Consider the following 567,358-nt stretch of genomic DNA (forward strand, 5'->3'; position numbering starts at 1 on the left):
CCAGAATGGTTTGGGTTGCAAAGGACCTTAAAGCTCACCCAGTTCCACCCCCTGCCATGGGCAGGAACACCTTCCACTAGACCACTAGACGAGGTTGTTCCAAGCCCCGTGCAACCTGGCCTTGAGAGTTACCTCTCTTTGTGTGTGTGTGTGTGTGCGCGCGTGTCTTTTTGTACTTTTTTGTAGTTTGGGCTTTTTGGGTTTTTTTTTGTCTGAGACTGAGACAGTGGTGCAACATCTGCCATAAAGCCAAGGAAAGAGCAGCTGGTTGAATGCAAACCACTTCCAGGACAGGTAGGTGCTGATGAGGACCTAAGTGCCACAGTGCAACTGAAAACAGCATTTTAGCCCAAATGTCAGTATGTGAGGTTATCCCTCTTTGACACAGAATGTAGCAATAAAATAGAAGAGGGACTCAGTCTGAAGAAATCTGTGACAAAATCACACTGAAGACCTCGGGACAGTTATTATTTCTGTTCAGACCTTAATTATTTTCCATTTTTTGCCACCTCCACTCTTCCCTAGAGATCAGGAGAGGTAATAGAAAAGCAGCTTTTACATCAAGAAAGTAATTTCTTTCCTTCTTTCTGGCAAACTCCACTAGGAAACCATTCGCAGAGGTCTCGCCTCCAGATTCAAATTTGAGAGCCAGCCCTGCTGCAGACGCTGCACCCTTCTATGCCAGTGATGCCCCAGTTTTCACTCCATGTTTTGAGTGTCTTGTGATCAAGTAAGTAAGTTTTCTGTCTGCCCTGGGAACATGGCTATCTGGACATACTTGTCTTTTGGGGTAGCCATCCAACTAAGTTCAGCAGGAGCCAGGCAGCTCCACTGGTGGTGTGGCTTGTGCTGTGACTACAAGGCAGTGAAGGATAACTGATCAAGTAACTGGAAATACAATGTGTGTTATCACCACGCAAAGTGTAGTCGCTCAGTCTAATACTGGAAGATTTGGGAAAAGCAGTACAGAATCCTTGACAAAACTTGGGAAAAAATTAATAATCAAGAGTCCTAATTCCCCTTGTGTGTCAATGCTTCCTAACTAATTGCTTCAGAAGCAGGGTTTGGTTTGCGGCAGCATGGGAGAGTGGAGAACCTGGGCCCGTGTTCAGGGAACAAAATGTTTAGAGCCAAGTGAGCAAAGACAAAAGGACAACAGGAATCAAAGGGGGTTGTATCTGATCCAAGAACACAAGGCAGTTGGAAAACAGCCTCTGAAGTAAATTGCAAGAAATGGCAGGTACCATTGTAGCCAGAGAGCTGAGAAACAAAGATATTTCCTGAGCAATAAACCAAGGAGCATTACACAGAAGAAGAACTTAATTGAAAAGGACAACCATCCCCACTCCAGCTTCCACCACCTTTAACATTTTGTGACAAACCAAGAAGACACCCTAACACTGCAGCATCCAAGGGGCTCTCATTTTACCACAGAATCTGTGGAGCTATTTTCATGGATGCCAAGACAGAGCACAGTGATGATACGTGACCACATTCATACAGTTTGTCTCTGGCAACCCCCAGCTGAATCTGGACCTCCCACAGTTCAGGCTCTCACTACTGGACTCCGTTTTAACACATCACCCCCTCAACACACGCACACCTACAGAAAGGGGCGGGACACTGGGCTCAATTTATTTTTGTTACTAGAAAGCCAGTGAATCAGCTCTTGCTGAGAAAGTGCAGAGTCATGCACATGTGACTGCTCAAAATTCAGGGGAATAGGGAAAGACATAATTTTCCCTCCTGTCCTCAATATCTTACACGCAATGAATTTGCAGGGTGTGAGCCCCCCCATATCACACACTCCACCATTCTGACTGTGTTTGCCCTCTTGTCAGACACCTGACAGAGCCAGAAGAGCGTCTTCATCCAAGAGCCTTCTGCTCGCACTGAGCATTCAATGCATTAATTACAGGTCTCATTCCCACTGGCTATCTTGCACTTGTCAGAAGGAATGTGCAAAACTCCCCTATAAATGAGGAAAAAAAGTTTCCTAGACTAAGCAGGCTTAAAAAAATTAAAAAGCAGCTCTTAAATGGAGTATATGTATCTAATAGCTAATTATGCTGCTAAGTCGTGGAATCTTACGATAAAAAAAATTAGCTATCCCCAGAAGACACACAATCTAATAAGCATTCATTGCAAATCTAGCTCCTAAATCTGCTGCCCACTGAGCTAATGAGGAATGATTCAGTCAGTCCCAGACGTTTTTAATTTCACTCAGTGTTGTGTGAGGCTGCTACAGAGAGCACAACTGGGGAGGACAGTCAGCACAAACCAGCCAGCCAGGAAGAGCTCCCTGGCCAATTCCTTCAGGGCTAGAAGATGAGGAAGAAAATAGGCCATAATGAAGGCTTGGGGGCAACAATTGCCAGTAGGATTTCAGGCTTATTTTTTGCTTTGATATCATTGTGGAGAAGCACTTTGGTTTATGTTCAGCCGATTTATAGAACAGAGAGAGATTGTGAAGACTTTGTTGCTTGTTAGCAAATCTTCTCTCAGGGTAATCCTCATCCTTATCCCCTGGTAGGTATTTTTATTTATTCATGCTACTGAATCATAGAATCTCATACTGGTTTGGGTTGGAAGGGACCTTAAAGCCCGTCCCATTCCACTCCTGCCATGGGCAGGGACACCTTCCACTGTCCCAGGCTGCTCCAAGCCCCAAAGTCCAACCTGGCCTTGGACACTGCCAGGGATCCAGGGGCAGCCCCAGCTGCTCTGGGCACCCTGTGCCAGGGCCTCAGCACCCTCACAGGGAAGAATTTCTTCCTAATTCCTTATCTAACCCTGCCTTCCTCCATTTTAGGCCATTCCTCTGAGTTCTATCTCTATATAACCTACACCTGCCCTTTGGGAAGCAATACCTGGTGACCTTCCTTAATCTCTGAGCTGAGAACAAAGCTATTACCATATTACTTTCAAAAACTGATCAGCAGCTCCAATGATAGAGCACTAGGCAACAAAACTCCCATCTACTAAATAAATTGGGATGTGCTTTCTGTTTTCTGACCTACATATTTAATCAACAACGTATTTTCAAGGGGCTGGTAGCACATGGCTCTGCTCCAAGGACAGCCGAAGAGGTTCTATATCATAAATGAGCTCCAAAAAAGTGCCACAACTGATGATGCAGCCTTTTTAAACAAAATTGCAGATACAAGGAGGTGGGTGAAATTCCTATTCACCTCCTAACAGAGGAGCCCGGGGGGTAAAAAAGACTCACAACTCCTGAATGGGAATGTAAAGGATATATAGAGGAACTGTCCTTGGAAGGGACATTTCTTATGCCTTTCTTGTTTGCTGCCCACAGGCCAAAGTGCCTGGCCCAGCTGTCATTCCAGGATGCTCAGAGAGACAGCAATCACATAAAAGCACTGCAGACTTGACCTAAGGTCAGCTTCTCTCCAGTGTAAGTTCAATCAATCAGCCAAGGAACCTTTTAGCAAAATTCCCTGCTTATTTCTCATACTTCCTCTGTCCTACCCAATGCCCAAAGCGACCCTCAAATTCTCCCTTCCTTCCAGTGTTTTTTCCCCCCAGGTTGTCCCTTCTGGCTCCAAAAGCTCTCTGGCTCTCTGTGATGTTTCCTCCCCTCATCTGGGATTCTTGACCAGTGCCCAAGGGACAGAGGAGCCCCTGTTGGCTGCACACAAGTCTGGAACACTCAACCTGCTGGTTCCAGCTCAATTCCTGCAGAAGTCTTCTCCAGGGGAACTTTACTCACCCTGGAATGGCAATGCCCTGTAGGGACACAAAGCTGGAACATCTCACCTCTGCTATTGCACTTGCCAAATCTCTTGTGCTCAGTTCTTATTACCTTTTCTACTAACTCACAATTTAGTCCAGGTTGGTGTTCAGGACTTTTCCCTCTCCCATTCCAGACTTTCAGGCTGGCTAATACCAATATCCAGAGGTCTGACACACACCAGCAATAATAACCTGTTTTCCCAGCATTGTAGTCCTGGTATCTGCCAAGCTCTCCAGCTCAGTATCAACTGGAAACTGCAGAGCTGTTAAATTCAGTGTTCACATCCTGAGCTTTCTATCTACTCTCTTCTAGCCCATTCATTCAGGTTAAACTTTGCAGCCTTAACCTTTTTTTAATCTACCGATTAAGGTTTTTATACAGTATTATAAGTGAAATAATGTCTATACAAGTCTAAAAGAATTATGTGTTGAGGTCCAGCCTGCCCTTAAAAATACGTGTGATTTCTGGTTTTACTGCAGCAATATTACAAACTGACTCTCAGCAAAAGGCAGGGTGAAGTTTTAGATCATTACTAAGTAATTCAGTAGGTTTTTGCTATAAATTCTGTGAAGGTAAGCACTGAGTTTTTAGCTGTTCTAAGACTTCAGCTTTATAGTTCTGTGTTAACCTGTGTGAGGCCCAAAGCCAGGTACAAGGAGCCTGTGAGGGCTGAGAGTAAGTGATACTCACTTTAAAAGCCTCTTACATTTAGTTGTAAGCTTATTAAATTCCTACAGTATCATTTATTTGCTTAAACAAATCACTACCCAGTATCTTGGGTTAACAAATGTAGTTTTCCTAAAAAAAAAAAATTAAATATGTAAATAACCATTGGTTGAGTGATAGATTAATTAGTTTTGTTAAAGAATGTGCCCTAAAACATCAACAGCCTTCCAGAGCTTTTCTGTCATTGTGTAAAGGTCACACAACACAGGCAAGTTGCCACAAATATTTACACTTGTGAAATAGTTTTGTGAAAGGTGAGATGAATAGTTGAGCTGAAAAGAGTGCCCTGCCCATGAAAACTGCCCTGAAGCAGCAAAACTTGTGAAAAATTACCCAGCAACTCATTTGCAAGAGGAGGTTTCCCTTCCATCAGCTGATATCTGGGATACCCAAGCACTAGAAGATTTAAATACTTCTTCTAATAATAACTGAGTATATTTATAGATATTTGTAGTTATTTTCATCCTCTGGATAAATATGCAACACTAACTCCTGTTTAGCACCAGTATCTTATGGCAGCAACTGCTGCTGATTGTAATTATATAGTTGTCAGTAGTCAGGATCAACTTGGGCTTCCCCCAGCTCTGAGCTGAGTGTAGGAAAATAAAAATCCTGCTCTTAGTTCTAAGTCTATAAAGACAGGAATTCTCAGTTTGTGCATTTGATGTAAGTAAGCACCCTGAGCTTTTGGAGAGCTCACAGCCAAATAAAAGAACTTAGTTCAGTTGTGGCTTTTCTTACTGTGACTTCTGGGAAGTTTTACCCACCCCTGAACTCCACAGTGGATTTGTTAACAAGAAAAAAAAAATTAACAGAAGCTTGAAAAATAATCACCCCTCTTTCCTTAGATGGGGGATTAGTTCCCTCAAACAACAACAGAGCAAAAGAGCTGCCTCAGCACTCGAGTTCTAAGGTAGAGGAAGATTTCACTGAAGATTTCACCAAAAGTTTCACTGCTTTCCCCATGCTGATTAACCAACCCAAACATCACAGTGCAGGGGTGAGCTCGTCACATCAGGATTACACGATGATGACATTCCAGTTCAGGAAAGGAATAAATGGAAGATAAATATGGGACACAGCAAAATAATGAGGTCTGGCTCTGTCCTGCTTGCTCGTGAGCCCTCATGACAGTACAGCCTTTTCCTTTGTTATGCATTTCACTAGTTCCTCCCCAAAACCCAACTCTCTTGGATCTGGCTATGTCTAAAGTGCACGTGAGGGGAAAAAGCATCCACAAGTTTCCGTAAGCCAGAGCCCGCCAAGCATCTGCATCGTGTGTGACATGTTCCCACTTGACAGCCCTGTCAGGCTCTCCTAGAGGCTCCTCAAATGCCATACGTCCATCCCAGCTCCAGAGAGCAGCTCTGCTTCTGCCAGCAGGAACCAGAGGCCATTTCTGGCACCTGCTTCATGCAGCCCCTCATTTCCCCTCCTTTCACTTGCCCTTCTTGCAGGAATGTAACTCAGCGGGTGTGACTGGGAAGGCAGAGTTCAGATCTCATCCCAGTTCCAACCCTGACAGCCGTCACTTTGTTTTAAGCTCTCCCCATCTCAGCAGTTCACCTCCAGATTCCTTCCCATGATGTTTTCAGGCCCCCATCTAAGTCATCCTTGCAACTTCTTATAATTTTTCCAAACTAAAGAGCCTCTAGACTTCATCCCACTCGCTCAGGGTTACAGCAGTCCAACTCGAAGTCAAGCCATGTCCAACATTTGGTTATAACGAAATGCCACAATTATCATCATTACAACAACTGGGTGTTACAGCTCCTGCATCAGGGGTTAAGCCACTCTCTATTAGAGATGGAGAAAATCTAAGGTTAAAAATGCAAGATTCAGTGCACTTCTCACAGGATACTTGTCCAGCTTGTGTAGCTAAACCTCCGGCCTGCTCCAGTCTCCCACAGTCACTCACTCCAGGCAATGGAGAGACAGGAATAGGAAGAGGCAGCTCTGGCCACACACTGTCATAAATATACAAATTATTACACAACAGAATTTGCATGAAATACGGTGGGGAGCAGTACTGAATCAGTCTCTGCAAAAACAAGGCAGGGGCTGATCTACCCTGCACTTCTGATCTCCATCCCACAGTGCCTTGGATATCCTTTTCCAGCTGCATTCCAGGGCCTTGCTGGGTTTCCCTCAGCCCAGCATCTTTAGTCACTCGGTGTACACGATGTTTTATGTTCGTGTTCTTTCTCAGTGCTTTCCTCACTGGCTGGTGTGTAACACCAGTGTGTCCTAATTCACACCTACTTCCCAAACCCAGGGTCAGCTCTCTGCAGAAAAAATACCCAAGCGTCAAGTTAGTTACTAAACAGAGGTTTAGCATGTCACAGAGGTGCCCAAGTGCTAAACCTTGCAGGGCCCTGCTTCCCAAACTCCTCTCAATCTCTGCTCTCATTACCGGAGCCAGTTCTCCACACACGCCTGCAACTGCCTGGAAAACTGGTGGTGCAAACACGTCCTGCAGCAAGGGGGTCAGTCCCAGGTTATGCTGAGGGAGCTGCAAGTCTGCAACCCCCAAGCAAATTCGGCACAAGCGGCTCGAAGAGAGAAATTGTGTGAACAAGTTGTAACACGTTCCCACTTCCCCGTGCACCAAGGTCACCAGCTGGAATGCACTCGCCCCAAGTTTGCTCTGGGAGAAGCAGCCTGTGATTGACCCAGTGAGTCACTTGATTTCACAGATGCTGCATGGCAGGGTAGCTCCAGGAGCATTTGTGAGACTATGAAGGAAGGATTAAAGAGAAAGCAGTCAAAAGAGCAGTTTTACTCTGTCCCAAGCACAGCATCATATTTGCATGCAAGGAGAAGCCAAATAACCAGAATTCCATTCAGCAGCCTGGGCACTCATCTGGGTGGATTTGACCATCAAAAAGACAGGCTGAAAGAGAAATATAAGAGAAATAATATTCTGCTCTGCTTGTATTTATACGCAGCTGAACTTTACATATGCACAGGCCCAGAGACTGAGTGTACACTAAGAGTATTTTGTAAACATTGAGGTTCAAGGCTTTAAAAATCGATATATTCAGTTCCATTTCTAATCTTTCTCATTGCCTCATGTGACCAAGCACAATGTTCTCCACAGGGATGACAGAATAGTAATAATTTTTAAAGGGTGGAAAAATGTCCAATTCTTGGGGTAAACACTACAGAATATTGCAAATTTAGACTGTTGTTTGCAAGCATTTTGACTATTCAGTGACTATTTCAGCCAAACCAATTCAGAGGATGGTAATTTTGTTGCTAAATAGTCTAAATGAATGGTTCATTAAAAATCTGATCTCAGTTTTTCTGAATGCTTATCTTTGTGAGTCCAGAAGTCACTTGCATTCACTGCGTGTGTGTACAGAAATGTGCCCAGCTAAAGGGTCTGTACCAATGACGCTTTCAAATTTGGCAGCTGTTTTCCTGTGGGGAGTCTTCCCCACCAGTTTTTAATCCTAAACACCATCTCCAAGTTACTGAACTCCTGTTTCTAACCATGCACAAGGCACACACCAGCAGCACACCTGACATGCCCACTGCTTAGCTAGCTTCCTGTTTATGGCTGCTTTTAGAAAACATCATGCAACAGCAACAAGCTGTGGCATCATCAGTGACAAGTCCCTGGGTGTAGGAGGTACAAAAACCAGTCACAGACTGATATCTCTCATTTGGTGAACACCACACCCTTTCCTTTTCCATGGATGAGCAGCTTTAATGATATAGATATGCTGTTGGATTTGTCCTACATGATTCAGGGGGATTCTCATATTTAAAAACAAATATTCTAGCCATAAAATACTGCAGGGAAAAAGAATCTACTGTATCTGATGACTATGAGTTGAGATGTCTGAAAACAAAGCACTGGGGAATGGAGCACTGCCTGTCACAGAGTGACCAGCTGAGCAACGAGCCAGACAGAGTCAATACAGCCATTGCCAGGAAAAGATATATTTATTCTCTGAAAACATGAGTTGGAATATTGGTAGTGACAGAGCCTTTATCTCTCCTCCCACGGAGTCTTCTCAAACACGCCAAATTTGCTGCTGAAGTTACTTGGATGAAATCTTTTGCTCTTATCATTAATATCTACTTTTGGGAAAGAGTCTGGCTTCAGTTGTCAACAGCAATGTGCCTGGTGGCTTCAAGAGAGGCAAGATTTCACACTCAATATCCCAATCCTAACAGAATGACTCGCTTTTCCAGCAGGAATGAAGAAGAGTTCAAAACTAAAGTTAATCAAAGTAGTCATATTTTTATGCTCACGCTTTTTTCTTGATGGCAAAACCACTGTAAGGATTCTGTTCATATCTCTGCAGTGATTATCTCGGAGCCCCAGCCCAAATTCACCATTCCTAGCACAAGCTTCCACAACCCCACTCCAGAAAGGACTTGCCTTTTTCCCTGGGTTACTCATATCCCCAAGACTCATCTTCTGAAGGGTGACAGGAACTGCCTCACTTGTCTCCCAAATCTGGCATGAGCCATGACTAATGCTCGTGCTGTGCCCTGAAACATTGGGAGGAAAGGTGCTACAGAAATGCAAAGTGGCTTTCAGGAACAGAAATACAACATCTCTAACTCTCCCCTTCCCCACCCTTTATCCATTCCCATGTCTTCGTTGTGGTCCCAGTTTATTTTGTAAACAGAGTCTAGTACTGTTTGGCATCAGCATCTTCTCAGAACAAACACACAAAGCTCAGAAGAAGTCTCCAAATGCAACTGATTTCTTAAATATTTATCATTTCACTCCAAGAAAAATATTTAAGAGAAGAAGAACATGAACTAAAGGAAGGGAAGATACAGTTAGCTCACATCAACATCTTCTCAAAGCACAGCCAGGCCAGATGTAAACCAGAACCAAATTCTGTACCAGCTAGCACAGAGCTGTTCTCTAGACCTTCTCTCAGCAGAGGCATCTTGCCATTGACATTTCCAGGCAAAAAACTACCCCCAAAACCGCAACAATTCCAAGCAAGGCAAAATCCCCTTCTGTTTCCCCTCACTTTCTTCCTCAGTGGAAAAAAAATATAGCAGAAAAAGAAATCCACGTGGATCAAAAATCGTCACTCATGATAAAAAAAAATTGGTACCCTTGCCAACAAATAGATATGCACCAGTTTTTAAAAGCTGAAACCAAGAAATCAGACCTGGAGGAACTGCCACCTGGTTGTATCCCTTCCTCTCATCCTCTGAGGAAGTTTTTCTCCTGGATGCCCTGGCTAACTTGCTGATGATGTGATGAAGGCCAAGTGACCTTCAGATCCATGGAATTGGCAGACAGGCCCTGTGGACACACAGCAGCAACCTCTAACTGGCAAGGGCTGAAGCAGTTCAGATCAGTCCTTTCCTATTTGGGAGAGGTGGATATCAGGGCTCTGTGCTGGTGAAGCATTTCCTGGCATCCCCAAGAGCCATTAAAGTTTTCCAGAAAATGAGCAAGACCAAGAACTGACAAGAAACAGACAGTTTGAGAAGGGGGAAGGGTAAATATTGTCCCCTTATTTATTTATCTTTTTAAGCAAAGATGTTGAGACACGTAAGTGAAGGCAGTGAGACTCAAATGACAAGGCACAGCTTGATGGGAGGCAGTCAAAGGCAGGATCCTCAGCACTGAGTCAAGACCTTTCTTTGATCTCCAGTTTTCCCAAGCTGCATTCCCACATGCAGCCCACCATTTGTTTTTAGTTAGAGAGGCATAATGAAAAAAGCTCTGCTAGGGAAGAGCAACAAACAGGCCTTGCAAAAATCACGCAGCAACAGCCAGTCAAAATGAGGAAGAGACAAAACCACAAAAGTGAGATGATGGCATCCATTACAGAGAGAAAGGCTCAGCTGCTTGGGGATGCTCCGGGTATCTTTCCTCCAGGAATTTCAAAGTCATCCAAATCAGCAATGGATAGATAGGGATCAGCTCCTTGCACATTACTGAATCTTCTCTCTTCTAAACACGGAGCCAACAAGCCACTTCTGGCACCCTGAGGTTTATCAGCAGTGAGCCATGCCTCATCCTAATTCACTTGTCAGGTTTGACAGGACCAGAGTTGTAGACAGCACAATACATCACATCATTCTGCCTTGTCATCACTGTCATTTGTATATTTTCTGCCGCCTTTTTTATTAGCCCACATAATTATGCTTTTGCTTGTTCGAGGGACTACTGTGCAATATCTTCATGATTTGCTGTCTCCTTACCCATGGAGCCCCAGTCCCACCAATGTTCTTAACTCCAGTTTTGTTTGTTGGCATCTGGCACAGCATATGCTGACGTGGAGCAGTTCACATGTCTCAGAGCTATTGTCCCAGACTCTGCACATTTACAGTTACCATCAGTTATTCACAACAGGCTCTGAAAATTTTCATCACAACAACTAGAAATTCTTCAAATCCTTTAAATTAAAGCTCACCGCTTGGAATTTCTGCATGCCTAGGCTTGCCTTTCTTAGTTACCCGATACATTAGCAGACAGTGGTATCATTTATCCAAACACTGGGTAGCTGGTATCACCACAGCCCTAATGTAGACTATATACTTCACTTACAGTGTTTCACAGATGGAATGAAAACTAGAATGCAACAAATCCAGCTTGTGGAACAGTTTCAACTATGCCTTTCATTTAGAACATTTCTGAAAACGTACCAAGTGGGCCATTTCATATTTGACTTTGCAATGCAAATGTGGCTAACCCAGGCACACCCCACACACAGATCTCTGTGAATGCCAGGTGCATGATCCACACCCGCACTTTGTGCTCCTCACCCCATGGCCCTGGGCCCTGGCCAAAGGCAGGGAGTGCTCCCAGGATAACTGCCTGGCAGTGCCACTGCTGGAGGAGTAAATAACACCAGCAATCAGACTTGTAACCTCTGCGGTCACCAAATGCCATAATTATCAGGGAGGGGTTTCCACATGTCCTACTGACAGCAAGATCGAGCTGTGTGTTCCTGGCCGTGCTAATGAAACAGTAAAGCACACAAAGCACCTTATGAAGTCGTTTACGGTCAGCCATCGAAATGCAACACGCGGGTAATGGCTCTATCCAAAAGATCCTCTACTAAAGCACAGCAGGTCCTTGCAGTCACAATTTATCTGGAGGAAGGAGTTTGTGGTTAACACTTAAACCTCACTTAAAAGCGTGAATTAACTCTTACTGATAAAGCAACACTGTCTCATACAGGTTTAATAAATTCGAAGCTCAACTAGAGGGGAAGGTTTTGCATTGCGAACAGGGTGTGCAAGTGACCTGCCCACAGAAAAACAGGTCTGTGACTGCAATAAAACACCTTTCTTGGTCTTGCACTACCACGGTGAGGTGGGAGGGCTGTGGTGCAGGCAGGTACCTGGTACATCCCTCCTGGCTGGGACCCCCCTCGGAGGGGGGGTGTGTGCCTTAGACACAGTAAAAAACACCCAAACAAACTTCAGGACATCTTTGGTGAGTTTTTTCATATTCAGAAGTTCAAAACCCATCCTGGATACGTTCCTGTGTCACCTGCTCTAGGCGACCCAGTCTTGGTGGGGGGTTGGACCAGCTGATCTCCAGAGGTCCCTTCCAACCCCACCATCCTGTGATCGGAGCAGCCCTGGCCTCACTACAGCACACACAGAGCCACTGCAGGCCCTCCCAGCTCCATCCCTTCTGCTGCCTCTGGACCAGCCCCAGCACCTCTCACACCCCTCAAATGCACCTCATCAATGTGTATAAATATATAAAGAGGGGGTCTAAGAAGAGGGACCAGGCTCTGCTCCGTGGTACCCAACAATAGGACAAGAGGAACAGACAGGAACTGATGCACGGGAAGTCCCAGATGAACGTGAGGAAGAACAACTTTCCTGTGCAGTGACCAAGCACTGAACCGATTGTCCAGAGAGGGTGTGGAGTGTCCCTCACTGGAGATATCCCAGAACCCTCTGGACACAATCCTGTGCCCTGTGCTCTGGGATGGCCCTACTGGAGCGGGGAGCTGCGACCTGGTGACCCTCTGTGGTCCCCTCCAGCCTGGCCCATCCTGGGATTCTGTGAAATAACCCCACTACCTCCCCACACCACCAGCTCAGCCCTCACACCCTCCTTCCCCCTCCATTCTGGCCCCAAACCAGGCACACCTGGCAGTGCTTTCCCACACTGAGGGGAAACATTTCCCTGTGCCCAGACCCACGTCTTCCTCGTCACCTGCAGCCAAGCGTGGTGGCTTTGGTCCCGGAATCCCAGAGTTATTTCGGTTGGAGAAGACCTTGGAGTCCACCCTGTGACCGATCCCCCCCCCCCCTTGTCCAGCCCAGATGAGTGCCACTTCCAGTCATTCCCTGGACACCTCCAGGGTTGGGGACTCCACCACCTCCCTGGGCAGCTCCTTCCAACATCTAATCACCCTTTCTGTGAAGAAATTCCTCCTGATGCCGAACCTAGGCCTTCTCTAGTGCAGGTTAAACGTATGTCCTCTCATCCTGTCACTGTTCCCTGGGGGCAGAGCCCGACCCTCAGCAGGCTACAGCCTCCTGCCAGGGAGTTGTAGAAAGGGATAAGCTTCCCTGCCAGCTCGAGCCGGCACCCTGAGTTCCCTCCTCCTCACGGCCGACCGACCACCCATCTATTCCTCCTTTCATCCACCTCTTCCTCCCTCCCTTTTATCCACCTCTCCATCCCTCCCTCCCTGGGCCACCGCCTCCCGCCCGCCCTTCCCGGCGTCGGGGCGGAGCCGGCGGCAGCAGCACCGCGCATGGGCTCCGCCGCCTGTCCCTGAGCCCGAGCGGGAGCGGGGGGCGTGTGCCGGACGCGGATCCCCCTGGCCGGGCCCTCGCGGCCCCTTCCCGGCGGCTCCTCCTCACCTGCGGCAGCCGCGGCCATGGCGCTGCGGGCGGCGGGACGGGGCTGCTGAGCGGCGGTCGGGGCGCGGCCCCGCGGCGGCGGAGCGAGGTGAGCGCGGCCAGCAGAGGGGAGGGCTTGAGGGGACAGGTCGGCATGGCACCGACGGTCGCGATAGTATCGCGATAGTGTCGCGACGGCGCCCTGCAGGTTGTGAGGGCGGCGCTGGGGGTGGGTGATGGGGCGCGCGCCGCGGCCGCTGCCGCCATGGGCGGGAGAGAAAAAGCAAAAAACCCCGAATAAAGCACTCGTGGGGCTGTCGTGGCCGGGTTTTGTTCGTCCCGGGGCTCCCCCCGCTCCCTCCTCCTTTCCCGCCCCTGGAGCTCCACGCGTGCCGCCGGGCTCTCCCGGGTGGATGAAATGGCGTGTGGCCGGGGAACAATCAGTGGCGAGGAGGGATAATGGGCACTGCAGCCCGTGCGGGCCGTCCCCGCGTGGGGCTCGGCGTGGGGACGCGGCTTTGTACCGGCTCCATTGTCCTGCTGCCCTTTGTGGGGCTGCTGGGGGCACGCAGGGTTCGTGTCTGGGGACAGCCCTGTCCAGGGACAGCCCTGTCCAGGGACAGCCCTGTTCAGGGACAGCCCTGTTCAGGGACGGTGTGACACGGAGGAGCGCCCAACAGGTGCTCCATGTGCTCACGGAGGTGCTTTATCCGAATTACCTCGGTGAGCTTCCCGCCCAGTTGCAGAGGGAGGTGAGCGGTGGATGCCGGAGTGAGGTTGGTAGGGAAGGATCCATAACACTTCTGGACTCTGAGTGAGCCGTGGCAGCTTGGGAAAAAGGTAAATGAACCTTTGAAACTCGCACGTGTGTACCCACCTAAGGTGCCGTTTTCCTTCTGCAAACCGTCCGTCGCATCTTATTCTCCCTTGGGAATCTCCTATGGCAAATGGCTGCTCCCGGCCTGACCAAGGGCTGCCGGATTGTACGAAGGTGATGGGAACGAGCCAATTTTTGTTCCTTCTCTGTCCTTTCCACATGAGATGGTGCAGAAAACAGCACTTTGGACAGAGGCTCGGACAGCCTCCAGGGGTGTTGGGCGCCCAGTTTGTTGTGTTGGTCCTGGCACTGGGAAGAATGCAATCGAGAGGAATAGGTGGAAGGGCAACAAGTTAGAAGCTTAAAATGTGCCATTTAATTTCAAGAAACAGCTATAAGTGTGTAATCCAAAGGTTTACCAGACACTCTTCTTTGAAATGAACCGAATGAATTGGTTTCCAAGACTCTTAAAACCTATTTCAAACCTATTTCAAGTGTTTGAGGTTGGAGTTTCTGCAGAATAGGGACAAATATCCAGTATGTGCTTATTGAGAACCATGCAGTTTCTTTCCCACTGCACAGAGGTCTTCTTGTTATAAAATCAGGTTAGCCTTGAGTGAGCAACTTATTTTGACTGATAAGTAAAATATTACATATTCTTCATGATAAAAGAGCAGTATATAGTTCTTGTGCTTGGACTGGTTTGTTTTCATGAAACTTATCAGAGCCTTACCAGGGTGTGTGCATGTGGAGCTGATGGGTCTGTAGTGTTTGAACGCATTGGAGCCAGCTGCAAGAATCAAAATTTTAGTCATTTGAGAGCATATGGTGATAGAGATAATAAAGTGGGGGAAAGTGGGGTCAGTCTGGCAAAATGCAAAACCTATCACTTAGGGAAACGGAACTGAAAGTGTTACTATGGTATTAATGCTCTGTATAATGTACAGAAGAAATATTAGTCCATTGTCAGAAGCAAATAATTGGCCAGTCTTTCAGCTTGTGCTCTTAACCTGAGGTTTGTTTTTTTTAAAGCACTCTTTGTTTCTTCAAAAACTCGACAAATACATCTGAGGCAAGTCAGCAGACATATCACCAGGGAATTGTTTTAGTATTTGGGTTTTATGTCCAGTTTGTAGCTGGATGTTGCAGTGGTTTTGTACCACTTGCTGCTGGTGGGATGTGAAATATGAGGATCACAGACCTTAATAATCTCTTTTCTATAATGCAAAGTGAGGGAAATGATGATGATCATGTTGAATTTAAGGGGGATGATTGCAGTGGTGATTTGCTGGCTGGGGAGAAGATCCCAGAGGGAGTGGAGGAAATCCAACAAAAAAGGGGAATAGTGCTACTTTGGCCATTTTCCCCATGGCTTCTGATTCTTTTGTGAAGTTCTGAAAAGGAAATGTCATTTTGCTGTTTGTGTGCATTGTTTTGCATGAAGTGTCAGACCACATTATGGGGATGATTCCAGTCAACTTCTCCCATTTCAAAATGAACACGTCAAATACCGTAATATGTTTATACAAAAGCTCAGTGTGTTTTGCAGGAGCCCAATATCCATATTTCCAAAAATAAATGATGTTTTTCATACTTTTATTATGGCTAGAGTAGTTTGTGTAGGAGAGAAGAATTGGCCTTTGTGAACTGCTCTCCACCAGTAAGAGGAAGATGTTGGCTTTTTCATGAACTGGGGGATTATTTTCATTTGCACTTCCTCAAAATATTCTTTGCAGTAGTTCTGATTCCAGTGGCTGTGACCAAAGCAAGAGCTATTGTCTCACAGCTGCTGGCTGGTGCCAGGGTAAGGACAGAAAGGGAAGAAGATAGAAGAAGACGTGGGTAAATTTGTACATTTTGGCTGCAGAACCGAATGGGTGCCGTGGGACTGTGAGCACGGGTGGCCTCTGCCAGGTGTGGTGTCCACAGGGCCAGGTCCTCTCGCAGGTGTGCTCCTCACCTGCAGCCCCTGGATCTGGTTTCAGCCTCCCTGTGTGCAGCAGCAGCAGCACTGTGTACCGGCAAGGCTGATGAGCTTGCTGCTCCCGTGGGTCTGATGATGAACCCGGTAGGTCCGAGCTGAGAAGGATACCGACAGAGCCATTCTTCGCCACCAGACTTGTGCAGTAATTTGAACTTGAGCACGTTGGGAGTCTGTGTTTCCAACAGTGGAGGTTGTTCTGCGTCTCTGTTCGGCTCTGGTAGCTGCTCTTGGGATATCTGGTACTGCAGTAAAAGAGAAACAAATTGCAGTGTTTATCAACTTTTAGAGTCCGTAACTGCTTTCCTTGGAAAAATAAGTCATTTTGGTATCTGGGGTGAAGCAGGTCAGCAAGTCTGGGCCGTCGGAGCTTGTGGATTTTCTCAGTGATTTCTATTCTTATGCTAATCCTTTGAGCAGGCTGGCTGAGCACTGTTGGAGAGGAGGGGGTATGCACACCGAGGACACTAAAGAGAAGCCATTTTTTGTACTTATTGTTATGCAGAGTAGGTTTTCCAGCCAACCAGAATTTGGAGAATCGCATACCCCGAGGATGTGATGCTGCAGGTCAGGAGTCATTGAGCAAATCTCACCCGGTGTGGCTGAAACCGTTTCTTTTCAGTAATAATTTTGTGGAGTTTTGTTTGTTTTGCTTAGGTTTTATTTTTGTAAATCCGTGTTGTAGCTGAAAACTTATTGTTATCTTTGCTGCTGAACAATTAAAGTTGGAAAACTTCAGTTTTCAATTTCTAATTATTATGTCGGGTAAGAAGTGTAGGAAGGCAGCAAGACTGTGAGCTGCTCATTTGAATACTTGTTCTGTTTCTGTGTGCGCCTTGCTGTGTTTCTCCCACACTGTCTGCGAGCCCTCAATTCCTGCTGTGTAAAAAGTTTTAGATATATAGATTATTGAGTAGTCTGTGCATGTTCCTGGGGAGGTGTGTGTGCCACTAGAAACCAGGTAAAAGATGTAAATCTCACTCACAAGATTTACTGATTGTATATTTGTTTTCTAAGATTGTTTTAGAAATATGAAGCAATGGAGAAATCTGAGGGAGATGCTCCAAGTTAGGATTTTGTGGCACGGAACAGGACACTGCAGCTGTTTGCAGTCTCTTTCCTGTATAATATCCCCAATAATACATGGGGTGTCTGCAGTACAAAGTGCTGGGGCTGTTAAGCACGTTAAGAAGTGTTTATTTCAGTGGTGTTTTGTGGTTCTGGGGTCTGCGCTCCCTGCAGTAGATCTGCTTATCCATATCTGTGTGTAGTGTTGGATTCTTTGGAAGTGTGCGAAATAATTAAAAACCGCCCTTTAAACTATTTAGTAAATTGGATTTGCTTTGCCGGCAGTGGGACAGGAAGTTAATCGTGTTTAAGCTGATGTTGACTTTTCCAATCTGATTTTCCCTGGGAAGAAACTTTACTACCTAGTTGTTAAACGCACAGTTAATTACCGGCTGATTGGTTAAGCTGATAAACCAATGCTACCAGGTTTACTGTAATCAGGTTGGTAAATGTGCCACGTATGTGCTTCCTCATGCTATTGTCTTGCTTTATGACTAAACCCAGTGTTAACTCTAATCATGCTCACAATTTGAATGTATTTAGTATTGTCAGGTGATGATTGACACTGAAGTTATCATTCACTGGATGTTCTTGCTCTGTGCTTAGTTACAGATGTGTAGGTCTGGAGTTCATAGTGCCATCTCTTAATATTCTATAAGAATATGGCTCAGCAGCTTTTAACCTGTAGTTTAGAAGATAAAATACATCTCCACTTTATAAAATCGTTGTTATAGGCACCCTTATTTTCTTTCAATCTTGTTTCTGTAGCTGTGTTGCAACATTTTGAGTGTGTCCTGACATGTTATGAGGTCAGTGGTTGAAGCAATAGTTGTGCATGAGTTACTGATCAAGGAATCATTCACTCTCAACAGCTGCAGTTGCTGCCCCTCCATCCCATCCCTGGTGTGCCCACGGCTTTTGCCTGACCACATCTCAGTACTGATGTTTGTGGAGAGAAAGCATTGATTTTTAGTGTATCCATTATAACTCATTAAGAATCAGAGGAACTGGAGTTCTCCAATTTCCACCATTAATTCATTAAATCAGGACTGCAAGCACTTTGGAGCCTGGCTTCCTATGGATTTCAGGTTAAAATTAAATGCTTAAATATCCTTGAGGTTTTTTGTTGGATGCAGGGACACTTGGTCAGCCACAGTTGCGGCCTTAGGTCTTCTGGTGGCAGCTCTTCCAGTGGGTGAGTTGTTTTTAAGATACGTGGATGAAAGGTGGTTTTCTAAAAGCTTTGTCATCGCTTACTGGCAGACTGAGAAAATCAGTTTTCCCAAAACAGCTTTGATGGCAAGGTGTTAGGTTGTTATGTGTGGTTTGAAAATTCTTGCTTCTTACAGAAAGACATATTTAATTCTTTGTGTATTTTGTTTATTCATTACTGACTAAAAGCATTTCTATTAAAATGTTAAAGTTAAGTTGTTGCTTTTTTTTTCTTTAATTTCATTAACAGTGTTTCCTGGCATTTGGGAGTTGAACTTTTTGGCCTCAGTACTCAGAATGCTCAAAGTGCCTGTGAGTTCTCTAGGGAAAAAGAGAAGATACAGTGTTTTGAAAACAGTTTGGTTTTTTGGTGCCAGTGTAAAACCAAGAACTTTTCCAAATCTAAATATTATAATTTGGCCATATTCTTACAGACTTCACTAAGGCATAAGCATGGCTATTATGAAGAATATAGCTGGACAACCCTGTTTGTGCACAATTTTAATTGTTGCAAGAGCCCTTGAGTGCTGATATTTACCCTTTTCCTCCTTGTTATGGTTCACGCATGTCTTCATTAGATTTCATAATACCAGTCTTGTGCCAGGCCTTTTGTGTTTGTGTTTTACCAGAAGCATCTCTAGAGAGTCAGCTCCCACCTGCTGGAAGCAATCAGTCTTTTAACAGGGTGATTTCAGTAGTTTTTAAAATTTATTTTGACTTCAGAAAGACTGTTAGCTTGCTCGATAGTGCACCTTGCTTGCTCTTCGCCCCAAATTTACATAGCAGCTGATACAATCTGATGGAATCTTTACAAATTTTATCAACAATTTCCATATCAACTTTTCATGGACCATGAATACATTTCAGTAACTGCTTTCCATAACTTGCCCTGATGATTATCATCTTATCCCTTACACTGTCTGGGATAGAAATGAAAATTGCTGTTTGGGTATCATGATTTATTTCTAATGCTTATATATATATGTGTGTGTATTTTTAGGTATTGATGATGGTACCACTTTTGCACTAAAATATAAAATGTAGGTTTTTTGTAAAATTCACAAATGAATGAGCAATAGCTATAAATATTCAGATAAACCAAAAAGAATTCTTTGGCACAATCTGTAAACCAAAATGTGTCTCTTCTTCCTCTCTTCTAGGAATATGCAGAGGTGTAATATGTTCCCTGGAGGTTGAATCAGTAAGGAGTAGTTGGTTTTTATTTCAGCAAAAGTTCTGATAATTTATTTTTGGAAGTGTAAATGACATTCCATAGTCCTCCTGTTGCACGATGCACAAGGCAAGCTTCAGATGTAAAGTTCAGTCATTGGTAACTGCTGCAGCTTATTTCATTGGAGAAACAGGAACAAAAGTTTGTTTGTAACTACTCTGGAACTGAGAACAAAGGCTGCGGAGACCTTTGAACCTTTGTGGCTGTGCATCTGAAGGAGGAATTGTTCAGGAATGGGAAAAACTGCCAGAAGACCAGGGATCTGCTTTTCCCCGACATCTTTCTCCAGCAGTGTTCAATGACCGCATTTAAAGCAAAAAAACAAGAAGTTGGTTAATTGGAAGTCTCCCTGACTTGTTCTTCCCACCAAGCTCTGATTTGATAATCAAGCATGCAGGGATGGTTATTCTTACTTTTTTTTCACCAAGGCAAGCTTTGAACAAATGAGTGTGTATGCTCTCTTTCAGGAGAAAACTTAATGATTGATTGCATCCTTAAACATTTTGTTCTCTCTCAAATGTTCTGTGCTAGGGATTCTGGCATGTGAAGCAATTTGTTTCTCCTGCTTCCTGGTGTTGTTCTGACTTCACAATTATTTTTCATTCACTGGTAGCTGTCTGCTCAAGACGGGAGGGAATTCTCAGTGTTCCGAAGAAATTGTTACTTCTTTGCAAAATGTGTTGACTGGCACGTTGGGTCTCCAGTGGGTTGTCCAGCGTGAAGGTTCTGCTGCAGGCAGCGATTTGTGCCTTATCATTCACCTTCATGCATTTTACAAGGCTTAAGCAGAGGATGGGCTGCACTGGATGAACAGATTCTCCAAATTGCTTCGTGCACAGGGAAAGAAACCACAGTATTGAGGGTTAATTATTTTTCCTTGAGTAGTGAACATAACACACCAGCTGGAAAAAACACGGTTGTTCATTTATATTTCTCAGCCTGGACATGCAGCTCGTAAGTGTGCTCAGGCACGCGTGTAATGTGCATGTCTGCCCCTCTTTCTCCTGCTGGAGAAACACTCTGTGCTGCTCTGCAGCTCTTTGGACAGAAGGGACAAGCTGGGTTTACCCCTTAGGAATTGAATTAGGTACAAAACAAGTGGAGGCATGGAATGAGGCCTGGAATCTGGTTGTCTTGGTGTAGCCACCCTTGGAGAGGATGCTCCACACCAGTTTGCAGGTAGGGGATGTTCGTGGCTGCAGCCACCTGAGTGAGAGCTTTTCTCGGGGTGTTCCTTGCATCTCTGGTCCCCAGAAAAGCACAGAAGGAATTGTGAAAGCTCCAGATACCAGAAAGAAGAGTTAGCCATCGGGGTTGATTTAGCTGACAGATAAGTATTTTAAGCGGTGATTGTTCTTGATGCTAAAGAGGAAAAAAATCCATTTCTCTCACATTATTAGGGGCTTCCAGTCCTTCCCCCCTTTTTACTTTTCCCTGAGGGATGCACACATGGGGTGGCACTCAGGGTAAGGCTGGTGTAGATCCTTGTTGTATGTTCAGCCTGCCTTTTCAGCTGTCCTAATGACAGTAGCTCTCATATGTCTTGTCTTGCTTCTTAAAACTGTTGGTCTCTTTCTAACCTTTGGCTGCAGTTTCTGTGAAATTAGGCTGGGCTGTAGGGAAGTTCAGCTCTGCCAACCTGGCTCCCAGGAGCAGGGGAAAACTGTGGTGGTTGCCCGTGTCTTTGAAGTTCTTTATGGGATATGAGTTGTCACTGTGCTCTTGACTTTCTCCCCTGTTAAGATGTGCAGCAGCTTGAGCTGCTCAAGTAACCTACATTCAATCATCCATACACAGAACAATTGCCAGTTGCAGAAGGAAGCCAATACACCCGTGGCTATTTAGTTACGTAGCCATCCTGTGTTAATTTAAGAAGAATGTAGCTGTCTGGAGTACAGCTTAGGGGCTTTCTTAACAGTTTCACCTAGATTGCAAGAAAACTTAGTTCTGTGATTGCATCCTTTGCTATAGGTACCCTTTGCATTTCCTGTTTGGCAAATGCCAGGGTTAACAATTAAACCACAGTTAACATCTATGATTAAAACTGGAAATGAAAACATATAGATCGGTGTTTTAGAAAACTTAATTTGTCAGTTCTTATCTCTAGCAAACGTGTGGAGGAGGGATGCCATATGGCTGCTAAATGTAACTCAACTTGCTCCTGACAGCAGTTGAAAAAGTACAGAAGTTCACAATCTGGTATCTGTGTTGTTAATAAGAATGTGCTGCAGACTTGGAGTGCAGACTAAGGTAATGGGAGGAGAGCCAAAAAGTAATCCAATAAAATATAAGTATTTCCTGTGGTAGGTGGTGGGGGCTGACACACTGGGGAGGTGCTCTGCATCCGGCAGGCACTGGACCCTTTCTCAGCAGTGTCTGTGCAGTGGAAAAGTGGCAGGAGCTGCCCAGTCACACAAGTTTTCACTGCTCGCCACCCTCGAGGTCCAACAGCTCCTATCCTTGTTTGCTTTAAATATTTGCACTGCTGCAGCCTGGTGCTGGGATGGTGGAGAACTCAATCTGCTGCAACTGTGTGAATAAGATCAGGAAGACAGGCCTGTGGTGGCAAGGCTTGAGAGTAATTATTCACAACTTTTAATTCTGTTTTTTAAATTTTTGTTAATACTAACCATTTGTGGCTTTTTGTGTAGACATGCTGCCAAAATACATGTGATTCCATGTTTTAAGAATACAACTATAATTGAACTACAGGAGCATTTCTAGTAAATGTTTTCAAATTGTATCTGTGCATGCGTTTCCAGGAAGTGTAAGTGTACATCATACACTGTGAAATTATGATATTTCTTTGTATTTTTCAGCAGTGGATATTTTTGTGAAATACTTTGATTGTGAAATACTAATCTATATAGGAGATTGGTCATTTTCTGATGGGAAAACCTGTGAAGAAAGCAGAACTCCAAAATACTTGTGATTTCTTCCCCCTCCAAAAAAAAAAAAAAAAATTACCCACTGTGCCGTACTGTTGTTCTCGCTCCTCTTTTTGAATGCAAACATCCAGAATAGGTGTTGAACTGATTCAGCAAAGCACTTTAGTATATGTTTAATGTTATCCTGTGAATAATCCAAGGGCTTCTGATAGGATAAAAGGCATTACTGAAATGATGCAGAAATATCTGATAGGAAAAGCTTATCATGGAAAAGAATCGGAAGAGAAACTCTATCGGTTATATTCTTTCAGGCCTTTAAAATATTTCAAAGGGATGAGTATAGACTTTCTGATGGGGTTTTGATGGCTAAAAATGCAGTTATGCAAATCACAGCTTGTTGGGGCAGGGAGAATTAATTTATGCACTTGAACATGTGCTCGTCCACTGTTTTCTCTGTGAAGTTGAATTATAGGCAACAAGAATGTGCTTTGTTGTTCTTTAATAATAAATAACAGCATAGCAGTTTTGATCTTCAAAGCACTGCTCAGACCTTAATTAATCTTCATAATAGTCCTGTGAGAGACTTAAAAATACTCCTTACCCTTTTGGACAAGGAGCTCTTTAGCATGGAGATGTTGGAGGGTTTGCTCTGGGCCACATTGTCAGGGCCAGCTGGGACAGTTGCTCAGAGATTCCTGGCACTGGGAGCTTTGGCTGCTTCTGGAGGCTGTATTGCTTTTCTCATTTATGTGTTAAAACTTCAGAAAAATTTGAATACATAAAGAACTGCAGTTCTAAATTATTTTGGATTTCCAACTGAGTGTTAACTTATGCATATGCATGTTGGAATTTCCCTGTTGAGTATTTCTGTAGGCAGAAAGTGCCGAAGGTCTGTGTGTGTGCTGTTGTGTGGGAGCAGGTGTGGAAAACTGCACTTCAGAAAGCCTGGGTCGCAACTTCGGTGTGACAAGGTGGAAAATAAAAGTAGTAAGGCTTTAGAGTCTGTAGAACACAGCATAAATACATAGAAAATGTCTCTCAGTCTGCCTTCCCTAATCTTCCTAAGTATTTGTGTTCAAAGTAAGGAGAAGAATAGATAAAATAGAACAGAAGAATAGATGTTGATTTTCAAGGTTTTTCCAAGGTAATTGCTGTTTGGAGTTTTAAAACAGATTTAGTACATTGCCTACATTTGGAGAATAAAATAAGAATGGCAAAATTAACTGAGACTGTTCAACTCACCTGAAAAAACAGTTCAGAAGGAATTATAATGTAAAGTCTTGAAATAATCCTGTGTGATCAGTGGGATCCAGGTTTGTTACACATGCATTTTTCTCACAAACAGTGGGAGGGAGTTCATTGAGAACTGGTTACTGCTGCAGATAAGGAACCCAAAACATGAGCTGTCAGGAGAAATGCAGAGATGTATCACAGTATTCACATCTGTGTTTCCTTCTGGCATAACAGACCCAAGGGCAGAATGTTTAATGTTTTGTTTAATACTATGTAAACTCAAAACAGCTTTTCAGAAACTGGGATGCTTCAAAATCATGAGTAGCCCCTGACTGGTGTTTTTGTACTGAGCTCTGTGAATGCTCTGACGTTGTAATTTCTGCTGGAGGTTGCACCAGTTTGCATGAGGAATGAACGTGGGACTGGCTGTCGAAGCAGAAAGCTGACAACCCGTTAAACAGGTCTGAAGGATTCCTCAGCATGGAGAGCAAAGCCAGCAGAATCCTGGAGCCAAACGCCAGAAAAGCCTGGTGCACTTAACCTGGTGACCTTGTCATCTTGGAGAAACCTGGCAGGATGATGCTCCCCGCGCTCTTCTTTGGGTGAAGGTCTTTTCAGCATCCCCTGCTGGGCAAATTATTTGGCCCATGGGTTCCCAGGAGGAATCTGTGAAGTGTTTAAATGTCTTTTTAAAATTCATTAGAAATGCAGTGACTTAGGCTGACTCAAGGGTCCATATGGATACTGCAGTTTGTTTGGAATGCAAGGTGCAAATAAAATGTCCAGATGGAAAAGTTGTGAGAAGTTTCAAGAGTTCTGAACTATCAAGTCTAATCTTATATTCTAAATTCTGTTGAGATTTTTATTAGCAAAATTTTGCAAATAACATGTTTAACTATGTTGGGTTTATGTGTTCTGTTCTCCCACATTTTTGATAGATTAGAGCAGCAAATCTTGATTTAACAGAGGGCAGAATATATCCTCGTTAGGGAACTGCAGCCCCATAACCCATACAACGCATGAGGTGTAAAATCTTCCCTAAGTCTTCCTTCTCTGACTTTGTTACTTCATTTCTGGAGGCTTCTCAGGTGTTCAGAGTGATACATTAAACATCAACAAGCAAGTTGGAAAATAATTTGTGTATTTTAGTTTCCTAGGTACTGTGACAATAAGGAAAGATTTTGATTGCTGAATAAGCACGCGGTTCTGCACCAGCTGTGTCTGATAACTGATAAGAGAAATCCCATGGGATGAGCTTTGGGATAGGCAGAGATCTGCTGCCTTCTGAAGCACACACTGCAGAAATGCTTCTGGTTAAAAATTACTGCAGTTATTGAACTTGCTTACCTTTCACAAGTTTTTAAAGCTATTTATGCAAATAGCATCTTCAGAAAGATGACAGTAATACCCAGGAGTTGTTTCTTGTGGGGGTTTCATGCCTCCTTGAACTAATTTCTGGCCCTTACTGTGTGCATACACGTGTAGTGCTCCTGCATCTTCTGAGAAAGGTCTTTTCTTCCCTCCCTGCAAGGCATTCATCATGCTGCACGAGAGCCAGCTTCTGGGAGTGTGTTGACACTCACATGGTCTTAAAATGAAGAAAAATCTCATTCCTCATTAGCATTACTGATAGTTTATCTACCAATAAGGACTTCTAGAAATGAAGTTGGAGGTATTTGACGTGTTAATTCATGGCCATGTATAGATGAGTTAAAATATTCATTTCTGAATGACAATTCTTGTCTGAAATTTCATTAGCACATCACTAGACAAAAGGCTGTGTGAGGGGCTGGACAGTGTATGGGTGAGAGTTGAAAGACCTCACCGTTGTATTTAATGTTCCTAAATAACTTCATAGGCAACTTGTTCTCTCCCCAAATGCTGCATGTTCTAAATCGGACTAATCTGTGTGGTGTTCAGATCCATACAACAGGCCTTGCAGAGCTCAGGGAAGCGGTGCATGGATTTTCTCCAGTTGGTTCGGCAGCTCTTGAGCTCAGCAAGTCCAACAAATCAGTAATTCCAAAGAACTCAGGTTGTTCTTTTCGCTTAAGGTGGTGGCGAAAACATAATCTTTGTTTCAAGTGGGAGTAGTGTGTGGGTTCAGTGAGTGTGGTCTTAACTCTGCTCGTATCAGGCACTGTTTTTTTGTGGAGTAGATTGACACCTTCTGAGCACTGAACTCCTGCCCTGTATTTGCCTGATGTTTGAAAGGATTAATGCACGGACAGTGTGTGGATTTTTGTGTCGCTGCTTGTTCCTGCTTGTGTGGGGAAATACGATGTGTAGCTTCAGAGAATGGTTTTTGAGAGATGATTTGTGAAGGTTGTTTGCTGACTGACATATGGCGCGGCATACGGTGCTATTTACCACCTCGGAGCCTGAACTTACAGGGAAATGATTTTCTTTTTTAAACATTTAACTCTATTAAGTACTTGTAGACATCTTCCAGCATTGCCCCGGCCAAGTCAATTTACACTTTCCTTTTATTCTGCTTGTCCCATCTGTGACTGTTTGTTTTCTTCCCTTCTTTATTCTATAAATAGGTTTTAGAGTTTCAAGGACTGAGGGTCTCAGTAGCATCAAGCACTTGCAGATCTCTCTTAGCTTTTTACCTGCAGCTTCCAAGGTGTCTTGTCTCAGATCTTCCTATGATGTGGAAATGGAAGCTAGGCCAACTGCTGGACTGGAAAAATGCTCTCTAATACAGCCTGGTGTAATGTCATCTTTCCAAGTCATCCCTAGTTCTCCTCTGGAATAGCAAACTTTGGAAACAGCGTTAGTGATGAAGAAAGGATGTCAAGAGGTGCCATTTTTTTGTTAAAAATCTGGTTTGTAGTGAAAGAGGCAAAACATAACACGGGACAAATTATTATCTTAAAACTTGGGCAAATGGAGCTTTGAGATGATGGAGTTTCTGGAGGAGTACATCAATCCTTTTTGCCCTGGTGGGAGATGTTGAAATGAAAAGGCTTCAAAGGGAGAAAAATGCTCTGGGCTTTTCCAGGCACAACTCCTGATTACCATAGAAGTTGCTGTTGGGTTTGCTGTCTTCCAGCTGGGCAATACCAGTAGGTACTGCAATTAAGATACTATTTATTTGCTTTTATATTATTGCTTTTTAAACAAATACATTAAGGTTTTCCCTTTTATATGCAGAACTGCAAATTTTAAGAACATGAACAGAAGTGAAACAAATGCTTAAGTGTAGATTTACATAAAAGAGACATGAAAGAAGGACCTGAAATATACAGGGGGGATGGCTTGTGTTTTCTGAGCTTGGTTCCGTCTCTCTGGCTTACATTAGTGTCATTTCCCTAGCAATTTTTCAGAAGGAGAAATTAAGAATGTATACAAACACTTTGGGAATGTTTCCTCTGCTCTGATTTACTTCTGCCTCCTCCAGTCTCGCTGGGAACATTCTGATTGAAGTGTGAGTCTATATCCCCATAAAACAGTGTCAGGATCTGTCCCACTCCCTCTGAGCAATCAGTCACCTTGTGAACATTCCTGTAGAGAGAAAGCAATAAATGTTTCTCCTCCCCCATTCCTTGCCTACTCTGTCTTTTTCTTTTTTTCCCTGAGTCATAAGGAAATGGTGGTAAAAGCTCTAAGCAATAAACCTGTATAGACTGCTACAGCTGCTGCTTAAATGTTAAAGTGGCAGAAAATTTTGAAGTGAAGGTCCAGCCTCCACCACTTTCCTGTATTTCCACTCTATCCCAGCTATATGGATAGAGAATCTCATTCCAGGAGGCTAAATGTTGGTACTTGTAATATTTTTAATACAAATGGTAAGCAGCATGTAAAGGAAAGGGGTTTTTACTTAGGTTATTAAGTTCTTTGTGGTGTGAGGCTCTTTCACACAGCAGAGAAAAGTATTCTCTACTTATTTGAAGCTTTGCGAAGATTAAAAGATTCTAAACAGAAAAATCTGTGTGGATTTGTCATTTACAAATTTGTTTCTTCAAACAAGTGTTTATAACATGCAGAAGAGATTAAGAATGTCAGAACTGCACAATAAGGAGGAGGCAACGTAGGTGTCTAGTCTGATGCTTAAAATACAGAAGACAACTTTTGGAGGCTTTCTTAACTAGGTAAAACATCCTTGTGAAAGTGTTTAAGTGAGGACTGGTTTTGCTTACAGAGGCCATACATTTAAATAAGCTTAAAATGTAAACACAACTGCATGCCTTCATGAAGACGTAAACCAACATGCCTTACATGTTCCACTCCTCTCCCACTGGGACTTGGTGCCATCCTGAGTTTGCCATATGATGCCTTTTTGTTGGTAATCAGGTGAATTGTCAATGGTTTGAGGTGTGACTGTGTGTTACCCTGCATGCTGAATGTTATGTGATTAAAAACCTGGTGCCATAGTAAAATCAGCTGATTGCGGTATCAAAGGGTTCCCTGCCTGAAGGAATATTGCAATGTCATCAGTCTGGTAGTCTCCTCCTTTTCCTATCTGTGGATGTTCTTTCCAGGATCTTGGAATTCAGTGGAGGTGGAAGATGACACACCAAGTCGGAGAGACCTTGTGCTCACAGCTCAGCCATTCCCAAAAGAGGGATAGCACAGGAACAGCCACCTGCCAGTGGCCATAAGGGCCACTACCTCAGTGCTGCTGGTGTTGAAGGGACTTCTTTGTGATGGAAATGTCACTGGAACCCTGCTGACCCTCAGCTGGAGATCATTAAAACACATGGTCCAGGTGTGCCAGTGCCTAAACCCCCCTGGCTTTCTGTAGGGCATGTATGTCCATGAGGAGGGGATTCCACCAAGGCTCCAGCTGCCTCCAAACCAACGGACAAGCCAATTTAAGATATCAGCAGAAAGGAAATGTGTTTGAAGTTCACCAGATCCAGTTCCAGTTGGTACTTTCTTGCAAAGCCAAACTTCCGTGGAGTTTCAGTTCTGATTCTATAGCATTGGTCACCGAAGCACCAACTGCCTGCCAGCTGTAACCCAGCTGGATGCTGCAGCCTTGAACTTCTATCCCTGTCTTTCTTTCACTGCTGTTCAATTTTTCAGGATTTATCAGATCTGTGTGTTTTACTAAAGCGTGGCAGAGCTATCTCATTCACTTCCCTCAAGATATTTCTTTTGTCAAACTGCAGAATGTGCTGCTTTGCTTCAGTAGAACCTGAAAGCTGAATTTGAACATTTTCCTAAGGTTCTGAAAATAAACCTTTCTGAAGGTTAAAAAAAAAAGGGTTGTCAAATTAATTTCGTGTTCTTTTAATTTAAAATTATTTATTTATTTAGCCATGTTATTAGAAGCTTTTTAGGTTGCTTTTTTTTCTCTTCCTAGTGTAGAAAGCAGAGATTAAATGGCCATGTTTTGGAAGTGGGGATAAATCTCTCTGAAGTGGCCTTTCCTCAGCCTTGATGTCCATCCTTTGGAGGAAATGTTGACAGAGCAGTAATGTTTGTGCATCCTTTGATGTATGAGGGTTTGACAACTCAAACTCACGGTTGCTTTAAATAGTCCCAAATATTACTTTGAAGCAAGAGGAGCAGGAAAGGCGAATGACTGATGAGACAAATTTCCTTAATAACTTCCCATTTAGCCAAAAAATAAACTGGTTTTCATCTAACATTCCTCATTTATAGCAAGGCTGAGACCCATGTTAAGTGTTTCTACAACATGCTCCAAAATCAGCTTCTGAACAAATAAATCACTTGCCTGTGGCTGGTTTGTTTTTTCATCAAGTTATAAATGCAGATTCCTGAAGTGCTTTTGTTGAAGCAACTTTATTTTATGTTAATTAAAAATATAGGGCTGCTGCTTTATATTGCTGGCTTTTGAGGGGCAGGTCTGCAGTATAGAAATGAAGCAACTGTTTGGGTTTTGCTTTTTTTAAAATTTCTTGTGGAAATCTCTGAAGCTCTTCTGGTTAACTTTGAGTGGATTTGTGCTGCTGTCCTTTGAAGAACCGAGCAGTGTGTTTTCGTAGGTGATGAAATGGGAGTGTGTATTTTGGGTGCAGCAATCCTGCACGTCCCCTGCACAGCTCAAGCCTGGTCTGTACCATGACAACTCTGTGGTGTAAAATCCACTATTTTAAAATACAAAATATGTTAAAGAATTGCTGTTGCTGAGCAGACACCTATCAAGGTGAGTGGCCTTTAAATATGATTTACTGTTGAGAGTATCTGTCATCTGAATGTTATAAAAAATATTTCTGAATTACAGAATTGTAGGGACAGTGGAGAGGGTTGAATCTTTGAGTAAGTAATTTTTAACTGTGCTGTTTCTGACAGTTGAAATGTTATTGACCAAAAACATATTTATGTTTGTTCAGCACGAGTGTTCTTCTCTGTAAGAGTCACCATCTGTCTCATTTCTTCTGCATCTGTGGGTATTTTTTGTTTTTTCTTTAACTCTGGGTAGACTTATTTTTAGAATCTGTATTAGGTGATTAGTAGTTGTGGTTTGTTGCAGGTTTTTTTCTTTTTAAAAAGAAAACAAAATTTCAATTTATTACTTAATACAGTTTTTAACTCTTTCCCCCAGTGGTTTGATACTCCCCCAGTGTTTGGTTATGGTATTAAGCCATGAGCCATCGAGTTATTTCAGCTGCAGTGAGAGATTATCATCTTCTCACTGCCTCTTGCTGTCCCCCCAGGCTGGCACATGTTGTCACTCCTTAACCCAATTCTGCCAGAGCTCTCTGGGTTAGAAATACCCCAGACCATGTTGAGAAGTCCAGGGAGTAAATCCCAGCTACTCCTGTCGTGTTGGGCCAGCAGCAGCAGCATTGAGTTCAGTATTAGCTTTAATTTCTGTGTGTCTTTCCCGCAGCTGTGCTCCTGCTGACTTCAAATGGGTTTGAAATTGTTCAGCATTTAGGAAGAAGCAGCAGCATCTGGTAAAACCAACACGCAACAGTGTAGTGGTTCCAAGGTCTCCCAAGTACTGGAACAGAGGTCAGCGTGGGAAAACTTTTAGAGGGAATTCTAGTCCCTAAAGTGTTGGAAAAAAGCACTTCCAGTGTCAATGGAGATTTGCTAGGAGCAAAAAATCTTTGGTATGTCAAGCAAGATGCTGCAAATAGTGTTGTTTATCAATTTATTTATCTATTTAATCTCCCCCCAGGGGATTTCATAGTTATCTGCTTTTTGGAGATAATTTTGGAAAGGATATCTTCACTTTTCATGGGTGTTGATGATCGTTGGTTGTTTCTTTTTAGAATTGTTAAAGCACCACTTTTCAAAGAATCAGAGAATATTCTGAGTTAGAAGGGACCCCACAAGGATCGTGAAATCCAACTTTTAAGTGAATGGTCCATACAGGGGTCGAAGCCACAACCTTGGCATTATTAATTTTCCACACTGCTTTTAAATGTCTTTTTCTGTTTTGAGAACAAAGCATTCATTATATGGCTCGTGATGCGAGGTTTGCAGAACTTAGTGGAATGAACATGATACGGCTTGAAATGATACAGTGGAAAAAAATCCCTGGCTCAAGGTAGTTTTAAAACCAAATGAATTAATTTTCTGTGCCTCTGACTGATGTTAATGTGGTGCTTTGGTGGTTTTTCCCCTTTTTGTTACTCCCTTAAAAGCTTCAAGGAGCTACCAGGTAACTTGTGGCCTTAGAGAGCACAGTGCCTTCATGCGTAGCTGAAATTTCCTAAGTAAGATCTTGTCAGCTTTAAACAGAGAGAGAAGGCTCAGGCAGGTGTCAGCAGTGACAGTTTCAGTCACCGTTTTCATGGCTCCTGTGTAAGTACCAGCAGGACACGTTGTAGAATATTATTTAGGATGATGGACCTGAGTCAAAGAAGGACATTTTAAATTCACTGTCTGAAGGAGTCGTTTTGTGGCTGTGTGGGTATTTGAGCCAACATGAACCACACCTGAAATGGATTTGTTTTCCTATTGTAGAGCTGTTGGTGATTCATTTGCATTTTGTGGCAGGTTAGTTGCAGCCTTCATTAATGAGTGTTCTGAATCCTTTAATTGAGCTCTTTCACATAATTTGTACATTCAGAAACTTTAAAATGCATGGAGGGGATGGGGAACAATGTTTTTCACAGCATTTCAGAAAAAATGTAATTACTGTTACTGAAATTTTGCATTCAAGACCAACAGGACTTTAGGGCTGTATCTTCCTCACGTGGTTTTAGTTCAAGACTTTTTTATGTTTGCTCCAGTTTCTTTTCTTTGCTAATAAACTGGTTGGCGTCCAAGTTAAATAAGTCAACCATCTTGTTTTTAAAAATGCGTTTTTAAAAATCCTCTGCCTGGTTTATCTGCAGTAGAAGAGAATCTGGCCAGCCCAGCCTGTGCTCCAGGCTCAGCCCTTTCCAGCTCTGGGAATGAGCTATGCTGACTTCATGGGAAAGGGAAAGCTTTCAAGTGAGTGGGTTTTGCTCAGCTCCCTTTACAAGCCTTCACACTTCTGGAGGTGCAGAAAGCCAAACATTTCAGCAACAATTTGCTTCGTTCCCACTGCTCACCGAAGCTGCAGATGCACTTGATTTAGGACAGTGCTCCAGCGCTGCTGAACCACCAGCACAGCCCCGCGGGTTCAAGGCAGTGCATGCATTTAACTTGAAGCATATGCTGAGCTGAAATGGAATGTAAACCAGGATATTAGTGGATTTTGTCAATTCTACCCCATTGCTCTGTACTTTTAGGAGTAAAAGGGCATTTTGCCTGTGCTTGTCTATTCTTCTTTGTTACCTTTTAAGATTTAGAGGGTTTTTTTTTTCTGAATAGGAAATAGTCGAACTACATAGAAATGAATTCACCAAGATAATATATGGGGAAAAAAAATGGTTTGGGTTCAGTCTGAGCAGGAAGACATCCCAGCACTTTCATAGCTCAAGTGATAAGTTAAGGGAGAATTTTGGTCATAAACCTGCTGGGTTTGAGTGACTCCACTGTGCTGACCTTCCTCTACTCATCAAGAGATGTTGAAAATCTGTTTGAGTTCAGGCCACAACACTAGTTCCATTTTTTCCCCTTCTTTTTCCTTTTATATGAACAAAAATTTGAAGCTTATATTGTCTGGTCTTGCCTCTTTAAATATAGATTATTTTATCTGACAAACGCTGGATTTTGGCTGCACCTTCTCTTCAGCGACTTGTGTATTTAAGAGGAGGTCACCACTTGAGCGTGAGAAAAAGTGGGTTATTGAATTGTAAAAGAGCATACTTGTCTCTTTGAATTCCTTTGAGAGCAGCCTACTTTATGTGTATTGCTGTTTGGAATTGGCCCTGTGCATTTGGCAAGCACAAATGGAAGTGGGTAATAGAGCCAGAATATTGTACTCACTCTTCCTTAGTGCTGCATCTTGGAGTGTGTCTTTGGGTTTTACTGAGGTTATTAGATTATTAAATTAGTGAAGTGTGTGTTTGTGTGTATTGGAAGGAGCTTTTAATAGTCCACTTTGTTTCAGTGTTTTTGGTGACTCAGAATTTTTCACCCTATAGTCACATTGAATAAATCATGGCATTAAAATTCTTCTTTTAAAGTAGAATAATTTATGCCTTGCAGCAAATACTTTAGAAAGATGAACTTTTTAAATTAAAAACTTTGGAGACCTGTCTCTTTTTAGCATGTTGTAGTTGTGATTTGTTTTCCATAGATTTTAGAGCAAAACAGTGGTGGCAGTTTATGATGCAAAGGGATGTCCTCAATTACAGAAAAAATAGGACAAGGATATATATTGAGGGGAGAATTCTCATTATTGTAATGAAATTTAGCATTGCTTTCTGCTTCCACTGAAAGTTTTAGGGGCGCTTATATTCAAAGCCCACAAAGAAGCACTGGGCGCACAGAACTCATGGAAAAGAATTTTGAATTATTACTTGGAAAAAGAAAGTCTGTACATTTCCTTTTTTTCCTGGCTTTCCTCTAGCTGCTGTTGGTGACATCAAAATAAACTCTGATATTTGGGCAGAGGTGGGATTGTGGATTGGATCAGATGCTTATTCCAGCTGTGAACACTGGTTTATTCTGGGGCTTGCAATCATTTTTGTTCATTGCATGAAGTTCCTCCTCCATCCCCGATCTCCAGCTGTAAATGAGGCTTCCCACACGCCCTTCCCTCCCTTTCTGGGTGTGTGGAATCCGTTCCTGCGGCCGATGGAGTCAGAAACGCTCGGAAGGGTGCAGAGTCCGAGCTGCTCATAAAACCAAGTGTGTCCTGGAAAGTGGGGCCTGGAGGCCTTGGAATGAAACATTTGTCTGCATTACTTCAAACATAACCTCCAGCAGCTCGTCTTTTATGATTCTGCACAGCACACTTCGGGTTTTAAAAGCTCCAGCAGATATGAAAGCATTGATTATTGGCAAACTAATCAGCCCAAATTCATCTGGTGTTTCAAAGGCTTTCTCTAATCGAGCTGTTTAGGAAATTGGTTAGTCAAAAGATCTGCAACTATAAAACCCATTTTCTTTGGGGAGTATTTTTGTTTCATATGTTGTATATTTGATACTTAGAATCAAATAATGGGGAGACTAATAACTACAGAATGTTCCAAAGGGAACTATAAGCAAAGTATAGGAATTTTCCTGCTTAAAAATTGAATTTCTGGGCTGGCAAATGAGTATTCTCTTTATTCCCAGACTGATATTTAAAATGTATTAAACTTTGCAGCATCATCCTTGTTTCGAGGCATTGTCTGCCAAGGCTGTCCAGGTATTATTTCATCTTGGGATCATTTTTTATGTAAAAGGCAGATATTTAACTGAAGTCAAGCGCTCAGTTACCTAGACCTGGCTCAGTGACCTTTGGTTTAAATACTACTCTTTCATAGCTATATAAGGTACATATATCCTCTCTATAAAGAAGCTCAAGGAAGAACTACTTATAAAGCAGTTATAAAACTGCTTTGAATTGTTTGAATGCTGCTTAACAGGCTGCTGCAGCTTCCAGTTTTAAGATGATTTTACAACAGCAACAATCTGTGGTGGTTAAGCTGCAGAAGTCACATATAACTAATCTTTTTTCCAAAGTCTTTCTGTTATGCTTATTTTAAAATTGTTTATTTCCTAGTATTTTAAATTCTGACTGTTCAGCTGCATCTTATCTTGTTCTTCTGTGGAGTATGTGCACAAAATACATAAAACTTTGCAGTTATGACTTGAGTGTGGAGCAGGAAGTAGAATATTCCTCTCTCTCATACAGAGGTTCTCTGTAGTGAGGTTTCAATCCATTGCCCTCCCTGGAATCAGATTTCTGTAAATGACCACCCTGTATGTGATGGCTGGAAAAATAAATAGGATAATGAGAAATTTGGGGTGGAGTTTGGGGTACAGAGGTTGGTAGCCAATATTGCTGACTTCCCCCTTACATTTAAATTGTAAGGTCTGTGATGGGAGAGTAGGGACGGGGGATGAGACGGAATTTAGCTGAGCATGGTGCTGTCTCATTTTCCTTGATTTACTTTGGATATCTGCAGAGCAGAAGGACACCCGAAGGAAACAGATGCTTTCCAGTGATACCCTTGTGAGTTGGTGCCTCCCGGCAGTGCCCTGGAGGCACCTCGTCCTCCTGGCGAGGCACCAGGCACATCTGAGTTGTTATTTAATGCCAACTGAGGGTGTCTGAAGGGCGGTTCCTACTCCCACTCTAAAAAGAAGACCAAACCAATGAGTTTCACGAGCCAGTTGGCTTAAACTGATGCATGCTTATGGATTTTCAGTGGAGCTAAAACCAGTTGTGCATCTAGTCCTTGCTGTCTTTAGGAAAACTGCATCACAATAGTGTAGGACTGTGTGTATATGTTTATAGTAATCCATTAAGAACCACAAACCACACGCTGTGAATACATTTACCTGAAGTATTGTTTAGTGTTCTGCTCTGATTTCTCTTAATGTTCCACTCTTACAGTGTTGATTAATTTACAATTTGTTTAATATATCAAGTTCTAAACCCACTTAAATGAAAGGCAACATAAGATCTTTCTGCTGAGGTGGCCATTATGCCTTGAAAACACTGGAATTTCTCATTTTGGCATTAAATTCCAAGCTTTGGCATAGGCTGCAGATGTTTTAGAGATGTGCGTGAGATCTTCTAGACCTGGGAGGCAACGAATTGGAGGCTACCTGGAATGTTTTGACCAGAACTCTGTTCCAGGTTCTTTATTTAGCTCAGGATTTTGCCATGAATGTGTCCAGACAAAGCTTTGCTCCGGAACGGTGGATCCTGCCATCCAGTCTGGCTGTTCTCTGAGAGACCCGGGGCCAGGATATAATTCACTTTAACTGTTCGTCTCTCACAATCTGTGAACAGCTCCTTTCACCCGAGCAGTTCTTACAGGAATTAATAACTGAACGGCTGAATTCAGCTTGTGCAGGTAACCAGCATATCAGGAACAGGTACCTTTCAAAAGGCTTTCCGTCTTTCTCTAGTTAGCTTGCTTTCCTTTCCCACAGGTTTTTAGTTAAATATAAATACTCGTAATTAGGTTTTTTCTACAGTTCAGCCTCTCACTGGTTCTAATGGTGCTGTTGAAAGTAGTGAAAAGCTTTCTGGAGAGGGATATTCAAGCAGTGTATGTGTTAAGCCCCTTGCTTCCAAGCTCTAATTCCAAATCAGCATCCTATAGAGATCTGCTACTGCAATTCCTTAATCCTAAGCAGTTCAGGATTTTTTTTTCCCCTTCAGAGGAATCTTAATTATTTTTGGTAGCACATATGTGGAAAAAAAAAAAAGTAAAAAAAACCCCTTTTGCTGTAGTGTGAATGCAAAGTCGTTGCTATTGTCAGCTCTCAGTGGGTTACTTGCATATAAATAAATTACGGGGTGGGGGGGGAATAATCTTTTGTTAACGTTGCATTCTGTTTCTCGTGGCTGCTATGGCAACAGATGAGCCAGTGCTGGCGTGGAAAAGCTTAATGGCACAGCAGAATGGAGTGATGAATTTAGCAGGAGGAAGGAGGGAAGAGCACAAATCCTTCAGCAGTGCTGTGAAATGAGTCACCAATTAAGCCGCAGATGGGTAAGGGCTTCCACATGTATTTACAAATTATTGAAATCAGATTTTGGTGATTATATTTGGAGCAGGAAGAGTGACAGAACTTTCGGGAGCAGTAAATTAGATTGTGTCGTTTGCAGATGATTCGGGTTTTCTTTTTCCTCCCACCTTGAATCAGCTCCTTTGTGTGGCTGTAAAGGTGGAATTTGTTGTCCTGAGTGTTTCTTAGTGGAGTCCTCAATGACATTCCTGCCTCTGGACGTTGCCAAGAAAAGGCAGTGAACGATTTCTGTCCCCTGCCCTTCTAAGATTTTGGGCTGTAAGAGGTGCCTTTTCCAGTTTTTGTCCTGCTAGGATGCAAATAAAGGGGGTTAACCCTCCTTTAGAGGATAAATAGTGAATGTTTTAACTCTGCATTTTTCTTTTAATCTTCACTTGTAGAAAGCACCTCTCACACATTTCAAAGCTTGGCTGGAGTAGCAGTCTGGGTCATAAATCAGGATTTCTTTGGGAAGGGAAGGTTTTATTGGAATGACTGCAGAATGTCATCTTGTGCCATCTTTAGGTGATACTTTGAAGTTGATAAATGTGATGAGCCGGATTCTGCACTTGGCTGGTTCATGGCCCCTACTTTTTAAACTCACAAACTTTGGTTGGATGGTGGGCTATTTTCCTCCACATCTATTTTGGCATGACTTCTATTATCCTGAGACAGAGGATGATTACTTAGAGCTCTTGAGGAGAGTACTTGGCATCTCAAGTTCCTGGTGAAACATCAAGTGGGTATTATGATTGGTGCTCCAGTGGGAGTGTTTGTGCTAAGGAGAAGGTTCCAGAGCATGGGATCTTCTCTGTGGAAACTCCACAGAGAAGGATGGCATATAATGGAAATGGTTCTAGAAGTTAGTAACTAGATTATTTACTGTCAGTAAATAGTGCCAGACAGTGCAAATTGCACAGCTGTGAAGTTCTTAGCAATACGAGGTTTTCAAAAGCCTGGAGGGGAGGAATATTGGGCATGAGAGGAGAAGCAGAGGGAGGGCTTTGCCCAGAGCAAGGGAAAGCTGAAGGGGGAAGATCAGTGGAGAATGTTTAGAAGGCTGTCAGAGAAGGGGATAGAGGAGTGACAAGAGGCTTATTTTTTATTTTAGTGGAGAGACAAGAACAGTTATGGCAGATTTTTAGCAAGAAAAGTTAGAGATGGATAAAGGATCTTATGTGAAGAGTGTTTTGGCCAGACTAAAGGATAAAAAAAAGTCCTGTAGGGGAATCACTGATGCTGTGGGTGATGCTTGCCTCTTGAAAACTGAAAGTGCTGGGGGAGAAGGTAACAAGCTACAGGAGGCACAAAAATGCCTTGTTCACTGCAGACACAGATTGTAGGAAATAAAGTATCTTTGTGTACCCTCAAAGGTCCTTTTGGAGATGCTGTTGCCACTTTAAAAGCTTCAATCTGTATTGTCTCTCTTCAGATTTTGACTTCGTTATTTAAGGGGGTTGAACAGTGCGGCTTGACTATTGTCAGAGCTGGGTAGGGGCTTTTCTGGGTTGCTTTGAATTTTGGTATTTCTGATGCTCCCAATTGCAGGCAGAAAAATACCTGAGGTTGCTTTGTGAGGGTTGAAGTAGATGGTGATTGGAACAGAGTGGGAGATAAATTAAATGCAGTGCAAAACGAATTTTTATGTATTCTCCAAAACAGAGCAGAGTTGTAAATATTGGGAAATGAAATTTATGCCTCTGCTATGTGCTGTGAGCTTGTTAAACTGAGTCCTCTGTCCCTCCTGGGCAGGAAATGTGTCCTTGCCGTCCTTTGGGAAAGAAATTTGCTTTGACAAAGTGAGAGGCTTTGTGGGACCTTACCTGCCCAGCTTGATTATCAGCCCCTCTGGGGAGAGATGGAGCAAGTCTATAAAGGACTGTTGATTTCCATTTCAGGACAGGCCTTGCAATAGGATGTGGGCAGGAAATACTCCTGGGTCCTTTGCAGCCTAATTCTGCTCGTGGAATAGCCTTATTTTGCAAGATTCCGTGGTTTGAGATGTGCCCTGAAGGATATGGCTGAAAGGCTTCACTGTAGGATTGGAAGGAGACCCATCATCTTGCCTGCATCAAAGTTGTTAGTCTTGGAAATCATTTTTGTCATTGTTTGAAGGAAAGCCCCATTAAGTAATGTATTTCAAACAGTGCTGCTGTGCAAATGATTAATAGTAACACCTCAGATTATTCCTGGCTCACCATTTCCTTTCTTAACTCCACTTGTAAGAAGTGTATTTCAACCCTAGACACTTTTTAAAAATTATTTTCTGCTCCATAAACCAGCATAGTGCTGAATCTCTGATTTGAGCAAGAAGCACCTTGTTAGAGGTGATGGTAAAGTGAATGTAAATTTTCTTGCCTCTGACAAAGTTGTCCCTTCTCTTGACATCATTATACCACTCCTGCTAAGGCTGGCTTTCTTCCCAGATAACTGAAAAGCAAAATTATTTCTGAAGGGTTGGGACTTTGGCTTTGGAAATAATTTAAACCGAACCAAATTGCAGATTGGGATTTAAAAATGAAATATTTTTGCAGCACCCACTTCTATTACAGCTTTTGACTGCTCAGCCCCTGTGTGTGTGGATGTGGGATGTGCTGAATTTGTGCTGCTCTCTTGGTGGAGGACAGCTTTGACTGCCAGGAGAGGGGTAAAATCACCTATTGAGAGAGTGTAAGTGCTACAGGAAGTTCACACAGTTACAGCGTGTTTTATTTGGTGAAGTCAGGAGCTTGTAATTACTGAGCTGCTAACAATGCTGTGAGATAATAAGGGAGATGTCTCCAGTCTGGACATGGAAAAGCAAAAGCATAGAGGAGAGAAACTAATCCTTTGAAGTCATTGGGAAATAAAGCTGCTCAGGGAAGTCTTTCCTGTGTCAAACAAAAAATGAGTTTAGAGCTTGAAATACTGAACAGGGATGCCTGACTTGCAGAATGCTCTCTGTGAAGTTACTCTCATTTTCTAACAAGAATCCTGCTGGTGTCATTATAGTGTTGGTAATGAGTTGAACCAGAAGATGTTCATTTCCTGCTTTACAGCCATTTGCACAGAATTTTCTCAGTTTGAGTAACTACTCCAAAAAAATCCCCCAAAACAAAAGGCTCTTTGGTGTTGGTTTTTTTTTTTTGGTTGGTTTTATATTTTTCTTTTTAATCTGGCTATTTGGAAGTTCAGATTCTGACCCTTTATACAGCACTTTAGGATTTGGGTGTTTGCCTGAGTTTGTTGGTTTTGGGTTGTGTTTTTTCCTGATTGGAGTGAAGGGACTGCACTGAAGTAGTTGTTCTGAATTTTGTTCATTTTAATAGCCAACTTAGAGCTCTTCTGACTGAGAGAAAGCTTCAGCCTTAGCTCTTCTTGTGCCTGGATCTGCTGTAGTACTCGTGTTTGGCTGTTGCAGGATTACCATCTCTAGCCTGTATTTCCATACTCTAAATCTTCCCCAGCTGCCTGAAATGTGGGTGGACAGCTCAGTACATTTGTTTTCTGTGGAAGGAGAACAGCTATTTTTGGTTCCTTGCCATCCTTGACCTTCAATACTGTGAGGGGCAAACTACAGAAAACCCATTTTGAGCAGTGTACTGTCAGCATTGCTCATAAATGCAAAAAAAGTTCCTTTTTACCTGGCAATTCCTTAATATACAGGTATAGCAGCACACCTGGAATGCCTTAAAAAGCCAGGCAGGATGAGACATGGCAAGACCCATTTGTCTGAACACGTTTCAAATTCCATGCTAAAGAGAAAGTGTTTATATGTTGCTCTCCAGAAACTCTTAACTCTCCCTGCTCTTTCCAGTGCTCCACTAGGCTTTGTAAACTCTCAGGAATATTTTGTTACCAGTTAGAATGCTTTTTATCTTTATTCAATATGTTTTTCAGTGTCTGCAGGTTGGGACACTCAAGTGGATGTGGTTTCTGTATTTTTCTTAAACCTTGTGTTCACTCATCAAACATATTTGTGTGGTTAAAGTGGGCTTAGAGGTGTGATGCCCTCAAGATTTGACATCCCTTTTGGCAATTAAATACAGGATTCTACAGTTATTAAATATCTCCAAGTGCCATAAAATACAAAGACACAGGAGACAAAACTTTCTTCCTGAATGCTTAGAGCATATCATTAAAAGAAAAAAAATGATACAAAGATCAAATATGCAGAATTCCACCCCAGCCCTGCAAATCCCAAAAGGTTGGACCAGCCAGCCAACGTATTCCTAGTTCTTGCTAGTCATAAGACATGAAGTGGCAAGCTTATGATGGTAACTGCTTTGCCCTTTCCCCCCATGTAATTTTAGCTGGGAGAATCGTTGCTGAAATTCTAAAAGAGCATATATTGAATTATATAAAGCATTAATCTTTAAATCTAGCAGATATACTGAAATTGTTGGGATTATTAGGCTTTTCTGGTAGCACATGTACTCATGTGAATCTGGCGCTCTCAGTTACCAGGCCTTAAGGCCTCTCTCTGATGTTATCAGCTCTTTATTTTTGATAGGAGAGAGTTTCTAGCCAAAGCAGTTTTCAGGCTCTGAAGCTTTAAAAAAAAAAAAGAGCTTAAAAGAAGAAAAGAATGAGACCAGTGCTAATCGTTGGTTTCTTACAAGCAGGGCTTTCCTGCAGAGCAGTGGCTTGGGGGTGTTCAGGTGAAATTCTGCACTCCAGAATGCTAGAGGAAGCTTTTTTATGGTTTTGGGCAGGTTTTTGGAGTGGCTGAATGACTTACCTCCTTTTGAAAGGGCAATTTCATTATTTAGTGTGAGTTTTATGCATTTTTTTAGTGAGAACACATTCAGCAGTACCTTATTATGCTTCTAATGAGGGCCAGATGTGCTTCTGCTGCAAAACCGAGGCCATAATGCAAAAAGGGACTTGCAACAGAAGAAGTGCCTTTCCCAGGGAGAAGAGCAGATCATTTGAGGTGAAGATATTAACTTCTATTAATAATTAGAGGGGGGGAATCCATGGGGATTGGTGTGAAACCATGGGCGATGCTGATTTGTGCAGAGACAACTGCAGGGCCCTTTATAATGAGGAGGAATGACACTGCAACTCTCTGAAGACAATTACGTTGCAAATAAACAACTTATGTCAGCTAAGTGGTGTTTATTGCCATAATGGAAATTAATTTCAAGGGCTTGAGGCAGAGTGAATATAGCCCAGCCGAGTGGAGCATTCCACAGCGAGGTGCTCCTGCTCCTGCCATTCCCAGGCTCCTGAGTTCTCGTGGAGGGCAGTGAGTGCAGTGCTTGCCTCTCAGGTGACACACTACCAGGTAAATTGGGTCCATTTGCTCAGTGGGGTGTTAAAAACATGCTGGAGGACACTCAAATATTTTTAATTGCCATGCTCTGTGCTGCCATAGAGAGACTCGGATTGGCCCCTGCGCTCCAGATGAGAGACCTTAATTTCCAACCTGCTTTATGCACTTACCCAAGTTCTCTCTGTTACCCAGACAAACTGTGCTTCTCTGGCTGTTTCTGTACAGCAGGGATGATAGCACAGAGTTGCCTGACTGGGATAAGTGCATTTGAAAGGCTGTAGTGCTCCCATGCAGTGTAGAGATAGGGCCTATAATGGGAATTGTCAGCTTTACTTCATTTTTATTGTTCCCATTGACTGTTTCCCCAGGCCTGTGTGTGGGCTGTGTGCCTGTCACCACGCTGTACTCCCAGCAGATACGGTTTTCCTTCTGCCACTGTGGGTTTTGAGATGCTGCTTCTGCTATTGTTCTGGAAAACTTGCCCAGGTTGCCTGGATGAGACTGAAGACTTGTGATCGAAGAGAGCATCTCTGCATTAGGGCATGATCAGCATAATTTCAGTACAGAATGTGAATCCTCCTTTCGAGAGTGCTGCTGACTTCCTCATGTCCTCACCAGTTGGAAGAAGTGAAAGTTGTATTTTGAAGGAGATTCATCTGGAGTAACCCTGTGTTTGATTTAACATTGCTGCACTTTGCAGAAACCTCTCATTGAACTGATGAGCTCTTTGACAGCAGGTGAAATTCTCCTTGAAAAGACAGAATTTTGTGTTTCCTCATGGGAATGGTTTGATATATCACGCCTGAGGCTTGAAACATCACCCTGATCTTTCTGCAGAGGGCCATACCATGACTGTATATTTCAGCTGTGCATTAAGCTTGTTTTGTTCTTGTAAAATCCAGGAAGAAACAGTCAGAAGACCAGAATAGGCATGTTGTTTTATTAAACCTTTCATCTGAGTGAGTAGGAGTTGCTCCTGTTTCTTCCTGTAATGCCAGGGATTTCAAATTGGGAACAGTTTAAACTGAAGATTAGTAGCTGGGTCAGGATGCGTGTGGATAACAATGTATCCTTTCAGAGAGAAGCAAGCAGATGTCCAAGCAAAAATAATAATAAAAAAGATTAAAAATGACCTTTTCTCTGCATTAGCTGCCATGAGAAGAGGGGAAGCCTACCCAGGGAAAGTTTTGATCCAGAGAGAGGTACTCAGGAAGTTCAGCCGTCCTGTCGCAGAAATAGCTCCTGTGATGGATTGGCTGTTTCCTAACTGTGTTTTCAGCAAGTTTTGAATCTTGTATGAGCATTTTAAAGCATTTTCTTGAATCATCACTTGGCTCGCATTCCCCCTTGTTTATTTTTGAATGAATACCTTGATACGTAAGACTCTGGAGCAGGGAGGCATCGGGATTGTCATGGAAACAGGATCTGCAGCACTGGCTTCCAGCCAGGAGATGTGGTGATTCATGGCTTCAATGTGGGCGTCTGGAAATGAAATAAGTTCCAATTCTCAGGTGAATCAATGAAATAGTATTTGTGTTTGTGTTTTTATTTTCCCCTAGGAGGTGTTCTGAACATCTTCCCCACATATCCTGTTTTATTTCTACCATTTTAAAAGGTAGGAAGGGTGTTCCCTAAGTATATACTCAGCATCTGAGCAGTAAATACAGCTCTGTGTGGGGAATACTCACTTGCCTCTTGTTTTCATTTTAGCTTAGCCTTAAATTCAAAAAATACAAAACCTGTAAGCTGGAATTTTGTAATGTAGCAATTTGATTCAATTCTGGATGAGTTTGGGAACAGGTTTGTGCACTGTACGTGTGAATGTGGTCTCAGTGTGGGACATGAGAATGAGGTAATTGCAGATCAGGGTTTCTAAACGTTACCTCAATTTCTATAAATGGTGTTTGTGCCCACACTGAATCCCACATTTTGTTTGTATTCATATAAATATAAAGTAAGTAATTGCAGGGCACATACACAGGTGTAGATGTGAACAGCAGGGCTCTGCTGTGGGCACACGTAGTTTGAAGCACTGCTGGTGCTGAGGATGAATGAGTGGCTCATCTCTGAGAAGTGCCAGGAGGTTGAATCCTCCTCTTTAACTGCTGGATCCCTTCAGTGCTACGTATGATATATTTCCAGAGCCTCACTGAATTCCTCAGTTGTATTTAATAGTACCAAAATTGGGTGGAATTTGTGCCTCACAGTGCATATCCAAGATGCATCTTCAAGGTTCTCTTTAAAATGAAAGCAATTTATGAATGAAGATATTTTATAATGTGTTCATCAGGAAGAGAATCTCTTGCTTAGCTACTTTTATTGGTTTGTTTTTAAGTTGCTGCTGCAGTGGCCAAAGAACTGTATTGCTGTTTTCTGACCTTTGTGGATGTGTAGGAGTGGATGGTTATGAGATGAATTTACTTAAGCTTTGGGAAAAACCTTGTGTATCAAAATTTTTCACTGCTGTCTTTGAGTTAAGGTGCCCTATCAATTAATAAGGAATCACTTCCTGTCAGTAATTAAGACTACAGTGGGGTGATTTAATAGGTTTTATGAATTTGAGTGCCATATATTATTACTGATTGCTTTTCTGTTTAAATCTTCAAGTCACAGATTGGGTGACCTTTTCCTCCATTTCTTCCCACTTGTGCTTTTGCCATCAACTCTATGGTTTAGGTGATCAGTTTTTCTTTTAATCATTTTTGTTTCAGTGGGCTGTGCTGTTCCCTGGGTATCTTTTTCCTATGATCAAAGAATTCATTTTGTTGCTGGAGCTGCGGTTTTACCTTCTGTCAGGACTGCTACAAATCCACATCTCCGAGCTCTTGGAGTAGTTCTTTCACCAACTGTTTGTCAGTGCACAGGCTTTGATGTCTGGCGTTTTGGGTTAGCTGCTGAGATCATTTATCCTGGGGAGGTTTAGCAGGTTTGTGGGTGCTGCTGTGAGTTCCACACCCGTGGTGGATCACTGCTCTTGAGGTTTGAAGTGTCTTCTCCAGCTGTGCACAAATAAGATTCCTGTTGCCATCCCAGGTGCAGCAGGGCAGAGGTCCAGCCTGGGTGTCTCTGCTGGGGAGGAACAAGGAGCTGGTTTGCATTGCAGCAAAAATGTGATCAAGAGGGTTTGCTGGGACCAAATTCTCGTTTGCTTTCCCATCTCAGAACCTGCTTCCAGCCCTCCCCCTCTGCCTTTTAGTTTTAATAAAGCAAAAGAACAAATTTGTTCTTCCACACAATTGTTTTGTTGTATTCTGAGCCTCATCTGTTTACAGCATGTGCAACTGAGAGAGATTAGGTGTGGGGGAGAGGGGAAAAGAAACCTCTGGGGCCCTTGTGGGCTTAAAAACCATCTCTGTATTTCTGAGGTGCCCTAAAATGCCTCTTCTCTAATATGAGCTGCTCTGGGTTTTTTTTTTTTTTTTAACCTTCTGTTAAATTAGTGGGGCTCTTTTTGTTTGGCTTGTTTTGATTTTGGCTTTTTCCATATTTTGCTCTGCTGTAGATACTCTTCATCAGGAGGCAAACCTGTGGAAAAACAGGGAGATGTCCCTCTGCCTCCCTGTTTTTCCTGTGCTGTGTATTGGCACTTCATTTGGCTGTTGTCTTTTATGAATAGTGGGACTTTTACATCATCATTCCAATGGGGGAATGAATGTGGAGGAGAGGAATGAAGTACTCCTTCCTCAAAGGCATCTCCTGCTGCTGAATTAGTCAGTGCTGTGCTTCTGCCTCACCTGGTGAAACTGCTGCCTCATACCTGCCAGGGTGAATGTCACCTGGCACCCATGGGAAGGGTTGAATTTTAGATATTTTAGAGTCAAGGCTGAATATTCTGTGCCTTTCTCATTTTACTCAGACTCACCAGGATGCCTGAAGAAGCCCGTGTAGAAATAGGTCCCATAGAAAATCTGACAGCAGTGATCTATTCTGACTGCTGAGAAGACAGAACAGCAACACATATTCCTATCCCTGTAGTCAGATGGGAGCAAAATGAATCAATGTTTTTAGTATAAAAGTAAATTTGGGATACAAAGTAAACAAGACACACAAATTATGGCAATTTTTGATTCTTTCTTGAAAACTTTGGTGATATTTGATTAACATGTCTTGTTAAATGCAGACAGACAACAGAGCACATCATTGTTTTGGAGAAGAGAGCACTTGGCTTTCGAAGTTAGGACAAAGGGCAGGGTTTGGAAGCAAAGAAGGAGCTGTGTGTCCCTTGATAACCACATTTGACAGCATAGCAGCTGTGCTGGAAGAAACTTCATGCAGACAACTTCTTCTGCAGAGCTTTGTTTTTCTTTATCTCTATGGCCACTGAATCCACCTGGTTCAGCTGTTCATACCCTACGTGTGAAGCTTTTTATACTTCCATAAAACCAACTCAACAACAAAAACCCCCTGAAATGTAGGCTAGGAATGGATGTGACCTAACGGAATATTTAAAATTAGGACTGTTGGGTTGGTTTTGTGTGGGTTTTTTATCGCTTCAGCCAAGTCTGAACCAGGACTTTGAGTGACCTTTTATGTTGTATTGAGTCCTGAAATTCTTCCCAAAAATGTTCCAGTCACTGGACCAGATTAATGGGGTTAGAAAACCACCTCCTCTGGTAGCATACATCTGCCCCAACATCCAGTTTAAATATTGTGTGAATGTTGTCTCTGGGCTTCCTCAGTAGCTGATGCTGACAAACAAGCACCTCCCCAGGGTGATGAAGCTGACCTGTCTTTAATTCTTGCCTGAGGATAAGATTAATTCCCCATGAGCAGTGTGTCAGGGCTTTTCCACTGACTCTAAATGTAATCTAGGGTTGAGTAGTTTGCACCTGGATTTCTCACACAAATAGTAAAAAATGGCTAGCATCCCTTTATCTCTGAACAAGGTTTGCAGGTAAAATAGAATTTTTTAAACACTATGTTAAAAAAAAAAAAAAAAAAGTTCTGGAAAGGCTACAGGATTTCAATGCTAATCAATGCCTAATTTTCTCCTGTGTCTCAGAGGAGATCTTTTACCGCATCTTGAGCTCTGAAAGTCCCTTTTGCCCCTCTTGAGAAGAACTGGGGAGGCTGCAGAGACTAGGATGTGATTGACATCGGTGGTGGAACTGTTCTCCTGTGCATTGAGATTATGTTTATCATCCAACTTTACAACAGGTGAAGCATAGCAACAAAATGCAAATTAGCAGAGATGCTGTTCCCCCTTTACCTTCTATTTTCCCCCTTTCTCTCCCCTTTTTTCTCCTTTCCCCCCTTTTTCTTCCCCCTCTTCTCTCCTCTTTTTCTTCCCCTTTTCCCCTCCCGCCCTTTTTCTTCTCTTTTTTCCCCATCTCCCCCTCATTTCCTCTTTTTCCCCTTCTTTTCCCCCCCTTTTCTCCCTCTTCTTTTTCCCCTCCTTTCCCCTTCCCTTTCCTTCCTGTTCCTTGCCCCCTTTTCTTCCTCCCTTTCCGCCCCGTAATCCTGTAATCCTCATTCCTGAGCATCCTTGCCCACCGTGTCCCGGGAGCGGAGCAGGAGGAGAGGTGTTTGGGTGCTTTGCACAGGAGCAGCTCCTCAGGAAGGCACAGAATATTCAGTTCCCTGCTGGAGGCTGGCGGGATGGCACGCCCTGCTCCCTGGCACACATTAAATGCTTTGAAAATGACCGTGCTTGGTGCTTTTTGCTTCTCCGAGTCCCAAATACTCCCCAGGAAGCCAGCACAGAGGAATACAGAGGAGGAGTCTCTGGATGAGCCGGGCCTGTTGGGGCAAGAACTTGTTTTGCCTTGAAACTGAATGCAAAGCTTAGGCAGGACTGAAGATTGAAGGCAGCTGGTGTGCTGGGTCCATAGGACAGGATGAGTGTTCAGTCATTTGGAATGTGTGTTACTGTATCTGAGGGGCCAAAGTTCAGCAGAGGTGACTTTATAACTGCCTTGCCTCTGTACTGGGCAAGTGAAACAAAGATTAATCACAGGGTTAAACTTTCCTTAGTATTTATTTCCCATGCTGGGGTGGGATGCATTTGTAGTATCAGTGGTTGGTTGGGGTTTTCCCCTTCAAAATTCAAGATAAAGTTGGACTTTTGGGAGAAAGGGCTGATCTTGTTAGTATTTTAAGTTGAAATAGAATTATGCAGGAGGACTGAAGCAATACTTTACTGCTGTTGTGGTTGACTCCATTCATTTTGCAATGTCTATTCTAGGACTGGGAAGCTGCACATTTTCCTTTGCTCTTCGCTCTAAACAGCTTCTTTTCTTCAAAGGATTGAGGACATCAGAGAGCCTCAGGCTCCTGAGTTACCAGACAGCTCCAGGCACTAAAAATGTGCGTGGAGCCACATGTAGTTCAGCTGATACACTTCATTTAGAAAGAAACTCTAAACTGAGACAAGTCAAACCAGCTCTGAACAGGGCAATGCCATTGTTTGTGTTTCTGTGTTTAATGAGTGATTATTTATTTCCTGGGAGTACATTTGTGAAGGGGAATGTTTTCCATTTTTCAGCCACGTTTCAGTGATATGGTCAGCGTGGCTTGTGTTTTGGTTGGCAAAATATGGAGCTTGTTGAGAGCCACATGATCAGTTTGGAAGAGCATGCTGTTTTTCTGGGATGTTCAAAAAGGGAAGCCCCTTTGCCTTTCTTAAACATGGCTATAGCATGTTAAAGAATTAATGGCACTGCTGTTCTGCCTGTCTGTTGTCCCAGTTCTGCAATGCCATCGCTGTTACATGGTATGTAAATCTTTACAGCCCAGAAAAACAGCCGAAAACGCATTTGACTTGGATGAAAATGCGTTTATGTGAGTATCAGTCTAAAGGCTGGCAAGATAAAAATCTTGTCTTGGTTGAGATAAGGGGGTAGCTGGAATTCAGAACAGGCAGCACTAGTTTGGTCAACTGTCAGAAAGGCAAAACTCTGGTGATTCAAGCTCTGAAAACCAAGGATATTTTTTAATAGCTACTATCTTTAAAAGAAGCTTTTTTCCTTGGTGGCTGCTTCTAGAAGGCCAAAATCCCCACACTGTCCTCAGTGGGGGTCCTTTTCAAGTGTCACTATTCTTTACTAAACACCCCTGTGACAAGCCCTGTGTTTGGGAGTGGTAGGTTGAGTGCATAAATAAGAAACAGTCAGGAATAGGAGTATTCCTTGTTGTTTAGGGTAAGGAGTAGCTGCCACCACAGCAGGAAAAATTGGAAACCAAAGAGGAGTAATAGAAAATGGTGATGGCAGCGATTGCTGCTGGTGTAAGCAATTAACACTATTCATTTTGGATAAAGCCCAATCATAGCATTTTCAAGAAAAGGATGATTCTGCCCTACCACCCCTCTACAAGCAACCATACCAAGTATGTTGTGATGCACAGTCCTTGGTTCTGATCTCTGGATCCTTTTTTGCTTTCTTTGGGGTTTCTTTTCTTGTTCCAGTGCTGTATTTCTTTCCTGATGTTTTTGTGTTATTGCTCTCTGCTCCCTCTGATTTGTTTGGGGTGACACTTTTGCTGTGAGTGGATGTTTGGGGGACACTTCAGCCCTTCATGGTTACTCCCTGTCTAAGAGGGCTGCTGTGGAAGCAGGAGCAGAAGCAGAAGGTGAACTGCTGCGGCAGCTCTGGAGCTTTGGGGAAGATCCTCTCTCATGGTCTGAAGCTGCTGCAAGGGGCAAGGAAGGACTGGGAATTTGGGCACATCTGGGGTCATCCAGCTGTTCCTGCCCTGGCTCTCACTGAATCATTCCTTTCAGCTTCTCTGCACTTACAGTGTGTTGGAAGTTCACTTATTCTGTGGAGTACCAGAGCTTGGTGCCTTTTTGTGCACATCCTCTGGCACTTTCAGGCGCATCCCAGTGGTGTTTTCCCACTCAGTGGTTCTGTGTTGCTGGTAGGAAGCTCAGCTCAGAGCCACAGGGGTGTGGATGCTTTGGAGCCCAACTGTCTTAGACTTCTGCAATGCTCTTCAGCTCATAGTTTATACTCCACTGGTGAGTTTGGGCTGTGCTTGTGTTTCTCCTTGGCTTCATGATGATTTTGGCTGGACGTTGCCTTCTTGTGTTTGAGTGAATTCAAAGCTTTCTGAACACCCTTGCAAGGTGGAAGTTGCATCTGCCTTTGCTGCATTTATTCGTTCACTGTGGTGCTGGGAACTCACTCTGCTCTGCAAGGGACTGTTCTGAATTAGAACAAAGTTTTCTTGGAAGCCAAAGGCAAAATGGCACCATTTAACTTGCAGAGAGGCAAAAAAGTTCTGTCTGGGCTGTAGGAATGAGAGTTGCCCAGGGAAAGTTAATACTTCCAAGTACTCCTAACTGCGTTTTTACATCATCAGTGACTATTTATGCTCTGTCAGATTGCAGTTACATTATCTGAAGTGTGTCAAGTCAGAATCGTGTCATTGCTTTTATCGTTTCTCTCTTCTTGAATGTCACCTCATCTACTACTTCTTAATTCCATTTCTGTCACTCTTTCCATCCCTCATGTCTTTCCTGGCCTGCCAGACAGCACTGCAAAGCTATCAGACTTGCTTTCCAGTTGAAGTCACTGCAGCTTAGCTCACAGCCAGGCTTTGCAGCATTAGTCAGGACAACTTTGGCACCAGCCTGACGCTGAATTCCGAGGCAGACGTGGCTGCCTCCATCGGAGGGATGTGCTGGAGAGAAATCCAAGGGTGTTTTTATGCAGGTGCTGACACAGAAAAGGGCGCTGGGAGTTCTTCTTGTTTTTCTCCCTTACAAAAAAATTCACAGGTTTTTTCTTCTTTGCTCCACAAACTGCTGTCTGTTTCAGAAGTTACCAGAGAAATAAAAGTTTTCAACAAAGAAAGGATGCAAAGCACAGAAGTGCAATTTAAGTAGCGAAAGGGAGGTGCAGGGCAGACAAATTTACCCCTTTTGAGCTGTACAGTATGTCAAGTTCTGATTCAAGACCTTGTGGGGGTTCTTCTGGTTTTGCCATGTTTTTTATAAAAGAGATTTTGTGATAACTCACCTACAGCAGAGAAAATTCTGTAGCATAGATAAGAGTGCCTGGGAGGGAGAGAAAAAGAGAGGCCTGGATATAAATGAGTAAGAATTTATTCTTGTGGGTTTTTTCCCTCGGGGAATGTCCACATGAGGTTCTGAAACAGAGCTCTCTTCTCTTTATCTTCCCTGCTGGGATTTTGTGTGACACTGGGGGTGGCAGTGAAAGGGGAGGCTGGAAATGGTGGTGTTTTCTTGAGTAATGAAATAGGAGAAGAGAATTGGAGATGGGAAATAAGGACAGGTCTCACCAGAGTTGGAGATCTCATTTGAACATAAACATAACTGTGCTTTATGTCACAGCAAAAAACCCCAAACCCAGCCAAATTCTGAAATATAAGCCTCCACTGCTGCTAAGAAAGCAAATATTAACTGCATTTTTATTAAAGGGAAGTTGAGTTTTTCAGTCTATGAAATCACATTCTGTCCTTGTACTAAGTTTGAGACACCATAAAAGCCTCTTAGATACTTACCTTGGAACTGTGTTGGAAAGATTATTATATATAGCCAATATACAATGTGTTTTTGTCTGACACTTTAACTTAAAAATGAGTTTCTTTTAACTTTTTAACTTTAGAAATTGCCCTGCTTTAATTTTTTTTTTTTTAGCAAGCCAGTTCCTGTATTAAATTGAAATCTGTACAAATTACAGTTAATTATAGTCAGCTCAGAGTGAGGCCTAAAATAGGTCACATGCTGTTTGGAATAAAATGTGCTGAAAATGATTAGATCTGTTTGGTTGGGCCTGAAGTCCATTCCAAGGTGTTTGATGCTCTCCTGGCTGTTGCTCTCCCATCTTCCTCCTGTGTGCCATGGCAGGTCTGCTGGCTGGGCAATAAAGTGACAAGATTCCTTGGAAGGAAAGGAGGAGGGTGTGAGACTGTTGAGCCTTCTGTCTTTGCCAGGACAGGCTGCAATGGTTTCTCACTCCTGTTCATTTGACACCAACCAAAATTCTTCCTCAGTGTTGTCACATTATCCAAATACCAAGGGGAAAGACATGCTATTTACTAAAATCAGCTAGCAGCAAACTTACTGAATTCCTTTCTTTTTCCCCCTTGGAATTGCATTTTGGGTCCTGACTTTCAGGGGACATTTGCTGTCCCCCCTGTTTGGAAGGGATGGTGGCAGAGTCAGCAGGGGCTGGTTAACCCTGTCCCAGCCCAGCACTGCCAGCTCTGTCATGGTTTTGTTTGTGGAGGATACACAGTCCTTGGCTGCTTGTTGTCCTTCAGCTGAATTAGTGCTTCACACCAGTTTTTATTATTCTGAATGCTACTGAATTAATTACATTAAAACAGCTTCACCAGTGACCTTGAGGAAAAGTTATTTCCAGCAGCGCATCTTCCTGCATTTATGTAGTGACTTAATGAATGCCTGCACACTTCCACTGTTCAGCTATTGTTTCACATTCCTGCATGCGTGTCCTTGATGGGAACTAATTATTAGTTTAATTGTATGCAGGAATATTTATGCATTACATTTTTTGGAGCATTATTGTACTAGGTACTTGTAAAATCATCTGCCAATAAAAACATGAGATCTAAAAAGGTACGTGCAGTAGGGACTGACCTGCAGGTACACCTGGGAAGCTGTTTGGAAAGCAAATTACTTTGAAAATAACTGTGGACCTGAGCTTAGTCATTCTGCTTCCTGACCAAGTGTGGCTGCAGTGTAAGTAGAAGAGGTTTTATTCTTTACCTTGCACAAACCTGGGAGCTCTGTAAACCCAGCTGTCTTTTTCCTCCTGTTCTCTCCTCCATCACTGACCCAAATTTCTGTGTAATTGGTAACGGAATATTCAGCCAACTTCTGTGCTCAGGTAAGGCTGAGACTAAAAACCTGCCCTTGGTGAGTGGTGCGGCCCTGGCCCATCCTGGGGGATCCGCTGTGGGTAAGGAGGTGAAGCTGCAGTTGTTCTGGACCTGGTTTTGTCACTAAAGGAAGGAACACATTTGACCTTGGACAGCTTTCAGGAGCTGTGTTGTTGGGCAGAAGGATGTTTGTTTGGAGTTATTTTCAACTGTTGTTCAAACTCTTTTCTTTCCTAAGAAAGACTTACTAAGTCTTTCTAAGAGAGGTTGAGATGCACATGGAGGAACCTGAGGAACGTACTCTACACCCCAGCCTTTCACTTGCAGCTGATAGGAGGCTGATACGGTGTGGAGGCCTTGAGCTCCTGACTGGAGAGGGTAGAATTTCTCCCAGTCACCAGCACCAGAAGTGCATTATGAATGTTCTTCAGACTTGTCCGTCCAGGGCAGTGGGGGCTGGTTTTGATGTACCCTTGAATGATTTGGGGAAATCTGCATCACAGAAAGTAAAAACATTGGAGCATTGAGGTTGTTATACTTTGAGTTTTATTGAAAACTCACCAACAAAGTGCATTTGTTTTCCTTTGCTGACATCACGTTCTGCTCTGAACTGCCAGAGCTCCAGGAGCGACTGGACAATGCTCTCAGGGACAGGCTGGGATTGTTGGGATGTCTGGGCAGGGCCAGGAGTTGAACTCAGTGGTCCTTGTGGGTCCCTTCCAGCTGGGATATTCTGTGATTCCGTGAAAATGGGGAATGTTTTCCATACTCCCCGTGCCTGTAGAGCACTGTTAGTTCCTAAGCAGAGCTGTCCTACACCCTGGCTGACTGAGCTGCAGTTGTTTACCCTATCTTTTCAGTAGCACTGCTGTGTTTCCTATGGATCATCACTTACCAAGCTAAGCCTGGAGAAAAAAAGAAGGCTTGAGCAGTTGAATTCTCCTTGCCATAGGAACCAGCTCAGGTAATGAGGTAGCTGATGATGTCATCCTGTTAAAGCTTCAAAAAAATTGATTTTTGTCTCGGGTTGGGTTTGTAACCGGGCAGAAACACCAATTTAGTGTAGTGGTTTGGTCTAAAATACTCATTACTGTTTATCTGCTGTGAGATAAGAATTAGGAGAAATGCAAAGCAGGCACCAAACTTGAAAGAATATAAAGAAGTTTATTAACAGACCTAAAAGAAGGAAAAAAAATTATACCACCTTCAGAACTCTCCTCCTCCCCCCACCTTCCTCCCTTCTCCCACTGACAATGTAAAAAGACAACCCTTAAGATGTTCAGTCTGTTACCACTTCCAGAATAACCTTGTTTAGTCCATTTAGAAAGAGAAGTCTCTTCTTGCTCATGCTATGAAAACATTATCACAACGAGACAGCCGCCCACTTGCAAATATTGTTCAGTCCATTTAGGAAGAGGAGTCTCTCTGCCTGCGTGTGAGTCCCTTCCCCCGACTTGCAGCTTTTCCCGCAACTGCTTTCGAGGGTCCACTCTTGAAGTTTTTTGGGGTACAATTTTAAGGTTGAACCGTTCAGAAACAAAAACAGAGGCCTTTCTCCTTCCCTGGGAGCAAAGGGTCTTCATCATCTTCATTGTTAGGACTATCTCTGGGAGCATCTCTAAGGACTGAGGTTTCTCCTTTCCCATTTGGAGCAAAAGTCCTCATCTGGTTCATCTCTAGGGACTGAGATTTTCTCCTTTCCCGTTTGGAGCAAAAGTCCTCATCTGGTTCATCTCTCCCTGTCCAAACTTCTCATGAAATTACAGCTGTGTCAGCATCTGCCTATCTCAGCGCAGGTGCTTTTGCTCACGAGTTGAACACTCCACCCCCCATATCTTCATGGAATTACAACGGGATACTCTGATATATCATAGCTTCACAACAGAATTTCAGCTTTAAGCATCTCCTCTCTCTCTTCCCTCAGGTTTTCAGCTCTTCACAGCAATAAAAGGGTTACTCTCACCTCGGCCTTGCAGCTTTGCAGCTGGAATGTTGAATGTTTCTTATCGCAGTGGAGAGGGGGGAGAGCCGAGCCGCTCCGGCTGCCCACGGCAAGGCAGTGGGGGGAGTTCCACGGCTGGAACAGGTCCATCGGCTCCAGGATGGCCGTGGCCCGGCCTGGCCTGGCCCAAGCAGGGCCGGGCCGGGCCCGCTGGCCCCCACACGGGGCCCGCAGCCACCTGTCCCAGAGCCAGAAACGAGAGAGAGCTTGGGGGGGGAGTTTGCCTATTCTTAAATGTGGATCACAGAGGCGGTCACAACTTTAAGTGGCTTAGAGAATTGTCCATATTCAAACTGGCCGCTGATAGGTTCTATCAGTTCCCAGAGGAAGCTGTAAGCACCCCTCAGCAAGGACGTCCCTTCCGGGACTATGCTTGCTAACCTATGACAATTACAAAAGATTTCCTATCCTTGAATATTTCAGTCTGTGACCTTTCTTTTCACCTTGTGTCTTTTGCAGCTGTGGTTTAGCAGGATCTCTGAGGAAACAAAGGCAATCTGAACATTTTAGGTTTAAATTTCTGGCAGTGGTAAGTCTGTTGAGGTTCTCTCAGCCCAACAGGACTCTACAAGTGTGGGGTTGAGCTTTGCAAGGGGTGCTTGTGCATGTCCCACTCCAAACCTGCAAGCTGCTCTCTGTGAACTTGCTCAGGGGCTGCATTATTGGGTACGTTAGCCACAGATCTACAGTTTTGCAAGAGGAGAACAAACATTTATAGCCCCTGTTTACTTAGTGGTAAGTCAAGAGGCCAGTCCTGGAAATCACTTCTCGTTGTAGTTGCTTCAGGATGGAAAATGTTTCAGGGGAATGCATCCATCTTTTTTCTCTTCATTTTTCTGTTTCCATCTGCTGTTCTTTGAACTTGCAACACTGGAGGCCACAGAGACATTTTGTGGGGAATATAATCTCAGAAAGGAACACTTGATGGAATCAACTTGTACAAGTGAATTGCTCTCTGTAAAAGGAAATAATTCATGGCTTTTAGCTCTTTCAAACCCATCCTAACTCTCCTGCTGGGTTCCTTTCACTGTGAAGTTATGCAGAGGATTAGTCAGCATCATCTAATTAGGCAGCAGCAAAGCAAAAATGGTGTTCAGCAGCCTCTGCCCTGGTTCTGTTTCCATTCATAGGACTTGCCCATGGAAGCCAAGGACATCTGAGTGATGGCACTGGGAATGTCGGAGCAGCTGGGAGGTGAGGCGTGCTCAAATGGGATTTCACCTCAGGAGGAAATCCAAGGTCATCTTCTGCAGTTTCTATACCAGAACAGTCATCCTGTGTTCTGAGTGAGTCTGCAGGTCACTGCAGCACCTCCTGGTTCCTTAATAGCTCTGGTGATGTCAGAGCTTTAATTCCACTCCATCCTGCTGGAAAAGACAGGAGTGAGAGTTGCTGGACAGCATTTCCTTCCTATTCCTATAGGTCTGGGCTCCTTTGGTTTCCACATTGAACTGTCTAGTGATGTATCTGTGGCTGAATTCCTTTAAAATGTGCTTAGCAGCAGTGGCAGGGCTGAAATGGGAGAGCTCACATTGAATTCTTCCAGGGTGGGCCAATGGCGGAGTCTCAGCATCCAAGAAAACTGTATTTTACACTATAACACACAGGGAGCAGGAGAAATGGGGGGAGTTGTCTTGGCCTTTCACTTCATAGCAGCACTGCAGCACATGGTTACCTGCACTGAAGGGTCCCAGTGGCTCCCAGTGACCCCAGCCCTCACTGAGGAATGCTGACACTTCAGCTCACTTGGGGCACAAGCTGGATTTCACTTCTTTCTCAGTGGTTGACATAGGATTACTTACAGCTGGAGAATTGGGGAAGAACAGCTCAGCCTCTTCCCAATGAAGGTGATTACTATCAAGCTTTGCCCACTGGGGCATTAGATCAGCATAAAGGAAGAAATTGATCTTTTTGTATTGGGCTTTTAAAACAAATAAGCAAAACACTTTTCTTATTAGAACATGGGAGTTTTACCAGCAATGCAGTTGGCACTAAATAATTTTAAGCAAAAGACATTGCTGTAGATGAGGATCATCTGCAATTAACTGACAGAGCTGGGACATGAGAGAGGACAGGATGGGAAAGTTTTCTGCTTATTTCTGTGTAAACTGCTTTTTTGGTGTGAAGTTGTTGATCAAATCAGCCTTTTTGCTGATAGTTGATACTGATAATGAACCTGTGAATTGTTTCATTGTGACTTTTTGTGGCTCCCAGTTTCAGTTAAGCTGAACCCCTGAACTCAGCTCCCAGTCCTTTGTGGGAGGAAGGATGTGTATCCAAGAGTCCCTGATACACTGGAATGTCCATTTTGGTGCCTGGGAGTCAGTCTGGCTCTTCTGACCATGTTACACAGATGAGAAAAGAGGCAACATTCCCTCCTGGTACAGCTGCTGAGGAGCTCTTGGGAGGAAAGAGCTGTTGGGAAGTGGGGTCTGTGAGACTTGGGTGATGAGGTGCTGCAGGCCTGGGATGGTGTTGCCTTGATGTGGGGGATGAGGTGCAGTGGAGAGGGAGCACGTGGATGGGAATCCAGGGAACTGGGAGAAGGAAGCAACCAGGGGTGAATAAAAACACCCCCAAAATGTAGAATTTGAAGAAGAGAGAGAAATCCGACTCCCTTTACCTTTACGCATTGTAGGAAGGCTGTCTGGAGAAGTTATTTTTCCCTGCCTCCCACACCCCCTCAGGAACACCATCTGCAAGTGTTTCTCTTTTCCAGTCTAAGAAGTACCAGAGGAGATTAGAGCTGTTTTTTCTCAGACTTTAGATGGGAGGTCTCTAGGGACATGTCTGCCCAACTTTCCAGCCAAGCTTCACTGTTTTCTTCCTTATTTTTCTGATTTTAAAGGAATGTCCTCAATATAATAATAAAAGCAACATAACAATTCACTTCAGGGAATGCAGTAAAAAAATGACTTTGTGACATGCCTGCCCTTTGAAATGATGTTTTGAATGCATATGAGGTTTGGATCTTCCCATTCCTGCTGCTGTTGTGGGGCTGGGCATATGGCAGTGTCAGGTGGGATCAGGGTGACAGTTTCTGGTCCAGCGGTTCCCCTCTGTGCTCACCCCAGATCCCCATGGCAGTTCGGAGCATTCCAAACCTCATGTATCACCCTTTGCAGCCCTGTCTTTACAGGCCTGTCACCAGCTCGGGATGAACTCTAGGAGAGATCTTACTTTCACAGTGTTTTCCTGCTGTTGTTGTTTCCTGAAGGGAAGGTGGAAGAGGAGCCTTGTGTGAGGCAGTTGTAAGGTGAGTCACGTCTGTATAAATAGAAGTGCTGAGCACATCGGATAAGCTGCAGCAGAGATGCTTCAGAGGCAGGAGAGCTGCCTTGGTGAAATGATCACGGAATTGGAAAGCCTGTCCTTTCAGGCTGCTGCCATGGGGACCTGCACATCAGTTTTTCCTCCCCGCCCCGATCCCCCTTCAGTGCAGGTTAATTTAACATTGTAATTAATGCATTTTAGACCCCTGAACTTTAAGCAGAGAGCACAAGGGGTGGGGATGGCTGCAGCGGAGCTGGGGTGCTGCACAGGGGCTGTGCTGTGCCAGGAGGGAGAGGGTGTCCTGGCCTCTCAGAGCTGATGCAGGGATTGTCACCTTCACTCAGGATGGCTTTGGAAGTCCGTGGTGTTATTTCTCCAGTTTCCAATGATTTGCAGAGTAGAGTAGGACAGTCCTTGACTTCCTTGGCAGCGCTGTCTGCAGAAGAGACACCTGGCAGTGTTTGGGCCCCTTCACTCGGGGTTATTTGAGCACACACAGCCTCTCCTCTGCAGTTCAGGATACCGGGAACAACTCAGCAAATCCATCTTCGGAAGCCTCACTTTGGTCTCTTCCAGAACACTGAAAGCCTCAAGTTGTCACTGTGAAACCGAGTTTGCCCAAGAAATCGGATGCAGACTGTTTTACATGCAGAGTGTCTGATCTCTGTACCTGATCCCACTGTGCTGTTGAGCAGCTGAAATCCCATGGTGATGGAATCTATTCTTGATGTAATTCCCAAGCTTTTGTGTTCTCGTTTAATTTGTCACTCAGTCTTTATTTCAGTCATCTTGGATGTACACTGGCATAAAGCAGGCTGGTTCTTATGGAAAAGGAACATTCAGGACAGTGCAAATTCAGGCAGAGCTGAGTCTTCAGTTATTTCCATGGGGAGGACCTGGTGGTACCTGTGCAGTTCCTTTTCTCCAAGGCTTCACTTGCTCCACGCCAGCTGCCTCCATGTGACCTGTCAGGGTTTGTTATCAGCCATTCATCCTCGACCACTGGCAAAACTGATCGGGGTGCTGTGAGCAACTGGGGGTTCCAAAAATCCCCCTCCTGCACGGAACTGCACTTCATGGACTTTAATAATAAGCTGGGACAGTCGTACATGTACCTGCTTGCTCAGGAAGTCACACACAGAGAATTTAACTCAATCCACCCAAAGTGAATTGGGCAGGAGTCCAGAAGTTCAGTCCCAGCCAAGGTGTTCCACCAGCACTTCCCAGGAATGCCATGGCCAGGTGTGTGCACTGAATGCATTTCAGCTCCAGGAGGGCCTTCTTCCCCATCTCCTCTCCCTCCACACTTCACACCAGGCTGGGTGCTTGCTTTGCTAACAGCTCTTCAAGAGCCTGTTTGCCTCAAGAGTCTGATCAAGGAGGAACAGAGAGATTCTTTCTCTTTACTCTTTCAACAAAAAAAGAGGAGCCTGTCTCACTATTTATTGCTGGGTTCCCTTTGTTTTTTTAACTAGGCCAGCACTAAAAATGGAAGTGAAGATCCCAGAAATTTCTTTTGATTAGCTGCAAGTTTGAAGAACGATGTGCAAGGGAGAAGGTGGAGGAACACAGGCTACTGAGGATGCTGGAAAACACTGAAATAATCTGTTTGGGTCCTCAGGTGCCACATAAAGCAGGAGCTTACAACTCCAAATATGAAAACAAAATTAGTCTCTTAGTAATACGGGCTTTTTTTGTTACTTTATTGGATTTTTCTTTTTTTCTGGCATTTCAAGCCTCTGTTGGAATATATTGCTTAATTTCATCAGCCTTTCTGTAAAGAAGCACTGGGAGAAGAGCAGTTTTCTCCTTTTTGCAAGCTCTAGTTTATTTTTTTTCCTCTTCCTTCTTCTTCTGTTTTCTTTTTCCTGTAGGAGTGTTATGATATTCAACAATGATAAAAACATATGTAATCTTACAGAAACTTACTTTGACAATTTGGATCATTTTTTTAAAGATTCCTAATTACATGCATTGTGAGACATCCAGGAGAAATTTTTAAGGAGATGGCTGCTGGCTTAAATATTCAATAGGATTATTTATCTAATTATTAATTATCATTATTTTATTGTTATTATTACTATTAGTTCTAAACCCCTTGCATCTAGATCAAGTCTCAAGAAAGAGCAGAACCAGTCCAGCACTAAATATGGGTTTTGCTTTCACTGTTGACAACAGTGAGTTTGGCAGGAAAACAGAGAGGCTGAGTTTATATGGTAGCAATAATTCTGGAGGAGCAGAGCAGGAATTCTATCTATTTGATTGTGACCAGGAATGTGATCCAAAATAATTCTCCAGAATGTGATTACTTGTAGTACTCTCATATATAGCCCACCTTAAAGGGCTAAATTAAGTACTGGATCGCTTGACAGGAAATCCGTGAAGGTTTTCGTTTGAGATCTGTGGCTAAATCAGTGCTTATTGTGTCCCATGCCCAGGAATGCAGTCACAGCAAGGATAACATTTGCATTAGTCTGCTTTAAAAGCTTTAGTTTAGATAAAAGGGAAATCCTGTGCCAGTAGATGGGCTGTGTGACAGGACTGAAGGCAGACAAGGCTGATGCACCACGCTGGCTCGTGTACACAGCACTTTGTGCTCTTCTTTGTGCATCGTCCCGAGGGAAAACACTGCCTGGCACAACTCGGGTGATCCAGGATTCTGTGCCAGCCCCGAGACTGCGGCTCCTTCCCTGGAGCAGGGCTGGGCTCCTGTGCTTTGTCCTGGCAGGCAGAGAGTCCTCAGCTGCCCCAGAGTCTGAGCTCAGCTCTGCTACTGCCTTCCCACTGAGAAAACCTCCTTGCAATCTCCAAGGGGGCTCAAACATTGCTTTTGCTGTCCCAGGAATGTTTTTAGAGTAGATTTTGTTAGGTTATATTGCTGAATGCATCAAATCCGTCAGTTTGTCTGCTGTGTAGGAAATTAAATCAGGAATATTTGTAGCCATTTTCCTTCTTCACTTGTCTTTCTCCTGGCTGTGATAGTAAAATTATGCCAAGTTGATCTACTTTGTAATAAATATTTCTGTGCTTTTCCTGCTTTGGAAGCAATGTTGGGAAATCATTTGGGAATCAGGCACTGGGATTGAGATTGCTGAGGAACATGACTTGCTGGTTTCAAACTTTTGCCAAAAAATGTATATGGAAACATTATTTTAGCTAGTGTTTTGCCCAGTGGGTCACTTTTAACCCATCTGACCCTTTCAAAATCCTATTCTAGGCATGAAATATAAGTTCTGTTCCTGTGTGGAACTTCAGATTTTGGCACATTGTTTGTTTAGAATTAACAGGGTAACAGGGAGCTGTGGATCTCCATCCCTAGAACTGTTCAGGAATGGTTTGGGTTGGGAGGGCCCTTAAAGCTCATCTCATTCCACCCCCTGCCATGGGCAGGGACACCTTCCACTGTCCCAGGCTGCTCCAAGCCCCAATGTCCAGCCTGGCCTTGGGCACTTCCAGGGATCCAGGGGCAGCCACAGCTGCTCTGGGAATAAACACAAAAGGCAGCAGTTCTGTAGCTGTAACCTAGGGCTGATGTGTTGGTCACTGTGTACTCTGGGAGAAGGAACTTGCCCCAGAAGTGTCAAGGAAGGAAAAGGCATCTGGATGTGCTGGTTCACAAGGGTGTGGGGTTGCACTTAGGGAACCTGCCTAGTTGCATTTTTCCATAAATTACGGTGTTTCAGCATGCCCAAACTTTTCTTTCTGCAGTGTCTGCTCCCCATTTAGAGGCAAGCTTTTTCTAATGTTTGAACTTCCACTGATGTTGTTTCTTTTTCTCTATTTTTTTTAACATTTATTCTCCTTTTTTCTTTTCTCCCCCTTACTGCATCTTCCCCCCCGCCCCCACTCACTCACGCACAAAGCCACTCTTACTGAAAATCTTTGTTTCTCGGCTTTTTTTGTGTCTTGTAGGTTACTTTGTCATGGGGTGAGAATGAGGGACAACAAGAAAAACCCTTGGCAATCTTTAGATCTTTATTAAAACCACACTTGGTTAAGACTTAACATTTTTAGAAGTGCTTTCCCTGAGCAGCTATCACTTTCAGTGCTCACTTCTCTAGTCAGAATGGCATTTTGAGTCCCTTTCGTTTTCATAATCTTCATTTAAATGCAGCCTCTTGAACTCTCTATGAGTGATAATTGGACACACAATTTACTAGTTCTGGAATGCTGGGTGTTTGGCACTAACAGAATTGGAATTAAATCAGCTGTGAGTCCTCCTATTTGATCTGGAAAAGATGTGTCTGTGAGCCTTTCTGTAGTGATTTAAAATGATGGGGATAGTCTTGTTTTTAATTTGCAAATACTGGGCCTTCTTGCAGGTAAGCCCTGTACATAACCTATGTATAAGGTTATATATTGAAAGCAAATCCACAAGCAAAAGCTGATCATTTGGAGAGCCTGCACTGGGCATCAGAAGCCTGAGAAATAAATGTGTTCTATATGTAATTGTGGTGCAATGAGTAGAGTTTAAATTTTCTTTCTTTTACAAGATCTTGATTTTCTTAAGTTTCTTGCGTGTGTTTAGGTTTTTTTTTTCTAATTTTATTTGTAAAATTCTTGTGTGTTTTCCATATAATAGGACACAGAAAAAAGACAATTACTGCCACTGCAGATCTGAGGCCCTTAGCAGAGGCACCAGCTCTGGCACCAGTTCTGGTTCACAATCGCAGCCCTTAGGCACGAAGTTGTCAGAAATATCCAAATAATCACCTTGTGTGCTTGAAATCTATCTGGTGCTTCCCAAGATTCATTCCTGAGGAGTTGTTGGCAGTGTTTGTTTTCGTGCTGGAAATATGAATGTATTTAACAGTTGCATAATAGCGCTGATCCTTATAAACAAGTTTCATAATTCCCCCACGGAGGGGTCACAGAATCCCAGGATCAGATTGGATCCAGGTTGGAAAAGCCCTCCCAGGCCATCGAGTCCAGCCTGTGCCTGATGCCCACCTTGTCCCCAGCCCAGAGCACTCAGTGCCATGTCCAGGCCCTCCTTGGACACCTCCAGGGATGGGGACTCCAAACCTCCCTGGGCAGCCCCTTCCAGTGTTTAACAACCCTTTCTGTGAAGAAATTCTCTCACCCTGTGCTTTTGGGTGTTGGTGCCAGTGGGGATGTTCCAGTGATGCTTTTGACCCGCGGTAAATGTCCACCTGCACGGTCAGGTTTGAAGATGTATTTATGTTTGAAGACATACTTATTTTTGAGGGGGGTGCAGGATTTTTCATCTGATGCTTTTATTTATATTCAAAGAGCAGTCTCTAAATCTATTGTGGCAAATGTACACTCTTTTTTATAAAAATACCCACCTGTAAATATTGATTTTGATGACTTCTTCACACTAAATTACAGTGTGCCTGTGCCAGGGCATGAGTCACCTGCCCACCCCACAGTTGTCACCCAGGAGTCTGACACTCGTGTTTCTTTTTATAGGTTTGACTTAAACATGGTGACTTACTCATTTCCCTCCATTCCCCTTACAGAAATTGAGTCCCAAGACATCTTAAAAGCCACGTGTGGATTGTTGAGACTTTAAAAAGGGACAGCCTATTCCTTCTGGAGAGAAATCAGAGGTGTTGGGTTTGAGGGTTCTCTGGTGGGAGTGGACAAGTGATTCCACACGATCCCTGTGTGTTCCCCTGGCAGCAAGGGCCTTACCTTGCCGTGTCACCCTGGGCAGGTACTGGGGAGTCGTGTCCTGCTCACAGTAGTAAGTGCTGGTGGTTGGTGTAGGAGCTCTGATCTTCAGCTGCCCATGATTCACTGAGGGCCTCTCTGCTGGTGTGTAACGTGCTGCTCTGCTACACTATTTACAATCGTGTTATACTGGGTTCAGTGAAACACTCATTTCCTTTCACAGGCTAGGAGAAAATTTGTTACTTGTTTGGTTTCTATGAGTGCTCAGGGGTGAGCTTGAAGGGCTTATTTTGGTTCAACAAAATGTGCAGGACATTGTCTGCCTTCCTTGCTGACCCCACATGATGATTTTTCTTCCTCCTGCTTTATTGAGGAAGAGGAATCTGTATCGGTGAGCCAGCATGGCCTGTGAGGGATGGGGAGACAGAGCTGGGACTTTGGAAACCTGACTGATACCCCGCAGTAATTAACTGTGTGCTCAGACAAGTCATTTAATGCCCCACCCCTTCATTTCTTCTCCTTCTTTTCTGTGCAGACTCCTCTGTTTGGTGAATGTTTCTGCTGGAACCGTGGAGTTCAGTCAATGTTGGGACTCCCGGACCTGACTGGAATTAACTTTAATTGAATGGAAAAGTGGGTTTATTGCTTTCTTTAATGATAGTAAGCACTCAGGTGCTGGACTCTTCTCCTGTATTCTTTTCTGATTTACTGACATCATTTGTCCTGAAGTTTTGAAGCTGTTGAGCCCTCATGTCCATGGAATAGGTGCTGGAGATCTGTTTAAAATAACTGGCAATGGATGTCTAAGAAATCCTGTCCCCCTGAAAGACTGGGGGGTAAGCCTTAAGCCAAGGTTCAGGTAGTGCTTTTCAGGAAAAGCTTGTAGTTAGCAGCTAATGTTGGGTTCCTTCTCTTTAATCTGTGAAGAACTTGATTTATGCCAGCAGCAGTTCTTTGTGAAATAAAGAAAGTGAGTTTGTGAACTAAAAGAGAGGGTGGCCTGACCAGCGAGGTGGCTTCAGGGGAATGTTACTTTCCCATCTTTAGGATGTTACAAAGGATACAAACAAGTGTCCTCTTTTGCTCCTCTGGCTGGGTTTGTCTGCAGTCTCTTTTTTCCCCCTAGAGCACCATCCTCTCAAGCACTGCTCACAAGCCTGTAACTCTGAGATGTGTTTTTAAAAGGCTGTGCAAGACCAGCTGCAGCAAGGCAGGCAACAGTGGGGCATCCTTATAGATCCTTCATCTTGTACCTGGAGGAGAGTCTTGAATCATCAATTGGGAACTTCAGGTTGTTAACGTGAGCTCTGGTGATTTAAGCTGTTCCCATTAAATCTGTGATAACCCCTTGAGGGGGAAGGAGTGGTGATAATGGTAAACATAGCACCTTTTTGCTGAGTGAAATATGTCCAGTATATGTTAAAAAGGGCATTGCATGTGTGTAAAATACTGGGTTTTACTCACAGCTAAATGATCAACTGCTACATTGTGTGAATATGGAGTGTTAAGGGCTGTGCTTAAAGTAAAACCCAGCCCTGCTGCAGAACTGTGAGCATGAGGACAAAAAGCACATTAAATCCTCAGTTCATTCCAATTACTGAGAAAATGCTTTAAATCTATTTTCCAGTTTGTGTTTAATTTCAGTTACCTGTGGGTGTGGGGATATCTAGAAGTGTTATGTTGTGGAGACAGGAGAGACTGGGTTTTAAACTGCTGTTTTTACACCTTGTGTGCTCATTACATTCTGGAAACTTAACGAGGAAGCAGCTTTTTAGCCTGGTGGGGATAATTCCCAGCTTTCCTGCTGTGTGTTCAGCAGGGCTGGTTTGGAGGCCGTGGCCAGGGGTGTCCCAGCCTTGCAGTGCAAACCAGCTTGGCTGAGCTCTCCTGACTCTGGGGTAAATTACACTGGACACACCTTGGTTTTTATTTCCCAGAGATATTTTGGAACATCTTACAGCTCGTTTTTCTAGTACGTGTTTAACAGCTTCTGTTACTCCCTTTCACACCAAACCAATCATGAAATCCCAGACTGGTTTGGGTTGGGAGGGACCTTAAAGCCCACCCAGTTCCACCCCCTGTCATAGGCAGGGACACCTTCCACTGTCCCAGGTTGCTCCAAGCCCCATCCAGTCTGGCCTTGGACACTTCCAGGAATGGGAGTGTTAGGAATTCTGGATGATGGGACTGGGAAGCTGGGCTGGAATATCCTTTTCTGTGTGTCCATTTTCCCTGGCCGTAACACACACCCAGGCTTCTCACATGGTGTTCTCCATGCAAAACGAATGAAAAATTTGCTAAAAGATTCCCCAAGCTCTTTCTCTACTATTTTCCTATGGTGCTTAGTAGGTTTATTATAGCTTAAAATGTTTAGATTATACCCATAAGGAAAGCAATTAACAAAAATCTGTGCGTCAATGGATTATAATGAGAGAAAATTAGATTTGTCTTTCATCTTCTTTTCTTTCTGTTTCAGAAAAAGTATAATCTCCTTCATGTTCAAAACAGCCATTTTATTGTCATTTAACTGTGTGCTGTGTTAAAAAGCTTTCAGTGGTGTTGAAAGGAATCCCAGAAGCTGAACTTAGAGAAAATATAGAAGTTATCTTTTAACAAAAAGCCCTTCTGTCCAGTTTTTAACAAAATCAGTGATTTTTTGTGAAAAGATTTGGATAAAAGTGCATTCTGTGTTTTGTTTGTATATTTTTCTGAGTGTTAGCCAGAATTGCTCCTTACCTTGGAACATAAGAGGATGAGCTAAAGCTTGGGGGTGCAGTGGTTTCCCTTGGGGGTAGGAGCAGGAGCAGCATTTCTTGCTTTGCAACATTTGTGTTATGTAACGTAAGATCTACATTTCCATGCATTATCCCCTTCTCCAATGTTTAAATACAAAAATAACGCCCCCAGTACCAGCAGAACAATCCTGTCCCAGGGATCTCAGTGATCTCGTCCTTCCCGATGCAGAGTGACACCTTCCATGATTATTACTCAAGCCTCATAAAACAGAATATTCATGTGTTTCTAGCACTGGGGTGGAGGAGGAGTTGCAGATACAGAGCTGGGACTGACCAAATAAATGCCCTTCAGGCAAAGATAAGACTATCCCTGACCAATGAGAGGTTTCAGCTGTATTTTGGAACTTTCTGCATGTTGGGTTTCTCTCCTGTTGGCTGTTTCTCTGTGTTGAGGCAGCACCTTCTGTGAAGGACAAACTCCACACCTCATTTATCTGGGGTGTTCCAGCTACTTGCATTTGGAAGTAATTGGTGCTCCAGTACTGGGAGCAGAGCATGGGCTCTTCCAGAGGGCTCTGAACTCTCCTGTCCGTGCTGCTGGGTTTTCCCTGGGCTTTTCTGAGCTCCCTGACTTTCTGTGTAGCTCCTTCAAAGCTGTGAAAGTCACATCCAGGTATCAGCAGACTGTTCCGAGTTACTCCTGAGCTTCCAGTGTAGCTTCGTCATGGCTTTCATTTATTTACCTCCCAAAAGCCCATTATCTTTGCACAGCTGGAAAAAGCCTTGTATAAAGGTGAGTTCCCAATTTGAGGTTCCCTGTGTGATGCTGCTTGACCCACAAGCTTTAAATCCAGTTTTGCACCAACAACACTCTAAAATTTCCTAATTTCCTCTCCCAGTCCTACCCTGTGGTGCAGAACTGTCTGGATTTTGTGTGAGACGTTGAGCTGATCCTTCCTGCTGCTTCCCCTGTGTCTCCCTTGACAGTACCATGTGTTGTCTCCCTTCAGCAGTCTCAGCTGATTTAACTGGATTTCTTTCCCTTCTTCAGCTTCCAAACTTGCTGCAGAGCAGGGGAGAGACTGTCACCTCTTTTGTGCTTGGAGAGGGAATGCTTTGCATAGCCATTTTTCCAGAGACAAGAAAATAAATCTCTATCAGCATAACCATGTGTCCCGTGTCTGGATAAATGACCTGGGAGACAAAATCCTGTACTTTATCAAGTGTTCTTGGTGTCAAGGTGTCAATGCTTGTGTCAAGACCTCTGGATAATTGATTTAACTTTGGCTGGATTTTAGCATTTCATTTGCCCATCAAAGCTGTGGGCATTAAATGTTGATTTAGGGGCACCAGTAGGACAGTGTTAAAAATTAAAACCAAGCAGTGTTCCTCAGCTTTTTCCAACCTCTCTCCAAGGGTTTAACAGTTGCAAGACTTGATTGAAAAGACTTGATTTTTTAATTGTAGCAGGGTACAGTGGTTTCTTAGAAAGCAACGCTTGGGAAAGGAGAATACAGGACATTTTGTGATAATGAAGGAGTGAAAGAATGGAAAGAAGAATATGGATAAGAGGTTGTGGAAGGGCTGAAGTAACAGCAGGACAATGAAGGATTCGAGTGGGAAAGCAGGGTGATAAAGTGGAGAGCAGGAAACAAAGGATGAGAACTTGAAAAGGAGAAAGCAATTGAGCAGGAACCTGATGAAGTAAAGCAGTGATGTGAGAAGATGTGAGGAGCAGGGCAAAGTGGAAGTTGGGTGTCAGGTTTTTGGGCATTTGATGTGGCTTAAAACACACTTAAGTAGAAGAGGAACGATTCTGAAAATGCCTTCTAATAATGAGAGCAAGGCAGAGGTCATTTAAAGATACCTTCCTGCTGCAGTAGTGTCTGTGCAGATGCAGCTTCAGTCAAGTGAAGCTTCCTGCAGGATTCACAGGCTCACCTCCTGGGATGTGTGCCCTGACTTCCTCATCAGTCCCAAGTCACTGATCTCTGAGGAAATCTTTTATGGGTTAATGTGGAGAACTTGGCATGACACTGAGTGTGAGCTCTGAGAGGTTACACAGGCAGGTTTGGGAATGTTTGAGTAATCATTCCTCTTCTGACTTTCAGTTCCCTGCTTTTCACAGGGAGGACATCAGCAATATCCTTTCCTAGATGAAGTACTTGTATGTTGAGTGTGGAGAAGGAAGGTTTAACTGCCTGCACATGATTAGAAAGAGTAGAACTGAGCAATTGTACAGATGGAGGTACTTAAACCACAGTATCTGCAAACTTTAATGTCTGAACAGGCAAAACCATAGCCCTGTTTCAGAGAGAGTCAGTGAAAGGAGAATGATGGCTGCGATAAGAGCAGGCAGTGACACAGAAGACAGAAATTCACTTCTCTTTCTGTCCTTGCAACTGTTTTGGGGGATATTTTAAATAAAAGCTTTCATCCAGGCGGGGACTGAGGTGAGATAGAGGCAGAATTATTGCCAGAGCTATTACAGTATATTCCTGTGAGTCAAATCGTGGTTGCCTAATATAAAACCAGAGCAGCTCATTGCCAGCTTTACACCTGGGGAAGAAGCAAAGTGGAGCCCTTTGTAGGACTGTGTATTTAGCCACCGAGTGCCTGACAGCTACAGCAGAGATGCTTAATGCAGTTCCCAGCTCTCCCAGATGGGAAGCTCCCTGCTATGCAGGTGTGGAGTCAGATCACTCCTGCTGCAGAGGATGGACTGTGCAATCCCATGGGATACCTTCCTGCAGCCCAAAGGTGCGCTGCTCTGGTGGTCTGGACTGCCCACAGCACTCACAATTGACACACATTTTTCAGTTCATATGACAAAAGAGAGGATCAGCTTGTACTTTAAGAGCAGCTGGGCTGAAAAGTGGAAATGGGGAAATGTGGAATGATGCTCAGAAAGGAGAGGGATGGATAGATGGGGGAAGCATTTGAATTTTTCAACTCTTGTGCAGTCTCCTCCGGTTATAGATACATGGATGCTCAAACCACTTGCAAGATGTTCTTTCTGTGTCCTTGCTAGTGCAAAGCTCTTGCTCTGGAGAAGAAGCTGCTCCATGAGTTGCCATCTTTTGGGGGCCAGATGCTGTTACCTGGGGGAGCTGTGCCCTGGGGGCAGTGAAATGTGTCTGTGCTGCTGCCATTCGATCTGTTCCCCCACTCCTCGGACTTGGCTGCTTTCCACCATATTCAGGCTCAAACTGTGCCTCTCCCTCACGGGCCCCTTCCATCATCCAGCTTTAATGAACAGAGTTTCTCTCTTGGCCATGAGTTTTAAGGGTGGCAAGAACTCTTCACAGCAGTGTCAGGAGCTCAAACACCTCTTTCCCCTGAGCTGCCTCTGCTTCTCCCTGCTGCTAAACCTGCTCCTGTTTTCTTCGAGGCTGGAGAAACTCAGACCTTGTGTGTGGTAATTACTGTGCTTGCTTCCCTCTCTCACATCTCTGCTCTCCATCCCTCAGGAGTTTTTCTTGTCCTTGCAGCTTATCTTGCACTTTCTCTAGGCTCAGTGAGACAGATTTTCAAGTCTTGAGCCAGGTGGAAACAAGTCCAAGGAATGAGCTACTCCTGAGCATCTGTGACACTGATGATCTATGTCTCCATAGTGAACTTGTGAAAATGTAAATTTTTAACCAAGGTTGCTGTTTCCTTTGCACTGCAGAGTTCTCTTTTGTCATGTCTAAGACACTTTAGAGGGGAATACCTCTGAGTGCCTGCTCATTCCCTGAGGGCAGGTGCTGAGGGGTTATGGACAGTGCTGAACAGAGCAGGTGGATCACACACAGAGACACACCTTGGGCACAGTACCACAGGACAAGCTCAAACCTGTCCTGAGCAGCAGCTTGCTCAGACTGTTCCGGGGGAGGAAGAAAGGCAGTGTGGGAGTGCTGGAATTACTCATCTAGCTGAGTGTCTGCTCCACGAGGCTGTTCCCCTTTACCCTGGAATAAGGTTTCGCTAACAGTAAGTTGCAGGCAGTTCCTATTTCTTCTTCTGACAGGGATTCCACCAGTGAAGACTGTGGTTCATGACTTAAAAACACATGCTGTGTGTCCCATGAGGGACTTGGAGCCAGGTAGGGGCTCTTTAGCTTCCTTTTCTGGTGCTGTGTCTGAAGTCTGAGTGTCCTGTTGGAGCTTTTGACACGCATTTTACAGTGCAAACTCGTAAGAAAGGATCTGAGTTCTCAGTGTGGGTTTGACTGTGGAGTGTCAGGCTTGGCAGCATTGCTGTTGTGCAGGAGTGCCACAGAATGTGCCAATGTCTTTGCACAGGTACAGCACCTGATGGCTCAGCCTGGCTCGGCTTTAGGAAGGGGAGGTGGGACACTCAGTTCCATGTGTTTGCTTGGCATCTCTAGCAATGACTGCGCTGCTGAGTGTTGCTTTTACAGCCTGTCTTGTAGCAAAAACTGAATTTGATTCCTTGTAACACAAGGCTTGGTTAGGAGCTGAAGAGGTCCCACATTATGTACCCTGTATGAGTAGAGCTTGGTCTCCACATCCCAATCACCCTCTTGCTATGAGGCATTTGCTGGGTTTTCACTGAGATCCTAAATAGTTTCTTCTCTCCTTCCCTTGATAAACACATTCACTCTGCAGTTTATGAAATCAGTAACACGCCTGCAGCAGATTGGTTGGGCATCACAAATCCAAGGTCAATCCAAGGAATTCAGCAGGACAGAGGTCTGGAGGTGCAGTAACTGTCCCAGAGATGCAGTAACGCATGGCTGGGTAAATGGCCCTTAAGATGATTAACTGGGAGGTGTGCAGCAGTGGCAGTACGCTTGTATGTAAAGTGGAGCCTTGGGCGTAGCTCTTGCACGGGAGAATGTGCAGGAATGTCCCTCTGGACAGGGGCTGGGAGGTGCCTGCTCAGCACTTTTGCCTTCATGTGGGAGCCTCATCCAGCCTAACCCTGCCGGAGGAGCCTCTGATGTGGGCACAGCTTGAAAGGCTTTTACATGTGTTTTGTCAGTCACAAAGTGCAACCTGGTTTTCTCTTTCTTGTGCTGTGATTCATCGAGTCCTTCTGGTATAAAACCACCATTTTTCATATAAAATTATATTAAACAGGCCCTGAACAACTGTACTCTGTGTCTGGGGGAGGCAAATGTCCTGTCATAATCCTCAGGAGAGAGCAGTTTGTGACCTATATCGTTAATTAGCAATGAAATAGTTCTCATCTTGGGCTAGCAGTAAGATCTTCTCTTAAATATTTTAGTTTCTTGGTTCCAGCTGTCCAGTTTGTCTTTGTTTCCTGAACTTGCTTCACTGCATATTGAGCAGCACCTCACCTAAAATTGTGGTTGTAAAATACCCTACAAAAATGGTGTTGCTTCAAATAATTTATTCAAAAAATTGTATATCTTAACATTGAACTATTTTCCCATTAAATTAGTTTACTTTTGGAAACAAAAGCAATCCTACAGTGTCTTATCATGTCTTATCATACATTATTAGTGGCAATCCATTTTTAATTTAATGAAAAATTATGCAAAGAGCAAGGGAGGAAGGCTTGCAGCATACTTGGTCTTTCTCTGCCTAGATAACCTCAAGCAATCGAAGAGGTTATATTCAAAATCCTCTCTTGCTTGGCACTTTTATCTTCTTAAACGGAATAGTGTTTAAACTCAGAGAAACTATCAAAGGTGGAAAGAAAGTACTGGCAGAGGTGAGAAGTGGTGAAGAATTGCCTAATCCTGTTCTTTAATTGGTTGACAGAAGTTTCTGTTAGGAGAGAATTGTCTGAAACAGGAGTTGCTGTTGCAGCTTCCCAAAGTTTATTTAGGTGGTAGAAAGCTGAATCATTATGTAAATCAAATTATCCGTGTGAGCTCTATCAACTTGAAGTTAAATAAATTGGTCATGGGTGCAACTGTGTCATAGAGCAGCTGTCCAGGTTGGAGATTTGTTTTGAATTTGGTTCTGAGCCACCCCCTATTACCCCAAGGATTAAGAAATAAAATGTTCCCAGGCCAATTGCTAATTTAACAGCAAATTAGAGCAGTTAGTGATACCTCTCTGGTCTGTTCTCCTAGTTGAAAAAACAGCAACAAAATCCCAATTTGAGTCACACTTTTAATTTTGTTTTGTTATTGTGATAATTCAAGCCCTAAATAAGGGGAAAGCATAGGGAGGGGGACTTGTCTGTGTTAGAAAAATGATCCGTTGCTGTCAAAACTTATGTGCAGCAGAAAGAGCCCAGCTCATGCGCAGGAAGCCTGTGAGGTTACATCAAACCATAGCAATTTTGAGCCTGGTTGTCTAAGAGACATCTTAAAGACCTTTTTAAATGTGACACTTGGATGTGCACAGTGGTGTTCCTAGTAACTGGTGAAATCTAGTTAGCTGTGAAACCAAATCCTTGTTATTGTTTAGCTGTACGGTTTGCAGCCAAAGTGCAGAAGAACAGGTAGCCCTGGGTGAGGAGAGAGGAGCTGGCAGGAGGAGCTGGGGGTGGGATCTCAGCATGGAAACAGCAAGGCACAATGCTCTGCCGTGCCCCCAACACCTGCCTGTGCAGGGAGTGCCTGTGCTCAGTCTCTGTGCACTGAAATGCACCTTCTCTGTGTTTCTCTGTCACAGGCTCCAGGTCCTTGGAAGAGTCTGCTGGAGCTGTAGTGAATACATTTCCCTCATTTTCCCCCACAGCTATTTCTACTCCTCTAAGCAGGGTAGTAGACCTTAAGCTGTTACAGATGCTTTGTGGACAGTGTCTGTTGTGTTTTTATGCTTTATCACTTTCTGATGTGACAGCTCTGGGTTTGCTTTGTTTGGTTCTGTTTCATTCAGCTTGGATTGAACACTGTTCTCCAGGAGCTATGGAACTGGGTTTTAGCCTCACTCCTTTAAGCAGGGGTTTATTTTCTATCTGTGGTCACGTTAGGGTGCAGTATTTTATTGTAGTACACCTGGGTGGAGAACACCTTGTGTTCTCATTCCATTTTGGGGTCCTGGACCACTGGGGACCTCTGCCCTGGCTCTGTCCTCATCACATTGTGCAAACCCTTCACTTCTCAGTGTGCTTCACTTTTCTCCTATCTTGGAGTTTGAATTAACTTCCCCACTCAAGTCAGAGAGGTCAAGACCACCAGCTGAGGTTTATAATCCCTGGGATGAATCCACCCAGTATCCCTTGGTCTCTGTCACTGGGAGCTGCAGGTGAGGGGCTTTCAAACAGCTCCTGCAGCCCAGCAGCCACTGATGCAAAAAGAGAACAGCTTTTTTCCTAAATGGGCATGTTGTTTCCTATTAAGTTGTTCTATCTTTAGCTTGTCCCATTCTTGTCTGTTTTGGTGAAACAAAGAAAAATTAGCATTGGGAAAGAGGGATTTGGAAAGAATCATTAGGCTTTCTAGGCACAGAACGGGTATAACCTGTTTGACTTTGCTCAGCTTTGCCAAGCTTGAATCTTCCCTGTCTCCTGTAAGTGCTGAGCTCATGCTTGGCCTGGCTGTGTCCTCAGGCATCAGGGCTGATGAACGGGGTTATTGTCACTTGGTTATACAGCATTTAGCAAGCAGTGCTGATCCAACCATTACAGACTAAAAAAGAACAGTTATACTGACTGTTCTGTATAATTTGGGGTTGTGCAGCCTCTTATGTTGAATTTTAAACAAAAAGGTGTTGTTTTGGAAATCTTCTTGTCTTTCTGAACTTGGTGTCTTGCTGAGTCCAAAGAGCATACAGAATTTCACCCCCCCAAAATCTTCACTTACACTGATAACCCTCAGCATCCTGCTGAGTTGAAAGGAACTGTATGCAAAACCTTTAGATTCCACATCGAGTTTCCATGGGCTGCGGCCAGACAATATCCAGTGTTGCTACAAATTCTAGCTTGTACCTTTGAGCTTCAGGCAGGAGTAGCAGTGATAACAATACAGAAAATCTTGGGCCGCTCCACAGAAATGAGAACAGCTCTGCATTCTGTACTGATACAGAAAGATTAAAATTACTTGAGGAAGGTCACACAACAAGCTGATGGCCAAGTCAGGACTGAGAGTCATCCATCATCCAGGCTTTCCTATTATTTGCTAGACCTCAGTGCCTCGGATGGAGAGCTTATCATCCTCACTGCTGCACTGGTGGCCTGGTGAAGGATTTCAGTCTTTTAATGGGATCTGAAAGTTAGGTTGTAATAATTATTTCTCATTTCTGGTTTGGTGTATGAACTAGAAATTATAATAGCAGTTTTTACACATCTCCTTTTCAAACTGGCTGCATAAACAGAGAAATAAATGAAGACTTACAAGTCTCCTCTGGGAACACAGTAAATATTACCCTGTTTTCCAAAAGGAGGAAGCAGAACAGTGAACACAATAATGTGATATATCCAAGGTTAACCAGTTGGCAGAACTGGGAATAACTCCTGGTCTTATGGTCCTTACTGGTCACTTGTTTAAGTATTATTTAGGGGTCAGATCATGCAGGGCAGGTGAAAACATCCCTGCGTGGATCCGAGGGACCGGGATGGAGGTGCTCAGGACAAAGAGATGCCTTTTCCTCCTGCAGCCAGGAAAGGGTTACAGCTGAAAAGCCTGTAGCAGCCTCAGGAAAACATGAATCGATGCTGCTGAGGGGAGGGCAGGATGGGAACCCAGACCCGCGAGCTGCCTTGTGCTTTTCCTTTATAAACACACCTTAGTGGGGGGGTTGAACCCGGGGCTCCGGAGCATCGCGGCGGGGCTGGCGCGGGAGCAGCCGCTGCCCCTTCCTTACCCGGGCACCTCCATCCCGCAGCTCCCGCGGCTCCGTGTGCTCTGCTCTGTGCCGTGTGCTCTGCTCTGTGCTCTGCTCTGTGCTCTGGGCCGTACACGCAACATGGAGGGAGGGACCGCCGCCGCCGCCTTCCCCCGCAGCCGCTCGGTCGCGCTCGCCGCGGGCTCCGCCGGAGCCGCAGCCGGAGCCGCAGCCGGGACCGGCCTCGATGGATCGCACAGGTCAGTGCCAGCCACAGCCCTCAGGACGCTCCTCCGGGACGAGCCTCCCTTCCCCTCCTTTATTTTAACCCTCATCGATGGAGTGCTGCGACCGTGTCTCCGAGGGATGTAATTGTTTCACACTTGGTCAGAGCCGGCGATGCCTAATAAATATGTAGAGCGGGATTAAGGAAAGGCGAACGTGGCGTTTCCATCCAGCAAATGCAAGTTCATTTTAATATTTGCTGTATTTTTAAACCCATGTAAATGACTGTGTGTCTTTTAAGTGGTTAAGCTTTTGAATGGAGAAAGGTTAATTGCCTGCTTCAGCCACATTACGCTGTGTAGCTCCCACCAGCATGGAGAAGGCAAAGTCTGATTTTGCATCCCGTCCTTTTTTGTGAGAGCAGTCCTTGAGGCATTTTCAGGTGAAGTGTGTGGAATGTGGTTATCAACATGACAGAAAATGCATTTTTTCTATTAAAAAATGCACCATACCCTGCGCATAGCAGAGAGGAGCACACAGCGTCTGCTTCGTGTGAAGGCAGCAATAGTCACAAGGGCTCTGTGCTGAGTATTTTTTTCCTTTCTAATGGATAACTAAGAGCTGTTGATAGGATATGGGTTTAGGAGTGATAGTTCTGGAGGGCCAGGTTATCATGTGTGTGTCGTTAAAATTCTTGTGGAATGAGGCAGTGCTGATTATCTTCATGGCAAATCATCTCCTTCACCCTGGGTTTGGGTTTGTGCTGTGGCTGATAGGAAATGTGCCTGGTGCTATTGCAGTTCAACTGGGATTTTCTACTTCAGGGCTGAGAGTGAATATTTACTAGTGAGGAAAAAAAGGAGGGAGCTGTGGACCCAGTATCATTTAAAATTTGCTGTTACCACCTACCTGGGTTACAGATCAAGGCGGTTTTACCACACCAGAAGTTATTTATGAACCAAGGTGCCTGGAGCTGGAGACGCAGGTTCTTTTTTCACTGTTTAACACATTATCAACAAAGTCTTGGTAATTTATGCTGACTCCTCCTACTTCACTTACACTGCCAGAAACTGAAGGAGAGTAGCTCCTACCAGCACTGCAACATTTCTTTGAATTTGTCTGTGTTTTCTTTCTTCCTTGAAGTATTTATCCTTAGGAAAGCTGCTGCTGGATATCTGCTCATTGTTTGACTTGGGTACTGTGAGAAAGGTAGTTGGAAAATTTTGGTTCCTCTTACTTGGAAACAAAACTGTATTTAAAAATTAACTGTGTCTTGTGTGCTAATGCTGAAGGCTTTACACTCCCCAGCTTCGTCACGGAAAAAGCACAAAATGCAATGTATTGGCAGTGTGTTGTCACCCAAGGATAGAGCCACATGCTTGCCAGAGCAGATTTTGTAAATAGGAGCTACAGGATTTGTGTTTGGTGTGAATTCCCTTGGGAACAGGAGCTCTGATATTTGTGAGAAGCTGGCAATGTCAGTATGTGCAGTATGAGGTTTCTGGCTGAAGGCAGACAAAGTTTAGCAGTGGTTTGATAAAATCTATGCAGTTTTCCTCCAAATGGCTCTTGTCATCCATGAAGTCTGCAGATTAAATAGGTTTCGGTTCTGGCAGTGACATCCCCTCTTTTTGTCACTTGTGCAGAGAGTCCAGAGTATGACAGAACTCCGGATGAGCTTACTATGGTTGCCTCTCTGAAGGCAGATCTCTTGCTCATGTCCTGCCTTTCAGAACAGAGATAAAATTGGTATTGTTTTTTAGAAGCAAAGCTTGCATTTAACAGGATTATAGGAGTATTTTTAACTTTCTTCTTTTACTCCAGTGCTCCTGATGGATGCTTGGAGTTCAGGGAGATTGCTGGTTATTGATGTCAGAGTGAATGTGCTGTGCTGATTCAGATTTTCTCCAGGAAAAACGTCCTTTTCCGAGTGGCACATCCAAGGGTTGCAGAGTCCTTGCCCTACCCATAACACTGCTCTTGGGGCTGGGGGGAAGAGGGACAAAAAGCAGCAGTGTTGCAGGGCAGTGGCTGGGAGGACAGGGACAGAGCCGAGTGTGTTCCTGGGATGGGGAACATCTTCCAAGCCAGGCTGGGGATTGGTGTTCGGGACTGGTGCTCGGCACAGGGAGCTCGGGGTGACCTGGGTGTCACGGCGTGTCCTCTGCTCGTGGCTGAGCTGCCTCTGCTCCTGACCTCTGAGCGCCCTCCAGCTCCGGCACACAGCTTTCCCAGGCTCCGGCCCCCCGGGATGCTTTCCGTGGAAAAATCCCCTCGTTTTGTCTTATGCAGGGAGGGGACAATTTTATCAGAGCATTGGTGAGCACGTCCTTGGCTCCCCCGGGTCTTGTAACAACCAGTGTAACAATGTCCTGTGTGACATATCCTCGGTATTTATATCAAAAATACAGAAATAATCATTTAATCCCCCTTTGTCGAGCTTTTTGGTTTAATCTTTCTTTGTGTTAAACCATGTTTCTCATTATTTGATATTTTATGAAAACTTCATGCCCTGGTGTCAGGGACCACAGTTTAATCTTTTGATGTTCTGCTCCTGATAGTCATCATTAAAGGGAATTAAATCCCTTAGTTTTCACCTATGTTGAAAAAAGGAATGTTATTCCCAGCTTCCATTCAGTTGTCAGCCTGAAGAAAAGAGAAAAAAAAAACCCCATAGTATCCCTGGTGAAAAGGAGAAATAAGGTGACTTTGAAAGGGTGGATGTGATGGACAGAAGGCAGGAGAACTGGGATGGGATCTGAGCTTCCCAATCCTGAGGATAATGGCCAAAGCGGGCAGCTCGTTAGCTGTTGAGTCAGAGCAGGGCAGGCTCCGGTGTGTTTTCATGTATGTTGGGGAAGATGAAACAGGAAAGCCTTATAAATATGATTGCCTGACAAAAGATTTTGGGAATATGAAAACTACAGGCAACATCGAAATGAAAGCCACTTTTGAAATACCAAGTCTTAGTTACTGAACAACTGGAAAACAATGGTATGGCCGACTGAAGGTAATCCCCTCTTGATGGAACAATACCCTCTGCTTGCAAACAGGTCCAAGGGTCAGAGCAGACCCTACTAGCTCAGCAGAAGGGGTCCAAAGAGTAGTTTTTAGAAGTTAAGATGCGACACTCTATGGTAATATAAGAACTCTTATAGGCTGTATGTAAATGCTATAGGATTTGTATCTTGTATTAGATTGGTTAGTGACAATTAGAATATTCAGTGCAGAAGATGATTTATTGTATTGTAACCAGGACTTCAGGCATTCCTTACTACTTCTTCCACTCTTGCTCTTACTCTCTCTCTCTCTCTCTCTCACCCGTTCACTCTCTTGCTCTCTTGGGCCTGCTCAGAGCTGAGTCTACCAGCTCTGAGCAGTGCCCCAATACCCACGCCCTTTACAATAAACCCCATGTGTCCCAAGACCTGCCTATAGAGATCTCTCGTCACCATCCGTCACCGTCTACGTCCGGCCGTCCCGCCTGTAACCTACACATGTAAAAAGCAAAACCAGGCAGATGTACACCTTTTGTGTGTGTTTTTGAATATTGGGAATAGTGACAGGATGCAGTGGCAGGGGCTGAGGAAGAGTGGGCATTTCTAGAATTCCATCCAGCTCCTGAGGATGGAGTGGTGCAGCTGCTCAGCTGCTCGCTCTTGTGCATTTGTTGAAGGAGGTTGTGTGTACTGTTTCTGGAGCTTGCAAACATGCCTGAATTGGGGATCCAGAAAGAAGCTGAAGTATAACCCTCAGCACCTGGGTGCATTTCATACTCCCAGCTGTGCCTTTGGCTGGTGGGAAGATCCAGTGTGATTTAGAGTGGGGATGACAGGAGAAGGAGGGCAGGAATTTGAACTTGGTACCTTGCTTTAAAGTGCCATTTATATTCCAGCTTCTCTTAGATCCCGTGTTCACTCCTTCTGAAAGTGTGACTGTGGAATTAGTTATCTCAGCACCTCTGGAGACACCTTGGAGGTGATGTGACACCTGCTTTTCCATCAGTTGCCTTTCCTTATGCAATCCACATCTAATCTAGTTTGCTTCCTCCTCTGGGTAAAACAGCAGTAAAAGTGCAATACTTGCTAAAAGATCTGTTCCAGTTCCCCTTCAGTCTGCTCCGAGGAGCTCTGTAGTGGCAGAGGCCACCCTTGGTTGCGAGGGGCAGTGGCTGTATTGGGCAGAGCCAGGTGTGCCCAGGAGCAGGCAGGATGTGCTGGATCATCTGTGTCAGATTATTGCGTTTATAAAGGGTTGGGCCTCCCCTCTCCCGTCCCACACCTGACTGAACTCCTGAAGCACCCAGAGGTGACAGAGTATTGCTGCTCCTTGGGTTACAGATTTACTTCAGGGTCACTGCAAGGCTTCTCCAAGGTCTAAATTCTCCAGTTAATCCAGATTGGGGAAGGACTTCTAACCTGACACTTCCCATGATGATAAAGACCAGAAAGCCCTTGTCCAAGAGCATTGATGAGAGTTTAACTCAGCTCTTCATTTCTTGCTTCAGACAGTTCAAGCTGGGGGCAGTTTTAGCAGGGGGATCCTGTGGCTTTTCTGGAGTAAGAGATGATGTTTTCCTGGACACGGGCAGTGGTGGTGGTTGCTTTCTCCTGGCAGATGGATTTAGGGCAGTGTGCAGCCCTGGTGGGGTTTAACCACCCTTGGAAGGGGCAGTTCTGTGGCTGTGACTCCCCACTGGATCCGGATCACCGGGTGCATGTCCCTGTTCGAGTGTGACACTAATGAACACCAGCGGGCTGGGCTTTCTCCCTTTCCTTGTGCATTATACAGAGATTTTCCTATTCACAGGGCTACTGAATAGTCAAGGATTTCTTAGCATTTCCCCCCCCCAGGGTTTATAAATTACTGCTCCAGATCTTGTTCAGGACTGGAATGTGGCAGATGAGATTTCAGCTCTTAAGCAGTATTTTAACTGTGCAAACAGGCTTGATTTTCTGGCCACTTGTTTTCATTTGTGTATTTCAGAAGGTTTTGTCCTTTTAAAAGTGAAACATAACAAGATATCACACAAACCCTTTTCAGAAATAATAAATACAGTATTTCCAAGCCTTTTCAGTCTGCTGTTCTCTGTGCATTTGCTCTTACTGATACTTCAGTGGAGCAGCTTTGCTTACTTTATGAGATAAATGTCATTTGTAAATGTGCATTGTATCTCTTTGCAGTGTTCAGTGTCACTGTGCTGGCTTCTGTTTTGGGAGTGTAAATGTGCTGGGCCAGTGCATGCCATGCTTTAAAAAAAATTATTTACATATAATATCCACCTATTTAAGTTGGAAATATCCAACTATTTTAAGTGCATATGCCTACAGAGGCTGTGTGAAAATCTGTTTGTGTTCTAATAAAGAAGTGCTAGGAGAAAGCTTTTGACAACCCAAAGTCCGTGCAATTGAGAGTCAAAAGGTAAATAAAAAGAGCAGTTAACTACTTGGTACATTTTTTGTCACAGTTTCTGAGCAAATCTCATAATTTGGAGTGATGGGAAGAGGGACCATGACCGTATTTTCATGTTTTCCTTTAGCAGAACTTGGAATGGCATCAAACACCCAGTAAACCCCTTGCTACAAGTGAAATTAGAGTGGGTTTTGACCTTGGGCATCCGTCCTAACAAATTTGATACTATGTGTTTGATACTCAGGCACTCTCCTGTGAGGGTAAAGGCAGTGACACCTCTTAACATCCCTTTGCATCAGCAAAATCTACTGCGAAACCAACTCTTGGTGGTGTCAGCCCAGGGAACAGCCAGAGTGTAGGAGCAGATCTGAGCCTTTTCTGTGGTTAAAGTGGTCTCTTTTGGAGCACTGAGAGAGGAGCAGGCTGGCTGGAGGGCTTGCCTCACCAGAAACAAGGCACGGCCTGTGAAAAATAGAGCAAGAAAGGAAACTACGCCGGTGTCTTCATCTTGCAGGGTCTCATGCAATGCTCAGTGTTGACAGCTTCCCTTAAAGGGACTTTCCCAGCTCCCTGTGCTACCAGGAGAGCTGCTTCTGGGCACACATGAGAACACTTAGATTTTCATGGGCTGGGAATCTCCATCCCCTATTAATGGTGGGGGGGAAATAAGGCCAGCACACACCAAATATCAATTTCAGAGGATGGTTGTTCTTAAATCCTGGTATTTGTGGTTGCAGAGAGCCTTTAAATTCGTGCCCTGAAAGTTAACCAAAGCTGTGTTGACTTTTTTCATGTACAAACTAATTTGTTTAATACTGCCATGGTTGCTCATAGCTTTTTGCAGGAGCAATATAATGAGATTAACAAGCCTCTGATCGCTTCCATATCTGATCCTCAAATCCCCCAGGGAAGTTGTGGAAGTGTCAGAGCTCTGCTGCTCATGTGTGGGGGCTGCTCTGGCAAAGCCCAGAGTTATCCTTTATGGGACACGTTGGGATGTGGTTGCTGGGATGGTGGAGGAGCTGAGCTTCCATCTGCAGCCTTGGAGCCAGCGTGAGTTTGGGAAACAGAGCAGAGCTGCTGAGGCTGCCAGCCAGGGGTTCATTACTGGAAAGAAAAGACAAACACCCCCTCCTTCCCCCCGCCGGACTCTGGAGAGGGAAGCAAGTTTCATAGGGAGATAATTGCGCTACTGGAAAAACTGCTGTGACAGCTCCCTGCACCACAAGTGGAGTTCTTGTGGGGAAAAAGCCTTGTTAGACATACCAATTCCTTCCCTTTTCTCCCAGTTAATGTGCTGTGCAGGCACAGTGTTGTCCTGGAGCACTGGGAACTTCCTTACCTCCTCGCCTTGGCTTTCCTTGCCAGCTTCACCCTAATAAAGTTTGCTGTTTCTAATGAAGTTTGTTGTTTTAAAATGACACACTGCGTGGTCTGGTTTGGGAATGCAGATGGACACTTGAATTATATTTTCCCCTGCTTATAAAAGCATCCATGATTGATTGCTTCTGAGTGCAAAATGGGAAGCTTTTTCTTTAAAACAGAACCAAAACGAAGAAGGAGAACTCTCACAGTTTCTGTGTGCATATATATATATATATAAAAGCAGCAGACAATGAACCAAAACTCCAACTCAGTATTAATTGTGAAGCTGTGTTGTGCTCCTTGGCTTTGTTTATGCAGTGTTTTTAGCCTTGTTGAGGTGATAATAGTTTCGTCACACACTTCATGGAAACCCTGCCCGAATCTGTGTGTTAGATCTCCCTGGACATCTCCCCAGCTTACAGCCCGTTCTGTGCAAAGTCCATGCCTCATTTTAATTAATTTCCCCCAGTTTCCCAGTGGTGTCTCTGCTGTTGACAGAATCGGTTTTTCCCCAGTTCTGGAGCAGCAGAACCTTGGTGGAGATGTTGCTTTTTCCCTTGTGTGCAGGACTGATGACTTGAAGGAATAATACAGCTTTTCTCCACTCTTCAGTGTTAACAAATATTGCAGACACACAAATCACACAAAAACCTTTTCTCCAGCAAATGTCCCTGGGTTTGAGCACATTCTCCCTTTTCAGTGCTTGACCACACATGGAACTTCTCAGGAGCAGCTGCTCACAAATAATTCCAGATGCCGACAGACCCTGAATACAATGTTCTGTTTTGTATTGGGCCTGTTTGTGCTGACCTTTTCCAATCCCTTTTCTTGCTTTTTAGGCTCAGGATCACCTCTTTGCTCATTTAAAATACATATTCACGACACTTTAAAATCTCAAAACTCACAGACGAAAGGCAAAATTCCTTTTATTTGTTGTTCTGTTCTCTCCGTTTGGGGCTGGCAGACAGAAGGTGCTTGGCTGCTGTCACTGTCCCTTTAGCAAGAATTGTGGGATTTGCAGGGTCTGCAGAGCTGTTAGGTGTGCAAACAACATCAATCCTGGTCTTGGCTTTGCTGCATATGAATTTCAGGAGAGAAATTTATTCCTCTGAGAATTTGTTACTCAGTTAAAATGCTGAGGTTGGAAACATTGGCAGGGGGAAATCCGAGCCACGTGGCCACAGGACTCTGTGAAGATAAAGATTTCCCTCCAAGGAATATTGAATTCAGCTCCTTGATTGTGATTTTCCTCGTTTCTCATGTCTTGTTTGCTGGGGGAATGCCAGAGCAGGAGTGGTTACAAACGTGGTGAATTAGTTTCAGGTGAGTGCAGGTGCAGTCAGTGAGCAGTGGGGTTTGTGCCTGACCGCGCTGCCCCAGGAGCAGCCAGGAAAGCCCCACAAGGCCAGGGCTGGAACCTCGGGCCCTGCGTGAGGAGCAGCAGGAGCAGGGATGCCAGCTGGAATGCAGCTGTGCTGGATCTGGTCCTGGTGCTGAGCCCTGCCAGCAGCAGAGCCCCGAGTGATCGCCCTCGGCTGAGGCAGAAGGGGCTCAGCCCCTGGGCTGGCGGGGCTGGAGGGAAGGGCTTTCAACCTGCTGCTGTGAAGATGAGTTTTGTGTGGGTCCAGAAAGCCAGCACGGGTTAATTTGCAGCCAGAGGGCCCAAAAAGGAGTGTATTTATGCAGAACGAATGGTTCCACGGGTTATCAATGGCTCTGCTCCCTGTGCTCTAGCAGCAATGTGCTTCAGAACAACTCCGGAACAACTCCTGCCTCCTGGAGCACAACCCCCGCAGAGAGCAGGGTACCACTCAGGGCTTTTACCACGCACTTTTCCTCTGGATTCTGTGGAGACAGGTTTAATGACACGTGAGGAATGTTCTGTAAATGCAGATTTCAGTGGCTTGAGAACAATGGTGGAAGCACAACCCTGCTGGTTCATGGGGTGGGAACCTCCTTCTGGCCTTTGCAGCACTTTCTGCTCCTTTGAGCAGTAGGAAGGATGTTAAAAATTATGTATTTGGGTGCTAATAGCACCTAGCTGTGATGGCAAATTGCTGGAAAACATTACTAAAAGGAGAAAAGTTCAAGCTGAGTTAGTAAACTATTTTTCTGGTTTTTATTTGACTCTGTTCATGCCTTATAAACTCACCTCTTCACACCCTGTGAACTCTGCTCTTCACACTTTATAAACCATCATGGCAGAAATGAACAACAGAAAATTCCAGTGTACTTTCAGTTATGAGTTTTCTTTGTGTTCAATCCTCAGATCTGTGTACAGTGGGGTTAATTCTCCTGGCAAATAGCACAGCCAGGCATCGGAAGGGAAAAAGTATTTGGAGTAATATGAGGTAATCATGTATTTTCTATTCTTCCTTCACAAGTGCTGCATTGGCAGATCTGACTGGCTTTTGGAGCAGCTGTTAGATCAAGGAATGAGATAAAGCTGGGTGAAAGAGAGGGCCTGTCTCAGAGCTGCCATGCAGTGCTGTGAGGAGAATGCAGTACCTTTGGGACAGACTAAAAATTACTAAAATTACGTGTATACACAAGGGTAGAGTGGAAAAGATAAATGCAGTTGCATATGCTGCATCTCCTCCTTTCCCTTTCCCTTTTCCTTTCCCTTTCCCCCTTCCCCCTTCCCTTCGGGAATGGAAAACAAGTCCATGAGTGGAAGCAGTATGGATTTCTCCTTTATGTACTTGTTTCGTTTTTCTACTGCAGTGAACTGACCTTTTATAAGGTTGCACTTGGGCCTAAGATTTGTTTGGTTAAAACATGTTCCTGTCATCTCCCAGGCAGGGTTTTGGCTTTTCCTCTGCCTGTTGATGTTGAATTTCCTCTGCCCAGGGCCCGTTGATGTTGAAATTCCTCTGCCTGTGGCTACCTCAGGGGAGAGGAGCCAAGGGTCCCTGTGGTCCAGCACTGGCTCCTGGCCCTGAATGTGAGCAGAGGGAGCAAACCACTTCATTTCTGCTCCCAAGGACTCATTTTAAAGAAATGATGGCCTTTTACGGTGATTTTTCATCTGTGGTAGGACTGACCCCTCCAGCATTTAAAAAACAGCAGTCAAGTTACTGAAAATCACAAGTCTGACTTTAAAACTGATGCTTTTCAAGGTGTGCTTTGATTATAATTTTATTTGCCCTCCAGTTGAGTTTTGAAGTCCAAGATGGGTCGTGTTGTTCACCTTTCCTCCACAAGATAATTTAATAATTATACTGAAAACAGAGAATATTTCATTACTATTTGACTCCATCATTGGAGCTTTGAAAATATGAAATGCTGAGAGATCTGCAGTGAAATGGTGAGAAATTCTAACATTGTTTTAATGTGCTTATATCAAGGTCATGGCCAGTCCCAGGGACATTTGTACAGGTCTTGTAAGTCCTGGGAGTTGGTCTGGCAGTAAAAAATATTTCCCCATTTCTCCTCAGCTCCTTGAAAACCAGCAGCAGGGCGTTTTTTCTGTATGTATGTGTATAAATGTGCACACCTTTCCTGTTCTCTTTGGAGAGGATTTTAAGTACAACTTCACACAGAATTGTGAGGTTCTCTGGCAGCATCTCCTGCTCTGTGTAGGGCTTTATAAATATTTGCAGAGGACCAGCAGGTAACCTCATCTTCCCTTCTGCCTGGGTCAAGGGCGAGTTTCAGGTACTGGAAGAGGCACTGGGATAATGTTCTCTGCCTTGTAGAGTTACTCTGTGCCTCCCACAGGGAAATGACAGACATGGATCTGTATTTTTTGATTATTTTTGTGTATCCTGTTGAAATAACTGAAATACCACCTTGACTTTGGGGTGTGTAACATGTTTCATGAACTCCACAGCATCACAGGGAGAAAAGGTGCTGCTCTGCCTGATGCAGACTTTGTAAATGAGATTTTGGATCTGATTACAGCTAACAAGGAATGGACACTGGATATGGCATTGGAAACAGACACCCACAGATGTAAAGCCCTTGCTGCTGCCCACACAGGATGTTTAATTAGTACCTGGCTCCTTTTTGAATCAGGATGTGCCTCTGCTTAGGGAACATTTTTGACAAATCCCCAGTGGCTCATAAAAGAACAGAAGGGAATGTTTTTGGCCCATTCTCTCTTGTGCAGACGCAGAATTTCCTTGGTGCCTGCTAAGGACAAAGCAAAGTCTGGGTGCACAGAAACAGGAAGGCTCATAGGAAATAACCTCAGATTGCTGCTTCCTGGCAAAAAGGAGTTGTGCAATTGCGGTTGAAATGCATGCTGTGGTGTTGGATGGAGTTTGGAGGTGTCACCTGCTGAGCTCTCTGTGCTCCAGCCCCTTTGGCTGCCAAGTCGTGTCTGGGGAGCTGTGGCCAGAGTGTTGATATTCCTGCAGTAGCTGGGGCTTTAGAGGTGTTTTGTCATCATCCATCAGGTTCTGGAAGTGCTGATCAAGAGGGAGCTCAGTCACCTGTGCTGCACAGGGAGCAAACAGGAAATACTGGTTTGGAAAGAAGCTTTCATGGTGTTCAGCACTGTTAGAGAGAGGGAATATTGAAACAGAAACTGCAGGTCCTTCTGGGTACTTGTTTGCCCACTCTTGATTTTACCTTTGCACGTGTTTCATAAAGGTTGGGATATGACTCTCTTTGGAGAAATAAGGAATTCAAAGGAAGCCAACAGCCAATGAGTACATTAGAATATGTCCCAGTGTGTACTTTGATGGGCGAAATATTCTTGCTTTTGCTGGTGCCATAAATAAAGTATTTATAAGGCTAGTGATGCCTTGTCACTCAAACATCCTTTCCCAAACATTCCCCCTTTCCCAGCTATCCTAAAACACTCCCTAAGTCAGTAAATCAGAGAAACAGCACCCACTGATGTTTGACACTTTCTGTGCTAACAGAACAGGAAGGAAGAACAAGCACACCAAGGGATACCTTTTGTCACTGTCATGAACCTCAGAACTTCATAAAAATCCTGCTTTTTGTTACTTGAGTGTGCTAACAGAAGTGAATTGACCCTGGCTGGCTCTCTGCAGAAATGAGTGTGTGGCAGCATGTCAGGGGAAAACAGAACATCAGACCTGAGAAGGGGGCTGGTTCCCTGTTTGCTGTCACCATTCCTGGCTGTGGTGCAGAGGGTTGGTGCTGGCTGTTTGTGGGAGCTGGGAAAGTGGGAAGTGTTGGCATGGTGTGAGTGTGGCCTAGCAGGAAGCTTCACGTGCAGACACATTTTGTGTGGTGGGAAGTCTTCTGTTCTAGGTGTGCACTGGATCTGTTTGCAATGGAAAATAAAATCATGTTGTTTTTAGAGAACATATTAAATTACTGCTGCATTTACAATAAAACAAGTGTGTTGAAAGCTTTAATTATATAATGGCAATACAAAAAGATATCAATCTCCATTCAGGAGCAGAAATGTTTGTCTTTTTCACTAACTGTGCTCTCTCCTGTGAGTTTTCCATGACATAATGGGAGGCATCAGGTCTGGATGGTGTTGCCTGCTCAGTTACTGCATAAAATACAAAGCAGAGCAGGCTTGAAGAGGTCACTTATATAGTTTAGAGATCACTTAGGTTTTGCTTGAAGGACTTTCATGGTTAAATTGAAGATCCTGGAGTGCCGGGAGAAGGGAGAATGGCTTCTGCTGCCAGTGGGCAGGGTTGGATGGGATATTGGGGAAAAATTCCTCCCTGTCAGGGTGGGAGGCCCTGGCACAGGGTACCCAGAGAAGCTGTGGCTGTCCCTGGAAGTGTCCAAGGCCAGGGGCTTGGAGCACCCTGTTCTGGTGGAAGGTGTCCCTGTCTGTGGCAGAGGGTGACACTGAGTGGTCTTTAAGCTCCCTCCCAACCCAACCCATTTTGTGTTTCCATGGTTTATGAAATGTTTTTCCAAATAAGGAAAAAATATTTTAAGAAACCCGCCCCAATTTCTGCACAAAGTTTGCAGAGAACATTTCAGTGAGCTCGTTTGTCTCTGGGAACGAAAAACCTCAGAGGGGGGAAGGAGCTGTGGCTTGGGCTGTCACATGGAATGGAGTCTCATTCTGTGAAGTGCCCAGAAGCAGAGAGGGAAACACAGATCACCGAGTCACATCCCTGTGGGAAGCCACCAGCCCCGTTCTGGGGAGAGCAGGGAGAGGAGCCTGGCACGGGAATGAACCTTCCCATGAACTGAGAGGGACTCAGCTCCTGGCCTGGGCAGATTTCTAACGCCCGAGCCATGGCCATAGGAAATCCCAGTCCTCTTTGGCAAGGAGATTGAAGGATGGTTACAGGCTCATTTTTGTTGCACTGGGCTTTTCCCTGCCCTGATGACAGGAAGAACTGTCTTTTCCAAGTGCTCCACTCCAAGTGGGAGTGATGTGGGAGCAAGGAGCAGGTGCTTTTCCAGGACGGTTCATTACCTGTTCCGTGGCTCCGTAAGCCACATCCTCACCCGGAGTCTTTGGAAGTGCTGCTGGCAGGCTGCTCTGTTCCCTGAGGCTGCATTAGATCTTGTAATTTTGTACTCCTTTGTTCACTATATTTTTATTTTTACCCATTCTCTCACAGCCTTCTCTTTTTGCCGAGTTATTCATTATGCACTAAAAAGTCTCTGTTTCAGGTGTCAGTTCTGAAGTCATCCTGGTTACTGAGAGAGGGGGGAAGAGGCTGGCAGAGCACTGTTTAGTGCCCTTTTCCTGGGCACTGAAATTAATGTGTGCTGCTTTCAGCAAGATCTCATTGCTTTGGGAAGGGCAATAGCCCAGTCACTTCATTATCCTGCTGCTCTGCACAAGTGCCAGTGGAATAGAAATGCTGTCGTTTTCCAGACAACCCTTTGGGTGCTTCAGACAAATGCTTTCAAAAGCTGCCCCACACTTTCTTTTTTTTTTTTTTTTTTTTCTTCCCTGTCAAAGTGACAAAGCTGTAAATCCCTTCATCATCTGCTCTAGCACATCACACCTGCAACCTTTTTTAATGCCTTCAAAATAATGGACAGTGTGCTTTCACTGGTAGGTACTTTACCAAATCATTAAGGCTTTATTTGTCTATTTATTTGTTTTCCCAAGAGGGTATTTTGTTACTGACAGCATGAGTCAGGACAATTAAAGGTTGCAGTGAAATATTGCAGCCTCTACTGTGATGCAACTGAAACGAAGTGTTACCTTAGTCATACTGAGAATAAACAATTCATGTACTGTATGCTGCCTTAGCCCTTCCCAGCAAGTCCTTCCCCCAGAGCACAGCGTTTTGGGAGCTCCTGGGAGGGGGAGTGTTGTTCCTCAGCGTTTGTGTGCAAACAGGTTGTCAGCTTGGGTTAACACAGTGTCTGTGGTCATGTTTTTTGGAGAGAAGGCTTTTATGGAGGACAGGCAGCAGCTGGCACTCTTGGGTTTTACTCCAGGCTTCACTGACTCAGGCAATGCTGAGTCTTCTTGTGCATTATTTACACCATTTTTAAAGAAGGAGTAACAAAAAGAGGTGTTTTACAGGAACATTTTGACTTAATTGTGAAGGGCTGCATGGCTCAAGTAGAAAAATTACTTCAGGGCAAAATTTTATTTTATTCCTGTTGGCCTTTTGAAACAGGGTTGAAAGGTGGGTTGTATTTTCAGCAGGATTGTCCTTGTTCATCCCAACCCCTTGAGTTCCCTGAGCTGTGCCCGAGGTGCTGGGGGGGCTGGATGTTGGCACAGATGTCAGGAGGATGTTGCAGATGTTGTGATTGCCTTCACCCTGGTTTCCTGTTTTTAACTGAAACTGGTTGTGATACACCAGGCCAGGGTCCCCCCTGATCCCTCACTGCCAGCTCTTCTAACACACCTAATTCTGTGTGCCAGTCATGAAGCCCTGGCTTTCCTTGCCTTGCAGGGGTTAATTCTCTCAGTAGTTAATTTCTCAGCTTGTGTTGGCCATCAGGGGTGGTGTGATGGCAAAGGAGAACGTTCAGAGTGTCATTCCGAATGCTGTTACCTTTCAGCTGCCCTTTTTTCCCCTGCCCTCTGGTTTTATGGTTCCCTGCTGCAGCCAGCACAGTTCTACAGAGTTATTCTGCTGCACAGAGGAGCTGTTGGCATCCTCTCCTCTTTTATTACGCTGGTGCAGAAGCAGAATGGTGGCAGAGATGCAGAGTGGAACCAGGCCAGGCGAGATTTGAAAGGCAGAGATAAGACACAGTGCTTTTCAAGGGATTGGGTTTGCCAGGGAGGAATGGTGGAAAGGAATTGAAGTTACCTGATCCATCTCCTTTCTCTCCCTGCATTGCAGAGCATGTGAGCATCTGCTCAAATGTCACTGAATGCCACCTGGCTTGGGCCAGGCAGGTGCCCAGTGCCTTGGGGTCTCTCTGGGGTCCAGACTGAAGGGACAGCAACGCTGCTGTGGGAATTTGGGAGGGTGGAGGATTAAATGTTCTTGAAAAGCTATTTGCATAAAGGTTTGCAAAGGAGAGTGTGAGTGAGAATATGTTCAAACTGAGCAGTGAAATCTGCACAGCTTGGCTTCCTCATCCATCTGCTTGGAGCACGTTATCTCTGTTTAACAGATTACATTTAATCTTACCATTGCAGGAGGAGCTGTTGAGCCTCAACAGACATGGCAGAGCCCTCCTGGAAAGTTATGGAGAGAAACAGGAGCTGGAATTTCATGCTCAGGAGGACAACAGAGGAGGGGCAGAGATGCTCTGTCACCTTCCTGTCCTGACCACCTTCCTGGGCCTGGCAGGGCAGCAGACTCTCCTGCTCCTTTCCCTGGGTTCCCCAGGCTGGCATTCTGTCTGCTCTGTGCTTTCCTGACTTTTGCCCGGGCTGTAGCTTCCCCTCACATTGCTCACCAAGAAAAGCACCTTCACAGCGAGCCTGGCAGGTAGTGGGGAGGCAGGGGTTAAAGCCAGGCATTCCTGCTCCTCTGCCTGCTCAGGTGTGCTGGGAGGGGATCGGGAATAGCAGAGACAGCTCTGTGCACACAGGCAGAATTCCAGCCTGGGAGCTCTGCTTCTGTCTCTTTATTTCTTTACTGACTTTTTTATGGTACTTGTCCTTATTGAAAAAACTTTCCTATCAGCTGCTGTATTTTTTTTTCCTTTTTTTTTTTTTCTTCCTGCTGAGTCATTGCACAACTCACCAGTCATTTGTGAGCTTTGCTTTCTGGAGTCCTGACTCGGTTGTCACGTCCCTTTCTGCTTTCCTCCTGCCTTCAGTGTACCTGCACTCTATGCAAGCACTCCTGCAGAGCTGCTCCCATGGTGTCCCTCTGTGATCAGGGTGAGTGGGGCATGGTCTAGTGGCAGGATTTGTCCTGTGCTCAGGGCCCTGTTATTCCTGTGATGTTCACATTCTGGAATTGTTCATTTTCTGTGCGCAGAGGCAGCTGGTGGATGCAGACACGTTCTCCTGGAGCCGAGGGGACAGGAAACCTTGTTTGCTTTCGCTTTTCCATGCATTACACCACTGGCATCTGCTTAGGCAATTCAACATCTTTCATGTTTTTCATCCCCTATAATGTGTTAGAGGGGGCCTCTGTTCTTTGAGTATCTTTCCAATCTTGACTTGACTATGATTATATAGTTCACTGTTTTTGTCTTTCTTTATCCCTCCTTCCTTCTGCTTTTAAAATTAGGTTGGTATTTCAGAGACTTTCTTGTCTGGCTTGATATAAAATTAAAGAGGTTTCATAAGCCCACAAAATTTTGAAGCAGTGCAGTTAAAATGTTTTGTTTTAAAAGGTTGCATTTTCTTTTCAGTTTCAGAATGTCATTGTCCTCAGTCACAGGTGTTTCTGTAATTCTTGTATTTTGTTTTTCATAGTTTGCTTTTAAAATTAAAACACAAATACGACCTCTAATTTTTTTCTCCAAAGTGTTTGTTTCAGATGCTTCCCCCCTAGTTAATTAGAAATAACAACAACCAACAAAACTATTCTTTTTTCCTGATCTCTGGCATTGCCAGGGGATTAGGATGATGTTGCATGATGAGGCGTTGCAGCACCCTTACATGCCCAGGAACTCAGCTCCAGTATTTGCAAAGCACAGATAAATGTCCAGATTCTCAGTTAGTAGGAAGAGACACAGGCTGGCAGCAGGGCAGGATCCTGAGTCTGGTTTAGCAACCAGATCCAGTGAGTGGCATCCTGCCTGTGGCAGGGGGCTGGAATTCCATGAGTCTTAAGGTTCCTTCCAACCCCAAACCTTCCGGCGTTCCTTGATCTACAAAAGCCCCCCGAGGTTCAGAGGGCAGGAGGTGGCCCAGATCAGAAGGAGGTCTCTGAGATGGTGATGTCCCTCATCACGTCTCTGTGCAGGTGACCCAAGGTGTCCCCACCCCGGAGCTCTGATCTGCCTGGCAGCAGCTCCCAGGCCTGGCAGCTCTCCTGGTCCAGCACAACGCCAGCCCTGCTTGGAATGGGATTACTTTTCCTCCAGAGCAGTGTCTAGAGCTGGGCAAACCCCTCTGCTGGGCACCAGGTGAAGGTGGGAGCTGCTCCCTTGGCCCTGGCAGGGCTCTGTCCCCGGAGCCTCCTGGCTGGTGGAGGTGGCTGTCTCTGAGCTCTGTGGTGATGCTGCTCTCTGCAGCCCAGAGTTTCCCTGCTCAGTGGTCCTGGTCAGTCTTTCTGTCGTAGCTTGCTGCTTTCCCTTCTCATTTTCTCTTCTTTGAAAGGAGTTCATAGAGTAATGGGTGAGGAGGAGGTGTTGCATAAGCCCTCCATGCTCAGAGGCACAGTTTGGGAAAGGGCATAGCTCAACTCCTGAGCCTTCTCAGAGAGGCTCTCGTATTCCTCGGGAGAGTGCCCTGATTGCCTGCTGAGAGCTGGGCTGGCTCTTGTCTCTGCTCCACCAGGATACAACATTTCATGGCAAGGATTGAGTGAGAGCAGAGTGTGATCCCCTGCGCAGGAGAGTGGTGTTCTTCCTGGGCCTCAATTCCTGTTTCTCCAGGCCCTGATGAGGTGTTTGATATTTCCTTGTGTGATGGACTGGGAAACTGAAGTTATTTCCTACTTTAGGGCCAGTCTTCCTCTGAAACATTGGACAACTTAGGTGAGCTGTCAGTTACTTTGGTTTTTGGAAAATGGATGGAGATATTCTCTTTGCTCACCTCTTGTCTGCTTTGATGTAGACAGTCCTTGCATTAATGTTTTATGGTTTCTTGGCATATCCAAGTACAGCTTTTAGCATAACTGGGGTCAGTGTTTATTATCAGAAGCCTGTACAATACGGGTTACACCTGGTGTTTCAGTATCATGCTCTTCTGAGCAGCTTTAGAGTTAAGGTTTGGGTTTATGATGTACCATCTCTCAGTCTCCCCTCCAAAAAGAAAAATACATCTAAATTAGACTGAAGGCTTGGCTAATTGTTCTTTCTGTATTCATCTGTGAGGCAGCAGGAAACCAAGCAGCAGGGTTTCCACTGAGAGCAGCCGTGTGCACCAGCTCGGCTGCCTTTGTCCCGCACTGCCTGTGGGTGTCCAGGGGAAGAGGGACAGTAGTGGCTGCAGCTGGACCCTTGAGAGCCAGGCAAGGGGGAGTGAGGAGCTCTTTCCTGGTTATTGGGGGTTTTATCATTCACTGAAAATGCTAATTAACAATTGTGAATTATTCCAAAAGCCAAAGTAAATGTGTTTCTGATTGTTAAAGACTTCATCAGTGCTGGGTGTGTTGGCGGTGAAGGGAAGTGTGCAGTGGCACCCTGTGAGAGGGTTTGACCCCTGTGCCCCTTCATCTGCAGCTCTCAGGCACTGCTCCTCCGTGTCCCCCCTGTATCTGCTGCACCCCTCCCACTTCCATCTTCCTGTTCCTTGCATCACAAACACCCGCGCAGAGGGGTGGCAGGGCAGGTCTGTCCCTGGGCTGGGTGAGCCCAGGGAATCATGAATTGTTTGGATTCATGGCTCTGCTGTCGAGAGTTAATTACAGTGTGGCTTTGCACATTCCCTGCCCGTGTGACCCCCACCTGCCTAAATCTGTTCCTGATGATGACTTGCTGCAGTTGGAGGCCTCCATTTAATTCCATTTAGCTGGTCAGGAGTTGTCCAGTAGGAATAATAATACTGAAATATATAAGTAGTGATTTCTAGATGGAGAAAGGACTGAGCAGCCTCCTGTTTGCTTTGAAATGCAGTGATAATGGGAGGGTAGGAGGAGGGCTGTTGTAAATATGATGCAAGGACCAGCCATCATTTAAGACTATTTATTTAAGTCAGAGTAACTGGAGCTACTCTTTATTTCTTTGCTTATGCTTATCTTTTATTATTTGTTCAGCTATTCAGGTTCTGGTGTCCCAGAGTTCATTTCCATTCATTTCCTTGTAAGAATTCACTAGCAAGTCTACTTGGGGTGGGTTTTTTTCCCCTGGTTTCAACCACAGAGTGCCCCATAACCACACAGACGACAGTTTGGGTGTATTGGATGGATAGAAGGTGTGGGATGGATAGAAAGTGTAGCTCTGGGTGGGTGACTGGCTCCATATAAATGTTTTAGCTGGAGAAAGGTTTCCCTGCTCAGCAGCTGTCTGACTGGGCAAGTTCTGAATGTTGTTTCATGTTATGAGCAGTTGTCATTCAGCAGCAGGTGAGGCTGATTGTAACTGATGAGGTAAAAAACCTGATGATTGCTCTTGATCATTCCATGTGCTGAAAGCATCATTTTTCCAGGATGTGCTTCCATGAGGGAAGACTAAATTTGCCATGGCTTTGCATTGGCACTGAACTACAAAGAAACCCCAGATCAGCCCAGATGCTTGTCGTTGGTTTAGGTTTAGGTCATTCTTCACAATTTGGGGTCTCATTTGGCGAGTGCCTCATTTGAATCAACTGGGAGCAGGTGGGGTTTGTTCCTGCTTTGTGTGATGGTGAAGTTTGAAGGGTCCAGCAAGGGGCAGAACAGCACTTGCTGGGCATTGAGAAGGGCTGGCTGGGAGAAAGCTTGGTCTTACCAAGACAAACAAAAAGAGGAGAGTGCAGAGGAAGTGCAGGGAACAGGTTCTGACTGAGAGCTTGGTGACAGGGTCCCTGTTGGTGTCACTTGGGTGAGGACAGGGAGCGAGGGTGAGCCCTGCTGTGGGGTGTAGATCATTCCCACCACAGCCAGTGGCAGTGGGAAAGGCCCCAAGGCAGGACATCCCACTGCCCCATGAAGAACCTTTGCTGATGTGCCCGAGTTCAGACTCCTGGGCAGAGCAGGAAGGTGGCAGCAGCATGTTTTCCCATCTCAACTTCAGAGCTGCTTGTGGCAGTTTATTAATGGTAAGTTAGAGGTTCGTGCCCTTTTCCCTAGAGGTATTTTTTTAAATATTTTTATACTTGTTCCTGAGTCAAACTAAAGAAATCCAAGCCAGGGCTCAGTGATTCTGATTGTTCAGTGATTTCCTAATTCTTTTTCTTATCCTGGGCAAAGTGATGAGAGAAACCTATTCCAGAGGAATTTTTTTTATTGACTGTCACTGTGTTCTTCTGAAAGAAAATGCCGAACACCTACTAAAATAACATCTTTTATGTGTTGCCAAATAAAAGAGCAGGTTTGTTCAGTAATACATATGCAAAAGCATGAGGGTTCTGTGATTATTTTTGTAAAGCTTTTTAATAACTAAGAACATGTCTCAGAGCTTGTAAAAGCTGAATATTCCAAGAACTTATTCTTTTCATAAAGTGCTTAAAGAAATGCCAGTTAACCTGAATACAGATTCTTACATCCCAGTTGCACAAAGCTCTTAGTTCCATGTTCCAGTCCCTTCCAGAGCATGGAGTGCATTTCTCTGTACCCACTTGTTGTACTTGGAGATGGATGTTACTGAGCTGAGACATAAAACACACCCAGGTGAGACAAGAGGTTGCCAAAACTGTGGTGGAGGGGCAGGATAAAAAGGAGGCGAGTCTGTTGACCCCCAGTTGCTTGTTGCTGCTTTCAGGTTTAGAGATTTACTGAAGGTGGCTTGGGGTTGATTTTACTGTGTACCTACAGAACTGTGCGTGGTGGGAAGGAAGCAATCAGAGGGTTTGTTTTATAGTACAGTGTTGGCTTCCCCTTTTCCATCCTCCCTCCTTCCCTCAGTGGGTGGGAGAAATGTTCAGTTGTTTGGTGCCTTGGAGCCTGCTTGGTGGTGCCAAGGTCCTGCTGGGACAACCCTGTGGCTGTGTGAGAACGTAGGCAGTGCCCTCAAGCTCTGGAATCACAAAATTCCAGACTGGTTTGGGTGGGAAGGGACCTCAAAGCTCATCCAGTCCCACCCCTGCCATGGGCAGGGACACCTTCCACTGTCCCAGGCTGCTCCAAGCCCCATCCAGCCTGGCCTTGGGCACTTCTAGGGATCCAGAGGCAGCCACAGCTGCTCTGGGCACCCTGTGCCAGTGTAAACCTCAAAGAAAAGAACTCCTTCCATATGTCTAATCTAATTTTATCCTTTTTCAGTTTAAAGCCACATTCTCCCCTGGGCTCAGGGGCTTTGCTTGTGCAGTGGGGGTTAGGAGGGCTTGGGAGATTCTCAGAGCGTTGGGGACACCAAGAAGTCAATTGGGAATAAAAAGCTGATTCCCAAGGTGAGAGGGGCTGCCTGTGGTACCTGGAGATGCCTTTTTCTGCTAAAATGGGAACTGTCCTGCCCAGACTTGCCCTTTTGTCCGCAGGTTTTAAATTCCAGCTAATCTGGTCTTGTTTGTGCAACTTTTCTTTGAGAGCTCAGAAAATGTGGTTTAAATGTTCTTGCAAATTAATAAACAAGATGTATATTTGGAAGTCTGAAACCACAGTAAAGCCCCTGAGCAGAGATAATTGTCTGACTGTATTGGAGCTTATATTAAAGCATGTCCAGAGAGCAGGAGCAGGGCAGGAAACCAATATATTAATTAATCTCTGCAGTGCCATTGGCCTTGTGTGCTTCCCTCTGCAGAGGAACATTCATAGTGGAAGGGTTGTCATGTCCACTGTGGCATTTAAAAAATTAATCAGGTGATAGTGCTGATTGCTAAAAGATCTTTATTTAAAACTTCCTATATTTAATTTTTAAAAAGTTTTTCTAACATCATATATTCTTCATTTAAGAAGAGAAGTTAATGCGAAGAAAAAAAAGGTTTTTTTCCTTCCTTAGAGAAAGAGATTTCAGGCAGCTGAGAATCTCATTTAGCAGGTGGAGATGCACATCAAATGGGAAGTGATTCTTTCCTTAAAAAAAATACTTTGTAGGAATAGAAACCCCAGAACTAAAAGTTTGTGTGAAGGGGTTTGTGGTGACCAATTGCCTTCTGTAGCTGAAGGACAGTAATTGGCATTGGGGATCCCATAGCCCTTCCACGCCATCGTAGTGCATTGGTGATCTTGGGCTCCCTGGGCATAGGTGTGCCATGAATTTGGAATTTGAACATTGGGAAAACCAGACAATTTGGTGCTTAAAGTATTTTAAAGCTATCTTTGTGGCTGTACCTAACGTGGTTAATTTTTGAAAGCCATCGCAGCCAGTAGGATGGGATCAACGTTTCATTGTAGCAGTGCAGATCCTGCTCAGACCTCTGTTCCCACAGTTCAGAGATTCCCAGCCTCCTTTATGGATAGATCTGCCAGGGAAGCCTACATTCCGTGAGAAGGGCACCTGAACTAAAGAGCTGCACAGCACAGTGAGCTTGTGTTAATTTTTTGACTTCTGCTGCCCACAGTTGCAGTTCTGAGACCCTCACACATCCACACCCCCCAGGCTGAAACCCACTGAGCTCAGCTCAGAACCAGGCAATAAATGCATCCTGAGTAGCCTGGAGTGCACAGAAATGCAGTTTGCTGATATTTGAATGACATTTCATTCCAGTGATTTTTCGATATTCTCCTATTGTAATATACTGTTACTCTCCTGATTTTCCTTGTGCAGTGCCTTCCCACATAATTGAATTTGGGCTCTCTGATGATGAACTTCCATCAAAAGTAGCAATTACAGCTTTCAACAGTGTCCAATCAATCACAGCAGCCCTTTAGTTGTGCCAGGTTCTCGCTCTGTGGCCAAGGATTAAACACAATCCATTTAGCATTTGTTTATTTATGAGGTGGGCTTGGAGCTGACCTTGCCAGGCTTTTCCAGCTTCATGTTCTGTGATCCTGGAGTCAGACTTCAGAAATCTTGTTTTATGTAATACAGATGGACATAATGTAATCAGGGAGGTGTTGACAAAGCTGATTTGAAACACGCTAAATGAAATCCTCATCAGGTCAGCACTGTCAGCCTGCAATTCCTGTCTCTTCTTTCATTTTTCCTGAGGCTCGTGAGCTATCTCTCCTTTCCATATTGTGTGATTATTTTCTTCCTTTCCACTGTATTAGCTTTAATTTCATGGACACAGAGTTTACTCAGAAAATTGGGCTGAGAGGGGTATGTGCATTTTGGTGTTTTCCCCATCTCCCTAATGTAATTTCCTAGTTTTTGTGTGTGTTTGTGGTATAAGTCTGAGGTCAGAAATGAAGATGTATCAGTGTTTGTCATATGATTCCAACTTCTTGCCCAAGTGTTTATAAACTTTGGGTCAAATTTCAGTTCTTGTTTAATAATTTTTCTTCCTTTCCTGGTGGCAATGGGTGGCTCATGAGATGTGAAAAGTTGACTTAATTCTGCTGTCATATATTGTAGGGTGACACCCACAGCACTTTACATCTTGACTGATTTATTTTAAACCCTCTGAAGCAGAGTTTTCAAAGTATTTCTCTGTTGATTCACTGCTGGATTACGTTTCCAAGCTGTGATTGAGAGTTATGGGATTAAAACTCTACTCGTCACATTCGGAAGGACAGGGATGCTCCACCCAGGCTAGGATGGGTTATTTTTGCCTTTTGTGCAAATTATTTGAGCAAAACAAACACGAGATTTTATCAGGTAGTGTTTGAAGCTCATTGGTTTTCAGTCTAGATTGGTGTCAGCACAGGCCTTAATTAAATTGTAGCCTTTGGGGTAAGATTTATGTCTTGGAAAACATAATTTTCTGTGGAGCGCTAAATCCTCTTGAATTGTTGGTTCTGTAGGGCAGACCTGTGCTTTTCCATCAGGGGAGCAATCTCCAGGCACAACAGCAGTGTGATAGAAATAATAAAGAAACCAATAAATCAGTTCTGGTCGGCTCTCACCTCTCAGGTGGAGGTCAGGAAGAAAAGTCACGGGTGGGGGGAGCAGCCAGGAGAGGCTGCAGTGCCCGATGTCCCCACGGAGGAGAACAGCTCCAGATCATATTTGGCATTTAATCTAAGGAACACATTGCCTGCCCAAGTGGGATGTGCCAGGCAGACAATTAACTCTCTGCCAGGAGCCTGGCAGGGCTCTCACACGGTCGGCACCTCGGGAAGGAATTTGTCACCACCCTCACATCCTGCCGTTCACCGGGTGTCACAGGGCACCAGAGCCGTGGCAGTTGTGTCACTCCTCTGAAGAACCTGAATTATGGCAACAGACACTCTTGTAGGGGTCCCACAATGTTTTAAGAGTTCTGTCCTTGTTTAACTTGAGGAGCTCTTTCCACAAACCCCTTTTTGTGATTCTTTCTCTCTTGTGCAAACAGAAATGTGAAAATATGTTGGATTTGTGGATGTGGAACTCCTTCAAAACCATAGGGGAGGTTCTTGTCTAGTGAAAGGTGTATTTAAAATTTACAATTTTATAAACAAGCAGGAACTGTAGAGTTTAGGGACATCAAGCTGCATATTCATCTATTTAATATAAAGTTTACTTGAGATAAAGTTTACTTAATACAAATCACCCTGCAGATCTCCTGTGGGTGTCTCCTGCCCTGTGACACAACTGAGTGTGAGCAGGCAGGACCCAATGCTTGATAAGGCACCAGAGGGTTTTAATTCCTGATAGGGCACGGAAATACCATCAACGATGGGAGCAGCTAATGGGGTTTGAGAAGGTGGAAAAGGACATGAGATGTTTTCTCAATACAGTTGTGTCGTGTACAAATGTACAAGTTCTGACTAAATTAATCAACTTGACCTACCAGAGAACTTCAAAGGGTGGGTGTGAAAGTGGGCTGGGCCTTCTGCGAAATGTCCTGTAAACATTTGTTCCAGTACATTTGGTTCTCAATTTACAATGAAGAAGGGTTCATTCATCTGCAGAGGAATTGCTTAATGGCCTCTGTACACCAGAACTTTTATTAATATAACGGTGTCACATTTCATTGCAAGGGCAGAGCTGCTGAGAGGTTGAGGAAGTGGCATTTTAAGTAAAATTATATTTCTATTCTAATGGCCAGGATTAAATTCTGTAGTGTCTTCTCACTCATTTACATCTCTCCTGAAATACCCAAGTGGAGCCATTATAGAGCAGCTCCTTTAGTTTGTTTGGCCTTCAATGTTTACAAGGTCCATGTGTCAGTGTTCTGTGTAAGCCCTCCTGGGATTTGAGGTATTTTCCCCTCCCGTGGAAAAGAATCCATGGCAGAAACAAGACAATTTGTCTTGTTACAGCTTGACATGTGTGGTGAATCAGACATATGTATGTTGTGCTATTTATTTGCTCTATGAATTAAAATAATGTCAAATATCCATAATACACAAGCATATAAAAATGTGAGAATGTGATTATACCTATAGATAGTATTCCAGGCTTGTCTTGGGGTGAGGCCAGGATTTTCCCTGTGCCTGGCTGGTAGGAAAGCTCCTTCCCCAGCTGTTGCTCTGAGGTTTTACATGCCCACAGGAAACCTTGTAAAAAGGACAGTGTGTTGAGAAGCTGCTTTTCTTCCAACTCTCCCCCCTTTCTGTCCCTGCTCCTCTCCCTGCTTCATTGCTGCAAGTTCACGAAGTTATTTTCCTTCATCCAGGCCACTGATGGGCAGGAAAAAGCCACCAGACTTAATCCATAAAGGACTAATATTACCTGCAGCATCTCCAGCCTTCCTTGCTCTCTGTCTCAGATGGCAGGGAATTAAGTAGGGGCTATTAAAGATTAATAAGTGTGCACAGATGGTTATCAAGTGCTGATAATTGTGTCAGAGAGAAAATATTCGGTATCATTTCCAATATTTCTGTGGTACTGTGACTAAGTTTGAATTTCCCGCAGCAGTAGAATATTCCAAGTCTGGCAAAAGCTCAAAGAACTGACTGTTTTAAAGGCTCAATTTTGCATGCAGAGCTTTTCTAATTTGCAGTAAAAATCCAGAACACCTTCACAGGAAGAATAATGGGACTGCATTTTGGGATCTCAGTGGGAAGGGTTTGGGAAGAGTTTATCGTGGAATTTTATAGACATAGATGGAAGAAATGGAGTGTGGTAAAAAGAGCGGGGTGCTGTGACATCCGTGTTGATCCAGTGTGAGGATACAGACCCTGAACATGCTCCTGATTCCCAGGATTATTTTCAATTAGGACATACTATCCTCTGCACTCACTCTCACCACTGCAGCCAACACATTTCAGAGGAGAAATCTGGCAGGAATTGCTGGAAGCCTGAGAAGCTGTTTGGTGAATCCATTTGTACTCCCAAGTGCTGATGAAGATGTAAATGCAGTCCCATTATTTTCAAATCTTCAAACTGAGCAAGCACTTTGATAAGCTGATTGTTTTAGCTGCTCTAGAAGGTGGGTCTTGATCACATCACCCTTCCTTCCACTCCGTCACCTCAGGGAATTAGACTGAAGCTGCTGTGGGATAATTTGTTTAGAATCTTTTTATTCAGCTGCAATATGGTCAAACCCCAACGTCTAGAAATCCTCAGGATGAGCCTTTTTCAAAATCATGGCACTGATTAAAAAAGTTGAGGTTTTTTTCTTTCTTTTTTTTTCTTTTTTGGTTTATCTCTTGTTTCTGAGTTGCACAACTTGGTTTCCTCTGCTTTAAATTAAGTGGGAAACCTCTCCTGTGGTGGAGCTGGGGCTGTGAGAGCCAGGCCAGGTCTCCTCCTCTCGATGTGCAAAGGAGAATTGAAGCAGCAAATTTTTAGTCTTTCAACCCCCAAATCTTTTTAAACATCTATTGCAAAGGTGAGGGTCTCCTTTCTGAGCTGACATTGCACCTCTGTATTCTAAATCACTGCACTTTCATCCAGGTTTTTTTCAGCTCTCTGCAGCTTTCCCCAGGTAGGTGCATTTTTTCCCGCCTGAGGACAGTGGGTGATGTTTAGGGTGGGAAGGACACACGAGCCCGGTGAGCAGCATTTCCCTGGGGCATTGTGACTTTCGGTTTTGAGGCTCATTTTCTCTGGGATGTGTTTTTTATTGGAGCAGAAATATGATCACAAAGCTGGGGAGATGAAATTGTACGGGCTGAAATTCCTAACCCAGCCGTGCCATTACTGCAGTGTTAATTACTTCATCCTTAACCCTCTTGGAGAGAACAAAGCAGAGTTAAATGCTTTGGCCCAGTGTCAAGCAGCATGTTGGGGTTTCAGAACTTCAAATCTTGGATCTGAAGCAAAGGAGTTTCATTAACTGGCTTTCACCAGGCGTGTTTCAGTCAAGTGGTGCATAAATCAGCAGGGTTAGAAACCAGCCCTTGCTGCCCATGCCTTTGCACTGCTGGTTATCAAAATGCTTATCCTAAATAAATAAGTGGTGATCTATTAAGGGAATAAAAGCCTGCCTGAATATCACATTTAATGAAACTGGAATGGGTGATACCAGACTATGAACAGGCCTTTGGTACTTCAAGTCTACGCCATGATCTCTGCAAAGGCACATTTATACAAACAAAGTGAAAAAAGAATTCATATTTGCAGAGTGCTGTCATGTGGAGGGGCTGAAGAGCTTTTATGAATTCCTTCTCAGTTTTCATTTTGAGCCTCTGATCTCTGTGCAGCCTTGGAATAACCTCCACAGGGTATTTGGAAGATGGCTCCTTATCTGAAGAAAAGCTTCACTTGGTCACATCAGGCTGATTTGAGGTGCTCACTCTTCAGATAGGATCAGGAAGGGATGAGATGAGAGCTGATGGATCAGGCCTTGGGATGTGGAGTCAGACTAAGATTTGAAAACTGTTTTCCCCATTTCAGGCAAAACCTCCAGGAGGAGGAATCAAATGTGTGTATTTCTCCTTACAAGTGTGTGTTTCTCTTGCTGTTTGCCTGGGCAATAGGAACCATTTTTCTGAAGTGGACTGAAAATTAGTCCTCTGCATTTTTCTGTGTTGTGAGACTTGCAAATTGTGCAGTGATTAAACAAAATTATCCACTGATTGGTTAGGAAGTGCAGACTTCTCTCCATCAGATTTACACTCTTGTCCTGCTTGTATAATGAGGAAGTGGGGGAAACTCAGGAGTCCTGGCTGTGAAAATCGTTTTATGCCGTCACATAACTGAGCACTGTAACAGACTGGGTGTGAAATTACCTAGGAATTGTCACTGAATGTCCAACTTCTGTCCTCCTTTCCAGAATGATGAAGTCCTCTGTCCACACAGAAGAAGATGACTTTGTTCCAGAGCTGCAGAGGAGCATCCATCCCAGGGAGAGGCCGGACTGGGAGGAGACGCTCAGCGCCATGGTAAAACACCTGGCTTACATCTCCTCCTCTCATTATTCACCATTCTGAACACTCTGCTCCTCTACTCCATTTATACTCCCTGAGTTTCAGCTTTTTTAATGGATTGCACAGTACTTTGAACAAGGCCAAAATGCTTCCCTTCCTCTGGCAGTTTGTCAAGGAGAGGGAAGGAGCTTTCACAACGCTTCTGCTCTATTAATGCGTGCCCCAAAGCAGGTCTTGTAACCAATTAAAAGGTCCATAATGTCACAACGATTTTCAGTCTGCATTAACCTCTTTTTCAGCAAGACTTCTGAGCATGAAGGGAACTTCTTGTAAAAACATGCTCTTTGAAGCATGTAGCATTGTGGAGGAATGAGATTTTAGCAAAATGCTGGCTAAGTCTACATAAATAAAACCTCAGCCTGAGAGCAAACCTGCCATCAGAGGGACCAGAGCTGCAGAAAAGCACACACAAAGGTGCTGTTCTCATCTCACAGAAGGCACTCAGGTGGGCAGTGGGCCTCAGACACCTGGATTACCTTAAGATACATGGGGGTTTTTGCAGCCACAGCTTCTCTGGGCACCCTGTGCCAGGGCCTCCCCACCCTCACGGGGAGGAATTTCTTCCCAGTATCCCATCTAGCCCTGCACTTGGCAGTGGGAAGCCACTCCCCCCCGCCCCGTCACCCTCTGCCTGTATAAAGTCTCTCACCCTCCTATTTACAAGCCCCCTTTAGGCCCTGCAAGGGGCTCTGAGCTCTCCCTGGGTCCTTCCCTTCTCCAGGTGAACACCCCCAGCTCTCCCAGCCTGTCAATTTTTGCAGTTTTCACTTCGTAATTTTTTTTCCTCCTTGTGTGAGGCTGTTTCTGCCTTCTCTCCACCTTGGCCCCGGTTGGGAGCACTGTCTGTTCCCATCAGCACTGCTCAGGCAGCAGCACCTGCTCCCAGCTCGGAGCTTCCCACACCCTGGAGTCTGGTGGGAGTCGCTGTGTGACACCTCTCTGCTGTCTGTGACCCCCAGCTGTGTCTCAGAGCTGGCAGGCTGTAATTCAGTGTCCTCACCTGTGACACAGGTTTCCTGGCATATCTCATTTGTTTTGTCCTGGTTGATTTGCAGTGAAGGGAATGTTCACCTGCTTGAGGCTGTTGTGCTCATGGACACTGTTCAGTGTTTATTTTATCCTGCATCATGTTCCTCTCATTAATTCAGGTTTTAGAACACATTTGCTGGCACACAGCTCTGTGCCAGCAATGCCAAAACTGACTGGTCCAGTGCAGAAGAGATTGAGAGGATGATAAACAGGGGAATTCCCAGCTGGAATTACTGCACAGGGACTTGGTGTGATGAGGGACAGTAAAGCTACTGAACCTGTATTTAGAGTGGCTGGATTTGTGCTCACAGTGTTGGTTTGACCTCAGGGTCCTCTGAACACAGTTTAAAGAGGAGGGGGAAAATCTCACTTGCTTGTGTTTACTCTGTTGAGCGAATCAAATTTCCACTTTCAACCTCTGCCTTACCTCCAGTCAGGGGCAGTATTTAGATGTAAATATTTGCAGGACCTTGTTCAGCACTGTCACTGTTCTTCTCTGTTTAACCAGCATATCTTCAATATTCTGCCTTTTTCCTGATCATTTTAAGTCTGAGATTTCTCCCTTCACTCTATTCCTTCACTTTGCATTTTTAGCAGCCTCTGGTTCAGCCTTGTCCCAGAGATTGCTCCTTCCATGCTGTGTGACTGTCTCAGAGTGCCACAGTACATCTCAGTTTTGCTTAGTGGCCATTGCAGATGCAGTTTTTAGGTTTATTGCTGCTTGAAGCCCCAGCCCCCAGGGAATGGAGGCTGCAGGGCTGGAGAAGTTGCTCTCTCCATTGGTTCCCCTGGCTGCTGCTGGAGCCCTGACAGGCACCAGGCGTTGTCACCTCGCATGAATTTCACCTTCTGCTGGGTGAGCAAAGGGAGCCGAGGGACACTGCGGGCAGCTGGGCACTCACCTGGCACTTGTCTCCTGAACTCTGCTTTGGTACGTGCTTTTATTGGGAAAAGTCAATTTATGCATTCACAGTTACATGAATGAGTCATCCCTACTCTTCCTCCCCGCTTTTATCCACAATATTTTTCAAAGTGCTTATTATTAATTTATGTAAGTGCTTTGTTTCCAGAGCTTTTTCTTAACAAGAAATAAACTGAAGGTCTTTCTAAATGTGTGGAGGTTGAATGTCCTCCTATACTGTAAGTGTAAGGTGACAGAAATTCTTACTTTTAATGTTTCTGTCATTGCCAGTTCATTCTGGGCACCTGAGTAGGTTCAGTCCTTCTTCCCTCCTGTCTTCTTTAGTTTATTATTTATACTTCCACCTGCTTTTTAACACTGCTTGTTTTGTGTTTGTGGTTTAGCAGGAGGACAAGTGATTTTGTGTTGGAGACCTTATTTATTTAGGGGAAATCCCAGAACTGTGGGATGGTTTGGGTTGGAAGAGACTTTAAAGCTCATCCACTGCCACCCCCCTGCCATGGGCAGGGACACCTTCCACTATCCCAGGTTGCTCCAAGCTCCACCCAGCCTGGCCTTGGACACTTCCAGGGATCCAGGGACACCTCGTCCTCAGTGTTTCTGGTGCAGTTCTGTGTTGGAGGTGAGGTCCAGGCAGAAGGGGAGGCAGCCCTGGCTGGACAGGGCTCCCAGGAGCTGGGTGATGTGGCAACTGCCTGTGTGCTCCTCAAGCATTGCTGTATTTTGTATTCCCGCCCCCCCCCGCCCCGGCTCATGCTCTGTATTTTTAGAATTTGGGTGTATTAGGCACATTTTTTTCTGGCTGTTTCAGCCCCAATTCCCACTGTGCTGCACCTGCTGGGTAACCTTCACACATCCCGGGATTTCTGCCTCTGCTCCACTTAAGAAAATGCAGTTGATGATACTGACGTTCTTCATAGAACACTTCTGAGTTCTGGGGCTGAAAAGCCCTGTGTGAGCCAAGGAAAATTGCAGTTTATGGATTTTCTAACATTTCTCTGAGACAGTAATGTTATTTTAAAGGAAAGGGGTATCTTTTCCTTGTCAGGCCCTGCTGAGTGCTCTATTTCTAAGTTACAAGAAATGAAGTTGTGAAAGAGCCTTTATATAATATTTCTCAGATGAGCCTACAAAACAGCTGTCCTCAGTCTGCATTAACTTTGGCATAAATTGATATTTGTGCTTAATATTACATTTTCCACACGTTACTGACCTCCTGAGTTCCTCCCATCACCTCTCCGTGAGTCCAGGAAGTTGCAGTGTTTAAAAGCACTGAGCCAGCAGCTTTCCCCCCGTCAGGCTGCTGTGCTTACAGACCCTCTGTGCCTGCTGCCTTTGTCTTCTACCTGGCTGAATTTTGTGGGGAAGCAGGATAAAAATGCTGAGATAAATACAAAAATCTTCATTTATGCACCCATTGCAACTGTGCTGACACAGAAAGGTGCCACGTGAAGCTGCCTTCACCTGACACTGGAGCTCAGGGGAATACACTCCAACAAGGACGGGAGCTGCTGGAATGAATCTGGAGAGGCCATGGAGCTGCTGCCAGGGCTGGAGCCCCTCTGCTCTGGAGCCAGGCTGGGAGAGCTGGGGGTGCTCACCTGGAGAGGAGAAGGCTCCAGGGAGAGCTCAGAGCCCCTTGCAGGGCCTAAAGGGGCTCCAGGAGAGCTGGAGAGGGACTGGGGACAAGGCATGGAGGGACAGGACCCAGGGAATGGCTTCCCAGTGCCAGAGGGCAGGGCTGGATGGGATATTGGGAAGGAATTGTTCCCTGGGAGGGTGGGCAGGCCCTGGCACAGGGTGCCCAGAGCAGCTGTGGCTGCCCCTGGATCCCTGGCAGTGCCCAAGGCCAGGTTGGATGGAGCTTGGAGCAGCCTGGGACAGTGGGAGGTGTCCCTGCCCATGGCAGGGGTGGGACTGGATGGGCTTTAAGGTCCCTTCAGCTCAAGCCTTTCAGTGATTCTCTATGTGCTTCTGAAAGAGTCACTTTTCCTGCGCTTTTCCAATTCTTTTAGCTCTGGAAGCCTTCAGAACATGAGTTTCTAAGCCCATGGAAGGTTTATTCCCCCCTGGGGCACCTCTGGCTGGGATCTCACGGGATCTGGGAGTTCTGTTGTCCATAACAGGATCGTGAGGTGGCAGCTGGAGTCAGCTGTTACTGGTGTAGAACCCGTTTGCCTGGAAAAGGGGAACCCCTAAATTACAATTGGAAAAGTCTCCTGAATCTGTGAATTTGACAAGTGCACAAGAAGGCAGCAGCTGCAGCTGGTACCCATCACCATTTTAGGCTTATGCTGATGGAATTTTCTTAGGAAAAATGCAAACTTTAGAAAGGCACAGGGGTTGGAGCCTGTCCTATGAGGTCCTGGAAGAATCTTAGTTCTTAGGTCAGAGGGATTCTGAGATCTGTAGTATTTTCAGCATTTGGTACCAGGTAGGGAAAGTACCGTGGCTTGTGAAGGTAATAAAGGCTTTTTAATGAGGCCTCAATATATCACTGTTAAATCTGGGACATGAGTGAGGAGAAAACTATTTTTAAATGCAATTATGAATGTGTGCAGAGATTAGGGCATTGTAGGGGTTTAAAGAAAGATTTTTATGTCCTTAGCATTTATTTCTCATTCTTTGTGCAGCACTCGGCCAGTTCTGCCCCAGGTCTTGAGTGGGGATTCTGCAAGAATAGATGCCAAAAATAGAATACAAGGGGCTTCTTTTTAAATTAGTGTTGGTTCATTGGTTGGTTTTTAATTCACAAAACATCAGGCCTGTTTCTGATGCAGGCTAACATGAATACTTCCAGGAGTTGTGGCAAAATCTGAATAAAAAGGGAACGTGGAGAACCCATTTGCTTGGCCCTGTCAGCTGTAGTGATTTCCAAATTTTTACTGAAATGATCTAATTTTAGCTTCTGAACTATGTAGATATAATACCCTTAAACATGTTAAAATTGACATTTTGGATTTTTTTTCCCATGCCTTTTCATGCTTTGTACGTGTATGAACCAAGGCCGCAGTTTTACAGCTGAGGTGTGGTTGGGAGCTCTGAAGTCACTGTCAGAGTTTTGTCAGACTCCTCCTGTTCTCAGATGGCTTCCCCAGCATGGAGGAAGTTTCTTGGGGGAAAAAGTGCTTTTGAACTCTGACTGCCCAGGTGCAAGTTCTTTTTAAAAGTGTAAAGTTTTAACCTCTCAGGTGCAAGGGGAAGTTTTGGGAGATATGAAGCTGAAATTTTGGGGTTTTTTCTGCTATTTTTGAAGGGCTTGGACAATTCAGTAGAAATGGACTTTAGAATCATGGAATCTCCTGAGCTGGAAGGGACCCACAAGTCATTGAGTCCAACTCCTGGCCCTGCACAGGAGGGCCAAGAATCCCAGCAATCCCACCCTGTTCTGTGAGCATTGTCCAAATTCTCCATGAGCCCTGGCAGGCTCTGAGCCCGGCTTAGATGGTTCTCCACCTAAATGCTCCAGCATTTGGCTTCTGGCTCTAAGTCTGAGGGGTCACTGCCTTTCTTAAATGCTACGGAAAATGTTCCCTATGTGACCTGTAAGTCTGGAGGTTGGTTTTGTGCTGTGAAGGTCCTCAGGCTCTTGACTTGCCTGGATTAGTGAGTCAGGACTTGCTGATCTTGCAGAAACTGCAGCGTGTCTTCTGTGTCCAGCACAGCATTTCCATGTGAATTGCTGCAGCTCAGGCTGGGGAATGGGTGTAGCAGAGGTAAGGATGGGATGGAAGTCCAGGGAGTGTGGACAACACAGGCACTGATCTGACACAAATGTTTTGGGACAGGCCAGCACACCAGGCAGGCTTCAGGTACAATAATATTTTGATCAAAGCAGTTCTGATCTGGCGTTGCACCAGTAACCTGTGTTTCCTTTTCAATCCACATAACTTGCTTTTCCTTGTTATTGCTGCATGAATCGAGCATTTTTTCCCTTGTTAAGCTTTTGGCAAGGGTTTCTGTTGCTGTGTGAGGTTCTTTCTCTGCCTCTTGGTTAGAGGGGCCTTTTCATTTCACAGGCTGACTCCCAGCACGGAGCTTGTCCCTGAGAATCTTCAGAAATTGGGGCAATCACTTAATTGGCACATTGGCTTCCATTTGGGTTTGCCAATTAAATAAGTTCAATTAGTCCAGAATGGTTACTGTATTTTTGGCAGGAAGTATTAATTCATAGCAATCATTTAGTTTTCATAGGCAAGAGCAGCAATAGTTTCTGGTTACATTTACAGCCTGTACAGTGTGTGCACTCTGGCATTGCTGTGTTGAGCCAGGAGATCCAAATTATATTTTGTAAATACCTGTTTGAAAGTCTGTTTATGTACAACAAAATGAAGGAATGATTTAGGATTTGCTAAGGCTGGATCAGTGCAGTTTGTTGTGCACCATGATCACCAATTTTAATGCATCCTGTCTGGCATTTCTTTCCTAATTCTGCCTCAGCCAGGCTGCTCTTGCTGGTGCTGCTGTTCCCATGGTGCTGGGGATGCTGTTGTAGCTACTCCAGGTTCTTTCCTCCCCTGAGCTCTGGAGTCAGGATTACACTGTCGTGACCCCTCCACCTCTTTCCCTCCCAGGCTGTTCCAAAGCTGATCTCTTTCTGTGCCTGCTTTGTTGTCAGATTACAGGAAATGCCACAGTTGTTTGAAATGTACTTATTTTATTTGGGGGATAAAACTTACAATTTATTTACTGTCAATCACTTTTCCCTACTCACAGCTGCTTAAAAATAAGGTGGAACATCTAGGAAGGGAAAGAAGTCTCTTATTTATAAGTGGTTATTTTTACTGGCTTTTTTTTTTTTAAATAAGTGTCTAGGTCTTCTTAGTTACCATAGTGCAGGGAAAAGATGGAACAGTTTTTGAAGGATTATCAATAGTTTGGTCATCCATCCCCTTCCATTCCCCACCCCAGTTTAAGCCCAAGGGACAAACAAATCATGTCAGAGTTTGTCTTTCTGAAGGTTGTAGGCATTAATTTTTTTTTGCCACGATTCAGCCTTCTTAATTATAAGGTGATGAATTATTCCCTGAAGATGTTGGTAATCTTTAGCCTGACTTTTTTATTTAAAGCATTCCCTACATTTCTGCCTTGCTGCACAGTATTGGTCAGTGCTGTGTTGGCGTAAGGCTGCACGATGTTTTTTGGGATTTGATCAAATACCGTGGTTGCCAGGGCACAGATTATTCATGGAATCATGGAATGTTTGGGTTGGAAGGCACCTTAGAGATCATCCAGTCCCACCCCTACCATGGGCAGGGACACCTTCCACTATCCCAGGTTGTTCCAAGCCTCAGTGTCCAGCTTGGCCTTGGACACTGCCAGGGAGGAAGAGTTGGGAAGTGAATCACTGAATTAATCTCATTCAGGAGGAACCCCCCAGAGGAAGTTCAGCTTTGCTCTTTTAATCTGGATTGTTTCAGGGACTGGTACTGCACCACTGAACCAGTTACAGCTGCAATGAGGGGAGGGAGAAGAGAGTGGCTTGGGGCTGAAGGATTGGGGTGGGAGTTCAAAATACCGGCTGTGCCTCTTCAAACCAGGCTGTCACAAACCCGGCCTCAGGCCCGCAGTGCTCCTGGTGAGCCTCTTGTTTCACTAACTGCTAAAGAAATTTTAGGGTCTGCTTGTTCTTGTATTGCTCTGTGTCTTGTACTGCAACCAAATATTTGCGGCCTGAAAGCACCTGAAGCTGCTCTGTGGTGTGGATGCAGAATTCAGGGTTTAACTGTGGATTCTTGCTGTGGCACAGCATTTCCCTGGCTTTGTATGTGCTGCCCTGGCTGCTCCTGGGCTGGTCTGCACAGATCATCTGGTGTGTCTCAGGTGCACTCCCATGTAGCAATGGCTTCTTAATTTGTTTGGGTTTAATTTCTCAGTGCATGTGTTTTTATGTCTCAGTCTCTGGGTTGTTTCTTTTTCTCCATAAATATTGACCTATAGGGGGGAAAAATTCCTAATTCTTAGCTAACAACTTTATGAATGCAAGAAAACATCCTTGGTGGATGAAGGTTCTCACCGTTGGTTTCTGCAGAGTTCATGTGCTTGGGGATGTGGGGAAGAGGTCATTGTAGAGTTCCAGAATGGATTTGGTTGGGATGGGCCTCAAAGCCCATCCAGTGCCACCCCTGCCATGGGCAGGGACACCTCCCACTGTCCCAGGCTGCTCCAAGCCCCAATGTCCAACCTGGCCTTGGGCACTGCCAGGGATCCAGGGGCAGCCCCAGCTGCTCTGGGCACCCTGTGCCAGGGCCTGCCCACCCTCCCAGGGAACAATTCCTGCCCAATATCCCATCCAGCCCTGCCCTCTGGCACTGGGAAGCCATTCCCTGTGTCCTGTCCCTCCAGCCCTTGTCCCCAGTCCCTCTCCAGCTCTCCTGGAGCCCCTTTAGGCCCTGCAAGGGGCTCTGAGCTCTCCCTGGAGCCTTCTCCTCTCCAGGTGAGCACCCCCAGCTCTCCCAGCCTGGCTCCAGAGCAGAGGGGCTCCAGCTCTTGAAGCATCTCCATGGTCTTTATTCACTTTCCCAGCTCTTGTCGCATCAAGTGTCCTGTTCTGACCTCACCTGAGTGTCACCAGGTCATTTCTGGAGAGCAGTGTCACCTCACATTTCCAGCATGTGTCACCTTTCCTGGTGGGAAGGCAGGACTGAGGAGTCCTGCCCAGTTTTTGCGGCCTGGTGTGTGATCCCAGGCTGAGCTTTCCCCACACCCTTGGACAGAGTTAATGAAGCCACTCTTTGTTGTGCTGGTCAGAAGTTTATGGACAGGGTATGGTGTAAATTGCATGCTGCAGGCAGACACATTCCTCACATTGCTGTGTTGTTCCAGGGCTTTGGGCAGGGAGTGCAGGGGATCCCACTTTTGTGCTCATGCCATTGGAAACAGCTCTTTTCTGTAAACAAAAGCTGAGCCCACGTTGGCTTAACACACAGAAATATAAATTCCTGTTAATTGTACTGACTCAGATGCTGGGGTTGAACGTCAGGCTGCGTTTTTTCCACCTTCCCCATCTTGCTGCTGCTGCACTGGGACAACTCCTGAGTTGCTAATCTGATTTATACCTATAACATAATATCACTCTGTTATTTGCAAAATCACTGGCTGTGGCCAGGGGACTTACCAGAGTGGGATTTCCTTGTTTGAGCCTGAATCCATCTCTGTTGGGTTTTGTGTGATGAGAAATTGCTTTCCACCATAACAACCCAAAGGTCCAAATTGTCCTTTTATATCCAAGCCATAATTAGGAACCCCTCCTCCCTCTGTGCATCAAGCAGTAGCTGGGATCTTTGGGGTCTTTTTTTTATCAACAAGAAAGTGGAATCAAAAGTATTGTTCTCGTTGGATGTTCTATTTTCTGTGGCTTTTCTCTGTAGTTTATTTTGTAGGCTGTACGGAAGCAGGACTCTAACCCTGGCTGCCTTTCCCACGCATATCGTATGTGGGATTTTTGTTCTTAAAGAAAGTACATTCCTGAGGCACTCTGCCATTGTGTGAGGCTGTGTACTGTACCCTGCAGCTCCTGGGCCCGGGGCTTTGGGAATGGAAATCAGGCTTCACTATGGGAATGTCAGATCCAAACTCAGGGCTGTCGGGAAGTTATCATGCTAATGCTGCCCTCAGTAGCTGACCATTCACTTGTGCTTGGTTGCATCTGTTTTAGCCCCTAAAACTGTGGATTCTGTGAAGGAAAACACAAGTGTGGGACTGTTTGGCTGGGAATCACCAGCACCCCTTGGGTGCGTTGGATTCACGTGCAGAGAATCAGCAAAAATCCAAAATCCGTGTATGTCTTTGAGGCTCACTGGGGAAATGTTGCCATGGCACAAAATCAAGCTGCTGTGCAGAGGTGAATGTTGGTCACAGTGACAGTGGCAGTGCCAAAGGAGGTGCTCAGAGCTGCCAAGCTGCTTGTTTGATGTCTTGGATTCCACTTCAGTGGTTTCATATGGGAGCTGGAGGTTTTACTGCATATCCATGAGCTGCAGATCTTTATTTGAAAACACAGTAGACAAATAGTTAAGAGTTTGTTCTTTGCTCATTCCAGGCTGATCCTTTAAACTATGGTAAATGGATGCCCTGGGCTAACTCCTGTGTGATGCAAAGTCTTAGGAATGAGAGGTTTCCTTGAATTTGCCAGCTCATGGCAATGCTTTAAAGTTTTGGGGTTTTTTTGTTTAGCTTTTTCTTATCCCCCCCCTCCCCTTTTAGTGCAGATGCTGGGAGTAGAAAAAGCACATTCTGTGCGGTCCTTTAAAAAAAAGAGAATTCCCTTTTATACATGCCATGCAGTTGGAGCAATTCGGAATTGGGAACGTGGAAAACGGAATTAAAAGTTCTAAGCTCACAAAATGATACACATTGAAATGTCTTTATTGAATGCAGATTTCTTAGATATGGGATTAAGAACGTGCATTGCCAATGTTCAAAGTTTCCCTACTGTAAGCACTTGTCATTTTTTCACTCCTGTCCTCTATCCTGTTATCTCAGTTGCCATGAGATTTTAAAGGCATCTCTGGCTGGGTGAGTGTTTCTCCACATTCCACAATCCCCAGACTGAGATCTAAATTAAAAAGTCAGTACTGCCCCTAATTACTTGAGCCATCCTGGCCTTGAGCTCTGCACCAAAAGCACCCCTCCAGCCAGAAAGGATGTTTGCACTAAGGAAGGAGCTAAGTGATGACTTTAATTGAAAAAAAATTTACAAAATTTAAAAGGTTCCAGTGTTTCTCACTCTGAAAAACATCCTTGTGCTGGGTGTTATTGAATGTGCCTGTGCTGCGCTCTGCTGATGAGAACATGAACAGCACAGGATTAATCCTTAAAATCACAGAATCACAGGATGGTTTGTGTTGGAAGGAATCTTAAAGCCCATCAAGTTCTACCCGCTGCCATGGGCGGGGACACCTTCCACTGTGCCAGGCTGCTCCAGGCTGCTCCCATCCAGCCTGGCCTGGAACACTTCCAGGGATGGGGAGACCACAGCCTTCCTGGTCAATTAAGAAGTGCAGGATTGGAGTGGGATATTTAATGTTATTTTTAACTTCTCTGGTAAAGCTGCTGTAGTATAATAAGCACATATTTTTGTTTAAGATGTCATTGTCAGACCTGGGTGCCTGAGCTGGGTGTTGCTTCTTTATTTTAAATGTGTCCAATATCTTAAGCAGCTCTGAAAAATGTAGCTGCAATGTGCTAACGTGACAGAGCCATGCTGTATTTGTTTTAATTTGGTTCCACTAAATGAATCCATGGAAAGTGGTAACATGAAGAACTCGGCAAGTGTTTGCATTTCTATCATATTGCCCCTGTACCTCTGACGTTTTGGGGTGAATGTTGTCTCTTCATCCATTCCCACATATTTCTGCCATTCAAAACAGTGTTGTAGCCTTGATGTGCTCAGTACATCTCAATCCTTTTAGGGATAAATGCTGCGGAATTGGGACCTTTCCTTTGGAGTTAATTGGAGCAGCTTGGACATGGTGACTTGCAGTTTAGTGAAGCATTTTCCCTTTCCTTTGTTGACTTCTTTATTGTGGAGAACAGGGTAGTTGTTGCAACATCTGAAGGAAGAGCAGAGAGAAACATCTCTTCCCGGAGTGTGTTAAAGGCTGTGCGGTGGAAGCTGAGATGGCCAAATTTCTTCCTTCATTGTGCTCCAGGCGAATTCCTGGGCAGTGATTCCTGAGAGCAGGACGGGGCTGCAGGCACCTTCTACCTCTGGGAGCAGGGATTTTTGTGGGACACTTTCTTTTTAGTGCTGCAGAGCAAACTCTCGGAAGGAGTGGATGCTGAGCCAGCTGTGTAGTGAGTTGGTACCCAGAATCTGGGGTAGCTGTTGATGTCCTTGGATGTGAGCTCCCACTTCAGGCCTCTTCATTCCTCCTCGTGCCAAGGGAAGAAATTACTGCTTCCTACAGAGCAATGACTTCTCCTGAAACAACATTTCTGTTCCCTGCTGTTCTCCAGCAAAAAAGTAAAACTGAAACAAAGCTTTGGGTTTTTTGAGAGCTCTGAAGGGTGTTTGGGTTTTTTTCCTCTCTTTGTATTTTTTTCCCTCCAAGAAAATTGAGGGGAAATGAAGATGATGTAAAGGAAAGACTGTCATGGAAACCAGGCAGCACTTAGAATCAGCTCTGCTGTTTTTAGAAACACGGCCATGTGCTGACAGAATCCAGAGCAATCTGGTCCCTCCAAACTGGTTTTGGTGAGAGACTGACAGTGGAAAGATGAATAAATGTTAGTGCCTGTTTAATAGTTATTCTTGTTTCCTGATAACCTTGGATTAAATTCCTGCTTTCAGAAATCCCACCTGGATTCAGCCACCTGCCGAGGTGTATCTGTGCTGCCTCCTCAGGGGTCTTTCTGTTGTCCTGTGGAAAACCAGCTGTGGGATTACGGTGGGATTCCAGGGTTTCTTGTGCATCCCAGAGTAAGTCAGAGGCAGCAGGAGGAGGGCTGTGGGTTCTGCACTGGTTCAATATTCTCCCCTGTGGAGGATACCAAGGTGGAAACTTCATCACGTTGTGTTCACTGGACTGTTGTGTTGGGTTTTACCTGTATTTTCAGATTGTGTTACGTCTCTGCACGTGAGTGAGACAGGTTGACATGTTTTCTGATAAATGCAAGGAGACTTTTTAGGAGAAAATCCTTTCTTATTATGCAGTGGAATCGTTAGATATAAATTATTTATGACTAAGGTTTTGTGTGCTAGAGAGCACAAAGCTGAAGTTTTCTAAATCATGTCTATAAATAAAAAGACTAGAAATTTCAGATGCTTAAAGCCAAACAGCCTGATTTGTGAGAGCTCTTGGATTCCCAGGGAGTTTAGGAGCAACACTTGAATGTGTCCAGAGAAGGGAATGGAGCTGGGAAGGGTCTGGAGCCCCAGGAGCGGCTGAGGGAGCTGGAAAGGGGCTCAGGCTGGAGCAAAGGAGGCTCAGGGGGGACCTTGTGGCTCTGCACAAGTCCCTGACAGGAGGGGGCAGCCGGGGGGGGTCGGGCTCTGCTCCCAGGGAACAGGGACAGGAGAGAGGGAACGGCCTCAGGCTGGGCCAGGGGAGGCTCAGGGTGGATATTGGGGAAAATTTCTTCCTGGAAAGGGCTGTCCAGCCCTGGCACAGCTGCCCAGGTCAGGGCTGGAGTCACTGTTCCTGGAAGTGTTAAAAAATGTGTAGATATGGAACCTTAGGACATGGTTTAGTGGTGAACACAGTGGTGGCAGTGAGTAATGATCTTGATCTTAAAGGCCCTTCCCACCCTGAAGGATTCTGTGATCCTGTGATCCACGGGAGGGCTGGACAGGCAGACAGGCGTTCTTCCTCCTCCCTGGAGGAAGGGTTTAGTGGGATCTCCCTGCCTGGCAATCCCTGCCGGTGTCTGTGACAAAATACTGAGTTTCTGCAATATTGTCTCAACTGCTACTGATCCAAGTGCAGCTTTAGGAAGGAGAATTCCTTGGTTCAGGGCAAGCTGGTGAAGTGGTGTCGCTCCAAAGCCTTCCCTGCAAAGGTAAGAGACTGAGGTTCCTGATAAATCAATTCACTGAGTTCTGGTTTGAGCTCTAATTTGTTTACCGAGTTTTGGACCGGAGCAGATTGATACAGCAGTGACACTCAGCTGTGAAAATGGGACTAAACAATTTGCATAAACAGATTTGCTCTGCAATTACTAGGTTTCCTCAGCACAGCGATGCGTAGAGAATAGGGAAGTGAGAAGCCACTGATGATGCCAGGTAGCTAATTTTCAGATGTAAATAATCCAACTGTTTCAAAATGATTTTTTAAATTAAATTACTGTGACACAAAGCACAAAAGATGACAAATCTCATTTGGAGGGTTTTGTTTGTGTTTCGAGGGGAGAGTAACCTGCATGCTGCATGCCAAGTTTTGCATCAAAACAGGTGCAAAATAGTGAATAAAGTCTATTTAATGTAGCTGTGTATCTCTGGTTTGAATGGAAAGGAGTTGTGGCTATTTAGAAGTAATACAGTTTCTAAAATTGCAGTAAGTTTCTTTTTTGGTATCTGCCTCTTCACCAAGTTTCTTTCTGGTGTTGGTACCTCTTAATAAGGATTTGAGCTTGCACAGGTTCTGTGCCCTTACTCACCTTTCTGTGCTTTTGCCTCACCTGTGAGCCTTGGAGAGATCGTTATTCTGCAGCACAGTCCATGGAGCTCAGGTCTAATTGGAAAAGCCCCTGGAGTTAATTACTGCTTTGCATCTCACTGTTGTCCAGTTAACTGGATGCAGGAAATGGGAGAGGCAGAGATCCAGCTCGATTTGGACATAGCTCCACTGGGAAGGAGAGGATAATACAACTTTTCCAAGAGAGGTGCTGGCATTTCGGGCTCCTGGAGGTGTGAGTTTTGCCTACGCTGCTTTGAGTCAGATCCAGGGAGCTCTCTGCCCACTGCTGCAAACTGGCTTGAAGCCCACGTTTTCTGTCAGATTGTTTATCCATTTTTGTATCCCACCAGCTCTTACTGCTGATGGAGAAGAAAAATTACTTTTCTTCCTACAGAAATTCTGTTCCTTAGAAAGTTAAGCAAGCACATCCAGCTTGGCCGAAAAGCAGCTTATTGGAATGACACATTTATTCTTGTAATTAGTTATTTTCTTATGTAAAAGACCTGTAAGGTTTATTAAATTGATGATCCTCTTAATTCACAATGAGACTCTCAAGTGTCTTATTACATCCTGAAGTGATTGTGTGCTCAGTAAGTCAGTCAGCCCAGGGTAGGTCTATTTAAGTGTACAAATACTGTTCGTGTTTTCCTCTGCTGAGCCGCTGTGCCTGTTGTGCAGAGCTGTGGGACAGTGGAGTCAGGGCTGTGGGAGGTGCAGCTGGGAGAGTGGCTGACCTGGACTCAGGTTTATTCAGTGCTCAAAGGGTGGAGCTCTCTCAGAGCAGATTTTCTAAGGGCAGTGCTGGAAACACCAGGAGCTGGATGGGTGCAGCTGCTGGTGGGTGGCTGCAGGTGTCGGGGTGTTCATCTCCTCAGAGCCAGGCTCATCCTGGAGCCCTGTGTCCAGGGGAATGGGGGCTCCTGCTTGGCTTTGTCCAGAGGAGGCACCAGGATGATCGATCAGGGGGATGGAGCCAGCTCTGCTGTGAGAAGAGGCTGAGAGAATTGGGATTGTTCAGCCTGGAGAAGAGAAACTTCAGGGTGACCTAATTGTGGCCTTCCAGAGCTTGAAGGGTCTGAGAAGGAGGATGGAGAGAGACTGTGGACAAGGACCTGGAGTGACAGGACAAGGGGGAATGGATTCAAACTGACAGAGTTGGATGGGATGTTAGGAAGGAACTGTTCCCTGGGAGGGTGGGCAGGCCCTGGCACAGGGTGCCCAGAGCAGCTGTGGCTGCCCCTGGATCCCTGGAAGTGCCCAAGGCCAGGTTGGACATTGGGGCTGAGAGCAGCCTGGGATGGTGGGAGGTGTCCCTGCCCATGCGACTGGATGGGCTTTAATGTCCCTTCCCAGCTGAACCACTCCAGGATTCTCCTCCCATGTCTGAAGCAGGGGAATGGACTCGAAGTACCAGAGCGTCCCTGGTTGTTGCAGTGGGGATACTGCAACACGCATATATCAAACCAGGAGTCCCGTGGAAAGGAAATATATATGGACAGACAGATTCTTGCTAGCTGTTTCAGAGATGTTTATTTCTCCAGCCGCATGGCCGGAGCTCTGCTGAGGAACTGTTCCAGTCACGGGACCAAGGGTCCTTCTGCCCGCGCAGGGAACACAAACCAACCAATGGGAACGAGGCTGAGCAGGGACAGGAAACCCCGTGTCTGTGCCCTCAGGGCCCCTCTCCCAGGGCTACACGGCAGGGGAGGGACCCCAACACCTGGTGACTGTAGCAGGACCCTCACATGGATAACGTTGTTGCAGCCTCACCCCTGTGCCTGTCTGGGGTTCAGTGGGATGAATCCCATTGCTTTGGTTGATGAAAACAAGCAGGAGAATGCCATGGACTTACTGCAGTCCTTGGTGATGTGAAGCTCAGGTGCAGGTGACCCATGTCAGGGTGAAATGGGAGCTTCAGGGAGGGGTGACAGAAATTGTCCTGGTGTTCATCCCACACATGGGCTGTCAGCTTGGGTTGTGCTGGTCCAACTGTAAAGCTTTGGGGGTGGATACCAATTTCTCCATATTTCACACTGCAGAGTGCAGCTGTGTTCTGTTGTCAGTCACAGCTTTGGGATGGATCCAACTGTTCAGATCTGCTGCTGGACCAGCTCAGAACCACTGGGACTGATGTAGCATCTGGACAATCACCTGTTTGCTGCTGTCGTTAGGAAAGGGATTTGATGGAATGCCTTTTGGTTCCAGGCCTGTAAGGGAGGTAACACTGAAGTGCCCTTCTTCCTCTTGGTTCAGCATTCACTCTTTGGGACATTATTCATGTTTTTAGTGCATTGTATAAAGCAGAAGAAGCTCATTCAGCTGGTGTCACCCACATCGCTGATGGGCAGTGTCTGGCCAGGATTAGGGTTTGTTTTTCTCCTCCTGCTCTGTGAAGTCTCTGCTGGTCTTGCTGTTTGATCACTGCTCTCTCCATAAAAGCCTCACTGAACCCCCTCATTCCTCTGGATCACAGTGGGAGAAAACCGTGGAGCCGAGTGTTTGTGTCCCTTGTGATGGAGAATTCAACCCCAGCAGAGCTCATGACTTAGAAAAGGCAGCTGGAAGAAGGAAGGGATGGGAAGGTATGACAGAACAGAAAGGAGGGAGTTTGGAGTTCTGGCCTCACAGAAGTAAATGAATTTTAGTGATTAAGGAATTTTAATATCCTCAAGCACTTAAACCAATAGCTTCAAACATCTATTTTGGAAGTTCACCTCCCACATATAAGCAGCTCTGTCATTAACTTGTTTTCCACTGTGTGAGCAATCCAGCTTTTTGCAGTGCCTCTGCCTGAGTCTAAATGCACAGATGTCTGGAAATCAGGTACTTAATGAGGAGTCCAAGTGTGGAGTTTGTGAATATCTATTTCACTCCCACCTCTGAAAATCTCTGCTTTAGAAAGCCGAAGTAGCAATGAATTAAACACTGGATTTCACAGTTATAGCAAGGGTTAGCAAGGCTTGGGGCAGGAAGGGATTGTCACCTCCCTGATGCCCATCCCAGGGGTCAGTTTTCCCTGGTTAAAAGGCAGAATTCAACTTGAGCACACTGAGGTTTGTACTCCCGTGCAGAACAGAGGGGCTCCTGCTCAGCAGGCAGAGTCCAGAGCTTGCAGCCCTGTTTTAACTGCTGTGCTTTTCCTGTCTCCTTCCCTGCAGGCCAGAGGAGCCGACATTCCGGACATCCCGGGGGAGCTGCCGCTCCGCTCCTGCGGCAGCACGGCCAGCATGAAAGTGAAGAATGTGAAAAAGTAAGAGCAGAGTTTGGTGCTTTTCGTGTCTTTCCTGGGCTTCTGGTTGCTGTGCTGAGTTTTAGCTGTTGTGCTGCAGTGCAGGGCATTCAGCAACAATTTGTGATGGTGGATCTTCAGCAGAGCAACCAAAATCCGTGTGGAACAAAGGCAGTTTGAGCTAATGGAACCTAAAACTGGACATGAGAACTTTTGCTGGCTCTCTCTCCTCTTTCTGGCCATAGAGACAAATCTAGGTAGAGTTTTGAACCTCACTGTTGCAGTGTTTTTAATTTTCTTTTGTGATTCTTCCTGAAAGTGATTACTAAAAAAAACCCCACAATAGAACATATATAGAGAAAAATCTCGAAAGAAGCCCAGGCAATGTGTAAATGAGATAATTTTCCCTGTCTCCTTATGCTCTGGAAAGCTAAACCAGGACAAGTGGGTGGCTTAGATGTATCTTTTATCTGATATTTTTTTCTCTTTTCTTTTTGCGTTCTGCCCTCTGTAACTTCATTGGATGGATTTTGCACAGTTTTCCCTTCTGAGGGATATTTTTTCTTCCCTGATCTCACAGTTTGTTTTTTTTTCCTGTGGGCTCATGCTGTATTTCTGTCTCTGCTTGTCTCCCAGAGACTATAAACCAAGTCATTATGCTTGCAGCAATGGGGATCAGAAATAATCAATATTGCTTGGCTAAAAATGCTGACTTGAGGAGCAGAACTCCCCGAGATTGATGGATCTGAGCCTTCAGCTCACTCCTCTAGTGCTCCGCTGAGAGGGAAATGGCTCTTTGTTCCAGTGCTGAGCAGCCAGATGCTGCATCTCACTTCCCACTTGTATTCCCGTGGGAAGAGGGAGCTAGATAATGACAATCTCATTGGCTCACCACCAGGAATATCTATAGGAGTCTATAATAGCTTCAGTAGAAGCAGGAGCATGTTGCAGAGCCAGAGGAGCTCCCTGGCAGCCACCAGTGTGACTGGAGACACTTGGGAATAATTATGCCTGACTTTTGAATTTTCAAAAGGCAAAGGATAAATAGAGTTTGTTCTGCACCCTCAGATACATCCCCCCGGGACTGATGGGCTGTGATGCCTTTCACAGGTAAAGTTCTGCTTTCCTCGTGTCTCGTGTAAGGCTGTGGGTGTGCATTTGTGAGGTGCAGCTGCTTGTCCCTGCTCCGTGTCCGGAATCCTGCGGGATGTGGTGCTGCTGGAATGTCACACACGGCTCTGTAGGGCTGCAGTGGGATGTGGTGCTGCTGGAATGTCACACATGGCTCTGTAGGGCTGCAGTGGAAAAGCCACTTGGCATTTCAGCTTTCCTTTCGCACTCGGTTCCTTTCCCCCTGTTTTGGTGCATCACATCAACAAATCCCTGTGTTCCCTCGGCTTTAGGATGAGAAAGTTGTTGTTTTGTATCAGTACCTGTGGTTTATCTCTGCTGAGTGATCTGCATCCATCTGATGGTGTGCTCTTGGTGTGCTCCAGGTTATCCTTTACAAAGGGGCACTTCCCGAAGATGGCTGAGTGTGCACATTTCCACTACGAAAACGTGGACTTTGGCAACATACAGGTGAGTCTTGGATTTCTTTTATACACAAAACACCTTGTGCTTCCTGCTGGCTGACCCGGTGGGGAGGCGTAGAAGGACCTCACTGAGGCTTATTTGGTTTGTTGCCAAATGTTTAGTGATAAGAAGTTAAAGCTGTAGAGACTTTATTTGGAATTGCTTCCATGTGCTGGGGCAGAAGCTGCACTCAGTCATATGGAGCTCTCCTTTGAGCTTGGAGATGTTTTATTTCCACTGGATTTGGCTGATGTCACTGTTTTAAGACTGTATCAGACATTCATTCTTGAGTCATCTGTAATCACCGCATGCGTATTTTTGGTTTGCGTGTGTGTGTGATTAAACAATTGTGTGAATGTATTTATGTAAATATAAATAAATCAAATTTACCCCTTCCCTTAGCTCTGCATTGTGCATTGCAGCAGCTGTGTCATCAAAATACCAGAAACTGCTCGTCAGCCTGAGCTGCATTTCTGCAAGTGTGCAGGCTTTGCTCCTCTGTGATCCCTCCCTCAGGAATACAGGCAGAAGCATTTTCCAGGGAGGGCTGACACCCAGGAGTTTCTCACAAACAGGATGCATTTTGTTCTGCACTTAGAGGAGCAGGAATGCCTCCAGCATCTGCCAGCCTTGTAGCCAAAAGGAGGTTACAACCTTTTCATTTGTAAAACATTTCCTGTAATACTGAGTGAATTATTTACAGCCTTTCATGCTGCTGTACTTGACACTTTTGCAAGCAGAATTATGCAGCTGGGTTTTTTCTCTGTCTCTGTAAAATTCCGGCTGGGAAGGAGCTTGGGTCCTGTTTGTGGCTGGGATCTGCTGTTGCTCACACGTGGTGGCTCTGGGTGGATTGGTTCTGGTGTTGTGGGCTCTGCAGAGCCAGTGACACAAAATACTGGGCACGAAATAGATTGCAGAGAGCTCAGTTCCCGTGGGGGTCCCTGGGAAATGGGCAAACAGGAGCAGTCCTCACTCTGCTGAAAGCTCTTTATTTTCATTTTCTGTAGGAGCAGCAGGACTGATCCATGTCCCTGCTCTCTGTCTCCTGGTAATTTGCTGATTCGACAGGACTAATTTTTCAGTCATTCTGGAGAGGAGTTTTATGTTGGAGCAGGTCTGTGTCCACACAGGTGTGGTTTTTACATCCTGTGCTCCTCTGAGTTCTCCATATGTCATCCAGGGATGTTCAGCACAATGTGCAGCTGGAGAGGGAGCACAAGCTGTGCATGGCACATCCTTTTGATGGCCAGCAATTAGTTCTTCTGTGGGTTTAAGCATTTCCTGGGATGTTTTCGGGAGGGCAGGGCAGACCTGCAGGGTTCATTTTTACGTTTGTGAGAGGCAGAAGCAAAATCAGGTAATGCATCCTTTCCAGGTTTTCCTGGAGCGCGTTCTAGTGGGAAATTCCCACATGCAGGAGTGGTTTAGCACTGCTTTTTGTGGTGTCACTGCTGCTCCTGCAGCTTTCCCTGCTCCTACTCTGTGGTCCCCTGGCACAACCAGACCAGAGGCTGTAACCAGAGGAGGTCTTCCTGAAAAACAGAAATTGTGGAAGGATGTAGCACAGGAAATAAAAATGGTATTGGTTATTGAGCTGTTACTGGTTATCTCAGCCCTGAGCTGTTATCTATGTCTGTGCTATGAAACCAGGAAGAAAACAGGGGCTGGTGGCAGCATGAGAAGAACTGCCATAAAATTGAGACTCTGTGTGTGTTGTAGGGTCAGTGCTCTGTTTCCACCACATCTGAAAAGCCCTACCTATTTAGCTATTTGTGTACCTACAGCAAGATCTGTGCCTAAATAAGGTGACTCAGGCCCTCTGTGTCTCTCACTGCTTCCTTTTCCTAAGCAAGGTTTCTGATAAATCCCCACAGTGTCAGGACTTCTTTATATGGTGAAAAATCTCTTTGAGAGCAAGAGCTTTGCTGCTGAAATGCAAAAAGATAAAGCATTGCAGCACTTCCCTAGAATGCCAGTATTAATGGTAAAATAAATGAAAGCTGTTAATACAACAGCAGTATTAGTTGGGAGATTTAAAAATAGGTTCACACAGGGCTCATGCATTTTAATCAAGTTGGAGGCTCCTTTGTGCTCCCAAGGTAGAACAGAGAATAGCAGTGGGCTGGAGTGATGGGAAGTGACAGCTTGGCACCTAATAGAGAATTACTGAGTTGCATCTGAGGGGTGGTGGGTGTAAACTGCTTTCAAAATCTATTCACTGTTAGAAATTTGCATAGGAGAAATACAGTATTATCTGTCCGTGTCAGGAATTGTGTAATGCTGTCTATTAACAGCCTGGCCGAATTTCAGGTTGTTTTGTAACGTTTATGCACTTATAATATGGTCTCATGGTGCAGGAGGTATTAATAGCCTGGCATTTCACCTCATGAGATCATTTTAAATTAAATTGCTGAGAGGTATAAAAAGGGATTTATCCTTGCACCGTGCTAGTGAGGCTGGGTGCATTTTGGGGGGCTTTTTCTCTTCAGAAATCTCCTGCCACGCTGCTTCCAACAGCAAGATCTTACCCATAGCTGTGGCTGGCTGGCCAGGCACGTGTGGCATCCCAGGAAATTGCTGGTTACCAGGCAAAGGCAGTGATGTCAAAGCTGCACCGACAGGTTCAGCCTCACAGATTGCATCAGTGCCCAAAATTCACTGGCATTTTGCTAAAATACCTTGTGTTCATTGCTGTGTTTACTTTAAGGGCTGCATCACTGATTTTTAGTTTATAGTGAAAAGCCAGGTTCTGCCTCAGATGTGTTTTAGTCTGACATGGGATCAATGTTCAGAACGTGGTTCAACCTCTTCATGGTCTGTCTCTGGAGGAGATGCAATGTTTCTTCTCAATTTACCTTTTTCTTAATTTAGCTTCTTCTCAGTAAATAATACAAGGTATCTGCCCTTTAACTTTTTTGACCTGGTTCCCACTGATTGAACACGCTGGTGGTAAGTCTACGTAAACATGTCTGTACAAACAGAAGGTCATTTCCAAGTGGTTAAATTGCATTTGTGCAGAAGAGTCTGTAATTACACCTGGGAAATGGTAAAAATACACACTGTCCAACAGCAGCACTTTGCATGTAGCAAGTGCAAACTTTGTTTTATATCTGTTGGTTTTCTATCAGATTTATGAGTAAATAACTGAAAAAAACTCACAAAACTCTGTAGGATCTATTGAGGCAGCTTCAAATTCACCAAGTTTAAACATGTGAGATACAGTCCCATATCCTTTTGTTTGCATTAAGAACTGACTCTAGACTGAGACAGAGTTAAATTTCTTCTATAATTTAAGAAGATATTAATGTAATTCGATCACTTTATGCTAAAAAACGATATGCTCCAGGTCTCCAGGAGTGTTTGGACAATGCTCTCAGGGGTGCACAGGGTGGGATTGTTGGGGTGTCTGTGCAGGGCCAGGAGCTGGGCTGGATGATCCCTGTGGTCTCTCCCAACCCAGGATATTCTGTGATTCTATGAAATATGGTTTTACTTTACTTAATGCTATACGCCGTTAATATAAACAGGAGAAAAAGGGGTTAGGAATTCCTTAAATATCTACTTCCTGCCAGGAATAAATACTCTGTTCTTCACTTGAAAGAATTAAGACATTATCTTCAGCTGAGTAGGTTTTGGTAATGGAATATGGAGAGCTGATCAGCTCCACACTTCCCAGGTAATATTCTTTGCTCCCTCAAAAGCCATTTGCTCAAGGAAAGTGCTGTAATGCACATTCATATCACTTCAGCATCTTGCATTTGACACAGAATTATTCCTTCAAATAGCACAATCTGTTTGCCTTGCAATATCTGACTTCTAAAAATAAATCCCTGTGGGAGCAGGACTGGGTTGCAGATCCTCTCCTTATCAGCTCAGCCTTGGCAGGGCAGTGGCAGGAATTGTGTTATCAGTGGTAAAGGAAGTATTTGAGGCAGAATCACTTCCGCCTGCGCAGGCATCAGCTGCCAGGAATTCCTGTTAGGAATTGTGTGCTGTGGGAATGCCTCTGCAACGCTCCAGCCAAGCTGATGGGCTGCCTCCAGCAGCAGCTGGGCTCTGCCCCTGGAATTGGATGTTCCTGTCATGCCTTGGGAGTCAGAAACATTGCAAAGAGCAGCTCAGTTCTTCTGTGCCTGTTGTCAGCAAAGCCTGCTGAGAAGATCCTTTTCGAGGTCATCTTCTTTTGGTTTGCCTTTTTTTCTTGTATTTAATGATATTCCAAGGAAGGGGGAACATGGGGGGAATGTGCTTATGAAGGAGTCTCTGTGATTTTTTTTTCCTAAGATGGATTGCAAAGGAAACAAAACTGATAAAGCCTGACCAGATGCCCTTGGCTGGGGTTAGCTGGGGTAGTTTCAGGTGCCACAGCTAAAAGGAGTCTTGTGGATGAGCTGGAAACAACAGGGGTGGGGATGCTCCCTGCTCCGTGTCTGCCTGAGGTGGAACAGGGGTTTGATCCCAAGCCTGCTCAGTGCCTGTGGTGCAAGAGGGTTTGTTTGTCCCCAGCTCTTCTGTGGGTATGATGCTTTCAGTGCATGGCAGTCAGGAGCAGCATGAGTAGCTCCAGGCTGCAATATCATTTATCCCACTCACTTGTGAAGTGTTTAAGAAGGAACAAATACTGATTTTTAAAGGCAAAACATAAACCAGCAGTTCCCTGCCTCAGTCCCTCTAAAAGATGCAAGTTCTTAGTAAAAAGCATTGGCCTGAATTTTGGTGTGTATTGGGGCTTTGAAAGACAATTTTACTGCGTTTTGCTTTGTGAATATTTGAGTGAGATGCAGACCCAGATTATGTGTGAAGAGGGGCCCCTTTTCAGTCCTTCATCTTTGGATGCTGTTAATCTCCTCCCAGAATTACCTGGCTGGATTCTGGTATGTTCCCTTTCTTTAAACCAAGGACTTCCCTTCTCATTCCCTGTCTTTTCCATGTGATTTCTTTCCTATTGCCTTCCACAGTGCTGCTGGGGATGTTGCAAGGGCTGTTTTAAGGACGTGGGTATATAAAAACAACTGTTCAGAGTGTAGGTGGAAACTGCCTCTATTAGCTTAATAATTCCAGCCACAACTCCCTGAAAATTGGCACAGCCTCCTGCCAAGATCAACAAATTTTAAAAATTTGGAGTCTCTGGGCCAAGGTGTTTGCTGCCAAAGGAGTTAGGAAAATATTCAAGTAAGTTCATCTCAGTTTTTGGATTCTGCTGTTTCCTGGTCTGGCTTCCAGCTTGCCACAAGCTCCTCAGAAAAATTCTTCCCTGGAACGAGATCACACCTGTGAAATTCCAGGTTGCCTGTTTTGTTCCCCTGGTAAAATGGGAAGAAATCCAGCGTGGGTTCTGTCATGGAAGGATAACTTCAACTGATCCACAGGGCAGGAGGGAGATCCAGGCTGGTGTTCCCGTGTGGATTTACTGCTAAATCTTTCTGAAGGTGTTTTACACACTTTGCTCCCTTTGACTGACTGTTCTGAAATCAATACTTGATCTTTTTTTTATAAAGGGAAAGGCATTTTGGCTGGCACTGCTCAGCTGGCTGCTCATGGAATGGCCTCTCACTCCGTATTTCCCTGGATTTATTTATCTTGATCAGCTCTGTCTGATTCCATCTGTGTTCTTTATTTTAGAAAGATGCTTGTGAAGCTGTACCCATGGAAGGGTGGGCTAGAACCCACAAAGAGGTATTACCAGCAAATGGGATTTTAACCTGTTGATTCAGTACAACAGGTATTTTTGGGGCTTTTTTACCTTCTCCTTTTTCGGTTGGATATTTTTATGAGTTTATAGTGAATAATCCATATCTCCACAGGAGAACAGACCCATTTGGGACAGAAAACAGAGACCTCCTGCAAGAATCCAGCTTATTTTCCCTTCCCCAGCATTTACCACTGGAAATATAGCAAGCTTGTCTGTGGAATCGTAGGGCTTTTGGCTCATTGTGGCTATTTGATGGCATAAGTAAATCTTCAAGTGGCTGTAAGAAGCCCAGCTGTTATTTTGACATTGACCTCCTGCTGTTTTCCAGCCCCATAAATCATCTTTACCAACATGTTGCAGAAAAGTGTTAAAATTGGTTTAATTAGTAACTGGAACAGAGTTGTGTTGGAAAATTTTTCTTCCCTGCAGTTTAACGACCTGAAAAGAACGGAAAGCTGTATTATCCATATAATTAAAATATGTTATAACTTGAAAAAATTCTGTGGGCTCCAGAAAAATAATCCCTGCTTCGGTAGTGTTTGGAGGGAGATGAAATCCCTTCTGTTTCTGTGTGTAGCCAGCCATGCTGTTACCAGGAATGGTGTTAAAATGCAGCGTAATGCTGGGCTCATGGATCTGCCAGCATGCCAGGCTGCAGTGATTTAATAACTGCCTTGTAGATATGATCCCTGAGATTTACAGGAGCAGGGCTCTGTGTTTCCCCTCCCGTGGAGGTTTGGCAAGCTGGAGGACGGATGAGCTGTGAAACCAAACTTCTGTGGGAACATTCCCATCCTGTTCAAACTGTACCTGCCTACAGCAAGGGCAGTTTGTTCAGACCCTGCTCGGGTGCCAGAGCTCGGAGGGTTGATGGCAGCGTTGGCAGCTCGGGGGCAGCAAGGCAGGCTGGGGGTGTTAAATGTTCATTCATCAGCTCAGCTTTCCCTGGGGTGGGTGCCCTGCCCTAGGAAAGTGTTCATTCATTCCCTGCCGAAGGAGCAGGGCTGGGATAACTGACAGAGGGAGGGAGGGATGGGATGTTGAGAGAAATTCCTCCCTGGGAGGGTGCTGAGGCCCTGGCACAGGGTGCCCAGAGAAGCTGTGGCTGCCCCATCCCTGGAAGTGTTGAAAGCCAGGCTGGACAGAGCAACCTGGGATAGTGGGAGGTGTCCCTGCCCAGGGGAAGGGGGTGGGACTGGATGAGCTTTTGGGTTAGATGTCCCTTTCAAGCCAAACCTTTCTGGGGTTCTGTAGTTCTGTGTCTATCATAACAGGATATAACCTGATCCTGCAACATTTGTTGACTGTCTTGGCTTTGACGTCTTTCTGCTGAGGGTTTGAGCACACCAGACCTGCTCCACCTCTGTCTCCAGGTGTGCTCTGTGTCCTGAGCCTTGTGACCTGTTCCTTGTGGTGGTTCCATGATCTGGTTTCTAGGTAATTTCCAGTCTTGGAACATCAGCACTGCTTCACTCAGAACCACAGTGTCTCACTGTGGTGTGGTGAGCTCAAGGTTGTTGTCTCAGTATAAAATCAGGGAAGAGCTGTTGAAGTGCCCAGGACGAGCCTGTCCTTGCCTGTTCTGTGCCCAGCTGTCCTGTGGGGAGGAGGAAGCCCTTGGGCTCCTGGTGTTGGGATGCTCCATGTGGAGGTGCTCGCTGTCCCGTGCCAGGGCTCTGCACAGGGATCACAGAGGGTGTTTCTGGATCTGCTAAGCTGAGACTACCCTTATGTTTGTTTTACTTGCAGCAGAGAGATTTGGGCAGAGGATTTCCTGCGAACATAAACGTTCCCAAGGGTCTGGATTCAGGCAGATTTCTCTTTTTCAGAGGAGGAACAGGCACACAGGCACACACTCCCCCCACACGGACTGCTGGATGTCTGGAAGGCATTTGGAGAAGGTTGTGGGCTTTGATGGGTTTGTTATTTTATCCCTTGCTGTGGGGTGTGAGCAGAAGGTGGAGGCTCCTGCTTCCCTGTCCTGCAGGCGAGGCACTGACCCTCGGCTTTCCTGAGCATCCAGAGCAGAGAGCTCTTTGATCTTGACTCAGAATTCCAAAGGTATCAATTACTTCCTCTGGCTTGTCATTTCTGGCCATTTTCTCAGCAGAACCTGCAAACTCAGGCTGCTGTTTTCCTGGCAAAGAAGCATCAAAGGGAAAGGGAATGCTTCCATTACTTGTGGATGTGTGACTGTGGGCTTTGAAAATCAAATCCTTACCTGGAGAAGCATGAGATTCTCTCACTGCCTCTTCCAGACTCCCTCCCCTAAAGTTTAACTTCTTTTATCTCTTAAAACTAAGTGAACAAACTTTGATTCTACTCAGCAATTCTTCTTTCCACCCTACCAGATGAGTAAAAGAAATATTAATAATAACTTGCTCTGGGACATATTTTTCAGGTGCAAGACATTCCCTACCACCGTCCTGAATTTCTTCCTTTCAAATAGTTTGTTTCCCAGAAGGAGCTTTTATGAGAAGCTTGTTTAGATCTGCACAGAGGTGTTTCAAACTCCGTCAGATGTTTTTTGGAGGCTCAGGGCTTGGTTTGGGAGTTGCAGTCAGAACTGACAGCTCTGACTGCAGAGTGAACTTTTGGCAATATCACACTTAGAATTATGTAAGTAATAATTTAAAGGGAAGATGATTCCTTAATAGACACCCACAAATCCGGTATTATATGAGCTGGAAATAAAAAGACATAGTACCATATATGTTATATATGTTCAGAGTCCTTGAACAGGCCTTAAAATCCATTCTGTTCTATTGGAAAACTCATGAAACTTAATAATATGGTTATAAACCAAACTGAGTAGAAAAATGCACTTCTTGGGGAGGTGGCATTGCCGGGTTTGGATCCCAACAGAAATTGTTCTGATTTACCTTGCAGAACTGATTTTGGACCAGGTTCCCATTTATCGGCTTGAAGTAGTTCAAAAATCAAAACATCTTCTGTTATTTCTACAGCTTGAGCCCAGGAATTCACTTTGCAATGTTGCTAAATTATTTAATAATTCTTCATTTGCTAAGTCCTGCAATAATTGTAGGTGTAGCAGTGCTGGAATGGGCAGGGAACCCACTGGGAGCTGGAGCCTTGGGGGAGAAAGGATTTGCATGAAAGGAAGGGCATGTTGTACCAGGACGAGGGTGCTGCCTTGCTGAGGTGAGGGGAGCTCAGGGTTACTGAGGCTTGATAAAAGGTGTGAGACTTGAGAAGCATCAGAGCTGGTTCAGAGTCTCCTGGCTCGAGGTTTCATTCAGTGTTGTGCTTTGCCATTTGCTTTCAAATTAACTGAAAGCTGGATTGGATTTGGAAGCTCTTTGTGGAGGAGTGAGTTGTGAGGCTGGTACACTTTGAATTACTGATGGGTTTTAGCAGGAGCACTGAGTTCTGATGAGCACTTTGAATACACCCTGGACAGCTGTGTTGGGCTTTATTTCCCCTGGTCCCTCATCCCTTTGAAGTCCTTTAAGCCTCCCTGTATCCCTCAGTTTCCAGCTACTCCACTAAGTGGAGTTCAAAGGCAGCAGAGGATCCTGCAGATCTGCTGGCGTCGGTGCTGAGCAGAGGCACAGGGAAGGTTTGCTCCTGGAGCCCTGCTTTCCTCTCCCAGCTGACTTGAACTTTTCAGGCCTATCCAGTGTCACAAAGATGCAGCACTTTGGCCATCAATCAATTCACTCAGAGAGTCTGGAAAATAATGTTCCAAATTTACCATTTATGATTTTAAGATAACCCAGGGGAGAGGGAAGACTTGGATTTTTAACAACAAAATACCCACATGCTCTTCTAATTCTTCGTGGTGCATCATATGGATGAATGGTTTATTTTCCCATTACAAAAACAACTAAGGTGTGGATGATGTGTTTTCTGTTAGGATTACGAGTGTCTGTGTCTTGCAAATTGTGATGATCAGAGTAAGGATAAAGCAGCCCCTGGAAACAAAACTGTGTCTGCAACAGTAACAAGAAGCTGAATTGCCTGCAGAGTTAATAATGAATCTGGATGACAGCACGTCCCTGTGCTGTGAGGTTTGTAGGCTCTGTGTGTGTGCTCCAGGGTTCCACCACAGTTTGTTCACACTTAAATGTGCTTGGCCCCATGGCTGAAGGTGGTTTGAGCTGTGGGAAGGGCTGGAGCATTTTACATCCTTTGTGTGCTCATTTAGACAAGTTATTGTAGCAGTGTTTGCTGTAGAGGAATTTTTATTTTACACAGAACGGTCGGTAATTCATTATTTCATTATATTCTCTTGGAAATGACTAAGTTATTAGTACAAAGCTGAATTGAAATACCAATATTAGAAAGCAAAATAAAGGTTTGCATATCTCATTTGTCCCCAGTATGGAGCAGCCTGGGAGCTTGTTCTGGAAAGGTTCTGTTTTTCCATAGAATCACAGAATACCCTGAAAGGGGCCCCCAGGGATCACCAGGTCCAACTCCTGTGCCTGTCCTGGTGTGGGAAGCAGAGCTGTCCTCTGTGAAGTCCCAAATTTGTCATTGTCACCACTGCTTCCCTCGCCTGGTGATTGAAGGGCTCTGCCGTGTAACCTGGGCTAATGAGCATCGTTGGGGTTAATGAGTCACGTTCCCTGTGACAGCAGAGCCAGCCCAGGTGGCCCCAGGGTGCTGTCCCAGGCTGGGTCGTGCCATGACTCTTGTCCTCGTGCTTGTGTGTTTGAACAGCAGCAAGAATTGAGTCCCACAGACCCTTTTCCCCTGAAATGTGGAGACTGTGGGACCAGGGCAGCGCTGCAGGGTGATGCCTCTCTGTGGAGAACAGGAGCTCCTGAAGAGTGCATTGCACAGGGGCAGGGTTACACCCACCCCTTTGGAGAGTGAATTCAATGTTTAAACACCAAAAGCCCAATTTCAATTCCAGTGAGAAGCTCTTGGGCAGTTCCCAGGATGTGAACCTGTTTGCAGTGTAACCCGAGTTGTTCACAACCCACCTTCCCTGAACTGTCATCTGGGAAATTTAAAGGTGAAAATATTCTTTTCACATCTCTACTATTTTATCTCCTGCCTCTGGCATTTTGGCAGAATTTTCTAAATTAAAAATGAAAACAGTTACAGATCTGTCTGTGACCCTTTATGCAGTTAATCCTGTAACTCTTCAAGTTCATCCTCTGGAGGTTTTTAACTCTTCAAGTCCATCCTCTGGACATAACCAATTAAGATTTTGACACATGGATCAAAAAAACCAAGACACTGTTTACAAACTACTTCACAAAATTAAAGCTCATCCTATTTATTAAAGGTTTCCAAGGTAATTTCTTTAATACCATGAATTTCAGGCATTTTTTTGTGCTGTTCTTGCTGCCCTTCACTGAGTCAACATACAGAAGCTGCATTTTTTTGTCTGTGAAAGCGTTTTTCTCCCTTCCCTGGCATTTTGGATCCATACAGGATGTAGTGCTTTTGCACAGGACATAAATAACCTGTGACAGGCAAGTAACGGGGTAGTTCCTGTGTGTACTTGTGTTCTGGAAAATACAGCTTCATGTTTTCCAGCTGGCCTGTCTGTGGGGTTGCTGTACATTTACATGTAACCCCTGGAAAAAAGCCAGTGCTGATGAAGTGCTCTTGGTGTGGAGTGTCAGGGGATGTGGGAGGTTGGATGGCACACTGTTCCTGGCTTCAGGAGAGTCTGATTTTCCTGGCCCTTCTCTCCTTACTCCAGAGGATTGTGTGTTGTACCCCACTGACTGGCTGTGAGTCCTGACTGGGGCTTATTTAGTGAACCAAGAGCTTCACTTCTAGGCAAAATTTAGGAGGAATCCAACTTTGGCATCTTGTGACTGACCAGAAAAGCTCTAAAGTCCCCACTGCCTTCACTTTTTGGTAGTCAGCAGGTTACAATTAATATTTCAGACCATGGGATGCTTTTCAGTGCAGTGTCATGAGTTTGATGGCCCTGGACTGACACAGGGTCACTGAGGTTGGAAAGACCTCCCAGATCATCAGGACCAACCACTGACAATAGAATCCAGTTTTTCCACCATAATGTCTCTAAGAAATAATATCACCAAGTTATAAAATGAGATAAAAGATTGTGGGGATTAAAAATTTCAAAATGAGTCTCACTTTTCCTTAGGGATTTTTCTGTGCAATCCCTTCAGTGTACAAGTATCTTCAAGGCTTTCCAACCAGAGTGAAGAAGCTTGTTTGTTTCAAGAAACTTGAGTTTATCCCATAATTGCTTAAGACCTAAGATTTCAATATGATAATTTCAGTCTCTTTCCCAAACGAATCTCTTTTCAGCACTGAAAATCAGTGACAGTGGTGTCAATTGTTTTATTTTTACTGCCTGAGTTAGAGCAGCTTTGTGTTTGCTGGGAAGCGCCTTTTGCCAAAATTAGAGAGGCTGGAGCCTTATATAGCAACCATTATGGAATTCCTGAGTTTTGTGGAGCCTCAGATGAAGCATCTATGTTTCAGTATCTTCTTAGAGATTTTCCTTCTTAATTGGGTTGAGATAAAACTAAATCAAACCACTCATTTTAGGGCTTGTACTGGTGCCTGTTTGGATCTCTACCGAGGTTTGGGCATCTCTGTTTCGGTGGGAAGACTGTTAATACTGATGATAAAGACATTAATCCTGTTTCCTCTGTCAGAATCCTGGAAGTTTCCCAGGATGTGGCAGAAACAGGCCTTGTCTCAGTCCTTTCTCTTCCTCCTCCTCTCCCCCATCCCCGTCACTGCTGAACACACAGTAGTGGCTGTGAGTGTAAATAATCACCTGGTTGTACTCTGGAGAACTTCCTTCATGGGGTCCAGTGGAGTTTCTTTAAATCATTTAACTCCTGGAAATGTCATTGGATGTTTTCATCACGAACACACTCAGTTCCCTCCCACCCTAATTTGTCTGTGTCCTGTAGCTGTAGGATTGATTACAGGTGGGATGGGGCAACCTGCACTAGTGGAAGGTGGAATGAGGTGAGCTTTAAGGTCCCTTCCAACCCAAACAACTCTGGGATTTTCTGATGAACGTAAAATCTCATATCAAAACATCATGTATGTGTGTGTGAGGGAGGTTATGGTGCCTTGTCTTAACTGATTTATGCTTGTTCTGCACCTTGTATATATGTTTCTCTTCAGTCTGGGCAATATTTACTTTGCAGAGCAGGTAAACACCTGCAGTGTGTGGTCTTTTTTTTTTTTTTTTAATACGTAGAAAATATTTAGTTCTTAGACCCACTACACCTGAATTACTTGTCAGCTATGTTTTGAATTTTGTATGCTTGTGTGAGTTGAATATTGCCCAAAGCCTGCAGGTTCCCTGGGACACCTCTTTCTTCAAAGGAAGAGCAGTTGGAGAAGTTGTGCAGGGCACAGCTTGTCCTGCTTGGTCCAGGGGAAGACAGTGAAAGAAAAGATGCTTTGTTTTGTGGCAAGGCCACTTCTCTTTTGCATAAATTAATAAATCAGGCAGGTCCTTGAAGTTAATTTATCCATGTGTCATAAATGAGTTTTTGGGGTTCAGAGCATGTCCTTGTTCCCCAGCACAGCTGCTGGTGAGGTGTGACACGGGCAGATGTGCTGGAGCTGTGGGGATGGGGATTTGTGAGCAGCAGGAGACAGGATCACGTGTGTGGATGTGTTTGTGCACGGGAAGAGATGAGGAGATGCAATAGAGCCCAGACCTGTGAGTTTCCTGTTAATGCCAGATACTTTTAGTCTGGCTGAAGTTTTTATGCAACATTCAGCTAAGAGGGGAAGTTTTGGGTTCTACTCCTAGAAAAGCTTTTGTTTTAGAAAATCAGTTTGGCCACGTAGCTCTCCCACTCATTTTCCAGCCCTCTTTTCCCCCTTTAGCTGAGGGAAGAGCTTCCATCGAGTCCGTTCCATGTTTAGCACTTGCTCAAGTTGTACAAAAATGCAAGTGGGTTACAAAACGTCTGTCAGATTTGTCCCAGCTGTGGGACAAGGACTTTTTATTTCTTTGGGTAAAGAAGCAGGATGGGGGAGATTGGAGATGTGAAGATTTGAGGTATTTCTCATGCATGGACACACAAAATCCTGCTTGCACCTTTCCCCAGCTCACGTCTGGCAGAGTGGGAAGCTGAAGGGCTTTACTGGGAAGTGCTCTTGCTGTGGCTGTGTTCTCTCAAAGTGCATCCAGGAGTCAGTTTGGTCACAGCCCAACCTTTGCTTCATGCCAGGGAATGTAGGCACAGCCTCAGTGCCAGCAGGGCTGGCTTTCACACAGCCTGGTTTGTCCACTCGAGTGGCTGTTGATCTTTCCCACTTGTGGGGTCATGGGAGGAAATGCAGTAAGTTTCCCTTCAGCTTTTATCACTTCCTCCAGCCAGGTAAGGGGAGATGATTTTCCTTCATTTGCTGCTGCTCTTGTCAGCAAGAGAAGTTGGTGTTGAGCCAGATAATAAACCATGGGGAAGGAGTTCCCAGGTGTGGCTGTGGTGACGCTGATCTCCCCCCGCTGCCTTCTGCCTCGGCCTTGTGCTGCAGGTTCCTGCTCAGACAGGTGTGGGTGGGATGTGTCAGCTTTGGGTGTCAGCCACTGCAGGCTGGCAGGGACGTTCATTTTTGATGGACAAGGCTTTTGGAGACCCTGCACACTCTGCAAAGATAAACCTGTGCAAGTTGGGCCAGCAATATTTGTTCTTATTTCCAGACCCTACTTCATCATTTGAAAAAGCACATTTTGTTGTCATTTCCCAGAGAGGTTCTGGACACCACATCCCTGGAGGTGTCCAAGTGGTTGGACAGTGCTTGGAGCAACCTGGGATAGTGAAAGATGTGGAATGTGATGGGATTCCATGTCCCTTCCAGCCTAAACCACTCTGGGATTTGATGAGTTTATGATTTGGTGGAGATGGTTTTGATAAAATTTTAGCATCGTGAACTTCCAGTCTTCAGAATTCTCATCTTGGTGCTTCCTTGGGGTTTCTTGGGCGCGGGGATGGGCTGGGGTGTAGAAAAGGGCAGGAGAAACCGTGAGGCAGTCCAAGGAGGAGGTTTCTGTGGTCATGGGCTGACTTTGTACAATTTATCCATGTGTCATAAATGAGTTTTTGGGGTTCAGAGCATGTCCAGAGGTTGTCAGGTATTTATATCCAGTTGTTACTGCTGTGCTTTCATGGCTCATGAGCTACAGTTCTGATTCCACACTGAGGCAAATCCCTCCTGCAGCAAGGTGTTTGATGCTGGGAGGGGAGAGTGTCCCACCTTTGGAGTGTCTGGAAAGCTGGTGTTGCTTCCTCCAGCCTTCCTCGCCCAGCACCGAGCCCTGCTTGTGGGAGGGTCTGGTGGGGCTGTGCTCCAGCAGAATTGCTTCCAGGAGAGCCAGGAGTGCCCTTCCTAATGGGAATTCAGCTCTGTTCACATCCTGCACCTCCACACATGGTACCGCCAGGCTCCTGCACCAAGGCTCTCCAGGGCACGTTTGTTTTTTCCTTGTGTGCTTTGGTGAGTTGTGTTTCTGGCCTTTGCTTCAGGAGTTCAGTTCTTGGCCCTGCTTCTCTGCACATGAAAAATCCCAAATCTTACTCAGCACAGCACAGTTTGGATACAAATACCTCTCTGTGGATGACAGGAGGCTGAGAAATCACAGCATAAATGTAGCTGCACTTGGAGTAGAAAAGGTGCTTAGAATCTGTGACAGTGAGACAGGATCAATGACTCCCTTAAGCCAGTTAAGCTGCTCATTGCCACAGCGCTCTTCCCTCCATCAAAATTACTGTTGCTGGGAGTTCTGTGTTGTTTTTTCTTCTCCCTTGGCACTCCTGCTGATATGTCGGGTATATAAGGCATTTTTCCAGTGACTTTGATTCTTATCAGTGTGGAAAAAAAGAAGTTAATATTGATTTATTGGGGGAGAAAACAGAAGAAGTGAGTAGGAGACTAATAGCTTGGAATGACAGGGCTGTATCAATTTTCAGTTCCCTCAGAGGAATAATGTGCTTGTTTCCAGCAAATGGAAAAGTAGACTATGAGTAAAACTGTCACTGGCCTCCCACAGAATGTAATGGATTTTGGAGCTCAGAGAAAAAAAGACTTTATGATTTTAATGCACTTTCCTTGAAAGTCAGCAGTTTTATGAAATGCTATATGCAGGAAGATAAAAACTGTATACATCTTATAGAGCGGTATAAAAAATCATATTCACTGCCTTAGTCTTATTTTTTTGACTGTGGATGAATACACTTCTCAATAAACTTAAACCACGTGTTATGGATTTGAGTGGTTTATATCCTCATCTGTGTCACCAGCACATAAACTCAATCTGTGAAAAAATGATGGACAAACACTGGAGAAAACCTCATTCCTGGTGTGTTCATGTGGCTTTTCTGTGTAAGTGGTTCTTGAATGAGCCAAATAAATATAAATTATGGTCCCCTCGCAGGCTGACAGGGGCTGTGTCTGTGCACATTGATTGGCAACAGCCGAGGGAAGAATCCTGCTTGGTCCAGGGGAAGACAGTGAAAGGAAAGATGCTTTGTTTTGTGGCAAGGCCACTTCTCTTTTACATAAATTAATAAATCAGGCAGGTTCTTTAATTTAATTGCCTCTTTGTTTTAGGCTGAAGCCACCAAGTGCTGGTTCCTCTTCCAGAGCCATCTCCATTGTCTTGACCCTGTAAATATTCACCCAGTTCGGCTGGGCTGTGCTCTCAGGAAAACCCGGGGCTCTGGGAGCAGGAGGATGATTGTGCTGCTGTTCAGGACCCAGGATCCTGTCCCGGTCCCTGACATAGTTTGTAGTGCAATGCCATCTAGTGTGCACAGGGCTCTCAGGATTGCCCTGCTCTGCAAATTCAGCACAGCAGCGGTCTCCTGCCTGCATCTAATTCCAAACAGATGCATTTCTGCCTGGAGAAACTGTGGCTGCCCCATCCCTGGAAGTGTCCAAGTGGTTGGACAGTGCTTGGAGCAACCTGGGATAGTGGCAGGTGTCCCTGCCCCTGGGATGAGATGGGATTCCATGTCCCTTCCAGCCCAAACCACTCTGGGATTTGATGAGTTTATGATTTGGTGGAGATGGGTTTGATAAAATTCTAGCATTGTGAACTTCAGAATTCTCATCTTGGTGCTTCCTTGGGGTTTCTTGGGTGTGGGGATGGGCTGGGGTGTAGAAAAGGGCAGGAGAAACCGTGAGGCAGTCCAAGGAGGAGATTTCTGTGGTCATGGGCTGACTTTGTACAATTTATCCATGTGTCATAAATGAGTTTTTGGGGTTCAGAGCATGTCCAGAGGTTGTCAGGTATTTATATCCAGTTGTTACTGCTGTGCTTTCATGGCTCATGAGCTACAGTTCTGATTCCACACTGAGGCAAATCCCTCCTGCAGCAAGCTGGAGGCATTTGAACATGGCTGGGCTGTTCCTTGGGCCCTGTTTTTGGATAGTTTGGGTGCAGGAGAAGCATTTTTTCATTCTGTCTTCATTGGTACTTTGGTCTCTTAAAATCTGCACATGAACAAATACAGTTTTCCTGCCAGGAGGACAGAAGAATCCTCCCCTCTCCTGTGCTGAGGAATGTGCAACGTGAGGGGTTTGATTTCCAGCACTGTTTTGGTGTCGTTGTGTGGTATCCAAGATGTTGGATTCTGGATGCTGCCAGGAGGGGGGCTGGGTCTCCCCAGGTTTTGACTAGACCTGCCAGAGAGGATTCATTTCTGAATAATCTCCCTTGCTTTCAATTAATTGTGAAACCAGGCTTTAATAGAGTGTGAAATGGAAAAAGAGAGAGGTAACACCAGCTGCCTTTATTTACATGTGTTAATCAACACAGACCCAAACAACAACAAATTAAATTGGAGCCATTCAGAGGGTTTGAAATGCTCCAGATTTGGCTCAGGACTTTGAAAAACGTGTATTTTGTGGAGAGCTGGAAGGTCAGGGGCATTTATATTCTTTTTTAAATTACCCACTGTGCCAGAGCCCTGAAGTTCCTGTGTTCCAGCCATGCCAAGTGTGGCTGTAACCCATCATTAGCTGAGTGAGCTTTGCTTTGAGCAGGGATGTGGAAGGCATTTGCTCTGCCCTGTGAGGGCACAGCTGTGCTGGAAGGACTGACACAGGAGGGTGGCCACATGTGCCAGGAGTATCCAGGGGCCTTTCTCACATGTCTGGCATTGCAGCCACCAGGGTCCAGCAGCCAGTGACTGAAGGTGGTTTCCTCTGGAGACAGCCTGGGTTTGCTGGTTCTGCAGGGCTGGATTGGCAGTTTGATGGGAATTTCTGTCGGAAACAGAGGTTGGTTTGCAGCCAAGGAATTTTTAGTTACCTGCTCAATTCAGCCCTGTGGGGCGAGGGGACAGCGAGTGCCTGGTGCTGGGGTGTTGTGGGTGCTGGTAAGGGTTTGTCACAGGATACACAGTGTGACTCCTGCATGATCCTCTGGCCTTGGGTTCCTGGGAAGCTCTTGGATTTGGTGGTGGTTTCTTCTGGGAAAGAGTTGAGGCAAATTCAAGGAAAATTTTGCTTTGTTCCTCTACGGAACTTCACACTGGAGACACCAACCTGGTGGGGTATGAAGCACATTGTGTGCACTCCCAAACTGCCTCAGCTCATCCCTGAGTCTATAAACACCCACAGCAGCAAGGAGATCAAAGGGAAATTATTTTAGAATTGGAAATTCAAGCAGGCTTCTGATCTGCATGTGCCAGTGAGAGCTGGATGTTGTTTGTGAGGATGAGAGCAATGATTTCATTTAATGAACTCAAATTAATTTAGAGAGTAGTCCATATCGTGGCTGGTTAAAATGTGATTTGTCAGTAGAGGGAATGAGAATATTTTGATTATTTGCTGGTGGGTTTTTTCCCACTTAGAAGGAAATCAGCTCTCTGGTAGGAATTACGTGATCAAGTACCAGAACTTGTTTATCAGAAGGAGCAAAATTTGTAATGAGGCTGGTCTTACACAGGTAAGATCCTTTCCAGCTCCATGTGTTTATAAACCGTAAATGCTGATTCTTCACTCAAAGGTTGGACTTGATGTCTTGGAGGTCTTTTCTAACCTTAATGATTCTGTGATAGTGTGTGGTAGGGACCACACTCAAGACATCCCTCTCTTGCCTCTTACAGGTCATTTCAGGCTGCTTCTGGCCTCAGCAAATATGTTTCCATCCTCAGAAAAGATTTTCTTCATTGTCACTTTCTCTAATCCCTTTGTCCATGACAGGCCAGGCTGCACATAGTGATGTGTAGTGGCACCAACTCTGTGTCAGGAATTGCTTTCTGATTTTATCAGAAACAACCAGGTGCAGGAGGGGATTTGGAATCAGATGGACTGAGGGACCCTGAGGGGAGAGCAGCACATGGAAGGCTCATTCTTGCTGATTATACCCTGTTTGCACTAAATAAGGCTGCTCCAGGGGTGGCCCAAGCTGTGTAATTTATAGGCACTGATTTCCTTCATAAACATTCCCTAAATGTTTATTTCTTTGTGCTGCAGCACCCCACAGTCTCACTTATTTGGGGATATGAGAAGCCATCTCATAAATTTTCCCAGCTTGTCATACCTGAAAATACAGCAACCAGTGGCACATTTTCCAGTGTAACAGTTAAAGGCCTTCTTGACAGTTTAGTGGACAGGAAATTTCCAAGGTTTGGGAGAAATTGGGCATTGGGTAGGAAAGAAATAGAGTTTCTTTCTAACAATGCTAGTTTTCAATTCTTTAGACAGCTTGCATTGAGCATTAAAAATTCTTGGGGGTATTTTCAGAGCTGAAAGAACAAAGAGAAACTTTGAAGAGGAGGAAATTGCTATCAGCTGATGAAGAAGGCTTGAAAAGTTTATGTTCCTATTGTAAAAATCCATTTTACTGCCTTAAAAATGTATGTTCCTGCACTGTGCTGTGCTACACTCGACATTTGTGAGGAAGAAAAGCTGATTAATTGTCTTCACAGCCACGTGAAGATGCTTTTTAGGCCTCAAGGGTGTTTATCATGTAGGATATGGACAAGGGACACATAAAATAGATTGAAGTTGTTGTCAGGGTAGGCAACAAATGGGGAAAATTTGGAGAACTGCCCATGGGCAGGAGCAGAGGTATCAGGGCTGGAAGGGGCAGAACTCTCTGTCCCCTCCCTGTGTTGATACAGAAATAAATCTGCCAAGTGGGCAAGAGACTTGGAAAATCTGTTCTCTGCAGACTTATAACATGAACTTTGAGGTGATCATTCCCTGGCATTTTTGGGCTGCCCAGCCCATCTCTGACACTGACAGTCTCAAACAGAGCATCATCTACAGTAAAATAGTAAGTGAAATACAGGTCTGACTTCTGACATACTCAGGGTAAAAGCTCTTCTTGGCTTGTGGAAGATGAAGGCTCTGACTGGGACCTGCAGCTTTTGAGAACTGACTTTGTTCTAAAACTTCCCTGACTTGGACTGCAAAATTACACCTGAATTTGACAAGGGACCTCTGTGACCAAATGTAATGAAAGCACGAGGTTGTGCTGGGAAAGTGTCAGATCTTAATATTTCCATATTACCCTGGAGTTCACAGAGAAAAGGGAGTTAATGGCATTTCCTCCCTTTGGTGGTCGATCATCACCAGGCAGGGGTGGGCTGGCCGGGATAGAACCACTTCCATGGCCAGTGATTCCCAAAATGCCTCTTTCTCCATAGAAAGGACTGAGCTTGGATATTCTGGACTGGCAGAAGTGTTGTGGAATTGCAGTAGCACATTGGTGTGGTGTTCATCAGAATAATCGCTCAGTTAAATTACCACTCAAATTTAAAAATTGAAACCCACATTGAACCCAAGTTTTTGGGTCTGTGGGGAAGGTGACCTCTCTCTTAGTGTTGATGGGGTCTCAGGTGCTGAATGATAAAACCCAGCCAGTGAATAATGATCTGCAATATTGGGTGTTGCAGATGAGTCTCATTCATTCTGTGTCGCACACAGACGTGTCCAGGCGGTTCACCGGCCAGGGAAGGCTTTGACAGCAAACTTTTCATCATCAAGCACTTGTTTTGTGTGGGGACTGTGCAGTGAGCAGAGCCCCGCTGTGCCCCGGCGCTGGGCGCGCATCCTGCACTGCTCCAGCCTGCGGGCTGCAGGGGCTGCAGGGGAATTTCATGGAGCTGTAGTCCGGAGCCGGCCGGCAGCAGTGGGAAAGCAGGGACATGAGGAATCCTTCCCCGGACTGTGCTGGCTCTCAGACGTGTGCTGGCAGCTGCTGTCATTGCTTTGCTCTGCTCTGGGGCTGTGCAGCCTCTCGTGTGCCGCGCTGAGCACAATCCCTGCATGCATTCCCTGCTTCCCTGTTTCTCTTGGCTCCCGCTGAACTCCACGGCTCGTCCCGCGGGACCTTTCCAATGAGAGAGCGAGCGGCAGCGGGAGGCACAGCACGGCTTTCTCTGCGGTGCCAACTGAGCATGAAATGGGCAGTGTGGACGCGGCGCTCGGGGCAGCCGTGGGGGCAGAGCTCGGCTGGCGATAGGAACGCTCGGCTGAGGGAGCAGAGCCCGGTGCTGGCCCTAGGAACGCTCGGCTGAGGGAGCAGAGCCCGGTGCTGGCCCTAGGAACGCTCGGCTGAGGGAGCAGAGCCCGGTGCTGGCCCTAGGAACGCTCGGCTGAGGGAGCAGAGCCCGGTGCTGGCCCTAGGAACGCTCGGCTGAGGGAGCAGAGCCCGGTGCTGGCCCTAGGAACGCTCGGCTGTGGAGCAGAGCCCGGTGCTGGCCCTAGGAACGCTCGGCTGAGGGAGCAGAGCCCGGTGCTGGCCCTAGGAACGCTCGGCTGTCGGGGCAGAGCTCGGCTGGCCCTAGGAACGCTCGGCTGTGGGGGCAGAGCACGGTGCTGGCCCTAGGAACGCTCGGCTGTGGAGCAGAGCCCGGTGCTGGCAATAGGAACGCTCGGCTGTGGGGGCAGAGCACGGTGCTGGCCCTAGGAACGCTCGGCTGAGGGAGCAGAGCCCGGTGCTGGCCCTAGGAACGCTCGGCTGTGGGGGCAGAGCACGGTGCTGGCCCTAGGAACGCTCGGCTGTGGGGGCAGAGCACGGTGCTGGCCCTAGGAACGCTCGGCTGAGGGAGCAGAGCCCGGTGCTGGCCCTAGGAACGCTCGGCTGTCAGGGCAGAGCTCGGCTGGCCCTAGGAACGCTCGGCTGTCGGGGCAGAGCTCGGCTGGCCCTAGGAACGCTCGGCTGTCGGGGCAGAGCTCGGCTGGCCCTAGGAACGCTCGGCTGAGGGAGCAGAGCCCGGTGCTGGCAATAGGAACGCTCGGCTGTGGGGGCAGAGCACGGTGCTGGCCCTAGGAACGCTCGGCTGAGGGAGCAGAGCCCGGTGCTGGCCCTAGGAACGCTCGGCTGTGGAGCGAGAGACCCCGCCGTGGGCAGCTGGCTTTGATTCCCAGCCTGGAGCGCTGCACTCCGGAGCTGATGCGGGGAAGGTTTTCTCAGTCGGCTGCTGGGAAGCTACAGAGAGACCTGGAGCTGTTAGGCCTTGGCTAGGGAGCCCATCCATGGAAAGAACGGAGCGTTGTAGCAGGGGTAAGTAGTGCACAGCCTCAGAGACCCTCTGGGCTTGCTCTGAGATCCTTTTTGTTTGCCGTGGTCATCAAGATAAAATAAAACCGCTGGAAGAGTGCCTGCAGGGTGGCACCAAGTGCTGCTGTGGCAATAAAGAATGATTCAGATTCCAGTTTAACAAGGGTTCTTTGCAGAATCTTCAGAGGTAGTTCAGAGGGGGGGAGGTGGTTGTGTTGTTGTGCACACTGTCTTCCATGACAGATTTTAAAGCTGAGGATAATGCAAACTGTGATTCTCCTCCTAGAGATTAACCTGTGGCCTTTGGCAAGATCTTTTTGCAGTGAGGAAGTCAGTCTAAAAGCCGTATTAATGAGGTATAGGGAATTAGCTGGGAGTGGAGTGGGGAACATCCCAGCAGAGCTTTCCTGCCTCAGGAGAAGGGAATGGCTTTTGAGATAAATGTTCTTAAACCTCTAGTGCATCTCCTACTAAGTAGAGAAAGGAGGGGCCAGTAATAAAAGGAGTGTCTTGCATTTTCTGGTGCTAAATGTGTTCCAAACTATTGCTAATAATTCCTAGGACATGCCCTTTGTTACATGGGTAGGGTTAGCAAAGGAGATTTTATCGTTTATTTTCTCTTTTTTGATCTTCCATGTACCTTTATAAAGAATCTTTTGAATATAAAGGAATATCTGTTGTCAAAGTGAGTGCATGTTGACTCTGAACTTTTTACCTGTATAATTTTAGACCTTTATTCCATGTTTCTGAGGCAGATCTGTGGGTATATGAAGCAGACTGGGATAAATCTTCCATCAGGTGCAGGGACACGTAATGCTCACTTGGATGTTGTGCTGACAGGAGCCACAGAGCAATCCTAAGAGGTTGCATGCATTTCTTCAGTCATAGCCAGTAAATTATTAACCAGACAAACTCAGCATCTGGACTTTCTAGGAATGCCATTGTCCCCATGCCACCTCTGGAACCCGTGCCCTGGGAGCTCAGTGCCACTCCAGGTTCTCAGTGAGCAGCACAAGGGGGTGCTCAGCATCTCCAACGCTCCTGCTAAACCCTTGTGAGAATTCCCCTGCTCCTTGCCTTGGCAGGCTGAGTCTCTGTAGCTGTCAGGATGTGTCCCAAAGCTCCCTTTGTGCTGGCTCAGCTCCTTGGCTTTTGTGTGGGAGAGTTGGACTTAAACCACTTCCTATTTCCTGCCTATCTTTGCTCCTTGCTTATCCTAAGGGCCACTGAGCCTTTCATCCCTCTACCCAGATTTGCATATGTGAAGAGAGGGAATCTCTTCCCAGACTTCTTCCCCCCCCATAAATTGGTCAGGCTGAGTGACACCTTTCATTTGGTTGGTGGTGCTGCTGATACAGCACCCGTGTCACTCAGAACTCCGAGCTTAATGTCTGCCATGAGTTAAAGAAACTGAGGGGGTTTTGTGTTTTATTTCTCTGTGTGTGTTTGGCGGAGCAGACTGAGCAGAATAACCAGGATTTTTTGGACTGGCAGCTTTCAAATTCCTGCACAGTGTGCATGGCACTACTTCTCACACACAACATTCAGCCACTCTGCAATTTAAATTAATTATTTGGGATCTGTTTGACTTGTCGCTTTTTCCTTACACTGATTCCTTGCAGCACACTTCTGTGAATAGCCAGGCTTTCTTTTTCTTTTCTTTTCCTTCTTTTCCTTCTTTTCCTTCTTTTCCTTCTTTTCTTTCTTTTCCTTCTTCTCCCTTCCTTCCTTCCTTCCTTCCTTCCTGCTCCTCCAAGTACTGTGCAGTTTGATGAGAGCCAAGTCTCAGAAGTGTGAAACAAAACAAGAAGCTCAAAATCTTCTGCCTGGTCCTGAAATGCCCCCAAAGTTCCTTTTTGTAAAGTCACTCAAATATGTCTTCAAACTCTTTACATCAAACCTCTCTGCCTGGGACCTGGTTTCTGGTACCTGGAGGTGTCTGTGCCAGGGATTGCTGTTGTTTGTAATTAGATTTTGCTAGCAGTGTAGTGTTAACAGGAACCTGTGCCCGCAGTCATTTAACCCAGCCTTGCAATTGCTTTCATTAAGGAAATGTTTCATTTATGCCATATTTTTTTATGGAAATTGAATTTAGAAGGGATAAGTTGTGCACCCCAAGATTGTTTGCATTTCCTTGTGGCTGCACCACAGTTATTTCCTTTCCTTGGGAAAAGCAAAGCCCCAGGGGATGCAGAGCTCAAGGTGAGGTTGGCCAGGGATGCTGGGATGGAGCTCTGGGAACAAGAGCAGGACATCACACGTCCTCCTGGAATGGGCTGTTTTCCCCAAACAACAACACAGTCATTGCATCCACAGCGTGCCATAATGGAGGCTCTGTGTGCTGAGCCAGATGCACCCGGGCTGGGCTGACCCTGGCAGCTCTCCTTGGAGCAGCTGTGGATTGGATTCCCACCAGAGGTGTGCTGGCAGAGCTCTGTGCTTTGTGTTTGATCCCATGGGATGTCTCTTGGTGGCCAGAAGCCATAGATGGGAGTGAGTAACAGATTCTGCTCATTTATTTTCTAGTTCTCAGTCCCTGGAGAGCGTGTCCGTACAGGGGAGCACAGAAAGTTCACTCCTGTGCCCCTGTGGTGGTGGGAATGGCCTGATAACCTCCCTGGGGGCAAGGCTGCAGGAGGAGTGTGATTGCCTGAACCACTCCACGCTCCCAGCCAGGCTCTGGCAGTGATGCCCCAGCTGTGGTCACAGTTACTGAGTGCAGGGACTTTCCAAGTTGTCACTGTTCGTAGCTTCCTACCCCTTGTAAGTCTGGTGAGAGAACAGCCTCCCATGCCCCTGGCTGTTGGTTTGAGAGCCTGTGCTTAGTGTTGTGTTCCATGTTGTCTCCTGAACCCCAGAGACTGGAAGTAGTGTCCCCCCAGAGGAGAAGGAAATGAGGTCATCGTGGAAGCAAAAAAACGCAGGAAAGAAATCCATGAAGCAAATCTGTCAGTAGTTCTGTGTTTCTCCCATGTCTTCCCAAATGCCATTCCAAGTGACATAGATCCTGTGTCATAAAAACCAATAAAATCCAGGCTTTACCCAGCTAAGGTGAGAAGCAGTTCTCAGCCCAGTGGCTTCAGTTGATGAAGTTCAACACTGTTTATCTGAAGGCCGTGATTTCTGTAGCCTGGAATCCAAGGAGCGCAGAAGTTTCTCAACATAGAGAGCTTTAGAGACAGAAGACAAACCCAGGAAATTCCAACCAGAAACCCCACAGGTGGCAGATGGAGCCCATGGAGCAATCCAGGATGTTTTGTGCTCTGTGCCAATCCCCAGTGCCCGAGGCCCTGCTCTGCCTGCAGCCACATGCAGGAGTGTTCCTGCTTTGTTTTTAATAACCTCCAATATTTTAATTCCATGCAAACATTCTGTTTGGAGACACTCAGAAGTTGTTTTTGCCTAATGGGGTCTCCAGTGGCTGCATCTAAGAAGTTTTTATCAATATTTCATTGCTTTTGAAGATTGACCTTCTTATACATTTAGCGGAAATAGAAGGGTGAGACCACTTGAGAAAACATTTGCAGCTTAACATGGGAAAATCTGAGGAAAGTGTCTCTGATATAACTCTGAGATTTTGTGTCTCAACAAGCTTAGGCATCAAATAGACTTGGCTTAGGAGTTAAAACAAACAAACTCCAGCAGTTATACACCAGCGGCCTGCGTTGGCAGCTCCGCCTGGGATCGGGGATTGAAAGGGGGATCGTTCCAAATTGTGCATTTCTGACTGCACTTAGGTCAAGGTTACTCCTGATTTCCTCTCCAGAGAGGCACCGGCTGGATCTCCTGTGATTTGTGTCTCAGAGCAGCTCTACAGCAGCAGCATGGGGAGGACCCTCCTGTCCAAAGCAGTGTGTGAGATTGGAAAGGGTAAAATTCATGAGGAATTGCCTTCCCTTTCCTCTTGTTGTGTCCCAGAGAAGTGTGGCACTGGCCAAGTGTTTTTAGATTTCTCTCTTAGCTGATTGATATCTCTTAACCTGCCTTATCTTTTTACCCTATGTCTGATGGACCAGAGTGGACCTGTCCAGTCCCTGGAAAACTGAAAACCCAGCAGGTCAGATCTCAGAGCTGCTGTAGTTGCAGAGGAGTCTTTGCTGCCACCTCGAAGTGATGCCATTTCCCATCCTTCTGGGCAGAGCTCAGGGGATGTGTATTTTAAAAGTTGCAGCAGTTTGTCCCACGCCAGGAGCTCCATTGTTCCATGGGAGCCCAGCAGGGTCTTCTCAGTGTCCATACATCTCCACCTGTGTCTGCCACATCCCTGGAAGTGTCCAAGGCCAGGTTGGATAGGACTCTGAGCAGCCTGGGCTAGTGGAAGGTGTCCCTGCCTTAGAATAGAATTCTGCGATTCTATGATTTTAAAGTTATTCTCTGCAGGAGTTTTGATTTTGGAGGACTTCAAGGAGTGTCCCAGCTGTTCTCACCTCTCTCAGAAGCACCAAGATGTGCAGCACTTGTGCACGACCTCACTGGAAGCTGATATTAAAAACAAAATAGCCAAATAGCCCAAAGGAGACCTGTTCTTGCACTTGTAAGGCACATGTGGAGCCAGTGCTGCATCCAGTACCAGTAAAGCACCCCGAGGGTCCCGCTGGGCTTGGGATCTGCCCTTTTCTTGAGCTGTTCATATTTATAAACCATGCTAGGATTTGTCAGTCTTGAAGGTGAAGCTCAGATGAAGGGATGCTGACTGCTGAATAATCATCCTGCCATAGGAAGAAATTGTCTTGTGTGATTTGCAAGCTTAAAATAGTTCTGGAAGTAACTGCAGGCAAAACACACAGCCCACAACCTCTTACATTTACTCAGTGTGAGTTCTTGCATAAAACCCAACCTCTGAGTACACCTCTGATTGGATGGGAGCTCCTGTCTGCTGGGAAAGAGATTTGCTGTGTCCAGCTCTGGGGCCCCCCATGAAAGAAGGATGCGGAACTGCTGGAGCGAGTCCAGGGAGGATGCGAAGCTGCTGCCAGGCTGGAGCCCCTCTGCTCTGGAGCCAGGCTGGGAGAGCTGGGGGTGCTCACCTGGAGAGGAGAAGGCTCCAGGGAGAGCTCAGAGCCCCTGGCAGGGCCTAAAGGGGCTCCAGGAGAGCTGCAGAGGGACTGGGGACAAGGGCTGGAGGGACAGGACCCAGGGAATGGCTTCCCAGTGCCAGAGGGCAGGGCTGGATGGGATATTGGGCAGGAATTGTTCCCTGGGAGGGTGGGCAGGCCCTGGCACAGGGTGCCCAGAGCAGCTGTGGCTGCCCCTGGATCCCTGGCAGTGCCCAAGGCCAGGCTGGACAGGGCTTGGAGCAGCCTGGGACAGTGGGAGGTGTCTCTGCCCATGGCAGGGGGTGGAATGTGATGAGCTTTAAGGTCCCTTCCAAGCCAGACCGTTCTGGGATTCCGTGAGTCAATTTCACATCTATCCCTCGTATCCTTGCACATTCCAGTGATGTTTTCTGTTGTTTTGTGCTCAATCCGTGGGGAGAAAACAGGGTGTCACAGAATCACCCTGTCACAGATCACAGAATATCCTGAGCCGGGAGGGACTCACCAGGATCATCCAGTCCCACCCCTGGCCCTGCACAGCCACTCCAACAACCCCAGCCTGGGCACCCCTGGCAGCGCTGTCCAAATGCTCCTGGAGCTCTGGCAGCCTCGGGGCCGTGCCCATTCCCTGGGGAGCCTGGGCAGTGCCCGGCACCCTCGGGGGGAAGAACCTTTTCCCAAAATCCATCCTAACCCTCCCCTGGCACAGCTCCAGCCGTTCCCTCGTGTGGTGTCACTGGGCACCAGAGAAGATCTCTCCATGGAGATGTTTTGCCTCTTTACTGCAGAGGTGCTGTGGAGTTTAATTCCAGCATCCAAACCCTTCCACACAATGGTATCTCACACTCTGTACAAAACAGGTGTGGAAACCCAAGAAACACGGAATGCTTGGGTTTGGAAGAGTCCTTAGAGATCAAAATCCAGCTGATTTTGGTCAGGGGGAGCTGTGCTTGGATCTCTGCTCAGCTTGCTGCTGATGGTGGCTGAGTGTGGCTGGGCAGGCCCCTGGTGCTCCATGATTGTCCAGGGATAAGGCCCAGCATTCCACATGGTTCAGATGACGTGCAGCAAAGGATTTACTCACACCCTGGGGAGCCTGGAGTAGTGATTGTGTGGCATTACAGGAGGTGCATTTTCCTTTTTACTCTTATCAAGCCCTATTTGATTTTCTGTGTGTTTTTTGTTGCTTTTGAGTTTTGCTGTGTTGGAGTTGTCAGAGAGGTGATTTAGAATAGCAGGGGAAAAAAGGAGAGTCAGATAGAAAAATACTCTTTAAACAGGGCTTTCTTGTCTTTACTTTGATCATTACTTCAGGATATTTACGCTTGGGTAAAGAAACCACTCTGTGGAAAATGTTCTTTTCCTGCTCCGAAGCCACAGTTGAGGATGAGAAGGGAAAACGGGAGAAGATAGGAAGTGTGTGGGAGGATAACTAGTATATTTAGCAAGATAAAGCTGGAGTGAGTCAAAACAGGCCAGATAAATACATTTATGCAGTCAGAGTAATTAGGTAGAAAATGTTTCCTGTTTGAGAAGATTTGCCAACCTAAAATTTCAAATATAATAAAATAAAATCTTTACATGTATCAAAAGGCAGGTCTGGAAGATGCCCCATTACCAGACAAGCTGCTGTGAGTAATGGCCTGGGTAATGAGGGTGAAGTGGGGCTTGGGTCAGCAGGATAATTTAGGAACTAGTGCAGGAACTGGCTGTTGGTGACTGGGGCTGAGATATGTGGTCACAGCTTTTCCTTATAATGAGGCAGCATCTCGGAGTTTAATTAGCTTTTAGTTTCTTCAGGATTTGTCCCAAGGATATTTGGGTCTTAGAATTACTGTTTCTTAATCAAACATAGCGATGTTTCACAGGGAAATGAGCCTCCTGCTCCTTGCCCTTGGCCACCAGACAGGCTTGCACCCAGTGCACACATTGCGTGAAGGTGCCGCTGGTCCCGGGACTTTGACCTCGTTTGATTTGCTAAAGTGCACAAACAACATAGATTAACAGACATTAAAGTGTGGTGGTTTAGGAAGGGGAAAGAAAAGTTATTCCTAATACTGTTAGAAAGAAGTTATCAGATGTAACAGTGCTCTGGAGGCTTGATGAGCTTTTGCCATGGCTGAGTGTGAGCAGCAGTAATTCCCATCACCTGTGTCTGGCTGCCTTCCCCAGGGATTTAACCTGGAATTCCATCCTGGGAAAACATGCAAGATCACCAGCTTTCCTTGGAACAATGACACAACCTCTGCCAGGAAAAGCAGCAGCCTTTCCACTGACTTAAAACTCCTGGCTAAAGCTGTGGTCAGCGTTCCTGCCATCCCTTGTCTCCTGGAGTTTCCTACAAATGTGAGCTCCTCGTCCCACCTGGATCACTGGCCAGATGCCGCCAGTTGGTTGTGTTAGATCACAGGGGAGAGGGGCTGCTAATGAGGCTCAACTTGCTTGGACTTTACCTTATAATAACTAAGTTATATTCAGGATATAAATATAATTACATGTTTATTATCTTTTCTATTAGAGATGTAATTTATTATATGAATATAATAATATTTATTATACAAATAATGTACTCACATTTATATGCATATATTTAGATATATACTACAATATAATTATATATATTAGGTGGATAATATTGCGTTAAATAGCAGTAATTAATATTAAATAATTAATATTTTGAAGCATAGAGAAAGAGCTGTAGAGAGCAGCTGTGTTCATTTTATGTCCAGGGAGCTGGGAAAGGGGCTCAGCCTGGAGCAAAGGAGGCTCAGGGGGGACCTTGTGGCTCTGCACAAGTCCCTGACAGGAGGGGGCAGCCGGGGGGGTCGGGCTCTGCTCCCAGGGAACAGGGACAGGAGGAGAGGGAACGGCCTCAGGCTGGGCCAGGGGAGGCTCAGGGTGGATATTGGGGAAAATTTCTTCCTGGAAAGGGCTGTCCAGCTCTGGCACAGCTGCCCAGGGCCAGTGGTGGAGTCCCCACCCCCAGAGGGATTTCAAATCCATGTGGATGTGACACTTGTGGACGTGGGTCAGTGGTGGCCTTGGCAGTGCTGGAGAAGCAGTTGGACTCCGTGGTCTCAGAGGCTTTTCCAGCCTCAACAATTCTGGGATTCTCCATAATTCCTTTGACTGGCCACGAAATGTGTGTTTTCCACGAGAAACCCTCAGGTCAGGGCCAAGGACAGGTTTCTGTCACCATCTGTGAGAGATGCCAGAAATGCCTCTGTCAGCTCAGATTGCTGGTGGATATTTGTGATTGTCCCAGTGTTTTCCTGGAAAAGCTCCTGTTTGCACCAGCAGTGTCCCTAAAGCCTCTTGAAGGAGCAGTCCCTGGTGTGCAAACACAGCATCCCCTGCCCAGGTCTTGGCTCTCTGCTGGCTCCCACTCAGGCATCGTTACCCAAGGAACTGAGATGAAACTTGGCAGGTGCTGTGTGGGAGACTGAAATCAACTCCAGGAATTGTAGGAGTTATTTTATAGGGTTTTGCTGCTCTCTGGAGTGTTATTCCCTGGCTGTGTCCCAGGTCAGTGTAGCTCCACACCTCTGACATGAGATGAGGTGTCAGTGAATTAGATAAATTAAAGTTTACTAAAAGTTTACACTGTTTGAGAAGGATGATCTGCTCCTTCTATTTGGAATCAAGATTATTTTTCTAGTTTACAGTTCTCATTAATTGTCATCTAATTACTGAATGCCTCCCCCATTAAATTCTAACCTTAACTCTAATTCTGTTGGGGAGGGGGATTTCTTCGGGCTTTTTCTTTTCTTTTATGTTCCTTTTCTCTTTTTTACATATTTTAATTTTATTGTGAGCTCTCTGCTGCAGCTCTGTGTTACTCACTGGCTGTGATGTGCATGAGTGAGATCAGTGTGTTCATGGCTTTATGAAGCAGAAGTTGAATTAAGTCCCACAGACAAATCAAATCTATGCTTCCCAGGCTTCTCACAAATTATCCTTTCACTGGGAGAGCTGGATGATGGAATTGACATCACTCAGGAAACAAGGAGATGAAAGTTAAAGCTGAGCTTCCTTTGACGTCTGGGGCTCAGGGGCACCAGGTCTTACCTGGCCAGGATTTGGCACTTTGTTAGTAGCCAACAATCCCAGTCCTGTCAACAGATTTATGTAGTGCTTTCCCTGAGATGATTTTTTACAGCTTTCACGGTTTGTAAGAGGAGCACACAAGACTTCAGTGGCTGGAAGTAAAAAATGATTGCACAGATCTCAAGGGTCATCTTTTAATTATTTTTAATTCTGAATGTGCCATATTATAATTCAGCCTCCTTCTTTGTTGCTGTTCTTCCCTACAACAGGAATGACCAATAAGTTTTGCTCTGCAGGAGACCCCTGTAATCAGTGCCCTTATCACCCAGATTGCCAGAGATGAGCCTCTGTCTCAGACATGAACTAGAAGCATTTTTAAGCTTGACCTCCCTATATATGTGATCAGCAAAGTCTTGGCCAGCAAGCGCTGCTCTTTTGGGCAAAAAGAGCCAAAAGCTTGGGGTACCAGTTTGCTGGTAGAGGAACAATGATCTGTGTTGAATTCATCATCAGTTCTCAGGGGGTGTGTGCAGGAAGCAGGGGGGAGACTCCCAAACTTGTCCCCAGCTGTGTAAAAGCAAATCTGAGCAATGCCTTGGCACTATTGCCCAGAGAAGCTGTGGCTGCCCCATCCCTGGAAGTGTCCAAGGCCGGCTTGGAGCAACCTGGGACAGTGGGAGGTGTCCCTGCCCAAGGAACCAGATGAGCTTTAAGGTCCCTTCCAACCCAAACCATTCTGGGATTCCCTGATTCTGTGGTGTTCGCAATTATCCATAAAGTGTAGCATGACCATTTTTAAGGCTTTCTTTGCATATCATGAAATGCTGCCAGTGAAAAGTTGAGGATACTCTAAATATAATTTATGAAATCGGTCATATCCATTCATCCTAGCTAAGTATATGTATTCCAACATAAATGAACCTAATGGGACCTAATGCATCATAATTGTTCGCCAGGCTCAGAAGCTTTGACAGCCAATTTCAATGTGAAGAAGGAACATTGCAGATTATATATTATAAAATATGTGCTGTTTAACTCTGATCAGTTGCCATAAATGCTATTTACAGATTATTTATCTCAGGAAAACACGTTGGCACAGTTACAGGGATATCCACCAGGCCCTGCTGTTCTTTAAGAACACAAAAATCAATGTCCCACTTTGAAGCCAACCAAATTCTGCCTGTGAGTCATGTTCAGAGTCCAGTAAGGTCTTTGCTTTGTGCTTGGATTTCAAATCAAGCCTGGGGGCCACTGTGCTTTCCAGGATATTCTGTTTACAAGGGATGCAGCAGCAGGAAAGGCTTTTAAACGACAGGACAGCCACAATTTTTGGGAGAGCTTTGGTGCATGTCTATTAACAAAGCAAAATACAAACTGAACCACATGGGGACCGGGAACATGAGCGAATATTCATCTTTGGGGGCATTTTGATGTGAGGACAGCTGGATTGCAGGATAAACTCAATAGATTTTCCTGTGTAAACAGTTTCTGTCTCTGTCTCAGTCAGCACGAGGCTGCCTGTGGGAGGGGAGCAGTGTTCAGCTGGTTTTTACAACTCCCCTCTCAAACGAGACATTTGCATGGATGTAGGGCCCATCAGTGGGCTGAGATGTCACCTCTCCACACAGTGAGTTTGTCTGAACAGTGACTGAAGCAGGGGCTGCCTGGGAGGGTGCAAACTCCCTGAATGTGCATCAGCAGGATGGTCCTCAGGCGGGTGTGCCTTGGGAATGGGGTTTGCTGTACCTCAGTGTCCTACACACATGGACCCCACACCTGCAGCTGACACACTGCTGCTCTCCTGAGGAGTCTGTGCAGAGCCCTGGCGAGGCCGGAGCCCGGCCTGGTGGCCGTGTGTGAGAGGGAAGGGGATGAACTCAACCCATCCTAACTCACCCCGTGCCTTTCTCTACCCCACGTTCTGCTGCACAGAATCAGGCCCTGAATTCCTTCCAGGGAGCTCTGGTGATTTTGTTGCCTGGCTGTTGTTTCTTCGGGGGCCTGTGGTGATGAGCTTTGGCACTGATACACAGTGAAGGGACACCTGAAATTCCCTTGGGGCTGGGAGGTTTGTGTGCCCTCGGTGAGCACAGGGGAGATTAAGGATGGAAACCTTTCTCCAGGAGTAGGAAACCCACATTTGATTCACAGAATCCCAGAATGGGTTGGGTTGGAAGAGCCCTTAAAGCCCATCTTGTTCTACTCCCTGCCATGGGCAGGGACACCTCCCACTGTCCCAGGCTGCTCCAAGCCCCAATGTCCAGCCTGGCCTTGGGCACTGCCAGGGATCCAGGGGCAGCCCCAGCTGCTCTGGGCACCCTGTGCCAGGGCCTGCCCACCCTCCCAGGGAACAATTCCTGCCCAATCTCCCATCCAGCCCTGCCCTCTGGCACTGGGAAGCCATTCCCTGGGTCCTGTCCCTCCATGCCTTGTCCCCAGTCCCTCTGCAGCTCTCCTGGAGCCCCTTTAGGCCCTGCAAGGGGCTCTGAGCTCTCCCTGGAGCCTTCCCTTTTCCAGTCTGAACACTTCCAGTTCTCTCAGCCTTTCCTTACAGAAGGGCTGCTCCAGCCTTTGGATCATCTTTGTGGCCTCTTTGAACTGGAGCTCCTCATACCTGGCAAACATGGAAAATATCTCCAGCATTTGTAAGCCTTCCTCTACTGCTTGCTTTGGGTTTCCTTTGGCTGTAGTTTCAAAACTCAGTAGCACTTCAAATGTGACATTTGATAGCAAAGAATGATGACAAAGGTGGGGGGAAGGTGCAATACAGAAGCAGTGGTTGTGTTTAATCACATTAATGGCAGCAGCCTAGGTTGATAATAAATTGTACAAGTCCAAAGACCTGCTTTGGTCCAGGAATGTTGTTAATTACCTGTCTACAGCCATCAGAAAAGAAATTAGTATTGCAGGAGTTGGGTTGGTGGAGGGAGAAGGCTGAATCCATGTGCTGTGGGACTTCCTTGCAGAGAGAAGGGAGATTGTGGCAGAACAAAGTTGAATTAATTCCAGGTGTCATGGTCATTTGTGTGGAGAGAACTTTGCCTTCTTTGTCCCTCTTTCATGAGGTGTCTCTCACTCCCCACTTCTGATTTTCCTTGCTTACATTCATTGAATACATCAACTTGGGATTCTTCTCCTCAGCCTTTCTTTCATTTCTGCTTTTATTTGTTTCAGGATTTTTTCGCTCGTGGCTAATTAGGATTTTTTTACAGCCTTTTAAGTTTTATGTACACATTTCCTTTATTTATTTGCTTTGCAAACAGTCTTAATTTGCTTATGATGATTTGTAATTTCTGTTCTCAGAGAAGATCATTAAACATAAGCCATTTTCAGTGCAGGATATCAAGACTAGGGGGATAACAAGGCCAGGAGTGGCATGCTCTGGCCTTGGTCCCTGTGCAGAAATGAGACAGTGAAATCTCTCCTCACTACTCTCACACAAACACATCCTGATGATGCAGTTAATGACTCTGGGTGTGATGAATGGTGCCATAAAACTCTGCTGGGGTGAATTGCTTGACAACACTGAAATTAGGAGATACGTTTTATTATCTAATGTCTGCCTGAATGTATAAAATAAAAAAATAAATAAAATGTGAGAAGGGGGTAGGGAGAAGCACTGTTCTATATTCACTAGCCATGAATATTTATAGAGATATTTTCAGTGAACAATTAATTTTGCAGACTTCTAAGCTGGAGGTTTAATCCTGCCTTGAACAGTTTGCCTCCCCATAATTGTTTTATTTTTGAACCATGTTTTTATTTTTAACCTGTCAGGTGAGGTGCCAGAATCCAGGAGAGTCTCCCCTGGGGCAGCTCCAGCCAGACAAGCCCTTCCCTGATGATTCCCCGATTCCCTGAGACCAGACATGTCTTGGAGCTGGCTGGTGTGGATGTTGTGCTCCATGTGCCATGGTGTGCCTGGTTTATCCCCCTCACTGACCTGCTCCTCTCTCTCTCCCCTCCCTGTCTCTGCAGCTTTCGCTCCCGGAGGAACAGAACGAAGTAACGAGGAATGGCTGTGAGTCCAAGGAACTCGTGTACCTGGTGCAGATCTCGTGTCAGGTAAACGCCCCCTTTCCTCTCCCCAGCCTGGCTTTCATTCTCTTTCCAACAGAGCCCCAGAATACTGTGATGTGACACTTCCCTGTGGTGTGGTTGGGGTTTTCCATCTCTTCCCTGGCTCAGTCCCCTAGGGATACTGCCTGTGGTGCTGCCACCAGTACGTTGCAGGAGAGGAGAAGCATTGAGGGGAGAGAACGGAGAATGTGAAGCAAAGGCTCCTCGCTGATGCCCAGGGATGAGCCCAGAGACAGGAGTGGGTGTGCCCAGGCTGAGGGCACTTTGGGGGGACACGGACACCTGGACAGGGAGAATCCCAGCCAGGGGTTTGTTACCACAGTGTGCTGCTCCCAGACACCTGGTGTGGAATTCTCATCTCAAGATGCTTTGGGCAGAGGAATCTGCTGCTCTGTCCCACAAATTCTCCACCTGCTGATCTGTGTGACTTTGTAAAATGCTACATAATGGGTGTGTTTTAATATGCTCAGTGAGTCCCTCTCTGTGGGAGATGCAGGGCAGGGGCAGGTTCAGTGCAGTTACTGCCTGGGTTTGGGTGTTTTCCTGGGTTTAGGATAGCAACTCTTTCCATGATTCACCTCAGCACCTGAGCGTCCCGCTTATCAACGAGTACACACAGATGGGGTGAATCTGCAGTGTCCCTGCTCTGCTGCCTCAGCTCTGTGCTCAGAGTGGGCTGTTGGGAGCACTGAGGAACACAAACACAGCATCCTTCATCCCGAGGAACAGAGCATCCTGCATCCTATGGAGCAGAGCATCCCACATCCTGGAGAGCAGAGCCTCTCGTTCTGTTCTGGAGATGCAGCCTGGCCAGGCTGAGCTCCAGCAGGGTTAATTCCAGCAGGGAATTCCCCTCTATGGGCAGCTTTCATGTGTTCCTGTACGTGTTTATAAATGTGCTCTCGGGAGAGGGAAGGGAGGTTCCAAGTGGACATCTCTCAAATTTGCCAGTGTTTGGGAGTTTTCCAGGACTGTTGTAACCCCCTGGAGCCAGTCTGGCACAAAAGCAGCACTTCCCAGGCCAGCAGCCCAGGCTGGCAAGCAGCACAGCAAACCCTGAGGGCGGGCACACGTCTGTGTCCAGCCACGGGCAGGGCAGTGCCTGGGAAATGGAGTTCCAGGGGACTGTAGGAAACTGGAATTTCAGTGTTTCGAGCACTCACATTTGGGACACATTTGCAGTGCTTAGTGGAGGGATGAGCCCGGGGTTATTCCCTGGCTGTTGCAGGTGAGCCTGGAGAACGTGGCAGTTTTCCTCTAGCTCCAGAGTACATCACTTCTGATCCTTCCCCCACCCTACTACACCTGCAGAGGTTCACAGGGTGCCTCAGGTATAAGTGTGTCCCAAAGCCTGCAGAATGTCCCTGTGCAGGAGGGAGCCTCAGGAGCAGCAGAGGGCTGGGATGGGGCAGGATGGAGGTGAGGCCTGTCCCCACTCCTCTGGCACCTCACTCCCACTCTCCAGTGCTTTGCAGGGGTGTGTCTGAGGGTACAGATGGATTTCATCTGTGTGGGGACAGTGGGGGAAATTCTGAGCCTGGCAAAGGGAATTGCTCCTCTGCAGGCCCAGCTCCTGAGAAATTCCCTTCCCTTCCCTTCCCTTCCCTTCCCTTCCCTTCCCTTCCCTTCCCTTCCCTTCCCTTCCCTTCCCTTCCCTTCCCTTCCCTTCCCTTCCCTTCCCTTCCCTTCCCTTCCCTTCCCTTCCCTTCCCTTCCCTTCCCTTCCCTTCCCTTCCCTTCCCTTCCCTTCCCTTCCCTTCCCTTCCCTTCCCTTCCCTTCCCTTCCCTTCCCAGTGTTTGACTGAACTCAAATGGAAACACTGGGAGTTGGCTTCATCCCTTTAAAGGATGGGCATAGAACCAGCCACCTTTGTCTTCCTTTCTTCCTTTTTCTTTTTCCTTTTATTTTTACCTTCTTTTTTTCCCTTTTCCTCTTTTCCTTTCCCTTTTTCCTCATTCCCTTTTTTCTTTCTCCTTTTTCTCTTTCCCCTTTTTCTCTTTCCCCTTTTCCCCCTGTCTGTCTTCACCTTTTCTTCTTTCCCCCTTTCCCTCTTTCCCTTTTCTCTTTTTCCTTTTTTCCTTACTTTTCCTGTATTTTTTTCTTCTTTTTTCTCTTTTTTTTTTCTCTTCTGTTTTAAAGTACTCTACCTGGCTAGCTCAAGCTTCTCCCTCCCCCAAGTGACCCTCTCCCATATTACTCCATGTCCCTGTCTCTCAGATCAATAGAAAGCTGAGAAGCTTGTGACATCTGGATCCAATGACCAGGAAGGCATGGAAGGAACTGCACAGCTGAGCACCATTTCTGCCATGGAGATACCTCACCCCTGACATCCCATGGCCTCTCCCAGTGCCCAGGGGAAGATTCCATTCCATCACATGTTGGACACCAGCAGTGTCTGCGTGGATTTGGCTCCACATGAGAATGGAATGGGAGGTGTGAAATAGCTCATGGAATGATGGTGCAGTGGGGACAGATTTTGGCAGGACGCAGCTGCATCAGGCCAAAAATATTGAAGGAGGGAGGAAAAAAGCCTGAAAACCAAATTTGGCTTTCCTCACCCTTTGGATGTGCTTCCAGCACTGGTGTTCAGCCACTGCAGCAGCCTGAGCAATATCCTGGATTGCTCAGATGGACACAGGGAATTCTGTCAGTGAGGCTGCATCCACAGAAATGTGGAAGCTTTCAAACAGCTGTGCTTTGTTGCAGAAGCAGATAGCAGAGAGTGAGGGTGTTGCCGTCCTGGCAGCTTTGGATTCCAGACTTAGAGAAATAAGTTAAACCCGTGGGTTTGGGGTTCAGTGCTGGGCCTTGCCCAGTTTGGGCTGTGCAGACCCACCCTGTGTGCTGGGGCCCATCAGTGGCATTTACTGTGTCATTTCCCTCTGGAGCAGGCAGCAGAGCAAAGCTTTTGAACAGCAGATATTTCAAACATCCATCTCAGCCTTGGCTGGGTTTGGCAGGACACAGCTACTTACACTGAGGGAATTCTACCCCACTCTTTCCCATCTGTAAGTATCATTTTAGTGGTGTAAAGAGAATTACACCACTTACATAAGCTTGATGCTTATTTTGCAAAACCTCAGATAAGGTTTGAAAAAGCATTCTCTGGGAGGTATATTTGTGCTGCAAGTCAGCTTGTGAAATCCAGGCTTTGTGCAAGGTTTGGAGGGGGGGTTAAGTCTCTGCTCAGCTTCTCTTCTGCTTAAAAACCTCAAAAAATTAATCCAGTTTATTAGCTCTTAGGGAGCAGTGGGAATATATAGAGAGCTGTTTCAGAAAAGAGGAGAGACAGGTTCTTCTTTTGATTCCTGTGGAAAAATTTAAACATGAAAACTAGGAAATGACAAAGGGAGGGAATTAAATCCTGTTGGGAAGAGCCAATGATAGGAGGGTTTGGTTTAGTTTGGTTTTTTTTCAGCAATGCAGGTGGATTTTCCTTTCTTTTCCAAGGAAGATTGCACTGAACTTGCATTTCTAGAAGATGGCTATTTCAGGACTGCTGTGAAAAGAGTGATGTTGTTAAAATAAAAGGGTCAAGTCCTGAAACGATGATGTGAGGACTGAACCCTCTGAACCTGGAGACAGCAACTGATAATCCCTGTGGTCCCTGAAGGAGCACAGGGGGTGCCTGAGACCTGTAGGAATTCATACTGTACCTGGTGCTGTGAAGGTCCTTGGACAATGTTTGCAATCCTTGCGAGTTTCCACTGGGATAAGCAAAGAATTTACATGGTCTGAACCACATTTAAAAGGGGTTACCTGGTGTATGGAGAATAAATCAGCACAAGTCAGAGCCTGCAGAAAGGCTGGGATGGGCTAATCCAGGCAGCTTGTAAGGAAGGCTGGAAATGTGCCTTTTGGATGTTTTGGGGTTTGTCTGTGTGACATTACAGCACCTCCCTGTGTACTTACTTCAATATTACGACAGAAGAATGCCCAGTCTCAGCTTTTGTTCTGAAAAATAAAAGAAACTTGTAAATACTGTTTACAGTGTGAAATTCGTGGTGTTTGAACACCTCAAGCATCATTTTTGGTGACATTTTGAGTGGCAGGGAGAGAACAAGGACTGGCTGTGGAGATGTTCACGTAACCTCCAGCCATTGCCAAGGCTTCTGCTGCTCATGTCCATGCTCACAGGTGGATTGTTGGGGCAGGGCTGACAGGCCCTGCTGAGCAGGGATGTCAGACTGCACGGGCACGAGCCGGGGCTGGCACAGCTTGGGGATCAAACACAGGCTGACTGCTGTGATGCCAGCCCAGCCACAGCACCTTTCCTGCTCCCGCTTTCCAGGGGATAGTGCCAACAAAGGAAGCCTTTTTCTGCTCCAGCACTGGCACGTTTCTAAGGCTGTTCCCAGAGCAGGTATTCTCGTGGTCCAATGGTTTTCTCCATTTTCCTGCTCCCATTTTCAGGCTGGCAGGAGCTGGGCCATTCCTGTGGCACGGGATGCCCAGTGCCGTGCCCTGTCCTGTTCCTGGTTCCAGCAGTGCTGCTGTCTGGGCTGTGTTTGCTCTGATGGATGGAATCAGGTCTCTGATGCACAGAGGAAGACACTGCCCCAAACCTCGGCTGCTTGTCCCAGCTCTGCCCTGCGGGAGATTCGAGCTGGGCACCTTCTGTTTGAAGAGCAGGATTTACCCAGCTCTGAAGGCATCCCCATCCCACATTCCCTGTACAGTAATGAGTGCCTGAAGGGCACAGGAGGGAATGCCAGGAAAAACAGGCTCCAAGGAGGAAGAGCAGGCAGGACTCCCCACCCCGGGTGATTTGTGGGGAGGGGAGAGTGGAAGATACTTCCCACAGGGACGATGTCTTAGTCAGAGGAGCAATGTCTCAAGTGTGGTTTGCTGCTTCTGGCTGCCTGGAATGGTCCAGGCTGGAACCACAAATTGCTTGCAGGAGGATTTTTGAGTCAAACATTCAAAGTATGGCTGGGTTTTTTGTCTTGAAGGCTTGTTCTTTATTAATAGTTTCTGATTGAGCTCAAACACCTGGAGAACAGGAACTGAGTAAGTGCTACTTTGCTCCTGTGAAAAGCTCTTTAAACAGATGACTAAAGGACAGATTCTAACGCACGGATATTCTTCTGTGTGCTTTATATACTTTCAGAAAGACAGAGAGGGGAAAGCTCTCACATGTTTGTTAAAGGGATGTATCTGTGTGGAGCATCCAGGTGGATCCTACCCAGTGCAAAATCTGTCTTCAGAAATGGCTCCTTCTCCATGTTTGTATACAATTTTCTGCCTTGATGTAGGATTTTGCTAAACAAAACAAAAGCAATTAGTAGGTGCTTTTATTAAACAGTAAATTTTCACATGATGCAGCCCCCTGTGTGTCCTCACCCCGTGGTCAGGGCCAGCCTGTGTGTGCTCAGCAGGGCTTACAAAAGCTGCTCTGCTTTCAGATGCATTAAAATGCTGGTCACCATCACGACCTTTCCCCTGCCTTGTTTTCTGTTCTTCTTTTCTGCCTCTTGGCACCACTTGCCTGAAGATGACTGGAGAAATGAAACTTCCACTGACAGGTTGCCCACGAATTTGGTGCCTCATGTGTGCAGGTGTTTGGAAATGGAATCATGGAGAGTTTGAGTTGGAAAAGAACTTAAAGCCCACCCAGTTTCACCCCCTGCCATGGGCAGGGACACCTTCCACTATTCCAGGTTGCTCCAAGGCCCGTCCAGCCTGGCCTATCCAGGGATGGGGCAGCCACAGCTTCTCAGGGTAACAAATCCTGGGTATTTTATAAATCCACGAAACCTTCTGAAAACCTGCCCATTCTGGCTTGGATATTTCTACCCCATCCTTCCAGATGTGCACACGTGTTGAAACCTCTGTCCTAAACTTTTCTCGGGCATTGAGGGCTGTTTCACATTAGGCAAAAGAAAGCAGCAGAATTCCTTGTTTCCACCCTGCTAATCCATCATTCCACGTGCTGTGCTCCGGTGGATCTGAGGTCACACACTCCGTGCCTCCTGCTCCCAGCAGCAGTAAATAAAAATGAAGTGACAGTGGGAATGAGAATTAATCAAGAATGCCTGAAGCTGGCAGGCAGCCTGCAGGGTGCTGCTGGGCTGTGCTCAGACCTCAGGAGATCCCAGAGCCAGGGTGGAGGGGCTTTGAAACACCTGGCTCTGTTCCAGGGTTTGGGAAAGTGAATTGGCATCTGTAGGGGTTGAATTGCATCTGAACTGCATAATTAATGTTTATTACTCTGTAGCTGGCATGATAACACTGGAGGACAAATTCACTGAGTAATTGGGGTAACAGGTATTAAGGACAAGGGTTTGAGTGGCCGGTGTTTGGAGTTTTCCAGCAGAACTGGGTAGGGCAGCACTCACATCCAGCAGGATTAACACTGGGGTGTGCTGTGCCCTGTTTTAAAAGCAGATTCACCATACCCTTAGCTCAGCCTGGGGTTTTGCCCTGTGATCCTTAATTCACACACAGAATCATGGAGTCACTGAGGTTGGAAAAACCCTCCCAAACCATCAAGTCTGCTCTGTGACTGATCCCCACCTTGTCACCAGCCCAGAGCACTGAATGCCATGTCCGGGTGTTCCTTGGGCACTCCAGGAACCTCCCTGGCCAGCCCCTTCCAATGCCTGACCACTCTTTCCAGGAAGAAGTCCCTCCTGGTGTTCAACCTGACCCTCCCCTGGCACAGCTGGAGGCCATTTCCTCTTGTCCTGTTGTGACATGTCACCATGGAAGTGGCAGTTTTGAGGCAAAAGGGATTTTTGTCCCCTCCAGGAGCTGCACTGCACTGTCCCAGCTGCATCTGTGTGTCCTGGGGCTCTGGGATTCCCTGGCCCTGCTGGTGGGACTGGTCCTTCAGCCCCAGCCAGGGGCAGTTTCACTGCTCTGCTGTGTCCATCCATCCACTGGTAACGAGACATCAAAAATTACTGTCGCCCTTAAACTTTGGTCTTTAACTGCTCCATTCATGGCTCTCTTTGGATTTTTTTTTCTCTATTTAATTATTTAAATGTATATTGTGACAGAAATGGGGTCAGCTCTTTCTCTTCTTAACTCTGGATGCATGAGACGCAGAAGCAGTGTTGTAGCTATGTGTGGATTTTGAATGGAATAATTCTTTATATAAAAACTGTCGTGGAGCTGTTGGTGCTAAAGCACATTTTTTCAGCAGGTGCAAATGTAGGTGCAGTTCAAGGTGTCCCCTCAACGTGCCAGGGACAGAGGCTTTCTGTGCTCAAACTCCAGTGGGGAAATGCTCTGGGGAATTTATTTGAGGGTGGGTTTTTCTGGGGAAAGAGGGTATCTGGAAATAACCTCCTGAAGGCAAGAGCCTCCCAGCTCCTCAGACCTGCCTGAGGCTGAGCTGCTGGGTGGTTCTTGGTCAGAGGGAATGTGAGTGATACAACTTCAGATGGTTTTCCCTGGTGGAAACCCCCAGCTGAAGGAAACGGCCAGTCCGTGCTCTAGGGAGGGATGATGAGCGAGAGGGAAGGTTATTTGTCAGGATAAAGTGCAGTATCACATGAAAGTGCTGTCCTGAAAGGGTGTCTGTGAGCAGCAGAGGCTCTCACAGCTCCATGATAGTCTGTTAATGTCGTGGCCTTTGGGCGTTTTGCCTTCAGACAGAAAACAAGCAAGAATTAGAGATCTCTGCTTGTCCCCAGACTGTGCTCTGGGCTCTGGCACTGAGGATCACTGCAGAAATCCATGGGGACAGGACTGTGGTTTCTCCCTGTGAGTGATGGATCTTGGCAGGGCTCCTGATCCTCATGTGGTGCTTTGGAGACAAGGCTGGGCCCAGCCACAAATGGAAGGGGACACTTGGGTTGTTCTGACGAGACACCGAGTCCTCCCCACAACTGAGCAAGTGCAGATGCTTTGCAGAGGAGCCCTTTGCCTTCAATTTACTTGTTTTACAACTTTTCCAAGAGCAGGGCTTGGTTCAAATCCAGAATGAGAGGAGGACTGTGGTGGATATTCTGTTTTTCTTTCCTTCCTTGATGTTTATTCCTTGTGGGGAGGTTTGCCATGCACACATTTTTAGTACCTGTTTACGTGGGGAAGGTGACACTGTTAGGACAAATCGCCTCAAACAGTTTCATCCAGTCCCACCCTCTGCAAGGCTGCAAAGCTGCTCTGCTCAGCAGGTGATGCTGGGTGTCAGGTGGCTGAGGAAGCAGCAGGAGACAGCCCAGGTGTGCAGTTGGGATGCTCAGCCTCAGGGTAGGTGACAGTCACGGACCTTGGAACAACATCTGCCCTTCCAAATAGCAGATTCACTGAACAAAAAACGCAGGGCAGGCAGGTCAGGAAAGGATGGTTTCAAAAAGGCTCTGTCCAGGCACAGAAACCACATCAAAATAAACAGTGTGTGTGTAAAGGCAGGATCATCGAGTCACAGAGTCATTTAGGGTGGAAAAGACCTCCAAAATCATGGAGTTTAACCTTTGCCACAGCACTGCCAACCCACCACCAATCCATGTCCCCAAGTGCCACATCAACATGGATTTTTTTAACTCTTCCAGGGAATGTGACTCCACCCACCACTGCTCTGGGCAGCCTCTGCCAAGGTTTGACAACCTTTTCCATTAAAAAAAATTTTAACTTAATATCCAACCTAACCCTCCTTAGGGCATCTTGTCCTAAAGGTACTTCAGTGGTAAATCAAATATGCATCATTTTCACTGTTTGTAGCAAATATTTACTGGCACAGAGCCAAGTGGCAAAATACACAATCCCAGCAGTTTCCCAAAGTTCTCTTCCTACCAGTTATTCTGAGTGCACGTGGATTATTAAACTGATACTCTGAAGATAATTTGTAATTGAGTTGTTTGGGTATAAGAAGGCTGAGAGTGCCACTGTTGCACTCAGTAGCTAGAGGTGCTTTGCCCAACTGGATGTTACATTAAAAATAGGTTTTGTTTAGAGGAGTCAGTCACAGAATTCTCAGGGGGAACCTGATTTGAGCTTGTTCCTTAAATTCCTGGGGCTTTCCCAGAGTTACAGAGCAGGTTTGGGCCCCAAGTTTGTTAAAATCCACAGAGCAGGTGTTGTCACTCTGAGTTGTGTCACACTGAGGATGTGCCACAGGCTGGGGGACGGAGGCATCAGAAATAAACACAGACTGTATTTTCCAAGACTGTAGAGCAGGTTTGCCACCAAGGGCTCAGGTTTTGACAGATTAGGAAGGACTTTCTGTTTCCAAATAGTGCATTTTTAACTCATCCGTGGGTTTAAAACTGTGCCTTTATTTCAAACGTGGTTTACGCTTTTAAAAGTCCCCGTCAGGGATATAAGACAGTGAAGATGGTCTGTCTTAAATATTTCATCTCCTGGGTCTTGGCACCACTTTTCACTCTTTCTTCTTAAAACTGATGGCTGCAGCTGCCAGAAAAGCAGCTGATTTCTCCATTTTGGTTCCATCTTTGTTCACAAAACCTCCCCAAGGCTGCGTCTGTTTCTTGTGCTTTCTAAATAATGTTTCACCCTTCCAACCTCTGTCCTTGAGGCTTGATCAGGTACATCTCTAACACCCCTGCTTGCCAGTGTTTTCCCTGGAAATACTCATGGTTTTTACCTATAACCTTGCCCAGAGGCATTTCTTACCCTGTTAGTGATGTTTTCCAAACACTGGGAGTGTTGCTTCGTTCTGGGGTGTCAGGATGAGCGGGGCAGGAAGGGAGCAGAGTCAGACACAGCAGCGTTTCATTATTGCCGTGCTCCTGAGTGACTCTTGTTCGTAAATGAGGTGAAGGATGTCTGGTCTGTGGCATAGCAGCCCTGACAGGATCATGGGGGGTTTTCAAATAAAGTTTTTTGGGTTTGGACCTACAAAAAGCCTCTTTTCTCCTTCGTAGTTTGTTTTTACAAAAATGTGCTTCTGTGCTCTGGCCAACTGTATATATATATACACACAAGTCAGCTGTTTGCTTCCATAATCTGCCTGAGAAATGAGACTTAAGAAAATGGAGATCTCTATCTGCCAAAGCTGCTGATGCTGTAGGTGAGCTCAGGCAAGGAATTTGGAAAGTTCTTGTAAATAGGAAAAAAGGGGGATATGGCTTCCCACTGCCAGAATGAAGGATTAGATGGGATATTGGGCAGGAATTGTTCCCTGGGAGGGTGGGCAGGCCCTGGCACAGGGTGCCCAGAGCAGCTGGGGCTGCCCCTGGATCCCTGGCAGTGTCCAAGGCCAGGCTGGACATTGGGGCTGGGAGCAGCCTGGGACAGTGGGAGGTGTCCCTGTCCATGGCAGGGGGGGACTGGATGGGCTTTAAGGTTCCTCCGAACCCAAGCCATCCTGGGATTCTGTGATTTTCTTTTATTTTGTTTTAATAACCTCAGGCAAGAAATTTTCAAAGGTTTTTTTGTTTGTTTTGCTCTAAAGGCCATTGGTGGCTACAGGCTCTGACGGATCTGTGTTTCTCTCTGCGGTGAGGTGCAGAGCAGTTTATGGCACGTTTGGGCTGTGGGGTAAGGAGGGAGCTGTATTTAATGCCTGCAGTGTCCATGCATCCATTTTTAGCTGTACATACACCCCCTCACTGCCCTGCTGCCTGGAGGGTGGTGGAATTTCAGCTCCCTGAGCTGTGCTCTGTGGCTCTGAAGGGTTTCATTTGTGGCTCCAAGCTCTTGTTGTGTCACGACTGTGATTTTCTGAAGTGCAGAAAAGCAGCCCCCCACGCTGTGCCCACCCTCCCCTCACCCCTGACCTGCTGCTCCATGGTGGAATTCTGCTAAAGAGATGATGGATATGGAAGTGTTTAAATTGCAGCCTGTCAGGAGAGCAGAGATGTCACTCACATGGTGATGGCTGTCAGTCCTGGGTTGAGTTCAAGGTCTGCCAGGCTGCCATTCAGAAATGGGCTGGTTCTGGGAGGAAAAATGGCTCTTAGGGTTTCAGACACTCTGCTTGTGTTGGGTTGTCTTGCTGGGCTCTTACTCCTGTGTACCTGTACAAAAGCACTCACCCCCAAAGCCTGAGCCAAGTGTGTACTCTTGGCAAAGCTCCTCTGAGGGACACAGGAACCACTGGAGCTCATGGCCTGTGTCACCTTCTCCCCCAGAGAGCCACACACACCTGAGGGGGTGATTTCCCAAACAGGGCAGACAGGGATGACACTGCTGTCACTCAGACCCAGCCCTGTGTCCCCACGTGTGCTTTGGGGGCTCCTATGTGTAAATGGAATCCAGCAGCACAAGGAAGTCTAATTTTTAGGGGAGAAAATCTGCAGTGGTTTCCATTAATACCTCTTTTTTTTCCTAGTGACTGCAATTAATTGATAATAAACTGATAATTAATGCTGAGAGATTAATTTCTGCTGGGGAATAAGGCTAATAAGGGTTCACCACATAAATATACCAAATTTTCTCCTCTGCCTTGTGCTCTGTCCATTTGTATATTGCCTCCATCTTGTGCTCGTTCCTCCCTTGTCTCCATGTCCTGTGATTCCAGGTGGAGTGCTGAAGTTTTAGCATTTCATTCAGAAATAAAGTACTTTTATGTTGCCTTAGTGCAAACTCGCTTTGCGTTTTAAAGATTTATAATTTTCTTCTAGTTAAATAACACACTAGAAGTCACGGAATCACTTTGGTAAACAGATCTAAGTGTAGATAAAGTGACCTAAGGCACCAGCTAAAAACACTTCCTGGGTGAAGTCCCTGGGATGGATTTTATCCATCTTGCTTTCTGTTTTGACTAAATCTCTAAACCATTTTCCACTGTGACTTGAAACAGGAAAGGGCTGAAGGGTCAGGCTGGAATAACATACAGAGCCCGAGCCCCAGACAGCTGTAAGAGTCACCCATGGCAGAGTTAACCTCTCCTGCTGGATGCTGCTGCTTTTCCAGCTATTTAATCCGTGGTGTTTTCTTACTGAAGGGTCAAACTGAAGTGACTTTTGCCTCATACTTTCATCTCATTTTCTGCTGTCGCTCTCCATGTGGGCTGCAAGGTTCAGGAGAGCATCCATGTGTTCTCTCTGAGGAAATAAGCATTTGAACCAGAAGAGAAAGGTCTATCCTTGTCTTAAAATAAATAAATCCTAAGTGCTGTAGAGCAAACCTAGTCGGACTGTGGGACAGGAAGGTTGTGTGTGCCAGAACTCAGTGGCAGCCTGGCTGGCTTGGACAGGGATTGGTGGGCAGGATGGGGTGCTGTCTGCTGACATGGAGACAGATCCAGCTGCAAACAGAAGTTTTTTTTACATAGCAAGGAGATCTGTAAATCTTTAATAAAAAAATTCAGCATGTCAGTTTTGTGAATGGATGGTACCGCAAATCCTGGCAGCAGCTGGACCTCTCTTGCAGGCTGGGTGCTCTGAGTGCTGCCCAGGGCACAGCAGGAAGAGTTACTGCTGCCAGGTGCCGAGTGGAAACAGTTAAACCCACAGACAAATACTCGTGTATGGAACTGGCCTGGATTTAGAGGAGCCCCACTTAGAAACGAGCATGGGTTTTGTACTGATAATTGAAGCATTTAAGAGATGGTGGAGCAAAGTGAGGTTCTACTCTGGGAAGGAAAATGCAGGGAATGGTTTAAAGTCTCTTCCTCTCAGATTTGCAGTGGGTAATGTCTGTCTGTTGGTAATGAAGCCGCCCCAGAGCTGCAGGAATCGGGATGGGTTGGGAAGAGTGGGATTGGGAAGGGACACTGCTGCTCTTCCCAAGTGCCACAGGATTGAACTGAGCTTAAGGGAGTAGGAAACCACTCCAGGCTGTGGCTGCTCATCATCCTCCTCAGGCCATTTGATCGGCAGAGCTAAAAATACTCCTTGTGGAGCTGGCTCTGGATCCCTGTCCCTCCCCATCTCCTCCCGTGCCAAGTGAAGCCCGGGAGCGTCTCTGATCCGTGATCTCTCAGTGATGGTGCCACTGATGGAGGGTTCAAATCTCTGGCTCACTGGAAATTAAATCATCAGTTCAGTGATCTCCAGTCATTTCTTTAGCATGACATTTCTCCTTGCTTTAATAATCGGGAAAAAATCAGCAGCTCTGTGCAGAGGCTGAAATCTCAGCAGGCTCTCGTCGTACATTCAATCCGACCCAGCGGAGTAAGGGAGAACAGATCAGGCTGGAAAAAGAGTAGGGATGAGACCAGATTTTCCATTCTGTGAGAAATTCCAGATTTGTCATGATGCTTTTCGTTGTGAACATTTCTGTAAAAAGAAATTTCAAAAAATAGAGTGATTTTTTTTTCAAGGGAACTTATTTTTAAGTCAGTGGTCAATTTTTCCTTTTAAATATCCTGAAACTATTTAATGGCATTTTTGAAATCTTCACTTGATACTTGATTTTTTATTTTAAAGAACTTTGTCACAGCCAGGTTTGTAATTGAAGGTCTGAATCTGGAAAATCACTTTGTGCTTAACTTCACCTCTTTCTGATGTCCCACTGAAGAGAATGTGATTTAAGCTCGTGGTTCTGTGAATCAGGACCATTAATAATTAAGGAAAAGTAATTATTGAATTAGAAAATGAGAGGCTGATCAAAAATTTATTTGAGCAACAGTTTATGGAAGTCATTGAAAATGTGAAGAAGACATTTTTGCCATATGGATGGTGAGTGCCTGAAGCACCAGGAATGTTGAGCTTTGCTATAAAACACAACTGACAACATGAGACCAACTTAACAGGCACTTACTTGTGTTTAATATTTTATTAATTCTCTAAACTAAAAAAGAATCCTTTTGCCAAACCTTTCTGGCACTTGAGAATTTGCAGGAAATGGGGGCAGGATGTACAATTTTTGTATGGGTGTAGGGAAACCTTGGTAGTACTTCGGGTCTGGGATGAGGCCACTGTTGCTGCTGCTGCTTTGGCTGTGCCTCTCTGGGAGTCTGGCTGGGAGAATCCAGGCTTTGCTTTCCTGTGATTTGTGCTGGGGATCTGAGGGGAAGCACTAAATATTGTCCAGTTCCTTCCTCGATTGCTGCAGCAATTCCTTCCTGTGAAGTTAATTGCATCCCATGTAAATGTGGCTTAAAACTTTGTCACTCAGGGTCCCAATCTGCAAAATACTTTGCTTAATAGAACTTCAAGTCCAACCTAAAGCATGGGTGCTTTCTGAAATGAGTTATGGCAGGCTTAAAATGGTAGAATATTGGTAAATACTCCCCTTGGCGTTGGAATAACATTCTGCTGGGTGAAAATGTGTGTTATGGAATGTGCTGCTCTGTGCCAGCGCAGCCTGTGCGCGGTCACTCTGAGACGGGAATTGGCAGCCCTGTTGCAGAAGGTGGAGGGGCAGGTGGTGAGTTCTTCTGAGAGAAGTGACAGAACCTGGGGAACAGCTGAAGCTGTGCCAGGGCAGGGTCAGGCTGGGTACCAGGAAAGGTTCTACCCCAGAGGGTGCTGGGCACTGCCCGGGCTCCCCAGGGAATGGGCACGGCCCCGAGGCTGCCAGAGCTGCAGGAGCATTTGGACAGCTCTGCCAGGGGTGCCCAGGGTGGGGTTGTTGGGGTGTCTGTGCAGGGCCAGGGGTTGGACTGATGATCCTGGTGGGTCCGACTCAGGATATTCCATGATTCCATGAAATATCCTGTGATCCTTTCACACAAGAGCCTGATGTCCACAATCCCAGGCTGAGTGACCTGGGAATGGTAATGAGGTTCTGGCCTCCAGGCACCTGCACCATCCCTCTCCTGGAGCCTGGGCTGCTCTGGGACAGCTCAGGGATAGCTCAGGGAGAGCTCAGGGAGAGCTCAGGGGTAGCTCTGCTGGTTGCTTAGCAGCTGCGAGCTGCAGTTCGGAGGTGCAGGAGCCGAGGATCCCGGTTCCCTTCCCGCGCTCCGGCTCTGCTGCCTGCCCTTGCTCCAGGAGCCTCCCGTGGGGCCAGAGACACTGCTGCTGGTGTGGGGTAAGCTGTCCCTGCTCGTCCATCACCTTTTCCTGCTGTTGTCAGCCCCGTGACTGGCATGGTGTGGGACTGGCTCACCCGGCTGATCCTGCACACCCTGGCACAGCAGGGGCTGGCCCAGCTCTGCTTCCCGGGTGCATTTAACTCTTACTGCCCTCGTTCATGGCAGCCAGACTGCACAGCTACAGGCCAGCCTTTGGAACTGAAATACAATGGAATTGGTGACAGGTTTAGGATCGTTTTGTTGTTTGGGTGGTCACGCAGGAATGAAATGCCTGGTTCAGTGGTTTGGTGACAGAGGCAGGTCCAGGATCACAGGGATTTCTCAGGCTGCTCTTCCCTATGATGGTGACTAAACCTTGAAGGTCACACTGGCAGCTCAGTGACAGAGCAAGAATCCCTTAATTGCAAAAGATGGAAAAATGGGGAAGGCTTACAGCTCCCTGAACAGAATTAGCCTTGCACTCCTGGTTTTATTTTTCTCCTTTAGACAAAAACTGAAATGACATAATGTGGAAATTCCAAAGCATTTATCCTGTGTAGGTGCCTCTTTGTAGGATTGTGAAATATGGTGATTTCTCATGAGCTGAAAGCAGAGTTTATGGGCACAGTCACAGTGTGGAGTTGTCTTAAATCATTGGGACAGAATGTAGCTGGATTGGAGGGTTTATATCTGCAACTGCCTCACAGGCTTTGGATATTAACATAAAACTGATGCTTAGAACTTTGCTGATAAAGAAGTCAGTGTAGAGGAATTATGACTGAGAATTCAGAGTAGGTCATGCCTTTTGTATCCCAGGGGAGAGGGCACCTGGCAGAGCCCCACCAGCCATGCACAGCAGGTCACCATTTACAACTCTGTTCCTGCTGTGTCTCCTCCTACACCCCATCCCCTGCTTTCTGCTCCACTTCCAGGCATCCCTGTGTCACTTCTAATCCTTGGCCCTGCCTCTGAGTGCCCATGTAACCTGGAGCAATCAAATTCCCTGATTCCTTCCACATCCCTGGCAGTGTCCAAGGCCAGGTTGGATGGGGCTTGGAGCAACCTGGGACAGTGGGAGGTGTCACTGGATGGGCTTTAAGTTCCCTTCCATCCCAAAGCACTCAGGCATCCTGTGATTAATGACTCTTCATAAAGTGCTTTGACCTGTAAACTGCTGCATTATTACAATGTTTTTTATTGATCATAATAGGCCATGGAGCATTTAAAAGTCATCATTAGATATTAAAAGCTTCACAAAGCAAATTATTCCGTGCTGCCACGGTCCCTTCCTTGTCCCCTGGAGCCGTCTGTATCTTATCTATATTTTAATTGGGGAAATGATATGCACTCAAGAATAAATCTGCAGCTAGAGTTGTTCATCATGGATTGTTTTCTTCATTCAGCTGAAGGTTTGCCTGGGGCACCTGGCAGAAATTTTGCAAGCTTCAATCCTGCCTTCAGATCCCTGGGTTTATATGCTTCAATCTGTTTGGAATCTAATTTCACCCTGTTTATACAACCACTTGGTGATTTACATTTGTGCAGGGACACCTTGTGTAGGAAAATGCTACAAAATCCTTGTAAGACAGGTGGAAGTTAAAGCTCTGGATGGGTCTCGTGATGCTGGGCCACATCCAAACCCATGGTTAAATAATTAAACCAGGACCACTAACAGCTGGTTTGAGCATGAATGGCTGCTGCAAATTAAAACATGAAAATGTTACCTGCAAATTAAAACATGAAGATCTTACTCAGGCACTTCGATCACTTTCAGGTGTTTCGAGGAGAAAGTGCTGTATGTGCTCAGATTTCCCTTTGCTAACCTGTGCTGTGAGGAGCTGCTGACAGTGTGGCTGTGTCTGTGTGTGCAGGGCAGGAGCTGGATCGTGAAGAGGAGCTATGAGGATTTCCGGGTGCTGGACAAACACCTCCACCTGTGCATCTACGACCGCCGCTTCTCCCAGCTGGCAGAGCTGCCCCGCTCCGATGCCCTGAAGGACAGCCCCGAGGTAACCCAGAGCACAGGCACCATGCAGGGAGTGGGGTTTGTCCAAGGAATGACCTCCAGGGGAGGTTCAGTTGGGTATCAGGGACAATGTCTTCCTGGAAAGGGCTGCCGAGCATTGGAAGGGGCTGCCCAGGGCACTGGCGGAGTCACCATCCCTGAAGTGTTCAAAAGTGTGTGGATGTGGCACGTGGGCACAGAGTTTAATGGTGGACTTAAAGATCTTTTCCAGCCTCAGCAATTCCATGTAGTTCTAGCACAGAGTGGTGTTAACGCAGCCTGGGTTACATTTGAAAATTGGCTACCGCGAATGAAGTCAGTGTTTTCCACGCCTAATGTCAGTGATTGAGGGGAAAATGTCCTGCAGGTTCAGACCAATTAATTATGCTTCTGAATCTGGATCAAGAAAGCAGCTGTCCTTTGATACTTTAAGTGTGAATTTGGTTTTGTCTTTGGAAACTTTGTCCATGCTGGGGGTATTTCCTGGCTTAGTGTTACCAGCTCATCATTCCCAGGAAATCATGCTGTCTAAGGCTGCAGCACTGCAAGAGCAATCCCATTTGGAGAGCTAAACTTCCATTTTAAACTGAATGCTCCTGAAGTGTTTTTGAAGAGCATTTGCATTAGTGTGTTATTTAAATGGTCTTTAAAAAGCTCTTTTTCCTCAATGAGGTTTTTTTTTCCCAAAGAGATCCTTTTTGTTTCTTGGCTTACTGTCTTCACCTGGAGTACGATGAGCTGGAATTACCTCAGCTTCTCACTGCTGATAATTGAAATATCTATTCATGTCCAGAAAAAATCTCCTGGAAGGCAGCAGGTGCATCTTGGCTGCATCGTTTTGGAGGATGTGGACACTGGAATTAGTACCCCCTGGAATTTTACAGGGTGTTTGCCATGGAATATTAGGAGCCGATCATGCAGCCCCATCACTCAGCAGAGAGACTGATTTATCACTTGCTTTGGCTTCACACAGGGTATTTCTGAGGAGGATTTAGAGTTTAAATTCAGCAGAAGCAGCAATACTCAGGACAATTAATTCCTGGTTTATTTTTGATTATATTTTAGGCATTCCTATCTCTTGCATCCTAATTTGTACTACTGATTTAACTGGACTTTAGAGCTTGAGCCTGAAAATCTGCATTCTGTCCACAAGCACAGAGGAGGTGAAGATGCTGAACAACTCTGCTGCTCTGTGAAATGTAACTCTGCAGCTGTGGGGTGTCTCATCATATATTTTTTATTTTGAATTGGCCACATCGGAACAGATGGTTGAGGAGAACAATGTTTTAAACAGTCCTGCAGATTCTGGGCTACAATGCTGCTTTATACCAGTGTCACTGTGAGGCTTTGGAAAGACCTTAGTGGCTTCTCTGTAATAAAAACCAGTTTACTGCTACAGAAGGGACATTGCAAAGTGTATTTTTAAACCCCTCTTCTACTGCTTGAAATGTTACTCTTTGGCCAGGGGGTCAGTCTGAGTTGCCACATTCTTAAGGCTTTGCAAGAGCGTGGAAGTGGCAGGCGGGTGTTTGTTCACTGAGTGGTTCTCAGATGTGTTTGGTGGCCCTAAGACACACGAGTTGTTTGTATGTGAGGTCCATGATGAGGGGAAGGCTTTAGATTTAAGGTATCTTGACAAAGGAAGTTATGAAAATCTGCATGAATCTTACAAAATCATAATAATAACTATTACTTTCACAGAGAGCTGCTTCTTTACCCTTTTTTTTTGGTGTAACCATTATAACTCTGTGTGTAGCTTGCTGTTCTTTGAATGACAGAAATATATTCATTTGCAGAAGGGAATGTATTTCTGTGACTCTGGCCTGTGGCAGTGGGTAATTCCTGGTCTCCCTAAGCCTGCAGAAGGCTCTTCAGGGGAAGGTGCACTAACAGAACCACTGTGTGTGTGTTTGTGTCCCAGCTGGTCACCCAGATGCTGATGGCTTACCTGGCTCGGCTCTCCAACATCGCAGGCAACAAGATCAACTGTGGTCCTGCCCTCACATGGATGGAGGTACAGCACAAACCTGGGGTGTTCCTTGTCTCCTGCCCTTGGGAATGCAGCAGGCACACACCTGCTCTTTCCAGGCCTGTTGATGTCCCTGAATTCTATCCTGGATGCTCTATTCCCCTGTTACCAGCACGTGAAAGGTGTAGGACACACAGAATCAGATCCAGCATTAAGAGTGTGGGAGTTTTTTTCCTTGTTACCTGGGTTTTGTCTCTCAGAAGCATATTGTCCTGCTGATATCCACAAATAGAGGAGGTGGCAGTCCCAGTGGGCTGCCTGGGAACGCCCAGTTCAGGGCTGAATCTCCCAGTAACGGGTTGCAGAAGGCTCACTTATTTCAAAGCTCACGTATTCCTGCTCTCCGTTTTGCCAAGGCAATGCTGCAAGTGTGGCACATCTCTAAATCTCAGCTGTCTCTGTTACGGTGTTTCCCTACTCTCTTGGGGTTTTTAAAATCGTTTTTCCCTGTGGTAGCTCCAAGCCCAGCAAATATTCCATGCCCCTGTTGGCTCCCCTGCAGACAGAGGCAGCCTTGTGCTTGCAGTGACACAGTTTGTGTGTTGTGAACTGCAGCTGCAGCTCTGCTTTCAGGTTTGATGGTCTTGTAGCCTTTAAACAATAGCCCTCACTGGGGAGGAGGGCAGAGAGGGCTGGGTGAGTGTCCAGCTGTCCCTGCTCAGGCTGGCTGCAGACGTGTGCCTTTCCATCACTGCACACCAGGAATAGAAACAGCTATTAATAGACTGTTGCAGCTCCTTTTTAAATGGTTCTGATAAGGATTGAGTGTGTTTTCCTGCAGTTTTCCCCACTGATATCCTTCTCACCCTGAAATCCTTTGGGATGAGAAAAATCTTGGAAAGCTGCAAAGGGAGGGAGGAAGTTGTAGAGAGAAATAAAATGTAGGAATTACAGCAACAGGGTGGGCCTGGAGATCACAGCAAACCCGCTGCACATGCAGTATAGAATAACCTTTGTGACTCACAGAGATTCCTACAGAATTTTACAGAGAAATCTGGGAGGTTTGAAAGTAGGCTGATGATTGCAGGGGAGGTGCACGTTTTCTTAAAAAGAAAATAAGTCGAAGGGTGGGAGAAAATGGAAAGCAGCACTAGTTTTTGGTTTGACAGCATTTCCCCCTTCCCTCAGTACCTCCAGCATTAATTCCACCTTGTAGAGGATTTTGGTAGCACATCTGTGTTGCCATGGAAAACCACCATGATCTGGTGTTACAGGGAGGTGCAGACCCTCACTGTGTGTCACTGTTTGTGCACAAAGCTGCACCAACCCAGCATTTCTCTTCTCAGTGGATGGGGACACCCGACCTTCTGGAACCCCCCCAGTGAGTTGTTCTGTCTGTGCTGTGCCCTCTCTCCTGGGGCCCTGGGCTGAGCTGTCTCTCTCAATCAAATTGAAGTCTCTGCACCACTAAAATGCCTCCTCACTTGTCCTCAGCTGCCTCACAGTCTCCTGTGCTCTTTGTTGCAGATTGATAACAAGGGGAATCACCTGCTGGTCCATGAGGAATCATCCATTAACGTCCCTGCTATTGCTGCTGCCCATGTCATTAAGAGATACATTGCTCAAGCAGCAGATGAACTGTCCTTTGAGGTAAATAAAGCACTTGCATTCCTTGTTATCAGCTACAGATGAGTGTAATCTGTGTCTCTGGGCCTGTGTCCCCATCAGGAATATGTCCAGACACTTCCACAATGTTTTGTGAGGTGAAGCTTGGAAGATTGAGTTAAATATGTGGTCTGCAGTGATTTGGATATGGGCAGATGCTCAGTCATCTTTAAAATACAGCTTTGCTTGGCATTAGTATCTCCTGATTAACCAGCTCCTGCCAGCTCCTCTGGGCTGTCCCTGAGCCGAGTCCATGTGTTTTCTGTTCAGGATCACCGTCCCTGTGTGTGTGGACACAAGGTCATTTCTCCTTGCCCAGGTTACACCACCCATGTTCCTCTGAGCAAGTCCCTGTCTGTAACCATTTGTAAGAGCTTCTGCTCCCATGAGAAGTAAAGAACCAGACTGGCAAAGGATTGCTACTTAAAGGGCAGGTGATGAGCTAAAACTGCTCTGAAAATCCAGTGCAGGAGTTGCTATGGAGCAAATCCCTGAATCTCAGGATGGTTTGGCTTGGGAAGGACCTTAAAACCCATCCCACTCCACCTCCTGTCATGGGCAGGGACACCTTCCAGTAGCCCAGGTTGCTCCATGTCCCATCCAAGATCTGGAAGATCAGACCCGGGAAGTTTTTGGCTGTCTGGAAGTTGTTTGTTTTGCCCAAAAAGCAGCAGTCTGGGCTCTGGTTGCCCTGTGCAATGGTACTGTTTCTATAAAACATGCGAAGGAAAACAGTGTCCTGAGGAGCTTTGTGATCCTTGGTGTGCAGCACAGGAAGGAAAAATAACTGTGATAGTCTGGTGCTGCCAGGGGTTTGTTCATGTTCCAGTCAAGGCAGTTATTAGTATACCCCAAAGAACTGTGTGACCAGAGGCACGTGTGGGCACGGCAGCTCTGAGCTGGAATCCAAGCAGCACAGGATCCAGGCTGGTTGTCAGCTCATGAGAGCACTAAAGTGACACTCCCTGCTTGTAAATCTTGCTCTGTGCAGAGGGGAAACTGAGGCACGTGTGGTTTTCAAGGGTGTGCGGTGAGACACCTCAACAGAACTGACATGGAACAGGATCAGGGGTTTTACAATGCTGGGTCCTGTTCCCTAATCCAAATGATCTCTTTATGTTTACTGTTCTTAATTTCTGAAAGGCAGTTGCACAAACAGCTGACTGGGGTTTGCTCCCCAGTTCTGAGGAACATCCTCTGTGTCTCTGCTCCTGTGGTGGCAGCAGTTTCCTTCATGGACAATTGCTTTGCTCTTGGTTCACTGTTTCCTGGAGCAAATCACTTCCCCACATCTCACTCATCCCTGTCTGCAAACTGGGGATTGTCTTTTCTGTAAAACACTTTGGGATCCATCAGTGTAAAATGTCTGGTGAAAGTTGGGCGTTACTGGCACAAATTTTTGCCGTACCTGCCTGCAGTATTTATTTAGGTTCTGCCCCTTCTCATTTTCTGTAATAGAGGCCGCACAGAGCTTGATTCAAACCAAGCCAAATTTAGTATTGATTATACTGATTTCCTTTTGAACTATTGCAGTATTACATTTTGATGGGAATGAGCAAAGCTTTAGAAAACCTGTCTGGTGTCCTTGGCCATTTTCCATCCCATTGCTTTAACACCACCTCTCCTCTGTTCATTTTGTAACCCTGGGCAGCTCATCTGGGGCAGGTTGTGAGCTACAGAGGCAGCTCTTCACTCTTTGCTGTGAGAGGGAGCAAGGAGACACCTCAGTGCCTGCAGACACATGGACAGGGCAGGCAGTAAAAATCAGTTCAGCTACTTGAGAAGGTTTTCCCAAGTGTTTGGCACCGTCACTGCAGCTTGACCAGAACCCTTCTGTACCCCTTGCCAGGGAGCCTGCCACTCTTTGGGCCCTTTTCCTTAGGAACAGCTGTATCCTGTGTGCTGGATAATCCAGGAGCTCTTCCACCTCCCAGCTTGGCTTTGCAAAGGCAGATGTGCAGCTGCTCCAGAGCTTTGCAGTTTTTTGCAGTGCTGAGACTGTGGTTATTGGAGGAGTGCTCTCCTCCTGGCTGTGACTGATGCTGTCAAACTTTTGCAGGTGGGGGACATTGTGTCTGTCATCGACATGCCACCAAAGGAGCTGACCTCATGGTGGAGAGGAAAACACGGCTTCCAGGTAGGCACCAGCACAGCCACGGCAGTGGGACTGGAGTGAAGGCAGGAGCCTCAGTGCTGTGTTCCTGGAGCTGCTGAGCCTGCTCAGGGTGGCTCAGGGGACGAGCAGGGTGTCCCTTCCTTGGTGTCAGGGGACTCCCCTGCTCTCTGGGCTGGGGCTGGAGCAGACACAGGGGCTCCACTGGAAGTTTCCTTCCTCCCTCGCCATGGGAAGGAAGGAGGGCTGGCCGGGCCGGTGATGGACAGCTCGCCTGATGGCAGTGGAAGCTTGTGCTGCACCCCCTCCAAGGCAGCTGGCACTGTTACTCACATCATCCCCTTCCTTCCAGTGGCTAAAACCAGATCAGGCAGAACATAGAGAATTCAGAGAATTCCAGTGCTGCTGACTTGGGCAAGCCACCCATCCATGTCTGTGATTATTGTGTGGTGTTTTTATTGCTGGTCCCTGTAAATGTCACAGCACAGAGATGGAGACTGGGTTTTCAGAAGGTCCTAAGCACCTGGGGATCAGGTACCAAACCTTGGGTGTTGAAATGGCACTGTCCTTCCAAGGAGTTTTTAATCTGTAGTTTGCTTTTGCTGTTAGGAAATGTAAAAGCTTTAAAAGTCTCTATTAACCAAGCAAACTCCAGAGCCACTGGAGGCTGGGGGAACTGACTTGTGCCCTGTCTCACATTTCAGCTGCCTTCAGCCACAGGGATTTCCATCTGCAGCTGCTGTCTGTGAGTGGGTGGGATGAGGAGTTTGCTCTGCAGAGGCTCAGGATTGCCCAGACACTTGTGTAATTTGGCATGGAAAGTCTTCTCAAGCCTCCTCAGGTTCTCCCTGACAGACTTTCCCGTGCCAGACCCAGCCTGTGGCCCGGCTGTTGTCAATGCCCAGCAGTTGGATCTCCCAGTCCCAGCTGGATGCAGTGCAGTTACACCGTCCCAGTGCTGGCTGCTCAGCCAGGGCACGTGAGACACAGCTTTTGTTGGTTTTGTGTCGGGTGTGGGAGTTCAGATGACATCTCATTTGTAAAATCAGAGCGGCATGGACATAGACTACCTGCTCTGAAATTTCATTTGTTTCTAGGGTCAACACACTGGTACTGCTTGAACAGACCTGTGATTCTGAGCTGTGTTGTGGCTTTGCTGGACTTGTGTTCTAATCTTAGAAGCCCTAAAGCTGTATTTGCTGTACTATCACGGAATCACAGAATGGCTTGGGGTGGAAGGGACCTTAGACATCAGTTCCAACCCTTGGTCAGTTAAATGCTGTAATACTGCTTGGAGTGATCAGCCTTTGCCATGTTTAACTTCCAAGTGAATCAGTAAAGCAAAACAAAGCTGCTCTGTGGTCTGTGCCTGAGTGTGGACACTTGCACAGGGTTTGGAATCCCTGTGTGGGATGCAGATCCCATTATTCAGTGTGGGCTCCCTGCTTGCCTTCGGGCTGGCTGACACTGGGGCCAGGTCTGAAGAACAGCACTGGTGATTAAAGGCACCAGGAGCAAGGCTGCCCTTGTGCAGTTTGTCACAGCCTTGTGCCTCTCAGATCACAGCGATCCTGTTTCCCAGCATAAAAATATGGTGATGAGCAAACTGCCTGAAAAGTTTGCTTTTTCTGTGTACAGTCAGGCTTCTGAGCAGCTGCAGAAATATAGCACTATATTCTGGCTTGACAGAAAATTAGGGGTGGAATAATCTTGGGTCCTTAATTACAAGCAGGAATGGTCACAGTGTGAGCAGGTGACAGCCACACACACCACAGAGATGCAGCTCTGTGTTCCCACAGCTCCAGGAGCTGTGTTTGCTCAAAGTTTTAACCTGTGTGCTGAGTTTAAGGCTCGTGAGCTCTGAATGTGCAGAAAATGTACATTTCCTGATGGAATGAAGTCTTTTGATGATATGAGCAGTGGGAATTCAGAGAAAGGGAATTTATCTCTGGTGTAGCTGCACCAGACGTAGAGAGGAGTTACAGGCAGGAGTGTCCTTGATGGCTGCTCAAAAGGAGTGTGGAGGTGAAGAATGTTGTTACAGCAGTTAATGTAGGGATGGATGAAGCTGTGCAGCCTCTAAAGCATTTGTTAGAGGCAAACAGTTCTGTTCCTGTTTAGGAACATTGCAGTGATAGCAATCTGTTGATCCAGTCATTTGAGTTAATAAAATAAATCAACAGAGCCCCTCTTGGCAGATAGTTGTGATTCTGAGAGAAGATAGAAGGAGGAGGTCCTGCCACCAAACGTTTGGACAGTTTGTCCTGTTATTTCTCAGGTTTTTGCTTCATGTTAGGGAAGGAGCAGGGTTTTATCAACCAACCACAGCTTCCATTATAAATCATGAGCAAGAACAGGGAAAGAAATTCCTTGTTTCACTGAAAAGGGAAAAAATTACTTCTTGACTTAAAGGAACTCCCCTGGTTTTGTGCCTTCACTCCTGCCTGTGCTGCATCCCTTGAAATCACGGGAGGGCTGTGGTGAGGAACTGGAGGCAGCTCTGCAGATGTCAGCCAAAAATCAGCTCTGACAGGCTGCAAGCACCTGCAGCTTGGACTCAGCATGGGAGTCAGAGTGTTCTGCCAGCAAGAGCTGTCCTTCAGGAGTGACTCGCTGGGTTTGTGTCTGTCACACCTCCCTGGCACGGTCCTGTGCTCTCTGCACACCTGAGCTCCCACTGCACTGCACCACACCCAATTCTGGGCGAACAAAACAGCCCACGAGGCTTCTTAGCATTTGCTCTGCTTAAAGTAAAATGATTTTTAAGACATTTTTCTTCAAGCCTTTTTCTCTTCCAGTGCCCTCTGTGTGAGTCAGTGCTTTCTCTGTAAGATTGTTACCTAAATTACAGCCACCTCCACATTAACAGCCTTCAACCCTCTTTGTTCTACTCTGCTTTTGCTTCATGCTTTGTCTTTTCAATCAGTAGCTCTGTGTCAGGGAGCTGAGTCATTGGGGACAGGCCCTTGTTTGATGCACCACTGCCTTTGGATGTCCTGACTTATTCTGATTTTTGGGAATGGTTTCCTGAGGCGCAGAGCTGCCCCAAAACCTGCCCTGCTGGAGAAAAACCAGCGTGTGCAGCCAGGGGGGACTGGGCTGATTTTAACTGATTGTGATACTGCAGCAGCTTGAACTGACTGTGGTACTGCAAGTCCCAGCTCCACAGAATCCCAGGATGGGTTGGGAGGAACCTTAGGGGTCATCCAGTGCCATGCCCTGCCATGGGCAGGGACACCTTCCACTATCCCAGGTGGCTCCAAGCCCCATCCAGCCTGGCCTTGGGCACTGCCAGGGATCCAGGGGCAGCCCCAGCTGCTCTGGGCACCCTGTGCCAGGGCCTGCCCACCCTCCCAGGGAAGAAGTTATTCCCAATATCCCACCTAAATCCCCTCTAACCCTGCCCTCTGTCAGTGGGAAGCCATTCCCTGTGTCCTGTCCTTCCATCCCTTGTCCAGAGCCCCTCTCCAGCTCTCTGGTTTCCCAATGTGCTGCTGGCACACCAGTCAGGAATGGATAATCAACAAGTACCATCCTACACAGACATTTTGTTTTGTGAATAAAAGGAATCAAAATAGTTCTGATGTCCAGGTGTTCAGCTCTCTTTAACAAGAGCTCAGGATTTGAGCTCAAATCCCGTGTCTCCTGTTAGTGGTGCCCTGAAGTGGGAGAGCATTTCAGCAGGGGCTCCTTTGGGAATGAGGTGAGGGTGTCCTGCTCTCTGTGTAGTCACTTGGCAAAGACTCAGTGAAAATTCTCCCAAACAGGCCATAAAAAGTTGCAGTTTCCCTGTCAGGTTTTGCTAGACTGTCATCAGATTTAAAAAGAAAAGAGAAAACTTTTTGACTGAAATTGAACCCACGCTTTGGATTATGTCAAACCCAAAGATCCAACCCAAATGTCTCAACCAATGTTTCATTTGCCATTTATGTTGCTGGTACTTCCTCATTTGTTTGAATTCCCTCCCTATACACTGAAAATTACCATTGTTACTCTTGAGTTTTCCCCTTGAAGCCTCCTGTGTCCTCCAGTTTTAGCAGCCACTGGCATAGAAGTGAAAAGATAAAGCTGTAGTAGGTGTTGCAGAACAGTTGTCATGCACCAGCAGCCTGTGCCTTCCTCCTCTGCTGAAGGTGTGTAGTGTGTATTTAACCTTTAGATGACCTTGTATTTATCTAAATATGTACTGCCCTGGCTATTCATCTTCCTACATTGCCAAATCCTTTAATCCTGGCTCAAAGCTCTAATAGTGCCTTGCTACATCTGTTGAGATTAACTCCTGGACTAAGCTCATTTATTTATACAAAAACATGGAAAACTTCCCATGGGAGGAGAAGCAGCATCTCTTAAGTGGGTGGGAATGAGGCACAAGATGTGGGTTATAACCCTGATGAGGATCTCCTGGGGATCTTGCAAGAAAAGTTGGAATAAGTAAGTCAGAAAATGTAATTAATTTCTAGCAGTGAGTTAACGCCAGGGAGCCAGCACAATTCTTTGCCTCTAGAAAGTCCATGGTGATTATTGGTGTGAACATGGCAAAAGTGATACATGGACAGCAGGTAGAATGTTTGATTTGGGAAGGTTCTGGGATATCTGGAAGCAGTGACATAACCATCCAGGGTCCTTCATTTCTGAATTCCTGGTTAGTGTGTTGTACAGTGCACGCAGGAGCAGGAGAAATATTGTGTTAACAGTCAAAGGCAAATGAGTTTTGATTCCATGTGCAGCATTTGACTGAGTGTCCGACAGTGTGGGATTTGGGGCTGGATTTAGATCCAGATTTAGATGATTAATGGAAGGTTGAGGTCCCAGGATTTCAGGTTTCTTTACACATCTCAGGCACAGACAATGTGGGTAATTACTGAGAATGAAAGAAACTTCATCACTCCAGCTGTGCAGTTTCCCAGATGATGTCTGTGTGGTGGGCTGAGACTTTCCCTGGATCTGTGCATTTTTCCTATTTTAAAAACTGCCTCCTGTATCTCTCATGTAGGAAGGGTCCAGCAGAGACTCTCAGCTACAGTAAAGTGTTAAAGCTGGGGCTGTTCAGCCTGGGGAAGAAAAGAGAGGGTTGTGTGGAGACCTCAGAGCAACTTCCAGTGTCTGGAGGGGCTATGAGGAGGGTGGAGAGGGACTTTGCATCAGGAACTGGAGTGACTGGACAAGGGGGAATGGTTCAAAATGAAAAAAAGGGAAATTTAGGTTGGATATAAGGAAGAAATTCTTCCCTGTGAGGGTGGGCAGGCCCTGGCACAGGGTGCCCAGAGCAGCTGTGGCTGCCTCTGGATCCCTGGCAGTGCCCAAGGCCAGGCTGGATGGGGCTTGGAGCCACCTGGGACAGTGGAAGGTGTCCCTAAAGTCCCTTCCAACCCAAACCATTCTGGGATTCCATGATTTAAATCCATGAAGTGTATTTTGTTCAAATACCAGCACTTCTGTGTCAGTGTCACTCAGCCTGTTCCCAGCAGAGCAGATCCCTGAGCCGTGAGCTGCCAGAGGAAGGGCCTCTGGATGTGATGCTGCTGTTCATGCTCGTTTTCTCATGTTAATTGGCTCATTTCTGTCTGCAAACTGCACATAAATCCCCACTGCATTCCATAACTCCAGGATACCGTGTCCTTGCAGGCCTCGCAGCTGAGGGAGTGGCTGGTGCAGCCATACCTTGTGTTGGGTTTGGGGTGGGTTCTGTGAGTCACTTGTGATGCCCAGGCCAGTCCCAGTTCCAGGGAAGCCCAGCTCAGAGCCCGAGTTCTGCTGGCCCAGAGTGCTGCTCCTGCAGAGTCTTAAAACAATTGTATTTCAAGAGTGTGGCATTCAGCTTGTCCTTGTGCTTGGGCAGAACACTGCCCTGCTGGATGTTGGGGCTGTGGAAGAGGAAGGTGTCTGCTCTGATGACTGTTGCTTCCTTTGGGGAATTTGGAATAACTTCAGTCTGGAGTGTTTGCCAGGACACCCCACACATGGCACTGCCACTGAGCTGCTGGGAGGTTGGTGGGTGAAAATCAGCTTGGAGTAGGAAGGAGATCAATCTTTTTCCGTGGAGACAAAAGGGAATTGTGGAAGATGAATTAATAGAGGAGAGGCTGTCTGCCAGGTTTGGTGCTGACTGCCCTGTGCCTCCAGAGAATTTCATGGATGTTCCAACATGACTGGCACAGTCCTGGCTGAGCTCGGGGCCCATCCTCTGGCTCTTTGCCTCGTGTTCCTGTGGTGTTTGAGCAGCCTGGGGCTGCCTGCGGTGCCTTGGTGCTTCCAGCTGTCCCAGTCACCGGCCTGGCATGGGACAGGGAATCCTGCCCTGCCTTAGGTGAGGAGTCTGGGAAGGGTGGTGGTGCCTGAGTTACATCTCACAGGACAGGAGCTGTGCTGGGTGAGGAACATGGAGAAAAGGTGTGGAAAGATGGACCAAGGATTAAAGTTACCAAAGCTCTGCTCTGGTTTGACTTTCACCTGGGATGAGAGTGAGAAGGAAGATGCTGGGAAATAAGAGAGAAGTTAGGGATGCAGAGAGGTGCCAAACTCCTCTCTGGTCACAGCTTAGCCTGAATCCTCGAGCAGGGAAAGGGAAATAATTTCACTTCTCCCCAGATACAGTGGCCCTTGAGTGGCATGGCAATGTCTGCAGGCACATGCTACTCCAAGAAAACATTAGGATCCTTCCCATAGCCTTTAACCCTTATTCTGGTTTAGAGAGACTCTCCAGCATTTCTGCCTTTGAGGGGCTGCAGGGAGAAATGCTGAATTAAAGGTCACTGCAGGGACACTGCAAATTAACATTTAAAGTTATTCACTGCAGGATCTTGCAGTGCCTTGGGCTCTCAGATTGTTCTCTCTCGGGGTGCTGGCAGCAGAGCAGAACCTGCAGTTGTCAGTGTTTTGACTGCTGGTCATTTGATGCTGGATAATGTCGGGGAGCATCAGGCAAGGGGAGTTGAGGGGAGATGTTGCTTGAGCAGTTCAGATCATAACACTCAGTTTTGTCCTTCTGTTTTACTCCAGGTTGGATTCTTTCCCAGTGAATGTGTTGAACTCATCAACGACAAAGTCCCTCAGTCCGTGACCAATTCGGTGCCAAAACCAGGTGTGTAAATCAGCTTTTTTTGATGCAGTGAACTGGACTGGAGTTCTCTTTGTGTGTTCCATGTCTAATACCTCCTTCACATTGTCATGAGTGTTGATCATCCCCTGCACATCCTCATTCCCCTCTCTGTGTGTCGATCACCCACACGTTGCCGCTTTCTGGGGAGTTCCCACTGTTGAATGTCTTTCACTTGCTGTACAGACTTGGATCCATGTCTCTCTCCTGCCTGACTTGAAGGATTTTAAGCTTTGTAAGAATTTAACATACTTTGAGCAGTCTGTCATGAGAGATTCCATGAAATATTCCAGTTCTGAGTGGTCAGGGAGTGTTGCATGTCAGGGTTTTCTATACAGAACATAGATGAGCAGGAATGTTTGTGCTGATCAGATGGAATAGATCACCTTGGTACTGGAAGGTTCTCTCTGTTTGAGGATGGATGGAGGAAGTTGGATGTAACAGAATTGGAATGCTGATGTGCTCTGGGTACATGGCTCCATCTGCTTCCTCCTGCCTTCTGGACAGTTCTGTATTGTAGGAAAAACAGGCAAATACATCCAAAGTTCTGCTGAGGGAAGGAAAAACAGATAGAGAATGGGATTTTGGATCTGAGTCTACTGTCAACCTTCCCATCCCTTCAGTGTTCTCTGGAAGTGATTGGCATTAGGTGTTCTGGCATAACTGAAATCTCTGCAAAATTTACTGGTGGGGAAACTGAAATTTTTAAAAAATACCTCTATATTCATATAGATAAAGATATTTCTGTGTATCTTTACTATCGAGGAGAACTTCGAATGTGCTGTTCTTCCTTAAAATGTTAAGCAGCTGGGAAGTGGAGTTGGTGTTGAACTGGTATTCTTTTCATCCCTCTTCTCTATTTTAATGATGTTCCTTATCTTGGCAGATTGCTGACTTGATACTTTAAAACAAATAGATGTGATTCAAAAGCTTGGCTTTTACCAAAGGAAACAACAGCATTTATCAGCTCAGAGCTTGGGAGTTTGGTGGAAAGTCATGGATAGCCCAAGCTGTGAGTGCTCTGCAGGGATCTGTGTGCTTTGGAGAGCTGGCAGGGCAGGGCAGGGCAGGGGTGTCCTCAGCCACTGGTGTCCGCAGCCTGTGACATTGCTGGCAATATGCATTTGGTGGAATCAGAGGCACAGAGATGAGCATTCCCTGCATCCAGGACCTGCCTGTGCCCGGTCACTGCTCCATCAGCTAAAGCAGGAAAGGCAACTTCCAGCCTATACACAAGCAAATGTTTGTTAAACATGACTCAGGCAGTTCAGTGTCCTGAGCTGCTGGGGAGCAGTGCCTTGCTCTGCTTTAGGGGAGATAATGGAGCAGAAGGGATGAATAGATTCCTTTTGGCTTTAACAACACACTGGGGGGTGCATTTCCCCTCAGCCCTGGGAAGTGTTTGGTATAAAGTTGACACCACAAGCCCACGTCCCATGAAAAGTGATAAGTTGGAAGATACTGCCAAGTCACAAGGGTGTCCCCTGACCTTCCCTGATGGCTGTTCTGTGGGTACATTAAATGTGGGTACATTAAAAGGCTCCTCGAGGAGAGCACTAATGAGCTTCGAGGTGTAAGGAGTGGTGCAGCTGATTCTGCCATCCTGCCCCTCCTCTGCACGCAGCATTCCTGCTGCCACTCCTTTGGTGCCCTGTTTGTGCACCTTGGGAAGTGACAGCACTTGATGTTGACAGGAGTCTGGGAGTCCTTCCTTGGACACTACAAAAGCTGGCTGGAGCAGGAGTCAGGGAGGAGGTTCCTGTGGTTAAGGAATGTTGGATGGGTGCAGGAGGACTCCGGGAACTCTCTGCCTGTGTGAGCTGGGTGAGAGGAGGAAGGCAGGAAGGAGTTCCAGGTCCAGCACAGGCCAGGGGGGTGGCACGGGGCAGGACTGAGGTGCTGGAGCACCTCGGGTGCTGCCAAATGGGAAACTGGATGTCCCCAAGGGCATCCTGCAGGGCTCACTGGGAATGGCATTGCCAGGATAATGCACTTTCCTCGCCCATATTCCTGCATTTTGTGTTTCCCAGTCCATGCCTTATGCACACAGGGTATTTCTCATGCACGTAAATACCCACATTAATTACTTTTCTCCCTCTACCTGTATTTAAAACACTCGTTTGGCTTTCCCCAGGGAATGGAGACTTTCCTAAAAATCTCATTTGGAGCTGTTGTCCTCACTTGACATCAGCAGGGTATTTCATCCTGAATTAATGTCAAGTTTTAGATTTGGCCTTGATGAGCTGCACTTATCAACAGGCCAACTTTAATTTCTTTAATCAAAATAGAATGTGTGGAGCATCCAGGATATTGTGTATGTGCAGAGTAAAGCTCTTTGCCACGAAGGAATTTCCAAACACAGAACTCCTCGTGCTGCTTAGTTGTCCCTGGATTTGGCTGGGCTGAGGAACCTGATGAAAAGCAGATGGAAAGCAGGGAACTTCCTGCCCTGGGTTTCTATTATGATTTATAATTAGAGGGTTTGATGTGCACAAGGGATGGGGACAGCATTTTAATGGAGCCATAAAATATTGCAGTGGTCTCTAACGCAGAGCAGTGAGTGCAGTTCCACAGAGATGAAACACGGGGAGGGGCAGAGCAGGGTTGGGATTGAGGGCAAACTCTGCTTTTGGAAACAACATTTTCATGGACTGTGCCAGGACGTGCTTTGTACCAGCAGTGATGGAGCCAGGGCCTGGGATAAGGGATGGAAAATGGGCCATACAGAAAAACTGGCCTTTGTATTCAGTTCTGAACAGGCAGAATGATATGAAAGAATGTCAATTTTGCCCCAAGTCACCTCTCAAATTTATTTGAGAATGAAGTTTGGAGTCAGGAGGTTTTGGAAAGGTACCTGTTGGAGAGGTATTTTCCCTCCTATGTTGGACTAAGCCTGTGCCCTCTTTTTTTTCATGTTCAGTCCTGTAAGAAAATGCATTTTTTTTTTTTCCAGCTGGAATGTATATGCTTTCCTGACTGTTTCTATTTATGTAAAAAACCTTGTGAAGATCTAGGAAGGTTCTTTGGGCTCATCAAATCCCACATTTCTTGAGCACTTTCCTTTTCTCTAAATTCTCCCAGTATTCTTAGTGGGATACAATAATGATAATTTTTTAGCCTAAAATATTATATTGAATTGATATCTAATATTCGTAGTTAATATTATCAATTTAGCTGAATTTCAGTGCCAGAATAGGTGGAATCAGCTCATATTCGTGAGGATTTTTAGAGCTCCAGGAAAAAGGCTGCATTTGAATTTCAGATATTGAGAGAGAAGTGAACCTTTTCAATATTCAGTGCTGCTCAGAAGCAAAGGTGTGAATAGCTGCTCTGGATTTTCCTTCTAAGTGAACATTTGGGAATTGCCTGTACATCGTGGCTGTGCTGACTCTTCTCATTCTCCTCTGTCCATCTCTTTTTTTGGGAACAGTGTGTTAATGTCCATTTGTTCATGTTGTCCCCACTCATCAGTCACAGGCAGTGTCTCAGCTCTCTCTTTCAGTCCCTTCTTCCTCATAATTCTGGATATTCATAGTTTAGCAATATTTTAACCCACATCTCACACCTTACCTCGTACCTGCAGTTTGTTTTTGTCTTTTCTTAACAAGCAGCATCTTTCTGTGGCCCAACTTCACTGCAATGGCCTTGGCAGGGTCATTTTGGGGAAGGTTTTAGGCTTGGTCTTTGCTGGGGAGCAGCTGCTTTCAGTGGGGAAACACAGAATTAAGCTGCAGTTTGCAGGGGGACAATTAGAGCTGAAGAGAAGAAATGGGGGATAAGAAGGTAATGTTTCACTTTTTTTTCCTGCCCCCAAAATAAGCATTTTTAAAGCCTCAGGAGTCATTCTCACCAGTTCCTCATTTAGGACAAAGAATGAATAACCCAGCTCTGCCCAACTTTGTGGAGGAGTTTTCAAATTCCTGTCTCATCCATTTAATTTAGATTTGCCAGGTGAAGGTGCTCTTATGATACACAACATTAAAAGGAGCCCTGTCAGTATTACAAGCTGTTGTGAATGACTAATTTTCTTTTTAAAACATCAATAACAGATTGATCTGGGTCAGCACACTCGATAGGAATAATCCACTGGAATTTAGCTCTGGATCAGGCAATGGGCTCTGCCCTGACCTCCTGCAGGCTCTGCTCAGTGCTGGAGGAATTTCTTTTAACTGCAAAAATGCAAATTGAGACACATTCACTGAGTTAGAGCTGTTGCAATCACAAGGCCGTGCCTGGTTTGAAACAGGCTCATTTCTAATCCCTGGATAAAAAAGATTGTGGTCAGTTTTTCATTTTAGTAAAAATCAAGAAGAAGAAAGTGCAAATAGAGCTTAAATTCTGCAGATGCCTGGGCTGAGCAGCCATTTGACACTGATTAGAGCATCATGTCTTAATTAGTGCTTTTATAAAGAAAACAGGGGAAGTGAGAGTGTACATAATTAGTACCAGTCTTGTTAATCTTAAGTAAACAAAGCAGTTGTTTAGTGTTCCATGCCACTGTCTCATTAAAGCTGAATGAAATGGAAATGTGCTGAGCCAAGGCAGGGATCCATTTCCAGGGGGGAAGCAGAGAGGGCATGAGCACCCAGAGCTGCCCAGGCTGCCAGCTCGAGCTCCTGAGGGGACAGGAACTGCTCACAGCCCTGCCAGGCCTCGGGACCAAATCCTGCAGGGAATCCTGATCCCTTGGGCAGAGCTGGGCATGGACACGGGGATTGCAGGAGGAAAGGCCAACAGTGGGAGTGTGGAAACTCACTTCAGCAGAGTCCGTGTCCATGTCTGTGAGGGGAATTTCCCAGGCTCTGGGATTCAGGCAGCAGAGACCCCAGCAGGTCCGTGCCAGCCTGCTCGTGGAATTGTTGGGCTGGGAAAGTCCCGCTGTTCCCCAGCACTGCCACGTTCACCTGCAGACCGTGTCCCCACATCCACCCACTGTCCTGGGCCCGGCCATGCAGAGCATGGGGCTGGGGCAGGGCTGGGCCTGCCTCCTCTGCAGTTCAAGGTTTTCAGGAAGGACACAGCAGCAAAACACACGAGACTGAGACAGTAACTCTGCTTTTTGCCTAAGTGCAGCTTCTGCTTTAGCACCAGTGGAAATGCAGGGAAATTCAAAATGTAACAAAATTCAATATGTAACAAGCCCCGTGCTGTTGGGCAGGACAGGGATGCACCTTGTGCTGAAAGGTCAAACATGCAAAACGTTGGGGTTTTTTTGAGCTGGGACACAGGGTGGGAATTCCTGGATCCTACTGAATTTCCCAAGTGTTTAGCACCAAACAACCTGAAGGATTGGGTGTGTTGCATTGTGCTGTTCGTAGCCCAGCCGAGCTTTGTGTGAAATGAGCCCGTTTTCAGTGGGAGCATGTTTTAACCAGCTGCTTTTTGTTTTGTTTTTTCCCATTTTTTTATTTCTCCCTTCCCAGTCTCCCCTGCCCATGGAGCCCGTCCAGCGTCCTGGAGCTACTTCCCCCCTTGTACGTTTTCACTTATTCCTTTGTCCTCCTTTCATTCTTGCCTCGTTTCTCTGTTTCCTTTTTCTTTCCTTCTTCTTCTGTACATGTGGCTCAGGAGCAGTGATGCCCTGAAGGATATTTAGGGAAACCAAAACAAACCTGTGTTCTAAGGTGCTTTTTTAAAAGATATTTGGACTTAAAATAATACAGCAGGGAAAGAACAAAGCTGGTTATAGCTCTTTTCTGGGGGTGATAGAATAATTTTGAACCCATAAAAAGATTGAAGAGATTAAAAAGAAAGAAATTAAGTGCCAGATGGCCAAGTATGAATGTCAGTGTGAAGGAAAGAGAAGGTAAAAATGGCTGATGGGGAGGAATTAAACATAGTTCTCCGAGTTTGTTAGAACATGACAACCTTCAGAAGCCAAAATTCCCTTTTTTTTTTTTTTTTTATGAGGGAATGGTGTTTGTGCTTAACATCTGACAATGCCCAAAGTGAACTTGTGGCTTGTTTATTCAGAGTCCTGCTTCATGTTGCCGTGGTCTTTTTTCGATCCTGCTGGTGCTGGTCTAAACCTCACAGCAATAACCTGGTGTCAGTAAAACCTGGGACTGGTCATGTAGATTTATCATTTTTTACAGCAAATGTCTCACTTGCACAAATTGGCTCCCCCTGGGATGTTGTTTGGATCCCCTAAGTCAGTCTGAAAGCTGGATATGCAAATACTGTAGAGAGATAATTATAAAATCTACAATATTCATGTATATATAGACAGATAAATCCTTTATGCACACACCCACTGCCAGCTGCTGGCACAGACACTGTGCTGCTGTCCCTGGAATGTGGGGAAGTGCTTCCCATTCCCAGGGCTCCTTCCAGAGGGACAGAAAACCTGTTCCTGGTGTGAAGATTTGATTTCCTGAGCACCTTCCTGAGCACATGCCAACGTGATTAGATCCCTCCAGGCAGAAGGAGACTCCAGAGGGGGAGAACAGGGTTTGTGTTTGGGATATATCATGGAGAGTGAGGTGAGGCTTCTTCCACTGCACATATCCAAACCCACAGGAGCCAGGGAATACTGAAACTGGGAGGGAGGTTTTAAGAATGGGGGCAGAATTTATTGCTATGACTGGCCATGTCCACTGATAAATAACGTGACAGAAAATTTGGGAGGAATCAGAATAGTGAATCTTGTAAGATCCAGGGAGTTCCCTTTGGGCACACAAATATGGGGAAAAGATTTTTCTTAATGTTTTTCCATTTGTAGAGTCAAGTTCCTTGGATCCCTGAGCCCTTCAGAGATGCAATTCCTGCCAAGGAGCAGCAGCAGTTAAATTCGGATAACACAGGCAGGCTTTAGCCTGTCTATTTTTTCAGGCAGGCTTTTTTATTAGGTTTCTAACACAAAAACAAGGGATGGCCACATTTCTGGTTATTTAATGTGAGTGGTCAGTGTTGAGTCCCCTTCCTCTCTCAGCTGTGAGAAGGAAGATTCTGACAACAGAACAGCTCCAGTATTTTTGCTCAGAGCTATGAGGCTTATTAGTGGTTCTGCTTGTTTTTCCTGTGAAATTAATTCCTTGTGACAGCTCTGTCCTTTGTGAGTCATGGAATTGCCACAGAGATGGGAAACTTGGCTGTGGCTGCTCTGAGAGCACTACTGGAGAGCTGGGGAACCACATCCTCCCATGGCTGAGCACTCCTAGGCTCTGGGGCTGGGTTATGATATTCCTGTGTCCCACAGATCATGGCTGCATGACTTCTGCTGCCAGGAATTTAGGAATAGTTGTGCTTTTTAAGTGTGGCGGATTTGAGGTCCTGTTCAGGTTTTGCTGGTGCAAAGGGGAAGTTCCTTTCTGGGCTCATTGAGGGACAGAAGTTCTTTTTTGGGCTCAGATAAACGAGCTGAGCTCTGGACAGGGAGGCAGGGGCTGGAAGAGGGTTTTGTAACTGGGACAAAGTGCCCCTGACCACAAGCCCAAAATCTTTGGCTTCCCAGCCACAGCAAAAGCTGTTCCTGTGCAAGCTGTTCTGTGTTGAACATCACTCATTTCTCCTCTCCATGTGCCAACCCAAACTGACATCTATTTTATAGAATTTTTAATACTCTTTTTACAGTGAAAACTCTGCTTAGGGTGGTCTGTGCACAGCATCCCAGAATCCCAGACTGGTTTGAGTTGGAAGGGAGCCTAAAGATCATCTGGTTCCACCCCCTGCCGTGTGCAGGGACTGGAATTGGGAACTGGCCTGCACACACTGTGCTCTCTCCTGAGCCAGCTCCAAGCCCAGTTGTTCAGGCACCAGCAGCATCCACTCCATCCCCAGCAGCTCAGTTTTCCAGGGATTTGGGTGTTCACTCAGCTTAGTCCAGCTCACCTCATGGTTTTTGCTGTTCACGCTGTGAGCTCAGTGGATCCCCTCCCTCCCACTCCTTTTTGCACACAGACATTGCTGGGGAAGAACAATTCAGGCCTAGAACAGCCCAGAGAAGCCCCAGCTCTGCATGCTCAGCACTGAACTCTGGATTTCTCCAGCTCTGTCTCTCTAATTGCTGTCTCTCCACGTTGAATTGTTGGACTCCTGCAGTCCGTCCAGGAGATATTTTAACTTTGTCCTCTCTCTTGCCCTCTGTCTGTCCCTCTGCCCCCTGCCCTGACCCTGATTATCAGACTTGGAGATGGATAGTGTAAAACCAGGCTCTGCATTTGTTACCGAGGCTCTGAACCAGTCCCACCTGAGCTCAGGTAGAGCCTGTTCTGTGCTACCCTAACCACATCTAACCCTGTCTGTGGTAGCAATAACCACTCACTAACCCTGCTTGCTGGCAGAACCTAGCTGTAGTGTAATAAATAGTGAAATAGAGAATTAGTAATTTTTTTTTAGTATTAAAAAGCTGTTGGGTAGAAAAGCCAGTGCCTGATTCTGAGAACCCACCTTCTCAGGGGCAGATTTTCTTCAAGTGATTTCCAGACCCAGTGAGTGAATCCAAATCTTCAGGTGATGCTCAGCACACCTGGGCCTTGCCTTGTGCACACCCTGCAGTATCAGCAGCCATGTGGGTGGTAGTCTGTGTATCAGAAATCAGCTTCTTTTCCCCGCCAGCTGCTGCATCTCTAAATATAAAGTGTTCTTCTTTTCCCAGCCTTTCAGTTTGAGCCTCACTATCCGAAGGGTTTGCCAAACCCTCTGTGACCACGCTCTGGAGGGAAGAGCTTGCTTGAATAAGAGAGGGAAGAAATGTGGTTAAATATATAGTTTTATGGCAATGGAAACAGCCCTCCTGTGTGCCCAGTGCACAGTGAGAGCAGAAAACAACTGTGTTGTGTTGTCATTGCCATGACAACGTGGCTGTCACTATCAGAACTGGCATTAGGTGAAATTAAAGTATTCCAATGGAACTGAGGAGCTGAGATGTGTCCCTGGTACATTTTATGTAATTAAACATTTAATCCTCAGTTATTGAGAGGTATTTGACAACAGACATTTCAATTGATTTGCTTTTTGTGTTAAATCATACCTGGACTTTGTTTCTCTGGATCTCCTAAGTGCTTGGAAAGAGAATGTCAGTGGGATTTTAGGAGAGGCAGAGCAGCAATGTGTGGGAGCTTTATTTCTAGGCAGGGCTTGGCACCAAGGCACATGGCAGAGTTCTTGCACAGGCTTCAGACAGTGTTGTCCCCCGTGTCCCTCTGTTTCACCCAGTCCCTTGGGATTGGGGTTGAACTGTACCTTCCTAGAGGTCATCCCAAGCTGTTCCTTGGGTTAAACGAACAGGTTATTATTGGATATTTGATATCAAAGCAATGCTGATAAATGCAGCCAGTCAGAGCTCATTTGAGTCCTGCTGTCCACAAAACCATGGAATCAGGAATACCCTGAGCTGGACCCACAAGGATCAGCCAGTTCTACCCCTGGCCCTGCACAGACACCCCAAGCTCTCACCCTGTGCCTGAAAGCGTTGTCCAAATGCTCCTGGAGCTCTGGCAGCCGTGGGGCTGTGCCCATTCCAGGGGGAGGAAGAATCTTTTCCTGACACCCACTGGTAGAACATTTCAGTTCATGAAGGAGCCACTGCTTGTGCAGTTCAGTGACTGAAGTGCTTGGTAGGTGCCAGGCATCTCTTCTAATTGTATTTGAACTGATTGCAAAGCTTCTTGTGGTTTAGGTGTAAAGCTCTGCCTCTGCTGCAAGCCTTGTCTGGATTCCCATTGTACCTTCTCCGGTCACCAAAGGAGGATTTATTTTTAAACTAGGCTTTAGGGCTTTATTTCACTGCCATCAGAAGTGCTGGATGCTTGCTTTGAAAAAAATAGTATTATTTTGCTGGTAGTTTGGCTCTTGGATACATTAAGAATGTCAAACTTCACCTTCCTAAATGTGTTGCATTGCTGGATTTCAGTGCAGTGCACTCTGGAAAGTGCTTATTTACCCTGAATTGCTCCAGTAATTACCTGGCTTTAGGAGAAGGGGATTTATTGCAGGGACTGCCCAGGACTGTAAGACTGTTTAGTCTTTTTAGGTCTTGAAATTTGTAGCGCAGACCAGAACTGCAGCAGCATTTTGCTGAGTTTCTCATTTCCTTGGAGTCTTTTTCTCTTTGCTATCCCTCCCTTGTTTTAAGCAATTTGTCTTTTGTTCCTTCCCATTTTTTGGCAGAAATAGAAAGGGATGAGAGCTGTGGGCTGATCTGTGGAAGTGCTGCTAAATAGAGGATTCATCTGGTCCTCTCTGAAATTTGCACCATAAAATCTGTGATTCTGCTGGAAAAGTAGGAGTTGGAGAGAACAGCTCCCTGAGCCTGTGTGCTGGGGACAGACATGGCAAAAATTCTGTGTTCCCTGGGCAAGCAGGGATGGGATGTAGGAGCATCCCAAAAGCAGCAGCAGCAGCATCTGTCCTGCCTGGGATGAAGAATCACTCACAGCCCTCTCTGGGGGACTGGATTTGGAGAAAGTCCCGCTGTGCTTCAGCCAGCCAGGCGGCAGCACCAAGTGTGTTGTTCTGCTTTTCCAGCAGTAGTTTGGGAGAAGAAACCAGCAGGGCTCTGGATCTGGGTCTGCTGCTCCATTCCCCCTTCCCCTACAGGCACAGGATGCCCTTGGCACTCCATGGAAGTGCAGCATTCCCAGGACCAGCTGTGCAGCTGAAGCTCTGAATGATCTTCTCAATGTCCCATTTCCCTTTTGCAAGGGGCCAGGGTTTGGATGTTCCTCTAGACCTGCATGAAAATCCACCTGAGGAGTCTCCATAATGTACCATGGTAAGAGTTGCAGGTACACAGGATGGCAGGGAATTGCACTTTTGGGAGTTCTTCACCAAACTGGGATGAGCAGTGGATTTAAAAGGAGCAGTTTTAGAGTTAAAAAGTGTCAGATATTCTTTCTGCACCCTCTGCCTATGGGGACGTTTTTATTTGCAACTTGCTTTTGCCTTTTGCCTTCAGTGGCAAATCTGAAACACTTTTCCTGTCTACCTAAACAAAATCTCTAAACCTTGGCTAACTCCAAGGTGAGAGACGAGAAGAAATTGTATTTCACGAAGTTCCTGAGGATGCAGAGCATTAGGGAGTCAATGTATTTTTTCTTCCTCTGTAATCCTTTAATCCTTGAACAGTGCAGGTGCTTCTGACAATGGCAGTGAGACCCAGGAGTGCACTTTGGCAGTGCTTTATGAACACCCCTGCCTGTTCCTTACCCCCACACTGAGGAGTTTTAGGTGATGGTGATGCAGTGTTTGCAGTGAGAACAAATCCATGTTTCTGTGACATTTCCTGGGTGCTATGGAAACTGTCTGGGTGGTTCTCAGGAACTTGTGAGTAAGTTGGTTGACATTTTCTTCAAGAGGCCTGGATTTGAAAGCCTGGAGTGGAGGAGCAGGATTTGGGGATTAGTGCTGTGTCTGGAGGGCCCAGGGGAAGCTGGAGCAGGGGTGGAGCAGCAGGAGCAGGGCAGGAGATCCATCCTTTGGAGAGAAGCTGGACTGAAACAAAAGGGACCTGCAGGCTCAGGGACCCAGGGGCAAGAGGAAGGTGCCCTTCGGTTCTGCTGTTTCATTTATATCTTTTTTTATTTTTTAGCTGAACTCAAATAGAGTTTTCTGATCTATGAAAGCCCTGCTCGAGCCCTCCCAGCCCTGAGGGGAGGGATCCTGTGTCTCCTCAGAATGTGCCATGAGTGCAAAGCCAGTGGTCCCAGGACAGCTGGTGGACACCAGTGTTGTCCTGTGGGACCATCAGGTGCAGGCTGAACCTGGGGATGCTCCGGGGACCTTCTGCCTTCTCTGAACAATCCCAGTAAGGCACAGGTGGAGGTGTCAGTGAATGAGCCTCTGTGTCCAGCCCCCAAGCATTCAGGTTTTTCCATGGAATAGCTGAGTCTCCTGGAAGTATGGAAAAGATCCCACACAGAGCTGGCACAAAAAACCCCATCCCTGCCCACCACAACCCCCTGTCAGGGTCCAGGCTCCTGGCCTAGGAGCCCTTCAGTAGCTTTGGGGAGCAAGGGGAGCAGCAGAGCTCTGCCAGTTGAGGAGCATCCTCTGCTCCATCCCAGCTTATCCTGCATCCCCACGGGGAGGCACTGCTGGTGTAATTACAGCGCTGGAAATCAGCCTCCAGGCGCAGGGAAATGCCTGAACACCGGTAGAGGGAAGAGCCAGATTAATTCCTGTGTTCCCTACAGTGCAGTTTCTCCTTGTGTGTGGTCACCAAGGCTTTGGGAAGAAGCTGAGCCCATAAACAGCAGCTTCAGGCATCTCACATTTTGACAGGTAATTTTGTGGTGAGCCGTGGCCATGTTTCCTGGGGAATTTTGATTGGAAAATAAAAGGAACAAGCGTGGTGTGTGGATCTGTGCACAGTCTGTACACATCAGTTCATGAATAATTACAGAGATCTGTGTTCTGTGCAGGTAAGAAAGAGCTGTGTTGAAGTTTGTTATGGGAACATTCCCGGTGTTGGAGAGGCTGGATCCCTCCGAATGGGCAGAGTAGTGTGAAGCACAGCAGTGAAACTTGGCTGAGTGCAGGGTGTTGGAAGCACCAGTGTGCTTTAATGAGGCCACTTTCCTTTTCACTTGTTCTGTGCTGCTTTCTCACTCTGCCTGCTCTCCACTTACTCAGGTTGGGGGGGCTGTTATTTTTAAACAGGATGTTTTTTCCTTTCTCACAAGCTCCGTCAAAATGGGACTTAACTCTAATAATAGTTGGCTTGAGCAAAACTCTGCAGTTATGCTAAAAGCTCTGAAATCATGGCAAGAGGGAGTTTGTTCTGCTCTGCTTTTCCTCCTCTTTTCTCCTGAATAATTTTGTAAATTAGTGTGGGAGCCAGATTGCGACTTCAAAATACTTCAGGGCAGCTTTAACCATCGATGATGGCACAAAGCTCTGATCTGTTCCTGGCCTATGGATTTATCAAGGATTGTGCCAGTGCACAGCTCAACTCTCCCGTTAAAGCGTGGTCCTGGGAAGTTCACAAAGGCTGAGCAGCTACACCACCACCTCTCTGTGCATAAAGACTTAATAAATGGAATAGTTGGAATATTTTTCTTGCAGGCCGTGGCAGACCATGGCTCCATCAACCAAAAGCTCAGTCACCACATGGTACCACTGTGCCCAGAGCAGCTGTGGCTGCCCCTGGATCCCTGGCAGTGCCCAAGGCCAGTTTGGATGGGGCTTGGAGCAGCCTGGGACAGTGGAAGGTGTCCCTGTCCATGGCAGGGGTGGCACTGGATGAGCCTTAGGGTCTTTTCCAACCCATTCTGGGATTTGATGATTCCATACTCTGTGACATGAGATACCTGGTTGCTGTCAGCTTTGAATCAAATCCAGTCATTTTAAGGCATTCCATGCCATGATGTGCTGCTCTGTTGGGTTTTTTTTTAATGCCCCAGTCTGCTTTAATCCATAGTTTCTCAGCAATACCCCTTATTTTTAAAGGGGGTTTTGTTTATTTGTGTTGTATGTGTGTGTGTTTTGGGAGCAGCTGACTGCAGGATAAATCCAGCTGAGTAAGAAGCAGCATTGGAAAATCCTGCCTGTCCAACTCCTAATGATGGCTTGAACCTCTTTCAGTGGTCACATTTGCAAAACCAGAAAGTGGAAGAAGCTACAGGCTGCACTAATAACATTCTTTGGGTTGCTTTGCCTTCCCAGTTCTTCTGCCTGAAATAAGTTTTGGAGGATAGGGTGGATTCAGGATTGAATTTGTAACAGGCACATGGATGGCCCTTTTTTCTGTGGTTTCAAATGCTTGGGCTTCTTTGCTGGGTTTAAAAGATACTCATTATCTGCCTCCACCGCTCCATGGCAATCTGACCAACTCCTTAGGAGTGAGGAATGCATCTCTTTCACTTGAATAATAATAACAATAATAATAGCTTAAAATTGTCTGGCAAAAGAAATTAGAACAGAAAATGAGACTCATGTGATTATTATTTCCAATCAAATATTCAGAAGCAGCAAGAAGACATCGCAGTGCTGTTCAGTGCAGTGGAGAGCAGAGACCTCTGTGCAGGTGCAGAAGGTCCCAGGTGCAGAAGAGCCACATCTTGGTTGCTCAGGTTTCATTCCTAAAAGAAAGGCAGCTTCGAAGAAGGATTAAGGATTTTCCTTTACAGGAAAAAAAGCGCAGAAGATGTGTCACTGTACACCAGGTAGTAAAATACCTCCTCAGAGCAGTAATTGCAAAGGTAAAACCCAAGCCTGAAGCTGAGGCAGCTCTGGGTTATTGAGGATGCAGCTGTTACATTACTGCCCTGATTAGCAAAAACAGGACTGGGCAACCCCTGGCCTTAGTTTGAAACGGGGCACCAGCAAAGGGTGTGAATGGAGCAGTTGGTCACAGCGGGGGTCACCAGCCTTGAAGGAGTCTTCCTAGCCAAGCATGGCCTACAGTAAAAAGAAAAAAAATTATATAGGGAGCATACAACACATCCTGGCAGCTTTGGGCAGCTCAGTGTTGCTGCTCTGAAGTCCTGGATGCTGCTTGGAATTGTATGTGCATTTTGCATGTTAAGTAGGAATAGCATTGCTTCCGCTGTATGCGTCTGCTGGGATTTTCCCGGCTTTGATCAATGGGTTTGATGGGAAGAACGTTGCCAGAATGATGAGCTGGTACCAGGGAGAAGGGTTTGTACTTGGAATTATTCAGAGAGAAATGGATTTAGGAGTCGTGCTTGGCTGCTGAGGTAAACCCTGGTGTAATAGTGTGCTCACTGTCCAGGCGAAACAAGTCCAGCAGTAAATACCAAGTGTAAGGAGTAGCTGAGAACAGGATTATCGGGGGATGTGAGTCAGCAAATGATTTTGAAAATAGCGTGGAGGAGAAAGAAATGAGTTTTCCCCTCCTGCTCATCAAGATGTCTGCAGATAGAGAGGCAAATTCCTCCTTAATCCTTCTGACCCTGAGGTTGCCCACCTTTAGCTGGCAAGCCCGCATTTTAAAGTAGGTGAGAGCAATTATTGGGATTGATGAACTGGTGTTAATGGGAGAGCTCGGGGTCAAACAGCACAACGGCAGAACTTATCCCTCAAACCTGCAATAAATGCAGGTAAGGTCACAGCTTCACTGACACTAGGAAAAGCCTTGGCAGAGACTTCCTGCCCTCCTGGCTCTTGTTCCTGCTCCGGCGCTGGTCGAGGCTGGGCAGGGATGGCAGTGCTGGGATCAGGTCGAGTCCCGGGTTCTCTGTGCTGTGCCCTGGGCTGGAGCCTGGCTGGAAATGGGTCACTGGGAAATGATGCTGTCATTTGGCTTTGCTTTCAAACAGCAGCACTCCCGGAGAGTTTTTAATTGGGTTTGTTTTCCGTGATCTGATCAATGCGAACTAGCCCCTCGGACTGGGAGGGGGCATTGTTCCTGTGATTACATTAACGGGGACACTGAGGGCGCGGTCCCCAGGGTGTGGGGTGCGGTCCCCAGGGTGTGGGGTGCTGTCCCCAGGGTTCGAGGTGCGGTCCCCTGGCCTGTGGGGCCCAGCCTGTGTCCCATCGGGAAGCTGGGACATGCTTCCATCCGAGCACTCGGGCATGCCCGGTGTCTCTCCCTTCCTTCTGGACATGCTGAGACAGATCTTTAGTGTGGACTCGGGGATTTGCTGTGGGAGCAGTGACTGAGGGACAGGGATGATGGCACAGATGTGCCCCTGAGCTCTGCAGACCCTGCAGGATTGGGCTGTTGCCCTCACCAGTGTCTTCTGTAGTTTTTGTAGCATGAAGGAGCAAGGAAGGAGAAAGTGGATACAGGTGAGTGCAGCTTTCCCGGCCCGCGTGTTTTCCTGGAGGTGCTCACAGGCTGAGGGAATGGGCACGGGCCCATCCCGATGGTGGAGGTTACAGAGCAGCCGTGGGTTATATGGGACAAAACCAGTGGTCAGACCTTCACAGAATCCCAGGATGGGTCAGGCTGGAAGGGACTTCAGAAGGTCACCAGGTCCCAGCTCCCCGCTCCAGCAGGGCCATCCCAGAGCACAGGACACAGGATTGTGTCCAGTGGGGGACACTCCACACCCTCTCTGTGGACAATCTGTTCAGTGCTTGGTCACTGCACACGGAAGTTTCTCCTCGTGTTCAGGTGGAACTTCCCGGACGTCTCTTTCTATTGCTGGGCACCACCGAGCACAGCCTGATTCATCTTCTCAGCACCCCCTTTATAGATTTTTATACCTGGGAATTTTTTTTATTTCAGTTTTAGCCCTCCCCCAGACGAGCAGCCGTGTGTTGCTCCCCATCGCTCCCTGCCCACCCTGCGCCCTTTGCCCGGCCCCGGCAGGGGGACAGGAGGGACAGGAGGGTCCCGCGGCGCAGGGGCAGCGCTGGAGCGGCTGCGGGAGCCGGGGAAGGAGGGAGGGAGGGAGGGACGGACGGAGGGGGAAGGAAGGAAGGAGCCACCTGCGGAGGAGGAGCCGGGGAGGGGCTTGGCAGAGTCGCAGAGGCTGCGAGCAGCCGGCGCGTCCCGCGGATCCCGGCGGAGCCGAGCGCAGCCCGGCGCGGAGCGGGACCCGGCCGGGAGCAGGGCCAGGTGAGGCAGCGATACCCCGGGTTACCCGGCCGGGGGCTCGGAGAGGGGCTGGAGGTGTCTGCGCCACTTGTTGCTTAGTAACTTGCCAGATATTTCATGTGCGTGTGGGGAATGGGTGGCTTTGGATGAGGATTCTTCTTTCCCGGTGGTGGTGGTGCATCAGGAAAGAGGCACTTGGCACATGCTTCGCATTAGATATTGGAAAGAAATTCCTCCCTGTGAGGGTGCTGAGGCCCTGGCACAGGTTGCCCGGGGCAGCTGTGGCTGCCCCATCCCTGGGAGTGTCCAAGGCCAGGTTGAACAAGGCTTGGAACACCCTGGGATAGTGGGAGGTGTCCCTGCCCATGGCAGGGGGTGGAACGAGATGGGCTTTTAAGTCCCTTCCAAGCCAAACTATTCCGTTACTTGATAGTACTTAACACCCCCTGGCTGGGCCCAGCGGTGCCGGGCTGTGCTGGGGTGTCCTGCCCAGGACACTGCCTGGAGCAGAGCTGATCCTACACGGGGGTGATGCTGTGGGGGTGCTCAGATGCCTCCCTGCCTGGGGTCATGTTTTCAGACAGGTAGAACATACCTGGTGTCAGTAATTCCTCTCTCATCCCTGGCTGCTGGTTACAGACCTGTGCTTCTGCAGTGGCAGACGATCCTCGGGGATCTGTGCCCGTGGGCAGGTGCCCTGGCTTGGTGACCAAATACCGATTAAATTTACTTACTTACCCCTCTCCCCATCCTTGTTAATTGTTTTACGTCTGTTTCCCTCTAATTAATCTCTGCCTTGCGGTTTGTATTCCTCCTTGCTCTACACTGGGCCCATAGTTGTAAACTGTTTTATTGGATTTGTTCTCAGGTCATGGGTGTGTAGCTGTTAAAGGGAGAGTCTTTCATGTCCAGGATGATTTGTGTGAGGATTCCCACCCAGATCCCAGCAGAAGAGGAATTCCAGCCTGCAGGCCCCCTTCACCCCGGCCCTGATCCTGGGGCTGCAGGGCTGGAGTTCAGTGCCTCCCTCTCAGATTTATACCTCCCTCCCAAAGAGGCAGCTGACAGAGGGGAACGTCTGCAATTTAAATTTCAATAGATTTTTGCATATCACTTTATCTTTTTGTCGTCCCTCCCTCCCCAGACTGGCACATTCCTAAGCATTAATATTATTGATGCTGTTGTTAGGAGAAAGGGGCTTCCTATTTAAAACTGCCAGCCCTTTGTTTGCTGAAGCCCTGGGGCAGGGAATGCACACTCTGGAAAACAAAATTCCCAGGGAGAGACGTTACTGTGATCACAGTAGACACTTTGCAAGTAGCCATGGCTTGTCTGTTCATATTTGTTCAGAAAACCTCCTAAAAGCCATAGCCCATTTTAAGGACTAAATGCCCTGCAGGATCTGATTATTTGTGACAGAGAAGACAGGAGGCCTTCCCTTCCCTTTCCACTCTTCCCCGACCTCCTTTGTTCTGGGCACCACACAGGCGTGATAAAAGAGGCTCATTTGAAATCAAAGCCCTGCATTGGGAAGTGAAAGGAAAAGAATATAAAGCAGGCAAAACAATACATTATCTGCATTCCTAAGTCTTAAAAAGCAGATTTAATTCACCTCAAATCTTTAAACTATTAGGTCCAATTTTCACTTTCAGTGAAGTTTTTTACAATTCTTTAGCTGTGTAAGGAGGATGTATGTGAAAATATAATTTTTATCCTCTTTTAGCTATTGTATCCTTGTGCTGTGTAAAGTGAGTGTAATGTGAATGAAAATCATGGCCGTGGTCTTCAGTATCATTTATGTTTCCACTCCAGGTGAGTGGAAACTTTACTTCCAAAGGCAGAGTCATCTCAGGGCTTAATGCAGGGGTTAACAGCTAAAGTATGAACAGTTCAGGAAGTCGGGGCTCTAAGTAGAAGAACCAGAGCAGTATCAGTCTGAGAAGGATAGGTCACTGCAGTTAGGCAGTAACTGGCCTGGGCTGCAAACACTTGCCCTCAGGCCAGTGAAAATGAGAGACGCAGTCTTTGGGAAGGGACTGGGAGAGCAGCAGGGATGTTAACCTGTCATACTGGAAGTACCACGTACCTCAGGAGAGTCTGTACCCAAGGACTGGGGCAAAGGCTGTGCCATGGGCATTGGGAACAGCGAGGCAGTGTGCCTTGACCCGGGCCTCCTCCTGCTTCCAGAGGGATGGCTCATGCCCCTTCCCCATGGAATCAAAAGGGTTTGTTCCTTCTCGGTGCCTTCCCAAGGCCTTGCGTAAGAGCAAACACCCTCTCGCTGTGGGATCGGGCTCCATCTGCCAAACTCCTCATTCCTCCACTTGTGTTGTTTGTTGATTCCTGTCAGATCCTTTTCCATCGCTCGCCTCCTCCCACCGGCCCGGGCTGGAGGAGCACGGTGCTGCCGTCACTCCGGCCATCCCGGCCCGGCTGATGCCACACTCCTGTTGGAATGGCTGGGGAAGGCTCCGGGCTGCCTGCCTGTGTCCAGAGCGCTTGGTGTGATGCAGGGTTGGCTCGTGTTGCTGTCAAGTTTTTGGAAGCTCTCCTGCAGCGCTGCTGCCACTCGCAGGAATCGCGTGGGCGAGGCTCAGCCGAGCTGCAGCTCCGCGGGGCTGTTGGGAAGCGTTTTAATCAGGGAAGGAGCTGCACAGAGCACGGCTGGGCTGCGAATGAGGCAGAGCAAAGGCACTTCGCCTTCAAGAGGCTGTAAGTTTGAGAACAGTCAGCTCTTGACTTCCCTGAGGCCGTGGCCGCTGGAGCCAGGAAAAAAAGTGTTTGGTTTAGATTGTCTTAAAGGGAGGTTGAGGTTCCACCTGTATGGATAGCTAGCGGCTCCAGTCAGCTCCAGCAGGGAATGTGTGGCATTGCCATCACCATCTCCCTGTGGATCACATTCCTGATGGTGATGACTGGTGAGTTGGAGAAGCTTCTGGCAGAGATGACCCTGCTCTGGTGTCAAGGTGACATCTTGTCTCTTGAGTGCTCTTCCATTTCTCCCTGATTTGCAGGTGTCTGGAGAGTTATCCAGCACAGGGCCCTGGTTGTTGATGTTGATGTTTACCTTGGTCATCCTGAACGCTGCTGCCCCAGCTGAGGTTCCAGAAATTCCTTTAACCAATAGCACCCTTCATGGACCACATCAGAACAACCTTTGGGGTTGTCCTGAAATTGGATTTCTTCTCAAACCATGCAAATTGTGTATCAGAGATACCCTCGGGTTACAGCGTCACATTCTCTTCAGTGGGAATGAAGGGTTGCGCAGAGGCTCATTTTGGTGTCAGATCTCCCATCTTTGGGTGTCAAACAACCCTGAGATGCCAAAGTGAACGTGGTGGGAGGCTGACACCATGTCCCTGATGGGCAGATCTGGTGTTCAGTTCTGCCTGTGATAGTTACCTGAGTCAGAACAGCCTTTCTAAAGGATCCTGAGTCTCCAGGGTAGGCGAGATAAGCAAAAGGACTGCATTAAGCTCTGCTGGAACACAGAGATTTAGCTAGAATGAAAGAGAAAAAAGGCATTTCAAGTGTCTCTCTGGATATTTTTTTCCTAGCTCTGTTTCCCAATTTGCTCCTCTTGTCTCCCAGTTTCGCTGCTGGCCCTGTGACCTCTTTGTGTCACCTGAGCTGCTGACCCCACTGTCACATGTGCTAAATCTCTATTGGTGTGTTTTCAGCTCCCACTCCTTTTCCAGTTTGGGCCTCTAATAATTGGTTTCCTTTGCACTACAGCCCCATCCATCATTATTTCCTCCCCCAGTTACCTGTCCCAGCCTGTCCCTGCTGCATTATCACTGGCACTCTGTTAGTCAGCGCTGCTGGTTTTTTCCCCAATACAATTCAAACTTGGTAACAGAATTAATAGATTGACCTTGCTAGCCCTTGAACATTTGAAACCTCTCTGATGTCTCCGTTAGCCTTCAGCTGCATAGATAACTGATTTGTATCTCCTGGCAGTGTCCCACTGCCCTGGGACAGGTGTGCTGTCCTTCAGGGATTAATTCGAAGATGCCCTGGGGTCTGTTTGTTCAGGAGGTCAGGTTGTATCATCTTAGGGCTCCTTTATGGTCTTAGATTCTGGTCAAAGATCTGTCATGTCTTAAAGCTGGAAAATAGCACAGATTTCTTGGTGTAAGACATAGGTGGATAGACTTTTGCATCTGACTAACCTGGTGGTTGTCATTCTTAAGCCATTACAAATACTCAAAAAATTTGGCAGAAGAACAAGGAAAGAGGTTTTGCTGTTGTACATTAGCTCCTGGTTCGTGTCTGTGTATTCTCATGGCCAGAAAGAAACTTCTCCAGGCAGTTCACACTATGGATGATCCTTGTGCCTGTCATTACAGACAGGTGATTTTAGTTAAATGAAAGTAGCCTCCATGCTGGTAGCTTCTGGATTTGCAGTGTCTGTCTCTGGCAGAGGAATGACCACACCCAGATGCTGCAGAAGGTGAAGGAATTGTGTGAGTTGCCAGGCTGGTGGATCTCTGGTGCCAGATGTTCCTGTGCTGTCCAAGAGGAGCCAACCTGAGCCAAGGGCTGCTGTTGGCAGGGGTGGGGAATAGCTGGAGTTGTGCTGAGGTCATTGCCCAGACACTGCCCAAAGGATGGCTGCAGGAGCCTGGGCAGATGCAGGAGATGCAGCTTCCTTATTACTGGGCTTTGTAAATTAACAGCACCAGCTCTTATCAATGACCTACTTTACTCTCCATGTGTGTGGGGCTCTCATGGTAGCTGGAAATCTGTCCTTATCTTGGCTGATTCTTGTCTTCACAGTTAATTTGAATGGTTTTTATCAAATGACACTGAAATGAATCACCTTTAACATATTTCTTCGCTTCAGAGCCCAACCTTAACTGATGGCAGCCTGGCACAAGGGAGATGCTGCAGCATCAGAAAACACACATTTATTTTGCTCTTGTTTATGGCAAATCAGTCAGTACACATTTATGAAAGTTATTGGAGATAGATATTTTTAGACTCTCATATCTGTGGAATTTTAAATTATCTCTTGAAAATCTTTATGCCTGCTGAAGGAGCCCAGTATAGAGATTAGTGAGGTTATTGCTGTGTTGGTTGGTCCTTCTTCAAACCCAGCATCCTGTTCAAGGACTAAGGGATGGTGCTTGGTGGTGCGTGGTTCCACATTCTGCTTGGGGTTTTTAGGGCTGTGTAAATGAGCTTCCAAAATAGAATGTGCTGTGGCAGGAGGGAAGGAGGAAAATGTCTTGTTGCTAAGGAACATGACAGAGAACTGGGAGATGTGACTCAGTTCTTGGCTTGGCATCGCTTCTCCTCGGTGAGATGTGGGTCTGCAGAGCGGGTTTTTCCAAGTGTGAGGGGATGGATATCGGGTAGATTGGCTGATGTTTTCAGGAGGGGTTGGGATAACTGATGCTGTGTGGGGACCCAGCTGACCTCGCTCCGCTCCCACCCTTCAGTGTGATCCTGAGTGTGCAGAATCAGGATTGCAGGAAATGTGTGGCAAAACCCCACTTTCTCATCTCCTGATTCCTGGTGCTGCTCTTTCTTCAGAAGAGTCTGTTGCTTCTCCTTCTCTCCCCGCAGCAGTTTAATTTTAGAAGAGAATGGCTCTGGAGGGACTAATAGCCTGGAAAAATTTTTGCCTGGTTTGCTGTAAATCTCCCTTCAGAGAGGATGGATTTCACTTTTGTTTTGTAATGCCTTTCTTTATTACATTCCCACACCTTTTTGCATCCTTGATTTTGTGCCTGCCAGTGCAGTTTGTTTATGGCCGTGGAGCTCTGCAGCCACATGTGTTGTTGTTGCTTTGGTCTGAGAACCAGGCTCCCCTCACAGCGGGGGCCAGCTGGGTGCTGTGACCTGTAAAGTCCCTGGGAAAAACAGAAACAAACAGGCTGCCCGTGTGCTGGGAATGTGGGTCAGCAAACACCCTCCAAGATTTTTCTCTTAGAGTCCCAAGTTTGCTAACCCTGCATCGGGAAATGTGTTGCTGTGACCCTGGGAAGGGGATTTTGTCAAACACCAAATACTCATGCTACCAACAGGGAATGGGACAGGTGCTCTTTGTTTGGAGCAGGGGCTTGTTTTCCCTTGGCAAAGGCTGATGAGGCTGCAGGGAACAGACAGAGGGCTTGGGAAACAGGCAGGGAGTTTGGGATGGTGTCCTGGAGGAAGCTGCCATTGCCCTGGATGGGGCTTGGAGCAGCCTGGTCTAGTGGAAGGTGCCCATGGCAGGAGTGTGGAACAAGATGAGGTTAAAGGTCCCTTCCAACCCAAACCACTCTGGGATTCTGTGGTTAGAATCTGCTGCCGGGTCACCATTTGCCTGGATGTCCCCTGACCTTTGGGACATGCTGGGAGATGCTGTCCTGCTGCAGGGTTGGCTGGATTGTGTTTTGTTTTCAAGCCTTTGTCTCACGGGGTTTTTCTTGGCTGAGCAGAACAAATCTGGGGACACAGTAAGGCTGTGCTTGTTAAAAGGTTCCTTCCTGTTTGGTCTCCATGATCCAAAGCCAAGGAATCTGAAGGAGCCAGTGCTCTTTGCCATCCTACCTTTTCTTCTGTTGGCAGCACTTAAATGTTGCAGTGGTCTTGGGAAGGATTTTATGGCCAGACATCACCTGTGGAGTTTGGGCTGATGCACGTGGTGGTGTTGGACTGTGCTGTGAATCCCAAATAACTTGAATCCCGAATGAATCCATGGAGCACAGGAGGGATCAGGACCAGGGGGAGCAGGTCAGTTCTGAGTTGTCTCACCTGGGCTGGCTCAGCTCTGCCCTAAGAGCAACAGGGGCAGCAGATTATTCCTAATCCAGGTCACAGTGGTGGCTCAGCTCAGCCTCAGGGAACAGTGTGGGGACACTCAGCAGTGCCACCATGGGCTGAGCTCAGAGGAAGGCTCAGGAGTCCTCAGCGTATCCCAGGGGATCCGTGTGGGCTTCCAGCAGTTCCTGAAGTAAGCCAGGAGGGCAAGTTGTGCTGACCAAGAGCATGGAGCTGATGAAGAGCTGAGGGCTGGCACAGCTCTCCAATAAAGCTGCAGAAAGCATGTCGTGAAGGGCCTGAGGGTGAACAAGCCCTGCTTTTAATGAAGTAATGGTTATTTAATAGCTTTTGCCAGTGTCAGGGGGCCTCACTTGCACCACCCAAGCTGGTGCTGTAACAACAACAGCACTGCCTGATCCATAAATGTTCCTGGGGGAGGGACTGGGCAGCTTCCCAAAGCCACAATGAGCTACCTGGCACAAGGATTCCTTCTCCTTCCCCCCTTTCCACTGTGTAAAGGCTTTGGCCAGCACAGTTACGACAGCAAAGGGGGAGAGATTTTTTTCTTGCTCCTAATTGACACATTTGTGCCAGCAAAACTTCAGAAGTGGTCCAGACTCAGGTGGGGTTTTTCAGTTGGGTTTCATTTGGGGACTTTCGCAGCAAGGCTCTCTCCACTGGATGGAGAATTTCTCTTTACTTCTTCAGGCCAGGATGTTAAGCCAAATCTGCCTTTCTGAGGAAAAGCAGCCCTTGCTCCTTCTAGGAAAGTCTCTGTTTCTTGGTAAACAAAGTGTTTTATCGTGGTTAAGTCTGAGGTGGAAAGTAATATGGATAAGTGTTGGAATTTTTGTTTAGTTTGGTTCGGCTTTCAGTTGGTAACTCAGAGCACAGCAACCATTTAAAATTGTCTGTAAGTAATTCTGGTTCCCGAATTTATTTCTATGCACACCTCGTGTGGAGACCCAAGCTGTGAGTGAGTCAGCTGTATTATGTCCCTGCTTTATTAGTGGGACAGTAATGGTAGGAAAGGGTTAATTCTTTTATCCATGTCTGCTTAGTTTGTAACACTTGTAGATTTGTTTCAGGTCTAAACCCTGTGCCTTGATTCCCTGGTTCTCCTGCAGTCATCAATTCTGGGTGCAGAACAGCTGCTGGTGCTGCTGCTGTCACTGTCACCTGTGGGGCAGAAAAGCTTTGGGATGGGTGTTTTGGAGCAGGAAACATGGATTCTGCAGCATTCCTGGCAGCTTTTGGCATTGGTTATCCAGAGCCTGGATCTGCTGTGCTGCATTCATCTCAACCAGGATGCAGCAGGAATGAGTCCCTCGGGATGCACTGCTGGTTCGAGGGTCGGTGATGCCAGAGGATGGGGGATCTCACCTTTGCTGCTGCTGCTGCAGGAGGTGGCTCCCACAGCTCAGGAGCAGAGCTCAGCCCTCTCAGACACCTACCTGCTTTTGTTCTCCATAATAACCTGTCAGCAGGGAGATGACTGCTTGGATTTTCTTGCTGTTGCTCTCCCCCACCCAGCAGAAGCCCGAGTGAATCATTCCTGTGTGTGTACAGCCTTCAGAGCTGGGTTCAGCCTCGAAGAGGCTCTGCAGAGCAGGCTCTGTGTGACCAAGGAGCCGTGCAAATGCTTCCACAGGCTGGGGATGAGGGAATTTCCAGTGGCTGAACCCGCCCTCGCAGAGTCCTTGGCTGCTGCACCACTTCTCTGTGGCAGGGAGTTTGTGGGAGTCTGCTTAATGGTGCAGAAAGCAGGACAATTATTTTAACCTGCACTGAGTGGCTTAAAGGCAGAGCAGATTTATTATGTTTTAAAAACTCAGGTCATTTTTGTGGTTGGTGATGCCAATACCAAGCCAAGTACATCTTTAGACCATGGAAGTGCATCCATTGCATTTTTTTTCCTGGTTTTAGTGCTGAGGTGACACCCAAAAGCCACTTGTTGATCTGCATTAGTAGTAGAATTTCTTTGGGACTAGAATTGGATGCATTTTTCTCCATTTAAAATCCATTCTCTGATGGGCTTGTTTTTCATTGTCAAGCAAGGTACATAGGATACAGAGTGTGAAGTGATTCAGATGAATACACGCGCATTAACGATTGCTTTTTTTGGATTAGTAGGTGCTCTGCTTCCCTGTTGTAACAGCATCTGTCTCAGGTCTCTCACCTCCAGTGGTGTCACCACAGCAGCCCGAGGGTGCTAACCTTGGAAATTCCACACTAGTCAAGATGAGACTGTCTCCATTTATCCTTGAGCTGGGCTGATAGGAGGTGATAAATGAGCCCTTGTTTTCCTGTGATGATGGATACAACCAAACCCCATCCTAACTTTGTTTGGCAGGTCAGCACAATCTGTTCCTTTATTGCGTGCAATTAAAACCCCATCAAACTGCAAACACTCCTTTAATTAAAGCCCCCCACAGCCACAGTTTGTCATGCTCAAGGCTCCTGTGGTTGTTAAATGATTTGGATTTGATTGCCAAGGATGCAGATGTGGGGGTTTGATGGGGATTTTAGTATTTCAGGTATTCAGGTGGTGCTGAGGATCAGTTTGGTGTTGTGCTGCTAAAGGGACTTCGTGCAGAAAGAGAAATTTGCTTTCCTCACATCAGTACACATTTGTTAAGGTCACTGGAATCAGGTTTATTATATATATAAATATATCAAGTTTATTATATATATCAGTAGAGGGACCGTGTCAGTGTCTGGTGAAATGGAAGGAGAAATACTCAGCTGTGTGAAGGGATTAAATCCTGAAGCACTGTGTGGTGGAACCACGATCGTGGGACAAGGTTTTCCACGTTCCGTGGTTGAAGAACTCCCCTGAGTGAAGCAGTGCTCATCCATCTCTGCTTTGCTGAGTCCCAGTTTCAGGGCTGCTCTCTGTATTTCACATTTCTTTTGGCAGCAGAGGTGACACTGAAGGGATGGACCTTTGTCCCCAGGGGTCTTGGCTGCTTTGGAAGGTGTTACTCTGCTGATATTTGATTGCAGCATTTGTGGGATTAATGCAGGTGGAATACACGGTTGTTTTTCCTGCCTGGCATGAGAGGGAGGAGCAGGGGAGGGAGATTGCTGCTGCAGGAGCCTTTACAACTTCTCGAGCTTCAAAGGCCTCCTCACAAAGCAGGGCCCTTTGTACCCAGTGGTTTGTTCCCTTCAGCAGAGCTCTTCTGTTGAATTAAACTGCTTTTAAATCGTGTACACAATGGCACTTTTGTTGGGGAGGCTCCGAGGGCCTCTGGAGGAACATTGACATTCCAGGGCATTGTTCTGCTCCTATTCAACCTGGGCCCGGCCTCTCCTCTCAGGGCCAGGTCACTGCTGTCACCGACTGCTCTCCTTTGCCTTCCTCTCCACTCCTGAGCAGGTGGTTTTAGCAGAGGGACCAGAGTTTCTCCAGCACAGCCCAGAGAGACAGAGCAGGAGGTTGGAGGGTGGCTCCTGAGCCACGTCCTCCTCTCTTTGGAGGCTGCTTGTGTTAATTCTGGAGGGGATAAACTGCATCTCTTCAATCAGCTGCCTTAGTTATCTGTTCAGTGGGCTGGGTGCTGGAGTCCCCATCCCTGGAGGTGTCCAAGGGACACCTGGATGTGGCGCTCAGTGCTCTGGGCAGGATGACAAGGTGGGGATTGGGCACAGCTTGGATTCGATGGTCTTGGAGGGCTTTTCCAACCTCAGTGACTCCGTGGTTCTATGTTTTTATTTTGTGATGGCTTGAGAAGATCAGGGAATTGCTGAGGCCCTGGGGTGGTGCCTGTGCAAGGGCGGTGAGGCCCTGGTGTGCTGGGAGGGCAGGTTGGGCTCTCAGGGAGCTACACCTGCTCAGCCTCAGGGATTATAGTCAGCCCTTTGTTCTGGAGGGGCCTCAGAGCAGAATGAGGGCCAGTCACAAAGCTTTATTTCTGTGTGTGGGTTACCCACTGATTTGCACAGCAGATTACCAGATTTCGCAGCTGAGCCTCATTCCCTTTGCCAGAGATGAAGTTGCCCTCCCAGGTGCTGCCCACCATCAGCCTTTCAGGTCGCTCCCGCCTGAAGCTGCTCTGCAGAGAAATGTGTCTCTGTGTTAGTCCTTCCATTCCAGCTGGCTCCTGGTGACTCTGCACTAGCCAAGGGTTGGGACAAAAGCCAAGTCTCTGCTTAGTGTTGAACCTTGGAAAATCTGTTCCTGTAAATAATTGATACTAACGTTACTACAGTTCTTATGTGCTCTGTAGAACGAGTTCTGCTCAGTGGCTGCCAGATCAGGAATGAATTGGTTGTTTTGCTGTCTCGTGCAGTGTCAAAGAAGCACGGGAAGCTCATCACCTTCCTCCGGACATTCATGAAGTCGCGCCCAACGAAACAGAAACTGAAACAGCGGGGGATCCTCAAGGAAAGGGTGTTTGGCTGTGACCTGGGGGAGCACCTGCTCAACTCTGGCCATGACGGTAAGAAACAACCTGCTCCTGGGTTCTTCCTCTGTTGGGAGTTTGTCAGGGTGATCGTAGCTGTTCAGGGTTTGTGCTGGGGGGCAAATGCGTGGTACAGATCCGTGGCTGAAAGGGAAACTGAGCCTAATAAGATGCAAACATCGTGCTTTGACGTGGGAAGCATTGTGGTTTGATGTGGGAGCACTGAAGGTGGCTGCAACTCCTGCAGATGGGTTTTCAACCTCTTCACATCTTCAAATAAATATTTTTTTTGCAGGTATATAAGTTTTATGTGTATGTCAGCATCAGTGATTGATGAACAGGCATGTTAAACCCCCACATTCTCTAACTCAGTACCTTTGTATGATTCTAGCACAATTTGCAGTGTAAATCCTTCATCTGCCTTTTCCTTGGATTTCACAGAATTTACAGGAATTAACCGGATATTGTGTTTCCTCACAGCTTACTTTCCCTCTCTGTTCATTCTGTCTCCCTTTGGGTCCCTTTTCTCTCCCCATCAGCAGCTCAGGGAGGCAGAGGAGAAAACCTCTCCATTCCAAGAAAAAAATCACACAATTGTTACCAACACGAACTCTGATTTCACGGGCTCTTTCCTGCCCTTTCCCTGTGCCACCTCCAGCCCAGGTTCCTGCAGTGCTGAGGAGCAGCCAGAGCACTCAGATGCTGTCCCAGGGCCCCAGCCAGGGCTGTTCCCGTTGGGAGCCCACACCGAGGGATGTTTGGGAATGCAGCCTGGAATGGAGCCTGGTGGTTTGCCCAGGAGTTGAGGCCATCAGGAAAGCAGTGATGGGATCTGTTGGGTGGCTTTGCAGCAGATCCTTTGTGCCAGAGTTGTCCATCTGATGTCTCCCAGCTTTTGTGTGCAGGTAGAGGGAGAAGTGACAGGATGTGTGGGGCAGGAAGGGAGTTTCTCTGTTAAAGTTGTTTTCAGTGAGTCTTCAGACTCCTTGTTCATCCAAGTGCCTTTTGAAAAAGGGCTGGCAAAGGGCAGGGAGCCATTTCTTGTTCTTTTTCCAGCTGATTTGGTTGGTAACTGCTATGTGCACTCCCTCACCTGACAGAAAAGTGTTCACTACCAGCTGGTGCAGAATGTGTGCTTGTCCTTATGAAATTAGGCCAGTGGCAAGGCTCGTTAGCCTAATTGGAACCAGTAGAGATCTTTATTGGGGCTTGAAAAGCACCAGAGATGGAGTCAGGAACAGACAGTGACCCATGTGGAGCTGCATCAGGGGTAGGTAATTCACACACCGGGTGGCTCTGGAGCTGGTTTTATGTGCATGCTGTGGGAGCACCCTTGGAGGGCAGGAGCTGTGCCAGCAGAGTGAGCTCATGAATGGGAAGGAGAGAATTCCCTTTCATCCCCAGCCCTCCTCCTGGCTGTTTTCGTTAGGCACATGTCAGCGATGGCCAAAGCTTTTCCCTGCCCTCTGCGCTGACTTCTTCCCCTGGCTTCAAGGGGTGGTTTATGTAGCATTCAGAGACACATCCTGAGCTGAACTAAAGTGCTTTAACTCCACTGGAGGTTCTTGTTTGACAGCCTCTGGGAGCTCTGTCCTTTCCTGGTCGCTCCCCACTACCCCACACAATGGGGTGACACTGACTGGGCTGTGCTAACGAGGTCCCTCAGCTCAGGAGTCACCAGCTGCTTTCACCCTTGATTTAATAACCCTTTCCTAACTCCCTGGAGTGAAGCAGATCCAATTTGAGTGTTGCCCATAGGGGCATGGCTCCGTTTCCCACAGCAGGATTGTTGTTTTCCACGTGATTCAGCTCCCTGACCTGTATTCCAAGTGACGTAATCCCCAGAATGGGGCTTGTGGAGACGTTTCTGGGTCCCTGCGAGTAGAGCTCTGTGCATGCACAGCATTTTAAGATTCCCTCCTCCTGTAGCATTACTGTGGCTCAGTCGTGGAGCCTCTTGCAGTGCTGGCCTACTGAAAGGGGCCTGAGGTGAATTAAAGAAGCTCCTTCTCACAGTCAGAACATCAAGTGCTTTTTCCAGGAGCTCAGAGCACGCTCTGGCTGAAGTGTGTGTGTGGTACCTGCTGATGACACTTTGGGATCACAGCCTGCAACATCTGAGTTCAGAAGAACAAAAAGAACCCAATACATTCATTGATTTGTTTAAGCTCATGTTAGTTTTGTTGGGTCAATGTCCAACCCCCAAAAATATTTATCAGGGCTGAAGGAGTAAATGCCGCTGTCCCCAGTGACTGCAGTGAGTGACAAGGCATCATTTGCACCTCAAAAATGCAATATTGAACCAAACTGGAGTTATGCTAAGAAGCTTTGTGAAGCTGACAAATTCTCAAGAATTTGCTTAGAAACAACACGAGCAGCCCCAATTCTGTAGTTATGAGTCTCTGAAACTGGGCTTAGTTTTAGTGAGTGGGAAGTGGAACAAGAGAATCAAAGGGCTAAGGACAAAAACTGCAGTAAATGTAACATTTTTGTAATAAACCCTGCGCTGAGGCAGCTGGCTCAGATTGCTTAGCCAGGAGAAGAGTGTGTTTGCTGTGCACCCAGAGGGGGTTTACAAACACAGAGGAGATGTTTCACTGACTGCAGTACCTTGTCTTTCTGTGGGCTCAGCAAGTAATCCCTCGCTCTGGGTCTGCTGAGCTGCTGTCGGAAGGAGGATAAATCTGCCATGGGATGCACAGGAGGAAAGTGATGCAGGAATGTGCCCTGGTTTGCTGTTAGGGAGCAGGAGCCCTGGGATGCCATCCTGCAAAGCTCCACGTGCAGCACTTGCCAAGTCCTGGTCTAGCAGAGCATTTGTCGTGGTTATCTGAGTTTTTGGGATGGTCCTGTCCCAAGGCCGTGCTCTCCCTGCTGGAAGGAGCCTCCCAGGCTGGCGGGACAGAACCTGCAGCTCTATAGATCAGGATATGATACGGCTGTGCCCAGGTTTCTCCCTAGGGAACGGTGTCTGGGGAAGGCAGAGGAGTGCAGGAACAGGCTGGTGGTGCTGCTGCCCTGGGGAGGAGGTGGCTTGTCATTTCCCTGAGTGTCCTGTGTGGGTCTGAGCAGAAACACTGAGCAGCTGCAGGGAGGGAGGTGAGGATTTAACAAGTGTTTACAGTAACAGTGTGAGGGATGAGCAGTGCGCCCTAAAACCCTCCTGTGTTCCTGGTGATTCATGGGGGGGGGTTGTGGTGAGTGCTGGGCAGTGTCCCGGGGGTTGGGTTTGGTGTGTTTGCTTTTCAGTTGCACTTTGGTTTGTGCTGACACTCTGAGCTGGCCAAACAGTGCTGGAGCCCTTCCAGGGTAGGAGTTACACCTCCACGAGGTGCCAGGCAGTCCTTCCCCAAAGGCCCTGGGAGGTGAGGGGAAGGAAGCGTTGCTGTCCGGTCTCTTTGGTGAGGTTCTGAGTCATGGGCACATCACAGGATTATTTTTCAAAGTCATCTGTGCGCCAAGCTGCTTGGAAAAGAGGGAATTGGGAGCCACGTGACTCCTGGGCATGGGGCTGGGTATGCATGGGTGTGTTGCTTCCAGTGAAAGTCTCAGCAGGGTGTCCTTTTCTTCTCTCTTGTCACATGTCAGCACTGAATGATGGGCTGGGACCTGCAGGAGTAAAACCAGTTTTGATACGAGGGATTTTGGATTTCTCTGTTGGCAGAGCCTGTTGTAATGCTCCCTTCAAGTATGTTGGTTTGCACAATATTTCTCCAGTCAGCTCCAGACACCCCGTGGAGCCTGCTTGAAGAGTCCTGTCTGCATCCCATCCAGTGCCTTACTCATCTCTTGGCTCCTGCTGGGCTTGGGATACTTCCCTGCCAGGGAAGCGTCTCTTGGCAGCAGACCAGGCTCAGCAGGGAGTTGCTGTTTCTCCATCACCCTTAGAAATGCTCCCAGTTGGGTTGGTGCAGTTGCCACCTGCCTTGCTGGTTTCTTTTATAACTTCACAGGGTATTCTGAACTGGGAGAGACCACCAGGATCATCTGGTCCAGTTCCTGGCCCTGCACAGACACCCGAAAATCCCACCCTGGGCATCCCTGGCAGCGCTGTCCAAACGCTCCTGCAGCTCTGGCAGCCTCGGGGCCGTGCCCATTCCCTGGGGAGCCCGGGCAGTGCCCAGCACCCTCTGGGGGACGAACCTTTCCCTGATACCAGTGTAAACCTCTCCTGACACAGCTCCAGCCATTCCCTGTGTCCTGTCACAATTTCATGGAGCTGAGAGATACAGCAAATCCACCCCAGTCCCTGACTCCTGAAGAGACCTTGTTCTTATTCCCTTTGTAGGCAGAGATTCTTTTTTTTTTCCCCAAGTTTTTCTCTCTTGAAAGAAACGAAATAGAACTTAAATTTAGCCCGACCCCAATTAGCAGGATTGTGCTGGCAGAGGACGTTTGTGGAGTGTGGGAGCTGGTGGAGTGCTGCATTGCAGCAGCTGCACTGTGCCCTGGATCCTGCCTCGCAATGTTTGGCCAGGGAGCTCCCCACGGCTCCTGGGGTGGGAGTGAGGGGGAGCGTGGTGCTGGGCTGCAGGAGAGGCAGAGCTCGGGGAGCTGGGCATGGTCCTGAGGCGCTGATGGATCAACGAGGGGTTGGATGGAGCCACAATGCCCACGGAGAGCCCAGGCAGGGCTGGGGCTCCGTGTGGTGGGATGGGTCAGCACAGGCCAGGGTGGGTCAGCACCCAGCAGGAAGGGTCAGCACTCACCAGGAAAAAGCTCACTTTGCCGTTCTGGGAGTGGGGGACTCCTGAGCTTCAGCACTGAGGGGTTACTTTCCAATATACTTTTTATTCAAACACTGCTGGGCATCGTGTGCTGTGCTTGCTTGGGCTGCAGAGCATGGGGACACCATTTGTTCTGCCAAGCCAGCAGTGTTCCTGTCACCTGTCACTTGTTGAGAGTGACCCTTTCTCCCTTAGCAGTTGGACTGAAGCACAGGCCAGCCCTGGGGTCCCCCAGTGAGGTGGTGTCAAGGATTCAGCTCCAGAGGCAATCCATCATACAAACAGCTGGATCCACAGAGGATTTTGTAGGCTAAAGGCAAATGGCATTTTTTGTACCTCTTTATGCCTTTGTCACATTCATACATCATCAGCTTCCACCACTGGAAAAGATATATTCACAAATGGAATTTTTAATTGACAAGTTTCCCATAGTGAAGGATCTATACATAATTTTTATATTTTTATAAAATACCCACGCTGTGTGGTCAGCAGGAAGAGGCACTGGCTTGCTGCTGAAGATATAAATGCCTACAAAAGACAGAGTTCACTAACACGCCTGATCTTGCTCTGTGTCCTTCCTGTTCTTCCAGTTCGCCACATTTATTCAGAATTAATTTGGACAGGTGGGTAGAATTAAATAAAAAATAAAAATGGAAGAGAGTAGCAGAAAACAGCAGATAGGGCATCTGCATCCCTTTATGTACTGGGCAGGAGCAGCAAGGGTTTGCCAGGGGTGCTTTTATTCTCCTGTGCTGGTTCTGATGCTCTTCAGAAAGGTCTGTAGCAGCACCCTGGGGTTTCTGGTGACATCACGGTTTGTTTGGGGTCCTCTGTAGTTATCCATCCCTTGGAGCCATCCCCTACCTGCAGCTGGATGATGTATTTGCCTCTGATGGTAATTGATGGCAGATTTGGGTATAGAGAGAGCTGTTGCCAGAACACAAACACAAGGAATGGGGTCTTGGCAGCCTCTTGGCTGGGATCTCAGAAAGCCTGGTTGCCCTTAGCTTGAGCACAGGTTTGGCAGTCTGTGTCACCCCTTTGGCTCCTGGTATTGATGTGAGGAGCCCCTTCAACCAGCTCAGAATTGTCATTATAATCTGCCTGCCTGGCTTGGAATCTCTGTCATCCTGAAGGAAGCTTTGATTGGGAGTTCAGGACAGCTGAGTCTTACAGATTAAGTAATTCCAGTTTTCTTGCTTTTTTAACTCCCAAGAGGGTAAATGTAACCAGTTCCCACTCCCTGTTATTGCTGTCCCTGTCCGTGGCAGGGATGGGACTGAGGGAGCTTTAAGGTCCCTTCCAACCTGAACCTTTCTGGGATTCAGTGTTCTGATGACCATGGGGAAATCCCTGCTCGTGATGGCCTGGCTTTGCTCTAAGGATTTTCTCTTCAGAGAGACTTTGGAACATTTGCAGAGCTTCCATGTGAAATAGATCCTCAGTTTTTACCTGCAGCTCCCGTGGAGTTCTGTGGCAGCTCAGCAGCCTGGCCTGTGATTCCCAGGTATGTTTGGAATTGTTATTGAATGCTGGCAGCCACATCAATGGGTTTGTTCAGGCAATAACAACTTGTTCCTGTACAAAGGTTTATTGAAGTGTTGGTTGTGTGTGACATGCGTGTGACATTTCCCTCAGAGCAGTGACGTGGGCCACGGCCGTTCCAGCAGGGTGAGGGAATGTTGGCTCTGGATGAGGCTGGAGGTTGTGTTAGATGTGCTCACTCTGGGAATGAACCCTTGGGGCTTTTTTGTGCTTTCAGGAGGTATTTTCAGAGTATCCAAGCTGACAAGTTTGGATGTGAACTGAAAAGTTTCAAACCTCCCAGTAGGTTCAGTTCAAGTTTTCCTTCTGGCTCTATTTTTAAGCATTTATATGCCTAAAGCAGTTCGTGATTAGGACACAAATCTGAGTTCTAAAGTTTTTGTTTGCAGTTCTCTTTTCTACTGAGACATTTCTTGTGTGACTTTGGCAAGTCCCTTAAAGTAGGGCCTGTCTCCTTTACACTTGTAATCCACGCGGGTGGGGATGTCTGGAGGTGATTCACCTTGTCTACCCTATTACAGGTGTTTTTTTAAAAAGGGGATCCTAACTTCTCCATTGGCACAGCAGGAAAAATAATGCATCCTTACTCATCCAGTAATTTCTGTAATGCTCTCCTGGATATCTGGGCTTGGCTGTTTATATACAGAACTGCAGCTCACAAATCAGGGGTGGATCTTTGTTTCCTGACAAGGCCACCTAACTGGGGCCACTGGAAATCCTCCTGCTCTGCCTGCCTCGGTGGTGTTTGTGTGTCTATAAACAGTTTCCTGTCATGCACTGAAGGAATGCTGGCCTGTCTCAGCATTGTCACTTGCACCCGAGTCCCTGTTGTGCACAGCCCTGTGCACACATGGTGTAAATGGGGGGAAGGAGGTTTTAAAGTGGTGTTCTGGGGCAGGAGTTCTATGGAGCTGTTGTGGCTTCACAACCTCTGAGCTCCCAGGTGATCTCCCTTCCCTCCATCCTGCTGTCCCTTTTTTAATTGAATTGACAATATATTGAAACCAGGCAGCCTCAAACATGCCAAAACCAGTTTCCTTTCAGTATTTCCTGATTTATAGTAATCAATATAGTAATTCAAAATCCATCTCCAGAGGACTGGGGCAGTCAATGGCCATGGCTGCACTCAGAGTTCTGGCCCTGAGCTGTCTCTACCAGAAGTTTTTGGCTTTGGGGAATTTGTTTGTTATCTCCCATTCCATCTCCAGGCTTGTACAATCAAACTAATAACCTGTACCTGCCCCCAAGGTGCCACAAGGTAAATTCCTAATACCCAGGAGGTACTTGGGAGATTAGGAGTGGGATATAAATATCAAATAGTATTTATCCAAGTGCCAGCACAGGTTGGCATGTGACATCCAGTTGTGAATGTGTATGGGAATTAAGTAAATTTCCCTGTGTGTTCCCCCTGTATTTATTGTGTTCCTTGGTTGGGTTTCCCAAATCCGAACATTTCTGATGTTGAACTGTGGCAAGCCAGAGTGTTTTAGGTTCCTGAAGTCCTCCTGGATGTGGCAGTGAGTGTCTCGTGTGGCATCAAAGGTGGATCCAGCAGCCTGGAAAAAAAGGGAATAGTTGACCCAAAATGGAGATGAGTAGAGAACTCCCCTTGCTGCAGATGTGTTCCCTGCTGCACAAACTAACTGGACACAACTTGATACTTTCAAAGGCTGAGAGTTTTGAGCTATTTTGGGCACATTTCCAACCACAATAGGCACTGTTATTGCTTCACCATCTGCCCTCCTGCTGGAACTCGAGATTATTGGGTATGGGGTCAGCATTACAAAGGGGTACATGGGATCCCTGTGGAGAATGCCTTGTTTGGGGGGACATCCCTGGGGTTGCTGAGCGGGGAGCACAAGCCTTTGCTGTTAAAAAAGACCCAGTTTGTCTCTCCCCTTCTCTCTCACCCTGTCTGCAGCTGCAAGGGGAGAATTCTTTGTGCCTGAGTGACCCTGAGGACAGCCGGGAGTTGAAAATTAATTTGCATTTCGAAACACTACAGCTGTGGGGGGAACAAACATGAGGAACAATGTCACAGTCAAGTACAGGAATTGCTTGTGCTCTTACCCTGCTGCTCTTAGCACAGGGAGAACATTTCCCCCCTCTCAATTTATTGTAGGGAGTGTAATTGATTGAAACAAAAAAGGTCCAGCACATTGGCCAAATCTGAGGTATTGTTGGATATTAGGAGAAATTCCTTCACTGAAGGGGTTGTCAAGCATTGGAACTGCTCAGGCTGCCCAGGGATTTAAAAGCTGTGGGGTTGTGGCACTTGGGGATATGGTTCAGCCATGGCAGTGCTGGGAGAGCAGCTGGACTCAATCTTAGAGGCTTTTCCAACCTGAATGATTCTGTGACATTTTGCATTAAAACCAATTAAACCCAAACCCTGGGAACTGGTGGGTGCAGCCTGGGCTAGGGATTGGCTGTACAACATCTCCATCGTGGATAATGGGCAGTGAGGGCCCCCTGGCAGCCCTCAGGTTCCAGGCTGTCCTGGCACAGCCACGGGAACATTGCTAATCTGCCAGGACCTGACAGACGTGGCTATCGACCTGCCCTGCCTGATGCAGCCCAGGGGGATTTATGTTCCCCAGGCCTGAGCTTTGCACTTTGCTTTTGCACAGCCCTGGCTGAGCTGCCATAAAAGCCAATTCCAGGCTGAGGAAGCAGAGTCCGGTGCCGATCCCTCTGCGAGCGCTGCGTGGATCAGGGACCCAGCTCAGGGGTTACGGTCCACTCTGCCGTGGTTGCACCTTCCCAAGTGCAAAAGTCACACTCCAGATAACAACTGTGCGTGTGTGACCAGGAGCTGGGGCAGCTCGGACTTTGTACCACTCATCACCAGTGTGGATAATTGAAATGTGGTTCACGGCTTGGAAATGAGGGACAGGGAATTGAAGAATCACAGAATCCCAGGCTGGTTTGGGTTGGAAGGGACCTCAAATCCCACCCAGTCCCACCCCCTTCCTTCCCCACGCCTTCCACTAGACCAGGGTGCTCCAATCCCTGTCCAGCCTGGCCTTGAGCACCTTGAAGGACAGAAGGTGTCTGTCTGGTTGCTCTTGTATTTCTCTTGGTGATTCGAACATGAGGACAGGGATTTAGGAATGAGACAAAAGTCCAGAGAAAAGAGTCTTTTAGAGTTTGATGTTCTTCTGAATGTGCAGGGGGCTGGCGCCTGTGGAATGACACGTGCAGGTACAATACTGTATGACAGGGAACAATAAAGAGAAAATCCTTAACCTCTCTCCTCTGCTGCTTTACACCTTTTTGGAACCTTCACTCTAAGGTGGAGGGAAGAGCTTCAGAAATGAGAAGTTTGAAAGTCACAGGCTGAAATATTACAGGGTTTTTACTGTTTTGGTTTTTTTTAAGGAAATACTTGGACAGTTTTTTGGAAAATGGCCTTGATGATCTTAGAGGTCTTTTCCAACCTGAATGGTTCTAAAATTGAGTTAAAGTAGGAAATTACTGGAGTAAAAACAACTGTATTTTCTTCAAGAGAGGATATTCCTTGTTAGGTTTTTACATAATCCTGCATTAATGGCAAGGGATTTGGGATTTATTGGCTAATTCCAGATGCCTGGAAGTTGTCGGTCTGGGCCAGGCACAGAATTCCAAGAAAGGGGCTCATGCTGCTGCAGTGGCACCGTTTGTGCTATGCTGGGTGTCCTTAGGGTGCTTTTCCCCTGCCTCTGCCTGTCCTTCCCAGCTGTTCCCAAAGGAGCCTGGACAGCCAGGGGTGAGCTCCTCCACCTGCATTTTATCTGGTGGCTGATTGTTGCAGTTTCTACCCTGGTGGCTCAGAACAGCCTTTAACCTTCTGTTACCCAGAAGGACCCCATACCCAGTGTGCTCCCCAAGGCTGCTGGCACTGGGTGCTGCTTGTCACCTCTGCTGAGGTGGAGCTGGGGGCAGTCGGTGTTCCTGGATGCTGAGCTCCCTTGTGGGTTTGCTACGTGTGGAATTCAGTGAGGAGCAGCATTTTGGGTGCTCTGGGCCATTGTCCATCCCCAGGGCCTGGCCCATGGGACCTGCACCCCACTGCTGTGTTTTGGGAAAACGCCAGTGCCAGAGGGGGGCTTGGTCGGAGGCCTCGTGCCCTGGGCTGAACAAACACTTCTGGTTCCAGTAATGTGCTAAGAAAATAAAATAAAACACAACACAAGCAAGCCTCCCAAAGCCCAGGGAGGGAACATTACAAAAGATTTTAAAAAAACCCCACCCAACAAGATGATAGGAAGGGAAATGTGAGGATGAATCAAAATGTTTTTCAGAATGAAAACCATAAAACTTCTGCTTCCTCTTGATGGCAGAGAATTAAGCAGTTAACGAGCCCTTGGAGATGCAATAAACCTTTCAAACCAGCTGAGAGATGCTCAGGAAGGAGTTGAATGAATTCCTTTGGCTGCTGTGATGATGAAATGTGCTGGGGTCCCCTTTGGTGAGGCATCCACATTTCCAGCCCTTTGCACTTTATCTCCTGGAACCACCTGGTACTGGAGATAGCGGAGGGAAGGAGGAGAGGTGATTGTTTCTGGAATGGGAGGAGTGTCCACTGCAGAGCTGGCTGTTCCCAGGCAGCACCTGGCAGGGTTTGAGCTGCTTGCAGCTGAAGCAGTGACTTCCTGCAGGGAGGGTTTCTGGACTCACTGGCTGAAGACCCCACAGCTCAGAAAAGGACTAAAATCCAGCTTAGGATCAGTGATTTTTGTTACTTGCCTGGGAATGTGGCACTGGAAAGGGCTGTGTGCTCGGCTGGAGAACCCAGCCCCAGTTCTGGGCTCAGAGATTCTCTGACCCAGTTCCCTGGATGGGGCTGCAGGAGCGTACTGAGTGTCATCCTGTGCTCGCTCCCTCACTCCCTCCTCCTGCCTTTCCCAAAGCTCCTGGGCATTGCCAGGAGCCACATGCTGGCCCAGGTGGGCCTTTATGGCTTTTCATGCAAACCACGTGTGCCATCGAGTCTGGTGTAATTGCAGGAACCCACAGTAATTAACTGCCATTAGCAGAACTTTAGTGTTGCTGCTGTTACATCCTGCGAGAGGAAATCTGTGTCTGTTCCCTGCTGGGATGAGGCTGAGGTACCTGTGATGCCTTGAGGCCACCTAAAAACAGAGACTCGACAGGAGTAAGGGAGCAAAGCAGGTTTTTTATTTGAAAGGCCTTCAAAGATACCCCTGGGGAGCCAGAGGCCACTGCCCACATGGACCCCAGGTCACAAGTTCTTCACACTTTTATAGGTTTGGTTCATTTGCATATCAGGGTTAATTCTCCAATTAAAGCTTCAGTTAATGATGTCGTTTCCCCAAGCTTGCCCCCCCTCCCCCCCTTTAGAGGCTTTGGTTTACACATTTTGGGCCTCCTGGGTGTCCCTGGAGAGCAGGCCCAGAGAGGCTTTGTTATGTCTGCCTGGCACGAGAGAGCAGAAGTGAACAGGCTCCAAGAAACTCCAGAGTTACACCCTGGGCAGTGCAGGATTTGAAAAGTAAGAAAATTAAAACCTAAGGCATCACCTGTCTGGTTCAAACCTGGATTGTGGTTTGGGATCTAGAAGCCAAAATCAGTTCCTGAACCGAGAAGTTCACCTGCAGGGGAGGGATTTCTGCAGCAGATGGACACAGGTACCCGACAGAGTCACACAGTGTGGTGTCAGGAGCTGCTCTAGGTGATGGTCAGGGCACACTTGACATTTGCAAAATTAAGTCTTGGGTTGTCGTCCTGTCATCCTGCCTTTTCCTTCTGAGGGAACAGTCACTGTTCCCTCCATGTGTGGATGTACATCCCTAAAATGGGTATTCAGCCAAAGGCTGGGGATTCAAAGGGCAGAGGGAGGTTAAACACACACCCGATGGCCAGGTGTCATCTTCGTTCAGAAACTGAAAAATGAAGTCACCACTCCAGCAAAGGGCCCTCAGGTACAATTTTAACCCTCCTTGAATTTCGGTTCCTTCTCCAACCGTGCAGAATTCCCCCAAAATATCCTTGGTGCTGGTATGGTATATTTAGCTTAAAGAACAGATCATCCTGGTAACCAGATGAGGAAATGCCTGGAACAAGCCTGGGGGGATCTTTTCAGGGTGTATTAATTATTCTCACTGTACCCAGGCTCTTCCATGACAAAAGAGAACTTGAGGCAGAGCGTTGGTGCTGCAGCCCTCGGCTCCCCTGCCCTGCTCCCCACTGTCACTCCAGGTTTCCTGGTGGGAATGGGGCAGACAGGGAGGGTACTGTTTATTTATCTGCCTCTTGATGTGTTTGCTTCTTGATTTATTTGCATCTTGATTTATTTATTTCAGTGGGCTCTACTGATTCCAGGGGCCCCCTCCTGTGGCTGCAGGATGGACCATTTAGGTCTTTGGGATTTGCAGCATTAGCAGATGTTGCCACAACACTTTAAAACTTGGTAAAACTCCTTTGCCCGATCCTCTGGGACTCCTGCATGCAGGAAATGCTGCTGCTGGGGGCTCAGCCCTGTGCAGGTCACTGGTGAGATCTGTGACCATTGTAGGGGTGGTGGTGGGGCAGGTGCGCATGGACATCCACAGGGTCTGGTTCGGGTGTGTCTGGCAGCCTGGGGTGCTCTTCTCCCACAGGGGACAAACACCACCGGCTGTGTCAGCACACAGAGCCTTGTCCTCGTCCTTTGCTGCACGGGATGGAGCTGTTGCACCTCTGCTGCCCTGCACAGTTCACATCTGGGCCCCACCCATCTCCCAGTGCTGTAGTGCAGTACAGTGCACACTTCAGCCCTTTCTGGCCACTGCTTGAGTAGGATAGAACTCCTTCCCTGTCCACTTCCAGCCTTAAAAACTTTCTTTTTCAAGAGGTGTTGAATCTTTTTGCATAAAGGCTTAAGTGTTGTCCTCCAGAAATGTTTTTGAGACACTATGAGAATTCTGGGCCTCGTGTTCTACCTGCTCTGCTCAAATCTGTCCTTGTGGGTGACTGATGGATGTGTCCCCAGTGTGCTCTGGGTGTGTGTTCAGTGAGAACCTGTTGCCTATCCCAGCTCAGAGTGTCTGGTTGGTTCCTGAAGCCATCAGCTGTGGTCCTCCTTGGAGCTCACCAGTGCTGAGGTAGCAGGAGGCTTCACCTCCACTGGTTTTCGTTCCCCAGAAAAGCAGCACTGGGTTTCCAAGGCTCTTTGCTTAATGTACAACAGCTCTGCTTGTCTCAAAGCCTGCCCCTGACTGGAAAATGGTGAGAGCTGCTGTACATCCCTGGGAATGTAACTCTGGAGCCTGGCTGGCTCGGTTCTGGCTGTCTCTTGGTGCCTTGGGGCATTCCAGGTGCAGGGTTTAATCTGCTCCAGCTGAGCCTGCGATTGACACGCTGCGGGATTTACAGCTTTCACCCTGTCCTGTGCTCCAGTGCAGAGCAGACGTGCCTTTATCCTGGGATACACCTGCTGATTTCCAGGGAGCCGTCTGAAAGGAGCCTTTCCTCCAGCTGCGAGGGTTTGCTGCAGGCTGGGAAAGCAGCCTTGTGGAGGCTGGGGGGAGCATGGAGCACCCAAGTGCAGCAGCCCTTGGGAGCAGTGCCTGCCAGATGGCGTTTGCTGCGTGGGGTAAGGGGATTTGCCACATGAGCTGCTCGGAATCTGTGTCACATGGCACATTGGCCAGACCTGGCATCTACAGAACAAACCGAGATCAGCAGAGGAGCTGCTGCAAAAGGGCGGCTGGCAGAGGGATCCACAGGGACCCACAGGGACCCCAGCTTTTTTTGTGAAGATTTGCTGATGCTCACAGGAGCTCTCTCTGTGTTGGGGGCAGTTTTATGGCCTTTTGTAAATCCAGGGATTCGCTCCTCTTCGAGCTTCCAGGGATGGACGCGCGGCCCCGGCACTGGATGTGCGTGAGCCTGGGAAGCCAGCTGGAAGGAATGGGGTGGTGAAGCGGCTGCAATATTAACTTGACACCTGATTATATCCCCTGGGCTGATTTTTCCATTCTGTCATGCCCCGCTCTGTCTGCACTTTCTGTGAGCGTGGGATGCTGTGGAGCTCTCCACATCCAGCTGAAATTATTGGGGATGAAATTATCGGTTATAAAAGCTCTCCTGGCCATGCTGCCAAAAGTAGCATCTCCCTGATGTTTGTATTTCCTTAAACCAAGCAGGATAGGTTAATCCTATCTAGATTTGAAAGATAGCATTTATTCCATTTTAAGGCTCTTCTGGGATGGGATTTCACACCACAGTTCCTGTGCAAGTTGTCATGGGACCTGTACTGTCTCTGTTTGGCCAGAATTGGCCTTTTTTGACCTGATCCATATCCTGGCATTCTCTTGTTAAAGCAGGAGCACCTCTGACCAGTTTCCACACCAACTCCTGAAGTTAAATTTCCTACAGGCTTTCTCCCCTAAGGAGGAACTGAAGCCATGGCCCAGCTGAGAGTAGTTTATGGCACCTGCCAAGAGCACAGCCTGAACTAGGACTTCACTAACCCCAGCTGTTGTTGTTCAGTGCCCCAGGTCCTCAAGAGCTGCACTGAGTTCATCGAGAAGCACGGCATTGTGGATGGGATATACCGGCTGTCCGGGATCGCCTCCAACATCCAGAAACTCCGGTAAGGGCCTGCCTTGGAGCCCCTGGCACGGGCAGGGGCACAGCCTGGGCTTCCACAGGCAGAGTCATCCTGCAGGAAGCTTTCCTTCGGGGTAAAGGATCAGGCTCATGGTGTCACTGTGCTGTCATGTTTCATTTCTGTTCCTCCTCGCTCCGGGAGCCCTTTGGAGCAGTTGATGTTTCTCCCTGCTGCCTTGGGCTCCTGGCTTTTACCCGCAGTTAATTGGTGATGTGCAAAGGATACGTGCCTGAGTCTGGGGGGTGGCACTGCTGTGCTGCACAGGGAAGGGCCAGGAGTGTGTCCTGGTTGTGTTCCCATCACAGCAAACCCTTTATTGTTTTGTGAGGCTGTTTTCCTCCTGCCGTTTGGTGTGGGATGTTCTGTTGTGGAGCACTGAGGGTGCCGAGTGGACGTGACTCATTCCAGCACTGGTCCTGGGCCCGCGGCCTGCAGAGGCAGCACGGGGGGATTTTCCGTAGGCAGAGGATTTTTTTGGTCCCAGCTGTCCCCCAGTTCAGTGGGCAGGTTTGAGCTGGGACAGTGACTGTTCAAACCCTTGGATGGATGGATTTGTTCTGCTTCAGATTAATCCTGTTTCTCATCCGAGCAAGTCCCATTTTAAAAATCTGGTCCCAAGGCTTTGATATCCAGAATCCAAAGGCTCCAACTGGAGCTGTGACTGAATAAAACATTTGCTGTTGCTTCAGTTACATACTGTATATATGTATATATATATATACCCTGTATATATATATATATACCCAATACCCTTTATTCCCCATTTTGACTTGTGCTGGACCATCCTTCTAATCTCTGCCCTAGTCCATTTTTTCCCTTTAGTGTTGCCAGGACCATTTTCTCCTTCACTGTGTATCAAAGGTGGTTTAGAAATGGTTTTCTAAAATTGTAATTGCATCATTCCCTGTTCCAGTGCAGAGAATGCAGTAACAGCCTGTTTTCCAGGTTTCTGAGATGTTCCAAGGACAAAAGGAAGGGAGTACATGGCATAACTTATTGACGCTGTCCCTGTTCATGTAAATCACTACAGATTTTGAGTGTTTGATGAACGTAAGACACGTCTTGCCGCAGTTCCCAGCTGTATAAACAGGGCATTTCAAAGCTAGGGCTGCAGTATCCTTACAAGTGAGTCACTGTGCTTAGGTTTCCCACAGAAGAACTGGATCTCCTGGATTTAAAGGGCTTTTTGGTTGGAGAGAAGGTTAGAGAATTTATTCCACGTGGGGGATTTCTGTGGGACAGAGGTTGGCTCTTCAGTAGGGCAGTAGCTGCCTTTATTTGGCAGGTGGGCCAGCAGAGCCATTGTTGGTTTGGGGTGTGGATCCCTGTATCCTGGCTCTTTGTGAGAGCTGTGGAGTTGTGTTCTTTGCCTAATGAAATCTTCCTTTGGGTCAGAAGGAGTAACATGTAGCACTGGGAACAGCCAGTGTGGAGGGATGGAGGGTTGAGTGTAGTGGGGCATCCCTCTCTTCCCTCCACATTCACTTCTGCAGGGGAACAGCTCACTCTGACCCAGTGTGAGCTTTATTCCCAGGAAAAGCCAGTGGAGTGGGGCAGGATATGGGCAGGGAGGTGGAGCCAGGGCTGAGTGTGTTTGTGTGGGGCGGGCTCGTGCCTTCCTGAGCTTCTCTGTGGAGCCAAGTGCAGGAACTTGAGTTTCTGTCCCAGATGTGAGCGAGGGGGGAGTCAGAAGGTGCCTGTGGCAGTGGTGTGTGCTTGACACTGAGGGCTTGGAAAACTGAATCCTTCCGTTCCTCCTGTGCTGTCCTTGGGGTGAGGAAGGGATGGCCTGTTCACCCTGAGGAGGTGGGGACCTGTCCTGCCCCTGGTGTGGGGTGTGAATGGCTTCCCACGAGCAGTATCTGTGTCCAGGGATGGACGGAGCTTGGCCTGGTCCCGGGAGGGCCCAGTTACAAACACGCCTGGTGCCCTGGGCACGTCCTGCTCCCTGGGCAGAGTGAGCTCAGGGGTTGTGTGACCCTCTGGGCACAACCTGCCAGCTTTGGGTGGGGGACAGGACAGGGACAGGGACGTGGCCACCACAGCCAGCCCCAGCTGTGGTTGCAGTGCTGACAGGATGAGTCCCCATGGCTGTGAGCAGCCTGAAGGCCCTGGCAGGGACCCCGAGGTTCTCCAGCTCCCAGGGCCTGGCTCACCACACTCATCCCCCTGGAGTGTCCTGCTAATTGGAAACAGCACTTCCCAGCACATACTCCCAGCAGTGAGCCAGCTCAGCCTTCTGAGCTCAGCTTTTATTTCATAAACATTGGTGATTTGGGGTTTTTTCTCTCTCTGAAAACCAAGGGAGTGCTATGGGATTTTCTTCATGTGGTTCCTGGCTGTCTTCTCCCTGTAGCAGAGGCAGGCTCAGCTCACCAGCTCATCCCCCAGGAATTCCTGCACTCCCTGGTTTCCATATGCTGCCGATGGCAGTGCTGCTGGCATGGCTTTGTCATTGCCATTTCCAGGCCTTTGAAATGCAGAGGGACAGCAGCTTTCATCATTCCTATGGGCAATCCCAGGCACAGCCCTTGGGAGTTAAACTTGTTCTTGTGGTCTTGGAAGATGTTCTCTGGAGACTTTGTGAAAAGCCCTGATGCAGCAAAAAGGATTGCAGCCAGTTGGTCGTAAAACTAGCTGAAAATGCCTTATTAGAAAAAAGAAAAGTCTCTTTTTTGGAAAAAATCCCCACTGGCTGCCCCACAGCCGTGGGTCATGTGGCTTTGGTGACTAAGTGTTTATTTTTTCCTGTAAATCAGGAAAGTCTTGCTGTAATTTGTGCTGGGTTTGATGTCATTCCTCCTCCTCAAACCCCTTTACCCATTTCTCTGTTCTCATTGCCAGCCATGAGTTCGACTCCGAGCAGATTCCTGACCTGACCAAGGACATTTACATCCAGGACATCCACTGTGTGGGCTCCCTGTGCAAGCTGTACTTCCGTGAGCTCCCCAACCCCCTGCTCACCTACCAACTCTATGAGAAGTTCTCCGTAAGTATGAGGCAAATGTGGGGCACTTCCCCTTTCAGTGGGGCTTCAGCTGGTAGAGCAGAGAAAACCTGGAAGCTGGACCTGCCTTCCACTCTCTTCCCTCTCTGCTCTGTGTCAGTTGGGGTTTGGAGCCATCAGAAGGGTGTATCACCAGAATTCCCAGCCTGACACTGTGCTGCCCACACTCCCGATTCCATCCTGCCATTCCAGAAGGGGCTGGCAGTGGCCCGGGGTCTGAGGGGCCTTTTCTGTGTCCCCTTTAGGTTACTCACAGGTGCCTTTGTCCCCTGTGCCACACTGTGTTGGTTCCACTTGAGGGGTCCCAGCAGAAGGTACCTGGCACACTTCCCACGCTTTGCAGGAGTTCCCATCTTGTTTGCCATTTCCCAGGAATGGGATGAGAAGCAAGTGATTCTCTGAGCTGAATGCCTTCTGCAGGAATTCTCTGTGCCATTAACATGTCCCAGGTCATGAGTTACTTGGCCTTCCTTACGTGATCCATGTGCTGCTCTGTCCCCAAGACAGACCCCTCGCCCAAGGGGGAGAAGAGCAACAAAATCCACCTCACTGCCAAGATTGGTGTGTTAGGGGTTTATTTGCAGCTAAATCCTTTCCTGCCTCATTCCAGGATGCTGTTTCTGCTGCTACAGATGAGGAAAGGCTGGTTAAGATCCATGATGTGATCCAGCAGCTGCCACCTCCCCACTACAGGTGAGTGCAGCCTTTGGGGTGTTGTGGGCATTTTGTGAGAGGAATTCTGTAATTCCAGTTTCCCTCTCCAGACAGCCACACTGTGCCTCTGCATACTGAAATGGTTATGGCTATAGAAGGTTGATTTATATTTTAATTAGCTCCTTCCCAAACACTGTACACTAAACATGGTCTTAGTTGACTTCCTTGGAAACTCCGTGTGGGAGGGAAAGAGGAGCTCGTTATGTCAGACTAAGGAAACAGTTTCATTGTGGGGGGGCACAATACAGTGTTAAGAGCACTTTAAAAAAAGTGAAATATAGCCAAAAAATTGCTCAGGCCTTCAGTCAAACTTGGTCAACTGTATTTTGTCTCCAGATTGCCCCTCCCTGCAACAATAGTAATGAGCAAATACAACAATGCTCTGTGAGAATAACTGATATAATTAGTTATATTAGTGTTATATATTAGAGAGCATAATATGGTGTTTAAAAATCACCAGTTAAAATACTGTATTCAAGTTAATTAGTGGTAGTAAGAACTCATGCTGTATGGTAATGAGTCTTGACTAAGAACAACAACATTTTAACGGTCTTTAGTAACAAAAATTATGGCAGGGTGTGGTGAAAAGGCATCAGACGAATTGGTATTGGTGATAGGCGTTAATAACTACATAGAATACATGTTAATGAGACTTTAATATTAATAACTAGTGATGCATGGTAAGTAGCATTCAGTAATTGTGAATTGCACTTGGTAGAAACAGCTAATGACAGTGTATGGTGGAAGTTATTTACAGATTGGTGACTATTTTAATTGGCTGGGCCAGTTGCCCTGATGTGTCCCCGTGGTTTAGGTGCCCGTTTGGGGTGAATGCAGGCGGTATTTGGCTGTTGCTACCTAAATTACAATACTTCATCACAATCATCAATTGATTATTGTAACGTATGTTAATCTGCAGGATGAGTTAGAATTCTGGTCCAAGTGGTCTGGTGTAACACATGAGGACAACTATCCATAACTATTTATAGTCATTTCTGCTAATAAATGCTTAAATTTCAATTACTGTGATCTGTGGTGATTAGCTGGACAACTGCAATGCTGCAGTGAGTGGTATAAATAACTAATTGTAAAAGTTAACTGGGATTTAACTGATGTGTTATAAACTACAGCTGTGCTACTTGCTCTTTCTGTAAGGTTGGCTAGTTGGTGCAACAGCTGCTGCTTGTAGTAACTAATTGCAACACTGATGTTAATTGAGGGGGGTGTGGCCCTTGGAAAAATAGACTGATCTCCTTCTTTTCCATTCACCTCTTCCCTGAAATGATTTTTGCTTTATGGGGCTGGTTAAACTGGGCACTGGTACCAGCAGCTCATCAGTCTCTGAGAGGGGGCACAACACCTGGATGTAGAATCTGTAGGTTACAGGGGACTGCTCTCCTTTCCTGGGGTTTACTTGGAAAAAGGAAAAAACACTTTATTTTTCTTCCACTCAGTGATGAGAAGTTGCAGGCAGGAGGTGTCTGCTTGGTTTCCAGCCATAGCTGTTTTCTTCACTTCCAGTCTTGTCTATTTGTGGAATTTTGAGCCCCAAAACACCCTCCCTGCTCCATCTCACTTCCCCCCCAAAAAAGGACAGGCCGTGAGACAGACACAAGCCAGGGGCACCAGGAGGGTAGAGCAGCATTTTCACTGCCACCTCCTGCTCCCTCCTCCCCAGCCTGTATTAAACACAAGAGTGCTTAATATATAAAACCCACCATTTTTTAATGTGAACAGAAGCCTCCAAAGTTTAACCTTCTATCTGTCTTACCCACCCACAGGAAACCTGCAGCCAGGAATTTCCAAAGTAGGGCTCAGATACAGCTGGCTGGTTTTCAGTGTCCTGGGGTGTCTGAATCAATACTCCCCCCCTTCCCAGGATTAGCATTCCACATCCTTCCCTGCACATCCCTGAGCAGCCCCTCAGGGCTGCCACACACCTGCAGAGGGGTTTTTTCTGGAACTGTCCTTTCCTTGAGCCTGGACAAGTCAGAAGAGACTCCCCTCACCCCAGCATGTGTCATTATTGCCGAAGCCACGTCCACCGTGGGGCTGAGGGGAAGGAGTTCAACATTCCTTTCTGGGAGCTGTCAAACCAAAAGGAAATAATGAGCTGGGTTTGTGCTGTGGATCACGGCCTGGCTTTGCTCAGTGGTGCTGAACGTTTGCCTCTCTCCTGTTTTCCAGGACACTGGAGTTCCTAATGAGACACTTGGCTCGTCTGGCTGATTATTGCTCCATCACAAATATGCACACCAAGAACTTGGCCATCGTCTGGGCTCCAAACCTCCTCAGGTACTGTGGGATTTTCCCATTTCAATAGAAGATAAATGTTCACATTTATAAACAACAGATACTCCAGAAAATCCCAGCTTTCAGCAGCTGGGAAGAGCTCTTCCTTTCTTCACCCAGTGTGCTCTTCTCCTCCTGTAAAATATGGGAAATTATTCTAAGCAGGATTTAAGATCAACTGGCAAGTTCCTGACCTAGTGATGTAAACCAGCCCCTGTATTATCCTGTCTCACACAACACAGTTCCACTGCCTGCAGTTCTGTCAGTAGTGACAAAGAAGAGTTCCCTCAACCCTCTTTTAGAGGATAATTTCTCCTCTCCTGGATAGATGAGACTGGTGTGTCTTTGATCATCCAGGAAAATTTCTACAGTGGCATCACTGATTTCCCACTGCATAAGTCTCTAATTTGACAGCTTTTGGCTGCAAGAATTGAAACTTACAGAAGTGATCTTGGATAAATCTGTCCCCTAAAATCGGTTTTGAATCTGCATGATAGGGCACTTTAATGGTGTAACTTAAAAAATTTTGCTTTAAAAGCAAAAAAAGAGTATCACCCTGCCCTCTATTGTACTGACTCCTGAACTGCTGTTGTTAGCGACCTGAGAAATCCGAGTGTGCAGTTCATCGTGGAATCCCAGAAGGGTTTTGGGTTGGGAGGGACCTTAAAGCCCCTGCCATGGGCAGGGACACCTTCACCTATCCCAGATTGCTCCAAGCCCTGTCCTGGCCTTGGACACTCCCAGTTTATGCAGGTGGGCTCTTCTTTCTGGCAATTCTTCCACAAGCAGTGGAGTGATCTTGTGTTTGAGATTGCTTTGGTGGGTCCTGGGGCACTCACTCAGCAGGATCAGTTGGAGACACTCCCTGCTCAAGGGAAAATCCCCTTAGAGGCCACAGCAGGTTTGTACAACAGCACTGCCTTAAACTGTTCCAGCCGTGGAAATGAGTTAACAAAGAGCTCTTCACTGTGGGTGTTCAGTGTATTTACCTCAATTCAGGCCTGTCCCACACTCCCTTTTCCTCCCAGCCCAGTGTTCCTCTTGTCCTGTGAGTAAGACTGGCACCTGGATCTGCAGTTTGGCCATAAGTCCCCACAGTCAGTGATCATTTGTGAGCGTTGCTGAGATTGAACCCCAGAACTGTCCTGAAGCCTTTTCTGCCTGAGCCCGAGGCCCTGCAGCCCCACAGGTGCCCCGGCCTCAGGCAGCAGGAGCCTCTCCCCTCACGCAGTGTCCCTTTGTGCAGGTCCAAGCAGATCGAGTCCGCCTGCTTCAGCGGCACGGCCGCCTTCATGGAGGTGCGGATCCAGTCGGTGGTGGTGGAGTTCATCCTGAACCACGTGGATGTGCTCTTCAGCTCCAAGCTCAGCTCTGTCATCCGGGATGGGGCAGGTGCGTGCTCTCTGCTGCTTCACTTGGGCAGGAATGGCAGCACTTTGTGGGTCTCTGAGCCTCCTCTGGGACGCTGAAATGTTTTTATTTTAACCTAGAGGACACGTTTCTGGGTTGGGATGTCAGAACCCAGACATGGCTTGATTTTAGAAATTGCTGTCTGTACCTTTCTTAGAAGCCACAGGAGTGCAGAGATGAATGTTTGGCTTCTACTTCTATGTCCTGCCACCGTGAAATTGCAAGGAATCACTTAAATCTTTGTCCCCCCTGCTCCCTCTCCTTTTTAAAACCATCTTACTGATGCTTCTGCTTCAGTATTACTTACCAATGTCTGTCTACCCTCATCCGTACCTTAGAGCACAAAGAGGAATGAACTGGTGTAATGCAGTCTCTCTGCATTCAGTAATGTTGAGGCTAAGGAACTTAAATCTTGCTCTTAAAAGGCTATTTTGACATCTCCTGTACCGGTTATTCCTTCTGCAGAGCCTGTGTGGGCTCATGAGCAGGGCTGAGCAGCCACACGGCTCAGGCTGGTGTTGCTTTAGGATGAGGAATGAACCTGGAGCACCTGGAACGTCATCCAGCCTTGCAACCTACAAATTCCCTGGAGTAACTGAGACCATGTACCTGTTCCATCGAGAAGGAGCAGAGTTGCACCGGGAGAAAAGTTTACTCTGTGTCAGTGTGGCTGCTACAAGCTGTTCCTGCTCCTAAGCAGCATTAAGGCTGCACCATCTGCCTTGATAACCTGCCCTTGCCTGGAACATGCACAGACACTGCAATTGCCCCCACCTGGGGACTGCACAGAGCTGGGTTTCCACTGTATTTGCTGCTCCCTTCTTTTAAACAAACCCTACCTCTGCTTAGGCTGGCAGAGTTGATCCAAGTCCAGCTTTTTCTCCTGCCGTAAGGCAGTTCTAAGTCCATGTGTTGCGTTCCACTGTGGCGAAACTGCGAGGAGTTGTTTTAAAAATGGATGGTCGGGAAGGAAATTAAGCCAAACAAGGCAAACGTTGTATCTGAGAACCATTTATTGGTAACAAAAAAGAGAAGGAAAAGGAGTTGCCCAAACGAAAGAGGGCTGGAAGAGACAGAAAAGAAGAAAGGAGAATGGAAAAGGACTGGGGGAGAGGAGAGAGAGGGGACAGAGAGAAAAAGAGGGCGTTACCCCAGCGGGTCAGGGCAGTGCTGTGGGTGCCCTGGTGGGGGCCGTGCTCGCTGCCTGCCTGGGGCTGCTCCCGAGGGGCGACGGCCCCAGACACGCGGCGAGTGGGCGCTCGGACGGAGCACCAGGAGCCTGGACAGGGTCACGGCAGGATCGGCGCGGCAGGGAAGGATGCAGGCAGCCCGGGCAAGGACATGGGGTGAAGTGGCACAGGAAGGCAGGACAGGTGCGAGGGCGAGCCAGCGAGGGCAGCAGAGCCAGAAGGCAGGCTGGGGCCAGGGCAAAGGAGCGAGCGAGCCAGCTGGCAAACACCAGCAAACAGCAGCGAGCCTCACGAGCAGCAGTGCAGTTGGTTTTTCTACCCCCTGGCCCCTCCCAAAGTCCGCCTGCTGACAGGGAACCACTGGTCTGGTCCAACCTTCCTGTGCCATCCATGGGTGGAGACCTTTCTCGACCTGACTGGAGAAGCTCCTCCACAGTGTCCTACTGCCTGCCCCATGGGAGGTGTTGCCAGGCAGAGTCCCCCCAGAGCCCAGGCTGCTTCTGGTTGCCTCCTGCACATGGCACATGTGCCCCCCTCCTCCACATGCCTCTGACAGCCATAGCAAAACTGAATTGGCTCCTCACACCATGGAAGCCAGAGGTTAGCTTGGCTGAGCAGTGCCAGCCCCAGCAGGCTGACTCTGCCAGGGGAAGGAAGATAAGCATGCCCCAAATCCCAGCCAGATGATTATCCAGGCTTAGAATGGCCCGTGTAAATTCAGCTAATTGTTTAATGACTTGGTCATTTGCGTTCAGTGGCTTTGACACAGACCTGGCAGGGAGAAGGGTCAGGCTGTTGGGCAGCATATTGACCAAGTGCAGGAATTCTGCATCCCAGAATGGCTTCCTGGGAGCCTCTGGGTGTGAGCACAGCTCCTGCACCCACCTGTGAGAGGGGTGCTGCCAGACCTGTTTTGACCTGAACTTCACCCAGGACAGCATTTACAGCTCCCACACCCCCCAGACTGTGCATCCTTCCCACAGAGCTGTGCTGCTCCAGGGCCAGCCGTGGGACTGGACCAACCAGGATGTTCTGCACTGGCACATCTCCCCCACAGCCCCGAACTCACCTGGGAATAACCCTAGAAACACCTGTACAAGAGGCAGTGGCAGACACAGGAGAGCTGCTCCTACAACAGGCTCCCTGTAATCTCCTCTCCACTGAAGCTGTCAGCAGCAGGAGGCAGCAGCAGCTACTTTGAAATTTTACACATTTATCTCCAAAACCAGGCACAAGCTGTAAAAGGCCACGGGCAGGGCACACAGCAGATTCTGTTTGCTGTGCCCAGGTGCACTTTGGTTTTTAGCAGCTTCAGTCACACATGGCATTTCCTGCTGCAGCGAGAAGTGGAATCTGGGAATGGCCCAGGTTTTATACAAAGGAAAACATAATTTTCTTTATGCTCTTGAATAGACATGAAGGAAAGTATGTCACAAAGGTTTCCATCCTACCTGCTTCCCTCTGCTTTTTTTTTTTTTTAATACACTAAGCCATTATTCTTTTAGTCATCAACGTATCTGTGACATTGTGACCACATTTTGTCCACATCTTGGTGGTTGGGATAACAGGTTCAGAAAAACACAGCACCTCCCTAGACACACAGAGCTGAGCTTTGATCTCTGCACTGCTGTTTGCTGACTCTCCCTGTTGCCTGTGGTTTTCCTTGCAGGGCACAGCTCTTTGTCCCGGCCCAAGTCTCTGCTGGTGTCCTCCCCCTCCACGAAGCTGCTCACGCTGGAAGAGGCTCAGGCACGGACGCAGGCCCAGATCAACTCTCCCATCGTGGCAGACAGCAAGTACATCGAAGTGGGAGAAGGCCCAGCAGCTTTGCAGGGGAAGTTCCACACAGTCATAGACTTCCCATCTGAAAGGTAGAGACAGGTTTCCTTTCCAGCATGTGTCATACCTGTGTTATTTTGAATATGGCAAGAATTTGCTTATATTGACTTGAGACTTGTTAAATATGTAAAGCATTGGAGCCAGTTTTCCACCTGCTGTGGACTCTGGGAGGATTTAGCTCACATCAGTGGTGTGGTGGACTTGGTTTAGCCAAATAATTTGTGCTCTACTCCCTTGTTTTCAGCAGGGGTATCATTAAATGTATAAATCCCTGTTGTCTGTGATGCAGAGATGCCTGGACCAGTCACACACAGAAATGTAAACAGGGTGAACACCTGCAGATGCTGGGGTTTTCCAGATCTCAGGACTAAGTGCCTGTCACAGATCCAGGTTCGCTTGAAGTGGAGCAGTTGGACAGGCTTGAGGACACTAGAAATTAAATATGGCGGTGGAGGAGACAAAGGTGGTTTTACAGCAGGAGTGAGAGATGCTTTCAAACACCTTTATGGCTGTCCAGCTTCCCAGAGAGCTGGGGCTTCTTCCATAAAATCCATCCCTTGGCTGCTGGACTGGATAAGGAGGAGCCTTTCCTCACCTGCACTGCAGCTGCTTTGCAGAGGCTGGGGGAATTCACCTAGCAAGACTTTAGGGCTGTGCCGGAAGAATGAAAACATCCTCGGCTATGGAAAAGAGGGAGTTTCCAAGCAGAAACCAGGAGTTTCTGAGCAGAAAGCAGAGAGTGCTGATGACAAGCAGCCAGGATTGAGCTGCAGCTCCCCCTCCATCCATGTGTTCCATTTTCTCTCCCCAGGAAAAGGCCTCCCAGTAAGATGAAGAAGTCTCCAGTGGGGAGCTGGCGTTCCTTCTTCAACCTGGGAAAATCCTCCTCCGTGTCCAAGCGCAAACTGCAGCGCAACCCCAGCGAGCCCTCGGAAATGAAAGCCATAGCCCTGGCAGGTGAGGCCCCCTTCCAAAACCCGGGCATTTCAGCAGTGCAGAGGGATGTTTGCAGCGGGCTTTTATCTCCTTCTAGCGTCCAAGCCGTGCACGACACCTCCAGCAGCTGCTCTTTCCCGATGGATCTCGGGCAGCTCTGGTGCCTGCCAGGGCTTGCACCTCCATGCTTTGCTTGGAGCAGCTTTGGAAAGACAAGATGTGGGTGCTGCTGTAATAAATCACAGGATAATTCCTTCTGACACTCTCATTATGAGATGAGAATGCAGTTCTGGTTCCCCTTGCTGCTGTCAGAAGATGAAACAAGGGAAAGGCACCTTCCCACAAACATTCCCTCCGAAAGCTGGACCAGAGTACCCAGAGAAGGCAGCCAACAAGCCTTTGTAGCCACAGCCAGGATATGTACGTGGAATTCTCAGCCTTTTCCATATATAATTTTCTGTCTCTTTCCAAACTAAAAAATACCAACGTGTTTTTGCAGTAGAACACACCACAAATCCCAAAATGTGGGCCTGTGAGAACTTTTATCTCCTCATCTCCCAGGTCCCTCTTTAAATTCTTACCCTCACAGTCCTCGCACACTCTATGATGCCCTTTGGGACTGTCTCCTCAGAGACTGAAATTGTACTTGTTTAGTGCCCATAAACCAGGGTGTGTAAATGTTCCTTCCTTCCCCCTTTTTGGCGGGGTTTTGCTTGTGGGGATTTGTTTCCCAACCTGTCACCTGCAGCAGTCACCATTTGGGTCAGTTATGGTTTCCAGGTAAAATGAGAATCAGAAACCCACCCTCAAAACAAAATTACTCTCAAGACAGTGATGTTGGTGCTAGAAACGCATTTATGTTTTTCCTGCCACCGTTACCCAGCTAAATGTAAACCCCTTTCCTAACTGATCCTTTCCCTGTGTGGTTCCTTCCCTCAGGAGGACGAGGAGACAGCGGGACGCTCCGCTCGGCCAAGAGCGAGGAGTCCCTCACCTCCCTGCATGCCGTGGATGGTAAGGCAGAATCCTACCTGCACTTCCAGGAAATGGGCATTAAGAGAGGCACTTGGTCATCTCTGGCTGCAGATATTAAACAGGGCAGGTTTTCCACCCTTTCAGGGAAGCTGAACTTGCTAACTGATGAAGCAGCTTTCTGCTCCCAGCACAGATGGGTCTCACAGAAATGCTCCTCATGGCTTCTCCTGCTTTGAAGATTAAAAAAAGCAAACCTCTTGCTCTGGTGTAGCTGGCACTGCTTATGTTCATTCCTTGGCACCTCCCCTCGCTATTTAAAGGTTGATAGGACAGCACTGTGAAGGAAAGTCATCTCTGAGAAAGGGCTTCAGCACATTTAAACTGTCTTTGCCTGTGCACACAGTTTCAGATTAAGTCATGCAAAAGAGTTTAAGCAAATGTAATACGCAGTTACTGCCAACGATGTTACTTTGTGTGCAGAGATCACCAGGGAACCTCTTGCTGCCTTAGGACTGTTCTGACCCCTGCCCACAGGGCCTGGCCTCCTGGACAGGAGGTGCTGTCACTAACCCATGTGTGTCTCCTCGTTCCAGGTGAATCCAAACTGTTCCGGCCCCGAAGGCCCAGGTCCAGCAGTGATGCCCTGTCTGCCTCCTTCAACGGGGAGCTCCTGGGGAACATGAACCGCTGCAACTCCTATGACAACCTCCCCCACGACGACAGCGACGGGGACGAGGGGCTCATCCACGTCCCTGCCCTCATCTCTCCCCGCTCCTCGGAGGACGTGGACCTGAGCCCGCCGGACATCGGTGTCGCCAGCCTGGACTTTGACCCTATGTCCTTCCAGTGCAGCCCCCCCCAGGCGGAGTCCGAGTGCCTGGACAGCAGCACCTCCCTGCTGGAGTCTGTCGACATCAATAAGGAGAAGCCAAGCCTGCTCAAGAAGGATTTAGAATCAGGCAGCCAGTCCCAGACCCCGGGCAGTGCCACGAGCTCTGAGCCAGTGTCCCCTTTCCAGGAGAAGATGAGTCCCTTCTTTACGCTGGACCTGAGCCCCACGGAAGAGCAGGCCTGCAAACCCCTCAGCTTCTCACCCAAGACAGCCCGAAAGCCCATCAAATCTCCACCACTGACCACAGAACCCACCTCCTTTGTGCTGCCCAGCCGTGTGCCAGAGGCCCTGGGAGGAGTGCCCACCACATCCAGGAACTCCTCTGCTTCCAGCTGGAGCAAAGGGATTGGCATCACTGAGATCACAAACAGGTCCCCAACCCAGATGTCCTTGCCCCTGAAAAACAGTGAAACAGGAGCAGGGGAAGGAGCCCACCAAGAGCTGCAGCATCCCCAGCTAGTGGCTGCTTGCAAAGCAGAGTTGCCAGAAGAAGGGGAGAGAGCCATGCCAAGCAGTCAGAATAAGACTGTACCCGGTGGACACACACAGCCAGGTACAGTGCATTTTCCTCCATTCTTTCTTTAAGTTCCAAAGGGGAGCTGCTCTCAGAACCGTCCTCCTCTGCGTGCCTTTAGGAGAGGGGATTTCCCGTCAGTTCTGGTCACGAGTGTCTTGCAGGGCTGTGCAGATCAGTAAGGTCTTAACCTCTGCCTTCTCCCTACATCACACAAATCTCAGATAATTTCCATAATGCTTTATATTCCGCTTTTTTTTTCCCATCCTGTCATGCGTGAAAATCTCTAGCATGTCCTTCTCAATCATTTCAGCCAGTAGACCATCTAAGACTTTCCTTTTTTAAATTAAAAATCTGCCAACACTCGAAGAAGGGACCTTTCCGCCTAAAACCTTATGATCAAAATTGTGTAAGGGTATCTCATTCTCTGCTACCTCCTTCCTACCTCTCTAGAAATGCAAGAGGATTTAGACAATCTCTTGGGTTTTTTCCTCTTTGTGATGAACTGCTGTGCTGTCGAGCAGCGTTTGCCTGTGAGACACAAGTGTTTCACATCAGAAGGAACTTCCACTGTGAAAGTGTGGAGAGCATCTATTTTTTTATAATAGTCTTAAGGTCACTCTCCTTATTGGGTAACATAAAATCACTCTCTCTCTCAATTTTCCCCCCATTAGGAGCAGTTGCCCTCGACTCCCCCCAGGATCCTGTTCCCGTCAGTTCTGTGTCTCTTATCCCTCCTCCTCCTCCGAAAAACGCAGCGCGCATGCTGGCCCTAGCGTTAGCCGAGTCCGCACAGCAAGCATCCGCCCAGTCCCACAAAAGGCCAGGAGATGCTCATGCTGAAAGCACAAATTATGGAGAGGCTGAAGCTGGCACAGCTCTAGAAAAGCTCCATCTTTCTGCGGGTGCTCCCGACAAGCTCCACCTGTTCACTGCTCTGCCCGAGAACCGCCTGCACTTCCAGCCCGGGGCACCTTTAGAGCAGGACTGCCAAGGCACGGCCGGGGAGCAGAACCACCCTCCCGGCGCACCTGGAGGCCAGGAGCCCCCGCCTCTCCACGCGGGCGTGCCCGGGGACACGCCTGGCAGCAGGGATGCGGAGCAGGAGCAGTGCAGCTTCCACCCCGGCAGAGCGGGGGACAAGGAGCCTTTCCCGGCCCACGGCGGGGACTGGGAGCCCGCGGCCCCGCACGGCCCAGGGGCGCTGCCCGAGCGGGAGCCGCCTGCCGCGGAGCTGGCTGTGGAGCAGCCCCACCTGCGCACGGGCCTGCTTGGGGACAAGCTGCACGCTCCCTGCACGGCCGAGGACAAGCTGCAGTCTCCATCCGTGGCTCCTGCCGGGGACAAGGGCGCCCCGGCCGTGGTGCCGTACCTGAGCACCCTCCCCAGCACGGCCGCTGAGCCCCACGCCCCGCCCGGGGCTGCTCCCCCGGCGGATGTCACCGTCCCGCCCGCGCCGCGCGCGGCCACGGCCCCGGCACAGAGACAGGAGCACCAGGCAGCCGTGGGACAGGTGCCAGCGGCCAAAGCACCCAGCGGCTCCGGGCAGGTACGTGCTGCTCCCTGCACAGCTCCTCTGGAGTGCTGAGCACTGGGAAAGTCGGTCCAAATCCAAATGGCAACGGGGGGATTCGCAGGACAGCAGGAGTGATGTGGGTATAACACAGCCTTGCGGGAAATCCTGTGCTGCTTTCTCAAGGGAACATCCCAGTATACCCACTCTCCTTGGTTTTAAGGAAAAAAGTATCTGCAGAGGCAGCTGACAGAAGGAATGATGGTTCAGAGTGCTCAGAAACAAGAATTCTTGGATCCTCTGACAAGGTCCTCTTCCAGCATCCTGATTAGGGTCTTGTCCAGTCAGTGACAGGATGAGAAGAACAGTCTTAACCTGCGCTGAGGGGGGTTCGGGTTGGACAATAGGAAAAATTTCTTCACAGAAAGGGTGGTTAGGTGCTGGAAGGGGCTGCCCAGGGAACTGGTGGAGTCCCCGTCCCTGGAAGTGTCCAAGGAACAACTGGACATGGCATTCAGTGCTCTGGGCTGGTGACAAGGTGGGGATCAGTCTCAGGTTGGACTCGACGGTCTCAGAGGTCTTTTCCAACCTAAATGATTCTGTGATTGGGTTAAACAAAGCAGGTCAGATTCCTTGTGCAGGATTGAAACATGGAAGTGTTCTGTCAGAAATCCAAACCCCCCAGCCCATGCCTGGCTGCAGCCCATCCTAAGCCCCGCAGCCACATTTAAGGCAGGAATTTCTGCTCTATTGCACTCCTTGATGTGCTCACCAGGGCCCTGAGCAGGTTAAATCCAGGAATGTTTTCATTAACATCATACATTTAAAAGCAGACCACCTAACAGAACACTGAGGGCACTGTGTGAAGAGACAGCCACCTCCTCCCCTTCCTCTGGTTTGGCATTTGCAGAACACAGCAGTTGTGATGGATCCCCAAATCTGCCAGTGGCACCATGCTGAGAGGGAACTTACACATCTGTCCTTGCCCAGCAAACAAACCAGGCACAGACAGGCTGTAATGGAGCTGACCCACATGAGTGTCTGGGATGTTCTAACTACACAACAGCAGGGGAAAAGCCGCTTGTCCCTAACTTTGGCTGCTTTCTTCCCTGCAGGTGTGGAGCACTGCTGCACCTGAGAAGCCTCCAGAGCCCGTGCCTGGCTTTGTCTCCGAGAGCAGTTCCAGCACCCGTGGCTCCTCTTCTGTGCCCGCAGGCCACCAGAGCCAGTTGGAAAAGCCTCGGGAGAGCACAAGGGCTCCCCCGCTGCACCTGCGCTCTGAGTCCGTCCCTGCGCCCTCCTCCTACAGCTTCACCCCGCCTGTGCCGCCCGTGAGGACGCTGGAGAGCAAGATCGCCGCAGCCATGCACTCCAACAACACAGACACCATCAACAACTCCAACTACCACTCCTTCCTGGCCTCCTCCATGCTGGCATCCTCCGTGGAGGAGGCGCTGCTGCCACCGCCGCCGCCACCCAAGCACGCGTCCCTGCAGCCGGTGTACGTGCCGCACCCCAAGCCGGAGAGCCTCCCTGAGCCCGTGGGGCCCGACGGCTACCTGCACGCCAAGCACCAGTACCGGCCTGAGAGTGTCCCTGCCCACAGCTACCACGGCAAGGCCGAGCAGCACCAGCCCTACCCGCCCCGCCCGGAGCCGCCCGTTGCTGCGGGCGCGCGCTACGGCTCCTACGGCACGCAGGGCAAGGGCTCTGCCGCGGGCCTGCACCCCAAGCCCCGCGGCCGCACCGACTTCGTGTCGTCCGTGAGCCCCACGGGGCTGCGGGGTGCCGGCTACGCCGAGGAGGCCCCCCCGTACCCCACCATCCGCAGGGTGCAGTCGCTGCACGTGCCCAGCTCGGCCGCCGCCGCCGCCATCCGCTCTGTGCCCATCTCCCGCACGGAGGTGCCTCCGGACGACGAGCCCGTGTACTGCCCGCGGCCCCTCTACCAGTACAAGCCATATCAGCCCCACTCCGACTACCACGTCACGCAGCTCCAGCCTTACTTCGAGAACGGGCGGGTCCATTATCGCTACAGTCCCTACTCCAGCTCCTCCAACTCCCCCTACTACGCCGCGGCCGACGGGAGCTTCTACGACCTGGATCCCTACAGCACCGTGCGGGTGCGGCCCTTCCACGGCCTGCCCGGCCGCGAGTTCGGCCCCTACGCGTCCCGGCTGCAGGGCAAGGGGCTGTACCGCTACCCCAGCCTGGCTGCCTACCCCCGGGCAGGGCTCATCAACCACCTGGGCAAGGAGCACAGCTTCGTGAGCAGGGATGTGCCCCCCGCCCCGGACATCAAGCACATGTACATGTCCTGGGACCTGGAGGACATGGAGAAGTACCGCATGCAGTCCATCCGCCGCGAGAGCCGCACGCGCCAGAAGGTCAAAGGGCCCCTCATGTCCCAGTACGACAACGTGGCCCCGCTGCTGCCGGACGAGCTGGGGGGCCTGGACTCCGTCCACCTGCGCAGCAAATCGGATCCCGGCAAGAGCGGGCTGCTCACGGTGGCCGAAGGGAAGGAGGGCAGGTACCCGGCCAAGGCGGCCACGCCCGAGGGGGATGAGCGTTACTACGGGCAGCACGCAGAGCCCGAGCTGGACAGAGCCCACTACCACGGCGGGGGCTACGGGAACGGGCAGCCCGAGAAGCCATCCCTGCCCCAGAAGCAGAGCAGCATCCGGAACAGGAAGATGCACGAGCCGGGCGGCAGCAGCAGCGAGCACAGGACGCATTTGCAGCAGGAAGCGAGCCATAGGCAGCCTTCCGAACCCAAAAACGGGCCCCCCTACTCCGAGTACAGGCCTAAGGGTGGCCCAGAGCCGTCCGAGCCCATGGGCTACCAGCACTCAGGCAGCAAGTACATCCCGGCCGGCCAGGAGACCCTGAGGCTGAACCACAAGGAGGGGAGGCTGGCAGAGGACAGGCCAGACCTGGAGAGGCCCCGAGGCAGAGCATCCATGGAGAAACACTCCAGAGACTGCTACAAGGAGGAGGAACACGCTGCCCCTTCCGTGGCGCCGCCGCCTAAGCCCGAGCGGAGCCACAGCCTCCGGATGCAGCACCCCGAGCCCATGGAGAGGGACTCTGCCTTGCTGTACCCCTACCAAACCCTGGGCAAGCGCCAAAGCACGATGACTGTGGTGTCCCAGTACGATAATCTGGAGGATTACCATACCCTGCCTCAGCACCAAAGAGGGGGCTATGCTGGAGCAGGGGGCTTCGTGCCCCCCGGCTTCCCCCACGTGCACAGCAGAACTTACGCCACGGCGCTGGGGCAGGGAGCCTTCCTGCCCACAGAGCTGTGTCTGCAGAGGCCCGAGACAGAGGTGCACGTCGAGTGAGCTGGGGAGGACGAGGGATAGAGTCTAAGCAGCCTCTGCTGGACAGTGGACTGTTTTATTTTTTCAGTGATGGAAAAAAACCCCCCGACCCTGCCCCGGTGAGCAAAGCAAACCCCCCTCAGCCCCCCCGGCCCCCACTCACTGTTTTTACGTAGTAGAGCTATAGATTTTCATGTAGTTTTGAGCCACCTGGGAGGACAGGGCAGGCTGTTGGCACACAGGTGTTGCCAGAGGCCGGGCAGGGCTGGCACAGAAGCTGTTGGGGCAGGGAGGGAAGGAGTTTTCCCTTCCCAGACGTGACACTGGCTGCTCCTCCCCACGCCCACGGTCCCATGCACGATGGGCTGTGCACGATGGACTGTGCCTGCAGCTCTCTCCTGCTGCAAACTGCCTGTCCCAGGCTGGCTCCCGGGAAAGGGGCTCCCTGCCACGCTGTGGAGGAACCACTGCTCCTTGGAGTTACGCAGCAAGAGTGGGGCTGGGGGAAAGGCTCCCCAGGGATCCTCTCCTGGGTTCATGCTGAGGCCCTGCCTCTCCCGTGGGCATGGTGCACCCACTGCAGCTGCTCCGAGGTGGGTGGGGGCCTGTTTTGACTTCAAACCTGTGGAATAGGCTCCGAAGCCAGCTCACAACACCTCTCACTTGTTACATTTCTTGCTTAACAAGCTGCTTCTGCCTACAAGGAGTCCAGTTCCTTCATGTTTCTCTATTGTAAGCAGAGGCCAGCTGCGGGAGCCACGTAGGGCAGGTTTGCATTTCTCACACCAAAAGAAATAAAACACAAAACTACACCAAACCCTACCCCCAGAACAGCACACCCATTCCATGCCAGTTCTTCCTCTTTGCTGCAAGGCTCTCCGTGGCCTAGATGAGCTCATTCTATCCTGTGGCTGGCCAGACTGTGTCATCTCACTGCAAACAATACTAGAACAAGAGATTTTTAAAAAGTCTATAGCATTATGTAAATCAGAGCCCACCTTGCCAGCTGTGTGTGACAAGTTGTCTGCATGAGCAGCTGCCCTGGGCCAGGTCCTGCAGCAATTCCATCAGGGAATGCTCTTGCTGAGCTTAAGCTGGAGTTCTCCAGGCTCTCTGCAGCCTCTGCATTCCATGTTGGGCAGAGATCCCTGTGGAGTTGTGCCACACAGGGAGCAGTGCTGTGCCCAGGTGCAGCTCCCCCAGTACTCAGTGAGTAGGGACAGAAGGCCAGTGCACTCTAAAATACACCAAATATGGTGTCCAAGCTGTTGAAAAGCTCTGATATTGTAAAAACAGCCTGGCAGCTCCTCATGCTGCCTCTCAGATTCCCCAGGACTCACACCCCCTGTACAAATAAAGCACATCCATCCCATTAAGGCAGGGCTTGCAAGCAATACTTGAGATTTAGAAGTTTTTAAATGTTTGCTGATAAATTCCAGGGCCATTCCTGTTCTGTGTGGTTGAAGAACTTCTCTACCTGTTTCAAATCTCTAATGTTTTATGAAAAAACCTGGAAGTCCTGCACTTAGCACGCAGCTGCTTAGGTGAGGTTTTTTTGAACAAAAAAGTTTCATGGCTATTTTGGGACTTTTAAATCCTAAGGAAAACCTGCTTCTAGTTGCTGACTAGTCTGTAGCTGTTTGCTTCTTTTAACCTTGGAGCCTTGTCTGGGGCTGTTTCAGTAACTACCTTCTGGTTCTGTTTTATTGTGCAGTGCTGGTGTTTTAAGCATTTTGTTTAGAAGAGTTCTCACATGTTACAGAACGAAATCTGGCAGTAGGAAAGAAGGAAGAAAAAAAAAAAAAGAGAAAAAAGCAGCACTGTGATCCAGGTTACCACAATCTCCTCATGAGGAATTCCCAGGTAGAGGGGTTGGGGTTTTTGGTGAGGGAATGCTTTTTGTAATGTTTTCTTTTAAGGAAAACAGACAGAACTACACACAGAGGGGCCACTGGGTGAGCCAGGCTGTCTCCACTGGCAGTAGCTCCCAGGAAAGGCTGAGCTGCCCCGGTTTCTTGGGAGCCAGGCTGGATTATCTGTGCTCTCAGCAGAGCTGTGTTGTACCAGGACCAGCCTCAGCCCCTGGATACCTGCCAGGTCTCCAGTTGAAGCAGGGACAAGTGTTTGGTTCAGGCTGTTTGGGATTCAGGCTATTTGGGATTCAGGTAATGAGAGCTGCAGGTCCCACCTCTCTCTCTGTGAAAGCCTTAACTCCCCCCGTGCCCCGCAGCCTCTCCCTCCCTCCGCCTGGGCCTTACATCAGCTAGGACTATCCTGCCACTACAAGGGGCTGCTCCCAGCTCCCACTATTTGTAAACGCCTCTGGATTTTCCTGCTCGAAGCCACTGTCTCCCTGTAGAGCCCGAGTGCCATCCCTGGGCAGCCCCTGCTCCTCAGTGCCGTGCTGCTCCCGCCCGAGCCGGGCTCTCCCTGCATTGTGTGAAGTGCCAGGTGCGAAGCACCCGCTCATCCCATCGGAAACAAACCTTTCCCAAAGGGCTCCTGGAAGTGCTCACTTGTACCCTAACCCAGAGGGCTGCTGCAAACAGCCTTTTGGGAACGAGAGGAAGAAGACAGACAGCAGTGACTCCCCGCCATCTCCCCCTAGGCACGCAGCCCCAGCCAGGTTTGCTCCAAGGGTGGAAGCTCTCCAAGAACCCAAACTCGTGTCCAGCACTACTGAGCCACAGTACAGAATTCAGAAAGGTGAAGGCACCAGCTTTTCCCAGATAACATAGACCAACACCTTTTGTTGTTGCTTCTGCCCACGGCTTCAGCATCCCGCACGATCCCGCCCTGCCAAGCCATACAGTGAACTATGCAGTCCTGCTCCTGCTCTGGGCTCAGTCTGCTGGTCCTACAGAGAGTTCTACATCCTCATTAATCCCAAAATTCATAGGTGAGGTTGGAAAGGGTGCATCAGAGCAAGGCGGGGAGGTGACACCAGGAGTCTGGGGTGGGTGAGGTGGAGGAAGGTGACAGCCCAGTCCTGTGTCCCAGCAGAGGAGTGGAGAGCAGGGGGACGGCAGCACAGCAGATTAATTCTCTAATCCAAGTGCAGTTGTGCTCGGGCTCAGTAATTCCTTGCCTAACCACATCCCCACGAGGTGACAGCAGCTCTGTTCCTCAGCAGTTCCCTCACATGGGCGCTGTCTGCATCTTCAGCTGCCACTCCCTCCGTTTCCAGACGAGGGTCTCCCAGTGCACGCAGGAATGGGGGTCCAGGAGTGTGCTCCAGCTCTGGATTTTCACCTCTGCTTTGGAGTAGGACGTGAACCCCAGGAGACCTTCCTTGGGAAGGGGAGTGCAGTCAGTGGGTGAGTAATGAGGACTTGGCCCCTATGAAGTCTTATGTAAAGCATTAATTTCTGACTTTTGCAGAGTCTTATCAGGTGATATCTATATGCATCTCTGAGAACACCCCCACAACTTTGTGCCTCTGTCTTTGCAGTGATCCCCCTGCCCTGCTCATCACTGGGGGGATTAGTAAGGATTGCACAGTGGTAGTAAGTTGCTACACAAAACCAAAACCGACTTGAAAACGTCCTGTTCCTCTTCGAGCCCAGAAGGGACAGAACCTCAAGTGTGCTCTGCCATCCCCCAGGCTGGTGACAGGGCATTGACTCGAGTGATGTGTTAAATGTCAGGAAATCTGGGTGAGAAGTTGTTTTCCTTCCTTTCGTTGCGGCGGCTTAGGCATGTTCCTGTTTTCCCAGCGCCCCGGGTCCCGGTGTGAAAGGCATGGTGTGGTGTGAGCAAACAGCACCATTCCTCCTGTGTGCAGAGTCCTGCCTCGTCCAGCTGGGGGGAGGGAGGGGGGGAGAAAAGGGTTGTTGTTTTGCCGTTCATTTTCCTGCTGTAGAAGACTTGATTTTTCTTTCCCTGAGCCGCATGAAAGAAACATCCCAGAGAGTCTTGGGTTACCTTTGGAGTTCCCTTCACTTTAATTTATAGAGTGTCTTTTTTTGTGAACTGGTGTAAAATGTATATGCCGACAAGCTCATGTATTTTTATGTAAATATTTTTTGTGGTTTCCCCACTTGCCCTTCTCTGTAAATATTTAGAATTCTCATATTCTTCTCACCTTGTATGATGCAGATGTGGTTTTGTTTCTGTTTTTTATTTGTACTGTAATGCAACAATCCAGACTGAGGTGTCTTGTGGTATTAAACAAAAGCAGCAGTCCCACTGAGCTCACACTCAGATGTGCAACTTGACAGCATTAATCAAGCCAGGTTAAAAACTACTCTGCTGTGCCTGTGTGTATTTTTTCCTCTGCCTTGTTAATTAACAGTGTAGTTAAAAAAACAAAACAGGGAGAGCCAGCCTGGGGCCGTGCTTTGGAGGGAGGGATGCTGGCAGGCAGCTAAGGATGAAGGAGGTGACTTTGAGTTCTGTGCCAAGGCTTGGGCTTATCTGTGCCACTCCACTTGTGCCCATTGCTGCTTCCTAACAATAAATAAACCTGCCTGGGCTGTGTGAGTGTCCCTTTCCTCTCACCCAGCAGGACAGCACGAGCAGAAACAGCCTGGCCCTGGCACAGAAGGCACAGGGCAGATGAAGTCAGGACAAACAGATGGCACAGGCCACCTCTGAGCTGGCCGGGAGGGATTCTGGGCACCACAGTAATACTGCTCATAGTTAATAGCAAAAAGATTATTAAAGGAAGCGAATTTCAAACATTTTTAACACTCTGAGAAGGAATTCTCAGAGTCTTTTCATCCAGTAAATGTTACGGGGTGTAGAACTGCTGCCAGGAATCAAACCAGCCTAATCCTCCTCTCCTTGGAGGACAGGTGACCCCACTGCTCATGGCCCTGTGGGGTGGGGGTGGCTCCTGCTGTGCAGTCCAGCTCTGCCCGGAGGCTTTGTGTGAGCACAGCGGGGCTGCGTTAGGGCTTTGGAAATCTTGGCCTCATCTGCTCCCAAATCCTCCCTTTCCAGTCCAGATCTGCTCATTAATGCACACCCAGACTTGGCACTGCTGTCCTTGTAGGGTTCCACCAGCAAACCCAGCAGCCCAACCCTCCTGTGTGAGCCAGGAATTCCTGCTCTGCCAGAGCCAGGAGCAGGGGGCCTTGCAGAGCACCCTCCGTGCTCAGTGTCCCCCCTCTCGTGGGAGGACACCAGAGCTGCCCTCGGAGGGCAGGACATGACCAGGCTGACTTGGCAAATAAAAATCTTGACTTTTCAGTCCAGTAGACAAATTCACATCTTAACTGAAGTGTTGGTGGCTGCTCAGCCCTTTTTCTGCACAGTACTCTGCTGAGAAGGGTGGGTAGATCTATGCCAGGACACTTGGGTTGGGTGGGTAAGGGAAGAGCAGGAGGATGAACCCCAGGGGTGTTTCCTCAGGGAGCAGCCCCAGAAGTGACATCCACCTCCCCAGCTTGGCTTGGCCTGAAATGCTCCAAAAGCAGCACCACGGGCATTTCCTTTAATGCCACCGAGATCCCAGTGAGCCCTGAATTCCAGGCCTGGGGTTCCACACGCCGGGAGAGCGCCCGGGGTGCACCCAGTTCTCCAGCCTCTGCTGTGAGGATAAACAGGATGGAAACTCCATCCTCTCTGACAGCCTGTCCCGAGCAGCTGAGGTCTGTGGGAAGAGCAGGCTGAGGAAAAGGGAGAATGACGGATTTAAACTGCCGAAGGACTGGTGAAACCCGGCCCGCAGAATCTCTTTTCCTCCCAAGGAGTTTCCAGCAGGCAGCGCTGTTAGACCGCCTCCGCCTCTCAAACCCGACCTGGCCGGCCGCTGAAAAGGATGATGATGAGGTTCTGTTCTAGCAGTTTCCGCTCGGGCTTCCAGCTCCTTGCGTCTAGGGGCGGGTTTCCTTTAAATTTTTTCATATCAGAGGAGATCTGCAGAGTGTCAATGCCGGCAGCATCCTGAGGAGCAGCCCCGTGTGAGCGCCCGGCCGAGCAGCCCCGCTCACCCAGATCCTGAGCATCCCCACTGGGAAGGGACCTGCAGGCCTTGGCAGGGCTCTGCTGCTCCCCGAGCAGCCACCGGCTGTTCAGGGCCCCGTCCCTAAGGAACACAACAATATGTTCACTTCCACACTAAAAGTCATCCAAAACCAGCAACTGATGCTGGGAAAGCCGGAGAGATGCTCAGTCCTTCCTCTCTCCCTCCAGCTGGTGCACGGATGCCCGGCTAAGATTCATGATGAGCCCACAGAGCCAGAAGAGCCCCCAGCACCTGCCAGAGCAAGGCTTGGGCAAACACATCCCCAGCCATGCCGCAGCTGAGCCTCCCTTCCCCTTCCCTTCCTCCCTCCCCAAACCCAAGCCTGCATTTGTGTTCTCATCTTCCCATCCCCCAGGGGCTGAGGGGCCAGGCAGGGCAGGGGGACAGAGGTGACTCTGCCCCGGATCCCTCCAAGCTGGGAGCTGCTGGTGCCCCTCTCCAGCAGGGCTCGACAGAAGTTTGGCAGCGTCACAGGAGCGGGGGAGGGATGCGGCACGTCACACAAATCCCCTGGACTGGCATTCCTGGTGCAGGAGCTGCCTGCCAGCCCCTCCGGAGAGCTGTCACGGAGGGCAGGGATCCTGCCCAGGCACGGCCCAGGAGCGCCAGACCGGCCTCTTCTAAGGGAGAATTCGTGATATGGGGCCAACATCAACAACCAAAATGGATGGGAAAAGCAACCCTTTGTGCTCCTCTCATCCTTCCCGGGGACAGCCGCAGCAAGCTCCCTGCTCCAGGGCTGTCCAGCCTCCTCCCACTCCTGCCTCGGGAGGAGCAGAGAGGGCAAGGTCCTACCCTTTGCTTTTCCTCTGCAAAAGCTTCGAGGCAGCTCTGCATCAGGAACTGTCACAGCAACACTTCCCTGCCCCTCTGCCATCACTTCATCAACCTTTCCTGAAGGGTTTCTGTTAATCCTGTGCCTTCTGGGTGCTCAGATGCAGTGAGAGAAGTCAGGGGTGTTGGGAAGGGCTGAGGTGTCCTGAGGAAGGGATCCCCCCCTCCTGATTAAACCTGGGGGCTGCTGAGCACACACAGAGTCACTGCAGTGTCCTGTGGGGTGGCCAAACCACACCCCCACACCTAAGGTCAATAATTCAAGAGGCAGCAGAGCCCAAACCAAAGGTGTGACCTGCAGAAAGCATCTCTGGAATAGGGAATGGGCTGTCCTGGAAAAAAAGGGTGGGCTTGGTGCATTTCACAGGAAAATTGAATCTGCCTCAACTCCATCCCGTGCACCTTAATCCTTCCAGTTCCAGATCCTTCCCAGTGGGCCAAGGAAAGTCACCAGCCTCAGACAGACACCTTGAGTCCAGACTGTGTCTGTGTTTTATGGTCAAACTGCAGGACGGGCTCCTCCAGGATCTGCCTGGGAAGGTCTCCCTGCCCCACGAAGCCTCCTCCAGGCTCTGCCCAGAGCTGCTGTCCCACCTGTTGTGACACAGTCCCTGTCGTGCCACCCAGGGCCTGCCCAGCAGCACAGGGGGAGCTTCACTGCTCTGATTCCCTCACAAGGGGAAGAGGAAGATGGATCCTCCCAGAAACCTCCTGGTATAGAGTGACTGAATCCATTAATTACAGGCAGATGCAGTCAGGAGGCTCCCACCTCCTGAACATGGAAATTTGCCTTTCCAAATATCAAAGGCAGCGGGGAAGAACGAGATCCTCGAACAGATCTGACCCTGATGGGGGCTGTGCATTTAGAAGGATGCAAGGATTGTAGGTGTGTCAGGTGAGAAAGGAGAAGCAGGTTACACAGAGGGGGAGGTTTTCAAGTAAAAATGTGTTCATCCATTTTTTAAAGATGCTGGAGAAGAATATTTGACTCCAGCAAGTGCTGGAGCTTTATGCATTATTCAAACTGTGTGAACGTTTGAAGCCTGGAGGCCTGAAAACCTTCACTGAGAACAAGTCTCCTGGCACGCTCCCAGGGAGGAAGTGTGGGTGATCCGTGTCATCCCGGCGGAGGAGGCGGCTGCAGCGGTTTGCATGGATTCTGGCTCTGCTCTGCACCTCAGCACTTCACAGCAGCCCTGCTTCCCCTCCGCCCCCAGACTACACCGAAAATCCCAGTGGGATGCACTCAGGATACACCCAGGGAGAAGCTGCTCCTGAGCCACCCGTGTCACTCAGATCTGATGCAAACACACACGGAAAAGCAGCAGGGAGGCAGAGGCACAGGGAGGGAGGAGAACACAGCAGCCCACATTAAACTTGCAAGGGAAACCCAAGTCCCCCCTCCTCCAAATCCACCCTCGCCCTCCCGGGCAGCCAATCCCATCTACAGCAATATTCCAGAGAACCTCATTCTGCTGCACTTCAAGCTATAAATTCAAACATCAGAATAAAAAAAGAGGTGCCAGACGGGGCCAGGTTTTCAGACAGGCAGGCAGGCAGCCAGCAGCACAAACACACTGAGCACGGGCAGACAGCTTCCTTGCCCCCTCCTCCTCCCCATCCCTGCTCTTTATTTATTCTCTTCTTTTCTTATTTCTTTTCTTTGCATTCCCTCTGGTTGCTTTCTGAGGGGGACCTGCATCACCTCCCCCCTGGGGTTTTTGTTTCAAGCCTTTGGTTTCTTTTCTCTGAATCCAGCTCAAGCTTTGCCAGCCTTTCTCCGTTGATCCAGCCCCACAAGGGTGGGAGCTGGAGCAGGATCTGCCTCACCTTCTGTGGCCAAAGACAGCTGGGGAGGGATGGCTGCACGGGAAGGGCAGGTGGATGGATCTCACCACAAACCCCACTGTGCTGGCCAGAAACCCCTCTTTATTCTCACTGATATGGAGAAAGTGGAATTTCACCGAGAATGCAGCAACTTCCCAACTAATCTCCAACACAAAAGACACCAACTGCTGCAGGAGAGCAGGAGAGGCTGCCTTAAACTTCCTCACATTTCCCTTGTCTGAAAGACTCTTGGGAAAGGAGCCAAAGTGCCACCACTTTATAAAATACTTTCCTCTATCAACAAAGTAAGTCCAAAAGCAAAACAACCCGCCTGTAACAACACCCCCAAGTCACAACCTTTTCCCTTGCACCTCAGGGATGGTTTTAAGGTGAAGGATGAGGGCAGGCTCAGTGTCCCCACTCACAGTGAGCTCTTCTCATGGATGGAGGTTTCCCTCAGGGCTGTCAGAGTCTGGAATCTGCAGGGCAGCTGGGAATCATGGAATGGTTTAGGTGGGAGGGAACCCTTCAAGCTCATCTGGTCCAACTGAACTGAGTGATTTTCATGTTAGGTTTTGAGGGACAGGTGGGCCATCAGGAAAATAGGGAAAAGCCCCTTCCCAAGAGCCAGAGGGGTTATTTGCTGTTGGTGAAGCAGCAACTGATGGCATAAAAGCCTGTGAGGCTTGAAGTTAACCACTCCCTTCTCCAGAGCAGGATTTGAGTAATAGAGGCACGGACATGAGACCACGGGAAAACAAGAATATTTAATGGGGGCTAAGCAGGTGAACGTGATCCATCCTGCACCCCACAAGAGGTGGGTTGGGAGCCTTGGGAAAGGACAGTGGGGCTGCACAGATAAAAACCATCATAATGCTGAGACACAAAGGTGCAGACTGAGACTCCCCAGCCATCCCTCTGCTGGCAATTCCTCTCTTTGCAACCTCAGGAATTCTCTTTGTGGGTTTGTGTTGTAGATGCCACCTCTGCTCCCTGCTCCTGCACACTTGTCAGGATCCACTAATACAAGAGAGGGTCATGATGGTTCGTTTATAGATCTCTGAGTGCAAAAGGACACAAGGGATTTCAGTTTTAATCAAAACAGTGCACCTTTATTAAGTGCCCACAACACAGTAATGTGATAGAGGAGAGAAAGAGAAAGAAAAACAAAGTAAAAGAGTAGAGAGGAAGAAAAAGGGGGGGCAATGGCTACCAACAGATGAGATGAAGTCCTCGTGGCCTTCCGCCAATAGATTCGCCTTCTTTCCGTGGGGAGATCTCATCTCAGTTATTTCAGAAAGTCCCTTTATAGTCCTCTTCAGAAGCGAGGGGCAACTGGCCAAGAGGTGGGGAAATCTACAGCCGTTGTTATGGGGCCTGTTGCTTTGGGAAAACAGGCACAGGACAGGTGTTACAGGACAGGTGGACAGGAGAGGTGGACAGGACAGGTCATTCCGCTTCAGCGCAGTCCTTCCCGCCTGGGCAGCAAGAACGGCGCAGTCCATTGTGACCTGCACGAATTTTCCTCAGGAATGCATACCAGTTCCCAGTGGGCACACCCGTAGGCCACACTTGGCAGACATCCCACCTCAGCCAGGCCAGGACTGCTGTGCTCAGTCTCTGTCCTCGGTGATGATCGTGAGGCAGATGAGGGATTTTCGGACCATCTCTTACAACGCTCCCATCACAGCCTGCCCCCACCTCAGCTCCAGCAGCTGTGTCCCTGTTCCTGCTCCCTTTCAGCTCAGCTTGGGGAGGATGGACCATGGAGCAGTGAGGACAAGGAGGGAGCAGAGACTCTGTGGAGAGTCAGAGCAGGCAGAGAGGAGCTCAGCGCCTGAATTAGCAGGGAGCTCTGATGGTTTGTGTCTCCCCACAAAAGCACCAGTGGGAAGGAGGCTCTGGCAAAGCCCCTCATCATGAAAGGGAAGAAAGAGAACAAGGCGTTAGGTTTACATTCTTTTTTCCCACTACAGATGCTGTGGCTTTCTGGGTGTAACACAGATAAACTCAGACCCAGAGCATTCATGTCCTGCCAGGTGCCATGGACTGGAGCACCCCTGAGCTGTGCGGTGCCTTAGGGATGATCCGTCCTCACCTCCGGGAGGCCTTTCCCCCATCAGGACCTCATTACCACAGGTTAACTGCCACTCACTAACAATAAAACCCTGCTCACAGAATCCATCATTTATGAGGAGAAGGGTCCTGCAATGGGAAGCTGGGCCAGCAGCACCTTCACAGAAATCCCCAGCTCATGACAGGGTGGCTTGGGGTGCCGTGTGTGTGTGTGTACACGTATGGATACGTTTGTGTGTGTGTGCAGTTGGAATGTGTTCGTTTGGGCATTGAGCCGACCATCTGGGATGAGGGGTGGAATGTCTTGGGGTGACTTTATGATGTGTATCCCCTCTCGCTGCTCTATGCCCAGACATGAGTCCTGTGCCTCTCTGCGCCTTTAAGATGGGTCCGAGAGAAAGGGGAGGGAAAGCCGAGCGAATTCTTCAGCAAGGTTTGTGCTCAAGGACTCACAGACTGCCTCTCACCTGCTTGTTGGGGTTTCAAGAGTTCTCCTTCTGTTTTCTTTTTCTCTTTAAAGAATTTCCCCAATACGTGTTGCCAGGGGACAAATTACTGGCTGCTTAAGAAAAACAAAAGACCCGGCCACAGTGGGAGGGGTGCATCTGGCTACTCTTTTTCACCTGGGGTTTTCTCCTGTAGGGCGGGGGATGCCGTGAGATTTGAACTGTGAAAATGGGGTGGGTACAGCCCCTGGCTGGCTGGTGTTCTCGGTGTTCGGAGGGAGGGGAGGGCTCCCATCATTGTGGAGGGAGTTTTGTTGCTGCTGCAGGCTTCTGCTTTCGGATGCCTCCCTTCTACCGTGAGTGGAGCTTGCTCGCTGGAGCGGCTGTTGCACCGGGACCCCAACACCCCACCTTTCCACCGTCTGCACCGTGCCTCAGGGAGAGACCCCGGGATCCCAAGCCCGCCTTTCCCTGCCCCGCTGGGAGCCGGGCTGCAGCCGCCCTGCCCCCGCCGTTGCTTCGAGCCCTCGCTGCTCTGTAGCCCCGCTCGCCCTGCCTGCCCCGACCTCCGGGGGTTCCCACCACAGCTCCGGAGTTTGATACATCTCGTCTGCCACCCGGGATTTGTGCTCGTCCCTGCCGTTCCAGCCTGCTGTTCCCGAGAGTCCGGGATCGGCTGCCCAGGGGTTTGTGAAGCCTTTGTTCCATCCCTTCCCGGGATCCCGGGGCACCGGTGCCGCGTGCTCCCCGAGCTCGCTCCGGAGCGCCCCCTGCAGCCGCGGGGGAACCATCGCACCTGCCCTGCTCACCGGGAGCCGCCAGCGCCCCTGCCGGCTGCGAGCGGAACTGCACCCGAGGGGAAAGGGCCTGACAGCCGAGAAGGCTGGGACTGGGTTTGTGTTTGCTGTCACTGCCAGAGTTATTGCTGTTTGTTTGAGTGGTTATATATATAATAGTAAAGAACTGTTATTCCTATTTCCCACATCTTTGCCTAAAAGCCCCTTGATTTCAAAATTATAATAACTCGAGGGAAAGGGGTTGCATTTTCCATTCCAAGGGGGGCTCCTGCCTTCCTTAGCAGACACCTGTCTTTCGAACCAAGACACTGCTGCAGAGCTGAGGGAGCACCTTCCTGCTTTTCCCCAGCTCTCGGCTCCTTTTCTCAGGAGAGAGACAGAGAGTTAAAATTCTTTGCTCTTTAGCTAGCTTCTTGTTCGTTAGCTGAAGCAAGGAGTTTTCCTGGGACTGTTCAGCTTCAGTCCGGAACATATCACTGGGAGGCCCCACAGCGCAGCCCGGAGGGGCCCACGCCACACCCCAGCTCCGGGGAGAGCAGAGCCACACCTACAGAAAGGGCTCTGAATCTACCAGGTCTTCTCCACAGCGAGAGGTTTCATTATTTAACGATTCATTTTTTTCTTCCCTCTCTTGCCTGCGTGCACCCTGCTCGTTAAATAAACAGCTTTTTTTCACTTTCCTCCAAGAAATTTCTTTCTGAACCTGGTGGGGGAGGGGCTGCTGAAACCTGCCTTCTGTCAGAGGACACATTCATTTCAGAGGTTTCCTCCTAATTTGTCTCAAACTGGGACACAGGGACACCAAATTTGTCTGTCAAAAATCCCTACAGGATTGGGGAATGGATGATTACAGGTTGGATGGGGCTTGGAGCACCCTGGGATAGTGGAAGGTGTCCCTGCCCAGGGAACTGGATGAGCTTTAAGGTCCCTTTCCAACCCAAACCACTCTGGGACTCCATGAAGATGGATTTCAAAACACTCCAGTTTCTCATTCCCAGGCCTTGGGAAGCAGGTTTCATCCCCATTTTATTGAAGGAAAACCAGAGTTCTTCAGCTCAGTGAATTTATGGAGTCAAACAGCACCTGGGAGGTGACAATGGGACCCCACATACACCAGTGTCCCCAGGAGACCCTGCCACAAGTGCCTGAGCTAATTTTCCTGGCTTCAGACTCCAGGTTTATTCTCTCCTGGTTTATCTTTGCACAGTGATGGGGAACAGGTCACACTGCAGACCCTCCCCAGGCTCCTCAGCTCCCAAAGTCCAATTCCCAGGCTCAGATGGCACCAGCAACCAAGCCAGAACCTTCAGAGGTAATTAAGCACCTGATCAGTTTGGGGCCTCTGTCACTAGCTAGGCATACAAATCAGATTTATCCCCCTTGTTTCAGCAGGCAGAAGAGTAGGATGGAGAGCTGCCAGCAGCTGGGACACAGCCCTTTCCAGTCTTTCCCATCCTGCAGGTTTGCTTTTGGACACTCCCAGGACTCCCACTGAAGCATCCTGAGCTCAGGAGGGCACTCTGCACTTGAGGAATAGAAATGCCAAAGCAATTAAGGCTGAAGAGGTTCCTTTTCTCTCTATCCACTCAAATCCTGTGAATTCTCTCCCGTGTGCACAAAATGTCTCCCATTTTAACACTCATCCAAGTGTTTTCCCTTGGATAGTCAGGGGATGAGGCAACATCCCCCTTTCTGCAGAGGAACTGCTGGGATGTGCCTGGAAACCACCCTGTGCCACTGGACACACCTCAGACAGTGGGGAAAAGCCAAATTACTGAGCCCCAAAGCTCTGAACAGGAGTCACGGGTCCCAAGGTCACCAACCAGGCACCAACCAGCCCTGACCATGCTGGAACCCCCCCAGAGTCCCAACTCCTGAGTGTTTCTGCTCTACCTGTGAGAAAAAAGCTGTCACTGCCCTGCTGGTCCCACGCCTCCTCCTGCCCTGCTCCGTCAAGGACAAGGTCAGTGGTGGATGTTTCCTGCAGAGGAAAACCCCCTGTGGGCATTTCCCAGGATCCAAGTCCTGGAAGGCAGCTCTGTGTCCCTGTGGAAAGAGGCAGGAGCTGGACAAGGGCACAGCTGACCTCATCTTCCCGTGGCCTTTCCAGCTTCCTTTGGCCCAGCTGCTGTGGTCACAGCAAATCCCTCCAGCCTCGCAGCCATCCCCTCTCTGGGCTCCTCTTGTCCTGAGCAGCCTCCTGAGCCTGAGTCCTGGGGAAATAAATGCAATCCCTTCCTTTCAAAGATCACTCCAAGACTGAAACCTCAAGGAAAACATGCAAGAAAGGACATTTCTCCCAAGGCCTCTGCAAGCAGCAATAAACCCTTCAGCTGCCTCCCAAACTGATTCTCCACAGCCTCTGAGGCCACAGAGTGGGTCCAAGAGCTCTGCCTTGTTTCTAGGACAAGGCATTTCCACTCCCCTTTCCCACCAGGAGGTTGCTGGTGGCACAAATACCCCAGGCTGGGCTGTCCGGTGCCACCAGGATCATCAGCTCCCTGACTGCCATGTTTATAAAAACAAAACAGCCTCGTTTCTTGAAACAGGAAAGGCAAAGGGAGCAGGGGAGCTGCTGGATGCAGCCCCAACCCACCCCAATCCACCCCACCCCACCCACCCCAGTCCAGCTCAGCACCACAACAGCCAGCTCTGCTGCCCCAGCTAAGGGACAACAGGGACAGGACACAGCCCCTGACACCCATCTCTGCAGGGCTTGGGGCTGACACCGCTGGGAACCCATCCTTCCCCTCCCCTGGCTCCTCTCCCAGTGCCAGGAGCTGCCTCAGGAATCAGTGCTGGCTCCAGCCTGGGCTGGGAATGCAGCAGGCACCTTCTGCAGGGAGCAGACAGGGGCTGGGAAAGCAAAAGCCCAGAGCTGAGGGGACAGGCTGGGTGCCACCACTGACCCCTCTGCAGGTCCCTGCATCCCACAGAGCATCTGCCTCGTCCCCTCCTTTGTCCCTTGGCACAAAAACCACAGGGTGGTTCCTAAAACTCATGTACCTGAGGATGGCTCAATACTCAAAGCTTAGACTCCTCTTTGGCACCACAGGATGTGACTCTGGTCCGGTCTGGCCCAGGGGTATAAAGGTTCTGTCCCCATAGAGAGCCCAAAACACAGAGTGTGAGGGAGGGAATGACACCCGAGTGCAGAGCAGAGTCCTCTTCCCACCAGCTGAAGCTCCCAGCAAGGAGCTCCCTCCCAGCAGGAGCACACCCCAAACCCACCCAGCCACTGCAGGCACTCAGAGCTACACCCCAAAAATCCTGTGTAGGTCCAGGACTTGCCATAAGCCAGCAGAAAGATGATCTCCAGCATCTGGGCAGGCACTCAGCAACCTTATGCTGCAGCTTCTGCTTGAATGTCCTTTCAGAGTGAAAGCTGTCATGACATACAGGTGCAGCACCAATGACAACAGTTAAACAGTGACAGTGACAACAGGGTCCTCTCCCAGCCACAGGCACTACCAAACCACACATTCATCACCTGAACACGTGCACACTCCCTTTGACTCCACAAGTACTTCTAGCAGGGAGTTCCATGGTCTTTGAGATAAAAAAAAAAACTTTAAAAAAAAATCTATATTTAACCTCAATCAGTTCAAAATGAGCTGTTTCTTTTTAAATTTTGTAGCATTCTTGGTTTGGTTTTGTGCTCCACCTCTCTCCCTGGCTCAGGGACGTGACATTTCCACAATACACTGGGTTCCACTGAAATTGAGATAATTCCCGGGCTGTGGCCTTTTGGAAGGCAGGAGTAGGGACCAGCTTTCCTTCATCTCAGTATCTGTGTGCCCTCTCTTCCCTCAGACAACCCCAGAGCTGTGCCAGCCCAGGAGGAAAGGGCAGGAGCTGTGGCAGGCACATGCTGCTGCACTTTCATTATCACAGTCACAACACACTGCCAAGCTGGGTGAGTATTTTTAGACTGGGAAAGAAAAAACCCAGGCATTTATCAGAGAATTTTTAATACAAAAGCAACACTAATATTAGCAGTGTTCGCTTTTCCCTATACTTATACAAATTGGGGTTGCTTTTTTCCCTTCTCCAGCTTTTCTAGACAAGGAAATTGGTGCTTATCCACCACTGAGAGGCCTTGGACAAAGAGATGAAGACAGGGGAGCAGGGATGGGGGGCTCCAGGACTTAAGGGGGTACAGAGATGTCTTGAAAAGGACCACTTGGACTCCTGCCATGGATGGCAAAAGCTGTCACACCCCACAGGCTCCCACAGGGACCTTGGCATGAGCACAGTGTGACACACACACACTGAGGATCCATGGGCCAAGTTCTCCCATCCTCTGGAATATCCTTGCTTTGAGGAGTCCATCTGAGTAAGACTGGCATAGAAAAACTGGATTAAACCCCTGTGTGGACACAGCTAGAAGCAGGTTTCGTTTGTTTGCGCTCTGAAGTAAATAACTAAAGGCTACCTTTGTTCTGACCTAGAGCAGCCATGCCAGTGCAGTTTAAGTGACCCACCTTCAATCCATGCTCTTTGTTAATCTGGACTAATTTTCACCCAAGTACCCCTGATCAAACAAACCTGAAGCAAGACCGAGAGTCCTCCTGAGCTGGCTCCATCCAAAACAGAGCCAGCACCAACCAGCAACGGGACTGGGCAAGCTGGGAACAATTTCAGCTCCTTCTGCAATGACACTGAACTGCCTCAATCGTTGGGGGTGAGCTGAGGCCACAGCAGAGCCCAGCCCGGGATCACAGAGTGGAGCCTCTGGAGGTCACCTCCAGTCCTGTGCTGGAGCAGGGTCACCCCACGGCACAGGAGGGAGCCCATGGGGCTGGACACCTCCAGACAAGGAGACTCCACAGCCCCCTGGGCAGCTCTTTCAGGGCTCTGCCACCCTCCAAGCCTTTCCTCACAGGACACATGGTCCGGTTCCCTCATCATCCTCACAGCTCTGGATTCCTGCTGGATTTGCTCCTGGATTTAGTGCCCAGGCCACACTGGGGCTTTCAGCCTGGTTTTCTCCCAGAGCCATTTCTGGCTTGGCTGTGCACGAGGTTATTTAACAGGAGCCCAGGGGAGAAGGGGGAGGGAAGGAGGGATTTTGCTTCTCCAGAGAAAGCTGCTGCTATCAATGAGCAAAATGAAATACTCTGGAGAGAAAGGGCCTGACAAGAGCCTGAGCCCCAGGAAGTGTTACTGGGACAGAGTCTGACACTGACAGTCTGACACTGGAGAAATGAAAGGGCTGAACAGACACTGAAAGCAGTGATTGAAGAGCAGAGGTGCCCAGGAAAGGCTCTGCACGTGAGGCAGGACCAGCAGCTCCTTGGCAGCCTTGGGCTGCTCAGAGCAGCTCCAGTCGAGGGGGGTGATGTTTATCCCACTCACGCTCCCACATCTCCATTTTCCACAGACAAGCTGATTTCCACAGGCCTGTTCCCAGTCCAGCAGCAACAGCAAATACTGGAGATCTTACACAGCAATTCATTGAGCTGGAAAGAGATGCTCTGGAGGGCTTTTATCAAGATAAGATAAGCAGCAGCTCGGCTGCAGAGACAGAGACCCATCAGAATGTATGATCTGCTTGGCCCCTTTGAGCTGATTTAAATTTGGGGAAAGAACAAACACATATAAATACCTGAGACAGGTTCTGTCCTCTGCAAGGGAAAACACACCCACAAACACTGGTGGTCACAAGCTTTCAGCTTCAGTGCATTTCCCTGTACCAAGGCCACACCTTGGCCTCACCTTGACCAGACCCAGGAGCTCATCGGGGGGCATCACTTTGGAGGAGAGAAGCCCCAAAGACGATGAAGCTCTGGCAAGTTTTATGGAAATAGCAGCCAGCAGAGGGAAAGAGCCCATGGCAGCAGCCCTGTGGCAGGAAAGGCTTTCACAGCAAGCAGATGTCAGCAAGCTGCAGAGCCCCTGCTCGGAGCAGAGCCCCTGAGACCCTGGGCCTGACGGGAGCCCCTTCGTCCATCGCGTCCAAACCCTCACCCTGCTGCACTCGGGTTCTAAACAGCAATGAAGTTTGAACCCACACTGGGAACCTGCAGCCGAGGAACTGGTTCAGCTCCTGAAGTGATGTGTTTGCAGTTAAAGGATCTGGTTTTCCCAGCAAAAACAAGGCCATGGGTTAAGTGCAGCTGTTCCATCAAATACAAGCAGAGCAAAAACCAAGGATAAATCAGTTTGTGAGCTAAGAGAATAATTACTTTTTACTGTTCACAAATGGATTGGAGCAACTGAGAGTTTTCCTGGATCTGTTTATGGTGGGAAATTCACAAGGCTATTCCTGCAAATAATTAGTTATTGATTCCTAAGTTTGCTTAGGGGAAAGCTCTCCTAAGCAAGTCAATCTATTATTCAAGCCACATTTGTTTAGGGATTTGTGGCACCAGAGCCACATTTTTGGTTTCCTACTGATGAAGCACAACTTCAGGTTTCTCCATGACTGAGGGAGGTGTTTGAAATCCCATTTTTCAGAATCAATCCCTTTTTTCCCCTTCTTCTAATAAATGCTTTTCTCCAGTATTTGCTTAAAAGGTTTTGAATATTTCTTGGCAAAAAATTATAGTTATTTTATTGATACTCTAGGAGCATTTTCCAGCATATAGATGTTCTAACTAATAACAACAGCATTAAGTGAGTCCTTGAATTTCTCCTGGCCCTGCAGGGCACACAGCTGGGGACAGAGTTTTCATTTCTGCTCAGCTTCCTGCTTCTTCTCATGGCAGAAAAGCTCTGATCATCAAAACACCACCCAACACACTTTTTGTTACAAAACCACGCAGATTTCACCCAAACATGCCACACAATCTTTTCCCAGTGTCAGGACCTGGCACGTGGCTGGGATTCCTCAACCCAGTGTAACAAAAACCCCATCTGATCCTCTCAAGGGCTGGGGTTTCACTCAGGGAGTGCTGAGCCCTCACCATAAATTTTCCTTAGGTCCCTTTTCCCAGAGCTGGGGGAATCAGTGCTTTTCTCCTACCCCCATTTGCAAGAAGCATTTATTGCCCTTGGATTTGAGTTCTGGTTGGATTCAACCACCCCAAGAAAAGCAGAGCAGACTTTCACTCTGCAGCAAATAGAGGCAAAACCTGAGCAAATGAACTCTCCACCTTCAACTCCCCTGTTCCATGCTTCCCTGGGCTCTGGCAGAACAGGCTGCCTGTGCCTGAAATTGGAGTTTTACAAGGAAAACCCAAGTGTATGGGGGTGAGGCTGCTTGGTGGAGTGTTCCCCAGATCTGTGGGACATCCAGGAGTCCCACAGGGCTCTCCCAGGCCAGGCACACACAGGTTGGAGCCAAAGAAAGCAGCTGGGACTGACTGGCAGTGCTGTCCAAACGCTCCTGCAGCTCTGGCAGCCTCGGGGCCGTGCCCATTCCCTGGGGAGCCTGGGCAGTGCCCAGCACCCTCGGGGGGACAAACCTTTCCTGGTACCCAACCTGACCCAAGAGTCCTTCCACACCTTTAGGTGAAAACTGATTTTAGAGGTCTCCCTAATGCAGCTCTCTGCTCTCTGTCTGGACCATCATGATTTCAAGTGCTCCTGGAGCTCCTTCACATCCCATTTCCCTGCTCCTCCGCCATCCATTCTGCAGCAATTCATCCAATTGTGTCCCACAAAGCCCTGTGGAAGTGTTCCTCCGTCCTGCTGCACTCACATGAGATGCTGGTGTGAAATGTACTTTTTCAAAGCCTCAACCCCAGCCCCAGCAGTGTTTGTTAATGCAAATACCCTGAACTGTCCCTGAGCCTCCTCCTCCCCTCCTCCCACAGCTCAGTGCCATTCCCAGCAGCTTTGGAGCTCATTCCTTTCAACAGGCCATGCAAATCTCTATTACCACACCATGATGGGCTCAACAAAACCCAGCATTTCCAGAGCAAAGGGAGAACATTTCTGTTTGGTTTTGGTTGGGCTTTCATTTTTTCAAGGCATGTTGTGAAAAAATAAGAGCTACTCTTAGAGATAAATCTGCCTCTGCAAGCTAAACAGGAAAAGTGCATTTCCATGCCTTTCCATGCCTCAGAGCCCTCTTTGATGGCTCAGGAGTGTGTAGGAAAATCTGGCCCTAGGCACAGACTTCGGGTTGGAAGGGACCTCACAGACCATCTCGTTGAAGGCAAAATGTGTTTTTCATTAACTCAAACTGCGTTTCACAAGTGATTTATCCTTGCAATAGGATGAGCAGAGGAACTGAACCTCAGAGAATGAAAACCACAGAACTTTAGGGTACTAATGGGACCATATGAAGTTGTATTTAATTAGTAACATCCTGTAAGGTGCCTTTACACAGTGTGCCACTAGTGCCATTACAATGGCCACAGAAAGGCCAGAGGACAGTGACACTCAGGGCTCAAGATTCCCAGGGCAATGCCCAAACTTGCCAGTTACATCTGCTCTTACAAGAGCAAGGATTTATTTCAGTGTCACTGAATGAGGAAGAACAACCCCAAGACTTTGCACAGAGCTGCCCACTGATTCTCACAGCAGCTTTCAAAGAGCCCGGCAACTTTAAAAAGTCTCTGTGAGCTTAAGGACTGCCACAACTCCACATTAATCTGAGCAGGATAATCAACCTGGCTGTCACCAGCACCTAAAGAAGCCTAGATTTAGAGGCCAGAACTCCCTGGCTGGTCAGTCAATGGGAACTGGCTGCCACAGCCCTTTAACACCACGGTTTGCACTTTCCATAATCAAGGACTACCCAGCGGCAACCAAGTGATCAGGTTTTGAACACTCATATAAAGAAACTCTTTAAAAATGAAAAATCAGCAGGCAAAGCACAACTGTGCTGCAAATGTGATGTCAAAGACGAGACCAAATGAGTAAAGAATCCCAGCCCTTGGTTCAGCACCTCCTGGATGCTGTTTGGAGAGGTGACACTTCATAATCTTTAATGCACTTTGAAACCGTGCCCTGCTGAAAACCCTGTGAAATTAAATGGGCTCCTCGCCTTGCAATGAGGAGGCAGCTGGAGCAGCCACAGGATTACACTGCTCCCTGCCCCAGATGAGCCTGTCACCATTGAATTCCTCCTCTCCCTTTTCTCCTTCCCATATTAATGCCCTTCATCATAATAAGGATTCCTTCCCACTGCCAAAACTCAATTTACACTATTTACTTTAATGACCTCATTTGTCATCCTGGCCTGTGCTGCTGCCTCTGGGACCACAGCCCGTCCTGCTGCCAGAAGGTCTCATTTACAGTTTGCTCTTTCATTATTTTTTTTAAAGATTAAATTGCTTCCATTTCAAGGCAAACAGTCGGGGACAGTGAGATACATTCATGCATTTGATCAATGCATTTTAGGGGTATGGACATCCCAGTCCCAGCTGACTCTCATCCACTGCATCATCCAGTTATTTCCATCACCTTTGGCTTTGTTATTCCTTTCAATCCTTGCAAAATATACTGGTTGGGACATTTGAATATTGCCACAACATTAACTTGTGGGAGGAATTTTAACTCGTTTTTGGGGGAAGAATAAGAGTGTGATCATTTCCTTCCCCAGTGCCTCAGTTCATTTGTCTGTCTAAACCCCATTTTTTATCTCACAGCCTCACTGCTCCAGAGAGGTACATTCCTTCCTATTAGATCAGATTTCCCTCTCCAATCCTGACATGTCTAGTAAAAATTCAATGGTAATGAAGTCATGTAAATAGGTTAGGGAAGAGCACAATACTTCAAGTTCCATTATGGCCCCGTGCTCTGTGCAAACAGCATCACACAGAGTGCTGGGCTGGGGCTGTGGGAGCCTCCAAAATCACACACCAAACCCAGCCAAGGCAGCAATGCCCCTCAGAGCAGGGCTGTCCGGGAGGTCACTCCTGCCTGGCTGCAGTAAAACACTCCCCAGCCTGTTTGCAGCAGCTTTAAAAGGAGATATTAGAGCCCATTTTCCTGTTTAGGAGTAGCTGCTCCATCCCTTTGCCTCCTCCCGGTCAGTCCCAGCTGACTGACTGGGACAAGAGGTGTCCTCCCAGGGCAACCTGCAGTGGCCACTGCTCTGCTTTTCCAGTTTGTCTGGGAGCATTGGCCAGGCATGCTGGACATTTGCTGGGCATCACTTGTAAATCCCAACCTAAAGCTTAACCAGAACAAACAGATTCATTGCCAAGTGCCAAACTTCAAATCACAATGTCACTCATGTCACTCGTTCCTTCACTATTTAAAAATCTTTTTCCCAGATAAACAGAAACCTGTTTTTGAACCAAAACGAACAGCAGTGAAACTTCCCTCATAAAAAACTTTAAGAACTCGCAGTTATTTCAAAGTTAACAAGCACCTGCCTCATTTTGTTCAGCTCCTGTAACTACAGGACTTCTTCTTTCTTGTTTCCTTCCATCCCAGACATTTGTCTTCAGCCCAAATGAACCTCACCCAAACCCTTTCCAGTGATTTCCAATATGCTGATACATTTCTTCAGAAGCCTTTTCAGTGACTAAATTGGTCCCAAACGAATAGTCCTTGTCATTTATACAGACACAGCCTTGCTCAGGCTGTCTCCTAAGTAGACTTCAGCAGGAACATAAGGAATAACATCTTTTCCAGATAAATGTGAGTCTGATATGAATGTAAGTATTTTCTGCAGAAAAACATGCTTCAGATTTCTCATCAATATTTATACATGAAGCTAAACCAAGCTTTTAAAGTTGCTTCTAGATAATATATGATGGTAACTTGACAATAACACAATTTTACAGGTTATGTATGATGCATAAAAGCACATAAATATTACTGACTGTCAGAGGATCAGGTTTCTGGTGTGTGGGGAGAAGATGGAAGTTATTCCAGCACAGTCTTCCCTGGATTCCCTCAAGTCTTGCCCTGGATCATCACATGCAGATGAGAGCAGCAGCAAGGCTGAGGGAAAACAAACCAGAACTGACAACATCACACCAGCAAAAGCATCACCAGTGTGGTCTGAAATAATCTGCCAATACAGGAGAAATAAAACAGCATCAAAGCTCTTGGAAACATCAGGTAGTGCCACAAAGATGCAAGCATTTTAGAGACTGTGCATTGGAACTCTGGAAAACAGCTCTTAGACGCAATAATATTTTTTTCTTATTTTCTTTTGTACTCTTTTTACATTTATCTGTGCAGGATTTTTGTCATTACCCTGCTCTGTTCACTGCAGCACAGAATGGTGATGCCTGAGGCTGGAAAGGACTCTTCACTACTTCTGTGGGAGCTGCTTTCCAAGGAAACATGGGGGGAATTTAAATAAAAAGAATACATTGGAAACCACATGGAATTCGCATGCAAAGCAGGGAAGAATTCCAATTCTTCCTGGTTTATTGGTAGGGACAACCACTGAAATAATTCCAGAAGAGCTGTAAACAAAGAGGGGGAGCTTGGAAAGGAGGCAGAGCTGTAATCACTGGAGCACTGAGGTTGGAAAAGCCCTCCAGGGCCATCGAGTCCAGCCTGTGCCTGATGCCCACCTTGTCCCCAGCCCAGAGCACTCAGTGCCGTGTCCAGGCCCTCCTTGGACACCTCCAGGGATGGGGACTCCAAACCTCCCTGGGCAGCCCCTTTCCATGAAGAAATTCCTCCTGATCCCCAGGATGGATGTGCCAGGGAAGCCCATCTCTCACAGCCTGGACCTTGCCATCATCTCCAAACCCAAGGTGAGATCTCCACCCTGTCATCTTCACAAACCAGACTTCCCTGGCCCTCCCTGTCCCACGAGCTTCTGATCCATTTAGCCAGGGGAGAGCCTCTCCCTGACAGACACGGACCTCTCACGCCTGGCATCTCCCAACACCTTCTCCAACGTGCAGAGCAGTATTTGTAGTCACAGCAGGTAAACGAGCTGTGGACAGGGAACACAATGAATTTAATGGCATGAATTATTTACACACACATTCAGCAAAGCCATCTTGCTACACAGCAGTCCCAGCAGCTGGGATTATTAATTTATAACCCAACTACAGTTACATTAAACCAAACGAGGCTTCCATAAAAACTTAACTGTGGAGCCACAGGAAATATTGCCCAGCACATCCCAGCAGTACAACAGGGCTCTCCAGCAAAGCCTCAGCTGAAAATCCATCGCATCTCTTGGGATATGGAGAAACATCCACTGGGTTCCAGTTTGCATCCAGGCACCTCCTTGCCTGCAGTGCCCACCCAAACAATGCACCTGAAGTAGGATTTGCCTTTAAGGTTCTAAAATAGCCCCAAATTCCGCCCTTTTCAACAGCAGTGCCAACACCCCACCTTCCCTAGGGAGCAAAACCCTTGGAGAAGTAACGGAGCACCCCCACTCCTGCAATGTCCCCTCTGGGCCCCACTCACCTGATGGGAGCAGGGGGAAAAGGGACACCTCAAAGGGAGAGCAGGAGAGGCCTTTGGGGGTGGGACAACACAGGATTTGATGAGAAGCTGCAGAGCACAAGAAAGAAAGGGAGGGAACTGGAAACACCTGAGCAGAGAGTCCAGGAGAAGGAAATGGGGCACGGAGCACAACCACAACAGAGTCAGAGTGGGGACTGGGGAATTCAGGGAAACCAGGGAAACAGAGTGGTCCAGTTCCCCACGGAACAAGAAATGCAGATAATAAGTCTGTAAGGAGAAACCTAGCCAGCAATGGGAAGCCTGCAGGCTGGGAATGGATGAGGAAGTGGGAAGGCTGAGCACGGAAGAACATGAGGAGCTCCATAGAATCATGGGGCAGCTTTAACCACAGCCTTTAACGCTGGGTATGTGACAGACACCCCCATCGTGTCCTGCAGCCAAACACGGCTTTATAGAAACACGGGCTTGTCCCTGGCTGTAACCAGGAGCTCCACATTCCTAAATCCTGCTGGTGTGTTCTGTGCCTTCTGCAAAGAAACAGAAGCCACCACTCCGGGCATGTTCCCAGCACACTCTTCATCCCAGTACACACATTAACAGCTGCACTGCTGAATCCTCAGATGCTTTTTCACCCACTTGGTGGCTGAGGCAGCAAATTAATCTCCATACAGTAGGAATTCAGTTCCCTCTCGTGACTGGAAACCCTCCCTACTGCACTGTGAGCAGCCTGAAAGGATTTCTGACAGCACAACCTCGTGGCACAGCAACCCCGCTGCCAACTCTGCCCAAGATCCCAGGGCAGGGTGGATTGCCTGTTCCTGCTGACTCTGAGCGTTCCTGCTGTCAGGAGAGGGGCTTGGTGGCTCCTGAGCACACAGATGATCTCACTTTGGGGCTGGAGAAAAGGCCCCCAGAGGCACTTCAGCCCTGCTAAGTGCTGAGGAGGGAGCACATGCTCAGCCCAGCACTGCAGCTCTTTCTGTGCCTCCACAGGTACATTCCTGGCACTTCCAGGACGCCTGTGCTTGACCTACTTAGGGATTGCTCTGTGGCACTGCACAGGTCAATCCTAAACCTCACAGCTCCCTGTTCCTGGGCAGGAGAAGCATCCTGCTGTGCCAGCACCGAGCTGAGCCCCCGTGCCCCTCCCTTTAGTGATGGTGTGGGGTTGCTCTTTGCTCCCTGCCCTGAAATGGGATGAGGTGAGGTTTAACTGCTGCAAGTCCCTCGCAAGGAGCACCTGGTGTCACTGCTGTGATTTCCCTGCTGGCCCGACCTGATGCTCTCAGAGCCCTGCTGAGGCGCAGGGAAGGCTGTGCCCATGGACCACGACAGGTAGGTGGCAGTCCCAGAACTTCCCTAAATGAATAATAGTTGAAAAAACAAAACAATCACTGAAACAACAAGGAAATTATCCATTAGCTGCAAATACTGGAAAGGCAGGAAGGTTAATGATCCCAGCAGGGTGGAAATCCTCCTGTGTCAGGGATTTCAGGCAGCATAAGAAGCAGCTTTGTACTGAATTTGGGAGGGAAAGAAGAGACAGAAGCTTCCAGGTGTCCAGAGAATCCAGTGGGACAAGCAGGAGGCAAAGCTTTGGAAAGGTGCTGCCCTTGTGGTGCCAAAGGGGAGGAGAAACCCCCAAAGCCACCTCAATGCCAGTTCTGCCAAACAGGAGAAGGACCCACTCTGCCACCAGCACCTCTCTCCAGAAGTGCTGCAGTTTCCAGCAGTTTTCCTGCCTGCACAAGCAGGGGATTTGCAAGCCCTGGGAGCTGTGTGCCTCAGTTTCCCTCTCACAGATGGGTCACGGAGGGCCAGTGGGCCCTAAGCAGGTCTAAGTGCAAGGTGGGCAGTACCTCACTGGAATTACTGCTTTCTGTGCTATCACAGCCCTGTCAGCAGCTGAGGAGGAGGCCAGAGAGCTTAAGAGAGGCCTCATAAAAAGTTCTCAGACCCCGCAAGTCTCCATACAAATCTGTTTCTAACATTTATCCCATTACCGGCCTGCTCTGTGCTTCAGTTCCTCCCGCTGCACAAGTGGAAAGTGGCATCAGGCACCCATGGAATGCTTTGGAACACAAACCCCTGCAACGCCAGCTACAGGTTGTGTGACTGCTGTGACCAAGGAATGCAGCCTTTAGGGGGGTAGGGGCTAAAGGGGCTTTGGCAAGATCCCCAGGCGCAGAGCAGGATGGAACTGGGTTACTGTCCATATCTCAGTGCTCAGCAAAGCAAAAAGCACCCCCTGACAAAGACATGACTTGGTCACTGCCTGGTGCACTCGTCCTTCACACCAACACTGGCAGCACAGCCAGACCCTGAAGCACAGCAAAACCACCCAAACAGCCACTCCAAGTGTACAAATCCCACCTCAAGAAAGGTGCCAGCATGGGGCACCCTAAGGAGAGTAATTACCCACAGGCTGAGCCCCTCAGAAAGAAGCCAGCTTGGTTTTTCCACATACACAATAAGGGCAGCATGCAAACCCCTTCCAGTTTTCCTCCCCTCCCGCTCCTCCGCGGCTGCTCCTTTTCCTCAGGGAAGCAGGGCAGAAGGCAGCAGGGGCCTGAACCTGTCCCTGCCAAGCTCAAAACAGCAGAGAAGTCAAGGAGAAGCCCCCCATGTCTATCAGGAGATTTCAGCCCCTCCAGCCAAACCAAAGCTATTTTCTTCCAGAGCAAAACCAAGTTCAACCCCCACTTTTCATCACAGGAAAACACAAAAGAGGGACCCCAGTAACCTCTGCTCTCTCAGCAGCTGGAGGGAGTCCTCCTGAGGGCCCGGGAAGGTACCTGGGAGCAAAACCACATTGCTCCCACTCGGTTTTGGGGTGTTAGAGATGAAACCCACCCAAAATAATCCAGTAGGGTTTATGAAGACTTTGGAAAATGTCAACTCAATTCATAGCATCTCAAAACCAAGCAAGCTTTTACATGTTTCCACTCTGTCCACAAAAATGTGTGTTGAGAATTCCCATTTGCTCTGTTTCTCTTCTATTTTTCCCTTTTGCAGAGTGCCAGGGGAAGAAACAAGCAGATTTTATTTTCAAGTTCTTGTTCAAGACTGTAATGAAAACTCAGGGATTATTTTTTCATGAAAACATCCACTTAGGAACAAGGCAATTCTCTTCCCTTTCGGGAAGAAATGGTTTCATTAAAAAACAATAAAAAGGTGAAATGGTACTTTCTAATGAGAAGTTGGAGTCTCTTCTCAAGTTATTAAGCAGCAGCCCAAGCCACACAAACACACTTTGTTATCCTCCCCAGTGTCCACACTTGCAGCAGGGAAAATTCCTGCCAGTACTTTGGAGTTACCAACAGTACTTTAGTTAGGAAAAGATAAAAATCTGTCTGGCACACAATCTGCATTTGTGATTTACAGTCAGGCTTTGGAGGCTTAGACCAGGTCAAAGCTCAGCTCTGCCTTACTCAGCAGGGGACATGAACTGTGGTCCTGCCTTTGTGATTCCAGCAGGGCTGTGGAGGGGGGAATCTGGACAGGGAATTGTCTCGGTTTTGGAGTCAAATTTCGGGAAAATACACCGTGGAATAAGCGTTCAGAGTGTTTCTGTCTCACAGCAGCTCTCAGAAGGCAGAGGTTTTGTCCAGGTGGATGCTGGAGGTAAAGCACCCACCATCCCATAACTCAGAATTCCCAGGAAGGCTCAGCTGTCACAGCCAGGTCACAGTGTCCCCGGAGCACAGGGCTGGCAGCAGCAGGACACAAAGCCACACCTCATGGCCTGGGAACAGAGAGCAGCAGGAGCATTTCTGGGGAAAGCCAAGGTGGGAAGGGGCAGGGTAAATGTCACGAGGTGGTGCTGCCTCAGCGGTGGTGCTGCACGGGTGACACATCCCGGGGACAGTGCTGGCTGTCCCTGCGTGTCCCCAGCTGGGGAACAGTTTGGCACAGGTCCCTAATCCAGCACTGCCACGTGTGTCCCTGCAGCAGTGGCCTCAGAGGTGCCCGTGATGGCAGCACGAGGGAGGTGACCCTGATGCCACTGAGCAGGACTATCTGCCACCCACAGGTCTGTTCTTTGCTGCTGTAGCTTCAGTCAGGCCCTCACTGGCTGGGGCTGGCACGAAGCCCCTCAGCAGAGAGCAGTGCCACCACCACTGTATTTATAACCTGGTATCAGGGCACTCCACCCAGGCCTGAAATCCCTTTCTATTCTGAGCCGTGCAGGAGGAGAAGGGCAGAGGTCCTGCCCCAGAGAATTCTCCATTTAAGCAGCCTGCAGGCAGGGATGAAGACTTTGGAGTGAAGTATGATCTGATAACTGAATACCTGTTTGCTCCCTCTGTTGCTGACCCAAAAAAGTGTTTCCATAAATTTGCAAGTCCAGAAATTCTGTTCAGAGCCACAGAATGAGTCTGTCCCTAAAGCACTCAGGGCCTGTAAGCTTTAATCAGCCATCCCCTCACCCTGTGGTCTGTCAGCACAGGGGCCCTGCTGCTCGGGCAGCTTCAGAACTGCTGGGCTCCCTCCCTGGTGACTGAAGTTCTCCCAGCACCTCATTACCACCTCTCCCAGCTGCCTGCCCCACATCAAAGGGGTTTCCTGAGGCTTCGACAACCATCCCCCTGCTTCCAGCAGAGAGCTGTTGTAAGCTTTTTTTGGGGAAGAACTGATTTAAGGGAGCTGAAATAGGATTTACCCATAGAGGAAGAAGCTTCAGTTTTGCATGCCACCATGCACAGTGGAGGATGATCCCTGCAATCAGTGGGGAAGAGAATCGTGGAATCCCAGAGCTGTTAGTGTTGGAAAGGCCCTTAGAGCCCATCTCATTCCACTCCCTGCCATGGGCAGGGACACCTTCCACTGTCCCAGGCTGCTCCAAGCCCCATCTAAGCTGGCCTTGGACACTTCCAGGGATCCAGGGGCAGCCACAGCTGCTCTGGGTCCCCCATCCTGTGTGAGCACTGGGAGCTCCAGTGCTGCTGCTAGGAAACCCTGGAGGCTCAGGCTTTGCTGTGGACTGATAGCACAATTATTTATCTCGAGTGGATGGAAGTGCAATCAAGACAGAGCCATTCAAAGCATCTTGAGACAGGGAAATTGAGCTCCCAGACCCAAACAGGTCTTGCTAAGCAGTACAAGGGTGACCATGCAGACCTGCCTGCTCTGTGGCAGATTTTCATCACTGCTATTCATCCTGGAGCAGAAATTTTTAAGGGAATAAATGAGCCCTTATTTCCCAGCACTGAAAATACCTTTAGGCATCACATCCAGGGGATTTGCCTCGCTGGAATCGTCTGTGTCTGTCGTGGGCCTTGTCCCTTTGTGCCCTGTGGAGCAGGGGGGTGAGGTGGACAAGCACATGAAGTGCTGGAGCCTGTGAGCTCGCCCAGCACATCCAAGCACATCCACAGCCCAAGGGCAGGAGCCAGGGAGCTGTGCCCCTCACACACGCATGGGAATGGCCATTCCCATGGAACGCTGCTGTGCAAAGCCAGGAGGGCTGAGCTGCCTCTGTCTGACTGCTGCTGAGCCCTGCTTCAGGCAGCTTTTCAGGGCAAATAATTAAAGATGGACTCCAGATCCATAAATCAAAGCGAGAAAGACCTTGGATATGGGAGCAAAAGGAAGAAAAAAGGACTTAAAAGTCTGCCCTGTGCTGTACAGTGCTCAGACAGGTTCTTTGCAGGCACAATTGTGTTCAGGAACAGCCTGCTGAGACTCTGTGAGCTTCCTGGGAACACAGGTAGGGGAGGCTTTGAATCTCCGGTGCTTTTGTGGCTCTGAGTGCTTTGCTCTGCTCTGAAATTGCAGCCATTCTTTCCTGCACAGCCTGCCAGGGAAAAGCAAAGGCTGGGAGTTCCCCAGGGAGAAACTGCTGAGCGGAGGGGATGTGACAAGCTCTGACAAAATACCACGGGAGAGCAATGGGGAAATTTTCCTCCACAGTCCACAGCCATGAGGAGAAAATTAACCAAGAGCAGACCTCCAGCAATGACCCTCTAGAGCATTAAAGTTTCATCAGCACCAGTGAGGTCACAGAAGAGCTGAGACTCAAAGGAGAAACTGAGGCACCAGCGGGGGAAGGTCCATATGGATGGAAATCCTTCCCAACAAACACCTCCAGTGGACACCAGGAAGCCAAGCTGGGTTAGTTTATGAGCAGCATCTTTCGGCTGCTTTCCAGCCCCATGCCCCAGCTGCCTGCTGGGTTGGGCTCCAAAGGTGATGCCCAAAGCCAGCAAAGCCCCTGGCTCTGCAGGAAACCTCCAATTAAATGGGGGTGGCCAGGGCTCCAAACGGCCCTGGAATTCATCACTTCTCAACCAGGGAGGTTTCTTGCTTTGAGGAGGCCAGACAGGTGCTTTTGCAAGCTTTAGACCAAATTATCTCCCCAAGTTTGTCAGAGCTCCTCGGTGAGGATTTTCAGGCTGAGGAGGAGGGGGAGGAAGGTCTGTGGAGCCCTCAAACCACACGAGGCTCTGGAGAAGAGAGAGTGAGCCTGACTGCCCCAGGAACAGGCTCTGGCAGGAGATTGGAGAGCTCTGCCCTTGGCTGCTGCTGAGAGTGATGCTCTTGTTTTCTGGTTTTTTCCCCCAAACCTCTTAACCTGCTCCCGCACACTGCAGAGCTGGGAGCCTTTTGTTAACTATTTCCTGCTCCAGTTTCCATGGAAAACAGAAAGTCACATGCACCATCTCCCGAGAGATGACAGAAATGCCTCTGGCCAAACAATCCCTTTAACAAATGAGGCCAAAGAGAAAAACCATCAAGATGCCAACCAGGGATTTCAAATCCACTTGCTCAAGTGCCACAAACCCTCAGTATTTTAGAATAATCAAGTGCTAAAAAATTCCCAATTTTTAGGGACTGTCAGGGTAAGTCCACACTGAGGCATTCTTTCCCCCAAAAAGGGCAAAAAGGAGGCATTAAGCTTGTATATTGCTAAAATGCTAGAGGGAGGTGTAATATATTGTGATTTAAAGCATTTGATCTCGCTTTTCCCTGGTGACACACTTCTAATTCTCACTATTCCTAAGCTTTGGGCCAAGGTCCCATCTGTCACACCAGTACCTGTCTTTTCTGAAGTTTCAGCTCATTTCCCCAGGGCTCCCGCTGGCTCCTGGATAACACGATCCACCAGCAGGACACCTGGCAGCATCCAAAGTCCTCTGAGAGGCCCAGTGCCCAAAGCTGGGGTGTCCAGAGGGGGGTGCCTGATTTGGGCTCTTTGCAGTGCTGTTTGAAGCCTGATTTCATCACCTTTGAGTCTCAGCTTCTATGGGATCTATGAGAAACCCCTGAATTTCTCTATCTGCTCACCCCAAGATGGCACAGAAGGGAAATTCAAGCACTAGTGATGTTTGCAAACCTGCATGTGTTTCTTTTCTCTGCAGGCACTCACATGAGGCCTCCTCACTCAATTTTAGGCTAAAATGAGCTCTTGTTCCAGTGGCTTCAGCTGAGCAGCATTTGCCCCATGACACCTAAAGAACGGGGTCAGCTGAGGTTCAAGGTCCCAGAATGTGAAGAAGACCCCAAGCTGTGAGCAGCTGAGGGTGAGAGGAGGCCCTGTGAGGAGCGAGAGTTAATCCGTGCAGCAGCAGAGTGGCTGCTCCGGGGGCAGATTCCATGGAGTCTGTCTGCTTCTAAAGTGGAACTCTTAATGAAACAAAAGTGCAGTGCTCTAAATTTAGATGCTCTATTAATGCTTTTAAAAGCCACAGAGTGGCTGAAATCTCACTCAGAGTGGTTGCTCCCATCAGGCCAAACCTGAAATCCTGGTGCCAGTGGGGAAAATCTCACGGGTTTGAGTGCTGAGCACCCTTTTGCTGTCCCTCCCCATCCTTGGTGGCCCTTCCAGTGGTTGCTGTGTGCTCCTAGGTGACACAACGCACAGCTGTTAATACCTGTAATTCCATTTTATGCTTTAGCCTTTGTGGCAGCAGAGCAGCAAGGCTGGAGCTGGAGTTGAGTGAGACAGCAAATAAACAGCAGGCCAGAGAGCTGCAATGCAAAGAGATACCCATCTTTCAATATCAGAGCTGTTAGTCTAATCCCTTTGCTTGTGTTGCAAAACAGCTTCTCTCTTGCACTCCAGCTACAGCCACATCAGATGGGCCATAAATCATGGAATAATACAGGCAGGAACTGGGACTTGTCTGGTAAATCACTTTCTGCTCGTAATATGCTGATCTCTGTGGGATGGGGATGGATGAGATCCCTGGATTGAAGGCAGTGCTGTGCTATGACAGTTATACCTGAGGGATGTTCATAGCAAACCCACGCTGCCATTTATTGTTTAGTCAGAAAAACTCCCCTTGATTTATAAATATTTCACCTGAGAAGAACATCCACGCTAAATCCAAGCATACAGACAAGCTTCCCAGTGCCCAGGGATAATCAAAGAGGATGGGCTGGATGGATACTGGAGGCTCCAGAGGGACTCCAGAGCTGCAGCTCCTCCACGGTGAAGCCCATTAAAACAAAGGAGAGTGCGGCTCACGCTTTTCCATGGGACCACTGCTCGGTGTTAATCTACCCTGTATTCCTCATTCCAGCTGAGAGGTGAGGCGACGATCCGGGGTTAAAAACTGCTCTCGGCTGTTGTGTACAGAATCAGGAGAGGTGCAGTCCGTGCAGCGTTAAAGAACAAATTACCAGCTCACCTGTCCTGCCCAACTCCCTCCTCTCTCATAAGGTCAGGAAGCTCAGACTGCGGCGTCAGTAGAACACGCCCAGCTCCCATCACTCACTCCGGGCCGGGTTTATCTGTTCCAGACACCTCTTGCTGCCAACAGCCCCGTTCTATTTTTACGGAGCAAATCCTTTCACGGCTCCGCTTCCCTGTGCTGCCCACTTGATGTGTTGTTCACACCTCGTTTACTCTTCACACCCCTCAAGGACCTGGCGGATCGGCGTGAAAGGTTCCGTCCCCTGGACAGCCCTGTGCTCCGATAGGAACGGGAAAACAAATCGGAACCAGAGTTGCTGTCAGCACTTGTGGCTCTGGGGGGGACAGCAGGCAAAAGGGCGAGGGAGGGGATCTTCACTCCTTCAGTTGCTGTCCTGATTATCCCTTCTCTCCTTGTGGCCAGTTTGGAGTGGGAGCCGTCAAGAAGAGCATCCTCTCAGCCAGGGCCCGAATTACTGCACCCAGGCTTTCCTGCAATTTTCCATGTGGGAGCACAACCTTCCAGCAAGGGGTCCAACATATTCACTGACAAATGCCCAACAACTGAGGAAGTTTAAGACTCACAGTTCCAAATGAGTAATTTAATTATTGAACAAACTTTCCAGATGTGCTAAAGATTCCCTGTGTAATCCCTGGGATCATGGGGCCCAGCCTGGGTCAGCTCATCCCAGAGTCTTTAGGGTTGCCATGCAGGAAACACATCCCTGTCCTTCACCACTTCCTAAGGCTTCAGCAAGATGTGCTCAAAGCGTGGCTACTAAACCAAGTGTAGTCTTGGAAATATTCCCAAAACATCCATCTCAGTGACAATTAGGTAAGAAATATGAATCTCTTTTTATCAGTTCAGAGTTTTTCCAGTAACGTTCTACTTAATCTTTGGAACGTGCACTATTCAAAGAGGGAGGACCACAAATTTAATTGGGATGGGAACAAATGCATAAGCCCAGTATAATCTGACTTTAAGGAATGACCTCAGTGTTTAAAACCTATCAGTTTTGCCCTCCCACCTCAGTTATTAATAGCATAGGTGCAAAAGCAATCAGCCACTTCTCTTGGGATGACCCAAAGCTGCTGGGGTTGTGTGGGGCTCTGGAAGGGTATCTGGGCACCTGCAGGTCAGAACATTGTGTGCAGCCTGGCTGTGAGTTCCCACTCTAAGAATAAACACTTCCTAAAAATAAACCTTTGCTTTCCTGGCTTTCTTCCTTCCTTTGTTTTCTTTCTCTGTTTTCTTTCTCTCTTCTGCCCACCTAGTCAGCAATCTTCTCATCTGCACTTTGTGCAGATCAAATATTCCAAAAATCCTCTCTCCAGCCTCCCAGTGCACAAGGAAATCTACAGCACTTTTAAGTTCACTTTCTAAATCACTGATATGAAAATAAACCACTCTGGAGCCGGGCCTGTGTTTTACAATCATTTACAAAGCCTGTATTCCATCCTCATAACCATCAGCAGACTGTGTAAGGAGTGAATCACTAAATTGATTTGGATGAGGAAAAGGCAGCTTTTCCACATCACAATTACAGCAGGAAGAATTTAGAACTTATTTTCAACTGAAAAACAAATGAAATGGTTCAGAGACTACAGGATACTCACAGGCAGATGATGGACAACTACCACAGTAACACGAAGTTCAGCATCATAAAGCCCTTTCCTTGTTGTCACTTCCAGTCAGGTGTCCCTCCACCCCTCATTCTCCGTAAAAGAACAGCAATATTGGCACAAAAGGCATGAGAAATGTGTAAGACTTTTACTTCTTGTACCCCCACTTCCCATTCTTCCTAAGGGAAAGTCCCAAGTCTAAGGGAAGGTTACCAATCCCCCACATGTCACACGTAAGGGGGTTTGGTCCTTTCCTCTGTCATGGTAAGCAGGGCCAAAATCTTCACCTGTGGCTGAGGGGTCGTTTTGGAAATCCAGCTTGATCTGCCTCAAGGGCACCTGCTCTTCCCAAGGCATCCATGCTGGATCTCACTCGCAATTACTGAGCCCGTTTTGTGCTCAGCCTCTCCTCTCCCTCACGCAGAGCAATGTCAGTTTAAGTGTTGTCATCCCAGCTTTTCTCTTCCCGCAATCCAGCTCTTTCACATCAGCAGGGATGTGGGGAGCCCTCCCCAGATGTATTATTTCATTGAATGTTTCCAACGGGGCTACATTTTTCATGGTCTTTATTTGGATCAATCACGTTAAAAGCTGATGTAGCATTATTTAATCTTTGACAGGGGGAGAATTAAGATACAGGTTTATTCGCTTACAGAAAATGTCAGACTAGAATTAGATGATCACTTAAGGGATTGAACTTAACTACTAAGAGAGCTGCTTTTTCAAGCAGAAAATGTTAACATTCTTGCCTTGTTTTTTCCCTGAGTTCTGGTGGCATGAAAATGGGATTTATTAGAACCTGGAATAAGTTTGGGGTAAATTATCCTGTTCTTTTCTTCAGTGCAAACAGCTGACAGCTGAATATTCAACACCAAACTGAACTAGGACTAGGCCAGGTCTGGGAGCACCCTGGGCAGTGCACACTCACACAGAGGAATTCTGAGGACTTGTGCCTGAGGGCAAGTGAGATTGGCTGTGCCGTCTGGGTCTGGTCTGGCTTCTGACAGTGCTAGGAGCTGATTTACAGAGCCAGGACAGCTCCCCTGCAGCTGAGGCTTTCCACACACAGAGCATGGTGCTCTGAGCTGCCAAAAGGATGGAATTCAGCACCAGGTACTCCAAGGAGTCATTTCATGGGACAGCCCAGGATGGAATGGAGTTGACCATGAGCCAGCACGTTGTCCTGGGGGCCAAGGAGGCCAATGGTATATCCAGGGAAGCATTGGGAAGAGCATTGCCAGCAGGTGAGTGATCCTGCCCCTGGGCCCAGTCCTGCGAGGCACATCTGGAATGTTGAGTCCAGCTCTGGGCTCCTCCTGGAGCGGGGCCGGCGGAGGCTGCGCAGCTGAGGAAGGGCCTGGAGCAGCTCCGTGCCCAGCACAGGCTGAGGGAGCCGGGGCTGCTCAGCCTCGAGAGGAGCCCCAGCTGAGAGGGGCCCTCAGCCCTGGCTGTCCCTGGCTGCAGGGAGGGCTCAGGGCAGGGCCCGGGCTCTGCTCCGGGGCCCGGCAGCGGCACCAGAGCCAGGGGCAGGGCCTGAGCCCGGCAATTGCCCCGCACAGGAGGCAGAACTGCTGCCCTGGGCAGGGCCCGGGCTGGAACAGAGCCCAGAGAGGCTGTGGAGTGTCCCTCACTGGGGATATCCCAGAACCCTCTGGACGCAGCCCTGTGCTCTGGGATGGCCCTGCTGGACTCTGAGGTCCCCTCCAGCCTGACCCATCCTGGGATTCTGTGATAGACTTGCCCGGGTCAGGGGGGCCACTGTGATCATCACCAAATTAATACCAATTAAATATCTCAATAATGAAAATGCAGCTCTGTAGCCCTTGGTCCTGTGCTGTGCTGATGAAACACCTGGGCACTGATACTTTCACTGCACCATTCGGGTGCCCAAGCAGCACAAGCACCCCTGGAGCTGGGCTGGGGAACACCAGCAGCTCTCCAGGCTTCCACCCCTTCATTTCTAACCGGGCCTGAGCCACTGCTGCCCCAATGTCCTGAAGATGCTCCCTGTAAGGACTCTGGTGAGGAGGGGGTTAACAAGCAGCCACGCACATTTTCCTCCTCCTTAGCTGAGTTTCCCCAGTCAGAGCAACAGCCTGTTTTCCAGCATGGATCTCCTCTTCCCACTCAAGGGGTCACAGATTGCCAGCCTTGTTTTAATGAGCTGTGTCCTGCAAATTTCACAGTCACTTCCAGTCTAATAAGGGAACCCACAGGGGTGGTGTTTTCAATTTGCTCCTCTTTCCTGGAGAGTTTGTGCCATACATCACATGGAGCAGCTCGCAGCTGGTGAAAAGAGAAAAGAATTAGCTTGTATTCCCCACGCAGGGGTTTTATAATTCAATATTTATTAAGATTGGGGTCCTCTCATTGGAAAGGCCAAACAGTTTGTTTTACTGTGTGTGGGATAGATTACGTTAATATAGTGAACAAGGGCTTCCAAGAACTAATTTAGTGAGGGTGTTGAAAAGCCTTGCACACGACAGAAATATTATGAACAAGTAAGAACACTTAATACTTTGTCTAACCAAGCCCTGTGCATACAAATTAAACATAATTGGAACCACTGTTCCAACCATCAGACTAAGGGCTACTTTACAACTGAAATGACACCTAAATGTCTAATTTTAATTTTAAATTCACTCTATAAAAGCACAGCCTGATTGTTTTCCTCCCTTCCAAAGAAGATTTATGAAAAATGAGAAATCCAAGCTTTACTTAAATGTATATGAATGAACACAGCTCTCAGCTGAAGCTCGTTGCAAAGCAGAACTCCTTGAATATTCATTAATTCTTCCAGACATCTGATATTCCCCTGTACACACAGTAGCACAATACTATTGCTCAGTACATAATACAAGAGTCCCATGAGAAATTTGGAGATCTGGTTTCAACTTTTAATCTAAAAGCAATGTGAAATATTCCATCATTTTGGAATATAGACTATATCAATATTCACATAGAAAACTTTGTATTTAGAGCCACAGAACAGGAAAAACCCTCTAAGACCATCAAGTCCAACAGCAGCCACCTGGCAACAACAGCCCAGCATATCCAAGGCCACCACTAAATCATGTCCCCAGGTGCCACATCCACACAGCTTTTTAATCTCTCCAGGGATGGGAACTCCACCCCTGCCCTGGGCAGCTCTGGAAGGGCTGGACAATTCTTTCAGTGATGAAAACTTCCCCAATATCTGATCTAAACCTCCCCTGGCCCAGCCTGAGGCCGTTCCCTCTCCTCCTGTCCCTGTTCCCTGCGAGCAGAGCCCGATCCCCCTGGCTGCCCCCTCCTGTCAGGGACTTGTGCAGAGCCACAAGGTCCCCCCTGAGCCTCCTTTGCTCCAGGCTGAGCCCCTTTCCCAGCTCCCTCAGCTGCTCCTGGGGCTCCAGCCCCTTCCCAGCTCCATTCCCTTCCCTGGATACGCTCCAGCCCCTCAATGTCCTTCTCGTCCTGAGGGGCCTCCCCCCGGAGAGCTCTGCTTCAGAGCCACTCATCCCAGGGCCTGCACTTGAGATTCTCCCTCCTGGCATTTGGGAATTTAGCTGCTCTATTGAACAGAATTAAAGGATTTAATTTAGTGAGATTTGGCTTTAGCTCGTGCTTCTCTACTGTCCATTAGAGTCAGAACTGAGCCATGGATCCATTCCAAGAAATGTTTGTTTGCATAAACATGTTTGTATACAGATTCATGCAGGCTGTAAATTCAGCATGAGGCACTTCTCACTGAAACACGCACAGTGACTCACCAAAAAGATGGGGAGGATTTCATCTTTTTGAGGGAAGGATTTTTTAATTAGCTGGTAAAGTTCAGGAGACAACACATCATCCAAGAGTGAGCAACGGCTGCTGTTAATTGGCAGGAACCTCCCAAATGAAGAGCAGCTAATGGAAGGATTTTTTCATCTGTCTCTCACAAATATTCCTGGTTTGGATGTTTTCTGCTTAAACTGTTTGAGTTCATGGGATTATTCAGTTAAATGAGTAACAACAAGAGATTCCTCAGCAGAGGGTGTGGCAAACACATTAAGCATGGCTGGAAAACTACAGCATGTCTCCATTATACCCAAATTCCCACCATATGCTCCTGCTTTTTTGCACAAACTGGAATGAGAGCCAGCCACTCAAGAACCAGGAGGTGCAGAGGGGCTTTCCAGTGACCAGTGGTCACCTTCTGGTGTGTACAAGATATTGACCCACACTTAGACCCTTGAAGATCTGAGGCTCGTGTTCATGTACCCACCTTACAGTCTTCATGGGCTCAGGGAGACATTATTAACCTTAAATCCAGGTTTAATCTTCCATGTCCTGCTGGAAAATCTCAGAATGTCAAGGAAAAAAAATTCCCCCAAGTGATTCTGGAATGACTTTCTATGGCCTGGAGAGCAGGAGAAGAACACAGTGTGGAAAACAAAGAAAACCAGCTTTACCTCACACCACAGTTAATAAAAATTAAATGTCAGACGGGACAAGAAAAAGTGATGTGGTAACATACAGAGGACAGGATCCATGAGAGACTCTGAGTAATGAAAAGGTCAGGGGAGCCTATAAATAAAGCCGGAGGCAGGTGAGGTCTGGGGAGGCAAGGAGCTCGTCAGGGAGTACAGAAACTCAGGCAATTAATGGATATGTTTTATGTAAATGGAGCAATTACTGTTCCAGGTACGGAACCTGCTCTTGCTCAGAACACTGCAGACCCCCCTGTCCACCCCCAAAACACAGCAGGGGCTGATCACGTTCCCTGTACGGACCGGGCTGTGCAGGCACAGCTCAGCCCTGGGGATGAGGAGCCGTTCCCACCTCTGCCAGGCTGCCTCGTGCAGACATCTCCCAAATCCCACTGGGGATTTAGTTTGTACACCCCACCTTCTGAATGGAAAATCCTGGGAGCCTGCAGGCTTTGCAGGTGGGAGATGTTCCAAGTTTGCATGGTCTGATATTCCCAGGGCTTTCCTCCCCACTGTTTGAGTCCCCAGTCAGTCTGCCCTATCGGGACACAGCTTTTCCTGGTTCTTATGCCCAACATCCATGCCCAACATCCATGCCCATGCTGATGAAGCACAGTCACAGGGAGATGTCCCACCCTGCACTCAAGGGCTGCACGATGTCCTGTGCCAGTGCCCCACTCCACTGTTGTACAAACCTGGATTAAGAAACAGCTCCAGCCTCAATTAAATTGCAGCCATAAAGCCCCAGCTCTAAAAACCAACCCGTTTAAAATTCAGGACATGCTTGTGGGCCTTCCTGAGCCAGAGCCTAAACAGATCCCACAAAGCCGCACGTGTGAGCAGGGTCACGTTAATTGTGCGGGGCCAGCAGGAGCCAGGGGCAAATGCAGGGCTCGGAGTCAGCCCCCGGTTACGGTGCCTTCCCCTCATTGTGTGGAGCCAGGGGCAGCTCTTTGTGCTGGGCTGGCTGCTCAGGGACACCAGCCAGGACCAGTTCCTCACTGGGCTCACAGGGCTGATTGCTGGGGTGTAATGCAGGAGGAGCTGCAGAGGGGCTGAGTTTTGGATGTGGAATGCAGGAGGAGCTGCCCAGCTCGGGCTCTGCAGACACAACCCCGGGAGCTGAGCTCTCCCGGCAGCAGACGGGGAGGGGAACCGGGCGTGTGAAGCACAGGGCAGCAAACACCCCTGATCCAATAGAACCTGACATCCTGAAATTCAGGGTGGAAAAACGCCTCCTCTCCACTACTGGAAGCCCTGTCCCAGCTGCCCCACGAGATCAAGGTCCTGGCCCTGCTCCCTCTCCTTTCCCAAGTGCTGTTTCTGTCCCTTTATCCGCCTTGGCAGCGTGGAGAGGCTCTGCCAGGGAAGGACAAACCCCTCCTGGGCTCCCTGGAAGGGTACAGCAGGCCAAGGCTGTCTCTGCCTCCACCTGGCACTGCCTCTCCTCCTTCTATTCTGGGAGCAGGGAAGCAGCTGAGCCCTGCTCGGAACGGGAGGCAGATGGAGCACGGGTTCAGTGTGGTTGTGCTGCTCATTTGTTCGGCACGAAAATGACGGACACGCGATGGAACAACCCGAACACACCAGGGGTGAGCACCCAGGAGCTTTCACCATCATTAATTTTCCTGTTAGTGCGAGTTTTCCTCCTCATTCAGTGATAAATCTGCAGAAACATGGAGGATTGGAGTTGTCAGCCGGGTTCTGCTCAGGTGCTTTTAGCTCTGTTGCTCTGGTTTCCTACAGGGCATTTCTTGCACTTTTGGGCAGTGAGAACTGCTGTGTCCCTGCTCAGTGAGCTGCACACCAGGACATGAGGCACTTCTGAGTACTGGGGTAACAAAAGTGGAATTGTGGAAGCATTTGCTCCTCTTTGGGATGGAAATACGTTTTTTATTAACCTTGGGCTTTATCTGCATTTAGTTTTCATCTCTAAATCCACACAGGATATGAGGACCTGAGTAAAATTAAGAAAGAACAGATTTTAAGATTAGTATTTTCTGACATCCATCCCCAAAACATTCGTCAACCAGGACAGTGAATTCAGTGCTTCCCAGCCTAACCCAGAGCTGCTGTTTGCACACACAATAAAACCACAATTTCTTTCAATCTGATGAAAATCCTATAAAGGAAAATATAATCAAAGAAAGATGGGTCAAAAACATGATGCATTTGCACTCCTAAAATGCAGGCTAGTCTTGCTGAATTTGCACATTGTAACTGCAAAAGGCATGAAATCCTTAAAATATTCCTGCAATGGTCTTATGCTGAATGAAGAGCTTTATGAATATTTCAAGTACAAGATGAGGTTTGAAAGGATAGAGTTGTTCCAATTTTGAATCACCCTTCCTTAAATAACTTGCCCTATTTGGTAGGAAACGAGAGGGTTAAATCCAGCACGAACTGGGTGAGGATGGAGCTCCCTGAGCTGGAACCCCCTTGCTGTCCCCCTTTGCTGCTTGGAACAAACCAGCTCTGGCTTCACTGAGGGGACACGGAGCCCTTGTCACCCCTGGGGCAAACGAGCCCTGTGTGATGGCCCAAGGCCTCCCCTCCTCCTCGCCCGCTGTTATTCACAGTATTTGCTAAATGGAAGGCTCAGCTCTTTGCTGTGCAGTGCTGCACCTGCCCCTCTTTGCACCAGGTCATCCTGTTCTTCTGGGATTTGAGAGACAGTCAGAGAGCAGCAAATCCCACTGATCAGCTTGTTTCTACTCCCAGCTACAGAAAGGTCCTTGATTTCCTCCTCTGTCCTACTCAGAGATGGACCAGGACGCAAATAATTGTGAGTTAAAGCAGAGCTTTACAACCACTTCATGTCCTGGTTCTGATGTCACTAACCCAACCAAAATACAGCTCTGGTTCCAAAGAGTTACTCCCGGTTTTACTGGAGTTAATGAAACCAGGCTGTTGGTTTTTCATTCATTCTTTCAGATCACCCCACTGAACCAGAGTCTGTATTTGCCCACACCTTCAGTGCTTGCTGAACTAGCTCTAGAATTGCATTCACCCGAACATGTGAAGCACAGATTTTAGTGGAACTTTGGATTTCAGCTTCTTGGGAAAGCAGTTGCATGTTTGTGCTGCCTGGTTTCAGCTAAGCAGGACAGCTCAGTCCTGCAAGGAGAATAACAAACTTCCTTCAGCAAAGCTGCAGAATTAGGCTTTACTTTTCAGCAGAAATGATCCCCCAGCACCAGTTGTTCAGCACAGGCACCCCGTGGGCATTTTCTTATGCACAACAGTGTCTGAAAGTGCAACTTTCCTCTCCATTCCCTACAGCAGGACTTAAGAACCAAGTTCTGGTCTGACAGTTGTTGGCAAAGCTGAGGGACCCACTGGGGTCGCCTGGAACCTTTCCCCATTTCCCTGAGAGAGAACGATCACCCAGAAAGAAATCAGAATTCAGCCCTGACTTCCTCATGGAATAAAATGCCAGCATCTGGATTCTGCTGCTCCTCACAGCCACCACAGACCAGGCACCCCTGGAAATGAAGCCCTGACTGGTGTCACACCAAGCAGACTCTCAGTAGCTCATCACTGCTTCACTGGCCTTGGAATGGAACCACTTTTCTGAAACCCTGCCTGCTTTCCCTGTACCTTAATTAAGCATCTTCTCCATCATCCCCCAAACTGCTGCTTAACATATCCTGGCAACCTGCCCCTCATATATTGCAGGAGATATGGCTGGCAGCAAACAGAGCTTATCACTGGGTATTAATTACTTGAGCATAAATAACATTCCCTCTTCTCTCAGCCCCATGATCCACCCTTTCTGATGGAAATATATTCACAGTAACAAGAGAGAGTGAAAACAATGAGGCGGCAAATTTAAGCCTAAAATGAGTGATGAATCTTGCAATGAGTGAAAATTAAAGCCAGAATAATTAAAATGAAAAATAAAGGTACATTTCTAAGAGGGATATTGATTAGCCCCTGCCCAGAACCATCTGCCAAGGCAAGGGCTGGGTTTTTCCACGATATCTTCAGATCAGTCCAAGAAATTAACTAAAATGAAAAGTCTTTACAAGCATAAATATGGGAATTCATACAGGAGAAAGAAACACCCGAGGCACACAGGTCAGCCTGGCCCTCCCTGAGCACCAGTGCCACTGCCCAGGGACAGAACAGCTCAAAGGATGGGTCTGGGAAAGCAACTGATTAAATAAAACCACGGGGTGTGCAGGGCTCCTCCCGGTGCACTCCCGAAGCCTCCCTCAAAACCCAGCTGAGCACAAAGCCTCTGCTGTGCTGCCCCTGCCTGCTCCGCTGCCCCCTCAGCTCTCCTCTTTGAGAGGTGCTCCCCAGCCATCCTGCACAGGGAGGAAAATTAAGCACAGGGAACGCGGCTTTTGGCTGCTCCAAAGCTCTGGTGGATGACTGCGGGGCAGGAGCACACCCTGGATTCCAGCCCCTTCCCCTCTTTGCTGCCGAGGGTGTTTGTGCTGTGCCATGCGGGGTCTGCCTCTGTTGGGAAACCCTCTGAAGGTGCAGCTTTGCCTGCTGGGGACACCATGTGCACATTCGTGTGTGGGGAGGCACCTGGGCTCGTGTTTAATAACCCAGCCCTCAGGTGCTGTGTTAAAATGCAGGATTCAGGTGGAAATGTTTGCGCACACAACGCTGGCAGCTTCTGAGAGCCCCTGTTATGCTGAAGTGGTTCCCACATGAGTTGTGGATGGATCCTGCTGTGAATTTGGCTTATCAGTGATACATTCATAAAGCAGATGTTTTCCATGTTTTGAATATGTATTTTCAGCTTGTTTACTGGGTCCATTCTAGAACTGTGAATGGTTATTCGTGGGTGAACAGCGTGCTTACAGGTTACAAATGTTTCTTGTGGACTATTCGTTAACATTTTTTAAAGTACACCGATGAGTGTGGAGTTCATATGGGATATTTACGTGGGTGGATGTATCTGTGTGAGCTATTTCAACTCCCACAAGAGATGCAGCTTTGTATTAAATGTTCATTACAGCAAAGAGTGGGTCTGTTATGCTTTTATTCCCATTGTCCTGCACATGCTGGTGAACAGCAAGGAAACAGATCCAATTGTCAGAGATGACAAATGTGGAAGAGGTGCTCTCCCTCACTTCCAGAAAAGTTCAATACACTCACTAAATTAAATCTCTTTCAGGAAAAGGACAACCCTGGGGCCTGTCTGCCAGTCTTTGGAAAGGGTCCCTGAACTCCCAGAAGTGGTGGCCAGGCTGCACAACTTGAAAATGTGGTTTGGAAATACAAGAAACACAGGGTGCCCCCAGCCCTGGGAGATCCCTGCCCTGGATCTGCTCAGCTCAGTGAGGAATGCAGGAGGGTGTTTCTCCCATCCTCCAGAACCTGGGAAGTTCCTGGGCTCAGCTCATGCAGACACTATTTGAAGGCTCAGTTCAGGAAGTCACTGGGGCATCTCTGCAGATTCCAAACACAGAACAAGCCTTGTCCTACCCCCCATGCCCTGGGATGGATTTGCACAACCCAGCCTTCAGCAACAACCCAAATTCCTTACATGAGGATATATGAATTCCCAGACTTGACACTCTTAGGAAGGAGCAGTTTTGTGGGATGAAATCTTGAGGGCAATGAGCAGACAAAAGAGCTTTTGGGATATTTGCAGGTGGCCACCTTCTCTCTGGAGGGCAAGAGCCAGGAAGGAGAAAGGTGCAGAGGCAGTCCAGTGCCATTTTCCAGGCTCTCTGTCTCTGGCCTCACAGCAGGGACCCATCAAACCTCTCTCATGGTCAGCTGAGCTGGATGAGGCAGTTCGTCAGGCAGAGCTTACGTAACATCCCTCTGAGGGCTCAAACTGCCTCTGACTTGCACAGACCCACTGCAGTTTTACTTTCCATTTCCATCTCCTGCATTAGGAGATCACTTCAGCTCCAGAGGAAAAAAATTTGAAACCCAGTCTTGATTTCTGACACATAATTATCTTGCAGAGGTTGGGTGAGGACAGAAGGTCTCAGAAAAAGAACAAGCCATTCTGAGGATCTCATTTTTCTCTCTGTTTTCTTCTCTCTGTTCCTTCTGAGACTCAGGATAGAAAAAGAAGAACCTGAGCAGAAAAACAAAAGGGAGACCTCTGGAAAAGTTCTGCCCACTCCAAGGCTGCAAGATGCTTTCTAGAACTGCTGAGCATTTCCAGTGACGTTGTTTCCCTTGGAAATGTGCTGCATAACTGAGAGGTGATTCCTGTGCCCTGGCAGCCGAGCTGCCTGCTGGCTCCTAACATGGTTTAAGTACAACAGAGCTATGTCGTGGGCATTCTTCCACCCCCTCAGGAAAACCCCCACAAATTTCTCTTTTACCTACATTATAAGATTGTATCTCTAAGTAAATGCTACCTCTGACCTCTCCAGATTGTATTCTCCTCCTTGTTTCCATGTCAGTAAGACCACTGCTTTCTATTTCCAGTTCATCTTGTCTTTGTGGTAAAATCAAGAGATAAAACTGTTTTTCAGCTCAGTCCAGACAGTGCACATTTATTCCCCAGATAAAGATACAGTCCTTTCTCTACGGAAAATAACTCTTGCATATTATGTATTCTTCATTTTATGTTATGAAAGTAATTCTGCAGGTATCCTTTTTTTCCCACTGAAGTCTGAGGAGCAAGGGAAGAGATTTTCTCCAACAAGGCCATTTTTTTTCCTGTGTTGTTGAAATTTGTGGAAATCTTTCATCTCACAGACTGCTTTTCTTCATTCCTTTTCTGGATGAGACAATCCTCTTTGGGAAATCTGGTTCTCTGCCTCTTTCTAAAGATCAAAATTGCTGGCTTCAGTTATGTCAGTGTGTGTTCCCATTAGCTGCAGGAACATCAGCACCTCAACCTTTATTGTAAATACAGGCCTTGCAGAAGAGCAGCGAATTTTGCAAACTGCCACTTACCCAGCCTCCCTACTCCAGAGCCTCTGAAATTCCAGAACATTCCGATCCCCAAGGGGCTACTTCCTTTGTTTTAAACCATCAAATGGAACTGCAGCTGGGACATTGAGGCCAGAAAAAAGCCTTCATGGGGGCAAAATCTAAACTTTCTCTGACCATGTGTAGCCTATGAAATGTGTCAGAGATTCCATTAAAAGAGTACACAAAACACTTCAGCTGGAGAAGACAAAACACTGGATAAACATGTTAGAGGTCTGCAGGGAAAGGTGCCCTGCTCATATCAGACATTTTGCAGGAAATAAATCCCAATGGCTGCGATCCTGGAAGAAAACACTAAAATCTGTTTGTAAAATTCAAGAGGGCAAAACACTTCGCTACATAGCAGAGAGGTTTTTTCCTTTTCTTTTAATTTAGCTGTAACAATGTCTACAATACATTGACTCACAAATTAAGTGAAGGTATGAAATCACATTCTTCATACTGAGATGGGACATTCCGGACTGGTTAGACACCCTCTGAGGAGGGGCAGAGCTCTGCACGCCCAATGCACACCGTTTGAAACAGCCAGTGGAGGGGATTTCGGTTTTAACAGCGACGAGAAGAGTGAGCGAGCCTTGTCCATGGAGACCCAGATGCTTTGCAGAGGAGGGCAAAGCTCAGCGCCTCAGGAAGGAGGAGGGAAACTGAGGCACGGTGCAGGGCAGTGACTGCCAGGATGAGCAGCAGGCAGCAGAGCTGGACACGAGCCCCAGCTCTGGCTCCCCGGCGGCTCCCGGCTGGCCGGTGCCGTGTCCCAGGACGGCCCGGGGTTATACCGGCACCTCCTCCTTCCCCCCTCCCGCTGTCCCGTTGGCTCCACTCAGTCCCGTCGGCTCCCTGCCTTCTTCCTCCTGCTCCTCGTCCTCCTCCTCGTCCTCCTCGTCCTCCCTGGCTGTCCCTGCGTCCCGGCCCAGGCTGGGCAGGGCTCCGAGGAGCTGCCCTTCCCGGCGGGACTGGGCCAGCTCCTTGGCACAGCACACGGGCGTGTGGGTCTCGTAGGTGCTGTGGAAGCTGTTGTAGTCCACCTCGTAAAAATCCTTCTCCAGGGTGAGCACGGGGGTGAAGCGGTGTCCCCACAGTACCTCGGTGTCCATGTAGGAGCTGCGAGCCTGGCAAGTCATCCCTGGGTGGAAAGAGAGGGATGTTAGAGGCAAAGCTCCCTTACCTGCTCACCCAACCACACCTGGCACTTAAAAGCACTTTCGTGTCGTTTCCATACCTGATTGCTCTGGGACACAGAAAAGTCTTCGCTTGATAAGCCTCACAAAAGCCTCTATCATGAACAAGCTGAGCACCCAAAGGGAAACGGATGCATTCATCTCGGCATCTTCCTCCTCCTGAACCTCGTGCTTAAGGGTTTGCAGGCGGGGGCCTCTAAGCAGCTTCTCTCTGCCTCACCCTGCTCTGCTGAGATGTTGTTTGTGTGGCTGACACCAACAGCTCCCGGTGGATCCTGCTGGAACAACCCCCAGCCCTGCAAGTGCTGCCCCAGCCCGGACCCACACAGCCCTGAGCACAGGCAGCCACTGCCCTGCCCTCCTCCGGAGCTGGGCCCATCCCTCCTCCTCTGCAGCAGTGCCACAATTCCTGTGCAGCAGTGCCACAATTCCTGTGCAGCAGTGCCACAATTCCCTCTGCAGCAGTGCCACGATTCCCCCTGCAGCAGTGCCACGATTCCTGTGCAGCAGTGCCACAATTCCCCTGCAGCAGTGCCACAATTCCTGAGCAGCAGTGCCACGATTCCCCCTGCAGCAGTGCCACGATTCCTGTGCAGCAGTGCCACAATTCCCTCTGCAGCAGTGCCACAATTCCCCTGCAGCAGTGCCACAATTCCTGAGCAGCAGTGCCACAATTCCTGTGCAGCAGTGCCACAATTCCTGTGCAGCAGTGCCACAATTCCCTCTGCAGCAGTGCCACAATTCCCCTGCAGCAGTGCCACAATTCCTGTGCAGCAGTGCCACAATTCCCTCTCCATCAGTGCCACAATTCCCTCTCCATCAGTGCCACAATTCCCTGTGCAGCAGTGCCACAATTCCCTCTGCAGCAGTGCCACAATTCCCCCTGCAGCAGTGCCACAATTCCTGTGCAGCAGTGCCACAATTCCCTCTGCAGCAGTGCCACAATTCCCCTGCAGCAGTGCCACAATTCCCTTGCAGCAGGGCCACAATTCCCCCTGCAGCAGTGCCACAATTCCCTCTGCAGCAGTGCCACAATTCCCTTGCAGCAGGGCCACAATTCCCTTGCAGCAGGGCCACAATTCCCTGTGCAGCAGTGCCACAATTCCCTGAGCAGCAGTGCCACAATTCCCTCTCCATCAGTTCCACAATTCCCTCTCCATCAGTGCCACAATTCCCTGTGCAGCAGTGCCACAATTCCCTTGCAGCAGGGCCACAATTCCCCCTGCAGCAGTTCCACAATTCCCTGTGCAGCAGTGCCACAATTCCTGTGCAGCAGTGCCACAATTCCCTCTGCAGCAGTGCCACAATTCCCCTGCAGCAGTGCCACAATTCCTGTGCAGCAGTGCCACAATTCCCCTGCAGCAGTTCCACAATTCCCCTGCAGCAGTGCCACAATTCCTGTGCAGCAGTGCCACGATTCCTGTGCAGCAGTGCCACAATTCCCTTGCAGCAGTGCCACAATTCCCCTGCAGCAGTGCCACAATTCCTGTGCAGCAGTGCCACAATTCCCCTGCAGCAGTTCCACAATTCCCCTGCAGCAGTGCCACAATTCCCCTGCAGCAGTGCCACAATTCCCCTGCAGCAGTGCCACAATTCCCTCTGCAGCAGTGCCACAATTCCCCTGCAGCAGTGCCACGATTCCTGTGCAGCAGTGCCACAATTCCCTTGCAGCAGGGCCACAATTCCCTGTGCAGCAGTGCCACAATTCCCTGAGCAGCAGTGCCACAATTCCCTCTGCAGCAGTGCCACAATTCCCCTGCAGCAGTGCCACAATTCCCTCTGCAGCAGGGCCACAATTCCCTTGCAGCAGTGCCACAATTCCCCTGCAGCAGTTCCACAATTCCTGTGCAGCAGTGCCACAATTCCCCTGCAGCAGTGCCACAATTCCCTTGCAGCAGGGCCACAATTCCCCCTGCAGCAGTTCCACAATTCCCTGTGCAGCAGTGCCACAATTCCCTGTGCAGCAGTGCCACAATTCCCCTGCAGCAGTGCCACAATTCCCCTGCAGCAGTGCCACAATTCCTGTGCAGCAGTGCCACAATTCCCTCTCCATCAGTGCCACAATTCCCCCTGCAGCAGTGCCACAATTCCTGTGCAGCAGTGCCACAATTCCCTCTGCAGCAGTGCCACAATTCCCCTGCAGCAGTGCCACAATTCCCTTGCAGCAGGGCCACAATTCCCCCTGCAGCAGTGCCACAATTCCCTCTGCAGCAGTGCCACAATTCCCTTGCAGCAGGGCCACAATTCCCTTGCAGCAGGGCCACAATTCCCTGTGCAGCAGTGCCACAATTCCCCTGCAGCAGTGCCACAATTCCCTCTCCATCAGTTCCACAATTCCCTCTCCATCAGTGCCACAATTCCCTGTGCAGCAGTGCCACAATTCCCTTGCAGCAGGGCCACAATTCCCCCTGCAGCAGTGCCACAATTCCCTGTGCAGCAGTGCCACAATTCCTGTGCAGCAGTGCCACAATTCCCTCTGCAGCAGTGCCACAATTCCCCTGCAGCAGTGCCACAATTCCTGTGCAGCAGTGCCACAATTCCCCTGCAGCAGTGCCACAATTCCTGTGCAGCAGTGCCACAATTCCCCTGCAGCAGTTCCACAATTCCTGTGCAGCAGTGCCACAATTCCCCTGCAGCAGTGCCACAATTCCCTCTGCAGCAGTGCCACAATTCCCCTGCAGCAGTGCCACGATTCCTGTGCAGCAGTGCCACAATTCCCTTGCAGCAGGGCCACAATTCCCTGTGCAGCAGTGCCACAATTCCCTGAGCAGCAGTGCCACAATTCCCTGTGCAGCAGTGCCACAATTCCCCTGCAGCAGTGCCACAATTCCCTCTGCAGCAGTGCCACAATTCCCCTGCAGCAGTGCCACAATTCCCTCTGCAGCAGGGCCACAATTCCCTTGCAGCAGTGCCACAATTCCTGAGCAGCTGTGGCACAATTCCCTTGCAGCAGTGCCACAATTCCTGTGCAGCAGTGCCACAATTCCCCTGCAGCAGTTCCACAATTCCTGTGCAGCAGTGCCACAATTCCCCTGCAGCAGTGCCACAATTCCCTTGCAGCAGGGCCACAATTCCCCCTGCAGCAGTTCCACAATTCCCTGTGCAGCAGTGCCACAATTCCCTGTGCAGCAGTGCCACAATTCCCCTGCAGCAGTGCCACAATTCCCTGAGCAGCAGTGCCACAATTCCCTGAGCAGCTGTGGCACAATTCCCTGAGCAGCAGTGCCACAATTCCCTGTCCATCAGTGCCACAATTCCCTCTCCATCAGTGCCACAATTCCCTCTGGATCAGTGCCACAATTCCTGTGCACGCAGCCGCTCACACCTGGACGTACAGCCCGGAAGGTGAGAGGTTCCCAACCAAGCTGGCTTTGAAATCCCCTTGGAGGGTTCAATCCCTTGTCCCGATGGGTTGTGGATTGAATGAACTGTGGCTAACAGGGCACTGATATTTGGCGAGCTGCTTCTCAGCCCCACGGCTCAGAGCTAATTTACTTTAGAAAAGTTTAAAGAGAGCTTTGCAGAGCAAGGATAAGCACACCTGTGTGCAAATGCCCTTGGAATCACCTCGCAATGTCAAGGCTCACTTCTCTTCCAAACATTTGTCTTCTCTTTGTTCTAATTATGTTTTGATTTTGAAATTAATTTCCAGTGAAAACCTAACCTCACAAAGTCCTCCCACTGTTCTCTCATGGAGGGTGAGAGATTGGCCGGACTGGAATACATTCAGAACATGCACTCGATCCAGTTTCTGGCCAATACTTTCAAGTCTAATTCCTGCAGCCCAGAGCACACAGACAGAAATCTGAAGTAATGCATAGGGGGAAAAGTCTCAGTGTCAGATCATTCAAGGAAGAGCATAGCACATATTCTCACTCTGTGAGCTCCTAAGTGACTGAAATCTCAGAGCAATCAGAAAACCCCTTTCCTTTTAAAAAAACCCCGCCTTTGTGAAAAGAGGACTATTTTGTTCTCAGAATTGCTACAGACCATTAAAAGACACCCACACATGCAAGTGCTCTGCAAAACCGAAAGTCTCTCACTGCTTTCCTTGGTTTAAAGCTACCAGGCCAGGAGTATTTTGTTCCTTGAAAGGGGAAGAGACGGTGACACACGCAATGCTGAGACATCTGCAGTTTTGTAGCACAGACTGAAAACCCAATTTTTCCCCTCAAGAAGATCTGCAGGAGTGTTTGCTTCTGGGCAGGAACAACAAGTACAGCGTTAGTCACACTGTTCCAGCGTGCCTGCTTCCTGGGCTGGAAGGAACCAGGAAGTGCAGAGGCTGCCATGAAAAACACAGCCAGGGAATTAAAAATCACCCCAAGTGTTGCCGCCTTAAGGAGAAGCTCTGTGGAACTTCAGCGTCTTTTCAGGAAACTCTCGGCTTTTGCTTTACAGCTGAAGAACAGGGTGAGGCCACTCCTGACTCCGGTGGCTCTGCAATGTGCAGCATCGCCCGCCCTCGCCGTGAAGAGGGCCAGCCCTCCTGCCCTGGGCCAGCTCCACTCACCCTGGAAGCCCGGAGTCCTGCTGATTTGCCAGTCCTGGGACAGGTTTTCCCAGGGAAGCTGTGTCACCGGCACTGCTCACACACTGACCTCCCTGGGCAAGGGCTTTTATTCCTGGGCTATGGGGGTCAGGGCTGCAGGGCTAATCCCATTTCGTGGTGCTGCCTCGTGCCAGGAGGTTGGAAACCAGCAGCTGGCTAAAATAAACCAGCCCTTTTCCCTTTGCACAGAGCTGGTTTGGCACCAGAAATCTCAAAGGCCTCCAAGTTCCTCCTCCAGAGCAAGCAAGGAGAGCAGGAGAGGAGACCCCACAGGCTCCAGGATCAGCCCTGTGAATGAACCAGCTGATTCTTACCCTGGTTTTCCAAGTGCTGCATCAAGGTACCACGAAGGAGTCCCTGGGGCAAAGATGGGGTGTCTTTGTGAAATGTGGAGGCCTGGAGGTCCCTAAGGGAACTCTTGCCTTATAATCCGGGCCTGAAATAGCTCCTTCCCTGGGGGAGCACCTGAGTGAACCTGAGCTCCTGGGACACCGTCCCAGTCCTGCTCCAAGGATTCAATTAGGGCAGGAACAATGGAAAGCTTTCAGCAACCAAACACTGCTGCTGCCAGCTTCCTGCAGGAGCTGCTTTCTGTAACCCCAGGGGGACACTGAGCCAGCACAATAAGACAACTTGTAATTGCTCCATAATCCCATTCAAATATTCCTTTTTAGCACATGTGCAGTGGTGTTTAATTGCGTGGGGACACACTGCTTGGCAACTCCCACATCGCCCAGTAAACAACGCCATTGTCTCTGCCTCAAATTCCATTAAGTGCCTGCTTTGCAGGCTGCCCTGTGCTCTCCAGCCTGGTTAATTAATGCATCTGTAATGTCCCTAGCTAATTATTGCCTCTGTGACTGTGAAAAGATGACAGAAGAGGTGTGGAAACAATAAACCTAATTTTTATTAAGAGCACATGGATGCAGCCACTTCCACTGGAACACAACGTGTGCCCTCCATGCTCGGAATATGCCAGTTTCCCCTTGCAGTGGGGCACAGCAGTCCCCTGGACTCAGACCTCTGTGTATCCCTGAAAAAATCACCTGTTTAATTGCAGAATTCTTGTTTATCTGAATCTATGGGATGTCACAGGTAGAGGGAATCATTTGTGATATGCTCCTATACATCAAGTAGAATCAGAATTCAGAATATCTTGAATTGGAAGGAAGCCACAAGGATCAGCCAGTGAAGCTCCTGGCTGCAAACAGACCCAGATCTGGGTGCCACAGCAGCTGTGACATCCCTGCTCTTCCATATCACTCATGCAGCCCTGAAGCCCTGACACTTCGAGGAGCACAAGAACTCAAGAGAGATTCCAAACTCTCCAAATTTCTTGCCATGTTATTAACCATAGTACGTACGGCCCTGATAAAGGCTGTTAATCCTTTCCTTAAAGAAGATATGACTACACATTTTGGATTTAAATGGTGCAGATACAGAGAAGTGGCATTTGGAGGTTTCATTTAAACAAACTTCATGCCGAAAGAATACAGAATCCCAGAATGGTTTGGGTTGGAAGGGACATTAAACATTGACACCTCCCACTGTCCCAGGCTGCTCCAAGTCCTGCCCAGCCTGGCCTTGGACACTGCCAGGGATCCAGGGGCAGCCACAGCTGCTCTGGGCACCCTGTGCCAGGGCCTGCCCACCCTCCCAGGGAGCAATTCCTTCCCAATCTCCCATCCAGCCCTGCCCTCTGGCACTGGGAAGCCATTCCCTGTGTCCTGTCCCTCCATGCCTTGTCCCCAGTCCCTCTGCAGCTCTCCTGGAGCCCCTTTAGGCCCTGCAAGGGGCTCTGAGCTCTCCCTGGAGCCTTCTCTTCTGAACAATCCCAGTTGTCTCAGCCTTGCCTCAGAGGAGAGCTGCTCCATCCCATCATCTTCATGGCCCTGTATCCTCATTTTCCTTTTTGCGGTCCAAGTGGATGTACTTGAAGTCACAGACACATAGTTTTCAACTCTATCCTATTTTCCAGGCTGTAAGACCATTAGAAGTTTCATCTAACAAACAATCTGGTTTAAATGTAAAAAAGTTTATGTTCAATATAAATGTGTGCAATCTGTCCGTTATGGAAAACATGGAATGATATGAGAAATCTTCAGGTGCCAACTTTTAGTTGCAGCTTTCTCATCTCTCACTGAGCAGCTCAGCTTCGTGTTGCAAACAAAACTCATTTTTAATAGAAACCAGAGATAAAACCTGTTTGAAGTTAGAAGCAGATGTATCAAGTTTTCAGTAAAGCTGGAACCAGTCACAGGATTGATAGCAGCTGGAGACCAGGGCACTGTATCCTGGTTTCAAGTTGTGCAATAAACATTTCCCAGAGTTTTAATGATAATTTCATTATAGCAGAGTCCTAAGAAGTGGATGTTTTGTCTGTGGGTTGGAGCCACAGATCAATAACTGAGCTGTGCCTGTTCCTGCTGAAGGCAGCCAGGGATCCTCCCTATCCAGCTCCGTTCTGCTTCCCAGCAGCTGAAAAGGTGCAGAGACTGTGATGTGCATTAAAGCAGGTGTCTCACCACGTCTGAGAACAGAGGAAACGCTGCTGTAAAACAAGCGCCAGGGAACTCTCCAGTAGGGCTCCTTCCTGTCATCACAATCAGCGGGATCAAGCGGCTCCTGCGTTATCAAAGGGCTGGGAATGTCTGAACGTGCTGACAAAGGGCAGGAGGAGCTGGCTCAGCACGGGGCTGGGGCTGCTCCGAGCTGATCCCTCTGATCCTGCCCCTGCAGCAGAGCTCTGCGCTGCCCCATGCCGGCACAGGGGACGCTGATCCTGGTTCCCAGGTAAAACCAGCCCTCGTCACCCCAAATCTGCAGCTGCAGCTGTCTGTACCACCAAAGGCTCTCCCCAGCTGTTGGGGGATGCTGATTTTTGGCAAACATCCCATCCGAGCCAGGTGGCCTCACTGGAGGGGTAATGGGAGAGCACGGGGGGATGCAGAGGGTGCTCTGCAATCCCCAGGCTTCGATGGGATCCCACCCCGAGCAGAGGCGAATCTTCCAGTGCTGCTCCATGGCCTGAACCTCCTCAGTGGGCAGAGATATCCCAGCCCCTGGGGGTGTCAAGACCACATTTTTCATCAGGCTAAAATTAACTGTGCTCATTGAAATTCCAGGGAGCTCAGTGATTATCTGCTGAGAAATGTCATGTGCCTGGGCTGGGCTGGGCTGGGCCAGATCTGCTCAGCTCCCTCCAGCTTGGTCACTGCTGGGAGTGATCTCCCTCCTTTGCCCTTGTTCGCACATTCTCTTGTGTCCAGGGTGACTTTTCCCCTTCTCCCAGATGCTCTGAAGCTGTGGAACACCCACACCCCAGGAGCTGATGGCCTCGGAGGTGCAGTGGCAGTGATGGAAGTTTAGGGGTGGCAAGGAGAGGCTATAAAAAATTTAAGTTCTATTGCTGTAATTAAGCAATACATGTCTTTCAATTTACATTAGCATATGGTAAGTTATAAAAGTTATTAGTCCCTCTGTGTTAATTAGACCAAAGAACACTATAACCTCCAAAAAGTCAATATTCCTCCAACTTGAAAAGGAATATTAGAAGGTAGGAGCATGGTCCTCCAATTATTTGTGCTTGTCTCCTTTAGAGGACATGGCTGGGCTTGATTCACTTTGATATTTATGCCAGAGGAGAGTAATAGGATTTTAATTTATCTGAATGCTCTCCAGGCATGCAAAAGCTCCTAGGCACTGGGGAAAAAAATATAATAAAAGGACTTTATGATGTAAAGACCTTGGATTCAATTCCCATAATCTCTACCAGGCCCAGCCGGAGCCAAGCTCACACCAGGTAACTTCGGGTCCCTCCTAAAGGGGTTTACAGTGACTGCAGGGCACCTCAGGCACAATGACCTGAGACAGCTCTTCCCTATAATGTTTCAGGCACTTTCTGTAACACTTCTGCAAGGTCCTCCTCACAGAAAAGTTATTTATATGCAAAATGCAAAACAACACAAGACAACCCAAACCAGATGATGAATGCCCAGAAACTCAATTTAGTAATTTTACCCTTCCGTTGTTCTCCCATGAAAATAATGATTAATTTCAGCATATCTTTTGTTGTCACTACTCCATTTGGCCCTACATTTACAGCCAGGAAACTCCACTCTGTCCTCTGGAAAGGTGGATAAATGGAGGTGCGAAAACTCTGCTGTTTGCCTACTCTCCCACAGGGACAGGATGGGTTAATTACTTCTAATCACTAAATCCCTTTTTATCACAGACTCTAAGCCAGAAGAATATATACCTGTACTTACATAAGAGTTCATTAAAACTTCATTTAGTGACTGGACTAATGAGGCATCTGGAGTGTCTCTTGTGCCTTATTTAATTGTGCTGGGGAAAAGAGGCAATGAAAACCAGGGAGGACCAGGAGTGGAGTAACAAGCTCTGCCCCCTCCGTGCCCAGAGAGCAGAGCTGGAGGCTGAGCCCAGGGAATGAGGGCAGCAGGAAGCTACGGAAAAAGCAGGATTTGAGTAACTGTCAGCAAACAGCAGAGAAAGGGTAAAGCTGGAAGAGAAGAGAGTCCCTTCAAATCACCTGCCAGGAAGTCTGGTAGGATATGCAGAGTGTGTCAGCACATGGAGTGATGGCTTACAGGGAAAAACAGTATTTAAAAAAATTGGACTTGCTAATGTTCCCTAATTGGATCAGGCAAATCCTTCATCACAGCCCAGCTGATTCTGCACCACTTGGGAGGGGGCTGGACCTGCCCTGCTCTGCCCTGTCCCAGCAGCTTCCAAACTGTGTTCAGTTTGGGATCAGGAGGGGAAGGGCAGGAGCTTTGGCCAACAGCAACCAGGAGCTGTCCTGTCACGAGGGTGGCCCTGAGATTTTGGGAAGCAGAGAAGCAGGGAAAGCAAAAATGTATTCGCTGTGCAAACAGATTTTCCACCTTTGCTTTGTTCCCTTTTCTTGCAGGTCAGATTTGGGGCAGCTGATCTTGACAAGAGTCCAGCTCTGATAAGGCAGAGATAATGAATTCCCTGCAGTAATCCCTGTGCCCAGTTCATCAGGAGCACTGGGAGCGATGCTGCTGCCCCCGAGACACCCACAAAGCATCCCTGGAGTCAGAACACTTGTCAGCAATATTGATTTTGTCTTCACAGTGCTTGTTTCACCCAGCAATGACCACAACAGATCTGCCCAGAAACTCACTCTGCCTTTGGCCTTTCCCATCCGCTGAGGAGCCACAGTGCCTCGCCCATCCCAAATATCGATGGGAAAAGCCACATCTGGCTTTGTGCCATGGCTGGCTCTGAGGGTCAGGCAGTGGGGCAGCCCTGGATGCCCCCAGGGCTCTCGCTGGAATAACACCACGTTTATTGTCCTTTTCAGCAAAATAAACCCACTGCGCTTTAGGCTGGCCGGTGAGCTGCTGTTCTTCATGTGCTGTAACTCAGGCCTTTGAAAAGTCAAGGCAACCTGAACACAAAATCATTGTTTTAAGCCACAATGTTTCACTTTGTAAAAATGTAAAAACCCCAATGTCTTGAAGGATGTGAACTCCTCAGCATTTACTCTACACTTTTCATTTGAAGCTATTTACCGTCTCTGCCTTGCACTGGGTCAGAATTAAACTTAAATGTCAGTAAATAGAGCTGCTTGTTTGAGAGGAGACAATACATTACATTTGTAATATGTGTGTGCCTGGTTAAATCTACTGAAAATAGCTATAAAATCGCTGTCCCAAATTATCAGTGAAAAACATCCCCACTTTTAGTCATGCTAAAATTTCTGTAGTCGTTGATATGTTGCCAGTCACCATTCTGACCTGCTTTCCAAACACCTGGTGGGAAGCAGAGCTGTATGTTCTGACCAGTGGTACCTCTGAACTCTGGGGAGTGGATTCCTAATTTTTCGTAGGGGTTGCTAAGGGAACAAATTCTCTGTTGTATTTTACGCTGCCCTGAACCCGACCAGGCTGTGACAGTGTCAGGATTTAACAGAAGTCCTGCTGGGTGTAAATATCACACCACTCCTGAGAGCAGATGGGGCTTGAGCAGTGCCATGGGCTGGGAACAGCCTAAAGAATTTGCTTGGAGCAGATTTTAAGGTGTGGAGGGAGGGATTAATAACCCCAAACTGCTTTATCAGTGTTCCCAAGTGTGAGGACAAAGCAGGAAAGCACAAACACTGTCTCTGCAGGCCACTCTTCTTGTGACAAAATATCCCTCCCCCCTGGCTGCCATAGGTCCTTCAAGGCACATCCCAGCCTCCAAATCGGATCCTGGAATCATCCAAGGTCCACCCAGCTCCGAGTTCAGTGCAAAGTGCCTCCCCCAGCTGCAGTGTGGGATTTCCCAGGCTGCCTTCTGAGCCCAGGATAATTCATTTCCACGGATGTGTGCTCCTTAACACCATTACAGCCCGGCCTGTGTGATCCCTCTGGGAGAGGAGCCCATTTGTAAGGCAGTATTATTCCCATGCCATGCTTTTAATTCCGAGGTTGTTATTGATAATGACTTCCTCTCACACATCCCCAGCAGAGGCTGAGCCTTCCTGCGAGGAAGGCAGAGCAGCAGGAGTTCAAAGCATTTCTAGTGTCACTGTGTGACAGGGAAAGAGGCTTTGGACAAACAAGGAGCTGCATTCCATGCTCAGATTAGGAGGCTCCAGCCTCTAATAAATGTTTAGGCTGCGGAATAAGTCACTGTTACAAATCCTTGCCTTTGACAGTCTTTTCCACCCACCCCTTCCTTTGCCACGTCTCTACAATGCTCTGCTGAGGAAGTACATTTCCCTGGAAGTGCCAGGTGAGTTCCACGTCCACAACACATATTCCAGCCTCAGTGTAATGTAACTTATCCATCCCCTCCCATCAGCTCTGCTTGGGGAAGCCAGCCACTGCTGTCACCTAAAGGGAGACTCTGGGACACTGAATTACCTCTCTAGACAGCTGCCTCTAGGAGCAAAGGTTTGGGATGCAGGAATTTGAGAGATTTTCCTCCTCTGGCTGTTGGGAGACTAATGAGCAAATCTGCAGGAGGGGATAACATTAACAGTCAGCAAGGGGCAGAATCTGTGAGACAGGGTGCTGACACCACTGAGCACTTGTAACAAGCTGAAAACCCCTGCTAATGATTCAGAGAGAATGGGAAAAAAATCCAACCACCACCCACAGGAAAACCCTGAGCTCATAACTAAAATCCTGAAACACCAAAGGGGAAACCTGCTCATAAAAGCTTTTTTTGCACCTCTGACTTCATTTGTTCATCTTTAGCCAGGAGTTCTCTCCTCAGAGCTGCCTGCAGCCCTTTCCCCCTGCAGACCCTGATTCCACCAACGCATTCTGCCCACCCCAGGCTGGAAAATCCTGCCTGGAAGGGACCTGAGCATCTCAGGGGCTTGGACACACTTGCTGTGCCACAAGTGCAGCAGGAAGAGCTGCCAGCTCCTCCTGAAACCTGGAACAAAGGAATTCATGCAAGTGGAAATGACCCACAGTGCCACCACTGCCAGGTGCAGCCTCCTCCCCAGGCAGAGAGAGAGGGAGATAGGGAGATGTGGGAGACACCTGTGGGAAGGAGCTGGGAAGCCTCTGTGCCCATCCCTCCCCCCAGCTGCCTTTCCCACTCCTTGGACAGCTGGAGCTCACCGCTTTTCCACATTCACTCTACACGGACACAGAGTTCTTTCATCGCCTGCCACAAGCACACCCCTAGGAGGAAACTGGGAATGGGCTGAGGATATCTCCTAATTTCCCATTACCCAGCTTTGTCTGAGCTGTTAAGCAGCTGCAGGGCTGCAAGAGTCACAAAAGCAGTTTCTGTATTTTTCCTCTTTGAGCTCCTTCTGGGGATGTGTGTCCTGCACCACGTGCAAGTCATTCAGCCTCAGCACGTGCTGCTTTATGGGATACAGTGAGACTTGGGCACTTCATAGCCCCCATTAAAATCAACACTACAGCAGTACCTAAAATAGCACAGTTACAGCCAGTCTTTAACACAGAGGAGAAATGGGAAAAGATTCGCACCATGAATTTTGATCACAGGAAACAGGTCCACCAGAGACTTCATGAATTCCTTTAATCCATTGCTTCTTTCTCCTCTGGATCAGTTCTAAGTGATTATGGGCAGCTCCTGGACTAACCCCTTTACCTCAATCCCAGACTTATAAAAGAGGGTGAAACACTACAAAAAAGAGGGCGAAGACCTACAACAGGAGCTAAAGGCCCCACCTTTCACTACTGGTTATGTCAGACACCCTGCCCGGGTCAGGCACTACCCAAGGACAAACTCCACTGTGTTCCCAGTCCAGGTGACATGGGCAGTGAAATCCTAACGCCAAACTGCCTTTCACTGTGCCCCTTTCCTCCTCAAGACCGTGACTGATTGTCGACAGATCCTTACCTGTGGCTTCCACCATTCCTTCCAGGATGACCACAATCTCAAACTCCTCCTTCTCCAGCTGGGTGCGGGACATCTCCCAGAAGGGGCTTTTCTCATTGATCTCGTGTGAGATGATGAGAGGGGACACCAGGAACAACCTGTCATCTCCGGTGTCAAATCCCACGTTGATGTCCGTTTGGTTCAGGGGAATAAACTCCCCTTCTTTGGTCTGTTTGGACTTAATCAGTTTGGCTCGAATGGAAGCCTCGACAATGTGGGAATTGCGGAGGTCCCCAACCCGGAACATGAGGCAGAGCTTCTCATCCCTCATGGAAATGACGGCGTTGTTGGAGAACATGAGGGTCTCCGCCCTCTTCTTTGGTTGGCTGATCTTGACAAACATGCACCCCACCATGAAGGCGTTGACGATGGAGCCCAGGATGGCCTGGACCAGGAGCAGCACGATGCCCTCGGGGCACTTCTCTGTGATGACCCTGTGGCCGTACCCAATGGTGGTCTCGGTCTCGATGGAGAACAGGAATGCCGACACAAACCCGCTGAGGTTTTCAACGCAGGGGATCCAGTTCTCGTCTTCCAGGTGGTCCAGGTCTCCCCGGATGTAGGCGATGAGCCACCAGATGAACCCAAAGAACAGCCAGGTGATGGTGTAGACCATGGTGAAGACCAGCAGGTTGAAGCGCCACTTGAGGTCCACCAGGGTGGTGAAGAGGTCGCTGAGGTACCGATAGGTCTCCTGGACGTTCCCGTGGTGCACGTTGCACTTCCCGCTCTTCTCCATGTAGCGCTGCCGTGGCTTCTTGCCCTCGGCAGAAATGAGCCGGGTCCTGTCCGTGGCGATGGGGACGTCATCCCGAGCCTGCTTGGGGATCTTCTTGGGCTCCCGGGATGTGACCCCGATGTCCATGTCCTGGTTCATGAAGATCCGGGAATCTCCAGCCATGGCTGGGCTGCACAACAAAGAAAGACAGTTTCAGGCAGAAGGAAAAGAGACAAAAGCCATTTTATTTCACCATCTGGACCATCAGGACGTTGTTTCTGGAGGGTTCACACTTCTCCCACAACAGCCACTTGTTGAACGCAACTCTGCAGTGACCTGGAAGTAAAGACTGGCTTATTACACACAGGCCCTTCAAGCATCAGCCGCTGCCAGGGTGATGGGCACGCTCTGGGAGTGTGGAAAAGCTAAACCTTGGAACATTTTGGGGCTTTCTTTTGTCCTTAGATTTTTTACACACTAAATTTGCTCGAGATCACAACTTGGAACAAAGATGCGTCAACATCTTTTCAGGAGGAGCTTTTTGATGCCTCAGGTTCTGGGTGCATATCAAGAGAAACCTTAGAAATTAAGAGAAAGCACTGAGCACCGCTGTCTACCTAAATCTCACATGAGTCTAAATTATGCATGAAGGCTTCCCTTGCAGTCAGCAGAGAAAGGCATCTCCAGGGATAATTCAGATTTCAGGAGTGCTGAATCACCTTCTGGAAGTTTATTTGTGAGCCTGGGCTTCAAACGTGAAATAAACATTTAATTGAGCATCTTGAATCCCACATTGGAAGGTGTGATGAACCCAGGCCTGCTGTTAATGAGATCTGTCAGAGCTCACCCCTTTGCTCCACCTGACATTAGACAAAATCACTGGGCGCTCTTAGGAACGCATCAGAGAGCTGTTAACAATCTCACTGTCGACGTTCAGAGTTATGCTTACCAGGATAAATAACACAAGATGAAGGCTGCAATGCTTTCTGCCAGTTATAATGTAACATCCTGTTTACTGAGATGATTAGATACTCCTTTAAAAAATGAGAGTCTTGACTCTGGATGCAGGGCACAGACAAAATCTCTGTCAAAGACTACCTAAGGAGCCTTAGGGATATCAAAGATAGAGCAGCAATATTTTGTATGGTGTTCATTCCTTGCATTGTCCTCTACAAATCCTATTAAAACCTAACTAAATCTATCACTGCTCCCTCTATCTTTAATCTTCTTATGCTCCTGTGAATGAGAAAAGGTGTAGAGATACAATTAAGAGTATCTTGGGAGAGACAATTTTTAAGACTGAGCAAAGTAGCTTCATCTTTTTGGTATTAAAAAGCACAAAGGGTGGGCGGGAAGGAAGCAGAGGCAGGATGAATAAATGAAGCAACAAATTTTCACTTCCATTCGGCTGCAGCCAAGTCTGGTTAATGGCAGAGAATTCCTCGTGGCCCTTATCTAAGTCACCATCAATCACTGCTCCAACGAAGCAGCCGGAGCATGTTGCTGGAACCAGCCCCGCTGGCTCTGCTCCGCAGGGAGCCCAACCATCTGTGCCCAGCAGAGCTTCCTGCTGCCACAGCGCCTGCCTGGCAGGGCTGGGGCCAGGGCTGAGCCCCTGCAGCCACGGTGAGGGGCAGAGAATGGGGGGATTCGAGGCGCTGGGAGGGGAAATCAGGAGGGATCAGGTGTCCAGTGCTGTGTGTTCCCTTCGTCCAGCGGGAGCATCCAGGACTTTGACAGAATAGTCCCCCCCTGCTCTGTTCCTGTCCCTCCTGAGAGCTGGCTCGGGGTGTGTTCACACTCGTCCTCAGCCCTTTTCACTGCCTGGTGCAATTGAAACCTCTCGACCCCCTGGCCTGGCTGTCTCTGCACTCTGAAGTTTGTCTCTTTACACGTGAGCAAAGTGCTGCAAGGTGCTGAAAAATGACAGGGGCACAGCTTGACTCTCATTTCCCAGCATGTGAAAGCACATGGCAGAACAATCAGACACCTTTTCCCCCTCTTTAATAGAGAAAGAAGCCTCCTATCCACTGGGAATCAGGTAGTGAAGAACCTCCTCGCTTCCTTCTTACAAACAATATTCTTGATGCATGTTTGCATTGATTGATTAATCCAAAATTACTCCATTTGGACTAAAAAGCTTGTCATCAATCTAAATGTAAAACCAGGCAAGGGTTGCATGTTTTCAATTTTAAAAGACTTGTTTTAAAGATAATTTTGTTATAAAAGTAAATTTAAAGCTTTCACTGGCACCATGGGAGAGAGAACAATCCCGTTCCAGACATCAATCTAGAGTGAAAGGTTTCATGTTCTGGATCCACACCAAAGAGACCAAAAGGATCTTAAAACTTACTACAAAGAACAGAATAGAGTAAAAGCAACCAAAAATCCTAAATCACTGGAAATATCACTCTGGTGGAGCAGGTTTGAGGAGCTGACCAGTAATGAATGTATAGGGGAACCTTTTTAACTAAAACACTCACAGGACTGGCAACATCTCTGGTGGTGCTACTGATCTCCAACAACAGCTCAGCTGAAGCATCTCTGCAAACCTTCAGGAACACCTTCCAAGTGATCCAGTAATGCAGAAAAATTCCTGCTGGATAAGAACTTCACTGACAGCTTCAGTGGCATTGCAATTCCTATGGATATTTCATCTGTAACTCTCCCGTTGTAGTGTGAGCATAATCTCAGTCTGTGCTTATTGAAAATAATTAAGCACATGAATTTTTTCTTCAGAGTCTTTAAACAGAATGCTCCTGGTTAGCAGTTTGAGCACAGCTCTGGATGGCTGCACACTATCCAGCTTTCTGCTCCAAATGGTTCCAGGGTTTTCTAATTCTGAGCAAATCACTGCTTTTGCTTCTGTCTTAATTCCCCAGCAGTAAAATTTGTGATATGGATGTGAATGGTCTGTGAGATCCCAGGCATGAGAATCTTCTAGGAAATTTGCTGTCATTCCTTTGTGATTCTAAGGGCCTTGGGAAACTTTAGCCCAAATGAGAAGATGCTCTGAAAGGAGCAGTGCAACTGTGTAAGGACCTGGTTAACTCCTCACTGTGTCATGCACAGCCACTGCTGCCGGGCATAAACATCTCTGCCACATCGTGGTAAATATGTTCATGCACCTCCCAGAGATTTCGGCTGCAGTCTGTAAATCCCTTCTCCCTCCAGCACAGAGAGCCAGGAGGTGAAATTGCCTCTTACAGTCACAGGCACTCTTCTGTTTCTTTGGCATTTACCATCTTTGGTTAAACGAGGCCAGGATAATAAAAATGTCACTTCTGTACAAAGCTGCCTTCCTTCAGGACAGGCTACTGCATGAGGAGCTGTGAGTCAGTGCATTATCAGCCTTGCAGAGAGGTTTTTATCAGCCCTGCTGATGTTCAGCTCTGCCCAGATGACACACTCGGGGCAGGCGGCGACATTTAGGGGCTGGGATTTGCTGCACAAGAGTCAGGCTGGGGTTAGGTGAGAATCTCCAGGAGGCAGCGCTTGGCAGAGCAGCTCTCAGCCCCTCCTGACAGAGCTGAGGTGCTCCTGGCAGCTCCAGCAATTTGCCAGAGACATCACTGAAGGTAAAAGTACAAAACACTTGAAGAAACTTCTTTCCCTGCTGACCAGGGGGCTTTTCCCATTTAAACAATTGCTGATCTGGCTGCAGTAAACACACAGATTTCCATGGGGATGGGATTTGATGCTGGAAAGGACTAAACTGGCAGGCAGGTGGAGTCTGAAGATGCGAATCTGTCATCAAATTTGTGTAAAAGCAGACCTCTTTTTGTTTCTTTTAAACCTCATGCCTGTGTTTTCTCACATTAGGAGAATAATTGAGCAACCGTTCTTTAGCAAACCTCCCACACCTCCCAAAAGAGTATTTTTTTACTTAACCCTGTCATCGTTTTTTTGCAGACAATGAGTCCTGTACTACTCAACAAGCAACCAATAATACTGAACAGAGATCACTGAAAAACCTGACCTGGTTCTTTTGCTGCCTGTTAGCCCACACCACATAAACCAGGTTACTGTGCCCAGGTTCCTCTGGGCCACATAATTCTGCTTTAGGTTGCAGTGCTGCAAGGGAATGAAATTCTTAATTGTCAGACAAGAGCAATGTGGGGAAGTTGGTGCAGGAATAAAGGAAATGAAAGCAGCAGCACCCGAAGAGAATAAAAGCATTGGCTGCTGAACACTGAGTGCTCATGGAAAGATGGAGGAAGGAGAAATCTTAGGAGAAGATGGCCTTTGACAACCCAAAGAAAAATGACTTTAGATAGGCTCTGGCTTAGGTGGGGCTTTGATTTCCCTGAGAAAGGCACCTTTCCTCCACCCTTGTCTTCATTGCCTGTGTGTGAGTGGGACTGAACAGCCAACACCACCAGACTGCCCTTCCACACAGAGCTGTGCATGCAAGGTGAGGAAAGGCAGGTGGATTTGGGGTGAACCATGGAATGTTCCATCTTTTTGACTCTGTATAAATAGAGCTTTGGGGTTTTGGTGGCTGTCTCTTTGGAAAGTGCTTAGGAGTCCACAGGTGGAGGGAAGGCTGCAGAAGAGCTGTGCTATTGAAAGGCAGGGAAAAAGAAGGGAGACCTGTGGCACAAAAGCTCCCTGATCCCAGTAATTGCCTCTCCCAGTGTCACCTCACTCAGCGCTGAGGTGGGAAGGTGCCTCTCATCTCCTCTGTGAGTTTTTGATAAGTGTCAGCACCACTTTCCTGGCACTCAGGATGTAACAGCAGATTCCTCTGGGGCTGGAGGAGGCCTCACCCCACCACCAGGTCACAAAGACGGGTGGCTGCTGGTCCATCTGAAGGGGCAGGGTGGCTTTGTGCTTGTCACAGAGCTGGGCTGGGCTGTGACAGCTCCTGTGTGCCCAGAGTGCCCCTGGCTCAGAAATACCCCAGCAGAAGGTGCTCGGTCTTTCCAAAGAAAATCTCTCTGACTGGGGAGCCAACCTGACCCCAAGGAAGGGTTTATGGACGTTTGCACTTTCCTTTTACCTGCGAGTTACCTCCCAATCCATCCTTCTCCTCGGATATCCTGGGGCCCTTCCATTGTTGGTTGTGAGGGAGGAACGTGACCCTCCCACTCCCAGAGCATCCGAGTGTTTCGCAGCGCTCAGTGCAGCTATCACACGCTGGAAAGTTTTATTTATGTATTTCCTGAGATGCCTGGACCAAGGAAGGGCTCTATCTACTCACAAAGACACTTAGTTCTTCTACACCCAGCTGGGAGTCTGTGGCAGGGCAGGAATTAAATTTAGCAGTTCCAAAATCCTAAATCAGCACCTGGAATCACTGCAGAACTCTTTCCTCCTTGCCCCACTCCAGCAGCAGGGAATGCAGTCCCTGCCTGCCTCAGGTGTGTGTGAAGGTCACTCTGCAAAGCCCCCACAGCCGGATCCCTCGGATCAATAACCCAGCAGGATTATTTCCAAAGCCAACAAAGGCAGTTTCTGTTCTGTCAAATAGCCACAGGTTTCAAATATGTTTTTTTCCTCAACTATGGATTGAAGTATAAACCCCCCCACATAACACAAGTTCACAGCTGCATTAAATATAATGACTCCAGACCTATAGAGAAAAGAGTGGAGACACAAAAGTGTGATGAGGAGAGAGACTGGGAGGAGGTTTTTTACAGAAAAAGAAGAAGATGAAAACTAGAAAATGCCTTTTGAGGCATCATGCAGGCTTTTACAACTTGTTAGAGCACAAGGACTGGAGAGTATGGAGTTTCTATAAGATTGGGAGTATTTCCTATGGCACAGTTCCACCAATCCTCCAATCCTTGGAGAAATTAATCCATGGAACTCCCAAGCAATTCTGTTGTACTTCATTGTATTCAAGACCTTGAGCAGGACAAGTGCCTGTGCAAAGGATGCAACCACAGTATTGTGCTCTTAGGTGTTTTCCTTGATTTGGAACAGTCAAATGATATTTTCTCTATCAACAACAAATAGAGCCTGGAAATAAATCAATTTGATTCCACCTCCAAGGAAGTGACTGTGCCTGAGGCACTCTGCAGCCTCTCTGTCCCTGGCCTCTCACCTCATCTCTATTTTTAGGGACACCTTATGGTGTCATTGGAAATCTGATCATTGTCTCTCAACCTGAACAAAGACAGGGACACCTCTGTCCTCATCAGACACTCCTGTTTCTCCTGTTTCTCTGTTTCTCCTGCTCCTGGCTGTTTACACTGAACAGAAAACACTGAATGTTGGGAAAACAGAAACTCAGTTCTAGGAGAAAATCCTGCCCCAGGAGCACCAGCGTTCCCATTCTCCATTCTTTAGGAATTCACCATCACAGCAACAGAGAATCACTCTGTAATCTGCTTCAAAGAAATACAATAAAACTGTTGAAACACTTCATGTTTCTGCAGTACCTTGCAACAAAGAGTTCACAGATAGACTGCCCAAACACAGGCTCTTTTTGCCCCAAGGCCTTCAGCAGTGCTCGAACCGGCTGCAGAAAGGGCACAGGAGTCACAGAGGGACAAACCGACCTCAGACCAAGCTGCTGGCTGAGGGCCCGTGCTCACCCCAAGTGTCCAGGTGCCTCTCCTGACCTCAAACCCAATAGAAAGTGGGTGACTTAAATAGTGCAGTCTGGAGATTTGCCTTGGAATATTACTCCAAAGCTCTGTTTGCCCTTTTTTTGCAAATAAATGGGCTGGAACTTTCCAGGGTTGGAGAATATTCTGCCATGGGAATCAGAAATGATCCTGATCCTTTATCTCCAGCTGGGTAGGAATGGTGAGGCAAAGAACTGAAGCCCAGAAGTGAAATAACCCCCCAGCACAAACACTGCCCCACACACTCCCCACCTTCTCGGGGAGATCCTGGCTGCTCGGCCTGGTCAGAGAACCAGTGAGAAAAGCCAGTTTGGATTCCCCCGAGCCCCTCTTCCACAAATTCAAGGTCTATTTTAAAGTAAAAGGGCACAGGAGGAAGCAGCTGCTTGGTGACAGAATCTCCAAAAGCCAGAGGTAAGTTTTTTGGGATGGGGCCAGTTTCTGCCAGTTATCAGCTGGTTCCTGAAACTCCCTGCTCAAGCCCAAGGAGAGATGCTGTGTAAAAGTTAACCTGATGCTCCCAAGCACCATGTGCTGGCACAGTGAGAACCCCAGGCGCCTTTCTGAGTGATGCAACAGGACACTGGTAAAAAAATCAGTCATGCTTTTACCTCCCAGAGCCATAACCCCCGAGGGATTCCCAGTGCTCTGCATTCCCTGTCCCCTCCAAGGGCTGAACATGCCACTTCCTCATCTGGAGACTGCCCTGCCAGGGCTCTGTAACTCCAAGCTGACTGGCAAGTATCCTAATTATGAAAGAATTTAATCTTGGACTCCAGATAAGGATTGTGGAGTCACTCCACACAATTCGGGGCTGCTCACTGATCAGTCTCCTGGCGCCCTTTGCATTCCAGTGGTCTCCACTAATCCTGTATCTGAGCAGTTCCTGTTTTTTAACGTCTTTTCTTGCATCCCACCTTTAGATCTGACAGTGCTTTTGCCCAAGATCAGCATCCAATCCCTGCCTTCCCAAAGAGTTCCCTGGCAGCTGCGAGTTAGGCAGCAGCATGTCCACAGCTCACACCCCGGCAGCTTTGGGCACAGGAGCCTGGCATCCCGCTGGCCCAACAGCTCCGCGTTTGTCCCGCTGCCTGCTGGGCTCCCGATCCTTTGCAGCCGGAGAAGACCGGGAGTGACCTGGAATAACAAAGGAATCGGTAACTTACTTGCTACGAGCGGCTCCGCATCAGAGTCGCGCCTGGGCTCCGGAGGGCAGCTGGCCGGGGGCAGGAGCGGGGCCGGGAGCTGCTGCGGGAGCAGCGGCCGGTCCATGCCATCACCAGGGAGCCGGGATCGTCCTCGGAGCCCCGGGCTGCCTCCCGCCTCCTTGCCGCTGCCCGTTGGCAGCAAACATCGATGTGGCACTGAGGATGCCCACGCCCCTGTCCGTGGGTATCCCTGATTTCCCCGCTCCGCTCCGCGCCCTCACCCTCCCCCGCTGCGCTGCCACTTTTGCCTCTCCTTCGCCTGCGCTTCCCTGCTCCTCTCCTGTTCCGAGGGATCCGTGGTGGTCCCGAGCTTTTGAAGGGCTGGGGCAGAGGGAGGGCGCGGAGGCTGCGTGTGACGGCGCCTTATCTGTTCTCAATGAGCGCAGGGGCGGGGGGCGAGGGAGGGGTTTGGGCGCTGCCGGGAGGGGAGGGAGGCGAATCCCTGCCTTGGGAGCTCGGGATCGCAGGAGCTCCGTGCTCGGGAAAGACCTCCGAGCTCACGGGGCGCGACCAGCGAGGGGCTCCCGGGCAGCTCCCGAGCGGCTCCCGCAGCGCTGAGCGCTCCCTTCTCCTCCTGGGATCGCCTTTCCCGGGCCGCGGGGTGGGCCGGCGCTCGTCAGGGGGTGGGGGCTGTGCTTGTGGTTCAAAATCACACAAACAGAAAGCAGTTCCTAAAAGCCAGGAGGGAGGGAGGGCGCGGGAGCCGCGCGGTTCACACGTGTGGAAATCGTCACCGGCACCGGGGAAACTCTGCCGGGCTGGACCGGGGAATGTGGGCAAAGCGGGGAAAGGGGGAGAGCATCACTCCCCTGGCACGTTTCCCTCGCCTGGCACCCGTCAGGCTGTGCCGTGGTGTTTGCTTACGGAGTTGGGGGGTTTGCCTGGGACTGCTCTCAAAGCACTTCAGGGCTTTGCCATTATTTTTTTGTCTTTCTCTTTTTTCTTCTTCTTTTATTTTTTTTTTCCTTTGTCGCTGGTAATACCACACTGTCTCCCCAGCTTACTGAGACATTTCCTTTTCTGAAAAGCAAATGTCAGGGCAGCGTCGTATCTGAGACACATCTGCCTGGTGACTGCGGGTTACCCCCAGGCTGTGTTGCCCTGCTCCCGCAGCCCTGTCCCCTGTCCTTCCTGATTCCCTGTTCCAGGAGCACACGCATTACAGCCCGTCAGAAAAGCTTTCACAGAAGATTTGTCTGGTCAGGAAAAGAGAACTTACCCAAACCAAAGCACTGTGCAGGAATGTGCAGGTATTGCTGGAATTTGCAAGCTTTGAATGATTTTCAGTTTTTTCTTTCTTTAAAAGTTACACTATCACTAATGAGATACATCAGCATTGGAATGATACTTTTATTTTCCTATATAGACATTTTGAAATTCATTATTTGCATTCTCTTTTTTTTAGGAATGGGGAAAAGGGGAACTAGTGGAACTTCATGTAGATCAGAAAACTTGATTCTTAACCAGCTCAAATCTAGGCTACATAACACCTTATTATGGAGACTAGACTGGAAAAATCAAAGACAGACATGCTGAAGAGAGGGAAATAACCACAGGTTTGAAGATTATTAATAGTCATATTGCCCAGGGACTGGGAGAAGAAAGCCCATCTCTACACACACCCTCTTTTTATCAGTGCTCTTGTTCCCTGCTCTGGATGTGGATGCCGGATCTGTCCAGATGGGACAGGAATCTGGAGCCAGACCAAGGATTTCAGCCATCAAAAATCAGTTTTGCAGATGTAATTTTGCTTTTCCACATGTTAGTTCGCATTTGGCACTCCAGCGCAGCTTGGGCAGTGAGCTCGGCCCAGCCAGGCCGGCTCCTGTTTCTCCAGCAGCAGCACAGGGGGGCCCAGCAAGGCTGCAACAGCTCAGGACTGAATTCCAGTCAGCAGCAAACCCACCTGCAAGGAAAGAAAGGAATGGTAGGGAACTGCTGATCAAATCCTGGGAAATTCCATCAGATCTTCTGCCTGCTCATAACTGCCAGGAATGTCTTTTTAGGAGAATTACTTTTACCTTTTAGGGGTATGTCTGTGATGGCCTTACAAAAGTGCTGCTTGGGGAGGACAGTCGGAGTTTGGGTATTTTTAATGAGCATTCAAACTTACTTCAAAAGCACTAAAGGGTAAATTCATCCAGTGGGAGAGTCAGCCCCCCTAAATCACAGCGCTGGCTTTCCGAGCCGGTCCCTGGATGCTGCTTCCCCAGCACTAAGGACAGTGCCACCTTCAGAAGGGCACCAGCTCTGCTTCCTCCTTCATCTCATCTCTGTTAACAAGATTTGGAATGAATTTTTGTGCTAGGAAATGTAGAAGGAACCTTTGTGCTGCCCAACCGGCAGCCCCAGAGGAGCAGAGTCACTGCAAGGCTGGTGTGCCACGGCCAAGGCTGGGGGAGCCTCCCTTCCCTCATCCCACACGCTCATCCCATGTGTCTGCCCTGGGGACGCGTGGATGGGGTCCCGGGGAGCAGGGGGGCCGTGGGAGGGGTCCCTGCTGCTGTAGGGTGGTGTCTGCCCAGCCCCACACGGCTCCCATGGCAGGAGTGGCTCTTGCCTCGTGCCGTGGCACTGACACCTTTCCCGGCCTGGGCACGTTCCCGGGGCTCCCGACCGTGGAATTCTGATCTCCCGACAGTGGAATTCTGACAGGCACTGCCATCTGCCGGCACCGCGCCCGTCCCTCCAAACCAGCCCCAAAACCACGACACAAGCGGGGTTACGCCAGGGGTTAAACGGGAGCCTGGATTTTCACAGCGCCCCCAGCCCCAGGGGCGGCAGAAATCCCAGCTCCCCCGGCATCCCACATGTGTTCTCCAGCTGGGAAAAGAGGCTTCACCCCCAAGCACGTTCGTTCATGAGCAGGTGGATGACTCTGACCCTTCCCCACCTTGTGGGATCACACAGCACTGTGCCCACCCCTCTGCCCAGGTGTCAGCTCGGAGCGAAGCGGAGCTCCTGACCCACCCAGCACCCGCTGGCAGTGCCTTTCTGTGCCTTTCTGTGCCTTTCTGTGCCTTCCTGTGCCTGTCACTGGGGCTGAGGCACCAAACACGTCACTCAGCACAGCAGAGGCCACACCAAACAGGGCTCTCGAGAGGCACTGCTTCAATCAGCACTAAAGGAACATTTCTTTAATCCCCAGGCAGGAAGCACCTTCTCCCTGGTCCCTCTGAGTCCCGGCTTTCCTTCCTCATCCCTGCACTGCGAACTCTGCTTTGTTTCATGTATTATTTCAGCAGACATCTCCCAATTTGTGCTGATTAAAGACCAGCCAGGCCCAAGAACAGTTTTTCATCTGCAAACCAACTCCAGTGACATCACTGTGCCCCCGCTGAGGTGGTGAAAAAGTTGTCAATGGCCTCACAGGTTTGAAATATGTTCCAGACCTGCAGGGATCAGCGGGCTGCAGAAGGGCTGATTTAACACCAAATGACAGCACAGTTTGGGTGTTTTTGGGCTGGGATGGAAACACGGAAATGCAGAGGGATTGATTTTCTGTTCAGGATGGGATTCACCTCAGGCAGTGGCATTCAGGGTGCGCTGGTCTGAGTCTGAACAGCCCCACTCCTTCCTTCCCAGCTGATGCAGAGAGCCAGGTAGGAGCAGGAGGCAGCCAAATTGGACCTTGTGCTGGAATGGGATGAATGATCCAATTCCAGGAGCACGGAGGTGCAGATTTCACATCACTGCAGCATCTTGATTTTCCTGGGGGTGCTCATAAGCTCTAACAGCTGTACTGCTCAAAGGACATCCCGGGCTATTTACAGGGGGGGATTTATGGCAACCGTGGAATGCTCAGCTCCTGGAACTGCAAGCAGAACAACAAGATGTGGAAGAACAAGCTCTAATCTCATTTTGGTATAACTAAATTGCTCTCTGAGGATGTTACTTATATCAAAACTTGCCTAAAATGAAGAGTTTGGATTTTTGCAGGTTCCTGTAGAACACAGCAGGGCAGCCCCATTTTTGAGCTGTCAGGGACCAAATGAGGAGTTACCGGCATTTCCCTGAGGTTTCACGGGATAGAAACGAGCCACGGTCCCTGCTGAGCCCAGACTGGCCCTGACACTCGTCACCCAAAGGGACAGTGAGCCCTGGTGACAGGGCGTACCTGCTCTGCAGTCAGGGCAGGCTTTGGCTTTGAGAGGAGAGGGAGCAGCGGTGCCTCCAGGGAGCGTTTTAATTCGTTGTGCAATTTGATCTCTGGAATGAGAGATGTCTCTTCCCGTTTGTCAGCCGTGACCCGACCACCCCACTAGAAGAAAACAGAGTTTTAAGAGCCAGTGCTGGATACAGCTCCTAGGATTGCTCATCCACCTCCAGCCTTCCCTGAACGGGAGCTGAGGCTCTGAGAATCCTGACGTGACTGTCACCCACTCTGTCTCGGCTTCCTTTTGTGTTTGGGGCTTATCCAGCCCCCAAAATCAAAACGAAACTTGGGAAGCAGGCGAGGGGAAGTTTTCTCGGCGAACTCCCCCGCTCGGCGAGGCGCTGTGGAGGAGTCAGCCTGGGTGTGCTTTGATGTGATAATGAGGATCCCATCCAGACCCCGGGAACGATCGCTCCTCTGCCGGCTGCACCGGGCCGGGGCCGGGCACTAATTCCCCCTTGGATCTTTGAACTTCGGGATTGCCCGCGAGTGGGTTAGTCGCGTTCTGAGCGAGCTGCTATGGTAATTAACACTAATTAAGCTCTCGTTTTGCAGGTGCCGCAGCAGCACCTAAGGCTGAAGGGCGCCCAGAGACGGAACTTGCCCGCTGGCTTCAGGGCGAGGAATCGCTGGGAGGGGCACGGTGTGAACCGGGACACGTGTGACACCTCCCCTGTGACACCTCCCCTGGGAATAAACCACGGCTCCCGAGCCTGGCTTCTCCCTGCCTGCGAGCCCAGGAACTGCAGAACACAGCAGCCAGAGCACATCTGCTGATGGCAAATTTAGGAAGACAATATCCTTGTTAGCCTGTCAGAATTCCAAAAGGTTTCTGACAAAAGCAAACGCCCCGGTTCTTTCAGGTGGGAATCCTGTTGCTTTAACTCCCTCCTAACACACGCAGCCCCCCCTCTGAAGCGCGGGGTGGGATGGGTGGATACGGGCTGTAACCAGGAGGGTGCAGCCCGGTTCTCAAATCAGCCAGTAATTAACCCCTTAATTGAAAACAGGTCTCACCTCCAGCTTGTGGCTTTCCCAGCGGCGGCAGGAAAGAGGCAGGAGGCAGAGCCAGCAATTCCTGCATTTGCCCGTGAGGAACCTTCCGGGGGATTTAGGTGATTCAGGGAGATCCCACGAATGTCTCTGCGTGAGAGTGTCCCACCCTGAACGTCGCCTTTGGGCACTGGAAGCAGCTCAGCCAAAGCCCTGTGTGCTCCTTCCAGGCCTGGATTGTGTTCCCTGTGAACCAAGGATCGCCCGGACACAGATCAGGGCACCACTACCAGCCCCTTCCAGCACATGCTGTGGTCACTGAGCAGAAAGCACAATCCATGGAGCAAAAGCAGCAGTGAGAGGCCCTGCAGCACCAGTTTGTGTAAGTGACAGGTTTTGATGCTCTTTGCAATCCGTTCTCAGGAATTAAAAGCAGCTCAGCCCTTGCAGCCGGACTCACCCACCCTTGCTGCCCGCTCAGCCTTTTCCTGGGATCCTTTAGGTGGGAGAAGGGTCCACACGAGAACCCAAATGTGAATTCCTGCTGCCACACCTGGCCCAGCATCCCTGGCTGCACTCTCTTTCCCCTGCACAGGCTGGAAATGCTCTCCAGGGGAATTTTCTGCTTCGTCACAATTCCAGCCCTTGGGCTGGGCACTGGATCGCCTCTGCAATTAAGTTTTATTCTTTTACGCATCATCGACCTTCAAGCCGATTTCTGAGATGCAGTTGCACCTTCAAGGGAGTCCTACAGAGCAAAACCAATCATTCCATTGGACACTGCGTCCCCAAAGTGTCTGTGTCCAGTGAGGAATCTGCAAGCGCTGCTTCAATTCAAAACCTATCGCTGTTCATCAGAAAATCCCAGAAACAGTTACGCAACTTGGATTTCCACACACTTTACTAAAATTAGCAAGATTTTCAGCAGTTTTTCAGTCATTTGGGAGCTTGAGAGAACCATTTCTAGAATTTTATTTGCAGACCTTGCAGCAGCATTCAATATTTATAAGGAATTCCCTGTCTTAGTAGCAACGACTGACAGTTACAAAAAATAAGTACATTATAAAATGCATTAATATTTTAAGTCTGCCTGAGACTGCTGGAGGAAGATATTGCCAGCTCTTGCCTGACTGGCTGATATTTAGTTCACACAAGTAACTGACAAAAGGAGACATATCTAGGAGGGAAAAGAGAGGGTGTATAAGAAACTGCAACAGCTACAGTGAAAGATTTGTCTGTGTTTACACAATAAATCAGCAGCAGAATCAGGAAAAGAACCTTTTTTTCCTGTTTTTGTTCCAGCCACTCATTCAGTGCTGTTATGCACTCAGATATTGCTTTTGGGTTCTGAATAAAACCCCTCCTCATCCTCCAAATAAAATGTTGAGGTTGTGCTGAATCCAGGTTTTCCCACAAAAATACAAATAACTCACATTTAATGATGCAGCTGAGAGAAAAGATAAATCTTGAGCTGGCTGTTATAAAGTGCTTTTTCCTGAACCCTCCTGCCTGCTGGGTGCCGGCAGTGCTGGCCACGAGCCAGGGCTGTTTACGGTGCCAGCGTGGCTGTCCCACACTCCTGAGCATCTGCACATTTTGTTCCTGGCATATTTGTGTCTGTGGAGCCAGCTGACCTTGAAACTCTCATCAGAGGGAGGGAAAAAAAAAAAATCAGCAGCCAGGAGCTACCACCCTCCATATATTCCAGTTATTATCAGAATATTTTTCCTCTGTTCAGTTTGCGCAGAAATGACATTCAATAACACCGAAAATGTTCCCTCTGTCCCGAGAGAGGCATGTTCAGAGCGAAACCAGAGGAAATTAAAGACCTCTCCAGCAATCCCCCGGCACGGGTTCATAAATATAAAACTGCAGCAGTGACTGGCTCAGGCACTGAGGACAGAATGTGCCAAAGCACTGGGGTGGCCCTGCTCCTGCCTCCCCCGAATTCCCGGCTCTGCACGGGCTGGGAGGCTCCGTGTCCCTCGTTTCTCCCACAGGACAGAGAGGATGGAGCCTTTGCTGTGGGACTCAGGTGCCTCAGAGCCCATGGCTGTGACAGTAGGGCCTGGCAGCCCTCTCCAAACACGCCCTGCTGTCCTCCAGAGCGGGCTGCAGTGCAGGACACCCTCTGGAGCCCACTGGTGTGCCCAGGAGAAAGGTGCTGCGCTGTGGGATCTGAATTTGCCGGAACAAGGAGGGATGCAGGCACCTGCTGCTCAGGCAGGCCAAACCCTGCCCCTCCAGGTGGGACAGCTGCCTGCTCCTCCTGGAGCTGAGCTGCACAACGGCTTTTTATGGAATCATGGAGTATCCCAACTTGGAAGGGACCACCAGGATCATCCAGTCCAACCCGTGGCCCTGCACAGACACCCCAACAGCCCCACCCTGGGCATCCCTGGGAGTGGTGTCCAAACGCTCCTGGAGCTCTGGCAGCCTCAGGGCCGTGCCCATTCCCTGGGGGGCTGTTCCAGTGCCCCACCACTTTTGGGGAACCCTTAATTGGCAGACCTCCCTCACAGTGTTCCCAGTCCTCCTAAGGAGTGAACAGATGAGTTCTGCTGTGACCTATGTGGAACCTGCTGCAGGTCAGAGCCAGGGACCTTTCAGGGAGTCCTGGGAATGGGGCTGTGCTGCTCAGAGACAAACTGGGTCCTCTGCAACCTCCACCCCTCCCTGGAACTGGGCAGGATTCAGTGACACTGGAGGGCTCCCTCCCCTGCTGTCACTGTGCAGCAACACCACTCTGAAACTGCAGCAAAACTGTTGGATTCACCCCGCAGCCCCTCGGCGGAACTTTCCTTTCTGCCTGGATGTGCCAGGGGCTTCTTCCTGTGCCACTCCACACACCAACTCCAAATTTTACTGCTGCTCAGTGCTAAAATTGAACAAGAAAAGATGCTTCACCCAGATGGATGAAATTTACTTTACTTTCTGGTTAGTCATGAATTTCATCCTCTGTTTGATATATCTGAGCCCAAGATGAAGGAGATCAGTGTAATCTCAGCTTTATAAAACCTTCTCAGCGTGGAACACAACCACAGCCATAACTCAGCAGCTCCAGGGTCCCTCTGCTCCGTGCAGGAACAGACACGAGGAATTATTGACTGGATTTCCCAGGACGTACCAGTGCAAATGAGGCATAACACCAGAATTGTAGACATGTCAAAAAGCATAAAAATAAGCTTTCCCAGGAAATATGATGCCATATGGACATGGTCTTTGTTCTGGTGAGGCTTCTCGCAGCTCCCCAGGCGTTTCCATGTCAGAACGTTTCCGAGCAAGAGCACTGGGTTATGTCAGCTCAGTATGGAAATTGCCTTGGGCTGTGGTGTTTCCACACTGACAAAACCACTGGAACTTGTGGATTCTGCACTGTCCCATTCGTGGAGAATTGATTCATTCATGCTGACAGCCTGCACACACCTTGTCACCCAATAAAGTCCTTGAGTTGCCAGAAGGGCTCTGGTTGTTGCTTTGGGTGATTTATCCAAGACTTATGCAGCACTCTGAGCCAAGGCCAAGAAAATTCCCTGCTGTGCCTGGACCAGATGCTGCTCTTGTCTGAGCTGTGTTAAATCTGAGATAAAACTGCTCAAGCCAACGGACAGGGAGTGCTACCACCACCCTTGCTTCAGCTCCCAAGTGTGGCCACCCCATCCCCAAGACACCAGCAGGACAACCACAGCTGCATGGAGAGTGCAGCCTCTCTGATTCCACCATTTGCTGTGCAAGAGGGTTTTGCCATCTGAGAAAGGGTTGAGTGGTTTTTTTCTTTGACAGCACCGGCCCTGTTTTAAGGAGCACGATGGATCTTTGTAGGGCTCAGGCACGTACGGCAGGAAAATGCTAAAACCTTTCCTGCCCAAAGCTTCGCCTTCCCCCGCTCCCCTCCACCTTTATTTCATGTTTTCCAGAGGTTTTCACACCAGAAGCAGCCAGCGTTGCCTCCAGCAGTGCCTGCACAGCCCAGCAGAGGGGAGTGGGCCACCACACTGGTTTTTCCTCTCCTGCCCAGTCTCAGGGTAAAGCCACACATCTCTAGGACATTATTTAACCACACACCCTGTTTGCAAGGAAAGATTACGCATTTTTATTTTGGTCAAGCATAAGTTTTCTAGTGGAAGGTGCTCCTGCCCATGGCAGGGGTTGGAACCAGATGATCCTTAAGGTCCCTTCCAACCCAAACCATTCCATGGTTCTAAGCATGAAGCAGAAGCTTTACTGAAGTAATCTTTGTCCATAGTTTGATGGCAAAGACACGCTGATTTTAAGTTCTTTACCCATATATGAGGTCTAGATAAGAGTTCACTGTTTTAGAAAGTCAATGTTTAGAAAAACAAACATGTTTTGGCACATCTACCACTGACAGAAGAGGTTGTGCAGAGTCAAGTTTCACCTCAGTGTGAGTGATGGAGACCTCCCAAAAATCTTGCCACAAGAGCTGGAGGTGCCTGCCTGGGCATAAATCAAGTTCCTCTTCAGAAAGAGTCTCTGTGGAATAAAAACTTTGTAAAGGGGAAACTTTGGCACAAAGAGGCCTTAGGGTATGGACACACTGTAAGAGGAAGGGCAGAGGAGTGTCTCATCTACCCAGCCTGGTAGCCTTTTAGGGTCGAGAGAGATAAGGAGCCAACCTGGCTCCGAGTTGGCTGAATTCCTGCTCCCTATCCCAGCAGGAAGGCAGAGGCTCTGGAGCTGCCTCCTGAGGAAAGCTCTGTGGCACCCTGAGCGACTTGGCCAAAACCAAACCAGGAAGAGCCACTCTGTCACTGTCCCCGTGGTTTTTCCAGCCTTCTCTTCCAGCCCCCTGCCAGTGCTGATGCAAATGGAGCAGGGTCCAGCTGGTCCCTGAGGCTGCTTTCTCTTACCCTGGGTGGCAACAGCTCCCTGCCCGTTCCCAGTGCAGGGGTCAGTGCCTGGATGGGCTCACTCCTCTGGAAAACAGCCATCCCTCTTCCTCAAGTGCTGGCCTTCCAAAGCAAGGCCTGGGAAATGTGCTCCTGCTAAGGGAGCCCTGGACTGAGGCACCTGCAGGTCTCAGCTGAGGGGAAAAACCTGCTGGATGCTCCATGCTCTTTTCTTCTGATACCAGCAGCCACACACAAAAGGAATGGCAACTTTCCTGGGAGCAGTGTGGGACTGCCAGCCCACCCTGCTGCCCTGAGGAGCAAGGACAAAGCTGCCACCCAGCTCTGCTGCTCCCAGGGTAAAGGGCTGGGGAGTTCCTGAGGCAGGGATCCAGGGGCTCCAGTTCCCCTTGGCATTGCCTTCATGGAGAACAGACTCCTGCAGCTGCTCAGAAATGCAGGCTTGGCTCCTGGGTGGATCCAGCTCTTCCTACAGAGGCTGTGCCTCAATCTCCCAATGCCAGGCTCCACAGAACTACACTCAGACACCAATCAAAGCTAACCCCTTTCCCAGGGAAAGAGCAGAACAAAGAGCATAAAACATGTGAAGGGGATGTGCTGATTTCCTCACTAGCCTGTCGTGTGTCTTTGCAGCTTCTGGGACCTCACTCCTCTTGGGAGATGACTAAATAAACAATCATTCCACACAACTTGCTCACTTCCTCACTCTGCCTATCACCGTGGGCTCCATCCCAGCCATTATCTGCAGAGGGAATTCAGCAGGGCTGTAATTCCTTCACACAATGTGTTCTCACTTTCTTCATGGCTCCCAGGAGAGAGCAGTGCCTGACTTCAGTGGGGCAGGATATCAAACCTTGCTTTGCCTCTCTCTGCCTTGGTTATCCTCTGTGAGAAATGGGATGGTGACTGCTTCCTGCCTCCTTCTCTGCCTCACCTGCATTCCCAAAGACAGGGGGAGTTTCATTTGTTAATGCTGATGGAGCCCTTGGGGACACAACTGAATGTTCCACCTCGCAGAAGGATTGTTGCTGCACTGTTTCTTCTCAGAGCACCCACTGACACTGTCCAAAGTAAAACCAGCACTATCAAACCCAAGTAAAACCTGAGTCTAACAGTCTGTGAAACACAGCTGAGGCCTGTTTGGGGAACAGGTGGAATGAACTCCTGAAGGTGGAAGGAAGGGAAGGCTAAAATGGTCAGTTGGACATTGACCCAAAAAGTGACCTCAGAGGGGGACAACGACCACCATCAGCAGGTCCTGCTGCAGAGGAAACCAGAGGCAGGACAATATCTGGGAAATCCTGAGGAGCAGCAAGATCAATTCATTGGATTGCCCAGGGCCTTGGGGAACAGCAGCACGAGGAGTGGCCGCTGCTGAGCAGAGTGAGGCAGGGTTGTAGCTGCACAGAACTCTTCCTTTCCTCATCTGGGAAGTACAAGGCTTGGAAAAATTGAGACACAGACAGCAGATTTACCAGGAATCCATATCTGCTTCTTCAGAACCCTTTCTCCAGAACTAGAGATCATTTTCTATTCCCAACTGAATTTTGCTGGTGATGTTGAACGTGTGTGAACCCCAGGAAGACAACTGAAGTAAGCCAAATATACCCTAATCTGCTCATTTCCTGCTTGGATATTCTCCTTCTGGCAGACAGGAGACAGTCCCCATGCCTGGCTGTGCCACCCTGCTCCTTATCCAGCTCCCAGGCTGGCTCAGGCAAGCGGGATACCCCATGCTCCAGAGGAAAACCTGTGTGGAGACACCTCTGTGCTCCCAGCAAAGCTGGATCTCACAGCCCGGGGGCTCTCAGGGGTTGGTGTGGGGACAACACCTCACAAATGGCATTTTGGAAACATCTCAGGCCCTTGGGAACAACTTAAACTTCCCTAAATGCCCTTTCAAGAGCTTCCAGAAGTGTGTTTATTTGGAAACCAATGGGAGAGGAGACATGCAGAGGATGAAATGAAGCGTGAGCTCATTGTAAGGCTTCATGGTATTTGATCAATTGCTGCTCAGAAAGACCTTGGTAGGTTGTGTGTACCTGGGACATCTGTGCTCCTTCTTCTACCCAATTAATTAACTTTGTCACTGAGTTGCAGCTACTAATTAACACTCTTAATACCATCATGGACACCGGAAGGGTGAGGGCTCCAATGTCCCACAGAAACCTCATGGTACCAGACAAACCCAGCTGAAAATTTGGAAATGAAACTTTAGCAGGTGTTAGCTGCTGGCTGGTTCTTCAAGGGCTTCAAACACTTTCCTACACAGAAGGTTTCAAACTTGTTTTTCGAGCTTCAAGCAGAAAAAGAGATTTCAGATACCTCTGAAAATGTGGGAACCCAGAAAGGGAGAGACCAGTGGGAGTTGACTCCTCGAGGTCAGAAACAGCAGCAGGGCCCTTGTGGTCTCTGCCCTGTTCTCTACGGAGTGGCCAGTGCCACTGTTCAGAGCACTCACTCATTTTTTCCATCACGGATTCCTTTGCTTAGGAGTGCAGGGCAGGTGACAAGGACACGGCTGCCAATGCAGGAATATGGCTCTTTATCAGTACAAGCCTTATCTTTTCTTCTGTAGGCTCGGCTTAACTCTGAAAGGAGGATTCAGTGACTAGGAAAGGGAAGTGACCCCCCTGTTTGTGCAGGGGGGATTGCACACCCTCCACCCCGGGTGCCACAAGCCCTTGATCCCTCTCCCTGCTCCCATCCCTCTCCCTGTTCCGATCCCACTCCCTGCTCCCATCCCTCTCCCTGCTCCGATCCCACTCCCTGCTCCGATCCCTCTCCCTGCTCCGATCCCCCTCCCTGTTCCCATCCCTCTCCCTGCTCCGATCCCGCTCCCTGCTCCGTGCCCCATCCATCCCACGCTGATGGATTTGCCGAACTCCCCGTGCTGAACTCCAGCTGAGCCCAGCCAGGATGGAGAGGGGTGCCTTTGTGCAGTGCACCCGTGCCCTACATTTTCAGGGGAAGTAAGGACTTCCCTGGCACCCCCTGCTCTGCCAAGCAGCTGAGTTACAAGTAAATACAGGTAAGGAGCTTTGCTCCTTCCAGCAGAAGTCGGGATAATTCCCTCCATCAGCAGAGTTGCATAAGCCCCACTTTCCCCACGTGGCACTGCCAGCAGAGGTGTTGTCCCCTGAGGCCTTGCCAGGGACCCCGGGGCATTCCAGATCCTACAGTTTTAGGAATTCTTTACGGCAGCTGTGCTTCTCCAGCGTAACAACTTAAAGATAGTGCTAAATTCTCGTCATCAGTTCTCTGAAAAGTCACAGAACAATGAAGTGTGTGAACGTGTCAGAAAGTCACCAAACAACTTGGTTTGTTCAGCCTGGAGAGGAGGAGGCTGAGGGGAGACCTCAGGGAGGTCTTCAGCATCCCCACACGGGGCAGTGGGGGGACAGTTGTGGACAACATTCCGAGGCACAGGGAGGGATTGTTGGGGTGTCAGTGCAGGGCCAGGAGCTGGGCTGAATGATGCTGGTGGGTCCCTCCCAGCTCAGGATATTCCATGGTTCTGTGATTCCGGGATAACTCACCAGGGCATCTCTCATGCTGTCGAACCCGAGAAGGGATTTCCCCTCTCCGACCCGCCCCCAGTGCTCTGTAAAGAGCAGGGCAGAGAACACAAGGGCCCTGCTGCTGTTTCTGACCTCGAGGAGTCAACTCCCGCTGGTCTCTGCCTTTCTGGGTTCCCACATGCACAGCCAGCGCTACAAACGAGCATTTAAACAGCCAATGCATTTAAATTTTGTCATTAGACTCAGCAGAGGAGGACGAGGCTTCACCAGCCTGCTGCCTGAGAACACGCGAGGCTGAAGTGATCACAAACCCTTTCCCTTCATTACTAGCAAGGCTTGAAGGTGCTGGGACGGATGAGGGGTGTAATTTACTCCACCTCTAAGACTGTTCTTCCACTGCAGGCACCCAGAGATTTACACTCCCTGCCTGCGTGCTCGCTTTATTTAGGGCAGGCTGGCGGGGAAGCCAAGAGCAGCCAAAGCCCCGGTCGCACATTTCCCTGGGCTGTGACGGCGCTCATTCCCAGAGAAGGAAGTTCGGGAGTGACTCAGAGGCGCTCAGGCAGCAGAGCGAGCGCTCACCCCCCGTCACTGCTGCTCTCCCTGCTGCTCTCCCTGCTCCTCCACGGGCTGGAACTCGCTCAGCGCGTGGCTCATCCCCGGAAGGATGGAATCATCCCTCCCGGGACTGCGCTGGAGCTCCCATCCCTCCCGTGCTCAGCTCGCAGTAAATAAGGACTGGGAGGCTGCCAGGATTCCTGCACCGAGGTTAATGAATAAACAACCGCCTGCAGGACTCACTCGCCTCCTATTTTTAACATCTATATCTTTGATTGCATCTTCGAGAGACCTCTCCATAAATAACCATTCCAAGAGATAAAAGCATTGGATGTTTCCTTTGAAAGAACAGAGATTATCAGCATTTAGACAGAAAAACTGCTGGTAGGCAAGCAGGCTCTTGCTTTTTATAGAAAATGTTGCCTTTATCGTGGCAAACAGAACACTGAGAGACAAGAAAATGCAAATATAGCAAGGGACATTCTGGAAATGGGAGCTCAGTCACGCCTTGTTTTCCCCATTTCTTCCTGGTGGGAGATGCTCTCATGGCACACATTTCCAGGAAAACAATGGAGGACGCTCAGAAAGTGGGCAATGTTGGGAATTAGGAGAGCTGCCAGCCCGCCAAGGTCGCTGCTGAAAATGGGATTTAATTGCTTGGTTATGGATGCAGTTTTGGGAATATTACCCAAGGTGAATAAATAAACAGTTTCACAAACACAGCCCCTTGGATTCCCAAGAGTGCCTCAGGTGGTTTGGAATGTCCAACATGCGAGACAGGGAGGAGAAATCCTTCTGCACTTTGTGGGAATCCCTGCCATCCGAGGGGGCTCTGAGCACCTTGGAGTCATTTGTCACTTGTGAAAATCTAGGTCATGTACTCCCCTCCTCCCGCTCTGCTTTTTCCATGCTAAATATAGAATGTATTTTCTGGCTCCAGACTGAATAAAGTTGTTAATTACACTCTTTCCTAAAAACCTGCAATTGAAATTCACTTGGGGACTCTCTGAAAGCTGGGGAAGGCTATTCTTTCTTACAATATTCTTTTGACATGTCTTAGAGGAAAAAGGAAGAAAGCCCATTTGCTTTTAATTTCTCAGTTTTGAGGATAATATTTAACAGAAGTAAATCCCTTTAAGGGCTCAGCTATGCTCTTTGAAGCTAGAGGGGAAAATCCTGTTGAGTTTCAGTACAGGAGAACCAGCCAGATGCTTTGGAAAATTATGTTAAACAATCTTCAGTGTGTTAAGTGATGCAAGAAAATTAATTTGTGCCATTGTGAACTGCCAAGAGGTGAAAAAGATGTAAATCCTGAGTATAGTAGGTCGGATATAAAAATAATCAGGTTTTTTCAGGGTGTACCTCATCAATCAGCTCCTGGTAAAGGGTCTGGAGCAATTCCGTGCTCAGTCACTGGTGCTGGAAAAGCCCAAAGGTGTTGGTGTGACACACCTGCCTGCCAGGAGTGTCAGGAGGTGGAACAGATGGATTGACATGCTCTGCAGATGAAAAGGGCTGCCTGGGTGGGATCAAATTTGTTATTAATGATGGAGCTATTAAAACAAAGGGGTGTCTAATAACAGAGTTAATTCCTTGTTCCGGGGCTTTTGTCCTCGGGGTGCTGCGGGGCAAACGCCGCCTCCCTGAGCCTCAAAGCTCCTCTGCTTCAACTCTGAGCACACCTGGCTCTGCGCAAGGGCTAAAGAGCTGCTTTTGAACATACAAATCCTGTTCCCAACTTCCTCAAGCCTTGGAGGATCCCATCCCCAGCTGTCCCTGGTGGTGGCCAGAGGTGCCCGGAGCTTGTTGCTCTATCCCCAGGGAGGAGCAGCTTCCAGGCTGGGGGCTGGTGAGGGAAGAACTCATTTAGTTACAGCAGGGCCTCCAGAACTCAGGGGTACAACCTGCCCCAGCCATCCACGCCCTCTCTCTGCTGATGGAGAGGGATGGGCACCTCCACAAAGCCGTGCAGCCTTGGACACCTGTCTGAGAGCGAGGAGATGCCTCCTGAGCACGAGGGGAACCAGAACTGCTTCATCAGACACCTCATTTCTGTGTGCCTGCAGGTGAGTGCGGTGATCCCAGGCCTCGGTCGCTTGGTCCCTCAGGATGCAGAGGACTGAGAACTACAAGAGATGGACATTTCTTTAAGCTCCAAGGTGACAGCAGTGCAGAGAGAGAGACAGCAGGCTCAGTGGGGTCACTCCTGCAGCCCCACAGCACTGAGGTCACTCCTGCAGCCTCAGTGGGGTCACTCCTGCAGCCCCACAGCACTGAGGTCACTCCTGCAGTCTCAGTGAGGTCACTCCTGCAGTCCCCCCTCTGCAAAGGGCTCAGATGGGCTCAGGGGTTCAGCTCAGATCTGGGGGGGAAGGCAGAGCAGGAGTTTGGGCACACCCAGCTCCCAGAGCACAGCCCCATTAATTCAGGCTGCAGAGAGTTCTGCAGTACAGGAGGGCATCAAGAGGCTCCTGGTTCCTGCCCAAACCATCTCCCCATGCCGAGGACAGGCCTGATGCTCACAGGCAGCCAAGGCACTCGTGCTTTGCCGGTGCTGGGGGGATGGGACAGGGCACTCAGGTGTTGGTGGCAGCAGGAGTAATGCCAGCTCCTCCAGGTAATGCTGCATTACTTTTTGTCTCTGGTAGCCCAACTCTCCCACTGACTTTCCCCCTATCCTGCAGCCCCTTCCCCTGCCTTGCACATGCACGGCACAAACGAGGCCCAGCACTAATGAGCCATTGCATACAGATGAGCTGGCAGCCAGTCCGAGCTGCCACAGCCACACATAAAAGCCAAGCAGGGCCTTGGGCTCTCTTCTTTCGATGCAGGAGCTGCTGGACCCAAGTTCTGTGGAAGTTCCCTGGTCTGGGGGACACGGGCAGCTCCTCTCCCACCTCCCCTCTGCAGGCACCTGCACTGGGTAAGGCACAAGGTAAGGGACTCTGTTCTACTCTTTTCCCACCATATTTCCCTTAGACTGTCTCTTGTCTCCTTGCACAAATTTGCCATGTCAGGACTACAGCAAGGGAACCAAGAAATCCTTTGCTTTGTGGAATAGCACGAGTGGGTTCCAGTCTGCCTTGTCACTGGCTCACCTCTCCTTGGGCAGCCCTTTGCCAGTTCTCTGCCTCCACTTCTGCTCCCACTAAACAGCTACTGAGGGGAACATTGCCAAAGAGAATCTCTGCACCTGCTGGAGTCACCTCCAACACCAAACACAGACGATGGCAGTTCAGGCTTTGCTCCTCTCTGGAATGCTGAGTGGATTTCTGGCAGTGACCTTCTGGAAGGGCCTTAAACCTCAGCTCTGTGAAAAACTGGGGTGGGATAAGCTGGTGCCAGCTCAGAGCACTTTGGATTTGTGGGGGAACTGCCTGCACTGCTGTTTAACCCTGCGCTAGCAGCAGCCACCTGGGCTTCAGAGTGACTTAAGTAACTTCAGAGTAACTGAAGGGCTAATTAAGTGTGTGTAAGAGGACAGTTAACGAGCATCAGCTCAGGGTTTTCACAGTCCTACCTGAACTGGGAGGTGTTTCAGTTACCCAGAACCAACAGCTCAGAGCAGAAGTTGCCCCAGCTCAGCTGCAGGAGATGCTCAGAGCTCCAGGAACAAGATTCTCAGAACTTCTGAAATTAAAAAAAGTAACCACCCTTAAATTCTCTTCCATTTTGGGCATGACAACGTGTAGTGCATGGTTCACTTCCTTAATCTTACAGTCAATTGCTTTTCTCAACCCCTATAAACATCAGCAGGGAAAGAGAAAAATCTGCATATGTGTTAGAAATAAATTTAAAAATCAGGGCATACCACTTAAGGGTTGACTTGTCAGAAAATGGTAATTAAAAGTGTTCCAGCTGACAGTGCTGCTTTAATGAATTATTAGTAATGTTCTCGGAGAACATTTGGTGAAAGACACCATAAGAGCTCTTAAACGAACCAATTTTCTGCATCATGCAACTTCAGTGCACAAGAGGGGGAAAATCTCCATTATAGAATTACAAAAATAACCAGGTAATGGTTTGAATGATCACGAAGGAGCAAGGGGCCATTCGTACTTGGCCTGTATTTCCTATGCCACAGCCTTTGTCCGTAGGTGCTGATCTGAGAGCTGCCACTCTTGTGTTAAACTCTGTCCCCAAAGCCCCGTAAGGTGCAGTGTAAGAGCTTCTCACAGCTCCCAGGTGATCTCCATGCACAGGGCAGTGATGCTGAGACAGGGACAGAGCCTTTGGCTCTGGATCCCTGACCACAGCTGGGGCTGCTGGATCCCACCAGGCTTTGCTTGGCAGAGTGCAGGGGAGCTGGGCAGGGCAGCACAGAGCACATGAGTGAGGAGCTGGATGCTGGAGGTGGATGCAGAGGGCATGGAACTCTAGGGATGAGCTCTTTGAGTACTTAAATTAATTGTCCAGCTCTTTGTGCCTTTTACTGCTCAGCATCTCCTGCAGCTCCTGCAGGAGGTCCTTAATTCCAGACAGAACCAAAGTTGGCAAGGAGACAGTGAGGGGAGAGCATGTGGAGACCTGGAAACACAGCCCTGCTTAGTGGGAGAGATGTGTGGAGTGGGGACGGATGAGGGCAAAGGGCACTAAGCCTTAATCATGGATTTGTGTTTGGGTGTGAAGGAGACGGCGGTGGGAGGTGGGGAGACAGCTGGGGGAAAGAGGCCCTCATGCCTCATTTCCTGCCATGGGATCCTTGCTGGGTTCCAGCTCCATCCAGATCTGTTGTTTGTCCTTGACTGTTCCAGGAGAAATGTAAGAGTGCAGCTCTGGGAATTCACCTCTCTGGCAGAAGTCCCGTGGACCTACCCCAGCACTGGTGAGCAGCACATCCCAGGGAACTGGGGGGTTCTGGCAGGGGTGTTGGTGGGAAAGGCACTTCCCAGGAGGAGTTCAGAGCTCCAGAGGGCTGTTCTGGGTTCAGCTCTTAGCAGCAGCTCACCTCAGCCCCCTGTGACCAAGGCACATACCTAAATCTCTGGATTACAGTAGGAATGAGGGCAGTTTGACACACGAATGGAACTTCACCTTCCCAGCCAGGCTGCCCCAGGAGTGCCCGCTGTGTGTTCCCTGGGCACGCAATCCCAAAGCTGCTCCAGCACCACACGCCCTGCCTGGGCTGCAGCTCAGCCTGCCCACAGAGAAAAGGAGCTTTAGAGCTCAGTTCCAGTGCTCTGGGTGCCCCCAGAGGTCTTCAGGAGCCCTGTCCCAGAGCAGGAGCTGGGAGCAGCGCGGGGCCGATGAGGGCACAGCCTCCCTGCTGAGCCTCACTCAGGTAAGGGTTTGTTCCCTTCTTGCTTTCACCACGCAGGGCTGGGATGTGGGAATCTGCTGCCTCTGCAGCATTCCATGAGAAAGGCAAGGGAATTTAGCTTGGTTCAGACTTTCATAAACTCTCCCAACCACCTCCTGTGCTGTGGGCAGAAATGTGCCAGAGGAGCCCAGAACGGGTAACAAGCAGCCAGATACTGCTGGAAGCCCTTGGAATGCCCATCCCAAAGGGAAAACAAGCAGTTACACAGTGACATGTGCATCACAGGGCAGAGCTGCTGTGACCTGAATGGCCACCCTGTGTGTGGATGTTTGTTAATATCGAGAGGAGTCCATCTCACTTCCCTTTTCGTTTAAATTTGGGGGTTGTGTCTAATCTTGTCACCCGGGGTGAGAGGAGACGCCTTGAGGAACTGCTCCTTCAGCCCTCAAATATAAACTGCAGCTCTGGTGCCTCTCTTAAATGAGCTGCCTGGGCTCTTCAAACATTTGAAGAGGTAAAGTGAGGTGAGAGTAAATCCTTCATGGGTTTTACACCATTTTAGTAGGACTCTGGAAAGCTCAAATAACATCCTGAGGTTTGCTGCATAATTGAATCCTACATGAAGTGGCAAAACTGATACAAGATTTTTAAAAGCTCATTAATGGCTGAGGTCAGAGCTTCACTTCTGGAAGTAATTTAGTCCCAGTTTCAACTTAGGCACTTAACAGAAGCAGGAACTTAAAATAGGAATCTTGGTACCTAGAACTGCTTGTGTAGCTGGCGATCCAGGGAAGTTTGAAGCAATTCACTTTGAGATGCCATTTTCTGAGAACTGGGAGGAAGTGAGCCACTTGAGTGAATTTCCTCAGGTTGCTGGAACAAATCACCACCATAGAAAATTCCATCAAGATTTAAGCTCCTAAATGAATGGGGAGGATGTGAGATGCCTGGGAAGGTTAAGCTGTTTTCCCCTGGGAATGAAACAGTGGGATATATATAAAGGGCATCCAAGAAGTCAACATCACTCTCACTTTTCGTCTGGTTCTGTCTGGAACAAGGAGCTCCTGCAGGAACTGCGGTAGGTGCTGAACAACAAGAGGCAGAAAGAGCCCCTGGGCACTTGGTGAGGGTGTAATTTAAACACAAAGCCTTGCGCAGTGTGGGAGCTCATCATCAACCTAAACTTAAGACTTTCATTTGCAAAAGGATCTGCAAATCAGCTTTATATTTGTCCTCCTCCAAAAGCCATTGCATGTTCCCTCTGTTTCACTCCTTGCTGAGAATATTGAGATATTATACACGCAGAACTCTTCTGATAATGAACAGGTGCCTGCCGATACAGCAACTGGGCATCTCTTACTGAGACTCTCCTAAAATCTGAGCTCCGTTCCAGCTCTGACTACAGCAAGCTGATGCTGTTGCCAGTCCACAGCTCTGCACTCAAGAGGTCTCAAAACTTTGCAGTCATTGAATTTATCCAGCCAGCCCCTGAGCTCCTCTTCCATCTTACGGGCAGATGGGGAAACAGGTACAAAGAGGAGAATATTTGTCCAACAGTACACAAAAAAAATGTGGAAAGTTGGGAATTCAGCTCAGGTATTTGGACTCTGAGGTTTGCTTTATCACTTGACTGTACTTCCTAGGTCCTGTGGCCAAAAGCCATTTGATTAGGACAGATTCATTTGGTTCTGGGTTGAGACAGAATCTGCTCCCTAAGTTTACTCCTTGCTGTGAAATAGCAAGGAATGAATGTACTGAATGCTGGTCTCTGACCTTGGTAATAAGTTGATTTAATTGGATTTGATTTTTCAAATGTAACATCTCAAGTCAGCCATAAACTCTGGAATTAGCATAGCACATCTCGGCGCGGGAGAGATTTTCAAGCAGCAGAAGGAGATGAAGTCCGTGCCCAATGAATTTCAAATTACACTGAGGATGAACTCAGCCATGTGCATGTCAAACCTGAATTGTGCAGGCTCTGAGTGCAGCAGGCAGCACAGTTATTAATGGCTTACATCTGCTATTAGGAATGCAAAGTAGCTGCTTTGCACCCAGTTTGTTCTGACGTCTCCTCACATCAATGACCCATGTGACGGGTCAATAATTCACTCCCTGCACTCTGCAAGCCAAGAATGTCTTGCAAGTCAATTACACTCATAGAAATAATTAGGAGCACAAAAGTAACTGGAGGATTGGGATAGAAACAGCCCTGCTGGTGAAATATTGCATATCCCAGGCAAAGCAGAGCCTTCCTGCCTTTAGAGCTGCAGCTTGTGCTCCCCTGCGCCTTCCAAGGGTGCTGAGCATGCCTTGACAGCAGGAAATGGCCTGAAAAGGGGCAATTTTCAGTGCCAGTATTTCAGGGAATAATCAGGTTCCCGTGTAGCTAAAAACTATTTGCTTCCTGCAGGAGATGTGTAAAAAAGTAGGACATTAGGCAAATAGCTGCCTGCTGAGATCTGATCCTCAAAATTGTTCCTGAAATTTGTTTAGCTTTTATGGCATTAAATTGTAATAAATCCAGGAACATTTTAACCAATCTGCTGGGCACAAGCAGACTCTAATTCAGATGGACAAAATCTGCTTCATCAGACCTTGTAGGGAAGAGCACAAAATGCCTTTAGCAGCTCTGAGTTCAGCTGGGAATGTCTGAAGTTGGGCTTTTCACAGCCCAAATCTTGGGTTGCCAAGCTGAGTCTAAAGGCCATGGCAAGGGCTGCAGGCTGTGCTGTGCATCCCTGGAATTAGGGCTGTTATCCACACCTTGGGGCAGCAGCCAGGGAGAGCTGAGCGATGGAAATCACCGAGATGAGACTGGAATGGGACAAGAGGTTGTTGAAAATCATGGGAATCAGGTGTCAGGAACCAGGGGCAGGACAAAACCCACCAGCCCCAGTCTGGAGCACTTGTGATGGACAGGAACCTTGCCAGCCACTGGTCTGATCTGTGACTGTGCAGCCTGGGCTGATTCAAGGTGCAGCAGCAGGTGCCAGCCTGCCAGGGAGCTGCTGCACCTCAGGAGAGTGGGAGCAAAAGGAGAGCAGGGAAAATCAACAGGTGGAGGCTGATGTGCTTCAGTGTCAGCTCAGCTCGACACGCAGGCAGACACTGAAAGGAATTCATAGGGCAGAAACCTGTATTATCCAAAGGAAAAGTGCATCTGCTCAGGAATGTGACAAATCCTTTCCCTTTTGAGCAGTTCTGTGGGGTCACCAGAGGTTTCTTTGCTCTCTGGATGTACAGTGAGAATGAAGAGGTTGCATTCTCCCATTCCCTGTGGTGCCACTGTAGCCCACCTGACTTTGGCCATAGATAAAGGGAGAGCCTTTACACTTCTGAGGTACAAAGCGAGTTCAAAAGCTGAAGTCCAAAACATCTGTTAATGGAGAGTGAGTCTGGAATGATGTTCCTTTCAACACATCTGCTGGGAACTCCTGGATGAGAGGCAGGACACATCCAGAGGAACTCAGCACATGATCATGAGGCAAAGGGTCTGTTAATGTTCCTGTCCAAGAGAAACTGTGATCCTACGTACAGAAATTCAGGAAACAAGGACAACTTGATTGCAAAACAAAGCCAAATCCAAGCAACAGCAGAGCCAGGCACAGACAGAACAGTAGCAGAAGAACTAAGGGTAGAAAAGCCCTCTGTAAACTACGTATTTGTGGGATTTACTATGAGAGTACTGTTATTAAAGGAAGGGGATGAGGTGCTAAATGATGAGGTGCACAGAACTCAGGCTGCAGTGCAGCCTTTAATCCCTGGCAGGTGAGACAGGAAAATGCCTCACGCACAGTTCAGTGATGCAAATGATCCAAGGGAAGAGCTCTACACACACTTTGATCTTGAGAGAAAGCCTTCCTCACTTTGTTCTGTGTTTACCTGAAGAAAGGGATAAAGTGTGAAAGCACTGCCTTCTTCGTGAAAAAAAGGAGCAATAAATTCTATTTATAGCACACCCGTGCTCCTGAAAGGCCTCAAAATCCCTGACAGCTGTGCCCAGGGATGGCTGCAGTTACTACTGAAGCAACTGTAGTACTCTAACAGGGCAGGGCAGAGGGTGCTGTGCAGTAAAAAACACCTGGTGAAACCCCAGCCTCAGCCTTAAAATAGCCTACAGTTGCATGTAAAGTAGAGAAATGATTCTTATTTCCTTTGCAGACAGGGACCAGGAGTTAGAGAGCAATGGAAACACCTGAGCCCACAGAGTCAGGGCCCCAGCTCAACAGCTGCTGTTTCCAGGCCAGTGAATCCTCACATGAACCACCTCAGGGGGCTGGGGAGTGCAGCTACCACCTATCACATCATCCTGTACATCCCCAAGTCTTTCCTCTGCCAATCCTGCTGTCTGGGAAGTGCTTGGGGGCTGGCATTCCCAATGGAAACCTGGCAAAGCAGGGTTTGAGTCTGGCTTATCCAGAGCAGTGTGACAGAGCTCTCTGCTCTGGTTGGGTTATTGGCACCAAACCAGCACAGCACAGGGGGAGTTTGGCCAGTTTAGAAACCAAAGTCACCTTGATAAGCACCAAGGGCTGGGCTGCTGGAATTACAGCTTAAGGTGAGGACAGTGCTCTTCACATTCCATGGAAATATTCCCGAGCTGCTGACTGGGGTTTTCCCTGGTGCTGTGTGCAGGGGAGAGATGGCAGCAGGGCTTGATCCCCAGGGTGGGGTTCCCACCGGGGCTACCAGCATCCTTTTGGGGTCTGTATCCTAAAAACACAGAGCAGCTCTTCCTGCTGCAGTCCCCTGCAGGCAGGGGTTTATTTGCCTTTCCCTCATGCTCCTCAGGCTCGCACACAGGGAGTATCCCAGGAGCACATCATATCCTGCCCCTAAGGATGCAGTTTGGCCATGGCAGGGCCAGCCAGGCTCTTGGGTGTGTTCTGAGTGCCCCTTTACCATGTCTCTGCCCCAGAGCTGGAATTGGCTGCTCTCTGAATGACTGTGGGGAGCCTGTATGACACAGCAACATTTGCTGTTGTGTTTTTGTCCTTGTGCAGAGCCCGGATGGAGCAGCTGCAACGCTCCTCCTGTGCAGTGAGTGAGGAGAACTCTTTCCCAACCCACTGAGTTCGCCAGGGCTGAGTTCTCTGCCCCCAGCCCAGAGCTGGGGCCTGTCTGGGGCAGTGCCACAGAAATATCAGCTTAAATTCACCAGCACTTTGGAGAGAAAGGAGCAGAGGCTTTTATCTGGCAGGGCATTGCTGGGTGCTGAGGTACCCTGACAGCAAAGCAGGGTTAGACCTGCCAGTGCCCACAGGTGGCTTTGCCTTGGCAAAGTCTGTCCCCTGCTGTGTCCCCAAGCCCAGAACCAGCTGTCTTTGGGCTCCTGCAGCAACTGGTGACTGACACTTGACATTGCCAGCCTGGAGAAACCAAATGGGAGTTAATGATTCAACCCCTTAAATGCTCAGCAAAGAACACCAGAACGGGGAATGTGCAGAATTGGCTCACATGACTCTGCCCATTTCCCCTGTGGCTTTTCAGGGGTGTTTATGCAGCATTTGCCTTCCAGCCCTCACTGCTGAGGTTTCATTGCATTCAGATCAATCCCACACGCCCAGGTGAGAACCCATTTCCATCTGCCCTTCTCACCCTTGCAGGGCAGTGCCTTTGTCTGGCAGCACAGAGCAGAAGTAACCACACAAACCCCGCCTTTCTCCATGCAAAATTTCAGCTAAAAGCAAAAAGCTTTATGTTCAAGGCTTCTGAGCCCATCAATATCAATTCTCTTAAAGCAGAACACAAATCCAGTACAACACTGGTGGGGAGTTAAATCCCGATGTTTTTTCCTCATGCAGCCACAACACGTCACACACAACTCTACTACAATGAGGATTATTTGGGGAGGGTTTTTTTGGCCAAATTAAAAATCCCAAAAGATATAATTTGCTTGACAAGTCATTTCTCCCAGACAGCCATTTCCTACTAAAACCTGAAGATTTTCAGTGGAAACCTATTTGTCTGAAAATAGAAATTAATTCTGTTGAGAAATCCCGCTGGAAAGCCAGCTCAGCTCCCGGTTCTCTGTCTCCAGAGGCAACGCCCCAGCGCAGCTGCACCCTGAGCTGGTGCCTGGGAATTCTCTGTCCCAGCAGAAGGTGCAGTGGCAGCTTCAGTCCAGCCGTGGAATTAACCTGGCACTGCAAAAATATCCAATAATGATGTTTTCTTTGGTGCCTGTGAAGTGACTGTTGGGTTTTGTGCAGCCAGAGGTGTTTCCAAGTGCCACATTCCCGGAGGGACCATGGGCCAGGACAGGAGGAAATGCTGCTTCTGTTCCTCTACCAAACCCTTCCTGGTGTTTGTGTTGGGGATGTGTCCTTTGCTCTCAGTCAGCTGAAGCCTTTAAACATCCCCACCCCCCCCCAGCCCTGGATTAATTTCTGTGCAGCACTAATTACAGTATTATTAATTGCTAACAATGACAGTAATGTCTTTATTGCTGTAAATCCTTTATTTATACATCTGAGGTAAGTATTTTAACCTTTGAGGACCCCAAACGCTCCTAAGCTTTTGGAAAACAGGATTTGCTTGCATCCCCAGTGCTGCAGTGCCTGTTCTTTCATTTATTCCCAGGAGGGAATTATTTCTTCCCCTCAGCTGTGTGGGGGGAACTGCAGCCCCTCTTTTCAAACCATGTGTACAGGGCACAGCATTCCTGGGTGGGATTAGTGACTGCCTGTTATCACAGAAATATGATTGAAAGGAGGCTCCGAGGGGCACTCGAGTCACACTGGGGCTGCTCAGGTGCCAAACCCAAAAAACAGGGACAAAGCACAAGGAGAAGATCTAATTTAAGGCACAGGGGCAGAACCCCCTGGCAGGGCAGGGCAGGGCAGCACTTCTGAGGTGACTGAGTCCCTCGAGCAGCCAACTGCTCCTGTAGAGTCCCTACATCCCATAAATGTCAGAGCTGACATGGTTCTGTTCCTAAAAGTCAGGACATGAGGAAGGGAAGGGAGGGGACACTGCATGTCCTGGTGATGTCCGTGCTGGGCTGGGCTGGGCCAGTCCTGCTTCATCCAGGTCTGAGACAGGAGGATCAATCCTCCCTCCTTCCCTCCATCTGAGGAGGCATTTCAGGGATTTCTTCATTCGGTGCTCACACTTGGGGTGGGAGACACCTGTTCCAAGGATATTCCATTTTCCCAGTGCATATTATGGACTGCTGCCCAGCCCCCAGGCAGGCAGGCAGGCAGGGATCCCTCTGCCCCTCCTGCGTGCAAAAGGGCAGCTCGGGCACCTCACAGTAATTCTGTTCAGCAGGAGAGAGTGCAAGGCAGGGGATAAGATCCTTTGGGGGATCCACTTGAAATTCCACTTGGACTTTAGGCAAATGCAGTCACTTGGGCTGGAGCTGTGACAAGACTCCAGCTTAGCACTGAGCCGGATGGAAGGATCACATTTCCCACATGGAACTGGCATTTCAAGCGGCACTCTGGAGGCACAGCCACAGTGCTCAGCACTCCAAGCTGCTGCCAGGGATAAATATTCCATGGTGGCATTGCCAGGGCCAAGAAGGAACCTTGCCAGGCCCAGCAGGTCTGGTCCCTTGGCAGATGTGTCTCTCAGGAGGATGCTCAGAGGATGGTTCAAATCAGGTTCTTTCCAGACAGACCCCAAGGCCAACTGGCTGCTTTAGGGACTTTGTTTTTTCCTCCACTCCCAATTGATTGAACTCTCTGTGACAGTCCTTGATTCTGATTTTGACATAGGCAACAAGACAGAATGGTGCAACTGCTATCCCAGCCCAACAGGCCATTTCCTGCTGCATCCCATCCCAACGGGCCCATTCCACCTCTCCATCCCATCCCAACAGGCCCATTCCACCTCTCCATCCCATCCCAACAGGCCCATTCCTGCTCTCCATCCCATCCCAACAGGCCCATTCCACCTCTCCATCCCATCCCAACAGGCCCATTCCTGCTCTCCATCCCATCCCAACAGGCCCATTCCTGCTCTCCATCCCATCCCAACGGGCCCATTCCACCTCTCCATCCCATCCCAACGGGCCCATTCCACCTCTCCATCCCATCCCAACAGGCCCATTCCTGCTCTCCATCCCATCCCAACGGGCCCATTCCACCTCTCCATCCCATCCCAACAGGCCCATTCCACCTCTCCATCCCATCCCAACAGGCCCATTCCACCTCTCCATCCCATCCCAACAGGCCCATTCCTGCTCTCCATCCCATCCCAACGGGCCCATTCCACCTCTCCATCCCATCCCAACAGGCCCATTCCTGCTCTCCATCCCATCCCAACGGGCCCATTCCACCTCTCCATCCCATCCCAACGGGCCCATTCCACCTCTCCATCCCATCCCAACAGGCCCATTCCTGCTCTCCATCCCATCCCAACGGGCCCATTCCACCTCTCCATCCCATCCCAACGGGCCCATTCCTGCTCTCCATCCCATCCCAACGGGCCCATTCCACCTCTCCATCCCATCCCAACAGGCCCATTCCTGCTCTCCATCCCATCCCAACAGGCCCATTCCACCTCTCCATCCCATCCCAACAGGCCCATTCCTGCTCTCCATCCCATCCCAACAGGCCCATTCCACCTCTCCATCCCATCCCAACAGGCCCATTCCTGCTCTCCATCCCATCCCAATGGGCTCACTCCTGCTCTGCCCAGGGCAGTTGGCAGAGGGTAAATGAGCTCCACTCCCCACAGGGCTCGGTAGTAAAGCAGCCAGCAGATAATTCACCATGAGACTGAGTGTTAGAGTTTGCTTTTCTAATAAAAAAGGATTTGATAAGGTATTAGGAATTGGATATTTCACATACTTTGTTCAGAGAAAGTTCAACAGAAAGAAAAACACAGAAAGGACCGAAAGAAGATCTGAGTTTTGCAGAGAACTGAACAGGACTGGAAAAAAAATCCTTTAACTCTGTATCCCCTTTCTTCTACCTAAGCTGCTTAGAACTTCCTCTGAATCCCTAACAAAGATGTATTTCTAGCGCAGGCTGCGGGCTCCGGGAGCTGCTCTGTCTCCCCCTAATGATCCCGTTCTGCCAGCTTGGCTCCCGCTCCCACTGCTGCCAGCGAGGGAGGGAGACACCAGAACTCCAGCGAAAGAGCAGGAGATGGAGTCTTGTTCTTGTCAGGCCCCTATCAACATTCAGCACCTTCCCCTCCCTTCCCCCTCTGGTCTCCTCAAGGGCTGCACGTGGCTGGGATTAAAGCCATTTCCCTGGATAAAACTTACCCGAGGAATGATTAAATGTCGTTATCCCCCACATCCAAATTTTTCAAACCAAACCAGTTGCAAGGAAGTAAGAGCAAGGAGAAGCACCCAGTAACGTTCCTGAGGGAGCAGAGAACTGCAGCTGCTCAGGAACTGCAAGGATTGGTGTCACCCACCTGCAGGGCTGCAGAGAACAGGCAGAAACACGGCTAACAGCTCTCAGATATTTGGGATGGAGGCACTGCTGGAGTACTTGGGAAGCTGAGAATGGAAATCTGAAAGTTTCTGCTTACTCTGATGATCACTGGGAAATACAAGACTGGGCCAGGGAAGTGGGAACTCCTTGTTTTCACAGCTAACCTCACCAGGTCATGTTTATTGATGGAGTTGGTGTTGTGTAGGAACAGGAGCAGTGCACCCTCTATAAGCACTGCCTGGGACAGCAGCACCATCCCCAAGTCCCACAGCACAGAATTCCCTGCTCCAGACAGACAGCAGTGCCCTGTTTATGTGGGCCCAACAGGAAACACATCCTGGTAAACATTAGCTAGGATGTAGTCGGGCACCTCTGCTGATTTGAATTAAAAGGGCTTTAATTGCTGTATTATATAACTTGCTTTATATAATCTCCTCCAGACAGTCGCTGATATACTCACAACACGCTTATCCAGGAGAGAATTTTTCTCCTGCTGAAGCAAATCAACACATTTCAGCTGTGTGTGGGGGCAAGGGATTTGTTGAAAGGAGAATTCCTTTGTCATTCTGCCTGAAGAGGGGTGTAATTCTTCTGCCTCTTTGATCTGCTCAGGGGTAGCTTAAGCAGGGCTTGTAAGGGAGCCTTGGAAGGGGCTGTGGATGATTTAAAGAGGCAGGAGAAGAATGCTGGAGCTGGGGACCTGTTTTCAAGGATCCAGGCTGATCATCTTGTTCTCAGCTATTCTGTGGTTGTTATCTGTTCAATTGTGTGTCCAGATCCCCACTCAAATTCTGGAAAGTTTCCCGTGGAGGCTGGATCAGAACTGTGAGGGTGATTTATCATGACCCCTGATGTGAGGACACAGGCAGATCAGAAACCAGAGATCCTGCAGATTTCTCCCCTTCACACCTGTTCCCTGAGGTTAGGAGCCCCTCTCTGCCTAAGGAGTGCATGTGCAGCTCACGATGCACAAGGTGAGGCTTCCCAGAATTTCACCCTGCCATTCTGGTAAAGCCAAATTCTAGCAGAAAAGGACAGAAGGAACACAGGGGCCAGCTGAAGTTGGGTGGTTTTGCACAATAAGCTGAAACCCTGGAAAACTTCTTGGAATAGTGTGTTACACAGGAATGCTTTATTTCTGCTCAAACTATGCATTAACACGGACATATTAAAAGTGCATCAGGAAAATAAAACTTGAGAATTGTTCAGGAAAGTGTGACCTCATTCCCCTGTCCTCAAATGTGGGCTTAAAGTTTAACCTCTGCCAGCTCCATTTGCAACCAATAAACTCAGCAGCAGAAGGGTGAAAAGGTACAGTACAAAGTGACCTTCATTTCTTTCACGCTAATTTGATTGAGCAGGGGAGGAAGGTGATCCAGTCCAAGTGCAGAAAGAAGGCAGCTGTGTGAGACACAGAAATAAGTTTACTCTTAGGGCTGCTGATAGTAACAAGGACATTGAATAACAGAATTACTTCTGGCTTTACAAAATGCTATTAATTTTCACTTAGACTCCATCCTCGATAATTTTCTCTTCATTCTCTCCACAATATTTTCTCTTTGCTGCTGATTAACACATGTGAAGGTGTTTTCTGTGCCTGCAGCTGGGTGTGATGGGAGGATTTCTGGTTTAGCCAGCTGAGACGTCAGGCAGCTTCTCTAAGTTAAAATCACAGGGCAAAGGGACATTGCCAAACAGCAAGTTCTTGACTTCATAAAACTGTTGTGGTGGCAAGGGGACCCTCAGAGGGGGCACTTGGTCCTTTCCTGTGTCGGCTGTACAGCTGGCACTGACACTTCTCCAGTGTTTAAATGGCTGCAGTTAAATGAGACACATTTCCCACTGAACTCCCACCAGTGTCTGACGCATCACTCGAGGTATCCCCATTTTGGATATATGAAACTGGAGCTTAGGGGAGGTGAACAGCTCTTGCCACAGATACTTAAGCACATGAAATCAAGCAAAATTTGGGCAGTCCACTTGCCACCAATTTGAGCCCAAGCCTTTTGCTGCTGACCAAAAGGAAGCCCGGGTGGGCTGGTGATAGGAGGCAGGGTTTGAGATAAGGGGTGTAGCATCTTTAGCTTGCTCTAAAAAAGTCACTCCTAAGGCTTATTTTACTGTCCCTTCCTATTGGGAAGGTAAAGAAACAACAGAAGCACAAAGCCCTCAGCATCTCCTGATTCAAAGGTGCCCTCAGGGTTTTCCCAAAGGAAAATGGCAGCTGCAGGAATCCCAAACCCTTGCCCTGTGTGGCTGGGGATTCCCTCCTCGGAGACCCAGCAGGCTCAGAACACCCCTGTGTGAGTCAGCACTGGGAATATTTTCCCCTCAAGTTCTCACTTTGGAAGCATTTTGCCCCAGGACGTGTGACCACAGCACACAGCTCATTCAGCCACTCAGAAGGATTTTGTTCAACAGAAGCTGAATAAAGAGGCACACATGGGTCCAGGGGGGCTCAGTGTACACTGATCCAACATCCTTCCTGGCAACCAAACACGTTTTATGCTTGGTGATAAACTCAAATAAATTATTTTTAAGAACACTCCTAAGTTTTGGGCCAAAATCAGGCCCTGGGATGGTCCATGAACATCCCAGGCAGTGTCTGACTCTGCAGAGCATCAGCCTCTCCCCACACCTGTGTGTCTGAGTAACTCCAAGGCTGGGAATTTTTCAAATGTAGGTTGATCCAAATTCCAGTCTGAACACATCTGTAGCATTTTCTCCATCAATGACTCTTATTCCCTGGGTCTCTTGTTAACATGGCCAGTCATAAAGGACAAAACAAGAGGGACACCGAGCTACAATTTCCTTTAAAGGATCAGGTTCAGAAATCCATTCTTAGTCTTAGCATCGCCTTTGTGGTGAGCTAACACCCAAATCCTCCTGCTGGAGTTTAATCTTTTCTTTTGTTCTCACCTAATAATCCTATTTGAGATGCTTGTGTGATTCCAGGGTCTGAATTTCACACCTCCAAGCCCCATCTCTAACCATGCTAAAAATAACTGCGGATCTGGCTTAATTATGCCTTCTGCATCTGCTCCCCTTTGTCCCTAAATTTCCTATCCACGTCTCATCCAGGGTCTCCCAATGCTGAGATACACACAAAACTGCATCAACAGGCCAGGTTTCATCTCCTAAAAGCCAGAAAGGTCTCCAAACTCAGCATTTTCCCCACCCATGCCCACGATGGAGTTACTGCTGCTCCAGGCTTCACTTACACAACTGAGCACAGGACAATATTAACACTTGACTGACTCGGAGTTTATTGAGCAAGCCAAAATGATTGTTTTTTGCTGGAATGCTCCTTAGGCAAGGAACTCTGGGTTTCCTCATCAGCTTACTGGAACTCTTCCCCAGCAGCTGCAGGAAAATATGCAAATTGTATAACTTTGTCCTGAACAAGTGTCTTGAGCTGTGTCAGAGTTTCCCCCTGGCCTGCAGGTCCAGGTTAAACCCCACTGCTCATTGTTTTTGCTCTGCAGAGCCCTGTGAGCAGCGGGGATGTTCAGCTACCTCCGGGAACGCTTCACCAGCCACCTCCGGGAGCGCAGCCGGCGCCGGGCCAGGCTCGTCTCCAAGGATGGGAGGTGCAACATCGAGTTTGGCAACGTGGAACAGTCCAGATTTGTCTTCTTGATCGACATATGGACAACCATCCTGGACCTCAGGTGGAGGTACAAGATGACCATCTTCATCTCGGCCTTCCTGGGCAGCTGGTTCCTGTTCGGGCTGCTCTGGTACGTCGTGGCCTACATCCACAAAGACCTGCCTGAGTTCAACCCCTCCATCAACCACACCCCCTGTGTGGAGAACATCAATGGCCTCACCTCAGCCTTCCTCTTCTCCCTGGAGACTCAGGTGACCATAGGCTACGGCTTCAGGTGTGTCACAGAGCAGTGTGCCACTGCCATCTTCCTGCTCATCTTCCAGTCCATCCTGGGAGTCATCATCAATTCCTTCATGTGTGGGGCCATTCTGGCCAAGATCTCCAGGTCCAAAAACCGGGCCAAGACCATTACATTCAGCAAGAACGCCGTCATCAGCAAGCGTGGGGGGAAGCTGTGCCTCCTGATCCGCGTGGCCAACCTCCGGAAGAGCCTGCTGATCGGGAGCCACATCTATGGGAAGCTGTTGAAGACCACCATCACCCCCGAGGGGGAGACCATCATCCTGGACCAGGTCAACATCGAATTCGTGGTGGATGCTGGCAACGAGAATCTCTTCTTCATCTCGCCACTCACCATTTACCACATCATAGACAAGAACAGCCCCTTCTTCCACATGGCAGCAGAAACCCTCCTGCAGCAGGACTTTGAGCTGGTGGTGTTTTTGGATGGCACCGTGGAGGCCACCAGTGCCACCTGCCAGGTGAGGACATCCTATATCCCTGAGGAGGTGCTCTGGGGGTACCGCTTCGCTCCCATGGTGTCCAAGACCAAAGAAGGGAAATACAGAGTGGACTTCCAGAACTTCAGCAAGACAGTGGCCGTGGACACTCCCCACTGTGCCTTCTGTCTCACCAATGAGAAGGAAGCCAAAGCCAAAGAGAAGAAAGGTTATGACAATCCTGGCTTTGTCTTGTCTGAAGTCAGTGAAACCAGCGACACAAAAATGTAGTGCCAGGTATTTGTGGGACTGAGTTTTCAGAGAGAATTCAGTCTTGAGAATTAATAAATAACTCAGTAAAACAAAACAGGAACACAGGTCTGGGTTTGCTCTAACCCAGCATTTGTTTTCTCAAAAGCCTCCAATCAAAGAGGAGCAGCATACCAGTGATCACTATTTAACTACACTACTTATATTTCATAGAATTTATATTTTTATATCTATGGGACATTTAATGAAGCTGCTATGTTGGAATGTCCAACTCACTGAAGTTTCCAGGGGCATGCAAAGGTGTTAAAAAGTCTGAAAAGGTGGAAAGAAATTTTAGGACATAAAGATACACAGCTGCTGGAATGAGAACGTGAAAAGGAGAGACAGAAGGCAAAGCTAAAGAAACCTAAGGGACTTAGGAGCCAAAACCTCAAAAAAAAGTCTATTTCTGGCTGTCAAAGTCCTCTATGAAAACAGACTCTGGCTCTGCATCTTGGGCACTTTTGAATGTTCTGAAACAATTCCTTCCCTCATTCTTTGGGGCTGGTACAGCTGCAGGACAGAGCAGTAGAGGATGGGACAAGTTTAGGAAATAGAGAAGACAGAGCTTGGACCAAGCTGCTGCATCTCCAACTCCAAAATGTGACTTGTCCCCTCTGAAAGCCTTTGACTCCTTTCAGGGAAAAAGATCCAAATGGAAAGGAAAACTGAAAAACCAAGGAGAAGCAGAGCCACTCTGGGCCAAGAGGAATTTGGCAGCTTATTCCCAACTGTCCCAGCCCTCAGCTCTTCACTGCCCCAGGAGCTGCCTGGCTGGGGAATAGGGAAACATTTGAAGACCACTCTCCAGAAAGGTGGGGAGGTGGAGAACACGTTGATTCATTCACACCTGGCAGAAAGCGCTCCACTGGGAGGAGAGAGGAAATTCCCAGCTCTGGATGTATCCTTCCAAAAAATCCCCAATGCAAACAGAGATTATCTTCCCCTTTGTAGCACGAAGGTCTTGTTCAAACAAAAACACAGCCCAGGAGCCTCCTACCAACATTTTGGCTTCAGATTTCGTTCCAAACTGTTCATCTGCCCACAGCCAAACATGCATCCCTACAGGAAACAAGTCCTGCTCGGTGGGAACTGAGTCGTGCTGAACATTTTCTGGGGATGATTTTTGACATTGAAGCTTCAAATGCAACAAGAAGTTTCAATACTTTTTTAGTGAATTTCTACTTTCTACTTCCTCGCAGGCAATTTTTTCCCCTCAGTTCATTCTGTTACTGAGAGTTCTAGTGGCAGACCAAAGAATTTTTGGGAGCTCTTCCCAGTGATGTAACTTGGCTCATCAATTTTCAATGCTGTGGTAAAATGGAAATAGTGTTAAAAGCTGCTGGATTAAGTGGTTCTAAAAGAAGGGGAGAACTCAGCAGGTCAGATGATGACTAGAGAAAGTTGTGCTCCAAATGAGCATGGTGTGAGTATGGAAATCAAACTCTGGGAACCAGGAGTGTTCAGGTCTCAGTCCCAGTGTGGTGTGAACTCCTCTCTTGGGTCAGAACAAATCACTTTACTCTGCATCTCCAATTTACCATCTGTAACCTGGGACATAACCACTGACATTGTACAGAGAACAACGTTATGAACAGTTATGTCACTAAAGCACTTTAAAGCCAATGCTCAGCTGTGTCAATCTTTCCTCAGTGCACCGCTGCCACACCCTTCTCCACTTCTGGGTGGAAAGGTCAGCACACCAAGTTCTGCTCTCATCACACATCAGAGCTACCAAAAGTGGCTGCACTAGGGCCAGAACTGTGAATAGAGAAGCAGGAGTGAGACTTTTGAGGTAACTCACAGATACTGTCAGATATTTTAATTGTACTGCTTTTGCAACCTTGCAAACCAAGTGTGAAAAATATTTTACAGTCTCGGTCACCACAGCACCTGAACCTTCAGCCTTAGTGCCCCTCAGATTATCAGCTTGGAAGGACAGTTTTGATCCCCCAAAACAAACATCAAGAGATCAGTGGCCATGCACAGAAATCTCAGAGGCAGCAGGGAAGGGAAATGATGTGTCCGGAGTCCCAGACTGGTCTGAACCAAAAGGCTGCTCCATCCTTCCAGAGCTGCTGCTGCATTTCCTCCTGAGGCTTCCTGTACAGTTCCCTGGGGGTAATGTCCCCAGAAAGTGGCACTGTCAGTGCTCAAGGCTTGCAAGCTACACCTCTTACCCCTGGGAGAAGAGACGCATGAAGATGCCTTTAATAGAAGCAGAAAAGTGTCCCCACTGGACAAGGGAAACCCACTCGGAAGGTCAAACCCAGCTGTGCAATGAGGAGCCAGGGAAGAGTCCTGCTTTAAGCACTGGTTTGGGATGTTAGTGCTGGTGGGGAAAAGAAATGAAATGCTCTGCAGTGCCTGTCCAAGGGGTGGTGCACACCCTCCGAAGCCTAGGGGGTCCTGAAACAATGTACTTTTGAGGAAAGCCATCTCAAAATCCTAAACTTCAACGTTCTTCCCGACCCAGAGGTGGAACCTTTTGCCCTGTTTGCAGCATGAGCATGAGGATGTGTTGTTCCATTTCTAGAGGTACGAGGTGCTACCACAGCTCCTGATCCCCGGCAGGGGTGGCTGCCTGGTGTTCCCTCTCTTGACAGCCACACCTGCCTTGGAACCTGCAACACAAGGAAACTGCAGCAGGGGAAGGGCGACTGTGTCCTTTCGCACATTTTGGTGTTACTGGAGGGGATCCAGGACCAGAGGAAATTCAAGGGGATGGATCCAAAGCTGACAGGGCCATGGCTGAGCTATCAGGCTCCCTTAGAGCAGGATCATACTGGGAGCTGAGTGGGAATCCCGGAGTGAGCCTCCCGCTGGTTGTCACCCCAGGAAGCCCTGGCAGCCCCGAAGCAGCAGCAGATAGAGCTGAGGCAGAGCCCAGCAGCAGCACAACAATGAGTGGAATTTCCTCTGGCTGTCCAGGGAGAGCTGTTTGTCACCCGGCAGATAAAGGCCGGGCCGGGAAGGAGGTTATCGGGGACAGGCCACTCAGGACAGACTCCAGAGGAAAGCTATTCTGGGGGCTGTCACCCCTGCTGCCATTAAAAGAAAGTTCAGTTAAGAGGATGAAAATAAATTTAATCTTGCTGAGCAGAAGTGGCTGGAGGGAACCACAGAGCCGATACTGGAAGACAAAGGCCGGGTTCCTCACCCCGCAAGGCTTTGCTTGTGCAGCTCTGCCCCAGCCTCGCAGGCCCCCTCTCCCTCCCGTCCTGCCTTAGGCCTTTCCACAGGCTGGGGCACACCGCGGAGGCCACAGCCTGGGCCAAACCCTGCGAAGGTCTGAGGAGAAAGTCCTGCCCCTTCAGGAGAGCAATCAGACCCTTCCTGCTGGATTAAGGCCTAAAGGATTTCGCTGGGAAAGCCAAGCAGCCAGGCTTGGGAATAATGTGTCTGCACTAAACTTAATTTATCTTCTCATTTCACAAACAACATGTTTCTTCTACTGTATTTATTTTAAACATTCATTCAAGCTGTGCATAATATTTCAATCATTTTGAAATAGATTTACCCTCCTGCTGGCAAATGAATAAGGCATCCTGCTGACTGCTGGAGAAAGGGCCATGAATTAAAATAACTGCTTTTGGTAAACTGACATGTGCTGGTTTGCTGTCTGTCTGCACACATGCTCTGGGAGGAACTGGTGAAAAGACACCCCTAAATAATAATAATAACAACAATAATAATAATTAAAACAACCCCTGGCACACTGCTCAGATGCTCCCACTGGCTTGCACTGCTGGATTGTGGCAGACACTGCTCACAGGCTCCCAGTGAATGCCTGGGTAGCTCCTGCCTGTACACAATTCCCTGGAAGCTCTGCTGCTCACCCACAAACCAGTCAGCAGTGAGCAAAGCCTGACAAAAGCTGAGCTGTCCCATCCCCTTCCTGCTCCCCAGGCAAACTGGGGTGGTCACACCCTTGGGAATTCCACTGGGAGCAGCCGGGATTTCCCCCTCATTTTTTCCCCCTAAAAATACCCCTGCCTTGATCCACAGTCATGGTGCTGGCCCAGCTCCTGCTCCCCACAGGAGCAGGGAGAAACCACAGCACCAGGCCAGAAATGTGAGCAGAGAAGGGGAAGCACAGAGGGAAACTGTGCAAGTTCCTGAACGCTCTGGTGAATCCTCTTGCTGCAGCCTGGGGAACCTCTGAGGCCACCAGCACTGGCCCTAAATCCCATTTGAGCCCGTGACAGCTTCACTGGAACAAGAGTGAGGAAGGCTGAAGCTCTCTTCGTGGCTGCTTGAATACACACAAAAGACACTTCCTGAGGCCAAGCTGACATTCCTGTGGTGGAAGCATCTGCCTGGGGACACCTGCACTGGAACAAACTCACTGCTGCATGAGGCAGACATCAATTCTGCCTGCTCGGGAGGCGGACAAGCGAGGGGAGGCTGGGATGAGACAGGCTCACTTTGTGTCTCCTTTTTCACACTGCTGGCCAAATTTAAGCACAGAAAGCATTAAGCCCGTGCTCTCCTGGGAAGCCACATACCAACTCAGCTGTGCAAAGTCACCACGTGAATCTGTGGTGACAGCCCAGCACGGAGGCAGGTCGGGATACTGGGGATCACAGGGATGCTGGGGAGCACAGGGATGCTGGGGATCACAGGGATGCTGGGGAGCAGAGGGATGCTGGGGAGCACAGGGATACTGGGGATCAGAGGGATGCTGGGGATCACGGGGATGCTGGGGATCACAGGGATACTGGGGATCAGAGGGATGCTGGGGATCACGGGGATACTGGGGAGCATCGGGGATGCTGGGAACACAGGGATTCTGGGGAGCATCAGGGGTGCTGGGGATCAGAGGGATGCTGGGGATCAGAGGGATGCTGGGGAGCATCGGGGATGCTGGGGAGCATCGGGGATGCGAGGGATCCAGCGGTGTTTTCTGTGCCGCTGCCACAGGATGGCACCGCTCACCTGCGGATCAGCCGCTCCGCAGCCCCGAACTCCGCAGCGCGACCACGGCAGCCTTGAAAAGCAAAACAGGAATTTATTGGGACTGTTCCGTGTTTTATGACACAAAGTTCAGTGCATTTAGTGGCTCGGTTTTGGCACGGGCCGTGCTAGCTGGGTGTATTTAGCCCCTTCACAGAAGTGTAGGGAATTCTCGGCAGTGAATTCGGAGGTGGTGTGTGAGTGGTGCGCTGGGGCTGTAAACATCGGGTGATGCTGCATCTAAAGTGGAGCGGAGGGGTAGGGAACGGCGAGGTTGGGTCAGGAGAGACCCATATTCCACAGGGAACTCTGCTCTGTGACGCCACACCAGACACTGCTCCCTGCTTTGTGCCTCAGTTTCCCCAGCTGTTAAAACCCAACAGCACAGCAGGGCTGGATTAATGCTTGGATTCCACGACCTCAGAGGACTTTTCCAATCTCACTGAATCCATGATTCTACCACAGATCACCTCGGGAAGGCCCCGAGTCCTTGCCCTGGGTTAGTTTGGCAGCAGTGCCCACGGTTCCTGTTCAGATGAAGCTCCCCCGTGCTCTGGAAGTGCTCCTGGTGCAGCAGGGAGCCAACCCCCCCCAAGGAGTCACTGTCACTGTGGCAGAGCCAGAGAGCCATCACATCCCTTGGGATGGTTCTGGAAGCCCAGATCCGGTGGTGCTGCTGTGCCTGGAGCTCCGCACACACCGCTATGGAACCGGCCCAGAATCCCAGGATGGTTTGGGTTGGAAGGGACCTTAAAGCTCATCTCCTTCCACCCCCTGCTCCCCTCTATCCCTCATGGAGAAGGATGCTGCTCCCCCAATTCCCACAGCAAGGTTGGGATGCCGGTACCCCTGGGTCTGCAGAGCTTGGAATGTGCTGGCTGAGGATTTTGGGGAGCTGCTCAGCTCCTGCTCAGCCTTGAGGATCCAGAAATGGGGCACTAAGGGAAGTTTTTAAATTCCCCCCTCTTAATCTGTTTTACCTTAACACTACAGCACACTATTATATCAAATATGTATATATATATATATATACACAATTATATCAAATACATATGTATATATATACTGTTCTATGAAATATACATAAAGCAATATGGAATCACTTTTAGGTTGGAAGGGACATTAAAGCCTATCCAGTTCCACCCCCTGCCATGGGCAGGGACACCTCCCACTGTCCCAGGCTGCTCCAAGGCCCGTCCAGCCTGGCCGTGGACACTGCCAGGGGTGTGGCAAGTGTATATATGTAACATGTATATATATATAACATGTATATATATATATATACTGACACCGACCCTGTGCTCCCAAGGGCTGGAGAGGTCCATGCCCAGCCCGAGCTGCCAGCAGGGCTGCAGGAGGAGACTCTGCTGGCCTGAGCATGGCACGTGCAGCAGCAGGGAGGGGAGGTGCATCCAGCACTGGACTTTACAGCTCCAGGAGACAGAAACTTCAGGAAAAGCCAAAGCAAATAACAAGTTTGCAGCAGTTCCTGGAAAGGAAGGAGTCAGCTCTGGGGGTGAAATCGCACCAAACTGCCAGAGCCCCTGGCTCCACATCCTCCTTCACCACCGCAACTTCAAATCACAAGTCCAGGACTGAATGCCCTTGTACCTGCCCCTGGTTAGGTTCCCCTTGGGAACCTGCGCTGCCCAAAGCCCCTCCTGCTGCAGTTATTTATCCGGGTCGGGGTGGCTGCTCAGCTGCAAACCCAGCTGTGCCATCCCCTGCGGGCACAGGGCAGATCCTGGGGGCAGCTACCGCGATGCAGGATGCAGGGCTGATGGGGTTACTGCTGTCATGGCCTCAAAACTGCTCTGCCTTTGGTCTTCACACTCAGTGGCTTTGGTATCAGGCTCTGTTTGCTGCTCTTGGAGCCTGAAGAGCTGATTATTGCCAAGGATCTCTAATTCTATTCTGATATAACAGAAGAATCTGAAATAATAGAAGAATCCCTTCATGTGCAGAGATTTCTACCTCTGTAGTGGGAAAAATCATAACACACAAGCTAAACTTCGTGTTGTCCTTCTCCACATGACCTTAGTCAGAGGTCTCCCAGTTCTTTTCTGATACGACAGAAAGGTCTGAGCTTTATTTGCAGCAAGTTCTGATTTCACAGATGAAAATTGTCATGTATATGTTATGCTGGGTATTGTGCAAAAATATACAAATAAGATCTTTGAAGTGGATTTATAAATGCCAGCCCCTGACGTGCCTCTGGACTGCAGCTCTAATTAACACCAAATGCAGCCACGCTCGGTTTGATGTGGAGAACAGACTTCGGTAGGCAGGAGGCTGAAGTCTCACCAACTAATTTCACAGAACTTATTAAAAATACTGGATCAGCACAGCAAAGCAGCCTGTAAAAACTCTATTATTGTAATAGGATAATGAAGTGAAGCTGGCTGCTTTCATCCAGCATTTACAGACTGATGGCTCTTTCCTTGTGACACAGAGGTGGGAAACAGCAGCTGGGTTCATCCTCCTTTGAGCACAAAGCTTCAGGCCCAGGCATCTACTGCCATTAATGTGCATGAAATATCGCTGGGCAAGGCCAGCCCCACGTTAAATATTTACCTCAGCAGAAGTTATGGCACATTTCCCCCATAATTAATGTCTCATTTGGGCTGGAGTGCACTTGTTGGGCACGAGTATGAGAAATAGGGCTTTGTCTTTACTCAGGAAAGGTCTCGGCACAGGGAAATCATTTTCCTTTGCCACAGTACTCTGTTAGAAACCTACACTTGTTTGGAAGTCCATCCTCAGGACTAAAATACAATTTTTAGTTATATAAAGCAGGAAGGCACAGTGTGTGCAGGGGGTGGGTTCTGGCATCCAGGGGTTCTGGACAGGAGTGATCTCAGGTGCCTGGCTCTGGAAGGATTTGTCATCCCTCAGTTTAGAGCATCTAACAAGTGCTTAAGCTGGGAGCTCCATCCTCTGGACTCCCAGCAGTGGGGATACAAAGGCTGCTACAAAATCCAGTCCAAGGCAGGTTCTAAACCTACTGGCTGTAACTGAGCAGGAGGAATTCACACACGCAGAAGTAGGACCAGCTCAAACAGAGAAAACCAGCACAGAGATCCAGCCAAGGCAGCCAGAGCTCTGAGCCTGTAAAGCCATTGCTGACTCAACTCAAGGTACCGGCTGCACCCTCTATTTGTAGACAGAGGAATGGAGGGTTAATTCCAGCTTGGCATGTTTGAGCCAGATCCCACTCAGAGTTTGAGGCTGGTGGAACAGAAATCCAGGGGAAATACCAGATCCCTGGAAATCAGCAGCTGAACTCACCCTGATTGCAATGGGAGCTGGGTTCCCTGGGGAGCTCGGAGTCCTGAACCTCGATGCAGAGAAGGTTTTCTGCTACCCCTGTTGACTCTCAGCTCCCAGCCATGTGATCCCAGCCATCTGTCTGGTAAACTTTCTGCTTTAAGCCTGAAATACTTGAATTCCATCTGCCTTGTTCTCCTGGGAAAAACAGAGAGGAGCATTAGGGCTGTCAAATTCTTTGTTTGTTGTGTCCCAGTGTGCCCCAGAAACCTGGGCTGGGAGGGGAGATCCCCCTGGTCCCACCCCTGGCACTGCCAACGTGGCAAAGCCTGGCTGATGTCGAGGGGTACAAAATCTACTACTCCAATCCCTGCCTCACTGCTCTTTCTCTACCTGAGGGATGTAAACTGTTAAGATCTTATGAAGATGCTCTAAAAGGTGCCTGGGAAGTGTCCCAGCAGTGTGAGGCTGTCGGGCACTCTGGGGTGAGATCTCCTTGCCCTAAGGTCTCTGGATTCCATGGGAATGCTGGGAGTGGGAGGCAAAATCTGTCTAAAGCTAAATGTTAGCAAATACTAGAAAAAATTAATATCTGAAGCTAAATATTAGTGGATACTAGAAAAGATTAATGCCAGCGAGTACCCTGAAGGGAAGGATGAAAGGAGGCAGAGAGGACCTGAGCTGGGATGCTGCTGATCACCTCCCTTCTCAGGAGGGCTCCTTTAACACACTGCACAGCCAGAATCAGATGCTTCTCAAATTGTTGGTTATTTTCAAACGTCTTTTTTCCCCCCCAAGGTTCCTGCTGGCCAAATTTTGCTATCAGGGACATCTTTACAGTCTGATAACCTTCAGATTCTGCCTTTAGACGCTTCTGTGCAATCTCATCTTCTGAGTTTCCTATTACTGGCAGGTGGGCAGGACACGGTATTCAAATAAAACACTTGATATTTCCACTGATGTTGCCCAGTCAGAATTAACCTCACTGCTGCTGCAGTGGAAAACAACAGAGATAAGCAACAAACCACTCGCTCTTGTGACTAAATTGAGCAGCTCCAGTGGAATCCACAGAGGGAGCAGCTCTGGGGTGCTGGAAGTGGCCCTTTTCCCGAGCCGATCAAGCCTTGTCCTGGCACTCAGCAACAAAAGCTTGTGTGCAGGAAGGAAGTGCTGTGCTCGTGCAGCCCTGCCTTCCCAAGGCTTTATCAGGTCTGCAGGGGCTCCAGATATCTCTCAGGACCACCGTGCAAAGCTGCAGGAAGTGCCTCGGCCTGACCTTTACCCACAATCAGAAGATTCCTTGGCAGTGCTTGTTTTTGCAGCCTCCACCTCAGGAATGCTGAGGAGCACTGGCTCTCCCCGGGCTTTGGGGATAGGTGTGAAACAGGAGCAGGCTGGGCACACACTGACATTCCTGAGGGCCCTGGGGCACCCCAAGAGCCACCTCAACACTTCAGCTCCTGAGCTCTGGCTGCTCTTCCACTTTCTCTCTCTCTCTCCACGGACAAAAGCCAGAGCCTGGGTTTTTATCCCTCCAACAACCAAATCAGGTCTGACCAACTCTGGCAACAACTTTCTGGACCAAGTGGGTGGATACTGCAGTGGCCAGGATGGGTTGCCACTACTGTGGAGCTGCTTTCTTTCCCTTTTTAGCTAAATTCAATTTCAAGTTCATGCAGGTGTGGGAGGGGAGGGAGAGAGTGGGACAATGTGATGCCTTAGAGAAGAAAACCACCATTTATTTCGTCACTTTTTTTTACATCATCTTCTTCATACAACTATTTCATTGTAACATTAATACATTTTAAAAAAAACAACCCACCAAGATAGCTTGCAAAATTATATATATTTTAATATCCAAAAAGTACATTGCATATATATAGTAGCAAAAGCCCCATTTCCATGGGTAGTTTCTCCATACTTAAATTTTGCGATTATTGCAGAAATGTTACTTAAAAACACCCCGAAAGCACTAAGACTTGACTGGATTAGCCTGATCTTCTCTTCCCACTTTGTTAAATAATGGCATCAGTGCTTGTGTTTAATGTTCTGAGCAGACTCCAACGCTCTGGTTTCAGCCTCCCCTCCTGCAATGGGACGCACATGGACCAAATCCCGCCCCCACAGAGTCCCAGGGGTTGGTCTAGACTAGATAGTTGTGATCCTGTTAATTGGCTGCCACTTAATACAAGCCAGCTAATGGGTTGTACATGGAAATCTCGCCCCCCAGACATCTGTTCCAAACCCCAAACGCTTGTGGTTTACCCTCTGTTTACGGCACCAAACCGCCGCTTGTGCAGTGTCACATTCACACGTGCAGAGCTGGGGATGGCTGAGAATTCTGGAAGGGGTCGGATTTCCACAGAACCCCCCAGCAGAAGCCATCAAAAAGAGAAGTATTTTGTCGTTTTTTATCTATGAAGTGGTTAAGGTCTTCCCAAAGTTCAGGATTTGGGTGAAAAGCGATCACAGAATATTGCAATGGTTGCCTTGAGATGCTGGGCCTGTTTTCAATCAGCCTCAATGCAAACATGGGAGTAAGTGGAGTTAATTTGCAGACAGCTACAACAGACTAATACAGAAAATCCTCTCCTCTAGACAAACCCAGGGCAATCTGGAAGGTTTCTGGCCACTTTGGGGGTCAGTCATGGATCCAGTTGCAGGACCAAGCCTATCTCCAACAGATACATTACTCATGTCTTATTTTTTATTTTTTTTTTTAGCAAAACGTACAAAGCTACAGCCCAAATGTACAGATTGAAAAGATGTACAAATTACATTAAAAAAATAAACAAAAACAACCGAGCTGGTAGTAAAAAACAAACCTGCATTTGTGACCGAGGTCAACTCGTTTTATTTACTCTTTCTTTTAAAACTGTGAGATATAGGGAAAAATAACTCTGCATAATTTATACAGTAATTTGCCTTCTGGTTTGTTGACCCTTGGTTTGACGGGCTGACAAACGCACAGCGTTCGCGAATCGGTGCTTCCAGAGCCCCGCGGCTCGGGCAGAGCCAGGGACCTGCTGTCGTTTATTCACTTCACTTCTGCTTCCAAGGAATGTCTGTGCTGGACTTTGCCTTACGCTTTGTTCTGCTTTCTGCTGCTTTCTGAGTTCAGACACAGTCGGATGAAGTTGTACTCTAGAAAAGTTCCTTCAATGCCCTTTACTTCTTAAAATATACACGTACATATATATATATGAATATATATATATTTAATTTCCAGTTGGGTGAGAATCCTCCTCTGCCTTAGAGCTAAGATTCCAGTTGTGGTCCCCTGCAGCCCAGCGTCCTCCACTGAATGGTCAAATGGCCAGTGAGAAAAACCCCATTGTGGTCATCTTTTCCTACGACCCACTGCTGGATCTATGCCTTGTCAAAAGCCTTTGAATCCTTAAAAATTCCTCTCATCCAAAAGCTAATAATCATTCCAGGGAATGGTGAACCATCTTCATTGTCACTTCCTACAGAGGACACAAGCCTTAAACCCCAAAGAAAATGCAGAGTACTGGCCCACAGGAGCTTCCATCTCTCAGTTCAAGACACAAGAGGCAAAGTTACAAAAGTAAAAGGTTTGGTCCAGGAATAACCAATATCCAGTTTTAATTCTTCCCCAGAAAGGCCACAATTATCCATTAAGGGTCCCCCCAAAAACCATAAAAATCCCAGGAGTAAAGAAAAAGTCCGACCAGACTGCTCAAGGCCACTGGCAGATGAAAGCATTTAGTAATAGCTGCCCAAGTGTGGTGTGACGTGGGCGTTGGGGTGGCGGGGCACGTTGGGGTTGGGGTAAATGCTTCCTGCAGGGGAGGTCCAATAGGGGGAGGCTGCTCCAAAGAAGCTGGATGATGTGACAGGCATGGAAGAGGGGTGTGGGGGCACAAAGTTCACCTTCTGCTGGTGGGCGTGGTAGGATGGCATGTAGGACAGATCCGACGGGTACTTGTACATGGAGGACTCGGTGGGATGGGGCTGCAGGGCCTGGGCGATGCCGTGAAAGTCAAATTTGTAGGCATACCTCTTGCCATGCACCTTGGTCATAATGTTCTTGTCGTAGTAGTATCGCAGTGCCCGGCTCAGCTTGTCGTAATTCATGTTGGGTTTGCTTTTCCTCTCGCCCCAGCGCCGCGCCACCTCGTCAGGGTCCGTCATCTTGAACTCGCCGTTGGTGCCCTCCCACGTGATGCAGCTGGCGTTGGAGCTGTCCGAGAGCAGCTCCAGCAGGAACTGCCACAGCTGGATCTGCCCGCTCCCTGCAGACACGAGCCAAGGGGAGAGGAAATGACTCGGGGTTTCCTGCTCCGGGGCACACACAAAGGCAGGAAACAGAAGGACTATCTCGATCTCGACTGGGAACTGCTCCTTCAGGCCTTGGAAAGGCGGCCCTAGGAGTGGATAAACTGTTCCCAGCAAACAAGTTACTCAGCCCTTTGTTCTGGGCCCGCGCCTGAGGTCACGTTAGATTTCATAATGGTTGCCTTTGGCCTTAAAATGCTCGGGCTGTTCATAAACAGGGCTTTCAGTGAGGACACTGCTCTGCAGAATTCTCACTGACTGGGCAGCACAGTGTACTTCACCCCTCCACTGCTCACTGTTTGCCATGGAGATTGTTTTGGATACCTCCAGGTCTCTCTCCAGCGGGTGAGCTGAGTTACACGGGATGATTTGTTCCCCAGATGATTCCTGGTTTTACTCGGTGTAGTTGTACAGGTAGTTAAGAGTAAGTTAAGAGCCTTAGGAGGATGTTTCCTTACAGGCATCCCATGTGTTCACTGTTGGTTAGTTCGAGAAGGATTTACTCCAGGCCTTACTCCCTAAAATCAGGATTATTTACTGCAGATGATGTGCTAGGGACAGCTACACTGCACCTTTCAGAGATGTTTTGTGCCTTTTTTCATGTAACCCACAGCAGGCAGTGAAAAATTAACCTGTGCTGCAAATCTGGGAGACCAGCACTTAAGTCTGCTACAAAACTCTTCTTAGGGAGTGCTGGGTTTGGGGCAGAACAACCAGGATGGTTATTTTGTCCCGACAGAGGTGATGTTGTACCACTTTCCTCACTTTCCTGTAAGGATTTTGGCAAAAGCCCTTGTGAGGTCACAGCTACCGAGGCCAGGGGCTCTCACAGGCCACCCCATGGGTGCAGGGACAGCAGCTGCTCCTCCAGTGCAGGCTGGAGCAGCAGCTCTGAAGGGAAATTCACCTCTTTGATAACGGGGGTCTGAAATGTAAAATGAACTCACCTGGATTGGCAAGACGGCTGCTGGTGGGCCCCAGGATTTGGTACGGATCTAAAATATAAATAAATTTTTAAAAAATCACCCGACAAAATTTAAAGGATGCTTCATCAACAAGAAACTCCAGGTCATTGTGTTTGTTCTAGAAACCAAATTTTCATTTTCTTTCTTTACTCTTTCTGCCCCTTCTCCCAGGGCCTGGAAGTGCTCCTTCTTTCCTTCTTAGCAAGCAACCACCAAGTATTTCTGGGATCCCAAATGGCACAGGCACAGCTTCTGGCACTGCTCTCAGACCTGCCTGCTTTCACAGTCTTGGACATACCCTGCACTGTGTGGCAACCAGAAAATATCAAACGTGGAAAAAAGGAGTGTGGGATAGGAGAACAGCCACACAGCAGGAGCAAATGTATTTCTCCTCATAAAAAAGGGCTAAATAAAAAGGAGAGCAGATGAGATTCTCAGATTCACTTGCTAGCAGCTGAGCTTGCTGCCCTGGGAGGGCAGGAAATATTCACCCGAGTCTCTCTTTGTGAAGCAAACACAGCATTAGAGAGATGAGAGTAACAGGAGTTTGTTGCTGGCTCCACCGAGGCTGAGTGGTTCTTGAAAACCCCACAAAGCATTTATTAGGAATGAATTCCTTCCCTTTTTGTGGGGCCTCCTCAGACCTAATCTCTACCCTTCTCCTTTGCCTCTCTCTGGTTGTGGTGCTTTGGATCTGCAGCGTTTGCTCGTGGATTGAACCGGTGCCAAGAGAACCAAGCCCTGGAACAGAGGACGGGGATGGAAAGCAGCTGTGCCGCCAGGGAAGGTGGGCTTGGCCTTTGCAAGGCCCTGGGAAGGCAGCAGGAAACACCCCCTGCTCTGCCCTGTGGGGCTGCTTCCCTCCTCTGCTCCTCTGTGGCCGGGGAAGCCCTGCTGGGATGTCTGGAGACACTTCCAGTGGGAAGGGACACGCTGGGATGCCCCAGGGGGCTCAGCTCATGGGGACACTGCAGATCCTGGCACAGGGATGTTCCTTTAGCAGGCAACCACCAAGTATTTCTGGGATCCCAAATGGCACAGCCACGGCTTCTGGCACTGCTCTCAGACCTGCCTGCTTTTACAGTCTGGGACCTCCTCGGACATGCCCTGCACTGTTTGGTGACCAGAAAACATCAAACATGGGAAAAAGGAGTGCAGCGGGGCAGAGCAGCCAAACGGAGCCTGTTGGGAAGAGCTGCTGGCACAGCTCAGGCCATGTCCTGTCCCCTGCCCGGGGCTGCTCCACACGTTAATTCCACACATTAATTCCCTCATGAGTTCCCCCAGCTGCTCCCAATCCAAGGGTCACAGAATCTACGCTCACCTGGCTGGGGCCGCTGCTGCTCCGTTGTCTTATTCACATTTTGTGTCCCCGCAACAGGAGGGCCTGGGAAGAGAGAAGGGGTTTACAGGGGCAGAGAACAGGTACAGAGTACAAAATACATCCTGCAGGAATCACAGCGACTGCCAGGGAGAGGTTTGCTCAGCCTACAAGCTGATATTTTGGGGATTGCACTATAAAATTAAGAGATGTCCCTAGAAATTTAAGTTTTCACTGTAAAATGAAAATACACCAAGAAGGAAAACATTGTATAGATATTTATAATTTCCTAAATAGGCAATGAGTCAAGGAAAATATTATGTAGCTACTTCATTAATTTTCTGTCTTTTACTCCAACTGAACTTCCATTCTAGTTCATTGTGAACAGAAAATTGGATTATTAAATGTACCTCCTTCCATGTTGGAGCTTTTTCCACATTTTTTGCAAATACAAATTCATTTTTAGGCAAAAAAAAATATTGGGGTTTATCAAATATTTACTTGAAAATATTGTGGTGATTTGTATCAATCCCTTCAACAGGAAGATCTGTTCCTCCTCTCTGTGTCATTTCTGAAGACAGAAAACCGTGACTCAAAGAAGAATTCTCACCTTTGGGGCGAGCACAGCTCAGGAAGCTGCAGAGCAAAGGGAGGGGCCTCAGAGGTGCTGCTACGTTGATTTACACCAGGAGGACCTGGCTGAGGGCTAAATGTGCCCACCGTGCTCAGGCAGAAGCCCCAGCGGTGGCACTGGGGACAGTGGCTCAGGGCCACTAGGCTGTGCCAGCTGCAGCACGGATTTTAGGAACAGGGAACTATCTGCGATGTCACCCCGCTGCCGGGAATCCCAGGCACTCTAAACCCAGTAAGGACAAGAACTGGGCTGAGCAGGGCTCGAGCACAGGGGCCTCATCTGCCTGCTGGTCTTTGCCTTTCTGGAAAGTTGTCAGAAACTCTCCAAATGTGCCCGACCTGTCCAGATCTGTCCCTAAAACCATCCCAGCAGGGGACAGGCCCGTGGTTACCAGGGAGTCTGTGCAGAGGATTTGCTCCTGGCCCCTTATCAAACCCTACAAGTATTACTGTGTCCAAAACATCATTCTGCTTCTTATCTGTCCCCAGTTCTACCTCGTACCTGTCCCCAAAGTTTCTGCCCTTCTGACACTCCCAGCACAGGCCAGCTGGGCCCGAGTCTCATTTCAACCTTCCACTGCACAGTTTGTGATTCCCATTGGGACACCTTACTTGGAGAGGCCAGAATTCCCATTGCTGCCCCGTCCTGCTCTCCTGCCTGCCTCACAGGAGGGCTCTAGTGACAAAAGACAACGGGCACAGAGGGCTTGACATGAACTTTTCCTAGACAAAACTTTGCAAGGATCTGGCTTTGCTTCGTGGTCCCAGCGGGCTTGGATTCTGTAGGGCTGTGTTTTTTCCTCTCCCACATCTCCAGTGCTCCCCTGGCCCCTCACAGAGGGTGGAAATAGGGGTGGAAATGCAGCAATGGGGCTCTTGGGGCAATTCTCAATCCTAATGGGGACAGGGATCCTGAATGGGGACAGGGATCCTGAATGGGACAGGCATCCTGAATGGGACAGGCATCCTGAATGGGGACAGGAATCCCAAATGGGGACAGGAATCCTGAATGGGGACAGGGATCCCAAATGGGGACAGGAATCCTGAATGGGACAGGGATCCCAAATGGGGACAGGGATCCCAAATGGGGACAGGAATCCTGAATGGGGACAGGGATCCTGAATGGGACAGGGATCCTGAATGGGGACAGGAATCCTGAATGGGGACAGGGATCCCGAATGGGGACAGGGATCCTGAATGGGGCAGGGATCCTGAATGGAACAGGGATCCCAAATGGGACAGGGATCCTGAATGGGACAGGGATCCCAAATGGGACAGGGATCCCAAATGGGGACAGGAATCCCGAATGGGGACAGGGATCCCAAATGGGGACAGGAATCCTGAATGGGACAGGGATCCTGAATGGCGACAGGGATCCCAAATGGGGACAGGAATCCTGAATGGGACAGGGATCCTGAATGGGGACAGGGATCCCAAATGGGGACAGGGATCCTGAATGGGGACAGGGATCCTGAATGGGGACAGGGATCCCAAATGGGACAGGGATCCCAAATGGGGACAGGAATCCTGAATGGGGACAGGGATCCTGAATGGGGACAGGAATCCTGAATGGGGACAGGGATCCCAAATGGGGACAGGAATCCTGAATGGGACAGGGATCCTGAATGGGGACAGGGATCCCAAATGGGACAGGGATCCCAAATGGGGACAGGAATCCTGAATGGGGACAGGGATCCTGAATGGGGACAGGGATCCCAAATGGGGACAGGAATCCTGAATGGGGACAGGGATCCCAAATAGGACAGGGATCCTGAATGGGGACAGGAATCCCAAATAGGACAGGGATCCTGAATGGGGACAGGGATCCTGAATAGGACAGGGATCCTGAATGGGGACAGGGATCCTGAATAGGACAGGGATCCTGAATGGGGACAGGGATCCTGAATAGGACAGGGATCCTGAATAGGACAGGGATCCTGAATGGGACAGGGATTTGGCCTGACACGTTCTGACCAAGTCCTGTCATGGCACTCAGTGGAATCCAGTGTGACCCATCCCAGCCAGAAGGAGACCCCCTTCTCTTATCCCAGGATTCAGAGGAGCACAGGCAGAGGAGGAGGATGAGATGAACCCTGTTATTACTGCACAGGAATTCAATGAGGATTTTAAACCTGAGGATTTGAGGTCACTATAAGGAGGCTCTTTCAAGGAGACAGAAAAAAGCATCCTCCAGGGCCATCCCAAGTGCCCCTCTGCCCAGCACCTCCTGCCTGTGGGGCTGTGGATCCACCCCAGGCCCTGGCACATTCCTGCGGCGCTGGGAAAGCCGCTGAGGCTTTGGAATTACAGCCCTGCAGTTATTGGCATGGAAAGGAAACCACAGAGAGACGGGAGAGGGGAGGGTGGGGGAGCCAGGGAGGAGGGCAGAGAGGGGAAGGGGGAAAGCAGAGCTCATGTCATCAGCCTGGTTTTATTTTTATTTGACTTGTTTGTTTTTTTCCCTTCTTACAGAAACCACAAACCCCACTGCAAATAGATCGGACTGGAAAACAAACCCCGGTGGTTCCAGCTGGGACAAAGGGTGGGATGGGACAGCTCGGGAAGAGGGAGGTGACAGCCTCATGCACACTGTCCCAGCAGGGAGCCCTGTCCCAGAAGAGAGCTCCATTCCCCATCAGGGAGCCCTGTCCCATTCGGGATCCCTGTCCCCATTCAGGATTCCTGTCCGCATTAGAGATCCCTGTCCCATTCAGGATCCCTGTCCCCTTCGGGATCCCTGTCCCCATTCAGGATCCCTGTCCCATTCGGGATTCCTGTCCCCATTCAGGATCCCTGTCCCATTTGGGATTCCTGTCCCTATTCAGGATCCCTGTCCCCATTTGGGATCCTTATCCCCATTCAGGATGCCTGTCCCCATTGGGGATCCCTGTCCCCATTAGGGATTCCTGTCCCCATTCGGGATCCCTGCCCCATTCGGGATTCCTGTCTGCATTAGAGATCCCTGTCCCATTCAGGATCCCTGTCCCATTCAGGATCCCTGTCCCCATTCAGGATCCCTGTCCCCATTTGGGATCCTTATCCCTATTCGGGATCCCTGTCCCCATTGGGGATCCCTGCCCCATTCAGGATCCCTGTTCCATTTGGGATCCCTGTCCCATTTGGGATTCCTGTCCCCATCAGGATGCCTGTCCCCATTTGGGATTCCTGTCCCATTTGGGATTCCTGTCCCCATCAGGATGCCTGTCCCCATTTGGGATTCCTGTCCCCATTTGGGATCCCTGTCCCCATTCGGGATCCCTGCCCCATTCAGGATCCCTGTTCCATTCGGGATCCCTGTCCCCATTTGGGATCCCTGTCCCCATTCGGGATGCCTGTCCCCATTCGGGATCCCTGTCCCCATTCGGGATGCCTGTCCCCATTTGGGATCCCTGTCCCCATTCAGGATCCCTGTCCCCATTTGGGATCCCTGTCCCCATTTGGGATGCCTGTCCCCATTCGGGATCCCATTAGGGCCCTTCAGTGGTTTCCACCAGCTGAGATGCTGATGTACATTTTGGGTTGTTCCATCAATAAACAGTTCTGCCCTAAGTGACACTAATGGAAATGCCATATGATGATCCCGTTAAAAGAAGGGCAGAGATTCTTTTTCCAACAGAAAAATCCTTTTCAAAATGGAGGGAAATTTCCTTCCCATAAAGTCATGGAACTCATTGAAAATTTTCAGTTTTCTCTGATTCTTTTTGGGGTCAGGTCATCGACTCAGGGGAATCAGCTGCTGCAAAGGGCCTGCTTGATCCAGAGTCATCAGCGTGTTTTGAGTAAATAAATGGGCCATGACTTGGAGAGATGATCTTCCTCCTCCTCCTCCTCCTCCAGAGGGAGAAGCTTTGTCCCAGAGGAGGAACCTGCTCCCCCCAGAAAGAGGGGTTTTCACCAAAAAGTGGCACATTCCAGTCGGGTGTGCTGACCAGCACTGGATCCCTACGGCAGCTTGTGCAGGATCAAGGCCTGGTTCTCCAGGGAAGTTTAGCTAAGCCTGGTCCCTGTGAATGGGTTTCCTGTAGCCTGGAGTTTAGGATGTAAAATGACAGCTTGGAAGGACGGTGTGAATGTGACTCAGCCCAGGTTTAATCCAGGCTGGCTGAGCCCCTTTGCCTCAGTTTTTCCTCTATAAATATGGATTATGCAGCAAAGTGTGGGATTTATAGGGGCAACCTTGTGTTGTAGGATGAGATTTAGCCCTGAGTGTGACTTTGCCGTGGTAAGAAGGGTTCAATATGATAACCAGCAGTGTGGGCCCTGCTGTTGAAACACCACTCAGCTACTGCAAGTTTCCAACTCTTTCGCTCCTCCTCAAAAAAAAAAAAAAAAAAAAAATATCCAAAGGCAGGAAGCTATTTTTATTTCACAAAAATCCCTGCAACGTGAAAGAACCACACCAGGCCTCCTGGCTTCCAGGCCCAGGCTCGAAAGCTGAACGTGTTTAAAGCAAAATGGAAAAGGCAGAGCCAGGGAACCCATCCAGAGACTCGGGTTCCTGCAAAACCAGGACCATTCCCAGGACCTGACGCCCAGTGGCTTGAGGAGATCCTGCAGAACTGCAGCCAGACGGTGACAGGGAGAGTCTTATCTGTCATTAAAACCGTTTGGATTTTACACCAAAACTTGCCATGGGATGGAAATTCAATTAAGACTTGGACCAGGGTTCTCTCCCGGTGTAAATCAGCAAATGGCTACAGTGAAGTGGGGGCAAATTTATCCCAGAAAGGATCAGGTCCCCATGTCTGATTTAGGCTTTAAAGGCCCCGTGGAACAAGAGCCCTATGACAAATGTGTGTTCAATACAAAATGGAATTAAAGAGCAGCAAATAAATCATAGATGCTTTCACGAACTGTCACTCTGCAGCTGTCTGGTTTATGTCCAGGAATTCCCCAGCACGAATGCTCAGTCTATTAGGAGGAAGGTAAAGGATATTAATAACGCTTTGCACTTTCGCAGCACCTTTCAACCGAGGATCTCACAGCTTTGCAAACATTCGCACTCACAGCGCGCCTGAGAAGGAGGTTAAATAGCATTTTATTTATTCTCAGGCATAGATGCACTTTCTGCAGGCTGTAGCTGCCTTTCCCAGGATCAGGCTGTGTGGGGCAGGCTGCAGCAGTGGTCTCTGTGCCCTTTTAGCCCTGCTCTCCACTTTCTCACCCCAAATCTCCCTCAGCTTCTACCTTGCCACCCTCTGTGCCCACCTCTCCAGACAGCCCCTGTCCCCTGCCAGCACCTCTGGGGCATATTTAGTCTGAACAGACTGATGGATATCGCTGGGGGCAGATGGACAGACACACAGACTGCCTTTGCAGGAAACCAGCCTGAAAATCCCCAGGTGGATTCCCACACCACGATCCCAAATCCTTGTCAGTCCTTTCAGCTGGAGTGCAGCCCAGCGAGCAAGGCTTTAGGGAGTCTGGGTTTGAGATATGATGTATTAGGGAGCAAACCCTCTCTGATAAGCTTTAAAAGGTTCAAAATATTTGAAAAGAGCCCTGGTGTTTTATGAATCTGAGAGTTTGGGACAGAGGGGAGGCAAGGGGGGGTTTCACTGAACAATGGGCTCACAGTGCCTGCGCTTCCTGAGCTGCTGGGAAGTGCTGACAGCCCCTTCATCCTGCTCCCTCCGGAGGGGCTCTCTCAGCCAGGCCGAGTCAGGCACCACTTTGTGCCACCAGCCCTGGTGAGGCTTTCCAGGAGAACAATGAGCTTTGGGCCTGGAATATCTGCATTTTTTGGGCCTTTATTTTTCTAGGATGGATGTAGTAGGGTGGGGTCATTTATGGACTAAATGCTTTATGGGCACTATAGGGGAATCTTATTTGGAATTCCACCCATGCTGGCACTACAGACAAGGCTGGGGAGGAATGGAAAGCCCAGGAGTCTCTGGAGCTGATACCTCCAAGGAAATTCGGCAGCTGCAGGATGGGAAGGGGCTTGTCCTAAGTCATGGAGACAGAGCCAGGAAGGGAGACCGGGGGAAGGCAGCCCCAGGTGCCCTGGGGGATTGAGACTTGTGATGTGTCACAAGGTGCCTATTTTGTGGCAACTGCTTTATAGGGAGAGAGGAAAAGGAGGGTCAGGTACATGGAGAGTCCTGTGGAGTTCATAGCCCACTTCAGATCTGCAGCCTTCTCCTTCCCCTCTCCTGATCTGCTGCACTGAGTTCTCTAAGGCCAATTCCTGCCTGGAAATACCCGTGCTCCCAATCCAAGTGAGACAGGTCATCCCAGAACAGCTCCTCCTGCATTCCAGCTTTGGGCCATGCATTCTCCGTGCAGAACACAGGCTGGTGTTTGCAAGGAGTCCTCCTGCTTCAGGAGGAAGAAAGGATCCTGGCCTGGTGGCTGGAATTTAAATTAGCTTCCCTAAATGGGGAAAGCAGAGCCAGGTGTCCTGAGGGATGCAGACCTGTGGCTAATCCAAGTGGTCCCTTGGGGTCTCCATTTTATAGAGAGGGAGGGAGAGGAGGACATGGACCCCACAGCTCTTCCTGTCCATGTGAGACTGTGTGGCACTCCCCTGGTGCCTTGGAAAAGTCCCAACACGGGGACAAACCCCTCTGCTGCTGCGACCCAAGCACGTCATCAAGGTCTGTGTGTCCAGCCCTCCCACTGCCTCCTTCCACCTCCTGGAGATCCCATCGAGGAGCTGGGGTCGTGTTCAAGGCCAGCTGGAGAGCAGAAACCCAGACTGCAGCCTTCTGCAGGGACAAGGGAGCCAGAAACACCCCCAGCTCCTCCAGGAAACCTTCAGTGGACTGGTTTAAATGGTGGCACCAAACACTGAAGCTGTGGAGCCCAAAAAGTCCCTCCCTGGTTCCATGGACACGTTCTGAGTGCCCCACAGCCACCCAGGACATTTCTGAGTGCCTCACACACAGTGCAAACCTCCCAGGGTCAGCAGAGAGGAGCTCCAGCTCCTCTCAGCACAAAGCTGGGAGGGCTCTGGGCTCTCACCTGTCTGTAGGTGTGGGCAGGGATGGTGGGACAGGGCCCGGAGCAGGGCAGGCTCTGAGGACTCCTCTGGCCTTTGCCAATGGCTCTGCAACTTCCCATCACATTTACCCAGCTCCAGGGACACGTGTGTCACAACTGAGCACACTGAGCCTCAAAACCTCACAGCATCACTCATCCTGCAAGGAATTGCTTTTCAACTCACCATCTCTGCTAATTAAAACAATTAATTAGCACGTGTGCCACACGTTGGGCTGTTTGCCGTTCCTGACCAGTGTTACCGGGACTGTTCCCATGGTTACATGAGACTTCCCAGTCCTTCAAGCACCAAACTCACTCTTTTCTCCTTCAAGACACGATGTGCTCTTCCTTGAGCTAAGGAACCCCTGCTCCGGGGGTCAGAGGTGGAAATCAGTCATTCTAAGTCTCTTCACTAAGAGGAAGCAACTCACTGAGTGCAGAATGATTTCAAAACTACTTATACTCTACATGATCAGGCTATTTGATTATTTCACAATTGAAAAATATTATCAAACCATCTTTTGCATCCACCTGGGTGCACTGTTGGACTCGATGATCTCAGAGGCCTTTCCAGCCTCAGTGATTCTGTGATCCTCTGATCTCACCATTGCTGTTAACCTGTTTTATAGATCCCAGATCCAGGCCTGGAACAACACTGAGTTTTGACCTGAAGTCAACTCAAACCAAGTGAGAAGGGACTGACTGCTGGATTTAGGTGAGAAATCTACTGCAGAGATGGATGTGAAGAACAGATTTAGCTTGGGGAGTGTCTGAAAGTAGCTGAGAGCCTGGTTCTGAACTGCTGCCTTTATAGAAGTACAGATCAGAGGGATCACACATTTCTGATTGAACTCCTGTTCTAAATCAGTGATGGGTTAAAGCCCTGTGGCTGAAGCCCACTGATTTCCAGAGTCAGACAGGATCTGGAGCTCATCATGGTGCAGGAACAGAACCAGGATTCAGTATTCCTGTCCCTGGGAGTGTCCAAGGCCAGGCTGGACAGGGCTTGGAGTGACCTGGGCTAGAGCAAGGTGTCCCTGCCCATGGCAGAGGTGGGACTGGATGGGCTTTAAGGTCCTTCCAACCCAGCCCGTGCTGGGATTCTGTGATCTGTGGTTTCCAGAGGGGTTTCCATGAGCTGGTCCGGGCAGGGCGTGCTCAGGACAGGTTTGAGCCCTGTGCCCCTGTCCCTGGCCAGACCCGGGCACAGGGAAGGAGTTCCTGGCAGCCAAGAGCCCCGAGCTCTGCTCCCCACTCAGACTTGCTCCCTGCCTGCTCTGAGCAGAGGCGACAGCCCCCAGTCGTGCCTGGGGCTGGAAAAACATCCCCGAGCCGTGCAGCGCTGGCACTTCCTGAGCCACGTCTGCCTCGCCCCGTGCGAGCCTCACAAAGACACATTATGAAGAAAAGGAGGAAGCAATGAGAATATTTTTTTTCCTTGTTGTTGCTTTTTTTAATATCGGCAGCAGAAATCCCAATGCACAGCGCACAGAGGCTGAAGAATGTGTCCTGAGAATCCCTCCCAGAGCCAGCTTGGAAAAGCAGATGCTCTCCAGCCAGCAGAGATGTTCCTGAGCCACGCAGGGCTGCAGGCACAGCCAAGGCACAGCCACACAGCTGCACATCCTCTGCACACCGACAGAACCACCCCGAACACACCCAGGCGTGGGCAGGAACATGTCCACAGCACCGCGTGGATGTTACCCCCAGCACGGGGTGTAAAACCAAACCGTCAGCGGGCTTGGAGGCGGCTCTTGTTGGAAAACGCACAAATGCAGAAGTGAAAACACCCCAAACCTCACATCCATGGAGAAAAAGGCCACGCACACAGGAGAGAAAAGGGAAGACGCACACGCACAGCGTGGCAGTTTTACAGCTTTCAAGCCATTATCAGGAAACAAATTAACTCTTGTTTGAGGAAACAGCCGAAGCACTTCCAAGGCTCTGGGAGGGAGGGCCTGGCACCCCAGCAAACCTGTGACCCCCCCCCCAGTGCAATAACACTCCTTGCACTGCACCCCAGGCAGAAAAATAATGGCTCTTTTGCTGGGGGAAAAGGAAGGATAATGGTTACTTAGAAAGTGCTCCAGACAAGCTGTCAGGTTGAATTCAGAGAACTGGAGTCTACTCTGGGACAGCGCTGGCTCAGGGTGATCCCTTGTGAGTTGGGTTTCCTGCCTGCTACAGCTTAAAGACAACGATTCTTTGTTTCCAGTTTTTCTGGTGAAAAAACACACGCCTGCCTCCGAAGAGGGTCAGGGAGAAAGCAGACAAAACACTAACTCTGGAATTTCAAAGGAAAACAATTAAAAAAAAAGAAAGTATAAAAAGCAAAATCCGAGCGTGCTGGCTACTGTCTCCCCTGAACTCATAAATCCCTGCTTGGCCACACAGCCAAAATGAAAGGAGACCTAAAAAAGCCTCCCCTTCTTCTGCTGCCGAGCTAAAAATGGGATATTTCATCACCAGGCACGCAAATATCGTCGAGAAATGTTTTACCAAGTACAGACAATTAGGAGGGCACAAAGCTGCAGCTGCTTTTCCTCTGCCACAAGTGAAGCTGGAGAGTTTAAAACGCTCACTGTGAAAAGGGGCTGCACTGACACACTCACAGGAGGGTTTATTGAACGTGGTCAATATTTTTCACTACAACCTTTTAGATCTGAGAAATGGCCTTTTCAGGAGAAGAGTTTTATGCAGGATTTTGAGAGTGTGTTCCTGCGGGAACTGTGCTCACGCATTCCCTACGGTCTCTGCTCCTCTCTCCCCAGTCCCCCAATATTCGAACCTGTTGCCCAAATCGTCACTCAGTTTGACAAGTGGGAGAGAAGAGTTTTGAGGAGTTCCCACCAGTTTAAAGGGAACAGAGGTTGCAGCCCTGACGGTGAGGAAAGCAGCTGCACAGACTCAGGTTTTGTGAGGTACCAGGGAGTTGGTGTGAGAGAGATTTTATTGATGCTCCAACACCAGGAAACTCTTTCTTAGGGCCTCACAATGAACATTGGTACAAACCCCTGGGAACACACGCTGGATTTCAGGGTTCACTGATTTATCTTCCTAAATTTGCCAACAGCCCCACCAAACACACAAACACACACCTTGTACACAAACATCCCCGATGTTCACACAACCACTTCCATCATGTGAACATAAACATGGGACAGCCACAGACTAAACCCGTAGAATTCCCCCCCTCCATCCCTATTCATGCATTCACACAGAGATTTCTTCCCTCTGTGAAAGGTACCACATCCCTTTTTCCAGTGCTCTGCTTGAGTTCAGGTTGGATTTCTGAGACTTTGGGATGGTTTGTCACTATTCTCAACCAAATTTGGAAGGCTCAAGAAGGATCCTGTCCCTCTCTGCAACCCCCTGCCAGGAGCCAGGTGGGGGTTGGGATTTCTCCCAGGAACAGCTACAGGACAAGAGGAAATGCCCTCAAGCTGTGCCAGGGGAGACTCAGGTTGGAATTTCTCCCTGGAAAGGGTTGCTAAACACTGGAAGGGGCTGCCCAGGGAGATTTGGAGTCCCCACCCCTGGAGGTGTCCAAGAAACACCTGGATGTGGCACTCAGTGCTCTGGGCTGGGGATGAGGTGGGCATCGGGCACTGGGATGGTCTGGGAGGGCTGCTCCAATTTACATGATCCTGGGATTCTGGGACTCTGTTGCCTTGGGCCGAGCCTGGCGTGTGCAGAGGACAGACCTGTGCTGAATGCAGGTTTTGGATCAAGATCCTAAATGATCTGGAGGCAAACAGCACCAGGAACGCCTCTGGTGAATTCTCACACGTGGTGCTGAGCCTCCCTTCACCCCGTCTGCCACCTCCCTGCACAAACACCCTTCCCTGGCATCAGCACGTGTTGGAAAGCACCACACATCCCACCCTAGGCATTCCCACAGCTTACATGGACACGGAAAACTTCCCACATCCACACCAGGAATCTGCCCCCAGCTCTGCCCTGGGTTCAGCTCCTGCACAGCATTTTGCTCATGTATTAAACACACGACTTACACAGACCCCAAACCACTAAAACCTGAGCTCAGCTTTAAAACTGAGCTGGAGTGAGGCTGGAGAGCTCAGAGCCCTTTGGGGACGTGGCCCTTTGGCCTCCCAATGTTGTTGGATGTGAATATTCTTTCCATTTCCCCATGGAAACCTGCTCAATGGCAGCATTCTGCAGGAGAGCAGTCTGGGGTCTCCCTGCACTGGGGCAGATCTGTGGGCTCAGATTCCTGTCCCTGTCTCCAGAACCTACAGCAGGTCACACATTGCTCCAAACAGTCCCAGAAAATGACCCAGACCATCTCTGCAGTGGGAGGGGGACACAGCTCTTTCCATTCAGCCATCAGAGCAGGCTCCTTTCATTTCCCAGAAAATTGCTCTCCCAGCCAAAAACCACTGGTGATTTCCATTAGAGCAATTCACTCCTCAGAGGCAGCCGAAGACAATTTGTCCCAGTGACACTCAGTCCCATCCCTTGAAGTGTTTGTGAGCTGAGAAGGGGAGAAGCTCAGGTAGGGACACGACAGGGTTCTCGCTGTCTGCTGTGAGAGCAGCACTCAGCTGCCCCAGCTGTGGGACCTACAGGCTCTGCTGTAAGGATTCCCAAGAGTTCTGCTGCAAAGATCTGCACTTTGGCTCCCCTAAAGCAGAGCTGCAGCTCCTTCTGTTCACAGAGCTGGCACTGCAGGGAGGGAGAAGGCAGAAAACAGAAGGGAAAAAGGGAGTCAAGTCTGCAGCTGCAGCCAGGGCACCAACCCCAGCCCTGGGATGGCGGTGGGACACGGGCCAGGCTCCCTGTGCTCCTGGGGACGTCGTCCTGGGGGAGGGAGCGGAGCCATGTGCTGCATCTGGAACATCTGCAGCTGTCTGTGCTGCAGCTGCACTTTTTTTTTTGCCGGGAAGGTTCTCTTTTTGCAGCCGTGGATGGAACATGCTGAGTAAAGCACAGCGTAAATGTACGCAAAGAGCTCCTGTCTCTCCCTGGAACCTGCACAAGCAGGTTTTTTGCATTTGTTTTGCAGAAAAATTACAGGAGGAGTGAAGAGAATGGTATTTTTTTCCTATCTTTGGCATGTTTGGCACTATTTCATCACCTGCTTTTGAATCCTCAAGGGCAGGAGGTTAGAAAAAGTCGTCTGTTTTTATTCACAGGCGTAGAGAGGAGAAACATTTACAGGACTGAGAGATTCCAGATGCATTAACTCGAAGAAAAATGTTTAATCTTTTGAGAAGTTAAAAAGCTGTAAAAAATCATAATTTTTAACCTGAAATTGCTTTTCCAAAAGAATATCATCTTTTGGAGCGAGAATATCATGTTGAAGTGAGCCCATTAAAAAGGAAACACGGCAAATCTTGTTTCCCAACAAACCAGGCTGAGGAATCCAAGTCCAGTTTTATGAGCATCACGAGTTTCTGCTGTGCTATTGGATGAGCCACTTCATTCTGCTCCCCCAGTTCCTTATCTGCCAGCCTGTCACGTTCTCCTGTCTCCTCTCCTGCCATCTTATCTCAGCAATAACCTCAATCAGCTGAGTGCGGCAGTTTATGCTACACCAATACCCAGTGTGGAAGGAATGACGGAATTTATGCCTTATAGGAAGAAATGGGGAGGAATAGATGGGATTTCAACATTTCTACGTAGTTCTTAATTTTTATTTGCCTGCCCCCTGGGCGTGCTTGGTCCTTTATTGACACGTGATGAAAGTTCCATGTGAAGCTGAGGGCTCCACGCTGACAGCAGTGAACCCAGAGCTCTGTCAGCTGCACTGCAGAGACACTCTCGAGGCCACTAAAAATGCAGGGGAGGGACACTTTCCCCTCAAATTTCTTTCAGCCTGAGTGACTCCAGGCCTGAGGCACAAAGTGTTTAAAAATTCAGAGGAGTGCAGTTCTATGCAGAGATTTTCTCCTTAATTTAAAAAAAAAAAATTAAAAAAAAAAATCACACTTTTCTTGGGTTTATTTTTGGCAACTTCTTGGCCTGAGACAGAATGAGCTGAGGTTTGGATGTGAGGGGAAATTGTGGAGGAGCACGTGCCCTGCCTTATTCACATAGGAGCAAGCCCAGCTCGGATGAACTTTAAATAGATGATTGTTAATGTCAAAGCAGCAGTCACAGCGAAGCCTGAGTGGCTCTGTCCCTGTAATGTCCCTGTTTTGTCCCTGTAATGTCCCTGTTTTATCAGCTGGTGCTGCCTCAGGAGAGAACAGCATGCCAGGGAGCTCAAGTGGGCATTTACACGCTGGACAAAAGCAGCTGCTGGAAAGAGCAGCCCTGGTCTCATGTCCAGGTCCAAGGGATGAAATGCAAGGAGAAAGAAGCAGCAAGGACAGGAGGCAGCCAAACCCTCCATGCAGGAGCTGTTTCATGTGGGGTCTGTTTGCTGCAGCCCCTCGGTGGAACGGGAGGTTTTGTCTCTCCAGCTGTGTCAATAAAAGACCTTCTGCCTTTCCCCACTGTTCTTTTTAATCCAAACTTGTGGCCCGTCCATGCAGCCACATTCTCCTGAGGAGCAGAGAGGTGTGTGCATCTCACAGTTCATGTAACAGTGAGGGAAGTGGCACAGGGACAGGCTGGGTCCAACTGGGGGAGGCAGGAGATTTCACCCCTTCCCAGAACCTGAGCTGAACAGAGCACAGGGAACAAACCCAATGTTCCTGCAGTAGCACAGAGGGCAAGGAAAACCCCATTTAGGGCTCCTGTCCCTACACACGGAGTCACAGAGTCTACACAGGAGTTACAGAGCAAAGGAACAGATTTTTGCTCTTTATCACCCTATTTGGCCTTCATCAGTTCAACTTCTTCTCTGTTGTAGGTACGGGATGTGCTTCATCCTGTCCCTGCCCACGGCCTCGGGCTGGAACAAGAGGATCCTTAAGGTCCCTTCCACCCCAAACCATTCTGGGATCACACCCATCACACCAACGCTCACAACTTTATCCTGACTGAGAGTCCAGCTGGTCAATAAAAATCAGAACAAGGAACACCTGACTGAAGGACACACAAACAGCTCCAAAGCCTGAAGGAGCTCCAAGAGGGTTATTGACTTTTAAACTTCAAGGTTCCTAAGCTATAGCCATGTGGTCAGAATTTCTACCAGATAAACAAAAAATGGGTTATTTGAAACAGAAAAGAAAACCAAACTGTTCCAGAATGAAGGTGTCAAAAAGATACATTTGGTCTCCCTTGCTGGCTGAAATGAGCTGCAGATCCACGGAGGGGTTTGGAACACCTGAGTGGCCTTTGCAGCAGTGAAATTTATTGTGAGAGGATTTTATCCTTTCAACTGTGAACTCAGAGAGAAACAGTGTCTCAGGCCTGCCTGTGTGAGATTCCAAACTGGTCACATCAGGAACAGGAAATGTGCCACCAGCTCAGCAAAACACCAGTGTGCCAGTGACACAGTTTGTGCCACGGCGCTGTCGGGACAAGCAGAGATGGCATTTGCAGCCTGGATGGGGCTGCACAGTGGGAATTATTCCTCTTTAACCGTGCTGTGAACGCAGAGCGGAGCAGAACATTTTCATGCCAAGGATATTATTAAAAAGGTCCAGTTTTAACCCAATCAAACCCAAGACAATTACATGCAAAACACTGACCTTCTTTGGTGGCAAGACGTGAGGAGTCTGTGTGGGATGGAGTGTTGTAGACCAGCAGTGAGCTACCTGCAGGGCAAAGAAAAGGAGTTAGTGCAGTCTGGGCACGCTCTGCCACAGGGAACCATGAGGGCAGGTAGGAAATGCTGTTAATGGCATGAAAAAAACGAACTTTGCTGCTAATTAGGCACCCATTTTCTGTGAAATTCACCTAAAAGCTTGGTAGCTGCAGGTCACACATGCTGCTGTTTGTGCACTTGCAAAAAATAAAGGTATTTGTCTCCTTCACTGAGTGCCTTGATGTCCCCCACTGACAACTGATCTAAAATGGTGAGGTCATTCAGTGCATTTATCCAGGTACAGAATCTATCCCAGAAATGCCTGAGGCACAGACTGTGTGCCAGGATAAGGAAGAAGATTCTCTCTCTCTGGCTGTGATAGAGAAATTTCCTGTTTGAGGAACAGGCAGGAGAAAACACATGAATTGCACTGTCAGGACCTGGACATTTTTAGAGTGTCACATGCTTGGTTTGGGGCCAGCAGCTGCACAGATCTCACTGGGATTCCAGCATCTCCCATGCTCTGGGGGATTTGGGAGCAGCTCTCTTGGATCAGAGAGGCCTTTCCATCCAGCCCCATGTGCACACAGGAGCAGCTCAAAAAGAACCCATTGGAAGCGTCTGTCCTGTGCAGTCTGTGATGGAAATGTTCCTTTCTAAGCATTTCCCTCTGCTTCTCTTGCAAACTCTCCTGGAAATGGAGGGGGAGACCCTCGGAGCTGAGGGAAGCCAGCACAAAATGCACATTTCCTGGCTGTCTGGTTATGAGTGCTCACAGAGTCTCCTGGGCTCACCTTCCCTGCAGCTCCTTGGAGAAGCTTGTGCTGTGTCAGAGACACCCCTGACAAGGCAGAGGGTCCTGTGGTGTGGCTGGAGCAGCACCAATCCCGCCCACAGACCCTTCCTGCTCTCCAGATCCCCTCAGTTCAGTGGGATCCTGCCCCCGAGCATCCTCAGACCCCTCAGCAGGGCAGGAAGGCCTCTTTGCAGGCACTACAGCACCAGCTGAGCAGGATCTTGCGGCTGAGCCCTGCAGTCCCGCGTTCCTCTGCTCCACATGATCCCAAATGACCTCAGCTGCCCCTCAGTACTCACAGAGTGTCTCTCTTTCCTGAGGGAGCTGAGGTTTGGGCAGTTCCCTGCCAGAACTGAGAGCCATTGCAGGTGCTGGATGCTGCTGGCCCTCTGCCCTCTGCTTCAGCGGATTTCTTTCCTTCCCAAATGCAAACAAAGGCAGAGGCTGCACAAGGCAGCAAGGACACGGAGGCTGGAGGTGTTGGGAAACAAAGCTGCTCCCAGGGAGGGGAGGATGGATGGTACCAGATGCTGCAAGTCAGGGGATGTTTCCAAAGACCAGGATGGATGGTGAACGAGGAGGTAAAGAGTTCAGAGGGGTCCCAAGGGCACCCTGGCTCTGAAAGCTGCCAATAGCCAAAGGGGTTGGCTGAAATATTTAGAGAGATTGGCTGCTGAAGGAATTGAAACAACTCTGTCCACGTAACTCATGTTTTCATCAGATGGTTTCTGGCTTTGGCATTTCTTTCTTGAATATCTGTGGGGAAACTCCTGTGCACCACTCTCTCCTTTTCAGGTTATTTAAAGCAATCCTGAGTGCAACGCCCAGCCTAGCTTCCCCCTGCCAGACAGGGAAGTGCTGGGGAATTCAGAAACGTGGTTTTCTATGACTAAAGGGGCTGCAAATGAGTGGCTGGGGCGGTGGGGGTGGGGTGATGAATAGCACTGAACGAGCAGGATCAACCTATAGCTACTTTAGGCGAAAAAATGCAGCCCAAGCCTCTGGAAAGGGCCGGCGCCTCCCCAGGTTTAATTGCTCAGAGTTGTCACCTTTGCCCGGCAGTCTGAGGTTTCTGGTGGGAACACCACAGAGAGGGAAATGTGTTTCCTATTAAGGTTTCAATGGAGGAGGGAAAGGGAGAAAGGCAGAGACCCAGATCAGGACAGAGGGGAGCAGACAGACGGACAGACAGACAGACACAGGCCAGGCTGCTCCTGCCTCTCTCCTTCGGGGGCAGAGCTTTGGCTGTGATGAATTTTCATTTTTGTTCCTGTTCCCCCTGCCCGGGTCAGCGACACCGTGGATGGATCAGCTCTCTCTGTAGGGTAATGCAGGGCTGCTCTCCCATAATTAATGTTCAAACGCGTTGTCTTATGGCACCCCCCACCCTTCCCTTCCTTTTATTTCCCTCGCATTCATTGCAAAAAGATGGAGAAGGACTGAAAACCGGGAGAGTTATTTCCCCATAAACCCTTCCCTCTCATCCTTCAGAGGTGCAGGAACATCTTGGTTCCACAGTCTCAGGGTCTATTTAATTTGAAAGCCTTTTTTACCTTCACCTTCCCCAGGCCCTGTGGCCTTCCCTGCACAGCTCCTGATGGAATCCAGGTCCTGCTGCACTTGGCAGGATGGTTTTGTTTGGCATTAAGGCATGGTAAAAACCCCTGAGCAGTTTTCTGCTTCTCACCACAGCCTCATTCTTTCCCCTTCGGGCTCCTCTCATTTGTGCACACCCCACACCCTGACCCCCACTAGGGAGGGAAAGGATGGAGGTGGCAGCTCAGCTTCTTTTGATCTTCATCCCAAACACAGCATGGATACATCCCAAACTCCCTTCCCTTCCCTGGAGAGGATTCACCAGGCAGAGTGTGCTTGAGAAAGATCAGTCTGGAGCCCCGAGATGTGTGGGGATGGACATAAAGAAGGAGAATCAGGGCACGGATTCACAGTTTTGGAGAGGGAACTAAACGAAACACGTGAAGAAGGATGGTTGTTTGAGGGGGTTCCCTGAAAAAGCTGCTGGGCTGTTTTGGGAGGCTCCAAAGGATAGGGAGTGCCGCAGGACTGGGCTCTGCACTCTGAAACCTCCTGAGGATCAGAGACGCTGGAATTCCTGCCTGCTTCCATGGCATGTGGAAACAGGAAACAACTGCACCATTCTGATCCAGGCCTAAGCCTTGCCTGAAGACTAAAGGTGCTGTGGGATGAGTTTGGGTTACTCTCGACTGTATTACACAGCTCACCTGAACCTTCCATTGCTAAAACCGAGACTGAGCTATTGTTGAGGTCATGCAGATGTTGCTGGTTTATTTTTTCTGTCTGGACTCAGATGTGCCAAAATAATGTATTTCATAGGCAGCTTTGAGGAAGTTTTCACCCTGATCAGGAGTGTAAAATGCTGAAAACCTTCTGGGAAAGCTCATTTTCAGGGGGTCTCCTTGTCTGGTGAGCAAACAGGATCAGAAAGTTCAGATCAGCTTTGCTTCTTGGAAAACAAACCCCAAAGCTGAGGATTCATGAATCATCAGATATCCAGCTTAACACCCTGTGAGCACAAGCACCTTTAGAGAGAGAGCCCGGGCAGAGGCAATCCAGCTGGGAGGGCTGCAATTTCCCCAAATCCTCCTGCGCTGGTGGCCATCACCTATTCCCTCCACTAAGCAGGAGCAGAGGTGAATGTCTGTGGGACAAACACCCTTCCAAAAAGTGCAGCTTGTGGAAATAAAAGCCCATGTCCCCATGGCACTGAGCTCAGGGCTCAGCACTGAACATCCGCTGGAAGCCAGTCTGGAAAAGCCATCAGCTCCTCTGGAAGGCATTCCTCCGTGAGGGAGACACCCAGCACTCCCCAGAGCAGCCTGTCCTGGGGCTGGGAACAGCTGCAGGGAGGGAGGAATGCTCTGCCCAGCTCCAGCAGACAGGAGCTGCTCTGACGAGCACGGCACTCGCAGCACGTCTGGGGCTGAGCACACACAGATTCATCATCCTAAGGCTGGGCATGGGCTGAAAAAGGAGTGAGTAATCTGCCTGAATCCAGCAAAGCTCCTCGGGTTTTGCACTGGCTTAAAAGCACAGAAATCACTGCAGGCACTGCCCTGGCAGGACAGGATATTCTGATGATCATTATTAAATGAGCATCACTGAAATATTGCAGCTGCACGTGGGAGGTGTGAGGCACAATCCCCACTCCACAGATCCACCACCCCAAGGATGGGCCCAGCGAGAAGCCAGGATGGCTGGGCCCGCCTTACAGAGAGCAAAACTGAGGAAGAGGTTTATTCCTCCTAATTTCAGGTATTTAAAGGCAAGGTGTGACCCAGGGACTGCTGTCCTGAGTGTCAGCATGCCCTGGTGCTTCCTTGCTGGCAGTGTGACCACAATTCAGTGTCTAAGGGTAGATGGGATCAAGCAGGGATTTGCTCCGGAGCAAATGGGCAGCAGCAGGTGGTGAAGGTGGCCACTGAACCCAGGTTTTCAGGCTGATGCCATGAGATCAGCAGTGCAGTTCCCCTGACATTGGCTTTGAACAGCCCAGGTAACAGGACACAAGCACTGGGGATGGTCCTGGAGATGCCACCCAGAGCTAAAACAACAGAGAATTCCACCCCTTTGCCAAGCTTTCCAAATTCAGCCTGGTCCTGTGCTCTGAACCCACACAGCTCCATCTCTCTGTCAGTTCTCAGGCCTTATCAATAAGATGATTCAAGTGTCTCACTTGTGTGTTTATCTTGTGGGAATTGAGGAGCGTTTCCGGTCACAAAGCCTGATTTCCCCAGCCCCAGTCAACAGCTTTGGCCAAGGCACTGCTGGCTGCACTGAGCTGCCTTCCCTCTTCCCAGGAAAGTGTCTGATTCCACAGGCGAACCTCCGAAAGCTTCCTGCGGGGCAGCAGCTCTTTGCTGATGACACAGGATGAAATTTGCCAACAATTTTGGATGGGAAATTATTTTATTGTCCAGTCATGAGGGACAGAAACTGCTCAAATCCAACAATTTGGATTTTTTGTTGTGAATCATTTCCTTGGCTCGACTTCTCAAGAAAAATAAAGGTGGGGCTTCCAGAGGCACCCATCTGTGATCTAACTCCTGTGCCACTGGAATCTGTGAAACTCCCTCTGATTTTAGGCACAGAGAGATCAACTTTGAAGGAACACCCTAAATAAATTCCGTTATCTCTGCTTCACTGGCCAGAGGAGACATCTTCATCTGCCTTTTCAGCACAATAGGATTTTCTAGTGGAGAAAGTACACTATTTCCTTTCTCTCCCTGCACTCCCACCTTGATTTATGGCACCTTCTCCTGATTTTTGAGTGCTTAAATAATGATAACTCCTAAAAAAGCTGTTCCACTTGGAAAAACAGCAGAGCGTGTGGGGCCCAGCTCGAGTTCTCTGGCTCATCACAGCACCATTACCCTTAGTACACCTTCGTGGGGCAAGGAAATGCTTTTAGCTCCGTTTATAGGTGAAGAGGAGACATTTGGAAACTGTGGATTTGATCATGATTGCACAGAAGTCTTGGGCAAGTTGGAATCTAAGACCCCCAGTGTCAGGTGCATGTGCCATCCCTAAGGTGATCATTCCTGTGTGGGTGCTGGCAAAATGCTTTTCCACACTGCTCACAGCTCCTGGGTTTGGGGCTTAATAGAGCAAAAAAGGGAACTGGATCCATCCCATACTCAAGTGTGGGGCAGAAAGGAGCAATGAGGAGCTTCCACAGCCTTTTGCTCGCAGTCCTGAGTCATTTGCACAGCGTCTGCTCCAGCACATTTACATATGGGGAATCACTCTTGGGTTTTTAACTCTCTCCAACAAACCTGGGCCTGCAGGAACACAGAAAATCTCCAGCCCTGGCCAGCTGTGGCTCCTGTTCATGGAAGGGCACAGCCCTCTAACTGCAAAGCTATGGAATCCTTTGCCTGTGCCACAGCAGTTAACGTCAGCTTTAATCTCCATGGCAGATATGTGTATTTTTATCACACACCCACAGATGCTGCTGTTATCTGTTGGACTTATCTAATCTCCTTCAGAGCCCTGCTCAGTTCTTCACCTCCCTGATAGCACCAGTAGCTCCATCTGCATTCATCTGAACTTTCCAGCCCAATTTCATTCCCCATTTCCCTGTTTGCCTTTCTCTGTCCCTTTTCCCTCCCCCCTGCTGCAGGAGGAGCCTGGGAGTTCCATACCCAGGGCAGTTTATCCCAGCAGCCTGTCGGGATGGGGTGGGATGGGATGGGATGGGATGAGCCAGGGCAATACTCACTTTCCCTGAGGTAACTGAGGTGAGAGAGCAGAACTTCTGTGTTGTAGAGGGAGGTGGTGCGCAGGAAGTCATCCTTGTTCATCTTGCAGAGCTCTTTGCCATCCATGTTCTGGAAGATGGTGGTGTCGATCTCCATCAGGCCGTACTCCTTGATAGCCCACTCCAGCCACTGGCGCACGTGTTCCTGGGTCCAGAGGGTGGGATCTGGCAGGGAGAGCAGAGGATGGGCACACGCTGACCTCCAGCTCCCTGCAGCCCTGTCAGAGCGTTATCCGTTGCTTCCACAAGCAGATACACTGAATTTTCAATACATTGTTGAATTTACAGGATATTTTGATGATCATTATTAAATGATCATCACTGAAATATTGCAGCTGCATGTGGGAGGTGTGAGGCACAACCCCTGCTCCACAGATCCACCCTCCCAAGGATGGGCCCAGCGAGAAGCCAGGATGGCTGGTCAACAATATATTGGAAATTCAATAATGTATTGGAAATTCAATAATATATTGGAAACTCAATAATATATTGGAAATTCAATACTATATTGGAAACTCAATAATATATTGAATATTGAAGTGATCCCACTTTGGCAGGATGAACAAGCACCATGCTGGAGCAGGGCTCAAGGGGGATCACCTGGCCTGGTCAGTTGTCCTGGCTGTCCCCCACCTGCCCAAACCTCACTGCTCTGCTTGCTGGGAACATTTGACTCTATTCTGTCTGGAAAGAAGTTTCCCAAAGGAAGCTGATCCCTTGGAGAGGGTGTTCCTGCCCCAGCTGTGGCTCTGCAAGGCTGCCCCGTGGCAGCAGGGCTGGGTGAGTCCCACCATGGGCCTTAGGGAGCCCCACAGCTGGCACATGAAACCCTGGGCGTGGAGGTGTTTATGGTCAGCAAAGGGACATAAAATAAAATAAAATAAAATAAAATAAAATAAAATAAAATAAAATAAAATAAAATAAAGTGGTGTTGCTAAAACAGAGCAGCTTGCCCTGGGTGTGAGTCAGAGTCATTCACCCCGGCGCAGGAACACAATTCTACCTCCACTCTCCCTGTAACCCTACCCAGCTCTGCGAGGGCAGGGTGGATTTTGGGCTGTCTGGGCATCACTGGCTGTCAGCAGAGCTCCAGCTGTGGGATCTTTATTGCTGGTGCTGACGTAAGAGACACTCTGAGCCCGGCTGGAGCTCAGGCCCCGTGGAGATGAGCGGCTGCATCAGTGGTTAAGAAAAGGCTTTGAATTCTGAAAAGGGCATTAGATCAGAGAGCCCAGCAAGAGCTGGTGCCACGATAGCACTCGCCAGAGTCATTTTCAGAGCATATCTGCATTTTCAGATGTTTCCTGTGCTGCTTCTCCCCACGTATCCCGTTGCCAAACTGGAGCTGCACATTCGTGTTCTGCTGCAGCTGCAGAGGATTGCAGAGAAGTTCAAACTTTGGAGATGTCTGATGTGTCATTAACAGCTGGTCCAGCTCCGAGACAAACCTCAGACACCTCAGATCCCGGGAAGCTGAGCTCATGGATCAGGAACATGCACAGGGCTGTGGGGTGCTCTGGGCAGGACAAGAAATGCCTCTGCCTGGATTTTAGGGGGTAGAGAACAATGCCTCAGCCCAGGGCTGTCCATTGTGTGCCCAGGCTGAGGGCATCCCTGGGCACCAAAGGTCGGGAAGTGCCCACACCTGGCATCCCTGGGCACCTGAGCTCCGGAATTCCGGCACCAAACAGGGAACTGAGACCAAGGGGGATGAAATTATAACTGGGACCTTTCCCCACTAAATCTCCAGAAAACCGGGGCTGCTGAAAGCTGAATTCAGAACATGGAATTTACAACCCCACACCTTTGCAAGTCTGCTCTGGGAACAGCAGATGGATTTCCTTCAGGTTTTGGCAATAGTTAATTGAAATTCTGCTTTCTAAGCACTGGCAAAAGGCTGCAAATTTTACAATGCAACTATTCAAGGGAGAATTCTTTTTTTTTTTTTTAATTGAAAGACTTATTTGTCTTGAGTTTTGAAAACAACCCAACATCTAGAGGGCAGAGTGAATTCGTGGCCTCTCTTTAAACACTGTAAACGACATTGAATGGTGTCTGAAGATCTGCCTCCTCAAAACATGGCTTAGAGCTCGTTATTGCTACTATTGTAAGCCTAATGTGACATTATTCTTGCTTATCTTCGCCCTAATGCGCTATAAATCTCCATTCTGGATTAAATTAAAATATCCAAATGCCTTTCTTGGATGACTTGGGCCTCGTCTCCTGCAGCCAGAGATCCGGGATGATGTTCATTATTGTCTTCCAAAGTCTGCTCTTAAATCTCTGCTCTTTCACAAGTATCTCAAGGGTTTCATTTGTGGATGGTCATAAGGGGGGGAAAGTCCTTTTCTTCACTTTCCTTCAGAGAGGAGATTCCAAACCTTCTCTTCCACTGGGGGCACTGAAAGTAATTTCCCCTATTTCAACAATGCTAAACTTTAGCTCACCCTTGGTCTTTTTAAATCTGTGTCAGCAGCCTGGTGAGGAGCAGGATAAATGTCCCCCCTGGAACATCTTTAATGATCCAGGGGCTGGTTGGTGGCAGCTCCACCTTTCCAGGCAGGGTGACACTGGCCACGATTGTGCTGCCATCCCCAGGCAGCTCAGCCAGCCTCTCAAACCTCAGCTCAGATGGGACTTTGAGATTTGCCATCAATCTTTTATTGGCTTCTCCTCGCTGCATTCAGTTCAGGCTTTTCCTTTTCATCCTAAGTGGCAAACAAATGCTTGGGAATTGTCATCTGCTCGTGGTCGAGCCACGTTCAGAGAAAGGAGCTGAATTCCACGAGTGCATTTCCTTCTGCCAGCGCTGTGTCTGCCCTGGTGCAGCCCTGGGAGCCAGGGCGAGTTCTGGGACGTGCACTGGGCCAGCACTTGGCTCCTTTGCTGGAAAGTTCCTGGCCCTGAGTGTTTATGTGGATGTTGTTTATAAACTTCACAGGGAAGCAGCTCCTCGCTCCCGGTTCAGGCTTCACCCGTTCCCTCCACAGCAGCTCTCATCCCTGAGTGTCCAAATGCATCCAGAGCATCCTGCCAGCTCCAGGCAGCAGATGTGGATACCAAACACAAACAGAGCTGGACAGGAATGTTTCTGTGTGACAATTTTTGGAAGGATAACGCAGTTCCTGTGAAATAGAATTTCTTCTGGGCTTCTACTTCTAACAAAAAAAATGGAAACAAAATAGCTCATTTTGATTCAATCAGTGTGACTTGAAAGTGCAGCTGGATCACTGAGAGCACCAGGGGAGTTATAACTTGGGCCCGCTGCATTCCTCTTTGATCAGCCCCTGCGTGTCCCAGGAAGCAGATTCTCCTCAACACATGACAGGAGATGGATTTGGTTCAGCATACCAAAACAACAATCCATTCCAGGAAAAAAATTAAAAAAGAAAAAAAAAAAGAAAAAAAAAAAAAAAAAGGAAAAAAAAAAGGAAAAGCACCAATTCTCTGCTGCCTATCCTGATTCAGATAATGCACCGGGGCATGGGAATTCCCACTAGCCAGAAACTGATATTTTCCTTAGTTTTTCCCGTGCTTTGTAAGGGAGAAAATTCCTCTGGGGGTGGGTAATCAAACTAAACAAAGAACTCTTCCAGGCAGAGCAAGGAAAGCTGCCCCAGGGCGGGGTGGTACCTGCGGGGACGATGACTCTCCTCTCGTTGGTGGTCATGTTGGGGGGAGGCCCGTTCTTCTCGTCCATGTAGGTGCTGTAGCTCATGGGGTTGGACTCGGTGCCTGCTCCCACCAGCTTCCCACACTTGTTCACGCTGCAGTCCACGGGGGACTCCCTGGAAGGCCAAGGGAAAAGCTGGGTCACCATCCCTGCCCCTTCCATCCCTGCAGCACCGGAGGGGTTGGGCTCATGGACATGGGCACGGTCCCAGGGTGGGACAGTCAGGGGAGTTCCTTTGGGTGGGAGAGGCCATTCCTGACCTGTCACTGGGTGTCATAAGGGGGTCTGGGGGGCACAGGTCACACAGGGGATCGCCGATAATGCAACCAGGTGGAGTCTCCAGGGAAATGACTTCCAGACATGGCAATGTGTGCAGTGGCTCTGGGATAGCAACATTCCCAAAGCAGTGCCTGTCACACCAGCCTGTGGGTTATACCCGACTCCCCCATCCCTGGTTGCTCCGTGCATTCCAGCAATCCTGCAGCCATGGCTGGGTACTCCTGGGTGCTCCTGGGAGCTCCTGTGGGGCTGTTCCACCCTTTGTGGCACTAGAACACCCCTGGTGTTGCAGTGGAGCCTGGCAGTGACACACAGGTGCTCTGCTCACCTGCCCTGAGGCGTTTCTTCAGAGCTCACAGGGACACAGGAACAGCCCTTTCGTGGTATTGACAAAGAACCCAAAATACCCCCCCGGAGTGACAGGGCTGTCCCTGAGAACACCCAGTGTCAGCACGGAGTCTGAATGGAACAGAGCTTGTCTGTTCTTGGAGCCTGCCAGAGCTCCAGGAGCGCTTGGATAACGCTCAGGGACATGGTGGGATTGCTGGGCTGTCCTGTGCTGGGACAGGAGTTGGACTCTGTGATCCTTGTGGGTCCCTTCCAGCACAGCCTGTTCCTTTATTCTATTGTTCAATTATTTGATTATTCAATTATTCTGTTATTCTGTTATTCCGTTATTCCATTATTCTCTGGTTAACAGTGCCACAGTTCACTACCTGGTGAGGAAATCTGGGAATCTTGCGTGCCCCAGGCAGGAGTCAGGAGCTTCAGACCCCAGCACCCGGGTGTGGAAAAGGCTCTGGCCCCGGTTTAACTCCTGAGGTGCTGGAGTGATGAAGAGGGGACATCCTGCAGCTCAGGTGGCACCGTGCTAAGGCCTGGCCTAGTGCAGACCCTGGGGAAGGCTCTGGGAGACTTGTGAGCGCAAAGCCCAGAGAGGGAGCAGGGATTGTGCTTTTCTCCAGCTGCAGGAGCAGCTCCTGCCTTTAGCCCCTTCCAACCCCAGCCCCGAGCCTGCCAGGCACACACAGCACATCCCAGCTCGAGGGACTTGCAGGGAAGGGCACATCATTGCCCTCGCCTTTCCAGGGGGGAATTAGTGCACAGCCTGTGCACAGGGCAGGGCCAGGCTTCAATCCCAGAGCCATTTCCAGGGCAGTTTAGGCCAGGCTTTAATCCCAGAGCCGTCCTCCTCCTCTGCCAGAAGCCAAGAGCTTTGGGAGGGAACCATTCCCTGCAGGGTGAGAACGGTGACACTGCACAAATCCCACCCTCCGAGCTCAGCTGGCTGGAATTCCAAGCTGGACACCAAACAAATTTGTCTCTTAACCTGAACTGGGGGGGAGGGAGCGAGAAGTGCCTGAAATTCAGTTATCATGGCTGGGAGATAAATGCTCCACTGAGATATTCTGAGGCAGACGGTAATTTTTTCCTCATGTCTGACGAAGGGAATGTTGCTGGAAAATGGAAATAAGATGTAGAACTTACACATGTTCGAATTTAAGGGTTTACTATTTCGCCTACTGTTTTTCCAGGCAGGGAACCAAAATCCGCCCTCAGAGAGGCAACTGCTGAAGGTTTCATGTCCTGAGGCAGCCGGGGAGAGGCTGAGGAGCTGCAGGGACGTGGGGATTTCACAGGGAATGGAGCTGATTTCCAGCGGGAATGCTCCTGTCAGGTGTGAAAGGTGTCTGTGCTGGCAGGGAAACGGCCCCGGGGCAGCACGGAAGAGCTGAGCCCTGCTGGGACACAGCCTGGATGGGGAGGGCCAGCGGGGCATCGGAGATCCGGGTGTGACACCGTGATCCGGGTGTGACACCGTGATCCATGTGTGACACTGTGATTGGGGTGTGACACTGTGATCCAGGTGTGACACCGCGATCCAGCTGTGACACCGTGATCCATGTGTGACACTGTGATTGGGGTGTGACACTGTGATCTGGGTGTGACACTGTGATCCATGTGTGACACTGTGATTGGGATGTGACACTGTGATTGGGATGTGACACTGTGATCCATGTGTGACACTGTGATTGGGGTGTGACACTGTGATTGGGATGTGACACTGTGATCCATGTGTGACACTGTGATCCATGTGTGACACTGTGATCCATGTGTGACACTGTGATTGGGATGTGACACTGTGATCCAGCTGTGACACTGTGATTGGGGTGTGACACTGTGATCCAGGTGTGACACTGTGATCCATGTGTGACACTGTGATCGGGCTGTGACACCGTGATCGGGGTGTGACAGTGCTCCGGGTGTGACACCGTGATCCGGGTGTGACACCGTGATCCAGGTGTGACACTGCTCCGGGTGTGACACCGTGATCCATGTGTGACACTGTGATTGGGATGTGACACTGTGATCCAGCTGTGACACTGTGATTGGGGTGTGACACTGTGATCCAGGTGTGACACTGTGATCCATGTGTGACACTGTGATCGGGCTGTGACACCGTGATCGGGGTGTGACAGTGCTCCGGGTGTGACACCGTGATCCGGGTGTGACACCGTGATCCAGGTGTGACACTGCTCCGGGTGTGACACCGTGATCCAGCTGTGACACCGTGATCAGGGTGTGACACCGTGATCCATGTGACATTGTGATCCAGGTGTGACACTGTGATCCAGGTGTGACACCGTGATCAGAGTGTGACACTGTGATCAGTGTATGACACTGTGATCAGTGTATGACACTGCTCTGGGTGTGACACCGTGATCCAGCTGTGACACCGTGCTCAGGGGTGTGTCTCTGTGCTCCAGGGTGTCACATTGTGCTCCAGGGTGTGACACCGTGCTCCAGGGGCTCAGGCTGCTGTGCTCAGTGCTCAGTGCTCACTGCCCCTGGTGAGTGACCGACCTCCTCTCCTGCCCTGCCTGGGGACCAGGGTCCTCTCTCCCCCCCACTGCTCTGGAGTTAAATTTCCCTGGAAAACACCCCCTGCAGATGGGACAGGCACTACTTCTGATCCAATTGTTCCGTATATTCCACTCATACAGCTCTGTGGGGAACTGTTCCAGCACAGACCCCACCTGCAGTGCTTGGTCCAGCTCTGGGTCCCTGTACAGGAAGGATGTGGAGCTGCTGGAGCAAGTCCAGAGGAGACCATGGAGATGCTCCCAGGGCTGGAGCCCCTCTGCTCTGGAGCCAGGCTGAGAGAGCTGGGGGTGCTCACCTGGAGAGGAGAAGGCTCCAGGGAGAGCTCAGAGCCCCTTGCAGGGCCTAAAGGGGCTCCAGGAGAGCTGCAGAGGGACTGGGGACAAGGGATGGAGGGACAGGACCCAGGGAATGGCTTCCCAGTGCCAGAGGGCAGGGCTGGATGGGATATTGGGCAGGAATTGTTCCCTGAGAGGGTGGGCAGGCCCTGGCACAGGGTGCCCAGAGCAGCTGGGGCTGCCCCTGGATCCCTGGCAGTGCCCAAGGCCAGGTTGGACATTGGGGCTTGGAGCAGCCTGGGACAGTGGAAGGTGTCCCTGCCCATGGCAGGGAATTGGATTTGTATGACCTCTAAGGTTCCTTTCAGCCCAAACCTCTCAGGGATTCTGTGATCTCCAGACTCTTGGATGACAACACTTTCTAAAGAGCCTCTCCCTGCCTTCTGCTGGCATGGAAGGAGAACATGGACAGAGCAGAGCCCTTGGCTGGCTGTGCTCCCTGCTCACATTGCACACACCCACATGACCCTCAAGGTGAAGTAATCACAATAACCCCGGGGCTGTGAGGTCCCCTCGGTGTTTCTGTGATGATTTTTCACATCACGGCCTCTGCTCTGGCAGTTCAGACCCTGCCCATCCCTTGCTCTGTGCCTCAGCAGCCAAACCCGGACAGCCAAGTACCAGAAACATCTGGCAGAAAGGGCTGAAGAGAACTTTGAGAGGCTGAGGTGCCCCTGCCAGGCACTGTGGGCAGAGGAGCCATCCCATTAATCCTGCCGGACACAGAATGTGCTCCAGGTACCCGGCAGGGTTGTGTCCATGTGGCTGCAGAGCCTCCTTCCTTCCCTCTGGGGAAGTTTTCAGGATGGCTGCATCCAGAGCTGACCCTGCTGGACACACATAACTGGGAATAGCATCACCCAGACTTAACTGGGCAGAGACTGAGCTGTGCCTGAGAAAACACCACAGAATCTTCAGTGGCAGCAGAAGAGCGAAAAGATCCTTGACCCTGTGTCCTCTGGAACCCAGCATTTCCTACCAAACCCAGCCTGGGAATTGAGGGAGTTCTGCCAGTCTGAGTCAGCCCTGCCCTTCCCCCAGCTCCAGGTGAGGGATTTATCCCAGCAGGAGGGGGGTGTAGCTGTGGCCACACAAGGAAGGACTCAGCCTGGGGAACAGCAGCTGTGTCAGAGGGAGCAGGGAGCTGTGAGCCATGGATGGTGTGTTCATGGAATATCGCTCCTTCCTCGGCTCGTGCCTCAGCCACAGGCAGGCTGGGATTTATAGAAATACTCCCTCATTGTTTGAGAGGCTTGTGCAAGGGGGTTTCAGATCCCAGATCGATCCCTGGCTTTTCCCAGAGACCCCTGGCATTCCGGTGGCTCTCCACGCTGGGTTTGCCAGGCTCTGGCAGGATGCACGCAGGTAAATGGATCCAGGCTGATTTCACAAACTCCCTGGAGCACAGCCTGTGTGGCCGTGGCAGAGCCCAAGGAACACGAAGCAGAACTCATTCCCACTGTCCAGAGGCTCCTCGCTCCAGCAGCTTTCTCTGAGGATGCCAAGAGTTTGGTGTTTGGGAATGTTTTTCCTAGACTGGCCAAAATGGACAAGCAGCTGGCCTGGCACTGACCAGTAAATCTGGTACAGCTCCAGCCTGGGCTCCAGAGGTGTGGGAATAAAACAATCCCTGTCCCAGGGCTCTGTCTAGGAATCACCTTTGGCTTCTGTGTGAAAGAGCAAAATAAGGGACTTCAGGAATTTCTGAACCTGGCTCAGGGGGATATTTCCTCCTTTCTATCCCCCTTTTCCTATCCTTTCATTCCTCCTTTCTTCCACCCCTCCTTTCTTTATAAATTTGCCACTCTTTGGTGTAAAGCCCCATTTTAATTTGTTGTTGCTGGATGAAGGAAGGAAAGACAGACACAGGGATTCTGCTTGTGGGAAGAAGCAAGAGGGAACAGAGTCAGCTCCTCCAAACCTGGATCTGCCTGCGCTTCAACCCTGCTCTCAGGAATGCCTCGGGAGGAGGGAAACTCCCGCTGAAAGAGGCTGCAGAACTGCCAGAAGGATGGAAAAGTTCAGGTTGTTCATCCCGGACAGGTAAAGGCCAGCAGGAGGGAGATGCTCGGGCAGAAGGACCCGGCAAATCCCACTAGAGGGCTCACACGGTGCTCCAGGGGGAGTTCGTCCCCGCAGGCACCACACAAAGTCCTTTGGCTTGGTCTGACACAGTCCCTGGGGCACAAACACCTTTGGGAATCCCCAAACCTTGGCCTCACTTTCATGTTCTGATGCAAGAGAAACATCAAATCCCAGAATCCTGGAGTGGTTTGGACTGGAAGAGCCCTTAAAGCCCATCCAGTGCCACCCCCTGCCATGGGCAGGGACACCTTCCACTGTCCCAGGCTGCTCCAAGCCCCAATGTCCAGCCTGGCCTTGGGCACTGCCAGGGATCCAGGGACAGCCACAGCTGCGCTGGGATGTCTCTGCAGAATGGCTCCAAAGCATTTCCAAAGCACTGACCTCACTGTTTCAGCTGGACAAAATCCGTGCCACAGCTGGGATTGCCCAGGGATGTTTGCCCACATCAGGAGAACGTTCTTTCACATTTGAAGACCAGACATATTTTGTAACAGTTTTTGAAAAGTCGCTCACTGAGTTTAGCTGCAAATGCAGATCTGGGGGAGCTCAGCATATACAGCCAGGATTTGGGATTTCTGTTGCTTGGTTCATCTGGAATTTACGTAAACTACAAGGAAAGCTCTATTATTAACATTGCCTGTAAATTGGGTTAAACTTCACCCAGCTCTCCTCTAAATAATGCTCCTCCTTTATTCAGTGGGATTTCAAATGTGAAAGATTTTTTTGTTTACTTTGGTTTGGTTTTCAAATACAATTTTAACTGAGTTTTGCTCTGAGCAAGGTGCTGTCTGTGAGGGCAAGGGCAGATTTTGAGGCCAAAACCTTCCTCAAGGTTTGATAACAGTGGAAATTAATGAACTTTCTACATCTGAATCTTGCAATAATGCAGAATTCCCATCTTCTCCCCTAAAACAGTGATCCCTGCCTGAACATCCCCTATGCACACTTAGGGTGCACTTATCTGGGAAATTCTGTCCAGTTTGAGGGTAAACCAGGGAATCCTGACATGGGGTAGGAAGCTGGGCGGGCTTTCCATGTTGTTTAGAGATCCTTCAAAGACCCTTCTCCCACTCTGCTGAGGACCAAACCAGCTCATCACACCCTCAGCCCTGCTCCTGCTCTCTGAGAGAAAGGAGAAAAGCCGGGCACTGTCCCTGCTGTGCCCAGGTTCCTGAGCTGTGTCCCTGCCAGAGCACACAAACCCCCCAGCAGTGACACCCCCCGGTGACAGCACAACAAAGGCTGATCCTGCTCAAGGGGCAGCTGGAACACGGGGAGAGGATGCTTGAGGGACAGGAGAGAGGCAGGGACAGAGGTAGGGGGCACTGGGGGGTGTTCAGCCTGCAGCGGGAGTTAAGTGGGACTGGGACTGGGACTGGGACTGGGACTGGGACTGGCATTGGGTTTAGGACTGGGATTGGCCGGGCAGCTGATGGGCTGGGGAATGAGTGGTTGGAGTGGCCCAGTCCATCCCCATGGACTGGGATGAACATGCAGGGAAAGCAGGAGGGGATGGAGGAGTCAGGGGAACCTCCTGTCCCGGATGCTCTGCAGCTCCTGTGCTAAGGACTTCTCCAGAGGCAGGGTGGGAGCTCTGGTAGGCCATGGTCCTGACATTCACAGCAGCCTTCTCCTCTCTCCTGACAGGGGTTACCTCTCTCTAGGGGCACTGATCACGCATTTTGTGTCCAAGAACCTCGGAGTCTTGAGCAAGTCTGCAAAGAAGCATTTCCTGTTCGCCCAGAACCAACCCACTCCTGAGGGCCCTTCCCAAGGCTCCCGGGCTCCTACAGCTGTTTGTGAATCAGTTTGTCCAGGCAGAGCTATTTCCCTTTTTTCTGAGCAGAGGAGGAAATGGGCACACAGGGATCACCAGGGAAGGACAGCCCAGGACGTTTCATTCCAGAGCACACGGAACACCCGGACAGTTTGGGTGTACAAGCACAGACACACTGCGAGTGACACAGAGCCTGTGCTCACAGGACCTGCAGCACAGAGAGATGTGTGGTTTATGGCAGCTCAGAGGGTGTGGAGGGCTCCTTTCCCTGCCAGATTTCCCTGGGACAGAGGAGGGTGAAGGGAGGAACCCCTCTGTGTGTGTGGGTCTGGAACTGTGGGTGCGAGCAGCCGCAGCGGCCACAGAAGCCCAGGATGGTTTGGGTTGGGAGAGACCTTAAAGCTCATCCCATCCCATCCCATCCCATCCCATCCCACCTTCCACTCTCCCAGGTTGCTCCAAGCCCCATCCTTGATTTGGGCAGCCTGGCAATGCTGCAAAGGTTCCTCCCTCCTTTTCCTTAGAAAACCTTGGTAGCCAAAGGTAGCCCCCATGACTATCAAAACCTCTGGTACTTCCAAGATCCATCTTTTTATCTGTGTCGTGTTTTTTCAGGAAATAACTCATTTTCCCATGTTTCAGCCCCAGTTCTGGGATTGGGAATACAGTGCAAACACCCTCATGGTTTTCATGAAGTCGAGAAGTGCTCCTGAGGTACAATCAGGGTGAGATCGAGTTCAGCCTGCAAATGATCCCCACAAGAGAGCAACTGCCACAAAGACCTTTATCTGAGGGTAGAATCAGCATCCACTGTACACTCACGAGATAAAAACAACACGCTGCTGTTTGATGTCTTTAACACCAGCATCCCTCTGCAGAGGGCTGAAAGCGCAAGGCTGCTTTCTCTTTCCAGCTCTGTGCTCTGCTGTGTTCTCAGAAACCAGGAAAATGTGCTGCTAAACTCACCCTAAAGCAGAAAAACCCTTGAGGGTTTCACTGTTTAAACACTACAAATGCTGGAGGGGTTTGTGACTTTGAAATTCAAATCACATTTAAAATTAATGTGAGCTCTAAAAGCTTTTGCTAAAAACCAGAAGTGTATCTATATTATAAATATATATTGAAAATTGAAAAAAAAGAGACATTTTTACACCTAAAGATTATGCTCAAGAAGGTGAAATTTGTTTCCAGGCTTTGGACTTGCAGTAATGTTTTTAAAAGGGGCAAGCTGTGCTGGGATGAAAAAATGTTTTCAAGCCAATCAATTTCCCATTGAACAGGGAAATGATTCACCTCTAGGTACAAATGACACGGCCTGAGCTGTCCTTTGGCCGGGAGCTGGGCAGGTTACACCAGCCCCACTCACCGTGTGGGGGTTCACACCCCTTCTCCAACTGCTCCTGAATTCCCTTTGTCACCAGTGTCACCTCTACCCACACAGAGGGGTGGGCACAGGCCTTTGGTCCCATAAAGCACCTCAGTCTCCTCCTTCTCCATCAAAAACCTCTCCAGTTCCAGGGGTTTGCTTATGCCCTGGTACAAATAAGAAGTGTCCTCTAGTGAAGCCCTGGCAGCCCAGAAGTGCAGTTTTCAGTGCTTCCCTGGCTGAAACTCCAATTATTGCTGTGTGAGCCCCTCTGTGAGCCCCTGGAACCACGGCACATCCATGGGGTGCTGAACTAAGGGGTGAAATATGGGATTTACAGCAGCGTTTGCAGCGTGAGCTCTGCCCTGGCAGCCTCGCGCCCAGTCTGTGGAGTGTTCATGGAAACTGGGAGGGACACACCCTGCAGAACAGGGTGCTCAGGCTGTTCAAAACGAGCCACTGAAGAAGGAATTACAGGAGACTGGGACGCGGTGGGACACAGAGAGGTTTGTTGGTGTGCAGGATAAGAGCATGAACGGACAGCGTGTGCTTTGCCTTTGTTTGGACGCAGGGTTTGGATTCAGGAGTTGGGTTTGATGATCCCTGTGGGTCCTTTCCAACCTGGATATTCTGTGATTAAGACCCTGCAAGTGTGGCAAGGCTCTTTCCTTACCTGGATCCGTTCATGTGGTCATACTCCCGTTTGACGCTGACCCTCACGGGCTGGTTGATCCACTCCTGCTGGGGGGGCAGGGGGTTGATCTTGTGGGGCTGCCCGAAGTCGGGGCTGCCGGAGGCTGTCATGTCCTTGGGGAGCTGCGCGGCCGCGCCGTACGTGGGGTCAAACAGGGACTGGTCGTCGCTCACCACCGACAGAGCCTCCTGGGGAGAGACAGAACCAGCGCTCAGAGCCGTGGCTAAAGCAGGAACTGCCCTCTGCTCCTCCCTCCGAGCCGGGGAGCACCTGCAGGGCCCCGCAGCTGCCCCGCGCTGGCTGCCACTGCCACCTGCCAGGGGAACCAGAGCCCCTGGGGTCCAGGAGCCCCTATGCAAACCAGGGCTTGCTGTGCTCTGCTTTGCTGGCTGCTGGCTTCGGGTGGGAGCAGCGTTCAGGTTCACTGGACCTCTGCAAACAGTGCAGGAGCTGCTGGGGCTGTGGCACCTCCCGGGGGCTGTGGCACCTCATGGGGGCAGCTTCGCCCCCAGTCCCAGCGAGTCCCCTGCCCACCTGCTGATCCAACTGGTTTGTAGTGGGAACACCTCTGGAGTGGCAGTGAAAGTCTCTGCGTCTCCTTTGGGAGGGTTTGTGTGCTGTTTGTGTTTTGAGGTTGCTGCTGAAGGAGAAGCAGCCAGAGCAGGTCAGAGTTATGGGTGTTCGTGGCAGGGGAAAAAATGCATTACTTTACACTTTTTGTTTATTTTGTGGGAAGTTGAAGGGCTGGTGTGTTACCCAACTGTGCATTTCTAGAAATGCTTAAAAACAGGAAATTGTTATCCTTTTTTTTATTTTTAATCTTTTCCCCCTCCTTGCTGAAACTCCAAATGTTGACAAAAAGTTCTGACTATCGATTTCCTCGCGTGGATGTGCTCGGGTTTCCCAAGCGAAGAGTGCCGGGCTCCTGATGGCTTTGGCACAGCCCTGCCTGACTCAAAGTGCATCTGGCAAGGGCTGCCTGCTCTGGAGGAGCTCGTTAACCACACACAACACAGCTGCCTTTATGAGTGGCAGGGCAGAAACTGAAGGAGGAACCTCCCGCACTGAAAGCAGCCCCCACTTTAATGTGAGCTGATGGAGCGGACTCCAAAACAAAACTCCAGACTCACCTCCTCTGGGCACTGAGCACTCAAAAGCCACCCAGCAGTGGTGTGCGGGCAGCAGAGGGTCACTGAACACACACAGCTGGTGTGTGCTAACCCCCGTGCTCAACACTCACAGGGCACAGCCTGAACCAGGAGCTCTTAAAAATAATAAATTATTGCTCTCCACACCCCCCCCCCCCCCCCCCCCCCCCCGGTAGCTGTTTTGGAGGTTTGTTTTGTAAATTCTTCTATAAGCAGGGAGGGAAACAGAAATTCGGAAAGCTTAGAGAAGGGCAGCTCCTGCAGTGACACGAGAATCTAAGCACAAATCAGACACCACCAGGCTCGTGATACCATCACAAAAAACGTCAATAACTCAGGGTCTGCTGGTCAACACGAAAATCCCCCTCAGCCTGAAGTTAACCCAGTTAGAGAGAGACAGGCCAGTGCTGTGCACTCACAAAAATCAGCTTTTTTCTGTCTCTGATCTCAGACCCCATCACAAACCCAAATAAGCCGAAGTGGCCTGGAATTGGAGTGGGCCTGACTAAGCCTGAACTCAGAGGAACCCTCGAACATCTGCATCAGTCCTGCTGAAGCTCCAGCATTTGCTGCAATTCGTGATCCGCCTCTCACTCTGGTCACAGCCCTCAAACAACAAAAGGGAGGGGTTTACCCCACACTACCCAGTGGTGGTTGGTGAAAGGAGCTCACGCTGTGTTCAACCTTTCCAGCAGCTTTTCCTTGGTGGATTCAGAACCTTTCAAAAATACCCCTCCCTTTTTCAGCTTAGAGTAAGGGAGGAAGTGGATTGTGTGAGAAACCCCTCAGAGGGCTGGGATTATCTCCAGGCTGCAAATATTGCCTGTGCAGGAAGGTACAAGAACAAGAGATGGTTCATTCTTCCCATCAGAGATCAGGATTTGCTGCTCCTCTGATTCACTGAGGTCAGGATGCCAGGCAGGGGTTCCCAAATGATGCGTTTTCTGCAGGCTTCTGCTTCTTCCCAGTATAAAAAGTGTCAGGTTCCCTACCTGAGGTGCTGGGTGAACCCCACACTGGGCTGCTGGACTGGCTTAGGACCCTCTAGACCCAGTCTCAGCTGGGCAGAGACAAGGAAAATGTGACTACAGATTCATCAGATAAAGATTCTGAGTGTTTGGATTTGGAGATCTACAGTCTAAAAACATACACAAAATTGGAGGTTTTTAAGGGATACAATATCTGGGAAAAAAACTATAATGACAGTTATCCCACAAAATCAGTGTGAGAGGTTGCTCACAAGATTTTAACTGGAACTTCATCAGGATTTAGGCAGGGGTTGGAGGGTCCTTCTGAATTCAAGCTTAGTCAGGCACTCTTAATTTCAGGCTGCTTTTTCTGCCTAAAGCCATTTTTCTTCTGAAGAAAGGTTCTGGTGGTAAAGAAATTGGAAAGCAGGGATCTCTCTGGCTGTCCCAAAAAACCCCAAACCCAACAACACTCCACAGGATCAATGGCTGGGGCTGCACCAAGTACAACTCTTCACACACACAAGCAAGTACATCCTGCTCTGTGACACAGAGTGTGTGACAGAGAGCTTCCTCAGATAAGGATCTTCCTTGAAAGACAAAGTGGCCGCTCAGACCTGCCTGCGTGCAACTGGTGTTAACTGGGACAGCGAGAACCTCACTGGGGCACTGGCACCGAGCTCTGCCTTGTGCTGCTTGAACAGTTTCAGTCCTGAAAACAGGAGAAGAAATCCAAATGCTCCAGCTGCTCGTGGCAGCTCCTGGGCCAGGCGTGGTTTGAGCTAAACCCGAGTTGGTGGCAGCACAAAGGCTCAGCCCCAGGAGAGCTGAGCCACCCCAGCAGATGAGGAGAGATAGGGCTGGTGACACCTGCTCAGCTCCAAGAGCTCAGCACAAGCAGCGCTGCTGACATGCAAGGGAAGGCGGGTGGCGCTGAGCCAGCCCCCTGCCACCGCCTCAGCCCTGTGCCCACATCCAGCTGAGAGAAAAAACATGGGGGCAGGCAGCAGGCAGCCTGTGCGGCCTGGGCACCCCCTGGACAATGTCAGGGCTGCCTGGGACTCGGGCTACCTCTCCTGGAAGGGGCCATGGCTCGGCTTCAGGCTGCAGGGAACGTGTACAACCTTCCCTGTGCTCACTGTGGGGCTCGGCTCCCCAGGGCAGTGCTGGCCAGGCCCAGCTTTGGGGGCCCAGCCTGTTCAGGAGGGGTTTGGCTGAGGCAGAGAGCAGCACCTCCATGAAATATCGAGCTTCTCTCCCCTGGAATCGAGAGCTACTCAGTGTTGGGAGACTGGGAAAACACTCTGAGGTGTCCCAGGTGCCAACATAGCCTGCCCAGACAGGGCACAGCCCGCCAGGGTCCCCCCACGCTGCTGCCTCAGCCTGTGGCCTTGGGCCGGCCAGCCCGGGGCTGAGACAGGGGCTGTGTGTGCTGCTCTGGCATACTTGTTACCTAATAGTGCCTCTGGGAATAGGCTGGCCTCAGTTTTTCCAGGTTTTAATCACATTCCTGGCATAAATGTGACCAGTGCCGTCCATGGCAGCTGGCAGCATGTCCAGCTCCCCGGGCAGCCCCGGCCCCAGCCGCCCCAGGGCAGCCCACCAGTGACTGCCACAGGCGAGGCCCCCGAGGAGCTGGCACCCACTCCTGCATCCCTCAGGCAGGAATCTGTGGTGTGGCTCTTATTTATACAGCAGTTTCCAGCTGTGAGAGGGTGAATTTGCAGGTCTGCCTGTACTTGGATGAGCCATCTGGAGCCAGGTCCCAGGTGGGAGTGGGACACAGTGGGAGGGCACAGGTTGGCTTTGGCCCTGAGGGCAGGAACAGCCAGTCTGGGATTCTGAGGGAACTGACAAGCCACCAGGGCTTCAAGCAAGTTTTCCTGATCCCTTGCTGTGAAAGGGAGATGACACACACCCTTCAGCAAAGGTTTCACTCGGTTAATGAATGGAACAGGGCATTCGAGAAAGGAGAAAGGCCAGGGGAACAAGGGCTGGTGAGGTGAGCAGTGCTGTCACCCCAGGTGTCCCCAATAACTGGGGTTATTCCATATGTGTGCAATGAAATTTCACTGAACATCAGCTTTGAGCTCTCTACATTCACTTTTCTGGCCATAACCACATTTAAAAGGCGTTGCTAAAGATCAAAGCTTCATCCTCCTCCACAAAGGCTGACTTAGAAGAGAAGAGAGCGCCGAGTACCTGAACCATTGCGCCATGGAGAGACGACTCCGCCTCTAGACGGGTGGCTGTTTTCTTTCCTTTTTCCCCCCTCCCCAAAATTTCACCACTCCGGGTCCTGAGAGAAAATAACTCCCCAAATAGTTTTGTAAAGAGAGTGTTGCCAACATAGCCCTGAAGATCCCAGACCTAACGATTCAAATCACCAAAATCTGAGATCCAGCAGCCCCACACACAGCCCAGGGTTTGCACCGAGGAGCAACCCTGGAGTAGAGATGACTTTGGCACTGCAGTGTTACCATTCAGCACTTCTGCTGCCAGCATCTCCTACAAGCACAGAGATAACATCAGGCTTGCAAGAGAATGAGTCAAATAAGAAATTCAAACAGGAGCAGGGTCTGTGCTGATCTTGGGGCAGCACATTAGGATGGACCAGGCACTGGATTGGAGGCCGGAGGACAGAGTGTTGTTCTCATCCCTGCCCTCGACCTTTGGCACAGCCTTTAGGGAGCATTCCCCTCTCTCTGCCTTCTTTCTCTTCCCTGTCCTGTGCACACTGTGGGGCACCGAGCCCCAGCATGCTGCCACTGGGACACGGACAGGAATCCTTTGGATACACTCTCATATACCCACTCTTTCCTTGCACCTAATCAAACCAAGGATTCCTTCTGCAGCTTTTCCAGACCACTTTTCCTGAGGTTTACTCCTGCTGCTCCACCTTCCTTACAGGATGTGATTGGGGCAGGGACTTGCCAGAACTCCCCCTGGGAAATTGTAATCACGAACATTTGAGTGCCAACAACCACAATCCAATCTTGTGCCTTTCCCAATCCATTTAAGTCCTGCTTAGGAGTTTTTCCGGGCTGCAGCTGGAGATCCTTCATTCCCCCCGGTGACTCCAGCAGGATGAGAGCTGTCACTTCCAAGTGCATTGTTCTTCCCCCTTTTACCCACTTGCAGCACTGCCCAGTGTCCCAACGCGTGCTGTTCACAGCATTTCCCAGCTGGGCTGCTGGGGCTGGGACACCCCAACTGCTGGAATCCCTGCCCCAGGAGGAGGGATGGGAGGAGATGCAGGCTGCTGTCAGGGAACCATGGAATAGTTTGGGTTGGAAGGGACCTTAAAGCTCATCCCATTCCTCCTCCTGCCAAGGGCAGGGACACCTTCCACTGTCCCAGGGTGCTCCAAGCCCCTTTCCCTGCTGCAGCAGCACTCAGGGTGAAGAAGGCAGCAAACCTTTAACACTGTGCCCAAGTCTCTGCAGAGCTGAGGATTTCTGTGGGCATAAAGGAGGGGGTTCATTTCATTATTTTAGGGCATCCCACACTGCAGGTTTTTGCCCCAGTCTGCACTGGAGACTTGCTCAGAGCCACAGAGCAGGACAGTGACCCGGACAAAGAGCCACCCACTCAGCCCAGGCTGCCTTTCCTTCCCTTTCCTCCCCTTTCCATCCAGGCTACTCCATCCAAGGGTAGCCTGGCAGCCTTGGAATACACCATAATTCCTTCACAATTCAAATACACGGGAAACCACAACGTGGTATCTTGTATTAGGGGGAAACAAAACAGGAGTCAGAGTAGCAGAAACAGCAAAAACACTGAAAAACACCAAAATCACACTGAAATTAGACAGCTCAAAATTGGGGCAAAATTATTTAGCAAAATTCCTCATAAGGAAAAAAAAAATGTTCACTATTCCCATCAAATTTCATATCAAGTGGGTAAAAGAAGGCTGCTAAAATCAGTGCTCTGTTATTTTCATCTCAAGATCCCCAAAAGCAGCCTTGAAAAATATGAACCATTCTTCTGTACTTCACTTCTCAGAAAAGCACTTTACTTCAGGCACACTTTCATAGGATCTGGACCGATTACTTTTTTTTCCTCAGTCTAGACTTCACATTAATGGTTTCAGGGCCTATTTGGGTTTGTTTCCAGCCAACTGGGAATAATCAGGTGACAGTTTCTCCTTCCCAGCGAGTTGCTGCATTAAGGATATTGATAAGGAGGCTTAAACCAGGTCTGGAGCTGTGGGAAATCCCCAGGAGAAGCCTCTGTGAGGTCTCAGCACAGGCCCAGGAACGGAGGTGGAATTAAAAAAGAACCTGCCCAAATTACCTCTGTGGCCCCTTGACCTCTGGAAGGTAAATGTGGTGAAAGCTGAGGCTGGAGGGTCCATCCCATCACACACATCCAGAAATCCTGGAGCAGGCTGCAGCTCTTCCTTCAGAGCACGAGCAGCAGCAGCAGCAGTGCCTGGAGCAGGGAACAGCCCTGTCAGTCCCCAGCTGGCTCATCCCATCCGCGGGCTGTGGACAGGGAATTCCCTGAGCGCTCCTGCCTTCCCCAGTGCTTCCCACCCTGCTGGGACTGACACTGGGGTGAGGTGGGTGTCCATTGGGACAAACCACAGCTCCTGGCTGCCGTTCCCAGAGAATTCCCTGGCTTCTGTTCCCTGCCCGGTTCTGCCAGCCAGGACACGTGAGAGGATTCAGGATGAGGGTAGAATGTGAAACCTGTTCCAGGTGCTGGAAGCTTTGCCTTTGGCACGGCTTGGGCCAGGTTTCTTATCCTGGCAGTTAATTACACTGAATCACTGGGAATCTGGGATCTGATGAAAGCCAGGAAATGGCTCTGCCTGGGATGGACAAGTCCTGAGGTGGAGATTTTCCCAAGAGCCTGAAGTGACACCGATCATGAAAGGATTTGCCTGCATGGATGACCCAGCCTGGCCTGCTCAGGCTAAGGACTGTATGATCCCACAGGACTTTTTCCAAGCCGTGCCATGTTCCCAGAAAATCAATCGGCCTTTGCCAGGTATTAACACTCCCCACAGCCGCTTTCCTGTGCTTGTATCGCCACTCCTCTCTGCCCTCAGCTTTTCTCCTCCAAAGCTGTATCCCCTTCTCCCTGAGACTGACACTGTTGGGTCACAGCTTTCCAGGGCTGACCTCCCAAATCCACCCAGCTCTAGCTCACCTTCCTTTTGATTTAATTTAATTTCTTTTTCCCCTCATGCTTTTAAAACAATTGCCTTGCTCCGAGCAGATGTGTTTGTAAACAGAGACACATGGGCCTAACTGCGAACATGCACCCTTCAGTAAATATTATTGTAGCATTTTTATGGTCTTCTCTGCTGAAGGAACAGGGAGGGAAACTGCAAGATGGTTTCAGAGCCTGGCTTGCTGACAAACCCCAACTATCCTGGAGCACAAATGCAGAAATGCTGTGCTGACCTCAGCTCTGTCCTGGAGCACCCAGTGCCCGGCCCCTCGCCTTGATGTGCTGCCAGAGGCTCTTCCCAGTGGCAAATATTCCATCAGGACTCTGCAGACTGACCCAGCACTCTGTGTCAGGAAGGCTGAGCTCACTCCGAGCTGCATCTGCTGTTGCAGTGGTGTCACCTTTTCCCTCAAAGCAGAGCTTCTGGGGGGTGTTTTCATTTGTGTCACAAACTGAGACTGACAATCCTGCTGGGTTTTATTTCCAACACACAGAGATAAATTGAAGCTTTTCAATAGAAATTATTTGCCCTGGGAAGGAAAATAACAAATGGAGAAACCCAGAAGTACTGGGGGTTTGTCACCAGAGAAGATCTGTCCCATCTCTGGGCCTGCTCCCAGGCTGCCTTGGAAAGGACAGAAAGGAGCCTGAGGGAATAGGTGCAAACCACAAAACCTTGTCTTTTCTCTTTGGGTTCCTACTGCCAGAGCACTGGAAAGTGCAAAAAGAGCGTTCTCCCAGGAATTCGAGAGCTGGGAGGCGGCAGCTTGGGGAGACACAAATATTTCAGGTTGTGACTCATGGCTCCAGCAGTGCCCATTCATTATTTCTATTCCACTTTGATACCATTGTCCCCGTTACATTCACAACCCCGCTGCCGTATCCTGTTTTGTTCCCTGCCACCATTCCCTGCACAATCGCAGGAAGCCCATCAGGAAGCGGCCATCAGGGGCTGTTTTGTTTCCATCCGCAGAGAACAAAACAAGCTCCTCCAGCCCAAGATGACTTATCCCAGACTGAGGAAAAACAACAGCATGAAAGGATCCCGGCAGCATCTCCAGGAGCGAGCGCTGCTCCCTGCGACAGGAGCCTGGGGCACCTCAGCGCCTCTTGAGGGAATGCTCAGCCACGGGAGGGCTCAGCTGAAAGGAAATGGAAGGAATGGTCCATCTCTGACATCTGCAGTGTGCAGTGAGGGTCTGGGCACCCTATCGAGGGGCAAACACAAGCCCAACACCGTCCTGCAGCTGAATCCTACACCAGATGTGGCTTGGCTTTTCCAAGGGCTTGAGTCTATTTGTGCCCTGAGCCAGGTTTGGGTTAAATCTGAGTTCAGGGTTTGAGCCCAGAGCTGGGTTTGGGTTAAATCCGAGCGCAGGCTCTGAGTGTCCACAGCATCCAGAGCACGAACTCAGGGTTTGGGCCCAGAGCAGGTTACTTGGGCTGGGTCAAGGCTGCATCACAGGGAGCCCAGAGGTGAGAGGAGAGGGAGGAGGTGGTCCAGGGCTCACAGGAACCTGTCTGTTCCCCAAGAAGCACATGCAAGCTCCTGATACAGCACCGGGAGTCTGATCTCTGCCTCTGGGCCAGACAAATGGTTCTGACTGGGATGGACGGGTCCTGAGGGTGAGATTTCCAAGGAGCCTGAAGTCACACAAATCCCATGCCCATTCACAGGAGCTGGGAGCCACAGTGCCTTGAATCCCTCTCAAATACCAGGTTTAAATCTCGTGACTGGCCCAGGTTTGCATTTGCCTGCCCCAGGACACACTCAGTGCCCTCGTGCAGCACTCTGCTGGCTCCTGACCCACATCCCAGCTGCTCTCCTGAGCCTGGCAGTGGGGCTGAGGGCTGCCACCCTGCTGGGATGGCACGGATCCGTGTTTTCCTTGTGCACCGAGCCCAGCCCCTGTGGCTCCAGGGACGGGGTTGTTTCTGCCCACGCCTATAGCACAAGCAGAGATTTTGTGAACAAGCCTGCCCGTGGCATTCCAAGGAAAACAGCCCGGCAGGATTACACTGAGATATTTTCTTTGTCAATCTCAATCGAGATATTTGAACAGGAAAACCCAGTTTACACCAGTGGAAGTTCCCAGGGGCTTTGGATTTCCTTACGAAGGAACGCTGAGGTTTTAACTGGTGCAAGAGAAAGGTCCTGGAAGGATTCAGGGGTTGCCATCACTCCTATCTCTTGGACAAAAAGGCTGAATCTGATCCTGGCACCTGGGCTGGAACCCAAAGTGAACATTGCAGTACAGAAAGGAGTTGACAAGGTGCTGTTCTTCCTCCTGGTATCAAACACGGCAGAGCAAACACCACCCCAGCAGCACTTCCAGGGAGCTGCAGCAGGGAACCAGCCTCTGCTGCATAACTGGAGTGAAGCTTTTGCTGAGGACAAACATTCCCACTAAACAAACACATCCAAGGCCTTCTCTGGTGTTACATCTGCAAGAACCAGGCTTGAATCAGAAAGAATCTACAAGAACCAGGCAGTGAGTGCTGGCTCCTGGCTCACCCAGCAGCAGATGTGAGAGCAAAGATGAAAAAAGGGCTTTTACACAACTGTATTAATGTCCCCATGCTTCAGTTTCCCTGTCTGTGTGATGCTGCCCCCAAAGAGCTCAGATTTCGTAAAACCATCCCCTGTCCTTGGAGAAAGAGGCTGCAGAACTGACAAGTGTTTTCACAGGGGTAGGATTGATAGACAAAGCAAAACTGACTTTCCTCTGAGACTGAGCACAAAACCCTCACCAAAATCCTTTATCAGTGACCATTAACAGAAAGTCTGTTGGCTTTATCAGCGTGGTCCTGAGAAGGGCTTTGAGCCTGGCTCAGATAAATGAGGTCCCTTGCCACCTCGAGTAATCCCAGAATCTCAGAATGGTCCAAGTCTGTGCCCAGGGATAGTTCTCTACCCCTGGGAGATGCAATGGCTGGTGCAGCAGGGCCCGTGGATGAGCCCCTGGCAGGGATTTTGGATGTTGTGCTGCAGGGAGGGCAGGCAGGAGCTGCAGCAGAGGCTCCTGGTGAGTTTGGGAGGGGCTGGGAGCCAATTCCCAGCCCGGGGCCCACTCAGTGCTGGGGCTTTGGCCAGATCACTCAGCTCTGCATCCTCCCCTGGGCTGGAGGTGAGGCTAAGGATGTGTACCCAAGGGCCAGCTTGGAGCTGATTCTGCAGGTTTCTGTCATCCCCAGCGCCTTTGCTCAGATCTCTGTGGGATCCCGTTATCCCTCAGCAGGTCCCCTCCCATACAGTCAGTGTGGTGGGTTTGTTCTGGCCTGTTTTGCTGGATTTTAAATGAAAATCCCTAGCTCTGAGTTGATAACTGAAGTGGGGAGCTGTCAGGTTCTGTCGCAGCAACGATCCCAAAAGACAAAGCCACCATCTCAGGGGTGCCCTGCAGACACACCTGAGGCTGTTCCAGGAATTTTGCAGTGGGGGAACCAACACAGAGCCACCAAACACTGCTCCAAGGCACTGTGTCAGGATAACTAAACCAAGACTAAACCCCTGCCCCCAAAAAAGCTTTCTCTCCTATAGGGCAGATCTATCTTTCCCCCCTGCACTTTGGGGTGTTTCCTGAGGTGACTGCAGGGTGTTTTCCTTTTGCTGGAGAGTTTCTTACACTCAGGCCATGCTCAGTAACATAAATAAGAAGCAGAACCCTCGGCACATCTCCACGTTCTCAGCAGAGCTGATAGGGCTGCTCTTATCTCCAGCAGGGCAGGTTCCCCGAGCGGTGCTGAAAAGCCTTTTATCAGATGCAAGGTAAGGAGAGTTCTCTCTGAGATGCAGCTCTGCAGCTCTGGCAGAAAAGTGGGGCTTCTGACTGAACCTCCTCTGGTTCTGTTTAGTGCTGGGGTGAGGGAGCAGGACAAGGTCCTGTTTGTGGGGCTGGCAAGACAGGGCTGCTCCTTGGCCTTCCCAAAACAACTCCCTGCTCCCTGAGCTAGAGGAAAGCCCTGTCAGAAATGGCTTAACGATCTTCTAATATTTCCCTGCAATTAAAGGGCACATCTGTCTCGCAGACCCCGTCCTCCTTCGCTAAAGCACAGACATGAACTAAACAGTCTGTCCTGTCGGGCTGGGGGTAACAAAGGGGCCCATTCATAACGCAGCACTCGGCCACTTTGTGTGTGTGAAGCGAAGGAGAGTTTGCATTCGGAGAATAACCTGTGCTGGAGCGAGCAAGAGACTTCTGCTCTCATAAATCAATCAGCTTTCGCTGCTAATAACCTGGCCTGCCCCCCAGTCCTGCCTGCAAGGAGCAGCAGCCACCCTGCAGAGACCCAGCTCTGCCTGCAGGGCTCGAGGGAGAACCTGCTGGCTGCGAAAACTCTCGAGGGGATTAAAAGAATTGGTGTCAATTTGGGTTTTTCAAGGCATGGAGGAGAAGGGGCTCTCCCAGCCCAAGGAATCTGGGGGTCACCTCAGCGGCCTGAGCTGTGTCCATCACTGGGTTGGCGTTTCACACTGTCCCTTCTCTCACAGCCAGGGCTGGTCCTGCTCTTGGCTCAGCAGGAGAATGGGAGCACTGCAGAGCAAACCAGAGCAAACCAGAGCAAACCAAACCAAACCAGACCAGAGCAAACCAGTCCAAACCAAACCAGACCAAACCAAACCAAACCAAACCAGACCAGAGCAAACCAGTCCAAACCAAACCAAACCAGACCAGACCAGACCTAACCAGACCAAACCAGACCAAAAAAACCCAAACCAAACCAGACCAAACCAAACCAGGCCAAACCAGACCAGACCAGACCAAACCAAACCAGACCAAACCAGACCAAAAAAGACCAAACCAGACCAAACCAAACCAAACCAAACCAGACCAAACCAGACCAAACCAGATCAGACCAAACCAAACCAAACCAGACCAAAAAAGACCAAACCAGACCAGACCAAACCAAACCAGACCAAACCAAACCAAAACAGACCAAAAAAGACCAAACCAGACCAAACCAGACCAAACCAAACCAGACCAAACCAGACCAGACCAGACCAAACCAAACCAGACTTAAAAAAACCAAACCAGACCAAACCAGACCAAAAAAGACCAAACCAGACCAAACCAGACCAAACCAAACCAACAACCAACCATCCCTCAAAGACCCATTCCTGATTTTAGTGAAACCAAAGGCTTAAAACCAAAGAAAATCAATTGAGGCACAGCTTGGCAAAGTCCCAAACCCAGCCCGTGCCTTTCCCTGCCTAAGAGTTTCGGGCAGTCCCTGCAGGTTTATCCAGATGCACTGTTTAACATTCATTTGCAAATGCCTTGGGAATGGGCTCTTAGGGGTTTTTTTCTCCTTTCTGAGCCTGACACCTTGGTCATGAGCTGTGTCTCTGTCTCTTAGTGCTGTCCCCATACAAACAAATAAAGTTCACACCTCAGCATACCTCATTTCCTCCGCTTTCAAGCGAGCAGGAAATGGCCAGGAAGCGCCCACAAGATGGTCCTGTGGTTTGAGTGCTACAGTGACATTTGGGAAATGGGCGCTCGTTTACCATCTCGGCAGCAAAGCTCTTTGCTCAGCTCTAGCCAAAGTTCTCTGTGCAAAATGAGGGGTAAAAAGGGTGTCAAGGCCACGGGGTAAGAGATGGACAAGCCTAGAATGTGGTGGGAGATCCTTGTTTTATCCTGAGAAAATTCTGGAGGCTGGGGGAAAATTTTCAATCCTGGTGTTGGACAGAAGGTCAAAACAATTATCCAGAGAATTCCACCTTAAATTAACCAGAGCTTGTTTTGGATATTCCAAGTGTTTCTTTGCAGTTTTAACCTTTCCAGTTTCCTTAAAATAATGCAATTGGTTTCCAGCTAAAGTGGAGTTTCAAAGGAAAACTTGAAAAACTTGAGAAGGCACCAAGCAAGGCGTTCAGCAGTCTGTCAGACCCCAGCCTTCCCAAGGAGCAGGAGGGCTTGGATCAGTTTGCATCTTTCTGAGGAAAAGGCACCACGTAGCAAAAGGTCAGGCTGTACCTCACAGGAATCTCCTGTGCACATCCCTGGTACAAACACGGTGAGTTCTGTCACAGCCCTTGGGGACAGGGCCAAACCAAGGCTCCCCAGGCCAGCACAGCCAGTGATGTGTGCCCCAACCTTCCCTGCAGCTCTGTGTGTGTTTGTGTGCTTTGTGTGAATGCAAGAATGAGTCCAGCTCACACAGCATCTGTCCTGGAAAACTTTCAATATCCAAGCAGTTGTTGCCTGTAGACTCTTAATTATATTTGAAATACTTTATACAAACACCTAAAGAACACACACCCACTCTGCCTCACTGCTCTGCAGTCACAGGGAAATTGGTTTACAATGATCTTTTTAAAGAATATTCTGCTTTGAGCATTTCTCTCTGTTCCTGTGGACAGCAGCAGAGGGATCAGCTGGGCCCTGGTTCCTTTGGATGCTTAGAAATAATTTAAGAATTGATTTCATTTTTGGCTCTGACTGATGCCGTTTGACTGCACAGGTACCTCAAAATCAGTAACATTTGGCATTTTGATATCATGGTGACTAAAAGTACACCAGATTCTTATCCTGGAAGGACAATGGAGCTCTCAGGGAGACCAAAGGAAAAGTGGATCCTCCTGGGATGCCTGACACAGGCTGGCCTGGGCAGCTCTTGCAAGCCTGAGTTGTGTTTTCTGGGGGTTTGACTTTTCTCTCAGCACTCAGGCAGCTCCGTGGGGCTCCTGTGAAGGCACCGGTTCGTCCTGGTTTGGGAAGGTCCCGCAGGAACCTCCAGGGGAAGGAGCAGGAGTGCCTCATGGCAGGTCTGACACTCACCCTCCTCATCAGCATCCTCTGAGAGTGAGACCTCAGCAGTTCAGCAGCGCCTCCCTGGGAGCTGCCCTGCCTGTTCCTGGGGCTCTGAGGTGATGGCGCTGAAGGAATTTCTCCTCCATGGGGACAACAAAGAGATCCCAGACATTGCTTCAGGTGGTGTTTATATGGCGAGCAGTAAGAAAATCAGTCTCTCACACAGACCAAAGCTTGAAAAGACCTGGGGCCTGTTTGGGGATTTGCTGACAAAACACCTGATGGAGCTACTGCAAAATAGGGGGAAGAGGGAAAATGGGTAAAGCACTTCAAAATTAGAATCCTGGAGTCACAGAATGGTTTGGGATGGAAGGGAACTTAAAGCCCATCCAGTTCCACCCCTGCCATGGGCAGGGACACCTCCCACTGTCCCAGGCTGCTCCAAGCCCCATCCAGCCTGGCCTTGGACACTGCCAGGGATGTGGGGAGGAATAGGCTGGAAATAGGAGTCAGCTTTTGGGGCAAGAGCCTCTATTTGTCACATTTTAATTATGCAGATAAATGCAGGTTTGGGGGAGCAGCGGCTGTGGAGATCATGGCCAGATCATTTTACATATCCTACACTGGTATCGTTACAGATGTTTTACTGTCCCCTCCTCCTTGTCCACGCCACCCCAGACAGAACACGTTTGGCCAGGGCACCTTATGACCAACCAGGGAAACAATTTTTTCCGTGTCATCAAGGAGAAATGTTAGTGGGTGTTGTTAAACATGTCAAAATATTGCCTGCCTCTCTCTCACACACTAAAGGTCACCTTTAGGGGCAGATTTCACACTGCTTTTCTCATCTCTTTTCTGTGGCACACAGTCACAGGAGGCCCAGAGACATCACTCACTGGGGGTCACACAGCACAACTGCAGCAAAATTGAGCTGAGAGCACAAGAAATTGGGTTCTCAGGGCACTGCCTCAGGTGTGCTGAGCCACAGTGGGATGTGTAAACAAGGGGTTTTCTTCTGGGGCATCTTCAAAGGTGAAAATCTGAATCAGGCAAGCAAATCCATGTTATCCTTCATTTAAAGCTTTTCAAATCCTGCTCTCTGCCTTCAGTCAGTTCATATAAAATAGCATGGAGGTGAAGTCTCAGTCAGCCAGAACAGGGCCAGAACGTTCTGTCTCTGTTTCATTCATCAGGCCTTTTTCTCCCCAGCCTTGCCTGCAATTCCCATTTCCTTCCTTGCCCCTCACACCAAACAGCTCCATTGCACACACCCACTCTGCCTCACTGCTTTGTGGTCACAGGGAAATTGGTTTACAATGATCTTTCTAAAGAGTATTCTGTTTCTGAGCATTTCTCTCTGTTCCTGTGGACAGCAGCAGAGGGATCAGCTGGGCCCTGGTTCCTTCCCCAGTCTGTCCATGACCTCCTGAGAAATTCCCTTCCCATTTTCTCATAGAAACTGAAGGAACAATTTATAATTTCTGTAGTTTCATAAAGATGGGATTGACTCTCTGATTAGAACCAACCACAAAGATCCAAACTTAGTAAGTCTGGGCAATGCAAATCTGGGTTTGCTTTTCACTTTGGGAAGGAGCTGCTAAGCACTCAAACAGCACCGTGTCTTCTTTGGACGTGCCCAAGTTATCTTTAATGTATGACCCTAAGTTTTTAGCTCAACTTGGGTAGAAAGCCTAAGCCAAGTATTTATAACCCAGGCTTTCAGTTCATTCTGTTTAGCAAAAAGGACGTTGCCAACACTATTAAAAAAAAAAAAAAAATTAGTGGTTTGAATGAAATTGCTGAGTTAAAAATTCTGCAGTTGCAGGAACTTTGAGTCTGGTTCTCTAAAGACTTAATTCATACATGAGGATCCAGGGCCCTCCCCTCAGTTTGTTTCCTTTCTCCCTGAGGTATTTGTGTGATTAACAAGCAGATGGAAGTGTGACTTTTGCTTTCATTTTCACTAAAATAACAAATCCATTTGAAACACAAAATTCAGTAAATATCAGGCATAAAGCAAGCCACGAGGAGTTTGCATTGCTGCTTCTCTCCGTTCAGGTTTTATTGTGCTCGACTTCCTTTGACAGTCAAAATGAAGAATGGGTATGAATTGAAATAACCTGGGATGGAAATGTGTATGAATGTGACAAACTGTGGCCTAGAAACTCTGAATGGTTTGAGTTGGGAGACCTAAAAATCATCCAGTGCCCACCTCTGCCATGGGCAGAGACACCTTCCACTGTCCCAGGCTGCTCCAAGCCCCGTCCAGCCTGGCCTGGGACACTGCCAGGGATGGGAAGTGAATATTAAAGTGTAATTAGGTAATGAAGTGTAATTAATTTAAGTGTATACAGACATTCAGGTCAGCTCATCTCAACAGCACGAGAATTTACCATTTTGCTGCCCTGAATTCTTTCCGTACAGAATATTCCTGGTTCATTCAGGATGAACACTCGGCTCAGTGGCACAAACCCCAGAGTGCCTGATTTTAGGCAGAAAAAGCTGTTTCCACTCGAGCACCGAGCAGGGGACGTGTGTGTGGCTGTGTGGATTCAGTCACACCCTCAGCCAGACACAAACCCTGTGCAAGCTGCAGAAAGAACAACAGGAAATGGCCGGGGGTATTTATAGCAGGATTGTGTTTATCCTGAAGTGATGTTCTGCACAGATTATGATGAAGCTTTTCGTGGGAGAGGACACAGCTTGTGTCAGCTGGAGGTTTGCAGGCACTTCACCCCGTATGCTCCTGCCAGACTCCCTCATCCCCCTCGGCCTTTTCCAGCTTTGCTGAGCACCAGGAGTCCCCACCACCCCCCTCCCAGGAGCCCTGGTAACCACCAGGGTTGGCCCAAAACTTGGTTTCTGCAGGTTTGCAAATCGCCCCTGAGATGGCATGAGAGACAGATGACCTCTGACACGTCAATGTCCTGCATCGCTGGGAAATGCAGGCCCTGCTGCAACTACCCAGAAGTGCTTCTCACGTTTTGGGTCCTTTAACAAAGAAACTGGTGGCACAAAATGCCTTTTACCAGAGCCCAGCTCTCCAGCACAGACGACTCCTCCCCTGCAATTCTCTTTGGGGAATCGTTTCTCTGTCCTTTATTTTCAAATGGGGTATTGAAGCACCTCCCCATTTATCCCTTTCTCGAGGGGAGGCATCCAGCAAAAAGTAATAATTTTCAAGGACAGATAATCCCCACATCCCCAGCCTCACCTTTGCCATCTCTCTCTGATTTGAACATGAAAAGAGACTTTTTCTAATTCATTCCCATCATCTAAATTTCCCTGAAGAGGCAAAAAAAGCCCATATATGGGAGATGAAGTAGATCGTGCAGCAACTCAATATCTCTGTGGGGTAAAGAGCCCTCCACCCTCCCACACAACCTTTGCAAGCACACGTCCATCCCTGCAGAGCAGTTTATCTCAGCCACAGATGCGGAATGGGGAACACTAAAACAATAATGATAAAGAAGTGGAACTCGAGCAGCAAAAAACCTGCTATTACTTCATTGTCAGAACAGTTTTTCCTTATCTGAGTCACATCTCCTGAGGTTTGTTCAACTCATGAGCGCTCAGCTCATTTCTCTGTTTACACCCCATGATATCTGAAAACCTTGATTAAAAGCAATCAGAAAAATCCATCATATGACACCGAGACCGTTTGCAGCCTGTGACAGTTACTAGCAAATGTTAACCTTTCCTTTGAGAAAACAGAAGGAAATCCTGCTTTAATTTAGGCTTTCAAACATCATCCTCCTCTATCTCCGCAGTAAATCAGAGCATCTCCACGAGGCCATTGTTTGCAAATATAATAAGTCTCGGGTTTGTGTGTTTAAAAAACAAACATCGAGAGCAAAGCATCAGGAAGTGCCCGTGAATGGGAGCTGCAGCTCGGGACGGGCGCATTAATTACTGCAATTGAGCCGATGTCCCGTGAATGCCGCGCGAGGCATTATCAGTGCTATTAGAGCTTCATTAGGGCGGCAGCGAGCACGAGCAGCTCCCGGGGCTCATTTGCATCCCGTTCTGACAGGTGCTGCTCCAGGTGTCCCATTGTCATCCCGAATTAATAAACACGGTCCGAGCCCCGCTCCTTTATCGGCTGGGTGAGAGAGGGGGAGCAGAGACGGGGGGCGGAACAGCGCCAGATGAGCTGAGCTCATCTCCCCAAAAGGCTCCTGCTGGGACTGTGCCGGGGTTGATTTGGAAATGATGAGCTCGTACCTGTCAGAGAGCTCCCGTCCCCCCCGGAGTAGGCGGCTGGGGCAGGGCTAGCGCTGGCCCCGGCTCTGCCGCAGGGATCCCTCCCCATCCAACAAATCAGTGGGGCTGATTCACCCCCAGGTGTGTCTGGTTTGGATCCTGCTCAGATCTCCTGTTTAAAGTCATCCTCGCCCAGCCCTGACCCCACAGGTTCTACCCGAGCCTCCCTCTCCAGTTCATCGCTCACAGACTAAAATTAGACCCCCAAAGCCATCCTGCTGCTGGTTTTCACGCTTCTGTTCATGACAGATGCTGATGATCCTTAGCAGGATGCACACGGCAAACCATGAAAGGCTTTGCTTTCCAGTCCCATGCTTTCATTGAACATAATCTTAATTGAACATGGAATTGTATTTATAACTGGTCTGTCCAACTTTTTAGGATCTCATTTTGAGCTCTTCTCTGCAATCTTAAGAAACTCAATTATATTAAATAAAAGTTGATATGCAGTCAGAGTGTAATTCAGGCTTTCCAGATGACAACCAAATACCACCAGAGCTGGCAGCTGCACTGCCATGTCACCCAGCGTCCCTCTCTCCATCCTTCTGCAGTCAATTGGCCCCACACTGTCCCTTTTATTGCTTCCCTTCCGTATTCCCTGATTTCCCAGAGCCTCCCTGGCCATGTGGTGTCCAGGTCCCATTGCCTCTGGCTCGTGCACTCCCATCACTCCGGGTGTTTATGGTGGGCCCAGCTCAGTGACAGGGGACTCCAACTGCGCTGGCCTTGGTGGCTGCTGTCACCTGGCCGATGGCTCCCACCAGCTCCTCACACTCCTCGGGGCCCTCCTGGCAAGCAGGGAATGCATTCCAGCCTCATCCCAGGGCTGCCCTCCCTGCCTTTGGGGAGTGCCGAAGCTTCATTGAATCTGCAATTTTTTGTCCATATAAAAATACAAACTCCAGGCTGCCCTCATTTCCTTCGCAGAGGTAACAATTGAAGCTCCTGCTGTTTATGTGCAAAGGATATTCCTGAATTTCCTAATATTCCAGAAATTCATCCCACCCTGCCTCAACCAGAGGGAGGAAAGCTGGACTTCATGGCACCTTTCTCAGCCCCTGCACTAACAAATGTCCTTGACCTTGTGAGATAATGAGCACTTTCCTAAAGCACACTGCTTTATGTCCAGACAAGCAGGTGAATGACCTCATCAGGGGACCAGCTCCTCTATGCTTCAGGTTGCCTCCCTGGCTCACCTTTTTATTTACCCTGGGCATCTTTTCATACGTCTTGGGCATCTTTCCATGTACCTTGTGCATCTTTTTATTTATGACCTGCATCTTTTTATTTAGAATCTGCATCTTTCTGTTTAGCTTGTGCACCTTTTTATATAACTTCAGCACCTTTTCATTTGCCTTCTGCATCTTTTTGTTTAGCCCGTGCATCCTTTCTCTCCAGACGATGAAGCACCAGCCTCTCACCCCTGCACTCAGGGTTTCCACTCCTGCACCGCCCCCGCAGCCAACCAAGGCTCTGAGCTTGCTCAGAAAGCAAAACTCATTTCAGCTGCATTTTTTTCACCCCTTTGTCTTTTAAGAATCAGCTCGCCACAAATGGCACTTGCTAAATGACTGTCCGGGCAGACACACAGGTGCAGCAGAGGGGGAAAGGCCCCGTCAGGTGCTGCAGAAGAGCCCCCGGTTCTATGGAGCATTGAGAGACAAGAGCTGTTTCTTGTTATTGCAGCCTCTCGGGAAAATTTGCCTGCCACGTAGCCGAGTGTGATCTGGAAGCAGATCTGCACCTGTCCCAGCAGCCCGAAATCAAACAATAACAACGCTGAGAGAGCCACGGGCACGGCAAAGGGAGCTGCGCTGCTCTGCTGCTCTCGGGTTCTGGTCACCACATCATCAGAGCACGGGTTTTCTGTGCTCCCCAGACTCCTCACACGCCTCTCTGCCCAGGAAAAGCGGCCCATGGCTGACGTGGCCTTTGCATCTCTGATTGTCAGGACTGGAAAGAGAAGAAGTGTCCTGGGAGGGGCAGGGCTCAGCAGGCAGTGCTGCCTCCATTCCACGGGATTCTGAATGCGCTCCCACCCTCCCTGCTCGGGCTGGAGGGCTGGGACTGCACAAGGTGTCCCACGAGGTTCCTGTTACTGCACGGGTTTGGGTGGTAGGGCTGCAGAGCACAGGCTGCTTCTCGCTGTGTTTCACAAGCACCAGAGCACTTCATGCCCTATAAATAGTTCTTTCCTTTCCTGGTTTCAAAAGCCGCAATTCTTGCATCCAGCTGCTTTGAACTGGATTTCAGAGAGATTTTCTGCTGACATTTCAGGCACCTGCACGTTCTTTATCCAGGGCTTACGAAACTCTTTGTGGAGATTTGTCACTTCTCAGCTTTACCTCAGAGGAGCATTTGCTGTTATTATTTTACAATTAGGAAAATCAAGGCACAGAAACCTCTAATGATTTGCTCCGGGTTTCTGGGTGAGGAGGAGGAATAAAGCCAAGGAGACTCCACTTGCACGGTTTGATTCAACACAAAGTTGAGAGTTTTTAAAGAGGGCCATGTGAGCTGATGGTTATCTGCTGAGCAGAGCAGATACCAGCTGAGAGATCTCTCCTCATTATCTTGTCACTAAATAATAGATGTCTGATTAGGATCTCATATGCTAAGAAAACTTTGTCACAGATAATGTCAGGTTTCTGAACATGTTCTCTTCTAGAATTATCCTCATCTCCATAACCCTGTAACTAAGTCATAACAGAGGGTGAATATCCAAGGGCAGCTCTTGGACGCAATTCCTGGGGAAATTCCCATCCCCCAACTCAGGATGAGCAACCCTCAAGTTGCCCCTGTGCAAATACACCCTGGGGGATGGCTCCTGTTCCAAACAGCTCAAGGAATGAGCAGGCAGGAGATGAAAACGAATGACCAGGCCTGAGAGTTCATTGCCTTCTCAAGGCTGCACAAAAAGTCACTGACAGAGCCAGGAAGGAACATCAAGTGTCCTGGATTTGTGTTTTGAGACCTTGGCACAGGGTGCCCAGAGCAGCTGTGGCTGCCCCATCCCTGGAAGTGTCCAAGGTCAGGCTTGGAGCAGCCTGGTCTCGTGGAAGGTGTCCCTGCCCATGGCAGAGGGTGGAAGAAGGTGGTTTTTAAGGTGCCTCCCACCCACCCCATGCAGTGGCTCTGTGATACACAAAATTAGCACTGCCTGAGACAGTTTTCAGCTGTTTGCCCAACTCCACCACTTTACCCTGCTGTTTGTACAGGGGGAGGGCACAACCACCCTCCTTCAATCCCCTGGAGTTGATGGCACTCCAGGGCCCTTTGTTTACTCAGGGAATTGCCCTGTGTGCACCAAGCCTGCAGTGCCCACAGCACCTGGATCAGACCCTGCTGCACTTGCAGGTACCCCAAACACCCAGGCAGGGTGAGAGGAGCCTGAGGAGGACACGAAGCACTGATGGAAACGTGAGGGACCACAGAGTGGTTCTTGTGTGGTAGGAGAGGCTGTGAAAGCAGCACACACCTCGTGGAGGCTCAGCTCAACCAGAGCGGAGCCCTCGGGACCTGAAAACAGCTGAGGTCATGACGTGGGTGAGGAGAGGCCTTGGTGGCATTGGGAGAATGGTCTGTAGGACTTGGAGGGATTTCCCCCCACAGCCAGCTCCCTCTCTGCTCCTCTGCCACCCCGACCTGTTCCATTCACGTTTCCCCTCTCTGCCTCTACCTTCCACATCCCACATTCCCCAAAGGTTTGCCCGGCCACCTGAGCTCCCCCAGCCTGGCACAGAGCTGCACGTGGTGAGCAAAGGGCTGCTCACAAGGTGGGGTTTCTGTGGCTTAGGGTTATGTTAATTAATGAATTCTCTTTTATTTTTGGAAGCCTGCAGCTGTTAGTTTTGAAACGACAGAACCTTGTGCTGCAAAGGGCAAGAAATGGATGAAGAAAGAGAGAATCAGAGCAGGGTCCTGAGCCTGTGCTGGCTGCTGGGTTTTAAACACATCAAGTCTGGCTTATGCAAGAAGCCATCTGGTATTTAGACCCTGCTGGAACTCTGGCTGTGCTCTGCCTCTGGATCCACGGAGCAGCTCCACAGGCACACACGGACTCTGCTGCCTCCTCCTCCTCCAGGGACCTTGCTGCAAACCCCTGGAAGACCTGTGGGGCTTCACACCCTGCCTCCTCCTCTGGAATGGCCTTTGGTTCATGCGAAAACATTCCTGGATTCTCCAAAGCCACATTGCAAATACGGGCAAGACCCCAAAGGTTGGGAACTGCGCCCATCTCCCAGGACAGGCAGAAGGCTGTGGGACACTGATGAAGGACAGTGATGGGAATATTACTGATCTCTCTGTCCATGTCATGGCACTGTAGGATGGGCCTGCACTGAGATCTCTGCTGCTCCTGAACAGAGCCAAAGTCATTCCCAGCTTGGGAGAGCATCACTGCAACCAGACCTGAGCAGGCAGGGAGGGAACAGAGGGTTTGCTGAGTGCCACAGAGGAGAAGCTGAGGTACAGAGAGGTGAGGTGCCTGAGATCCTACAGAGGCACAACAAGTGACTGAGCCAGGCTGGGCACTGCTGACACAAAGACTGCAGTCAATTAACAGCACAGACTTTTCTGATTCACCAGAAGTTAAAAAAACCGAAGCATCCCAATCCCGGGATTGCATCAGGAGGGTCCTTCCAGCCAAGCCCTGGGAACAGCGTGGGCCACTCCAGGGATGCTGAGAAAAGGCAAATTCAGATGGGATCGGGTGCAGCTGAGGGCTAAGGAACAACCAGGAGAAAGAAGGGATCATAAGGGTTTTGTTTATCCCAGCAAAACCAAGAGGGAGGTACAGCAGTGGTCTGGAAATGCACTGGGGACAGAAGTCCAGGGAAGGGAAAGTGCTGCATGAGAAAGGCGTGAATCAGTCGTGAGCAAATGCCAGCCCCCAGTCAGAAGAAAGCGTTCAAACCTCAGAAGGAAGAAGTTACAGAAGTGCTGTTCAATGGGGAGCAGGGGGGGTGGAAAGAAAATCCATCCTTTACGGAAACCTTGGAGAATTTGGGAAAGGAATGACAGCACGTGGTCCTGTCTGACAGCACAGTGGAGCCCAAGAACTGCTCCCACTCTGGAGTTCAAATTAAGTGCCTTAACTTTTCTTCACTGCTCAGGAATTTCGAGGAAGACTCTCCTGTTACACAAGCACAGAACACACTGGTCTCTAGGCACTGCTGCAGCACAGATAATTCCTCACACTAACGACCAACCATAATTACATCCTTCCTGCAGCACAGATGACATAGGAGAACACCAAAACTGAGGAGCAGGGAGCAAACTGCAAGGTTATTCCAACCATTCCTGACCAGCCTGTGTCCTGTGAGGATGAGAACACGTCTGCTCTCGGATGCCGTGGTGCAAGTCCCGAGGATTTATCGCAAGCGAGCTTGAACTTCAGGGCATTGCTTTCCCTTTCTGAAGGGGATGAACTCTGTCCCTCTGTTAAAACCTTTGCCTGCTGCTCTGGGGCTGCTGTGAAGGGAAAGGATTCCTTTGTGAAGCTGGGTTTGGGATGCCCTGTGGAAACCAGCAAAGGGGAGAGCCAAATTTAACGCTGACAGACAGAAAATGTTGCCCTGGTAGGAACGAGTTTGGGTTTGGAGTTAAAAGTGGGTTCACACTTTTCCTGCCACAAAAACGATTGTATCTACATATTGAGTAAGGGTTTTACACAGCCTCCCACACTCTGCCCCACTCCAGAGGATCTCATTGCCAAGCGCAGCACAGAGGAAAGGCCGCAGCAAAGTCCTGTCCTGCGTCTTCTCTGTCCAGTTCCTGGGTGGGTAAGGACACTTTTCCTTCTGGACCTGCCCATGCTCCTGCTGCCCTTTCTGCAGCCCGGGCTGTGCACAGAGGCAGGGCAGGAGCTGGAGCTGGGCCCAAGCCATCGCATCTCTCCCATCGGGTCCTGGAGACATCCCGGATTTCCAGCACGATCCGAGTATCCCAGGGAATTCACCATCGCTGGGGTACAACGTGGCACACATTAAACTTACACACACTCGTCTGGCAGGAAATTGGATTCAGGAGAAATGTGTGCAATTCAAAGCACCCCAGACCCTGATCAGACACTCAGTGCTCTTTGTCCCTCTCCTGGGCTCGTTCCTTCCCCTGTCACTGGAGCTGTTAAAGACAATTTTGGTAATATTTGCAGGACGAGAGTCCTGGCCTAACAAATCACTCCAGCGAGTGCTTGTTTTAAAGCCTGATTGGTTCTAACAAAGTCAGATGGATGAGTTTAGAAATATCAGCAAAATATAAATATTTGTGTGGTGGAAAGATATACATGGGCATATTAGAGCTAATTAAGGAAGGCTGTTACATCTTGTGTCATGTGAATTCTGCTTTCGGTTGGGAGTGTCACCAGCACAAAAATTGTCCCTGCTGCAGCAAAGTGGCCCTGAAGGACCTCTGGCTGCCCAGACTGGTCTGGATCCTCAGTGGCCTCAGAGACACTCACAGCAGCTGCTCAAAGCAGCTCTCAGGCTTTTGGGATCAATGCTGAAGGGATCTGTCCCCTTTCAGCTCATACTGTATCAATCCTTTCTGCCTCTGGCGATTTTTCAGTGGTAAAACCATGAGAGGTGTTTAAAATCCACCAGCCTCAGGGCAATTCTGACACCAGGAACTTGTGAACAGAACCTTTGCCTCTCTGCTGGTGCCTTGCTGAGTGAGCAGACGCTTCCTGCATTTCATCTCCTGGCCGTTTTGCCTTTTCCCTTTGCCTGCTTGGATTTGGGGCTCTTGTTCCATCTACGTGCCAGGGTTCTCCTTGATGGCAGCCTCTGGGGACAGCTCCCAAAATACAGGAATTAATCATAGAGCCACAGCTTCTGGTTCTAATCAGGAGTCAGAGCTGCAACGCAACCCTCACAGACAAATTCTCGGAGTTTAATAGGGATTAAATCAATGGAGTTTTTATGGAAATTGAGTTATACTGGATAGAAATTATTCCATAAACAGAACACAGCAGAAAAGGCGAAACTTCCTTGATCTTCCCCAGGATTTTACAGCAGGGATATAATTTTCTGATGCCTTTTGTTGGGCAATCCAAAGTGATTCGATTAAAAATGACATATTTGACTGCAAAGGTGCACGAGAACACCTCAAAGCAGTGCACAGAAACCTGCAGAAAGGCAGTTCTGTAGGGGGGAATGATGTTCATTCTTTTCCTGGATTACAGTAATGCAGATCCTGCTGCTTCCTTAGTCTTGGGTGAGCAGGGTTCCCTGGAAACTCTGCCTGCTTGTCCCTGGATGCGGTGCAGGAATCCTCTGCTGCCTCAGCCTGGTGTAACCAGTGCCTTGCTCTGGCCACCCTCCCACCCCACAGACACACAGCCATGTTCAGGAAACAGCCAAGCCCAGAATCTCCCATCCTATTCCCCATTCTGCCATTCCTGATGGTTTGAATAAAGGAACCTTGGGTTTCAGCTGCCTGCTCTGGGCAGGCTGAGCTGGCAAATTCCCTTTGCCCCCACACTCGGGTGGCCAGGGGGCTGCACAGCCCAATTTCCCTTCTCCTTCCTAATCCTGCTGAGCTCTGGGGTTTGGATGAACAGATAAAATCTAAGCATGAACTCTTCACACTGATTTCAGTGGGAATTTGCAGATATCCAGTGTCTATTCCTCAGAATCAGGCCCAGCCTTGCTCTGAGCTCTGCACTCACATCAGCTCCACACTTCTCCAGTGGATTTCGGTTGTGTTTGAAGGATTTTTATGGGCATCTACTGAGTCCTTCTCTGAGCTCGTGTTCCTCTGTCTGAACAGGAAAACAAGGGATTCTTGTCAGTCAAATGAACAAGAACTTGGGATTTTTCTGAAGAAAAGGCCTCAGCTCTGAGCTGTGGGGTTATAAAGGGATGGAGCATCTCAGCAGAACAGCCGGGGAAAAGGACTTTCCCAAGGAAAAGAATCCTCCCTGCAGGGCAGAATTTGGATTTCGCATCCACAGGCTGTTTCTTGTGTGGATGGCAGGACTGAGGGAGAACTGCAGCCCCTCACAGCTGAGGGAAAACCAGTGCGAGAAGAAGGTAATTGCCCTTGAGTGCAGTGGTTTGAAAATAATCCAAATTAAAATATATTGTAACATGCAGGGCTGCCAGTTCCAGCGTGTGCCAGGGCAGTGACTGTGCCTGTGCAACCTTTTTGGGGAGCATTTCCACCAGTGGCCCACACATTTCAGGACACAAATTCCCGGGCTCAGGTATCAAAGTTCACAACACCAGCCTGAGCAAATCACTGAGACCTCAACCCCCGATCTTTGCTTGGGCAGGACATTAAAAATCCCACATCTCCAGCAGCACACTGAGCCTTTGGGTGAAGAGTTTCCCTTTCTGCTTCATTACATTTTAGCCACTAAAAGCCGCCGGTGGTGGCAGCTCTCGCAGTGGTTTCCTTTCAACTGCACCAAGGTCTTGCCCGTGTGCAGCTGGCAGAGATGAAGAGGGCACTGGAACTGCGGGCAGAGAAAATACAAGGCAAAGGTTGGATGGGGAGAGTGTGTGGAGTCCCGAGGAGATTGGGAACAGGAGCAGCAGAGGAGTTACAGTTTCCTTTGTTCTGTTGAAAGGAAAAAGGAAACACATCAGGAAACCAGACTGTGGAGCACAGGAAGTCTCACTCTGGCTGATAAAAAGGAACTGATGTGAGGTTGGTTCAGATGCAGTTATAAGTCAATCAAGCTTGGAACAACAAGAAGAGATATTCAGAAGAAACCAGAGAGCCAAATTCTGCACTTAGCTGTAAAAAGAGTATTTTAACCTCTCCTAATCTTTTCCTTATCTTCTTTTTTTTGAAGAAAGGCTGCTATAAAAAGCCATTCAAATAAGCATTTTCTCATCATACAGAAGTCGGTTTCCTGAGCTCACCACACCTTCCCCTGACCCCACCATACCTTACTCCAGTTTCTTTCTTTCACTCATCAACCAACTTAAAAAACTGTATTCTTGCTGATTTATCTCTTCCCCTCAGATCAAAACCAGCAGTATTAAGAAGGGCAGTTTTTTGCTGAATGAGGAATCAGCAGATGAGTAATGAGAGGCTCTGCTGCCCGCTGGGTTATTTTTCACTGCCTCTGGATGATTGACAAGGATGGTAACGTTCAGTTCCTGGGTGTGCAGCTTTGGCAGGCTGGGCTTAAGGCTTTCTAATTTATTTTAATTGTTTCTGACTCCTTCACAGCCCTAGTGGAGTCCTGGGTTGGTCTATGCTGTAAGAACAAGGACAAGATAAATGCAAATAAAGGAGGAGGCTTCTCCATGGTACTTCCTCTCCTGAGCTGTGTTTCTTACTGGATTTTGGTGAAAAATCAGGAAAAGAAAGAATGCTGGCTACACAGGAAGGGTATTTTCTGTACAGCATCCTGAAGAGAAGCAGTGGCTGGGATTTTGCACAAGCCCTGTGTGATTGAACCTTCCTCCTCTATTTCCCCTTCTCCTGGTCAGGGTGGTATTCCCAAATTTTGCCTTTGGAGAAGCAAGAGGTTTGTCAGGAGAGCCTGAGCCTCCAGCACCCAGTGCTGCACGTCCCTTTGGTTTGGGGCTCTGAAGGAAAAGCTTCTGGTGGAGGAGGAGGAGGAGGAGGAGGAGGAGGAGGGAGGCACCGTTTGTGGTAAGTTCAGCACCAGAGCCAGGTTTCCAGGTGGGTGTTACTGGTGGGGAGATACACATCAGTAATTATGTGGCCTGGTAATGAGAGGAAGGAAGAAAACAAGCAGAAAATGCATCAACATCTTGAAGGCTTTGATACCTGCGACTCAGCAGAGCAGATCAGGCACTGTCCTGTCACACACGGTGCTGTTCATACAATTTTTAGGGTGATAAAGGCACCCAAGACTTGGGTCCACCTCAGACAAATGATTCCCAACAGAGGCAGAAACCCACATTTGGGGCTGGTATTTCTGTCTGTATTTCAAGCCCAGCTATAAAAGTGCAGCCACAGCCTTGTCTGAAAGTGTTTGTTGGCTCAGAAGTGTCTTTGGGCCTCACCCAGGGTTGTGTGATGGCCCCCAGGCAGCTCTTTTTAGGAGCCAGAGCTTCATGTGCATGGGGCACGTGTGTTCAGGTGTGCACCAGAGCACAGGAGAGGCACGGGCAGGGGAGCAGACCTGCTGTCCAGGCCAGGTGAGGGATGTGAAGAGAATTTCCCATTTCTGGTGGAAATTGGCTCCAAATCAAGCTGTTGAACTAAACTTGATGTGTTAGAGCTGCTTTTTCTGGGTGCACATCCATGCACACCAGGCTTCTGCAGCTTTAGGGGTTCGGCAAACCCATGAATATCTGAAACCCTGAGGTTAAGGCTCCCTTGGCTCCTTTGCCTCTCCTGCTGGTGTGTGTTTGTGCTGAGGTGGGACACAGGGTCTCTGTAAGGGCTCAGGTGAACTCAGGCACAAGGAGAGGTTTTTGTTTTTCAAGGGCAACTGATGAGGGGCTGTAAAGGAACCTCAGCCTCTGATGGCTTGTGGGGAACAAAAGACTGGGAGATGCTCTGTGCTGAGGATGTACATTGACGTGTTCTAGACCTGACCCCTCAGAGCAGATGGGAGCTGAACTCAAGAGGAAAAACCTTCTGTGAGTCCAGGAAGGAGAGCCCTGAAGGAAATAAACTCTGCTTCCTGCAAACCTTGCTCAAAATGCCCTTCCCCCAGCACATTGCACCTCTCCGTGTCATCTAAGAGCTCACCCCGAGGTGCAGCCTCCCCCCTGCTGCTCCTGACGGTGACACTGCAAGGAACAGCATCCTGCACCCCACAGAACTCCCCACAGAGATGCTGCCAGCAGGGACGGCAGCTGTTCCCTCCCCCATCCCATGGAAGGAATAGCCCAGAACTGAAATCAATAACTAAAATAAAGGCATGAAATCCTCAGGACATGCATTGCTACTCCTTCAAGTGACCACATCCTGTGAAGGTAAAGCAAATACACCAGGCTCTCAGCACCTCCTTAAAGCCTTAGAGCAAAGCTCCAAGGGCTTCAAATCCAAGCAATTGCATTGTTTTGTCGGGTAAAGGTTTACCTCAGAGCAATCATCCTGTTCTGAGCAGGAGAAAATACACTGCAGGCTCGGAAAAGGCTTTCCCAGTGCTTGCTGGCAAGTGGGAGTCAGCACTGAGCACTCTGAGCTGGCAGCACCCAGCAGGACACCGAGGCTGGAAGTTCGTGCTAAGGCAGGAGATGTCCCTTTGCACGTGGATCTCGAAGGGAAAATGAAGCAGCAACATCAAAATATCCCCATCAGAAAACCTTCCTAAATGGTTTTTGCTGTTCCACCTTAGAAAGTTATTATGCAATATAAATACCTTCGAACGGGGGTCAGGGGAGGAGGGAATATCACTGCTCATGCCCTGGAAATTCCAGGTGGGTTTGTTCCAAATTGCTTTTGAGGGACAGCACCACGGAAAGTCGTCCCTCAAGTCTTTGTGATTTATTTAATATTTTTCCAGTGTGGAGATGAGGAGTCAATGCCCTTTAGCAGGAAAGGCCATCCCTCAGGGGCCAAAGCCGGGGCCGTTAAAAAGAGCCAAACAGACACTAAAATTGCTCAAAAAGGAAACATTTTCTTAGTGTGAGATCCCGATGGCCAAGTTCGAGAGCGAGAGCGGACACCTCCCGCTCACAAACGGCAGCGATTGCTCCAAAACGCAGCCCCACCCTTCGCTATGGCAACGCCAACACACGAGTCCTCCCCCCATTCAGGGACACGGCTGTCCTCCGCTTGAGTAATGCAAAATCCTCACTGAGGGGCTCTCCGATGGCCACAGCATCAGGGTAAATCTGTTTTCATGGAATGAAGGAAACAGCTAAACAAAATGTGCTTTTTCATGAACAGGCAGGCTCTGGCAAGTGTATTTACTTTAATTATTCTCCACGCATAAAGTGGAACTGAAACAATTAAAGCAGCCTGAAACCACACCATTTGTTATTGTGAGGAAGGCCGTGCATGAGCATCTCGCTGATGGTGAGATGGGCCCTTTTCTGATTTACTGTGAGACAATAAAAGCCAAGTCCCCCAAACACAATGCAAGTCCATCAAAGTGGGGTGTTAACCCAAAGAAGATGGGATTTGAATGTCTAGAGGAGCAATAAAAATGTTGGCGACTATTTAAAATTAGTGCAAACACAAGAGTCAGGAGTTTCACTGGCTCCCATCACCATCTGCCAGGGCTGTTCACAGAATACGAGCAGAATGTGGAAATAACTCAGATTTCCTGCACTTCTTCCTCCACAAAACTCTTTGAGCATTGCTCCAGGGAGCACTTTCCCAGCCAGCCAGTTCCACTCCTGCCACGTATTAAACAGATTATTCAGAGAATGCAGCAAAAATCGCCACCAACCTCCTCAGCAGGTGATCTGATTCTCTGCAAGATAAATAACCCTTTGTGAATAAATAAAAATGTGTTCTAGGCCTGGTGCACTGGCTCAGCACTGTCACATGGGATGTCAGTCAGTGCGTGGTGGGGAATGATGACTTCAAGTCCTGAGCTGATCCTGTGTTTTATGTTTATATCCATGGAATTCCCTGTTTGGGCTGACAGCTTGAGGACAATTCACACTCGCACACAGTGCCCACAAGGGATCCACATCCACAAGGACCATCCCAACCACATTTATTGCCTGGCCATGCCCTGTTTCCCCAGCATGGCTCTGAGCCCTTGGGACAGCTCAAGGCTCCAGTGGATTTATCCCTTCCCCTGCAGCAGGGCAGGTGTGCAGTTAAATTACTCCAGGGAGGTAAAACCAGCAGCCAGAGAGTCATCAAAACCCTTTCTGATAAAAAGATGAAGAGCAAAATACAAACCAAGTACTGGAGATTTCAGGGAAAGGGAGAGGTTTGCAAAGCAGGCTGGACCCAACCCCTGCACCTGCCTCTCTGCAGTGAAAGGCTCCAGCTCAATTAAAACAATTAGTCTGTGGAATAGTTTTGCATAGGCTTAAAAAAACAGTCACTTGTCAAATTTAAATTGCTAAAAAAGAAAATCATCTGGAGTGCACAGCCCTGTCCCAAATCTAGCACTTGTCCTCTCCCAGGTCAGGAATATTTCTGAGTTTGGGGTGGGAAGCGCCTGTCCCCGCACCGGAACTCAGATTTCATCTGGGCCCGCCCCGTGTTCTTGCTGCAGATGATGAAAGAACCTTTCCCTGTGTTTTTCTTGCTCTCCAGTCACTGATGTGCATCTTTCTGCCATACTTTCCCCAACACAAATGCAGAGCTCTGAGATAAATCAATGCCTCCGTGGGAGAGCAGAGCTGAGGCCACGATTGCTGTCAAATTGCTTTGCTCGGGATGTGCCCGGGTTTGCTTCACTGTGCCTTCGGAGCTGGACCCACCCTGCAGCACAGGTTAAATATAGAGCTCAGCACACCAAAAACATTGCAGCACCTCAAGCCACATCCTCTCATGCTGCCCTTCACCTGTGAGAAGCCAGGCAAGGGGGTCTCACCCTTCCTGCAGCAAATCTCTCAGTGTGGGGGGCTGGCACTCCTTGGGACCCACAGTTTTGCAGGAAAATTTGCAAGGAATCTCAGCTAATCCTTTGGGCAGGACAGGAGCACTGATCTCAGTGCACGGCACAGAAAGAGGGATCTCAGTGCAAGGCATTGTCAGAGGGGACATGGGGACATGGGGACCTGCAGAGTGCTGCTGGTCCTGGAATGGCGCAGGGAAGGAGCCCAGGAGCAGATCCTGCCCCTGGATCCAGTTTCTCCCAGCCCCACCAGTTCCATGATTCCCGCAGCAGCAGGGCAGCAGGGCAGGAGCAGAGCTGCTGCAGAGCAGTCCGAGGGCAGGCCCAGGCCCGGGGCAGTGACCTGGGATGTGGCCGAGTTCCTCCTTTGGCCGCAGCCTCCAACGTGACTGAGCCGAGCTCGCAGTGTCGCAGTTCCTCATCCCCAAACCACAGCCTGGGGGGAGCAGCTCAGTGCAACGGGGGACAGGAGCAGCTCCAGGGGCTCCAGGAGTTTGGGGGCAGATGGGAACGGTGCAGCTCTGCTCAGGGGATGGTGCAGGGGGCTCCTGGCCTGTGCAGAAAAGCAGGTCCATGTGTGCGCTGCAGCAAAGGCACAGATGGGGGATTTCTGCACTTTCACTGCACAATATTTAGGGCTCCACAAATCAAAGAAGGTTGTGGTGCATTAAATGTATCCTGAATGAGGCCCAGGTTACTTTTTTGCTACAGATCTGAGGAGGTGGAGGGGAAAACCTGTCTTATTCCAGCCATACCTCCCAAATATTTGCTTTCAATGCTCCTGCTTTCTCCCTTCTTTTCTGACATTCACCCTTTCATTCCCTCTTTCCATTTTCTCTTCCTGCCCATCTCCTCCTTCCCTCCCCCTTCTCTTGAAACCTTTCCAAACCGTGCACTTGTCACAAGCTGCAATCTAGGGGAGACAGTTTCAGTTCCTGCCCATTTGCAGCTCCGTTCTACCCAGGTCAGCAAAAGAAAAAAAAAAAAAAGAAAAAAAAAAGAAAAAAAAAAGAAAAAAAAAAGAAAAAAAAAAAGAAAAAAAAAGCACTTTTAAGACGAGCTCGACACCCCACCCAGCCAGGCGATAGGCATCTTTCGAAATCCTCCAACCCAAACACACCCACAGCGTCTCTCGCTTCAAGGCTCCTCTGTTCGAGCGGCTTCTGTTCCGCAGCACTCCCTCAAGAAGAGCCCGTCAGAATCACACGAGGGTCCCCCAGAGCCAGCCCTGTGCTGCCTGGGCTCCGAGAAGCACCTCAGGGAGCTTGGAAAGGCTTGGTTTATCTTTCCAGGGACCGAAAGAGTGGCCGGTTGGCCGGGGGACAGGAGGGGGAACTGCACTCCCAGCCCCAGCAGCGTCCCTGGTTGCTCAAGGCCACCAGAGGTTGGTTATGTTGGTGGTTTATTTGCCACACTCCGCTTCCTTTTTCCCCAAGCCGGGGTGATGTTTCTGCTCCAACCCGGGGCTTTTTCCGCGCCAAAAAACCCAAAAAAGTTGCTGGAGGAAACGCACGGGCGACCACCAGAGCCAGGGCCGGGCGAGGGACCGGGGCCAGGGGCACACGCACATCTGGGGCAGCTCCGAGCCACGCCGGGGACAGGAGCTGTCACTGCCCTCCGGAACCGGGGGACGGGAGCTGCCCACTCCGCGGCCCCTGGCCCAGGGGTACGAGCCGGCTGCGAACCCCCGAGCACCGGGGAGGCGACGGGAGAGCCCCGAGACCCGGCGGCGGCGGCGGCGAGAGAGGAGGAGGAGAAGAAGGAGTAGGAGGAGGAGGAGGAGGAGGAGGAGAGAGCCCGGCCGGAGCCGGCCCCCAGCCCCGCGCCCCTTTCCAGAGCCCCCCCAGGCAGAGGGGACCCCCAGCCCCTCCTGCCCCCTTACCTTAATAGTGCCGTCCATCGGGAATAACTTCCAGCCGGGACCAGCAATATTCCACACATTGACCCGGTTTAGCCTGCGACTGACGCCTCCTGAAGTTTTTTATCCTTCTCTCTCTTTTCGCTCTTCTCGCTGCCCTTCCAGCGGTTTCGTTGCTCTCTCCGTACCCCCTCTCCCCCTCTCTCCCTCCCTCCCTCCCTCTCTCTCGGTCTCTCTCTTTTTTTGACTTTGGTTGTTGCAGCAGAGCGAAAAAGAGACAGTTAACCGGATGAAACGTTTTTTTCTGCTAATTTTGGGAAGTGAAGTCACTCGAGGAGGAAACCTTCGTCTCTACGCTGGTCCTGCCTTCTTGATGAAAATATATATATTTTACATACAGGATATTTGCTCCATTTAGATAAGAAGGGGCAGAACAATGGCCACCTCTGTCACAGCTCTTGTTTGTCGCTGGGACAGCCCGGCCAGCGCAGCGCTTGCCTCGCACCCCAGCCCGTGTTAGCCCGCCTGTGTCATCCCCCAGTTTAGTTTAACGTGGGTTTTTGCCATTTTTTTTTCCTTTTGGCTGGAGCAGCTTTAGCCTGACTCACTGAGTTTCCGTCTCTTCCCACAGATTTTTTTATTAATGCGTTTTCCAGTCAGCGGGAAAAATTAAGGGGAGAAAACCGTAAATGCGACTCAGTGACGGCAGGCGGAGGGAGAAAAGAAAAACCTGGCCATTAAAACGCATTTAAAGCGTATTTCGAGCCCTCTCCTTCACGCCTCCCAGCACGGAGCGTGAGCCGAGGGTGCCAGGAGCGAGCGGTGAGTCCCATAATGCAGGACAGACGGACGGCCCAGGGTTAAACAGAGGCTGCGGATGGGGCTGGGGCACGCCGAGGCTCTCGGCCACTTTCGCCCCTTCCCCTCACTCCCGCTCGTCTCGCCGGGTGGCATACGGGGCTCGGAAGGGAAAACCCTGGGATGGATAGTTTTCCATCCTTCCTTTCAGGTGCCGGGAGTCCTTTCCCAGCCTCCTCTCACAGTGCGAGCTCCTCGCTGAGGTGTTAAACCCCACGCAGAGCGGGGGGACACCCCCACTTGACAAAAATGTCAAAACCTCACAATAATCGTCAGAAGAGCGGAATTTACCGCTCCTGACGGGCACAGCAAACAAAACCCCTCAGCCAGCAGCCTGTAAATCTCGCCTCAGACCTGGCGTGCAATTCTGCCTCTCATTCAAACGGGAGCGAGCAGCGGAGGAGAAACGCGCGTTTTCCTTTTTCCGGGAAAAGCCGAACCCTTCCAAAGGAGCCGGGGAAGGGACACAATGCCCGCCTGTGCAGCTCCCCCGCTCCCCCCGCCCTTGCCAAAATAACCAGCGGCGGAACACATCATGCAACAGCCGGGGCGTCCCTGCTGCCCCACTTCCACAAAGCGGGGGGCAGAGCAGAGGGGGGAAGAGGAGGGTGAAGCAACGAAAGAAAAGTGTCAAGGCGGGAGGACACCCTGCACATCGCTGGAGAGCATTACCTTGTCCAGTGCCGGTTGTGTCCAGGCTTTTTGTTTCCCCCTGTCTTTAGTCCAGCCACGGGGGGGGGGGGTGAGGGGGGGCAAAATGATCTCCAAAGTGATCCTGCCCCTTCCAAAAGGGAAGTGCAATAATGCCACCGGTGTTTCTAGCCGGCCGCGGCAGAGATGCCTTATTAATACTTTATTTCTCCAAGCCCGGAGCTGGCAGGAGAGAGCCGCAGATCCCCCTTGCCCCTCCCTCCCCTCCCTCCCTCCCCCTCCTCTGAAATTAGCCTCATCAATTCAGCTACAATTTTGCAGTTCGGATGCAGACACGGGGCTGAACGTGACCAGACCTGGAGGTTTTGGGCTCGCTGCTTGCCAGCGATTGAGGCCGCCCGCAGCCGGGAGGTGAAGGGGGAGCGCAGGGACAGCGCGGCCCCCGCACCCCCGGCCTCCCCCGTCTGCCCCGCAGTCCCGGGGTCTGCGCCGGGGTCCCCCGAGAGCAGCACATCTGGATGCTGCTAGCGGGGTCAGGTCCCCCCTCGCCTAGGGCCACAAAACTGGAGTTCAATTAAAAGAAATCACGGTTAACCCTTTGCTTTCCTCATTCCTCTTTGCTTTTCCCTGCCCTCTGTCCTGTCCCCCCGCCAAAGCTCCCGTCCCGGCTCCCCCCTCGGCGTTCCCACATGGCAGGAGGCTGCAGCGAGCAGAAAAGCGAGAGGTTAAAGGGAAGAGTGAAACGCATCCTTTCAAAACCCAAATGGTTTCCTCTCTAGACAACGCTCTCTACCAGCCCCGACAAACACCGCGGGTGGGGGTGAGGAAGAGGACAGGCTGAGGATCCGAACCGCGAAAGGAAGGAGGGAAAATCCCCTGGAAGGAGCCTCTGTCACCCACGGACCTCACTCGGCACTTTGAGCTGGGGCTGCGGGACCGACGGTGGGGGAGAGCCGGGGATCCGGGCGAGAAACCACCTGGAAACGCGCCCAGCTCACGGGAGCCGAGCCCAACACCCTCAAAAGCCCCCGAGCCCAACACCCCGAGCCCAGCCTCTCCAAACCCCTTTGCCCAGCTCCGGGCTGGAGGGACAAACAAATCCGGCCCCCGCCGCCCATCCCCGGCGCTCCCAAAGACGGGAAGGTGCCAAACAGACCCCCCGCCATCCCACCGGGAGGTGTTTCAGGAACCCAACTCTACATTTTATGGCCAGACGGGCACCGTGACCCCCAGGGGCTTATTTTGCATGTCTGGGGATGAATCGAACGGAGCCTGCTCGGGTCACTCGGGGTACCGGGTCTGCCAGGGATGCTCCGCGCTTCACCTCCTGTGTTTGGTCTAAAATAACATTTGGGAGAATCCAAGAGATAAGGGAATGAGCGAAGCTGTTACACACTCTAAAGACAAGAGGAACACTCTGCTATTTTCCTCCCAAATAACGAACGATAGAAGCTTTGCTTTATTTTTTTTCTGTTTTTTTTTTTTTTTTAAAACACCGCCCCCCCAAAAAAACAAAACCAAAACAAACAAACCAAAACCCCCTCAAAACCAAACCCAAAGCCACCCTGGAAGTTATACCAAAGTTTTTTGGAAAAGGCTGGAATATTCCTAACCTCCGTGCGCCAAGCTCTGAATCATCCTAGGTGGTTGTGCCGTGACTCTGGGTATTTAACTGTTCTTTAACTGAGTATTTAACTGAGGTTTGAACTGCTATTGAACTGAGAATTTAACTGTTATTGAACTGAGAATTTAACTGTTATTGAAGTGAGAATTAACTGTTATTGAAGGGCATTTAACCAAGAAGAAGGGAGCCGAGACAGGCGGGGGAAAGCCGGGCACGGGGCTGAGCGATGCGCGCCACTCTGGGTCTGTTGCTCGCCCTTTGGATGCACATGTACGTACAGCAGAGGAATTAGGATCTGTTTAATGTGGTCACCACCAGACATCTGGAAAATCATTTGATCTTGGCAACCACGGAAGATTTCAAATGCTTACATCGGGACAGGCTGGTAGAAATCTGTTACTCCTCTATTATTATTATTATTATTATTATTATTATTATTATTATTATCTTTCACTCCGTTAATGAATGTAACGGAATTGTCGAGCGGCGTTTTTAATCAGTTCAATATCGATCTCAGGCGCTCGGCACCTCCCCACCTCCTCTCCCCGTCCCCAGGGCTGGGTCCAGGGGCTGCAGCCCCACACGGAGAAGGTGAAAACGCCGCGTTCGGCGCGATCCGAACGAAAAGAAAGAGGATCCACTGGGGGGATGTGGCCTGGAGCTGTTTGGTGTCCGGACCCAAAGGAATTAACCCTCGGTGCAGTTCGGTGCCAGTCCCTCACAGAACCCCAAAGATTTGGGTTTTCTGTCTGTCACCCACACGGGATTAGCGGGCATCGCTTCCTAACTAAACCCGCCAGTTATTCCCTAGGAATAAACACAGTGAAAACCTTCCCCAGCCCCACTGCAGGGTGCGAATCTGATTTTGCGAGGATGGGAGAGGGGATTGGCTTCTGTCACCCTCTCTGACCCCAACAGCATCAGCTGAGCTCTCGTTGTGCCCAGCCTGGAACTGTCGCTGTGAACTAACGCGGTGACGGGGAGGGCAGCTCAAAACCCCCCAGACATCCACGCCCTGGCTTTGTCGCTAGCAAGTGCCTCGTTTCCCGCTGACTGTGGCACAGTGTCCCCTTCTTTAAAGGAGCTTCCAGTACACGCGTATTTACAGAGCCTGCGCTGGGTGCATTGTGTGTGTTATCCATCTAATAATATGATTTTCTCCATAACTTGCTATACATTTATTCACTCTAAACGTAATTCTCATCATTCTGTACTTGCAGGGGGACAGAGTTCATCCTTCACTGGAGGAAAACTCTCCCCCAGCTCCAGAGAACGTTTAAAATCCCCGGCTCTGCCTTTCCTCTGGCACCGACCCCGCCGCAGAAAGAAAAACGCGACGTGTTTTGTTTGTGTTCTAACCCCACATTCTTACGAGCAAAAAGCCCAAACTGCAGCCCTGGGATTCGATCCCCAGAAGCGAATCCCAATTTTAGACCGAACTAATTGGGCAAACCTCCGCTTTTCAGCTGCAGCAATAAAAGGCAATCAGGAGAGGCTTCCAGCTGCAGAACTGAAGGATGGGGTCCCTCCTCCCCACAGGAACAGCCCAGGGGATTTGGGAACCTGAAGCCGGGAAGTTATTCCCCGCTAATCGGTACTAAGTAAAACTTAAAGTCTTAAAAGTGGAGTGGAGAAGATGCAGGAGCTTTGAAGCTGCTTGGCAATGAGGGGCGAGCGGGGCGAGCGGTGTCCTGGCCGCTTTTATTTGAGTTCCATGTCCCAATAAAACAGCCCCCGCCCTCCCTCCCTCCCCCATCCAGCAATTATTGAAAAGCTGAGGCACAAAAAACAAAAATACCGAAGGCCAAAAAAACAGACTGCAGTGCACTAGCTCCGAACGTCTGGCCCCTCGCTTGAGGCCATAATTAATTTGAGATTTATTTTTATTGGAGAACCCAGTCTCGTCTGACCTTAGCCAAACAAGACTTCAGCGAGACCCTTGATGCGCTTGAATGGAACAGAATATTTCTCTCGAACTTCTCTTCAGGCGGCCGTGCCTGCTTTGAATTTGTTCCTCAGACTTCATATGTTTGGAGATTTACAGGAAAGATTTAAAGCATTTTTCCCCCTTAGCATTCACTCTCCCTTTTCTTCCCTTTTTGCTGCCCTTTCCCTCCACACCTCCTCTCCTTCTAAACACGGGGCCGGAGAGCGTAGGGAGGGCTGGGATACGAAATTCCCTGGATCCAGCATATTGGGAGGGGGGCGTTTTTCTGTAAATCGGGAAAGAATGGAGCCATTAAAAGGTCGCGGAGCTGGGGAGGGGGGTTGGTTGCTGCTGCCTAAAGACGGAGGTCACTGCAAAAGCTCGTCCCTTGTGCCCGGGAGTCTGGTTTATTTTAGAAAGCTCCAACACGTCACAATTCCAGGAGAAAAACAACTTTTCTCCCACCTCGACTTCGATTCAGGCCGTGTCCTGAAGGCAAAGCGGGGAAGGAGCAATGTCAGCCCTTCCCTAAGAGCGCGGGGCTGAGCACGGGGAAACGGCAGGACACGGGCACGCGGAGAGGGGCTTTCCTCTTTAGGGCAGAGGGTGCAAACGAGACCGAAATCCTTACGCACGGAATTGTCACAAGGCGTTCATCAACGAGCTGCTGAAGCCCGACAGTTCAGCAGCGTTTGTGATCCCAGAAATGGGTGTCAAAAGGGAAAACGAAGAGAAACGATTGGGTGCACACGGAGTTAGTGATCGCGGAGGGTGAGTGGCGTGGGAGTTCACAGCAGCTTCTGCCCCCGAAGCCGCTGCGGTCCCCACCTTCTCTGGAGGGGCCTGTCCCGTCCTCCCGAGCCCAGGGAGAGGGACTGGAATCCTCCGGGATGCCAGGAAGGGGGAAAAGGGAAACAAGAATGAGCAGAAAAGGATGAAGCGCTGGAGGATGCACTCAGTAGGAACATCAGCACCCGGACCGGGGAAAAACAGTCCAGGGAGGTTTTGGTTTTCCCTTTCCTGCCGGGCTCAGGTTGTCCAGCTGCTCCTGGGAACACGGGCAGGTTTCCACCCGCGCATCCCTGAGCACCTGCGGGCTGACCCCTCTGCAGCGCCTTCCCCTCGCTCGGTCCATCAGGCACCAATCCCGCCGCAAAACCAACGAAATCCCGGGATATTTTTTCCTGGCAACCTGTCCCCTGCTCCTGTTCGGCGGGAAAGGGACGTGTCCGTGCCAGGGTTTGGCAGTGCCCGCCCCAAAGAAAACCTCACTGTTTTGTCCTTAAAAAAAGAATTTACCCCCTCTCTCTTTAGGGCTTCTGTAAACTTTCCAGGCGGAGGGAGAGCAAGAACAAGCCCAATATTGTTCCCAGCCACGCAGCCCCTTTTCCCTCCATGAATATCCTTCTTTGTGCTGCACCACGAACCTTAGGGCTGCGTTAAAGCCGGGCTTAAAGGGGGAGCCCCGCTCCAGAAGGAAAAGAACTCCAGGAGAAGGAAAGGAGTTCCAGAAGAAGGAAAAGCATCTCCAGGAACAGGAAAGGGGCTCCAGGAGAAGGAAAGGAGTTCCAGGAGCAGGAAAGGGGCTCCAGGAGTGGGAAAGGGGCTCCAAGAGAAGGAAAAGTATCTCCAGGAGCAGGAAAGGAGCTCCAGAAGCAGGAAAGGAGCTCCAGGAGCACGAAAGGAGCTCCAGGAGCACGAAAGGAGCTCCAGGAGCAGGAAGGGAGGGAGGCTCACCCCGGCCCCGGCTGCCTCGGGGAGGGCAGGGCACGGGAAGCGAAAGCAGAAGCGCTGAGTGTGCGAGGAGCAGGCGATAAAGGGGCACACGAAGCGTTCGGACGTTGCCCAAGGGCAGAAGAAAAGCGCGGGTGAATAATGAACCCCCAGAATTGCTCTCGTGCCGCCTTTCCACGGATCTGAAACCACCGACTGGCGGGGCAGGAGGGGAGCGAGGGCTGCTCTAGCCCTGAGGAGCTCGTGGCAACGGGAATAATTCCAAAATCAGTATTCAGAGGTCACGGTGCTATGCTTATGGCCCTAATTCTTCCCATATCCCTCCGGTCAGGACTCCAGCTCTGTCTTCTTTTAACATTTCATTTCCCGATTATATTCCAGGTTTCATTCCCTAAAGTCAAGTCCCTGTGTTTAGATGAGATTGGCGCCCTCTGACACACGGTGAACTATGAAATACTCACAGGTCAGTCAGTCCCTAATGGTCTGAGGAACAGAAATTCTTCAGCAGTTCTGCAGAATCAGCCATGAAGGATCAAAATTCTTTTTTATTTCTACGGATTCCCAGCCCTCCACTGAGTTAAGGCCCCTACAAGAAGTGGGTATGAGAGAGAATTCAGCATCAGGAGTTCTGTGGGATTGGGTTCCCCTGTCAGGAGTTCTGTGGGATCTGGTATCAGTGCTTTCCATACTCCTCTGTGCTGTGATAGAAATGGAGGTCACAGAACCGAGAGGCTGAGCTCCAATCCGAGTGACTCCACGTAAAAGTCCTTGTTAAAACGAAGTGTTTTCGAATGAAATCCTCCTGCAGCTCCCTCACCTCACCTCACCCCTCAGTCTGCATTTGGAAAGCCATGGCAAGAGCTCCGTGGCCTGGAGGTGCTCATGGGATATTGGGTGAGTTTGTTCCTCTTGGGAATTCCTGTGGAACACCCCCTGGGCTCCAAGCCACAGAGACGAGGCATTTTCTGTCCAAGGCACAGAGTAAACCTGGAGTTGATGCACCCTGTCCATCTGTCGGGGAGGATTTGTAGGAAAGATCAATCCCAATCTCTCTTTTTCTGGTGGAATCCCACCACATCCCACAAAAGTAACGAAGAAAATACTTCTCCCATCCATAAGACAGCAAATAAGGTTTTGTGGAGAAGGAGTGACATGAAAAGTAGTAAGAATAGACACAGAAAGAGAGAGGAATTGGGACTCAATCTTCTCTCAATCTTCTGCTTTTCAAACCTTGTGCTCCCCAGAGCTTGGGAAGCCCTCCCAGGTCGGTGTGGGGAAGCAGGAGGGGAAGGAAGGCAGCAGGGTCTCAGTGGGACCAGCCCCTGTTTGGCTGCAGCCACACTGGGAGACGGGGAAGTGAGGGGCCCTGCTCAGGAGCACCGAGCTCCCTCCACCCGGGAGTGCATCCACAGCCACATTTCCCACTGCCTGGAACATCCATCAATCCCAGCTCTCCTGGGAATAACTCAGGCACCGTCAGCACCTCTCTGTTCCCTCTGGACGCGTTTGAGTCACTGGAAGCTGCCACCAAACTCCGAGGGGCAGAGACTGACCTCACCCATGTGTTTAAGGGTCAAACTTCCCTGGATTTCACTCCATTCCCACTTTTTTGAACAGCTCTGAGTGAGCTGCCCTGGTACCATTTGGTCCCACTGTGACAGAGCTGCCTGACTCCAACCACTGAGGGTTGGTGGCAGACATTTCCTTTGTCTCTGGAGGATTTTGGATCAGACTCCATCAAAATCCCATTGCTTTTTTTAAGGACAGGAACAAATCCTTTCCCCAGTGCCATCGGGGTGGAAGAAGCTCTGCAGACAAAACAGCAGAGACAGAATCCTTGCCCAAAACAATGTCAGCTGAGGAGGAAGGGTTGGGTTAGAGGCAGAGCCCGGCATCCCACAGCTCATCCCTCCCTCCACACTGTGAGTCCCACCTGGAGAGCTCTTCCTGGTGGATATGGCACAAACTCCCAGGAACAGAGCTCTGTTCCAGCCTTTTCCTGCAGGGCTGCGCTTCACAAGGAGGCTGCCCTGACAGGGATAGGGACAGGCTCCCCCAGCTCTGCTGGAATGTTCCATTATTCAGCCCTGGGTCTCCGTTCCACTCAATTCAAAAGGAATTTTCCTCCTAACTGGAGCAGGCCAGGATCTGCCTCCACACCCAGGGCAGTGATGCCACACTGGAGGATGTCCCAGGGCCTTCATCTCCTCCCTGCAAACAGAGCATCCCGGAGCACTGCCCACATCCCCAGCTCCAAAGGGAACCAACGCCACAGCCAGTCACGCACTGGAGAACATCTCCCTTCGCTTGGACTCGGAGGGATTTGCCTTCCCCAGACCTGAATTTCAGCTGTTTTCCACAAAATTTCTGGTGTTTCAGAACCTGGTCCAGAGCTGTGCAAACTTAATGAGCAGAATTAACTCACCAACATGCCCTGAAACACCGAGATGGGAGTGGGATCTTGGGGGATATCAACCCAACAGGGAATCCTGCCCATTCCTGGTTGGATCTGCTGTAGAAACGTGGAGCAGCTGCACGAGTTCACCCAGTGCCAGCTGACCTGGGATCATCCCAAGCTGGTATTTCCACTGCTGACTGTCCCAACAAGCCACCCAAACTGAGACATAACCTCGGGATTATCCACAGGAATCATCCCCAATAATGTGGATGCACGTGAAAATCCCAACTGGGGCACGGATCATTGAGAGAGGGAAAGGGGGAAAAAAGAGAGAGCGAATTCCTGTAATAAATTATTCATTACAAATTATCCACCCAACTCTAGTTAACACCCTCCTGTGTTTCTTCAGGGACAGGAGAGGTTGTGGTTTAGATTTTCCCTAAGTGCTGCTGCATGCAGGGTTTGCCTCAAACGTGTAACCCAGATGTCCCAGGCTTGGTTTATTTACATTCTTGGGAACTGTTGTGAAAAACCCCTATATGATGTCAAATATAATAGAGAGCTCAAGTGAGGTACAAAGGGACAAGGCTGTGCCAACCCTGCTTTGGTTTTTGTTTTAATCTTTAAAACAGAAAGAGGCAGAAGTGGGCCATTGAAAGAATTGTAAGATCCATTTTTTAAATGAAAAAAAAGAAAAAAAAATATATATGCAAGCAAGTATTTGGAGTGCAAGGTCTGGTAATATCAGTTCAAAACCAACAACTGAAGTTAATTTCCCCACTAAATTGCATGGAAACACTCAAGGAAAACCACCAGGAGCACGGAAAGAAATCTGTGTTACACAGCACTGCCTGGTGTGACAATCCATTGCTTCAGCAGCTGACAGAGATGTTTGCCTTTGACTCATTCAACATTTCCCCCCTCTAAATCCATTCTGAAATGGACCTTTCAGAAACCGCACAACTCCACAGATCACCCTGCACCTGGAATTAAGGAGCTGGCACGGCGGAGAAGAGAAATGAAATTTAGCTCTGGTTTGGGACTAAGAGGGGCTGGGAGAGCAGAAAATTGGGAGGAAATTCAAGGAACCACTATGAGAGAAGTCTGGGATTTAACCCAGCAGCACAGCCCCATGGTGGCGGTGGTTCCAGAGCAATAAACCAGGACCACACTGGGATTTAGGACACCCTGACTAGAGGATAACCCAGCAAACGCAGCATCGATGCAGGAGAAAAGACAAGCCCACCTGAACTCATTGTTTGTCCCCAATGAGACAACTTTTGACTCAGCCCTGCACATTTCCAAAATTAGAAATTTGATATTTCAGCCTCTGCCCCCTCTCCCACCGAAGATCAAGGGATTTTTCTCCTGCTAAATTCAGTAAGAAAGGGAATGAGATTTTCAACCAATACAAACGACCGTGAATTTGGGAGGATTGGAATTTTTGACATTACCTGTTTAAAGATGCTGTCATGTCTTACCTTGACGTAAGACGAAGTGTCTGGTACAGTCTGAAACATCCTTACTGGTTTATTAGATATATTTAAAGGTCCTAAATTTGACCTGAAATAAATCATACAAATACTCCAGGTCATATATATGCATACAGAAAACTAAAGGAATAAAGCCTGGTTTAAAGATAAGATTGGTACTAAAATTCAGAGGGGAATGATCGAGCATTTAAGCGTAGCTTTTCAAAGACAGAGAATCCCATCAACACAGCAACTAAAATCAAGTGAGAGAGAGCAGAGGTTTATTTCTGGGTTATTTTGGTTTTTCCTTTGGATTCCCCCTCCTGCTCAGGAAAAGAGCCTTCTTCACTTTTGACCAGAGCAGAGGGAAACGTTTGACATTTGATTAACTGAATTTCTTAGCCAACAATTAAAAGCCAGCTGAAATACTCGTGTTTTCATGTCGAGCCTAGTTAACCCCATTGACTCGTACCCCGAGGTTTCCCTGGGCTGAGTGAGGGGCCCTTGCCTTTCCCGGCTCATTGAAACCATCCCGAGCCATTAACCCGCCGGCCCCGACTGATTTAAAGAACCTTCCTCACCAGCAATAATTAAACCGTAAATTAAAAAATATCCCGAATGGAAACATCGCTGCAAATATTAAAAAAACTCTCGGGGTTGCCAATCCCGTTTCTATTTCGGGTCCTGCTCAGACTTTATCTCAGACTTTCTGCGCTCCTGAGACTCGATGAGCTCCTGATGAACAGGTTTTTGGGGTTTTTTTTTTGCCTCCAACCCCCAAAATTGTCACTACAGAGACGCAGAGATGAACAACAATGGTGAAAAACGGGACGATGTGTGGGAAAACAGACCCGCAGCCACCAAAACATCCGACAACCGATTTTATTTGTCCTCCCGGCTCCTCTCGGGGTCTGGAGTCCTCCTGGAACGTGCCAGAAAACAATCAGCTAACTGTAATTAGCTAAGTGTAATTAGTGCCTCATTAAGAAGCATCCCTAGCCTGCCGCTCCTAAGCGCTGCTGCTCCGTCCCGTTTTCCCGGGATGGAAGGCGAGAGTCGGACATTGACCCGGGAATTACCGCAGGAAAATGATCCGACAGGATGGGAAGGATGCGCCAAGAGCAGCGCACGAGCGGCCCGCGCTCCGGGCTTGTTGCTTTGGGGTTTTTTCCAAGCTCTTGAGGAAAAGCTGTGGGGTCCTGACTGCGCCTTTAGCGCCGCTTGTCCGGGTCTAACCCGAGCCAGCCCCGGGGTTAATTACAGAGCTCTGTTAATGAAGCTGCCCGGCAGCTGGAGCTGCGCCCCTGCAAAGCCCGGGGACACCCCCGCGCCCCCGAAACATCGGCGGAGTTATGGAAAAGAAAAAAAAAAAAAACCAAAAAAAAACCAAAAAAAAAACCCAAGAAAAGAACGCCGCAGCCCAACAACTGGGAAAGAAAAGTTCTGTATCTGCACGTAACCCCCCTTTTATTGATTTCTCAAGTATTTATTGCGCGTCCAGCTGGCACGGGAGGGCAAGCGGCTCTAAGGCAGACAATGTGTTTCTGATAAGTACAATTCTTTTTTTTCCTGTCGTCCTCCCTCCTAACACATTCCAGTTTCTTTCGCTTCTGAACTTGCGCCGGGGGGTGGGGGCAGGCAGAGTGGAGGGACAAGGTAATTTTGCCTCGCCAGTAAATTTTCTGGGGTCAAGGATTCCCATATTGGTTTCCCCCGCTCCCCTCTTTACCCCTGATTAGCGTCCCCCCCCCCCGCCCCCCGCCTCCTTTACCTCCCTGTTGTAATTACGCCTGTGCATGTAAATAAATCCATCTGCATATTTTGGAGCCGGTTCTCGAGAGTCTGCACTGGATTATTTATCAATCGTCTCGTCCTGCCAGCGTCAGCCGCGATAGAAAAAGGCCTCTTAAACTCCTTTTAGAATCGCTTATTCTCATCGCTATGATTGAAAGGACTCACCTCTTAGACCCTTTGCCCTCAGCCAGTGGCAGAGCAGTTTGTAAAGATCCAGGTTGAGACCAAACCCAAGCTCCCCGCCAGCTGTGGATCCCTGCCCTTGCCGCTGCAGTTTTGCAGGGAGAAGAGAGATTTCAACTTGTTGGATCCAAAGCAGCGCTGAAGTTAAAATTCCCAGCCCATCCAGACAGGCTGCATCAAGCAGGCATTTCCTCAGGGGGCTTCTGTGCTGCTCGCAGCTCCAGGACGTGCTTTGCTTTCCTTTCCCTCGCTTCTCTGCCCTCTACTTTTCATTTGATTTCCGTTTGCCCCCCTTATCAATATTCCAGCTGTTCCCTCCGATTATTCGTGGCCATGGGACATCCTCGCCCCATGAGCCCTCCTGGCGCTGTGAGCGACTTTAAACAACACACCGAAAAAAAGGAAAAAGAGAAAAAAAAAAAAAACAGGAAAAAAATTCAAAACTTTTAAAAAAAACTATTGCTGAGGAGTCAAGCCGAAAAGAGACGCTGAGTGGAGCTCAAGTGCTACTTTAAATTCCCCTTTTTAAAACCAGGAAGTTTCAAATATCCGTTTTTAAATCATCGTTCCTTATTTTGAGGGTTTTTTTCCTTACTCTTACCTAGAAAAGAGTTAACCCATTTCCCCCTGCAGCAGGACCGAAAGCATGACGGAGCACGCTGCAGATGCTCGTGGCTGGGAAAGCGGGATGGAATCGGCTCCAAACGATTCCTTTGGATCAAGAATTCCGCATTTCTCCCTGCAAGCCGAATCTCCAGCTCTTTTTAGCTATTTCGTAAGAGCCTATCAAATAGTAACGCGTTCAGGAGGGAGAGGGAACACATCTTCAATCCAGGGATGTTTTTCTCCCCATCGGAGTCACGTTCCTGGTGCATTTTGTCATCTCAGAAGCCTTCGCAGACAATATTTTGCGCTAACCTGGGCAAAAAGTTCCAGGGATTTTAGTACAACATCAATTTTAAAATGCAGCCCTCAGAAGGGTTACCAAAACTATTTGGAAAATGTTCTCCCATTCTCTATTCTCCTTCTCCCCTTCCCGGCTTTGCCCCAAATTCCAACATATTGAAACATTTTTCTCCTTAATAAGAGGAACATATAAAGTGAAGGGGTGAAAGGGCAACCTGGGAGCCGTGCCTTGAGCTCCGCACACAATTTACTCCCTGGTAGACGAGGCGTTTAGCATTCCTCCCAATTTCCAAGGAAAACAGACTCAGACCTGCACCCAGCGATCAGGGAGCTCGCCGCTTTTTAATATAGAAATTCTTGGGATTCTTTGTTGTTGTTATAATTGTTGTTGTTTGTGGCGAGAGAAACCCTTTCCCTCAAGGTGAGGGGACGCGGATTTTAGGGAGAAGCTGCTTTGGGATGGAAGGAAAAGCAAAGCGACCGGAGGGACTCGCGAGGAGCTCAGGAGAGAAGGGATCGGGGAACAAATAGGAGAGGAAGGGAATAGGGAAAAAACCCTTTAAAATCAAAAGCAGCGTTGTCATCATTAAAGGCTTTTTAAAAATCGCGTGCACGGGGTTCAAAATGCTCTTTCCAAGGCTTAATCTCATTATTCTGCGGGGATGGGAACAACTCTGCACAGCCCAGCCGGCCGGGGACCGAACGGGCTCACGTTTCAAAGTCATCGCTCATTCTTTTCTCACGTTTCCGCGTGTGAATTACGCGAACACGGCGCACGGCAGGAACCCCGAGGGCTCCGCTCTTGTGTTCCCTGACGCCTCGTTCCGTTTTCCTGGCGGGGCAGGGAACCCGCGAAGGCATCTCTGCCCCTTCCTCTCATTTTCCTCTTATTTTCCTGCACTTTTCCAGCAATCTCAGCCTGGCTCCGGCAGGGACCCCCGAGCACACGCACAGCCTGCAATGAAACAACCTTTAAAGGTTGGCGTTAACAGAAATTTTGGGGTGTAAAGCACTCCCAAGTTCAGGGGAAACGCCTGCCCCGAATCCCGAGCTGGGTTTGCTGTCCCTTGTAACCAAACCCCACAGCCGAGGGGAGAAACCCATGTGGCCACTTCCAGCCATCCTGGGAGCTTTACTAGCCCAAAAGAAAATTGCTGGCAAATTGGAAACAGCTGGAGCGTCGGGGACTGAAAAAAAACCCCCAAGCCCACCGCCCCCCTGCTCTCCTGGGCAGGGAAAGTTGCAGGGGTTTTGTTTACACGAGCATCTCGGAGGCAGAGCCCGCATTTCAAGCTTTCCTCCCCAAACCGCGGGTGACTTGTTCGTAAGCAACATTTCAGCATCCCTCAGCGGCGGCGGTGTTCTAAAGGTGCCAATGAAATCCTTCCCGCAGCTCCCGCTCAAGGGAGAGGACAGTGTCCCCGTCCCCTTGAACGGGGTGCGACACAAAACCAGCGGCTTCAGCCGCACAAAGGGTTTTAGCCCAGGGCGCGGGGGAGCTGACAAGTGCCGCGTTCCCATGAGACAGCTGCTGCGACAAACGGAACGCTGCAAAAGCTCCGAGCCCCGCAAAATGTGCTCTTTTCATGTTTTCTATTTATTAGCTCCGTTAAGAGAAAACAGACTCATACGAGTCCCAAATGGAGGCAGGGTATTAAAAGAGGCATGTGAATGCTCCAGCAATTACAGCTGAATTTGATTAAAAACGTCATGAGGGCTGCAAAAGCGGGAGTTACCTGATCCACTCACCCCGAGGTTGCTTTAGGATGAATTATAACACAATTCATTTTATTTTAATAGGTCGCTATAAGATTAGCTGTTTAAGGATGGAGCCGCGCTGTAAATGTTTACATCAAACCGGAGAGCAGCGAGCTTTCCTTTCGGCTTGTTTAGAAATCATGTTTATTACATTTTAAAATTCCTTAACATGTTAATTAGGAAGAAGGGGAAGGTCTGGGAAGGCAGATGGAGCTCCAGTGCTTGATATGGAACCACACACACGCTGCTGGGCTTCAGTTTCTCTCTCCTGGCAGGAAAACGTGGGGTTTTGAACTGGCCACCCCCGTTTCCACGTGCTATGGGGAAATAATGACAACAACTCGTTCTGCCCCTGCTCCTCTCCCAAAATCTGTCGGCACCTCAAAACCTGGGCCCGTGGCCAAGAAGAGCAGCCACAGGTGAGGTGACGACTCTGTCCCAGTGAAATTGGCCACCACGACACCCAGATTTGGGTGTTTGGGAGGGAAAAACGGGGAGATCCATCGGTGACCAAGGGCAGAACCCCACAGGAATGGAGGATCCCAAACACCTTCCACATCCTGCTCCCTCTGCAGGGACTGGCACTTTGTGCTTCAGGGGGCACAAACTTCGCATCCCACGGGTAAATCCCGGAGGAGGAACAAAACCAGGCTCCCGAATTCCCCTGGATTCAGGGAAGAAATGGTGAAACAACTACCATGGAGAGGTGTCCATCCGGGTTTGCATCTGCTGTGCTGCTGGGGAGTTTGGAGACAAGCTAAGAACCCTCTGTGGCTGCAAACTCTGCCTTTTCCCTGTGCTGTCTTTAAGCAGCATCTGCCACAAAGGTACTTTTGCATAGGTGAAGCAGTTAAATTGAATTAAAATTAGCCATATTCCTGAAATTGCATTATTAGTCTGAGAGGGAAATCCTCCCTGCTAACATTTATTTTCGTTTTCCATCGATAAGAAGGACAAATTTAGAATTTTAGCATGAAAAAGATTTTCTGTCATAAATTACCATTGCAAAAAGGTTTCATTCAGAGAGCTCAGAAAGCCCCATTTCAGTGAGAATCTGCTCTTTCATTGCCACTTATTAATTTAATCATTAAAGGCACTTTGATGAACTCCACTGAAAATCAGCAAACCCACTATAAATATTTTTGGGAAAAACATTTCAGCTCTGCTGAATCACTCTCTAGCAGGAAAAACACCTTTAAAATAGAAAGCAATTCACCCTAATATTGGTGATGTATGTGATCAGAGTACTCAAATAAATAATCATAAATTATTGATAAAATCATTATCACAACACGGGGAAAGCTTTAGTTCCAGGGATAAAATGAGGGCATAGGAAAAAAGGGATTGCTGTCATTGTTGGATTTTATGTTATTCCTGAAAAAGGAATGTTAGGTGAAGGTTCATGAGTGCCCCAGGAATTTTAATTTCCTTCTTCCCTGTCTGTTTAATGGGAACGAGAACCTTTCTCTTTTCACTGTCTGGGTTTGAGGACACGTTTGGAGTGTTTATTTCGAGGAGTGTTTATTGGGAGGTTACAAAAAGTGGGAGTTTGGTGTTGTTGTTAAAGCCCTGATCATTTACAAAACAGCGGCGTTTCCACTCCTGTTGTTTGTGAGCATCCAAGGAAATGATTTACTGTCTGTGGGATGTCACAGAACTCCCGTTAAACCAGTTTGGGTTGGGGACTGGTGTGAGCCTCAATCCATGTGGGTTTTTACCAGTCCTTAGAGAGATCCTCCTGAGGTTGTGTGGGGTGGGATGGGAGGCTTACAGAGACATTTCCTGGACAAGGAAAGCTTCACGGACAAAAGGCAGGAAGGAAGTGTAGGGAAGGGTTGATAAGACCTTGGACCCCATGGCAGTGGGGTAGGATGAGGTGGGACAGGAATCCCAGGGCAGAAGGATCTAATCCTGTAGTGGCAAAGGAGGAAGAGGAATTTCATCCCTGTGGCAGAGGGATCTAGTCCCTGAGTGGCAGATGTGGGACAGGAATCCCTTTGGCAAAGGGATCTAATCCCTGAGGGGCAGAGGTGGGACAGGAATCCCTTTGGCAAAGGGATCTAATCCCTGAGGGGCAGAGGTGGGACAGGAATCCCTTTGGCAAAGGGATCTAATCCCTGAGGGGCAGAGGTGGGACAGGAATCCCTTTGGCAAAGGGATCTAATCCCTGAGGGGCAGAGGTGGGACAGGAATCCCTTTGGCAAAGGGATCTAATCCCTGAGTGGCAGAGGGAGGACAGGGATTCTTGTGGCAGAGAGGTCTCATCCTGGAGTGACAGAGGAGGGACAGGAATTTAATCCCTGTGGCAGAAGCAGGACAGGAATCCTACAAACCCCTTACCCCCCACGAGCTCTGCTCCTCCTGAGCAGGCCCCACTCTCCTGGGACCTCTCTACCTCTCTACCTCCTCTTTTTTCCCAGGATTTTTGTGTTCAGCCCCTCCAGCATCCATTCTGTGACAGAGCAGCCGTGGGCCGTGATGTCACCCCTCACAGTGTCACCGGGTGGCCGTGGCCCCTGGTGACAGCACTGCCACCCCTCCGAGGTCCCTTCCCCACAGAGGTCCCTGCCCAGCTGATGCTGACCAGAAAAAGAGAAGAAAAGAAGGAAAAGAAATGAAGAACAAAGCTCTTCCTCCAGCAGAGTTTTGCCTCTTCGGAACAGAGAAGTGGCCGTGACCCCACGCTCCCGGCAAGATTGGCTTTGCTTTGCTTTTTAGTAAATTTTACATGAAGCATGTCTTGTAGAAGAGATGAAAATCTTCTTTTTTTGGGATATAAAACTCAAGGTTACCCCTGCCTCTGGTACAGCAGAGTACAGTATACAACCTCTCCTTGTATAGCCTTTGCTCACGCTGGATTGCTTCTTTCCTCTTTTCTTTTAAGCAAAACCATAAATTCTTGTCCTGATTCTCCCTTGGAGCCTCCGTGGCCAACCTGGGCTTGAGCTCTCCTGCTCAAGAGAGACCAGGCAGCCCCTGAAGACCCTTCTGGAGCTCTGAAGGGGCTCCACCTGCTCTGGTCTCCACAGAAAAACAACCAACCAAGCAAATGCATCCATGAATTCTTCCCAGAGATTAATTCCTTGGAAATATCTCACCTTGTGAGATCCACTGTGGATGCTACAGGAGGGAAGGGAGGGAGGAGAAAGGCAGCTCCACCAAAGGGCTGCATGAACAGCTGGAGGAATGAAAAGGAGTAAAAAAACCCCAACCCCAAGGTGAATTAGAGGGAAAGAAATGCCTAAAGCAGGAGCTTGATGTGATTCCAAGGCTTTGACATGGAAATGTTTCCCACTCCTCTGCTGAGAAGGTTTCTCTTTGAATCAGAGGAACCATAAAATAAAGAGGGAATTTAGAACAATCCAGAGAAATGGAGTTTTCCAGCCCTTCCTGTGCGGGGCTTTCCCTTGAAGAACTCAGATACCTCAGCCCTTGTCTCCCCACTGTCCCCAACAGCTCGGGGGGCTCCAGGCAGATTAAAGGGTTCCCTGCCCAGTGCTGCTGGAGCAGCCTTTCCATGGGAAGGTGCTTTGTGGGGGATAATGCTCCCAGCTGGAGAGGAGCCGAGATTCGGGAAATCTCCCTGGCTAACGTTATCAAGTGAGAGTTTGTTGAAATGGCTCCGTGTCAGGGCTTTGCCATGCACTGACGGGGCCTCCTGGACATCCCAACAGGGGTTGGACAGGGACAGGGACAGCAGGAAAGGCTGAGGGCAACCCTGACCTATTTATGAGCCAAAGAAGATGTCTGGGACAAGAAGGAAGTGCAAGGAGAGGAGATAGGAGAAAGGCAGATTTGATAGAAGGGTTTGGGTTGGAAGGGAGCTTGAAGATCCCTGCTGTGGGCAGGGAATCTTCCACCAGCCTCTGGCAGCAAAAGCGTGGAGGGGATGAAACCAGGATTCAAAACATTCACAGGGAAAGGCATGGGGGTGAAAGAGGAATCTGCAGGAAGGGGGAGGGGAGGCTTGTTTTCCTCTGTGCCAGTGATGGAAAGCACCTGAGGAACACCCTGGGATCCAGGGCAGGGATGGAACTGGAGCTTTAAGGTCCCTCCAACCCAAACCATTCCGGGTGTCTGTGAATGCCCTCAGAGGTGCCTGGGCCAGGGACAGTTCCTGGAGCCCTGTTTGGCTCCCATAGCCTGGGCACAGCAATGCTGGGACAGCGGGGCAACAGCGGGAGCGAAGCTGAAGCTGCTGGAGCCAGGTAAGCGCAGAACAGCAGCACCCAAAGCAGGGCTGGAGCAGGGCATGAGGAAAACCCCGCCAGCCAACCACATGAAAATGCCGTGAACTCAGAGCTCAGTCAGTAAAACCGGAGCCAGGACAGAGCTGGGGTGGCCCAGGCTCTGCAGCTGGAGGTCAGTGGCCCTCTGCTCTCCATGAGGCTGCTTTGCCCCTCAGTAGCTCGGATGTGAAGAGTCTGTCCTAAATTACAGCGTTTAAGGTAAAACCAGAGCAGCTGTCCCAAAGAACGGAGTTTGCATCAGTTTTCCTGCTTAGAAACAACCATCAGAGCATGAAAGCTTCCTCCAGCTGGTTTTCCAGAGGAAGAGCACACAAACCTCACTTTTCCATCCCACAGCCATGCTTAGGACAGTTTTTGGGCTGCCAGAACAATGTCAGCTGCTGTTCTTGGATATAATTAGCCCAGGTATTTTTGAGTTTGAAATACATTACAGACGAGCCCACACACTTTTCCAGTTACCACCAAACCCCTTGTGCACATGGGGAAAACAGGTGGTTATAAAAACATCCCGGTGGTCATAAAAATCTCCTGGTGCCCATGTGAGCAGCTCCTGCCTCGTGCTGTGGGTTCTGAGCCTCACTGGTGGCACATGGACAAAGACCAGGTGGTCCTTTGGGGCCCAGGGAGCTTCTGGACTTACACAGCACATTATAAACCCCAGGTGTGACCCCTCAGCCCGGAGCTGGGCCCAGCTCATGCTCCCAGTCCTGCAGAACCAAGGGGTTTAGTTCAGGATTGAGGAGCTTCAGTTTGGGCTCCCCACTGGAGAACATTCCAAGTGTGTAAAGAGATGAGGATGTTTCCCTTCTCCACGGCAGCCATGGACCACTCCAGGCCTGCTTGCTGGGGAGCTGCAGTGGTGACACTGAGTCGTGACACTGAGTCGTGACACTGAGTCACATCCTCGGGACTCCGGAGGTGTCCGGTTGCTCGCTCAGCTTTGTTGACTCTGCTCCAGCCACCAGCCCCATTTCCTGGACTTATCTCCCCCAGCAGATTTCCCCTCCTGTCCCTCCCTCCCGTGGCCCATAAACACTCGAAATCTCCCGCAGGCCCAATCTGGGCCCGCAGCTTGTCGGGAGCAGATAGCAGCAGATAAGGGGCCAGGCCACATTGTCTTTTCCCAGTTCACTTTTAAATCTGAAAATTGTTTGCTTAAGGAAAAGGAAATGTGCCTGTGTGTGCTGGGGGGCAGCAGGAGGGGAGGGGGAAGAGGAAGGGAGCTGCTTCAGAGACCAAAGTGGGGCACACGAGAGGGAGGATTCATGGAGATTGATGAGGGAGGTTCAGCGAAGGTCCCGGTGCAACAGGCCCTCGGAAGCCCTGTGCTCCCGTTATCCTGCCCTGTTCCCAAACATCGGGCCATTCCCAAAGGGAGGGGATTCTGCAGCAGAGCCCTGGGATGAGCATCTCCCTCCAGGCTCTCCAGGGCCGGGTTTGGCTGGAGTGACACCCAGTTCCTCAAGCCTTGGGAAGGACTTTGGGCTGCACCCGCATGAGAGGAGTTCTGCCAAGTCCTGTGGTGGGACTCGATCCCTAAACCAGTAAAAATTGCAGTGCAAACACATTTATACCCAGTGCTCAAACTGGGACGGTAGGAAACAGCTATCCCTGCAATCTGTCATCCATGATGAAAAATGCTCTTTATTCCATGTCCCTGCAGCGCTGGGTGATGCCTTGTCACTTGTTCTCATCAGCAGAATGGACTTATTTCACTTCCCAGGTCCAGAGCAGCTCAGGATTCACTGCAGGATTTGGGAAGCACAGGAGGAGCTCAGGACCCGTGATATCCTCATTTCCATGGATCAGATAACAGCTCAGGGCCCGAGGCAGCCCAGGGCTGAAGGGAATGATAAAGGGAGTTGGTGAGCTCTGCATAGGAAGTGCTGGGTTAATTTATGGATTGATCTCCTGAAGGTGCTGAAGTCAACAAACCCCGCTGCTGTCTGCACTGGGTGCAAGTTTTAGACCCTTTTTGGGGATAAATTTGGAGATACAGATGGATATGTATTTCCTGAGAAGCTGGGATACAGCTGGGATGCAACCAGCACAGGGAAACCTGAGGGGCTGATCCTCCTCTCTGGACACACGTAAGATCCAGGCTCTGAGGTGCAGGGAACACCCACATTTTACACAGCTTTGGAAACAACCAACCAGAAACGGGGAAATTATAATGGAATCCCAGAATCCCCGAATGGTTTGGGTTGGAAGAGACCTTAAAGCCCATCTCGTTCCAACCCCTGCCATGGGCAGGAACACCTTGCACACCTCATGCATTATGGGGCCTAAGAAAGCAAAGAAGAAATTGGGCTGGCCCTTGATGCCTTCCTTATCGATGGGCCGGGCACGCCTCATTTGGAAAACTCATTTCCTGGGATCAGAGAGACTCTGATGAAGCTCTAGGAGCTGGGAGGCGGATGTGAGCTGCGGACTGAGCTGGCAACCATGCAGCAGCTCCTCAACCTGTGTGCAAAGGAAAGTCTGAACCTCTGGAAGCTGAGGGGTCCTGGTGGGACTGACAGAAGCCCCTGGATGCAGGGAATGGCTGTGGGAAGGAAGCGCTGATGTGCTTTGTCCCAGGCAGTTTTGGTTCTGCCTCACAGAATGTTCTGTCCCTCTGCAGACTGGAGATGAGAGCAGGGCTCCATTCCCGAATCCCTGTGGGTATAACTGTGCCCAGTGCCATGGCAAGCACAGCGGAGTGCTGCTGGATGTGGGAATGCTGAGGGCAGAGCTGGGAAAGGATGGAGGGAACAGCAGAGCCTCCCTGCTCTGTGCTTTCCCAGAGCAAGTGGCCAGGTCTCACACAGGGGGTGCCTGGAGCATCACCTGGGGTTATTTTAGGAAGGAAGAGCAGCTCAGACCATGGGGATTCTCTGCTCCATCACCTCCCCGCACCATCTCTGGCCTCCCCAGGAAAATCCTTCACCTGCTTGTGCTTCCACAGTGCCACTGAAGGAGAAGGGCAATGAGAACAGATGGCAGGTGCAAACTCCCAGCTTTTATGGCTGAGCCATCAAAAAATGGCCTCAAAAACCCCAAGGTGGAATTGTGAAGGGCTGGGGAGCTGCTAAAATACCACCCTGAGTCCCTGGGTGGGGACAGGTGAGGTCTGTCTGGGTTTCCCTGGCCCGACCCTCCGTGGCAGAGGGGTTCCAGCTCCTGTTCTCCGACCTGGCCATTTCCTGCTCCCACTCCCACACTTTGATTCACGGTGCCCGGCCACCCGTGACCAGCCAGGGAAATGGGAGCTGGTCCAGGCAGCCAGGGCCCATCATTGTCCCTGCAGGGGGAGGAACAGAGGCCACGATAACATCGCTTCATTTCAGCCACAGCCCATTTGTCACTGGCCCGTTCCCGAGTGATCCCTGTGGGAGGAGCTGCCACTGTCCCCAGCACAGTCAGCACCCAAACTGGGGGGAGAAGGGGCCCTCAGAGCCACCTTCCCTTGGCTGGACTCCCAGGTTCTTCCTGGGGATCAGGACATTCAGCTGTGCCAAAGACCTGTGCCTCAGTTTCTCCATCCCTGTTCATCGGGACCTTTGAGGTACAAAGAGTTTCCCGTTGTCTGAGCAGCCTTGCAGAGAGCTCCTCCTCAGCCTGGCACCAGCCAGGCTCTGTCCCACTTCCCACCCCACTATCCTCCTCATGCAAACGAGCTCTCCTCTGGCCCATTTCCCGATGTTTGGGTTTGGTTTGCTGCTGTAGTCTCCAGCAACGAGCAGCAGCCAGATGGCAAAGGCAGCCTGAGCCAGCTCTCTGAGGAACTTCCCCAGGAGCTTCCCAAGGTCCTGGCTAAGACCATGACACAATCGAGGACAAATAAACAGAACCAGAGGAGCTGAACATCAGCGAGAGCAGAGCCCCAGGGCATGGGAGCAGCAGGGCCCAGCCTGGATTTGGGATCAAAGAGGAGGCTGCAGCCTGGTCCTGGTCCTTGCCCACCCCAGCTCCCGGCAGGAGATGCTTCAGGAAAGGGTTCCAGGAGTGTCCTGGAGAAATAGGAGCAGCACTGCATGGCCATTGCTTTTTGGATTCTTTCTCTGTTACAGATGTTCTGTGGACAGTGAAATGAATAAAGCCTGTGTTCCTGTGGGATCATATTCCTTGTCCCCCACTAATCCCCTTCCTTCTACCACCCAGGGCTCAGCTGGCCCTGCTGAGCCAAGCAGAGGGTGGCACACCAGAGCCCTGCCTGGCTCTCCCCTCCACCCAGCTGCTGATTTTTATAAAATTTCTAGAAATTTAATCATGACTGGGACAGACTTTCGAGTGTGGCTGGAGAGGAGGTGGAGAGGAGGGGGAGTTAAAGCAGGTGGGTGAGCAGGGAGATTGCTCGAGGTTCAGGAGCCCAACTCGGCTTCCGTGCAGCTCTGAAATGCCTCACAAATATCGCTCCATTTCAGACTTTCTTCCCAGTGTTTTCAAACCTGAGGTGTCCTGATTTGATAGGTGTCAAATGCTTATATTTTTATTTCCATCCTGAGAACCATTTGGTTTTAAAAAGTCCTTTAATTCCACGTCAAACGACACCACAGCTCAGGATTTAGGTGGTTTGATTCTGTCAAAAATATTTTTATTTTCATGATTCCTTCCCTGCTTTATTTTTTTTTTTAAATCTGGGAAAGTCAAAGCTTCAAAACCACTGATGAATCAGAAAGTTCATTTTTCACCCTGCTTGGTGGAGCTGCCTGTCTGGAATTGGCCCATGGCTGCTCCCTCTCCTGCTCCCAGGACCAGGACACATCCAGGTGTCAGGCAGCGGGGTCCGGAAGCTCAGGGATGGTGGCACTGCTGCCACAAATGCAAAGATTTACCAAATGTGCTTTGTTTCCGAGGCATCCTTGGTGTCAGAGGGCTTGGCAAGGGTTGGGGTGAGGGATGAGGATTGCCGGGGCTGAGCCTCGGGCAGGGCAGGGCACTGTGGGCATCCTGTCTGCCTGGAAATTCTGGAATACAGCCCTGGTGTCAGCCAGGGTGGGCATTTGCGTCCGGCAGCAGGAGATTTCTCCTGGGCAGCACCACAGGGACGGGTCTGTGAGGGAAACCAGCATCTCCCACCCCACTCCTCTCCAAAGCCAAGCCCCAGGTTTTGCCCTGGAATGAACCCAGATCCCCTGAGGGTTCATTCCCTACCTGCACCAGGGAAACAGGCACAGCTCCCAGCTGGGCTGACCTCGATGAGTGCCCCACTGAAACTGCAACACTTAAGGAAAAAAGTGACCCCTCCACTTTAGGGCTACCTCAAACCTATGAAAATCCAGATTTCCCAGCACCACTGGGATCACAGCTGTTTCCTTTTCAAGTTTCCCCACCCATTCATGCACTCTAAATTCAGATCCCCTGCCCAGGTTCACCCTCCCTGACGAGGATGATCCCAGCTCCAGAGATGTTCCTGTCCCCGCACAGGGCCACAGCCAGCTCCTCTAGAATCAGATTTTTCTTCCTATTGACAGAAATTCAGTCACCACGAGCAGGGTTCTGCACTTGGTGATGTGTGGAAATACTGGGAAACGCCTTCAGTGAGGTCAGGAACTGGGGCTGATCCCTGCCTTGGTCAGACTCCTGCTCCACTCACGGCACTTCCACAGGAATCCCTTCCAGCTGCTGGAGGTTATTCACCGCACCCCAAACTGCCAGAGAAAGATGCACCCCGTGATATGTTCCACTTGGCTGGGCAGCATCAGGTGGGCCTGGCTGGAGCTGAGGAGATGAGGAGAGGGATGTGAAACTCTCCATGTGGGGCAGGGACAGGACAGCAGCACCCAGAGGAAGAAATGTTCTTTGTGCCAAGAAGCCAATTTCTGCTTCCTGAGCATCATAACTCTGATTTTCCTTATTTATTTTACCCAACCCCTCACTCCAGGGGACTTCAGTGATGCACAGAGGAGAGTTCTGACCAGGGCAGAGTGGCAAGGAAATCGGGTTTGCTGGGGCACAGAAATCTCTGTGCTTTTCTGCCTGGGCCTTTTCAAATCCCTGTGCAGGAATGGGCAGGGCAGGCTCCAGAGGGGCTGGTGGGAAGGCTCCAGGGGAATACCTGGGTGTGCTTCAGCTGGAAGCAGCTCTGCTGTCACCTCTCCACTGCCCACTGAGGTCACCTGTGCAGCCTGCGGCTCCTGGTGGCTCTGGTGCCCATGGGAGGGGTTTTGCTCGGCATCAGCAGGCCTTGGTCTGTCCAGGAGAGCTGCTGGAAAGCCAGAGCAGAGCTCCACCTCCGCCAAAGGATCCATTTCTCCTGACTCCAGACATGAAATGCATTTACAGATGGATATTTACAGATGTCGAACCCACCACCACAGTGGCCGGGGGGTGTGAGTGTCCTGCTGTCCCCTGGCTCTGCTCCAGGGGTCCCAGTTCCCAGCCAGGGCTGCGATGGAGCTCCTGCTCCTGGGTTCAAATCCCAGCTGCGGCAGAGCTCAGCCCAAGCAAGACAAAACCTCCCCTCCCCTGCCCCCAGCCCTACGCACACAGAGCCCAACACCCCACTGGGGTGTGAACATCAGGCAGGAGGATCCAGACCCTCCAAAGGCTTTTCCAATGTGAATGATTCCATGATTCTGTGAGTCTGTGACCCAATCCCAACCTTCCAGCTGTGGTTGCTGGGCTGTCTTTAACCAGCCCCGTGCCCTGACATGAAAACTGAGAGCAGAATCAGGCTGCTGAGGTGGCCAGGGGTGCTGTGAGCACACGGAGGCAGGGGCTGGGTTGGGGTTTAATGTCCTGGGACTTGTTACTGGCTTGGGAAAAGATGGGAATTTTCCTATGGATTTACACCCAGATGGCTCAGGGACTGAGCTTAAATCGGTGAGTTTGAGCCAGGGCAGGAGCTGGGCTGGGGGTGAGGCTGGGAACAGGCCCCATTTCAGTAGGGCTGAGGTCACCTGGGGAGAGCACCAGGTCAGGATGTCCCCATGGGGGGGGACACCAGCTCAGGATGTCCCCAGAGAGGAGAGCACCAGCTCAGGGTGTCCCTGCAGGAGAGGACACCAGCCCAGGGTGTCCCCACAGGGGATTGCCCCAGCGCTGGTGTCACCCAGCGTTGTTTTCCTCTCTGGGGCTGTGTCCTTCTGCCTCCAGATCGGGGTTTGTTGTTTTTAGGGCTGCCAAGGCAGCGGCGTTTCCCGGCGGGCTCGGGGACACCCGTGGTGTTGTCCTGTGCTCAGAGCATCCTGGATCATCCCAGCAGGACCCAAGGCTTGGCTGGACACTCCTGTTTTTCCATTCATCATGGGTGATCCTGGGCGAGGTTTGGGCCAGGGGCCACCAAGGCCCTGTTGATCCCCAAACGACATTTCCCTGGAGCAGCAGCGCTGAGCACGGGGCCTGTTTGTGCTTTGGGATCAGCCTGCAGGAGTCCTCAGCCCAGGGTCGCTGTAAATCCAGACCTCATTATGGCATGTGCCCATGGAAGGGGCCCTGAGTGTCCATCCGAGACTCACAGGCAGCAGGAGGGATGCAGATCCCATGGATGGTCCCAATCCCCCTGGAGGGACGCAGATCCCATGGATTTTCCCAATCCTCCTGGAGGGATGCAGATCCCATGGATGGTCCCAATCCCCCTGGAGGGATGCAGATCCCCATGGATGGTCCCAATCCCCCTGGAGGGATGCAGATCCCATGGATTGTCCCAATCCCCCTGGAGGGACGCAGATCCCCATGGAGCCACCCTTTGGAGTGTCCCAATCCCCCTGGACTCCATGGCCTGTCACAGGGCTGCAAGTGCTGTCCCTGGGAGCAGGGATGTTGCTCCCAGCTGAGCTGTCGCTGTGCCACCAGCCTTTCCTGGGAAGCCCCAGCACGTCAGACACATCCTGCACCCTGCAGCACCCATGGATGCGCTTCCTTACCCCTTTTTTCCAGTTATTTGTTGTTGTTTTCGCTCTGTTGGGGCGAGCAGATGTTCTGCACATCTGGCCACAGCGTGCTTGCTCGGCAGGCTCGTCTGCACTGTGCTGGAGACACAGCAGCAGGGGAAGGAGCAGGAATGGCTCTGCCACATCTCCTGCCGCACAACCCAGAGGTTTTGGTGCCTTTGCTGCTGCCCAGGGGTTAAACTGGGCAGCCTCCAGGATTCCCAGTGCCAGGCAGCCTGGCTTGGGGGTGTGCTACCGAATGATCAGTGCGGTGAGGGCTGAGGTTTGTTCTGAGGTGTCTCTCCAACTTGCCACGCACCAAAGCTCTGGCTGGAAGTTTTCCCTGAGGAAAGGTGATGATGAAATCCTCCTTTATTTTCTGAGTGCAAAGACTTCTCAGTCTCAGCTTCAGAATGGAAATATTACCAGGAAACCCCAAATCAATAATTTTGGGTTGCTTAAAGAAAGATAAAAGTTGCTCTCTAACAAAAATAAATTAGGAGCAGACAGTAAAACATTTGGTTTTCCACTCTGGAACAGAGAAGTCCATTTTATGTGAGTGTGTGTGGAAAAAAGATCCATGTCTGAGCATCCCTGTGTGCCACAGGCCAGCCCTCGCCGGCAGCTCCAGCTGAGGCTTTGAACCTGTGGTGAGCAGGAAAGGAATTGTTCCACAGCCCCATTCCACAGCTCTCCTTTATGGAGACAGCATTGTCTGGAAGCAGTGTCTGCTCCCTTAAATATTCCCTGATAAAGCTGGGGCTCGCTGCTGCAGGAGTGAAACAGGAAATTTATCCAACACCTCTGTGGAGCTGTGGAAAGCAGAGTTCTGGGAGGCTGGGAAACGTAAAAATCATGGCAAAGTACAAAAAGTCCTTGGCCTGGGCTCCGGGCTGTGCAAATTGAGTTCCTTGCTGACATCAATCCCGATTTGCTGCAGAGAGGTGAGGAATTTCGTGATTGCAAAGGCAAATTCCCAAGGAAAATTGTCCTCCTGTGCTGTGGTCTGGGCAATAAAGCTCCAAAGCAGCTGGCTGCCCTCAAAGCAAACAGGGATTTGGGTTTTTAGTGTATTATCCATCAGCTCCAATTATCTGCCTTATCCCTCTGGGTGGGAAAGGAGATCTGTGAAGCGAGAAAAAACAGGAAAGGAATACATTTATTTATAGAAACAAAGGTGTTAATTGTCCCATCTCCACATCTCCGGGGGAATGGACAGAAAAGGGGATCAGGATCTTATTGGAGAGCTTTTGAGGGGTGCTGAGGGGTGTCCTGCAGCACACTGCCGCTGTGGATGGAGCTGTCAAGGAGTCACAGAGGAATTGTGGAGCCCCGAGGGTTTCAGCTGCCGTGGACAGGGTCCTGCTCCCCCTTTCCCAACAGAAGGGAGGGGCTGGGAAGGCCCACACGGGCTTTGGGATGTTTTTAGGATTAGGGGAATTACCCGAGGCTTGCAGGGGGCTGCTGGTGAACAAGGGGGGTCAGCAGGTTATCGGCGTGAGGGAGGAGCTGTATTTCTTCCATGTCTTTCCACAGGAGGCAAAAAGCTCATCCGAGTTGGGAAAGCCCCGTCAGCTGCTCCTTCTCAGTGGCACTCTCAGGTTTAGGGACATCCAGGAGTTTTGTGACTCCTGAAGGAGAGCTGGGCCCACAAAGTCGTTCTTCTCCTGCTGGAGGTGGAGCAGGTGGGGCAGGAACAGAACTGAAAGAGAGCTGGGAGCTCCCCAGGGATAACTGCCAGGGACAACTTATACGAGAAAATGGGGAACTGCCTCCTTTGGCTCTCTCTGTTTGGGGAAGTGAGGGAAAACTCCCACTGCGAGTGCCTGGGGATGCTGAGGGAGAGGTCCAGAGCAGCACGTGCACGGTTCAGGAGGAGGAGGGGGAGGATTCCTTTGAGCCCCCAGGCTCAGGGTGTCCTTCCCTGCACCCCTGAACCCCGGGATGTGCCCCAGAACTGGGGAACCAAGGGCTGGGCACCGCCAGGGAGCTGCAGAGCTGCTGAGCCTGCTCTGCCTGCAGCCCAGACAGCCACGGCTTCCACCTCCCAGGAGGTGCTTTCCTCCATCTCTCCGGGAAGATGTTTTCCCTCATGTTTCTCCCATGGAGATTCTCCCCTCACCTCCCACAAAAATGCTTTTCCTGCACCTCCAACGAAGGTTCTTCCCCCCACGTCCCACGGAGACGCTTCCCTCCACCTTCCCCATCCTCGTCCCCTCTCCCTGAGGAGCCGGAGGGGCACCGTGACATCCCGGGCGGAGCTGGAGGAGCAGAGGATTCTCCCGGAGCTGCGCTCCCTCCGCCCGGCTCGCGGCTCAGGAACTCTCTGAAATGCTGGCACCTTGTGGCAGCTTGGGAAAACAGCATTGCTGCCGAGGCCAGAGCTGCTGCTTTGAGAAATCCCTGATTGTTTCGGACCCCGATGGATGGGGAGGGAATTCTGGTCAGCAAAGAGAGAAACTGGGTGCATTTGTTGGGGGAGAAGAGGGGATGTGGCACTCCTGCTCCTCCCACCCCCCCATTTCTGCAGCAGCCCTGGCCCCTTCAGAGGATGTGGTTATCCAACATCGAACTTCCCAGATGGATTTTGACTCCCATTCTTCCTCCGTGCCATATTTTGCCCTGCCTGTGGTCTCTGGGCTGGGGGGTTGTGTCAATCAGCCGAGGAGCCGAGACCACATGAGATATTTTCCCTCATCCTGGAGGTCTCCCTCATCTGATTTTGGGAGATCTGAGGGAGCTGAGATTTGGTGGCAGCTCCGTCCTCTCCAGCCAGAGCCAGAGAGGGGTGAAAAATCTCTGCGGGTTTGGCTCAGATCTTCCCCAACTCCTTTTGCCAGATGGACTCTCAGCCAAGCCCAGCTGCAGTGCTGGGAATCCTCATCCGGCAGGGGAAGGGTTCTTCAATCCATTGGAGGAAGGGAGTTCCCACAGCTGCCGTTTCAGGTGGATTCACCCAGGTGCTCAGTGGGTGCCAAATCCCCTCCCTCAGAGCTCTCCTGGACACACGGATTCTCATCTCAGAGCATGAAATCACCAAGAGCAGCTCCCACCCCTCCCTCCCTCCCGCTCCTGGCAGGGAGATGCTCTGGGATGCTCCAGGAGCTCCTGGGGCCCTCGCTGCTTTGAGAAATGTCTTGGGGACCTGAAGCGCTTTAATGAAACAGGAAACATCAATTATTCCAGGGATATAAATAACCCGGGAAAAGCGGGCTACGGGAACATCTGGTTCTGCATGGTCTGATGGCACCAGGACAGGAGCTGGGAGAGCTCCCGGCTCTGGTCCATAGCAGGACGCTTCAGGCTGTCAGCAGGGTCCTCTGGATCAGTCCAAGCACAATTCCCTGTCGGCTCCAACGGGAATCCAGGATTAAGGATGAGTCCAAGGCAGTAGCACAGCGAGAGGACACAGTCCCACTTGTCATCAGCTCTCCCAAACCCTTTTTCTGACCCTTTTCCTGCTGCCCCATGCTCAGCGTCCTGTCCAGGTGAGCTGAGCCATGGCCAGGGGCTGTCCCTCTCCGGTGCTGAGGGACGTGAGCTCAGAAAACCTGGAAAGGAGGGGGCAGACGCAGGTGTCCATGTCTGCCCTGATAACTCAGCGGGGCTGTGAGTGGCGGGCTCTTCCCTGCTCCTCCAGGAGGGTGGGAAAGGGCTGTGGATTCACAGGGACTGGGGGAGCCTTGGGGGTGTTTTCTGCAGAACTGCTGCTGCTCTGGCAGCCCGGGGGGGCTGGAAGGACCAGGGTGGCTGAAGGCTCCCGGGGAGGATTCCTTGTGTGCATTGGCAAAACGTGCTGGGATTTTTTCTCAGAGAAATAAGCAGCTTCTAAGGAACGTGCTGAGGGAATGTTTTCACAGCCACAGTGGGCTTCAGAAGATGATGCTTGTAGAGAGAAGACCAACTTAAGATACATCAGCTGCAACACTGGGGAGAACAGACACCCTTGGGGGCAAATCCTTCTTCCGTGAGTGCTCTGCGCCTTTATTTGAGGGGAGGCAGCCTGGGAGCCATCCCATACCCAGAGAGGCTTCTGACATGCGAGCCCAGCTCTAAATTGCTTCCTCCTTTATTAGGAATAACCATTGGCACGAGCTGCCACGGGAAGTGATGGATTCTCCATCTCTTGAAGTCTTTAAATCAAGACCGGATGCTGTTCTGGAAGAGATGTGGAGCCAGGCAGGAATGCTCGGGCTCAGGGCAGGAATGAGGGGATGGACTCATCTGGCCTGCGTTAGATGGGAAGTCAGCCTGGATAATCTATGGTCCTCCCTGGCTCTGAGATCTGTGGAAGTTCAGATCTGCAGCCAAAGCGGGGGGCTCCTCACGCGTCTCTGACAGAGCAGCGCCCTGGGGTGCAGGAAAGCCTCTGAACTGCCTGGAAAGCTCCCAGTGCCTGTGGATTTATCCTTGCTGGCACCTGAGGCAGTGCCATGTTCCAGGAAGTCTCTTCTCTGGGCTTAACTTGGTTCATTCTACCCCAAAACCCTCCAAGTGTTCCCAGCTTCCTGCTGCTAGCTTGGGCACTCAAAGGCTCTCCACCATCCATCCCCTTCCCAGCTTTTCAGCACTTGGAGGTGGCTCTCCTTTGCCCTCTCATCCCAAGCAAACTCATGATAATTAAACTTGAGCTAATTTCAGCAGCAGGGGAGGCCGGTGCAACTCCCCCAGCCCTGCAATAGAAGTGGCCAAAAGGAGCCAAGCTCAGAGAATTTATTTTTGGCTCTTTCTAGCGCTCTGGAGATGGATGTGGAAAACAAGCCAGGAAAGCCAGGAGAGAGGGAATCCTTTGAGCTCAAAATGAAGATGAAAAGCTCAGCCCAGGCCTGTTAACAGCGACTTTGTGCTCCAGGTCTTGCACGGGTGAAGTGAAAAGCACAGAGGCCCAAGTCTGGGAGTTTGGGAGATTTAACCCTTGGACATGTTTGCCATGATTTAATAGGAAAAAAGCGTCTCACTTGGGACTTCTGCCTCCCTGGAGGAGAAAAGGGGAGAGCAAAGGAGTCTTTATTCAGCCCCAAGACCGTCTGCACCTGCCAGACCTCGTGATGGAAGGTGGCTTGTGCTGTCCTTGGCTGGGCTCGCTCATCCCTGACCTTCCACGGGAGCGGGGGGCTCCATCCCCATCCCTGCCTTTCCTGGGAATTCGGGCTCCATCCCCACCCCTGCCCTTCCTGGGAATTCGGGCTCCATCCTCACCCCTGCCCTTATTGGGAATTCGGGTTCCATCCCCATCCTTGCCATTCCCCGGGAGCACATGGCTCCATCCCCATCCCCATCCCTGCCCTTCCCGGGAGTTCGGGCTCCAGCCCCAGCCCCATCCCTGCCCTTCCCGGGGGTTCGAGCTCCAGCCCTGGCGCGCAGTGTGGCCGGACAGCGGCAGGCGGCTCCCAGGGGTGCTGCTGGATGCAGGCTTAAAACGAGCCCAGAAACACAGGGGAGCGGAGAGTGTTACTGAGAGAAAAGCAAAATGTGAAGTCTCTGCATACATTTAGCCCTGGAAAAAAAAGGAAAATACAGCAAAACGTAACGAGAGATGCCGGGAAATGCTGCAAGTGATGAGACGCACCCGGGGCGCTCCTGGCTTTGCCGCTGCTCTGAGGTTTTTCAGGTAGGATTAAGGCTTTTAAGTGAAGTCGACAGTTTAAAACTGCCTTAAAGAGCTCAGATCCACCTGAACCTCCCAAACAAGCTGCTCCATCAGCGGAGAAATGCCTCAACATTTCCTCCTCTCTTTCTGTTAATTTAAACAAAACCATAACTCTGTAAGGCAAGCACTCGTGCTGATGGATGAGAGCTTGGAAGTGGCACTGACGGAATGTTGGGAACAAGGGGAAGTGAGAGGGGGTAAAATGTGTTCTTTCATTAGCCAGGCAGAGAGAAAAAGGGAGAAAGGGAGAAAGGGAGGGAGGGAAGGAGGGAGGGAGGGAGGGAGGGAGGAAGGGAGGAAGGAAGGAAGGGAGGAAGGAAGGGAGGAAGGAAGGAAGGAAGGAAGGAAGGAAGGAAATGATTTTTAGGTGTAGGAATGGAGGGGCTTTGCTGTAACACCGGTGGGGATTTTATTTGCTCTTGCTTTGAGCTGGAAAATGGGCTTTTAACACAATTTAAGTAAATATCAGCAGTGTGTGTTTGCTGGAGGGGCAGCACTGGCAGCGTCCTGCACTGAGCCTGGGGGGGTTTGCTGAGCTCAGGGAACTCAGCAGTGACTCTGCCAAGCAATGGGTGATGGTGGACAAAGCCTCCCTTTCCTTGTGCTCCAGTTTCCAGCTGAATAAAGGGGATAACAAAATCCATAAAGGAGCCGCTGGCCTGTGCTGGGGGTGAGAATTGGGCAGACCTGGGGCTTTGTCCTGCGCTGTCCCCATGGGTTCTGCTGTGGATGGATACCCTGCATGGGGCGGGTTGGTGACCCTGGCCAGGTCAGTGAATCCTGCTGCGGGGGGGATCCCTGGCAGTGTCCAAGGCCAGGCTGGACGGGGCTTGAGGCACCGTGGGACAGTGGAAGGTGTCCCTGCCCATGGCAGGAGGAATGAGATGGGCGTCAAGGTCTCTCCCAACCCAAACTCTTCTGGGACTCTGACCCCTCGATGTGCTGGGATGCTCCAGCGCTGCTCCCTGGAGGTGCCTGCCCTTGCACTGCTGGTTTCGGAGCCAGGCTCTTGACCTCTCCCTGCAGCTCAGCTCCCGACCTTCGCAAAGTCAATCCCCTCCTTTCCAATTTCCCTGCCCTACAGATGCGCTGCGGAGATAAACAGCCCGCAGGCTCTGAGCTTCTCCAGATGCTGCCAGGGGGACAAAAATAACTCAGCAGAGCGGGACAAACCCCACCTGGGCGCTCCCGACCCATGCCCGGGAGCACAAACCTCACGGCAGCACGGGATCGGCTTGGGCACAATAGATTTGTTCTGTCGGAGGAGCGCGGAGCCTCCTTGTTCGGCCCCGGGGAGCTCAGGGGGGGAAGCCTGGGCAAGGATCGCCTTCAGGAGGCGTCCTTGTGCTTCCCGAGCTGCTCGGGAGGCGCGGCGGGGACGCGATGATCGCTGCTGGTCGGAGCGAAGCCTCTGCCGAGCGCGGCAGCTGCGGCGTTCAGGGAGGCGCTGCGGCCCCGCCGCCGTGAATTCAGCTGAAGGAGCGCTTTTGGTGGGAGCTACAGAGGCTTGGGGCCTGGAAGATGCGAACCCAACTTTTACGATGCCAAACTCCAGGCTGTCAATAACTGCACTGAGGGTCTGAGCTCGCTGCCTGTGGGGTGTGGGGTCCCCAAAAGCATGTTCTTTCCTCATTGGGATGGAGGCTGAGGTCATGGGGTGGTTTGCAGGGCTGTGGGTCACTCTGGGTGCCCTCTCCTCACCTGCACCGTGGCCTCGGCAGCGGAGGGAACACCTGGTCTGAGTGGAGGGAGGGAGTGCCTGGGAAGGACTGAAGGAAAAATAAAAATAACTTGGCGAAAGTTTAAGTCTCAGCCCCAAATCCCCTTATTTCTTTCTCCAGGGCTGCATTCCTTCTTTGCATCCCCTTCTCCAGCCTGGGAAGCAGTTCTGCCAGTGCTGGGATCCATGCTTGAGACTTATAAATTTGTGATGTCTCTGAGCAGGACCATGGAATTCCAGAAAGATTTTGGTTGGAAGGGAATTAAAGCTCATCCAGTTTCACCCCCTGCCATGGGACAGGGGCAGGGATACCTCCCACTATCCCAGGCTGCTCCAAGCCCCATCCAGCCTGGCCTTGGGCACTGCCAGGGATCCAAGGGCAGCCACAGCTGCTCTGGGCACCCTGTGCCAGGGCCTGCCCACCCTCCCAGGGAACAATTTCCTCCTGATTTCCAATCTGAGCCTCCTCTTTCTCAGTTTCAGGATCACTGGAACCAGACGGAGCTGGGGGCACACGGCTCTGATTGGACTCTGCCCTTGATGAGGAGCAGTGGGGTTCTCACCGGTGGGGCAGACTGAAAGCAGGGCCTCAGTGCTGGCTCCTCGTTATTAAATTGCTTTTGGTTCTCGGCAGTGACCCAAGGCCTGCCAGGGGCTGCGTCCATCACACAATAAAATCCCGGCCATCAGAATTAATAAACTCTAATGGGAAGGCACAGAAGCCAGAGCACAGGTGAAGGACAGGGGCACAGGAGCCTTTGAACATCCCCAGGACTCGCCCTTCACTGCCCTCAAAGCCAAATGCACCACAGGTATTTTCATAAAATCCAGGAATGGGCCTTAAATCCCATCCCATCCCACCACTGCCATGGGCAGGGACACCTTCCACTGTCCCAGGCTGCTCCAAGTCACGTCCAACCTGGCCTTGGGCACTGCCAGGGATCCAGGGACAGCCACAGCTGCTCTGGGCACCCTGTGCCAGGGCCTGCCCACCCTCCCAGGGAACAATTCCTTCCCAATATCCCATCCAGCCCTGCCCTCTGGCACTGGGAAGCCATTCCCTGGGTCCTGTCCCTCCATGCCTTGTCCCCAGTCCCTCTGCAGCTCTCCTGGAGCCCCTTTAGGCCTTGCAAGGGGCTCTGAGCTCTCCCTGGAGCCTTTTCTTCTCCAGGCTGAGCAATTCTCTCAGCGTCTCCTTCCAGGAACACCATTCCACATTTCTGGCTTATCCCTTGCACTGCATCCCCACACAAACAGGGCAGCTGAGATTCCCAGGGCTGCCATGCTGGCAGCATCCACGGATTTGCTGTTCCAGGTTAGCCTGGAATGGGCCAGATCCCACTGTGGTGCCAGGTTGTCCTCTCCTTTCCTACCAACCGCAGCCCAGAGCACCCCTGGCTTTGGTACCAGGGTGAACACGGCCAGAGGAGATGGGGAGGGTGGGAGGGCTGGTGGCTGCTGGGACTGGGAGAAAAGGGACATTCAGGGCACTGGAAATAACCCCAAATGCACAGTGAGTGTTATTGCAGCCGTGCCGGGTGAGGCCGGGGCTGTGTCCCTGGAGAGGAGCGCTGGCTGCCAGCGAAAATCCTCTTAACAACAATTAATGGCACCTAATTACTCTTTCTTTTGTCTTCTATTTAGCAGCGGGGCTCAGCCCAGGAAGCCCCGGCTTCCACTGCCACAGTGTTTTGACTCTGGGCTGCAAAGGGCTCATTTCTTGCACAAACAAGGTCCCCAAGCTCCTGCTGGTGCCCTCCTGTCCCCCAGGGGGTCACAGGGACATATCCTGCACTATCAGCACCCCCTCCACTGCCTCGTGTCTTGCTATGGAAAAATTCCCTGCCCAGATCCCTTTTTCCCAGAGTTCTGTGTCTATCCCAGGGAAGGAAGCCCCCAGCTCAGAAGTGTGCGGGGAAACGGTTCTGTTCAGCCAAACCAGTGGCTCCACTCTTGGCTCCTACTGGGAACCAGGGATAAAAGCAGGAGAAAAGGGCCTGATCCATCCCAGGGATCCTCTCCGAGCTCCAAGAGCCACAGCACTGGGATTTCCTGACCCAAAGCTCGTTTCTTTAGTAGCCCTGGGCAGCTTTCTCTTCCTTGAATTTCTTGAGCTCATTCCTGGTCCCATGTCAGCCTTTCATCTCTCCCGGCAGTTTCCAGTGGCATCTGTTTTGTTGTCCTCCTGGGGTGGACAAACGGCCTCGTGGGCAGGATCCAGCCAGATCTGGCTCCTGGCTGCTGGCACAGCATCACTGCAGGTCAGGGATGAAGGACTGGGAGCAGAGGACCACAGGGATCTGTTAAAACTGCTCGGAAGTTTAGGCTGAGCATCAGTGCAGCTGGCACGAGCAGGAAGAGGTTTCAGGGATGCAGAAATGGTTTTTTTGGGAAATGGTGAGGGATAACCACAAGCCAATCCATTCCAGAGGAAAAGGCTGCAGGGGCTCCCCACGCCCGGCAGCGTGTGTGGAAAAGGGGACACGGGGCTTTGGGGTGAAGCCATGTTTGGGGAGGATGGGGGGGCAGAATGGGGATGAAAACGCGGCCAAACTCTGCCCTGGAGCTGAGGGCAAGACGGTGACCCCTCCTCTGCCACGGACAGGGCATGGGAGGGGACCAGGGCAGGGCAGCGGCCACACGAGCCGGCAGGAAGAGGCAGCTAAAATAAGCAGAGGGGTGGAAAAAGGAGGAGAGAGTATCAGGGAGATAACAGAAAGGTTAGCGAGGAAAGGCAGAGGAAGTGAGCTGAAAACAGCCCGAATGTCATGGAAAGGTGAAGCTGCGCCTCCCGCCCAGCACCGTGATCAGCCCAGCCCTGTCGTGATGCTCGGGGCTGCGTCAGACGCACCGAAATCTGCCCTCTGCCCTCCCCCTCCCCCCGGCAGCGACCCGGGGGCACCTGGAAATCATCCGGGCTGTCCCCTGGGCTGCCGGGGGCAGGAGGCGGGCAGGGGCACCGCCTGTGCCGGGCAGGCTGCTCCTCTCCCGAGGGAATGCCTGTTTGCTCCCTCCAAAGGACACGCAGTGTGCCACTGGCATTTGGGAACGAATCCCAAATTAACGATTGGCTCCAATCCTTTCTGCGTGGGATGGTTTTTATTTCCACGGCTCATCCCGGTGTGGGAACAGAGCGGCTGCAAACTTCACCGCTGCTTCCACCTGATCGTGAGCCAGTGAAATCCTCGGGGGGGATTTTGTGTTTCCAACTGCGGAGCAGGCTCAGGGCTCGGCCCCAGGTGCCATTACCTCATGGCTGTTTGCTCGGGCTGGGAATAACCCGGCAGATTTTGGCGTCAGAGCCCTGCCAGACACCTTTTCCCTGGCTGCGATCCCGGCAGCAGCACCCCAGCGCCGGGATGGAGGAGGGAGGAGGGAGAAGGGAGGACGGAGAAAGGAGGATGGAAGGAGAATGGAGGATGGAGGGTGGAGGATGGAGGATGGAGGGAGAAGGGAGGATGGAGGGAGAAGGGAGGATGGAGGGTGGAGGGAGGAGGATGGAGGATGGAGGGAGAAGGGAGGATGGAGGATGGAGGATGGAGGATGGAAAGTGGTGGACAGAGGATTGAGGGTGGAGAGTGGAGGATGGAGGGTGGATGATGCTCTTTGGCCCCCATGCTTTACTCCCATTTCCTGGCTGCCAATCTTGATTTAACTCCTCATCACGACACGGCCGGGGGGGATGAGCCTCGTGGGCTCGGAGAGGGGCTGGAGCTGCAGCAGCTGGAGGGAAAGGAAGGGGAGAGATAAAGCCCCCTCCCCAGCAAGGCTGCGCTGCAGCTGATAAGAGCCCTGGCGGGCTGTAATGGGAGCCCTGGCTGGCTGCTTCCTCACAAAGTCATGACTCAGGGATAATGTTCACATCCTCCGAACGGCGAGGGAGCTAAAAATACAGCCAGGAAAATGAGAATGAGCGAGCGAGCATGAATGAGAGCGTGAGTGAGAAATGCACTGGGGAAAAGAGAGAGGAAGCATGAATGAAAGAGCCTGGGAGAGGGAGAGGGAGGGAGACAGTGAAAACAGCCGGAGCCGGCCAAGTTTCCAAGCTGCGAAGCTTTGCCTGCAATCAGCGCTCTGGCAGAGGCAGCACGCGGGAATGGAGACCCAGCCCGGGAATTGCAACACTCCTGGCATCACCTCCCGAGGCCAGGGGCACGGGACACCCCACCCGATCCCGGGGGACACCCACGGGACCCCTCATGCCACCCACGCCCCAGCTTTGGGGTGTCCTGCCCGCTGGGGTGCCCTTGAAGACACAAGGACATGTTTGTGTGTCCGTGCACAGATCCAAACTCGTGGCCAGTTCTCCCAGGGATCCTGGGTAGGTTCCTTGGGAAGCAGGGATGCACCTCTGACCTCGCTGAGGCTCCTCAGCGGGGTGCGGGGGCCCTGGGGAGCCCCACTGCTCCCCCAGCCGTTTCTCCCTCAGTTCCTGTGGTTTTTCCCAATATTGCTGTGAGTCCCTGCCCTCCCCCTGTGCGAGCCCCAGCACCTGCACACAGCCCCGAGCTCATTGTCCTGGAAAGACAAATGATTTTGCCCCCCACCGCTGCCCTCTCATCTCACAGACATCCCTTTGGAGCTGAAATGTGTTTTACAGATTTATCCCGGTGCTGGGGTTCCACCACAGCCCCCCTGGCACGGGGCACTTGGCCCCATCCCCTAGAGCTCCCCTGTGGCAGAGCCACGGTGGATAAAGGGGCCTGGGAGCAGGTCTTTAGGGTCTGGAGACCCCTCTTGTCTGGAGGAGAAGGTGCATTCCGGAGCATGAGGATAAGAAGTGGTTCTGGGTGCTTGGGAAGTGCTGAAATGCTCTTTTCTCTCTGGCTTTGGTGGGATTGAGAGGAATCTCCTGGGGAAAGCTAAGCCCCTTCCATGCAGACTGAGGATTCAGTCACAGAGAGGTTTCTCCACCAAAATGCATTTTCTGGTGTCTCCCCTCCCTCACCCTCTCGTGGGCTGGGGCAGGGGAGTGGCTGCTCCTGCCTGCAGTGCCCGGAGAGAGCTGGAAGGGAATGTCCCCTGGCACATCCCATCCCCCGGCACGTGCCGGGGCCTTGTTCCAATTATTTCCTCCTGAGGATCCGGCTGATCCGACACAGGCCCTCGCCTGCCACTTCCCCACTCCGGGATTCTGTTCTGAGCTTCTTTTGTCCGAGGTTTCCTCGGCTGGGCTGGGCTGGGCTGGCAGAGGGATGCTGAGGGATGCTGCTGGATGGCGCTGGGAGCAGCGGCTGTGCAGAGCCCGGGGGAGGAGCCCAGGGTCTGCCCAGGATCTGCCAGAGCCACAGCCCTGATGGTGTTTGATACATCCCTGGGAGCAGCTCTGCAGTGTTGCAGGGCTGCTGGGATCAGGGGGCTAAAATACGGGGGAAAAGGCTCATGGCTGATGGGAACGTGTCACCCCAGTCCCTGGTGCTGCTACAGCGGCTTTGTGGCAGAGCCCCTCAGGAAAGGACCAAATGTGAAAAGAAATCCCACAGGACAGGAGGGGCTCTGCCACCACCTCACTGGGATTTACCTTAAAGGAGCAAATCCAGCCCAACCTGTGCTAAATCCATAAAAAAAGCGGAATTCTTGCCCCTCCTCCCCAGCCCGCGCAGGAATAGGGATGCACGCTCCCGAGCAGCTTTTTTAGGGGGATAAATAAAACGGGGGTGCTGGCTCCGGACTCACAGGGTTCCTACAGGCAGTGCAGGCTCCGGCCAGCGGGAAGTCGCTCCCGGCCGCTGTCCGGGCGCTGGATGCCCGCGGGTCACGGAGGGACGGGCACGGCCGGGTTAATCCAAGCCCGATCCCAGATGGGAAGCGAGATTAGCTCCTTCTCCGTCACCGCTGCCGGGCCCGGCGCTCCTGACAAAGGCCCGGGGGGTGAGCCTGGTGCTGATCCAAGGAGCCAATTTTAGAGTCCGCTCTCCGCAGACAATCTCCGATTGTTTGGGCTGGTTTGAAGCTTTTCCCAGCCGCGCCGTCATCGCATCCTGTGACTTGGCAGGAAGGGCCTCTGTGCACAGACCCCGCTGCCAAGGAGCCCGCGAGGTGTGACAGCGTGGGCTGCACGTCCCCCCGGGGGCTGCACGTCCCCGCCCGTGGGCTCTGTGTCCCCCCCGGGGGCTGCATGCCCCCTGGGGAAGGGGCTCCGTGGTCTCGGTGGAAAAGGGAAAAGCAGGGAAGAGCAGGGAAGAGCGGGGAAGAGCAGGGAAAAGCAGGGAAGAGCAGGGAAGAGCGCGTTTCTCCAGGCAGGGATTGGCCTGAGACTGGCAGGGGCCCAAGCACAGATGTGGCAGCTCAGGGCCACCCACCCTGGTGCTGGCGATGCTGCAGGTGGGTGGAGGTGGCCGCAGCTGCGGGACACCCCGAGGAGCTCAGCTGGACCATGGGATACTGGAAGGAGCAGGGAATTTTCTCCTGGGTGGGGGGGAAAAGCCAGCACATTCGAGCACAGCTCCTCTTTCTTCTTCCTGCTAAATAACTTTGGTTTTCCTCCTCCACGACTTCCCTGTGCACCCCCAGCCCTGCTGCACCCCCTTCTATCCCCCCTTCACCCAGGCAGATCCAGCCCTGCCCGTGGCTTTCCCTCGGCTGTCAGCTCCCTCTCGGAATGGGAAGCGGCCAAAGCAAGCAGAGATACCTGAACCTGCCATCCACCCACTCCTTGTCTGGACTCAAGATGTTTCAAAGCTCCCCCTTTCTATTTCTATCCTCATTGTCATCCTCCTTTGAGAGGAAGGTCTATTATTCCCCTCCTCCTTTTCTCTCTACAAAAATGGGACATTGTTTCTTCTTTCTTTGATTTAAAAGCCAAAAACAGTTATAGGAAACTGTTCAGCAGATGTTTTACAGTACGAACCTAGAGAAAAAAAATTAAAGAAAAAATAAAAGCTCTCGGATTTTGCATGAGGGGCTAAATTTAGCCTAATGCTTCCTCCCATTCAGGGTTTGTGTTGGCACAGGCAAGGCATAGGTTTGAGCACTTTGATTGTAGCATTTATTTTATTTCTCTCATTTGCTGCATCCATGAAAAGCTGGAGCTAGTGAAGCTCACTGGGGAAGGAGGTGAATCCAGCCTGAGCTGGGGCTCAGCACGCAGGATGGGATTGAAACAAAATAATTCCTCATCCCGTTTGCACTGGGATAAGCAAGGCTGTGTCCGTGCCCATGGCAGTGTCCAGCAGGCCAAATGAGATAAAACTCCCAGCTGATGCTGATGAAGTCTCAGGGGGAGATTTCCAGGCACTGAAGGAGCTGGTGGTGGAGCCTGGGCTGGTGTGTGGAAACGGCACTCACTGATTTCTGGAAACAGCTCCAGTCAGCACAGCCACAACTCTCCCCACAAACCTGCCCCAGGCCGGGCTCCTGCTGACTGCAAAAGGGCCAGGACAGTTCCAGCTGAGCCCTTCTGGATAAGGACAAGGACAATGTCTCCAGCTGGGTGTGCTCCTCCTGCACCCAGAAGCAACGGGACAAACCTCGGCTCTGCACCCGGAGCTGGGGCTGTGGGTGGGACACAAAGCAGCCATCTGCTCCCTGCAGGGCTGGGAAAGGCTGGCCGAGGATGGCATTTCCCCTGGGAAATCCTTTCCCTGCCATCCATGGGCACCGCCATCCCCAGGGCTCACAGGGCCACTTGATGTGGCAGATCCAGTGGAAAAAGGGAGGAAAAGCAAGCTTGGATCTCTCCCACGGGACAGAGAGGAAGCTGATGCTGTGTTATCACTGCCTGGTGATGGCTGGGGCGTTTTCCAGCTGGGAAAAGCCTTTGGAGCAGGAGTGACAGCCCGGTGATGCTGCTCCGTGGTTCTCTCCATCACCCTTCCTGTGAGCTGGGCTCCCCTTCTCGCCCACTCTCAGCCTGAACCAAAATTTCCATATCCTGCTGCAGGGCATCCAGCTGGAGCTGCTGACTGTGCCTGGGAACATCCAGGGAAAACCTGGGGAAAACCTGCAGGATTCCACAGGCTGGCACCCCGGATATGTGCCCAGGGGTTTGGGTTTGGGCAGAGAGCCTGCAGGCAGGGAAAGATGGATAAAGCTTTGGAGTTATGGATCAGGCTGCCCCATCCCTGCAAGTGTCCCAGGCCAGGCTGGACAGGGCTTGGAGCACCCTGGGACAGTGGAAGGTGTCCCTGCCCATGGCAGGGGATGGCTCTGGATGGGATTTAAGGTCCCTTCCATCCCAAACCATTCTGGGAGTCTGTGACTTGCCAGCAGAAGAAACCAGGGGTTATTCAAGGCACAGAGGATTCCTGTTAATGAAGATCCAGCAATTATCCCAGAGATCCTCTGCAAACTCCCTTATCCCAGGGAGAGCCAAAAGGGGTCAAAAGCAAAGCCTGTGCTTGCTCCCTATTGGAAGTTTTCCATCAGGAAAAGGCACAGTGGGATCTCATTTGCAGAGCTGTGAGCCCGGAGTGTCTCCACTGGGATGGGAGGTGGAGGTGGGCAGGGAGGGATTAGTGAGCCCTGGGATGTGGGATTGAACGTGGCACTGGGCATCCCGCAGGGATCTGAGCTGTGCATGGGGAGTGGGAACCCAGGCTGTGCTCCCAGACATTAATGGCTTGTTTGTTGTCTAAGAGGGTGGAAAACCAGAGAAAATCCGAGGCCCAAAGAACCTGTTTGATTGCAATAGGGCACTGTTGGTCCGGCCTGTGCTGGAGAGCCGGGCAATTACCAAGGGGAACTCCCCCAAATCCATGGGCTCGGCTCTGGGGGGCTGGCAGGATAAAGCTCCGATTCATGGGCACGTCTTTGGCTCCTTTCTTTGGGATCTCTGTATGTTGCACATGCAGACAAGCAGGAATGTCATTTTTTCCAGACTGCTTTTTGCATAAATTAGGATTGTTTGCTGTTCATCAGCTCACCCCGCCGTGACCCCTGCCTTCAGCCTTCAGCCTTCAGCCTCCACCCTTCCCTGCTAGAACCCCACGGATCCACGCTGGCTCTGGGAAGTGGGGAAAGCAGCCTGGGGCATTCCCAGCTGGCTTTTTTGGGAGCTGCGCTGAGGATGGGCAGGTAAAGGGAGCACTCAGAGCAGGTTGTAGGACAACGGGAAGGGTTTTCCCTCTCCAGGGTGGGTGTGCCTGCCCCTGCCATCGCCGAGGATGGATCTGGGATAAGATCGTGCCCTTGGGGTTCTGCAGCACGGCCTGGGAGATGTGAAGTGCTCCATGAGGCAGCCTGGATCCAGGAAAGCTGCTCGGCCTCGGGAGCGCTGATAAATGGGATGCTGCTGCTTCCCCTCCCACCCACACACTTCCACTTTCACTTCACATGTGGGACCCAGCCCTGCAATTCCCAGTCCGGCCATAAATAACCCCCGCGGCACCAGGCAGCCACGGGGACAGTGTGGAACGTGCCTTATTTATCTCCTTTCTTCCTCTGGAGCTCTGGGTGTCCTTCACGGAGGGGACGTCACACTCTGGGGATGTCACCTGTGTCCTGTTATCCCTGACCACCGACAGAGGAGACAAAGGAGAATCTGTCCAAACACCCTTGGTGCAGCTCAGGAATCAAATATGAAAAGCCACAGCTGTTCCCAAAGCCTAATTCTTGTCACAGACAAACTTCCCTTGACCTGGAACCGTGTGGAAAATAAACAGAGAGGTAAAGGACACGTTAATAACTCATTTCCACAAAACCCAGCCCCACTGCTCTGCTACCGGAATTTTTCCCTCTGCTGCTCGCTCCCGTAACAAAAAGTGTTTATTAAGGTATAGATCATTTTGCATTGGTTTAGATGTGCACATAAAGCATTGAAAAATGTCCTGTTCCTGTTCCACTGGGATCATCTCACACCTTCCCTGCCCTAGGGGAAAACCAGGATAACTTTTCCTTAGCTGAGCGTGTCCCTGGCATTCCTGGCCCAATGGTGGGACCCAGGAGGGCTCAGCTCCCACCTCGGCCCTGCTGAGGCCATGGCACCAACCACGGAACCCTCACTGTCCCTTGTGCCCGTCAGCTGATGGAGAACACAAAGGTCACTTTGAGACTGGGAAAAGGCCTCGAGAAAAGGAGAATTTCCCAGGTTTATCAGCTCCCTGTGGAACCCAGCGCAGAGAAATCTCTTTGTTCCTACGTCATCCAAGTCCTTTCTCCTCCTCCCCCCCCCCACCGCAGCATTTCTGATGGGAAGAGACCTGAGCCGTGGAAGGAGAGCCCAGGGATTCAAAGGATGAGCTGGGCTGGAGCTGAGCCACGAGTCCTGAAAAATGGAGATGGAAGCTGGGATCACCCCTGGGGAGCAGGAGCTGGTTGATGGATCCAGCTGAGACCTGTGCTGGGCACTGCTTGGGGGTGTCCCTGTCCTGGGGGAAACAGACCCCACGAGGCCTCCAGGACCACCCTGAGTGGAGCCACGTGGAAAGCCTGGGCTCTGCCTTTGCAGCCCCTCCTCCAGAGGCTGCCCCAAGCCCCAGGCTCAGGGAATAATGGGATCATTTGGGGTGGAAAACTCTCTGAGACCATTGAGTCCGAGCGTTCCCCCAGCACTGCCAAGGCCACCACCGGCCTTGTCCCAGGTGCCACATCCACACTGTCAAATCCCTCCAGTGATGGGGCTCCATCCTTTGGAGCATTTTTGCCGCTCAACCCTTCCCCAATACTTTTGGAGACCCTCCTTGCCAGGAAGGAGGAATTCCAAGGCCAGGACACTGAAGCCACCACACTCTGCTGTCCAGGCAGGGCCACCTCCACCACAGACACCCCTGGGGACACGAAGCTTTGAGATTTCCAGTTATGTCCTCAGAGAACTGCCAGGAGAATTCCATCTTCCCATTCATTCCCATCCCAGCTCAACCATCACAAGCTGCTCATTATTTTCCCAATGGGTTTTATGTGACATTCTCAGTGCGGTGCTAATCTCATTTTTTGAACAAGGAGCTGCAAAGGGAAGCAGTGAAATGATCTCAATTCACCCCCTGCATTTTTACACGGGCTTGAGAAGCAGTTGACTTTTTTAAAATGTCATGATTTTTTTCAAGGTTTTGAATTCCACCCCGGCAAGATGCAGGGAATATTTTAACAGATAAAAGAAAATAAAAATATCTCTTTTTTTATTTTTTTACCCCCAATGCTAATAGTAAGTTAAATAATAAAGAGCAAGTGATTAACTGGCTGCTGAATTGGTTTTGAAATCTGGCCAGATGTGTTCGAGCAGGAATTGTTGGCTGATAGCATTTTTATAAATCTGATCTCTATTTATGAGCCTGCCTGGGAAAAGAGCACTTCTGAAATCTGGCTTTATAGTCCTCGATTAAATGGTTCTGGATGAGGATTTTAATTTACAGTTTGAAGAGGGTGTGTGTGATGAAATCCTTGCTGGTTTTTTGTCTGAGTGTATCAGACTAATCAAAGATCCTTCTTCCACCTAAGAGGCCAAATTCTTCTTGCAATGGGAGAATTGTGAGTAAGGACTGATTTCCCAGTTAGCATTGCCATAAATGGTAATTAATTTACCTTGTTCCTGCGGCTTTCAGGACTTTGTTAATGGTGTGAGTGGGGCAGGCACCTGCACAGAGAAGTTTGCAATGAAAACATTCACACTGGCCTGCAGAAGAGGGATCAGTTTTTGTGCCAACAACGCAAAATCCACAAGTTTGCATCTCAAGGGCTCAGGCTGGAGATGTTCTGGTTGGAACTTCCCCAGAGATGTTGCTTAACAACAGAGTTAGAGCTGAGTGGAAATTTCTCACTTCCTCTTCCAGAGTGAAAACGTGACCGAATCACAGAATCCCAGAATGGATTGGGTGGGAAGGGACCTTAAAGCCCATCCAGTCCCACCCCTGCCATGGCAGGGACACCTTCCACTACCCCATGGTGCTCCAAGCCCCATCCAGCCTGGCCTTGGACATTTCCAGAGACGGCCACAGCTGCTCTGGGCACCCTCACAGGGAGGAAAATGTTGTTATTGGTGTGATTTTGGGTTTTCTCACCTCTGTACACATCCATGTATTTTTATCCATGTGGAGGGAGATGAAAACGGAATTTTTCCCCACCTCGTTTCTCACCCAATCCTGACACCTTCAGATGTTTCCTGTTTAAAGCCCATTTTTACACGGATCTGGTCTCCCTTAGAAAAGTGGGATAAACCATGGATGAGCCAGTTTATCACAATTATCTTGGTCGACGTGGAGGAGATCCACGTGCAGCAGCTCCCAGCCTAAAGAGCATCACCAAAGTCACTTGTGGGGCAGTTTAAGTATTCAGGATGTTCCCGTACACCCCAAACTTTTCTGTTTTAGTGCATATCCTTCACATCCAAGGTGATGGACATCCAAGATCTGAGCTCCTGTCTGATCCAAGGGTAGAAAAAGCTCCTTCTCCTGCTTTGGAGGGCAGAAATTTCCCCTTAGCTCGGGCATTCGGTGTCCTTGGGCTCCATCCAGGCAGGAATTCATCGGGGTTGGTCCAGAGGGATGAGCTCTGGTGCTGTCCCCATTGGCTTTTGAGGCCAGGCAGCTCCAGAGGGTGCCAGCACCTGGATCCCAGATGTGCCCAGCTCTGGGACCACTGAACATCTGGGCACAGGCTGTGAGCCACGCCTGGGTTCTGAGGAGGGGCAGAGGGAATGTTGGGGCAGCCTGGGCAGACCTGCCATGGATTTCCAGGCGCAGGCAGCTCCTGGTCCGGCTGTGTCACCTTCTCCCAGGGCAAACACCGGGAAGGTTCCTCTGACTCAGGAATCCCCATTTTTCTCCCTGGGGTAACACCAAAAGCAGGGATTCTGGTGCTCAGGATCCTTTTGTTGGTTCCTGCTCTGTTCCCAGAGTCAGATGGAAATGATGATCCGTGAAGGGCTCTGGAAGCTCCTTACCTGCAGCTTCTCCCCCTCAGTGGTTTGTGATCCACAGGCAGAAGCACAGGGATCTCTCCCTGGGGAGGAACCCGGGGGCTGTGAGGGAGTGGAACTGGGGTAGGCGACAGCCGGTGACACTCAGGACTGGGCTGAATTCTGCCCGAATGATCCTTTCTCACTGCCCAGCTCCAGCAGACAAACCAGGGCCGTCTCCAGCTGCAGCCACCTCCCAGTGATGCTGCTCTGAGCTCTCGTCCCAAATGCTGACGAGGATTTCTGAGGTTATTGGGAAAGGGGCTGTTTCTGCCGACACCAATGTCCTGCACCTCTCAGCAGGAGCCTGAGTGCCCCCAAATTGAAGCAGAACCCGTGAAACATCCCCAAGACATCTCGGATTTGGTGAAACCATCAATAAGCCCTGTGGGGAAACATGAAGGGATTGCTTTATTTTTTATGAGCACAGAGCAAACCCAAAGCAGCTGCCATGGAAAGTGCAATGACTTTATGATCAATTCCATGAGCTGCCCGAAATTTAACCCAACTTTTTTGTTGCGAGCTGAAGCAACTGGTTTCGGGTGACTGATGTGACAGCAGCAACCCCGAAACCAGGCAACCACGTGGAACCTGGGGATCTTCACAGTCCCTTCCCACCCAAAGCATTCCATGACTCCGTGATTCCATTGCCACGCTCCCAGCCGGCTGCACAGCCGCTCCTCAGAGCTGTTAATGTCTGGATTGCTGCATCCCAACACCCTCCTGAGTGGAGCATCCAGGGAAGGACATCTTGCTCGCAGCTGCCAGCGGGGTTATCCCGGGAAGAGTTGCCCGGATAAAAATTGATTGCTGAACACATTCCACTCCCTCGGAGCTCAGATGTGACAGAGCCTTTGTAGCAAAGCCCAGGAGGCTGGAAACCTTCCTGGGGAGATGGAACCCTGTAAATCATTTCCTGTGTTAAAACAGCTACAAGAAGGAGCCGTGCCTGGCGAGGCCAGCAGGTAACGGATTTGGGCCACCTGGAGCTGTGTGTTCCTAAATTCAGGGCTAAAGGAGAGATTAATTCATTTTCTGGGAGCTGCTGGAGGACCTGGGAATAGTTTTATGTGCATAAATAATGTGGCTTTTTTGCTATTTGTCACTTTGTGCATTTCAGCAACCTCCTGGGCTGGGAGAGCGGAGCAGGAGGGACCTTTGTCCTGTGAGCACTCGTTCGGCACAGCTGATTTCTGGGGGGAACATTTGGCAGCAGGAGATGCCACAGGAGCCCTGTGCAGGCAGAAATTCCCCACGTGGGAGCAAACTCAGGCTTGGTTTGCATTTTGCAAATGTCCACTGTGCTGAGAGTGCTCAAAACACCCAGGGGTGTGCTGGGAAAGGGAATCTCCGGGAATTATTCCTCTCCTCACACGGATCCTGCAGCAGTGGCAGTGCTCAGACGTACAGGCTGCTTTGCTTTTTGGTGAGGGTGCTGCCAAATTCCCTGGAAATCAACCCCTCCTGCAGATGCTCTGCAAGCAGAACTTTATGGTGTCGGTGCAGGGAGGCAGTGGGGGCTGAGCCCCCCGGCTGGGGGCTCTTTGTTGCTGTTGGGATCTCCAGGGAAAATCCCAGCAGCCGCTCCCAGGCTCCCATTTTGCCAAAATGTCCTGGAGCAGCACACACGGAACCCTTGGTACCTGGGCTTTGCTCCAGGGCTGCTCATGGAGACAACGGGATGGGATCCGTGCTGGAGCCGGGCAGGATTTCCAGCCGGGAGCCCTCTCCTGGAGGAAAACGCGGCTCTGCTGCCTGGAGAGCGAGACAGGGAGAGGCGGGATGGACACGTCCTCCTGCATCCGGGATTTGGGGGTGCCACTGGCGTTTGGAGGGCCCTGGCCAGGCTGTGAATGAGACAGGGCAAAGACCCTGAGAGAGACAACCCCAGATCCTGCTCTTCCAGAGCCTCTGGATAATGCACAGGGGCGTTAACGGAGTGAGACCACTGCAGGCTGTGTTTCTGCCCCACTCCCTTGTCCTGGCCGGCCGGGAATGTGCTCTCCTGCCCTTCTCCTGTGTGGAGAGGCCCCGGACACCTTCAGCACCTGCCTTGGGACCGGCCTTTGGGGAGATGTGGGTGAGGACCATCCCCCCCGCCGGAGCTGATCCAGTGGCTCCCAGTGCTGCCCGAGCAAATTCCCTCTCCGGCTCCTCATGGAAGGAGGATTCCTTCAGCCTTTAGGGTTTTGAAAGCAAGCAGCGGCCACCAGGGCGCTTTTCTGGTTCCAGAGGAACATGCCAGGGGTTTGCAGCAGGCTGGATCCTTCCCGGGGCAGGGGGAAGGCAGGAAGCAAAGCAGAGAGCCCTGGGACACCACGGGAGCAGGGAAGGAGAGGTGCCAGGACCCGTCAGGAGGAAGGGATTTCTGCCACGAGGCACCTCCGGGCACGGGCGGCAGCTGGGCTGGGCTGGGATTTGGGGACCAGGGCTGCACAAGCCTCACCTGGCCGTGCTCTGCGAGCCTTTGCTTCGGTCCCTGGGCAGGAATAAACTCCACTCACGGGACTTGGGGGGCTGGAGCCTCGGATGGATTTCTAGGACACGGCACCCCAAGGCCACCCCACAGCGGGGCCGGCAGGACGCTGCTGTCCCCATCCCCACCTCCAAGCAGCCGCTGTTTTGCTTCCCCAGCGCCGTGACATCGGCCAGAGGTGGCTCTTTCCTGGCTGGCGGCGTTCGCAGCGCCCTGGGCGCGGGGCTGACCACTCCCCCTCCCTTTGAATAGGCAGCCCTGCCTCGAACACTATGGTATTTCCATCCTCCCCGGCTCCGGCGCGGAGAGCACCAGGTAGTTGGGAGGAGAGCGGACACAAGTGTGGGAAGCCGTGGAGGATACAAAGCTTTTCCCTGGGTCCTTCAGCTGAGCCGTAAGTGGCAGGGGGAGAGGCTCTGCGAACTCGTTCGGGGGTTGGAGGTACCTGGGAACATTTTCAGGACACCTCAGATTTGGTTTGTGGGGATTTACTTTTCCTCTCTCCATTTCCAGTCTCTCCCAGTGATAGATTTGTGTGTTTGCTGCTGCAGGATCTTCTCGAAATGTCTGGGGTGATGTTTCCCTTTAAAAATCTTTATAGATATATATTTATATATTTGGTACATAATTTTATATGGACATTCAGGAGAACATTATTATTTTCCTCACGGAGGTGGAAGGCTGTGCACTGGCATTAGTACAGTGAATTAAATTTGCAGTTCCTTTTCTGTTTTGAGTTGTAATTTGGTTTTGGTGTAATCAGGTTTGGTTTTGCTGGGAGGGAGGGGAGATCCAAAGTGCCTGAGGTCGGACAGACAGCCCCGGGGCTGATTCCTGCTTTGCAGGGATGATTGGAAGGATTTGCTGTGGCCCCTCCACGTGTTTTCCATGGCAATGGCCAGAGTGGCTAAAGGGCCCAGAGTGCCACAGGTGCCAGCGTGGGCCTGTGGGAGAAGCTGGAGTGTGACAGCTGCAGGGATGTGCTGCCGAGCCGCTGCCATTCCTTGGGAAGAGCAGAATCCTGCCCCCCGGCCCAGGCAGTGGGAATTGTGAGTCCCTGAGGGCCCAGGCCAGGCCTTCCCCCTTTCCCATTAGTCTGTAAATCATTGCTTTGCATGTGGCCACTCACTCGGCGTTAGAGCCACCATCAGCCTCCCATCCTGCGCTGTCAGCCGACACCTTGGGGGCTGCGGGCTGGGGCTGGGCCTTTTCCTGCTGCAGCCCATTCTCACTGCCTCCCATCCCGCTGGGTTTGCAGCTTTCTCCTGCCTGCCATGTCGATAATTTTCTGGCAAACCGGATTTTTTGGGGCATTTTCTCCTTGCCCAGGGGCTGGGGGTGTGTGGAAGCCTGAGGTGCTTTTTGTACCCCAACACTGGGATGTGTGTGTGTGTCCCTTGTCCTCAGAGCTTTGGGGGGGACCGTGTGCCCCTCTGGATCAGAAAATTCTTTCCCATCTGGCAAGGTGAGGGACAAAGAAACACGAGGTGACCCCAGCTGCCACAGTGGTTTGGAGCCCCGTGGAAGAGCGGGGCTCAGTGGGGTTTTCAGAGCGAGCTTGGGCAGGCTGGTCCAGCTGTCCTGCTGAAGGTCCCACAGGGATCCTGGAGCACCACACGGACTCCCAGCTGGGCTGTCCATCCTTGTGCCACGGGAGAGGCTGGGCTCTGCGGGATGGGTCAGGTCCTGCCCTGGGGCAGGGATCCCTCTCTGACACTGATCCCGTTCTTTCCCCCTTTGCTCTGCCCCAGCTGAGGGCCTGGCCCGTGGCATGGTGCTGTGAGTCCACTGCTTCACGGAGGCAAATTCGCGAGTGAAATAACAGCTGCCCTCATTAACCCTCCCTTTTCATCCTCCCGCAGTTGCCAGTGGCTGCCGTGGGCCGGGGCAGAGCAGGGTGATTTAATGGCAACAGCTCTGGCACCCCACCTAAACCCTAATCCCACCTGAACCCAGCTGTGCATCTGCTGGGGCTGCTGATGGGGCATTATTTTAGCTTAATTAGCAGCTGAGCAATGGATGAAGGAGCAGAGAGCAGGAAAATGTAGAGAAAAAGCAGTTTACTACAGGCACGGAGAGCGAGGGCTCTGCGAGTCTGGGCCAAGCTTTAACCACCCTGGCACTCTCCCACGGCCACTGTCACCCATCCCAGCCAGAGTCTGTCCAGCCAAACGGGAAGGCTCTTGAGATCCCATCATATCTCCCTCGGATCTGACAGGCCCCGGGGGAGGGAAGAGCCAGGGATGCGCTGACAGGCGGCCCCTGCCCCATCCTTTGCGGCAAGCGCGAATCCCCCGGCGCGAATCCCCCGGCAATCAGCGCCCTGCGGCTCAGACAGTGGCCCGGGGGGGGCTCACATCCTCGGCCTCGCCCCCTCACTTTCCCTGGGTGACCTCATCCCGGCCCTTTAACCTCCCGCAGTATTTACAGGGTGCAGGAGGGCCACTGCTACTCTATTTACCACTGCTACTCCATTGTTTACCGCAGCACCACTCAGTGCCCCGCCCGCCTTCCCTTCGGGAAACCGGGTGTGAACGCTCTAAAGTTATAAAATCATAAGAAATGTGGGATTTAGTGCGGCCAACCTGTTAAAAGGCATGGTCGTAAGTAAATAAAGCCCATTCCTGTCCACTGCTCCGCTGCTGCCTTAGGGATGCTCCTTTTGTCCGAGGGGCTGATGAATGGGAGGAGGTTTCTAAGATGCCAACAGATCAGCAACCCGTCCTTTGCCTGGAATGGAGCTGGCGGGCAGCCTGGAAAGTGCCCGGATCCCAAGGGTTAAAGCCTGGCGGAAGGATGTCATTTCCACCGGCCCTTTGCCCCACCCCCTCAAAGATGATAAATTAGTGCTGGATGCAAAAATGAAGTGGTTATCACTGAGCAGCTCTGGGTCAGAGGGTGGGGGTGTGGCAGGGGCTGCTGCAGGCTTTTAAAGCCTTGATTCACCTTCTCGAAGCCAGAAATACTTTAATGGGTTGGCTGATGCTGCCGCATCCTCCTGGCTTCCCATCTGACCCCATGGAAATTTCTCGGTTTATTGGGATGGAGGAAAGCACCTGAGTAGTGTTTGGTGGCTGTTCCTGGCGTGACACCTTCCCTGGGTGCCCAGCTGGGGCTGAGGGATGTGGGACAGAGCTGAGCGTGGTCCTGCAGCTCAGAACCTGGGGAACAGTCTGAGCCTCAGGACTTCGCATCAGAGCCATGGATGGAGCATTAAAGTGGGAATCAGAGATGGGACTTGATTGGCCGCTGGGAAGCCACTGTGGCATCGCTCGACTTCCCTCTTCCTATCCTTAAAACAGCATAAAACTCAGACGTTACATGGAAATACTGTAAAGTGTCTTCATATAGCCAACAGAGTTCACTTTATTCTAATATTCGTTTTTAACTCCTTCCCTTCTGCAGGGGGGTTGTGTGTTAATCATGAGCACAAACAACTTTTCCCTTTTTAAACCAAGCTTGGTAATTGACTTAAAATTTAAAAAAACCCCCGACCTTGTAAAAGAGGAGGGATGGATGTTGAAATGAAATTAAAATTTTAATTTAGTTTAGAAGTGACCCAAGAGTGTAATAGCTTTGGCTGGTACTTGGTCAAGTCCCAGAATGAATGCTGCTTCTCCCACGCATGTTTTCACAATAGGATAGGAATAATAAGAGCAAACAATAAGGCTGAAGTCAAACTGTTAAGTCATTAAGGATTTTACCAAATGTTTCTGATTCCCCTCTATTTATTAACAGCTCTCAGGGAGCTGTGGCTCTGGATTATCTTGATGTAAATCTGCAGTGATTTCCTCAGTCTCAGCCAAGTTACCTGTCCCGGAGAGCTCCAGCCTGGAATGGAGCTCAGCTGAGCTCCCTGACAGCATCCAGGGGAAGAGAGGAACTCTTTAGGCTCTTATTAGAGGAAGCTGCAGAGAAGCAAAATATCGCTCAGCCATCAGGGAAACTTGCTGACAGTGGGAGATGTTTTGGGCTGTGAAGTAGTTTCCTCCGGGAAGTGGTGGAAGTTCTGTTAAAATTAGCCTGGACAAAGCACAGCAGAGCTCTGTCTCTGCTGGCTCTGCCTCCTCTTCTGCCTCCTCTGCTCGCTTTTCCAGAGCACAATTATCCCATGCACAGGATCTGCTCACCTGCCTTCTCCAGCAGGGTGTGTCACCTACTTGGGTGCCATCCCTGCCCATGGTGGGGGGTTGGAACGGTCCCTTCTGGGATTCCTTCATCGGGGATTCCATGATTCCAGGTCTTTTTCACGGCCTCAGGCCTGTGTTTCTCTGTCCTGTAACCGCTGTCACCCACAAAACCTGCATCAGGTCAGGGGACTGGTTTCATTTGCTTTTAACCAGGACTTGTCTTGAACCCACAGAGATGGGGATGCAAATTGCTGCGGAGCTTTGTGTTGTGTTTCTGCCCCTCTCTTGTGCTTTTTAACAGCTCAGCTTGGAGAGGAAGAGAAACCAGAAAGCAAAGAGGCTCTAAATGTCTTGGAGCTGCTGTCTAGAGATGATAATTCACCTCTTGCGGGCTGGGGAGGGGTTGCTCTGCAGCTCTGGTTAAATCCTATTGCTATTCCTTGTTGCAGGAAGCCTGTCCCGGCTGTCAGGATGGGTTTGGTGCTGCTTCTGCCGGTGCTCACACGCGGCCTCGAGCAGCAGCGTGCGGTGCCTTGCTGGAAGGTTCAGCCTGAGAAAGATGCAAACGACACCCAGTGAGGCATGAACGCGGCTCTCGAGAGCTGCTGCGCGTGAGGTGCCTCGATCAAAGGGGAAAAAACCCCAAACCAAGCCCCAGCTGCCGCTGCACGAGCTGCAAAGCAGAGAGCAGGGCTGCTCGCGTGGACTGCTGTTTGACTGCTCTTGGGGCTGTGGCTCCTCACTCTGGGACATGTGGGTGTCACTGCGGCAGGTGAACAGCCCCCAGCTCTCTCTGGCTCCGTTTCACCCTGTCTTGCTCTGTTTGGCAGCATCAACCTTTGCTTTAGGGCAAGGTCAGCCCGCGTTTGCCTGAGATGGTTTCTGTGCGCTGAAGGTTGGGGCCGGGTGTGCGATGGGCTGGGATCGAGCACCTTGCCCTGCATTAGGGGATGCCCTTCACACCGGGGATGTTCCACCCTGGAAGTGCTCAGGGCCAGGTTGGACAGGGCTCAAAGCACCCTGGTGTCCTGGAAGGTGTCCCTGCCGCGTGGACCAGGATGAGCTTTAAGGTCCCTTCGAACCCAAATGCTCTGGGACCGCTCAGGTTGCAGCGATGGGCTCCACACACCATCCTCGTCTCGCCCAGCTGCAGCTGCCCCAGCTGCAGGGAGATTTAAGCCAAGGCGTTTTAACGCCTCGTTAGGGCAGGCTGGCAGGGCGTGCACAGATGCTGAGATTAGTTAAGGCTTCTGAGCCACACTAACTCGGCTTGGTGTGGTTTTGGGTACAGCACAGACAGAAACAGGCTCGTTGTTCTTCCACCGCGCAGGGGTAGTTTTCAGTCTTGTGAATTAAAAAAGAGAAGTTTGAAAAAAAAAAAAATCCTGCTGGTGTTAGAGGCAGAGTAAGTAATAACCAGCAGGAAATGATGATGATAATTTAATACCGTGCACATGCAGGTGGTTTGTGTTGGGCCATTACTCACAGGGCGCGGGGGAGATGCTCTGGGGGTCCCTGTTTGCTGAGGTGCTGAGTGAGGCACAGCCAGAGCAGCTCTGCCCTTCCCTGGGGGTGGAGAACTGCAGCGAGCTCCGACAGCAGCAAAGCTCCAGGGAAGGAGCAGAGGAAAGGCGGGGAGAGGGTCCCAGGGCCTCCAGGAGATGGTCAAGGGTCCAGCGTAGAAGTGGAGGCTGGAGGTGACGTGGTTGTGCTGAGAAGAGCTGAGCACAAAACGTGGGGAGCAGCTGAGGGAGCTGGAGGGGGGCACAGCCTGGAGAAAGGAGGCTCAGGGAGACCCTCTGGCTCTGCACCATTCCCTGACAGGTGGGGGCAGCCGGGGGGAGTTCAGCCTGTTCTCCCAGGGAACAAGTGATAGGAGTAAAGGAAACAGCCTCAGGTTGCACCAGGGGAGGTTTAGGTTGGCTATCAGGAAAATTTCTTCACTCAAGCACTGGCACAGCTGCCCAGGGCATGGTGCAGTCACCTTCCCTGGAAGTGTTCCAAAAATGCATCAAGTGGCACTCGGGATAGGGTGGGCCTGGCAGCTCCAGGTTAAGGGCTGGACCTGAAGGTTCTGGGATTTTGTTGTAAGATAACTCAGACCGGTGTTTGCTCCTGCAGCACTCACAGCCCAGGGCTCTGCAGGAATCCAGAGGTGCTCCCGAGGAGCCAGAGCTGTCCTCGGGGAGGTTAAAGCAGCTTCTCCTCATCACCAGGCTGGGAACAGCCATTCCCCTGGCTCCACGCCCCATCCTGCCCAGCCCAGGCTATTCCCCTTCCCTCTTTCCTCCCAGCACCTTGGAGTCGAATCCCTCAAAGCACAGACAGTGCATTCCCTGCGTTTTCCATGGGCACTGCAAGGAGAGAGGGAAAACATCCACACCTCTGATAACAGAGCCACATTGCAGCTCTTCCACCTCAGCCACACAAATGGCTTCATTGGTGATTAAAAATCCCAGCTAACGAGCAGCTCTGGCAGGAGGACTTGCTCAGGAGAGTAAATCCCGTGTGAGGAAAGCTGTGTGGGACTGCAAGGGAGACATTCAGCGAGGGAAGCCTAAGCTCATGGAAAACAGAGGATGTGTTGTGAAACGGCAAAGTTCTTTGTGCGACAGGCTGGGCCTGACAAAGCTTTCACAGGAAAGGTGTTGATCTCAACAACAAACTTTTTTTTTTTTTTTTTTCCTCTCTCAAAAGAAAAAAATTGGCAATGATTTCCCACCGATTCTCCAGCAAAGGAAATATGATCTCATCTTCCCTCAGAGCAGCTCCCTCACTTGCAGGTGATAACTCATTCCCCATTGTCAGGCCCTCCCCTGGTTCCACTCCTGCATCTGGGTGCTGCATTGTTGATACAACCCCTCTAATCACAATATTTCCTATTAATCCGGATATTTTTCCTCTTAACTTTTCCAGCCTAAACTCGCTAAGGTGCTCCAAGGTTTATACAGCTGTGGGAAGCACAGGCTTAGTGGGGCTGTCAGTTTTTATGGCATGGAATCTAATGCCCCTCTCCATTGCTGCAGGCACCTCCAAGATGATGAGTTATTACATGGACACGGCCATTGGCAACGCAGCTCCTTATCCTTTGGCTCGGCCTGGGATGATGGTAAGGAACGGACAGGACAACGGGGAATGGCCTTGCACTGCACAAGGGTGGGCAGGGATTCGATTTTAGTCAGAAATTCTCCCCTGGGAGGGTGGGCAGGCCCTGGCACAGGGTGCCCAGAGCAGCTGTGGCTGCCCCTGGATCCCTGGCAGTGCCCAAGGCCAGGTTGGATGGGGCTTGGAGCCACCTGGGATAGTGGGAGGTGTCCCTGCCCACGGCAGGAATGAGACAGTCTCTAAGTTCCCTTCCAATCCAAATCATTCCATGACTCTATAAAAGACAGGAGTTGGGGTTGGTTTCCTACCCCAGCAGTTTTCTCTCAGGTTGCTGTGATTTCTCCAGCCCTGACCCAGCTCGGTGCCATCTCGTGAGTCCCTTTAGGGAGTCCAGAGCAGTCCTGAATTCCAAGCGTTTACCCAGAGCTTCTCTGCCCCTCTGGAGCCTGCAAACCTCCCCTGGAAATGGGATCCTGCATCGGATTTCCTGCGCTTGTGTTGGGAGGATTGTCAGGGGAAGCATTGTCCCGGTGCCTGCTCCTCCTGCTGCCCTTCACCTGGGATCAGCACGGAGCAGGGCAGCGTTTGGGAAAGGTTCCCGTGGTTTTCTGGGGTTTTGGGAGCACTCCGGTGCTCCCTCTCCCGAGCCAGCTCTGCCCTGTTTGCAGCTGATGGGTGGTTGTGTATAATAAAGGTTGGGCTGTGATTCTGGGACAGGCTGGGCAGGGATTTGAGCCTTTTTTAGGAAAATCAGATCCATATTTAGGGAAATCTGATCCATGTTTAAATCAATCAGACCTATATTTAGAGAAATCAGACCTCCATTTAGAGAAATGATATTTGTAGTTGTTTTTCCAAAGAACTGCTGAGCGTTAGAGGTCAGATAAACCCTGGGCTGACACAGAACATGTGCTAAGAGCCAACATTTTCCCCAAATTGGGAAGAAAAGCCCACCCTGAGCCGTAAAATATTCCCAAGGCAGCTGCACAGCTTTCCTTTGAATGGTTCCGAGCAAACATTTGGCTTTTAAATAGTGATTGGCCATCAAGGAAATCTATTCCCCCGCAGGGAAATGGTAACAATGATAAAAAATTCAAACTTCCTGCATTTATTTATAGGTACGTGCATGGTATTGTCCTCTCCTAGGGAGACAAACACTTAAATGCAATGTATTTATTATATGCTGTATATATGTATATATGTCTGTGTACATGGTAAATATATATATTGTGTATAGATATTATTATTACTTTTATATAATAGATATTATTTTGTAATATAATGTAAATATATGTAATATATAATGTGTAAATATATATAACGTCTATTATATAATATATAATAGATATAAAATACGCAATACATGTAATATAATATAGATATTATAAAAATAATCAATACAGTGTGCACATATATATACACACAATATATACACAAATATATAAGTATAAAATAAATAGGTGTGTACAAAATAAAATGAAAATTACATCCTGGGATCATTTATTAAAGTTTTTTTTTTTCCCCAACCTAAACAAATCTATGTTTCTAAGTACCTCTCGGTCTAATAAATATATTTTCTTTATAAAGTATAAATCTAGCTTCATATACAATAAAAATAAATGTGTAATTTCTATTGAGTTATGAGCTAGGATTGCATAGGTGTGGGGGTATAAATGCTTACGTCACACATAATCAGTACAAATATAATGTGTTGGGTGTTAACATATAATAATGCAGTATATTATGTAATATACAGGTAATTATATTATCTAGAAATTATGTTATACATTATATTATTTATGTAAATTATGTTTAAATATTATATAAATATTTAATTAATATAATTAAAATATATTTATGTATCTATTCAATTTATATAATTTATATTAAAATTGTGTTATATATTCCATGAATTCTACAAATGATACATTGTATTATATAAATTTTATATATATATACATTTCATAGGAGGTGTATATCTCACACACCCATGTGTGCATACCACATGTATATACATGTCTGTGGACACAACAATAAAACCAATATAAACTTAAATAACCCAAATATAAAGGATATAATCCCAAATAAAATCCCTATGAATAGGAAGAAGAACATAAATACGACAGCTGGGACCAGGCTCTCCCCCAGTGCCTGGACAGGGCTGTGGTTCTGCACCCCCTGCTGACCCCCCCCACATTTTGGGGGGGTTTTGGGATCTCCCGCTGCTAAAAAATGACATTCCCAGCTGGGGGGGTGGAACAAACTCTGCCACAGAGGGTGTCCCCTAACCCTGAAATCCTCCCGAGCTCAGCCCCACTCCGACCTTCACTTTTCTCCTCATACTGGTTTAAAAAAGGCCCCTTTTGGCCCTGTCCCAACACCCCTCAGCCGAACAAGCTGGGATCTCCCAGAGCAGGACTTGCTGCCTGATTTTGGGGGGAAGCCCCACTGCCCCCTGCACATTTCGGGGTCCTGCCCCCCTGACCGTTCCCTTCTCCTTCCAGAAACAAGGAGTCCCTGGTCCCTGCGAGGATCCCTGGGTGACGTGCGGCTTCCAGGCCTCCTGCTGCCAGCCCAGGCCGTGCTGCCCGCTGTGGGATGAACCCGCCACGCAGGAGGTGCCCACGGGGCTGGAGCACTATGGCACAGGTAGGACACGGGGGTGGCACGGGTGGGACACGGGGGTGGCACCTTCCCTGTGCTGGGCGGCTCGGAGCAGCCTCAGCTGGGAAAATGAGCCTGAATCCCCACCAGGCTCTGTTTGTTGTGTGTCCCCCTGGTCTCCTTCCGGATTTGCTTCCTGTCCCAGTCCTGCTCTCATTTATTGGGGATTTTGTCCTTAGTGCCTCCCTCAGGCACAGCATTGCCAGGCTTGATGGTGTCAAGGGTCTCCCTTCGTGAAGATTGGCCCAGAAAGCAGAAAAAACCCTTAAATATATTTTTTGTATCTATTGTCCTCCAATTGAAGTGATGCTGAAGGGTGGGAGCTTCCTTCTTCCCTGCTATGGTGTGGGAGACCTCCTCTCCTCTTCCTGCTGTGCGTTTTGCTGGGTTTTGGAATTTTGAAGTCCTGGGTGCATCTCCCTTGCATTTAGGGGGCAGCAGCCCTGCCTGCTGCTCCCTGGGGTGTCCAGGAGGATCCCATGGGCAGGGTGGACCTGCCAAGCTGCTGGTGGCATCCTCTGCATTTCTCCTGGCATTTGCAGGACTGATGTCCTGGCTCCTGGTGAGTGACTTTGGAAAGTGGCATCCATGGAGGTTTACAAGGAAATGGGGATGCCCAAATTTCCTTTCCGCTCTGGTGGAAATTTTGGGTCTCTTGTAACTCAGTGACTTGCACTGGCACAGGGTGCCCAGAGCAGCCGTGGCTGCCCCAGCCCTGGAAGAGTCCAAGGTTGGGACACTTGGAGCAACCTGGGGTAGTGGAAGGTGTCCCTGCCCTTGGCAGGGGGTGGCACTGGATGGGCTTTAAGGTCTCTTTCAACCCAGTTCTGGGATTTTATGATTCCTTGGGAGGGTGGTGGTCACCAGAGCCAGAGGTGAGGGGCCAGGCTGGGCCATCAGCTAAAGCAATCCCCAGCCTGGCCTAGGGAATGTGCTCCGAGCCTGGCCTAGGGAATGTGTTCCCAGCCTGGCCTAGCTGATGTCTCCTCCCACACATCTCTAGTTTGGAAGTTGTTACAAAAGCACCGCTATCTGGTTCTTGCCCCACGTGTGTTTCAACACATGAATTTTCATGCTGAGCTTGAGCTTTGGGCTGTTTCTTGTGGTGTGGAAGGTGGGGTGGAACGAGATGAGCTTTAAGGTCCCATCCAAGGTCCCAGACCATCCTGGGATTCCAGGACTCTTGTAGGAGCAGATGGTCTCTGGCCTGGGGTGGGTGAGGAGGGAGCAGCCCAGGGCTCAGGTACCCCCAGCACAGCCTGGCCACAGAACCAAGAGAAAGAGCTCAGGTTGCACAAAGGTGACCTTTGCCAAGGGCCAAGATGAAGTTTATGTTTCACTTCAGTCCCACATAAGCCTGTCCTGAAGGGCTCAAACCCCGTGCCAGCTTTCCTGTGGCATATGCTGCTCTCCTGGGACCAGTTCCTGCTCATCAGTGGTGCTTGTTGGCCCCTGGGGGGGGAAAGCCTTGGTGCTCAGAGCTTTCTGCAGCTGAAGAGTTCAGCAGAACCAGCCACTGCTGCGGTCAAATGTACAGTCTGAAATCTCTCCTTGGCAAAGGTTCAGGCATTTGAGTTTTTTCCTTTCTCCTTTGGTGAGCACTTGAGTGTGAGCAGGAGATGGACACACGGAGCTGTGCCTGTGGCCGGAGCAAAGCCCCTCTGCTATTCCCAGGCGTCCTTATTCCAGCTATTTGCTCAACTCCTGTGGGTGACCTCTCTCAGCATGATGTCAGCTCTGCTCTGATGAAATCTGCCCTGGCAGCATTTGGATTTGCTCAAACATTTTGCAAGTCTGTGCCTGGAAAGTTGTTTTAGGGTTTTTTTCCCCAACCGTCTCCCGTTCTCTGTGGAAGTGCTCTCTCCGGGGACCAACATATCTGCAGCCCAGCTCCTCCTCACCCCACACTGGCTCTGGGAGCTTGCTCGATACACAGGCTGGAGCCTGCCTCCAACCTCAGTGAAGCCAGGGAAAGAAATCCAAGCTGTTGCTGTCTTCCACAGGTTTTGATCCAGCTTTTAGTGAGTTGGGATGAGCAGGACAAGCCCTCGGTTCTCTTGCAATACCTAAGAATTACTTTTCAGTTCTTCCTGTTGCCATGCAAGGTGCTCTTTCTCTGATTTGTTTTTTAGTGTTGCTGGTTCTTCAGTCTAGAGCAGTTTCTAATTTTAAACGAGAGGAAACTCTTATTTGTATATGGGGCCAGGAACAGCCTTTCATTTCTCCTTTGTGTCTCGGCTGCACATGAAAACCATTTGTCATCTATTCTTCTGCTGCACCAGAGGCTATTTTGGTTTTCATGGTCTTGATGTTGGTGAAAGAAACAAGTCAACAAGGAAAATGCAAGTGTGAATATATCCTCCTGCAATAGAAACCCACAACATTTCGAAGAGTTTGAGGACTGCTTGCGTTTAGGGAAGATGCTTTGCCTTTGAAGTTTGGGCAAGTTTATTTACACTGTGCTTGAAGCTGATAAGATTATTCTGTGATATGGATAAAGGAAAGCCTGGTGTGGATTTAGCTCATAGATAAAGCAAGAAGGGGTGGAGTTTTTCTGGCTTTAAAAAGCCGACATTTGAAAGCGGGCTGGAGTCAGTTTCATTTGTTAGCTCGTGCCACAATGTGTGGTGCACATGTTGGGGATGTCACTGCCCAGGGATCGCCACAGCGAGGGGAAGGCCCAGCCCAGAGGTGGCAGAACAAAGCCACCCAGAGAGGAGTTGCCAGCTGCCCAGGGACAGGAGCTCTGCTCCCTGCACAGGTGGCATCAGGACTGTAAGGGCACCACGGCTGCTCCATCTCCACCCACCTGCAGGTGCCCTGTGCCTGCCCAAAGCGTTGCTGGAAGGATGCTGAAAGCCACACTTGGCACTGTATGGCGAATCCATAAAGAAATAGGATCCTAATATTCCTCCACGGGAGTATTTTTTGGATGATAACCTAAACAAAGTTAGGTGTAAAACTGGAGTGGAAGGAAAGATTTGACATTGGAATTATCAAATTGTTGTGGGGCTCTGAGCAACCTGACCGAGGGGGTGGCATCCTGCCCGCGGTGCAGGGGTTGGAATGAGATGATCCTTGAGGTCCCTTCCTGCCCAAACCACTCCGGGATTCTGTGATTCCATTCCAGTTCCAGCATGGACACAGTGCTGGCTGTGCTGCCTTTAGGAGCCAAGGCCACTTGAACAGCCCCTTCCACTCAGAGCGGGTTTGTTTTCCTTACTGATAGGGGAGATAAAACTGTTGTTAATGGCAAGTGAGGGATGGAACGACTCCGACTGCAGCGGGAGAACTTTCTACAACTGTTGTGCTGAATTAGCATCCTTGGACCGACGGTATTCCCAGCCTTTTGGATACTTCTGGAGCATTTGGGGGAGTGCTCCTGCCTTCACTGAGAAGTGAATCACAGAATCCCCAAATGGGTTGGGTTGGAAGGAGCTTTAAGGATCATCTCATTCCAACCCCCTGCTACAGGCAGGGACACCTTCCACCAGAGCAGGTTGCTTTAAGCCTGGCCTTGAACAGTTCCAGGGATCTTCTGGAGAGCAAAAAGCAGAGCTGGTACTTCATGGGCATCAAGTCCCTGCAGCCTGGGCTGCCCTGGTGTTGTGCTGGTTTGGGCAGGAGAGCCAAGCAAGCCCTCGCAGCTGGAGAAACTCCTGGGTGTGCTCTGACCCCACACAAAGCAGGGCTGGATGCTCCCTGTGCCCCCACCCTGCTGACCCTGTGATCCTCCTTCCAGCCCAGCTCCCAGCCCAGGGTCTCACGGGGCCGCCCGCCTCCGTGGCAAACCCTCCCAGCTTTTCCCCACGTGTCCCCCTCCTTTGCCTGCTCTTCTCCCAGTGGAGAACCCCGCAGGAAAGCGCTTTCTGTGAGCGCTTTCTGGGCCATCTTCCAGGCCCACGCTCAGAGGAAGGGGGCTTGGAGAGGAGGAGGAGAAGGGGGGAAGGTAAAGCTGACCAGGCTCAGCCCGATGGCTTCTCCAGCTGCAGAGCATTTTCCGAGCGCAGCTTTTTCTTTTTTTTTTTTTAAATCTGCTATTTTTTTTTCATGTCCTTTTATCCTATTTTTAACTGTGGCCTCCTTCCTTTTCTCAGCCTCCTCCAACACTTCCCCCTCCCCTGTGCTGCGCTGCCTCCCCCGCACGCTCTCGCGGAGATGAATGGGCGCCTTCTCACAGGGCACGCACAGCTGCTGCTCCCGCCTGCAGGACAGCCAGGCTCTTCCCTGGAGCAGCCAGGCTCATCCCTGGGCCAGCCAGGCTCATCCCTGGGCCAGCCAGGCTCTTCCCTGGGCCAGCCAGGCTCATCCCTGGAGCAGCCAGGCTCATCCCTGGAGCAGCCAGGCTCATCCCTGGGCCAGCCAGGCTCATCCCTGGAGCAGCCAGGCTCTTCCCTGGAGCAGCCAGGCTCTTCCCTGGGCCAGCCAGGCTCATCCCTGGAGCAGCCAGGCTCTTCCCTGGAGCAGCCAGGCTCTTCCCTGGAGCAGCCAGGCTCATCCCTGGAGCAGCCACGCTCTTCCCTGGAGCAGCCAGGCTCTTCCCTGGAGCAGCCAGGCTCTCCTCACCCTCTTTAACAAACCGGGAGCAGCCAAGGGGGATGTGGAGGAAGGTGAAGGGAAGCAGGACGGGGGAAGATCGGGGTGAGCCCCCACGGGGAGGGATGCCCTGGATGGGAATTCATTCCGTGGCTCGGACAAAGCCCTGCACAAAACCCTGCCCCTTCCCAACCTGCTGCAGCATTCCCTGACCCACAGCTCTCCCCGGCTCGGGGGCTGAGTGAGGCTTCTGGGCTCTGTTGTCACCCTCTGGCCGCTGAGGTGGCACAGCCTCTCTGTGTCCGGAGCTGTTTCGGTTCTGGCTGGAATGGGGTTTCTTTCACTTTTCCTCTGTGGACCTTGAGGGGTTCCATTGGCTCCAGGTAAAGGCCGGTCGCAGCTGCTGTGCTGGGACACTCTGGGCTGCTGAAGGACACAGATCGTTTTCTCTGTTAAGTGCACTTTCCAGTCTGTTGGTGGAGAGAAGAGATCCTTCTGTGCCTTGGGAATGAATTGCAGGGCTGTGGGATGCTGGGGGTGTGTTCGAATCTCCTGGGAAGGATGAGCAGTCCCTGCTTTGGGAGCTGGAGTGCTGGTTCCTGTGAATCCTGTTGTTTCCCAGCTGAGGAAAACACACACAGGCGATCCCGTGGCACTCAGTGATGCTGGGACCTGCTGCAGCTCAGCACTTGGAGAGGATTTTTTGCACTGAGGCCACAGAATGCCAAAAATCCAGGCTTTCGCTTTTCCATTGGTTTCCTGCCTGACTCTGGAAAATTCTCTGTGTCACCTCTCCAAGCCAAAACCCCGGGGAGCTCCCTGTGCCTTGGTCATCAGCAGAGAATGAGCTCAGAGCTCTTTTCCCACTTGAGCTGCAGACTGGAGTCAGCTGGGGATGAGGGATCATGCTCGGAGCAGGGTGTTGGTCCCCGGGATGAGGCTGGGGGAAAGCTGGAACGTTGGTGTGTGGGTTTTGGAAGAAGCCTGGAGATTTGCTGGGGTTCTCAGGTGTAACAGAGGGGTGGGAGCTCAGCAAGAGGCAAAACTCAAGTTTGGGAACTGCAAAAAGGAGCAGTGGCACCGAGAGCTCCCATCTGGGAAAGGGATAACGGGATGTGGAGTCTGGAGCAAGGGGACTGAGACACAGCCTGTCCAGGGCTTCCCTGATGCCTTGAGGATGCCTGCAGGAGAGGTCTCGTTTTGGGGTGCCCTGGGAGCAGGACTGACCCCTCTGTAGGGATGGAGCGAGCTGTGGGTGTACCTGTTTGGTTTTCCAGAGGAGGAAACCATCCTACACCTCCAAACGCTTCAGACAGGCCACACAAAGCAGAACTGAAGCGGGTGGGGGGACGGTGTATGAGCTTTCCCAAGAAAATTCCTCACAACTGTGACCTGTGGGGACACTGGGCAGCAGAGCACCCTCTCCAGAGCAGCACTCAGCACTTAGGGGGGCTTTGCTGGGCTGGGGAGGAGCAGGGAGGGCAGCAGAAGTGAGGAGAGAGATTTGGAAGAGGCTTCGCAGGGAAGCGGTGGAATCCCTGTCCCTTGGAGTGTTCAAAAAATGTGTAAATGTGGCTCTGGGGGCCACAGTTCAGTGGTGGGCCTGGCGGTGCTGGGGGAATGGTTGAGCTGCCTGATCTTAGAGGGTTCCTTCACCCTTTAGGATGCTCTGATTGTGTTTTCTCCCAGGATGGACAATGGGCTGTGGGGAGCAGGGAATCCGGGACCCTGCAAACAGCCTGATCCTTTTAGCTGCTGGCAGCTTGGAGCACCTCTCTCCCCCTCCAGATGTTCCCTGTGTTTATGGCTGCTGGAGCAAGAGCCTGAACTCTCTCATTAATGCGTTTCTCTCTCTCTTCCTCACATCGAAGCCAGAAGTCTCAGCTCTGAGGCTGCAGCTGGGAAGGAGCTGGGGTGAGGGGTGGGAGAGGGGAGGGAGGTGTGCGCCAGCCTCCCGTCCCACTCAGCTCCCCCTCCGCTTCCCTCCCCCCGAATCCTCCCAAAATACACATGCCCCGCAAAAAGAAAAACACTGGCAGATTTTTTATTTCAGAAAGTAAACACTTAGGCCATGGGGGTCTGGAGGTTATGGGAAAAGAGGAAACCATTGGGCTAATCAGGCCGGGACACACTTCCCCTGCTGAAATAAAGCAGAAATCGCTGCCTCGCAGGGCGCCGCCGTGGTTAACCCTGGGGCTGCCAGTGCCATCCATGGAGTGTTTTCCCTCAATCCCTGGGATTTGGTGCCCCGTGGTTAACCCTGGGGCTGCCAGTGCCATCCATGGAGCGTTTTCCCTCAATCCCTGGGATTTGGTGCCCCGTGGTTAACCCCAGTGCTGCCAGTGCCATGGAGCTCTGGGAGCCTGGACCCTGCCCGCTCATTTTCCTTCAATCCCTGGGATTTGGGTGCTCATGGTCAACCCTGGGGCCGCCAGTGCCATCCATGGAGCGTTTTCCCTCAATCCCTGGGATTTGGTACCCTGGGGCTGCCAGTGCCATCCATGGAGCGTTTTCACTCAGTCCCTAGGGTTTTTGGGGGGTCATGGTTAACCCTGAGGCTGCCAGTGCCATGGAGCTCTGGGAGCCCAGACCTGCCCACTCATTTTCCCTCAGTCCCTGGGATTCGGTGCCCGTGGTTAACCCCTGTGCTGCCAGTGCCATCCATGGAGCGTTTTCCCTCAATCCCTGGGATTCGGTGCCCGTGGTTAACCCTGGGGCTGCAGAGCTCTGGGAGCCCAGACCTGCCCACACGTTTTCCCTCAATCCCAGTTTTGTGACCAGGGCGCGGGGTGGAAGGGGAGCCAGCGCTCCGCAGCAGTCCTGTGGCCCTTTGGGAATGAGCCATTGGGAATTTTGAGTAGGAAATGAATTTTTTTCTCTGGTTTATGAGCCATCCTATAGAATTTCATCGTTATTCTTGCCTGAGAACTCTGCCTGCCGGCTGCAAAGCTCTGCAGAGAGGAAATCTCTCTCTGCTTGGATCAGCGGGATTTCGGCAATTTCTGCAGAGCTTTGAAAGGTTTTCAGAAAGCTCCTTTTTCCCATCCTTGCCAGATTTGCATGAGGTGTATGAATGATTAGATTGTGGATTCTTTGCTCACAAACCCTCCAGGGAGGGATCCTTCCTGCTCTCTTTTACTCCTGTGTCTGTAGAGCACATGGAATATGGGATCTGGCTGGGAGATGGGAGACCCTCGGTGCTCCCACAGGACGAGGAATGGTCAGCCCAGGTGTGAGGGAGCCCAGGGGCCTTTGTGCCAACTTAAAGAAGTCTCAGTTATCCTTCTCTGAGCCTGGCCTTGGACTTCCCAGCTCCTTTCCCATCCTGAGCTGAGCACTAGGAATGGATGCCACTGCCAGGTCTCACAGCTTTTGCAGCTCTGTCTTTTTGGAAAGGCTGGATCTCTAAGCAGGAATGTTTGTAAGTGAAGAGCAGAGCCTGGGGGAAGGTTCCACCAGACCTTGTCCCAGGGATTGCTGACTCCCTTTGCCCCCTGCCAGGCTGGGATTGTCAGAGAACCCGAAGAGATTTTGCACCCAGGAACCCCAAATCTTATCCTGATGCCCACACTGCTGCAGTCCCTGAGGGAATTCCCTGAGCTGTCCCACAATCCTGGAATCGCTGAGCAAGACCCGGAAGCCAAAGCCAGCACGGAACAATCGCGAGCCAAGGGAAAGTGATCTTTCCATCAGAGCCGGGGAAGGTTTTCCCTCAGCCCTGGGGGTGGTGAAAGGTGCCGTCACCGGTTCCTTGAGCCATCAGCCCCGCTCTTGCGACATTCCCACCAGGAGGCAAATCCCAGATAGCCTCGATAGGGGAGCTGCAGACCTGCCGGGTCCCACCCTGCTATCTCAAGAATGCATTTGAACAGGAGCTGTTTCTGCAGCCTCTGGAGGTCAGGGCTTCAGATGGAAATCAAGCTCCAGAGACAGTCCCACGGGGCAAATTTCAGGAGTTTTGGAGTTGGTGTTCAGCTCAGATAAGCCCTTGAGAGTACAGATACTTTATCTGAGCCTTATCTGAGCTATTTGCATCACTTCAGCTTGAGAAACTGCTGTCAGACGTTTGGGGAGGGGGGGGGTCAATTAGGATGGTCTGTCTGTTCCTTTAATTGTTATTTCCAACACAGAGACAATTCCAGGAGGATGGGACTGTCCTGTGCCCCAGCACCGCTCCGGGAGTTCATCCAGGCTGGAGAGGGGGAGAGCAGGAGGAGGTGCCAGGCTTAAAGGACAGCATTAGGATGGACATTCCTTGAAAGCCCTGGAAGGGATTGCATCTCTCTGCTCTCCTAAAGTGGGATAGAAATCAGCCCCTGCTGTTAATTGGGAATGGGAATGATTCCTCCTTTTCTGAGCAGAGCCAGGACTGAGCTTTCCAAAGGAGCTCTCTGCACCTCATTTACCAGAACCTGCCTTGTGCCTCTTTCTCACCTTGCCTGGAGCTCCTGGGGGGAATACGGTGTCCCTGATCTCTGGCTGCTCTCCCAGATCCCTCTTCACCCCAGCTTTGCAGCAATCAGCTGTTGGACTGCAGGGACCCTGCAGGGCAACCTCCTCTTCCCAGGGCGTGAGGGGTCCATCCACCCGAGCTCCCAGTCCTGGTGACTCTTCCCAGCACCCATGGTCATGGAGTCAGAGAAGCCCAGAATGGTTTGGGCTGGGGGACCTCAAAGCTCATCTTGTCCCCTAGTCAGGAACACCTTCCACTGGGCCAGGCTGCTCCAAGCCCTGTCCAGCCTGGACCTGAGGCTTTTTATGGGAGAAGGGTTCCCAGGGATAAGATCTGGGAGACCAGGCTGAGTCTTACCGCGGGGGTTTTGGAAGACCTTGGCTCCGTCACTCACCAGAAAGTCTTTAGGCATCCAAACCCCACTGCCTTCCACTGGAGTGAGATCCCTAAATCCCTGCAGCCGCTCCCGTGAGCCCCTGCACAGCCGTTTCTCACGTTGGAGATGCAGATGATTAATTCAGTGCACATTTTATGGCCGTGCTTAATTCAGCGAGGTCAGGGGAGTGGCTGGGGTCCCTGGAGAGCGGGGCTGTGCGAGTGCTTCAGATTACACACAGAAAGAGATGTCTGAAGTGATCCTTGGCTGCCAGCATGGCCGGCCCTGGAGCTGCCTCCAGCCTCCCCAGCACGTGCTGGACTTTCCTGGCCCTCCGGATGGACCTTCCCCTGTGGGCTTTGGGATCAATAGGCTTTGGAAAAGCTGCACTGGGTCAGCTGTTGGCTGTTTGACCAGAGCTGGCATGTGGCTCCTCTGTGCAGCTGGTCCTGGGGAGGGACAGGCAGGGACAATGAGGTCCTGCGTGTGTTGGGATGACGGTTTCCCTGTGGGACAGCCATGGGACACTCTCTCCCTGTCTCCAAGTGGCTTCAGCGAGGTGTGGGAACAGTTTGGGATGGAGGGTGACATTTGCACACGGGCTCATTTTCAGCTTTAGGCTCACCAGAGGAGCTTCTCCATGCTCTGGGAGCTGCTTTGGAGACCTCTGATCCCCTCTTAGAGAGCCAGGGCTTCTCTTGATGTTTTTCCTTCCCCTGTGATGCTTCAAGGGCAGGTTGGGATGCAAAGCCGGGATCTCCACAAATCCCGGGCAGGAGGGTGGAGCCCAGTGGGGGTTGGTCTTTTCTCATGGCTAAGAAGGGACTGGGCACGGGAAAACAGCCTCAAGCTGTGCCAGGGTTGGGTATTTAGGAGAAATGGAGAAAAGAAACTGCTCCACTGAAGGGGAGATTTGATTTCTAAGGAGATCCAGCCCAAACTCCTTCTCCTTAACTCAGCAGCAGTTCTTTTTCAGGAGTCAGGAATGCCTTTGTCCCTGGTCTGTGTGATTCACTCTCCACATCTGAGGTTCAGGCAGGGCCAGGGGGCTCTTGCTTTGGTCAAACTGATGTCAGCACTGAGGTAGAAAAGGACAAAAGGGAGAGATGCCCCAAGGGAGCCTGTTAATGGAAAAATTCTAATTTGGTCAGTTCCAGGCATTTTGCAGAAGAGTCAGCGCTTGGGAGATTTCAGCCCAGTTTTCCAGGCTCCAAAGACAGGACTAATTCTGGAAAGCAGTGATGGAAATAAAGCTGGCATCTCCTCCTGCCCTGGACCAGCTCCTCCCCACGAGCAACCTTGGGGTATCTGAGACATCTGCAGAGGTGTCCAGACCTCTGCTTTGCATGCAGCCCTTGCCTGACCCCAGGAGAGCAGAGGCCTCCTGTGTCCGGCAGCTCTGGCAGTGTTTCCATCCAGGCAAACAGCCACGCCGTGGAAGTGGGAGCAGTTTTCCTTGCTCGGCACTAATCAGACTGACAGGATAACGAGGCAGCCCAGTAGCTTTGCTTCGCCTTCCCCTTGTGCCGAGTCCCAGGCTGGGTGTCAGCTCAGTCCCCATATCTTGAGGAAAAATGTCTCTTTTTTTCCACTTTTCTCCTTGTTGCTGCCAAAAGTGACAGATTGTTGGGCGGCAATCATCAATATTTTGTCAAAACCAAATCCAAATATTTCCAGCCAAACCTCAGCATTTTCTGGTGCTGATGCAAAAACAAATCTCCGTGGGAAATGCCAGCAGGGAAAGCAGATGGAGCAGCGGGCTGGGGCGTTCTGCTGTCCTGGCTCTCTGGCTGGGATGTGCGGCCGAGGGGCTGCGAGGCGCGGGGTGGTTGAACCCGAGAGCTAAATTTGGGCTGCTCTGTGTTTATTCAGCGTAAACAGCCGTGCTCTGCTGACCTGCACGAGCAGCCCGGCCTGGGCAGCTCATCCCACAGAGTCTGGAGCGCAGCAAGCACCGAAATTCCCTCCCTGCTTTCCAGGAGCAGGACGTGCTCCCTCACCCCAGCCACACTCTGAGCTCAGGGAATGATTTTAGGGGCTTCTCCCAGCTGCTCCTGCCTGGCTGTGGTCACCCTGCCCTTCTCCCCCCACATTTTCCCCTGCCCTTAGCAGAGCCATACTTCCACAATCATCTCTCTTCCCAAATCCCTGCCCAGGGGCCTCACAGCTCCAGAGGCACCGGATCATGGTGGGAGGACTTTCCCCTCCACACCCACCTGAAATCAGGGGTTTTGGGGCTCTCCCACGCCCGCCAAGAGCACCTTGCCCTGGCAGGCCGTCGCTGCCGCTCCTCACTTCATTAGCACCGGGGATGTTTATAAATGGCAGGATAATATTTTTCGTTTCCAGTTTGGGTTTCCAGGGCAGCCACTTTCTGAAGCACTTAGGAAGTTTAGAGAAGACGAGGTTATATAAACGGTTTTCCCCCCCTGGGCCCTTATTAATCAAGTGGCTGTGGAGCCATTCCCAGAGCTTTGGGATCGAGGGCACTGGCTGGGTGAGGGGAGGCAGCTTTTTCTTGGCTCCTGCCCTTTATTTGGGAGTTTGGGATGGACGGACTCTCAGACCTGGCTGTGGGGTTTGAGGACTGAGGAGGCTGCTCCAGGGTTGTGTTAAGCTGGGTTTGGGGCTGGGTTCTTGTGCAGCCCTTCTGGGCCTTCATGTGAGCCACGGCACATCTTTAAAGGGCGTTTTTCCTGGCCCTGTGGACGCATCCCTGTAAAATTTGGTTATTTGGTGTAAAACCTTTGCATTTCCGGAGTGTGGGCTAAGTCTGATTTCAACAGCGACGTGCATCGAGTTGATCCCTGTGCTTTTCCAACGAAGCCCCATGGGTGTGCACATGCGCTGATGCATAATTCCCCGATGCATTCCTAAAGCTCCCCAGCTTTTTCCCACCCAAGCTCCACCAGCAGCTGCTCCCCAGGGTGGGTTTGGAAAATAGGAGCCAGCTTTGGTCCCCATTAGAACCAAGCCAAGCTCTGCCTCCTCCTCTGTGTCCTTCCTCCTGCTGCCTCCCCCCACACGGGATGAGGAATGGAGGTTTGCTGTTTTCCTTGGGTGGATGGAGCTGTGCAGCAGCAGTGGGTCCACAAGAAATCAGCTCATTCATCTGCTGCCCCACCTTCCCAGTCCTCCAGCCAGGCTCCCTCGGTGTGAAAACGATGATTGAAATAGCCAGGGGTGGGAAATGATGATTTAAAGGGGGTATTTGCAACTGTTGCTGACTGGGGCCTTGACAGAAAGGAACTGAATTTCTTCCGGGTCTTGGGAGCCTGTGGGGAAAGGTGTCGAACATCTGGAGTGATTCAGGGGTTCTGAGCTGTTGTGCTGGAGCTCAGCCCAAGGAACTGGGCTGAGATGGGGAGAAAATCGTCCTGAGGCTTTGGGGTCGAGCTGGTGCAGGCTGGGTGTTCAGAAGGTGCTCGTCCACCTCCCGCAGGGATGGATGAGGGGCTGTGGTGGCCCCATCCATGACCCGAAACATGACATCCCAGGACATTTCAGGCAGCCTTGGGGTGTTTGATTCATCATCTGAGTGGATTTTCTTCCCTTCCCAGAACTCCTTTTCAGATTGGAAGGAAACCCCAAGCCCCAGAGGTTGTTTTGTTTCATCTCACAGAGCACAAATCGGCCTTCCCAGCCTCCCTTTTGCCTCATCCTCATCCTCAACCTTCCCCTCCCACAGAATCCTCGAAGAGGTGAACTAACTGGGTGAAAAGAGCTTGTTAACAAATTACTTTTAATAGGCCTTTTTTTTTTTTTTTTCCATTTTGCAATTCCTTCCCATATTAAAAGTGCAAAAATAGAAAGTTTTAGCTCTGGTTGAATGACACAACATTTTCCTTGTTTATTTTCTTTTCACTGCTTTAACCCAATGAGAAGTGTGGGAAAAATAAAAAAAAAACCCTGACAAGAAACTGGTCTGTATCAGCCAGGAACGTATTTGGAAAAAATATTTGCATCTGATTTTTTCAAAGCATGAAAAATAATAAATAAATAAATCATCGGTTTTCACGACTTTTGCTGCAGGCAGTTGGGAGGTTGGGATAGGGAAGCAGAGTGTGCTGAGCCCTCTTGGATCTCAGGATCTTTGTTCAACAGCTTCCTGAAAATGGGATGAGGAGGAATGGCTTCAGAGTGGAAGAGGGTGGGTTTAATGGGATACTGGGAAGGAATTAATCCCTGTGAGGGTGGGGAGGGCCTGGCACAGGGCAGCCGTGGCTGCCCCGTCCCTGGCAGTGTCCAAAGCCAGATTGGACAGGGTTTGGAGCACCCTGGGACAGTGGAATGTGTCCCTGCCAAGGCAGGCGTGGCACTGGACGAGTTTTAAGGTGCCTTAAACCCCCTGAAGTCACCCGTGGCTGTCGCGGGATGACCGTGTCCCCTCCGGAGCCGCAATTCCCTGCCCAGCAGCTGTTCCCATTCACACCCGCAAGGATTTAGGACCTTGGGCGAGCTAATCAGGAGCCGCTCCCGGGGAGAGAGGCGTGTTATTTAATTAGCCGCACAATGGGCTGGCTGGGAGGCACGTGGTGGCTCTGATGGCAGCGGATAGATGTCCTTTTAGCCGGGCTAATTGTTGGGAAATAGCGGGGGCTTTGTTCAGCCCCAGCGTGGGCTCTGTGATCTCGCAGAGCTCGGGGGCTGCCCCGCTTTATAATTTTAGACAGATCCATTCAAGCCTGGCCTGCAGCGCGGGGCCGAACAAGCCGGGCATTGTTGCCGAGCCAGGGGCGGCGGCCAAGAAAACCACCCCGAAAAACCCAAACACGTGTAGGGAGGAATATTTCCCTGGCGTTTGGTCGCTGCCAGGCCAGGTTGCCAAGCGCGGACAATTGCGGGAGAAGAGGTTTTTCCTCTTTGAGCCGCCTTTGCAGGCGGATCCCTCATCCCAGGAGTGATGCTGGGGGTGTCTCTGCTGGCAGAGACTCTCTGGGCAGGGCAGTTCCACGGCTGTGGGTCTCATCCTGGAATTTCCGTGCTCCGGGATAATCGTACCCATCCCGGAATTTTCTCCCCAGACTGGCTGTGTGCACCTGTCACCTCACGGCCGTGGCAGGGCAGTGGTTTGGGATGGAGGCACCTTGGTTGGTTGTGCCTCTCAGGGTCCTGTGCAACCAGGGATGGAAATCCCAGTTCTCTTTCCTGAGCTTTCCCCTCAAATCTCTCTCTGGAGAGACCCCATCACGGTCCCCCACCCCTGAGCTTTTCCTTTGGCACTGCTGAGCTCCCAGCTCCTTGGGAAGGGAGAAAGCACCACCAAAAAAAGGGATGGAAGCACAAATGTGGAAATGCCGACCAGGAATTAAACTTCCATCACTTGAACCCCTCTGTCCTGGCCCCGGCATTAACCTGGGGGTCACCGCAGTCCTGGGGTTTATTTTCCTGGCCTGGTCACTTCCAGCTGGCTGCGAGCATGGGATTCTCCCGGTGGCTGCCACTTCTCAGGCTGTGGATTCTCTACCAGAGCTTGGAGCCGGACTGACCTTCCTTGGGAGGTGCTTGTGTGGCTCTTGGACCTTGCTGAAGTGAAATGCGGCTGTCCCTCGGCGCTTGGTGAAGCACTGGGTGCTGTTTTGCTGGTGGTGGGTTTTGGAAAGATGGGAAGGGCAGAGAAGCATCAGTGATCAGAGCCTGGCTGTCAGGAGACCGTTTATGAGCAAGGCTCCCTTTGCCTCTCCTGCATGAACCCTCCGTGCGTCCCAGGGTAGGGAATTTCAAGGGCTGCCAGGGATCAGCTCAGTAAGAAGAGACAGGTGAATGCCGAGAGTGCAGCCACGAGCTGTGCTGCTTAAACCTGAGCTGGCTGCTGTTCGTGCTCTGAAGGAGAGAGATCTGAGGCCAGAGAGATCCGAGCAAAGGTGAGGGAGGGCGTCCTGCGGGGGAGATTCGATGTGTATCAGCTGCACATGCCCGGTGTAACTGTGAGTATCGGGAGTTCAACAGCAAAACCCCTCAGGGTGTGTTTACCAAGAGCTTGGTGCTGTGACTTGAGGGGAGAGGGAAAATGTCCGGAGAGCAAAGAGCGCTGCAGAGCAGCTTACGAGGGTTTTCCATCCAGCAGGGACACGAGTGAGTGACCGCACGCCCGCCAAGGAGATTCCCGTCAGGGTGGCATTGCCGGAGCCCAGAGCAGCTCCCCAGGTGCGGGATCAGCACCTCTGGGAGGCACTTGGAGGTGCTCGGGCAGCTCCTGAGGCTGGCTCGGGTGCCCCGGCGTGTGACGGGGCTGTCGCTCTGCGTGCCGAGCCTTGACCCCCGCTGGCCACAAAGCGGCTTTTGTGAGCCCTCCCCGCCGGGACTTAATGAGAGCAGGAGCCGCGGAGGCTCGGAGCCCGGGGACAGGCGGTCACAGGAGGGCATTGTGGCAGCGATGGCCCGGGGCTGGGCCGGCCCAGGGCTGGAGATCCCAGCGGGAGCACTGCCCTGGCTGGGGGACTCTCCGTGCCTCCAGCCCCGCAGCGAGGGCACCCCAGAGGCCACATCTGGGGCACGGTCAGCACCTCCGGGACCCCGGCGCTGGGTCTGCGAGCGGCCCGGCTCCCACAGCCCGCCCGGGGGCACACGCAGGATGTGCCACTAACGAGCTCTGCTGCCCTGCCCGAGCCAAAAGCGGGAGGCTGGGTCAGCAGGGCTACTCCAGCCTCCTCTTACCAAAATACTCCAATACTTCCCAGCTATTACGGCGCTTGAAAGAATTTCTCGTATCATTTTAAATTCCAGGAAGGGTATCTCCCAGGGGAACGGCCGTGGCAGCTGCCTGCTCTTTCCTCTCATTGCACAGGGCCACCTCCACGCCCAGGGCCACCTCCCTGCTCTTTCCTTTCTTGGAGTGGTGGCCGCTGCTCCTTCCAACAATGTCCCCGTTACGATAAATCCTTTCATGTCTCCCTTTCTCCCTGGAATTGCAGGACAGTTTTTTGCTTTTTTGTTCTTTTTTTTCCTCTCCCCTTTGCTCCTGATTTTTGTCCCATGCCCTCTGGATATTGTTTACTTGACAAAACATCAAACCCAATCCCTGACCGCTCGTGATCATTAAAAATCCCATGGCAGTTTTGGGGAAGGCTCCAATTTGGCTAATTACGTTCTGCCATAAATATCCCCCTGCAGTTTTAATTGGTTATGGTGTTCTTCATTTCCTGGCCATTACAGCTGGGTGGATGCTCCACGTTATTCCGTGGCCGTTGTATTTCACACCATGTTTTGGTAGCAGCAGTGCTCGGAAAAGCTCCTTCTCCAGACCCGAAGTCACACCTAATTCCTGCTGGGATGGGAATGGGGAAATGCAAGGGAAAGGAGAAGCTGTCCCTGCTCCATGGCATCTGAAGGAGAGCCAGCAGCTGCCCCGGGCTGGGACAGGAGTGAATTTGGCCGTGGGGAAGTGAAAGAGCCACCCCAGCCAGGAGAGAGGTCATGGAAGGTTCGGAAATCACGGCAAAGTCTCTGCTCTCCTAATACCTTTCCTCAGTGCTAAATGAATAATAATTATTATTGTTCTGTTAACCCAAGGTTCGTCAGCGGCCGCGGGAACAATGGGGCATTACTGCCCATCCTTTCTTTGTTCCCAGCGTTGCAAACAGCGGGGCGCTGCGGCGGGAGGGCAGAGGGTTATCGCCCATCTCTGGGCTGCAGGGCCGCTCTCCAGCCCCGCATCCTCCCTCCCCGGACAGAGCCTGAGTGGATATTAACGCTCAGTAACGACCCAGTGGAAAACGAGGGTGAGACTTGGATGGGGAAGAGGAAAGATTTCTCTAAAGCCTGCGAGCAGCAAATAGGAACCAGTTGCTGGGGCGAAGTCATGTTTGGCAGGTCTTGGACTCAGAATGGTCACATCCCAGCTGAAGAAACTAATCAATGGATTCCTTCCATGCCTTCTGCGAACACTGAGCCATTGAGCGGCTCAGCTGGAGCTCAGAGCCAGGGCTTTCATGTTGCAGCTCTGAAGTGAACACAAATTAAGGCGGCTGCTGGGATAGAGTTCGAAGGAGAGATTCAGCTGCCCTGGGAGGAAACCTCCGTCCGCAGCCACTCCGTTGTTTTCCTCCCCTTTGGGGATTTTTGCTCTGGTGCTACTTTTGGAAGCATTTCCAGTTTCCCTGTGTGTAGGGCTTGCCATGCATTGCACCAGCAAAATGGAACACAAGTTTGGGGAGGCGCAAGGGGAGGCAAAGCTCAGAGGTCCTCTGCAGCCATCCTGCCCCAAGCTGGGCTCGGTGTCATCGGCTGTGTGGGATCAGGGCCCAGCCAGGATGCCAGCAGCGTGTGGATCTCTCCTAATAAGAACCCCACAAGCTGTGAGAAAGGTCTTTATTAGCAGCTTTGTCGTGGTCCAGAAGAGAAGGATCTCCAGCACAGGTGCCCTGGAGTTCAGCCAGTCCTCGAGACTGTAACACTGCAGGAGAGGCCGAGCCAAAAGCATCGGCCCAGGGGAGCGAGGCTAAAGCAGAGACACCTCAGGGCCTCCTCTGTTGCTGCGTCTCAATCCCTGCAGCTCCATCCTCTGCCCAGGAGAGCCTTGTGCCGTGTGCCACCAACAGCCTGTCCCAGTTTGTGTTTGGGCGAGTCCCGGTGACCTCGCCGCACCTCCTCCTCCCCTGTTTCGGTCCGGGGGTTGTGGTTTGCTGCAGCCGCGCTCTGAGCGGGGCGAACGAGCCGCCCAGGGGGGTCATTTCCATACGGTTGGGACCGCAGGTGCTTTCTGCTGGCTCCGGCAGGCAGCTGCACAAACCGGCACCCCCGGCCAGCTCCCTCCTCTCCCTGCCGCGGGATCCCAGCCCGGCCGAGCGCGGGAAGGAAAGGACTGGGGGGCTCTGATAACTGCATCGGGTTTCTCTTCCCAAGCCTGCTCTGGAGGGATCAGAGATCAGGCAGCTGTTTCTCCTGAATCCCCTTTTGATTTTCAGCTAGAAACGGTCTGCTAAATCTCTCTGTAGTTTCTTCCTTCAATTGTTGCTGTAGGGGGAAGAAAGAAACCCAAACCGGGGGCAGGTGCAAGGACATGAGCCTATCCTGGGGAGGGACCACATTTTATCCCTGCAGCCATCCTCTTCCCACCTTCGGATTTCCAGGTTCATTCCTGTGGTAGGTTCCAAACCACCAGCCGAGGTTTCCAACTCTGAGCATGGCTCAGGTTCTCCCGAGCCCTCGGGAATCAGTGGAGGAGGTTTTTCATCACAGCAAATCGCTGGTCCCGCTCCACTGCTGCAGGAATAGGTTGCCCAGGACTGAGCTTGCAAGTGAATTGGAAACAAGACTGCCTGTAAAACTGGGAATGGAGAGGTTGTCAGTGGGTGAGGAAGATGAACTTTGGGCCGGAGCTCCCTGCCGGGCTTTGCCAGCTCTCAGCCCCCCTGCTGCTCGATCTGCCTGCCTTGGCAAAGCCGTGCGTGCAGCCAGAGCCAGCTCTCCGCGTCTGCCCCAGCACCTCGCAGCTTCTTTCGGTTGCACAAATCTCCTGCTATAAATACGCCCGTGGTGGCTGAGACAGGCCCCGCTGCAGAAGCGAAATAACCTGAGCTGCAGCGTTTGAATCTGCAGCTCATCTTTCGGGGCCTTGGGAGGTTTCAGGGGTGTTTGCAAGCGGGACCCTGGTCCATCCCAAGGGCTGGGCAGTGCCATGACCCCAGGCCTGTGTTCACTTGAGCCCATCTTTGATGGGAGCAGCCTGATCTGCCCCAGAGAGTCGGAGGCTGTTACACACTTTCAGAGTGAGAGAACCACAAGAGCTGGTTGCTAATGACTTTTTTTCTCCGTGCCGGTAAGCTGACATCTGTGAGTCATTCTCTCCTTCTGCTCTGCCGTTTGTGGTCTGAAGTTTGTGCTACCTAAATACAATCAAATAGATTTCATGTGAAAACCGGTATTTTTCTGTTAACTCCATGCCGTGCTGGCATGATACTCATCTTGTATCTTCAAGATGCTTTTTATCCAGTCAGTTCCCAACTCCTTTTGGTCTCCCACCTCTACCAAGCAGGCCTGGGAACAGCCACCCCTGGCTGTCACCCACCAGGACACAATGTGCACAGCTCTGCCCTGGCTGTGCCCCTGAGTTCGAATGTGTGGGACAGGATCAGGCTGCTCCAGGCGGGATGGTGGGAATGCGAAGGGGTGATGGAAACGTGAGGAGATGAAGGGGTGATGGGAACTGAAGGGGTGAGTGTGGAAGGCAGCGGTTCATGTCGAGACAGGCGGGGTGAAGACAACTGGCCCAGTTTCAAGAACCACCGGTTTCAGGCAGTGGCTCCAGCCGGGGCGGCATTTTCCCGTGCTCAAACTCTCACTCCGCCGTGTTTGGGGGCCGGGATGCGAGCAGAGGTCGGGGCGGAGGCGCCCTGGATGCGCTGCCCCCCCTCCACGCCCGGACCCCCCGTTCCCCCGGCAGCGCCGGCTCCGCTCCCCGCGGCGCCGGGGGCCGGGGCCGCCTCCGGGGCGGGGCGGGGCGGGTCCCTCCCGCCGCTGTCACCGCTCGGGGCCGGCCCAGCGCCCTCCCCTCGGCTCAGCCCGGCCGGGGCGGCGGCGGCGGGGACGGGCGAGGCGGAGCGGAGAGGAGCAGGGAGCGCAGCGCAGCCGGGAGCGGAGCGAGGGAGCGCGGAAGGAAGGAAGGAAGGAAGGAGGAGGAGGAGGAGAAGGAGAAGGAGGAGGAGGAGGAGGAGGAAGAGCAGCGGGAGGAGGGAGGCAGCGCCGGCCGCGCTGCCCCGGGCGCCCCGCTCCGCGCTCGGCGGGGCTCAGCCGCCGCCCCCCGCTCCCGGCGCGACGCCCCCGCGGCGCTGCCCCAGCCATGAAGGCGGCGGTGGATCTGACCATCATCAAGACGGAGAAGGTGGACATCGAGCTCTTCCCGTCCCCCGGTGAGCGCCGTGTCCCCTCCGCGCCCCGCTCCGCGCAGCCCCGTCCCCTTCTCCCTGCGAGGGCGGCGGCGGGAGAGGTTTGGCCGGGGGGGGAGGGGGTGATCAGAGAGGTCGGTGTGGGCTTTTTGGGGGTGTCTTTGGGAAGGGAACACGGAGCGCACCCCAAGTCGCAGCGCAGCGGTGCCGCCCGGGCTCTGCCCGCTGCCGAAGGCCAATTGACTTTCCGAGCGCTTTTACGACTTTCAATTCCCCTCCTTCTCCTAAAAACCATCCCGCCGCCCCTCCAGCCTCCTTCCCTCATGCGCCTGGCATCCTTGCCGGGATGCAGGGAAGCCCGTCCGGCGGCAGAGACGCGCTCCACGGGACTCCCCCGTCTCTAGCTGGGATGTGCGTTCCCCCATCCCTCGCTGAAAATGCCTTGTGTGGTCCAAGCACTCGTGGTATTTGGGAAACACCGCTCCAGCGGTAACTGCTCTGGATTTTGCACGTTTAATCCAGGAAAACCCGCCGCTTTGATTTTTTTTTTTCTCCTTTCTGGAGCTGGATAAATGGGTGGAGAGAGCAACACGTTACTGAAGGGAGGCGAGAGGGGGTTTGTGTGTGCTGTAGCGGTGAGTTCAGCTGCTGCTGGCTGCGGTTACTGCTCCGAGCCGAGCCTTGACCAGAATAAGGGCTGCTGTTCACACACTGCTGGCGTCGGCTGCTCCTGACCCCGGGCGCTCAACTGCTCTCTGCCCTGCCCGGGCGAGGTGGAGGATGGAGCTTGGAGGGCCCGCAGGAAAAAAAAAAAAAAAACAAACCTCCTTTTTCTGCATAAAACGAGTCCTGTTGCTTCATCTCTCCCTGCTCTGATTCCCACTGGAAGTTTGCTGGATTTTGTGCAGGGCCAGTGCGGCGAAGAAAATCAAATTTAAGATTGAGCTGTACGTTTCTCTGCTGGTTACGAAGTTTCTAGGAAAGCCAGAAAGCAGGCAGAGCTCCTGCAGGCATTGGAATTTTGGGCTGCATGTGGAAATAAAATGACAGCTGAGTGCTGGAGCCGCACAGGGGTTGGTGCTTAGACTTCAGTAGATGCTGGTGCAGCATCAGCTGGGCTGCAAAGAGCTCCAAAGTCAGCACCCACCTGGGCATCAGCCATCCGTGGGCTACGGAGTGTCCAGCGCAGGAGTGTCTCCCTTGGGATCCCTCCTCCCGTCCTCTGACCCTGTGCTGGTCAGAGCAGGGCCGGTGCTCCCTGCCCCGACAGCAGGGCTGCGCCTGGCTCGGGGTGTGGGCTGGGGGCACCAGGCTTCAAAATGCCCGAGGGATGCTGAGGATGCACCCACGCAGCTGAAATGAGAGGCTCGAGCGGAGCTGAGGACCCGCTTGTGCCTATTTCCTAAAACTTTGGTGAAGACTCACTCCTGCCCTTCAGCTCCTGAGGGCAGTTTGCTTTGTTGGAAGGGCAGAAAACGGGATAGGAATAAACACCTGGACCATCAGGGTGGGATGAGGTTCGCTTTTCACTCCAGAGTAAAGTATCTGTTTAAATTTGCACTCTCCTGGTGTGGGTGGGAGCTCTCACAGAGGCTCTGGGTGTCTGAGCCCTGGAGCAGTGGAATTCCCTGGTGCCCGAAGGGAGGACTGAGTTTCACCCTGCCTTAAACTCATTTTCTTCCGTCCCTGAAAGCTCTACTGCAGCTGATGTCAGCAAACAGTTCTTAGAGCCGACCCAAAGTTTAAACTCGGGCAGGAAGAGCGCTGAAAAACACAAACCCGAGAGGCAGAAAAGAGCTGCCCCCCCATCGGGCTCGGCTGCAGCCGCTCCTGTGCTGGTGGCTGCGCTCGCTGGGAGCCACAAAGGTCAGCGCTGTCAATTAGCTGGCTTAACCTCATTTCCCCTCCGGCTCGGGGAGAACGCGGCAGCTTTCTGGTTTGGTGGGATTGATGGTGAGGGAAGGAGTAAGGATGCTGCTGGGTTGTGTTCCTGGGATCCAACCATGCTGCGGGGAGGGAACATCACTTCTCTCTGCTCCTGGAGGACTCATCCGCTCCCTGACAGCTCCTTCAGCCCTGAATCTGCCACCAAGTGTTCCCATCGTCCTGAATTCCAAAATGGGCTGAGAAGGACTCCAGCCCCTTGTCCCTTCACAAAGCAGCCATGCCCGATGTGATCCCTGGGGTTAACCCTGGGCAGGGAGGATCCCTGCAGCCAGAGGATTTCAGTTGTGCAGGATGTTTGATGTGCCAGGTGCCCCATAAAACCACACCCCTGTCCCCTCTCACCCCCCAAACCAAGCACTGCTCCACTCCGCACCTCTGCCTGCAACACTTCGGGGGGATTTGTGGTGTGTCCGAAGGGTTTAAAAATAACCTGGAGGGGATGTGGAGTTGTAGGAAGCTTCCAAAGCCAAATTTCCCCCTCCACCCGTGCTGTTATCAGCAGGAATGTGTGGGTGAGATGAGCAGAACCCCAAGGAGGTGGGTTCTCCTTTAATGTACCATTTTATGTGCATGGATATTTTTATGAGGCTCTGATGGAGAGGACAGTAACATCACTTGTGGTTGTACCTACATTGCCAATCCACCAATGGCTGGGTGGGACTGTTTTTGAGACAGTAAAACCCCAAACCACGCAAAATTCAACCCCAAGGGGAACTTCACCTGGGGGCTGCTGAACGCTGCCCTCCACAAATCACTTTGTTTCCTGCACGCTCCGTTCGCTGGCTGTGGGCAGAGTGGGAAGCAGCTCCCGGAGCTGTGGGGTGTAGCTGGGGTTTCCAGGCACTCATCTCTTGCTAAGGAAGCTGCGGATTTGCTGTCCCCGAGGTCCCAGAGCAGGGTTGTAATCCCAGGTGTCGTTCCCGGTCATCCCAGGTGGAGCAGGGATGCTGAGCTCCCCATCCTGCATCCAGCTCTCCATTTGCCTGCTTTCCCTGGAGGTGTGTTACAGGAGCAGGGGGGGATTTGTTCCTGGAAAAGGGATTTGCTCCGCGCACACGCAGCACAGAAATCCGGACTTTTCGCCTTTTCGGCTCTTCCCATGCCTACCCTGAGGACAGCTGGGACATGGACACGTTGTTTCCATTGGCCTGTGCGTGGGTGGCATCCCAGGGGTGTATTTTTATCTGGCAAGAGCCTTTCCCTCTGTTTAGGATTTGGGACGTCACTTGGGGCTGAAGCAAGATTTTCCCTTCCAACCCAAACCTCTGTAAGATTCTGGTTCTCCTGCTGTGGTGCTGCAGGGTACAGGAAAGCTCCTGCACAGCTTCCGTGCTGCTTTTGGGTGTAGGAGCTGCCTGAATCGTGCTTCTCCCCCTTCCCACAGCCAGGTCAGGCTTTGCTTTCACTTTCAGTGCAGACAAATACGGGAGTTTGCGTTTAAAGCGAGCCTGGCAAATGCGGAGCCCCTCCACAGAGCCTCGCCGCGGGCGAGTGGCAGAGAAAATCGCTCTTCTTTAGGTTTCAGGAGGGGATCCTTCATTCTGCCCTCTGCCTTGTCTAGGCAGGACAAGTTTGCAGCCATCCCTGGCTCCCAGGTGTGCAGGGAACCGACTCACAGCTGGATCGGCCCGTCCAGCGGGGCTCAGTTTGCTGAGCTGGTCGGGATAAAAGCGCTCAGGGACCTGGAACATTGCTCTCATCCAAAAAGAAGGGTTGGATCCTGCGTTATCTCCTCCAGCTGTGTCAGCTGCTGCGTGACTCAGTTTCCCTGCTGCTGACGGGAGCTGGCTCCTGCATGGCCACGTTTTCTTTCCATGCGGGATAAAACCCAGCAGAGAGCTCCAGCATTTCTCTCCCCGCTTTGGGATGTTCTCTGTCCCTCGCTCTGCCTCAGAGGTGCTGGGAGAGCGCCCACCTGTCCTCCCCGGGACACGCAGGATGCCAGAGCTTGGGGGAAGGAAAGCACTGATTGGTGATTCCAGGGATGCGGGGAATCGCATTCGGATCTTTTGGAATGCTCTGCTCTGCAGTGCAGCCAAGGTGAGAGCCGGGCTCGGCTGGGGATGCTCTGTGTGGGCTGGAATCATCAGCAGCGAGGCTGAGGCTCGGAAATGGAGGGCTTGGGGCTGCTCTCGCCTTTTCGGTGCTGATTGCCTGCGGAGGAGGTGAGAACTCAGCTGAAGAAGAGCAATTACCTCTGTATGCGCTGACAAAATGCCCATTACTGCGGTATCCAGCCGGGATGCGGGAATGAGAGGTTCCCAGGAGGGGGGACTGGCTGCACTTGGCTGCCACCAGCTCCAGCTTTTTTCGTGTCGACTTCACACCAGAGCTTTGAAAAGGTGTGGAAAAGGGCGACTGGAGGAGCTGTCCCTCAGGGACACATCCACCAAACGCATCCCTGGTTTTTAACCTGGGCACAGGGAGGGAGATTTCCAAGGAACAGGAGCAAACCCCCGTTCCTTCCATGTTTCCATCCCCAGCTCCCCAAAGCGTGCACCAAGGGTGTAATTACAGCTTCGTTACGTGGAGTAGCCCCTAATTAGCCGTGTAATTACAGCGTGCCATGTTTTGATGGGCCTTATAGAATGTAGGGATAACGCTGGAATGCTGCGCTCCAGCTCTCCAGAGCGAGCTGCTGAGACATCCTAAAACTTCCTGCACTCCCAAATCCAGAGCAGATTGCTGGCAGGCCGGCAGCGAGGGGCTGGGACTCCAGCGGGTCTGGGGCTGAGCTTTGCCAGGGGATTATCACAGAATGCCAGAATGGTTTGGGTTGGAGTGGCCTTAAAGATCTTCTTGTTCCACCTGGGACACCTCCCACCAGCCCAGGCTGCTCCAAGCCCCGTCCAACCTGGCCTTGGACACATCTCTGGGAGGCAGCTCTGGATTTGCGGCTGTGGAAGTGCAGAGGCTGCACCCTCTGGAATGGATCCTGCTGTGTGAGGAGCTGGGAGCAGCTGGATCAGGCTTAGGGTGCAGAGGTTGTCCCATAGATTAAACCCTTGGGTGGGTGTGGGTAAGACCAGGCCGTCTGAATACACTTCGGGGATGTGAACTGGCAGATCTGTCACCCTAAATGGCTCTTGTCAGCTGTGGCACCAGGATCTGCTGGGATTTTGGGGAAGGAGGGAACAAATCCAAGTAAATCTGTCCCAGATAAGGCAGGAGGGTGTTTTCCTCTTTGCACTGTCAGCTGGTCCTTGCATGGCACAAGATGAGCAAATCGCAGGATTTGGGACAGTCACTGCTGTCCCTGATTCCAAGGATGGAGCTCTGGCACCCTCCAGGCTGACAGATCCTGCTGGAGGAGCACCTGTGCAGGGTGGGGATGTGCCAGGACTGAGGAGGTGCACAAGGAGGGAAGGATCTGCTTTATTTGAGCACTGAAATTCCCCTGGAGCCAGGGCCCGACTGTGATTGGGGATCCTCGTGGGAACTGGGATATTCCTACAGGAGCAAGGTTGTGCCTCTGCAGGTCAGGCCCTGAGTCCCCAGTTGGCTTTTTGGCTGGGAGTTCCTGGTGGATTCCAGTGTCTCCAGTGCCTCCTGGTGCAGCTCCAAGCCCCATCCCAGCAGGAGCCAGTGGCACAATCTGCAGCTGATCGGAGCAGCACAGCTGCCTCACAGCCAAAAATCAGGCCTGCAGCCCTTTTTTGTAACCCCACGCCAGTTATCCCTCTCAGCTCTTTTGTTCCTCTTCCGTGACTAAGCTGCTCGCTGCCTGTGTTTCTTTTTTTTTCCTTTCATTGTGTAGTTTATAATCTTCCAACGAGATACAGACGAAAATTTGTTTGCAGTGCTGGCCAAGAAGGCTCTCGTTTCCCTGGCACGGGGCCATGCTTACATCTCCAGTCAAAATACTGCTGGTTAAACAATAAATATTTATTGATTCTCCTATGAGCTCCTACATTTTTCCCAGGTGCAGTGGAATTTGGGGGGGGGAAGCTCTTGACTGCTGCCCATGGCAGAGCCGGGAGATGGCTCCGAGATAACGGGCCTGGAGTGGGGGATCTCCTCCTGCAAAGGTGACCCTTGGAAAGCTGGGCTGGGTCCTGCAGCTCAGCCCTGCAGAGCTGCTCTCAAACCTCCAGCCCAGCTTTTCCCAGGCTTGAGGATTCGTGCCCGCAGGCTTCCCTGGCAATTATGGGAAAATGTGGAAATCTACACGTTGTGCCTGGATATCTCCTGGAACAGGGGAGGGACAGTCTGGGGTGGGCACAGAGTTGGCAAAAAAAGAAATAAATCCCTGAATCCCAGAATGGTTTGGGTCGGAAGGGATCTTAAAGCTCATCCAGTTCCACCCCTGCCATGGGCAAGGACACCTCCCACTGGCCCAGGTGGCTCAGGGCCCTGTTCAGCCTGGGCTCAGGCACTCCCAGGGTGGTTTCAGTTTGTGATTTGGTCTCAGGGCAGCCACCCCCGACTCTGGAGCCATTCACAGGCTGCAAATGTTGCCTTGCAGAGCTGGAGACAGAGCCTTCGGTGCTGTGCTCAGAACTGCTCCAAGGTGTCCCATCCTTCTCCAGAGCGGTGGCCCCTGGATGGGGACAAACCCTGCTCTGTCACCACCATCTCTTTCTGAACTGAAACTCTGCATTTTTATGTTGAGGTTTTGGGGTTTTTTCACTCAACTGCCAAAAATCCAAGACCTGATTTGCTCCTCTGCCCCATGAGCAGCACCAGCTCATGGCAGCAATGACCCTGAGCAGCACTGGGCAGGTGCCACGTTTTCCCCTGTCCCCTCCCTGGCCGTGCTGACCTTGTGCACTTTTCTGGCTCTCCAGGCCGTGTCCAGCTCTGGGCAGGGCAGGTGGAGCCGGTGTTTGCAGGGAAGCAGGAAGCTGGTGCAGCACAGCCCCTCAGCCCCACATCTGGTTCCTGGATAAATAGAACCTGCCAGAAAAATGTCACAAACGCGCCAAGACACAGCGGCTTGCCTCCCCAGAGAGGAGAATCCCCTCCTTTGTGTGGCTCCCTCTGGGTTGGGAATGAGGAAAATCCCCTCGTTTGTGTGGCTCCCTCTGGTTTGGGAATGAGGATTGGAGTCCTGGTGACAGCCATGGTTGTGGATTGGGATGTGCAAAGTCACAGGGCTCTGTCTGGGTCTGAACTGGGCTCTGGGGCTGTAATTCCCATTCTTTCATCTCCCAGCTGGTGCTGGGCACAACAGCAATCCCTGCTCCAGCAATTCCCTGCTTTCCAGCCTTTTCCCTCATGTTTAAACCTCTCCTATAAAGCCAGAAAAGGCAGAGACCTCCAGCTCAGGTGGCTGGTGCAGGAACCCTGGGGTTATCTGGTCTGGAACAAATGTCCTGGGAGGGAGGGTGTGCCGGGAGCACTGCTCTCCTCTGGGATGGGGCCGTGTGTGGGATATCTTCCCACTGAATCCCAGTTTCTGGGATGGCTGTGGGGCTGCAGGCTGCCTCCTCACCCCAGCTGAGCATCCAGAGCTTGTTAATGAACAGAATGCATTTTCTTACACGGAGGGGATGCTAAATTGGCTCCACATGGATTCTGGAGGTTGTCGCACTTTCCCGGAGGGTGATGGCATGAGCAGGAATGTGGGATTGATGAAAGAAGCCAGACACTGAGTCAAAAGCTCCCCCTCTCCCCTCGCCGTGCCCCCTCTCCCCCCATCCCATCCCGAATACTTGACGTGATTCCAAGGCATTCTTCACATGGCTGGTGGGGAGCGCGGGAGAAGCCAGCCCAGCACTGGGATTTTCTTTAAATGCAGCATTTTTGGTAAAGCTTTGGGGTCTCTGACCCCAAAAGTCATCGAGGAAAGGCTTGATGAGACCTTGTTTTTCAGGGAAACTGAGGCACGGTGCTCCCATTCCACCACATCAGTGAAGTGGGAGCATCCCCTGTCGGGTGCTCCAGGTCTCCCTCTGCTTGCAGGATTCCCATTTTCCATGGTCTGTGTTCCACTGCCCGGCTCCTCCCTGGCTCCTCCACAGCACCAGGCAGGCCGGACCCATCCATGTCCCCCAGAATTCCCAGTGTGGGGGTGCTGGGTGACTGGGGCAGGCGAGGGGCTCAGCATCCCTCGGGAACCAAGAGTCTGGCACGGCGGGATGGGGCTTGCTGGGATTCCCGCTGGGATGCTGCCCCTCCTGGGATGGCCCCGCAGGACAAAACTGCTGACTCAGGGAAGCTGCCACCACCACCAGCAGACCCCAAAAGCTGGAGCTGGACACCGGGCAGTGCTTTGGGGGTTGTTTTCTGTTGTTTTCCCCCCGTTGTCAGCACTTTTTATCACAATAATCAAACTGCGGCTTTTTGACCCACATGAAAGTTTTCTTCAGAGGTGCCTGTGTGTGTTTGTGCAAAGCCAGTGAATTTTGGTCACTGCTCTGGAAGCAGAAAAGGGGATTTTTGTTTTCTTACCTTTTAGTTTTGAGCAATTGTTTACCGAAACCTGAACCCTCTGAAGAAACAACTTGCAAAAGCTGAGTAGTCCTGGCTTTTTCCACTGGAAAATTAAAAAAAGATGGAGTGGAACACGTGAAATTTGGGTCTTTTTTTTCCCCCTTCTTTTTTTACCCATTATTGTTAGAAGCGGTTTGAAAATGCAGTGCCAAGAGCTTTCTCTTTTCAAGTGCTTGAGGCACGTTACCCAACTGCTCCGTCCCTCAGAGTACTCCATGAGGTCAGCAAACGCAATTCCTCCTGGTCTGCAGCTGGAAATGAGGAAAAACTCCTTTGCTCAATCCCTGGCATCATCCCCAGGCAGCGGAGGAGCCCAGCAGGTTGGGAGCGGCATCGCGGTGCCCCGAGCCCGTGGCATTTCCCAACCCCATCCTTGTGAAGGGCTGCCAGGGAAGTTTGGGCTCTGGGAAGGCTGGGAAAGTTTTCCTTTCCAGCGGCAGCAGCGGGATTTGGGATTCGGAGCTGTCCCGGTAGCCGGGGCCGTTCCTCGCTGGGGCTCTTCCCATCCCTTTAAGCGGCTCCAGATTTGAATTTGGTTCCAAAGGCCGGGACATGAAAGGCCCCGGCCCTGCGCCTGTTTGCCTTCGAGCGGGATGACTCGCACCATCCCTGCTCCAAACAGCCGAGCCCGAGCGGCCGGGGCCATATGGATCCTGTAGAGTGACCCGGCTGCCCGGCGGGATGGGGAGGGAAGGAAGGGATCGGCGGGATGGGGAGGGAAGGGGGTCAGGAGAGGCTGCCCCGAGCTGTGTCACCCCCGGGCTGGACCCTCTCCCCCTTTGGCGTCTTCAAGGGCTTCTGTCTCCCGTGGCTTCCCAGGCACTCACTGAGAGCCACAGTTAGGCTGAAAGAAATTTAAAAAATAAAAGAAGAAAGAAAACGGGGGACAAAACCCCGGGGAAAAAGGAGGGCAGGGCAGGGCAGGGCAGGGCAGGGAAGGGAAGGGCAGGGGAGGATGATGTGCCTTTAAGCCGCGTGTGTAACTGCTCGCTAATCTGGTGACTAACTCCGCGCGCGGCTGCCAAGCCGGGCTCCATCCCCAGCCCAAGGCTCGGGAGTCATCGGGTCCCCTCCCTGCCCCATCCCGCGCCCCGCCGGGCGCCAGCCCCCCCCGGCCCCCCGCACTCCCCATGGCAATTTATGTACTCATCTGGAGGGCACAGCCCCGGCGGTCTCTTGACTCAGCAGTCCGGGGCCGATGGGAGCTGCGGGAGCAAATTCCAGGCAAGAAATAATCTCATGACTTGTCTCGGAAAAGATTGCTCCGCAAAGATCCCCTGACGGTCACGGAGCGCTCCGTGCCGGCCCTGCGGCACAGCCCGAGCAGGCTCCCGATTTCCCAACCTCGGGCAGCCGGGGCGGCCGGCCAAGGATCCCGCGGGGACTCGCGGCAGCTTTCTCCCTCGGAAAAACAGGGCTGGATTCGGGGATGGGCGATGGCACGGGGGCCTTGGAGCCGATGCCTGCCCCCCCCGGGACACAGGGAGCGGGGAGCTGGAGCTGGCCAGGGCAGGGAGCCCGGAGCTTGGGGCTATGTTGGTTTTTGGGGCATTCCTCCTTTTTCCCCTCCACTTTCCAGGGAGGGTTTAATCCCTTCCTTCATCCCAAGGCAGTTTTGGTTCCTGCATCAGTGTTTTTGCCCAGGCACTGGCATCACCTCCGGCAGGGCTGGCACCAAGGATGACTTTCGAAGCACATTTATCCTTCTTTCTTTCTTTTTTTTTTTTTTTCCCCTCCTGTTGGCTTTTTTTTCATCCTACATTTCACTCATCCTGGCCTTCTTTCCCCACCTCCTCCCCATCCAGAGGAACTGGAGCTCCATCCCTCTCTGAGGGCTCTTTGGGAGGTCTGGTCCCATGCCCGGTGCCTTCCCGTGGGCGCTGGGAATGGGGTGGGATTAAACCAAATTGGGAATGAAGGATTTTAGCAAACCTGCATTTTTCTGGGAGGAGAGCCTCGGGGGTGGGCAGGGCTGTTGGACTGACAGCTCCTGTGCCTCCTCCTCAGCTGGGATCAAGAGTTGGGATCACACAGCTCCTGGGGCCAATCCCACCTCCCTGGAACGGAGCTGGTCCAGTGCACTTGGAGATGGAGAGGAACCAGCCTTGAATCACTGAGGAGTCACTCCTGGAGTACCAGGAGCTCCCAAGGGCATCTCACACCCCTCCAACCACACATCCAAGTCCCTGCCAAAGCTCCTCCAGCCTCGTTAGGGTTGATGGAGGATTCCTGGAGTTCCTGGCAAGGGCTCCCAGCTCCCGAGTCACCAAATGCCGTCCTCTCCACCCCCCTCCTCCACTGAGTCTCTCCTAAAGAGCCTCTTGGCCCGAGCAGCCGAATTCAATCAGCCCTTTCACCATCTGCTCCCAGGCACTTCTGCCGGGGAGGGCTTGGGGCCAGGGAGGCTGTAATTCCTTAATAGCTTCCGGATGCTGTGCGGGGTGGATGCGAGGCCTGGGAGTGCCTCAGCCTCTCTCCCCCAGCCCTCACCGAGGTTTCCAAGCTCAGGCTTCCTTTGGGCAGATCCGAGCACCTCCAGCCGCTTGGGTTTATCCCTGCCTGCCCTTCGCTCTTCCCGCCTGAGGCCAGGAGGTGACATAATCCCATCCTGGACAGCGCTTGGCTCTGGGATGGGGATGGCTGAGGCTGATGGGGCAACCCAGCTCGCCTTTGGCCGCCTTCCCCAGCTCACTCCCACCTTCATCTTCCCAAGGCTTGGTCTGGCCCAGTCCCTGCCCTGGTCCCTTCCCTGGTGGGGAGTTTCCTAGAAGTAGGAGCTGTAAAAGGAGAGCTTCCTGGGGTCGATTGGGAAAACCCTCGCTGCTGTGCCTGAGCATACTGGGAACCTGGATGTTGTGTGGTGTGACACATCTGGGCAAAGCCCAGGAGCCCCGAGCTCAGCCTGGATGGAGAGGATTAATCCTGGGGCTCTCTTGGAAAATCCCCTTTGTTTGTATTCTTGTCTGCTTAAAAATGAAGAAAACCAGGAGAATTGTTCCTGGGAAGTTATGAAATGAAATTGCTTTGGCACTGCTGTTCCTGAGGCTGGCGTGGGCTGCAGAGCATTGGTTCCCAGGTTTCTCCCAGGCCCCTTCCTGGCCTCCATCACTGGGGGAGCTGAGCTTGGCCAGGGGACAGGGAGGTGAAATGGTCCAGGGCTGGCAGGAGCATCCAGGGATGGCCTTGTCCCTGGTTCCCTGCTGGTCCCGGATGGGAAGCTGACCCTGGTTCTCCTCTCGGTGATCCCTTGGCTTGCACAGCTTCCAGCCCAGCCAGGAAAAGGCTCCTGTCCCGTTGTGGCTGCTGGGATCATCTGCTGCAGCGCAGAGCCTGTCCCGGGGCTGGGGGGTGTGCAGTGTATGGGACACGAGTGGTGCCCGTGGAGGTGTCGTGGTGGCATCAGCAGAGTCACAGCCCGAGGAGAGCAGAGGAGATGGGTCTGGCTCAGGTGGCAAAGCAGAGGGAGCACCTTTTCCCTCTCCTGTCCAGCTGGTTCTCCCTCCCCTCTGGTGGGATGCTGCTGCACTGGGAGATGCAGCTTGGAAAGGAGCTTGGAGCGTGCAGTGAGTGCTGTGAGCTGCCCTGGGCTGGGTTTCAGCTGCAGAGTGGCTGCTGGGAGGATCTGTGTGTATTTGAGGGTGTGTTTGAGTGTGTGTTTGTGAGTCCTGGCAAGGGACACCCTCAGAGAGGAGGGGTCAAGGCACTTGCGAGGGCAAATCTTCAGGGGAGTAAATCCAGGGATGCAATGGAGTCAATCCATCAGCACACGGGAATCGGAGGTGTGTGGATTGTTACCTGCAACCCCCTGGCAGCTGCCAGCGGAGCTGACTGTTTGCTCTGAGGAGTTATGAATAATTTTGTTGATTAAAATGATTGATTATCCTCGGTCTAATATTATTTAGGCAGAGCAAACAGTGCTGAGATTTACCAGCTGCTCTCTGACCTCCCAACCCTGATCTGTTTGCAGAAAGCCTGGGCAATTATTTGTTTGATTTCAAAGCTAAATATCCTAATCTTCCCTCTCCGCCTTTGGAAACTGCAACTGGCACCGGGACAGCTCGGGCTGATAAGGGAGGGTCCTCGTGAGCAGCGACACCTCCCTGGGCACAGAGGGCTGAGGGGGGACATGGCGAGCTGGTGGTCACAGGTGAGGACAGGGAGAAGCTCTTGGGCTCCTCCTCCTCCTCTGCACACCCCCAGGGAGCCGAAGCACTCCCAGATGTGTGGAAAAAAGGGACGCTGGCAAAGCCTGAGCCAGAGCGAGGGCTGTCTGTGGGCAGGGCAGCCGTGATCCCTCTGCGAGCCGGGGGGACGCGATGCGCTGCGACTTGCAGCTGCCATTGAGCAATCCCGGCTGTCTGGCTGGCATTGCCCCGCGGGGAAGGGGTGGCCGGGAAGGCTGCGGAGGAGGGGGTGGGACAGGCAGGAATCTGCAGCTGCCGAGCGGTGCAGGGCTCGCCCAGCGCCCGGCGCCCGGGGCGGCGAGCGGAGGTGACCCGGAGCTGCCGAGCCTCCCTGCCTCGTCATCCTCTGATCCTTCCGCATCACCGCCTTCGTGCTGGCAGCATCCCGTGGGGATGTTCTGGGCTTGAGGAAGCCGCAGGACCATCCCTAGGGACCCTCCGCTCGTGACTGCACGGACGCCACCAGCGCGTCCCTCCCTCGCAGCTCTGACAAACATTCCCGGGGCAGGAATGGGAGCTGGGGAGCGGAGCAGAGCGGCTGTGATGTGGCCGGACGTATCCGGGGGGTTGGACATCACTGCAGCCCCAGGGCACTGCCACTGTCCTGCCATGTGCTGCCCTCGTGTCTGGCGTGACTCGGCCCTGGCTCAGCCCGGGGGCAGGAGCTGGGGCAGAGACACAGAGGGATCAGTCTGTGCAGGGAAACCAGGGGAAGGCTGGGGAATTCCTTGGGACAGACAGACGGGAGGTGTTTGGCTGAGCATCTCCGTGTCTAATCCCTTCCCAAGGCACGGATAACTGGGGCTCCTGTTAGGACCAGTGATTTCCCAGCAGCAGGGACATCTCTGGAATCCATCTGCCCCAGAAATGTCTCGTGTCCTGGTGACGGGCAGCACAAATGATAGGGTTCTATCCAGGGCATGGAGTCACTGCACATGGATCATGGGGACTGTGGGGTGAAAACATCCCCAGCTGTGAGGTCACGCACGGCTGCTCACAAAGTGTGCTGGCACAGTTTGTTCTTCAGGTGTGTTTGAGCCGGCTCAGAGGGTTGGGATCCTTTTGTGGGTGATGAAAGAGCTCAGCTTGAGTGAAGGTTCCTTGGCCTTTCTCCTGCTGCGAGGGGACAGCCCTGCCAAGAGATCTCAGCCTTCCCTTTTCACACTTCCCATCCTGACAGCATCTTCCCCACACGATGTTCTGCCAATTATCCTCAACCTGGCCTTGCTGCATCCCTGCTCTCCCTTGCTGGGAGACTCTGGCGCGTGGTTTGGCAGCCCCAGCCTGCAGCAGCAGCTGGAGGTGTTGGAGCTGAATCCCCTTTGTGTCTATCCCTATTCCTGGACGATGATGAAGGAGAGGGAGAAGAGTCTGAGGCTTTGTTTGGATGGATGGAAAAATGCTCCATCTGAGCTGCCCGGGGGTGATCACAGCAGTACCCTGGGGGCATCCTGCGGGTGCTTCTGCAACCCGGGAAAAATCCGTGTCAGGGTTCTGGGATGGGTTCATCCTTCTCTTGTGACAAATCCTCCAGTGCCATTCCTTCTTCATCGAAGATGCCAGAAATGGCATCATCAGTGAGACTTGAGGAGAGAAGAGCAGAATTCCCAGGTTTAACCTGGCTGGAAGGGAACGTGAGCTCTCAGGGACGCTGGGTGTGGATGACCTGGAGCACCGTGTCCTCCCTGAGCGCCGGAGCCCAGCCTGGGATTGCTCTGGGAGGGCTCAGGCTGAGCTCCTGCAGCCCTGGAAGCCTCCGGGGGCACGGCTGGGACTGAGGGGAGACCAGCGGCTTCTGGTCGCAGGCGTGAGCCCCGTGAACGCCTCGGGCTCTGTGCCAGCGGCGCGGGGATCTCTCGGTTGTTTGCTCGGCGCCGAGCACTGGGGCTTGGCAGAGTTTCTTCCCCTTTTTCCCCCGTTGCTGTTGAGCAATCCGAGCTCTGCGGGGTGCGAGGAGCTGGGTTTGGTTGAAAGGAGCATCTCCCGGAGGTGGAGCAGCGCCACGGGCATGACCTGGGCTGGCTGGTTACACTTGACCTGCTTCCAGCAGGGCTGGGTGTCCATTACAGGCTTTTCCAAGCTCCGGGAGAGCGCGTGTGCCCGTGCCCAGGGATTAGAGCTCTTTAGCGGCGCGGTTAGCAGGCATTAGGGCGATTATCCTGCGGGAAGCGTGGCTCACAGGTTTGCGCCAGGCTGGGAGCGTCCTCCCAGCCCTGCTGAGGAGCGATCCCGGCCCTGGAAGTGAGGTGCTAATCCCGGCTCCAGAGGGGACGCCGCTCCTGTGATATTCCATTGGGAAAGAGGGAGGGAAGGGCTGGATGGCTGCGAGAAGAGGCTTTGCCTCCTGAGCAGGAGAGGTTTGGGCACGGGAGGGGTTTGGGCAGGTGGAGGTTGCTCCTCCTGGCCTGGCTGTCTCCAGCCTGGAGCCTCCACGGGGGTTTAATTAACCCAGACTCTGCCCCCAGGCCAGCGGGCTCGGGAGAGGCTGGTGGGAGTTTTAGGTCATGGTGCTGTCGAATCTAAAGGGACTTCAGAGGCCGCTTAGAGCTGATCCAAGCGCTTAGAGCTGATCCAAGAGGCCGCTTAGAGCTGATCCATGCTGAGCTGATGGTGGTGCTGGAGCTGAACCACTCCGGCCTTGTAGCATCTCGTCCTAGAACCCTCAAATGGGTTGGGTTGGGTTGGGAGGGACCTCAAAGCTCATCTCATTCCATGGGCACCTCCCGCTATCCCAGGTGGCTCCAAGCCCCGTCCAACCTGGCCTTGGACACTCCCAGGGATGGGGCAGCCACAGCTTCTCTGGGCACCAATGATGGGATTTTATTGATGACCAATCTTGTTTCTGACTGCTTTGATGGTTCCAACGAGCACTGTTTAACCATGGCCGCGTTCCCCAGGCTCAGAGGTGGCTGAATCTCCCCAGGGTTTGCTTTATCCATCTGTGCTCTTTCCAGCAGCTGAAATGGGGAGGATGGAGTGAATCCCCAGCCGAGGGAAGCCCCTGAGCTGCTGCAGGAAGAGGAGCCGTGGGCCCTGGGCCTGCTGAGCTGTGGGAGCTTTCCCGTAATTGCAGTGAGCGTTGACTCAGGGGCTGTGGTTTAGCTCGGCTTTGGCCCTGGCCTTTCTCTAGCACTTCATTCCCTCTTCTGTCCCACAAAAGCCAAGGATGGAGTGAGCTCCTCATCAGGCTGCTCCCCTATGAGCTCCTGGGACTCCCAAGGATGCTGCTTTCCCAGGACTGCCATCCAACACCCACACTGTAAAGCAGGGAGAGGGAGGGAGGAGAAGGAGCAGGAGCCTGAGCAGGGTGGGCTGTGACTGAGGATGGCCACAGAACTCTTTCCCTGGGCCTGGTTCCTCACAGCTGCCAGAGCCCCAGAGCCAATCCCAGCCCTCCCTCACCTGGGGGCTGCTCTGTGTCCAGTTTTGCTCACGACACACAGGGCTGAACCCCAAATCCGGAGGCTGAGCAGAGCATCCCAACACCTCACCTGCAGCTGCACCTTCCCCTCTGCTGCTCCAAGTGCTGAGAGCCCAGACTTGGGAAGAAATGCTTTTATCTGCATTTAGGGAGGGCAGTGTTCAGGCTGTTTTTTTGGGGAAGAGCTGGCCCCCATGGCACACCACATCTCCCTAAGAAAGCTGCTGAGGGCCGGAAAAAAGCTGGCTTTGTTGGGCTTTCTGCAGCGCTAAGCAGTGTGGGCTTTCGGTTTCCTCTCTTGTTTTTCTCTTGAAGCCCAGCTTTCATCTCACAGTATTTATTTTTCACTGCTTGAAGGAGGAAAAAAAAAATACTCATTTTTCTTTTTTTTTTTTTTTAAAATATATTTATTTTAAATTAAAATAGCAAATGTCTGCACCTTTTGTGCCATCCTTGCAGAGGGAAGCAGGGCTGGTCTCTGGCGAGTTGCTGCAGGAAGGGGACCCAAATTTCCCCTTCTCTTCTCCCATCCCATCCCCACAGCCCCAGCAAACACCTCTCATTGTGCTCAGCCCTGCTCCCCGCCCAGATTTCCTTCTGGTCCCTTTTTTCCAGCTTTCTGTCCCACTTTCCCTTTCCCCCCCTCGGATCGCGCTGCCCTTTGGGTCCGAGGAGCCCTAATTGGAACAGGCCGGCTCCTCTCCTGCTTCCTGCGTGGGAGTGAGAGGCAACGCTTGTGAAAACAGTTCAAAAGTGCACACAAATTTTTGCCTAATCCTGCCTAAATAACAGGGGGCTCAGCCAGGGTTGTTTGCCCTGCTCTGGGGCGGGGGGCACCTGGGAAAGGCAGAGCTGCCCGAGGGGCTGGAGGTGCCTGGGGGTGCTGGAAACCCGAGCTGGGGACATGGGGACGTGGTGGGGACGTGGTGGGGACGTGGTGGGGACGTGGTGGGGACGTGGTGGGGACGTGGCGGCTCCGCGGTGCCTGGGCGGCCTCGCTGGGGAGCGTGGGAAGGGTCTCGGCTCCAGGCCCCCTTCTCCTCAGTCTCCTCTGATCCTGGGAAAGGTTCTCGGCTGCTGAACCCTCCCAGCTGGGGGACGTTGGGAAATCTGTGCTCCAACTCTGCCCTGGTTTGGATCCTGGGGAAGGCTGGGCCAGAGGGGGCTCAGGGGGATGAGCTCGGTGTGAGCTGGAGGGGGGAATCGTGGGCTCAGTGGCCACGGACTCGCTGTGGGCACGTGGGAAGAGGGTGGGAGAGTGAAGTGAACCCCTTGCAGAGCCTCTGGGAAACTCCTGCTCCATCCTCATCCAGCAGTGGGGGGACACTGGAGCATGGGCAGCTGCAGAAGGATGGGATGGGGGCTCCAGGGGGATCTCAGCAGGCTCAGGGCTCAAGGATTTGAGGGACACAGGCATGAATTCGTGGAGCCCTTGGATGCACAGTCCCTGCAAATGAGCTTGTTTGAAACCAGATTTCATCATGGCTCCTGGAATGGTTTGGGTTGGGAGGGAACTTAATGCTCATCTGTTTCCACCCCTGGCATGGGCAGGGACACCTCCCACTATCCCAGGGTGCTTCAAACCCTGTCCAACCTGGCCTTGGACATTTCCAGGAATGGGGCAGCCACAGCTTCTCTGGGCACCCTGTGCCAGGGCCTCCCCACCCTCACAGGGAACAATTTCCTCCTAAAACCTAATTGAAATCTAATCTAAATCTCCTCCATTTCATTTTAAAGCCTTTCCCCCTTGTCCCTGTGCCTCTGCCAAGCCACCCAAAGGCCTGGAATCTCCATGGCATCCATGTGCTCCAGGCCTGGGAAGGGAAGGCTGAGGAGATCTTGGTGTCCTGCCCTCCATCCATCCATCCATCAGGGCAGGGACGGGAGGTGGCTGGGGGGTCAGATGGCTCCGCTCTGACCCTCCCCACATCCATTTCCAGCAGCTACTGGGTGAAACCCCACACAGGGACATGCTGTGGCTCTGATGGAAAAAAAGTGAGTGGCCGAGGGGAGCTAGGAGGAGTCACTGACCCCGAGTGGAAACTCGGCTGAAAAATGACTTTGCTCCCGTCCTTCTGCTCGGAGCATCCCTTCCTTCTTCTCTGCCATTTATTTTCCTTCTGCAATCAGCTGCGAGTGCTTTGGCGTGCAGAGGAGTTCTGTGCGTTTTAAGGTCAAAATCCCTAAAGTTTGTAAATCTGAGTCCTTTAAAAAGATCAGATGTGTGGAAATAGTTTACACATGCAGGGCCTGGTGGGAGCAGAGTGGGAATTCGGCTAGGAGATGAACTTGGTGATCTTGGCCTCTTTGCTCCTGGTTTTCTCTCAGGCTCCACGTGCCCCTGGCTGGGGGGATCTGGGCAGGTCCCCCTTAGCACAGAACCTGTGTGATGTCAGGGTGTTTTATCCTCTGTCTCTCTGAAATCCCATCCTCAGGGATGTCAGGGAGCTGAAGGGGCCTGGTTTGGAGAAGCCATGGAGCCCCCAGATCTCTCTTTGCCTTGGAAAGCTGCAGCCAGATAAAAGCTGTCCCCATGCGAGGCAAATTCCACATCTCTGCTCTACAGATGCTGCTGACACGATTCTCCAGGGCGACTGCAACTCCTGGCACTGTTTAAAAATCCAACCATAACTCTCTGCCTGCTGTCCCAGGAGGGAAATCAAAGGCGGCTCCATCGGCGCAGGACGAGGACAGGGCACCCGCGCAGCCCAGTGCACGTGGCAGCCGCGTCGGGGGGGCTCCGATGGGCTCGTAAAACCCAGCCAGGAATCCCAGTCTGGCCCCTGCTGCTGAGCTTGCTTTTGGGATTAAAGCCCTGGCATTGCTAAGCTGGGTTTAGGTGGAACAGCTGGGCCTGGTGCTGGCTCCTGGCCCGGTCCCTGCACGCGGCCCTGTGCTCTGTGGGCAGCACTGAAGGAGAGGTTTTATTGGTGCGAGGTTTGATCAAAATCGTGCAAACAGGTTTCAGATGGCACTGAAAGCTGATACGAGGGCAGCTAAGCCAGGCTTGTTGCTTTTGTTCCTGAAATCCTGCTCAGCTCTGACCTTTAGGTGTCCCAGATGGGAGGCGAAGGGCTGCAGGACATTGCCAGCGCTGGGTTTGCCTCCATGGGAAGGAATTTCCCTGTGCCCAGCAAAGTTCATAGAGTTCTGGGATATTCCAGCTTGGAAGGGGTTTACAGGGATCACTGAGTCTGACTCCTGGCCCTGCACAGAGCTGGGTGAAGCCCACCATGCTCCCTGCACATAAACCCCCCAGTATTTAAATAAATATTTAATTATTCAAATGCTTTCAGTATCCCCAAAGCAGCAGAATTTAGGGTAAGAACTGTTCCTCCACCCCATCTTTCTCGAGTCACCCAGCCAAGCCTTGTCCCCAAACATGTCTGCAGAGCTTCACACATCCATTCAGCTTTCCCTGGGTGAGTTTTCCCCAGCTCTGGGACACTGCCAACCCAACCGAGGCTTCTGCAGGTTTGGGGCTTTGGGGCTGCTTTGTCCTCGGCAGAAACGTGAACAAGTGGCTGCGACCTCGCAGGAAACAAAGCAGGTGATGTTTCAGTCCTAAATCTGCCAAGCACAACATATTTTGCAGAAGCCTTGAAATGCACACGTGGGCTGATTTGGGTGTTTAAATGGAAACCCTCCTCTGGCATGGGGTTTTTTTTTTATTTGGGAACCAACTGTTTGCTTCCCTGTGACCTCTCCCTGGGAATCACTTTTAAGCCTCCCCTGTTTTGACAGGTTGTTTGTGCAGAGCTCAGCATTCACCTTCCTAAACCGAAACCTTATCCCCCTGCTACCGAAAAATTGATTCGCTGCGTTTATGCAAAGCCAACCCCACGGATGCTGCAGGATGAAAGAGCAGGATCAGGGATGGGCCCCTGCTGTTGCAGAGATAAAAATACCATTTTTCACCCTGCTCTTGGTGTCTGGCCTAAGGAGGGCACCTCCACACGGGTTTTCACAGGTGGTGCAGTGTTAGAACTGGGGTTAGAACCGTTTTCTCAGCCTGGGTCTGACTCATCTTCCCAGAGCAGGCAGGAGCTGCCGTTGAGGCAGGCGGAGGGAGCGGATTCCTGGGTGGTCCCTGTGACCACAGAGCAGGGAGAGCAGAGCATTCAAATGTAACTTGAGGATGAAGGGAAAGGGGCACGGAGCCACTTTCTCCCGGTGTTATCTCAAGCAGCAGATGGAGAGCAGAGATAGCGACGGTGGCTGCTCATTTTCCGTGCCCTCTCCAGCCAAACCCAGTAAATAATGAAGTGTAATTTGCCAAATAGCCCTCGGAGGTGGGATTTGCTTTCGAAGTTCCTGATCCTGCCGCTGTGGAGGCAACCCTGGATTTGTGTGGTGGGCTGAGGGCAGGAATTGTGTCCCGAGAGATTCCATGTTGGGAGTTTCGCTGCTCCTGCCTGAGCCAAGGGTCTGCAAATCGTTTCTTGAGAGCCCTGGGGGCTTGGCTGGAGGAGATGCAAAGGGAAGGGGGAATTTTTGAAGGGGCTGAGAGGTGGAAGGGGCAGAAGTGGGGACAGAGGCATTGCTCTGTTTGGCTTAGCAGTGGAATTGCATTGGGAGCATCCAGCAGATGATTTGGGGATGCTTTGCAGCATTGTCACCCTCACCCTGTGCTACAGAGCTGCATGTGGAGCTTTATCCATGGAACCACAGGACTGTTTAGGTTGGAAAAGCCTTCCAAGATCATGGAGTCCAACCATTCCCCAGCACTGCCAGGCCACCACCAACCCATGTCCCCAGGAGCCACATCCACACGTTTCTTAAACACTTCCAGGGATGGTGACTCCACCACTGCCCTGGAATTCTACTGGCCCAAGCCCCAGACTCCCTCTTGGAAAAAAACCCCAGTGTTGGGTTGTTTGGCCTTTAAATGATGCCCATGAGCTTGGCTGGGGAGCAGTTGAGTGGAGCAGGAATTCCAGACTGGGGCAGACTGGGAAGCAGCTGGGCTGGCTGTTCCCAGTGGCTGCAGCGCTGTTTCCATCCCTGACTCCAGGTTTTATTAGGAATACACCAGCGCTGCCTGGAACAAGCCCTCAGCAGCATTTTGCAGGTGTAAAGGTTTATTCAATCAGGAGCTTAACGAACTTGGAGCGATGGGAAACCACGGTGGCCGAGTTTCCACCAGACAGGGAATTCTTTGATTTTTGATGTCTGCATCCAGATATTCATGAGAACACCAAAGACTTTGCCCACGGGGTCATTTTTCCACTGAGTTTTCATGGAAAATTTCCACTAGGCTGCAGTGCTGAACCAAGCTCAGGTGGAAGGTTTCCATGGGAGGCCGACCAAGTGCAGGTTTTGGGATGGTGGCTGTTCAAGGCTTTCCCTCCATCAAAGACGTTTTTCAGGAATACTGAAAGTACAGGAAAAAGAGCCAAACCTTGACTCACATATTTTGCCTCAAATGGTTGCTTTTATTTGTGAGACTCTTTGGCTACAAAGATTCGCCTCCTTCCAAATAAATTAGAAAAAGGCATTAAAAAAAGGAAAGGAAGAGGTTTGCTCCTCGTCAGGATTGACTCCAGGCCTGGCTCTTGGCTTGGCCCCTCTGTCCCATGGGATGCTGGCGTTTTCAGTGACTCACCCGCCGCTCCGTGCCATGGATGTGCATGACGTAACTCTGGACTAATGTGGGATTTTCCAGCTCTTTGTTTTCCTTCCCCCCTCAAATGGGTTTTCTGCCGCTTCCCCATCCTCTCTCAGCCTGCTGTCAGCTCACTTTTTCGTGGGGTCATAGAATCTCAGGATGGTTTGGGATGGAAGGGACCTTAAAGCCCATCCCTTTCCACCCCCTGGGCAGAGACACCTTCCACTGTCCCAGGTTGCTCCAAACCTGGCCTTGGACACTTCCAGGGATCCAGGGGCAGCCACAGCTTCTCTGGGCACCCTGTGCCAGGGCCTGCCCACCCCCAGAGGGAAGAGTTTCCTAGGATAAAGAATCTTCTAGGATTCTTTCATTTTCTCCTTGCTTTTCCTTGGACTGGGATGAGAGAGTGGTAATTCAGGGATGCTTTTCTCCCTCTTCTTTGTTCACCCTGGTGTGGGACTCTTGGCCTTCCTCGGTGCCTGGAGTGGCTGAGCCATTTCCCAGGCTCCAGAGCTCCAGACACACCTGGAGTGCTGGAGCCCAGCAGGCTGATGTCTGGAAAGGCCTTGATATCCTCATCCAGCAGCACATTCCAGGAGCACGGGGACGCCACGTGCACTCGGCTGCCATTCCCTGCCATCTTTCCCAGTCCCGTGTCCTCACAGCCGTGTTTCTCCCCTGCTTCTTTCAGACATGGAATGTGCGGATGTGCCTTTACTAACCCCCAGCAGCAAGGAAATGATGTCCCAGGCACTGAAAGCCACGTTCAGTGGCTTTGCCAAGGAGCAGCAGCGGCTGGGGATTCCCAAAGGTAAGACATGACTTTCCATGACTACAGCATCCACAGGGATTGCATCCTCCTGCCAGGCTGCCCAGAATTCTCCCTGTCTGCCATCTCCTCTGCTGGTTCCCCTCAGGTGCTATTGCCTTTGGAATACCACTTGAAGCTTCTGGGAAGCTTCAGCTGGAAAAACGTGGAGAAATCATCTCCACTAAACAGAGGAGCAGCAGGGACCCTTTAGCAGAGGCTGGTGACAGGGAGAAGCCAAGAAAATTGGAGAAAAGGGTGGGAGAAGGGGATGAGAGAAGTGATGGGATTTTTAGAAGTCCCAAACAAATCCAAGGCTCGTTCCTTGGATGAAATGCATCCGCGTTAAGGCTGATCCAGACTGGGCGTGGTGTTCCTCACACCCTGGTGCCAGTGGGCTGCCGATCTCCATGGATGGGGCTGTGCTAGTGCTGGAGCACTGTCTGTGTCCGGTTTTCCTGGGAAAACCGCCTATGGATGCTCACTGCCGGCTCCCTCTGCAGACCCCCAGCAGTGGACGGAGACGCACGTGCGGGACTGGGTGATGTGGGCAGTGAACGAGTTCAGCCTGAAGGAAGTGGATTTCCAGAAGTTCTGCATGAACGGAGCTGCCCTCTGTGCCCTGGGCAAGGAGTGCTTCCTGGAGCTGGCGCCTGACTTTGTGGGAGACATCCTTTGGGAACATCTGGAGATCCTGCAGAAAGGTGAGTCCTGGAGTGTCCTGGGTGAACGATCCACGGCATCCTGGCCCGTCTGGTTTTGGGGCTTTCCATTCACCTTGAGCTTTAACCCCAGGAAAAGCATCTTCCAAAGCCCAGCTTTTCAGCAGGATTCCAAACGGGCATCCCAACGGCAGCGGGCAAGGCGAACCCTGGCAGTGCCTCAAAGAGGCAGAGTGTTTGTGCCAGCTGCTTGGCAGGGATCCCCCGTGGGCAGGGACGCGCTGCCTGCCTGGAATCCATGCTGGGATTTTCCAAAGCGTTTTTCCTCAGCCTGTTCAGCTCCTGTTGTGAATTTTACTATTTCCTCCACTGGAGCTGGGTACAGGAATACAGCCAAAATCTTACCCAAATTTCCCAGTGGCGATTGGAAGCTGCTTTGCTTTGTTCCATGTCCAAAAAAGGGGTGTTTCATGTCCCCAAAACCAGCGTTTCTGGGAGGAGAAGCCATCTGTGCCATTCCCTGCACAACAGCATCCGAGGGCATTAACTTTTAGTGACTGGGGACATGCACTTTGATTTTGGGTGTTGATTTCCCCTGTCTGGATGTCCAGGACCACTGGGATGGTTTCTGAGGAGCAGGTGAGGAGCTGAGCACCTCTACCTGAGCCCCAAGCAGGAGCTGCAGCACACCTGGGCTCTTTATGCAGCTCCTTTCCCTGCAGAGCTATTTGCTTTCCTGGAATGTCCCCTGTGCTGTCCTACTGACCCTGGTGGCAGGAAGGGGAGGGGGAGCACAGTTATTCCTTCCAGGAAACCATTGACAAATGGATGTTAATTGCCCATTACTAATTTTACTGCTACCTGTGGTTTGCAGAAGGTAAACACGGCCCTTCCCGGGCTCTGGGCTGTTTTCCTGCTCTTGGGCTCTAAATCTGGTCCATCCCTTTTGTTTTGCATATTTTCCACGGAGTGCTTGGATCAACACCGAGCAGTTTAACCAAACAAAGCCAAACCTTGTGGTCAGCCCAGTTTCTCCTTGCAATGAGCCATTGCTTGCACCTTCCCACAGCCCTTCTTCCTTGGTGTCCCTGCCCATGGATGGGAATAGGTGACATTCAAGGTCCTTTCCAACCCAACCCACCCTGAGATTCTGTAATTCAGAGATTTTTTGGGCTGTACAGGAATAATTTTGGCTGTATTCCTCAGCACTGGAGAGGGTGGGATGTGCTGCAGGTACTGGCTGAGGCAGCAGGGCTGGGTTTGCACCTCCTTCCTGCAGATGCCCCACATGTGGAGATGGACTTGATGCCGTAGATTTATGGCCGAGCGGGAATCGTAATTTCAGGCAGCACTGGCACACGTGGATGCTCAGACACTGCAGCACTGATGGCACAAAAGGTCTGGGACAGGGAGGAGCTTTTACAAAGAGGCTGGAAATCTTTGTGTCTGCTGCAACTCTTCTTCAGAAAGGTTGAAAACGAATACAGCTGAATTTCTGTGTCTTCACACTGTTGGTGTTGCCCTGGGAACCAAGAAGTCTCCGTTCCCTGTCTGGTTTCACTGGTGACTTTGTCATTCGTGCACAAGCTGGGCCCTGGCTCCTCTGGTGGGCTCTGAACACATTTCCCAGTGAAGTATTTGGAGAGTAACAAAGAGCTTCCAAGGAACAACCAACCTCCTCCAGGACTGGTTTCTGTTCCCTGTAAGTCCTGGGGCTGAGCTGGGAGCTCATCTGCAGCCCTGACCAGAGCTGGGCTGTGCTGCTGCTGTACAGACAGAACAGAGCTGTCCCTGCCACGTCCCTGCCTGTGTGGGAGGAGCTGGGGGTCTCCCCCTGCGCCTGGATGTGAGGTGGGAAGAGATCCAGGTGTCTCCAGGCTCCAGCTTGTCTCTCCACCTTCCCCACCACCATCACTGGGCTGTTGGTTCTTAACCCTGAAGTGTCCGGCCTGACCCGTGCTGCTGGCCCGGGGTCGTGCCGGGACAGGCTGTGACCCCGCTGTCCCCTGCGCTGACACCGTCCCCGGTGAGCACAGAGTGACTCACGTACCACAGGCTGCTCAGGGTTTAAAAACAGCACATGGGCGCCTTTTCCCCGCATGGATTTGGGTATTTTCAGGCTTATTTTTCCAAATTTCTTCCCAAAATAACCCCCTCGGTCACCAGCAGTCAGCAGTGCCCTGCATCTGGCTGTAAGCGCGACCCGAGGTTCTGCCCTGCTCTGTGGTCACCCCCTGCCCCTTGGCAGGCACCGTGGGGAGAGGAGCAGAGCGTTTCTCATTAGTCCTCTGTGTTTGCACAACCCCTCCTTTTGTTAGGGAATATTTTCCAGCCTGCAATCCCCAGGGGAGAGGGGCAGATTTAGGCTCCTCGAAGGCGAACGGAGCCTCCCAGAAACAAACCCAGCCTCGAGCTGCCCGGGGGCACTGCTTTGGTTAAAGGGAAGAGAATCTCCCATCCCGGTATCCCTGCCCAGAATGCCATGCTGGAATGAGTCAGGTGTTCCTGGAAAAACTGCTCAGGGTAGGGGCAGGGTGGCTTTTGCATGGGAAAGCAGATTCAGCCCAGCCAGGAGGAGTAAAGCACTTGGAGAAAGCCATGGGAAGCAGGGAATCCATGCTTTGGTGGGCTCCATGCTTTTCCCCAGTGAGTTATGCCCATGGAAAGGCTGAAATTTGGCATTTTGCCCATATATACACAGAGGAGTCTGTGTCAGGAGTGGGGTCAGGGACAGTGGGGATTTTGAACATGGAATGTTCTGCCTGCACCAGGGGCTGCACTGGCTGGGAATTCGCACAGATTTGGGGTTAGAGGAGCTGGGTTTGGGGTGTCGTCCCCACTCCTACTGCTGGTCTAAAAATAGAGCTTTTCCAAGAGAACAACTGTCCCTGGGTGGGGAAATTTTCCAGGAGCTCACCCATGGAAGTGTGCTCAGCAACCTCCAGGAGAACAAGGGGTGACAAAGCCTGAGGCAAGTGAGGAAATGATGCAGCTGGGAGCTCAGAGCCTCCCAGGGACCTGACTGAGAAAGGTGCTGCTGTTTGGGTTGGGTTGGTTTTGTTTACATTTGGCCATACCTGCAGTAGGAATTCCCAAAGTACCCCGTGAGCCGCAGGTTTCTGTGGGATTTCAGCTCTGAATTCATTCCTGCTGCTCAGAACGTCCTGGTTTAACCCAGGCAGGAGATTTTGGGAAGTTCAGGGTGCTCTGCATCACAGCAAGCCTTGCACAGCTCCATGTGCCTTCGGATGGGTGACATTTCCTTCCTTTCCTCTTTGCAGAAGAGGTGAAACCGTACCCAGCAAACGGAGTGAACACCACGTACCCCGAGTCCCGCTACACCTCAGATTACTTCATTAGTAAGTCTCAATTAGCAGGGTCAATTAGCACCATTGTCATGCCTGGAAGCACCTCTGAGCAGAGATTTGTCTACACCACAATAGGGCTGCACCATGCGAAGGGAGATGTTGTTTTTCCAAGGGTTTGGGGTTTATTTGGAAGCCTCCTGTACTTTTTGGTGGCTGCTTTGTGTGCCAAAATCTGATTTTTCAAGCACTATTTGTCTGAAGCTGTAGCTCAGCAGGCCTTGAAAGCAGTCTCAGCACACCTGAGTATTGGGAATTGTGAAAAATTTGTTTAAAAAGGGCAGGAATGGGGGAAGAAGGCTGAATTCTGGATTGCCAGGGAGGAGCCTAGCAAGGAGAGGGATGAGTCTCCATCTGCACTCCTGCACTTCCCATTGCCACTGCTTTGGAGATGTTCTTTAAGGGCATTGGAAATCTGGGAGATATTTCATGAACCAGCAAAAAACCAAACTGACCTGAAGAGGAGAGATTTAGATCAGGTGTGAGGGAGAAATCCTTTGCTCTTGAGGGTGGGCAGGCCCTGGCACAGGGTGCCCAGAGCAGCTGTGGCTGCCCCTGGATCCCTGGCAGTGCCCAAGGCCAGGCTGGATGGGGCTTGGAGCAGCCTGGGACAGTGGAAGGTGTCCCTGCCCATGGCAGGGGGTGGGACTGGATGAGCTTTAGGTTCCCTTCCAACCCAAACCCTTCTGGGATTCCCTGATTTCCTGATTCCCTGATTCTGTGTTTCTGTGGATTGGGATGCCAGGCTCAGGCACTGAGGAGAGGTGGCTGTAGCAGGGACTCACCTTTCCCAATCAGCAGTGAAGCATTTTTGCCCTGTTTCTCCTTTGCTGAGGCTCCACTCCCCAGGATTTTCCAGCTTTTTCCCTCCCTTGGGATGAATTTGGTGCAACGCACATTGAAGATGCTTGGGGGTATCTAATTTGGCTGAATTGCTGCGTTTTTCAGACCCCATCTCTGCCGCTCTTGGAACCCTTGCCCAAACCAGAGCCTCAGGGTGGGCATGGGGGATACTCTGGTCCCTTGGGGCTGCTTTTGGGGTGGGCTCTGACACTCCCGTTGTGCCCCCAGGTTACGGCATCGAGCACGCCCAGTGCGTGCCCCCCTCCGAGTTCTCCGAGCCCAGCTTCATCACCGAGTCCTACCAGACCCTGCACCCCATCAGCTCGGAGGAGCTGCTGTCCCTCAAGTACGAGAGCGATTACCCCTCGGTGCTGCTGCGGGAGCCGGCGCAGGACTCGCTGCAGACCGACTACTTCTCCATCAAGCAGGAGGTGGTGACGCCGGACAACATGTGCATGGGCCGTGCCAGCCGAGGTAAAGCCGGGCTTAAACCCGGGATGGGCGTGGATTCCTGCTGTTCTCACCTTCCCTCCCGTGGGAATGTGCTCCCAAGGCCACCAGGGAGCTGTGCAGTGCTAGCACAGCCCTCTCCCAACACACGCCGGATTCCCTGGTGGCTTTGAGCCCTCCCTGCCTTTCTCTCCAGGGGAAACTTGAGGAAGGTCTTTCTTTCCTCTCCTCCACTGCCTGTTTCACATCTGCAGAAACGCAGCAATTCTGGTGCTGTGCTTTGATGTCGGACCTGAGTGGAATTGAAATGAGCTTTTGTGTCATCAGGGAGGAAAAACTGCTGGGTGCTTGTAGAAATCCCATTTTGTAGGAGCCTAGGCAAAGCCCCACAAATTCTTCACATGTTCTCATCAGGAATTGCTATGCAAGGTTTGCTCCCTGTGATCCAAAGCCTTTGTCCATTATCCCCAGGGATTTTGATGGCTGCTTGTTCGAAATATTCTCCTGTAGCCAATTCCTGAGCTCTGTTAGGAGGGGCAGTGTCAGGGGCTGAGGCAGCAGCAGAGCTGAAGGGCCCCCAAGTGCTCCTCTCCAAAGAGTTGTAGGGACATGGTTCCTGTTTGGGATGGTGGGATTTAAACACCTGAACACTTTGGAAGATCTGAGCCCAAATACCTTCCCAATTAATGTTATGAATTTGGGAACACCTGGGGCCCACGTGCCCAAGTGCTCTGTGATCACATCAGTGATGCCAGGCTGCGGATGTGGCTCTGCCTCCGCTCAAAGCAAAGGTTTAATCCACAGAGCTCAAAGCCCCTCACAAAGAGCATCATTATCTCCTGATTCCAGGCAGGGAACCCGAGGCACGGGCAAGAGATGTGACCCTCGTGCCATCCCCCCTGAGCAGAAGCCAGGTGTCCCCAGGCCCAGAAGGCGTTTCGGTGGCGCATTGCTGTGAGCCAGGTTTGATGTGGAGCAGTGAAACCCATTGATCCGGAGAGCTGAGGATGAGCTGCCCTCCCGGGAAAGCCAGAGCTGCTTTCCAGCGCCCGTGCAGCTCATCTGAACTTTCTCACTCTTTTTCCAAGCTGGGAGAGCTAATTACAGGGAAGTTATTAATTGTGTTATTGCCTCTCCCTCGGAGAGAGGTGACCTGAGCCAGAAGGGCAGCAGGGTTTTAATTTGGGGCAAACTTCTTCTTTTGGGGTTGTTTTTCTGCCTCTGTTTCAGCAGTGCCTTTCCCTTTTCATGACCTTTTCTTTAGCACAGGTGATTTCATCATTCTCACAGTGCAATGGTGCAGGAAGGCTTTCGCAACTGCGCCTCAAGCCTGTTCTCAGTGGCAAGCCTAAAAATGGTTTCAGGGGAGGGAAGAGAGAGCCCTTGATGCTGCTGTTAGCAAAGACATGAACCCTGCAAGAGGCTGTGCTCACACCAGTGCTGCATTTCAGCCCTGGGGGGACACAGATCCTCCCAGAGGTGGGGGGAAAGTATAATTTTGTAAGATTTTATAATATAATATTTTTAATATGAAACAGAGGCCAATTAATTTGTATTTATGTTCCTCTTTACCTTGCCCTGTCTTACAAGGTTAGTCTGATACAAAGTCAAGCCCTTCAGCATCACCTCAGGGTGAAGGTTTTCCAGACAGTCGCCTTGTCTGGGGCCTTTAGGAGGGAATTTTGGGGTCCCACGGGGGCTGTTTCCCTCTGCCCTGTCAGTGAGGGCATCAGGTTGAGAAGTGGAGCTGCCAAACTCGTTTCAGCTTCTCTTGAGTAAGTGCAGGGCGTGATTGTTCCAGCTAGGTGGAATTTGGGTGAATTTTCAATGGATTGACACTAATCACATCTCTGTCAGGTTTTAATTCCTTTTGTGAACGAGCCTGTGCTGCAGGACCGCTCAGGGAATTGGTTATGCCAATTAATGTACAGCAGCGCTGTGTTCCCCTTACAGCACTCAGGGAAGGATGGGAGTGTGAAATCCTCAACAAACTAAAAGAACAAAGAGTTTGAAACAGGGTTGTCCCAGCAGAATGAAGCCAATGGATCCCAACTCCCAATGGTTCCGGGCCAGCAGTCAGGGCAGGGCCTGCAGTAGTTGAGCCTTTCCACAGCAAGTGCTCTTCAAGCTACAACACAACAAATATTTGGGGGTGTGTGCCAGCGCCCTTCCACGTTCCCCTTCCCCCGGGACTTGCTCTCTGGGCCCAGGCTGTGGGTAGCTCTGCCAATGGAAATTTCTCCAGGAGCTCTTGCACAATCCCAGCAGCTGTTTTTAGCCGGGTTTGGGAAATCAGTGAACTTGAATGATCCTGTTACGCTCGTAGCTTGTCAGGAAAGATGTTGAGCAATCGGCAGCGTAGGGAGATCAGAGGCAGCAATTTCAGTTTGTTCTTTGGGTCCTTTTTTAGCTCTGTTCCAGTGCAGAGGCTGCACGGGCCGGCTCTGGGGGTGTAAATCAGCATTGCTGAGGATCTGGCCTCTCATGTTCTGGCTTCGGCTAAAAATACCCCAGAGAGCGACTTTGACACAAGCCAGCTGTGCTCACCTCACCAGGGCTGGAGAAAGCTGCTGGAGCTCTCAGCTATTCACTCTCCTTCTCCATCAAACCTGCTGCTGCTTGGGGATGTGGGGCTGGCTGGAACAGATGGCAGGAAAAAAAGTTTGGGAGGCAACATCCAAATTAAAGGAGCTGGGTGTGCCCAAGCAGTGTTTGAATAGGGCTGGCAGATGTAATGGGGGATTTATTGGGGACCCTCAATGTCCTTCAGCAGCAAGAGAATCACAGAAATCAGAGAATCATAGAAAGGTTTGACTTGGGAGGGACCTTAAAGTTGGTTCCACCCCCTGCCATGGGCAGGGACACCTCCCACTGTCCCAGGCTGCTCCAAGCCCAGTCCAACCTGGCCTTGGGCACTGCCAGGGATCCAGGGGCAGCCACAGCTGCTCCGGGCACCCTGTGCCAGGGCCTGCCCACCCTCTGAATAAAGAGGTCCTGGAGTGCCCATGTTTAGGCTCCTGAGCTCAGCCTTGGGTATCTCAAGTGAACGCTGTCTCTGACACTGCCTTTTGGAAATGAGGGACCACTTCCAGTCAGCCCCAGGCACCAGTCTTGGGTAAAAAGGCCAGATTTGGGTTTTTCCCCGTCTCTCTCTGCCTGAAGTTTTCCAGGGCTCAGCCCTACTCTGAATGACAAAGGTAAAAGTATCCCAGGCCTGGGCTGTGCTTACTTTGGAGATGGGATGGAAAGGGACAGCATCAGTTTCCCTGAGCCTGCACAGTGCACAGGTGAGGCACCCCGTGCTGGCCAGGGGAGGCACCCTGTGCTGGCCAGGTGAAGCACCCCGTGCTGGCCAGGTGAAGCACCCTGTGCTGGCCAGGTGAGGCACCCCGTGCTGGCCAGGGGAGGCACCCCGTGCTGGCCAGGGGAAGCACCCCGTGCTGGCCAGGGGAAGCGCCCCGTGCTGGCCAGGTGAGGCACCCCGTGCTGGCCAGGGGAGGCACCCCGTGCTGGCCAGGGGAGGCACCCCGTGCTGGCCAGGGGAGGCACCCTGTGCTGGCCGGGGAAGCACCCCGTGCTGGCCAGGGGAAGCACCCCGTGCTGGCCAGGGGAGGCACCCCGTGCTGGCCAGGGGAGGCACCCCGTGCTGGCCAGGTGCAGCACCCCGTGCTGGCCAGGTGAAGCACCCCGTGCTGGCCAGGGGAGGCACCCCGTGCTGGCCAGGTGCAGCACCCCGTGCTGGCCAGGTGCAGCACCCCGTGCTGGCCAGGTGAGGCACCCTGTGCTGGCCAGGTGAGGCACCCCGTGCTGGCCAGGTGAGGCACCCTGTGCTGGCCAGTGAAGCACCCTGTGCTGGCCAGTGAAGCACCCCGTGCTGGCCAGGTGAGGCACCCCGTGCTGGCCAGGTGAGGCACCCTGTGCTGGCCAGGGGAAGCACCCCGTGCTGGCCAGGTGAGGCACCCTGTGCTGGCCAGGTGCAGCACCCCGTGCTGGCCAGGTGAGGCACCCTGTGCTGGCCAGTGAAGCACCCCGTGCTGGCCAGGGGAGGCACCCTGTGCTGGCCAGGTGAAGCACCCTGTGCTGGCCAGGTGCAGCACCCCGTGCTGGCCAGTTAAGCACCCTGTGCTGGCCAGGGGAGGCACCCCGTGCTGGCCAGGGGAAGCACCCTGTGCTGGCCAGGGGAAGCACCCCGTGCTGGCCAGGTGAAGCACCCTTTGCTGGCCAGGTGAAGCACCCTGTGCTGGCCAGGTGAGGCACCCTGTGCTGGCCAATGAAGCACCCTGTGCTGGCCAGGTGAAGCACCCTGTGCTGGCCAGGGGAGGCACCCCGTGCTGGCCAGGTGAAGCACCCTTTGCTGGCCAGGTGAAGCACCCTGTGCTGGCCAGGTGAGGCACCCTGTGCTGGCCGGTGAGGCACCCTGTGCTGGCCAGGGGAAGCACCCTTTGCTGGCCAGGTGAGGCACCCTGTACTGGCCAGGTGAAGCACCCTGTGCTGGCCAGGTGAGGCACCCTGTGCTGGCCGGTGAGGCACCCTGTGCTGGCCAGGGGAAGCACCCTTTGCTGGCCAGGTGAAGCACCCTGTACTGGCCAGGTGAAGCACCCTGTGCTGGCCAGGTGCAGCACCCTGTGCTGGCCAGGTGAAGCACCCCGTGCTGGCCAGGTGAAGCACCCTGTGCTGGCCAGGTGAGGCACCCCGTGCTGGCCAGGTGAAGCACCCCGTGCTGGCCAGGTGCAGCACCCTGTGCTGGCCAGGGGAGGCACCCCGTGCTGGCCAGGTGAAGCACCCCGTGCTGGCCAGGTGAAGCACCCTGTGCTGGCCAGGTGAGGCACCCCGTGCTGGCCAGGTGAAGCACCCTGTGCTGGCCAGGGGAGGCACCCCGTGCTGGCCAGGTGAGGCACCCCGTGCTGGCCAATGAAGCACCCTGTGCTGGCCAGGGGAGGCACCCTGTGCTGGCCAGGGGAAGCACCCCGTGCTGGCCAGTGAAGCACCCTTTGCTGGCCAGGTGAAGCACCCTGTGCTGGCCAGTGAAGCACCCTTTGCTGGCCAGGTGAAGCACCCTGTGCTGGCCAGGTGAGGCACCCTGTGCTGGCCAGGTGAGGCACCCCGTGCTGGCCAGTGAAGCACCCTGTGCTGGCCAGTGAAGCACCCCGTGCTGGCCAGGTGAGGCACCCTGTGCTGGCCAGGTGAGGCACCCCGTGCTGGCCAGGTGAGGCACCCCGTGCTGGCCAGGGGAGGCACCCCGTGCTGGCCAGGTGAAGCACCCTGTGCTGGCCAGGTGAGGCACCCTGTGCTGGCCAGGGGAAGCACCCTGTGCTGGCCAGGTGAGGCACCCTGTGCTGGCCAGGCCCGTCTCACCATCTCTGCCTCCTCCAGGTAAGCTGGGAGGCCAGGACTCCTTCGAGAGCATTGAGAGCTACGACAGCTGCGACCGCCTGACGCAGTCCTGGAGCAGCCAGTCCTCCTTCCAGAGCCTGCAGCGCGTCCCCTCCTATGACAGCTTTGACTCCGAGGACTACCCTGCCACCCTGCCCAGCCACAAGCCCAAGGGCACCTTCAAGGACTATGTGCGGGACCGGGCCGACATGAACAAGGACAAGCCTGTCATTCCTGCTGCTGCCCTGGCTGGCTACACAGGTAGGGAACCCTCGATCCTGGAGAACCCCTCTGGGGCCCCCAGCACCTCGGGGAGCACCTCCCCATCCCTGGGGGCAGAGCCTCGGGGTGCTCTAAGCTTCCCCAGCTCGGCGTGGCTGGTGCAGGGAAGGTTTTGGGGTGTCTCTGGGGTCAGCCCAGGGCTGCATCTCCTTCGAGTGTGGCCATCCCACACACCCCACACCTCATGGGGGATGAGGGACCTGGCTGACCTCCAGCTGTGGCCTCAGCTGGCTCTGGTTTGGTTCCTGTACACGAGGTGCAACAGAGCCCCCAGCCCCCTGTGGCACTGCCAGGTGACCGGTGGCCACCTGGGGCAGGAGCAGCCACATCCCCAGCCCTGCTGTGCGTGGGGACTGCTCCTGTCCCCTCTGGCAAGAGGAGGCCCTGGCTGTGCTCCGTACCTCGGTGTGAGGCAGGGATGGGGCGCTGCCAAAGCCATCCCAAACGTTTTCCATTCCTTGTGCTGGGAGAGATGAGAAGGTGATAGGCCATGGAAACTCTGGCTCTTTGTGACAGCCCTTCAGCAATCTGGCATCTCCAAGGAGAGAAACTTGGTGGGATGGGGCTTCCAGCTAAAGCTGAGCTAATCCTTTCCAACCCTTCCGTGCCATGGCTTTTCCCTGTGCTCTGAGGAAAACTCTGGGGCAGCCTCCTGCCAGCTCCCCTGGCTCTGCACACTCGGGTCTGTCCTGCCCCAGCTGGGAGCAGCTGGTGGAAAGAGTTTGTGCAGATAAAGATCATCCCCAGGTTCAGAGCAGATCCTGAGCTGCGACTGTCCCTGAGTGTCCTCCCACGCACGGCTCATCTCATCTCATCTCGGGGCTGATACCGAGCCTTTGTGAGGGTGGGGAGAGGTGCAGGAGGGAGGAAAGCTGGGGAGATAATTTTAGGAGTGTAAAAAAGGAAGTGGTTTGTTGCTATAGCTTTAGTTAGAAAGAGAGCTCAGCCCTGCCTGCTGAGTGAGACTCCACCAAGTCCATACAAAACAGGAGTGTGCTCTGCATTCCTGTAGGGATTGGGGCTTGGGGAGGGAGAGGAGGGACCACAGCCCAGGGGCTCATTCTCTGCTGTGCCATGGAAATCGATGTTCCTGAGAAAAGAAACCACTGAGCACAACTTGCTCTTTTCATTCCTATTTTCATTCCTATTTTCTCCTGACAATGCCTTTCCCTTCAGCACCTGGAAGTGCTTTGGGTACGCAGTGCCTGGCCAGGAGCCCGGGATGCGTTTGAACAGCTGGGGAAACTGAGGCACCGAGGTGCTGGCAAAACCAGGAGCATTCTTTCCTAAGCTGGATATTTCCCTCCACGTTTGCTCCACGTAGCTCGTGGAAAAGAGCGCAAAAGAACCACCCCCGGAGAGAGGCGAGGAGCTGAAGCCAGCGGCTGGGCCCTGTGTTTTTCCAAGGAATATTAGCACCCCAAAGGCTGTCCTTGGAGCTGTGCCTTCGGGAAGGGGAGACTTGGGTTCACGCAATGCCAGAGCACAATTCCAAACGCTTTGCTCTGCGTAACATTTTCCCTCACCTCATTTCCAACCCCTCTTGGAGCTGGGAAGAGAATCCTTTGGCCCAGGCACTTTGGTGGGATCAATAAGCGGGAACGCCTGGCTTTTTTTATTTATTTTTGCATTGCTTCACTTGAGAGGCTTTAAATGTGGAGAGGAAAATCTGGAATCACTGGGAAATCCTTGAGCTGGAGCTCTGTTTGCCCGCTCCAAAGGCTGCTGAGCAACATTCAGTGCTCAAGCCAGCAGAGGCAGCTTTTGCCATTGGGAATGGGCTCTGGACAGGTGATCCTGGCAGGCAGTGAACCCAGAGATGTCCTCTGAGCCCTTTTAAAGCCCCCAGACCTTCAGCAGTGGCTTTTCTGAGCAAAGGGAGCCGGAGCTGGGTCGCTGTGAGAGCAGATCCTGGGAAGAGCGAGTAGAACGTGTTGGGTTTCAAACTGGGGCAGAACTGGGCGCTCTCCACTCTCTGGGTTTGTGTCAGTGCAAAAAGCCCCACTCAGGCTGTGCACTGAGAAGTGCTGGAGGTCTGGCCTGGGCCAGCTGAGCTCGGAGTGGGGACTGAGGCAGAACTCAGGCGTTGTTGTGCTTTGCTGTGCTTTACTCTCGCTTTACTCGGGGGAGGAAGTGCTGTCTGGCAGCCAGAGCAGGGGAACTCAGAGTCTGAGCTCTGCCTGTGGCTCGGCCGAGGAGGTGGAGCCTCCCAAGGACCAGAGCAGGGCTCTGCCAGCCCAGGAGCACAAAACACCCAGACCCTGGGGTTCCATTTCCCCCCGAGGACACAGCCAGCACCCACCAGGCACCTTGAGGTGGCCCCACTAGATCTGGCAGGGTGAAGAGGGACGTCACATCCCTCATCCCCAGGACTTTCTCTGCTGACTTTAAGATCTGAGAGTCCTGTTCAGGTTCTGTTACCTCCGTGCTGCCCAGGGAGGTGGCCCCAGCACATCTCTGATGGTATCTGCCCCGGAGGCACGTTCTGGGGTGAGAAGGTGCATTTTGGAGAAGCTCTGTTTGCGTTTGATGTATTCTTCACCCAGCTCCGAGCGGCCTTTCAGAGCTGCCTTATCTGCCCCCACATCTTGACCTATTTTAACGAGTTGCCATGGTTGCTCACAGAGAGGTTGATGCAATTTTCTTATCTTTTTTTTTTTTTTGAAGGAGAAATGTAATTGCTCAGGAGTTGGTGAACTTCAGTTTCCATCGCTGCAGGGAGGGCCAGCCCTGGACTCCTGGATTTGGAGCTCACTCAAATCTTGGCCAGCTTGAATTTTACCTGAAAAAATGGCTGGAGCTGTGTCAGGGGAGCGTTAGGCTGGATTTTGGGAAAAGGTTCTTCCCCCCGAGGGTGCTGGGCATTGCCCAGACTCCCCAGGGAATGGGCACGGCCCTGAGGCTGCCAGAGCTGCAGGAGCGTTTGGACAGCGCTGCCAGGGATGCCCAGGGTGGGATTTGGGGGTGTCTGTGCAAGGCCAGGGGCTGCACTGGATGATCCTGTGGGTCCTTCCTGGCTCAGGAGATTCTGTGATTCTGAGATTTTACATTTTCTTTGCTATGACAGTGCATCCATGGCATCCAGGCAGGGGATGGCTCAGGATGTGTGCTCACTGCTGGCTCAGCTGAGCTCACTCTGAGCTCCCTGGTTCAGCAGCAGAGCCGTGCTTGGTGTGAGTGGGCAGAGATCCCTCCATGCCTGAGCCCAGCTGGGCTAAAGTGAGCTCAGCTCTGCCTCCACATCCCCTGGGGCTGTGCCATAGCTGGATCCTGCAGCCTCTGATGCTTCCCACGGCCACCAAGCATCCTGCAGGAGCCCTGGCACCGGCTGGATAAACTCAGCTGGAGCTTTGTGCCCTGTGTTGGTGTTTGCAGCCCGTGCTGCCACTCCCCTGGTGTTGCAGGGCCACAGGAGGCTCAAACCTCTCTGGTTCGATGTAGCTGTTCAGCACTGAGCTGGTTTTGGGTTCCCTTGAGCAGCTGTGTGGGTTGGTAGCCAAGTTATGGGGTTTGTTTGCTCGGTGGTGGGCAGGACCGACAGCCCGGGGCTTTCCATCCACGGTGTTGGTGCTACCACAGCCCGGAGCCGCTGCTCCACACCACTGAGCACACAGCAGGGCCATCCCCTCGTGCTCCACGGGGGAGGGGAGGAGGGAGGGATGGGAGAGGCGAGTGCTCCCCAGGCGCTGATCCCGCAGCTGCCAGGCTGCGTTGGTGTGGGTGCTGCTGCCTGTCCTCCCCTCTGGGCCTGCTTAGGGAGGTGCTGATCCCTTCAAAGCCAGTCCCAGCACTCCAGGGGTTAATGCCCCTTCCCAGCTGATGTTGCCCATGACCAGAGTGTCCCTCTCAGAGCGGTGCCATCCTCCTCCTCGTTATCCCGATGCCCATCAGGAATCCAGGAGGCAGTGCAGGAACGCTCACAGACGTTATCTCCTCTCACAGACGTTATCTCCTCACCCAGAGCCCTCTCTGTGCCCAGGCCAGAGCCCGCCCTGCCCCTCGCTGTCAGGGCTCACAGGGCTGTGTCCGGGGGCCTCCCAGCCCCTCTGCTGTGTGTGAGCGGCCTCCCTCGCACAGCCCGAAGCCTCCCCAGCCTCTGTTTGTGAGCGATTCTTATCTGTGAGCCGGCAGTGAAAGCACAGCTGCTGTTTTGCAAGAAAGCCGAGGCGGTGCCAAGGAAAGTGGGTCTCTTTCAGGACAGTTCAGGTGCTGCTGCCCCTCCCCCGGTGCTGTGCTGCTGCTCTGAAGCCTCCACAGGCGACATCCCCCCTGTGCTGTGCTCATCGGCACCCAAAAATCCTCCAGCAGCTGCCTTCCCGTCCCCTCTCCCGCCGCACTCCAGTGGTCTGGCTGTCCTTGCCATCCCGAGCATTGCTGGGAACATCAGCATCCTGCGTGCCTGCACTGCTGGAGCAGAGTGTCCGTGTGGGCATCTGCAGCCACGGAGCAGGAGTGTGGGAGTGCAGGCACCCCTCTGGCCCTGCTGGGACGCAGGGGATGGTGTCACCCTGCTCCTTCTGGGTCACACCCTTCACCTGCCCTTGCAGGTGACTTCAGAGTGGCCACCCAGCAGCTCCTGCCCGCTTTTGCCTCAGGCAGGGCCCAGTGGGCTCAGGGCCCTTCTGGCCTCCCCAGGGTGGCGACTCGAGGGTGGGAGTGGGGCCGGTTCAGTGGCTCCTGCCCCACCTGCCAGACGTGCAAACGAGAGCAAAGCCAGCCCCACGCGCCGCTGCCCAACCGTGGCAGAGCTCAGCCCTCCCCAGGGCTCCTCCAGCCCGGGGAGGGGGCGGTGGGGGGCAGCAGCTCTGGCTGTGTCTCCTCCAGACACCCAGCTGGTGTTGCTCAGCAGCTCGTGGACAGCAGGAGCACCCTCAAGGGGGTGTGGAGCTCACAAAATCCCTGGAGCTTTCCCAGGTGCCTCTGGAGTCAGCCTCTGGCTTCAGGGACAACGCTCTCAGGCACAGGGTGGGATTCTTGGGGCTGTCCCATGCAGGGCCAGGAGCTGGAGTTGATCTCTGTGGGTCCCTTCCCACTCACGAAATTCTACCAGATCAGTCCTCCCAACACCTCCTTCCTGAGAGCAGAGGAGCTGTAGCAGGGAAGCAGCTCTGGCCCGGATTGGCCCTCCTGCCTGCAATCATGGCCGTGTTGTCCCTAAGGAAGGGCCTTCCTGGGTCCTCTCCTGCTTTTTCTTTGGAGATGCCTCCATCCAAGTTCCACCACCTTGCAGTGTCTGACTCCTCCACCAGCCTGGGCAGGAGCTGGGGAGGAGCTGTGGGAACTGGGCTGACTTTGGGGGATTTGGGGACTGTGGTGCCATCAAAGGGGGTGGGCAGGGTGGGCAGGTGAGCAGGGCAGGGGCTGTTTTGGAGACGTTGCCAGGGCCGATTGTTCTGTGGGGTTGGAACCACAAACCGCAGCACGCCAGGCAAAGGTGGGGGGTGGGTAGGTGGGGTTTTTTTGTCTTCTTGTCTTGTTTGAACGAAGGGAAACAAAACAGAGGCCGTTGGGAGGGGTGGATGTGTAAAACCCTCCCGAGAGAGATGACGGGGTTGTGCCTGTCTGCCCCAGCTGGGCCGTGCCACCGTCACCGCGCCACTGGAACGGCCCCATCCGGCAGAGTTTGGTATCCCAGTGGTTGGGAATGGGCTGGGGGACCATTCCTGACTGAGGAAGGGTGGCACAGGGGTGGTGTGGCACCAAATCCTTCGCTCTGGGGACACCATCGGGGGCTGGTGCTGAGGAAGCCCCACTCGGCCAGCAGTTCCCAGCTTTCCCACTATTCCCACTGCCATCCGGCTCAAGAGGAATATTTTCCCCCTGACGCCGCAGAATTCCTGTGGTGTGACAGTCCCTGCTGAAGGACCCTGTTCAGTGCCACCAAGGCCAGACAGGGCCCCCATTGTGGGTGCTATTTTTAGCTGCCCTGCGGGTGCCGGAGGTGGCGGAGGGGCGGGAGGACACCCCCACCCCTCTGAGTCCTCCCCTTGTCTCTTGTGGAGCAGGGGCTGCCCCCATCCCCAGCCAGGGCTGGGATGGCTCTGGGAAGCCCCTGGATGTGTGTGGAGGGAGCAATGCCATAACAGCTGCCTTGTGCCCCTCCAAACCTCACGCTCGGAGCTGCATCCCAGTCCAGGCTGCGGGAACAGGTGGTTGTTTTGGGATAACCACGGCAGCGGATGCACCCGCTGGCCTTGGGACAGCCTGGCTGTGTGTGCTTGTACCATGGAGTGATCCCAGCCTGGCATCCTGGTGGGGATTTCCAGCCCTGGCTGGGATGAGAGGAAGGGTTGCAGCAGAAGGGATGGAAAATGGGCACTGCTCCTGTGGATGAGGAGGTTTGGGGTGCAGGGACAAGCCTGGCAGCTTCCTGCTTGCCCTGTGACATCAAGGGGAGCGGCTTTGCTGCATGAGCCACCTGGAAATCCCATGGGAAGAGATCCCCTGCTCCTTGCTGCCTGCAGAGCGGCTCATTTGTGAAGATGGCCCTCCAGCACTAATTACAGCTGCAGCAGATGATGCCCTGACCTCCAGCACTGCTCCCTGCTCCGTTCTCCTCCCTGCCAGCGCTGATTTGGGGCACAGGCCTGGGCATGTGCCGGAGTTTGGCTCCTGCCACCTCACTGCCATCTCGGAGCAGTGCCACATCTGCCAGGCTCGGCTGCCTCCCCCTCGGGCAGGGAGGGGGCGTTTACAGGAGCTGGGACATGCCTGGAGCCCTGCATAAACACATTCCTCACATAATTGCCTGTCCAGCGAGAGGAATTTGGGGTTTTACGTGCGCGTCCCGCAGGCAGCTCGGAATAGACCTCGGGAATCCCTGTTCCAAGGATGACACCTCTTCCTTGGAAATCCCAAAATACCCAGCAGAGCGGCACTGGGAGCGGTGGCAGGAACCCTACCTTGCTTGCCAGAGAGAGGGCAAGAATTCCTGTGTTTCCCGACACCTCTCCCTGCCAGCTGGCAACCAAACGGGAATGGCACCGGCCATTGGCTCAGGGTTAGTGAGGCTGGAACCTCCAAAGATCCTGTAGGGCCAGGATAGCCCAGGGGTGTTTTGAGGGCAGCTCCTCACCCAAGAACCTGGCACCCGTCTTATTTCGGGGAAGGAATCAACTAAAAATCCTTATTCTTCAGCTGGGCAGGAGAGAAATCGATGGGAGGGGGTGGACTTGGCCTTGGACTCCTTGGGCAGCGTCTCTGTTAACCTGATCTGGGTGTTGGATGCTCCCTGGCTCTGTGTGGGGAGTTGGTGTAAGGTCAGGTGGGCCAAGAGGACTCATCCCCTTGGGAATTCACCTCTGCAAGACCTCAGGCAGCCACCAAAACCTTTTTCCCAGGGTTTTCTCTGCATTTAGAGCTCACTGCTATAAATAGGCCTGAGCCTGGAGGTGTGGTGGCATTTCAGGCCGAGCTTTTGGCTCTTCCCTTTCAATGAGAGGCAAAGGCGTCATCTGAATTCCCTCCCTCATTTTGGAGTGCATAATCCAGCTCCATCCCTACTGCAGAGTGCGGCTGTGGAGTCAACATCTTGGCAAGCTCCAGAGGAGCGACGGGCTGGAGCCTTTCCCTGCCGAGTCCTTTCCCATTTCCAGCAGAGTGGGCTGGGAGCTCCCTGCCTTGCCCTGCCTGTGGCTGTGATAACCCCCAGGCCTGACGCCGACAAAGCCCTGGAGCAGTTCCACAGGGATAACAGGAGGGAAACAATTTGGGAAGGGCTGGATGGGACACGGCCATTCCCGTGTCCTGGAGCCAGCTCTCTCATTTCCTCCTCCCCAGCAGCTTTTGAGTCATTTTAAACTCTGTGGAGGAGAGCAGCCTTCCCTTCCCTCCCCTCCATGGGTTATCCTGCAGCCACAGCTCAGACAGCAGCCATTGTCATTCCTGGAAACAGGCTGGGCTCCATCTCTTTTCATTTTTTCCCTGCTTGAAACTTTGCTCAGGGCTGTCAGCACTGGGATTACCCCAGCCTAATCCAGCCTGTACAACTCCCTGTGAGATAAATCATTTCCTCTCTCCCCAGGCTGTCTTGTTATAATTATTGTCATTATTAGTGATCTATTCCAAGGTGGGTTTAAACCACGCCAGGGTCTCTCCCAAAACACCTTGCCCACAGCTAAGTGCAATATTTGGGCCGTGGCTGCATTTGGAAGTTGCTCATCAAAAAGATTTTGGCTCCAGGGCTTCTCCTCTACCTTGGATTGGGACACAAGCCCAAGGAAGAGATAAATATTTCCAAACTTCTCCACGACTGAAGCCAAAACCAACCGCAGGCTCTCGCTGGGTGCACTGGGACAAATTCCTGATGGCCAAAATGAGCGATTGGAGGGAAGATGGAGACCGGGTGTGGAAGGAGAGGTGGAATGCCCCTGGCATGGGATGCTCCAGCTCATCTTGTGCCTCCCCAGCTGGGTCAGGGGGTTCCTTATGGATTTGCTGAGGCTGTGCCAAGGTGGTGGCGAGGAGATCCTGGGCTGGGGAGCTCTGTGTGCTCCCGCCCTCCCCACGAGCCAGCGGAGCCCATTCCTGCAGTGACACGCCCTGGAAAGAGGCCAAGGAATTCTCATACCTGGGTCCCCCTTATCTCGATCAACAGCACGGAGCAAAGAGTCAAGGTCGGGAAGCGGAGTCTGCCGGAGTTCAGCCGTGGCTGGCGGCTCTTTGGCACGGAGGGATTGGTGCTGCTCCGGTGCCAAGGCAGTGACTCCTCCTGTCTGTGTGCCAGAAAAATAATCCTATTTATGTAACTCCGCATGAAGCATTCCAGGGCATGAATATCCAGCTCTTCCTGCAGATAGGAAGCTCTGTTACTTGTAGGGTTGAACTCCCAGCTCAGCTCCTGCCCTGTGGCTGCTGGTGGCTCTTTTTGACAGGAGAGGGCTTTATTTTATTCAGTGAGCACCTTTTGCATGGGAATTTTTCCCCCTCTGGGGTAGAAGAAGCTGTGCTTTTCCTGGCATTGATATCCTGTGTTTCCTTTGTCTTTCTAGGCAGTGGGCCCATCCAACTGTGGCAATTCCTGCTGGAACTGCTCACCGACAAGTCCTGTCAATCCTTCATCAGCTGGACAGGCGATGGCTGGGAATTCAAACTTTCTGACCCAGACGAGGTAAAGTGCCCTGGAATTAAGTGCACAACCCAAATTCCTCAGAAATATTGGTGGGGATAAGCCTCTCCTGCTCCCTTTGGGCAGCCGCTTTGTTCTGGTCTTGGATATGTTGTGGGGAACCAAGAAATCCGAGTCCGGCTGAAAATTTGCTAAAAACTGGGATGCAGTCACCCCTTGGAAGCAAGGATTTGTACCCAAAGTCGGTGGGAAGTGGCTGGGACGCTGTAGGGAGAGGAGAATTGGTAAAGCTCTTCAGAAAGGCCAGGTACAGGCGAGGGGGGACTGTCCCTGCTGTGGGGAGCAGATGGGATCTTTGTCCCCTTCCCTGGCTGGAAGGTGGGGTCGGTCTCTCCTACCAAGTACAAGTGACAGCACAAGAGGAAGTTGCACGAGGGGAGGTTCAGGTTGGATATTAGGGAATATTTCTTCATGGGAAGGGCTGTCAAGCCCTGGCCCAGCTGCCCAGGGAGTCCCCACCCCTGGAGTGTAGATGTGGCACTTGGGGACATGGGTCAGAGCTGGGGAACAGTTGGACTCCATGATGGGAGGGCTTTTCCAACCTAAATCACTCCATGAGTGACCAGAGCCTTCCAAAGTGCAGAAGTGACCGCCACCGGGCCATTGCGTGTTGGTGTCCTCTGGTTTCGAACTGGCAGAAGGTGGAGGAGGAACCTTGGGAAAGGGGTGAAGCACTGGGGATACGAGGATATATCAGAGGTAGCACACGGGGTTATCCAGGTAAATCCTCATGGAACGCTCTGCCATGTTCTGCCTCTGCACAGAGGCTGCTTTTCCCCAGCGCCAATTCTTGTGTCCACCTTAGCGACAAAGAGACTCCTCCACACGGACATCCCAACCGAGCCACGCTGACTTTCCCTCCCTCTCCCCGCTCCCCACAGGTGGCCCGGCGATGGGGCAAGAGGAAAAACAAGCCCAAGATGAACTACGAGAAGCTGAGCCGCGGGCTGCGCTATTACTACGACAAGAACATCATCCACAAGACGGCCGGCAAGCGCTACGTGTACCGCTTCGTGTGCGACCTGCAGAGCCTGCTGGGCTACACCCCCGAGGAGCTGCACGCCATGCTCGACGTCAAACCCGACGCCGACGAGTGACAGGGACGCGGCGACACCGCAGTCCTCGGGGAGAGCCGGCGGGACTCGTTCGGTGGTTCTTTTTTATCGATTTTCGCTGTTCTTCTGCTCATTTTTTTTTCGAGGGCCACTCGGATTCGAGGCTTTGAGGATGTCGGGGGAGAGGGGGGAGGAAGAGGTAAACTTTTGGGAAGGATGGGCTTTTTGGTGATTTCCTGAAAGCTCCAAGACAGGCTTTTCTGGGGGGAAATTTGGAGTTTTAAGAAAGCCAGAAAAATGTAGCTCACTTAAAAAAACCAACAATCCCCTCCCCACCCTTGGCTGTTTAGGAAAAAATGTGATCGAATGGATCCCTTTGGTTGCTCACACACAAACTGACAGGTCAGGAATGACAATATTCCTGAGGATTTGAGGAATTTAAACTCTTTTTCTTTTGGAAAACCAAAATGGGTGAATATTCTTGCTTCGGGGAGGGGCAATACAGGGAAAAGCCAAGAATGGTTGTTCTTGTCCCATCACCTTTCTGTCCATCGTCGTCTTTTCTTCAGGAGACAGAATTTTTCCTAGGAGGGATCAAGACTCTTTTTTATTTTTTTTTTTAAAGTTTTATTTTATTAAATTTTGTGCCAGTATTTGTTTTTTTTTTTTTTTCCTAAATAGTCTTAAGCTCTAAGATGGTCTCAGTATTGCAATATTGTGTGTGTTTGTTTCTGTTCTGCCAGCAGAGAGTTTTATCCCAGGGAGGAAGAAGAGAAAAAGAGGAATTAGTTTATGTAGACCCCACTGGAGAATTGGAATGCTGGGACTGGGATGGGAAGGAAAATGAGCTCCAGAGTGGCTCCTGGTGATGCTGGCTGGGGGTGCCACTCGTTTCCAGCCCCACACGCTGTGCTGATAATGCTGGTTGAAATCCCTGCTTTTTTTATTTTTTTTATGTCTGGCTGCACAAAACCTCTCAAAATTTCCACGGAAAATGGCTTTTTTCGCATTTTCCAAATCACTTCTTTTGCTCAAGGAACACTTTGGTGCTTACAGAAAAGCTTTTGGGGGAGGGGGGAAGGGGAGAAATTCCCATATTTTTGATGTGGTAAATGGAAAATATGCAAGTTAATTGAGGGGGAAAATCAGGAAAAAGTTCAAAACCCAAAGGGAAATGGTTTTTCCTTCCTGTTTCCAGCAGCTCTGTCTTTATGGCCGTGTGTGGGCACAGCAGAAAGGAAATTGTCCCTGCAAATGGGATCTTTATGGCTCCTGGGCAGCTGCTGCCACCAATCCTGGCGGGGTGTGAGTGACACGAAGCACGGCCGGTGTCACCGGGGATGCCTTTGGGATCAGTCCCAGGGGAGCTGCTCCCTCTGGCCTCCAAACCTTTCCTGCAGCCGCTTTTCTCTGGAGGAGTCACTCCTGCTGTGCCCAGTGCTGCCAGGATGCTCTGGGCAGGCTGAGGACCACGTCCCACCGCCCTTGGGGTGCGCTTGGTGAGAGTTGGAGGGTCAGGGGTGCTTTCCCATGTCTCGATACAATCCCAGCGCCAGATCCCCGCAGATCTGGCTGCCCAAGGGAATCTTTCACCCCCCTGGGTGTTTGCATTTAAAGGCAGCATTTTGTACTTTACCAAAATCCCTTCTGCGTGTGTCTTTGGGGCACAGAGTTCATTCCAGAGGCACTGTGGGACAGCACTGGGGTCAGGGGGGCAGAGCCTTTCCAGAGGTGATTCCTGCCTGATCCCAATGGATCAGGTGGCAGGACAGGAATCTGTGTTAAAGAGCCAGAATATTCAGGCACAAACACCCCTGCAGAGGGGCAGAGCTGGAGGGGACCCCGATCCCAAAGGTGCCCAGAGGTGCTGGGCTCTCCTCCTTTCCTCTGCATACCTCTGTATCCTAAAATTGGTCATTTCAGGGCAAGTCAGCCCCAGAACTGCTGTGTCCTTATAAGGGGTGGTGTTGGAGGGGAAATGGGAAGGCCAGGAGGGAGTGGAAGCAGAGAGGGGGTCCAGGAAGGGAGGCTGTTAGACCCAGGGGCTGCGGGTTGTCTGAAGGGAAGGGTGGGATGGATGGAAAGGAGGGAAGAGGGGATGAATGGAGGGTGAAGAGAGCCCCAAAGGAGGAAAGGGACGCTGCCCACTGAGAAGTGAAACGTGGGCTCATCTCCTCGGGCAGGCAGGGAGGAGAAGGATGGAGGCAGCCTGGCCAAGCTGGAGGGAGGAAAGGAAAATCGGGATATTGTGGATGAGAGCCCCACAGATGAGGCTCTGGGACAGATCCAGCCTCAGGCTGGACAGCTGGACAGGGAGCCAAGAGAGGTGTGAGGGCACAGAGAGCACAGGGAGCAGGTGCTGAAGAGCATCCCAACAGGAAGGGTTGGATTTCCAGCAGTCAGAGGGGTTTGTGGGATGTTCAGGGTTGCTGCAGAGTGCCCTGAACTCACCCATCATGGGTCACTTAAATCCCCCTTCCACCCTAAGAAAGGGGCTCCCAAACATCCCAGCTCCTGCCCCTGGCATGGGCTGTGTCCCAGGACCTCCCTCCTGCTTTGCTCGGCTGCTCCAGCTGAAAAAGGAAAAGAATGGGATGAAATTCCGCTACAACAGAAGGAATTGCAGGTTTGGGTAGAACCCCTCCCCCTGCCAGGCTAAATCCCTCATCCACTGGGCTTATTCCAGGTTTCCAAGCTGGGCCTGTGCATTCCCACTGATTCTGGGGAGATGCTTAATGGTTAGGAAGGGTGAGCCATGGGAAGCAGCTCTGGATTTTTGGAAGTAGCCCCTGGCTGAAGTTTCTCCACCGTTTCTCCTGGCCCTTTGCCCTCCCAGCTCGCAGCCTGTGAGCAGTCCCAGACACATCAGTCCCATCATTTCCTCTTTTCCTTTGCTTTTATTCCCGTTCTAGAGGCCATCCCAGAGATGGGTGCTGTTTATACACTGGAAATGTGTGGATTTCTCTTTGTTTCTTTTGCTTTGGTTCCTTTCTCCTTCTGCTTTTCATCGCTGGCCTTTGGCGAGGGCTGTGCTGAGCCAGACGAGCTCAACCCAAACCCTCTGAGCTCCTTCAGGTCCACGAAAATGTGGTGAATTCCCACCTGCTGGCCCAGAAGGATGGATCTGAGAGGGATGATGGAGATCTGCCCGGGCTGGGACTCCCTCCTGTGCTGCTTTCTCCAGGCAGGAGTGAATTCCTCCTCGCAGATCCTGTTGGAAACAGGGTCGTTTTGTCTTGGTTTGGAATTCTCAGGTGCTCTGGGTGAGTTTTTTGGGATATTTTCTGTGTCCTGCTCATTTTCTGCTGTTTCCATGTGGGTTGGTGTCCCCTTGGCCCCTCTGGCAGAGCCTGAGCCCTACTTGCAAACAGCTTCGGGGGCCTTGACAGTTGATATTTGGGACCTCAAAAATAAAGGAAAAAACCCCAATAACGATAAAAACCATGCCAATAATGATAAAAACCACCCCAATAATGATAAAAACCAGAAGCACTTTCCTGCTGCCTGTCCCTCTCCATCTCCACATGTGGAATCACCATAATCCTTGCACACTGGGGTGTGTCCAAGTGGAGATCCATGTTATTCCCACCATCCTGATCCAGATGTGACCGTTTGGGGGGAGAAATAACCAAACAGGACAAAAAAATAAAGAATAATGTAAAATTTCACTTTCTCCTGTCTTCCCAAACCACCACCTCCTCCAAAAAACGGTCCCAAAAAGCACCAATAAATCCAGATGCTGCAGGAAATATCTCCACCTTCTGAGTTTTGCTTTTTTTGGAGGGGTTTTCTCCGAGGTTTTAGGATTTAATTGCTGGTTCCTCGTGGACATTGGAAAACTGGGATGCCTTGGCGTGCTCTGCTCCCTGGTAAGGTCTGTGTAACACCCAGGAGCTGTTGTCTACATTCCAAAGAGGTTTAAATAAAGGATAAATCTATGTATACATATATGTTATAATGGAATATCTCCAGGAATTAACTGCCTCAGTAAAAAAAAAAAAAAAAAACCAAACAAAAAAAACCAACAAAAAAAGGAAGTCTTTTTTTGTTTATTTTGGTTTTACACATTTTTTTTAAGCTGATAAACTTAGAAGAAGTAAAAAAAGAAAAAAAAAGAGATTGTTATATTGTGCTGTTCGACTATTTTCCAACGTGTATTTTCATATAATTTATATTTTTTAAAAGCGGGGGGAAAAAAAAGTTTAAAAGTGAGATTTAAAAAAAAAAAAAACAAAAAAAAAAACCAAGGAAAAAGCAGGTGCTTTTTAAAAAAAAACCTGAGCTGAGGTAGCTTAGAGATGTAGCGACGTGTGTGTGTGTCCGTGTGTTGTGTCTGGTTCCGTTTGGTTTTTTTTAAAGGATTCAAATAAAAAAATAAAAATCCCTCCTCCATTGAATTCCTGGGGAAGGAGGGGATTGGTTTTGTTTTAATTGCTGATGCTGGCACATCATTTTGCTGGAGAGTTTTTTATATACTGTAGCCTTATTTCATATCGTATTTTAAACCATGTGAAATTAAAAGAAGAATAATTCCTAACCCTCGGTGTCCGCGTGATTATTCCTTGACTTTCCTCTTTAGATTTGGGGCGGAAAGTGGGAAAACAATGCAAAACTGTGGAAATTCCAGCAATTTCTCTGTTTTTCCCATGATGGAAATTGGGGTTTTATGGGAATGAAGGGCCTGCCCGACATCGCAGCTCATGGCAGGGTGATGCTCCCCATGGCTCCCTCTCACTTTGGGATCGTGGATCCACATTCCAGGCTTTCCAAATCCTCTTTCATCCCAAATCCTCACTGGGAGCATGGGGTATCTGTGGTTCAGCAGCCCAAATGAACTTTGAGAGCAGCGTTTGCCTCAGCAGGATCTTGGGGAATGGGTGTGGCCAACTTCCAGAACCCGTGGCCACCAGCAGGAAGATGTGCTGGGAATTCTCTTTCCTCCTGGAGATCTTGGGCTGTGGCCCATCGGGAGGAGAAATCCACCTCTGCACTCTCCAAATCCTTCACCATTGTGCTTCAGATCCTGGAAAAATGCACATTTGAATCCGTTGTGGAATATCCTGAGTTGGAAGGACTCAGAACGAGTCCAGTTCCTGGGCCTGCATGGGAGTTAGGATGTTTTTTCCAGGGAATTTTATGCTGGCTCTCGTGTGTCCTTGTCCTCACCAAGCCAGGAGGAAAACTCTGCTGTGCCCAACTGGATGGGGCTCGACTGGAGCCCGAGGCTCTGGAAGTGGTGATTAATGAATCCGGCATCTGGGAGAGGTCCACGGAGCAGGAGCTGATGCTTTTCCATAGGAGTTTGCGTGATGGGAAATTCCCACGGGACACCACCAGTGACGCTGCATTGACGGAGTCAGCACGAAGGGGATCAGACCCATTGTCCTGGAATGTGATGCTGGGATTTGTTGGATACCAGGAAGAGTGGACAAGTCACGGGTGGATCCAGGACAAGGAATTCTCTCCATTTACAGCAGCCCGTAGCCACGCAGGGAACAACATCCCGGGATGCTGAGGGATGAGGGTGGAGAACCCTGACGGTCCTCAGGGCAGCCGGAGCGTGGTCCCGGGCCATCGCTGCATTCCCGAGGCTCAGCCGATCCCTGAGCTCGAGGGAGAGAGAGGCTGGGGGGCCCCAAAGCGGGGACAGCCCTGGGGACAGCGCCCAGCCCGCTCCATCCTTTCCCTGGAGCAGCGGAGCTCCAAGCGGCAGCGGGACTCGCCTTTTCCTTCTCCGCTGGAGCGGCCGCGGGCCCTTGATCCTGCCGAGGCTTTTTCATCGCAGCGGGAGCCGCCGGGGCTCGTGCTCGGCTCTCCCGGGAAAATAAACATCCAGCGGCTCCTTTCGGCTCCTTTCCGCTCCTTTCCCAGAGCCGCTTCCAAGGGCTCCGGCTCTGGCTGGGGGGGGAGCAGCCAAATCCCAGAGGGCTGAAGGTGCCCCGGCTCTCGGGGGTTTTCCCTCCTTGCAGAACCTGAGGATGCCGCAGGTCCCCGCAGCCCGGATCCCGCATTCCCCAGGGATTGCAGCCTGTGGAACACTCCCACTAGAAACACCCGCGCACCTGGAGCTCCACGGGAAGTGACGCCCATTAACGGCCCCGCGTTAATTATTAACCCCATTAACCGCCCTGCTCCCCAGAGGAGGCACAGGGGGGCACATTTGCCCCCCTTGTTGCCCCTGCCCTGTCCCCACACTTCCTTGTCCCGAGGGTGTCCGTGCCACCAGCAGTCAGAGTAAGATTTGGGATGGGGAAATGGAGTTTGGGAATGGAGCCAGAGATTTTCCCATGGAAAAAACCATCCCAGCCACAGCTCTGCACCCCCAAAATCCATCCCCTTTGCAGCATCCTGCAACTAAGTTGGTAATAAAAATCCATGGGAATCTGGAATCACAGAACGTAATTACCCAGGTTGGAATTCAGGCAGCTCCGAGATCCCTGAGTCCAACCGTTTTGTAGAAAATCATGGAATAAATGAGCTCCATGATGGAATTGAGCTGAGAGGAAGGGGTTTGCTGGGAGCGATGTCCTCCCCAGCAGGAAAATCCTGCCCGTGTTGGGAATTGCACCTGCAGGAGGATTTTCCCGGTGTGTCGGCCCCGGGTGCTGCTGTGTGGCTGCTCAGGTGTGGGATTGAACAGAGCCAGAGGAGACAGAAGGGATTTCCCAGGCTCCAGCATGTGATTTGCCAGGGATGCACACATCCAGCAGTGCCGTGGAGCAGGAGGCAGCGTATCCCGAGGGATGCCTGCGGGGTGGAGGGGGGTTCTGTGCTCAAAACCTGCTGGAAACACCGTGAGCTGCTGCTCCAAGGAGAGACCAGCGAGGAAAAGGGACTTCTCCAGGTCGGTGTCTTGAAATGAGCCATTGAAACTGATGTTTGAGGGAAATTGAGGTCGAAACAGGAACGGGAATCACTGAAGGCTGAACTGAGGGAAGGGCTCTCTGGAAATCCCTGAGACCCCAGGGAGGTGGAAGGAGGCGGTGAAAGAGGAGAAGGATGAATTTAAGGGCAGGCAGTAGAGGGATGCAGGGGCGGAAGGAGGGGGATGAGGTGCTGAGCAGCAGCAGGTGATTGGAAGGAGCTCGGCTCCTTCCTGGGTGATATTTTCTGGATGATCTTTAAGATCCCTTCCAAGCCAAACCATTCCGCGATTCCATGTGGGATGCGCACACCCTTCCACACATCCCGCTGATGGCTCCCGGGCACAGCGAGCACCTTACACCAAGAAAACGGAGATTTAGGGCTGGCGGGAGGCACCGGGACATTTCGGTGCCCGTTCCCCCTCCCGGGCTGGGATGCCGGGGATGCCTTTCGGAGTCAGCACTTTCCGCTGTTTGCTTTCCTCCCCCTCCCGCCGAGCCTCGGCCTCTGAAGCTCGTCCAATAGCAACTTTCCGTCTCTTCCAGCGGCCTTTCCCCGCTGCCGGGAGCGCGGCCGTTCCCTGGCCTCGCTTGAAAGGCGCTCCCACAATGCGCCTTTGTGCCAGGCTGCTCCGGAGGGCAGGAATTCGGGATTGCCGGGACACGGGGCCAAGAAGGCTGCGGCGGGGGCTGAGAGCCTCGTGGGGAGCCCAGGGGTGCTGCCCCAAACTCTGCATCCCTGGGTGGGGATGCTCCCCAAAGCGTGGCAAGAGGATGGTTCCCAAGAGTCCCTGGGATGCTCCCCAAAATTCTGCATCCATCAAAGAGGGATGGTCCCCAAAAACTTCATTCCTGGAGTGAGGGTACTCCCAAAGGTGCTGCATTCCTGGGGTGAGAATTTTCCCCAAAATTCTGCATCCATCAAAGAAGGATGCTTCCTAAAATTCTGCATCCCTGCGGTGGGGGTACTCCCCAAAATGCTGCATCCTTGGGGTGAGAATGCTCCCCAAAATCTTCATCCTTGGGGTTAGGATACTCCCTGAGCTGATGCATCCCTGGGTGAGGATACTCCCCAAAATTCTGTATCCCTGAGGTGGGGATGCTCCCCAGATGCTGCATCCCCCTCCTGCCTGCAGCATCCTTTCGGGAAGGGAACGGGGCACTCCTGGCACGGTCATGCTGAACTGAGCTTATCTTTCCTTAAGACAGGGCTGTCTTTCCATGGGGTAAATTTCCCAATTTCCCATTCCCTGGGCATGACTTGCCCTTGATGGACCGAGGAGAGCCTCTCCCTCCTCCTCCATGCCCAGTCCTTAACTGCCTTCCCACATTCCCCTTCTCCTCCACCCCTCCCGCCATCCCAAACCCCCCACCCTCCTCCCAGGCTCATCCCTGGCACCCTCCATCCCACATCCTCCTGCTCCAGCTCCGGCACAGTGGCAAAGGCATGGCAGGAACGGTGCCGTGGATTCTCAGCTCCGATTTCCCAGCTGGAAAGCTCGAGGTGAAGCCGGAGCCACGCACGGCCTTGGCTTGGGGCAGACCACCAACGTGCCCACCACAGACCTCCGGCAAGCCCGCGGCTCCGAGCCCAAATCCAGGGGCTTGGAGGGAGCTGGGAACAGGCTGGGAAGGCTGGAGGGGAGAGCAGAGTCTGCTCAGCTCCAACCCTGCCAGAGAAGGGGTTTCTTTTGGAGCAGGGAATCATCCACTCCAAGGAAAATGAAAACTAAAATCCCCACGTTGAGGTTTTTCTTTGGGGTTTTTATGTTTCTCCCCTTCCCTGGCCTGGTTGCTCCTGCAGAATTCCCAGCTGGTGCTGGCATTGCTGTCCTCGTGCTGGGGGCTCTGCTCCAGGGGGATCTGGCAGCAGGAAAAGGTTTTGCTTCCTGTCTGAAGGGCAGGAGGGGCTGGCAGGGATCCCCCAGAGGAGGTTTGAGATTCAGGATCTGTGACTTGGGGAGCTCTTGGGAAGTTTGGCCTCTTTCACCATCTTTGCCTCAGTTTCCCCAAGTGCAATCCCAGATCCCAAACCTTCCCTGCCTGCCTTAAACACACGAACATTGGGGGCCCCTGCTTGGGAGTGGGATGGGATGGGATGGGATGGGATGGCATGGGATGGGATGGGATGGGATGGGATGGGATGGGATGGGATGGAATGGAATGGCATGGCATGGGATGGAATGGGATGGCATGGCATGGGATGGAATGGGATGGCATGGGATGGCATGGCATGGGATGGAATGGGATGGAATGGGATGGCATGGCGTGGCATGGCTGCTCCTTCCAGCCCCACCACCACTGTGATGTTTCATTTTTCCAATCCCCTGAATCCTCAGCCAGGATCAACCCAGCACGCCAGAATAAACCCATTCCTACCTTGCTGCCACATTTCCCCACCTCCATCCCAGATATTTTCCCGGAAAGTGGGATGGGGAACACGGGGGGACAAGGTTTGTGGTTTCCTGGGGATCCCCATCTCTACCCCAAATACCTTCCTGGAAAGTGGGATGGGGGACACTGGGGGATGTTATTTGGGGTTTCCCCAGCAACACCACACCCAAAACCTGGGAGCTGGGACCGTCCCCATGGGGACCAGGATCCTGTGGGAAGCCTGGTTGGATGCTCTGCCCGAACAGCCCAGGACATTTGTGTCCTGTGAGCCGCCCCTGCAAGCGGTTCTGTGTTCCCAAACACATCCCAAGTGCTTTCCTAGGAACATGGGGAACAGCTGAGACATCAACACAGAGGATTAAAAATTAACCTGGCTCATCTTGGACCTTAATGAGGTGCAAAACTCTGCAGAGCCTCTTCCAGCTGGATCCATCCTGCTCTTTCGGGTTGGAGCTCAGGGATGCTGGAAATGGGGTTGGTGACAGTGGCTGCACTTTGGGGACAGTGAAGGCACCTGGAGGCACCGTGTCCCCATCCCGTGCCCCAAACCCTGGGATAAAGTGACCCTTTCGGGCCTGGGTTGAAGGTGTTTTGCAGCATCTGTTCCCAATTCCCTGCCAGCTCCTCTTCCCTCGGCACCCCCCAGTCTGGCCAAGTGGAAAGTCCTCGCTGGAGGAGAACTCCTCATAAATCACCGGGACCTGCATCACCTTGATGGGTTTTCATCGCGAAATCCCCCCCAAAAAATAGCAAGTGGGGGAAATCTCACACTCAGCACGAAGCTGCCAAAGCCCTGGTTTGGCTTTTCCCTCCTCCATGAGATCCAGCCCTGGCCCAGCTGCTGGCGTAGGGTGAGATGGATGTTTATTTTCTCCCCTTTTTGGATGTTTATTTTTCCCTCTCCCCTTTTTGGGATCCTGGGGTTGCTCCTGTGAGGTCCCACTTTCAAGGCAGAGCCAATTCCCGACGATAAAAATAGAAGGCAAGGGCTTCCTGCCAGTGAGGGAAAGAGGAGAAAGAGGGGATGAAATGCCAGATAAATGGAGAAAAGTGAGTGAGTGGCACTTGTGGAGCTGCAGGAGGATTTGA

The 567,358-nt window shown here is 50.1% G+C and overlaps 5 protein-coding genes and 1 long non-coding RNA gene across 20 annotated transcripts; 4 read left to right on the forward strand and 2 right to left on the reverse strand.

Moving 5' to 3' along the window:
• The first annotated feature begins 13,210 nt into the window (after positions 1 to 13,210).
• Positions 13,211 to 252,708, forward strand: ARHGAP32 (Rho GTPase activating protein 32). 9 transcript variants are annotated; one of them, XM_048328557.1, is made up of 25 exons: positions 13,211 to 13,394; positions 103,370 to 103,478; positions 120,752 to 120,843; positions 121,891 to 121,932; positions 122,319 to 122,403; positions 157,610 to 157,696; positions 174,398 to 174,535; positions 176,453 to 176,545; positions 178,028 to 178,150; positions 180,225 to 180,302; positions 187,278 to 187,359; positions 192,798 to 192,848; positions 195,498 to 195,572; positions 214,873 to 215,022; positions 229,734 to 229,836; positions 232,699 to 232,843; positions 233,472 to 233,554; positions 235,763 to 235,870; positions 237,114 to 237,259; positions 240,137 to 240,338; positions 241,118 to 241,263; positions 242,182 to 242,256; positions 242,811 to 243,662; positions 244,298 to 245,172; positions 246,252 to 252,708. In XM_048328557.1, exons 2-25 carry the CDS (start codon positions 103,371 to 103,373, stop codon positions 248,481 to 248,483), a joined length of 6,171 nt encoding a protein of 2,056 aa, XP_048184514.1. In that variant the 5' UTR covers positions 13,211 to 13,394; position 103,370; the 3' UTR covers positions 248,484 to 252,708. The 9 variants fall into 9 exon arrangements, with proteins under 9 accessions (XP_048184514.1, XP_048184515.1, XP_048184511.1 ...); XM_048328558.1 differs by lacking the exon at positions 13,211 to 13,394 and adding an exon at positions 36,656 to 36,677; XM_048328554.1 differs by lacking the exon at positions 13,211 to 13,394 and adding an exon at positions 75,259 to 75,353.
• On the reverse strand, positions 235,866 to 317,490 carry KCNJ5 (potassium inwardly rectifying channel subfamily J member 5). 2 transcript variants are annotated; one of them, XM_048328571.1, is made up of 3 exons: positions 316,927 to 317,485; positions 308,429 to 309,375; positions 235,866 to 236,002 (listed from the first exon to the last, which is right to left on the reverse strand). In XM_048328571.1, exons 2-3 carry the CDS (start codon positions 309,366 to 309,368, stop codon positions 235,980 to 235,982), a joined length of 963 nt encoding a protein of 320 aa, XP_048184528.1. In that variant the 5' UTR covers positions 309,369 to 309,375; positions 316,927 to 317,485; the 3' UTR covers positions 235,866 to 235,979. The 2 variants fall into 2 exon arrangements, with proteins under 2 accessions (XP_048184528.1, XP_048184527.1); XM_048328570.1 differs by lacking the exon at positions 235,866 to 236,002 and adding an exon at positions 294,682 to 295,457 and having other exon boundaries at positions 316,927 to 317,490.
• On the forward strand, positions 316,751 to 323,977 carry LOC125338180. The gene is made up of 3 exons (XR_007208217.1): positions 316,751 to 316,917; positions 321,680 to 321,987; positions 322,135 to 323,977. It is a non-coding gene; the product is annotated as an uncharacterized LOC125338180 (long non-coding RNA).
• Positions 323,978 to 333,914: 9,937 nt separating this feature from the next.
• KCNJ1 (potassium inwardly rectifying channel subfamily J member 1) lies at positions 333,915 to 353,964 on the forward strand. Of its 2 annotated transcripts, XM_048328573.1 has the most exons (3): positions 333,915 to 334,002; positions 335,822 to 335,892; positions 349,208 to 353,964. In XM_048328573.1, the coding sequence occupies exon 3, from the start codon at positions 349,227 to 349,229 to the stop codon at positions 350,340 to 350,342; it is 1,116 nt and encodes a 371-aa protein (XP_048184530.1). In that variant the 5' UTR covers positions 333,915 to 334,002; positions 335,822 to 335,892; positions 349,208 to 349,226; the 3' UTR covers positions 350,343 to 353,964. The 2 variants fall into 2 exon arrangements, with proteins under 2 accessions (XP_048184530.1, XP_048184529.1); XM_048328572.1 differs by lacking the exons at positions 333,915 to 334,002; positions 335,822 to 335,892 and adding an exon at positions 336,232 to 336,348.
• A 6,337-nt stretch (positions 353,965 to 360,301) lies between these two features.
• Positions 360,302 to 446,394, reverse strand: FLI1 (Fli-1 proto-oncogene, ETS transcription factor). 3 transcript variants are annotated; one of them, XM_048328568.1, is made up of 9 exons: positions 445,900 to 446,394; positions 443,950 to 444,031; positions 399,615 to 399,823; positions 390,174 to 390,328; positions 386,502 to 386,705; positions 380,390 to 380,455; positions 365,172 to 365,234; positions 363,830 to 363,877; positions 360,302 to 362,839 (listed from the first exon to the last, which is right to left on the reverse strand). In XM_048328568.1, the coding sequence occupies exons 2-9, from the start codon at positions 443,986 to 443,988 to the stop codon at positions 362,310 to 362,312; spliced, it is 1,314 nt and encodes a 437-aa protein (XP_048184525.1). In that variant the 5' UTR covers positions 443,989 to 444,031; positions 445,900 to 446,394; the 3' UTR covers positions 360,302 to 362,309. The 3 variants fall into 3 exon arrangements, with proteins under 3 accessions (XP_048184525.1, XP_048184524.1, XP_048184526.1); XM_048328567.1 differs by having other exon boundaries at positions 443,923 to 444,031; XM_048328569.1 differs by lacking the exons at positions 443,950 to 444,031; positions 445,900 to 446,394 and adding an exon at positions 433,301 to 433,489.
• Positions 446,395 to 483,656: 37,262 nt separating this feature from the next.
• Positions 483,657 to 561,549, forward strand: ETS1 (ETS proto-oncogene 1, transcription factor). 3 transcript variants are annotated; one of them, XM_048328566.1, is made up of 10 exons: positions 483,657 to 483,756; positions 490,519 to 490,601; positions 493,102 to 493,246; positions 535,739 to 535,858; positions 536,359 to 536,559; positions 539,799 to 539,876; positions 540,954 to 541,199; positions 546,549 to 546,809; positions 555,821 to 555,939; positions 556,839 to 561,549. In XM_048328566.1, the coding sequence occupies exons 2-10, from the start codon at positions 490,530 to 490,532 to the stop codon at positions 557,052 to 557,054; spliced, it is 1,458 nt and encodes a 485-aa protein (XP_048184523.1). In that variant the 5' UTR covers positions 483,657 to 483,756; positions 490,519 to 490,529; the 3' UTR covers positions 557,055 to 561,549. The 3 variants fall into 3 exon arrangements, with proteins under 3 accessions (XP_048184523.1, XP_048184521.1, XP_048184522.1); XM_048328564.1 differs by lacking the exon at positions 539,799 to 539,876 and having other exon boundaries at positions 483,677 to 483,756; XM_048328565.1 differs by lacking the exons at positions 483,657 to 483,756; positions 490,519 to 490,601; positions 493,102 to 493,246 and adding an exon at positions 513,258 to 513,476.
• Positions 561,550 to 567,358: the final 5,809 nt, after the last annotated feature.

The sequence above is a fragment of the Corvus hawaiiensis genome, chromosome 25 (genome assembly GCF_020740725.1).
Source record: "Corvus hawaiiensis isolate bCorHaw1 chromosome 25, bCorHaw1.pri.cur, whole genome shotgun sequence".
Taxonomy (NCBI): Eukaryota; Metazoa; Chordata; class Aves; order Passeriformes; family Corvidae; genus Corvus; species Corvus hawaiiensis.

Bases quoted from the DNA above. Each gene is read 5' to 3' on its own strand.
- FLI1 (XM_048328567.1), bottom strand. From the start codon at position 443,988: ATGTTTCAGACTGTACCAGACACTTCGTCTTACGTCAAGGTAAGACAT. The intron at 390,329-399,614 runs GTAAGGAAAGAG...TTGGCCTTCCAG, and splicing joins GACCACATGAACGGATCCAG to GGAGTCCCCCGTGGACTGCA. The intron at 380,456-386,501 runs GTGAGTATTGCC...TTTGCCCTGCAG, and splicing joins CCTCAGTTACCTCAGGGAAA to GTAGCTCACTGCTGGTCTAC.
- KCNJ5 (XM_048328570.1), bottom strand. From the start codon at position 309,368: ATGGCTGGAGATTCCCGGATCTTCATGAACCAGGACATGGACATCGGG. The intron at 295,458-308,428 runs GTAAGGATCTGT...CTTTCCACCCAG, and splicing joins AGGAATGGTGGAAGCCACAG to GGATGACTTGCCAGGCTCGC.
- KCNJ1 (XM_048328573.1), top strand. From the start codon at position 349,227: ATGTTCAGCTACCTCCGGGAACGCTTCACCAGCCACCTCCGGGAGCGC.
- ETS1 (XM_048328566.1), top strand. From the start codon at position 490,530: ATGATGAGTTATTACATGGACACGGCCATTGGCAACGCAGCTCCTTAT. The intron at 541,200-546,548 runs GTAAAGCCGGGC...TGCCTCCTCCAG, and splicing joins CATGGGCCGTGCCAGCCGAG to GTAAGCTGGGAGGCCAGGAC. The intron at 546,810-555,820 runs GTAGGGAACCCT...TTGTCTTTCTAG, and splicing joins TGCCCTGGCTGGCTACACAG to GCAGTGGGCCCATCCAACTG.
- ARHGAP32 (XM_048328557.1), top strand. From the start codon at position 103,371: ATGATGAAGTCCTCTGTCCACACAGAAGAAGATGACTTTGTTCCAGAG. The intron at 192,849-195,497 runs GTACGTTTTCAC...CCTGATTATCAG, and splicing joins CTGGAGCTACTTCCCCCCTT to ACTTGGAGATGGATAGTGTA. The intron at 243,663-244,297 runs GTACAGTGCATT...TCCCCCCATTAG, and splicing joins CGGTGGACACACACAGCCAG to GAGCAGTTGCCCTCGACTCC.